Raw genomic sequence first — 576,716 nt, 5'->3', positions numbered from 1 at the left:
ATCTCACTGAACTCTTTCATTAGTTTTAATAGTCTATTGGCTGTCTTAAGTTTTCTGTCTCTTCCCTTCCAGTCCTTGAATTTTTTATATCTTTTGCTTGCCTTACTGCATTGGCCAGAGATAATTATTTTTGTAAGGATTCACAAACCACCCTGTCAATAATTTAGTCGAAATTGATAATGAGACCACCAGACTATAGTTTGCATATTAACTTCTCTTCTCTTTCGGAAAAAAAAAGTCTATTGAGTTTTCCAGAACCCCTCATTCTCCCCAATATCTTTTTTAAAAATCTCAGTCCATATTGTATTGCATAAGTGCAAGTTGCTAGGAGAGTAGATCTTAAAAATCCTCAACACAAGAAAAAAACTTTTGTTACTATGCATGTGATAGATGTTAACTAGACTTATTGTGGTGATCATTTTGCAATATATACGAATACCAAATCATTACACTGTATACCTAAAGTTAATATAATGTTATGTGTCAATTATACCTCAATTTATAAAAATCTGAATCCAAAGATTTTCAGAATTTTCTAAATGCGATTGTGTGCACCTTCCCTTGGGCCATTTTATTTGCTAACTGCCATGTTTCAAGTTTTCTGAAAAGAGAGATTCAGGTTAAGGCCTACACAATGCTGGAGAAAGGTAATCAATGGGATTTTATTTGAACCTGAAATGAAGACTTTATCTAATAGCAGCTGTAAGTGTAGGTTAAATACATTTATTTCATTTCTAGTATGGATTTATTCCCATGACACTATCATCTTCAGAGTTGGCCCCTCAAATAAAGGAATGGAGTGGAAAAACCTGGAATGTACCCTAATACATGGTACACAGACACAGGTATCAACAGATTTTAATAAGACATGAACTAATATTATCACAGGATGATGAGTTCTGAAGCTTAAGTTCATTTAGTATGTCGTGGTTACTTTAGAGTAAGATCAGGAGTTAGTGCCTAATTTGCGCCTGTTGCATGAAGAGCTACCTAACTTCTCTGTATGATCATTCTGTTACTTTTCTAAAGGATTAAATTCCTGTTCAATTGAAAATATTTCCAGAACAAACCTATTGGGCCGTTTCATGGACACTACCTATTTGTTTATGAATCAATTATTATAAATTGCTATATGTGCTTTTCATTATGCTAATTCTGTGTATCATTACACTTTTTGTTTTAGTTGGCTATATTTTAGTGTTTAGCTAGCCAGGGACATGGACCCTGAAACAAATATTTGGCACATGTTTGGAGTGGACTGTAACTCAGAATCAAATTTAAATGGTTTGTTGCGAAGCAAGGAAAATTGTTGCAATACCAGACACACAAAAATATATCCTTTCAGCTAATACATGTTAATATCCAAGAAATTTACCTAAAAATATATATATATGTATATATGTATGTATATATATATGTATGTATATATGTATAATATAATATCTGAGCAGAATTCAAGGTAAAAATTACAGAAAAGTTGCCATTTTAACAGGAATCGATAAACTAACCAGTGTATTTATCTCCCTACTTTTGCCAGAGAGAGTATTAAGAGGAGAAATGACAGAAATGGAAAAGGGGAGAAATGCATATACTACACTTAAATTGTATTCTCCAAGATTGTATTTCATTTTGTAAGTGATGATATTATACTCTTTCCCTTCATAAATTTTATTCACTTACCTCCTAGGATGAAGTTTATTCATCATCTTCAGTTTCCACTTCCATACTCACTCAAAAATAATAATAATTACATCAAGAAAATAGCAAGTGATACTACTTATTTTTGTGCTTTTATCCTGAGATGCATGAACTATTAGTTTAAAGATTTTTTTTCTGCTGGATTGAAGTTAATTAATAATTTGTGTCATTCTATTTTTCTGTGAGACACCACAATGGGATCATAAGTATTAAAACAACAACAACAACAACAACAACAACAACAACCTCATATTAACAGGAGAAGAGAGCAGTAAACATATAATGATAAGAGTAGAGCTGGTTAAAAGCACTAAAAGCAGAAGTATTTACAGATCACACTTCTCCAGCTCTTTCCAGAGCAACAAATCCAAACAGGGCTATGCCTTCTGTTACTTTCTTTCAGTTTACAGATGCTGAAAACTTTCATTTCAAGTTTCTATCTCCTAGAAGTGGGGTGGAAAAAAAAAGCTGGTTATTATTCCTAAACCCATTGAAATTGCATTTGTGGCATCCAAATGGATTTTTTTTTCTAAGCAGGATGTTGGATTGACAGTAAAGCAGCCGCCCTGCTACAAACGAAAGCAAAAATTAATAAGAGACCTTAGCAAAAGAAAGACTATTGGTTTTGCACACCCAGAGCAAATTGGCTGGATTTAGAAGAGCACACTTTGATCTTTTCCAGACTAATTACTGCTCTGTGGTTTGACTGTTTTGTGCATTCGTTGCCCTTCATACAAAACCGAAACTGCTATGGAGCACAGCTGTAATACAAATGAAAATTTGACATTCAGTAAACAAAGCATGGCAAGGGTCATTCTTTCAGCACAATAACTGCATCATACAATTTTAGAATGCCTTTTGTATACAAAAAAAATGACACATTTTAAGGCAGTTTTGAACTCAGAGTAGGCAGTCAAGGCTGTTTGTAAAGGACGGAGAAATTGCTCCTAACTCTGATCCATGAATACAGATGGAAAACAGTTTTATTTCAACATTATAGAAATGCTAAGGAATTTACATATTTACAGAAATAAATGTGTCTGTTTTTTAGAAGATGGATTTTCATTTGTCTATAAGGTTAATTGGGAGCAGATTTCTTAAGTAGCTGTTCACTGGAGCAATAATGGTGTTTATTCACCAATACCATTCTGGATTTGCTTCTGGGAAAGAATTCAGAATATTGTATATATGGACTTTCTATTAAAATATTTAATGCTATATTTTCAGAAAATTGAATAATGAATTAAATATTATAAATGAATATTTTCAACAACCTGTTTGAGGAATTTTTCAATTTTTCATTATTTATATATCCCCATAATTATAAAGGCATCAGTCTCTTTCCTCGTAAGAGATATGTTTAGCTTGTAACCAAGTTATCCTTCTCAAGGGCACTTTAAATACTTTGCATTTTTAATATGGTTTTGATGGCCATTTTAACAAGCTGTACAATAAGTCATCATCAAATGACTAAAAAATGGATCAAGTAAATTGAAAAGCTTTCATATTATACTTGATTCAGTTTGTATCTAAATCAACTTAAGCTTTGAAGCTAAACAAACGTTACCTGGTTTCTTTCAATACACACATGTATGCAACTTCAAAGTATCTATGCTTAAAAGTCAGAGGATTTTCAATAATTTAGCTATCTAAAGTTGAAATATTTGAAATATAAAGAAAGTGATAAAAGAAAGTGATCTGTGAGAAACATTTCTAGCTAGGCTAGGAAAAAAAAAAAACACCATCCCTTTTTTTATGCTTTATTTCTCTCAAACTTTTGAAAAGAGGTGATGCAAAGAATATTAATGATATAGTTCATTTAATTAACAATTCATTAGAAACTGAAAAAAAAATACTTATCTGGGATGACCACAGCTGAGACAGTGTACGAGGGGTGTTAAAGGTTGGAAATATTGAGCTCTTCCGTTCACCCATTTACAAATACCACAAATAACCAGTAAGCTTTGAGCAAGTTTTCTCTAACATCATTTCTTTAATTGCTATGTGAATTATATAAATTTTATGATCTTTAGTGCCTCCCCCTTTTGCTTTCAAAACTTAGCTGGATACATCCTTCATATACACACAAAGCTGTTTTCTAAATGCCTGTTTCTGTCTAGCTCATTTACCTTTACCTAACAGAACAGCTCTCCTGGGGGTGGGGGGCGGGTAGAGTAGTTACCTATTCACAGCAAGAGACTTGAGAGTTCAGTACAATAGATTTTCACAATACGTTTAGGAGAGGCCCAGAGCTACAGTGCTAAGCACCATGTGGAAAGGTAGATAAATACATAGAGATAGAGCCATAGACCTCAGCCAAGTGGAGTGAAGAATAACAGAGAATCTATAATGCTTTCTACTTCAGCAGCAATCAAACCCAACCTCTGCAAATTAATCAGCCTGCAAAACACCAAGAATAGAGAAAAGAGGATATTGATTCCTGGAGAAGTCACCTATATTTTATTTTCCCATTAAAAATAATCACAGAATGCTATTCTAAAATACGAACATTTTCCCCCATGAAGTATAAAACAGACCGGTTCCTTTTTGCTAATACTTCTGAGATTATCTCAGAATGACTCCACAAAACACTTTTAATTTTCATCTGGGGAGAAAATTGTTAAGTAAACCCTTCAAGCATTATTTGCCATGCATGCAATGTTTTTCCTTAAGGGTGTTCAAGTCCTGGGGTTATAGTAATTTACTGACAACTCAGTTTAGTGCACTTTTGTGCACATTAACAATTTAATATCCCTTTCCATTTGCTTTTGTCCTACATCATGGCTTTAGATTTGGAAACTATCTGCAAAGCTACAAGAGATTTAAAAATACTTTTACTTTTTCCTTTTCAAAATAAGTTGTCTCACTAAGTACCTAAATTAAAGACCCCTTCTAACTTACCCCACTCAAAAATTAAAAATAAATATGTTTATTGAGGTAGAAATTTTTACCAAAAGTGTAATTTTGAAAAACAAATTAGGTTTTATTTAGCTGAGGAAGCTGTTTTCCATAATGTTTTCTTAATTATCCTATAAAATAATAAAGAATTCTTTCATGTGCTACACAATCAATTATAGCTTTATGATTGAAAGACTTTTGAACTCTGCCCCTCCCCCCAAATGTTTAATGTTCCAAGTTTGTGCTTTGGGGGTTGTTAGAGTCACAAGTTCTGTTTTAAATTAAACACCTAATTAAAAGGAAGCCATTCATAAATAGCAATGTGCTTAAATCAGAATGGAATAATAGTGGTTCCACATATGTCCCGTTTTCCCACAAGGCTCTTAGAACACTTTTTCCCCAGGAACAAACTGAAATTTGTCAATGAGCTTGATTGCAACCCAGACATCTTTGCTGAGTATGCAAAGTAGCCACTCTTATCTCCAGCGTGTTGTGGTGTGAGAGAATGGAAGCAAATGTCATCTGCCTCTAGAAATACCCCTAAAGCAGAGTGTCCTCACGGGTTATTCTGAGACTATTACCAACATTACTTTGCTTCCTTCTGGCAAGAACCTAACTCCATCCAGACCAAGAGAGAAAAAGAAAAAAATCTCAACCTTTGGGTGAAATGTGAGTACTTTCAGGAAATCTCGTAAAAAAAAAAAAAAAAAAAAAAAAAAAACTACTGAACATATAATGGGGCTTTTAACTGCTCCCCAAACCATTTTTCATCTTCTTAAGGTTGGAGGTTACAGGGTACTTTTAAAAATCGGTTTAACACTTACTGATCACTGAGAAGATTAAAGGCATAAATGGACAAGACTGGATGTCAGGACTGTTACCCAAGGCTTCATTCACACCACCACTGTTTTAGTGTCTGCTTTTCATTTTCTGTGCAAATGCTCACCAAGAAGATTTGAGAATTTCAGGATTCATCAAGAGCCGGAGCAGAAGATAGCATATTCTGAGTATTCCATCATTAAGTGAGGGCTGGTTGTAGAGATGATCGCCCTCTGACCTTAGGAAGTTATTTCACGTTTCTCTTCCCCAAATACAAAGTAGGGATAAAAGATAGCTTTGTGGGATAAAGCCTGACATGAGTGAATGAATGAAATTGTGTCTTTAAACGATTTGAAGTCGGGTGCAATTTAAGTTAAAAAAAAAAGTACCTTTAACACATTGTGATCTTACATCAAAGCAAAGGGAATGTAATCTGGTTCTTTTCCATCTGAACAAATCCAACAGCAATCATGCTTATTAAATATTTGCACGTAGTTCTTTCTGCGATAAAATTTGTACTGTCATCCAGGAACTAATTATCTCAAATGAGAGACTGTATGTGAAAGCACTTTGTAAAGTGTAAAGTACTACCCTTGTAATAATAATAGTAATAGGTATTAAGTGCTTACCTTGTACCAAGCAATATGTTCTGCAAGGGTTTATTTAAACCCCACAGCAACCTTGGGAGATAGATGCTATCATTGCCACTTTACAAGTGACAAACCTGAGAGACATTGAGTCACTTGCCTGTTCCACACAGCAAGAAGGAGAAACCTAGGAAGCGGCCCAGGTCTGTCAGATTTCCAAACCCAAGCACACCATTCACACTGAGCTATGTAAGGGACTGTTACGACAATGATGATCTTTTTCCCATATTACAATACAGTGTTTTTCCATGACTAACAATTATACCTCCGAAAATAGATGTTGTCATATAATTGTGGAAGTTGAAACATGGCATGTTTTGTTCATACAAGCCTTTTTCCAAATTACTCTTCTTAGGCAGTATTTACTTTTATAGAAAAGTAAATATTGTACCTTAGAAGAAGAAATTGCTTTTGTTCTTATTTTATTGCTTATATAAGTGCTAAAAACACAAACCATCACATCATTACTTGTTAATAGTTACATTTTAAAATATTTGATATTAACCCCTATGGCACCAGAACATATTGGTGACAGTGGCACTATAATAAAATGCTTTGATGTATTCAAATAAATACATAATTGCCAATTCTACATTTGAATTTTCTAATCTGGAAATTTCCTGGTATGAAAGTAACAGTTCAATAAATAAAACAATTTTCACTAAATCATTTTAGTTAAGAATGTATAAAAATCATATTTTTCAAAGATTCACCCTATCACTTTTGTTATGATAGCAGTAAACTCTACTTTAGAAAAAGAAAATCTGTATCAGAGAAAAGCTATTATAGGTGGTGAAACAAAATATTTTAATTTCTTCTAAAAGTTTAGTAGATGAAAAATTGGCCCAACCATTTAAGGATACTTCTAACTTTTAAAACATTTTATAAGAAAAAAATCAATTCCAAATACCCATTCACCACAATTTATATTTCAGAGTATTGCAGTTAATTTTGGAACATGGTATATGAAAGAGAAAAGGACTAAGAGTTCAAAATATAAGCCTTGCTAGAATAATGGACTGTGATAATTGGGGGTTTAGTTACAATGCAGAGGAAATATTTTCTAATATCAAAATATTTTCCTCATTCTACCATTATAGTTCTGTGAAAAGTTTGGGAAAAGATTAGAAGCTATGTTTTGAAGAAACTTGGTGTGAACTTTGCTAACAACAATCCAAATAAGGTTTTAGATTACTCTTTCAAGAAATTGCAGTATTTCATGCAAAACGGTATCCACTTTACCACTAAGGTAATTTTTTACTCACAACGAAATGAAAATCTATATTCTGCTCTCCCTTGCATGTCTCTTTAAAACTTCAAACCAGAGGAATGAGTCACATTTTGGGACCGTTTTCTTTTTTAATCTTCTTCACTCTTCTATTCTGTTTCTAAAGGGATACTTAGTTTTAACTAGATTGCAATTTCATTTGAAAAGAATTGAACAGGTTTTCTAGAATGAGTTAAAGATTACCCATTGAGAGTATTTTTGGCAGCCACCTTTAAAGATGCAAGGATCTGTAAAAAAATGGCACATCTAGATTTAATACAGATAATACTTGGTTCTTTGAGATAGAAACGATGTAATTGTGATATTGGCAGGAAAGATATGTAAGATGTGCTTTTCACTTCTACCGTCTCTTTGGACAAGCAGAGTTTTCTTTGTAGAATTTTATTACGTTGAGAATGCTAACTACATTAGTGGATTTCTTATATAATGGCAGTAGAAGCTTCTACTGTTGTTTTTAATTCAAATGGTTACATATACACAATACTATTTCATGTTACTTATAAGTAGAGTGTGAAACTCAAGGCGTGCGGTAAGAAGTATTAATTATCAGATCACTTCTCTGAAAAATAAAGGGGAAAGTATTAGACTCCTAGTTTTGTAAGCAGACACCTAAACAAATAGTTGAGGTGGAGAACAACTAGCTGGAGAAAAGCAAGCTGGAGAAAAGCCAAAGGTGAAAACAAAAACTAATAACAACAAATAACAAAGAAAAGAATATTTTGCTCTTTTTTGGCTTTTTCTTTTCATTAGATCTTTGTGATGGATGCTAACTAACATTATTTCAGTAATTATTTCACAATATACATAAGTCAAACCATTAAAAATTCATAATAAATAACAAAAATGTTTCCCTATGTGCCAAGCGCTATGTCATTTTGCGAAAGTTATTTAATTAATTCCTGATAACAACCACATGACGTAGGTAGGTTTCCATTTTACAAATGAGGAAAAAGAAGCTTAAAGAGTTAAATAACTTGTCCAAAGTCACAGACTGAATTCTGTGAAAATCTTCAACATAGTCTTATAACTGTTCCTCATTTCTCTCAAAAAAAGAGCTATGAAAATAATGAAAAACACAACTTCTTTATTCACATTGTCTAAAACCTATGGTAACAAAATACACATTGGGACTGTGGTTCCACATGAAGAAACTTAGAAATAAGGACTTCTGGTATATGTTAAATATACATTTCTTATGTTGTAAGCACTGGGCCAGGTGTCCATGATACAATGATGAAAGAGAACGGAGTCCTTGCCCTCTGAATGAGCATAGTCTAAAAGAAGACAAATATCTAAAAGGTAAATGCAATAAAACAAGAGAAGTGCTATAAAATAATAATAACAGCTCATCCTTTTTGAGCACCTACCATGTGCCAGTCATTGTTAACAAGCACCTTATATATTTATTCAAGTAATCCTCACAGCAATCTATGAGAGAGTTACTAAAGAGATAAAGAGGTATATTTAAGATTTTTTGGAACAGAGAAGAAAGCTCTTTCACTCTACCTAGATAGGTCAGACGTTTGAGCTGAGTCTAATAGGACGTATATGTCCCCAAGAAGCAGTGATGTATCAGTCAGTATAATGCAACATAGGCCACAGGAACAAAAATACCCCAAATCCCATTGGTTTATAACAAAGACATATTATAGTTGCTCACAAAATTCATCAGGTAGGCTCAGGGACTCTTCATGTCTTCTCACTTTGGGACCCAGACTGACAGAGCTTTCACTATCTGGAGCATCACCAGTTGCAATAAGCAAGAAAAGGGGATGTCATGAATCATACACTGGCTCTCCAAGTCTCTACCTATAACACATGTGTCACTTCTGCTCTGTTTTCATTTGCCAAAGCAAGTCACATGGTCACACATAGCTTTGATGGGGAACAGAAGTGTCATCCTACAATCTACCCAGGAGTAAGAGAACAGGAATACTAGAGAAAAACCTTAATGCCTACCAAGGGGTGGAGAGGGTAAGTAAACCAAAGATAAAGGACATATGCAAAGGAATGAGAGTGAAAGAGTGTTTGGTACATGGTAGTTTTTATTATAAAAACACAGGATGTACATAAGAGAAAAGTATGAGAAGGAGAGAAGTCAGGTGAGCACAAATCATGAAGACTCTCAACACACGTGGGAAGTTTAGACCTCATCTTTTAGACCATAGGAAGCTGTTGGAGGATTTTAAGCAGAGGAGAAATACTGTCAAAATTTTCATTCAGGGGGTGCCTGGGTAGCTCAATTGGCTAAGCGTCCAACTCTTGATTTCATCTCAGGTCATGATCTCAGGGTCATGAGATTGAGCCCCAAATGGGGCTCTGCACTAGGTGTGAGACTGCTTAAGATTCTCTCTCTCCCTTGCCCACCCCTCTGTCCCTCCCCTGCTTGCTTTATGCATGCACACATGCACTCTTTCTCTTTCTCTCGAAAAAAAAAAAAAATTTGTTTTTTTCATTCAAAAAGACCTTGCTAGCTGAAACAAGAAAGAAAAATTACAAGAGGGAGAGCCTGGGTGGCTCAGTCAGTTTCTGTTCAGGTCATGATCTCACGGTTCATGAGTTCAAGCCCCTCATAGGCTCTGTACTGACACTGTGGACCCTGCTTGGAATTCTCTCTCTCTCTCTCTCTCTCTCTCTCTCTCGCTCTCGCTCTCGCTCTCGCTCTCCCTGCCCCTCCCCCCACTCTCAAAATAAATAAACTTTTAAAAAAATAATGAAAAATTAGAAAAGATTAGAAATGAGGACACTATATGAGTTTCCCATCTCTGTGTAACAAGTTACCACAGATTTAGCAGCTTAAAACAACACAATTTATTATCTCACAGTTTCGATAGGTCAGAAGCTGAGTTTAGCTAAATCCTCTGCCTCCAGGCCTCACTAAATTGCAATCCAAGTGTCAGCTGAGTCAGCAGAGGATCAACTGAGGAAAGATCCACTTCGGAGATCTTTTATATTGTTGGCAGACCCTGTTTTTTAAGGGTTCTTACATGATTGAGTCAGGCCCACCCAGGATAATCTTGATTGTCAGTTGATTTTGATATTAGTTGATTCAGGACCCTAATTATATCTGAAAAATCCCTTTACCTTTGCCATATTTTGTAGGCTGGAAGCAAGTCACAGGTCTTGCCCACATTCAAGGGAAGGGGATTCTACAGGATGTGAACACCAGGGACTGGGAATCATTGGAGCCATCCTACAGTCTGAGCACAAAAGGAACCAAATGAAAGGACATTTCAAGCGTCCAGGTAAAAAGTTTTAAGTTCCCAGACTAAGTTAGATTCAAAAATGTTTAAAAGATATAAATACAAGGGTGCCTGGGTGGCTCAGTCAGTTAAGAATCTGACACTTGATTGTGGCTCAGGTCGTGATCTCACGATGTGAGATGGAGCCCCAAGTAGAGCTCTGTGCTGACAGCACTGGAGCCTACTTGGAATTCTTTCTCTCTCTCTCTGCCCTTCCCCTGCTCACACACACACATGCTTGCTCCCTCTCCCTCTCTCTCAGAATAAATAAACATTAAAAAAATAAACATACACCTTATATATAATTTGAATTTTTATCTAACTTTAGGTAATTATTAGTTTGGTCCTTTTTTTCTTATCTGTAGAACTAAACTCTGATCATTTTCAAAGTAAATATTTTGAAGTGTTTTGAAATTTAAAAGAAAAGAGCCACAAATATTTCAAATACCTGAATCATTCTAGCCAAGAGTAAAAATAAAGCAAAATATATGAATATCAGATTGCCAAATGTTTTATGACTTGAAAAATATGGTACAGAATATAATTGATAAAATTTATGTTGCATTTTTTATAGATTTCTATGAAAGCAATTGTTTTAAAACATATACACACACAATATACACACATTTGTATAATTTTTCACATGTGAAATAATTTAATGAGTATCGTGTGAGTTCTTAGCTTATATAATCTGAACTCTAATTCTGGAAAAAAATTAAAACTGAACAAATGTTAAGATGTCAGTTGAGCCAAGGGCTAATGCACTCAGGGCTGAAATGCAGAGACATTTAATAGCTGTCTTAGAAACTGACAAACTATATGCCTCGATTGGCTCTAACTAGAAATATCAGTCACATGTTCTTATTATGAGCTATAATATCTTTAAAAAAAATTTTTTTTACATTCATTTATTTTTGAGAAACAGAGTGAGACAAAGTGTGAGCTGGGGAGGGGCAGAGAGAGAAGGAGACAGAGAATCTGAAGCAGGCTCCAGGCTCTGAGCAAGCGGTCAGCACAGAGCCTGATGTGGGGCTCGAACCCACGAACTGTGAGATCATGACCTGAGCCGAAGTCAGACACTCAACTGACTGAGCCACCCAGGCGCCCCAATGAGCCATAAAATCTATGATTGAATAAAGGGAGAGAAAAACAAAGGTAATGTTCATTGACCTCTATATATCCATTACCCTGTTACACCTTTAGAGAACTTCTTAATGCCTGCATTCTTGAAATGCAACAAAATGACTAATAAAATTATTTTAGATTCTATGTCAGCTACCATATAATTCAGCTGAAATTAGAGCAACCAGCAATTGTCGGAGACCAGATTAGAATGCATGCAAAACACATTGTGAAGAGGTTGATTTCACTCCTTTAGGACCCACATGCACTGGTTAAGAAAGTTGTGAACAATTTTTAAGTGAAAATTCAATCTCTGGACTTATCTTTAACCTGAAAGTGGAAACCAGGGAGGAAAAAGTCCCAAATTTTCATTATCCCTCAAAGACAAATGTCATCAATCTCTGCTACTCAGAATATCCAGGGCTCTCAAAGACTCATCGTTCATGTTTTGCATCCTGGGCTTTGAAAAATGTCATATTATTTGCATCAAAGAAAAAAATTATTTCACAGGAAACAAATCTGCAGTTTCTTTCTAAAAGCCCCCCTTGTGTGTGAGTGAAAATGTCATGGGACTGCCAGGAATCCAAACAGCCCAGATACCACCTCAATGTGCTTGCTTTTTTAGAATTCTGTGACATGCACACTGCCCGCTGGGGATGTGAAAGGAGACAAGTCAGAGAAGATAATGAGGCAATTTCAGGTGTCTTCACATTCTGTCAAAGTGAACATTGGAAAGTGTTTATCACTATTATTTATATAACATTGAAAGAAAAAAGATTTTGAAATTTGTTGTTGGTCTAGAACAGTAGGCTAACACTCCATGGATAATAACCAAAAGATAATTGCATACTAAGAATGCAGTATTTCACTCAAAGGGAAACATTGGGGGGAAAAAGTTCTCATAAACTTTTGTGCCTTCCAAACTACCATTTTACATATAAAAATTAGCTCAAAAATATATTCTAAGGATTTTTTATCACAATCACAATCCATTACTGGTTGAAAAATAATATATGAATATAGCACTTCTGGGGGAAAAACCCTTTTTTTAGGAATTATTGCCATACAATACAAGAAACCCATTATATGTAAGTGTACAATTCAATTTGGCAGGTTTTAACATAGGTATGTAGGCATGTGATACCACCATAATTTTTCCTCATTCCTATTTGTATTCTCTATTCCTATCCCTCACTAGCCCTACCTCCCTCAACCCCAGTCAACCACGGATCTTATTGTATCACTTTAAATTTCTTTGCACTTCCTAGAATTTTACATAAGTGGTACTGTTTATGTCTCACTTCTTTCACTTGGCATAACTATTTTGAGATTCATCTGTGTTGTTGTACTTTTCATTTCCTTTTATTTCTAAGTAGTTTTCCACTGCATAGACGTAACACAATTATCTATTCACCTGTTGAGGGATATCTGGACTGTTTCTAGTTTGGGGCTATTATAAATAAAGCCCAAGAACATTCATGTAGAAGGCTATGTATATACACAAGCTCTCTTTTCTCTTGGGTAAAAACCTAGAAGCAAAATGACCAGATCATATGGTAAGAATAGGTTTAATATTTTTAAAACTGCTAAGCCAGCTGCCAAAGTAGTTGTACTCATTTACATTCCCATTTTACATATATCAGTTCTGGTTCCTCTGCTTCCTCATCAGCTTTGTTGTTGTTGTTGTTGTTGTTGTTGTTTGGTTTTTTGGTTTTTTTTTTTTTTTTTTTTGAGAGAGAAAGAGCATGTGTCCCCTACTCACGAGGTAGGGGAAAGGGGCAGAGGGAGAGGAAGAGAGAATCCTAACCAGGCTCCAGGCTCAGCGTGGAGCCCGTTGTGGGGCTCAATGGGGCTTGATTCTATGACCCTGGGATAATGACCTGAGCCAAATTCAAGAGTCAGATGTTCAACCAACTGAGCCACTAAGGCACCCCACAGCCTCATCAGCTCTTGCTGTGGTCAGTCTTTTTCGTTTTAACCATTCCAAAAGGTGTGTGGTGGTATTCACTGCAGTTTAATTTGCGTTTCCTTAATGAATAATGATGTTGAGCATCTTTTAATGGGTTTATTTGCTATCTGTATATATTTTTGGTAATGTCTCTGTTCAAATATTTTACCCATTTTTATTTTTTTATTGTTTTAAATGAGCAGCAGGCAAAGTTTATTAGAGTATAAAATTAGAAAGAATAGTATGAAAGCTCTCTTTGCAGAGAGGGAGCCTTTGAAAGTGAATGCCCTTTTACCTGTTTTTAAATTGGTTTATGTACCTTTTATCAGATGTATGCTTTGCAGGTATTTTCTCCGAGTCTTTGGTTTCTTTTTTCATTCTCTTATAGTGTCTTTGAAAAGCAGAAGTTTTTAATTTTAATGAAGTCCAATTTATCAAGTTTTTTTGACATTGTTTCCATATATTGTTTTCATATGCATGAAACCTTTGCCTAAGCCACAGTCACAAAGATTTTCATGTATATTTTCTTCTAGCAATTTTATAATTTTAGGTTTTACATAAGATCTAGAATCTATCTTGAGTTAATTTTTATATATGGTATGAAGTTTTGATGAAAGTTTTATTTTTTTGCATATAGAGATCCAATTATTCCAGAAACATTTCTTTAAAATATTTTTCACCACTGAATTGCCTTTGCATCTTTGTCAAAAATCAACTGCCTTACATGAATAGACACTTATCCAAAGAAGACATCCAGATGGCCAACTGATACATGAAAAAATGCTCAACACCACTCATCATCCGGGAAATACAAATCAAAACCACAATGAGATACCACTGCATACCTGTCAGATGGCTAACGTTCACAACTCAGGCAACAACAGATGTTGGTGAGGATGTGGAGAAAGAGGATCTCTTTTGCACTGCTTGTGGGACTGCAAACTGGTGCAGTCACTCTGGAAAACAGTATGGAGGTTCCTCAAAAAACTAAAAATAGAACTACCCTACGAACCAGCAATTGCACTACTAGGTATTTATCCACAGGATACAGGTGTGCTGTTTTGAAGGGACGCAAGCACCCCAATGTTTATAGCAGCACTATCAACAATAGCCAAAGTATGGAAAGAGCCCAAATGTCCATTGATGGATAAATGGATGAAGAAGATGTGGTGTGTGTACACACACACACACACACACACACACACACACACAATGGAGTATTACTCAGCAATCAAAAAGAATAAAATCTTGCCATTTGCAACTACGTGGATGGAACTGGAGGGTATTATGCTAAGTGAAATTAGAGAAAGACAAATATCATATGACTTCACTCCTATGAGGACTTTAAGAGACAAAACAGATGAACGTAAGGGAAGGGAAACATAAATAATATAAAAACAGGGAGGGGGACAAAACGTAAGAGACTCTTAAATATGGAGAACAAACAGAGGGTTACTGGAGGGGTTGTGGGAGGGGGGATGGGCTAAATGGGTAAGGGGCATTAAGGAATCTACTGAAATCATTGTTGCACTATATACTAACTTGGATGTAAATTTAAAAAATAAATTAAATAAAAATATAATAAGTAAATAGCCAAAAATAAAAATAAAAAATAAAAAAATCAATTGTCTTAAAAGTGTGGGTGTATTTCTGGACTTCCTACTCTGTTACATTGATTTATTCACCTGTCTTTATCCCAAGATCACATGATCTTGATTACTGCAGTTCTATAATAAACCTTGAACAAAGGTCATATTAGCCCATGAACTTCATTTTTGTTTTGCTTTTTTTCAAAATTGTCTTGGCTATTCTATATTCTTTCCATTTCCATATGAACTTTTTTTTTTTTTTTTTTTAAATTTTTTTTTTTTCAACGTTTATTTATTTTTGGGACAGAGAGAGACAGAGCATGAACGGGGGAGGGGCAGAGAGAGAGGGAGACACAGAATCGGAAGCAGGCTCCAGGCTCCGAGCCGTCAGCCCAGAGCCCGACGCGGGGCTCGAACTCACGGACCGCGAGATCGTGACCTGGCTGAAGTCGGACGCTCAACCGACTGCGCCACCCAGGCGCCCCTCCATATGAACTTTAAGATCAACTCATTAATTTCTATAAAAAGATGTGCTAAGATTTTTTATTGATTTTATTGAGATTTCATTGAATCTATAGATTCAAGTGGGGACAATTGACATCTTGATAATATTTAGTATTCCTATCATAACATATATGAAGGGTACACCTCTTCATTTCTTTAGGTCTTTAACTTGTTTAGTAATATTTTGCAGATTCCAGCAAATAGATATTAAACATCTTGTGTCAGATTTATCCCTATGTATTTTATATTTTTATGCTATATAAATATTATTATTTATATCAATTTCTAATTGTTCATCAATAGTGCATAGAAATAAAATTAATTAAGATAGAAATATAATACATGTTATTTAACATATTAAAATATAATTGAGTGTCTTATGTTCTGCCACCTTGGCAAAGTCACATTTAGTATCCTATTTGTAGAATCCACAAGATTTTCTGCATGTCATCTGCCAAAAAAAAACCAGTTTTAGTTCTTCCATTCTAATCTGGATGCCTTTGCTTCCTCTTGTCAGTTGCACTGGCTAATACCTTCAATATACTGTTAAGTAGAAATGATGAAAACAGACATCGTTTCCTTGTTCCTGATTTTAGAAGGAACATTAAGACTGATGTTAGCTCTAGATTTTTCACGGATAGTCTTTTTCATGTTGAAGTAGATCCTTTCTATTCCTAGTTTGCTGAGAGCTTTTATCAGGAATGGATGTTGGATTTTCTTCAATTCTGTTTATGTATCTTTTAGTTTGTTAATATGCTGATTTTTATTGATTGATTTTCAAATGTTAAAGCAATCTTACTCCTAGGATAAACTCCATTGGTCACAATGGTCACAATGTATGCTTTTTGTATGTTGTTAAATTTGACTTGCTAAAATTTTGTTTAGGACTTTTTGTATGTGTTAATGACAGAAATATGTCTGTAGTTTTCTTCTAGTACTGGTATCCTAGTTATTCTGCTCTCATAGTAAGTCTGGTCTCAGTTCTCATGAACCAAGAAGTATTCTGTTCTCTTCAATTTTCTGGAAGTATTCATGTAGTCTTGAATGTTTAGGAGAATTCACCATGAAGCCTCCTGGGCCTGGGATTTTCTTTGTGGAAATGTTTTTAACTACACTGAATACACATTCAATTTCTTTCATAGATATAAGACTATTCAAGTAATCTACTCCTCTTGAGAGGGCTTCAGTGATTTGCATTTTTCAAGGAATTGTTCCATTTCATCTATGTTGTTAAATTTATTGGCCTAAAGTTGTTTGTAATAGTTCTCTATCCTTTATTTATTTTTGTAACTTTGTTTGTTTAAGTTTATTTATTCATTTTGAGAGACACAGAGTGAACGAGCTTGCAGGGGAGGGGCAGAGAAAGAGGGAAAGAGAGAATGCCAAGCAGGCTCTACACTGTCAGCACAGAGCCAGATGATGGGCTCAATCTTATAAACTGTGAGCTGAGCTGAAATCAAGAGTTGGACGCTTAACCAGACTGAACCACCCAGGTGCCCCTTTACCCTTTACACAGCTGTTAAGACCTATTGTGATTTCCTGATTCCTGATACTGGTAACTTGTGTCTTGCCCCCCCCTTTTTTTTTCTTGATCACTCTGCCTAGAAATTGATCACTTTTTTTTAATGATTATTTATTTTTGAGAGAGAGAAACAGAGAGAGAGCATGCAAGAAGGGGAGGGGCAGAGAGAGGGAGACATAGAACCCGCGGCAGGCTCCAGGCTCCAAGCTGTCAGCACAGAGACCCACAACACGGACTCAGTGCTCAAACTCACTAATGACAAGATCGTGACCTGAGCCAAAGTGGGATGCTTAACCAAATGAGCCACCCTGGTGCCCCTAGAAGTAGATCACTTTCATTGTTTTCTTCAAAGAATCCACTGTTGGCTTCCTTGACTTTTCTTGTCTTTGTTTTCTATTTCATTCATTTCTATTCTCTTCTTTATTATTTATTTCTTTTGTTTATTTTAGGTACCATCTGCTCTTATTTTTCTAGTTTCCTAAGGTGGAAAATTTATGAGACCTTTATGAGACCTTTATGAGACCTTTATGAGCTGAGAAAATTTATGAGACTTCTTCTTTAACGGAGGCATTTGGTACTATAAATGTCCCACCAAGTACTACTTTGGCGGCAATATCCTACATGTTTTGGTGTGTTGTGTTTTCCCTTTAATTCACTTCAAAATACTTTAATTTTTCTTTTGATTTCTTCTTTGTTCCATGGGTTACTTGGAATTTAGAAATGTGTTCTTTGGTTTCCAAATATTTGGGAATTTTCCAGAGACCTTTTGGTTATTGATGCCTAATTTAATTCCATAGTGACCAGAGGAGATATGTTTTTATGTTATATGTTTTATGTTCCATGCCCCAAAGATATAGTCTATCTTGATAAATAATAGTGCATGTGAAAAGAATATGTATTCTGTTTTTGGATGGGGTTTTTTAAAAATGTCAATTAGTTGAAGTTTATTAATAGTATCGTTCAAATCTTTTATGTCCTTGTTTATTTTCTGTCTAGTTGCTCCCATTAGTCACTGAGAGAAAGGTTTTTAAATCTCTGCATATAACTGTGCATCTGTCTACTTGATGTTCCATCAGTTTGTGTTTCTTGTATTTTGAATTTTTGTTAGCTGTATAAATGTTTTGGATTGCTATGCCTCATGATAAGCTGACTCTTTAATCATTACAAAATCACATTCTTCATCCCGACTAATAGTCATTGTTCTGAAATCTAGTTTGTTTCCTTTTAATAACCACTCCAGCTTTTCTATAATTAATATTATCATAAAATATCTCTTCCTATTTATTACTTCTTACCTATTTCTGTCTTTATATTTAAACTGTGTTTCTTGTAAGCAGCATTTTATTGAGTTTTGCTTTCATCCAATCTGACAATCTATGCCTTATAATTAGGGTGTTCAAACCATTACATTTAATACCATCTTTGATATGGTTAAGTCTATCATATTTCTACTTTTTATATGGTCCATCTGTTCTTTTCTCTTTTTCCTCTTTTTCTACCTTCTTTTGAATAAAATAAATATATTTTCCTGGGTATAGAATTCTAAACTGACAATTTTTTTCCCTCACAACTTGAAAGAGGTTGCTCCACTATTTTCCAACTTGTATTGTTTCAGATGATAAATCTACTGTCTTCTTTATTGTTATTCTTCTGTTTGTAACATGTATGGGGTAAGCAAATAAAAAATCACCCATGCTTGATTTCAATTATGAGGTTTGGGGCTTTTGAGCTAATGAGATGTAGATGAATTTTTTTTACTTTGTTTTGATGCTATAATTAGAGATGTTGAGATGGGCGGGAATGTATTTTACATGTGGGACATGTATAGATATACTTAGGGGACAGAAAAATGGACTATGGTAGGCAGAAAAATGACTCCCAAAGAGGTCCATGTTCTAATTCATGAAACCTATGTTAGGTTAGATGCAAAAGGTTATTAAAGTTGCCAATAGAATTAAGGCTGTTAATCAGATGACCTTCAAATAGGGACCTTATCCTGCATTATCTGTGTGGGTCCAATCTAATCACAAGGGTTTTTTAAAGTGGAAGAGAGAGGGGCGCCTGGATGGCTCAGTCAGGTAAGTGTCTGACTTCAGTTCAGGTCATGATCTCACAGTTCATGAGTTCTAGCCCCATGTTGGGCTCTGTGCTGACAGCTCAGAGCCTGGAGCCTACTTTGGACTGTGTGTGTGTGTGTGTGTGTGTGTGTGTGTGTGTCTGCCCCTCCCCTGCTCATGTTCTGTCTGTCTGTCTGTCTCTCTCTCAAAAGAAATAAACATTTAAAAATAAATAAATAAAAGTGGAAGACAGAGGCAGAAAAGTGTGACAAAAAGAAATGTTAACTGTGGAAGCAGGATCACAGATATGCTAGGTGCTGGGTTTAAAGATGGAAGAAGGGGCCATGAGCCAAGGAATGTGAGTGGCCTCTAGACACTGAAAGAGATAAAGAAGCCAACTCTTTCCTAGAACTTCCAGAAAGGAATGCAACCCTCGGTGATGGTTTGTTTTCATCCTAGTGACACCCATGTCAGACTTCTGACCTACAAAACTATAAGACAGTAAATTTGGGTTGTTTAAGTCTCTGAGTTTAAGGTATCTTGTTAGTAGCTATAAGAAACTAATACAATGTCTTTTTTCTTCTCTGGCTGACTTTAAGGTTTTCTTTTTTCACTAGTTTTGACAGATAGCATCTTTACATGCCATACACATATTCCTATCTTTTCACTAATAAAAAATGCAATTTAAAAAATTGTGCCATTAAAGAAAAAAGCAATAGCTGAGAAAAAGAGTAGAAAATTTAACAATGCATAGTTGAGTTAATTACACAAAACACTTTCTATTGAAGGTAGACATTTAAAAGACATTGCTGATTTCTTAGTTAACTGTAGACAATAGTTTTATAATGCTTATGCATTATTATCAAAGTACTAATATCTTAAAGTAAAGGAAGAAAAAGAAGTATACACTAAAGCTGCCTCATGGTGGAAAGTATTCACAATTAATAATATAAATATTTCCTTACATATCCCACTGAAGGACATAATGTAGGCTATTTTATCTTTTTTTTTTAATATATGAAATTTATTGACAAATTGGTTCCCATACAACACCCAGTACTCATTCCTATTTTATCTTAAAGTAGCCTAATAAATTCATTTCAAGAATAATGCTTTAATGACACTATTAATCTAACTAAATTCTATATTCTACCAGGATTACAGAATTAGATTGCCTTTTTAAAGCTCTTTTATTCTGCAATACTCAGACTGATTTTATATATAATGACATTAAGTGTTACAGTAGTCCTAAGAATTTCACCAGGAAACAATAGCCATTCCTAAATAAAGCCAATTCCCCATCCTACTCCCAAATGCTAACACTGGCTGGAATCAGGCAAACTCCCTGTTTGCTAACTAAAGCAACTCTGAGGATATTTTTTAAGTAATTAAGGGTTAAGGGTTAAGGGTTAAAAGAGGGTATTCAGCTGTGTAGGTACAAGACAACTGAATTTTGGCCATGTAAGTTCACAGTTCTCAGATATTTTAAGGTAATCTATGACCATGGAAACGAAAAAAAAAAAACTTTTAAACTTTAAAAAAAATTGCACAAGTCATGGGGCTCCTGGGTGGCTCAGTGAGTTAAGAGTCCAACTCTTGATTTCAGCTCAGATCATGATCTTGTAGTTTGTGGGATTGAGCCCAGCATCGAGCTCTGCTCTAACAGCATGGAACCTGCTTGGGAGTCTCTCTCTTCCTTTCTCTCTGTCCCTACCCGCTCATGCTTACTCTCTCTCTCTCAAAATAAATAGATAACCTTTAAAAAAAATACACAAGTCATTTGTGTTCATTTTCAAAAAATTAGAAGAAAAAGGCAAGAATATAAACCCATAATCCCGTTGGCCAGGATAACCTCTTAACACATGGGTGTACCTCTGTTGATCTGGATAATTTCTATTTGCCCTTCCAGATCCCTTTCAATCCCACCACCCTGCTCTATGCCTTAGGAAGTCGATATATATGGATGGCATCAAAGACCCTTTTCCAGGCTGTCTTCTACTTGAGCTCAGTGAATGAAAAACACTGGTAAGAGAGTATGGGGAGGAGGGAAAGAGAGGCCAAGACATTCATTATCCAGCAGCCACACTGTAGAGTTGCTATGGGAAGGTTACATGCCTTTAGAAACATCACAGAGCCCGTCAAAGGCATTTCCTCATAGCTCTCCCTGCCCTCACAGTCCCTTCCTATAGCCCCTTCAGGTACACCTGCAGGTGGTAAGAACATCCTACCCTCCACACCCTTATCAGCTCTAGGTTCTATACTATTCCTTTTTGTTTCTCTATCTGCTGCCTACACCTTTTGAATAATCCCTATGTTGAACTCTCCCCAATTACTCAAATTGAGTGTGTCATCTGTATCCTGCTCTACCTTGGCTAAAACCTTTTTCTAGGTTTTTAAGTATAAATTATATATGTTATAATTACATGTATAATATTATATACACACATTCATATTTTTACAAAATATCAGCATAATATGCCAGCTATTGTATAGCTATATCAAAATCTATACAAATCACTATTATTCAAAATTTTCATTGTTTCCATTTTTCTACTCTAAACAGTGATGCAATAAATATCTCTGTATATACATATGTTTTTGCCCTCTTGGCTATATTATTGTCAAAGGATACATTCTTAGCAGCAGTATATCTGGGACAAATATGTGCATATTTAAGGTTTTTGATATTGCCAAATAGCTTTTCAAAGAGGCCATAATGATACTCACTTCCCCATGTAGAGTACAAGAATGCCCAAATACCTATTATCTCACGAAAATTCTACCAAAACATTTTTTGAGGAAAGAAAATCAACCTCTTCATTTGTGCTATATTCATACCACATAGTACTTGGCACTGAAGTTATACCCAAAGCCACCAAGTTGATAGCTGGATAACAATTCAAACATCAGCTCTTAATGCCAACTTCAGAAACCATAAAATAGAGCTTTCTGATATCTCCTCCCTTTCCCACATGGCCACAGTAAATACAGCCTTTTAACCTATAAAATGTAATGTGTAAAAATTTCCACTAATTTGTTGCAAGTGGAAAAACTCATACATATAAGGCTAAAAACCTAAGGCAAATTTAATAAAGTCCTTAATTTTAAAGAGTCCTTCTCTTACTCCTTCTCTTAAATCCTTCTTTTACAGAGTCTAAAGGAAAATTATCACACACTGAAATTTAAGCCAATCCCATAAAAATGAATTGAATCCTATGGCTGTGGAAGATACCAGAATTCAGTGTTATTGGGGGCACAAGGATGGGTGAAATGTGTCCATCTTCCCCCACAGCTGCTGTCTAATGGAGGAAACAGAAAGAGGCAGGAATAGCACTAATGGTGGCTTAAAAAGAGTGGAAATGAGGGGAGGAGCCAAGATGGCAGAACAGCATGGAGGTTTTTTTGTGTGTGTCTTGTGTCCATGAAATACAGCCAGTTCGACACTAAACCATCCTGCACACCTAGAAAACTAATCTGAGGATTAACAACAATCTGCACAATCTGAACCACACAAATCAGCAGGTACATGGGGCAGAGAGGTGAACTGGTGCAGAGAGAAGCCATGGAGAGCAGGGAGCTGTTTCTGTGTGTGGAGAGAGGATGGAGATGGGGGCGAGGGGGGGAATACGGGAAAAGCACCCCCCCAAAAGCAGCTGGAAAGAAAGTGGAAAAGTGGAAACAGCTGCAGGGACTGAACTAAAAAGGGAGAAAAAAGAAAGGAGAGGATTTAAATTCCATTAAGACTATAAACAGGGGGAGTGCAGAGTCTGAAACTACAGCTCAATACCTGGAGAAGGGCATATCCCCAGGAGCAGAGTGGAGTCCAAGCGTCTTCGGGCCACAAAGGGAGAGGCAGTTCCCCTGCTGGGAGGACATTTGGTAGAGTCCACGTGGCCACCACCACAGATTCCAGAGGTGCCAGCAGACCACAGAGAGTAACCACATTCTCTGGTGCTGGAACAAGGTCATGAAGGGTGAAGCCTGGTACTAGATGTGTGTTGTGATTTTCCATATCTCTGAAATGCTTCTGCTACACTGTCTCGCAAACTTTTTCTGGGGCGGGCTGGCACCTGGCCACAGTCTCTGGGCATCGGCAGCAGCACGGTCCCGTGAACGTTCCTGGGTGGGGCCAGTACCTGGCCATTGCTTAGTAACACTCTCCTGTAGAGGGTCAGAACAGGTCAAAACTGCAGTCCCTCCAAAGTGAGGGGTTGGGAAACACAGCTGTATCTGAGATAAAACTCAGGAGGGAGGTGCCACCTGGCAGCCTTACGGCTTGGTCACAGACAGTGTAAAAGCAGGGAGTGAATGGAAGCTGGAGACAAAGAATGGGTGCGCGACTAGGGGCTGGGGAGAAGAGAGTTCCGATACTAGAGACTGGGTGCCTGAGTGACATCATTTTCACCCCTCCCATGCATGAGCATACACACCTACAAGCGCCACAACAATCCACCCCAGTAAGCTAAGCAGTGCCATCTAGTGGAGAACGGAGTCATTACACTAAGCCCCGCTCAACTGTGCCAATATTGCACTTCAGGAATACCACAAGTCTCTCTGCAAGCTTAGTTTATGGACTGTAAAGTGCTTCACAGTTTGACTTCTAGGGGAAAACAATGTAATTTCAATCATATTTCAGTCTGTTCACTGTTCAATTATTCAATTTTCTTTTTCATTTCTTTTTCTTGAATACAGAAAGACAAAAAATTTATTTTTACTTTCAACTTTTATTACAAATATTTTTTAATTTTTTTCTATTATATTTTTCACTTTTTGGTAAATTTCTCAAATTCTATTTTACTTCCATCATTTCATCTTATTATATTTCATTTCTTCATATATTCCAATGTTCCTTTTTTTTCCCTTTTTCCCTTTTTTCTCTAATCTGTCAAGCTCCTTTCAACACCCAGACAAAACACACCTAAGATCTAGCATCATTTATTAGAGTGTGTGTGTGTGGCGTTTTTAATTTTTAATTTTAATTTTCTTTTTACTTAATTAATTCCTTTTCTTCCTTCAAAATGGTGAAACAAAGGAATTCACCCCAAAAGAAAGAGCAGGAAGAAATGACAGCCAGGCATTTAACCAACACAGATATAAGCAAGATGTCTGAACCAGAATCTAGAATCACCATAAAAAGAATACTAGCTGGAGTTGAAAGTAGATTAGAATCCCTTTCTGTGCAGATAAAAGAAGTAAAAGATAGTCAGGATGAAATAAAAAATGCTATACTGACCTGTGATCTCGAATGGATGCTGCAGCGGCAAGGATGCATGAGGCAGAGAGTGAATCAGTGATATAGTGGACAAACTTATGGAGAATAACACAGCAGAAAAAAAACAGGGAGACTAGGCAAAAGAGCATGATTTAAGAATTAGAGAAATCAGTGACTCATTAAAAATGAACATCAGAATCATAGGGGTCCCAGAAGAGGAAGAGAAAGACACAGGGTGGAAGGGTCATGTGAGCAAATCATAGCAGAAAACTTTCCTAACCTGGGGAAAGACACAGATATCAAAATCCAGGAAGTACAGAGGACTCCCATTTGATTCAACAAAAACTGGCCATCAACAAGGCATATCATAGTCCAATTTACAAAATACTCAGGCAAGGAGAGAATCATGAAAGCAGCAAGGGAAGAAAAAAGTCCTTAACCTACAAGGAAAGACAGATCAGGTTTGCAGCAGACCTATCCACAAAACCTTGGCAGGCCACAAAGGAGTGGCAGGATATATATATTCAATGTGCTGAACTGGAAAAATATACAGCCAAGAATTCTTTATCCAGCAGGCTGTCATCCAAAATAGAAGGAGAGATTAAAAGTGTCCCAGACAAACAAAAATTAAAGGAGTTCGTGACCACTAAAACAACCCTCCAAGAAATTTGTGGGGGACTCTCTGAGGGGAGAAAAACAGGAAAAAAAAAAAAAGACCAAAAGCAACAAAAACTAGAGAGGACCAGAGAACACCACCAGAAACTCCAACTCTACAAGAAACATAATGGCAATAAATTCATATCTTTCAGTACTCACTCTAAACGTCAACGGACTCAATGCTCCAATCAAAAGATATAGGGTAATAGACTGGATAAGAAAACAAGATCCATCTATCTGCTCTTTACAAGAGACCCACTTTAGACCTAAAGACACCTTCAGATTCAAAGTAAGGGGATGGAGAACCATCTATCATCCTAATGGTCACCATAGAAAGCCGGAGTAGCCATTCTTATATCAGACAATCTAGACTTTAAAACAAAGACTGTAACAAGGGATGAACAAGGGCATTATATCATAATTAAGGGGTCTATCCACCAAGAAGACCTAACGATTGTAAACATTTATGCGCCAAATGTGAGAGCACCCAAATATATAAGTCAATTAATCACAAACATAAAGAAACTCACTGATAGTAATACCATAATAGGGGACTTCAACACCCCACCTACAGCAACAGACAGATCATTTCATCAGAAAATCAACAAGGAAACGATGGCTTTGAATGACACACTGGACCAGATGGACTTAACAGGTATATTCAGAACATTCCATCCTAAAGCAGCAGAGTATACATTCTTCTCCAGTGCACATGGAACATCCTCCAGGATAGATCACATACTGGGAGACAAATCAACCCTCAGCAAGTACAAAAAGACTGAGATTGTACCATGCATATTTTCAGACTACAACACTATGAAACTCGAAATCAACCACAACAAAAAATTTGGAAAGATAACAAATACTTGGAGACTAAAGAACATCCTACTAAAGAATGAATGGGATAACCAAGAACTTAAAAAGGAAATTAAAAAGTACATGGAAGCCAATGAAAATGATAACCCCACAGCCCAAAACCTCTGGGACACAGCAAAGACGGTCATAAGAGGAAAGTATAGCGCAATCCAGGCCTTCCTAAGTAGGAAGAAAGGTCTCAGATATACAACCTAACCTTATACCTTAAAGAGCTAGAAAAACAACAGTGAATAAAATCCCAAACCAGCAGAAGACAGGAAATAATAAAGACTGGAGCAGAAATCAATGCTATCAAAACCAAAAAAAAACCCCACAAAAACAAAAATACAGTAGTACAGATCTATGAAACCAGAAACTGCTTCTTTGAAAGAAGTAACAAAATTGAGAAGCCACTAGCCAGTTTGATCAAAAAGAAAAAGGAAAGCACCAAATCAATAAAACCAAGAATGAAAGAGGAGAGATCACAACCAACACAGCAGAAATACAAACAATAATAAGAGAATATTATGAGCAATTATAGGCCAATAAAATGGGCAATCTGGAAGAAACGGACAAATTCCTAGAAACATATACACTACCAGAACTGAAACAGGAAGCAATAGAAAATTTGAACAGACCCATAACCAGTAAGGAAATCGAATTGGTAATCAAAAATCTCCCAAAAAAACAGGTGTCCAGGGCCAGATGGCTTTCCAGGGGAATTCTACCGAATATTTAAAGGAGAGTTAGCACCTATTCTCTTGAAGCTGTTCCACAAAAAAAGAAATGGAAGGAAAACTTCCAAACTCTTTCTAGGAAGCCAGCAACACCTTAATTCCAAAACCAGACAGAGACCCCACTAAAAAGGAGAACCATAGACCAATTTCCCCGAAGAACATCGATGCAAAAATCCTCAACAAGATATTAGCCAACCGGATCCAACAATACATATAAAAAAAATAGTCACCACGACCAAGTGGGATTTATACCTGGGATGCAGGGTGGGCTCAATATCCCCAAAACAATTAACATGATTCGTCACATCAATAAAAGAAAGGACAAGAACCACATGATCGTCTCAATAGATGCAGAAAAGCATTTGACAAAATACAGCATCCTTTCTTGACAAAAACCCTCCAGAAAGTAGGGACAGAAGGATCATACCTCAAGATCATAAAAGCCATATATGAACGACCCAATGCTAATACCATCCTCAATGGGGAAAAACTGAGAGCTTTCCCCCTAAGGTCAGGAACAAGACAGGGCTCTCCACTCTCGCCACTGTTATTCAACATAGTATTGGAAGTCTTAGCCTCTGCAATCAGACAACACAAAGACAAAAAGAATCCAAATCGGCCAGGAGGTCAAACTTTCACTCTTTGCAGATGACATGATACTGTAAATGGAAAACCCTCAAGATTCCCCCAAAAAACTGCTAGACCTGATCCATGAATTCAGCAAAGTGACAGGATATAAAATCAATGCACAGAAATCGGTTGCATTCCTATACACCAACAATGAAGCAACAGAGAGAGAAATCTAGGAATCGATCCCATTTACAATTACACCAAAACCATAAAATACCTAGGAATAAATCTCACCAAAGAGGTGAAAAATCTATATACTGAAAACTATAGAAAGCTTATGAAAGAAATTGAAGAAGACACAAAAAAATGGAAAAAGATTCCATGCTCCTGGATAGGAAGAACAACTACTGTTAAAATGTCGATAGCACCGGGGCGCCTGGGTGGCGCAGTCGGTTAAGCGTCCGACTTCAGCCAGGTCACGATCTCGCGGCCCGTGAGTTCGAGCCCCGCGTCAGGCTCTGGGTTGATGGCTCGGAGCCTGGAGCCTGTTTCCCATTCTGTGTCTCCCTCTCTCTGCCCCTCCCCCGTTCATGCTCTGTCTCTCTCTGTCCCAAAAATAAATAAACGTTGAAAAAAAAAAAAATTAAAGAAAAAAAAATGTCGATAGCACCCAAAGCAATCTACATATTCAATGCAATCCTTATAAAAATAACACCAGCATTCTTCACAGAGCTAGCACAAACAATCCTAAAATTTGTATGGAACCAGAAAAGACCCCGAATAGCCAAAGCAATCTTGAAAAAGAAAACCAAAGCAGAAGGCATCACAATCCTGGACTTCAAGCTGTACTACAAAGCTGTAATCATCAAGACAGTACGGTACTGGCACAAGAACAGACACTCAGATCAATGGAACAGAATAGAGAACCCGGAAATGGACCCTCAAACGTATGGCCAACTAATCTTTGACAAAGCAGGAAAGAATATCCAATGGAATAAAGACAGTCTCTTCAGCAAGTAGTGCTGGGAAAACTGGATAGCGACATGCAGAAGAATGAACCTGGACCACTTTCTTACACCATACACAGAAATAAACTCAAAATGGATGAAAGACCTCAATGTAAGACAGGAAGCCATCAAAATTCCCGAGGAGAAAGAAGGCAAAAACCTCTTTGACCTCAGCCACAGCACCTTCTTACTCAACACGTCTCTGGAGGCAAGGAAAACAAAAGCAAAAATAAACTATTGGGACCTCATCAAAATAAAAACCTGCACAGCCAAGGAAACAATCAGCAAAACTAAAAAGCAACTTACGGAATGGGAGAAGATATTTGCAAACGACATATCAGATAAAGGGTTAGTATCCAAAATCTATAAAGAACTTCTCAAACTCAACACCCAAAACACAAATAATCCAGTGACAATATGGGCAAAAGACATGAAGAGACACTCTCCAAAGAAGACATCCAGATGGCCACTGACACATGAAAAAATGCTCAACATCACTCATCATCAGGGAAATACAAATCAAAACCATAATGAGGTACCACCTTACACCCCTCAGAATGGCTAACATTAACAACTCAGACAACAACGGATGTTGGCAAGAATGCAGAGAAAGAGGATCTCTTTTGCATTGTTGGTGGGAATGCAAGTTGGTGCAGCCACTCTGGAAAACAGTATGGAGGTTCCTCAAAAAACTAAAAATAGAACTACCCTACAAATCAGCAATTGCACACTAGGTATTTACCCAAGGGATACAGGTGTGCTGTTTCAAAGGGACACAAGCATCCCAATGTTAATAGCAGCACTATCAACAATAGCCAAAGTATGGAAAGAGCCCAAATGTCCATTGATGGATGAATGGATGAAGAAGATGTGGTATATATATACAATGGAGGACTACTCTGCGATCAAAAAGAATGAAATCTTGCCATTTGCAACTACGTGGATGGAACTGGAGGGTATTATGCTAAGTGAGATTAGTCAGTCAGAGAAAGACAAATATCATATGACTTCACTCCTATGAGGACTTTAAGAGACAAAACAGATGAACATAAGGGAAGGGAAACAAAAATAATATAAAAACAGGGAAGGGACAAAACATAAGAGACTCTTAAATATGGAGAACAAACAGACGGTTACTGGAGGGGTTGTGGGAGGAGGGATGGCCAAAATGGGTAAAGGGCACTAAGGAATCTACTCCTGAAACCATTGTTGCACTATATGCTAACTAACTTCAATGTAAATTACAAAAAAAAACAAAAAACAAAAAACTTCTAGCTAATCAAGAAAAAAGAACAAATGTATGCACAAGGGAATAAAATGGAGGCAATAATGGTAGATATGGATGACTTTTTCTTTACAAAACTGTCTACATCTTTATGCTAAAATTAAAAAAATTGTATATGAAATATAGAATTTTCCAAGAAAATAAGAATGACAAGCATTACTTGATGAGATCAATATATATGTAAGAAATGGAAAATGTTAATAAAGAAGGCAGAACAGACTACTAACAGCACAGCCTTAAATTCTATTGTCCCATTGTCCTTCCAACCCTGGGTAACACCAACTCTCTACCTCCTCCAATTGTCCTTTGAGCCTTGCTAGAGAAAAATCACAGTCAAGTAGATGGAAGCTACTATAGTTTTATAGTCATCAACCTCAAATGGGCTCTCAGCACTGAAAAAAACTACAGAATTATGTTTTTCTAGTTGTCTTACTTTCTATTCTCCACATCTTTGTAACATAGATAAAATCTTCTCTATTCTTCTCAAACTTCTGAATTCTGCCACACACACACCCCTCCCCACTCAGTCTTGCAGAATCACTCAGCAGGCAATCTGAGGCAATCAGGCTTCTGTTTTCATAGAGAAACAAAAGCCATCAAAAGGACCCCCTCAAATTCCTGCCACCAGAACAATAACACAAATCTATCTATATGTGAATCTTTTCTTCCCTCCTATTTCAGAGGAAGAAGTGGTCTACCTCTTATGACTTCTCAAGTGCCTTAGTCTGTCCTGTATCTTCAAACTGCCTCATTCTACTGGCTTTTTCCCATCAGTCTTCCAACATCTCCTTTCCCATGCGCTCCCTCCCTTTCTGTACCCCTTCATTTCATAACCAGCTACATTCTGGTATTTGCCCCTTGTCAAATTCATCACTGACCTCCATGTTGTTGAATCCAATCAACACCTTTCAGTTCTTCACCTGCTTGTCCCCTAGACAGTATTTGATACTGCTCTCCATACCTTATCACCTTCTGCCTTATTAACAGGGTTTTTGTTTTCTACTTCGCTCATATCTCTACGGATTGAATTTCCAATGTGTAATACAATTTGTAATGATGTATTGGTGCACTTTTTGAATCAGTTAGCACAAGGTAAAAAAAAGTTCAAATCCTGCCAAAGTAAGTCTCCTTTCCACCCTTACACCCCAGTCCCCCAGTTTCCTTACCCAAAGGTCATGTCTGTAAGCACTGTGTAAGCCTGGAGCTGCAGAGTACCATCTTTCCCACCATAAAAACTTCTGGGGGCGCCTGGGTGGCGCAGTCGGTTAAGCGTCCGACTTCAGCCAGGTCACGATCTCGCGGTCCGTGAGTTCGAGCCCCGCATCAGGCTCTGGGCTGATGGCTTGGAGCCTGGAGCCTGTTTCCGATTCTGTGTCTCCCTCTCTCTCTGCCCCTCCCCTGTTCATGCTCTGTCTCTCTCTGTCCCAAAAGTAAATAAAAACGTTGAAAAAAAATTAAAAAAAAAAAACACAAAAAACTTCTGCTTGCCAGAAAGTGAAGCAGCACAGAAGTGACAGGGTTGAGAGATGCAGAGAGGCAGGTTCCTGATGACATTATTTGAATATATGGGTCTAACTGACTCAATCTCTGGACTTTTCCAGTAATAAGGAAGAATAAATTTCCTTTTTTTTTTTTTTTTTTTTGGTTTGGCAAGGCTACCTCGAATTGTGTTTCTGGTAATTTGCATCTGAGGCAGTCCTGCCCCATGCAGAGGGAATAGGTTTCAGAAATTTCTAGAACACAAAATTGACAGGGTTTCATGATCAACTAGATGTGGAAAGTCAAATTTTCCAAGTGTAGGGATATGCCTGGAGAAGGTTGGATAGGGTCATAAGTCTAAGTCTGACAAAAAGGAGTTCACATTTCACAAACTTGCCACATGTGATTGTATGAGCAAGGGTGAAGATCAGAAACAAGTTAAGGGACCCAAAGCTAGTCATTGAGGTGGATGTTCAAAAATAAGCCAAAGTCTAGGAATCAGGCAGTAAAGATTCCACAAATTCTTGGTCTTGAGTAAGCTTCAGGTTGGGAAAACAATTAGTTTAGCCAAAGGAATCTGAGATATCAATTGCCAAGAAAAAGTCAAGGTTCTAGAAATAAAGAGACCAAAGTTATACTGCATTGGTGTAGGGATAACTAGATTTTGATAAGCAAGACACTACCCATGCAGAATGGAAAAAAGGGAAAGAAAGTGGGTTAGGTGGAACAAGACTAATGCTCGCAACAGAAGCTGTAATATTACCTTAGAAGAACAAGGACAGTTTGTTCTCTGGCTTCTTTTGCAGTTACTACTGAGAGGTGGCTCTGGGCAGAAAGGACAGTATAAAAAGTTGTTGTTGTTACTAATGTTAGGTGACTGTGATATAATCTATCTCATTAAGGCTGGGCTAAGGATAGGAAAACTAGATACACTGAGGTATTCCTAGAAAAAAGATTAAAAGAAGAGAAAGTACAGAGAGATCAAAGAAAAAAGATCATGCATATTCTGAAAAATAAAGATAAAGCAGAGAGGAAACAGGGAAGCTCAAATGACTGTGGGCAAAAACTGTGTTCCTCTGGAGAGCACAAGGAGAAAGTAAGTAAAAATAATGACATTAGAGGCCTAAGAAGTTATGCTCAGCGTGGATGTCTTTTTATATTAAAGGTGAGTAATTCTGATCTTATAAGAATTCATTGCACTGGTGGGGTAGTATCTCTCCACATCATGTGTGAAAAATGAATACGGGTTCAATTTTGGCTCTGTGCTAATATAAACATCCTTTCCTGTCTGTACGCCACTCAGGATGGAACTGAAGTCTTTACCTGAAATGACAGAAAGCTGTCTGCACTACATTGCTGAGTTCCCCCCAAATCTGCCAATCACTCATAAGGGGCAGCATGACTCAAGGCCAAGGAATATAGGAACTGTCTGTTATTCATTGTGTGTTTACTTAGACAACAGAGCCCGTGTTAAACTTGTCAATTAGAAAACATTTTATAATAGGGCGCATGGGTAGCTCTGTTGGTTAAGCAACCGACTTTGGCTCAGGACATGATCTCGCAGTCCATGAGCTTGAGCCCCACGTCAGGCTCTGTGTGCAGAGCCTGGAGCCTCCTTTGGATTCTGTGTCTCCGTCTATTTCTGCTCCTCCCCTGCTCATGCTCTTCTCTGTCTTTGTCTCTCTCTCTCTGTCTCTCTCTCAAAAATAAAAAAAACATTAAAAATTTTTTAAAAAGAAAACATTTTATAAGACTTTGGGAATATAATTCAGTGGTAAGAAAGGTTTTTGCTGAGTGTGAGGTTCCTAAAACTACCTTAGGAACCAGCACAAGACTGCTTTGCTCATGACCCTCCAGACTCTCATGCACGTCTCTCAACCCACCCAAATAAGTATAAAAACAACCAAAAGTAACTTGGACAATCCAAAGAGCTGGTTTATTTCTATGGGTTTTAATTAAATAATAATAAGAGTTGGACAAATGAATAAAGATCAACATGTTCTCTCCTGCAATTAAAATATTCAAACCATAAGGACAAAAAGTGTAAAGCTACATCATAAAACAATCATTTTCTTTCATGTAGTTAAGAGGCAGCCCTGGGAACTTCAATTTCCAAGAAGGTGAAACAGAAATAATTTTCCCTATTTCTTCCATTAACTACAACTGAAAACATATTACAAAAAAATAAGATTCTGTGAGGTGGAAAAGAAAGGCAGACTGGCTAAAGGACTTAGGATCTGAGGAACAACATGATGGTTAGTTCCCTGAGGTTTTGTTGTTTGTGTTTTTTTTTTGTCTCTTATATCTCAGACTTGGAGCTGAAGAAACCAGCCACCCATAATCACCAATGGGTGCAGACCAAAAAAATCCCTACAAAAACCTGCCCTCTCCAGCCAAAGGACCAGGAAAGAGACAGTCTAACAAGACAGAAAACTTGTAGACAATAACCACTCTACTCCAGCTAAATACCACAGAAAAAGCTGTGGTCTCATGCCAGGGAACTATGCTGAGTTTAAAAAGTCAAACCAAAAATTACATACTGTATGATTTCATTTATATAACATTCTTGAAATGATAGCTCACTCACAAGTTTGACAAGGTGCCCTATTATCAGAAGGTCTTAGTTCCTCACCATGTAGACCCCTCCATAGGACTGCTTAGGTGTTTTCATGGCACAGTAGCCAGCTTCTCCCAGGGTGAGAGATCCAAGAGACAGCAAGGCAGAAGCCACAATGTTTTTTTATGACCTAGCCTCAGAAGTCACACTCCATCATTTAGATAACGCTCTAATGGCTGCTCAGCTCAGTCATGTTGAGTGTGAGAGAGGACTCCACAAGGATTAGAACACAGGAGGTGAGAACATTGGGGGCCATCTTGGAAGCTGGCTACCACAGAATAGAAAATATCAGAGTGCAAAGCAAGAATGCTTAGCAAGAAATGTGCATATTGCAACAACTACTGTAGCCAACTCAGCGGTCTGAGAGAAACAGTGCAGCCCATGTGATAAGTACACACGTTAGCTGAGAGTCATTCAATCTTCTCTTCATTGGCATCCTTTTTGATTTTTGGAATCTGATGATCAATCTGATCACTTGAATGGGAGAATTAATGTTGAGGCTTCCACAGTTTAATTTTAGATTAATATAATTCACAGTGGGTTATGAAGAGAACTAAGAAAGAAAGTTTTTCTGTGGTTTGCAAAAGTGTCTGGATTTCCAAGAGTTTCAAATAAGTTTCGTCACAAACTTTCAATGTGCCTTGTAGAAGGGACATTAGGAAATGTGACATTTTCTAGTATAATCATTGTAACACTATAGCAGAACTGGTACAGATTTCTCCTTAAATGGATCGTTTTATTATTAGAAGAAAAAAAAACATAAAGTAAAAAAATATTAGAGGTGTGTTCAAGTTCAAGTGTTGGATCTAGAGATTTAAATAGTAATAAAATAAGAAGAGCATTCACTGTAATAATAAGTAATCTTAGACTTTATTAAACTATTTTTTTAAGATTTATGTTTTTTAGGTAATTTCTACATATAACATGGGTCTCAAACTCACAACCCTGAGATCAAGAGCAGCAGGCTCTCGTCAGGCACCCCTAAACTATTTTTTTTTATTTTTTAACGTTTTTTATTTTTGAGAGAGAGAAAGAGACAGAGCACAAGCAGGAAAGGAGCAGAGAGAGAGGACACAGAACTCAAAGCAGGCTCCAGGCTCTGAGCTGTCAGCACAGAGCCTAATGCAGGGCCCAAACTCACAAACCGTGAGATCATGACCTGAGCCTAAGCCAAAGTTGGTCACTTAACCGACTGAGCCACTCAGGCGCCTTGCCTCTAAACTATTTTTAAAAAGAAAAAGTAAAAAAATAAAAAAGAAAAAAAAGAAAAGAAAAATAAAAGAAAAATAAAAAGTTATGTGCAAGACCTAGTAATAAATGTTTTCTTTAAATATTATTTTAACAAAAGCACAAAACCCAAATAAACTAATATTTCAATTCTAATAATATATATACAAATGAAAGCTTTAAAACTTCCAAATTTAAAAATTCATTTGGAAACAATTCAAATACTGTCAAAGAAGCAAAACTAGACCATTCTCTGCCTGTGATTATTAACTTTATGTCCCAAAGGGTGCCCAGATTAAACATTATTCCTGGGTGTGTCTGTGAGGCTGTTTCCAGGGGAGATGAGCATTACCGGTGAATTCAGAAAAGTAGGTTGCCCTCCCCAATGTGGGTGAGCATCATCCACTACTTTGAGAGTGTAAATAGAGCAAAATGGAGGAGGAAAGAATAATTTGCCCCTTCTTACTTCCTGCCTGCCTGCTGAACTGGAACATGGTCTTCTCCTGCCCTTGGGATGGGATTTATGCCATCTGCTCCCCTGCTTCTCAGGTCCTTTGGATCTAGACTGGGACTGAGACAGTTAGGGACTATCGGAACAAGCATCAAGTGAAAAACATCAGGCACTTGGGGAGCTTTCCGTTCACTGTTATTGTTAAACTGCTTCTCTCACAGAATAGAACCCTATGCAGCCCTATAACAATAGGCACTTCTCTATATAAGCAGGGCCTTCTTGCTGTTGCTGGAGGCCAAGTCAAAGTACTTTCTGTCAGTGCTGTGTCTCTGTTCAGCTCGAGCTGTAGCCCCAGTAAAGCCTCGCCTGTCCTTTTGACTTTTAGGTCCAGCCTGGTAGTTCCAGTAACAGGATTCTGCCATCAGTTTTCCTGGATCTCCAGTTTGCAGATGGCGGATCATTGGACTTTTCAGCTTCCATAACCAAGTGAGCCAATTACTTATAATAAATCTCTTCCTGTAGAAATCTTATTGGTTCTGTTCTCTGAAGAATCTTGACAGTCATATCAAAATATGCAAAAGAGGAAATCATTCACGGTGCCACAAAAAAATGTTTCTAGAATTGCTGAATATTATGTGTTCAATTATTTATAGTAAATCAACCCATAGATTTAAACACTACCTTTAGTTTTATAAAACCATATTAAATCTTACAGTAGAAATTATAGAAAATTTAGGAACTTTAGTCTTTGAAGTGACTGCAATAGATTTTGTTGATAACAACACAAATAGAGCATACCTATGACTTGAAAATTAAGATTCAGAATAATTTATCAGTAAATTATTAGTAAATTAAAAGTAACACTATATCCCGGATTAAACGTCACAGTCATGACATTCTTTTTTTTTTTTTTTTAATTTTTTTTTTCAACGTTTATTTATTTTTGGGACAGAGAGAGACAGAGCATGAACGGGGGAGGGGCAGAGAGAGAGGGAGACACAGAACTGGAAACAGGCTCCAGGCTCCGAGCCATCAGCCCAGAGCCCGACGCGGGGCTCGAACTCACGGACCGCGAGATCGTGACCTGGCTGAAGTCGGACGCTTAACCGACTGCGCCACCCAGGCGCCCCGGCATTCTTAAAAAATGTAAAGGAGGTAGGGTGTAGTCCTCATCATATCTCTTTAATGTACAGGTCCAGTATCAGCAAAAATCATACTGAGCACCGCAGAAGAGTGGGCTGCTACAAACTGAACCAAGTGATAGCTCCAGTCACAGCTGCTGTGCTATGATTTTGATGTGTGCTATGTTTAATGGAACAGACTGACAAACTCTGGCATGTGGTATGCAACCATTAATCTGGCAAATGTGGTGTTTTAAATCCTTACCAGGAAAAAAGATCAGAAGCAATTCACACTCACTTGCACAAGACGTCACTACACATTCATGGTCTTGTCCCAGGGTTATACTGGGAGTATTAATTCTCCTGCTCTCTGTTACAATGTAGTCCGAGGGAATTTTGATTGCCTGGACATTTCATAGAATATGATGCTGGTCAGTTATATTGAGGTATCTTACTAATCAACCCAGGAGATTAGAAGGATGGGGTGAGGGGGGCAAGAACTCTAAATGCTCTGTTAAAAAACAGGTGCATTTAGAAAGTGGAAGAAGACCACACAGTGATTCAAGCAACTGCCCATAAATGAACTTACCATACTCAGTGAGACTGGATAGGGGGTCAGGCTAAGATGTACTATTTAAGGTAAAGGACAATTTCCTGAACCTTGAATCTCCTACTACTAACAAAGGCCATCTGAATAGTAGCCATCTTCAGATTTTGGAGGCAGCGTACACATTTGGGAATCCAACCCATTGCTCAGATGACACCAGATGCTGTTAGTAAGAGTAAGAGAGCAGTCTGCAATAGACTAAGTCTATGCTACAAGCAGCCCTGGCATATGGGTTACAATCCAGCAAATACTGTGTGCTAGAGGTGTCTGTGGTAGAAAAGGATGCTCTGCAGTTTCTGGCAAGTGTCAAAAAGGAGAGCTGGACTGCAGACCTCCAATGTTCTGGAACAACAGCAGAAAATTATACATCATTTGAAAAGCAGCTTCTGACTTGCTATTGGGCATTAGTAGAGACTGAGCGCCTGACCTTGGGACAGCAAATGACTATGTGACCAGAGCTATTCATCAAGAATTGTCGGGGCGCCTGGGTGGCTCAGTCAGTTAAGTGTCCAACTTCAGCTCAGGTCATGATCTCATGGTTCATGAGTTCAAGCCCCAAGTGGGGCTCTGTGCTGATAGCTCAGAGCCTGCAGCCTGCTTCAGATTCTGCGTCTCCTTCGCTCTCTCCCCTGCCCCTACTTGCGCTCTGTCTCTGTCTCTCAAAAACAAATAAATAAAAAAGAATTGCATACAGTGGTACATAGATGGGGGGAGGGTAGACAGAAAGGACTGAGCAGATCCAGAGGGCACAGATAAGTAACACAAACATGTTGCCCATTCACCTGCCTCTGTTGCACCTCAGCTCACATCTGTGGCCTAGTAGATGTTCCCTACAGTTAGCTGACAGGAAGAAAAAATTGAGGCCTGGTTCACAGGTAAGATGGTTGATATGTTGGCGCAAGCCAAAAATACATCTGGAAATAATTTTTTAGAATCCTTTTACTATAAAATAAAAGGATTTTATTCTACTGTGAAGACATAAAAATCCTGCAAAACAAATGTATAACCCAGGAAATTATCCTAAGGCAAACACCACCCTAATCAAGAAGTAGAATCTTGCCAGCAGCTCCAGAAGCTGCTTCCATGTGTTCCATCCTAGTCTCGACCCTTCTTTTCACATAAATAACCACCATCTGGCTCTTATAACAACCACTTCCTTGCTTTGTGAAAATGGTTTAGTCACGCAAATGCACATCCCATCACACTTTCAGTGAGTCTTGCCTGGTTTAAAAAAAATTTTTAGGGGTGTCTGGTTAAGTGTCTGACTCTTGATTTTGGCTCAGGTCACGATCTCCACTCTGGGCATGAAGCCTGCTTAAGATTATCTTCCTGTCGGGGCACCTGACTTTGGCTCAGGTCATGATCTCAGGGTTTGTGAGTTCGAGCCCCACATCAGGGTTGCTCCTGTCAGCACGGAGCCCGACGTGGGGCTCTCTCTCTCTCTGAGCCCAACCCCAATCACGCACACGCGTGAAAATAAATACATACATACATAAATACAGAAATAGATAAATGAAATATTAAAAAAAAAAGATTCTGTCCCTCTCCCCTTCCCTGTTTACATGCATGTACACATGCTCACTCTAAAATAAAAAACAAAAAAGGAAAGAAAGAAACCTATATGACTTTTAAGTATCTCCTATATGTTCTTCTTCTTCTTCTTCTTTAATGTTTATTATTTTGAGAGAGAGAGGGAGACAGAATCTGAGGCAGGCTCCACGCTCTGAGCTGTCACACAGAGCCTGACAAGGGGCTCAAACCCATGGACTAGGGATGGGGAGATCATGACCTGTGCCAAAGTCGGATGCCTAACTGACTGAACCACCCACGCGTCCTCTACTCTAGAAGTTCTGCTATCCCATTCATGCCCTTACAGTTTTTTCAGTTGAAGAACTTGGGCCATTTGACCTATACAGTTTCCCACAGACAAGATTTTGCTGATTGCATATTCTTAGTACAATCCAAGAGTTTCTTCTGTTCTCTTAATTTCTGCAAATTGTCAACTGGATCCAGAGAACGGATCAGACTCCAGTTCAAAACTATGAGGCACATAATTCTTATTATGTCTTTATTTTGTGAATTTAGTGGCCATTGATGTTTAGTGCTCACAGCCATTCATTAGAAATAGCCAAATGGAGGGGAGCCAAGATGGCGGAACAGCATGGGAAGTTTTTTGTGTGTCTCGCGTCCATGAAATACAGCCAGACCAACACTAAACCATCCTGCACACCTAGAAAACTGATCTGAGGATTAACACAACAACCTGCACAACGTGAACCACAGAATTCAGCAGGTACGCAGCGCGGAGAGGTAAACTGGGGGAGAAAAAAAGCCGCAGAGGGCAGGGAGGTGATTTTGTGTGTGGAGAGAGGACAGAGATGGTGGGGAGAATACAGGAAAATCACCCCTCCCAAAAAGCAGCTGGAGAGAAAGTGGAAAATTGGAAACAGCCACAGGGACTAAACTAAAAAGGGAAAAAGGAGAAAGGAGAGAGGGTTTAAATTCCCATTAAGACTGTAAACAAGGGGAGCGCAGAGTCTGAAACTCTGCAGCTCGATACCTGGCGGTGCTCTCTGGTGGGAAGGACGAATCCCGAGGAGCAGAGTGGGGTCCGGGAGGCTCTCGGCCACACGGGAAGAAGCAGTTCCACTGCTGGAACGACATTTGGTAGAGACTGTTGAGGCCACCTGGTCCCAGCAGAACCCAGAAAACGGCCACATTCACAGGTGCTGGAACAAGGTCGTTAAGGGTGAAGCCTGGTGCCTGATGTGTGTTGTGATTTTCCATAATCCCTGAAAAGCTGCTGCTACACTATCTCTCGAAATTTTTCTGGGGCGGGCTGGCACCGGGCTACAGTCTCGGGGCTCTGGCAGCAGCAGGGTCCAGCAAGCGTTCCTGGGTGCAGCCGGCATTCGGCCATTGCTTGGTGAGACCCTCCCGCAGGGGGGCGGAACGGGTCAAAGCCGCAGTCCTTCAGAAGTAAGGGGCCGGGGAAAACAGCCGCATCTGAGACAAAACTTGGGAAGAGGTACTACCTGGCATTTGGTCACGGACAGTGTAAAAGCAGGAAGTTGACGGAAGCTGAATACAAAGGAAGGGTGCACTATGGCTGATCGCAGAGAACAGAGTTACAATACTAGAGACGGGATACCTGGGGGACTCCATTTTCACCACTCCGGCACATTTGATTATGCACCTACAAGCATCACAACAAACCACCCCAGTAGGCTAGCAGCTCCATCTAGTGGAGAACGGAACTGTTACACTAAGCCCCGCCCAACTGGGCCAACCTCGCCCTTCAAGAACACAAGTCTCACCACCTGCTTAGTTTATGGACTATAAAGCACTTCATAGTCTGACTACTAGGGGAAAACGAAGTAATTTCAGTCGTATTTCACTCTGTTAGCAGGTCCATCTATTCAATTTTCTTTCTTTTTTCTCTGTTTCATTTCTTTTCTTGAATACAGAGAGAGAAAAAATTCATTTTTATTTTCAATTTTTATTAAAAATATTTTTAATTTTTTACTATATATTTTACTTTTGTGTAAATTTTTTCAACTTATATTTTACTTCCATAATTTTATTTTAGTCTACTACAGTGTACTCCCTTTTTCAAATTTTCAAACGATTTCTTTTTTTCTTCTTTCTCTTTTTAATTTCTTTTCTTTTTCTTGAATACAGAAAGAGAAAAAATACATTTTTATTTTTAATTTTTATTATATTTTTCTTTTATTTTTTCCTACTATATTCTTTACTTTTGTGTAAACTTTTTCAAATTCTATTTTACTTCCATCATATCACTTTAGTCTACTTCAGTGTATTCATTTTTTCATATTTTCAAACGATTTCCTTTCTTTTTTCTTTTTTTTTCTTCCCACCTCCCCTTTTTTCTCTAATCTGTCAAGCCACTTACAACACCCAGACCAAAACACACCTAGGATCTGTCACCATTTCTTTGATTTGTGTGTGTGTGTTTAATTTTTAATAATATTTTTTAATTTTAATTTTTTTAATTTTAATTTTTTCTACCTCATTAATTCCATTTCTCCCTTGAAAATAACAAAATAAACGAATTCACCACAAAAGAAAGAGCAGGAAGAAATGACAGCCAGGCATTTAACCAACACAGATACAAGCAAGATGTCTGAACCAGAATCTAGAATCACCATAAAAAGAATACTAGCTGGAGTTGAAAATAGATTAGAACCCCTTTCTGCGGAGATAAAAGAAGTAAACACTAGTCAGGATGAAATAAAAAATGCTATAACTGAGCTGCAATCAAGGATGGATGCCGCATAAGAAAGGATGGATGAGGCAGAACAGAGAATCAGCAATATAGAGAACAAACTTATGGAGAATAACAAAGCAGAAAAAAAACAGGGAGACTAGGCAAAAGAGCATGATTTAAGAATTAGAGAAATCAGTGACTCATTAAAAATGAACATCAGAATCATAGGGGTCCCAGAAGAGGAAGAGAAAGACACAGGGGTGGAAGGGTCATGTGAGCAAATCATAGCAGAAAACTTTTCTAACCTGGGGAAAGACACAGATATCAAAATCCAGGAAGTACAGAGGACTCCCATTTGATTCAACAAAAACTGGCCATCAACAAGGCATATCATAGTCCAATTTACAAAATACTCAGGCAAGGAGAGAATCATGAAAGCAGCAAGGGAAGAAAAAAGTCCTTAACCTACAAGGAAAGACAGATCAGGTTTGCAGCAGACCTATCCACAAAACCTTGGCAGGCCACAAAGGAGTGGCAGGATATATATATTCAATGTGCTGAACTGGAAAAATATACAGCCAAGAATTCTTTATCCAGCAGGCTGTCATCCAAAATAGAAGGAGAGATTAAAAGTGTCCCAGACAAACAAAAATTAAAGGAGTTCGTGACCACTAAAACAACCCTCCAAGAAATTTGTGGGGGACTCTCTGAGGGGAGAAAAACAGGAAAAAAAAAAAAGACCAAAAGCAACAAAAACTAGAGAGGACCAGAGAACACCACCAGAAACTCCAACTCTACAAGAAACATAATGGCAATAAATTCATATCTTTCAGTACTCACTCTAAACGTCAACGGACTCAATGCTCCAATCAAAAGATATAGGGTAATAGACTGGATAAGAAAACAAGATCCATCTATCTGCTCTTTACAAGAGACCCACTTTAGACCTAAAGACACCTTCAGATTCAAAGTAAGGGGATGGAGAACCATCTATCATCCTAATGGTCACCATAGAAAGCCGGAGTAGCCATTCTTATATCAGACAATCTAGACTTTAAAACAAAGACTGTAACAAGGGATGAACAAGGGCATTATATCATAATTAAGGGGTCTATCCACCAAGAAGACCTAACGATTGTAAACATTTATGCGCCAAATGTGAGAGCACCCAAATATATAAGTCAATTAATCACAAACATAAAGAAACTCACTGATAGTAATACCATAATAGGGGACTTCAACACCCCACCTACAGCAACAGACAGATCATTTCATCAGAAAATCAACAAGGAAACGATGGCTTTGAATGACACACTGGACCAGATGGACTTAACAGGTATATTCAGAACATTCCATCCTAAAGCAGCAGAGTATACATTCTTCTCCAGTGCACATGGAACATCCTCCAGGATAGATCACATACTGGGAGACAAATCAACCCTCAGCAAGTACAAAAAGACTGAGATTGTACCATGCATATTTTCAGACTACAACACTATGAAACTCGAAATCAACCACAACAAAAAATTTGGAAAGATAACAAATACTTGGAGACTAAAGAACATCCTACTAAAGAATGAATGGGATAACCAAGAACTTAAAAAGGAAATTAAAAAGTACATGGAAGCCAATGAAAATGATAACCCCACAGCCCAAAACCTCTGGGACACAGCAAAGACGGTCATAAGAGGAAAGTATAGCGCAATCCAGGCCTTCCTAAGAAGGAAGAAAGGTCTCAGATATACAACCTAACCTTACACCTTAAAGAGCTAGAAAAAGAACAGCAGGGGCGCCTGGGTGGCACAGTCGGTTAAGCGTCCGACTTCAGCCAGGTCACGATCTCGTGGTCCGTGAGTTCGAGCCCCGCGTCGGGCTCTGGGCTGATGGCTCAGAGCCTGGAGCCCGTTTCCGATTCTGTGTCTCCCTCTCTCTCTGCCCCTCCCCCGTTCATGCTCTGTCTCTCTCTGTCCCAAAAATAAATAAACGTTGAAAAAAAAAGATTAAAAAAAAAGAAAAAGAACAGCAAATCAAACCCAAAACCAGCAGAAGACAGGAAATAATAAAGACTGGAGCATAAATCAATGCTATCAAAACCAAAAAAAACCCCACAAAAAACAAAAAAAAACAGTAGAACAGATCAATGAAACCAGAAACTGCTTTTTTGAAAGAATTAACAAAATTGATAAACCACTAGCCAGTTTGAGTAAAAAGAAAAAGGAAAGGACCAAATCAATAAAACCAAGAATGAAAGAGGAGAGATCACAACCAACACAGCAGAACTACAAACAATAATAAGAGAATATTATGAGCAATTATACGCCAATGAAATGGGCAATCTGGAAGAAATGGACAAATTCGTAGAAACATATACACTACCAAAACTGAAACAGGAAGAAATAGAAAATTTGAACAGACCCATAACCAGTAAGGAAATCAAATTGGTAATCAAAATCTCCCAAAAAACAGGAGTCCAGGGGCACCTGGGTGGCGCAGTCGGTTAAGCATCCGACTTCAGCCAGGTCACGATCTCGCGGTCCGTGAGTTTGAGCCCCGCGTCAGGTTCTGGGCTGATGGCTCAGAGCCTGGAGCTTGTTTCCAATTCTGTGTCTCCCTCTCTCTCTGCCCCTCCCCCGTTCATGCTCTGTCTCTCTCTGTCCCAAAAATAAATAAATGTTGAAAAAAAAAATTAAAAAAAAAAACAAACAAAACAGGAGTCCAGGGCCAGATGGCTTTCCAGGGGAATTCTACCGAATATTTAAAGGAGAGTTAGCACCTATTTTCTTGAAGCTGTTCCACAAAAAAAGAAATGGAAGGAAAACTTCCAAACTCTTTCTAGGAAGCCAGCAACACCTTAATTCCAAAACCAGACAGAGACCCCACTAAAAAGGAGAACCATAGACCAATTTCCCTGAAGAACATCGATGCAAAAATCCTCAACAAGATATTAGCCAACCGGATCCAACAATACATATAAAAAAAATAGTCACCACGACCAAGTGGGATTTATACCTGGGATGCAGGGTGGGCTCAATATCCCCAAAACAATTAACATGATTCGTCACATCAATAAAAGAAAGGACAAGAACCACATGATCGTCTCAATAGATGCAGAAAAGCATTTGACAAAATACAGCATCCTTTCTTGACAAAAACCCTCCAGAAAGTAGGGACAGAAGGATCATACCTCAAGATCATAAAAGCCATATATGAACGACCCAATGCTAATACCATCCTCAATGGGGAAAAACTGAGAGCTTTCCCCCTAAGGTCAGGAACAAGACAGGGCTCTCCACTCTCGCCACTGTTATTCAACATAGTATTGGAAGTCTTAGCCTCTGCAATCAGACAACACAAAGACAAAAAGAATCCAAATCGGCCAGGAGGTCAAACTTTCACTCTTTGCAGATGACATGATACTGTAAATGGAAAACCCTCAAGATTCCCCCAAAAAACTGCTAGACCTGATCCATGAATTCAGCAAAGTGACAGGATATAAAATCAATGCACAGAAATCGGTTGCATTCCTATACACCAACAATGAAGCAACAGAGAGAGAAATCTAGGAATCGATCCCATTTACAATTACACCAAAACCATAAAATACCTAGGAATAAATCTCACCAAAGAGGTGAAAAATCTATATACTGAAAACTATAGAAAGCTTATGAAAGAAATTGAAGAAGACACAAAAAAATGGAAAAAGATTTCATGCTCCTGGATAGGAAGAACAACTACTGTTAAAATGTCGATAGCACCCAAAGCAATCTACATATTCAATGCAATCCTTATAAAAATAACACCAGCATTCTTCACAGAGCTAGCACAAACAATCCTAAAATTTGTATGGAACCAGAAAAGACCCCGAATAGCCAAAGCAATCTTGAAAAAGAAAACCAAAGCAGGAGGCATCACAATCCTGGACTTCAAGCTGTACTACAAAGCTGTAATCATCAAGACAGTACGGTACTGGCACAAGAACAGACACTCAGATCAATGGAACAGAATAGAGAACCCGGAAATGGACCCTCAAACGTATGGCCAACTAATCTTTGACAAAGCAGGAAAGAATATCCAATGGAATAAAGACAGTCTCTTCAGCAAGTAGTGCTGGGAAAACTGGACAGCGACGTGCAGAAGAATGAACCTGGACCACTTTCTTACACCATACACAGAAATAAACTCAAAATGGATGAAAGACCTCAATGTAAGACAGGTAGCCATCAAAATTCCCGAGGAGAAAGAAGACAAAAACCTCTTTGACCTCAGCCACAGCACCTTCTTACTCAACACGTCTCTGGAGGCAAGGGAAACAAAAGCAAAAATGAACTATTGGGACCTCATCAAAATAAAAACCTTCTGCACAGCCAAGGAAACAATCAGCAAAACTAAAAGGCAACTTACGGAATGGGAGAAGATATTTGCAAACGACATATCAGATAAAGGGTTAGTATCCAAAATCTATAAAGAACTTCTCAAACTCAACACCCAAAACACAAATAATCCAGTGATGATATGGGCAAAAGACATGAAGAGACACTTCTCCAAAGAAGACATCCGGATGGCCAACCGATACATGAAAAAATGCTCAACATCACTCATCATCAGGGAAATACAAATCAAAACCATAATGAGATACCACCTTACACCCCTCAGAATGGCTAACATTAACAACTCAGACAACAATAGAATGCAGAGAAAGAGGATCTCTTTTGCATTGTTGGTGGGAATGCAAGTTGGTGCAGCCACTCTGGAAAACAGTATGGAGGTTCCTCAGAAAACCAAAAATAGAACTACCCTACAAATCAGCAATTGCACACTAGGTATTTATCCAAGGGATACAGGTGTGCTGTTTCAAAGGGACACAAGCACCCCAATGTTAATAGCAGCACTATCAACAATAGCCAAAGTATGGAAAGAGCCCAAATATCCATCGATGGATGAATGGATGAAGAAGATGTGGTATATATTTAATATGGAGGATTACTCTGCAATCAAAAAGAATGAAATCTTGCCATTTGCAACTATGTGGATGGACCTGAGGGTATTGTGCTAAGTGAAATTAGTCAGTCAGAGAAAGACAAACATCATATGACTTCATTCATATGAGGGCTTTAAGAGACAAAACAGATGAACGTAAGGGAAGGGAAACAAAAATAATATAAAAACAGGGAGGGGAACAAAACAGAAGAGACTCATAAATATGGAGAACAAACAGAGGGTTACTGGAGGGGTTGTGGGAGGGGGGGTGGGCTAAATGGGTAAGGGGCATTAAGGAATCTGCTCCTGAATCACTGTTGCACTATAAGCTAACTAATTTGGATGTAAATTTTTTAAAAAATTAAAAATAAATTTTAAAAAAATTAAGAAAAAAAAGAAATAGCCTAATGGTGATATGCAAATTGTATCATTTTATTTGTTGGATTACCTTATAATAACACACTTACCCTCATCAACTCCTATCAGCAAGTGCTGCAATTCATATAGGAAAGGCAGGATAATTGTTGGATTCCTTCCCTTAATCTACCAGTTTTAAAAATAATGAATTGTTTCTTTATCATTCTCCAAAGGTCACACACACGCACACACGCACACACCCACATACCCCCCCACACACAATCATGAACTTTGCAATTTAAACATTTTGATGGGTATCAATCCATTGTAATTATTGTCATTATTGAGCTCAAATTGTCCCATTTTGGACCATGAGTAGCCCTTTAAAACTGGTTCCTGAATCATTGACATGATGCTAGTAGTATTTGATTCTTTCTATCTGGTAATGTAGGATATTCTAGGTTTGTTTTGTTCATTTCTTGCCCAGTCCTAGATTTTACCATTTCTCTAAGAACTCAAGTTTCTTTTAATGGAAATTGTAATAAGAATAGTAGATTGTGCCACAGTCTGGGCACGAAGGATGCTCACTGTTTCTGGACTGATCAGTGTTTCTAGGCCTGTTCGTCAGACAGAACTAAGAAATCTATGTAAAATATTGTTGCATCCAGATTGAGAGTTCCAGTTCCAACTCAAGCTTTTATGGAACTTCTTTTCTATTATCTCTGTATGTCCTTTCTTCCATATGAGAATTCTGATTCTCAAGAATGTAGAGGATGATAAAATTAATATATCCCATAATTATTCATTTTGTCTCCTACTACACACACAGCAGTCTCAGAATAATAATACTAATATTATTACCAATATGGTTACCGAAAACATTAAAAAAATTCATACGCTCTTCTGTTCTTAAGATAGTTGTACTCCGTTTACTTTGTCAGACCATTACATACTACATTTTCTATCTCTCTTACTCAGTGGTGTGCTGAGCCAGCTCACACCAGCTCAGGATAGCGAATTGTTAAATATTCAGAAACTTTGCCACCTGGTTTTTAAACACATCCATTGTTAAAACTAAATTATATAAACTTACAACTAAGTATATTAAAAGCAAAGGTAGAAAATACTCAAAACTCATCAGTTCCTAATTATTTTGCTACATGTGACTAGCTATGCTTTTCAGATTATTTAAATTTATTATATCTGCATGATGAAAACACTATATTACTGTGTAATGGTGAGTGGTACATGACTCTTCTCAGCTCTGCATTCAGTGACATCACACTGGTAGACGTGATGTGAATCAGAATAGTCACACCACAGAAATTGGTAAATGACACAAATTAGGACTTGATTTGTTGTTGTTGTTGTTGTTGCTTAATGTTTATCTATTTATTTTGAGAGAGAGAGAGTGTGTGTGAGCAGGGGAGGGGTAGAGTGAGAAGGAGAGAGAGAATCCCAAGCAGGTTGTGTGCTGACAGTGACAATGTGGGGCTCGATCTCATAAACTGTGAGATCCTGACCTGAGCTGAAATCAAGACTTGGATGCTCAATAGACTGAGCCACCCAGGAGCCCATTGATTTGTTGTTTTTCATGATTGTGTAGACTTTAAAAAGTGGAGAAAATTTTAATAATGAAAATTAAACTTTAAAAAGGGTATCGTGGGGGCATCTGGGTGGCTCAGTCGGTTGAGCATCTGACTCTTGATTTCGGTCATGGTCCCAGAGTTGTGGGATCCAGCCCCGTGTTGGGCTCCGTGCTGAGTGTGGAGCCTGCTTGGGATTCTTCCTCTCTCTCCCTTTGTCCCTGTCTCCTCCAAGCACTCTCTCTCTAAAAATAGATAGATAGATAGATAGATAGATAGATAGATAGATAGATAGATAGATAAAATAAAGGACATTGTGTCTGTAGCCATTTTGAATGGCACCCCAAAAATGAGAAGATATTTGAACACTATTACCCAATTCATCAAAGACTTGCATCATTGACAAATGAGTGCACTTCTCTTACACATCTTCATTGTTTCACATTTGTGCTACTCATTAACAGAAACAAAAATAGCAACCAACATTCACGTTAAAAGGAATCTCATTCATCAGTGATATGAGTGACTTCTTTGCTGAATCAGATAGGAATCATGCATGCATTTATTCAGGTCTGATTTCTGAGACACAATTGTTGGTGAGACAAATTTAAAAAAACTGGTTGGACTTTGCAAAAAATAGCATCTCACACTGAAGTTACAGGCATAGGTTGAAAAACAAGGGTTTTTAATTTGAAATTTGTTATTTCTTAAATAACCTCCTTGTACTCTTACCCTTTCATCTTAGTTACACAGTTAACCATATATTTAATCCTCGTCAGTCCTTATTTTGATGTCTTTCTGGTCACTTCAAATGTGTGAAGCTCATTCTCTTGTAGATTCCTTAGGCAGGGTTCACTGGAATAATCGTCCCTGCGTTCTTGCTTGTTGACAATGGTAACCTAATTTTCTTTTCCTTATAATTCACCTGCTCTTTTTTCCTAGATATGCCCCAATTTGTCCCTTTTCCTTTAGGTTCAGTGATTTTACTAGACTATGTCTTGTCGCTGGTCCTTCTGATTCAATATTCTCAGTTATGCTTTCAGTGTGAAATTCAAATGTTTGTTTTGTTTTTTTTTTCAGGAAAATTTTCTTAATTATAGTATTTAGTATTCTGTTCCTTTACTTTGGCTTTCTTCTTCAAGGATGCCATAATTCATGTAACTAATCTTCTTTGTCCATCCTCAATATTTGTTCCTTCCTCTTGACTCCCTTCAATCTCATACTGCACTGATTTTTGTTGTTGTTGTTTTTTAATTTTCCTCCTTCACCTTCTGTTTCTTCCAAGGCAATATGTACTGGGTTTGTTCAGTCTTGTGTTCCTTCTAATTCAGTCTTCACTTTTGAAATGAATTTTTCTTTTATTGTTTATTCCTTGCTGAGTTGTCACCTCATTTCTGAGTTTTTCTAATTATGATATATAGTAGATACCCCTTATCTGTGGGGAATCTGTTCCAAGGTGCCCAGTGGATGCCTGGAACCAAAGATAGTACCAAACCCTACATATACTATATTTTTTCCTATACACACATACCTATGATAAAGTCTATAAATTAGTCACAAGAGATTAACAGCAATAATAAAAGAGAACAATTATAATAATCTACTGTAATTAAAGTTGTGTGAATGTGGTCTCTCTCTCAAAATAGCGGACTGTACTCACTCTTATGACAATGATGATGATGATGTGAGATGACGAAATGCCTACATGATGAGATGAAGTGAGGGGATGATGTAGGTGCTGTGACACAGTGTGAGGAGACTACTGATCTCTGATGATATGCCGGAAGGAGGATCATCTGCTTCATGACCACAGATAACAGAAACCACAGACAGCGAAACCATGAATAGGGGCGGACTACTACTGTGTTTTGTTTTCTCAGGTCTTGTAACATTTTAATATCTTTTGTCATTTTGAAATAGTAGATCACAGGATTTTTGTGTTTAAATATGGAATGCTTGCAAACGTGCGTGCCATCCTTGAGCAGGGACCATGCTAATATCTGTATCATTCCAATTTTAGTACATATGCTGCCAAAGCAAGCACAATAGATGACAGTTCTGATCTGTATTGTGGGCATGTCTTTCTGGCATAGGAACAGTAGTATACTTCTCTTTCTCTTTTTATTATAATAACTTTGTATGGGAATTGGCCTTAATACTTTGTAGTTATTTAATTTATTTTGTTTATTCATTTTTGAGAGAGAGAGACAGAGCAGGAGCAGGGTAGAGAAAGAGACACAGAATCCGAAGCAGGCTCCAGGCTCTGAGCTGTCAGCACAGCCCCAATGTGGAGCTCGAACTCATAAGCTGTAAGATCATGATCTGAGCTGAAGTTGGTGCTTAACCAACTGAATCACCGAGGCACCCCTTAGTTATTTTTACATAAAAATGGTTTTTCTGGGGGCGCCTGGGTGGCTCAGTCGGTTAAGCGTCTGACTTCGGCTCAGGTCATGATCTCGCAGTTCGTGAGTTCAAGCCCCGCGTCGGGCTCTGGGCTGACAGCTCAGAGCCTGGAGCCTGTTTCAGATTCTGTGTCTCCCTCTCTCTCTCTGACCCTCCCCCATTCATGCTCTGTCTCTCTTTGTCTCAAAAATAAACGTTAAAAAAAAAAAAATTTAAAAAAATGGTTTTTCTGGCCACCTACACTAAGCAAGTTACGGGAAACCTTCTCTAACATCACAGAGTTCTCTCTTTATTTGTTTTTGTGTGGGGCTCAATAATACAGTGCCTTGGGGCGCCTGGGTGGCGCAGTCGGTTAAGCGTCCAACTTCAGCCAGGTCATGATCTCGCGGTCCGTGAGTTCGAGCCCCGCGTCAGGCTCTGGGCTGATGGCTCAGAGCCTGGAGCCTGTTTCCGATTCTGTGTCTCCCTCTCTCTCTGCCCCTCCCCTGTTCATGCTCTGTCTCTCTCTGTCCCCAAAATAAATAAACGTTGAAAAAAAAAATTAAAAAAACAAAAAAACAAAAAAAACAACAACTACCTTTTATTTCTGGGCTCCATACAGATCTCTAGGGGAGAACTACTGACAGTGGTGATGGAGTCTGAAAGGGGGCTGGGAGAAAAAAGCCAGGGAGTTTCCTGCCTCCCTCAAATTTCACACCACAGGACATTCTCTTACACATCTGCTCATGCAGTCAGCAGGGAACTGCTGCTGGATTTTTTAGCTAGCCTTCTCATCCCTTGCCACATGATCTATGGGGTTGTAAAATTAGACAGTAAATCATACGAGACTAAAGAAATGTTAGAAATGTCTTCACTCTTAGGAAAACAGTTTGAAGACAAATAGTCTAGGCTCCTGCTGGAATTCTAACAGATAAACCTCAAAGCGCCCTCTGCTGGCAGCCAGTATTAACCACCACTAGTCAACAATTACAAAATAATGCAGACTTCATTGGTACGTATTTTTAAGATGGTGATCACACACAGGGATTTATTTATAGTTATTTATATTTACTACTATATTCTACAACTAAAAAAACTGAATGAAAGCATCATAAGTTAAAATAGCTCTAACTCATACAGAATCTACAATTTTGTTCTGTTTTGTTTTTACTACAAGTTTTCAAGTATTACAAACAAATCTAAAGGATATTTGAAGATGAAATGGACTAGTCATTTATAATTGTTGAGAATAGTGCTTGATTAATCAGCATATATAATTGTTGGGAATAACTGTTACACTGTTTTGGACATTTTTATTATGAACAGGTGTAGTATTTCTGAAATAAGTATATGCTGTGTTGGTGCTTCCAACTTCATATTTTTCCCTGGTCAAAACAAATAAACTCATAACTATCCTCTCTCAGTCTTTATGTAAAATTTCTAACTGCCTAAGAGAGATTATCATAAGGAAGAATAAAGACAAATTCTTGGATTTATGAAAATTAAATTTGCATTTATCAAAATTAAGAGTTTATTACTATAGTACAGCCTTAAATTAAAGTTAAATGAAATTATATGGAAGAATGAAATAACATCTTGAAAATTTAAATCATTCATTTTAGTACTTTCTAAACTGATAGTTATTCATATATTAGCATAGTCATAGAAGATATTTAAAATACCAACATCAAACACCAAATATCTTGCTCGACAAAATTAACTACTTTTTTGTGTGTATTTACACAATGATATACACGGTACTTGCCTAACTTTTTCCTAGAAAGATTATAAAAATTTTATAGTTCCTCATTTTCTTTTTTTTTTTTTTTTAATTTTTTTTTCAACGTTTATTTATTTTGGGGACAGAGAGAGCCAGAGCATAAACGGGGGAGGGGCAGAGAGAGAGGGAGACACAGAATTGGAAACAGGCTCCAGGCTCTGAGCCATCAGCCCAGAGCCCGACGCGGGGCTCGAACTCACGGACCGCGAGATCGTGACCTGGCTGAAGTCGGACGCTTAACCAACTGCGCCACCCAGGCGCCCCCATAGTTCCTCATTTTCAAATCTTGTGCCTATCTATGTACTGAGGTCACTAAAACCTCACTATAACTTTGGATATAACTCAATGCACCGGAGACCGTATTTATCCTCAAGAGAAGAAACTATGAAACAATCTAGTTCTAGATCTTTACACAAAAGATCAATAAAGTAATTTATTTCTCAATATGAACATTAATTTGCCATTTACAAATCCTCTATATTAAATTATTAGTTAGGCCATTCCTGATTAATAAGTCTAGAGAGTCTATTGATTTAAGTAGATCAGTGAGTAAAAACACAACTGTACAAAATTCTATTTTAAGAATGTTGAGGATAAAATTGGGAAAGTGTGGGGCAAAAGGTTACCAACAAGGTTATAAATTTCATAGGCAAATATAAACTGTTTAATGCCACATCCTTTCAGAGCACTTTGGCTTGTATTAAAGTTCTGATGTTTCCTTTTGTTTAATTACATACTTTGTTTCTATAGTAACTCTAAAGCATATAATCCGTTGCAATGTTCCTAAGCCTTTTACATGGTGACTTCTTTTCAGTCAGTAAACAGTAATAACAATATAATCCTTGTTTAGATCTTCATCTTCTTCCTGAAGATCCCTTAATTAGTACACAGCAGAATTAAATGCAACTGCAGTCTCACTATGCAATTTTGAATAATTAGAAGAAAAAATACAAATTCTAAACTAAGTTCCTAAGTTTTCTAGGAATTTACTGCCACCTTCAGGTTTTAATCAAAATGCATTAGTATTACAGCTTTTACATTTTTAGGAGTCCCTGGTTAACGCAGTAGAAATATTAACATTATTTTCTGGTTTTGAAAGCAGAGCGCTCTCTAACTTATATTGCAGTACAAATGTCTTTCATGACTCGTGCTTTCATTTTGTCTTGTCTTTTATGATTCTTCTATAACATGTAATTGAAAATCAAAGCCTACAGTTTGTTTTACCAGTCATTACAACTATAATTACACACTGGGAGCTCCCAGAAGACTATCCAAAATATACTTAAGGATCTTTAGGTTAAATCTAATGAAAAACCCTTCAACAACAACAAAAAAAACTGTCTTAAATGTTCCATGTCTTTAGCCCTCTAGCTAAAGACCACCAGGAACATACCTGTAACTGAACAAGGTGGGCCTCTTGCTCATTGCAGTGAGAGAGAACACATATCAGAGGGAACTGTGGGTGTCTGAGAAAGAAGGTGTTAAAAAAAAGGACTTACAGGGGCGCCTGGGTGGTTCAGTCAGTTAAGCATCTGACTCTGGTTTCCGCTCAGGTCATGATGTCAGGAATCGGGAGTTCAAACCCATGTTGGGCTCTGTGATGACAGCAGGGAGCCTGCTTGGGATTCTGTCTCTCTCCCTTGCTCTGTGCCCTCCCCCCCCCCCCACCTCTCAAAATAAACTTTAAAAAAAGGACTTAGTGGGGCGCCTGGGTGGCACAGTCGGTTAAGCGTCCGACTTCAGCCAGGTCACGATCTCGCAGTCCGTGAGTTCGAGCCCCGCGTCGGGCTCTGGGCTGATGGCTCAGAGCCTGGAGCCTGTTTCCGATTCTGTGTCTCCCTCTCTCTCTGCCCCTCCCCCATTCATGCTCTGTCTCTCTCTGTCCCAAAAAAATAAATAAACATTGGAAAAAAAAAAAAAAGGACTTAGAGAATTGTATCATATAAGTTTTTGGTAGGGTTCAAAGAAGTGTCAGGAAGTGGGGGCAATTCTATGATTGTGTATCTTAATTAATCTTATTTATAAGACAGGAGGTATGAAACAAGGCCAAAGATGTAATTGATAAAGCAGCAGCAGTTGGTCATATTAGCAGTAGGGGGCAGGTTTAGTATTTTTGTTGTCTGCAGACTGGCCTTGTTTCTATCTATAGTTAAACAAGATTATGAGAGGGAGAAGGTCTTGTGTTCTTTGTCTCACTTCATCACAGCCACAGAGTGGCCTTGTTTGATGTGGGTGCTTTATGAGATTGTTTCTATTCAACAGGAGAACGCCGAGGCCCAGCAGCGAGGGCCAGGCAGTTCCTGGTTTCCTCCTTCTCACGTGTGCATTTGCGACTCTACCAATATCTTTAGTTTTTATTCCTTGAATTTGTGGTGAAATTACAAAAGTTCATTATCCTTTTTAAGATGAAAATCAACAGAATATGAAGCCCTAGTGTTTGTGATAAATGTTACAAGGGTCAGAAACCCAACTCAGGGGTCGTCAGGCATGTAGGAGGGGGAGCTCTCCTCTCTGCTCCCAGTCACGGCCCAAGCCCGAGGGAGCTCTTGAGGGAGCTCTTGGCACCAGTCATGGCCCAAGGCCGCTCTCTGAGCAGGAGTGCCAAGGCAGGGGGAGACCCGAGGAGACACTGCCATTCCGGCCACTCTGCCTGCAACATGCCTCCTGTTCCCTCACCTGGTTCTCTGGACTTTCCCTTTTTTCTACCTCCATTTTGAGCTTTAAAAGATTCTCTGAGATTCTGGCCCTCTATTGGTTCTGTTCCTGCCAAGTGAATAAACTAGGGCACAGCAGGACCTATTATTTACAGTAAAGGAACGGTGTGTGTATGCTGCTGCACTTCTCGTTTTCTTTTTTGATATAATATGTCGTGGTGATCATTCCAGATCAGCCCCCACAGATCTCCTTCATCCTGTTTAATGACTGCAGGGTATTCATGTTACGGAAACAACCATGTGCAATTCCACCGTATGGAACTGCTGAACAGTTAGATTTTCTCCCTTCCTTCCTTCTTTCTTCTCTCTTATCAAACAAGGCTGAGGTGAATCCTTTTGGACATATAGTTTTGACCCTGGGAAAGAGTATACTTGTAGCACAAATTTCAAGTAAAACTGCTTAGTCAACTGGTGGGGGATTTTATAGTTTATTAGGTATTGCTACATTTTCCTGCAAATAAATTGTACCAATTTACACTCCCACTAACAGTATACAAGGGTGCCTATTTCTCTTTATCACCAGAAACACAGATTCTGGTGATAATTAATTTTCATCGTCATTCTTCTCCCTTCTCTTTTATTGTTGGTTTTCCTTCACACTGTGTAAGCCGTCCTTTCAAGCCCTTTTAGAAGTTTTTGCTCGCTTCATTGACTTTAGCTACCACTTGTGCTCTCACAGTCCCACATCTAAATCTCTGCCCTCACCCAAGTTATATATTGTTACCTGCTGGGCATTTCCATCTGGCCGTCACACCTTTTGAACTTAACACATAAAAAAGAAACACAAATATTATCTCTTCTTTGCATCCCTCCCCCAGTCCCAGCTGTACTCCTCTTGTGTTCCCACCCTTGATTCATGCAATGATCCACCCAAATTCAGACCTTAGGGATGCTGGGGTATGTGATTAAACTCATGGCCTTCAGGGCAAGACTAACTGCGAACTTGCCACTTACCAGCTGTGTGACCACGGGCAATTTCTTAACCTTTGTGTGCCTCACAACGTCCTCATCTGAAAATGAAAATAATGACACCTGATGTTTCATAGGGTTGTGAGGAAAATCCAGTGAATTAATATATGCCATGAGCTTAAAACAGTGCCTGTGACATGATAAATCCTACGTAAGGGCTATTTATATATTTCGACCCCTCATAGATTTTAACTCGGAAACATTTTCTAAAATCACCCTTTTCTCCTGTGCCACTGATGCTACCCTAATTCAAGCCTTTAGTATATTTACAAGGATGATTGTGATGGCCCAACTGGTCTCCTTGCTTCCTGCCCTTTTCTCGATAGCAAATGTTATATTTCTAGAACCCAGAACTGTTTGTTTTTGGTTTTGTTTTACACTCCCTGCTGCACCTCAATTCTTTTATCTGCAGAGCACTGCAGTTCCACTTTTTCCAAGAAAGACTTTTCCCCCAACCATGTGTCTCCCACAGGAGCACCTGTTTCTCTCAGGCTCTGCCAGTCTTGGTCACAGTTGTTTCGGCGGGCATATAACTCAGGCTGCCCCAATTAGAACCCTTCGCTGGGATCTCTCAAGCTGCAACGGTGGAAAAAGAATCAGTCTCCCTCTCACATTGATACTGACCGGGAAGGAAACAAAGTTTGAGAATGACAGGCAATTAAGTTTCCTGAGCTGTGGAGAAAGATGACAGAGAGCCAAAAACACGGAAGATGCGTAATTTCTTGGCATTTAACTTCCTGCTTCCAGCCGGCCCACAGCCCATCTGAACCCCGATCTTCCTCGTGTTACATGAGTCTTCTAATAAATTCCCCTTTGTCTATTTTTCTGAAGTTGGTTTCTGACCCTTGCAACATTTATCACAAACACTAGGGCTCATATTCTGTTGACTTTCATCTTAAAAAGGATAATGAACTTTTGTAATTTCACCACAAATTCAAGGAATAAAAACTAAAGATATTGGTAGAGTCGCAAATGCACACGTGAGAAGGAGGGAACCAGGAACTGCCTGGCCCTCGCTGCTGGGCCTCGGCGTTCTCCTGTTGAATAGAAACAATCTTGTAAAGCACCCACATCAAACAAGGCCACTCTGTGGCTGTGATGAAGTGAGACAAAGAACACAAGAACCCTTGGGCATGAGAGGGTGCAACTCACATGGGTGTATAGCAAAGACCCAGGCCAAGCTGACCCTGTGTAGTGGATACTGTTGTTATAAATACATATATAAAGTATAAAATATAGATTAACACTGTGGAGTGTTAATGAAAATGAAAAACTTCCACAGTCCGTGAGTAATTTAAACAGTGCCTGAAGTCTTTTTTTTTTAATCAGTTTTCCTGAATAAGTACAATTGCCCATGGATGTATTTAAACACAATGTACTAAAATCATAAACTTATCGTCAAGTGAGTGAAAGCACTTTACTGATTCTGCCATTAACAATGCCATTTTCGGGGCGCCTGGGTGGCTCAGTCGGTTAAGCGTCCAACTTCAGCTCAGGTCATGATCTCGCGGTCCGTGGGTTCGAGCCCTGCGTTGGGCTCTATGCTGACCGCTCAGAGCTTGGAGCCTGTTTCAGATTCTGTGTCTCCCTCTTTCTCTGACCCTCCCCTGTTCATGCTCTCTGTCTCAAAAATAAATGTTAAAAAAAATGCCATTTTCAAATTCTTTCAATAATAAATGAAATAGGATATTTCTTTTCACATCCCTCTAATATAAGCAGATGTCATTTAGCCTCAGCTGAAGGATCTGGTTTTCTAAGCAGTTTGACATAAATTGTAATCTGCTCCGGTAGAAATGAAATCGCCCATGTGGCCTGCTTCTGGACTAGTGTGCTGGCAAAGCCACCCACCTCAGACCCACATTAGACACAGAAAAATGGATACGACAAGGAAAAGTAAACTCCAAAGACTGTTATTACATAACTTTTTCCCTTGACCTTACCTGAATATAAAATGTGTCTTTGAAGACAATACATTAGCTTCAAGTTTGGGAGCAAAGAAATTTTAGACTTACAAGTTGCTTTCTAGTGATGGATAGATAGATGCATGGGTAGATGAGTGGGTGTGTGGGTGGCAAGGGAAGGAGAAAGATAAACACACAGTTCTCAAAATGATTAGCAACTTGAGATAAAAGCAACTGTTTTGGAGCACTCCAAATACAAGTTCTGCCACAGTATATTGCCTCTCATAACTTGTGAAAAACCTCACGAGCAGAAATTTCTAATAATATAGGATAAAGAGTAAACATATTAGAATTCTTACATTATGTTCATTTTGTTTTAAACATGAAAAAATTAAATAACAATGCTCTGTTTATACATTAAACATAGTTCCTGATACATAGCAAGTATTAAAAATTAAATACTATCACTGGCTGCCCATGTGTCAGGGTCTACTCTGGGAAAGCCTATGGTACAGAAAGAACTTAGAGGGGGAAAGTGGGCAAGACCTGCAGGGCCCATTAACAGAGGAGAGATCTTGGTCAGCAGGGCACCAGGAAAAAAAAAAAGTCAAAAGTAAGATGATAGCAATATATCCAGCACAATACCAGAAATGGGGCAGCCTCACCAGGAAACCGGAGACTCTGAAGTTTCACCAAAACAAATCTTCTGATCACAAGGTGGCTTTACACAGATTTTCCTAGAAGGAAAGAATTGACTTGAGGAGTCAGGTCTCCTTCTCATTTATACTTCCCAATTTAAATGATTAAATTGACACTTGGCTGCCCCTTCGATCCACTGTGGGTCAGTCAGCCTGACTTACCCAGAAAGCTGTCACGTTGGGGCATGTATCAGTTTGCCAGGGCTGCCGTAACAAGATACCGTAGACTTGGGTGGCTTAAACAACGCAAACTTACTTCCTCACAGTGCTGGATGTTAAAGTCCAGGATCAAGGTGTTGGCAGGTTTGGTTTCTTCTGAGGGCTCTCTCCTTGGCTGGCAGAGAGTTACCTTGCTCTATCCTCAGAGTCTCCCCGCTGTGCACATGTCTGATGTCCAAATTTCCTCTTCTTGTAAGGACATCAGTCAGATTGGATTAGGATCTACCCTGAAATGATCTCATTTTAACTGATCAACCTCTCTAAAGGACCCTATCTTCAAATACAGTCACATTCTGAGGTGCTGGGGGGTAATGCTTCAGCATATGAATTTGGTGGAGGGGGTGGAAGGGGGGAGGCACAATTCAGCTCATAACAGGACATATAAAGTTCAAGTTTCTGGGCCTGTGAAGTAAAGGGCAAGACTGGGCCGCAGTGACCCAATGGGGGAAACTGCCTCAGTTAATCCCACCTGACCTACCAGCCACAATTCCTGAGTTCATCCATAAAGACAATGTAAGGAACATAACGTTTTTCTCTAACCCCATTCTAACCTTTCATGTGCTTTTTAAAAACATTTTAGATTTCCTAATCTTTAGCAATTAAAATAGTTTATATTCCAATTTGGCATGAGACTACATAAATCCTAACTAGTATATTCATCCTGCATCCACTTTTCTTACCTTATAAATTCATTTTAGTTCAGTTTTAGTGTACTGAACTTATTCGGTCCACAAACCAAACCTTGGAAATAACAGCTGACATCCTTGTTCTTCTTTTTGAACAATTATCAGTGAGGTGTACACGTTCTTGGAGTGGTGTCTGAGTTCTGAGTAGCAATAGGTAATATGTGTATCCGAACAACTCTCACATGAGGAAGGCTGCAATGAGAAGTATCAGTGCTCCGGCAACCAATCAGAGGAGTGTGCTATTAATATTTGTTAATCATTATTAATAATGCATTGGATTAGTGATGGTTGGACTTTTTTTAAGTGGCAAATGGCAGAAAGGGGTGGGCTGAACATGAAATACTAGGAGCGGTGGCAGGAAAGGCCCATAAGTTGATCCTAAGACAAAGGCTGATCATAAACAATAACGGCAGCAGCAACTGATAAATTGTACTTCACAGATTCTAATAATCCTCCTAAACTAAATCCTCCTAGACTTTTTGACCAGACTCTAATGGCAAACTGCCAATAATAAAATACATTTTATAGTACTTTAATTACAGATGAACATACGCTTACCTGAATCAATGTCAATATTTCAGTTGTTACATGATACAGTATTAGGCTGTATATGTTTTGAAAGTAAATGCACTAAATCATAGTTTTTGAAATAATGATTTTCTATTTAGAATTTCAGAACATATACAGTACATGTTTATTAACCTATAACATATATGCATTTTAAAAAAATTTTTAATGTTTATTTACTTCTGAGAGAGAGAGAGAGAGAGAGACAGAGCATGAGCATGAGCAGGGAAGGGGCAGAGACAGATGGAGACACAGAATTCAAAGCAGGCTCCAGGCTCCAATCTGTGAGCACAAAGCCTGATGTGGAGCTTGAACTCACAAGCCATGAGATCATGACCTGAGCTGAAGTCGGATGCTTAACCAACTGAGCCACCCAGGCGCCCCATATATGCATTATTTTTAAAATAAGTATTACTTGGCCATCTTGAATATCTATACCCCAACAGAGGTTGAATTGTGGTTTAAGGAAGCAGAAACATCAGTTCAACACTACAGTTCTCTGTATTTATTCATGTAAATTGGCCCAAATCATTCTTAGAGGTGGACAGGTTGTAACTCATAAAGAACTTATGCACCCATAATTCAAGACACTACAAATGACACTCAAACACATCTTTTTATTATATACTAAATTTAAAAATACAAATCTTATTAAAAATGCTTATGAAACATTGTATACATAAGTACTGTCAAATACTATTGGATTATGACATTATGTACATTTGCTAAGGTTAATTAGAAACAGAACAAAGTACATAACTTTGCTGATAACGAATTTCAGAAGTCAAATATTTTAACATTTGGCAACTGTGAAGTAGTGATCTGCACAGGAAGATGTTTGCAGAGGTAAAATAGTAAGAAAACAAACGGAATAATGCAGATATTCCTGCCCTAAGTGTTAATAAGTAGCTCTCTTCCTCATCCTCTTCAGTCTCATTGTAACAGAAATTAAAGTGCACAAGACCACCAGGAATACTTGATTTGGTTGTACCCTAACATATACTACAGCCAACTGTGCTGCCATATTGAGGGCTTCAATTCTTTGTACTGTTCCTGAGGTTTTAGAAGCTAATTTTGAATGTGGCTAAGGGAAGAGAGGTCAATACTTTCTAAATTGCACCAAGTGGCCTTAAAGTGTAGAAACACCAAAGATAAAAATATTAATTTGGGAATAGATTCAAGAAAATTATCCCTGTCTACTTTGCCCTAGGAATAAAATTAAGATAAGAACCTAGTTTTACCTCTGGAAAATGCTTACTAAAAATCTGTTTCAAAAGATCAGACATGTACAGCAAGCACCACAATACTGTCGGTTACTATTCACCACTTATATACCACATCATAAATACCAGGCACAAACACCTGCCCTCTAAAGGTTCACGAGAAATATAGGTAGAAGCATGTTATTACTCGACACTAATTTTACTAATTAACATTAAGTGTAATTTGTAAAAATAGGTCACCACCATACAATCAAGGAAGAGGAGAAGGAAAGCTGCTAATCTACAAAAGTGCTCCCTTTAGCTTTCAGACCCAATAGCTTAATGTTGGGTAAAACAAGATTGTAAAGTAAGGCCATCAGTTCTAAATTAGCTGATGATGCCATATATACATACTCACGTATATATGTTTAAATTTCAATTCTGATTTAACACTAATGTACTAGTACAAACCATTTATAGGAAACATTTTATGAGGCTTATTTACAAACACAATGAGTGACAAAGATACAGAAAATCAAAGAAACTGCAGACAAATATAGCCACTTAGCAACACAGTTCACTAAAGATAAGACAGATTTGCATAATATTTTTAAAAAACAAAGAAAAAAGTTTAGTAAGAAACCCCTACCATATACACCTATTGGTCATTGGACCTAAAAGGCAAATAAATGTAATGATCATGATTAAGTTTTTATTACTGTCTCATTGACATATCAATATGAGGTCTACTCAGAGTACTACCTACAAATACAGTCTCTCATGATTTGATGAGAATATTAAGTTATTGAATACATTTTTAACTCCCATGGCACATCACACTTGATAACACTAATAAGGTAGCTTTAGATAACACTTAAATCATGATTATGAATGTTTAATTGAATATTTTCCTTTCTGTAGCTGTGAAATGTAAAGCTTAGATTTGCTTCCATCAGGCCTCTTAAACCAAACTTCATCATGGTTAATTGTTGTAATTACAGCACTAAAAAAGGGGGGGAGAAAAGGAAGGAATGAATGAATCGCAATATGCCGCCTCCACTCATTTTAGAGTAACTAGTTATAAAACCAAAATAGCTGGACTGTAAGAGTAGATTCAGGTATATAATTATCATTTACCACAATGCTGCTGCATTATCAGCAGGGCATGCTGTCAAAAACATCACATTCAGCAATCCCTTTTCTTTCCTTGATAGAATTGGTCATGTTTACTATTAGAACTATTAAATGCACATCATTCCTACTACATCCCTAGCCCCCCATCACCACCCCAAGAAAACACAGTGGAACTAAGAACACTAAATATATAGTATTACACCTCCAGTTCAGATCAGCCCTGGCTGTAGGAAATCTTTCAAATACCAAACCCTAATTCCCAGTATTTCCCAGTATCAAACCATCTATGGTACTTGTATGGGTTCTTTTTTGACACTACTTATCTAGTATGTAGAAATAGTTTTAAAAATAGATTTGTGTTTAACCCTCTTATACTATTTCATCTCTTTTTAAGTCACATTTATGCTAAGCAGTAAAGAGAATGTCTTAAAAGTAGTAAGATAAAGCAAAGAATCTAGGGGCATCACATATAACCTAGTAATTAGCTCAGTGGGCTTCTATGAGAAAAGTTACTATACACAATGCTCCTAGGATCCTAAAATTTTAAAGATGAAATTACAATTCAAGTAAAACCACATTTGGAAAATGAGTATTCTTCACTAAATACAAACACTTCATTTACCATTCATAGCTAGAAAAAGACACCTTCTTACTGTAGAAGGCTACCACTCTGAGAATTAAATCCTAAACTACTGAAGGAATAGAAACAATAATTAGCATTAATAGTTTCCAAATGAGTGACAAAACTTAGATAAACCAGATAAAACTTAGAAGGCTATAGGGGCACCCGGCTGGCTCAGTCAGTGGAGTGTGTAACTCTTGATCTCAGGGTTGTGGGACTGAGCCCCACACTGGCTGTAGAGATTATTTAAAAAAAATAAAGTCTTAAAAAAAAAACAACTTAGAAGCCTATATAAATAATTATATAAACCTTACTTAAGCCAGACTGAGTTTTTTAAAAGGCAGCTTTTAGTTTTCAAGTTGTATTGTAATTACTGTTACTCTTAAGATTTTCATGATTTTCCATTACTTTCCTACTCTAACTGATACACATCCTTGGTGTCCAAAATACTGTAACACCCAAAAAAAAAAGTTAAGGATTAATATGCCCACCAAAAACTTGTAACAGTCTGATTTAAGATCATAATATTAAAACCCTAACAATTCATCTATTATAATAACTAACAGATAGGACCACTTACCTGGCTAAATAATTCCAACATTTCCTCTTGTGTTAATGCTTGTGCTCAAGAACTTAATATGTGACATTGGTGTATAAATATTAACACTGGTGTACATACATGCTAAATAAATCCTATGCCAAGAGAAAGGAAGGATCCATAGGCAAATAATGGTGCATTACGAATGCACTACGGACGAGGCAAATATTTATTGACAACAATTGTAAATTTTAATACTGAGCAACACTGAAATGATAGTTTTTACCTTGTAGGACATTCATCTTTTTTATCAATACATATTGTTTGTCCACGTATATACCATTCACCATCATAATATAATCTTCCTTCTTCAGATCTAGCACTGTGCAGATGTTTTTCCAGTTTCACAGGCGCTAAAGGGATCAGTTCAAAAACTGTTACATTAATAAGACATTGTCAGAAGAACAAAAGTGCAGAACATTACGAAGTAACACCAATCCATGCATATATGTGAAAAAAACACTAAAAATAGTTCTTAGATATTAAGTCTAAATCTAATAGAAATAAGAGAATTTAATTTCTTACATTTCTTTATAGAATTCACTAAGTTTTAATATAACTACAAAATGAAGCTGTACAATGGACGATAAATCACCGGTGAACTAGACAAGTGCCTGAAGAAGGGGAAGCAGTTACATTATCAATTATGAGTGTCAATTTTAAGTAGGATTTAAGATATCATAATTCCAAGAGTAGTGTTCACTAATGAAATGAAACCACTGATGGGGGGAGAGCTCTTTAGTATGTGGATGACTTAATGGCCCTGATCCAACAAGTCTCCACAGAAGAGATCCCTGAACTTAGGTTAAATGACTTACGTTCTGTCTTCACTCTGTGTGGACCCAGTGTAGCCATTGCCTAATTAAAAAAAGAAGACATTGACTGAGTTTATAGACTGAAAGTATATTTTGGGGTCTATTTAATGTATACAACACTACTCAGGACCTCAAATGACTAACAGTGAAATGTAATCTTCAGCTGCTCTAATAAATTGTTAATGTCTAAGACCATAAGGAATATGTATATGTAAAGAACAACCATTTCTCCTAGAGGTGTTATCAATACCTAAAATGATCTCTCTCAACTAAGAAGTTTCTAAAAACGGAAAAATTTTAAGAAAAGTAAGTCTCCACCTTCAAACAAGCACAGAAAATTTTGTAATTCTTGAATGTTTAATGACAGAACACAAGACATACAATAAAGTTCAAATACCCACTTTGAATTCATTCAACAGGTATTTATTGAGTGCCTTCAGTGAGCCAGGACTGGGCTAAGGACTAGGCACAAAAAGGTTATTTATTATTTTGGGGCAATCTAAATAAATGCTTTTCTGTACTTTTACATAAATTATTAATTACATTATTACAGGAAAAAATACAATCAAATTGCTGACATGTCTCTCAAAATATTCTTGCAATCCACTGTTACCTGTATTAGTATTAACTGCCAGTAAGAGAATGTTGCAAAGTAAAGCATATTAACAGTAATATTTTGATGTAGTAGTGGAAAACCACAGAATCTTAAAAAAGTAGACTATAAGAAGATACTTGTATTCCATTGCTCTTTAATCATACCTTCCTAATTGTTGTCCAGTCTTCAAGAATATCAAGATCTTGTAGCATATAAACTATATATGGACGTGGAAAAGTCAAGGTCAATTTAGCTGTAAGAATTTCACACTTTGAATTATATTTCCAAACTTCCGTTTTTCAGAGAATTAGAACAGTGATTTCTGGACATAATCCTTTGGCAGGCTGAATTTTGACTTCAAATATGTCTCCAAAAAACTTAGTACCAGGATAAATATATGCCAATATTTTAGATGCTATAAACCATATTCTCTTAATTCTTTGATATCATTGATTGTAAGACATACCACCAACCTAATCACTGTATTGAGGTGGGAATGGGAAAAGGTAGTGGGGTTAGGGGAGGGCACCACAGGGAACACCAAGATCGAAAGCATATATTATTTTAATTTAAAAACATTCTGGGGCACCTGGGTGGCTCAGTCGGTTATGTGTCAGACTTCAGTTCAGGTCATGATCTCACAGTCTGTGAGTTCGAGCCCCTCATCAGGCTCTGTGCTAAGACCTCAGAGCCTGGAGCCTGCTTCAGATTCTGTGTCTCCTCTCTCTCTGCCCCTCCCCTGCTCATGCTTGGTCTTTCTCTCTCTCTCTCAAAAATAAATAAACATTAAATTTTTTTTAGGATCTTGGGAATATTTTTTTTTGAAATTTATTGCCAAATTGGTTTCCATACAACACCCAGTGCTCATCCCTAAAGGTGCCCTCCTCAATACCCATCACCCACCCTCCCCTCCCTCCCACCCCCATCAACCCTCAGTTTGTTCTGTTTTTTTTTTTTTCAATGTTTTTATTTTATTTTTGGGACAGAGAGAGACAGAGCATGAACGGGGGAGGGGCAGAGAGAGAGGGAGACACAGACTCGGAAACAGGCTCCAGGCTCCGAGCCATCAGCCCAGAGCCCGACGCGGGGCTCGAACTCACGGACCGCGAGATCGTGACCTGGCTGAAGTCGGATGCTTAACCGACTGCGCCACCCAGGCGCCCCTTTTTTTAATTTTAAAGACACTCCAATTTCAGAAACATTGAAAGTGTTAAAAAATAAACATATGAATTAAACAATCATGCTATAAAGAGCTAGTTCACATCAAAGCCTTTGCGAACTACAAAGCCATATTAATGGCTCAACTTCTACTCCCTTTAGAGTAGTAAACTCCCTCCCTACCCCTCTTAATCCTAAACTATATCCTTCTACCTTCATTCAGTTTTATAAGTCATCTTTTTCCTATTACAGAATCATGTAAATAAAGTCAGTGTATACTAATAAAAATTACAAAGATATGCACAATGCAAAACCATATGCACCAAGGCAAAAACAAATTTAGAAAAGGATATCTGAAACAACAACTGGCTTCTTTTTGTCAGGACTGAAAGGATCCTTCCTCTTTTTTCTTGACTGAAGCTCATCATTCCACAGCTCTGGCAAGTAAATAAAATTGAGTATTAGCTGATTTCTGGAGATCAAAGTGGGGGAAAAGGCTATGTAATTTCATGGTAGCAAAATTTCACTGATAGTATATATATGTGACTATGTAATTTCCTGAGCAGCTATATATTTATAAAATTTCCTCTGCCTTTATTAAAGTAAAAAATAAACTTGGCACTTAAAGACTAATAACTGATGAACCATAGGTCAGGTACTTTGTTAAATATACATTACATGCATTGCTTCCTCTAATCCTCAAAGCTATCTCTGAGACAGGTAGTCCTATTATTTCAATTTTACAGATAAGGAGACTGATTTAGAAAAGCTAAAGTAACCGTCACTCATATTCACCCAACTAGTAGGGATAGGGGCTCATCTGACTCCACCGTGCCTACCGAGAAATAAAACATTAAAGAGGTAAAGTAATACACACACATGACCTGTAGGATAACCCAATACATCTTCAACCCACTGTAGAAAGCTTTTCCATAATACCCCTGAAAATACCAGTTTCTCATTAGACTGATCTAATTATTAAGAAGTTTTTCCTTTTTCTCAGACAAAAATCTACCTCCCTGTAATTTCTATCTAGTTTGTGTGTTACCAAGAAGAAAAGATTTTTATTCCTTCTTCCACCTGATCTTTTAAGATTTAGAGGGAAGAACATATGCTGTAGTTGTCTTTCAATACTATTCATACATTATAATAATATCTTTATTATTCTTACAATATACTGTTCTTACTTCTATAGTTCCTGTCACACTTTCCTTTTGTCCCTTTTCATGTGCTCCATTTTCTGTCTTTCTGAAATGTGAATTCAAATCAAAGCAACAATCACAAACCTATCAAGTTCTTTAGAAGCCTCCCCCTTTCCCCTCTTATTAGGACTTCATTTACATAACATTTATATTAGGAGACTAGGATATTATGAGACACTCCAGTAAGCCACAGGTTCAGTATCACTTAAAGTAAATATCACACATATCACACCACATCATTCCCATTACCTGAGGTAATTATCTTTTTTTTTTTTTTAAAGAGCATGCATTCACAAGCACACATGAGTGGGGGAGGGCCAGAGAGGAGGGAGAGAGAATTCCAAGCTGGCTCCAAGCCCAGCACAATGCTGGGCTCAGTCTTACGACTGACTGTGAGACCATGACGTAAGCTGACATCAAGAGTCGGACATTTAACCAACTGAGCCACCCAGGAGCTCCCACCTGAGGTAATATCAATGCTGTGCCTATCCTCTTCAAGCCTTCTTATCTTCTCCTCCAGTTCACTCTGGACTGTATCATATAACAAAAGCTTTTCACTCTGAAAAAAAAAAAAAAAACAGATTATGCTTAAGTAGAAATAAAAAATCAGTCCATCTTAACTGTGAGTACTAACTTACTCTTAAAGTACTTTAACACATGATGCTTTTGTTTGCTAACTTAAAACCTTTAAAGATAAAATGCCAAATACATGAAAGAAATAAAACCAGGAAGCACAGAATCTAAATACATATTTAAACACATACAATTAATTGTTTAAGAACATCTAAATTTATATGTGGTATGGAGGTAAATGTTTATTAAAAAAACTAGTAAGCTCCCATGGCCTTTTAAGTATAACCAGGTCCTACCTGTCTGTATAATGGAGAACCTGTCCTATAAAGTGTGTCATTATAAAATGGGTTTCTCTTTGCAACAGTAATTGGGCCTTTATTCCTCACTAATATCTCAACATATTAAAATAGACCACTGTAACACAAAGAGATTCAAGTATGAATTCTATAATCGTTTAAAATAATCTAATTATAGTCAAAATCGTAAAACTATACACTACATCCAAAAGACTATTTACTGGCAAATCAGACTAGAACCCAGGTCTACTAGTTCTAGCCAATTGTTCTCTTAATTATAAAACACCATACGCCTTATTTTAAAATCCATAAAAGGTACATAAGTATAACATATAGATTCATTATATAAAAAGCTTCTGACAGATTCCCAACCCACCACATGCTTACTCTAGTAAGGAGAGTAGGCTCCTGAGACATAGATACGACGTTCTGGTAGAGACTATTGGAATACAGGTAGATAGGATTTCTTGTGAAAGGCACAAGCCACACCCACTTGGCAGCGCTGCTAAGTGTGAATCATTAAGTCCTCTCTTACAGGTTTGAAATTCAGAGTCTACACATGCTTGAAGGTTCTCATGAGTGGTAGAGAGAAAATAGCTTTTGTCAATTTGAGGCGAGCCAAGAGCTAGAGAAAGCAAAGCTGAAGAAGACTAAAACTAGATCTCATATGAAAAATCTTCCAGGCTGCTCTCTAAACTCACTTCCTTTTGGTTGTTTCCTCTGCCTTTGGTAAACTGTTATGAAATATTCCGGCCTTATCTACATTGTGCTACAAGAATTGGGAAACATTATATACCAGAGAAAAATGGAGAGCAGGCCCCAGTCACAGTCAAGTGAGTGTGACAACTATAAATAGATCCAGATTCTCCAACCAAAGAGGACTCTGAATGCAGAGTGAAAGTGATAAAGATTTTAAGAATATGAAACCTTAACTGCTGCAGTCTCTTTCCTTGTTATTGATAAATTTGCTCTAAGCCAAGCAAAAATTCTAAAATAAGTCCACTAATGGACTTTCTTTATAAAAACAAAAAAACACCACCACAATGGGCCTGAAATGTTTGATGCTTTGAAGTCATCTCTAAAGATATAAGTCACAGTTTAAAAAAATGTTTTTAAGCATTTTATTTTATTTTTTGAGAGACACAGAGAGAACACAAGCAGGGAAGGGGCAGAGAGGGAGACACAGAATCAGAAGCAGGCTCCAGGCTCTGAGCTGTCAGCACAAGGCCCAACGCGGGGCTGGAACCCACAAGTGCAGAGAGATCATGACCTAAGCCTAAGTCAGATGCTCAACCGACTGAGCCACCCAGGTGCCCCTAAGTTACAGTTTAAAGTGTACAAATAGAAGTGCCTTGAATCTATTCTCAGTCTTATTTCTTTGTCCTTGTCTCCCTTATCCCCAAGCCCATAAGCCCTCAAAAGACTTTCCTGAATTGGAAAAGAAGTCATTAAGGAAGGAGCTAGAGGATACCTGGAAAAGAAAGGCTCATCCAAATTCCCTTGCTTTGGTGCCTGTAGAGACTTCTTTGTTCAATAGGTAATTTAGTTTATTTAAAGTACTTATATATTTGTCTTCAAGGTCCCATATCCTTCCAATCTCCACACCTAACTTCCCTTTGAACGTGGACAGGAGTTAGTGACTCACTTCTAATGGATAGAACGTGGTAGAAATCTAGGTCATAAAAAACATCGTCGCTTCAGTCTTGTCTCTTGGATCACTCGCTCTGAGAGATGCCAGTCACCAGGTCATGGGGCTCTCAGGCAGTCTTTGGAAAGACCCAAAGGACTAAGGCTTGCAATCAAAAACCATTAAAACCTGACAGCCTTGTGAGTGAGTCACCTTGGAAGCAGATCCTCCAGCCCCCAGTCAAGCCTTCAGCTAACTGCTTCACTGGCTGACCTCTTTACTGCAACTTTATGAGACTCCCTGAGGCAGAACCAATCAGCTAAGCTGTTCCCAAATTCCTGGCCACAGACACTGCAAAATAAAAAAAGTTTATTGTTGTTTTAAGTCACTAAGTTTTAGGGTAATTTATTATAACCAATTGGTTATATCGTATTGGATAACCAATACAAGGGGTCTCAAAAAACTTACTCCTATACACCTTGTCCCAAGAAGCCACTCTACCCAAATGAAAAGGAGAAGGAGATCTAGTGGGAATGATCTAGCGGGAAAGATCTAGCGGGAATTTCTAGGGTGGTGGTGAAGACACACCCACGAAGACAGATGCAGCTGGCCTAGAAAGCATCTGAAGGAGGCTGCAGGATGGAGCAGGAGGACAGGGGATCTAGGGGTAAAGGGGATGCTCCTCATGGATTATCTGATGCATTTGATCACAGGGAAAACAGCATCAGCGGGGCTTTCATAGATCTGCTAGAGTTCTGAGAAGAATTGACAAATAAGACTAAAAGTAAATGAAGCAATTATTAATTCCAAGGCTACAAATAGAGTTGTACAAGGAGGGCAGTTTGAGCACAGTATAACTCTTGGCTCAACAAACAATATTTACAGTTACAACAAAAACAAAAACTGAGACATAACAGTGTAAGAATGGGATGAGGGAAACTATTATGGAATCTTCAGCTTTCATAACAGGACACAAATAGATAATATTTAAAACTGATACTATTTAGAAATATGAGGGCAAATTCCAGAAGCAGTAACTAAAAGAGATAACCGCTGCTGGGACGTAGAATTTAGAGATGGGAGAGCGGGCTGCTGTGTTTCATTAGAGGCCTGTGATTTCGGAAATATATACACACATTACCTGCTAAAAACAAATGTTTAAAAGTATTTAAGCTGTATTAGCTAAGTATTTAGAGCTGTAGGGAAATCCTCATAAAATGCTGCCTGTAAAAAAGTTATGATACAAAATAGTATAGATAGTCATACCAGTGATATGAAAATCAATTATACAAACATGCACGTAACAGATTTCCTCTGCTTGGTAGACTATAGTTCGCTGCATTTCCTCCTTTAGACCTATTTCTCAAGTTTTGTTAGTACTTATTAATGTTATAATCAGAAAAAAATTAAATAAATAGATAACCAAAGCCAGAGCCCTAAAGAGCCTCAATCTTCTCAAAAACTAGAATCCTAACCCTGAACCCTCAGGGTCTGAGACCTTGCCACCACCTGCTGCTGATCTTAACACTCATCTCCAGCTCTGTGGGGAGGCTTAAATGAGAGAACCTAAAAAAAGCATCACCACCTGTCCCAGTGTCTGGCACACTGTAGTATTCTATAAATGTGATCTCCTTCCTTATTTTGACACAAACCATCTGCTAACTCGATTGCCTCTGTGGTGTTCTGGCATGCGCTCTGTATGTATACCCACATGAACATGTCTAATCTCTGGTCCTGGCCCCTCTTTCTACCTGCTGCTAATCAAACTTATTTTGGCCATTGGCAGTGAATCTCCCTTCTTCCCACTTCCGGTGCCTCTCAGTTATTTCTATATGAGCCAAATGTAGAACTAAGAAATAAGCAAATAAAAAGCCCTGAATAACAAGGTTCAGATTTAATGGTAAATTGCATGAATGACTAGAAACATCAAAGGATTTCAATCCTGGTTCTGCTGCTAATTGTGTGACCCCATGCAAATTACTTAACCTCTCTGAGCCCCATTCATAAAATCAAGATAATTCCTTTCATAAGGTGTGGTAAGGATTAAAATGAGCGTGAATATAAAATTTATAACACTCTAAGTTCCCTTCCAGCCTTTATTTCCTCTGTCTAAAATGCCCTTGAACCACTGGTGAGTATTATATAAGTAAATAGATCATTTATAATATTAATATTAAGCATTTAAAAAACAAGCCATACCTAAATTAGAAGAAATTTAGGTAAATAATTGGCATCTCTATGGAGGAGGGAAGACTTTCAAAGCTGAAAAATGATGGAAGAGAAAGAATATCAATATATTTGTCTATGTAAAAAATATTATTTGAAAATACCTTGTGGACTTTTATTTCTGACAATATAGATGAGATATTGTCAAAACAAAAACAAAAATACTCAAAACCAAACAGAACTTCCCAACATACCTAGACAGATATTCTAAATAAAATACCACAAACATCTTTTTAAAAGTATAGTTAAGCTCTTAAAAAAAGTAAGAGATATCCCCAAGGACCAAAAATAAAGAGCTAAAAACCAGCATGCTAACCTGGTTTGAAGCTATGGTTTCCTTGAGGTTATTTGCAGGTGTCAATAACCTAGAGGCGTGGTTTTTAGTGGCTGTTTGGGAAAAAGATCTGGGGCCTAAGCAAAGCAGGGACACAAGAACTGGGATTCCTGCATAGCTCTGAAGGGTTATACCTTCAAGGAAAAGGCAGACTAGAAAAGATTCGCCTGAGGGAAATGCATCTGTGTCAGTTAGGCAATAAATGGAAAAGAAGTTTTTCCAGCAAATATGTCATCTTGGGCCTGACCTCTACATATCTGAGATTCAAATATAGATTACCTGCATCTTCTAGGAAATTCCAAGCAAAAATTAAAGCAGATGTGCTATTGGCACAGCAGGATGCCTAGTTCAAACAACCTAGCAGAAATAAAAGCAGATACTATCTGAAGAACCACATCCTCTGTCCAAGGCTCACAGAATTCCTAACAATAAAGCCTGCTATAGTCCAGAATCATGAAATAAGGAAAAAAGCTGTGAGATTTGTCAGAAATTTAACACACACACACACACACACACACACACACACACACACAGCAGAAATAGACTCTGAAGAACTTCAGATAATGTTATATTAAATATAATGAAAATGAAAGAAAGGCAATACCAGAAAAGATAATATCTGAGAAACTTCCAGAATGAGTGGAAACCAAATTCTTAGATTCAGAGCGCATAACAAATCCAAGTAAGGAGAGAAAAATAATCTCTGTGGAGACACACTGTAAAGGAACTGAATAACAATAAAAAAGGCTTAAAAGTAGCTAGTAAAAGGAAGGAAAATAAAGTTATCTAAAAATGGGACTTCTAAGCAGACTGTGGAAAGTAAAACCCTAAAAAATGCTAAGAGGAAACAATTGTCATCCCACAATGTTTTATCCCCTTGAACTGTCCTTCCAGAATTATTACAAATAAACCTATTTTGGACAAATAAAAACTGAGCTTACCACTAAGGGACTCTCTGAAGAAATGTTAGGATGTTCTTCAAGAAGCAAAGAATGAATATGCAAGGAGGGGTTGCAACTCAAAAATAGTGAGCAAAAAAAACTAGTAAAGTATGCATAAACCTAAAAAGAACTAAGTCAACTAAATCTAAGAGATCAAAATAATGCTTCATTTGAAAAGTAAAAAAGCAAAATGGAACTAAAGTACTGAAAACTATAACTTGTACTTTGGGAGGGAGTATCTAGAGTTAGAGAGTTCAAGTGTCCTTTAATTCAAGAGGAGGACAGAGTTATTAATATTTGATTCTAATGTAGATATGCATGGTGAAAAATTAAGCTAATCATTATAGAAATAGAAAGTATAAATGTATGATAACAAGTTTTAAAACTCAATAAATCACACACATCCAGGAAAGGTCAGAGAATAAAAAAGGATAAAGCAGAAAAAATAGAAAATATAAAACAGGTTGGTATTAAATATCAAATAATCACTACAAATATAATTGGACTAAATTTACCAGTTAATAGACAGAGATTCTTAAAATAGTTTTTAAATCAACACATTAGCTCTTTATTCACAAATAACATGCCTAAAATATACCATAAGAAAGTTGGAAGAAAAAAAGAATAGAATAAAATGAAGAATAAAATTTGGCCAGTAAATGCCAGGCCAAATAAAACTACAGAAGCTATTTTAATTATCAGACAAAATAGACTTTGAGGCAAAAATCATTGTTACAGAGTAAAGTGCTTTTAAAAAGGATAAAATGTTACACTTATTAAGAGATATAAAAATTCTAACATAAACTGGTAGATATATAAGCCATGAGAAATTAACATATGCCATTTACAATAGCATAAAAAAGAACAAAATACTTAGGAATAAATTAAGGAAATGAAAGACTTGTATATTGAAAACTATAAAACACTGATGAAAGAAATACAAATAAATCAAGACCTTCCTAGACTGGAAGACTTAATATTGTTAAAAAGTCCATACTAAAGTGATTCACAAATTCAATGCAATCTCTATAAAATCTCAATGGAATTTTTTTTTTACAGAAATGGAAAAAAGGACTAAAATTAATATGGAACCACACACACACACACACACACACACACCCCAAAGAGCCAAAACAATCTGGAGAAAGAAAAACAAAATGAGGCTTCACGTGACCTAATTTCAAAATATATTACAAAGCTATGGAAATTAACAGTATGGTACTGGCATAAAGACAGGCATATAGACCAATGGAAAAGAGCTCAGAAATAAACCCATGAACACATGGTCACCTAATCTTCAACAAGGGTGCAAAGAATACATAATGGGGAAAGGCTAGTCTCTTCAACAAATGGTGGTGCGGAAAAAACTGGACAGCCACATGCAAAGGAATGAAATCTGACCCTTACCTTACACTATACACAAAAATAAATTCAAAACTGATTAAAAATTTTAATGTAAAACCTGAAATTATAAAGCCCCTAGAAGAAAATATAAAGGATAAGCATCATGACACTGCTTTTAACAATAATTTCTTGAATATGACACCAAAAGCACAGGGAACAAAAGCAGAAAGAGATAAATGGGATTATGTCAAACTAAAAAGCTTCTGCACAACAAAGGAACAATGAGAGTGGAAAGGCAACCTACCGAACAGGAGAAAACACTCAAAAATCATGTATCTGATAAAGGGTTAATAATATTAAAAACACATAAGGAACACAACTTATTTATTTTTTTAATCTTTATTTTTGAAAGAGAGAGAGAGATACATAGCATGCAGGGGAGGGGCAGAGAGAGTGGGAGACACAGAATCCGAAGCAGGCTCCAGGCTCCCAGCTGTCAACACAGAGACCAACACAGGGCTCGAACTCATGAACTGCAAGATTATGACCTGAGCCGAAGTCAGGACGCTTAACCAACTGAACCACCCAGGTGCCTCTAAAGAACTCAATTTAAAAATTAGGACTTGAATAGACCTTTCTCCAAAGAAGACATACAAATGGCCAAGAAGTACATGAAAAGATGTTCAACATCACTAATCATCAGAAAAACGCAAATTAAAATCAGTGTGCTATCACTTCACACCTATTAGTATGGCTGTTATCCAAAAACCAAAAGATAAGTGTTGGTAAGGATATGGAGAAATTGGAACCCTTGTGCACAGATGGCAGAATTATAAAATAGTGTGGTCACTATGGAAGACAGTATGGCAGTTCCCTAAAAAATTAAAAATAGAACGAAATGATCCAGCAATTCTACTTCTGAGTATACTCCCAAAAGAACTGAAATCAGGATCTCAAAGAGATTTGCACTCCTATGTTCATTTCAGCACTATTCACAATGGCCAAGATGTGGAAAACAACCTAAATGTACATTGAAGGATGAATGGGTAAAGAAAATATGATATATACATACAATGAAATATTATTCAGTCAAAAAAATTAGAACATCCAGGGACGCCTAACTCTTATCTCGGTTCAGCTCATGATCTCACAGTTCCGGAGATCAAGTCACACACCTGGCTCTGCTCTGACAGCAAAGAGCCTTCTTAGGATATTCTCTCTCTCTCTCTCTCTCTCTCTCTCTCTCTCTCTCTCTCTCTCTCTCTCTGCCTCTCCTCCACTCACACTCTTTCTCTCTTTCTCAAAATAAATAAACATTTTTTAAAAATTACGAAGTCCTGCCATGTGCTACAACATGGATCAACCCTGAGGATAATATACTAAATGAAATAAGCCAGTCACATACAGATAGGTATTGCATGATACCACTTATATAAGATATACAAACTAGTCAAACACGTAGAAGCAGAGAGTAGAATGGTGGTTGCCAAAGGCTAGGGGAAAGGGGAAATGGAGAGTTGCTGTTCAATGGGTATAAAGTTTCAGTTATACATCATGATTAAGTTCTAGAGGTCTGTTGTACAAAAGTGTGCCTATAGTTAAAAATATTGTATTACACACTCGATATTTGTTAATAGGATACATCTCATATTAAGTGTTCTTAACCACAGTTAAAAAAATTTTTTTTAAGAAGAAAAAAGAAAAAGATAAAAGAAATTCCACAGGAGATAAGTTTCAGCTGGGAGCTCTGGAATCATGAGCATTCAGTCCCCAGGACTCTACCATCCTTTTTGATCAAAGGAATCCACAACAGTGGACATGCATTGTGGAGCATCTCATTATCAGTACCTTTGGCCTCCAGATCTGAAATGGTGAATGACTTTACTATTGTGAAAAGAACAGTATGTGGATTTTCTTAGGGCATAAAGAAGAAAACTAATAATAATAAAAAAAATAATAAAGGAGGTATTAACAAATCCACCATCACACGGAGAATTCTAACACACCTCCTTCAGTAACTGAAAGATGAAGCAGACAAAAAATTAGGATAAGTCCATACATAAATAAATGAACGGAAAGTATTATGAGGAATAAGATACTTGCACAAAGTATTTCTCCCCAAAGTACTTATTAATCACAATAAGTAAAAACAGTAAGTTTACTTAGAGAAACCTGGAAGACACCACTGAAGTCAAGTGATCAAAGTGTACATCACCAATAATGGTACATATCAAAATTGTGCGCTACCTAATAGAATTCAGTGAGAAAAACACATCACTATTGTGATACTCTTACTGAGAGGCAAAACCCAACTCTAATCATGAAGAAAAAGCAGACCAATTCAAAACTGACATTCTATATAATAACTGGACTGAAAATTTCAAATTTGTAAAGACCATGAAAGTCAAGGAAAGACCAAAGAATTGTTCTACATAGAAGGAAACAAGACATGACAACTAAATGCAAAGACAAAGACAAGTGATCCTGAACTGGATCTCTTTGTTCTAAAGGGTATTGTTGGGACAACGGCTGAAACTTAAATGGGGTCTGAGGATTAGACAGTAGTAATGTATCAGTGTACATTTCCTGATTTTGATGATTATAGTATCGTTATACAGGAGAGTGTCCTTCATTTGTTGTATTCAGGGGTGATGGTGCATCATGTTGCCAACTCATTGTCATCTTCATCAGAAAAGTTCTTTTGTACTTTCTTGCAACTTTTCTATAAGTATGAGGCTGTTTAAAAATATACAAAGACAAGATGTACTAAGCACCCACGGAACTGATGAATGCAATCTTAACTATATATTTCTATGGAAGAGAAAAATATGGGATATTCCTAACTCATTTTATGGATCTTGAGATCAAATCAAGGACAGTATGAGACTTAAAAATTAAGTCTCACTGATAAACATAGAAATGAAGCTTCTAAACAAAATATTAGCAAACTGAATCTGGTAATTCACAGTAAAAATAATTATTCCAGGAACCCAAGGATGGTTTAACATTAGAAAATACATTAAGAGCAAAAAACATGACTAATTCAACAAATGTAGACAAAGCCTTTAATACAATATAACAACTATCATGGTAAAAAAACAAAAACAAACAAACAAAAAAAAAAAACTTAGAAAATAAGAAATAAAAGTAAATTTCCTTAACTTGATAAAGAGTATTTACCAAAACCCAACAGTAAATATTGGAAAACCATAAGAAGCACTCCCTTAAAATCAAGAACCCAACCACAATCTGCTTTCACTGCTTCTAGTTTATGATGTTCTATCAGTGCCACTAAGACAAAACAAGTAAGAGGAAGATCAGAATAGAAGAAACAAACTGCCATTATTAACAAATGACATTACAACCCACATGGAAAATCTAATGAGTTTGTAATTAAATTATTAGAATTAAGAAGAGAGGTAGATAAGGTTGGATATAATATCAATATACAAAATGATTTTTTTATACAGCAGCAAGAAATAAAAAGTAAATTTTTTAAAAGATGTTACTAAACAAGAACAAAAAATTTTGTTTATTTTTTTTTAAATTTTTTTTTCAACGTTTATTTATTTTTGGGACAGAGACAGAGCATGAACAGGGGGAGGGGCAGAGAGAGAGGAAGACACAGAATCAGAAACAGGCTCCAGGCTCTGAGCCATAAGCCCAGAGCCCGACGCGGGGCTCGAACTCACAGACCGCGAGATCGTGACCTGGCTGAAGTCGGACGCTTAACCGCCTGCGCCACCCAGGCGCCCCAAGAACAAAAAATTTTAACAAGTGTAAGAAGAGCAAGGTAAAATTATTAGTTTATTGAACTACCAAGACTTACTAGACTGAAAGCAAGGTGTTATGCTACCAGTGCAGAAGCAGTCAAACAGACAAATGAAACAAATTTAAATGGCTATCAACAGGGGTGTCTGGGTGGCTCAGTTGGTTAAGTGTCTGACTCTTGATTTCAGCTCAGGTCATGATCTCACAGTCTGTGAGATCAAGCCCTGTGCTGGACTCTGCGCTGACAGTACAGAGCCTGCTTGGGATTCTCTCTCTCTCTTTCTCTTTCTCTATGCCACTCCTCCCCAAAATAAATAAATAAACATTTAAAAAAACAAAACAAAACAGCTAGAAACACTCTGGCATATAAGTGGACATTTGATATAAAAAAGATGGGGGAAAAAGATGGAATTGCTGATTCATGGTATAACAACAGAGTATGGAATAAACAGTGTCGACATTACCTATCCATATGCAAAAACAAACTAGATGCATACTTTATACCACATGCAAAAATGAATTAGAGGTAGTCTAGCAATCTAAACGTTAAAAAGCAAAATTTCAACCTTTAAAAGCAAAATACATTTTTTTAACTTCAAAATGGGAAAGACATAGAAAGCACATATCATAAAGGAAACATGATAAATTCAGCTACATTAAAATGTAAAACTTTTGTTCACCAAGTTATCAAAAAGAGTGAAAAGACATTCCATTGCCTGGGTAAAAATATTTGCAAAGCACATAACCAGCAAAGCATTTATATCCAGAATATATAAAGAACCTCTACAGTTGATGAGGAAAACACTAACAGCCCAACATAAAGGCAAAAGATATGAACAGGCACTTCTTAGGAAAACAAATCCAAGCAGCCAGTAAACATCAAAAAGATGTTTCATGTCAGCTGTAATCAAGAAAATGAGGGATGCCTGGGTGGCTCAGTGGGTTGTCTGACTTTGGCTCAGGTCATGTTCTCACAGTTCATCGGTTCAAGCCCTGCATAGGGCTCTGTGCTGACAGCTCAGAGCCTGGAGCCTCCTTGAGATTCTGTGTCTCCCTCTCTCTCTGTCCTTCTCTCTCTCTCTCAAAAATAAATTAAATAAGTAAACAAACAAACAAATAAATAAAATGAAACACATTCCATAATTTTTAAATCTAATCTTAATATTTTAATAATTTACAAAGATGGAATAAAATAATAAAAGATAAGAATGATGACAGAATTTGTTATTTTATTTCCACTAATGTATTTATGATCTTACCTAGGTTATATGAAAAGTTATCTGCAAAATGAGCACTAGTTTTAAACACTATCCAAAGAGACCTTCTCCATAGAGAAAAATACATCTATTTTTTCCCCATAAATAGAGAATTCTGTCCTAAGATGAGGAAATAGATCTAGAGAGTCAAATTAATAATAAGCCCAACATTCCAACTGTACCACTAGATTCACACTTTTTTAGTCTAAACTTGAATATTATACTAATTACACTAATATTTTCAGCAATGCCAAATGACATGATCATGACAAAGTCTTTTTAAGGTAACAGTTGCAAAACTTCTAAAATTATCTCCCTTCATTCTTTTCTATGGTCCCTTCTTTGTGTCCTATTTACAATACAGCTTCTGCTGCACTTGTATTAAAAAAAAAATCATACAAGTGATAAACTAAAGTACAATTTAATTTTGTTTCACTTACTTTATTTACTTTACCTACCACACTCAGAAAGACTTGAAGGGTTGAAATTAGATTAAAAGTACAAGTAAAATAACAGTACCTCACAATGCTGGCGAGAGGCTTGAATTTCACATTCATATTTGTTCTTTACAGATTCTAAGCAGAGCTCTCTATAGATTCCTGCAACCAAACACAATTACTCTGATTACGTTAGCATTAATGAGTTTCGTTAACACTTCCCTACAGGAATTCTGTCCAACTGTATTTTATAAGATGAGTCAGGAAGAAACTGACAAGTGATTCTAACTTAATCTCTAAAAACTGAAAATAAAAAGGCTCAGTTAAAATCCATATCAAAGCAGCCTAGAGAATTAAGAATTTAAGATCGAGGAAGAAACTACACTGCAAATTTTAGTTCTTACTCCATTCTTCTAAAGAATACTCCTAAAATGTTTGATAGAGAATGAGCAAAATGAAAATAAAACTCCTTTTCTATGAAAAGTAATCTCTCAGGACTCATAATGGTAATAGTCAATAAACTCTGGTTTCATTAATCACATATTCTCCAAGTAACAAGTGGATACCATGACCAACAAAACCACTATTTTTTTTAACTATTATTTTCAGAGTCCAAACCTTCCAAAAGGATTTAATGTATAAACTGATACAACAAAATGTATAAACTGATAATGATGTTTGAGTGCTCCTGATTTTTCTAGAGAATGAATGCTCAAGAGAGTTTCACTTCAAGCTACCAATGCAATAGTATGAAACAATAGTGTAAAATAGTATAAAACGTGGCGTGCAAATACACCATCACAAAAATGGCAAACAAAGCCTCTAGATATATACACCAAACTCAGTCCCATAGTTGACCCTAGAAATGTGATTCTTTCTTACACAGTAAAAGCATGGGACAGATATCTGGAACTATGCCATTAGCAACACATTCACACACACAATATTCTTTGTACAAGAGGCCACATAGTAGAAAAGTGAATAACTAATTCAAGTAATTCTTCCTAAACATCCAGTAAGTCTCACTTAGTTTTTTTTTTTTTTTACTATCTTCTTTTAACCTCTTTTTTTTTTCACTTTTATTTTGCAATGAATATAGACTGACAAAAAGTTGCTAACTTAATATAGTACAGGTAGTTCCCTTGGACCTTTCACTCAGTTTTCCCCATGATAATATCTTACATAATTGGAGTACAATATCAAAGCCAAGACATTGACATTCATACAATCTATACACTATTCAGATTTCACCAGTTTTGTATGCACTTATTTACTTGAGTATGTATGGGTATAGCTTTATGCATCACTTAGTTCTTTTAGAATGTCAAAGAAAATTAAGGACTTGTTTACTTTTCAGAGTGTGGTAAGCCAACTTGTAAAAATAGCAAGTTAAGTATCATATCATCTACATATTCAATATTAAGCATTCAAGAATAAAATCTGGCTTAAGGTAGAAATAATACAAAAAGAACTTATTATGAACAATGCTTTAGGTATTACATAATAGGTACAGGAGGATCAATTAGTGTCCCCCAAAAAGAAAAAAAAATCAGCACCTCCATTAGTTAAAATTGTTTTAGTCCAACTATGAAAAAACATAAGTGATCTTCAAATAGATATATCCTTTGTCATGCGTGCTAGGACACAATTCTGAGGCTGCATTCCAATAATAACAAAAGACTGAAACTTAACCATACAAGTATAGTATATTTTCATTTATTCGTAGCCACAAATGAGTGACCAAACTTATCAAAATAATAAATTATCATTAAATTACAGAGTTGAAGAATAATTCCCTATTCCATAACATCCTGATCAAACATTTTGTCGATGTTTTTATAAATAAAAAAAATCCTTGTCACTCCTATAGATGAACAGTACTAAGCGTACTAAGTTGAATCTTAATTTAGGTAACAGGAAAATTCAACTGAAATACTAACAGTTGCTCTTAATAAAAGTATCATGTCTCTAATTGTTTCACATGTGGAAGTATGGTCTCAACAACACTGCTAGCAATCTGATATCCCACAGCAGCAGAGGAAAGCAAGAGGCATTTAATGAATGATTGTGGGCTGATTGAGTGAAATGCTCTGTTCACTGTAAATATATTTGTGATTTCACTAACAAGAAACACTCACTTGACAAACACCTTTTAAATCTAGTGAAGAGTTCATATTCTACTAAATGGAAAAGATGTTTCACTTTCCTACCTGCTACCTTTGTACGAATTTGCATATTTTCTTGTAAAGTTGCCAGTGGTTCCAAATATTCTGGTGCTTTTCCAGCTATGACTTCTTGTAGTTTTGCATCCACCTGACTTAATCGTTCTTTATAAAGTCTTAACAAAGCAAAAATTAAAATATTAATTTTAAAAGCCCAACAAAGGCTAACATACCATTTTTAAACATTATCTCTTCCTAATATCATTCATATTCTAATAACCTACCAAGTGTATTTTTTTCTTGATCTTAAGTGAAAAACTCAGTTACATTACTTGACTTTATGCACATAATCACAAAGCAGATTTTATATTTAGATATATCATTCTTTAATAATTAACTCAGTACAAAAAATACAACTAAGCTACTACTTTTTTGCACTCTACACGTTTGGTTTTGTTTTAACTGCAGAACAATAAATCAATTCTAGGAGAAAAGGTTATTTAAAACACTTTTAAAAGAAACAAAAGAAATCGGGGCGCCTGGGTGGCTCAGTTGGTTAGGCATCTGACTTTGGCTCAGGTCATGATCTCACAGGTTCCTGAGTTTGAACCCCGCGTTGGGCTCTGTGCTGACAGCTCAGAGCCTGGAGCCTGCTTCAGATTCTGTGTCTCTCCCCGCCCCCCCCCCTCAAAAATAAACATCTAAAAAATTTTTTAAAAAACAAAGAAATCATTTTGAATACTTTAGATATAAACATTACTAGTTGTCAAAATAAAAAATTCCCTGGCTTCTCTCCACCTTTCCTGAAAAACAGTATTATAATATTCAGCCTACTTGGTTTTTAAAGAACAAAGAGGAAGTAGAGTGATGAAGGTAAAAACCAATGGCTACAAAACTTGTGTTCTGGCATACCCAGTTTGTCTGGATTGCAAATGAAGAAGGTGTAACAAAATGGTTGCTCAGTGGATGCAGAAATGAAATATGGGGCTGGGAACCCCTGTTGCTCTATTTGTGAGTTTACATACAAATACTCTAATTTGCCAGCTGTCACACCTTTAACTTCACCTTGATTATCAATGACAGACAACTCAAAGTTTACTTCTGGCAATAATCCTACAGGATAGAACTCTTTTTAAGGATGGATGTCTACATTGTCATTCTTTACAAAAGGCACTTGTAATCCTGGCTTTGTGCATTTCATAGATATCCTAAAAATTTCAAAGCAGGTTAACAATTTAAGATCATTTGTAAATTCTTTTTTTTGACATTCATTACTTTATCAACGGTGAAGAATATGTCACAAGGATGGCATGTAGTAAGTTCTAAAAGAAACCAATGATTATGCTTGTAGGTGTTAGTATAACTAGCAGTTGGCTTTTGAAAACATTACAATACCTGGCTTTCATATAAAAATTATCTTTCCTCGTGAAAATATGAAGTGGGGGCACCTGGGTCCTTTAGTTGGTTAAGCATCCAACTCTTGATTTCAGCTCAGGTCATAATCTCACAGTTCATTAGACTGAGCCTCACACTGAGTGCAGAGCCTGCTTGGGATTCTCTCCCTCTCCCTCTCCTTCTGCCCCTCCCCAACTTGCTGTCATGCACGCTTGCACACACTTGCACATAGTCTCTCAAAAATCAATAAATTTAAAAGATAAAGAAAATATAAACCAATACAATTAAGACAATCAGGGAGAGGGCTGGGAGGATGGGTTAAATAGGCAATAGGGATCAAGGAATGCACCTGCGATGAGCACCAGGCGATATATGGAATTATTGAGTCACTATATTGTAGACCTGAAACTAATATAACACTGTATAGTAACTAGAAAATAGAAGCTTAAAAAAAAAGACAAGAAAATCAATATTGAATGTCTATAATTGATCATTATAATTAGCATAAAGATTTATATGATTTTGAAGTATTCGAGCAACTTTGAGTATTAATACAATAAATATTTTTCTTTTTAAAATTTTTTTTTCAACTTTTATTTATTTTTGGGACAGAGAGAGACAGAGCATGAACGGGGGAGGGGCAGAGAGAGAGGGAGACACAGAATTGGAAGCAGGCTCCAGGCTCCGAGCCATCAGCCCAGAGCCCGACGCGGGGCTCGAAATCACGGACCGCGAGATCGTGACCTGGCTGAAGTCGGATGCTTAACCGACTGCGCCACCCAGGCGCCCCTATACAATAAATATTTTTCTAAACAAAAATGGAAAAATTATCTGAGTTAACTACCAAAATAATACATTATCATCTCTGGGTTAAATTTTTCTAAAACTCAAGATACAATGATAAACGAATGTGCAAAGTCAAAAAACTATAACGTGATAGTTATAGCTTTTGAAATCATAAATACAACTTCAGGCAAAATGCTAAAAATTCAATACAAATGATGAATGTACTGGAAAAACATCAGCCTTAAAATATCAATAAGGTATCCTGAATAGGTGAACAGTGTCTTGAATGAAGAGGCTATGTGAATTAACAATATTCAATTAACTACCCTTTTAAAAGAATAGATTCCTCAAAATCAGTATCATTTCAACAACCTTAAAATTCAAGTATAAACTCACCAAAGCCAAGAATCAGGAGTCCCTTAGCAGCAACCACAATACTATTCAGAGTAGATGCCCAATTAATGTTTACTGGATACTGAACATTGAAATACATGAAAATTTGGGCAGTGTAAGTTCCTCTATCTTTTTTAATGAAGTGGAAGAACCTTCCACCAATATCCAAACTGCCAAATGGTGGATTTTCTGCCTTATGAAAGAAGTGCTATTATGCCCTCTGGTGCTAGAACAGGAGAAGCAGGAGAATTTGTTGATGTTGTTGTTATCACTGTATCATTATATCTCCCACCTCTTCTACAGAGGATTTGAGACTGCTCACAGTACAACAGAATAAAAATAGCAACGATGCAATTGGGGCAGATAAAAAAAAAGATAATTATAAACCTGATGCAAGGATTATTTCTTTCTAAAACACATTTCTGAATACCAATTTCTTCTTCTTTTTTTTTAATGTTTATTTTTGAGAGAGAGAGAGACAGAGCACGAGAAGGGTAGGGGCAGAGAGAGAGGGAGACACAGAATCTAAAGCAGGCCCCAGGCTCCCAGCTGTCAGCAGAGAGCCTGATGCAGGGCTCGAACCCACAAACCGTTTAAGATCATGACCTGAGCCAAAGTGGGACACTTAACCAACTGAGCCACCCAGGCACCCCTGGATACCAATCTCTTGAGAAAGAATCCTATTAATAGTGGTAACGGGTCTACTGTTAATATGTTGCTGAGATGAATGAGGCTGGTGGGAGAAATGGCTGGTAATGAGCCATGAAAATGCAAAATTCAAGGCAACTGCCAGCCCCAAGATGAGCAAGAGTAGGCTTAAAGACCGACTAGGTGCAAAGTTTTCCTTTGTAATATATTATATTAGAGCTTTACAGTACTTTTCATTTCTTGGATAACCATAAAATACACTTTAAAAGCTCAATAGGTGTATCTTAATTGTGTGAGAATTATTCATTCATGGATTACCAGTGCTAAAATATAAAAATACAAATTTGCTTCCTCTTTTCCAGAATGATTCTGGATGAACTCTCCATGTTGCCCAAATAATGGATCCCTTGGGGATCCAAACTAATTCAAATTTACAATCAATAATGTAAATCTTTAGAATAAAAAAAATGATACCATGTTTTTTAAAGCCAAAGTTTTAAATTTTGGATTATTTATATCAATATGTTGCACTAGCTTGGAACATTTATATGTTCACCTCTCATACCAATGAAAGTTAAGACCAGAAATGTCATAAACAGCAGGATTCATTTGATAAACAAATCTGTCCCCTTTTAGTCTGGCAATTCCAGATATTAACCATGTTTTCATCTGTTCTCTGGGCCTCTCTAGGGAAGAGGTAAGAGAAAAGAATAAACAGCAAAATTATGAAGAATTAATGAACTGAAGAGCCAGCTTCCAAATAAATTAGGTGTCTATAGTTTCAGAAGTTTCTTTCATTTACAATTCCTAACACGTAGCTATACCCCATGACCTTGCCAGCAAGTTCTGAAGTAAAAGCTCACATTTAAGATTTTTTTTTAATCTGTATCTGCATCTATTCTGTTCTCTCAGATCACTGGGGCCCATTCTTAATGACATTTATTTATTTATTTATTTATTTTTTTAATTTTTTTTTCAACGTTTATTTATTTTTGGGACAGAGAGAGACAGAGCATGAACAGGGGAGGGGCAGAGAGAGAGGGAGACACAGAATTAGAAACAGGCTCCAGGCTCCGAGCCATCAGCCCAGAGCCTGACGCGGGGCTCGAACTCCCGGACCGCGAGATCGTGACCTGGCTGAAGTCAGACGCTTAACCGACTGCGCCACCCAGGTGCCCCCACTGGGGCCCATTCTTGTGTAACCAACTTCTCATAAGAGTTCTGGCATTATAAAGAGGGGGAGAAAACAGTATCTAATAAGCACCACTATGTGCCAGCCAAGACTAAGAATTTCACCTACTGCTCATACAATCCTAACAGTTCACACTAAAATAGCTACTATTACACCTTTTTAATCTGTGAAAAAAGCTTGGATTCAGAGCCTGTGCTCTTTCTACTCCCCTATATTTCCTCCAAAGTAATGCCTTAGTGGAAGGAACGTCACTAGGAAGTCACTAGTCACTAGTACTAGGAAGCAGAAGGCCTGGCTTACTTTATCACTTGCTGATGAACTATGGACAAATCACTTCACTCCTCTGAGCATCAATTTTCTCACAGGCAAGGATGGATATCTGCCAACCTTATACAGTTGCTTCCAGAGGCAAACTAATGTGAAAACATGTATGTATTACCCAATGTTGATTAAAACAAAAATCACATGCCATTTTGGGGAAATATTCTGTTATTCTAAAATTTTTAAAAAGCTACCTTTATTCAATCATTTAACAAAGAAATGAAAGAAGCAAATTAGAACCAAGGGTCCAACCACCCAGGGAAAACATTTTAATTACCAACATCCACATAGAAATCTTATTATACACCCCCAAACCTGTCTCAAAACCCTTAGTTTAGTTAATGAGGTCTTCAGAAGGCAAATAGTTGAAGCCTCTTTTAGAATAGTCTTATAAAATACAAAAAGGAAAATAGTTCAGTGAATAGAATTTCTCTTGTGCCAGTATACACGTGACATGGTTGAGATTCAGTGACAATGACCTTCTGACATCACTACTTACTGATCCTTGAGATCGGTAAACTGTTTTTCTAGATTGGACATTTCATCTAAGCATTCCATTCTTCTTCTTTCACAGTCTTCATCATCCATTTCTATTAATAAAAAGACAAATAGCAAAGAAAAAAATTAATTTTATGTTCCAAATTATCTGAATGTTAATTCAAACGGCTAAAGAAAAAAAAAGAAAGAAAAAAACTGTAGTACGAAGTTAGATATGCAAGGCCTATATTAAGCCTTAACAGAAAATTAATGTTTATCCAAAATAATTTCTACTAAAGGTTTTAACTTAAAATATAATTGAGAGTTAAAGCTATAGCAATCTCTAGACCTTTTTGTTTTTATTCATTTTTAAATCACTTTAAACGGCTGACAACAAGCTTTGCTATTAAGTAATGAATCCATTTTTGGTTTATGTTCCTTCAACTCAACAGAACTTACACCAAAACGATTATGTCCATTAAAGGCTAATATTGCTCAAAAACACTTTTAGAATTCTTCTTTCAGAACTGCTTACATGACAGATTTGCCAGTTACAAAAGAAGAAAACTAAACTCATTCTGTTTACCACCAGATTTGTTGGTCTCTTACTCATATTCCCATTGTTCCCTCTCCCCAAATTACTGTAAGTGAGAAAGAGGAAAATGAAAAGAAAAAATAAGCAAACTTTTGAAGGAAAGCAACTGTTAAATTACCAGCTCTCTCCTATATTCCTTTATCTTCTATTTTTACATCACATATATTTCAACATAAGTGAAATAAGCGAAGCATAAAATGATCTGCATCTCGATCTTCATTAAATAAAGGTCAAGCTATGGTAAAGAGTTAAATACACCAAGGAACCATAGGGTTCATTTTTTTAACTTTCCTAAAACAGATTAAAATTATTTCTGATTCTTAATAGCTTACTCCTGGGCTATTTAAAACTTGGTCACGCAAGATGACTCACTTCCCAGTATCTCTGGATAGTAGAGGTGTTTTTCTGTAGCTTTAGGACCTGCTCAGTACCAATGTTTGAGAAGAACAAAACTGTGGAAGTTTAACATGAAAGCCATTCAGCAGAAAAGAAATGCTTTCACAAGAAGCAAAACTGCATAATTTATTTAAATAGTTTCTTTGCGCTTAAAAAAATCTGACATATAGTTCAAATTATTACATTCTTCACAAATTAAGTTGTCCATTATTTTCTGGGAAGGAATAAAAAATCAGTGAAAAATCACTGAGAATTTTAACAAATAGATGTCACTTTGTGAGATCTTCAGCTCTCATCAAAAAAACAACACTTGGAGATAAAATGTTTTACAAATCTAAAAAATGTGTTTACACACAGCCTGAGTGTTCTTTCTCTGTATTGCTCACTTTTGAAATCTCACCTACTTTCACGGCTACACGGATGACTTCCAAATCATGCTTCCTAGCCCAAGCAGGTCCCAATGCTACATTTCCATCTGTCAGTTGACACTCTGACTTAAATATACCACAAGCACCTCAAAAGCAACATGTCTGAAATACTCTATCTTCCACCTTCATCTCAAATCTTTCACTTTTCCATTTCTATTCATGCTACCACCATCTCCTCGTATCTGGGGTTTTCCTCTTACCTTCACTCCTAAACTCGCATTCACCCATCGTGCATTGTATTTTTTTTTTTTCATTTTTGAAATCTTTTACATCTATACTTCTTTCTCATTCTCTAGCTCAAATCCTCTCGACAAAATCGGTTTCTCACTATTTTGAATAAGCCTTAAACTCTAGCAGCCTTTGCATTTTTTTTCTTACATTCCTCCCAAGCCAACATATCATCCCAATCCAAATTCTACCCATTCGTCAAGATAATTGAGGTAACCCCACCTTCTTCAACTAGCCTTTCCTGGCCACCCTATTCAGAAAAGATTTCCTCTGGTCTCTGAAATCCTATAGCATTGTTTACGGTTAAGTATTTATTTGGCAGTTTAATCAAGTTCTGGTTTATGACAACTGTTTAATTGAGAGCAGATCATAACTATTTATTTACACCTCACAGAGTAGTGTCCAGTGCATCTCAAGGAAGTCACTCATAAAGGCCTATTTTGGAATGGCTAGTTTATTGACTGAAATTACGTACTTCCGTGGAGATTTGCTTTTAAAGAGAAACCTGAAAAGAGGGTGTCCGGGCATTAACAGATTATCATCAGTCCTTGCTTTACATAACCAATAATCAGGCCAAGACGAGAAAGTTTAAGTTTAATTCTCATCATATGGAAAGAAGAAAATCCAGGCTGGCATATATTCCATTTCTCTTTTTAATAACCATCCTGAAAGTGTGCAAAATCCATCTGTGGTGGTAATCTGCCCCCTCCAGCCCCCCAAAAACCCTACAAAAAACCTGAAACAGCCCCAAATTGGAAAAGATTACAAGAAAAAAAAGATTTGGAAAACTTCAGAGTTGCCCAATATCTGCCAGTTTATAAGTATATGAAGATCCAAAATCACCCCTGACGGGCTCTCAGTCTTGCAAAGTTCAGACAGATGCTGTAAATGGGACAGCTCCAAGTCGGCCCCCGCAAGAACGCTGATGTCAAGTGCTGACTGACAGGCTGACTTGGAAGCTGAGATTAACAAATTCTAAACCAGCCAAGAGCCGGCACAATTCTAACCGACCTCGGCCCTGACAACCCATGTTGAGAAGTAAGGGTTGGAAATATGAAAAGTAAGGAAAGAAGCCGGTGGTCTGGGGGTAAGAGGCATTTCCAGGGTCTCCCAGACAAGCTGCAACGCATTCCCCACTTTGGTCGACAGCCGTGGGCACTGCCCGGAGGTCCCCAAGGCTGGTCCGACGGCGAGCAGGACTGCGCAGCGTCCGGGAGCTGGGCGAGCCCAGGCCCGCGCCGGGTCCCGCCCCGCCAGCAGGGACCTGCCTGGAGCCAGGCAGCGCCCCACGATGAGTCCGGGTGCTGCCGAGGGCCGGGAGCCAGTCTCCGCCCCTTCCCTCTCTCCCCGCCCAGCACTCCCAGCAGGACGCAGCTGCCCGGCGTGCGGAGAGCGGCCTGTCGTGCGCCGGGCGCAAGGACTCAGGGTCCCGACCCCGGTGGGTTGCACACCTGAGCTATCTCCATCCTCGGAGACCGACGAGCTCTCCGTGTCCTCGTCCTCTGAGCTGCTCCCCTCATTTTCGGCGTAGTCCACCTCCATCTCATCGTGATGGTTCGTCTCCTTCTTATCCCCTCGGGAATGGACTGGCATTTTCCAGCCGCGCCGTCGCTTCCCACTCCCGGCGCCCAGCCCAGCCACCGCCGCTTCAATGAAGGGCGCGCCGAACGCCCCGACCCACCCAGCGGCCGAGCGCGTTCTGAACCCCCTCAGCTCCTCCCCGCCCCCGGCCCGAACCTCACAACCTAACCCGCAAGCTCTGCGCTGGAAGCTCTGCCATTGGTGGAGGCTGTCCTCGAGCCGGGTGGGGTGGAGCTTGCCCTGCTCCGGTATGGTTGGTTGCCCGTAATTACGGCGCGGCCTTGCAATGTGTGTCGGGAGCTGTAGTCCTTACTGCTTAGACCTGCAGGGGCTGCCGCCTTCCAAGCTTTAACAACCGAGATCATTTCTTGCCTGTGGACTTCAAGTCCCACAAGGCACGAAACCTGATAGACTCGATCGCAGTATATAAACTAAACAGAAACAGATTGTGTGAATTTGGTCTGTATTTATTCTTTTCCCGCCAAGTGATTGTCTGAGCTCCCTGGCTATCCAAGATGTTACTGTCAGATGTGAAAAGGTGCTTTGCCTGACGGTTTTCCTCCTCGTCGAGCCTGGAGGAACTGGAGAAAAGTCTCTCATACCTAAGTACCTTTATTACTGCTAATAAGCTATTATATTTAATAACTGCAGACGATAACTTGCATTTTCTATGTTGCACAAAAATCTTTAAATCGTTATTGAAACGTTTGCAATCAATAATATAGAAGGAAAGGAAGTTTTATCTTGTCATTTTCATCTAGTATTTTTTGCATTCATTTTTTTACTATTTATAGCCTGGAGATGACACCAGGCTTGATTGAACTTAAGTTTCCGATGGAAAACATACATATTTGACTCAGTGAAATGTTATATTTTCTCAATGATAGGTAAAACAGACAAGGAAGGCTCAATAAGTATCATAATCACGATAACTCATACTAATTGACTATTTTTACTCTGTGTTAGGTATCCTGGTAAGCTCTTTACATGAGTCATAATGAGTTCAATTCTCAATTTAATAGCCCTGAAGTAGGCGCTATTATTATCCCCATTTTACAGAGAAGGAAACTAAATTTTCAGACAAATCTAAAAACTGTATTTTAGCCACTCAAACTGTATTTTAGGAGACAGAGCTTCTTGTTGAAGTGGCAATTTGCTATTGAAATGTTTCATAGAATATTGTGGATTGTACAGTATTTGTTTCTAAAACAGGAGGTCCAAAGACATTTGAAAGAGGATGGCAAGGGTATCCAGGCATAATTGCATTAAAGTTGGATTTAGAACTTAATGACAAACCATTTCAAGTTCTATCCATTTCTACAGGGTAAAATCCAAACTTTAGGGCTTTTATTGTCTAGTGTCAGCCTACTTCTCTCCTTCTTACTATATTCTCCAAAACTGAACTTTTCAGTTGCTAAACACACAAACTGTTTCCCATTTCATTGTCTTTGCACATCCTATTTTCCCTGCAATCCTCTTCTACTACTTTTCTTTTTCAAGTGTGCTTTCTTGACAACATGCATTACCAGCACAGCACCTCCACCATTCAGTATGCCCTCATGTTCCTTCAGACTGCTGCTGTACTCTGTACTTTGCAACTTTGTACGTGTTTTCCATCACACTGTATTGTGAATTGTTTAGAAGATGCATCTCACCTGTTGGATTGAGTTCCTTGAGAGCAGAAACTGCCTTAGTCTAGAATGCAATTTCAAAGGCATGCAGACATCAGGCAGGTAAAGTTTAAAGATGGAAACTGGAAGGGTATGAGTACATGCATATACATTATGTGAGTGGTGTGGACTAAAGGCAGCAGCTATTTTAGCTCCAGCCAATTGTTACTACATTAGAATTCTGACATAGATGTTGGACCTTCCAATTTTTAAGAGAAATTGGATATTTAGATCTCTATGTGAAAAATCCAGATTTGTTAACATTTGCTCAGATATAGTTTTGTTGGTGGTGGTGGTTTGGTTTGCTTTGGTCTGGTTTACTTAAACTCCAGACCAAACAAAAGCAGCTATGGATAAAATCCGTGGCCTCTCTTGGGGCACCCAGCTGGCTGAGTCCACAGAGCGTATGACTCTTGATCTCGGGGTTGTGAGTAGGAGCCCCAAGTTGAGTGTAGATATTACTTTTAAAAAATCGATTTTAAAGATGTCCCTGGCCTCTGTTAATCTCTGTTATATCAGCAGCTAGCAGAGTGGGTGCTGAATAGAAATAATATCTTAGATTTCTGGTCACTCTTTATGTGCATTAATTCATTTAATCCTTATAACAATTCTATGAAGTAGATACAATTGTGCTTTGCATTTTGCAGATGAGAAAACTGAGGCACAGAGCAGTTAGATTATGTGGCCAAGGTCACACAGCAAATAAGTAGCAGATTTACAGTTTGAATTTAGAGAGTCTGACATCAGAGCCTGTACTTAACCACCAGCATACAGTTCCCCTCTGGCAGGTGCATTCTGTTTCTGATGTTCAAAGAAAAACGGGAGGCGGGGGTGCCTGGGTGGCTCAGTCCGTTAAGCGTCTCTTGATTTCGGCTCCTGTCATGATCCCAGGGTCATGGGATCAAGCCCTACACCGGTCCCCTAGATGAGCATGAAGCCTGCTTAAGAGTCTCTTTCTCTGCCCCTCTTCCCAACTCACATGCTCTCTCTCACTCTAAAATAAGAAAGAAAGAAAGAAAGAAAGAAAGAAAGAAAGAAAGAAAGAAAGAAAGAAAGAAAGAAAAAGAAAAAAGAAAAACAGAAGTTGGAGAGGTGGCATAGATTCTAACCCTGGTCCTGCTAGTCACCAACCACTTAATTTGGCAAACCACATAATCTCTGGTCAGTTGTAAAGTGAGAAGATTGCATTATATTTAAGTTCTCTTCCAGCACTAGAATTCCTGTCATTATTATATTTGTGTTTAAGGCAGACAGAATAATAGAACATTATGCAATTAGTTACATGATGGTGTTTTGCTTAAAAGGAGAGTTTCTCTCGCACCTCCCCAAACAGAACTTAGAAAAGATGTATAGGGAATGTAAGAAGAACCATAAGGAACAAGAATTAATACAGCTGGGCAAGAATATTGTAACTTTAGAAAATAGAAGTTAATGTAAAGAAAACTAGGAAAGCAGAATGAAGTTTCCTTAATCAAGGCAGTTAAAGAGGTTGTAAGGATGTTTTCCATTTATGTAGCAATTTACATTTTCCATAGGTCCTACACAATCATTAGATACATTCTAAGTCTCACTTTTCATTAATCCTTTCATACTTGGCCATTTATTGAGAGTCATCAGCAAAATCCATTATATCTTCACCCTCTCCTCTGAACAGATCCTTAACTTTCTTGTTCTGAAGAAAACATGGCTTTTCCCAGGACCCTGCTACCTTTGCACCCCTGCTCCCAACAGGCCCTGTCATGGAGTAGGTGTGTTCTTTGTCCTCCTGGTTCCTTCCAGATGATGCTTTCTCCCTCCTGCCTAAAAACCCCCAGCTTGTCATCAGGATATGACACAGGATCTCTACTTGTGGCTATCATCTGCATACCCTTCAGGTCACTCCCCCTCATTTTTTGAAGATTTTAGCTCTTGGCTCATTCTCTCCAATGGGATGCCTATCATAATTCTTGGTCATTTTAGTATTCAAGTAGGTGATTTTATACCACTCCATTTCCTATTGTGTTTGCTTTGGTATAAAGTAGACATAAGATAATTTTGGCTTTATCCTTTTAGTTTTCCTCCCATATCCCCCCCTTGGGGTACTTTTAAAAGTCTTTTTATGGAATATTTTAATATTACATAGTAATTTAAACACATAATAAGATACTCAGCACATTATATGTATAACACAGTACTCATCTCTTAGCTTTCTCAAATCTTACATTTAACCACATTTGCTCTAGACCCCTCCTCAATCCCAATTCTCCCTTTCTCTTTCCAAAATAACCATTATCCTGACTTTGGTGATTTTGATTGTCACCCACATGTACATACTATTTTTGTATATTTATGTATCCATAAATAATATATAGGGTTGTTTAACATATTTTAAAGTGCTCACATTTTATTTTTTAATTTTTAAATGTTTATTTATCTTGAGAAGAGACAGTGTACACAAGAGCAGGGGGAGGAGCAGAAAGAGAAAGGGAGAAAGAGAATCCCAAGAAGACTCCTCACTGTCAGCCCAGAACCCAACTCAAAGCTCAGTCTCACAAACTGAACTGTGAGATCATGACCTGAGCTGAAATCAAGAGTCGGATGTTTAACCAACTGAGCCAACCAGGTGTCCCTAAAGTGCTCATAGCTTAAATAGGTGTCATATACTACACATCATCCTACAAATTCCTTTTCCCTCATCAATTTTTTGAGATTTATCCATGGTGATATGGGTAGCTCTAATCCAGTTATTTTAATCTGCTGTCAGGTATTCCACTGAGTACATATATTCCTTCAAATGAATATTTAAAAATTTATTATTTGCCTATTAATGGACGTGTAACTTGCTTCAAATTTTTTTCTTATTAAAAATAGTTGTCTCAATGAATATTGCATGTATCTTTTGGGCCCTATGTGTGAGGATTTCCCTAGGTCACTGGTCTCCAAAGTGGGGCATATGTACCCAGGGAGTATATCCCGGGAGACAGAAGAAAATACTAAAACTTCCATGTGTATTATGTTCAATTTCATCTTTGTCTAGAATAAAGTAGATATACAGAAGCAGTTAGAAGTCCATTTTTTACACCGATTCACCCTCATTATGTTCCTTGTGCTTACTTGTTTTTAATCAGCAGATCCTGCCTCTGAAGGGAGACAGACTTAATTCCAATTGTCACCACATGGTGGAGCCGAGACGTCAGTGTACAATCCACAAACCTTGTCTCTGCTGAGTGACCCTGGCCAGATGCTGGTGGCTGGAAAAACAAAGGCAGAACACCACAGGCTGCAACTAATAGCTTCAAATCAGGGTAAACATTTGAATCATTCAAACTAAAGGGGCTTTAGGGACCTACACTGACAACTAGATGAGACCAATTTATAATTATACCAATTATATGAGACCATGATTTCAATTGCTTAAGAATGAAACCACCTAAAAGTGCTTTGAAATAGCTTGTTCACTGGCACAGGACCCATCCCTGTATTCTCTATTCGCAGAAATTAATTCTGGGATTAGTTGAAGTATAAATCTGATGATGTTTCTGCTAGCGTATTTATGTTATTATTATTCCACTGTCTCATGGCTCAAATTATCATGTTCTTTTCTGTAGTCTAATTTTTCCGTTCTTTTCTGTAATTTTTAAAAAAAAATTTTTTAACGTTTTATTTTTATTTTTGAGACAGGGAGAGACAGAGCATGAACAGGGGAGGGTCAGAGAGAGGGAGACACAGAATCTGAAACAGGCTCCAGGCTCTGAGCTGTCAGCACAGAGCCCGATGCGAGGCTCGAACTCAATGGACCGCAAGATCATGACCTGAGCCGAAGTCGGCCGCTTAACTGACTGAGCCACCCAGGCGCCTCTGTAATTTTTTTAAGTAGAGAAATTTTCTTTGTCTCTAAGATTTTTCTCAAGGGTAAGTATTTTATATGCAGTTTTATTTTTAATCTGTATTGTTCCTCTAAAGATAATTTTTCTGTGTAAAGTGGCTATCTTTTGTTTTGGCCTCCCCACTCCCCATCCCCTTTTTGAGGTAATAGCTTCCTGACTTTCCCTTCAAGAACCCACTCTGCTCCATTCAGCCCATATGGCTCAGGTGACCAATCAGAATATTATATTCTCTAGTTCAGGGATGGACATGTAGACCAACGTAGGCCATGATGGACATTGCCAGAACTTTTATTGGAACTATCATGAAGGAAGTTTGTCCTGTGAAATTAAAAGTTCTATTAAGCCTATATGAGCTTAAGTTTGCTGGGACCATTTCTCCTTCCACATGTGACTGGAACAGGGCAGCGGGGATGGGAACCAACACAGAGGAAAAGTAATGCTGAAATACAAAGATTCCTGATTGACGTTATTTAAGTGCCTGCATCCACAAGTGTTCAATGTTAATCCTTAGACTTTCAGTTACATGAACCAATAAATTCCTCTTTTTACTGAAGCTGTTTTGCTTGGTTTTGTTTGCTTCTTGCAGCTGAAAGTGTTCTGACCAAAGTGGCTAAAAACATACATGTTTTTTGAATGGAAGAAATTAATATTTTTAAATATCCCATTGTAATTTCTTATCCATTCTTATCAAAAGTCCCTTTTCATATTTATATATTAACTATCTAATATATACTACATGCCAGATACTATGCTGGTTTCAAGAGATATTCATTGGTTAACAATACAGAAACAGCCTATGCCTCCATAGAGCTTACAGAAAAGGGGAGGAGTAAATACTAAAAAATTAACTATACAAGTTGAGGTATGCTTTGTGTTAGTGATTTGAGAGTATATAACATGGAGACCTGACTGAGAGGAGGAGTGGGTGTTAGGTAAGGCCTCTCTAAAGAAGTAATATTTCAGCTAGGACTTAAGAGGTAGGTAGGAGTTAGCCCAGCTAGAAGGGAAAGGAAGAATCTTATAAGCTGAAAGAATAGTGTATGTAAAGGTCTTGATGTCAGAAAGTGCTTAGAGTATTCATGTTTGAGGAATTAAGAGACTGCTGTGGTTCAAGGTTGAAAGGGGCATGGGGTGAGGTTGGTGAAACAGGCAAAGGTCACATATCTGGCAGGGCCGAATAGATTATGGTAAGACGGTTGTTTTGTTTTAATCTTAAACACAGTGGGTTGCCGTTGGGAAGTTTGTAGGAAGAGATGAGAAGGTTAGATGAGTGTTAAGATTACATCAATTTTAAGATCAGATCTTTAAACGATCACTGGTTGCTTAGTGGAAAACATATTGGATAGGAAAAAGGGAAAAGAAGAAATCAATCAGATGTTGAGGTAAGATAATAGTGGCTTGGACAGGGCAGAGGCTGTGTGGTGAAAAGAAATGAACAAATCTGAGATAGCTGGGAGGTAAAATCAACAAAACTTAGTAATGGATTGAATTTGGGGCATGAGGGACAGGTTATAGGATATAGTCTACTTATCTCCCTTCTCTTAGAATTCATTTCATTTCACTATGCTAATAAATAACGTCAGCAGTCTTTGCTTCAACAGACCTCCTTAAAAGTATATTTCATTTGAGTTCTATATCCATTGTATATGATTTGCAGCTCTCTCTGTCCTTAACCAATTATAATATTTCTTCTAGTGTTTCTTGACTTCTGCATGAATGTTGCATTTTCTCTAAAAATTAAATCTTAATCTATGAAATTACAAACAGAAAGAAATGACAAAATACGTTGACATTGGAACTGATGGTGCTAAAGCAGTGCTGGGCAGGTGAGCATGAAGACAGTGGCACCAAAGTGTACAAATATTCTTTATATTCTTCACTGCCAGTTTCACTTACAAATGTCCTTGATGAAGCAGTAAAATTATTCTGAATGAAATCCCGAGTACTGAGCACACATCTTTTTAACATTTTCTTTGGCAAAATGGGAAGTAGTATAGTGCAGTAATGCTGCACACTGACGTGCACTGGTGGTCTTAAGGAAAAACACCTGTGCAGTTGAGTTGTGTGCTGACCTAGCAACTTTATTCAAGGAATGGCATTTTTACTGGAATGAACTGACCAACTAAAGATATTCAGAGTTGGTTCTTTGACAAATAGTTTCACAAAAAATCAAATAAACAAAGTGAGCCTGTTCCTTTTCGTAAAACTGTTGACACTGTTTGTTTCCCAAGATAAAATCCAAGCTTCCAAATGAAAATTAGGAATTTAGAAAACTTTTACCCACCGTGATGAATATAACATCTAATACTTAAAGGATTTTCTGATGTATGTGATTTTTTAATTTTTATATTGCTTAATGAACTGTATTAACATTCGGAATGTCTGTATAACTTGTGAACAATTATTTTCCGAATAGCAATTGCATAATGTTACAAAATTATGTCTGGGTAGAAGATTCATGTAAAGTGCAAGACTTTAATGTAAAGATACCAAAAGTTTACTCATATGCTTTTGTATTCCACATTGCAACTAATCTTTAAGAAACTACCACTTGTTGGGGCGCCTGGGTGGCTCAGTCAGTTAAGTGTCCACTCTTGATTTCAGCTCAGGTCATGATCTCACAGTTTGTGAGTTTGAGCCCCACATCAGGCTCTGCACTGATGACACCGAGCATGCTTGGGAGTCTCTCTATCGTCCCCTTTCTGCCCCTCCCCTGCTCTCATTCTCTCTCTCTCTCTCTCTCTCTCTCTCTCTCTCTCTCTCAAAATAAATAAATAAAACTTAAAAAAAAAAAGAAACTGGGGTGCCTGGGTGGCTCAGGTCAGTTGAGTGTCCGACTTTCGGTTTCAGCTCAGGTCATGATCTCATGGTTCGTGGGTTTAAACCACATGTCAGACTCTGAGCTGACAGTGCGGAGCCTACCTGAGATTCTCTCTCTTCCTCTCTCTGCCCCTCCCCTGCTCCCTCTCTCTCTTTCTCTCAAAATAAATAAATAAACTTAAAAAAAGCAACTACCGCATGTTCATTTTAGCTTAGTTTAGTTTTAGTGTATTGTCAACAATTATCTGAAAGAACCTATTAAAATATTCCTCTTTTCCAATTACATATCCTATGCAACCACATTTTTCTCATATACTTCAATCAAAAGAATATATAGCAGGGCATCTGGGTGGCTCAGTCAGGTGTCAGTTAAGTCCGAGTTGGTGACTCATGACTTTAGCTCAGGTCATGATCTCACAGTTTGTGGGCTCAAGCCCCACCTCGAGCTCTGTATTGACAGTGCAGAACCTGCTTGGGATTCTCTCTCTCTCCCTTTTCCTCAGCCCCTCCCCCACTTGCTTTCTCTCTCTCAAAAATGAATAAATAAACTTAATATATGGCATCATAGGAATCCAGCTGTCTTCTATTAAGCCAAATATAAAAGAGATTTGCAAAAAAAGGAAAATAATACTTTTCTCACCAAATAGTTTTTGTTTTGAAAAAATAGGTATTTTGAGGCACCTGGGTGTCTCAGTTGGTTAAGTGTCCGACTCTTGATTTTGGCTCAGGTTGTGATCTCACAGTTTGTGAGTTCAAGCCCTGCATTGGGCTCTGTGTGGACAGCACAGAGCCTGCTTGGGATTCTTTTTCTCCTTTCTCTCTGCCCCCCGCCCCCCGAACTCACATTCTCTCTGTCTCTCTGTCTCTCTCTCTCTCTCAAAATAAATAAGCTTTAAGAAAAATAGGTATTTTTATTTTTTCGTAAACATGTCTGTTCAAAAATATATATTTCCAAAAAAATCATAAATGTTATGCACTGGCTTACCATTGTTATTTTTAAGTATTAAACTAATTTAAAATTTTCTCAGGTTACATTTTTTAAGGAGACTTTCATTTATTAGGGCAGTTTTATTTTTATTTAGTTTTATTTTAAGTCATCTTTACCCCCAATATGGGGCTCAAACTCATGACACAGAGATTAAGAGTCACATGCTCCACTGACTGAGTCAACTATATTTTCCTAGAACAGTTTTAGGTTTATAGAAAAAAACTGGGCTAATAATACACAGAGTTCTCATATGCCCTGCATCCAGTTTCCTTTATTTAGAGATGATATGGTACATCTGTCACAATGAACCAGTAATGATACATTATTATTATCTAAACTACATAGTTTATCAGATTTCCTTAGCTTCTATTTAACATCTTTTTTCTACTCCAGCATCCCATCCAGAATACTTTATAAAATTCAGTTATCATTTCCCCTTATGTTCACCTTGGCTGTGATAGTTTCTCAGACTTTCCTTGGTTTTGATTACCTTGACAGTTTTGAGGAATTAACTGGTTAATTGGGGATTTGGCTAATATTTTTCTCATTATCAGAATGAGGGTATAGGTTTGGGGGAGGAAGGACAATAGAGGTGAAGTGCCATTTTCATCACATTATATCAAGGGCGCACACTGTCAAGGTAACTTCCCACTGTTAATGTCGACCTTGATCATGTAGCTGACAGGTGTTTGTTGTTTCTCCACTATAAAGTTATTCCTCCCACCTCTTCCATTCTGGACACTTTGGAAGAAACTCATCATGTGCAGACCATATCTAAGATGTAGGGTTATTTTCCATCTCTTTGAGTATCTACATATGTTTTTTTGGAATTCCTTTTGCATGGCAGATTTGTCTTCTCCATTTATGTGATATTGATATAAATAATAATTTTAAATATTTTAAATAATTTCAAATTATTATTTATATCAATATGCACTCATGGATATTTATGTTATATTTTGAGTTATAATCTAATACTACTTTAATTTTTTTTTGTCATTCACGTTGTTTCAGCTTTGACCACTGCATGCTTTTTCAGTTAACATACTTACATCGTGTGTGTGTGTGTGTGTGTGTGTGTGTGTGTGTGTGTGTATGTAGCATTTCCTTACTTTCTGGCACTACAAAATGGTCCAGGCTGATCTTGTACTTTCCTGCCCCAGTCCTAGAATAAGCCATTGTTCCAAAAAGCCTTGGTTCTATCAGAAAGTGGTATTAAAAACCAAGATCTGGTGCTAGGCATGCTTGCTGCTACTAGACTATCATTGCTTCTAAGGCCTGTCAGCTGACAGAGCAAGGAAATACATAGGAGTTTACTACTCCATCTGTAGAAACATATCTGTAACTATTTCTATATGTAACTATCTGTATCTATATTAAGCTAACTATGTGCTCATATTGATGTCTCCAACTGGAATCCACTACCAAATGGATCATTCTACCTTCCTCCCTGTGCTTATCTTAAAAACTCCTACTCCAGGGGTGCCTGGGTGGCTCAGTGGGTTGAGTGTCTGACTTTGGCTCAGATCATGATCTCACTGTCCGTGAGTTGAAGCCCTGCATTGGGACCTGTGCTGACAGCTTGGAGCCTGGAGCCTGCTTCACATTCTGTGTCTCCCTCTCTCTGCCCCTCCTCCACTCATGCTCTATCTCTCTCTCTGTCAAAAACAAACATTAAAAAAAAATTTTTTTTAACTCCTACTCCAACAGTGAGAAACTTGAGTCCCACCATCTGTCATCCATTTACTTATTTAATTTCAGTATACATGTGTAGCAGTATCAGAGTAACCCATACCTACATGGGAATCAACTTTATCAACTAGAATGCAGTGTTTATGTGCATTTGCTTTAGCCTGTAATCTCATAGATTCCATTTATTTCCTTTTCACCCAGCTTCTTCAGTGAGGTTATTTCATACATTGTAATACAGTTAGATTATTTTGTCACATTCTGTGTCCCAACTTGGGATCCTCTGCTCTCCTAAATGATCTTTTAATTTGCATATATTAGTATTTACTCTATGTGCTATGAAGTTCTATGAATATTGATAAATGCATAGAGTGAAGTGTCTACAACTATAGTATCGTACAGGGTAATTTCACCACCATAAAAAAATTCCCTGTGCTTTACCTATTCAACTCTTTCTCCTTCCCCCTAGGTCCCTGGCAACCATTGATTTTTACTGTTGCCATAATGCTACCTTTTCCAGAATGTCATATAATGACAATCATACGGTATGTAACTTTTGCAGACTGCCTCCTTTCACTTAGTAATATGCAATTTTTATTTAATTTTTTAATGTTTATTTTTGAGAGAGAGGGGGAGAGAGAGAGAGAGAGAGAGAGAGAGAGAGAGAGAGAGAAAATGTGATGTGAGTGGGGGAGGGGCAGACAGAGGAACACAGAATCTGAAGCAGGCTCTGTGCTGTCAGCCCAAAGCCTAACATGGGGCTCAAACCCACAAACTGTGAGATCATGACCTCAGCTGAAGTTGTACACTCAACCAGCTGAGCCCCCCAGGCACCTCTAGTAATACACATTTAAGATTCATCCCTGTATGCTCATGGAGGAACCTTGGTTTCTTTTTAGTTCTGAGTAATATTCCATTGTATGAATGCACCATAGTTTGCTTATTCATTCATCTGTTGAAGGACATATTGGTTCTTCCAGCTTCTGGAGTTATAAAAAAAACACACTATAAACACTGATGTGCAGATTTTTGTAAGGACTTATTTTCAGATCAATTGGTTAAATACCTTGGAGTACACTTGCTGGTTCCTGTGGTAAAACAATGTTTAACTTTACAATAGACTACCAAACTGTCTTCCAAAGTGGTCTGTACCATTTTACATTCCCACCAGCAACAAATAAGAGTTCCTGTGCCCTGCATTGGTGTTGCCAGTGTTTTGAATTTTAGTCATTCTAGTATGTATGCAGTAGCATCTCACTGTTGTTTAATTCTTCCCTAATGACAAATGATATTGAGGATCTTTTCATATGCTTATTTGTCATCTCTATATCTTCTTCAGTGATGTGTCTGTTCGGCCTTTTGCCCATTTTTCAACTGGGTTGTTGGTTTTTGTATTATTGAGTTTTAAGAGTTCTGTGTATATTCTAATCAAGTCCTTTATGTGTTTTGCAAAGATTTTCTCCCAGTCCATGGTTTTTCTTGTGATTCTCTTAACAGTATCTTCGCAGAGCAGAAATTTCAATTTTTAAAAAAAATTTTTTCAACGTTTTTTATTTATTTTTGGGACAGAGAGAGACAGAGCATGAACGGGGGAGGGGCAGAGAGAGAGGGAGACACAGAATCGGAAACAGGCTCCAGGCTCTGAGCCATCAGCCCAGAGCCCGACGCGGGGCTCGAACCCACGGACCGCGAGATCGTGACCTGGCTGAAGTTGGACGCTTAACCGACTGCGCCACCCAGGCGCCCCTGAAATTTCAATTTTAATAAAATCCTACTTGTCAATTTTCTTTCCTACATAGATCATGCTTTCGTGCTATATCTAAAAACCCATCACAAATTAATTAATTAATTAATTAATTAAAATAATAAAAACTCATCACTGAATGAAAGCTCACCTAGATTTTCTCCTATGTTTTCCTTTAGAAGTTTTATTTTTTTTTAATGTTTTATTTATTTTTGAGAGACAGAGAGAGAGCGTGAGCTGGGGAGGGGCAGAAAGAGAGGGAGACACAAAATCCAAAGCAGGCTCCAGGCTCTGAGCTGTCAGCATAGAGCCCGACGTAGGGCTTGAACTTGTTTACCGCAAGATCGTGACCCGAACCAAAGTCAGAAGCTTAACCAAATGAGCCACCCAGGCGCCCCCTTTTAGAGGTTTTATAGTTTTGAATTTTACCTTTAGGTATGTTCCATTTTGAGTTAACTTTTGTGAAAGGTGTAAGGTTTACATGTGGAAGTCCATTTGTTCCAGCACCATTTGTTGAAAAGATTATCCTTTCTCCATTGAATTGCCTTTGCTCCTTTGTCAAACACCAGGTGATTATATTTGGGTGAGTCTATTTCTAGGCTCTCTATTCTGCTCCATTGATTACTGTGTCTAATTTTTCACCAATACCATGCTGTCGGGATTACTATAGTCATATAGTAAGTTTTGAAATCAAGTTGCAACAACTTTGTTCCTCTTCATTATTTTTTTGGCTATGCTGGATCTTTTGTCTTTCCAAGCTACAAAATTGCTTGCTGGGATTTTGATTGATATTGTATTGAGTCTATAGACCAAGTTGGGAAGAATTGACATTTTTTTAAAACGTTTATTTATTTTTGAAAGAGAGAGAGAGAGCAGGGAAGGGGAAGAGAGATAGGGAGACACAGAATCTGAAGCAGGTTCCAGGCTCTGAGCTGTCAGCACAGAGCCTGATGTGGGGCTCGAACCCATGAACTATGAGATCATGACCTGAGCCAAAGTTGGTTGCTCAACCAACTGAGCCACCCAGGTGCCCCAGGAAGAAGTGACATCTTAAAAAAATGTAATGTTCTATTCATTGAACATAAGAGATCTCTCCATTTTTTTTGTATCTTTGATTTATTTCATGAGAATTTTGTAGTTTCCTCAGCTTTAATTTTTAATAATGCAATAGATTAGCAAAGCTCTTTGGTGATTCCGTAATAATTTTGATCATGACACTAAAAACAGAACTGCTGGTCTACCTCTTTTATTTTTTAAATGCTTATTTAAATGTCTTAAATGTTTATTTAAATGTTTTATTTAAATATTTTTGAATGTTTTTGAGAGAGAGAGACACAGAGTGTGAAAAGGAGAGGGTTAGAGAGAGAGAGAGAGAGAGAGAGAGAGACACAGAATCTGAAGCAGGCTCCAGGCTCTGAGCTATCAGCATAGAGCCCCACATGTATCTTGAACCCATGAACTGTCAGATCATGACCTGAGCTGAAATCGGATGCTTAACCAACTGAGCCACCCAGGCACCTGAAGAACTGCTGGTCAACCTCTTGATCACTTCTTTGGGGTCTTAATTTTCTAACTGCTAACTTCAGGTCTTTGCCATTTGTTTCATTAGGATTGACTTGGCAAGCATGCTTCTCCTGCTCTTACCATTGTAACACAGTTGGCATTTAGACCTTCTCATTCACAAGTAATGATACTAAAACAGATACAATGTCTAACATAATAGACGTAAATGTACAAGAATAAAAAAAGTAAAACTGTACAAGCTTGTAAAATAAAATGCAATCAACTAAGAAATCAGGACTGAACATAGTGATTTCCCTCCAAAAAGTATGGTATAAAAAAGGCAATTATATTGGAGAAAACTGACAAACCTGACAAACCACAAGGTGATCAAGGTCAACATCAACAGTGATAACTCGTGGTGCCTGCGTGGCTCAGTGGGTTAAGCTCTAGACTCTTGATTTCAGCTCAGGTCATAATCTCATGGTTGTCAGAGTCCAGAGTGGAGCCCTCAATTGAGCTCCGTGTCCACACTGAGTGTGAAGCCTATTTAAGATTCTCTCTCTCCTTCTCCCTCTGTACCTCCCCCACTCACGTGCACATGTGGGCATGTGCCCACACTCTCTCTCTCAAAAATCAAAAACCAAAAAAACAGTAGTAACTCATGCTGATAGTAGATAATATGATGTAATGAAAAGAAAACTTAGGCTCTGTGATCTTTTCCCTAAAACCCACAGCCTTTGTCTAATCATGAGAAAAACATCAGACAAATTTCATAGAGAGGCATCCTTTAATAAACCTGACCACCTCTCCTCAAAATTCTCAAGGTCATCAAAACCAACAGAAATGTGAGAAATTATCACAGCCAGAAGGAGCTTAAGGAGAAATGATAACTAAATGTAATAAACTATCCTGAATAAGATCTTAGAATGGAAAAAGGACATTAGATCAAAAAAAAAATCTGAATAAGCTATGGAATTTAGTTGATAATAACATACAAGTATTGGCTTAGTAATTGTGATAAATATATAATAAGAACATTAGATGCTAATAATAAGGGAAGTTTATTATTTGGGCTGTGTGGGAGTTGGGCATATGGGAACTTGCCATACTATTGTAAATTTAAAATTATTACAAAAGTCTATTCAGTAAAAAGATCAGTGGTTGCCACTGGTTAGGTGGAGGGATGAATAGGTGAAGCACAGAGGATTTGTAGGGCAGTGAAAATATTCTGTATGATTCTGTAATAGTAGACACATGTCATTATACATTTGTCCAAAACCATAAAAAGTATATCAATAAAATTGAACCCTAAGGTAAACTATGCTCTTTGGATGACAATAATATGTCAATGTATGTTCATCAGTTGTAACAAATGTACCACTCTGGTGGGGATATTGATAACGGGGGCAGCTGTGCATATGTGGGAGTATAGAATATATAGGAAATCTCAATATCTCCCTCTCAGTTTTGCTATAAACCTGAAATCTAACCAAAAAAACAAAACCTATTAAAAATTGACCTATTAATTAAAAAAATCTCAAATTTGAAGTAACCTGACTTTATAAAAAAGGGTAATGTAACATGTTCACATTTGGAAGATTGATAATGACATATACTTCTTGGGATGTTCATGATTTTATTTATTTATTTATTTATTTATTTATTTATTTATTAAAGTTTATTTATTTTCAGACAGAGAGAGAGCATGAGCATGGGAGGGACAGAGAGAGAATCCCAATCAGGCTCCATGCTGTTAGCACAGAGCCTGATGTGGGGCTTGAACTCACAAACTGTGAGACCATGACCTGAGCCGAAATCAAGAGTTGGAGGCTTAACGGACTGAGCCACCCAGGTGACCTATGGAATGTTCATGATTTTAAACTTAAGTTTTAAATTCTAGTTTTCACAAGCAATATTTCAAAGAGAATTTTCTGGGTTTTTCTTTTCACAATAAATATGTCTCCAGAGGGGAGAGCTTACACTTTCAAAGGATGTTAGTATTTCCATCATTAAGGAAAAGAAAAATCAGTCAGTGGGCTGGGCATGCTATATTGACATGAAACTTATGCCAATGTGTTTTACAATAGTGTTTCCTTTTTGTGGTATGCCAGACATATAATTATTACTAATGATATGTTACATTTTTTATTTTCTAAAATTACTTCATTCATTCACCATTTACTGTGTGCCTGTGCAAGAGAAAGAAATGGGAACTTACATCCATTCTTCCATTCAACAAATATTTATTGAGCACATTTTATTTTTTTTATTTTAATTTTATTTTTTTTTATTGTTTGAGAGAGAGAAAGAGAGAGAGACACACAGAGAGAGGGCATGAAGGGGAGGGGTGGAGAGACAGGGAGAGACAGAGAGAATCCCAAGCAGGCTCAGCACTGTCAGCACAGAGCCAGACATTGGGCTTGAACTCACAAACCGTGAGATCATGACCTGAACAGAAATCAAGTCAACGCTTAACCGACTGAGCCACCCAGGCACCCCTTGAGCACATTTTATAAAGTGCAATTTGCAAGAAGATTGGGATACACCTTTAAATACAACCTGTATGGTCTCTCTCCTGAGGGAGTTTGCAATCTAGCGGGAGAGCAAATCTTCAAACAATTACACAAATTGCTCTGTTAAAAGTCTATGAAGTAAAGCAAAGGAAGGTTACATATCAGCCATTATAGAAGTAACTTTCAATACCATTTCTCACCTAATTATTATAATTAAAGCTGTGGTTTATATATAAGGAAAATGGGTCTCAGAGAGGTTAAACTATATGCCAAGGATCCCAGAGCAAGTACATCCTGAAGTGTAATGTTTAATTCAGAGCTATCTAACTCTAAAGATCATGAATGAAAACACTGTATTACTTCCTGAATTTTACAAAACCCTGCGTGGCAGGCCTTATATTGATTTTGCTAATGAAAAAACTGATGCTGAGAGGAACTAGAACCCAAATCCTTTAAATAATTCATTTATTTGCCCACTGTATCATAATGCAAGCAAGTCTGTAACTTTTATGATACAAACATACAAGCCATGCATGCAGGAACTGCATACATTTTTGTAAACTTAAAAAAAAATGGTGAGATTGTCATTGAAACAAGCCCCTATTAAGCAAAGTATTGTTTTGTTTTGTTTTGTTTTTACATGATTTTGGCAAAATTCTTACAGCTCTCTGCTGAATTTAAAAACTTTTTTATGGTAATCAAATATTTCTAGGGGTGAGAACGTAGGAGGAAAACAGTTCTACAAACAAGCAGCCTCACTTTTAATGAAATTATTTTATAGGGGAAAGTTTCCAAGAACTATTTTAATTCATACCACCCAGAATTTCACTGATTTTTTTTAAAGGCAAATGCATACTCTTTGGGTTTACCCATCAATGTAATAGGACATCTTTAATTTTTCCTTGCAGAGAAAAAATTGACAATATATCCATGTTTATATGGGGTACAAATAAGGAAAAGAGGCTTAAAAAGAAAAAAAGAGAGGCACCTGGGTGGCTCAGTTGGTTGAGCATCTGACTCTTAATTTTGGCTCAGGTCATGATTCCAGGGTCATGGGATTGAGCCCCATGTCCAGCTCTGAGCTGCACATGGACATTGCTTAATACTCTCCCTCCTTCTGCCCCTCTCCCCCAATTGAACTCTCTCTCTCTCTCTCTCTCTCAAAATTAAAAAATAATAATAATAAAGAAAGAAAAGAGAACACAAGTAATAGCAAAGGAAACCCAGATTAATTTTGTAGCAAGTGTCAGTAGCTCTGCTTAAGTTTTTTGTTGTCAAATTGTTTGCAGCAAAAACTTGGGATATGTGATAGCAAGTATGAAAAACTATATGAAAGAAAACATATAAGTAGTATATGAAAATATTCTTAGTAATAGGTTGAGAACAGAATAAATTGCCCAAACTGTAGACTCCAAGTTTATCTATCTGCTGAGTCTCTGGTGACCACAATTTATGCTCATTTTCATGGATAAATCATAGAAATGTTTAACAAAGACTATTTTTGTTTTTCTTTTTCCTTTCTTTATTCTTTGCATCTTTTTTTTTTTAATTTTTTTTTCAACGTTTTTTTATTTTATTTTTGGGACAGAGAGAGACAGAGCATGAATGGGGGAGGGGCAGAGAGAGAGGGAGACACAGAATCGGAAACAGGCTCCAGGCTCCGAGCCATCAGCCCAGAGCCTGACGCGGGGCTCGAACTCACGGACCGTGAGATCGTGACCTGGCTGAAGTCGGAGGCTTAACCAACTGCGCCACCCAGGCGCCCCTATTCTTTGCATCTTTATTCTTGTCTCAACCATATACAGCCTTCTGATATTTTAAGACCTTAATAGCAATTTTACCTTCACAGTTGAAATAGATCAACATAAAAGATTTTTAAAAATTTCTTTAATCCCCCCCCCCCCCAAAAAAAAGCATAGAACCTATTTCCCTTTGAATCAAAACCTGGAAAGTAAAAGATTAGCTTTGCTTACATTCTGGCCTGCCCCTGTTAAGCACTGTTTCTTCTTGGGGCACCTGGGTGGCTCTGTTGGTTAAGCATCAGACTCTCTCTTGATTTCAGCTCAGGTTGTGAACTCACAGTTCATGGGCTCAAGCCTTGCATCAGGCTTTGCACTGATAGTGCAGAGCCTGCTTGGGATTCTCTCTCTCTCTCTCTCTCTCTCTCTCTCGCTCTCTCTCTCCACCCCTCCCCAACTCGCATGTGTGCTCTCTCTTTCTCAAAATAAATAAAAATAAACTTAAGGGAAAAAAAGCATTGTTTCTCCTTTCTTTGTCTTCCTACCAGCTTCTCTGCTTTTCTGGTGACCATGTCTCAACCCCAAAACAGGTTACTGTTCCTGAATTGACAGCAGAAACAGCAACTCTATATTCTAAATGCTTATTGAGTCCCCAGTGTTGATTTATTGTTGCTATAAATATGTATTGAGGACCTATCACATGTCAGGTACCATTCAAGAGGGCAGAGAGAGACAGAGAGAGACACAAAAAGAAAGAGAAAGACAGTTAAGAGAGGGAAGTCGGAAAGGACAGAAAACAACTTGGAGCCTTGGATTATGGATCACAATCCAAGGTCTTCTCAAAACTTGTCTTAAGGAGAGATTACAGTCTGATATAGGGGAGAGGATGCATAGACTGATTACAGCAGAGAGTGCAGTGAGCATCATGGGAGAGAAAAAAAGTAAGTGCTGTGGAGGGCTTCAAAAGAGGGCTTCATGTTGTTTTCAACCAGTTATTTGTTTTTTTCCTTTAAAAATTTCTAATCCCTATTCAGCCTACCAAATATCTTTAAAATATATAAATCAGGACTTTTCCTGTTGTGCAAGTAACTGAAGCCCCACACAAAGTATTGATCTGTGAAATAGAAAAGATCATGGCACTTCAAGCAAGTTTAATCCAAATGCCCAAACAATGTTGTCAAAACTCAGTCTCTTCTTTTATCTCCTCTGTTCTTGGAGTGTTGGCATGCACTATTCCCAGCAGATTCTTTTTTTTTTTTTTAAGTTTTTATTTATTTGGAGAGAGAGAAAGCATGAGTGGAGAAGGTGGGGGGGGGGGGGAGAGAGAGAGAGAGAGAGAGAGAGAGAGAATGAATCCCAAGCAGAAGCTTGATGCATGGCTTGAACTCATAAGCCAAGAGATCATTCCCTGAGCTGAAGTGGGGTGCTTAACTGAGCCATCCAGGCACCCCTCCCCGGCAGATTCTTTTCACATGTTGGTTCCTAGCAGTTCCAGGCCTTCATCCTGAAAAAAGAGTTTCTCTTTCTCAATAGTTGCAGGAGTGAGCTTTATTGGACTGCCTTGGTCTTGTGCCGGTCCCTAACACACTTGCTTTGCACAGGATGCTTGAGTACTAAAGTGTAAATGGGGCCGTGGGGCATGAGATCAAGTGAGATCAAGAGAGGGGTGGCTTTCCAAAGGAAAACCTAGGTATGATTACCAGAAGAAGGCAAGCAAACCAACATACATCCACTACCATCAATGTAGCTAATTACTTTTTTTTTTTTTTAATGTCCACTTCAGTAAGTTTAGAAAGAGTAAGAAACTAGGTCTGCAAGGTATAAAATCTGGAGATGTTTCTAGCTTCTCTGAAATTAGTCCCTCAATGTAAGTTTTATTCTTTGATCTGAAGTGCTATGCATTTCCTCATATTAAGACAGATATTCAAGAACAAGACAGATAATGCAAGAAGTTAAGACTATCGAGTGTTTTTTCTTTTCACTCTTAAAATTTACATAAAACTGAGTGGATGCTCAAATCCTACTAAGATGTGGGAGTGGGGAGGAAACCACTGCCATTTCTAGCATGCATGGCTTAAAATGGTGAAAACCTGAACCTAAACAAAGGTTGTAATAATGGAGGGAACAGGACAAAATCAAGAAGTATTTAGGAAGTAGAATCATCAGGTTTTGGTAACTGGACAAAAGAAGAGAAAGGGAGCCTTCAGAGGATATGAGTTTCTGGATTGAAAAAACTGGGCTGATCGTTGTATTATCAATAAAGATACCAGATGAAGGAGGAAGATCAGGTTTGGGAGGAAGGAGGACAAAGCTGACAAGTTTCAGTTTTGTATATATTGAGTTTGAGTAGTTTGAATTTGAGCATATTTGAATTTGAGATTAGTATCTTAAAAAAGACACAGGTAGGGACAGAGGTGTCTAAAATCACCAAATAAATGATACTCAGAATCATGGGATCAGATAAATCTTCTACTATCAAAAAAAACTTTTAGGGGCGCCTGGGTGGCGCAGTCGGTTAAGCGTCCGACTTCAGCCAGGTCACGATCTCGCGGTCCGTGAGTTCGAGCCCCGCGTCGGGCTCTGGGCTGATGGCTCAGAGCCTGGAGCCTGTTTCCGATTCTGTGACTCCCTCTCTCTCTGCCCCTCCCCCGTTCATGCTCTGTCTCTCTCTGTCCCAAAAATAAATAAACGTTGAAAAAAAAAATTAAAAAAAAAAAAACTTTTAGTAATATAAACATAAACATTTAAAAACTAACAAATATTCATTCTGTGCCATCATAGGACATAAAGATAACTTTTGTTAAAAACCCTTGTTTTCAAGGAGTTTCTACTCTTACACATACATCTTAATTTGTTTGGTTAGTTTACAATTGGTATATTAGATTTTCTTAATTTTCTTTAAAACAACTTCTGTTTTTTAGATTATAAAAGCAATACATGCTTTTTGTAAAGGAAATATAAGCAAAATATAAACAAGAAAATTAAAACCACCTGTAATACACTTTGCAGCTATAATCACAATTTTGGAGTATTTTTTCATCTTTCAAAAATTGTATAAACTTTTTTTTCAGAGTTTTGATAACATATTTTCAGTTTTTTATCTGATTTTTCACTTAATATTGTCTTGAGTATTTTCCATGTTATTAAAAAATCTTCATATTAGTAATTTTCACAGGCATATTACATTTTACCTATTGGACATTCATTTCCTTCCTTTCTGACAGACATTCATATTGTTTGCAATCTTTCAGTGTTATAAATTGTGTTAATATTTTTTCATGCTTTCCTCTTTAAAAATTTTTTTTCCTCAATATTTATTTTTGAGAGACAGAGAGAGACAGAGCATGAATGGGGAAGGTGCAGAGAGAGAGAGGGAGACACAGAATCCAAAGCAGGCTCCAGGCTCTGAGCTGTCAGCACTGAGCCCCACGCGGGGCTCCGACCCATGAAGTGTGAGATCATGACCTGAGCTGAAGTCAGGCGCTTAACCAACTGAGCCACCCAGGTGCCCCTCAACTTTCCCATTTGTGATTTTTTAGAATAGGATTCTAAAAATGGAACTAAAAAATCAAAGTGTATGAACGTTTTTAAGTGTCTTGATACAAAATGCCAAATATTAAATTCCATTAAGCTTGTAGTAATTAATGCTTCTTCCCAGAGAGTAATAGGAGCATCTCCGTCTATTTTGATCTTTTATTTTTTTATTTAATCTTTAATTTATTTTTATTTAATCTTTTATTTTTTTCATGTTTATTTATTTTTGAGAGAGAGAGAGAGAGAGAGAGAGAGAGAGAGAGATCACAGTGGGGGAGGGGCAGAGAGAGAGAGAACACACAGAATCTGAAGCAGGCTCCAGGGTCTGAGCTGTCAGCATAGAGCCTGATGGGGAGCTTGAACTCTGGAACAGGGAATGACCTGAGCTGAGGTCGAGTGTTTAACCCACTGAGCCACCTAGGTGCCCCTAATTTGATTTTAAAAAATTACTAGTGTGTGAACATTTTCACGTTTTAGTTATGAGTATACACTTCTGTGAAATTTCCCCCATGTTTTCTATGAGTTTTTTCTACCTTAGCCTTAGCAATTTCCTCCTGGATTTGTGAGCTTTTTACATATTAAGAAAATTCACCCTTAAAGTTCCCCAGATTTCTTTTCTCTTGTAATTATGCACTCTGTGACTGCATGCTTTGGGGATTCATTTATTTGTGCAAGACGATTTTATTATTTTTGTGTGTGTGCGCGCCAGATAATTTTAATCAAGAGGATGTACTATAACCCTACAAATCTCTTAAACTACAATCTTTAATAATCACTTCGTAAAACAAAACAAAAACTTTAAACAAAATTCAACTTAGGAAATGAAGGGGTGTTACATCCAAGGCCTTCAGAATTGGCATCTAAAATATATTGCACGACTGTTTTGATGTTTTGGAGCTACTTTTTAAGTTACTGTGACATGGTTAACAGTGGAGATGAAGGACCTTAGTTTTAAACAAACACTACACGACACCACTCAGGGAGCTTTGCGTACAACGGCGCACGCAGTAATTCCTTTCCCTGACTTTCTCGGGCTCTACCTTTGGCGCCTTACACAGGAAAGCAAAGGTGATAAAGGCCACGGATGATCTCACGCTGGCATGACGTCAAGAAGCCCTGACGTCAGAAGGCGGTTGCCACGGGGACCATTCGCCACCGACGGCAGAGTCGTGAAACCACATCACCGCGCTCATCTCCGTTTCGGCCTGTGCAGGGTCTAAGCTGCTAAAGAAGCTTTAACCTTAAGGGGGCCTCAGGGAGAGAGGAGTTGTGCTGCCGCTGCCGAGAGCCCCACCTCCGCGCCTCCCGGTCCCGGGTCCCGGCCTGTGGCGGCGAGAGGCGGCCTCAGGAGGCAGTGGAGGCGACGGCGGCCGACCTGCCCGGGTCTCCCTCGCTCCGTGCAGGACTGGGAGAGGGTATCCGCCATATTGGAGCCGGAACCGAAGGTGCTTTGCAGCCGCGGCGGGAGGCGGGAGGAGGTGGCGGCCCTGGCCTGGATGTGAGAGGAGTCGGCTGCGCCCTGGCCCGCAAGCCTGGGGAGTGAATGAGCTGCTTAGGCTAGTATCCTCCCCGCCCACTCTCTCCACTTTCCGCCGCCGGGGCCGGGCCGGAGTCCCCGAGTCGGCTGTGGCGGCGGCAGCGGCAGGATGTTCTCCAAGAAGCCGCACGGGGACGTGAAGAAGTCTACCCAGAAGGTGCTGGACACCAAGAAGGACGCGCTGACCCGTCTCAAGCACCTGCGCATCGTCATCGGTGAGGAGCGAGGGGTGGCGGCGCCTAAAGGCCTTCACTCTTCTGGGAGCCCCTGGGGACTCTCCCTCCCGCCCTAGCGCTGTGCGGGAGTAGAGGGCGAGGCGTCGCCTCCGCGGAGACGCGGGGGGGGGGGGGGGGGCGGCGGATAATTTGGGGAAGGGAAAACTTGGCAGTTGGCAAATACTAATCACCGCTAACACAGGGCTATCTAATTTTGAGTTAATAGCCCGAACTCATTTTTATAAACTAGTATTACTCTAAAAACTTAGATCTTTTTTAGACTTTCCGGAGGCTTGGTGTTGTCGATAATGGTGTTTATAGAATATGTGTCAGGTGACTACCGCCATCCCAATCCAAGTGGAAAAAAAAAAAAAAACCCTCTCAAACAATATAAACCTTAATCTTTCAAGTTTCTTGGCTAACGAGGGCGAGGAAGCAGTTACACCTCTTTGGGAAGTGGCTGGTTTTCAAAAATCTTAGGGCAACAGCCCCGCCCTTCTGTTAGTGTATCTTGTTCATCATTACTGTCATTTAGAGGGAAGGTTATTATTAATTACAGAAAGCAAAGTCGTTTATAGCTTCCTTTGCTTCTCGAGAATTGTTTACGATTCTGTTTTTACTTAGTTAAGTTTTTTTTTTTTTTTATTCTCTGTTGCTCTCTACATCCGTTTGGCTGGCAGACCAAACAGTGCTCTGAATTGTGGTAATAGTGTTAAACGAATCTTTTGGATACTTGCTCATTTCATAGGTTGATGAGGGCTGTACTGGTATTTATGGAACATGTGGTCCTGTACTTGGATCTTTTTAGATGGAATTTGAGGTGAAAAGGCAAGTTACTTTGCATTGATAGAGTTATTGGCAGAACTGAGTTTAGAACCCAGATGGCTGAATCCTAGTTCCGAGTATTATTTCAAGCTCTTTTCCTAATGAGTGTTTTTCTGAAAAGTGACGTTTAATTAGTGATGTAAGTCCTGTGTTTTTGCTGCATGTTTCTCTACTCTGTTGTTTACTCATACCATCAGGATACCACTAGTAATACCCAACATTTGTATGTTTTACAAAATGATTTCACATAAATTATAATTCTCACAGTAACTGTAGAGGTAGATATTATTATACTCCTTATTTTACAAATTAGAAAGCTGAGGTCTGGAAATGTTAAGTGGTCATACAGCTACTAGGAAGCAGAGCCAGAACTGGAGCCCAGATTTCATGTCTTTGTTTTTTGTACTCTTCCTACATTTATGGCAGCAAATCTTTATCACAGGTAAGTTGTATTTATTCCTGTGGAATAAGAAAGCAATTAAATCCAGTTTGTCAATATAAAAAGAGATCCAGTTTTCAAGAAAATATAAATCTTAATATAGTTGAGATAGTGATCTTTTTATTTTCATTCTACTTCTGAGTTAAGCCATTGAAGATTTGGCTAAGAGTGCAACAGGGAAAGTCAATGTGTGAGTGTAGGAGATATGTCACAGATAATTGCAGTTTGAAATTGGAGACTTAATGGAATTTGGCACCTACTTGGGACAGACTGTAGCTTGAGTAAAGGCGGAGCTATAAAGTTAAGTTCCAGTAGAGTATTGACATTTCCTAAATTAACTGCTGTATTCCTTAGTTATAGAGGTGAGGGCACGGTTCATACATCTTGGGTGTAAAAGGTTTTTACATCTGGGTGACTTGGTCTAAATTAAGAGGCCACACGTGTCAGGTATTTTGTAGGGTCTGGCTTCCTTGGTTTGAAGACAAAACTAATTAAAAAAAACCTTTTGCTTTTTATTTATGGGCTTTTAAAAAATGAAGCATATGCTGTATATAAACACTTAAAATATTCTTAAGAACCTCCAAATAGAGAATATTGTGCTTTCAGACTCCCTGCCCTGTCAGTGGAGGAGTTCCATAAGAGAGATTACTGTGCTTCCATAGTCTTATTTTTATTTATTTATTTAAAAAATTTTATTTTTTTATTATTTTTTTTAAAAGTACATTTATTTTGAGAAAGAGACAGTGCTGGTGGGCAGGGACAGAGAGATTGGGAGAGAGAATTCCAAGTAGGCTCTGCACTGTCAGCACAGGCTTGAACCCAGGAAGCTGTGAGATCATGGCCTGAGTTGAAACTAAGAGTGCCCCTACGAATCTTTAATTCTAGTGTAGTTAACATAGTGTTATACTTGTTTCAGGTGTACAAAGTAGTGATTCAGCAGTTCCATATATCACTCAATGTTCATCAAGATAAGTGTACTCTTAATCCCCTTCACCGATTTTACCCATCCCCCCCACTCACATGCCCAGTAAACATGTTTGTTCTCTGTAGTTAACCTATTTTTTGGTTTGTCTCTTTTTTACACTTCAGTAGTTTCAGAACAGTAGTTCTGAACCAGGGACAATTTTTTCCCTCTGGCGATGATGTCTGGAGACACTTTTGGTTGTCACAAATAGGGGGAGAGGATACTGGCCTTTAGTGGGTAGCAGAAATGCTGCTATATATCTTACATTGCACAAGATAATCCATCACAACAATGTTCTAGCTCTAAATGTCTATAGTGCTGAAGTTTAGAAACCTTGTCAGGATATGGAGTGCAAGATAGACCTCCAAGTGTTGTATTTGTTATGGAAAGAGCCCAAATGTCGATTGACTGATGCATGAAGAAGATGTGGTATATATACACAATGGAATATTACTCAGCCATAAAAAAGAATGAAGTCTTGCTATTTGCAACGACGTGGTTGGAGCTAGAGCGCGTGTTATGCCACGCAAAATAAGTCATTTGGAGAGAGACAAATAGCATATGATTTCACTCATCTGTGGAATTTAAGAAACAAAACCGATGAACATAGGGGAAAGAAAGAAAAAGAGGGAGGCAAACCATAAAAGAGACTCTTAATTATGGAAAACAAACAGGATTGCTTTAGGGGAGGTGGGCAGGGGTGGGGGATGGACTAAATGGGTGATGTGTATTAAGGAGAGCACTTGTGATGAGCACTGAGTATTGTATGTAAGTGATGAATGACTAAATTCTCCTGAAACAAATATTATACTCTATCTTAGCTAACTAGAATTTAAATAAAAACTTGAAATATAAAAAAACAAAACAAGAACCACAAATGTTGTACTTTGTTCTTTTTTTTAATGTTTTATCTTTGAGAGAGAATGCACGTGTGCATGCATGCTCACTCACGGGAGAGGGGCAGAGAGAGGGAGACAGAGGATCCCAAGTGGCTCTGTGCTGACAGCAGAGAGCATCCAGCACAGGGCTTGAACTCACAAACCATGAAATCATGACCTGAGCTGAAGTTGGACGCTTAACCTACTGAGCTACCCAGCACCCCTTGGTTCTACTATATTAATTAATTGAATAAAATATTTTGTATCTTTAAACGGTTACAGTTTTATTTTGCTTGAAATATGGTTAATGTAATTCCTTAGGAAATGAATGGGAGAAAGTAGAGTGACAAAAGCTGTAAGACATCTTAGAGGGCTACCAATCAGGTACCTTATATTGTAGATGAAAGGGTCATTTCAAATCATTTCTAAAGTAGGGGCAAGTTTGCAAAGTGGGCATTGCCAATGACACAGGATTTTTATTTTTGTTTGGTCCCATCGGAACTATATTTTTAACCCTTAAAATGAACTGCTGTTCGTTTAGGGTATTTGTAGAGAATTCAGTGCATCGAAATATATGAGAACATAATTTAAAGATACAATCTAAAAGTTTGCTCTGGCATGTGTTCGCTTGGGACACATTTAAGACAATTCCAGCTGAATTTGTAGAACTTGACTCTGAAGGATTTATATTTAAATTTGCTGTGTTTATTGATATTGCTATATATTTTATTTGTAGGAACTCGAAGTTAGAGTTTTTAAAAAATAGAAATTAAGCCTTGTCTAGTTTCTAAAGTTTTATCCTCTCCCCCCACCCCTTTTTTTCAAATAAAAGCCTTAAGATAATGATACTAAGTTAGCACATATAAAGTAGCTAACATAAGACCTGCGTATATTGGATATTGACTAAATGTTAATTTCTTCTGTGGCAAGGTAACAGTTCAGTCTTAATGATTTAAAAATAAAAAGAGTGCTTATTCAGCTGATAAGTATATTGACTATTGTTAGATCATTCTTTCTAACAGTTTTATTGAAGTATAACTGGTGTATAATAAATTGCACATATTCAAAGCATTTATTTGAAATGAATAATTTTGATACATATACCTTGTGAAGCCATTATGACAATTAAGATTAGGAACATACTCAGATATTCCAGGTAGCAAATATATCTATAGCCTCCCAAAATTTCCTTTTGTCCCTTTGTAATCCCTTTCTCCCGCCCCTGCACGCAACCCCTTGCCTCCTTTCCCTGGGTGAAACTCTGTGTGTGTGTGTGTGTGTGTGTGTGTGTGTGTGTGTGTGTGTGTGTATGGAATTATACAGTATTTACTTTTTTGTTGGGTTTCTTTTATTCAGCCTTATTTGAAATCCATCTCTCTTGTTTGTGGTGTGTCAGGAATATATTGCTTTTGTTGTTGACTAGTATTCCATTGTATAGACATGCCACAATTTGATTATCCATTTACTTGTTGATATGTGAGTTTGCAGTTTGGGGCCGTTACACATAAAACTGCTGTGAGATGTACTTGTTTATAGACACCTGCTTTCTTCTCTCTTGGATAAATACCTAGAAATGGAATGGCTGGAGCATATAACAGTTGTGTGTTTATTGCCATACTGTTTTTTACAATTTTACATTCTTACTAGCAGGGTATGAGGATGATTTCCTCCACATATGTACCAACACTACTTTGCTTGGTATGGCCAGTCTTAATTTCAACCACTATAATAAGTATATAGTGGTTATAATTAAGTGTTTCTTTGATATCTAATAATACTGAGCTTTTTAAAATGTGTTTATTTGCTATTGTATAACTTATTTGAAGTGTCTGTTCAAATTTTTCATTTATTTTTAAGTCGAATCGTTTGCTTTCATTCAGTTTTGAAAATTCTTTATATTTTTTGGATACAAGTACTTTATTATATGTGTGATTTGCAGAGCTTTTTTTTCTTTTATTTTTGAAAAATGTTTATTTATTTTTGAGAGAGAGAGAGCACAAGCAGAGAAGGGGCAGAGAGAGAGGGAGACACAGAATTTCAAGTAGGCTCCAGGCTCCCAGCTGTCAGCACAGAGCCTGATGCAGGGCTCGAACTCACAAACCGTGAGGATCATGACCTGAGCCAAAGTCAGATGCTTAACCGACTGAGCCACTCCAGTGCGCCTACAGAGCTTTTTTTTTTTTTTTTTTTTAAACAGTCTTTGGATTGTTTTTCTTAACATCTTCGATTAGGTCTATGTATCAATTTTGTCTTTTATGGTTTATGCTTTTGGTTTTTATAGTTTATGTTTTATCCAAAATCTTTGCCTAAGCCAAAGTCACAAAGAATTTCTCCTATCCTTTCTTCAAGAAATTTGATAATTTCAGGGGTGCCTGGGTGGCTCAGTCAGTTAAGCATCCAACTTCAGCTCAGGTCATGATCTCTTGGTCTGTGAGTCCTAGCGTGTGCTGGGCTCTCCATTGACAGCTCAGAGTGGAGCCTGTTTCAGATTCTGTGTCTCCCTCTCTGTTTACCCCTCCCCTGCTCGTGTTCTGTCTCTCAAAGATAAATAAACAATAAAAAAAGTTATAACTTTGGGATCTATATTTAGATCTGTGATCCATCTTTTTTTTTTTAGATCCATGATCCATCTTGAGTTAACTTTGTAAATATGGTTTGAGATAGGATTGGCTTTTTTTTTTTTTTTTTTTTTTTTTTTTTTTTTTTTTTTTTTGGTGAATGGATGTCCAATTGCTCTGGAACTGTTTTTTGAAAAAGACAGCCTTTTGTTCACTGAATTGCCCTTGCGCTTTTTCCAAAAGTCGTTCGTCTGTATATACGAGTGTCTATTTCTGGACTTTCTATTTTGTTCCAGTGATCTATTTATTTGTGTTAGAGCCAGGACCCCTCCCTCTCCCTACACACGCATACAGACACAGGTTTTTGTTTGTTTGTTTTTTACGGTAACTTAATAAGTGGTGTTGTCCCTGCAACTTTGTTCTTCCTTTTCAGAGATTTTTGGGGGGGGGGTTATCGGGTGTGGGGGCCATACCAGATCCTTAACATTTCCATGTGAGTTTTAAGATTATCTTGTCAGTTTCTTTAAAAAAATAAATAAATAAAAATTCCTGCTGGGATATTGATTCACAGTGTGGTGAATCTGTAGGTCAATTTGGGGAGAAAGTGACAATAATATTGAGTTCTCTAACTTATGAACAAGGTATATTTCTCCATTTATATACAGCTTTAATTTCTCTTGACAGTGTTTTGCAGTTTTTAATATATAGGTCTTACACATCTTTTGTTACTTATCCCTAAATATTTTCCACTTTGGATGTTGTTGTAAGTGATATATTTATATCCATTTCTGGTTGTTCATTGCTAGTGTAAGGAAATACAATTTTTTTTAAAGTTTATTTATTTTTGAGAGAGAGACAGAGTGTGGGTGGGGGAGGGGCAGAGACTGAGGGAAACAGAATCTGAAGCAGGCTCCAGGCTCTGAGTTGTCAGCACAGAGCCTGACTTGTGGCTTGAACTCACAAACTGTCACATCATGACCTGAGCCAAAGTCAGATGCTCGACTGACTGAGCCACCCAGGCGCCCCAGAAATACATTTTTTTTTTGTAAGTTTTTTTTGTAATCTTTGCATCTGGTGTGGGGCTTGAACTCAGGACTGCAAGATTAGGAATCTCATGCTCTTCCGACTGAGCCATGTGGGCACCCCTGATTTTTTTGTGTGTTAAGCTTGTGTGCTGAAATCTTGCTAACTCATTTAGTTATTCTATATTAATTTTTTTATAGATTCCTTTGGATTTTTTACATAGTCTCATCTGTGAATAAAGACAGTTTTACTTCTTCCTTTGCAAATGTGGTTGCATTTATTTTTTCTTGGTTTGCTGAACTCACTAGAACCTCTAGTACAGTGTAGAGTAGAAGTGGTGAGAGTGGGCATCCTTGTATTGTTCTTGATCTTAAGGGAGGGTAAAGCAAACAATTTTTTTTTTAACTATACAATGTGATACCTTTAATTTATCATGTTGAGAGGGTTTCATTTTTTACTGAGAGTTTGGATCAGGAATGGATGTTGGATTTGTTAAATGCCTTTTCTACTTCTTTTGAGATGAACAGGTTTGTTTTTTTTTTATTTGTTAATATGATGAATTAAAATTACTGATTTCAAATGTTAAATCAACTCTGCAGTCCTGGGATTAAATTTCACTTGGTCATGATGTATTGTCATTTTTACATATTGTTTGATTTGATATGCTAAAATTTTGTTTGTAATTTTTGTATTTATATTCATGAGAGATATTGGCCTGTACTTCTTTTATAATGTTTGCGGTTCTGATACCAGGTAGTGCTAGCCTTACTGAGAAATATTTATGTAGAATTGGTTTATTAAAAAACTTTTTTTAGTTTATTTTTTGAGAGAGAGAGAGAGACGGAGCATGAGCAGGGGAAGGGCAGAGAGAGAGACACACAGAATCTGAAGCAGGCTCCAGGCTCTGAGCTGTCAGCACAGAGCCCTACACAGGGCTCAGACTCACAGACCATGAGATCATGACCTGAGCTGAAGTCAGATTCTTAACCGACTGAGCCACCCAGGCGCCCCGTAATTGGCTTTATTTTTAACTTAAGGTTTTGGTGGAATTCACCAGCGAAGCCATCTGGATCTGCAGTTTTCTTTGAGGGAATGTTTTTAACTACTTTAATAGAAAGATAGCTATTCAGGTTATCTATTTCTTCTTGAGTGGGCATTGGTAGTTTTTTTTTTTTTTAAGGAAATTTCATTTCATCTGAGTTGTCAAATTTATAGGCATAAAGTGGTTCATAATACTGCTTTATAATTCTTGTGATATCTGTAGAATCTGTGGTGATGTCACTTCTCTTTTTTTAAAAAAAATTTTAAATTTTTTTTTTTTAACGTTTATTTATTTTTGAGACAGAGACAGAGCATGAACAGGGGAGGGGCAGAGAGAGAGGGAGACACAGAATCTGAAGCAGGCTCCAGGCTCCGAGCCATCAGCCTAGAGCCCGACGTGGGGCTGGAACTCACGGACCGCGAGATCATGACCTGAGTTGAAGTTGGACGCTTAACTGACTGAGCCACCCAGGCGCCCCTAAAAAAATTTTTAATGTTTATTTCTGAGAGAGAGAGAGACAGAAAGACAGACATTGCACGAACAGGGGAGGGGCAGAAAGAGAGGGAGACACAGAATCCGAAGCAGGCTCCAGGCTGTGAACTGTCGGCATGGAGCCTGATGTGGGGCTCTAACTCGTGAACTGCTAGATCATGACCTGAGCTGAAGTTGGATGCCCAACAGACTGAGCCACCCAGGCGCCCTTAATTTCACCTCTCTTAATCTTGATATTGATAATTTCTCTTTTTCTGATCAGTTTGACTAGAGGCTTCTCACTTTTATAAATCTAAAAGAACCAGTTTGTGGCCTTTACTGATTTTCTGTTTTTCTATTTTTATTTCATTGATCTCTGCTTTGATTTTGATTCTTTCTTTCTTTTTTTTTCTTTTTGGCTTAATTTTAGTTTCATTTGCTCTTATTCTAGTTTCTTAAAATGTAAATTGAGATTACTGATTTGAGACCCTTTTTTTCCACTGTAGGCATTTTATGATACAAATTTTTCCTAAGTAACATCTCACAAATTATGGCATTTTGTATTTACATTTTCAGTTAGGTCCAAAATACATTCTACCTTCCCTTTTGATTTCTTCTTCGATCCATTGGTCATTTACAATTGTGTTCTTTAGCTTCAAATATTTGTGGATTACTCAGATATTGTTCTGTTAGTGAATTCTACTAAAACCATTATAGTCAGGTAACGTGTTTTAGGACTTGATTTCTTTAAAATTGACTTGATAGTCCCAAATATGTTTTAACTTGATACATGTTCCATTTGCACTTGAAAACAATATGTATTCTGTTGGATTGAATGTTCTAAAATTGTTGTTCTAAAATTGTTGTTCTAAAAATGTCAATTAGGACAAGTTGCTTGATAGTGTTGTTAAAGACTTCTATATCCTTGCTGAATTGCTGTCTGCTTGTTTTTATCAATATTGAGACTGAAGTTTCTGATTGTAATTGTGGGTTTGTCTATTTCTTTATGCACTTCTATCAGATTTTGTGTCATGTATTTTGAAGTTCTGTTATTAGGTACCAAGCACTTAGGATTATTCTTTCCTCTTGATAAATTGATTTTCACCATTATGAAATGATTTTTTTTAAGTTTATTTATTTTTGAGAGAGAGAGTGTGTGTGTGCATGGGAGGGGCAGAGAGAGAAGGAGAGAGAGAATCCCAAGCAGGCTCCATACTGTCAGTGCAAAGCCCCACGCAATGCTTGAACTCACAAACCATGAGATCATGACCTGAGCTGAAATCAAGAGTCAGATGCTTAACTGACTAGGCCACCTAGGCACCCCATGAAATGATCATTTTATGTCTGGTAATACTCTTTGCTTTGGAGATTGGTCTCATAATGAAAATGTTTGGAAGATGTACATTTTTTTTTTCTTTGTCACTATGCTGTTTATTATATCCCCAGAACTTACTTATCTTACAACTGGAAATTTATTCCTTTTGACCACTTTCACCCATTTTCCCCACCTCTTGCCTCTGGCGACCCCCATTCTTTTCTGTTTTTGTGAGTTTTTTTGTTTTTAGTTTTCACATATAACTGAAAACATATAGTATCTGTCTTTCCCTGACTTATTTCTCTTAATGCCTTCAAGGTCTATCTGTGTTGTAGCAAAAGGCAAGATTTTCTTTTTCTGTGTCTGAATAATATTCCATTGTGTACATATGTGTAGCGTGTATAGCGTGTATACCTATGTGTATACATGCGCAAACATTACATTTTCTTTATCCATTCGTCCTTTGGAACAACTTAAGTCATTTCCATGTCTTAGCTATTATAAATGCTGTGATGAACAAGGGGTGCAGATATCTCTTTGAGATACTGGTTTCATTTCCTTCAGATATATACCTAGAAGTGGAATTGCTAGATCATATGGTAGTTCTGTTTTTAATTAAAACAAATTTTTTAATGTTTATTTGTTTTTGAAAGAGAATGTGAGCGGGGGAGGGACAGAGAGAGAGGGAGACACAGAATCCGGAAGCAGGCTCTAGGCTCTGAGCTGTCACTACAGAGCTCCATGCAGGGCTTGAGCTCATGAACCACAAGATCATGACCTGAGCTGAAGTCATACGCTTTACTGACTGAGCCACCCAGCCACCCCTATTTTTAATTTTTTGAAGAACCACCCAACTGTTTTCCACAGTGGCTATACCAATTTACATTCCCACTAAGAGCATACAAGGGTTCCCTTTTTTCCACGTCCTTGCCAATATCTGTTTCTTTTGATAATAGACATTCTAACACGTGTGAGGTGATATCTCATTGTCTTTCATTTGGATTTCTCTGATGATTAGTGATGTTGCGTACCTTTTCATTTACCTGTTGGCCCTCTGTATGTCTTTGGGAAAATGTCTATTCAGATATTCTGTCCATTTTTTAATTGGATTGTTTATTGTTGTGCTATTGAGTTGTATGAGTTCTTTATATATTTTGGATATTAACCTCTTATCAGTTACATGATTTGCAGATCTTTGCTCCAAATTCTGAGGGGTGCTTTTTCATTTTGTTGATGCTTTCCCATCTTATGCAGAAGCCTTTTAGTTTGATGTAATTTGGTTATTTTTGCTTTTATTGCCTTTACTTTTGTTGTCAAATCCAGTCATCAAGACCAATGTCAAGGAGAGGCGCCTGGGTGGCTCAGTCAGCTGTCTTAGGCTCAGGTCATGATCTTGTGGTTCATGAGTTTGAGCCCTGCGTCAGGCTCTGGGCTGACAGCTCAGAGCCTGGACCCTGCTTCAGATTCTGTGTCTCCTTCCCTCTCTCAGCCCATCCCCCGCTTGTACTCTGTTTCTCTCTTTCTTTTTTTTTTTTTTTTATTTTTTTATTTTTATTTTTATTTTATTTTTTTTTTTTAAACGGGGAGTGTTGCGAGTTGTTTTCTCAACGTTTATTTATTTTGGGGACAGAGAGACAGAGCATGAATGGGGGAGGGGCAGAGAGAGAGGGAGACACAGAATCAGAAACAGACTCCAGGCTCTGAGCCATCAGCCCAGAGCCCGACGCGGGGCTCGAACTCACGGACCGCGAGATCGTGACCTGGCTGAAGTCGGACGCTCAACCGACTGCGCCACCCAGGCGCCCCTGTTTCTCTCTTTCTTAAATAAATATTAAAAAATTTAAAAAGACCAACCTCAAGAAGCTTACCACTTATATGCTTTTCTAGAAGTTTTGTGGTTTCAGATCTTAGTTCACGTCTTCAGTTTACTGTTAATTTTTGCATATTTTATAACATAGGGGTCCAGTTTCATTCTTTTGCATGTGGCTGTCCAGTTTCCCCAATACCATTTATCTAAGAGATTATCCTTTTTGTATTGTACATCCTTGGCTCCTTCGTTGTAAATTAATTGACCATTTATGTGGTGGTTTATTTCTGGGCTCTCAATTTTGTTCCATTGGTCTAGGTGTCTGTTTTTATGCAAATAGTTACCATTTTGATTATTTTAGTTTTGTATTAGAATTTGAAATCAAGGAGTGTTGATGTCTCCAGGTTTGTTTTTGTTTCTCCTGATTGCTTTGGCTGTTTGAGGTCCTTTGTGGTTCCATACAAATTTCAGGATTGTTTTTGTATTTTTGTAAAAAATGCCATTGGAATTTTGATAGGGATTCCATTGAATTTTAGATAGCTTTGGGTACTTTTTAGTGTACAGATCTTTCATCTTCTTGGTTAATTTTATTCCTAGGTAATTTTCTTTTTAATGGAATTGTAAATTGTTTTTTGGTTTTTGTTTGTTTGTTTTTTAAGTAAGCTCTACATCCAATGTGGGGTTTGAATTCACAACCCCAAGATCAAGTCACATGCTCTACTGATTGAGCCAGCTAGGCACCTCTGGGTTTATTTTCTAAATTTCTCTTTCTCATGGTTCATTGTTAGTGTATAGAAATGCAACTGGATTTTGTATATTGATTTTGTATCCTGCAACGTCGCTGAATTTATTAGTTTTAACAGTTTTTTGGTAGAGTCATTAAGGTTTCTGACGTTATCTGCAAATAGAAACAGTTTTATGTTTTTGTTTCAGATTTAGATGTCTCTTATTCTTTTTGCCTAATTGCTCTGGCTAAGACTTTCAATACTATGTCATATAAAAGTGACAAGAGTGGGCATCTTGTCTTCTTTCTGATCTTAGAGGAAAATCTTTCAACTCTTCATCATTGAGTATGATGTCAACTGTGGACTTGTCATATACGGCCTTTATTATGTGCAGGTACATTTCTTCTATACCCAATTTGTCGGGAGTTTTTATTATGTGTGGATGTTGAGTTTTGTCAAATGCATCTCAATAGATGATCATGTTGATTTTTATCCTTCATTTTGTTAATGTGGTGAATCACATTGATTTGTGGATGGTGGACTATCTTTGTATGTTTGAAATAAATTCTACTTAATCATGGCTATGATCCTTTTAGTGTATTGTTGAGTTTGGTGTATACCTATTTTGTTGAGGATTTTTGCATCTATGTTATTTAGGGATATTGTCCTATAATTTTCTTCCCTTGCAGCGTCCTTGTCTTTTTTTTTTTTTTTTTTTAAATGTCACAGTAACACTGGCCTTGTAAAATGAGTTTGGAAGTATTCCCTCTTCTCTCTGAGAAGAGTTGGTAATTATCCTTTAAATGTTTGGTAGAGGGGGCGCCTGGGTGACCCAGTTGGTTGAGCGTCCAAGTTTGGCTCAGGTCATGATCTCACGGCTTGTGAGTTCAAGCTCCGCATTGGGCTCTGTGCTGACAGCTGGGAGCCTGGAGCCTGTTTTGGATTGTGTGTCTCCCTGTCTCTCTGCCTCTCTCCCCCTTGTGCTCTGTCTCTTTCTCAAAAATAAATAAACATTAAAAAATTAAAAAAAAATGTTTGGTAGAATTCACCAGTGAGACCATCTGGTCCTGGACTTTTCTCCTGGAGAGGTGTTTGAATACTGACTCCATCTCCTTACTTGGAATTGTTCTGTCCAGATTCAGTACAATAAGTACTCATTTAGATATAGATGATGTACATTTAATGTCATTATTGATTTGGCTAAGTTTGAGCCTGTCTTGCTATTTGTTTTCTATTTGGCCTGTTGTTAGTTCTCTCTTTTTTTTCTTTCTTTCTATTATTTGAATAAATTTATGATTCTTTAAAAAATCTCCCTCGTTGATTTTTTAGTCATAATCTCCTACTTTATAATTTTAGTGATTGCCTTATGATTTATAATAAACATCTCTATCTTATCAGAGCTACTGTTAGGTGATATACCACTTATACCACTTCTCTTTTGTATGACAACTCTGTAAGAGTGTACTTTCATTTCTCCCTTCAGTCTTTATACTTTTCTGGTTATACTGTTGCTTATACATGTTACTTTGCTTAAGCAAAATTTTTAAATTTATAATGTACTATAATATATTATTTTGTTTAAGCAGGTTTTTTTTTTTAATTTATTTTAGAGAGAGAGACAGAGACAGAGCACAAGTGTGGGAGGGGCAGATGGAGACGGAGATGCAGAGTCAGAAGCTAGCTCCAGGCTCTGTGCTGTGCTGACAGCTCAGAGCCTGATGCGGGGCTTGAACCTGTGAACTATGAGATAATGACCTGAGCTGAAGTCGGCGCTTAACTGACTCAGCTGTCCAGGCGCCCCTACGCAGTTATTTTTCAAGGATTTTTAATTATTATTACTTAAAGAATCATTGCCCATTGCTCCTCATTTCTTTGCAGAGATAGTTATTTCCCTCCTTCCAGTATCACTTCATTTCTGCCTGAAGGACTTCTTTAATGTTTATTTGTGATGGTGAGGGTGTGTAGGTGATGAATTCTTTATGCTTTTGTTTGTGTGAAAAGTCTTTATTTTGCCTCTTTTTGGGAAGATATTTGGCTTTGTTTAGAATTCTATGTTGATGGCTTTTTTCCCTTTGTCCTTTAAACATTTTATTCCCCCCGTCTTTTTTTGTTTGTTTGTTTGTTTATTTTTGAGAGAGAGACAGAGCATGAGTGGAGGAGGGGCAGAGAGAGAGAGAGGGAGACACAGAATCCAAAGCAGGCTCCAGGCTCTGAGCTGTCAGCACGGAACTCAATGAACCATGAGATCATGACGTGAATTGAAGTCGGATGCGCAACGGACTGAGCCACCTATGCGGCTCCCAGCCCTCCCCCCCCATCTTTTTGCTTGCTTTTTTTTTTTTAAGATTTTATTTTGGGGCGCCTGGGTGGCTTGGTCAGTTAAGTGTCCGACTTCGGCTCAGGTCATGATCTCACGGTCCATGAGTTCAAGCCCTGCATCGGGCTCTGTGCTGACAGCTCAGAGCCTGGAACCTGTTTCAGATTCTGTGTCTCCCTCTCTCTCTGCCCCTTGCTTGCATTACTTTTGATAAGTCTGCTATCATCCTTACTCTGCAAGTAACATTTTTTTTCCTAGCTGTTTTTAAGATCTTCTCTTCCTCTGTTTTTGAGCAGTTGTACCGTGGTGTAGTTTTCTTAGTATTTCTTGGCTTTTGGGGTTCATTGAGTTTCTTAGCTTGCTTGAGTTTATGTTTTCGGTAATTTTGATCATGTTTTCCTACTTCTTCCCCTCCTTTTTTGGAATTTCATTTATTAGTATATGAGAGAGTATTAATATTAGATTAGTATATTGGGAAAGTATTAGTGTAGTATATTAGAAGGTCTCTTGGCTTGAAAAGAACGGACATTCTTTTCATGTTGGGGGATTCTTTTTTCTCTGTGTTTTATCTTGGATACTTCCTATTGTTGTCTTCAAGTTCACTAGTATTCAGCTTTATGCAGTCTGTCATTAATCTTATTTAATTTTCATCTCAGATGTAGTTTTTATTTAGTTCATTTTGGGTATAGAATTGTATCATTTGCATGTCTTTTTTTAACTTCTTGAACACATGGAATACAATTAAAATAACTTGACATACTTCTGTGCTCATTCTAACCTCTGTCATTTCTGGGTCAGTTTTAATCAATTAATTATTTTCCTTATCCTGGGTTTTTTTTTCCTGCTTCTTTCTCTGCTACCAATCTTGGGATAGGTGATATTGTGAATTTGGCCTTCTTAGCTTTTGGGTATTTTTGTATTCCTATAAATTCTTAAGCTCTATTCTGGGATGCAATTAAATTACTTGAAAACAGTTTGAGCATTTCAAGTCTTGTTTTTATGATTTCTTGATGGATCTACCTGGGACTAATTATTACTTTTATGAGGCAACATTTTTCCAAGTATTCTGCTCAATGAATGCCCTGCAAATTGTGAGGTGTTTTTTTGTTTTTGTGTTTTTTTTGGTTTTTTTAGTTCAGCTCTTGGAAACAGGTGCTATTCTCAGTCTTATGTGAGCATCTGTTACTGTTCTCTCAAATTCTTTCACATAGTTCTTTCTCTTAGAAGTTTCCTTAATGATCATAAGGAAGGGGACTTTCCCCAGTATACTGAGTTCTCACTGTGTGTGTCTCTTTCTTCTTTGGTGCTTTGCCTGTGAATTCTAATTATCTTCCTTTCCCTAGACTGTCAGCTAATAATCTCAATTTATGGATTCCACTGGCTCTGCCTAATTCCCTTTCTTCATTACCGTGGCCTTGAAACTCTTAAGTCAGTAAGCTGGAGCAGTCCCAACATACCTGTTGGTGTGCCATCTGTCAGGAATGACTTTCTTTACCTGATGTCCATACTTCCTTGAAAAAAACAAACAACCCCACAAAAAACCCTAACATAAGTTTACAAGGCATTATACATCAGATGTTGATAATAAGAGGTTCTCTGAAATGAACGAGACTGAAAATTGGCTTTATACAAAGCAACTTGCTTCCCATTTTTTACTTTTTTGCATTTAGAGAAGAAACTTACTATCAATTGATGACTGAAAAACACTTGTCTTTCTCCAGTCTGGATATATTAATGTTTTCCCAAAGAAAATTAGATTAAAATATCCTAAATCAGAAACGTAAAGAATATTCGGTAGGCATAAATGGTAATGTATAAGGACAGAAACAAGTACCATATGTTCATTAATTAAGTAAGTTAAAAATGGTACAGATGAACTTTGAACTGATATGAGTGAAAATGTGTCATTGTAGGAGTCCTTGTGAATTGTAAACTGCTTATAAGAATAAATTGATTTGATAATTGAATATATTTTTAAGGGTTTGATATGCAAAGTTAGTAATTCTATATATATGACATTAGACTCTTTTTTATTCTTTAATTTGTATGTAGTCTTTAGTTTATATTCTTTGAGTCTTACTGATTTGAAAAATTAATTTGACCTAATTGAAATACTTTATCTTTGTGTATTTAGGAAGAAGTGATTTACTGAGCAGATTATTTACATAAATGTTACTGATTATTTTGCTTAGTAAAATAAACTTTCAAATACTGTGAGCTGCTTCTGCATTAACATTTACTTTTTATTAAAAATTTTATTGCATCTAAATAATTTTACATGGCTTATAGGCCTTCATAAAATGTGGAATAGAATGCTTAGTGATAAAAAAGATAACTAAATAGCCACTACTTAAAGAAAGGAAACATTGTCAGATTCTAGAAATGAGCTGATTAAAGATCTCAGGCATTGAATTTGGTTCTTAGGTTTCCTGGTGGCTAAAGTGAAAAGAGAAACATGTTGGGTTAAGTTTTCAGTGTCTTAAAAAAGAAAACATACTTTAAAAAAAAAAAAACTTTTTCTTGCATCTAAATTCAGTCACAGCTTATGTGTATATGTATGTGTGTTCATATATTATCTAATGTCTTTTCTTCTAGAAGGATCCTGTGATAGAAATAGATCTTAGAGAAAATAGGAAATAGGTATAAGTATGTTTGTTAGATCTATTTCTAATTTTACATGTCTATATAATCTGAATGATTTTTTAATGTATTTCTGTAAATGGCATCATTCTTCAAGTTACTAAAACATGAAATTGATTTTTGACAATGTGGTAGAAAAATAAATGGAGGTAAGGGTAGCCCACAGACACCTCAAAGTCTTAAGTGTCCCTACCTACATATATGTATCTTTGTCTACCACAGTGTCTTCTTTAATTCTTGTTATCCCTCTCTGTTACTTTACATTTCAGCAGTATTGAATGAGAAATCACTTTCTGTGATACCTGTACCTTTGTTAATGATATTTGTTGTATTATATCTTCCCACCAATCACTCTTAACACCTGAAGGCTTCTGCTCTTCCTTTAAGGCTCATAGCTTTGGTGAAGACGTCCCCATCAGATGGGCATAGGAACTTTTCCTACACTGTGCTATTTACTTCTAGTAATTTGGTTATTTTATTACAGTGTATTCGTTTGTATGACTATATCTTAACCTTCCTGAGGGCAGAGGTATGTCTTTTCATCTTCATGTCTCTGGATATAGTATAATGCCTGGCATATAACAGGTGCTCAGTAAACATTATGTAGTTCAAGAATGAATATGTTAGGTATGAGAACAAAGTTACTTTTTTGTGAACAATTTTCTTTCAATTGATGGTGGTAGAAAAAACATTTTAAGTCAATGTCCTGATTAGAAAGAGACTTTGGTTTTTCCCCATTGATGGGGAAAAATTGAGACCTTTCCCCCTAAGGTCGGGAACATGAAAGAGATGTTCACTCTTACCACTGTTCAACATAGTACTGGAAGTCCTAGCCTCAGCAATCAGACGTCAAAGAGAAATAAAAGACGTACAAATTGGCAAGGGAGAAGTCAAACTTTCACTCTTTGCAGATGATGTGATACTCTACATGGAAAACCTGAAAGACTCCACCTAAAAACTGCTAGAACTGGTATGTGAATTCAAGAAAGTCTCAGGATGTAAAATCAACATTCATAAATTGGTTGCATTTCTATACACCAATAATGAAGCAGAAGGGAAATCAAGGAATCGATCCCACTTACATTTGCACCAAACACCATAAGATACCTAGGCATAAAACTAACCAAAGAGGTAAAAGATCTGTAAGCTGAAAATTATAGAAAGCTTATGAAAGAAATTGAAGAAGGCACAAAGAAATGTAAAAATGTTCCATGCTCACGGATTGGAAGAACAGATATTGTTAAAACGTCTATACTACCCATGGTGCCTGGATGGCTCCGTTGGTTAAGTGTCTGATTTCGGGTTGGGTCATGATCTCGCGGTTCATGGGTTCGAGCCCCATGTTGGGCTTTGTGCTGACAGCTCAGAGCCTGGAGCCTGCTTCAGATTCTTTGTCTCCCTCTCTCTCTGCCCCTCCCTTGTTCATGCTCTCTCTCTCAAAAATAAACATTAAAAAAAATGTGTATACTACCCAAACCAGTCTACACATTCAATGTAATCCCTATCAAAATACACTAGCATTCTTCAAGAACTAGAACAAATAATCCTAAAATTTGTTGGAACCAGAAAAGACCTTGAATAGCCAAAGTAATGTTGAAAAACAAACAAACAAACAAACAAACAAACAAACCGAAGCTGGAGACATCACAATTCCAGACTTCAACCTGTATTACAAGGCTGTAATCATCAAGACAGTTTATGGTACTGGCACAAAAACAGACACACAGATCAATGGAACAGAATAGAGAACCCAGAAATGGACCCACAAATGTATGGCTAACTGATCTTCAACAAAGTAGGAATGAGTATCCATGGAAAAAAGACAGTCCCTTCACCAAATGATGCTGGACAGTGACATGCAGAAGAATGAACCTGGACCACTTTTTTACACCATACACAGAATTAATTCAAATGGATGAAAGACCTAAATGTAAGACAGGAAACCATCAAAATCCTAGAGGAAAAAACAGGCAATAACCTCTTTGACCACAGCTGTGGCAACTTCTTACTAGACGTGTATCCAGAGGCAAGGGAAATAAAAACGAAAATGAGCTATTGGGACTTCATCAAGATACAAAGCTTCTGTATAGCCAAGGAAACAATCCATAAAACTAAAAGGCACTAACTGAATTGTAGAAGCTATTTGCAAATAACATATCAGATAAAAGGTTAGTATCCAAAATCTAAGAAGAATGTACCAAATTCAATACCCAAAGAACAAACAATCCAGTGAATAAATGGGCAGGAGATGTGAACAGACACTTTTCCAAAGAAGACATCCAGGTGGCTAACAGACACATGAAAAGATGCTCATCAGATCATCATAGAAATACAAATCAAAACCACAATGAGATACTACCTCACACCTGACAGAATGGCTAAAATTAACAACTCAGGAAACAACAGATGTTGGTGAGGATGTGGACAAAGGGGAACCTTTTTGCACTATTGGTGGGAATGCAAACTGGTGGCAGCTACTCTGGAGAACAGTATGGAAGTTCCTCAAAAAATTAAAAACAGCTACCTTATGACCCAGCAATTGTCCTACTAGGTATTTATCTGAAGGACACAAAAATGCTGATTTGAAGGGGCACATGCACCCCTATGTTTATAGCAGCATTGTCAACAATAGCCAAATTGTGGAAAGAGCCAGAATGTCCATTGACTGATGAATGGATAAAGATGTTGTATATGTGTTTATATACATATATATACAAAGGAGTACTACTTGGTGATCAAAAAGAATGAAATCTTGCCATTTGCAACAAGGTAGGTGGAGGTAGAATGTATTCTGCTAAGCGAAATGTCAGGGAAAGGCAAATATATGATTTCACTCATGTGGAATTTAAGAAACAAGACAGATGAACATAGGAGAAGGGAAGGAAAAAGCAGAAAAAAAGGTAAGCAAACCATAAGAGACTCTTAAACACAGAGAACAAACTCAGGGTTGCTGGAGGGGAAGTAGAAGGGGGATGGGCTAAATGGGTAAGGGGCATTGAGGAAGGCACTTGTTGGGATGAGCACTGGGTGTTATTTGTAAGTGATGAATCACTGGATTCTACTCCTGAAGACAATATTACACTGTATGCTAACTAACTTGATTTTAAATAAGTAAATTAAAAAACACACACACACGCAAATGACAACCTGCAAAAAAAGAAAGAAAGAAAAAAGACCTTGGGTTGTCTTTAGTACCTGTGCAGAGAAATTGGTTCAGAACCTAAAGTCTGTATAATGTAAAAAATAAAAACAAAAAACAGCACTTTAACTGAAAAATGTTTATGGCATTATGGAAGAAGTTACCAGATAATCTTCCCTCATTATTGAAAGAAATCTTCATGACTCTTATATAACATCTAATTTTTAGAAAACTTCTATCTGATAGACCAACAATAACCACCCCCATTTAATAGAATACACTGATCTGTAGATACCAGAGAGAAGATGAGTGAATGTAACGCAGAACATCAAGTTTGTGGCCCTAATCCGTCATCGCAGCCATAGGAGACAAATACAGATTTCTTAGTGTCTTGACCTTTTGCTCTTCCTTATGAATTTGGGAATCCGTTTGTTAAATCCCTAAATAATGTTTGGTAGGACTTTTTTTATTGAATGGACTTGAATCTGTAGGTTTAATTTAGAAGAGGTTAACATTGGTTAGGGTATCAATTCTTCCTATTACAAGGAGACTCCATTTATTTAGCCTCTTTATAAAGACTTGCACATCTTTTTTATAATTAAGAACAGTTACATTAAAAAAAAGAGGTTAAGTTTTAAAAGGAGGACTTCTGTTATAGAAGGATCTCATGTGACCACTTCATTAAATGGTGGTTTAGATAAAGATCAAGAAGAAAGAATGCTCATCTGCATAAAAAGTGATAAGTAGATCACTACTTTATAACAGAATTAATTAAAAATAGTTGGAATTCTTCATAAAATGGAAAGTAGTAAGGAAACCTATTTTATATTGGGATAGGAAAGCCCACTTTCAAAACTTACACCGGAATTAAAAATTGTCACAGAAATGATTAATAAATTTACCTGTTTAAAACATTTTGTATTTCTAACAGTAAAACCTTTCATTAACAGAGTTAAAAGATAAACATCAAACTATGAAAACACTTGCAGCATGTTTAAGAGAGCTAATTTCTTAATTTATGGACTGTAAAATGTTTATGAAATTTGGAAAAGATTGATTGTGTGTTATCGAGATATGTTACAAACAGACCTTCTTGGCATGCCTGCTCCCTCCTCCACTGCTGCCTCCTCCTTCTGCTGCTCTGCTCCTGGTGATGCTTGTGTGCTGGTTCCCTGAGGTACCAGGTGTCTCTCTTGTGAAGCAGCAGCGAAGGAGACTCTGGTGTTTACTGTGGCTGATGAAAAGCCCAAGGAAGGAGTAAAGACTGAGGACAACTATCATATTAATTTGAAGGTGACAGGGCAGGATGGTTCTATGATGCAGTTTAAGATTAAGAGACATAAACCACTTAGTAAACGAATGAAAGCCTATTGTGAATGGCAGGGTTTGTCAATAAGGCAGATTAGATTCTGATTTGATGGGCAGCCAGTCAATGAAGCAGACAAGCCTGCACAGTTGGAAATGGAGGATGAAGATACAATTGATGTGTTCCAGCAGCAGACAGCAGGCATCTACTAAAAAGAGAACTGGCGGGGCGCCTGGGTGGCGCAGTCGGTTAAGCGTCTGACTTCAGCCAGGTCACGATCTCGCGGTCTGTGAGTTCGAGCCCCGCATCAGGCTCTGGGCTGATGGCTCGGAGCCTGGAGCCTGTTTCTGATTCTGTGTCTCCCTCTCTCTCTGCCCCTCCCCCGTTCATGCTCTGTCTCTCTCTGTCCCCCCCCCCCCCCAAAAAAAAAAGTTGAAAAGAGAACTGGCTACCTTACTCCAGAACTCTGTTCCTCCAGACCACGACATTCTCAGGAAACCGCAATTTGGTTCTACCACATCCTGACTACCACAGTATAGTTTTCTCTGTTCTTTCATTTTGTATGTGTATGTGCATGAGTATATTGTATTCTTTAAATTAAATGGCCAATGGTATGTTTTGATTGACATCAAATGAAGATGGGATGGGGAAAAATGCTGGTTCTGTGAAAATACCTCCTTTCTCCATTAGTGGTATGTTCATTCAGCTCTTACCTTTATATTCCAGTAAGTTATTTTTCTCTCAATGTTTAATAAAAAAAGAACAACATAAAAATCCTTGCATACTTTATTGTAATGGCGAATTCTCATGTTTTTCTTTTATAACTATATGAAGCTGTTACATATAGGGCAATCTGTCTTTACATAGGGATAAATTACTCTAAATGAATCCTAAATAATTTTCCCTTCAAGTCAAGCTTTGCTTTTCTTTCTTTCTTTCTTTCTTTCTTTCTTTCTTTCTTTCTTTCTTTCTTTCTTTCTTTCTTGTGTTCATTTTTGAGAGAAAGAGAGAAGCAGAGTGTGAGTGGGGAGGAGCAGAGAGAGGGAAACAGAATTGAAGCAGGCTCCAGGCTCTGAGCCATCAGCACAGAGCCCAAAGCAGGGCTTGAATTCACAAACCGTGATCATGACCTGAGCTGAAGTCAGACACTTAGTCAACTGAGTCACCCAGGCACCTTGAGTTTTGTTTTCTAAATAAACTTCTGTTTAGGGGTGGTGCGTTGGTTGAGCATCTGACTCTTGATTTTGGCTCAGGTCAAAATCTCATGGTTGGTGAGATGAGCCCTGAGTTGGGCTCTGAGCTGACAGTGCAGAGCCTGCTTGGGATTCTCTCTCTCCCTATCTCTGTGCCCCCACCTTGCTGCTACACATGCACTCTCTAAAAATAAATAAACATTAAAAAAATTGTTTTTTTTTAAAAAAGACCCTCATAATATTGCCGGTGGAATATAAATTAGATGGCATTTTGACTGTTAAGCATCAAAATTTTAAAAACGTACATATATGGGGCTCCTGGCTGGCTCAGCCAGTAGAACATGCAACTCTTGATCTTGGGGTTGTGAGTTTAAGCCCCATGTTGGGTGCACAGCCTACGTGAAATGAAAGGAAAGAAGAGGGAAATGGAAATGGAATGACACATGCATGTACATTGAAGCCAGCATTTTCATTTCTTAGAATTCTAAGAAGTGGTTACATGTGTAGGATCCACTGCAGTGTTTAGTGAAAAATTTGAACCAACCTAAATGTTCATTATTTGGAGATTAATTTTGGATTTTAGGTATAATACTACAGTTGAGTGTTAGGAGTCTCAGGAAGCGTTAGGATTCTAATGATTACTAAATAAATAAGTTGACTTTTTCACATAAACACAAAGTATATTTCAGATATGTTTCTGTCACTTCACTATCTTTGAGAAGTTTTTTAAGGAGTGAACATTTTTATAGAAGCAGCTGTCATATTGGTAATGATAACTCGTATTTTTGACCACTTATATGTGGCAGGCCTTGGACAAAGCATTTCACATGTGTTACCTGACTTAATTCTTGTAACAGACTAGTGTGAGAGATAGTAATTAATCCCTAGAAACTTGAGTATTAAAAAGCTAGTAAGTAGGGGGATATAGTGGAGAAAGTCAGAATATCCAGGTTCTGATCTCACCTATATTATTCACCTACTATTTTTGTAGATACTTTACATATCTTATAAAATTAAAATAATAACACTTCATGTATTATTGGAAGATTACATGAAAAAATGGATTTGAAGCACAAAATTTATGGGAAGAATTTAAAACATTATTTGAATTTTGATTGGAATGTTAAAAGTGATAAAATTAAAGATATTATGACCTATTCAAACTCAGTAAGAATTTGTTCTTGAGAAATAGAATACAAAACCCTGAATGATCTTTTTTTAAGTTTTTACTTTAATTTTAATTAGTTAAGATACAGTGTCATGTTAGTTTCAGGTATACAATATAGTCATTCACCAATTTTATACAACACCAGTGCTCATCATGAGATGTGCATTCCTTGATCCCCATCACTTGTTTAACCCATCTACCCACCTACCTCTCCTCTGATAACCATAAGTTTGTTCTCTGTAGTGAAGAGTCTGTTTCTTGGTTTGTCTTTTATGTTCTTTGTTCATTTGTTTCTTAAATTCCACATATGAATGAAATCATAATGGTATTTGACTTTTTCTGACTGACTTATTTTGCTTAACATTCTACTTTTGAGCTCCATCCGGGTTGCAAATGGCCAAATGATAATGGTTTAGATTCTGTATTTTCAGTCTCTAAACTACTAAAAAGGGATAAATTAGAAAATTATTTAAAAGTTACATTTTGGGGAAACAAGATTTGAATGAATGAAAGGAAATTCATTGTTGGTATTTTATTTCAGTTAAACACAAGGAAATCCTTAAATTGTGTTACCTAGCAACAGTACTCTTTCCTTCCCCACCCAGAACTATTTTGAAGTAAAATTGCTAGTAAAAGGTACATTTATGTTACCAAAAATATGTTGTCGTTGAGTTCTTTTAAACCAGAAGGTTCAAAGTTCCCAATCACCTTTCCTTTTCCATCAGTTGTCTTTGGAGCCTTACAAAGGCAAGTTGATTGTTACAAGAAGCTGCTGCTCATAAACATGCTGTTTACTGTAAGATATCTTTAAGGAAAATAATTATGCCTCTGTGCTGTAACTTATTTCTTTAAAACTCTTTTGGGGCACCTGGGTGGCTCAGTCAGTTAAGCATCCAACTTTGACTCAGGTCATGATCTCACGGTCTGTGGGTTTGAGCCCTGCGTCGGGTTCGATCTCATGGACTGTGAGTTTGAGCCCTGTGTCAGGCTCTGTGCTGCTAGCTCAGAGCCTGGATCCTACTTCAGATTCTATATCTCCCTCTCTCTCTGCCCCTTCTCTGCTCACTCTCTCTTTCTCTCAAAAATAAATAAACATTAAAAAAATTAAAACTCCTTTGAAGATGATGGATTTGAGCAACCATTTGAATAAATACATAGTGCTTTGCTAGATTTCAGGCAACTGAAAGTAAAGGGGTTGATGGCACAATAAAAGAATCATGTCGAATATGAAATGAGTATAAAAGAGAAAGATGGTAGGAATTTGTAATAGCATTTACTTTCCTTTATTCATTGTAATACATTTTTCAAACATGCTTATGTTTATTTTCAGTATGCAAAAGGATGCCTTTGAGTGTAGGGAAGTGAGAAATTATTTTCTATTTGAGAGGTCTAGAACTGGATCCAGAATGATAGTAGCAATGTATTTTGATTGCTCTTCTATTTCTGACCACTCAACTAAAAGAAAGAGAGAGACATTATTTTATATAATAGCAGTATACTAAGAGCTAGCTAGTGTTTGATCCTGTAAAAGTGAAGGTAATGCATTTGTTCACAGTAAACATCAGTAATTGGTGATAGAACAGTTCGTGTGTCTAGATTTAGAAAAGAAGTACTTTTTTTCAGTGCTTTTTAAATTCTCTTTTTCATATTCTTTTTCAGACTAGCCTAGAAGTTCTAGCTTTCAGATTCAGTTAGCCAGATAAGGTTGAGTAGATCTGACAAATTGGGATGTCAAGGAGTTGAATATAAGACTAAAAGGAATAGATTATCAAAATAAGAAAGAAACATAAATCTACATCTTTTAGCATTCTCTCCCCAGGTCTCCTTACCCTCTTCCCCTGGCAACCATTAATCTACTTTCCATCTCTATGAATCTGACTATTCTAGATGTTTTGTATAAATGGAATCATAAAATACGTGGTCTTTTGTGTTTGGCTTCCTTCATTTAACATGTTTTCAAGGTTTATCCATGTTTTAGTATTTAAGAGTACTTCATTCCTTTTTATGGCTGAATAGTAATTCAGTTTTAGGGATATACCACATTTTGTTCGTCAGTTGGTGACATTTGGGTTGTTTCCACTTTTTGACTATGAGGAATAATTATGTACAAACATTTATATCGTGTTGTTTTTAATTTTGGGTATATACTATTCCAGGAGTTGAATTGCTGGGTCATACAGTAATTCTGTATTTAACTTTTTGAGGAACTGCCAGACCATTTGCAAAGCAGCTGTATCATTTATATTCCATCACCAGTGTACAGACCTTTCCCTCCATGCTTGTCAATGGTTGTTATTATCCATCTTTCTGAGTATAGCCATTGTAATGGATGGGAAGTGGTGTCTCATCATGGTTGTTTTGTTTTTGTTTTTTCCTTGGAGGCCAATCCAGTTTTTTATGGGAAACCAGCATTTCTCCAGTCTTATCTTCATACCACTCTGCTCTTTCAGTATTAAGCGGGGCACGGGCAGATGGCGATTCCAAGGCATCTTGCAAAGTAGACAAGTCACCTTAGGGGCAAACTTTACCCATTCAAAAATTTTTCTCACATTAGCAGTCAGAATTTGGGTGTCACCTTGAATCATTGTTTTCCTTACTCATTAAGGCATTCATTGTGGTTTTGATATACATTTCCATGATGGCTAATGAAGTTGAGCATCTTTGCATGTGTTTATTGGCCATTTGTGTATCTTGTTTGGAGAAACGTCTATTCAAATCCTTTGCCTAATTTTAATTGAATTATGTTTCATTCTATAGTTGAGTTACATATTCTGGATAGTAAGCCGTTATAAAATGTTTAATATGTAAGTATTTTCAGAAATCTGTAGATTGTCTTAATTTCTCTATAGTATCCTTTGAGACAAAAAAAGTTGTGAGTTTTGATGAAGTCCAATTTATTTTTTCCCTTGTTGGTTGTGCTGTTGGTGTCATAAGTAAGAAATAATTGACTAGTTCAAGATCATGTTTCTTTTAAGAGTTTTATAATTTTTATTTTACATTTAGGCTTTATGAGTTAATTTTGTGTACGGTATGAGATAGTGATTCCACCTCGTTCTTTTTTAAAAAAAAAATTTTTTTTTTAATGATTATTTCTGAGACAGAGACAGAGCATGAGTCGGGGAGGGGCAGAGAGAGAGGGAGACACAGAATCCGAAGCAGGTTCCAGGCTCTGAGCTGTCAGCACAGAGCCCAACGTGGGGCTCGAACTCACAAACCGTGAGATTATGACCTGAGCCGAAGTCAGTTGCTCAACTGACTGAGCCACCCAGGCACTCCATCCACCTCATTCTTTTGCACATATTTTTATCCCAGTTGAGTTGCCTTAATACCTGTGTTGAAAATCATTTGACCATTAGTGTAAGAGCTTATTTCTGGACTCTTAATTCTGTTGTATTCATCTCTATATCTATTATCCCAATACCACACTGTTTTGATTACTGTAACTTTGTAGTAAGTTTAGAAATTTGAAAGAATCTGGTCTTTTTATTCTTTTTTTTTCTTTTTTTAAAAGTGAGGTATAATTGACCTATAACATTACATTAGTTTGAAGTATAGAACATAATGGTTCAGTATTTGTATATATTGTGAAATGATCATCACAATGGGTCCAGTTAACATTCATCACCATACATGTGATTACAAACATTTTTTTTTCTTCTGGTGAGCACTTTTGAGATCTACTCTTTTAGCAACTTTGAAACATACAATATGGTATTATTAGGAATAGTCACCATGCTATACATTACATCCCCGTGATGTATTTATTTTACAACTGGAAATTTGTAGCTTTTGATGTTCTTTTTCAGGATTGTTTTGATTATTCTGGGTTCCTTGTATTTTCCTATGGATTTTAGGATAAGGTTTTTTTTTTTTTTTAATGTTTATTTTTGAGAGAGAGAGAGACTGAGTGTGAATTCTAAAGGGACAGAGTGAGAGGGAGACACAAAATCCGAAGCAGCCTCCAAGCTCTGAGCTGTCAACACAGCCCCATGCAGGGCTCGAACTCAAGAACCACGAGATTATGACCTGAGCTGAAGTCGGACACTCAGTTGACTGAGCCACCCAGGCACCCCTAGGATTAGTTTGTTAATTTCTGCAAAAAGCCACTTACGATTTTGATAGAGTTTGCATCGAATCTTTAGATATATCTGAGAGAGTATTTCTATCTTAACAGTATTACTTCTTCTTTGTCTATGACCAAGTAATGTTTTTCAGTTTGTTTAGGTCTTTATGATCTGTCAGCAATATTTCATAGTTTTAGTGTACAAATTTTACATTTCTTTTATTCACAAATATTTTATTCTTTTCATGCTATTGTAAATGGCATTGTTTTTTAATTTTCATTTGTGGATTATTCATTGCTAGTGGATGGAAATTCAGTTGATTTGTGTGTTCATTTTGTATTCTGCAACCTAGTTGAACTTGTTTTTTAGCTCTTACAGTTGTGTGTGTGTGTGTGAGAGTGAATTCCTTAGGACTTTTTTTTAAATATCCATGATCATGTTATTTGTGAATAGAGATTAGTGCTTCTTTATAATATGCATGGCTTTTATTTCTTTTTCAGGTCTAATTTCTTTGGTTAGCACTCTTAGTACACTGTTGAGTAACAGTAGCAAAAGGGGAGGGACATCCTTGTCTTGTTCATGTGTTTAGAGGTAAAGTTTTTAGTCTTTCACCAATCAGTATGAAGTTAGCTGTGGATTTTTCATAGATGCCCTTTATCAGGGTGAGGAAATTACTTAATTTTTTGAGTGTCTTTATCATGAAACGGTGTTGGATTTTGCCAAGCACTTTCTCTGTGTCTATTGAGACTATTATATGTGGGTTTTTATCTGTATATTGATATGATGTATTGCAATGACTGAGTTTTGGATTTGAATTGACCCTGCATTCTGGGATAAATCCCACTTGGTCATGGTGTATAGTACTTTTTATATTTTTAATACTCAGTTTTATAGTATTTTGTTAGGATTTTTGTGTCTGGATTGATAAGGAATACAGATCTGTAGTTTTTTTGATTGATTTTGGAATGAGAATAATAGTGGCCTCATAGAGTGAGTTGGGAAGTGTTCTCTCTTTTTTGAAAATGTTGACAGGATTCACCTATGAAGCCATTTGGTTCTGGGCTTTTCTTTCACATCAGTTTTATTAATAAGTGTTCTTTTTACTTCTTATAGATCTCAGATTTTCTCTTATTGGAGTCAGTTTTGGTACTTTATGTCTTTCTAGGAATTTGTCCGTTTCTTACAGGTTATGTAATTTGCTAGCATATAGTTGCTCATAGTATTCCCTTAAGATATTTTTAAATTCTGTACTGTTGGTAGTAATGTCCTTTTTTCCAGTCCAAATTAGTAATTTGAATCTTCTCTTTTTGTCATGGACAGTCTGGCCAAAGGTTTGTCAATTTTGTTGATCTTTTCAAAGGATCAGTTTTGGTTTCATTGATGTTTCTGTGTGTGTGTGTGTGTGTGTGTGTGTGTGTGTGTGTTTTCCTCTATCTCAAATATTCCCATTCTAGTTTTTATTATTTCTTTCCTTCTGCATGTTTTAGCATTAATTTGCTTTTACTTTTTGATTTCTAGTTTCTTTTTTTTATTATTTTTTTTTAATTTTTTTTTTAACGTTTTATTTATTTTTGAGACAGAGAGAGACAGAGCATGAACAGGGGAGGGGCAGAGAGAGAGGGAGACACAGAATCGGAAGCAGGCTCCAGGCTCTGAGCCATCAGCCCAGAGCTCGACGCGGGGCTCGAACCCACGGACCGCGAGATCGTGACCTGAGCTGAAGTCGGCCGCTTAACCGACTGAGCCACCCAGGTGCCCCGATTTCTAGTTTCTTAAGGTGGAACATTGCATTATTGATTTTTAGATCTTTACTTTCATTTAGACATTTAAAGCTGTAAATTTTCCATTTAGTGCTACTTTAGCTGAATGCCATAAATGTGTTTTCATTATATATCAAACTATTTTTTTCCCTATGGATTTGAATTAATCTAGAATCCTTTCATTTCAGCCTGATGGACTCCCTCCAATATTTTTTATAGGGTAGGTCTGCTAGGAATGAATTCTTAGTTTTTGTGTACCTGGGGATATCTTAATTTCTCCTTAATTAAGTTTTGGTAGATATTGAATTTTTAGTTGCCAGCCTTTTTCTTTGAGCTCTTTGACTATATCATCTCAGTGCCTTATGGCCACCATTTTTTTTAATGTTCATTTATTTATTTTGAGAGAGAGCAAGAGCAGGGGAAGGGCAAGGAGAGAGAGGGAGAGAGAGAGAGAGAGAGAAAATGAAAATCCTAAGCAAGCTCTGTGCTATCAGCAGGACCCCATTTCACAAACCATGAGATTATGACCTGAGCCGAAATCAAGATCTGGATGCTTAACTGACTGAACCACCAGGTGCCCCTAGCCACCATGTTTTCTAATGAAAATCAGATATTTTTGTTATTGGGGCTTCCTTATTAAGTGATGTGTTGCTTTTTTCTTGGTGCTTTCAAGATTCTTTGTCTTTTGACAGTTTTGTTGTGATATGTCTAGGTATGGGTTTCTTTGAGTTTATTCCCCTTGGATTTTATTGAGTTTCTTGAGTATGCACACAAATGTTTTTAGTCAAATTCAGGAAGTTTTCAGCTGTTATTTCTTGAAATAATAATGATTTGTTTCTTTTTTCTCTTCTCTGGGTCTCCTATTATATGCGCATTGGTATGTTTGATGGTGAGCCACAAGGCTCTGAGGCTCTGTTCATTTTTCTTCATTATTTTTTCATACTCTTCCTCGGACTGGATAATCAACTAACCTGTCTTTGGCTTAGCTGACTTTTTATTTTGACAATTCAGATGTTTTTCATTTTGTCTCTCTCCCTTTTTTTTCTTCATTTGTTTTGTTTTTTAAATTCCAAATGAGTGAAATCATAAGATATTTGTCTTTTTCTGACTGGTTTATTTCAGTTAGCATTATATTGTCTAGATCTATCTGTTGTTGCAAATGACAAGATTTCATTCTTTTTTATGGCTGAATGATATTCCATTGTGTGTATATGGTGTGTGTATATATATATATATGTGTGTGTGTTGTGTGTGTACATATATGTACACGTATATGTGCATATACACACACACACCCCACATCTTCTTTATCCATTCATCTATTGATGGACACTTGGGCTTCTTCCATAGTTTGGCTATTGTAAATAATACTGCCATAAACGGAGGGGTGCATGTATCCCTTTGAATTAGTGTTTTTGTTCTTTTTGGGTAAATACCCAGTAGTGTGATAACTGGATCATAGGGTAGTTCTATTTTTTTAATTTTTTGAGCAACCTCCATACTGTCTTTTGCAGTGGCTGCATCAGTTTGCATTCCCACCAACAGTGCACAAGTTTCCTTTTTCTCCACATACTTGCCAACACTTACTGTTTAAGTTTTTTATTTTAGCCATTCACACAGGCATGAGGTGATATTGCCTTGTTTTGATTTGCATTTCCCTGATGATATGTGATGTTGAGCATCTTTGCATGTGACTAAGGGCTATCTGTATGTCTTTGGAGAAATATCAGTTCATATCTTTTGCCAATTTTTCAACTGGGTTATTTGGTTTTTTTGGTGTTGAGTTGTATAGCTTCTTCATACATTTTGGACACTAACCATTTATTGAATATGCCATTTGCAAGTATCTTCTTCCATTCAATAGGTTGTTTTTGAGTTTTGTTGATTGTTTTCTTTGATGTTCAGAAGGGTTTTTTTTTTTTTTGATGTAGTCCAAATAGTTTATTTTTGCTTTAGTTTCCCTTGCCTCAGGAGACACATCTAGAAAGATGTTGCTATGACCAATGTCAGAGACATTACTGCCTGTGCCTCTTCAAGGATTTTTATACTTTCAGGTCTCATATTTACATTCTTAATCCATTTTGAGTTTGTTTTTGTATATGGTGTAAGAAAGTAGTCCAGTTTCATTCTTTTGCAAGTAGCTGTCCAGTTTTCCCAACACCATTTGTTGAAAAGACTTTTTCCTATTGCATATTCTTTTCTCTTTATCGAAGGTTAATTGACCATATAATTCTGGGTTTATTTTTATTCTGTTTCTTTGATCTGTGTGTCTTTTTTTTTTTTCCTTTTTTTGCTAGTACCATACTCTTTTGGTCCCTACAGCTTTGTAATATAACTCAAAGTTTGGAATTGTGATACCTCCAGTTTTTTTTTTTTTTCAAGATTTCTTTGGCTATTCAGGGTCTTTTGTGGTTCCATACAAGTTTTAGGATTGTTTGTTCTAGTTCTGTGAAAAATGCTGTTGGCATTTTGATAGGGAATGCGTGAAATATGTAGATTACTTTGAGTAGTATAGACATTTTAACAATATTTATTCTTCCAACCTATGATTATGGTATGTCTTTCTGTTTCTTTGTGTTATCTTCAATCTCTTTCCTCAGTGTTTTATAGTTTTCAGAGTACAGGTCTTTAACCTCTTTGGTTACACTTTTTCCTAGGTATCTTATTATTCTTGGTGCAGTGTAAATGGGATTGTTTTCTTAATTTTTCTGCTACTTTATTATTAATGGAAATGCAGTGGATTTCTGTATATTGATTTTATATTCTGTGACCTTACTGAATTCATATGTCAATTCTAGTAGGTTATTTGTGGAGTCTTTAGGGTGTCATATATATAGTATCATGTTTTCTGCAAGTAGTGAAAGTTTTACTTTTTCCTTATCAATTTGGATGCCTTTTATTTCTTTTTGTTGTCTGATTTCTGTGGCTAGGATTTCCAGTACTGTGTTGAATAAAAATGGTTAGTGCAGACATCCTTGTCTTCTTCCTGGCCTTAGGGGGAAGGCTCTTAGTTTTCCCCCATAGAGTATGATGTTAGCTGTGCGTTTTTCATATAAGGACTTTATTATGTTGAGGTTCCCTCTAAATTTGCTTTGTTGTTTTTTTTTCCATGAATGGATGTTGCACTTTGTCAAATGCTTTTTTGTGTCTATTGAAATGACATATAGTTTTATCCTTATTGATATGGTTTATCATGTTGATTGATTTACAAATATTGAACATCCTTGCATCCCAGGAAAAAATCCCCCTTGATCGTGGTGAATGATTTTTTTTTAATGCATTGTGTATTTGCTGTGCTTATTTAAATTCTTTAGACATGGTTTCCTTTGTTATTTTAATCATACTTAAATAGTTGATGGCATCTATTAAATCTAATTTTTGTGCTTCTACAGGGAGAGTTTCTGTTAACTTTAATTTGCCCATTATATGGCACATATTTTGTTTTTTTGTGTGTCTTGCAATTTTTGTTGATATCTTGATATTTATTTACTTAAAAAATTTTTTAACGTTTATTCATTTTTGAGAGACAGAGAGAGACAGAGCATGAGCGGGGAAGGGGCAGAGAGAAGGAGACACAGAATCTGAAGCAGGCTCCAAGCTCTGAGCTGTCAGCACAGAGCCCGATGCGGGGCTCTAACTCACAAACTGTGAGATCCTCAAAGTCGGACACTCAATCGACTGAGCCACTCAGGTGCCTCGATATCTTGATATTTTAAATAATGTAGCAACTCTGGCAACCAGTTTCTGCTTCCTTCCCAGGGGTTGTTGTTATTTCTGTTTGTTATTGTTGTTGCTGTGTGTTTCTGTAATGACTTTACTGAACTAACTCTCTGCAGTCTGTTTTTTCCTTCTACATGACCAGAACTTTGCTTGTTTACCTTCATGGTCTGCTAATGATTGAATAGAGACTTCATATAAGCCTGGATCAGTAAGTCTTCTAATCTTTGCCAAAGGGTTCTGTGTGTGTATCGGGGACACGATCAGTATTAACCAGACAGTTTACAATTCTGTTTTAGTTTTCACATCCTTCTTGTGTAGAATCTGATGGTCAGCCAGAGATGAAAACCTAGGTCTTTTTCTAGTCTTTCCAGAGCATGCTTGCAGCCTTATGCATACAGGTGGCCTTGTGTATTCCCATTAAATTGTCTGAGATTTTCAACGTTCCCTGTGGATAGTTCATTCCCTAGCTTTTCTTTTTAAGGTTTTTGTTTTCAGGTGTGTGTTTGTGTGTGTGTGTGTGTGTGTGTGTGTGTGTGTGTGTGTGTGTGCGCGCGCGCACCTGGTTTTTATTTATTATCTTTTTTTATTGGTTAGCTTGTTATTTGCCTCATCAGTAATTACTGCCTCAGGCTGCTGTGTTATTAAACAGTTGCCACTGATTGTTTTCAACAGATGTTCCCAGGGAAGAAGCTGTTGGATTGTGTGGACTCTGAGTTAAGTCAAATAAGGACAGTTTTTGCAAGTGGGATTGTCCAGGGAGAAGCTAGATAAGTCAAATACTGATAATTCTCTTAAGTTGAGGGTTTGAAAAGGCTCCTGTCCTGTTTTGACTCCTCCAGGGACTGATTAGGGTATTGGTTCTTGACTGTGATTGTGGGCTATTGCTTTTCAAGGCTGTTATGGAGGGGGGGAGAGAAGGATGGGAATAGGGTAAGTTTGAGATGCGGCTAAGCTCACTGTTCTTATTAAGATTTATCCATTATCCTTGAACAAATGTTCCTGGTTGTTAATAATCCTCTGGTTGATTTCTAGGTTTCTAAAAATGTTAATTTTTTACTGTTTTCGGTTTTGTTTTTATTGCTTTTATGGAGAAGATTTTTGAATTGCCTTCTTCCACCAACTCAATGATATTACTTCTAACCTGCTTTTAACTTTTTAATTTCTATACTTTTAATTTTTATTTCTTATTGAAATATACTTGACATGCAATATTATTACTAGTTTCAGGTGTTCAACATAGTGTTTTGACAATTAAATGTGTTATAAAATGCTCACCATGATCGGTATAATTATCATCTGTTACTGTACAAAGTTATCACAATGTTACTGACTATATTCCCTGTACTGTACTTTTCATCCTAGTGACCTATTTATTTTATGACTGGAAGTGTATACTTCTTTATCCCCTTCACCTATTTTTGCCCATTGCTCCCATTTCCCTCCCCTTTGCAAACCACCAGTTCTCTGTATTTGATAGTCTATTTCAAGGTAGTGAGTAGTTCAGAATGAAAAAAAAATAGTGCTAGTATGTCATCTGAATGAGCCTGGGATTTATCTTGTTTGCATTGGAAAGCCCTGGAAGCAGATCAATGATACAGTTAAATTATTCTGGTAGTAATATTTGGAGGATGGATAAAAAGGCGAGAATGGCGTGAGAGCTAGTAGATAAGAGACTAATAAAATTCAGGCAAGAGACCACAAGGTATGAAACTAAATGATGGGGGGTGGTGGGCAGTAGGGAATGGAGAGAAAGAAATGTATTGCAGAAGTATTTAGGAAGGTAAACTCGGCAAGGAAATGAATGATTTGTTGAGGGATAGGGGGGTGGGGTGGGATGGTGGACAGAACCCAAAAGAGAGGGGAATGAGTCTGAAAATGAATGCCAGCCTTCAGAGATAGGTGGTACTACCAACCTCTCTTTGAAGGCTGAAATTCATTTCAACCTCATTCAAAAGCTAGAGAAGATGAAGGAAGGTGGATTCATTTGGGGGGGGCAAGTTGAGTGAGAGATATCTGTGGAAGATGTAATTGGATAGGTAGTGTATAAGACTCGTACTCGAGAGGGTGTGAAATAGCAGCTATGGGTTTGAGAGGTATTTTTGTATGTAGATAGAGTTCAAGTTGCAGTATTTAATGAAGGTGGAAGAGGACATATTCCTCATACACCTCAACATTTAAAGGGAGGGTACAGAGGAAGAGAAGTTCATAATGGAGATGGAAAAAGAGGAAAAAAGAAAATGGAATGCTCACCCCCTTTACTGAGCACATCAAATTTTTAATTAATCAGTGTTGCTAACATTTTCCCAATGATTTTCTTATACTTTTCCTTTAGCACTCAGTGTTCTATTTAGCCATAAATTTTAATATCACAGCCATTTACCTGTTTTGCAAAGTGGCATGGAATAAGACACAGAGTTTTACCTTACACTTAGACCAGCTTGGTTTTGTCTTGGCTTTCTTGAATCTTTTTAGTTTAGTTTTTATCTAGTTTTTATCTAGATGAAAACTAGTTTTTATCACTTAGTTTATAAACTAAGTGAAGAGTAAAATGAAGCTAATAGGACTTACCCTTTAAACTTTAAAGGATAAAAGTTTACAGTTTCTATGAGAATTCAGAAAACTGAAAGAAAAGTGTTTAGCTCAATCCTTAGAAAACAGTAATGCTTAATAAATATTATCTTCTTTACTCCCCATTTTCACAACTGTATCAGAATTCTTTTCCTTCTTTGCTGTATGTTATGAGGAAAGCAACTTGTACCTATTTACATGAATAGTGTTTAACTGCTTACACTAGGTGTTGGAATGCTTTGCTTGCACAAATGAATTTAATGAGTGAAATTTTAGGTATTGTGATGAAGTTAGGGAGGATATAATTAGCCAATGTAAGGAGAAATACTTCAGGGCAGTGTGCATGAGTGGACTAAATCCTCTTAATTCTTGGTATCTTTTATTATTTACCAGTTCTGAAACTTCAGATAATCCACCTCAGCCTCTGTGTAACTTTCTTTTTTTTTTAAAATTTTTTTTTAATGTTTATTTTTGAGAGAGAGAGAGAGAGAGAGAGAGAGAGAGAGAGAGAACGAGAACGAACACGAGTGGGGGAGGGCCAGAGAGAGACGGAGACAGAATCTGAAGCAGGCTCCATCCAGGCTCTGACCTGTCAGCACAGAGCCTGACGTGGGGCTCAAACACACGAACCACGAGATCATGACCTAAGCCGGAGTTGGACACTTAACCGACTGAGCCACCCAGGCGCCCCTTCTGTGTAGCTTTCAAATATTTCTTGAAAAATACCATTCTTTCAGAATCAGTTTGATTTAAAATGGCCAGAGTGTTGTCTTATGCTGTGGACTACTGCCTGAAGTGTGCCTATTCTAGTGTTGTTGATTCAGGACACAGAGAGCTGATTTGGAGCCATTTAGTAGTTTAGTGTGACCTGGGAAAGTTGCCTGTCTTCTTCCAGGCTTAGTTTTCTTATGAAATGGAGATAATAAACTTATTTCAAAAACAATTTGTGGAGTAAGATTGCATATACGTAACTGTCAAAGTGTTGTTCATGCAAGTGTAAAACATTAAACATAAGTGGTTATAACTTTTTCTTTTGTTTTATACTCACAGTTACCTTACAGTATAATATTTAATAAAACACAAAACTGACTTTGCTCTTAAATTAGGCATTGTATCTTTGTGTAAACTAGATTCTTTTTTTTCCACTCTCTCATTTTCTCTGTGTTTATTGTGGAATCCTTGAGGCAGGAGAATAATTTTTATTGTATTACTTTATAGAGTTGAATGAGACTTAGAAATAATTACTTTGGGATCACGGTCACTTACTAATGCTTCTTTTAGTGTTTGTCTTTTCCTTTTTATTTCTGGGAGTTGTTATCTTGCTATCAGTTGTAACCATAATCACATGTCAGGAGCTTTTCTGCAGTTACTTAGAAACATCAGTTTGATAAGGAGATAAACTACATATCTTAAAACGATTTTGCTTGCTTTGAAATTTTAGTAGGTTTTTAGTGTGGTTTCCAGCAGGACTTTTGTCTTTTGTATTACTTCTTTTCATAGTGAAGGAATAATGAATAATATATGTTTGAAAGATAAAAACAAACATCTTAAACATTTGTACAAGAGAAGATCCCTATATTTATCTTCATGAATTTAATCACCCAGGACAGTTATCAGTAGGGAAATTAACTTACCTGCCTTCTGCATTGTTAAATACAAGAATGAGCTTGCCATTTTTATTCATTTTATTATTGGTTCATGATATAAAAATGAAAATCAATTTTAATCATTTTCTGGGAGTCAGTATTTCTATTGATTCTGGGAATCATAATTCTTATGATTAGTGTGGGGTCATTAGACTATATTTGTGAAAGCATTCAGAAATGGTCATTTTGGGGTTTTATTTTCATTGCTTTAAATTCATAAATGTATTACATGTGCTTTCAGAGATTCTCAAATTTTTATCTTGTGGAGCATATGTTCACATGTGCAGCAGGCTTCTGTGGACACAGATGGTCAGAAGTTTAGGTATTAAAATATTCTAGAATCATGGCATTTCCTAGAATATTACTTACTCCATTTTTGGAGTTCCATTCTCCTCTCTCCCTTCACTTCAGAAAACATAATGGAATGAAAATGAGTGGAAATTGTCTTGAATCTATATAATTAGTTCAATTTTTTTTAATTAATATTTTTTTTTCAGTTTATTTATTTTGTGAGAGAGAGAGTGTGAGTGGGGTAGGGGCAGAGAGAGGGGAGAGAGAATCCCAGACACTGTCAGCACAGAGCCTGATGCGGGACTCAAACTCACAAATATATTGGGATCATGACCTGAGCGGAAATCAAGAGTCAGACACATAAACCAATGGAGTTACCTAGGCACCCCAATTAGTTAATTTTAAAAATAGGTTTATTGAGGCATAACTGATATATAGCAAATTGTGTATATACATACTAAAAAAAAATTTGTTCCATCTTTATTTATTTTTGAGAGAGAGACAGAGACAGAGTGCAGTCAGTGGAGGAACAGAGAGAGAGGGAGACACAGACTTCAAAGCAGGCTCCAGGCTCTGAGCTGTCAGCACAGAGCCCAGTGTGGGGCTCGAACCCACAAACCGTGAGATCGTCATCTGAGCTGAAGTCAGTCACTTAACCAGCTGAGCCACCCAAGCGCCCCACAAATTGCACGTATTTTAAGTGTACAATTTTTATTTCTTGTGGGCAATATATAGTTGGATTTTGCTTTTTTAAAAATCCAGTCTGACAGTCTTTGCCATTTTGGGTCAATCATTTTTATTTAGTGTGATTATTGATATAGCTAGATTAGCATCTGTTATCTATTCTTTATCCCAGTTGATCACTGTTTCTCTTTTTCTGTCTTCATTCAGTCAAGTATTTTTTTGTGATTTTATATTCTCTCCACTGTGGGTATTACTAGTAACTTTTCTGTTTTATTTTAGTAGTTGCTTTAGTGTTTATAGTATCCATCTTTAACGCATTGAAGTCTGCCTTCAGGTGTGAATACATTACTTTTAATTAAGAATGTTAGAATAGTGGACTTTCATTTTTCTCTTTCCTACCTTTATATTTTTATTTTCATGGATTTTATTTTTACTAGGTTATAAACCCCCCAATGCATTGTTACCATTTTTGTTCGAACAGTTATCTTTGGATAAGTTTGGAATAATGAGAAACAAGCTTGGGCATTTACCTTGTTGTTACTTTTTTCAGGTCCATATTTATGTCTGATAATATTTCTTTCTTTTTTTAATTTTATTTTTTTAATTTACATCTGAATTAGTTAGCATATAGCACAACAATGATTTCAGGAGTAGATTCCTTTATGCCCCTTGCCCATTTAGCCCATCCCCTCTCCCACAACCCCTCCAGTAACTCTCTGTTCTCCATATTTAAGATCTCTTATATTTTGTCCCCCTCCATGTTTTTATTTTATTTTTGCTTCCCTTCCCTTATGTTCATCTGTTCTGTGTCTTAAAGTCTTCATATGAGTGAAGTCATATGATATTTGTCTTTCTCTGACTAATTTCGCTTAGCATAATACCCTCTAGTTCCATCCATGTAGTTGCATGATAATATTTCTTTCTGCCTGAAAGACCTTCTTTAGCATTTCTATTAGTATTTGGACCTGCAGCTGATGAATTCTTTCAGCTTTTGTATGTCTGAAAATGTCTTTATTTTGCCTTTTAAAAAATTAATTATTTTTTAATTTACATTCCAAGTTAGCATATGGTACAACAATGATTTCAGGAGTAGATTCCTTAATGCCCCTTACCCATTTAGCCCATCCCCTCTCCCACAACCCCTCCAGCAACCCTCTGTTTGTTCTCTATATTTAAGAGTCTCTTATGTTTTGTCCCCCTCCCTGTTTTTATATTTTTGCTTCCCTTCCCTTGTGTTCATCTGTTCTGTGTCTTAAAGTCCTCATATGAGTGGATTCATAGGATATTTGTCTTTCTGCAACTAATTTCGCTTAGCATAATACCCTTAAGTTCCATCCATGTAGTTGCAAATGGCAAGATTTCATTCTTTTTGATTGCTGAGTAATACTCCATTGTATGTATGTATGTATGTATGTGTGTGTGTGGGTGTGTGTGTGTGTGTGTGTGGATACACACACACACACACCCACACACACACATATATATATATATATATATACATGTACATACATATATATGTATCCACATATATATATGTGTGTATCCACACACACACCCACACACACACACATCTTCTTTATCCATTTATCTATCAGTGGATATTTGGGTCTTTACATACTTTGGCTGTTGTTGATAGTGCTGCTGTAAACATTGCGGTGCATGTATCCCTTTGAAACAGCATACCTGTATCCATTGAATAAATACCTAGTAGTTATTTTGCCTTTGTTTTTGAAAGATATTTTTACTGGATATAGAATTCAGCTGGACAGATTTTTTTTTTTTAATTTTTTTTTTCAACGTTTATTTTTGCGACAGAGAGAGACAGAGCATGAATGGGGGAGGGGCCGAGAGAGAGGGAGACACAGAATCCGAAACAGGCTCCAGGCTCTGAGCCATCAGCCCAGAGCCTGACGCGGGGCTCGAACTCCCGGACCGCAAGATCGTGACCTGGCTGAAGTCGGACGCTTAACCGACTGCGCCACCCAGGAGCCCCTGGACAGTTTTTTTTCTTCATTACTTTGAAGATATATATTTTTATTTGCATTATTTCTGATGAAAAATATGTCATCTTTATTTTAGTTACTGTGTACCATGTTTTTTTTTTCTTCTAGCTGCTTTTTAATATGTTCTTTTTCTCACTGTTTTGAGCAATTTAATTATTATGTGCCTTGATGATTTTTTCATGTTTCTTGTTTTGAAGTTTGTTGAGCCTCATGCATATGTGGATTTGTGATTTGTATCAAGCTTGAAATTTTTCAGCCATTATTTCTCCAAATATTTTTCTGCCCCTCTTCCTTGGAATTTCAATTACTTTTATGTTAGGAAATGGTTGTATAAAATCTACCATGCAATTAGTAGGTTTTTTCTCCTTAGAAATTTGTTGGTCTTTGCTTTTATATTTTGAAACTGTTAATGCAAATTTGGAATTAAAAGCTTCCTGGTACAGCCTTTTTTCAAAATATAGTGATCCTCTTTAATTGTAGTAATTCTTGCCTTAATATTTACTTTGACTCTTACCAAGGAATCAACAATGGTATTTTGGTCAATGTCTAAATAATATATTTTTATTTCATCCCTTTAATCATTTTGGGTTAAAATTTTTTCTTAATAAATACCTTGTAGCTTAATTTTTGTGGTTGTTTTAAAATGCAGTGTGATTATAACTGTGTCTTAGTTGAAGCATTTAATTTATTAACTTTTTTGGTAAATACTGTATTTATATTTCTATCATTTCATTCATCTTTTTGGGGTGCTTTTCTATACTCATTTCTGTTACCGTAAGTTTTTCTATATTTTTCTCCTAATGGTTAAACATTTTATATTTTGTTATTATTCTTAGTGGTAACTCAAAACATTTTAGTAGCATACTAATATTAAATTATAAAGTTCATCAGTATTTCTGTCATCCTCTTAACAAAGTAAGATCTTAAAATAGTCTCTCTAGCATTTTTGTTGCATCTTTGACATTGTCTATTTTTTTACTTTCTCCTAATTAGTAACCTTTTGCATTAGTAGCTTTTTTAACATTAGTATCCATTTAGATTTACCCATACATTTTGCAGTTTCTTTGTTCATTTTTGCTTTTTGCTTTTCACTCTCCAATGTTAGTTTATTTCTCTTTCAGAATATATCTCTTGTATTTCTTGGAGTTTGAATGAGGGTTTTTAAAAATTTTTTTTTTCTTACATTTATTCATTTTTGAGAGAGAGAGAGAGAGACAGAGCACAAGCAGGGGAGGGGAAGAGAGAGAGGGAGACACAGAATCTGAAGCAGGCTCCAGGCTCCCAGCTGTCAGCACAGAGCCTGATGCGGGGCTCGAACTCATAAACCGCAAGATCATGACCTGAGCTGAAGTCAGATGCATAACCAACTGAGCCACCCAGGCACCCCTGAGTGATGGTTTTTGAGTGTTAAACTGTAAGGATGTTAGAAAATACCTTTTCTTCATTTACATGTTGAGGTTGTTAATAGTTTTCTTTTTTAAAAAATGTGTTCATTTATTTTGAGGGAGAGAGTATGGGGGGGGGGGGGCGAGAGAGGGAATCCCAAGCAGGCTCCACATTGTCAACATGGAGCCCTATGCCAGGCTCAAATTCATGAACTGTGAGATTGTGACCTATGCTGAGATCAACAGTGGGGTGCTTAACCAACTGAGCCATCCAGGCATCCCTTGTGTTCATGTTATTTGAAGTACTTTAGCTGAGTATAGGACTTTAGATTGGCAATTATTTTCCCTTAGTTCTTTCAGTATAAAGTTGCACTGTCTTCCTGCCTGTATTAGGTTAATGAGAAGTGTACTGTTAGTTTTGATATTACTATGTAGGTAACTTTTGTTGGTTTTAATATTTTCATTTTGTTTTTGGTGTTAGGATGTGTCCATGTGTAGATTTGTGTTTATCCTGCTTGGGATTCAGTATGTCATTTTTCATCTTAAGATTTACTTACATATTTCACCAATTTTAAATCATTCTCAGGTATATATATTTTTAATATTGTTTACATTTTTTCTTCCTTCCTGGAACTTTTAAGGTAGTTTGTTATCCTTTATATTTTCCATCTTACTATTCTCTGTGTTACATTCTGAGGAATAGCTTCAGTTCTGTCTTCTAATTTATTCCTTTTAGTTTCCTCCCTTTGTCCTTTTTTCTCTTCTTCCCTTTTCTCAATTTCTTCTCTGTTTCCCATATACTCCCTACTTTTTTTAGAGCCTAATAGTGTATTATTCATAATTTATCCAGCCTGTTTGTGTGTGCATGGTTTAAATTTTATTTATTTTTGAAAGAGAGCATGAGCATGAGGTGGGGGGGGGGGGGGTTGCAGAGAGAGAGCATAAGAGAGAATCCTAAGTAGGCTCCATACTGTCAGTGTAGAGCCTGATGTGAGGCTCAATCTCATGATGTGAGATCATGACCTGAGCCGAAATCAAGAGTTGGACACTTAACTGCCTGAACCACCCGGGCATCGCCTGTTTGTGTGTTTTTAATCTCTCCCTCCTCTCTCTTTCTTTATTTTTTTAATTTCTTACCCTGTTTTCTCCCACCATGTAAATTTTGTGAATTGGTGATCAAAAATATTTTGTAAAAGAGTTTTTATTTGCTGACTGGTTCATTACAAATAGATATAGAGAAAAACAAAGCAAAAAAAAAAAAAAAAAGCCCAACAAGGAAATTAGCCTAATTTTGATCCAGTATCTTTTATTAGTAAGTATGTAATTTCCAGGTTTTCCTCACATGCTGTATGAGAAGGAAATTAAGAGAAGTCGTCTTGGCTCCTAAATAAGCTCGTAAAATCTTGAGTTGATTCATGTTTGCTTTTGTTTTGATTTTTTTGTTTTGCTTTGTTATTGTTCTCTCATTTTCTTCTTTCCCCTGGAACATTAGTTACATTTGAAACATTAATTTCAGGAAATGGAGAGCTAATTATAGTAGCCTATTTTATTTTGATCTCATAGTTCTTTGTTACTCTATTGTGTGGAAAAAATAGAATACTTTTCCTGTTTTTCTCAGTTGTGTATGTTTTTATTTTGAAAGTTTGTAAAATGTGTTTATTATTTGATAGATCTTGTTCTTATAGGCAGATAATAAATTACTAGTGTTCTATTCCTAATTTTCCTATAGATGTATTACATTGTAGGCTGAATAACATAGAGATTAAGAGCATGGGCACTAGATCCAGGCTGTGTAGGATTTAAATCCCTGTCTCTGCTTCCTACTAGCTGAATTACTTAAACTCTCTATGCCTGTTTCCTTGTCTGTAAAATAGGGATAATAATAGTACTCATTTCATAGTGTTGTTGTGAGGATTATAGGAATTAATTTCTGTAAAGCACTTAAAAGAGAGTCTAGCATATAGGAAACATTCAGTTTTTATTAGCCATTTTGTTTTTCTAGTTCTGTGAAAAGTCACACAGGTATTGTTACAGATAGGAGTTGAATCTGGGTTTTCTGATTCCAGTCTAGAGGAAGCAATGTTTTGCCTGTCAGTAGGTTATTCAGTCTTTTCTAATATAAAAATTTCCAAGCTAATAAATGAATGTAATAAAATTAAAATAACTTATTTTAATCAGTAGTAAAACACATCTGAATACATATGTGCTGAGTACTGTGTTAGGTTTTGGGAATGCTAAGATAGACACAATTTCTATTCTAAAGAAGCTATAGACTAGTCCTGGAAAGAAGACAAGAAAACACTTAAAACATGTGATTTCCATAAGGTAGAAATGTAGAGAATCCAAGGGAATAGAGAGGCCATCCACCCCTTCTTTTGTGAGAGTAGAGCAAAGGGGTAACAGTCTTAGAAAATTCCATAGATGAGAGGTCACTAAAGAATTATGACTATTCACAGGGTAAGCTAATACATGAAAGAGAGTTTAAAATGCTATATGTTGTTACTATGTAATTTTATTCTGAAATCTTCTATTGCTCCTTAAAGCATTTCAAGAAATTTACTGATATTTACCTTTAATTTGAGTTTATTAACGATTGACTTTTTTCTAGTTGCCTTTTTTTATATTTATTTTTCATTATAAAATAAACATGTGCTTTTTGCAAGCAAAGTTGAATAATGGGAAGCATATACTTAAGGTAAAAGTTCTGTATTCCCCTTTTTCTTCAACCTTCTCAATCTCCCAGAAAATAAACTAAACAACAAAATGTGTAATATGTATACATCTGCATAGATATATTCCTTTGAATAATAAATTCAGTCACTTTAGTTTGTTTTCAAGACATTTTAAAACATACTTCAAGGCTAGTTTTTTAATTTTATTTTTATCAAAACATTCTAAGCTGTAGCTAAAATGAATTATTTTTATGCATCCTATCATGCTTCATAGTTTCCTCACTTGTTTGTCTTTGCTTATGCCTAGAATGCCCTTCTCATTAAACCTCACCAGTTCATGTTCAAAGTTTTTCCAGTCTTTAAAAGTCTTTTCATATAATCTATTAAGCTTTTCTTCTTTCCCTACCTTCACCCCTCTTTTAGCTTTGAAAGTAATTTTGTGTTTCTAAATTGCCATTGCATTTTGTCACTTCACTTTCAATATGTAACACTTTGTACTGTGCATACAGTTATATGTTTGGCTTTGTGTGCCCTGGACTATACGGAAGATCCCTTAAGAGCAATATTATCTGTATTTGAGCTTTGTAATACTTAAGTGCCTATTTATAAAGCCTGTTGTTAGGTACCTATTTGCTGAATAAATGTGTTTTATAAAATATATAATTACTCCTAGAAATACTGATTTTAAACTGTCTTGGGGATAAGTTGGGAAAAGCATAGCTATGAATTGAAACTAAAACTTCTTTTTTTGGTTTAGCTAAATATCCAAAATAAATTTTGAGTAAATCTTTCTGAGACTTTTTGTTTTTTTTTGTTTTTTTGGGGTTTTTTTTTGGAAACAAAGGTTATGGTAACCTGATTTGACCTGTTTTCAAAATTAAAACTAAAAGCTTTGAAGACTAAAGTTGTGAGAACAAGAATATAAATCAATGAATATCTCAAATATTTTAATATGATAGTATTTTAAGAGCAGTTCTTTGACTTTTTTGAAGGAAATTTGCCACTGTGACTATTTAACTGAATGTGATTTAACATATATATGTAATCACTAAAAACTGGTTTCCTTTCCTTTTCAGAGAATGCAGAGTCTATCGATCTTAAACAGTTTTTTGACCAACATTTTTCACATATATATTATGTGTTCTTTGAGAATTTTGTGACTATTGAAGCTAGTCTGAAACAGAAAGGTAAGATGTTAAAATTGGTCCTGGCTTATGTTGATGTTTCAAATAATTATCTTAAATATTCACTTAAAAATAGACTCTTGGACATTGGAATTTTAGTGTTTTTTCACTTCTTTTTGTAAAACATCTTTTAGACACCCTCTCACACTTTGGGTTAGTAGTACTATCTTCATTCCTTTGAAAAGGCTTAGAAGATTTGCTTTTCCCTGGTCGGATTGATTTACCTGTTTCCTTACCTTCTTTGCTTTGCTCTTAGGTGCATATGTAAATTGAGCAGTCATTCTCATACTTTCATTTTCAGAATTCTAAGTTCTCCACGATATATTATTTGTTTTAAGATATAAATATGTAGAATCTAAATTTAATTGTTGAAAAAGTAGAGAGAGATGCTATAGTATTGTTTATACATCAAACAGAATATCCTTTAAATATTTTACTAAAGAATCACTGAGAAAATAATGCTTGAAATATTTTAAGCTTTTTAAGTGGTGGTAATAGGACAAAATGATAATGTTTAACACATTTTTCTGTAAAAATATTTTAGGTCACAAATCTCAAAGGGAGGAATTGGATGCTATACTTTTTATTTTTGAGGTAAGTATCTGCGCATCAACTATTCCCCCCCCCCCCCCCCCAATTAATTCCTGGAACTTACAAAGGAATATATTGAAACTATGAAGCATGTAACAGAAGACTGAATTTGCCACGCTTTCTAAAAACTGAATCATGTTTTTTGACCTAAAAATATACCTGACTTAATTCTTAATTATTTTTTGAGATACATGTATTTTTTTTTAGGTAGAAATAGAATTATGTTTTTATGCATTTGACACCACAAACTTGGTAGTACTATAAGATGATTGTTTTATAAATTATTTTTCTGTGTAACTTTGGGTTGGGTTGGGGCAAGCCTTTATTGTTAAAAATAGAAGGAATTAGTAATATTTGATGCTTTGCTAAAATTTATATTTTATTTTTGGCATCCTGATAAAAATTAGGGTTCCCTCACTTTTATTTATTTATTATTTTTTAAAATGTTTGTTTATTTTTGAGAGAGAGAAAGAGAGAGAGAGCATTAGCGGGGAAGGGACAGAGAGAGGGGGAGACACAGAATCGGAAGCAGGCTCCAGGCTCCAAGCTGTCAGCACAGAGCCTGACCCAGGACTCGAACCCACAAACTGTAGATCATGACCTGAGCTGAAGTTGGACACCTAACCAACCGAGCCACCTGGGTGCCCCTACGGTCCCCTCACTTTTAAAATAACTCCTTGCCTCTTCATTCTGTCTTTCAAGTCAAGCAGTGATAGGAGTATTCTGATCTTTATTGAAAATTCAGATATCTGGAGAAAGCCATGATTCAATCTTGTGACTTCAAGGACAGTAAAGAATTGGAAATCAGTATCTAAAATTTGAGCTATTTTGTCTGTTGGTAATAAAAGATAATTCACTGTTTTGTATTTTGGGTACTTGATATAGTTTAGAAGAATTTGAACAATCTGATATTTCTTAGCTGTTGATTTAGTTATTGATTTAGTCACAGCTAAAAAAAAAAGTTGGTTTTTTTGTTTTTTGTTTTTTAAGAGTTCCAGATGGGAGTAATTGGTGTTGGTACCTATTTTGCAGTTAATTTTCAGTAATCAGCGTTTAGGAATTTGCTTATGTTTATCTCCCCAGGTGTTTGCATGGGCTATTTACAAGGGGAATATTAAAACATAGATATTTTGAGAAAGAATAAAAGCATCAGCAGAAATCATTTAGATTATGTTCTCTAATCAATACGGAATTAAATGAGGAAATCAATAACAAGGAAATTTTGTAAATTCATAAATATGTGGAAATTAGTGAACACACCCCCAAATAATCAATGGCTCATAGTTATGACATACCACAACTTAGGGAATGTAGCTAACCAAGCATTCAGAGGGAAATTTATAGTTCTATAACTTAATATGATAGAAGGAAGAATGATGTCACATCAGTTACTTAAGTTTCCACTAAGAAACTGAAAAAAGAAGATCAAATTAAAACCCAAAGAAAGCATATAAAGAACATAGCTAAAATTATAGTAAAAATAGGGGTGCCTGGGTGGCTCAGTCGGTTAAGCATCCAACTTCGGCTTGAGTCATGATTTTGCAGTTTGTGAGTTCAAGCCCCGCCTCGGGCTCTGTGCTGATAGCCTGAAGCCTGCTTTGGATTCTTTGTCTCCCTCTCTTGCTGCCCCTCCCTTACTCATGCTCTTGTCTCACTCTCAAAAATAAATAAACATTAAAAAAAAAAGATTATAGCAAAAATAAGTGGAAGAAAGTTTTAAAAACTGGAGAATACCAATAGACCTAAAAGTCAGAACATTGAAAGATCAGGAAAACTAATAATATTTAGCCATACTGACTAAAAAGAGTGAAGAATTAAATTATTAAATTCAGGAATTAAAAAGGAATACTACCCATCTTATAGAAATTGTAAGGATTATAAGAGAGTACTGTGACCAACTGAATGCCAACAAATGTGATACATTTAAATGGACAAGTTCCTGTAAAGATAAAAGCAGTGAATTGATTCAGAAAGAAATAGAAAACTGGAAAGACTTACAAGTGAAAAAATGAATTCATATGTAAATAAATTCCCACCAAGAAAAGCCCAGACCCAGATGACTTTACTAGTGAATTTAAACCAGACATTTAAAGAAGTATATGAGTTCTTCACAGATTCTTTAATAAAAAAGAGGTGATATTTCATAATTCATTCTGTGAGGCCAGTGTTATGCAACCAAAACCAGACAAAAACATTACAAAGAAAGAAAATTATAATAATATAAATTTATTATATTTTATTATTAAAATATAATAAAATATTTTCATGAGTATTGGCACAAAAAATCCTCAAAAAAAGGTAAATGAGATCAAAATACATATAAAAAAGGATTATACAACATGACCAAATGGGGTTTATCTAAGTATTACAAAGTTTAACATCTGAAAATAAATCAACTAACATACAGTAATAATAGAATAAAAGACAAAAAAATACATGTCATATCAATAAATACAGAAAAAGCATTTGGCAAACTCCCAGTACTTTTTCATCATAAAACACTTAACAAAATGGGAATAAAAGGAAACTTTGTCCACTTGATATAGGACACCTACAAAAATACACAGCTAAGACCCTACCTTATGCTAGGTACCGAGTACCTCTTTCTTAACATTAGTAAGAAAAGAGGGGTATCTACTCTTGCCATTTCTATTGAATATTGTACTTGGTTCTAGCCACGGCAATTAGGCAAGAGAAGGAAATAAAAGGCATCGGGATTGGGATGCCTGGGTGGCTCCCTTGGTTAAATGTCCAACTCTTGATTTTGGCTCTGGTCACAATCTCATCATTCCTAAAATTGAGCCTAGTGTTGGGCTCTGTGCTGACAGCATGGAGCCTGCTTGGGATTCTCTCTCTCTCTTTTTCTCTGCCCCTCCCCCATGCATGCACTCTTTCTGTCAAAATAAACAAACAAACAAACAAACATTTTAAAAAAGCATGAAGATTGAAAAGAAGTTTAAAAAAAAAAGTATCAGCAGAGAAAGCAAGTTAATAATTTCTGGAAAGGGGCGCCTGGGTGGCGCAGTCGGTTAAGTGTCCGACTTCAGCCAGGTCACCATCTCGCGGTCCGTGAGTTCGAGCCCCGCGTCAGGCTCTGGGCTGATGGCTCGGAGCCTGGAGCCTGTTTCAGATTCTGTGTCTCCCTCTCTCTCTGCCCCTCCCCCGTTCATGCTGTGTCTCTCTCTGTCCCAAAAATAAATAAACGTTGAAAAAAAAAATAATTTCTGGAAAATGTTCCTTCAGACATTCATGGTTGCCCCTGTTCAGGAAACTGAGATGGATTGATTAGTTGATAGAAGATCTTTTAGGGCATTCCTTCTATTAAAAAATAATGTTTATTTTCCTGTATGTAAATATATACTGATCAATGGTTTGTCTTTAATGAATGACTAAATTTTCTTAGAATATAAAGATGTTAGATATAGGGTTTCCATCTTTTGGAAAAAATATTTAACCTGTGTGCTTATGTTTTGCTCCTTGTAATGGGAATAATAATATCTGACCTCTACCTTTGGAGACTGATAATGATTTTTAAAAATTAAGAATTATAAATTAACTGATTTCCTCTTTTTGGAATGAAAAGCACCATTATGTAGTGTTAAAAATATGATCTGGGATTCATAATCTGTTTTCTTCTGTTAAAACTACACATGGTTTCTTTCTTTCTTTCATCTTTGTATTAACCGCATAAAAATAAGACATGTTGGGGTGCCTGGGTGGCTCAGTTGGTTACGCACCTGACTTTGGCTGAGGTCATGATCTCATGGTCCGTGAGTTCGAGCCCTGTGTTGGGCTCTGTGCTGACAACTCAGAGCCTGGAACCTGCTTTGGATTCTGTGTCTGCCTCTCTCTCTGCCCCCATTCACGGTCTGTCTCTCAAAAATGAATAAACGTTAAAAAAGATTAAAAAAAATAATAAAGACATGTTTATTTACATTTTCTAAGGGGTCAAATCTAAAGTATAATAGGGGCACCTGGATGGCTCAGTTGGTTAAGCATCTGATTTCAGCTCAGGTTATGATCTCATGGTTCCTGAGTTTGAGCCCTGCGTTGGGCTCTGTGTTGACAGCTTAGAGCCTGGAGCTTGCTTCAGATTCTGTGTCTCCCTCTCTCTCTGTCCCTCCCCCACTCATGTTCTCTCTCTCAAAAATAAATATTAAAAAATTTTTTTTAATATAAAGTATAATGGTCATAATTTAGGAATCCTTTTGAGTAGTTTATAAACTTTCTCAACTTAAATTTCATTTCTTTCCATACCAAAATAAATAGAATTATGTAATTGTTGGCCAGAGAAATATGAGGAGGGCAAAGGCAAAGAAGTTTGTGTATGTCATGTGGGACCAGCATTTATCTGTGAAGAACTTTATAATTTCTCATGATCCTCTTGTATGAGATGGACTAAAGAAGATCATATTAAATGGAAGATAGAAGTGTAAAACATGCATACTGTATTTTGGGCAGAATAGTACAAAAGTACACATTTTAGAATTAGGCATATTAAGATTGAAATTCCACTTTCTTTTTGATTTTTTACTTTTTAAAATTTATTTATTAAAATATTTTTTTAACATTTATTTTTGAGAGAGAGAGAGAGACAGAGCACAAGCTGGGGAGGGGCAGAGAGAAAAGGAAACACAGAATCTGAAGCAGGCTGTGGGCTCTGAGCTGTCAGCATAGAGCCCAACGTGGGGCTTCAACTCACGAACCGTGAGGTCGTGACCTGAGCCGAAGTCCAATGTTTAACCAACTGAGCCATGCAGGCACCCCTGGAATTAATTCCACTTTCTAACTTAAACACATTACTTAGCCCATTTTCTCATTTTTCAAATGAGATTAATAAACTTTTTTTAGGATGGTTGTGAGGTTTGATGAGATATCATTATATAAAATGTCTACTGTTTGGCCACTATGAACATTTGGTTAGTGGGATTTCTAAATAATGATAGTAGTAAGAGCAGCAATAACAACAGACACACATACAAAACTCATTCAGCAAGTGGATGAGTACTGAGAGCATAGTTTAGCAGCATAGTAAGGCAAGCTGTTGAACTAGAATAATTCACACAGAAGAAATTTGTGAAGGGAATTAAAGGTAAAATTTTGAATTATATGTAAAAAGTGTTTATTCCCAATTAATAGAAGCCTGTGTTGGCTTAAATGTAGGGATCCTGAATTTTTAAGTATTGTTATTATACCTATAGCCATCATAACATATAATACTTTTGGGTTCACATGAATCAACTCAGTACAAATACTTTTTACAGTATAAATACTGATTTGATTTTTATGAAATCAAATATTTCTCCTACTTTTATAAAAATAGGAAGAACTACACAGAGATAAAATGTCACTAATATGAATATCTGAAAGAATTTAAAACTTATCAGTAATAGCCATAATAGAGAAATTCTAAGAATAGTAAATGATCATTTTGAAAAATGTTTTAGTATTTAATCAATAAGGAGAAATATGTTTACTTTCTACGTCATTGTAAAGATAAATTTCATTAATGTCTTGTTCCAAGTCTTAGCATAGCTTGTTGGGTTTTTTTTGGTGTTTTCAAATATTGATGACCAGTGCTGAAATAGTGCAAGTACTGTCAGATCAGTTCAAATACTGTTTTGTGTTTGTGATGCTATCTTTTACATAAGAAACTCTTAAAAGCTTATTATAAGCTCTTTGTTTAATTTTTCACATTGCACAGAATGTGGACTCATTACTTGCTTTTCATTCTTTTCTTTGTTTTATTCATACTGATTTTTAGAAAATTTTACAACTTCTTCCAGAAAGAATTCATCAGCGATGGCAGTTTCATAGTATTGGTAAGTAATTTAAATATGTATTTGACATTTGACATAAATGATAATGCTCTTTAATGGGCTGGTCATTATTTCAAATGAATTTATGGTTTATTTTTTAGTAAAAACAATATAAAGAATACTGGACTTTACTTACTGGGAGTATAAGATAAAAATATAGATGAAAGATTACCAGTCAAAAGGCATATTAAATTTCTTCCTTTACTTTAGCAGTGGTGATAAAACTATAAAACCAAAAAAATAAAAGTGGGCTCAGCCTCAAAATAAACATCTCAGAATCAGAAACGGAAGAGAAATGTAAAGTGCCAAATAGAGTGTGTGTATGTGTGTGTGCGCACACACATACACACACGCACAACACATCTTCTTTATCCATTCATGAATCAGTGGACATTTTGGCTCCTTCCACAATTTGGCTATTGTGCTATTGGCTATTGGCTATAGTGCTGCTATCTCCACTATTATAGTGCTGCTATAAACATAGGGGTGCATGTGCTCCTTTGAATCAGCATTTTTGTATCCTTTGGATAAATACCTAGTAGTGCAATTGCTGGGTTGTAGGTAGCTCTATTTTAATTTTTTGAGGAACCTCCATACTGTTCTCCAGAGTGGCTGCACCAGTTTACATTCCCACCAACAATGCAAAAGGGGAACCCTTTGTCCACATCCTGACCAAGTATTGTAATATTTGTGTAATTTGTAGTCTCTTACTGACCAGTCTAGCTAGGCATTTGTCATTAGTGTTGACCATTTCAAAGAACTAACTCTGGTATTGTTTGATTTTCTCTGTTCTTTTTCTGCTATTTCATTGGTTTTCATTTTAGCTTTTTATATTTTTTAACTGTTTTGCTTGCTTTGGGTTTAATTTGTCTATTTGTATTTTCTTATGATGGAAGTCTAGGATATTAATTTGATATCTTTTTTCTTTTTTGATACAGATATTTAAGGCAATAAATTTCCCTCTAAGCTTTGTTTTAGCTTATCCTGTAAGTTTTAATATTGTGCTTGTGTTTTCATTTAGTTGAAATACATACATACATATATATATGTATATATATATGTATATTTAGAGAGAGAGAGCATGCGAACAGGGGAGTGAGTAGGGCAGAAGGAGAGAGTAAGAGAATCTTAAGTAGGCTCCACACTCAGCGCAGAACCCAATGCAGTTCCCACAACCCTGGGATCTTGACCTGAGCTGATATCAAGAGTTGGACACTCAACCAACTGAGCCACCCCAGGTGCCTCAGAAGTTTTTAAAAACATTTTTTTTTTAATGTTTATTTTTGAGAAAGACAGACAGACTGAGTGGGAGACAGGCAGAGAGAGAGGGAAGCATAGAATTTGAAGTAGGCTGCAGGCTCTGACCTGTCAGCACAGAGCCTGATGCAAGGCTTGAACTCAGGAACCGTGAGATCATGACCAGAGCTAAAGTCAGATATTTAACCGACTGAGCCACCCAGATGCCCCAGAAATACTTTTTAATGTCCCTCTTGGTTTCTTTGACCTGTAGTTAAAGAGTGGTTTTTTGTTTTGTTTTTTAATTTTCAAGTATTTGATGTTACCACAGATTTCTTTCTGTTGTGATTTCTACCTTAATTCGTTTTTGGTCAGAAAATACACTTTATGTGATTTTAGTCTTTTTAAGGTTTTGAGACATTTCGTGGCTCAGAATATAGTCTCTCTTAGATGATATTCTGGTGTGCTTGAGAATGTGTATTCTGTAGTCACTTAAAAGATTAATGTATGGCAATGATATGATTTGTAAAGAACAAGGAAGTTCTTGAATAAATGGAATCTTACGCAGTATCTATGAATGATAGGCTTGATAGTATAAAAAGAAAAATTCTCATTCAGAATTCCTGTAGGGACTTTTTACTATAGCGTAACAGATTTCTCCTAAATTTATATGGGAAATCACAGGCAAAGTATATGGAAGAGTAAAAGGAAGGTAAAAGGAAGATGGTGCTGTTGTATATTTCCATACCCAATAATGCTATAATAATTAAGATAGTGTCACCGTGTAGGGATGGACAAGTGGATAATGGAAAATAACATGGAAACCAACTGAAGACCTAGCCTTATACATAGAAATTTGAATTATGATTGAGATAGCATTTCATTTCATTATAAACCCTAAAAGAGTTAGTACCACAACTGGCTCTCCATTTGAGTAAAAAAATCTGTTATTGCCATACAGAAATAAGTTTATGATGGATTTCAGGTCTTAACTGTTAAAAGTAACACTTTAAAACTTTTTAAAGTGACTGTTGGTTTATCTTTATTACTTTAAGGTAGGGAAGTATTAAGAAAAGCATTGGTGAATTGACTATATTGAAATTTAAAACTTTTCTACATCGGAAGATACTTTCTCTCCCAATCAAAAAAAACATGGCTGAATTGTTTGGAAGTATATATTTCCAATTCAAAGAAGTGACATAGAATTAGTAGGCAGTGTGTATAAGGAACTCTCATAGTAAACAAAATAACATAATTGAAAAATGAACAAATGATATCATAAGCAATTTGCAGGAACTTGAATGATGAAAAGATGCTTGGTGTCACTAAGAAACATCAAATGAAAACATTATGAAGATATGTTTTAGAGCTTCCACCAGTATTTTGTGTTGCCAAGAATGTGTTACCAAGAATGTGTTACCATAGCATTCTCATACACTACTAGAAGTACTGCTAACTTTTTCAAATACTTTAGAGAGAATTTTCTGTTATTGAGTGAAGTTGCAAGTGAGTAATTTCATTCCTGGTAATATATCTTGGGGAAATTCACATGTCTACAGGAAGTCATGAACAAGAACCTTTATTATAGTATTCCTGAGAATTGCAAAAAATTTGAAAACAAACCAAATGTCCTAACATAAGTAAGATTATTGGAACATAATGGAATAGTAAATATATAGCCGTTAAAGTGAATTAATTAGAGCTATATAGATTAGTGTAGATGAATTTCAGAAGCTAATGTTGGATGTGAAAAATAACTTATAGGAAGGCTTATTTTGTATGATATATATAAATGTATGTTTTTTCAAAAACTATTAAACTTCAAACTTAACCAGATTTGATTAGTTTTCCACTTATGTTCTTTTTCTGTTCCATAATCCAATCCATGATGCCACACTGCATTTAGCATATATAGATTTTTTTTTTTTTAGGGGAGTTGATTAAAGACTGGGATTTACATAGTATTGCTTTAAGAAAATGAATTTGCTTGAACATAAGAGAATTGCAGATAAAACAGTTAAAAAAAATTGTTTTTAGTTTATTTTTGAGAGAGAGAGAGAGAGAGAGAGAGAGAGAGCGAGCGAGCGAGCAGAAAGAGAGGGAGACACAGAATCCAAAGCAGGCTCTAGACTCTGAGCTGTCAGCACAGAGCCTGATGAGGGGCTTGAACCTATGAACTGGGAAATCATGACCTGAGCTGAAGTCAGAGGCTTAACCAACTGAGCCACCCAGGTGCCCCCAGTAAAAGTTTTATTTGAAATATTAAAGCTTATTTTTGTATGACAACTGAAACTTAACCAAATAAAATCTAGGCTTGATCTTTGTGTCTGTGTGTTTTGTATATGTATAATCTTGAGGTTATTAGAAAGAATAAAAAATACAGTATTGGAAAAAATAGCTGTGGAAAAAATTCTTGTTATTGGTATAAGTTTTAAACATATAAACTAACTCTAAATGTTTTATTGATTTATAAATAAATACTCATAATATGAAAATATTTTTGGAAATAACTAATACCAAAATCTAGATAAAGACTGGGACAGTTTTTTTCTGGGGAAGGAAGGAAGGAAGGAGAATGATTTGAAATGGTTTCAAAGGAGGCTTCAATGATACTTGTTAGATAAAACCTCATAGATCATGTAAATAAATGAAAATTCAAAATTATAAGAAACACAGGACTGTGTTAGATATGTTCAGACCAAATGGTTGGTCTCTGGATGGTTATTAATGTAATTTTAGTATTTTATTATAGAATTGAAATATTGTATAAATTAAAAGAAACAAAGATGGATTTGAATATTCTGAAAAAGAAAATTAGTACAATGAAAATGTTAGGGAATATTAGAGTTACAGAAGTTTATGTGGTTAAATGAAAATTTTCTGCAGTGGTTTTTATTTGTATTAGTGATGGAGGAAGTACTTAATTATATTCTTAGTGTTAAATAAGAGATGTACAGAGATTGTTGTATTAAGTGCAGTCTTGTGTTTAGTGTTTGTTTTGATAGAATAAATCATGTCTAATTGCAATAGATGATGTGTTGTAAAGGTGACTTTTTAAATTCCTTTCTGGTCCCAAGATTATGGCCAGAGGGATATCAGGGTCACCAAGAATAACTTGGAGGTTGCCAAGGACTTGTTTTAAAGTGTTTTCAAGTCTGACCGAGAACTCTGACATTTGGAAACAAGTAAGAAAATATGAATGTTTAAAATAATCTTTTCTTTTCAGGATTGATTTTAAAGAAACTACTCCACACAGGAAACTCCTTGAAGGTATGGTTGTCTTTCTTTTCTATGACTTTTTAAAAACTGAGTAAAGCATATAGTCTCTTGTTCTACTTTTCCTACATCAACTTTTTTCCTAAAGAATTTTGAATTGTTTACTTAATTGAAGTTAATTGACTTAAAATATAGCAACATACTCAGTGTGTGTGAAATACGTACTAGGTTGATTAGTCTATTGAAAAACTATTGTTGGGGTGCCTAGGAGGCTCAGTTGGTTAAGTGTCTGACTCCTGGTTTCAGTTCAGGTCATGATCTCATGATTCTTGGTTTGAGCCCCTCATTGGACTCTGTGCTGATGTTGGGGAGCCTGCTTAAAATTCTCTCTCCCTTTTTCTCTGCCCCTCCCTTTTTCTCTGCCTCTCCCTTTTTCTCTGCCTCTCCCTTGTTGTCTCTCTCTCAAAATAAATAAACTTAAAACAAAGAAAAAAACTATTGTTTGCCAATGCATTGAGTGATTCACTAGAAATACTTTATTCTCTGATCCCAGAAGATAAAAACTATTTAGTCATTCAATAAATTATTCTTTATATTACCATAACTATGCTTAGATGTAGAGAGAAATAAAGGATCTATATTAAAAAGTTGGTTTTATTTCTTTTTCATTATCTCATTGTGCTGTTATAAGAGAAGCTACCTTGTCTAAAAGCTTCTCATTGTAGATTAAATGAAAGTTTCATATTGTAGGTAGGTTTGGTGTCGAGGCTTGGAATAACAGCATGAAGGATTAAGTCTTCCTAATTGTTATCTTGTTATCTCCCTAAACTGTGAGGTTGGCAGCTGTTGAACAGCTTTGACAGTGGCCATTTACCAAGCTGTAGTAGGCCAATTTCCAAAGCTACCAGTGAGGTTAGGTTAGTGAAGAACTTGGTGTTTTCCTTGTCAGAGTTTGAATGTTTTTCTATCTTTTTCTGTTCTCTTCATGGGAGAGAATTTATGCATTGATTCAAATATTTGTTGTCTTCTGTAGATGAGTTATTGTTCTAGGTGCTTAGAATAGAGTAATAGGTCACAATTTCTGTTTTGCAGGTTAGCAGCAAATAATAAGTACATGACATAATTTCAGAGAGTGGTAAGCCTTTTAAGGACAAGAACATTAATTTAGCAGTGCACCAGGATCCCCATTACGATTCTTCATTTTACCAAACTCATTATAGCAAGGAACAGTTATTGCCCTCTTTCTTCTTGTATTAGACCATCAGAAATGATTTTCTGATTTTTTACAAATGGAAATTATAGAATAAAGATTACCTGGTGGCTTTCAGTAGTAAGAGGCCAAGTTTATTCTGTAGTTGTTCAAATCTGTGAATTTAATTTTACAAGTAATGAGAGCTCAATAAATGACATGGATGTAATAGCTCTTCCTCCTTCCCTCCCTCCTTCCTTCTTCCTTTTCTTTTTCCTTTCCCTCTTTCTTTCCTTCCTCTGTTTTGCAAAGTAACATTCTCTAATCATCTAAAGAATTTTGGCCTTAAAAGTAAGAAAATATTTCCATTATAAGTAAAAATACTATTTTTATTTTATTTTAGATCAGGCGGGAAGGTGTTCGTCTTTTTTTATTATGGTTACAAGCTCTTCAGAATAACTGTAGCAAAGAACAACTTTGGATGTTTTCTTGCTTAATTCCCGGATTTTCAGCACTACAATCTGAACATGGACCTCGAACTTTAGATAATCTCATTAATCCTCCACTCAACCTTCAAGAAAGTAAGATTCATGAGATCTTATTCATTAGTATTTAAAATTTTCTGTGTAGTTAATATAGGTTTAAAATGTCTGTACATTTATTAACTGGGTAATTCAAGGCCATGTTGTAAAATGTAGGTTTTATTATTTTTTAGGTATGATGAGGCCAACAGATCAGATGATTGTCGTTAAAAAAAATATATAGTTACAGTTCCCAAGAGGAGAGGGCATGCCACACCAGGGAGGGTGGCCACATGGGGAAGTACCAGGGTCAGTCAGGGGTAGGGTATCATAGGCAAGAGCCTATATGATTTCTGTAGGTAGAATGTGTGAGGCAGTGTGAGCAGTTCTGCGGCTCATTTGGATAATTTTAGCAGGCTCAGGTGCAAACGGGCTTTCCCTCATTGTCACTCAGGTACCTGGGTGATTAGGTGAGGGGAATAGTGGCCTTGAGTGTGAGGGCCAAATAGAAGTGGGGAGTAGAGGTGTGTACTCTGGACTGGATGGTTTGCACCTGGAAGGAATGTTCTCCAGCCCATGTTTATGATCTCTAGGAATTAGCTAGCCAGCCCTGGGAGGGCCATTCTTCTCTCCCTGGCCAACAAGTCTTCTGGCATCAAAGCATCAGAAACACCTAGTTAATATAAGCCATTTTTTACATTTATCTTTCATCTCTAATTCTCATATGTCCTCTTGTATCCTTGAGTTAATTTGGATGTACTTTGAAGTACAAGAGTATTTTATTTTGTGCCAAGAGGACTATAAAAAAACCTACTTTTGTGAACTTAATTACTGGGCTAATATTTACTGAGAAACAGGTTTAGGAATCTGCCTGTACTAAACTAGGTGCTGCTTAGGAAATATTTAAGAGAATTCAGCTAGTTGTTGGTTTTCTTGAATTTGCGGTTGTTACAATGAATGTTTTTGAATATTTGAAAATTTTTGAAAATGTACATATTTCTTATTTTATACATGGACTTTTGTAATCAAGGAACTAAGATGTTATCTTTTCTTTTTGAGAGGGAAATAGCATTTCCTTTTTTGAATAAAGCGTTACCTTAAAGGGTAATCGTGGTCATTACTAGAGTACTCTGTCCTTTAATTGATAAATAAGCTCATTATTTTTGCTGTTACTCATCATACTATGGAATTTTGGAATGGACACACTTAATGTGAATTTTAAAATATCATGAGAAGTTTTTTTTCAAGCAAGATTTACTCTTAAGCCCTTCATATCTGTCTGTCCATCCTTGTCACATTATCTCAGTCAAGGGCTTATGAAACAGCTGTTATTAAACTTCATGGTTGTTGTGATGGATCGTCCGGATGATCTCAGATTTTTTTCAAGCTTCAGTCATTAGAAAATTTTCAAGCAGTATTTGTTGCATATGTGTTTTACAGTTAATGTTTTTTGGACCACATTATTTCATTGTTAATTTTGTTTTGTAATTATACTGAACATTTCTTTTGTCTTTGGATAGCTCAAGTCACTATAGAGGAAATCACTCCTCTTGTCCCCCCACAATCAGGAGACAAAGGACAAGAAGATCTCACAAGCTATTTTCTTGAAGCACTTTTAAAATATATAGTAATTCAGGTATGTTTTATCTTCTTAAATATCACCCTTCTTACCATCATTTTTCCCTCTCTTACCATTGTTCTGTTAGAGTAGATATTTGCTTATTGTCCTGAAGAAGGACAAATTTTTGCTTTTGAAAATGTATGTTAGTATGCCTTTCCTGGAAAAAAAAAATCATTGGAGGGATTATTAATCCCTTAGGGAGCTAGAGAGAGAAATTTTTAAGTAGACTGTTTCATGTATAAACCTTCTTATGCGGTCCAGTTTCTAATCCTTTCCTTTATAATCAGCAGCTGTGGTCTTTAAAAAAAACTAATAACTGGTTTAGGGATCAATCTGCCAAGAAGCCAGTAGGGAGGTAGGCTGAGAATGGGGTGTGGGTACAGGAATGTAATTTATACTTCAACCTGTTTGTATTGTATATTTCTAAGTGAATGTATTTTGTAAGGTAACCTCTTCATCTCTGCATAGGAAATGTGCATGTTCTGATCAGTGGAAACACTCAGCATATATACATTTCTTGTAACTGTTCCAAACATAAAAATTCCCCATGCCTTAGAAACTAACATTATAAAGTTAATTTGGACCCTGAATGAGATTACCAAGATGTAAATCTGATTCCACATCTTACTGATAATATGACCTTTGTTAAATTAACCTCTGTGGCTTAAAATAGACATAAAAATAATACATATCCTACTTTGGTGTTTGAGGGTTAAATAATTAGTGCAAAGTACTAGAATAAAAAAGTACATGATACACGTAAGTGTTCTGTGAATAGTAGTTGTTACTGTCATTATTATTACCAGTTTTTCTTTTTTAAAAAACAACTTTTAGGGGCGCCTGGGTGGCGCAGTCGGTTAAGCGTCCGACTTCAGCCAGGTCACGATCTCGCGGTCCGTGAGTTCGAGCCCCGCGTCGGGCTCTGGGCTGATGGCTCGGAGCCTGGAGCCTGCTTCTGATTCTGTGTCTCCCTCTCTCTCTGCCCCTTCCCCATTCATGCTCTGTCTCTCTCTGTCCCAAAAATAAATAAACGTTGAAAAAAAAAAAAAAACCTTTAAAAAACAACTTTTACACTCCATATAGGTTTTTAAATGTTTTGCTGGTTTATTGAGATATAATTGGCATACAGTAAACTGCAATATTGAAATATACAATTTGATGAATTTTATTATATGTGTACAACATGCAGCCATCACCACAATCAATATAATGACCATATCACCCTTAAAAGTTCTCAGATGCCTTCGTAATATATCCTTTTCCACTCCTAACTGCTTCCTAATCCCAGGCAACTATTGATCTTTGTCACTATAGTTTGCATTTTCCATATTTTTATGTAAATGGAATCCTGTAGTACATACTTTTTTTTGGTCTGGCTTCTTTTTTCCATCATAAATATTTTGAAAATCATCCATATTGTTGTATATTTATAGTTTGGTTCTTTTTATTGCTGACTAGCTTTTCATTGTATGGATATACCACACTTTGTTATTCAGGTGATAATGAGTTTCCAGTTTTTGCTATTGCAAATAAAACTGCTGTGAATATTGATAAACAAGTCCTTGTGTATATGTAAAATTTCCTTTTTTGTGGGTAAATACCGTTAGTCAAACAGCTAGGTTGTAGAGTAGGTATATACTGATTTTTTAAGGCGCTACCAAGTGTTTTCCGAATGGTTGTGCCTTTTACATTCCACTAGCAATCTATGAAACTTAAAAGTTGCATCACATCCTCATCAACAGTTGGTATGGTCACTATGTAATTTTAGCTATTCTAAAGTGAATGTATAGTGGTATCTCACTGAAGCCTACTCTGGGCTTTTACTATCCCCCTACTTAGATATCTTCCTCCCCCTACTGAAATTCTCACACCCTGTGTTTTACTGCTCTTTCCCCTTCTATTCTCACCTCCTTACTTCATGGACACTGTCCTCACCTCCTCGTGCTCAAAGTCCCCACTGGGCAATTGCCTCTACTATATCCCCTCCATGGAGGCCCTACTTCTTATGGAAGCTCTGATTACCTGCACTTGACTGCCACTGCTTTTACTCCTTCTCTACTCTCACATATACCTATTTTGTATGACTTTTAAGGCTGAATTATTCAGGATGGGGCAATGGGGAAAAGAACATTCATATCTTTGTCATTAGTAGAGCCGAATTTGAGTCAACTTTGAAAATTTTCCAGAGCATACTTTAACTTCTCTAAGATTTTTGAAATATAACTTATATAATGCATTTTCATGGCATTAAACCCTCATTTTAAGATTTTTCCTTTATATATATTTAGCGTGTATATCTTTAGAGTGTAATAGATTAGTGTATTGCTTAAGTAACCTTTTACAAGCTTGTTTATAATAACTAATAACTGTTTCTGTTTCATGGAATGATTCTCATTATATTTTTTATTATTAGGTAAAAAGTTTAGAATGGAAGAACAAAGAAAACCAAGAAAGGGGATTTTCATTTTTGTTTTCACATTTTAAGAAATATTACTTGCCTTATATTTTCCCAAACATCTGCAAGGAGAATAGTTTATATCATCCTGTACTTGGTAAGTAGTCTTTGGAATTTTCTAAAAGATCATATGTAAGAATAAAATATACTTCATTGTAAAGCTGGCATTTGTTACCTGAAGAAGACTGATAACTTTAGTATTTTTATTGATTCCTTAGAAATATACCTTGATTCATATAGAAAGTGGAATTCTTTTAATAGGAAAGTTTCACTGAGAGTGAAGAGATTTTTTTAAAAAACATATTCTTTGGGTCTCACCAATTGGAAAAGTTAACCTACCAGCAATATTTGTGATTATAAATTAAACTTAATTCTAATATTTGGTATGATCTTTAAACTACATTATAAATTTTTTAAGGCCCCCCCAAGGGTTTGATTTAGTATGTCTTATTTAAATTATGTATGAATAATTACAGTGTCATATGTTTTGATGATATATTATCCAGTATTTAGTGGCTGTGCCAAAATGGCTGTGTGTGCCTTGAAACTAGAACCTTCTTGACAAATGTTGGGTTAGAAGCAGACCTTCCATATATAGGAGGCACTGGCAATCTGTATGTGGAAATGTTCTTTTTGAAAAAAGATTTTCCTATTTTAAGCTTTGCCAAGTTTAGGCAACTCATAGGTTTAGGCATAACCATTAGAGCTAGTAGAAAGGAATTAAATTAGAGTAGCAGATCTTTGCCACTGAGAACAATATTTACTTTAAAAATATTTTTGCTGTAAAAATCAAGGAAAAATTCTCATACTTTGTATTTCTTCAAAATTTGTGTCTCAGTCTTAGGTTAATTGAAGTGAGTTCTCATTAATTTCAAATGGCTCTGGAAGGTTCTCTACTTAGGCAAGATTCATTGAGCTTTTCAGTGAGAAAATTGCAAAAACACGTTTCCATATATCAGCCATATATGGTTCACTCTTGTAGATTCCATGCTGATATCTAGCAAATTATTTTAAAATGTCATTTTTGTACCAAATCTGCTTCTAAAACAAGAGTATCATGACAAGTGTTTTCTCAAATGTTTAAAAATGCATATTTATCTAAGCATAATTCTTATTTTGGTCTTTGTTTTCCTTTTATTTTTCATAGATATCCCACAGGTGAGACCAAAGCCACATTATGTTATGATAAAGAAGGATGCTGAAACCAATGAAGCAATCTATTGTACAAAGGAGCCTTTCATTAAGGCTCGGGTTATTGTCATTCGTTGGCTGGTTTCTTTCTGGCTTGAGCCAAAGCCACATACAGGACCTCATATTCCTGGGATGGAAGGTGAAGTCTTGCCAAAGAATATTCAGGTAATACACCACATAAGGCAAACTTGTTAAAGTTAAAAATGGCTTAAGAGATATGACTGTGGATTTAAATTGCCTTATGTGTAGAACACTTTTAAAGCAAATGATAGTATTTTCTTTGTATAAATGTATTTTATGAATCCAAATTTTAACAATTATTATAGAATTGATAGTTTTTTTTAATAAAAAATAAAACTTGGAAGACATAGAAGATCATTCTAGTCATATATGAGTCTCAGCTTTTAATTTGTTTCTGTATTTTATATTAGTTGTGCAGTATTAAAAATATTCTGAATTGTACATACAGATTCTTGCAGTTGGAAGCAATCTGTAATCAAATGGTTGTAGAACCATCATAATTCTTTGTAGATTTCCAAAGCATTCACAGAATGCTGACTTAAAATCTTATCTCCCAGGGTACTGGGCTGGCCCAGTCCATGGAGCTTGTGACTCTTGATCTTGGGGTTGTGAGTTCAAGCCCCGTGTTGGGTGTAGAGATTATTTAAATATAAAGTCTTGGGCGCCTGGGTGGCTCAGTCATTTAAGCACCCAACTTTGGCTCAGGGCATGATCTCACGGTTTGTGAGTTCAAACCCACATCAGGCTATCTGCTGTCAGTGCAGGAGCCCACTTTGGATCCTCTGCCCCCATATCTCCGTGTCACTCCCCACTTGCACGTTCTGTCTCTCTCAAGAATAAATAAACATTAAAAAAAATCTTTTTTTAAAAATTTTTTAACATATATTTTTGAGAGAGAGAGAGAGAGAGCATGAGCAGGGGAGGGACAGAGAGAGAGGGAGACAGAGAATCTGAAGCAGGCTCCAGGCTCTGAGCTGTCAGCACAGAGCCCGATGCAGAGCTCAAACCCACAAACTATGAGATCATGACCTGAGCCGAAATCAGATGCTTAACCGACTGAGCCATCCAAGGAGCTCCCCCAAAAATAAAATCTTAAAAAAATAACGCCTTGCCCTCATCTCATTTCCCCTTTTTTAACAAGGGCACTGAGTCTAGAAATGTGATATAAAATTGTACGGCTATACAATGGAGGGACTAATCTATAAACTTCTAGTATTTAATTAAATAGTTGGTCTTTTTCATACTTCATTATCACTTTCTCCTTTTTCCTCAGTGTGTGTTTTTCCTGAACTTATCTATATTACGGTATTTATTTTATAATTTTTATTTTCCTTTTCTCAGATTTTCTTCATTTAGTTTAAAATATCTTATACCGTGTGTGTTTTTGTATGACTTCTTAAATCTTTCACAAATTAAGTGGAGGTATAAAGTGGGTGTTTAATTGACTAGCACTCAGAATATTTCAATTATATTCCCCCTTAGCCTTTATTTATCTGCAGTCGACTATGGGTATGTTTTCCCTAAAACTTTGTTTCAATGTCTCTACAGAGAATTATTAAATATAGAAACTCTCAAGCAGAACTATTTTCCATGATCTCAGAACTTAATGCACTAAAATCATGGAGGTTTTGATTAGGAAGGCATATTTGAGATTATTTACTTAAACCCTCTTGTTTTTTTTTTTTTTTTTTTTTTTTTTCTGAAATTTATTGACAAATTGGTTTCCATACAACACCCAGTGCTCATCCCAAAAGGTGCCCTCCTCAATACCCATCACCCACCCTCTCCTCCCTCCCACCCCCCATCAACCCTCAGTTTGTTCTCAGTTTTTAACAGTCTCTTATGCTTTGGCTCTCTCCCATTCTAACCTCTTTTTTTTTTTTTTTTTTTCCTTCCCCTCCCCCATGGGTTCCTGTTAAGTTTCTCAGGATCCACATAAGAGTGAGACCATATAAACCCTCTTGTTTTATAGACGACAAAACTGAGACTAAAAATTGAGTAACTTAATGGAAACGAATTTGCCATACCATGATATAGTGCTACTACTATCATAACATGGTAGTAATTTCCTTATCACCAACCTTACTTTATCGCTAGTCTTAGGCTTCATCTTTAGTCATGGTGAAAAATCTTTTAAGTTAGTAGAATATAGAATGTTCTCTTGAGTTTGTTTGTTTCTTTCCTTCCTTCCTGCCTGCCTACCAGCCAGTCAGCCTTCCATCCTTTGTTCCTCCCTCCCCATTTCCCTTCCTTCCTTCCGATTTTATTTTTAAGTAATCTCTACACCCAGCATGGGGCTCAAACTTACAACCCCAAGATCAAGAGTCACATATTCTACCAATAGCCAGCCAGGCACCTCACTCTTGAGTTTTTTTTTTTTTATATTTTCTTTAGGCGTCATTTCTACTTCTGTCATAATTTTTTTTTTGCCATTCCTTTGTTTTTTTTGTAACTTGTTTGTACTGTAAACATTCTAAAAGCAAATTATAGGTGGATAGATGATTAGTGAGTATCACTATATTACTTATGTGATGAATTATTTGGATTGCCACTTAAGTATTTAGAATGGATTCTAAATGAAATCTATGCCTGGGGTGCCTGGGTGGTTCAGTCCATTGAGTGTCCATCAGATTCTTGATTTTGGCTCAGGTCATGATCCCAAGGTTGTGGGATCAAGCCCTGCATGGGCTCCATGCTGAATGTGGAGTCTGCTTAAGGTGTTCTCTCCCCACCCCCCCTCGTTCTCCTTTCTACCTGTCTCCCCTGCTCATTCACTCTCTCTTTGAAAAAAAAAAAAAGTCTATGATCTATGCCCAGTTTTAAACAATAGTGTAAGTTATTTGTGGAATGCTTTGAGTTCTACCAGTATTTGCTATTAGAAAGCAAAATCCCAGGGTGCCTGGGTGGCTCAGTAGGTTAAACATCCAACTCTTGATTTCGGCTTAGATCATGATCTCACAGTTCGTGAGCTCGAGCCCTGCATCAGGCTCCTTGCTGGCAGCATGGAGCTTTCTTGGGAGTCTCTCTCTCCCTCTTTCCTGCCCCTCCCCTGCTCTTGGCTTCTCTCTCTGTGTCTCAAAATAAATAAACTTAAAAAAAAAAAAAAGCAAAATACCAAATTAAATGATTATGATATTCTCCCTCTTTTCTTTTTCTTTTAGAGAGCAGCTGCTAGTTTGGTATCCAGAGAAGAAAACAAAAATGATAATGCTGATAAAGCAGATAGAACTACAGAACCAGAACAGTCCCATTCTAATACAAGCACTCTCACGGAGCGAGAACCTAGCTCATCTAGTCTCTGCAGTATTGATGAAGAACATCTCACAGACATTGAAATAGTTCGCAGAGTTTTTTCTTCTAAAAGAAGTAATGTAAACTTTGTCACAGAGATATTTCGTCAGGTAAAGTATCTTTCAGTAATTTTAATTTCTAATGTAGACTTTGGTTTTTAATGTTGAATATACTGACTTTCAGCTATTTAAAATTCCTAATAGAAATGTTTGTTTGTTTGTTTTAAGTTTATTTATTTTGAAAGAGAGAAAAAGAGAGCATGAGCAGGAGAGGGGCAGAGAGAGGGAGAGAGAGAATCCCGAGCAGGCTCCAACACTGTTAGTGCAGAGCCCAATGCAGGGCTCAAATTCACAAACTGTGAGATCATGACCTGAGCCAAAACCAAGAGTTGGACACTTCACCAACTGAGCAACCTAGGAGCCCCTTAATAGAAATGTTTTTTAAAGTTCATATTTAATTTTAAATTTAATTTTAATTTTAAAATTTGCTATTTTAATCTTTTAATATTTTCTATTTATATTTTTTAGTTTATGATGAGTTTAGTTTAATAACCAACCATGCTCCTCCTTCTGTTATTAGAACAGTTTTCGTAGTTACTCACTTTCCGGTTTGAAACTTTATTTCCTACCATTTGATTAGTAAATTAAAATTATTTTATCTTTCATTCTCTACAATCAGTAAAAAGTGGTTTGTGAGTATAAGAAGCAATGTTTTCATTGCCTTTATCCTCCTTTCAGAGTCTCAGTTTTGTCCTCTAAGGCATTCTGAAATTAAAGTTGCGTAAGGTAGATATTTGGGGACTAAAATAAAGAAATGGAGAGAAAGAAAAAGAATAAAAAGTATCATATAAGGATAGCTAGAAATTCCTAAGTGCACATTCTCAATTACATAGAAATTTTATGGTAAATAAACCTTATAAAAACTAATCATTTGCTCTTAATAGCAAAGGTACTTAACTTTTGCAGGTAAACATCATTGAGTTTTGTAGCTGAAGGGCATCATTCAAGTCTCACAGTAAGAAAGTGGTAGATTTGGGACTAAAACTCCCAGATCCTGGTTCCCCTGGCAGTGCTGTTTATATCACATTGCCTTCACTTGCCAGGGAGCTGTCTAGGCATAGCACATCTTCACCTCATATACATATTTATTGATATGCAAAACAGAGACATCATTAGCTTTGTAAAGAAACAAACTTGCCTTGGCTTGTTTCAGCAGCACAAACACTAAACATTAGAATGATACAGAGAAAATTAGCATGGCACCTGCACAAGGACCACAGGCAAATTCATGAAGGGGTTCTATATTTTTGTGTTCATGAGTACAAAATGTATACAATTATATACAAATGGATTGTTTCATTCAACCCCAATAAAGTGACTATCACAATAAAAAAAAAAAAAGGAGACCAACTTGCCTTACCATTTTGTCCGGCTTTGGCAGTGGTTCTGGTTGCCAAATTTTACAGTTTGAGTTGATAGACTATTTGACAAATGGGAAGGGAAAGATATTTGGCAAATAATGTTGGAATAATTTACTTGTGGGAGAAATCAAAGCAAGCTTATAGAACTATTCGGGTTTTCGAGTAATAAACTTTGTATAAGTTTATTTTTCTAGGAATTTGTTCATTGCATTTGTTTTCAGATTTGACAAAAAGTTCATTAGATTCTTTCATAAACTTTTTAATCTCTGAAGCATTTATATTCATGTTCCTCCTTTTCATTCCTGTTAGTATTTATTTGTCTTTTTTTTTTTTTAATGATTCTTGCTAGAGATTTGTCATTTTATTAGTCTTTTCAAGAATGAGCTTTTGGCTGTTAGTCCTCTCTGTTTTATACTTGTTTTTCTGTTTTATTATTTTTTGCTCCTTGTTATTTCATCTTTCTACTTGATTTTGGTTTTTTTTTCCCTAGCTAATTAATTTTAGTCTCACATTTTTCTCAAATGATTTTTGAGGCTATTAATTTACCATATGTACTGTTTTATCTATATTTTACAAATTTTGGTGTATAGCATTTTTTGTTATTATTCACATGTAAATATTTTCTAATTTTCATGTTAATACCTTCTTTAACCTTTGCAATATTTATCAATTTGTGTCTTCCAAACAGTTTTCTGGGTTTTTTTTTTTCTTACAAATTTTGATGTGATTCTTTTAGAGAATATAGTCTGTATGATACTAGTTATTTACAATGAATTGAAACTTATGGCGCAGAATGCAGTCATTTCGCATAAATGTCCTGTGTGCTTGGAAAGAATGTATGCTTCTCTGTTGAGTTCAGTGACCATTAACGTCTGAACTTTTCTATATCCTTACTAAAGGTTTTTGGTCAGTTTGATCTTACAGTTATGGAAGTCTTATACTCTGATGATTTGTCAGGTTTATCTTTGTAGCTCCATAAATTTTTCTTTGTATATTTTCAAGCTGTATAATTAATAATTAAATACATACAAGTTGAAAGTTTTATATTTAAATGTGGCTCAGCTGTTTAAGCATCTGACTCTTGTTTTTGGCTTAGGTCATGATCTCATGGTTTATGAGTTCGAGCCCCATGTTGGGCTCTGCACAGTGCAGAGCCTGCTTGGGGCTCGCTCTCTCTCTCTCTCTCTCTCTCTCTCTCTCTCTCTCTCTCTCTGTTCCTCCCCCACTTTGCTCTCTCTCTTTCAAGATAAATAAACCTAAAAAATTTTTTTTGAATGTGAATTAAACATTTTATTTTTATGGCCCTTTTCACCTACAAAAATTATTTTTGCATAACGTCTATTTTATTTACTATTAGTGGATTTATACCACTTTTTTTTTTTAAGTTTATTTATTTTGAGATAGAGCGAGCGAGCAGGGAAGGGACAGAGAGAGAGGAAGAGAGAAACAATTGCAAGCAGGCTCCATGCTGGCAATGCAGAGTCCAACACGGGACTGGAACTCACTAACTGAGATCGTAACCTGAGCCGAAACCAAGAGTTGGATGCTTAACTGACTGAGCCACCCAGGTGCCCTAACTTTCTTTTTATTATGAACTACCCTCTGGGGTGGCTGGCTGGTTCAGTGGATAGAGCATGGAACTCTTGATCTCAGGGTCATGAGTTCAAGCCCCCTGTTAAAAAAAAGAAAGAAAGAAAGAAAAAAAAAGTAGCCTCGTACATTTTTTTAAACAATCTTAATTTTTAACTCTTTTATATCATTAGATTTTGTATGCCTCTTGTAAATATGGTTTGATTTTTAAAAATCTTTGTCTTTTAAATGGAATATTTATATTTATTATAATTATTGTTATGTTTGGATTTATTGGTAGCATCTTATTTTGTTCTATTTTTTTTTTACCATGTCTGTATTTCTTTTGTGTCATTGTCTTATTTTTTGCTTTCTTTTTAATTGATACTTTTTCACTTTGTATCCTTTTACTGTTACTTGGTTTGAAAGTTATATTCTATTTCTTTTTCTTCAGTGATTATTGTATAAATTTTAACATACATAATTCACTTTCCAAGGACTAAAGTTATTTTTTACCCTTTTTCTAATCAGTACAAGGATCTTAGAACCTTATTACTCTTAATTCCCCCCCCCCAACTTAACCTACTGTTATTATTGAATACTTCAGTTCTATTTTATGTGGTTGTGGTGTAACTACAGTATTATTATTGTTCTGTGCATTCAGTATTGATTTACGTTTAGTTATCTGTTTATCACTTTCTGTGATTATGATGTCTTCCCTTCCAGATTTTTTAGAATCACTTTCCTCTGCTTGAATGAAGTTCATCACTTAGTGGATGATTCATCATTTTAGTGGCTGTCTGTTGGTATCAAATACTAAAAATTTTTGCCTGTCTGAAAATGTCTTTTATTTTTGAAAGACTTTTTCTACTGGACATAGATTTCTAGATTAACAATTATTTTCACCCAGCACATTTTAGATACTCAGATACTTTCCCACTGTTTGTTTTAACGTTGTTGCCGTTGAGATGTCAACCAGCAGTTGAACTAATAAGTCAGCTATCTTTGCTCTGGCTCTTTTTAATATCTTCTTTTAGTATTTGGCATTTTACATTTTACTGTGGTATGCCCAGATCTAGGTTTCCTTTCATTTATTCTTTAGGGGATATTTTAGGCATACTTCATTTATGGATTAATATATTTTGGCAATTCTGGAAAATTTTCAGCCATTATCGCTTTAAATATTGCCTCTGTCCCATCTATTTCTTGTCTTTCCGGGACTCTGACAAGATGTATGTTAGATCTTTTTTACCTTAAGTGTCTGTTAACCTCTCATTCATATTTTCCATCCCTTTGTCTCTCTATGCTACATTCTGGGTACTTCCTTTTTAATTACAACTGCTTCTGGAAATTGGCAAGTCTGCTCAATTTTATTGTTTCTAGTTCTTATGTTTTACTTATTTATACTAAACGTAGTTATTTTATATTGATTGATCATTGTAATATTCCTGAGGTGTTTGTAGATCTGATCATACCATATTTTGTTTCTGTGTTCTCTTTCTTATTGTGGTGTATTCTCTTAAGGTTTCTTCCAATATTTCATGATTTCAGAAATTTAGAATTTTGACTCTGAGCTTTTTCATCTTACATCTTTATTTGCTGATTTGGTTTATTAAAGGTTGATTCTCTCAGAAATGAGTTGCATTTGCTGCTTCTAGGTGCAAAGAGACACTAACAACCTGTCGTTAAACTGAATCCTTGATTTGAGGTTCAAGCTAGCCACATAATATGAACACAGAATATAAAACTATGTTAAGGCTAGCTTTTAGTTACAGTGTGTCTGGGGAGATTTTTGTTGTCATTGTTATCTACTCTGCATCTAGGTATAGGCAGTTTTCTTTACAAACTTTTAATGGTTGGGTTTATTTCTCATTCAGCATTGCACTGACAGTATGTAGTTCTGACTTTGTTTAGTTTTCCTGTTGTTCTCCCTGCTTTGGCACAATAGGTCCATGGAAACCAAAGTAATTGGTTCCACTCAGAGTGAAAGCCAGCTTTCTTGCTCCTCCTAAAACTTAGCTCACTGAGTTTGGATTTCATATAGGTTTTTATTTTTGAGTATTTTTTTCTGCTTTTTGGCTTATCAATGCATTTAAAAAGATTAAAGTTGGGGCACCTGGGTGGCTCAGTTGGTTAAGCATCCAGCTCTTGATTTCGACTCAGGTCATGATCTTGGGGTCATGGGGTTGAGCCCCATGTCCGGCTCCATGCTAAGCATTGAACCTGCTTGGTCTCTCTCCCTCTCTTTCTCTCCCTTCCCCTCTCACACTCTATGTAAATAAATAAACAAAAAAATTAAAATAACAAAAAGATTAAATGTATTTTTAATATACATTTTGATTTTTCAATCAGAAGGTTTGTTGAGTTACTAGTCCACCATACTCTTGGAAACAGAATTCCCCTTATTGAGTTTTTAATAATGCTCTTTATATTTGAATTTTTTTAATTTGCATTTGCTTATTTTTCACATCTGCCCTAGTCCCTTTTTGCAGTGGCTCATTCATTCTTTATTCATATTCATTTTCTTAAGTAAAACATGTTAAAAATGTTCATTTTATATTCCTTATTCTACTACCTCTATCAGCTAGTTTTTGTAGTTTTGGCCTTCTTGGTTGTTGTTTCTGTTTTCACCCCTGTTTGTTTATTTTGGGTTTTTGTGTTACGGATTTACATTTCTGTGGAATTTTGTGGGAATTAATTTGAAACTTGGGTTGAAAGATGTGTTCCTCTACAGAAGAAATGCTCTTGCTTCTCCCAGGTATTTGGTGATCCTGTCAACCTTGGTTTACTTTATTTATTTTTAATTTAATTTTATTTTAACTTTTCAGTAAGCTCTATTGTATGCCCAGTGTAGATCTTGAACTCATGACCCTGAGATTAAGAGTCACATACTCTACCAAATGAGCCAGCCAGGCATCCCAGCCTCGGTTTGCTTTAAATTATAATTCTCAGTTTATGATTCTTCCTACTTTGCACCACTCAAAGTTATGTGATGATCAGCCTGAGAATATGAATTTGCAGGAAAGGGTGTTCTTCCCTCCTATTCCCCTACACTAAGTCAGTAGACAGGTTTCCTCATTGACTCTTCTCTGGAGTTGAGATTTTTTGCCTTCCCCTCCTAGCTCACCTTTGTATTCAGGTTGCCTACATTGGTGTCAGTTTTACACATAGGAGCCTGATCTGTCTCTCCCCTCTGAACAGGTAGCTATTTAAACCCAACACTCTAGGCTATCCAGGGCAATAGCCAGCAGCTTCATTGCTCACTTGCTGTCTGGATTAATACACACATTTTGGTCTAGACTCAGAATATCCTTACAAGCTGAGCCATTCATTTAAAAAGGTCTGTTGTATTTTTTGATGTGACAGTTTTTAGGTGTTCTATGCAGGAAGATTCCAGGATATCTTTTAAATGATATTGCTGGAGACTGAAGTCCTCGGAGATGTTTTTATTCTGATAATTATTTTTTAAGTGATTTTTAAGGCAAAACTTAAGGAAAAATAAATTTGAGGATGGTGACACCAATGGATCATTCATGTTTTGAAAAGGGATTAATTTCTAAGATTAGGTATATAGTGGGAAAGCTATTTTTACTTGCAGTAATGCTGATAAATTTTCAAAATTGAGAATTTGTGAAATAGTTTCTTTCCTTACTTTGAAGGCTCAGATGTTCCACAATATAGATAAAATACTCCATTAATTATCAGGTATATGACCATGTAATGACTTTGCCCCTAGCAGTCCCAGCTAGAGCACAAGTCTTTGTATAGGCAAATAAGTTTAGTAGAAATATGTTTACTTAATGTTTCTCAAAATTATCATCCTCAAAGCTTTCACAATTACTGTTTTCCCTATCTGAATTTCCATCCTTCAACCCTCCTTTCTTTCCTCTTTACCCTTTATCCCTTTTTTTTCTAACCTGATACTCATCTTTTATTACTTTTAAATATGGCTACACCAGAGAAGTCTTCCATGACCACCCAAAAATAGATGCACCTGTATGCATATGCACACACACAGACACATGCACACATACACACACATAGTAAGTATCTTTTTATAAGATGTTTTTGAAAATTATTTTCTTCATAGTACCTCTTCTGAGTTTTATATTTATTTAAAAATTATTTTTAAAATTTTAATCTTTTTTTCTACCCTCCATGAATACTTCTCATATTCATTCATCATATCCTCAGTGCCTGGCATAGAGTAGGCACCTAATAAATATTTGGTGAATGAATCAAGAAGTTCTGTAACTGTTGAGTACCAGGTACTTTATTAGTGCTACCTGAGGGCTAACATTTATTTCTAGAAACTAACTCTTGAAATAATTTGTTATATAGTTGATGATGTTATTTTAGGGCCAGTGTAATGATTGAGTTTTACCTCAGATGAAGATATTTATATTGTTATTTGTCTTTAAAACAAAGATACAACTATAAAGCATAAAATCCCCCAAATCATTTGAAATGATAAAGTTATTCTCTATGTTCAATAGAAAGGCATATATGCACTCCAGGCATTATATATTTATGTCTGTATATGTATAATTATATCTGTATATGATAATACCTACATATATAATACTTCATACATATGTATATAATTATATGTGTGTGTAAATTTTTTTTCTGCAAAGTCACTTTAAGGCAATAGATTGAAAACTGTGGTTTTTGAGGCTTCTGGGAAGTCAAAACTATTTTCATGACAAAATAAAATTTTACTTACTTTTTTCACTGTCATTTTTTCATGAGTGTGAAGTAAAGTTTTCCAGAGATACCTGATATGTGATATTGTGTCAGATTGAATGCAGAAACAAGCAGATAAGAGAATCCAACTGTCTCCCATTTATTTATTTATTTATTTTTAAATGTGTATTTATTTGAGGGAGGGGGCAGTGAGCAGAGGAAGGGCAGAGAGAGAGGGAGAGAGAGAATCCCAAGCAGGCTCCATCTCAGGATCTTGAGATCGTGACCTGAGCTGAAATCAAGAGTCAGATCTTAATTGACTGAGCCACCCAAGTGTCCCCCCACTGTCTTTTATTAAGCTAAACGTTAATGATATTTGCAAAAATGTAAAGCAATGTATTTTGGAAAACCTGTTATTTGTGTTAACATATAGTAGGGTAGGGGTTCTGAGACCAAAATGCAAACCGCTGCTTTCAGAAGACAGTGGGATGCCTGGGTGCCTCAGTTAGTTAAGCATTGGACTTTGGCTTGGGTCATAATCTCACTGTTTGCGACTTTGAGACCCTCGTCAGGCTCTCTGCTGACTCAAGCTCAGAGCTTGGAGCCTGCTTCCAATTCTGTGTCTCCTTCTCTCTCTGCCCCTCCCCCACTCGGTCAGTCTCTCTCTTTTTCTCTCTCTTTCAAAAATAAACATTAAAAAAATTTTTTTTAAGTTAAAGAAAAAAATAAAAAAGAAGACAAAATTTCCCGGGTCTGCTGAATGCTCACTGTACTTGATTTATCTTAAAGAATGTGTTTATCATAATCTGGGTTGGTTAATAATAAAAAAAATATTAAAAATTCAGAGATCATGTTTTATTGTTTATTCACTGAAGAAGAGAGTCATAGCTACCAAATTCACAAAACTGGATCAGATTATCTTCAGCTAATACTGTTAAATATTTGATTTTTCTTTCTCCTGTTGTTTTTATTCCATCTCCATGTAGTTTTTGTTTGTGTCGTAGTTTTATGGTCATAGAATCAAAACTGGAGATGACCTCTTGTAGGTCTATCTACAAACAAAATTTGCTGAACATATAGATTTAAATATGTTTTTTGAATGATAACTTATTATCAGTTAATAATTGACGTGATTGGTGCTTCTTCATAGGGACAAGGTGCTGATGTATGGTTTTGAATGTTCTGGTTTCTGTGACAGTTATTTCTCGTTGTAAATGTATAAATCGGCACTCTGGTTTTTGTGCATCTGTTTTTTTAGCCATGGCTAATCTCAGTCTTTCCATAAGATTCATAGTTAGTGTGTTGGCAAAATCAGACTTTAGAGCTTACAAGGACAAAGGTTATATACACTCTGGGTTTTAGTAAATTCATTAGGCCACTTGGGATATGGTGTGACAGTTTATGCATTAATAAATACCAGCTCTGGATATTATTAATATTTTTTAAATGATTAAAACTTTATGTTTTAGATCAGCTTTAGGTTAATAGTAAAATTGAGCAAAAACTACAGAGGGTTTTCATGCTAATTTTAAAAATTCATTTTTCAGTATCTGAGAATAAAACTTTTGAGATTGAGATTTTTTTCTTATACTTTGAACCTTTTTTTTTTTATAACATATTTTATTTTTTTGAGAAAGAGAGAGAAAGTGAGCAAGGGAGGGACAGAGAGAGAGAGAGGGAGATAGAATCTCCCTGGAGAGAGGCTCCAGGCTCTGAGCTGTCAGCACAGAGCCCGACGTGTGGGGCTTGAATCCACAAACCATGAGATCATGACCCGAGCCGAAGTTGGACTCTTAATCGACTGAGCCACCCAGGTGCCCCTATACTTTGAACCTTTTTAAGAAAGCTGAGATGTTGCTGCAATTATGAATGCAATTATGAATGCTGCAATTAAGAATGCTTCTTAGAGCAGACAGTGATGATCCAAATCATATCATTGACCATTAAGCTGCTAGAATATGAGAATGAGAGTTTGGGAGTGGGTTTGTTTTTTTAGATAAAAGAAAGTAGCAAGTATGTAAATTGCTAGGGAATTAACAACAGCAAATAAATAAAAGTTACCAAAACTGCATTAAATGTCCTGTTGATATTACACATTAACTTTTCATCGTTATCTTGGAAAGCTGATTTTCTTGGTTAGTTTCATTCAGATAAAGTACTTGACCCCATGATAATTATTAAATATACCTACTAATAGCTCTATAGGAGGAAGTGCCAGGGTTTTAGGTAAAGGTCTTGTGGCTTTTAGAGTTGAAGTTAATAGGTACTGGTTGTAAAAGGAAAAATTAAAAGCAATTTAATTCCATTTCTGTGTGTAAAGAGAAAGTCCAGTAAAAATGTAACCACATGAACACAAACATGCATAAAGAAAGGAATTTGGGTAGTGAGATTAAGAGTATTTTTACTGTTGGGGCCCCTGGGTGGCTCAGTCAGTTGAGCATCTGACTTCAGCTCAGGTCATGATCTCATGGCTTGTGAGTTCGAGACCCGCGTCGGGCTCTGTGCTGACAGCTCAGAGCCTGGAGCCTGCTTCATATTCTGGGTCTCCCTCTCTCTCTCTCTGTTCCTCCCCCACTCACTCTGTCTCTGTCTCTCAAAAATAAATAAACGTTAAATTTTTTTTTTTAAAAAAGAGTATTTTTACTGTTTTGTTTTTGCCTGCCTGAATTGTGTAAAAAGTTTTTTTATTGTGAATATGTTACATTTTTGTGATGAAAATGTTTACTTTTTTTTAAAGTTAAAGCAACCCAGAAAAGTACATAAAGGAAAGAATAATTGTAAGATATTCCTTTTAATATTTTAAGTATTTGCCTTATTATTTAACTTACTTAACTTTATTATATGTAAAATGAAATAAAACTGCAATGTTTTTTCTTTATATGCGTATAGTTGCCTTTTACATGTAATTTGTATTACTTCTTGGAGTCAGATTTAATTTTAATTAAGTTCCCATATCAAAGTTTATTGTAGTAGTAATCTAAAAAAATAATAAGTTACAAATGTATATTATCAAAAGTGATATTTATATTAAGCTTTGTAGGAGCATAGTTATTTCATGAAACGAATATTTTCATTCTGAGATAGCACAATTGAAACAAATCTTGGCTTCTTGCACTTGAAATCTGTGTCTATCTACCGAAAGCATTTCTTTTTCTTAAGATTTTATTTTTAAGCAATCACTACACCCAACATGGGGCTTGAACTCACGACTTGGAGATCAAGAGTTGCATGCTGTCCTGACTGAGCCAACCAGGTGCCCCTACCAAAAGCATTTCTGTGTCATCGTATATACAAATTATTTGGAGACAAAAGTCTCTTTCTGACAATGAATTGATTGACTTTTTAAGAGTCATTTATATCGTAATTTATAACAAGATAAAAAATGCATGTATTAGCGGTTTGTGGCAAAGAAAAAAGTATCACCATGTATGTTTTCTTTTTTTCCACTAGGCATTTTTATTACCAATTTGTGAAGCAGCAGCTATGAGAAAAGTGGTGAAAGTATATCAAGAATGGATCCAGCAAGAAGAAAAACCTTTGTTTATGCAAGAGCCTGAAGAAATTGTGATCTCCTCTTCAGACTTACCTTGTATTGACAATGTCACAGACCATGTTATTTCAATGGAAGAAGGAGAAAAGAGAGAAGAGGTAAACTGATAATACTTACATATTTTAGTATAAGTTTAATAGATGAGACTTTCATGAAAGTATAACACATGAACATACATATATTTAATAGGAAGTTAAAGATACCTTTTAATATATTTTGCAGCTTAGGTAATATGGTAGTTACCTCAGTTACCCTGTCTTAAAGCTCTTTGATGTCACAACTTTGAAAAATTAATATTGAGGTTATATACTGATTCTTTAATTCATTGTCTAGATCAAAATTAGATGCCATTATAAAAGGTGTAATAATTGAGACTAATAAGAAGGTGGCAGAGTACAGGAAGATCCTGAGCTCATCTCTTCCCATGGACATATCGGCTACAACTACATACAAAGGGACACTCACAGAGAAAGACCTGAGGACTAGGAGACCAGCTCTTGCATAGCTAAAGATAAATGAAAAAAATATGGGATGCCTGGCTGGCTTAGTTGGTAGAGCATGTGACTCTTAATCTCACTGTTGTGAGTTTGAGCCCCATGCTAGGTATGTAGAGCTTACTTTAAAAAAGAAGAAAGAAAAAGCCACCTTGAGAAGGGTAAGTGTGGCAGAGAGGTAGTCAGGTTGGGAACCAAACCTCCCGCCCAGCAACCCACAAGTGGTTTGATAGCACAGGCACAGAGGTTCCTTTCTTGAGGAGCAAGGGGATTGAGCCCCACATTGTACACCCACACCCAGGAGATCTGCACAGGAAAAATGAGCCCCCACAATGTCTGGCTTTGAAAGTCAGCAGAACTTAACTTTAGGAGCTTTCAAAATCATTGGGCCTTAAGTCTGGGACAGCTGGTGTGGGTGGGGGGTGCTGGTTGGGGAGGACTATAGGAAACTGAGATAATGCTCTTAAAGGTCCCGCACACAGTCTCACTCACACCCAGCACAGAGGCAGCAGTTTGCAGAGCACCTGAGCTATACATGAAGGATATTTATTGACTAATTTTAGGGCATATGCTGGAGGGGCAGGGGTCTGTAGGGACTTTTCTTTGGAAATGGAAACACTAGTAGGCACCATTTTCTTGCCCTTATTTAGCTAGCAATCTTAAGGGCTCCAGTTCTGACACTCTCCACCTACATTGCTAGCACCAGTTGCCCCACCTTGGCATTCCCCTGCAAAACCAGTCCACCCTTCCAGCAGACTCCCTCTTAAGCTGCTCCCACCCTGCCACACCCAGTGGGCAGCATTGACTGGGACTGGTGTCCCTCCAAAGTGACTCCTGCCCTGGGGAAATGAGAGACTGGTCCTGTCTACCAGCACACGCACAGTATCATGCCTGGGCCTTTCAGCCAGCTGTGCCAAGGTCCAACTCCTCCCACCAGTGCACCTATAGCAGTCCTGCCTGGGCACTGCAACCAACAGGCCCTGCCTACCAGAATGTCCAAGCAGTCAGAGCTCATTCACAACTGAAGGGTGCATGCTGCACACAGAGAAGAGCACCTGGTTTTGGTGATGGCAGGGGAGGGGATTGTGCCTCTGGACCCCAGAGGACACCTTCCACACAAGGCTGCTACCTTTGAAAACAGGGGATGTAGCTGACCTACTGCCTAATGTGTTGCCTAATGCAAACACAGAGTCAGACAGAATGAGGAAACAGGAATATGTTCCAAATGAAAGAATAAGAAAAAAAGAATCTCAGAAAAATAACTAAAAAGGAATTAAACAATCTACCTGATAAAGAGTTAAAAGTGATAGTCATAAAGATGCTCACTGAATTTAGGAGCAGAGTGGATAAATTCAGAACTTCAACAAAGAGATAGAAAATATTTTTTAAAAAATCAGGGTGGCGCAGTCGGTTAAGCGTCCGACTTCAGCCAGGTCACGATCTCGCGGTCCGTGAGTTCGAGCCCCGTGTCAGGCTCTGGGCTGATGGCTCAGAGCCTGGAGCCTGTTTCCGTTTCTGTGTCTCCCTCTCTCTCTGCCCCTCCCCTGTTCATGCTCTGTCTCTCTCTGTCCCAAAAATAAATAAACGTTGAAAAAAAAAATCAGAGCTGAAGAATACTATAACTCAAATGAAAAATACACCAGAGGGAATCAACACTCAGGAAGAGAATGCAGAAGAATGGATCAGTGATCTGGAAGACAGAATAGTGGAAATCATCCAAGTTGAGCAGCAAAAGGAAAAATAATTTTATGTAAGATAAGGTAAGGGACCTCTGGAGCAACATTGAAAGTATTAACAGTTGCATTATAGTGGGTCCCAAAAGAAGGGAGTGAGAAAGGAGCTTATTTGAAGAAATAACAGCTGAGAACTTTCCTAACCTGGGGCAGGAAACAGACATCCACGTTCAGGAAGCATAGATAGCCCCAAATAGGATGAACCCAAAGATGTCCACACAAGACACATAAGAATTAAAATGCCATAAGTTAAAGATAGAGAATTTTATTTTTATTTTTATTTTTTATAAGTTTTTTTTTATTTATTTTGAGAGACTGTGTGTGTGTGTGCACATGCCAGCCAGGGAGGGGCCGAGAGAGAGGGAGAGCGAGAATCCCAAGCAGGCTCCATGCCGTCAGCATGGAGCCTGATGCAAGGCTGGATTCCACAAACTGTGAGATCATGACCTGAACTAAAATCAAGAGTCAGATGCTTAACTGACTAAGCCACCCAGGTGCCCCAAAGAGACAATTTTAAAAGCAGTAAGATAAAAGCAACTTACATACAAGGGAACACCTACCTATAAGACTCTGAACTGTGTTTCCAGCAAAAACTTCGCAGGCCTAAAAAGAGTGGCTTGAAATGTTTAATGTGCTCAAAGGAAAAAACCTGCAAGTAAGAATATACTGCAAGGCTATAATTCAGAACTGGAGAGAGATTCTCAGACAAACAAGTTAGAAGTGTTCATCACACAGCACAGCCTTACAAAATGTTAAAATGACATCTTTATGCAGAAAAGAAGAAGCCATAACTAGAAGTAAGAAAATTATGAAAGGAGGAAAACATTTCACTGGTATGAGAAAGTAGGGGAGGGACAGTAAAGTATTCTCAAAACTGAGAAAACATTTTGAGACTGGAAATCAAAGAAGGCAACTCCATATGGTTTACAGAGTTTTATTATTGTAACTTACTGACCAGGGGTCAGGCAGACAATGATTTAGGTGCTGTACAGCTATTCTCCACAGAGTCTGGACCTTAAGCCCACATATTTTATGGGACAAGAGATGCGCAGAAGGGTGTTATTATGTGATCAAAGGGCTCGCATGCACCTCAAAAGATTTGCATGCACCTAATTGACAGGTAACCTTTAAATAGATCTTGTGGTACCACCTGTGCATCATGGAGGAAAAAGACTGTGATATCTCTAACAGATTCATGGGAGGCCAAAGCGGGCTCCCTCCATCCCAGCCTTGGAAGACATTTTTAAAGTATGTATATTAATCTCTAAGGGCCTGGAACATGTAGCCCAAGACAGGTTATTGAATGAATATGAACAAGATGGAGAGCCACAGGTGGAGTCAGTATTGTCAGCACTCCTACAACTGGTAAAAGCAAACATATAATAAAGGAAATAGGTCAGTCACTTGTAAAGCTAGCATGAAGGTTAAAAGAAAAAAGTAGTCAAATCAGCTACATTTAAAATAAATAGGTAAGGGATACGCAAAAAACATGTAAAATATGGTGTCAAATACCTAATACGTGATGAAGGGGAGGTAAAAATGTAATGCATTTAGAATGTATTTGAACTTAAGTGATCCTCAACTTAAAATATATGACTATATACATGGGGTGTTATACACGAACCTTATGTATGGCACCCACAAGCAAAAAACCTATGATAGGTGCACAAAAAATAAAGAAATCCAAGCATAATACTGAGGAAAGTCATCAAGACATAGCAAGACACTAAGAAAGGAACAGAGAACTACAAAAACAGCTAGAAAACAATGAACAAAATGACAATAAGTACATACCTATCAGTAATTACTTTAATGTACATGGAGTAAATGCTCAATCAAAAGTCATAAAGTAACTAAATAGATTAAAAAAGAAGACCCATTTGTATGTTGCCTATATGACACATACAGACTGAAAGTGATGGGATGGAAGAGATATCCTATGCAAATGGAAATGATCAATAAAACTGGAGTAGTAATACTTGTATCAGACACAATAAACTTTAAAACAAAGACTAAAAGAGAAGAAGGGCATTACATAATGATGAAGGAAGCAATTCAACAAAAGAATGTATTTGTAAATATACATGCATCCAATATAGGAGCATCTAAATATTTAAATATTAATAGACATAAAGGAGAAATTGACAGTAATACAGTGATAGGGAACATTAACATCACACTTACATCAATGGATTGATTGTCCAGGCAGAAAATTAAATTTTTTTTTAATGTGTATTTATTTTTGAGACAGAGACAGAGTGTGAGCAGGGGAGGGGCAGAGAGAGAGGGAGACACAGAATCAGAAGCAGGCTCCAGGCCCTGAGCTGTCGGCACGGCACCCCAACAGACGGAAACTTAATAAAGAAACAGTGACTTTGAGTGAGACATTAGATCAGATGGACTTAATAAATATGTACAGAACATTCCATTGAAAAACAACAGAATACACATTTTTTATAAGTGCTCATGGAACATTCTGCAGGATAGATCACGTATTAGGCCACAAAACAAGTCTTAGTAAATGTAAGAAGGTTGAGATCATATCAAGCATCTTTTCCAACCACAACATTATGAAACTAGAAATAAATTAGGAAAAACTGGAAAAAGCATAAAGACATGGAGACTAAACAAGCAGTGGGTCAGCAAAGAAATAAAAAAAATAACCTTGGGAGCACCTGTGTGGCCTGGTTGATTGAACATCCAACTCTTGATTTTGGCTTGGGTCATGATTCCCAGGGTTGTGGGATTGAACCCCACATCAGGCTCTGCACTGAGTTTTGAGCCTGCTTAAGATTCTCCCTTCCTTGGGGCGCCTGGGTGGCGCAGTCGGTTAAGCGTCCGACTTCAGCCAGGTCACGATCTCGCGGTCCGTGAGTTCGAGCCCCGCGTCGGGCTCTGGGCTGATGGCTCAGAGCCTGGAGCCTGTTTCTGATTCTGTGTCTCCCTCTCTCTCTGCCCCTCCCCCGTTCATGCTCTGTCTCTCTCTGTCCCCAAAATAAATAAACGTTGAAAAAAAAAAAAAATTAAGATTCTCCCTTCCTCTGCCCCTTCTCTGCTGGCATGTGTGCTCTCTCTCTCAAAAAAAAAAAAAAATTAAAAATTAAAAAAATACTTTGAGATAAATAAAAACGAAGACAATGTTCCTCAATCTTTGGAACACAGCAAAAGCAGTTTTAAGGAGTTTGTATAAACACAAGCCTACCTGAAGAATCAAGAAAAATCTCAAATAAACAATTTAACTTTATACCTAAAAGAACTAGATAGAACAAGAAGAATAAAACCAAAAGTTGGTAGAAGAAATAAAGATGAAAGGAAAAATAAATGAAACAGAGGCTAAAAATACAATAGAAAAGATGATGAAACTGAGAGCTGGTTCTTTGAAAAGATAAAATTGGTAACTTTAACTAGACTTATCAAGAAAAAGAGAGAGGACCTAAATAAATAAAATCAGAAATGAAGAGGAAGAAGCAACAACTGATACAACAGAAATACAAAAGCTATTTGTAAGAGACGACTATGAAAAATTATATGACAACTTTGAAAAATTATATGCCAACAAATTGCACAACCTACAAGATGAGTAAGTTTCTAGAAACATTCAGTATTCCAAAACTGAATCAGGAAGAAATAGAAATTCTAAACAGAACAATTTTTAGTAACGAAATTGAATTAGTAATCAAGAAACTCCTAACAAAAGTCCAGGACCAGATGGATTCACAGGCAAATTCCATCAGACATTTAAAGAAAAGTTAATACCTGTTTTTCTCCAACTATTCCCCAAAACTGAAGAGTAATGAAACCTTCCAAATACATTCTGTGAGGCCAGCATTACCCTGATACCAAAACCAGACACAGACCATACAAAAAAAAGAAAACTACAAGTCAGTATGTTTGATGAACACAGATATAAAAATCCTTAACAAAATATTAGCAAACTGCATTCAACAGTACATTAAAAGAATCATTCACCGTGATCAAGTGGTATTTGGGGGATTCAAGGATGGTTCAACATTTGCAAATCAACATGATATACCACATTAACAAAATGAAGGGTAAAAACCATAGGATCATATCAATAGATGCAGAAAAAGCACTTGACAAAATTCAACAACCATTTATAATAAAAACTCTCAGCAAAAAGGAACATACTTTAACATGATAAAAGCCATATATGAAAAACCCACAGCTAACATCATACTTAAAGATGAAAAACTGAGAGCTTTTCCTCTAAAATCAGGAACAACAAGATACGGATGTCTATTCTTAACCACTTTCATTCAACATGGTATTGGAAGTCCTAGCCACAGTGATCAGACGAGAACAAGAAATAGAAGGCATCCAAATTGTTAAGGAAGAAGTAAAACTTTGGAAATGACATGATACTATACATAGAAAACACTAAAGATTCCATCAAAAAACTGTTAAAACTAATAAATAAGTTGAATCACAGCATACAGAAATAAACTTAAAAATCTATGGCAGAAGAAGCAAAAATATACAATGGAGAAAAGACTACTTCTTCAGTAAGTGTGTGGGAAAACTGAACCACTTTCTTACACCATACACAAAAATAAACTCAAAATGGATTAAAGACTCAAGTGTAAGACCTGAAACCATAAAACTCCTAAGAGAAAACGTAGGCATTAAGCTCTTTGACATCTGTCTTAGTAATGTTTTTTTGCTTTTGTTTTTGCTTTTGTTTGTTTGTTTTGGGGGGGTCTGCCTCCTCATGCAAGGAGAATAAAAGCAAAAATAAATGGTTGGTACTACATTAAACTGAAAAGCTTTTGCATAGCAAAGGAAACCATCAGCAAAACAAAACTGCCTCCTAGCTAATGGGGGAACATATTTGCAAATGATATATCCAATAAGGGGTTTATATTCAAAATATATAAAGAACTACAACTCAACACCAGAAAACCCAAGCAATCTGATTAAAAAATGAACAGAGACCCTGAATAGACATTTTTCTAAAGAAGGATATAGGGCCAACAGACACATGAAAAAATGCTCAACATCATTAATCATTAAGGAAATGCAAATCAAAACTACAGTGAGGTATCACCTCACACATGTGAGAATGATAGTATCAAAAAACAAGAAATAAGTGTTGGTGAGGATGTGGAGCAGAGGGAACTCTCTGCACTGTTGGTGGGAATGCAAATTGGTGCACTATGGAAAACAGTATGGAGATTAATTGAAAAATTATAAATAAGAATACCATATGATCCATTAATTCCATTTCTGGGTATATTTAACTGAAAAAATGAAAACACTAATTCAAAAAGATATATGCATTCCTATGTTCATTGCAGCATCATTTTCAGTAGCCAAGATACGGAAACAACTCCGTGCCCATTGGTAGATGAATAGATAAAGAAAATGTGCTCTCTCTGTTAACACACACACACACACACACACACACACACACACACACAATAGATGTTACTTAGACCTAAAACAGAATGAAATCTTGCCATTTACGACAACACGGATGGACCCAGAGGGTATTATGCTAAGTGAGGTAGGTCAGGGAAAGAGAAATGCCATTTAATTTTACTTAGATGTAGATTCTAAAAAACAAAACAAATGAAAGAAATAAAACAGGACCAGACTCATAAATATAGAGAACCAGCCAGTGGTTGCCAGAGGGAGGAAAGGTGGGAGAGATAAGCCAAATAGGTGAAAGAGATTAAGATCTACAAACTTCAAATTATAAAATAGTCACAGGGATATAAAGTACAGCATAGGGGATATAGTTAGTAGAATTATAATAACTTTGTAAGGTGACAGATGGTAACTCCACTTATTGTGGTGATCATTTTATAATGTATATAAATGTCGAACCACCATGTTGTATACCTGAAACTTGTATAAATAATTGTATGTCAATTATACTTAAGTAAAAAAGGTATAATATATAAAACTGGCATTAGATAAAAATGAATGTTATAATACATATTCCTTAAGGATGCTTACCAAACTACAATTCTCCCTTAACCTGCCTTATTCTAGGAGTTTGGTACTTATCACAAACCCAGAATATTCTGAATACTTTCTTGGAAATTTTCATACTATTGCTCATTGCAGTGTAAAAAAAAAAAATCCTTAAGTGCAGAATAAGCTGGTCTATGATGAGACTGGAGTTTACTCATAGAGGAAAAAAAGAGGAGGGAAGACAGAGAAGTGAAATTTGAGTACCTGGTATCATTTATTCTTTAAGCATAAATTCCTTTTTTTAAAAATTTTTTTTAATGTTTATTTTTGAGAGAGGGAGACGAGTGCAAGTGGGGGAGGGGCAGAGAGAGAGAGAGAGAGAGAAGGAGACACAGAATCTGAAGCAGGCTCCAGGCTCTGAGCTGTCAGCGACTATAAATCACTGATTTATATTTCTGATAAATTTAATATATATAATAATGATTTAAAATTTGGTTTTAATTATAAAATGGAGTTGTTACAGATTAGGATAATTATACATGTGTTTTTTTATTCACTTAGTATCTGTGAGATACTTAAAAGACATGTAATACCGTGTGTGTGTGTGTGCGCAAACTGTCATGCATCTTGTTATATGTTTAACATTCCCTGGCTCATCCTATTAAATCTCAGTGATATTCTCCATTCTTGTGACAGCAAACTCCTAGAGTGCCCTGTAAAATATTGTAATACCCTCATGGAGAACCAATGTTGGAGATACAAACATGAAAAGATATCTTTTCTACCTTCACATAACTTCTGGTTTAGCAAGAAGACAAACATGAAAAATAAATATTATAAAAGAATATTGCTATGATCCTAGAGTCTGAAATAGGGAATACCTAACTCTACTTAGGCTTAGAGAAATCTTCATGCAGGAGGTAGTATAATATGAAGTGCATGTAACAAATAGGGAAGGAACCACATGGTGTGAATAGCATCTACAAAGATGTGAGAGACCCTAAATATATCTACTGTACATAACTATATATATTATATATATACATTCTGTATGAACATACTATATGTGTATGCCAGAATTTATATGCCATTGTAGTGACTTGGATTACATTATAGATAATGGAAAGCCTTTGAAGGATTATGAATAGAAGAATGGCATGGATAGTTATATATTTCAGAAGATCATGTCAAGCCCAGAATGGAAGGTAGATTGGAGGCAAGGAGACTAGTTAGGAAATATTAGCAATGTTCAGAAGGGACATAAGTACCCAGGACAGTGGAAATTGCAGTGGAAATACAAGGAAGAAGACAGATATGAGCTGCTTCGATGGTAAAATCAATATGCCTTGATGATTAATTGGCTGAGAGAAATGAGGAGTGGGGAGATGTCCCAAGTTTGTTTCTTTTGCAACAGGGTAGTTGCCATTCACATATGACTAGGAATTTTTACAAAAGCAAGTTTGGTGGTGGTGACTATGGTGCCTAGAGGGGTTGGTAAGAATGGGGAGGACATGGTTAATAAACTTTTAAGTATTTTGAGTTGGAGGTGCTTTTAGGTCATTCAGGAAGAAATGTTCAGTAGATATCTGATCATAGGATTATGAGGTTTAAGAGAAGGGGTATAGTATACTGTGGTATATTGTGTTGGCTGTGCAGACAGAGCTGATTTCCATTACTTCGGTAATGGCAGAGTAGTTTGTATTAGACTAATAAATCCCCTGCATATTGCACTTATAAGCTCTAGACAGAATATTCAAAAAACAAGAGACTGTTTGAAGATGTTGAGGAATGACCAAAAGCAGAAAATAGCTAGAAAGAAACTTAACAAAAATTAATAAATAAAAGAGAACAAAACTGAGTCTGTTTTTGCGGCTTTTCACCTAAAGGAACTCCTTAGTCTGCAAGGTGTTTGACAGCTAACACTCAGGCAGAAAGATACAGTCTTAGTGGTTTGAAGTACCTAATATTCTCTGTCTTTGGGTAATAAGAATTTTAATACTCTAAAGTAAAACAAATAGAAACTGTTTTCTGTTGATTTATTTATTTGGATTCCAAGGGCGCCTGGGTGGCTCTGTCAGTTGACGTCCGACTTCAGCTCAGGTCATGATTTCATGGTTCATGGATTCGAGCCCTGCGTCAGGCTTGCTGCTGTCAGCACAGAGCCTGCTTTGGATCCACTATCCCCTCTCTCTCTTCACCTCCTCCACTCATGCTCTCTGTCTCTTAAAAATAAATAAACATTAAAAAACAAGTTATTTAGGAGCGCCTGGGTGGCTCAGTCAGTTAAGCATCCGACGTCAGCTCAGGTCATGATCTGGGGGTTTCTTAGTTCAAGCCCTGCGTCAGGTTCTGTGCTGACAGCTCAGAGCCTGGAGCTTGCTTCAGATCCTGTGTCTCCCCTTCTTTCTGTCCCTCCCATGCTCATGCTGTGTCTCTGTCTCTCAATAATAAATAAACATTAAAAAATTTTTAAAAAATAAGTTATTTGGATTCTGTCATTTACTTTAGAATGGAATTCATGTTTTACAGAACTGTAATATAATCCTATTCTTAAGTGTGTGAGTTACAGAAGGGAGATTCATACATTATATCCATAGAAAAATGTCCCTATATCTGAAATGATAAAATTTCTGTCTCTTAGGGATGACTTTTTGTTTTCTTTTTGTTTTTGTCAATGGGAAGAACCTTTTTCACAGTGAACATATATTGCTTTTGTAATCAAAGGAAACATTTATTTTGAGAAGATGCTTAGTAGGAGGACCCAATAATTTCCAGTTTACTTCTTCAGCTTATTATCTTGTTGCAGCATTCTTAATGAAATATGAAAAACTTGGTATTTTTCTTCAGGAAAATGGGACTGATGTTGCTGATCATGTTCGAAATTCTACTTGGACAAAAAATAGCACCTACCAAGATGTTCTTCATAATGCCTCCGAAGAAGCCACAGAACAAAACATACGAGCTGGTACCCAGGCGGTTTTGCAGGTGGTTCACTTCTTGGTTGTTTTTTAAAAATACAATAAAATAATCATTAAATATTTCAGATATATGTTTAAGTATTTCAGTGTACAGTATAATTTTTTAATAAAATCAGTACCCATGTTTATCAGTTATCCTTAGGACATATTAATTTTGTTTTTTCCTTAACTTTAGCTTCCTAATATATATGTATTACAGCTTTAAAGCTTATATAAATTGTGTCATGGTGTACTGTCATCTGGTACTTTCTTTTTGTATTAAACGTGTTTTTGAGATGTGTTGTTGATACATAGCTGTAGTTCATTCATTTTAGCTACTTTCTGGTATTGCAATTTATGGTTATTTCACATTTTACTTAACTCATTTTTCTGTTGATGTTTTTTAAGTTGTTTCCAATTTCTCACTATCAGATAGTGCTGCATGGAGCATTCTTACATATGGTTGTGGGTTGTTTTTTTTTTTTTTTTGTACTCTGTGGGAGAATTTCCCTAGGTTGTATACTCAGAAGTGGAGCTACCAGGTTGGAGAAGTTGTACATTATCCGCCTTACTTTACTGTTACTACCAAATTGTCCTCCAATGTGATTATAATAATTTACATTTTCTTTGGTAGTGTTTGCGAGTTCTCATTTCCTTGTATCTTCCCCACTATATAGTTAGATTTTAATTTTGCTGCCTCATATATGTGAAATGTTATTTTTTTAAGTTTATGTTTCCCTGTTTTTATTTAATTTCATCACCATTGAAATTGAGCATCTTCTTATGAATTGCCTATTTGTATGCTTTTTCCCTTATTCTGTTGGGTTGTCTTTTTCATATTGATTTGTAGGAGTTCATTGTAGTCATTCATTTTTTAAATCAGACTGTTCTTTAAAATTTTTTTTTTTTTTTTAACGTTTATTTATTTTTGGGACAGAGAGAGACAGAGCATGAATGGGGGAGGGGCAGAGAGAGAGGGAGACACAGAATCGGAAACAGGCTCCAGGCTCTAAATCAGACTGTTCTTGTCAAGGCCACATGTGACCTACACATTGTTAAATCAGATGTACATTTTTCTTTTTATTTATTTTATTTTTTTAATATTTATTTATTTTTGAGAGAGAGACAGAGTGTGAGCAGGGGAGGAGCACAGAGAGAGGGAGACACAGATCTGAAGTAGGCTCCAGGCCCTGAGCTATCAGCACAGAGCCCGATGTGGGGCTCAAACTCATCAACCGTGAGATCATGACCTGAGCTGAAGATGGATGCTCAACTGACTGAGCCACCCAGCCGCCCCCAGATGTACATTTTTCAATCCTAATCATACTGGACTTGTCAGGAGCATTTGACAGAATAGACCATTCCCTCCCTATTAAAACTTCACTTGGTCTTCAGAGTAGCATCCCTCCTGTATTTCTCCTAACTCAGTGGTCACTTCTCAGAATTTTTTACTGGTTTTTAAAAAAAATTTTTTTAATGTTTATTTATTTTAGAGAGAGAGAGTGCAGAGCATGAGCTGGGTAGGGGCAGAGAGAGCAAGAGAGAGGGAGACACAGAATCCGAAGCAGGCTCCAGGCTCTGAGCTGTAAGCAAAGAGCTGTGTGGCTCAAACTCATGAACTGTGAGATCATGACCTGAGCTGAAGTCAGACGCTTAACCGACCAAGCCACCCAGGTGCCCCTTTACTGATTTTTTCATATCTCCCTGACTATTCATGTTGAAGTGCCCAAGAATCAGGTCTTGGATCTTTCTATTCTCCTGTTTGACCTCATCCATTCTTCTGGCTTTAAATGCTATTTACTGCAACTTCTACAATTTTGTTTCTAGTCTGAGACCTCTTGTCTGAACTCTAAGAGCCTTGAACTCAAATATTCAAATGCCAAGGTAGCATCTTCACTTAGATATCTAATAGACATCTCAAACTTGATGCATCTAAAATTTGGCTTCTCACCTTGCTCAGCAAACATGCTGTTGCTGCAGTTTTCTTTGTTTCATTTATAGCACGTTTTTCAGTTGTTCAAGCCACCTTGTCTCCTTTTATATCCTACATCTAATTTGATACCAAATCCTGGCCATCTTCAGAATGTATGCAGAATACTCCTATCTATTAGCTGTTCAACACTCACGCTACCTCTTGTGTCCAAGCCTCCATAATTTTTCATCTGAGTTATTGCAGTAAACTCCTAATCAGTATCCTTGCTTTTGCTCTTGCCCACCCATCACGCCAGTATGTTCTCAACACAGTCGCCAGAGGGATGCTGTTAAGTCAGATCATGTCGTTTTTCTACTCAAACCTGTCCACTGGTTTTGCATTATCACTAAGCATAAAAGCAAAAGTATTTCTAATGGTCTATAAGGCTTTACATCAAGGCTCCTCAGAATGTGGCCCATAGACTATAAGATAATTAAAAAATTGAGAGTAAGAATTTAGAAACTTAAGTCATTTAATATATCTCTTGATTTTGATGAAGTTTGTGTTTATATTTTTATATGTGTTTTTTCATTTCCTTTTTCCTGTTAGTTCGTTTATATTGTATTTTACAATAGGATTGGTCTGCAAAGTGTAAGAAGAAAAACATTCTTTTACCACTGTGAGTGTAAGAAGTTCTCCACATGCTCTGGTTCTGTTTCTCAACATCATTACCCAGTTGCTTCCCCACTTCTTCACTCCACTCTATGTCTATAGTCCTTGCTGTTCCTTAAATATGCGAGGTAGGCTTTCACCTCAGGTCCTTTAAACTTGCTTTTTCTTTTGTCTGGACTGCTTTTCTCCCAAATTGCTCATAGTTGTTTTATCTTTCCTTTTACAATACATTCATATTTATATTCCTTTGTATCCTCTCCCTGCCCCCTTCCAGCTTTCCTTTTGCACTTACTGGGTCCTCCAGGGGTAATGAGGTGATAGCGAGTACTTTGGTCTTATTCTTGGCTTTTGCCAGTACTTCTTAGGTTTAATTGCTGTTATATCATTTGTTATAGTTCTTGATATGTGCTCTTTTTCAGATTAAGGAATTTTACCTTTTTTCTTCGTTTGCTGTTTTTTTTTTTTTTAAATAGTAAGTGCTAGATGGTTTTTTTGCGTACATTGTGATGATCATCCTTTTTTCCATTTTAGTCTGTTTATAGGGTATTCTTTGTTAATAGACTTTTCTAATGTCAAGGTATTCTTAAATCTCTGGGGTAAATACTACTTGGTCATAAAATATGTATGATACTTTGATCAATTTGAATTGCCACTATCTTCTCAGTACTTTTGTCTATTTGGGCACAAGTGATATTAGTCTCTTACTTCCTTTTTTTTTTTTTTTTCAACGTTTATTTATTTTTGGGACAGAGAGAGACAGAGCATGAACGGGGGAGGGGCAGAGAGAGAGGGAGACACAGAATCGGAAACAGGCTCCAGGCTCTGAGCCATCAGCCCAGAGCCCGACGCGGGGCTCAAACCCACGGACCGCGAGATCGTGACCTGGCTGAAGTCGGACGCTTAACCGACTGCGCCACCTAGGCGCCCCTCTTACTTCCTTTTCTTATATAGTTCATGTCTATTTTGGAGAGCAGGATTAGGGTTTTATAAAAATTAATTGGGTAGTTCTCCTTTTTTTGTCTCTGAAACAGTTTGTTTAAAATAGGAATCATCTTCCATGCTAGGCAAAACTTTGCCAGTAAAGGTGTCTAGGCCTGGTGTTCAGGGATGAATCAAGGAGGCTTTGATAACCAGGTCTTTTCATGATTATTGATGTATGCATCTTTTTTATTTTTTCTTGAGTTAGTTTTAGCAATTTATGTTTGTCTACAAAATAAATACATTTAAAATTTTTTCAGTTTTATTCAAATAAAGTTATCCATTGAAACTATCATGTTAAAATTCTCTACTGGATATATTGTTATGTCCTTATCTTATGTCTAATTTTTATTTGTGCCTACTTGGTCAGCGTTGGTAGACTTACAGAGTCATCTATTCACTATTTTTTTTAATTTATTAAAAAATTTATTCATTTATTCATTTTTTTGAGAGACAGAGACAGAGCGTGAGCAGAGGAGGAGAGAGGGAGACACAGAATCCGAAGCAGGCTGTAGGCTCTGAGTTATCAGTGCAGAGCCTGATGTGGGGCTCAAACTCATAAACCGTGAGATCATGACCTGAGCCAGAGTTGGCCGCTTAACCGACTGAGCCACTCAGGTGCCCCATCTTCACTATTTTAAAGTTAGCTTAATATTCTTTTCTCACAACTATGTTTTATTATGTAGTTCATCCAGGAGATTTAAATCAGAATTATGGGTATAGAAAATCTAAATGTCCAAGGTTCACAATAGATATAATATTCTGTGCTTCCAAAGTGTCCTCAAGAGCCTTTGTACACACCTGTCAACATTATAATAACTTTGTCTTCGATAACAAATACAATAAATGATTTGATTATAACAAACTTTTTATTTCTTTACAATAAATTAAAGATGTATATTAATGGATCCTCATTAGTAGTACTATAGTATATGATCTATTCATACAGTTTGTTATTACCAAAGCAGATAAACACACTTAGCCTGTAAACATGAAAAGAAAGGATAGATGGTATTTTGAAAATTGTTCTTGATTTAGGTATCATCTTTTATTCTAAACAGTTTTTCTTTTATTGGTTCATTTTATGACAGCAGTAGAGTTATTATATTAAAGCTCTCAGTTTTTAAAAATGCTGTTTTTCACTTGGTTTATTTTTCTTGGGTGCCTAATAGTGATTTTTTATTTGTCTAGATAAACATAAAAACAATTGTTTAATGAGTTTAAGTTTCAAATGTCAAGCTGGGGTAGAAATAGGGTTAGAATTAACCTATAGTCTAGATCACCCAGTGATCAGCATCTAAAGTTATTTTTTTCTCTGAATATGAAATTTGCTATTAATTTTATAATGAATAGCTAATTATTTCTTTTGTCTTAGGTGTTTATTATAAACTCATCAAACATATTTCTTCTTGAACCTGCAAATGAAATTAAAAACCTTCTGGATGAGCACACAGATATGTGTAAACGCATTCTTAACATTTATCGGTTCATGGTTGTGCAAGTATCAATGGACAAAAAAACTTGGTAAAAAATATTTATCCTTTATTTTTTTTTGATTGTGTATATGAATATAATAATTTTTAGAGGGATAGTGTCTGTGAGCAGAGCTTGTCACAGTATTGTAGAGGCTTCTATTAATGAATGGAGAAATATTTAATGTAATAATTAGGATGACAATAGTCTCCACTTTATCTCAGACATTTTTGATCAACCTTCTTGGATTATATTTTAAAGTGGACACCCCCACCCCACTCTCCCGAATGAATACATTCATGAATAAATGAAATTATGCATGTGTGAATAAAAGTATACGGAAATGATTAAATGTAAGAATGCTTTATTCCTCAACCTGGCATTCAAGGCCATGTACAGTGAGATCCCTGCCTACTTTTCTGTCTCTCTTTTAAGCCTAAACTCCACCCTGCAGAATGGAATCTGGTTCCCAGCTTTACCAAATTGCTCTTCTCCTGCACACATTCTTGAACCTTTTTTAAGAATACCTAATTCTTGCCATGTTTTTCTGTTGTAATAACTGTCCTTAGATTTCACCTTCCTTTTTCCACATATCCTTACTTACATTCTTTCCCCTCACTTCACTTCTTTTCATTCTGTGTTTATACCTGTTACAGTTCTTGTCAAAATTGTCTTAATTCCTAAATTACTTGTATAAATTGTCTGTTTATCTCTGAATTGAGAGGCCCTAAAAAGTATATCTTGGTTGTCTTTGTTTTTATATTTCCTATGTTTGTGAGCATAGAATTTTATGTATTACTTGTACTCTATAAATATTTGTTTAATTGAATGGAAAAATAGGCCTTTTGGGGAAAAGAGCAGCTCTTCAGTTTTTGCAAAAATGATACATCTTCATTGTAAAAATCAAATGAAGAAAAGTTGTAAAAAGAAAATTAAAGTTTCCCCAAAGCTCACTCTCAAGAGGTAGTCATTGTTTTGCCCTTTGATGAATATTTGGTTCACCAAACCATATACATAGTCATAATATAGTATTATGCTGTTTGCATGTACCATAATTTTCTTAACCAGTCATCTTTTGATGGATATGTAGTTATTTCATTTTGTTTTTGGGGGGAGATAAGACAGTGATCATCCTTATACATACATCATTTTTCTCCTTTGACTTATTCTTAAAAAGTGGGAGTACTTAGTGAAAGAGTATGCTTAATATATGTTTTGCTGCATGTGGAAAAATGACTTTATTTTGAAAAAATTCTTTATTAGCAACGTTGATATAGTTACATCTGGAAGTAGTTTGTTATTAACTTAATTGGAACACTTTCCTATGCCAGGTATCTTTAAGCACTATACATGCATTTTCTTAATGCTTGTAGCAACTCTGAGGTAGATAATCTCTCTGTTTTACATGGTGATTCTTAGGCACACAATTTTGTTCACATAGCTGAGATTTGAATTGCGGTCCTTATGACATCTGAGCCTAGGTTATGATTAATCAGTAACTGTACTATTTTGAACCATTCTTTTGTTAGTCTCCTGCCCCCTTTCCTTTTTTTTTTTTTTTTTTTTTTTTTAATGTACTTTATATCAGTGCTGTTGAGCCAGGTTAAAGTGAGAGAACTGCTATATGGAACACGATTTTAGAATTAAAAAAATTTTTTTATAAGTTCCCTAGAAGTGATAGTATTATGAGAGATTACTCACATATTTACATTGAATTTACAAGATTTTATGAATTAAAATCATTACTATTATATCACAAAGTAAAAGGTTATAGATGAGTGAGTGTTGATTTGACCACACATCATGTAAGATTTATTTGGAAAATGTATACTTTATTGCATATGTAGTTGATTTCAAATAGCTTTTCATTTCATACAGCTAAGCTAGAAGCCTAAGATTACAAATGTGGCAACTTTGATTTCTATCTTATGAATGAATGCATATATTTATTTGTTAATAAATGTAGGATATTTTTCACTGAGTGATACTTTTCTATCTTAATCTGCCCTCCCTTCCCCCCAAAATTACGAATCTAGATCTGTGATCTCTTGCTGCCTCTGCCACATTTCTCAAATGGACTGTCCCACATATTGCTATGCCTGGAATGGGATTGAAACAAACCAAAGAGGTTGTGATAGGGAATTGGACTGTTAGCCTGGCTGTATACCCAAACTGAAATACCCATTTCACATGTGGTTGAATCAGTTTCCAAATTATCAGGTGCAAATAAGGTAGTTTTATGGTCTTAATAATAAGCATCTAGGAGAAAGAGGCAAGGTAGAGAAAATATTAGGATAGGCTTGACTTGGAGTACACAAGGAGAACAAAGGGTTAAAAAATGGCCAAATTAAAAAGGATGGTCCTTGATTACTTGTCAGGATCGCTATGATCTATTGATCCTAAAATGTCTTGTAGTTAGACATTGCTCCTGGTACACGTCTAGATGTGTACTTGTTCTCCATATTATAAAGATGAAGTAGATGAATAGGCATCAAGGTAGAACCAAATTGTATAGCTAGAGTGTTCTTCAGACAGCTCCCTAAAGTCAGTCATTACTTCATTTTCAGGGGTTGGGGGATGGGAGCAGTCTCCACATTCTCACCTCCAATTCATCAGCTTTGCATACATTTTTATTTGATGGGAGGGTTTTATGAATGAAAAATGGTTTTAAAATGGCTGGTATAGTTTATAAAATGGAATTTTTAATTTTAACATTTAAAGAATTCTAAAAATTTGAAAGATATTTGATATTTGAGTTATGGAAAGATAATACATTTTATAATAAATATTAGTTTTAAAGTTATTCGTTAACCAAAAACAAACATATTCAAGAAGGAAACATTAATTAATTTTTTTACTTTAAGGGAACAGATGCTGCTTGTGTTGCTCAGAGTCACGGAGTCTGTACTGAAGATGCCATCACAAGCTTTTCTACAGTTCCAGGGGAAAAAAAATATGACCTTGGCAGGTCGACTTGCAGGACCACTTTTCCAGGCAATAAAAATAAATAAATAAATAGATAAATAGATGGACAGATATGTATTTTTATAAGATTCATTGAGCCCTGTACTTGTTCTTTGGGAAAAAAAGCTTTAACTTAAAGATCATTTCACATTAAAGGGTCTTTTGTAGAACTAAATTAAAAGTGCTTATCTAAATAGGCTATTTGCCATACATAGACACTCACAACCTAGTATCAGAGTGAAGGAAATACCAAGTCTGTGAAAAAGCATTGAAACAGGCTGATGATACTGAACTTTCTCTCGTGTGGCATATTTATTTACATGCTTGCAAAAAGCTGCCAGAGCTTCATGAGTAATGGCCTGATTGTTTGCTTTATGAGTTTCCAAATCTCTGACATTGTTAGAAAAGCAAAACTTTGTTTTATGTTGTTCTGTAGTAGTGAAAAAGTAGTTGATAATAAAAATTCTTTCTTATTGTGCTGCTCCTATAAGACTTTATTCAAGTCTTTATCTTAAGTATCTGTGGTAGTTTGATTAAATAAGAATTACATACTGTGTTTTCCAACCTGAGGATAGAGTACTGACTTTAAATGTATCATGGATTCTTTGGAAAATAGCAAAATAATATATTCTTAAGATGACACATTAACTATAAATACATGGATAAAATGGTTCTTAATATCATAGATAAAAACTATCTCAGATCTAATTCTTGTCCATAAGTATAGTCTTTCAAATTATTACTATTTTTAAATGTGCTCATTTGCCTAAAATTTTATGCTGGTAGTGAATAATCTTTTGAAACCAGTTATATTTATTATCTAAACTCTTCTTAACTTCATTACCCCTCACCCTTTTTTAGTGTTTGTTTATTTTTGTGAGAGAGTGGGATAGAGCGAGTGGGGGAGGGGCAGAAAGAGAGGGAGATGGAGGATATGAAGCAGGTTCTGCGCTGACAGCAGAGAGCCCGATGTGGGGCCAGAACTCATGAATCCACGAACCATGAGATCATGACCTGAGCTGAAAGTTGGATGCTTTAACCTACTAGTCACTCAGGCATCCCCTTCATTAGCCCTTTTTAAAAAGATTTCTCAATTGTTAGAACTAAACTAATTTTGAGAGCTATAGGAAGGCAATTTTAGCTTGCTATGTGGAATAACTTTATTGTAGTGTGGATGTTTAAATTTAGAATGGAGAATCACTGGTTATTTTCTATACTATAAGGTCTGCTCATTTTCAGCTTATATTTAAAGTATAAACGTGAAATTTTTAGTATAAAATATAGAGTGAAGCTTTCAAAAAATCTTTATGACTTGTTTCAATAGGAGGTTCTATCTTTAGTAGAAATCCCATATAATCTTAGGAGTAATGGCTGATCAGAAATTTCTGCCCTTTAATAAATTTTTTATTCTATGACTGGATTTATTATAGAACACCTTTAATTCTTCTGGTGTCTTCAGAATTAAACTTAATTTAATTCTTCAGTTTACATAAAATTTTTCAGGAAATTTCATTAAGTATATCTCTAATAACTTATTTTTTTGGAATATTCAAGTTATATACTGATTTTCATCTTCAATTTGAGACTGTAGGTTTTGGTTAATTTAGCTCAGTAACCATTAACTAGTCAATAATTTCAACACTTAGTAGTGTGGAGACTCTTTTTAAGCAGCATTTATTTTATTTAACATTAATGCAATACAGCATGAAGGATAGTTACAACTTTAGGGATATTTCTTTTCAGTTTTGATAACTTGCCCACATTGCTTAGAATGTTGGGAGTTGGCCATTGTTGAAAAGAAATTAATAGTAGATGCTAATGGTTGCATGGATTACTTTTACAAGTATTATGTACCAAGAAAGCATCAAGGGTATTATGTAGTTTAAAATTCTGCTTGTTTTGGGTAATATTTTTATGATTGAATATCTGAACTTGAACATATTTCATGGTTATTATTTGTCTTTATAGACTCTTATCGTTGCCTGGATCAAAGCAAATCTAAATGTGTACATCTCTCGAGAACTATGGGATGACTTACTCTCAGTATTATCATCATTGACCTATTGGGAGGAGTTAGCCACTGAGTGGTCACTGACTATGGAAACACTAACTAAAGTTTTAGCTAGAAATTTATATAGTTTGGATCTCAGTGATTTACCATTGGATAAGCTGAGTGAACAGAAGCAAAAAAAGCACAAAGGGAAAGGTAAGAGTTGTCCACAGAGATGTTCCACGTAAATTTGCTTAAATAATTTGGTTTGGGAAGATGGGTGAAGCCAGGGAGATGGGTGAGGATAAAAAAGTCATGTTTTCTCTGAACTATTCCCTCTTGCATTTACCCAGAAGTTTAAAACTTTTCAACAATAAAACATGTAAGTGCCTTGTAATTTTTCTTGAAGAAACTTAAAATAATTACTAATTTTGATGAGAAATAAAGTGTTCTGTACATGTCTAGCTAAAATTTAAACAATTTAGAATCTTAAATATTTTATTTTTGATAATTAACCAAAATACTCTTCCTTTTTATTATATGGGATTTTTTTTTGTTAGAATTTAGGTGATTTCATATTACTCTATTTAAAAAGAATTATTTGGAAAATTGTTTTGAAAGCATTTTCTTAGTTTTAACTGAAAGCAAACATTCCCTAGATGTAGATTATGTATCTAGTGAGTATTACAAAGGGGGAGGGGGACAGGACATAGTGATTATATTGTTAATACGTGTTTTTATAATCCTTGATGTATTAGTATTTTTCGTTCTTAATAATTAGTTGGTAGCTAGAGATGATATCTGAGTCACATTTCATATTTAACAGTAGCCCATGGTAGTTAATTACGTGACCAAACTACTTTTTCTTGGGCTATTTATTTCCCAAGGGACTATTATTGGCAGATAAGAGATTTATTAACTTCGACCACAGGATGGCTTTTGGTTAGCTCATCTCTTAACCTTTTTTGCTTCTCCAAATGTTTCTTTTTTTTTTTTTTTTAATTTTTTTGTTCAACGTTTATTTATTTTTGGGACAGAGAGAGACAGAGCATGAACGGGGGAGGGGCAGAGAGAGAGAGGGGGACACAGAATCGGAAACAGGCTCCAGGCTCCGAGCCATCAGCCCAGAGCCCGACGCGGGGCTCGAACTCACGGACCGCGAGATCGTGACCTGGCTGAAGTCGGACGCTTAACCGACTGCGCCACCCAGGCGCCCCCAAATGTTTCTTTTTTAATGGAGCCAAGTGGATGGCAGAGGATTTAATAATAGTTTATTTTTGATGGTGTATTTGTAGAATTCTGTATCAGTTTTGGAATGTGAAGTAAGATGAGGTTCAAAAAAGCCTTAACAGCACACAAGCATTTAACTTGATACTTTATAATACAATGTGAGTAAACCTGAGATCTGAGACAAGGTAGCCCACATAATTTGAAGAGATTATTGATCAGGTGACAGTATACTTAGATTGAAAATCTACATTTCTAGGAGTTGGACATGAATTTCAGAAAGTTTCAGTTGACAAGTCATTTTCTAGAGGATGGAGTCGTGATCAGCCTGGCCAAGCCCCAATGAGACAGAGAAGTGCAACAACTACTGGGTCCCCAGGAACTGAAAAGGCAAGGAGTATAGTACGGCAAAAAACTGTTGGTATGTACTCTTTAAAATAATGAGACTTGTATATGGCGATATGTTTATAGTCCTTAGTAACAATGTATGTAAATATGTAGTTTTCTTACCAGTTAACTTTTGTTGTTAAAGAAAAAACTTCTGTAGCAAAACCTTTTTTTCAGTACTACTTAGAGTCTGATGACAGGCTGTGTTATCCCTTTATGCTGTTAAGATCTATTTTGCATCATCATTTTTATGTAGTTTATTTTACTGTAGGTATCTATAATCTTAAACTGTTATTTTGCAGAATTGAAGAAGTAAAACTGTGATTCACTTTACAGAACTAATGCATTAACTGGTATACTTTCTTGTAAGCGAAGATACTCACAAACATGGAAAACTAGGGTAGCTAATTTTCAGTGTAGCCTTTTAGACCTACAATTATATAATTAGACTGGCTTAAAAAAACTTTCAACTAGGAATTTATGCTCTCTAATTGCAGATACCTGAGACCAAGGTGGAGTCTATTGCTAAGTTCCTTGCTGCTCTTAACAGACATGGAAGAATGTTTGTAATCTTGGAAATAGCAGCAAAGGAGCAATGATGGGAAGAATTTCCCATGGATGTAGGATCACTCAGTATATTCTGGACCTAGCTACCATCTTACTCCTTTTGCTCTCAGAGACTTATAACTTGGTCTGAATTGTAATAGAAAGAGTGCCGAAATGAAAAATAAGCAGGCTAGCAGGCTTTGTCCTAATCTCTTTTTTCACTCTCCTTCATCACTGAATAGCTAGATAATCTTAAACAATTTACTGAACTTTCTAGGCTTTATTTACTTCATCTGTGTAATGGGAATGATAATACCTTATACGCCTGAAACAAAATAGCTTGAAGTTACCTTAGGCTTTACAATTCATGATTTTTATGGCAGGAGCATTTTTTGTGGAAATGTATCTATATTTGATGGTAATCAGTGAAAAACACTATTAATTTTAAAGAAAGTTAAAATAATTAAAAATCATGGTTAATTTTAAATCCTTCAAAAGAATTATATTTCACAATTGTTTTCTGCCTATAAAATAAGTATAGAATTATATTAATTGTCTGTGTCAAGCAAGAAGAACAAAAAATGATACAAGGAAAAAGGATATTGATGAATTAAAATTGATAGAATATTTAAAGTTTGGTATAGAATCACTTTGAGATTCTTAGGAAGATATTGGTTACACCTGAAATGTCTGTTTTCATTTTATGTTAATGTCACATTTAATGAAAATATTTGTGTATTGTTTAGGACAGAATTGTTCTTTTAAGTTTATAATTTTACTGTTTTAGTTAAAGCTTGTATTTTTTCAAAGTTCCTTATATAATTTTTCTGATTATAGTAGTAATTTATGCTTAGTGTGGAATGTAAAATTTAAAATGTAAAAAAATTTTTAAGAAGCATCAATGAGATAATTATTAACATGTTAGCATATTTCTAATCTTTAAAGAGCATATAATGAGTAAAATACTCCTCTTAAGTTCATGCCTGACTATGAATACTTTCTGGTACCTATGTCAGAACAACCTTATCTGGCCTGTTCATTGACAAACCTATCAAATAAAAAGTTAAAGCATTAAGAATTTTGTCAAGAAAGGTGCCTGCGTAAAGTTGGAGAATACTGAAAAGGGCAGCAGATTAATTTAGGATAGTGTTTGGATATATATTTTCTTAAAAAAATTTTTTTATGTTCATAGTGAATGTACACAGTTAAAAATTAAATTTCTGGGAGAGTGTATACATTTTAGTAAGTCCCTCATCACTACTCCTATCTAAGGTTTTGCTTATGCCAACACATTAAAGGATGCAGTGAATTTAGGACTTACTTTAGAATACATTCGTGAGAAGTAATAATGTGTTTATAGTTATGATTTAGGAGCTGGTATTTGACTGTTGGAACAAATATATCACTGTTTCTGTTTTCAGATTTTCCTCTTGGTTTATGTTTATTATAATATTGCGTCTAAGTTTGGGCACTTATAAACGTATTTCTGCCAGTGGACAGACATGTATGTATGATGTGAATTTTATTTAATTATAAAAACGGAGAAATATGTGTTACATTTTAGAAATGAGAAAAGGCCAGATTTGCCTTCCTCCTATTTGTTTTGTGTTTGTGTGCTTTTAGTGATGTGTTACATTTGCTGTTCATGAATTTTGTATGCTGCATGGGAATTCTCTAGTGAAGGTCACAGTTTTTGACATAATGTGTATATTTTATGATCCAAGATGAATTTATGTGGAGTGTGTCTATTTTTCTTTTTTATTCACCTTTTTGAGAGGGGTAAAGATAAGAAGCCTTCAAAAATTGACAGCTTATATGTTTGAAAATTTGTTTTTACTTTTTGATGTTATATTTTTCATACTGCCCTTTCATCTGCATAAAACACATATTACAGATTTAAAATCACTCATGCATGTGGCTTAGGAATGTATGTGGCAGTTGGAATTTCAGTGGCTTAATAGAGATTTCTGACTTAAGCTTTAGATTAGTAAATCCCTCAAAATCCCAGTAGCTAATTCATTGTAAATAACTTTCTATAGTGCAGGTTACACGGTTGTGAGGCACTAGGCAAAATTTTAGGTATGTATAAAGACCTATAGTATAATGAAAAATAGAGGGGTACATTTGTGTAGAATTCATTCAGAATCATAACATACTTGAACCACTGTGTTTGTAGAAAGTTCCGAGGGAAATGCTCAGGCTCTTCAAGTTGGTGATAGGAAAGAAGGAACAGGAGGAGTTGTAATCTCCAAGGAATTCTGTAACTCAAGGGGGAAAAAATAGAAGAAAACTTGTAATTCTTCTCTAGAATTGAAAATTGAATCAAATTAGTTTTAAAAGAATCAATGTAATTTTAAAATAAGTATCTCTAAAAGTCACATCTGACTATAATTGTAGATGGTATTTTAATCTTTTGTGTTAATAACCACTACATATTTTGCCTATATGTTTGTGTCTTTGCTCTAGTAAGATTGAATGAATGATGATCTTGAAGTCCGCATAGCTGTGTTTCACACTAGATTGTAAAACTGTGTCATTTTCTTAAGGAGAAGAAACTAGTAGGAAAACACATAAGACGAGATTCTGACATTTTGTATGTGAGTTCAATTCTAAAATAGTTACTTTTTTTTTTAATGTTTATTTATTTTTGAGAGAAAGAGAACAGGGGAGGTGCAGAAGAGAGGGGGACAGAAATCTAAAGCAAGTTCCACACTAAAAGCAGAGAGCCTGACGCAGGGCTTGAATTCACAAACTGTGAGATCACGACCGGAGGGGAAGTTGGACACTCAACAGACTGAGCCTTCCAGGCACCCCAAAATACAGTTATCTTTAACATATTACTTGACAAACCATACACCGAAGGCAGATTGTTGCCATTAATATAATCCAATCCTCCATGTTTTGCTGCACATAAATTTCCCTAAAAGCTTCTCTTAAAGAATCTTTATTTGCCAACATTAATAAAGTTTTTGAAAAATGTATAGTTATAAGCTATGACATATATTTAGTTTTCTGTGAATACTTTCTTTGATTTTCTCCTCCATATGTTCACAACTGAAACTGTTGTTTTTTACATAATTATGCTGGACTCCCCAAATAGAGTATTCATTCAGTAAAGCTTTGTCGAGCTCATATATGCCAAGCGCTAGGATTATAAAGATAAGAGGATATAGTTGTGTGTTTGAAAAGTTGGGAGGCTGACATAAAAAACATATAATCCACTAAAAATAGATTGTAAGGTTTGCAAAAGCAGGGATTTTTAATTATTTTGTTCATTGCCATATTGCTTGTAAGTTAATCACATGGGAGAGTCTGAAAAGCTTCACAGGTGAGATGACATTTTGAGTAAGGAGTGTCAGGAGGAAGAGAAGACCGAGGATATTATGAACTCACAAAGCCATGCTGTTGTGAAAGAGCATGAACATTTCAGGGAACAGTATAAAAATCTCCGTGGCAGCAACATACGAGAATAGAGAGAGGAGATGCAGTTTCAGTGGTTAGTATAGTTAGTATAAGGTCACATAGGCCTTGTGTGATAGACTAAGGAATTTAGGTGTCAGGGAACCAAGAGTTTCCAGTAAGCAGGAAACCTAAGATTTTGAAATGATATTAATGCTCACATTTTTTTTACCATCACTATTATACTGGATATTATGCAGTATTGTTTCTTTTAAGTCCTCTATTCATACGTAACAGTATATGTAACGTCATTTGTTCAAGAATCCCTAAACTAAAAGTTAAGTTAAAAACATGTTTGGAAAGTATAAACTTGATTGTTAATTTATTTTTAAGTCTGCTAAAATCTGTCTTTAATTTTATGAACTGGTGACTCCTTAGAAGAGACTACCAAATACAACTACAAATGTAATTTTTGAAAAGTAATCCAGTTTTTAAGTTTATCTTTAAGAACTTTATAAAGTTACATTGTATGTTTAAGATTTTGAATTACCACAAACTTGTTTATTTTTCTCAGTAACTTGATTTTTCATCCAGATCACAAATTCAGTTTTCTGTATATATTTCTACTTAAAAATTTTAAATTATGCTGTTACACTTTAATATAAATAGGAGATACTGATTGGAGTAAGCATTCTTCTCCTACCAAGATTTAACAGTAACCATGAGATTCGATCCTTTAGATTATAAAATGTTCTAAAAATGAGTGACTTCAAAACTTTGTTAGGGAAGAGTATGAAATTAGAAATTATTTGTTTTTAGAATTCAGCTTCATTAAGAAGAATGTCTCAGAATTGCCTCAGAATGGCTCTAAGAAATGCCCAAATGTAGTACCAAAATTTCTTTGAACTAATGATGTTGGACTCTTTTCAGTGTTTCCACTAAATGAACTTTCCAACCCTTGGTTTTGAGAACATAGTGCTAATTTAAAGTGTCTGCTGATTTTTAATGCTATATCATTGTAACTGCTAATAATAAAGAAACATTTTCCTGCTTTACACCAAAAACTTTACATTTGAAATGTCATGTGTTCTCTGATTTCTTTTCTTACAGCTTGCCAGTATTTGCCGTGCTGAAATGTTTTAATTTAAAATTTCCTTCCTTTGTATCTTTTAGTTTTCTCTGTTGCTGCTTTTTCTGTGACACAAGCCTTTCATTATAGTCACTCTTCTTTTTTCCTTCCCCACTTCTTTCTTTTCCTTTTTTAAAGCCATGAGAAGCCGATCCATTGGTGAATGTGCTCTGCCATCGGCCTATATACGCAGTGCTAAAAGTGCTCCTGTTCTGATCCATACTTCCAAACCCTTCTTGCCTGATATTGTTCTCACTCCCCTTTCTGATGAGCTTTCAGGTAGTGCCACCTCTGCTAATTTCTGCACCACCCTTTTCACTTTTTAATCCTGCTTTCAAATTTTGCTTAATCAAATAAACTCTTCAAAGTTAATTTCTTTGGGGGAGGTGTGGGAAATCGGGAAAGTGGTTGAGAAATCAACATTTTGAGTTATTTGAATTCTAATGCTGTCCTTGCAGTTCATTCTGGAAGTGCTAAGTTTAGTGCTGTGCCAATGTCCAATATTTTGGGTTGTAAATTTTTTTGTTTACCTTTGAGTGGTTTCTTCTCAGGTGGTAAAAGGAGTAGTAATGTATATTTATGTCATTATGTCTGACTAAAGATGATTTGGAAGATAACAATCAGAGCCTTGGCTTTTAATTTCCCATTGTTTTGACTAATGATATGGTAAATCTTGAATAATGCATCTCCATCATCTGTAGTAATGGAAGTAAGCAAGGGGAATCAATAAATGAGAAAAGTATATAATCTTAGAGTTGCTTTGGAATAAATCTTTGTATTTATATTAGAGTATAATAGTATATAGGATTCTAAGAACTCATTTTTAAACCAAATAAATCATTCTGTAAAGCTCCAATTTTCAAGGAACCTCAACATTCGGTCATTTTTCCAGTTCTGCCTCAGGTCCTCGATGCCCAGTACTAGGATAAGATGGTCTTTTCTTTAATAAGGTTTAATTACCATGTAATAAGATGTATAGATTCTGGGTTCAGTTCAATGAGTTTTGAGAATCTACACACTCCTATTAACCATCATCCCAAACAAAATATAGAACATTTCCATTACCCCTCAAATTCTCTAGTGACACTTTCAAGTCAGTATCCCTCCTCCCCACACAATCAATCACTTTTGATTTCTATCACCGTAAATTAGTTTTTTTAAAAAGAATTTTGTGTGAGTAAAATCATACAGTGTTTTGTTCTTTAGAAGCAAATGTGTCGAATAATTACTATGCAAAATGTGCTAGCTCAAAGAAAAACACTTGTACATTCTTGGGTACATTATTTCTAGTTTTTTTAATGTTTATTCCTTTTTGAGAGAGAGAGTGGGAGTGGGGGAGAGGTAGAGGTAGACAGAATCCGAAGCAGGCTACAGGCTCTGAACTGTCAGCACAGAGCCCGATACAAGGTTTGAACACAGGAACCAAGAAGTCATGACCTGAGCCAAAGTGGACACTTAACTGACTAAGCCACCCAGGCACCCCTTTCTTGGGTACTTCCTTATCACTCTTATGAGTGTGTCCCTGACATTGCCTCATTTGGTGAGGTTGATTTTTTTTTTTTGTCTTTTAAACAACCCATCTCTGCATCCTTCCAGTTCCTAATGGATTGAAAGCTTATGCAACGGAAAGTGCATTTTTATAATAATGATATTTCCGGTGAAATCCTTTCCATCATCTGTAACCTCATTAAGATCAGCTTTCACCCAAACCAAGGGGGTACATATTGAGGGTTAAATATATGTAGATACACAGACACTCTTGTGGTTGGTGTTCTTTGAAAATATTGTAAATGAAAAAAAAACCTTATTATTTTACTTTTCTAAAAATGAGAAAATAAAATATTCAATTATTGGATGTGATATGTTTGTGTTTTCTGGTTTAGGATGCCTTGATTGATAAATACTTAGACATATTCTGTAATATGTCTAATATTTTGGCAAATATGCATGTTAAGTGCTGAAATCTTTTTTAAAAGTTCAAAGGTGAGATTGTTCCTTTTAAAATGCTGTAAGGTAATGCCTTAACTGGGATAAGTTCCTATTTCAGAATCCTTCACATTTATGTAATTCAGAAAGAGGTTAATAATTTTAATGGCTTAATGGGGGAGGTGTTCTATGAAGAATGTTTGAAAGGAATTTTCTAAATTGCAGTTTTATTTGTTGTTGCTTTCATTTCCCCCATTTGGGGTAACATGCATTCTGTGTTAGATTTAAAGAGTTAGATAATGGTGAGACACCAGTCACTAAATCAAAAACAGACTTTATCTTTGATTATCAAAATAATGTTAATTTCAGAAAATATGGATTGTGTAAAAAAGTATATGAAAATATACATAATCTTCCGAGTGCTTATTTACTGATAACTTAAAATACAGATACCTCCAGTTTTTTGTGCATGTGTACATATAAAATATAAAAACGTAATTAGACTTAGTTATTTTGAATAAAAATCCTTTTTCTTTTAAGACTTAAAAGATACAAAGAACATGGAAAGTAGCAGCAAAAACTGATAAGTAACTTGTGAATTCAGCATATTCCATATTGGTTGTATAAATTTACATCCCTGTCCAGGAGATGTTAATAAGTATCCAATGGATCAAAGATTTATAGTGTATATCATATATTAAAGGCCCCCAGAAGTCCGTTTTTTAAAAAGAGACACAGACACGCATGCGCGCACACATACACACACACACACACACACACACACACACACACGCACGTGTTTATTTCTCAAACTTATGTAAGCATGGATAACTTTTCCAGGTACACATATTCAGGTTCTATAGCATTAAGGTTCCAGAGAGAACAAATTTGGAAGCATTGAACTAACCTTATAAATTTAAAAATTAGCTGTGAAAATTGGACAGGATTATTCTTATATAAACTTATATAGTAGAATTCTGAATTGTTGGACTTTTTCTTCATTGCCTCTGATTGTTGGAGGCAAATTGAAGGCCTAAGCATTTGCTTCTTCAGGTGTTAGGTTCACTGAGGCAGTAAGGAGGTGGGACAGTGATGGGGACAGATAGGGAAAAGAAAAAGAGGTTCAGAATGAAGAGATTTTTAAAAAATAGTCCTAAATTTTAAAAAGAAAATTGCCAGTCTTAGATTCTCAGGCAAACTATTTACTTATGTTTGTAACTTATGTTACAAGGTTTTGAGTAAATTTTACTGTAGAACAGTTTAATGTACAGGGGCACCTAGGTGGCTTGGTCACTTGACCATCTGACTCTTAATTTCAGCTCAGGTCATAATCCCTGGGTGATGGGATGAGGCCCTGTCTCAGGCTTCGTGCTGAGTGTGGAACCTGCTGGAGATTCATTCTCTCTCTGTCTCTTTCTCTCTCTCTCACTGTCCCTCTTCTCAACTCACACATGCTTGCTCTCTCTCAAATTAAAAAAAAAAAAAAAGAATATTTCATTAAAAAAAGAATAGCTTAATGTTCAGAGAAAATTAGTAAGGATAGTGAATTACATAGGAAAAAAGGTTTTGTTTTGTTTTGTTTTGTTTTAAGTTTATTTATTTGAGAGAGGGAGAGAGTGGGGAAGGGGCAGACAGAGGAGAATCCCAAGCGGGCTCCACACTGGCAGTGTGAGCTGGACGCGGGGCTCAAACTCCTGAACCATGAGATCATGAGCTGAGCAGAAACCAAAAGTCGGACCCTTAGCTGACTTAGCCACCAGGCGCCCCAGGAAAAAAGGGTTTTCGTAGTTTTATATCTCTCCCTCATATGAACAGGCTTAATGAACTCAAAATATTTCCTGAGCACATCATTTAAGTCAGGAGTTGAGGTTTCTGTAACTGGCTTCACCAAAAAACAATGAAAATACATACAGTCACTCTAGTTCTTGGTTAGAAGTAGAGTTCTCCAGAAAAATATTTACCTGATACTCTTGAATACTTATGAGGATAAAAGGAAACTCTGTTTAATTCCTCTTATTTTTAACACTAAGATTTTTTTAAATGGACCATCAATTTTCGAAGTACCCTATCTCCATCCAGCCCTTTTTTTCTCCTCCAGTATTCTTGTTTCAGTGTCCATTTTCCCTACACTGTTGTGTGATGCTATATGGTACAGCTTTATATAAACTAAACTAGTTGTGTAGCTGAATATCCTTGAAGAGTTCTTCTTAAGCTCTGGGGACTAGTTCAAAGGCATTTGCTGTATATCATTCTCATTAGTTCTTAATGACAGACTCATGTGTAACAATTGAAATAATATTTTTTCCCAGGCATCTGCCTCAGGTTTTGATAGAATATTGTGGAGGTTGTACAAGCACTTTTTTTTTTTTAAAGCTCTACAAGTAATAGAGGTGTCTAGGCAAGCATGCTCTCCCTGTCCTTTATTCTTACACTAAGTTTTAAGTGTAACTTACTTTTAAGCACTTACTTTTAAGCATTTGGTAACTTAGGCTGAACAGTCTCCATTTTCCTGATAAATGGATTAGAGAGAAGCCAGAAATCTCAGTAATTGTTCTTAAGCAAATTAACTTTTATTGCCAAAAATAATACTTTAATGAAAGAAGGAATTTAAAAAACATAAGCACGTGGGCACCTGACTTTCTTCATACTTTTGCAACTGTTTCTTATTATTTTCTAATTAAGTAGTGTGGGATTCTCACCGGAAATTAAGTTTACAAACCTATTTTCTTTGAATGAGTTCTTAAAATTGCTAACTTGTTTGTCATACTTTTTGCTATTAGAACTCTAGTCTGTCTAGGTCATGTTACACAGGCTGCTAAAATTTAACAGTGCTTCATTATTTGTTTTTTTCTTAAATTTTTTTAAATATTTATTTTTGAGAGAGAGAGACAGAGTGTGAGTGGAGGAGGGGCAGAGCTAGAGAGGGAGACACAGAATCAATCCAAAGCAGGCTCCAGGCTCCAAGCTGTCAGTGCAGAGCCTGACCCAGGACTCAGACTCACAAACCACGAGATCATGACCTGAGCTGAAGTTGGACGCTTAACCAATTGAGCCACCCAGGCGCCACCAGAAAAACAAACTAATCCACAAATAATTTCCAACACTTTCATACTAAACATTATTAAGGAAATCCAGAGTCGAAACTGGGCGTTTCTAATACTTTGTAGGCTCTATAGGAAGCATTTTATACATGTTCAAAAGGTTTTTTGATTTGTTAAACTTTTTTCTTGTTTGCTCATTAGGTACTTTAGTATTATTTTAGATTCAAATAATTTAGAGGCTGCTATTTTTCAAGGTAAAATACAAGCAGCATAATTGTTTTAAAGACCATTTTCGTTTAAACCTGATGCCACTGTTATTTTCAGCAAACCATCACAAAGTTTTTTAGTTGTTTTCTTCTGTATAATTTACTAATGTTTATATTTGACTGATTTTTTATTTCTAAGATCCTTATCTTTAGACAGATAAATCATTATGCCACTTCATAATTTCTTAATACATTAATTTTTGCCATCTTAAAAAAATTAATGAATTACCTCATGAATATGTGACATGTTATTCAGGATATTTAGAATGTGGACTGAGTTTTGCCTTCAAATCCCAGCTCTCCACTTGCTAGTTGTGTAGCCTCAGGCTACACTTAAATAGTTTCTTCATCTATAAAATGGGGATAACACTTATATCACGGTGGTGTTGTTAGGATTAAGTGAGTTAATATATGTTAGATGCTTGTAACAATGCCTAGCTTGTAGAAAAGACTATATGGTTTAGCTGTCATTTAGTATTTTTCTCCTTAACAGAATACAGGTATACAGGCATTTCTTTAAATTTCAGGTCTGCTAGAATTAATTATGCTTAATTTAATTGCTGACATTGATTTCCTGTCAACAGTTATTTTCTTTTTTGACGTTATGCAGTTAGTATTCTTATATGCCTATGTAAGAACTATATTTAAAAACTTAAACATTGGTTTTTATTTAAATTCTCTAACAGTACATTGCTGATAGAAAAATGTTGTTTCTTTTTTTTTTTTTTTTTAAGCTCTTGCCCTCTTAAACTTGCATAAGAATTTTAGGTATTAATATGTGATAAAAAAAAATTAGGAAAAAAACCAGACTGAAATAATGGCTAAATTTGCCTTGCAAGGTGAGGACTGGGTTGGGGAAGAAATTCTTAAAAAGAGAACTTCACAGTAATCTTTACTGGCTTGTTTAGAATAGAAAAATTATGAAATACCAGTAAAGGAACTTAAAATTTTAAACTAATATTCTGCTTTTTTTCTGAGGTTCATGTATTTGCTAGGATCATAACATTGGTATTTAAAAAGGTTTTAAGATTTTAATTTTAAATTGGGGCTGATAAAATAACTATAAAATTCTTAAGAATTTTTATAGAAAATGAAGATAGTCTTTATCCTTTGCTAAGTCCTATTAGGATATTTTGTGGAAAGGAACTTGGAGTACATGTTAAATATAATCTCTGTCTTCTAGGCAGAGGTTCTTATGATCTATTATGGGAGATAACATAAAACCAAGATACCTACATTCATTGAGACACACAAATAAGCATTCATTATCTTCTGCCATAGTAAATAATGGGTATAAATGCATAAATGTTTGGTTTCTGAGGAGTTGTTTCACTTTTTTCATTTAAAAGAATTACTAAATGGCGTGTATGAAGAAATCCAATGTCGTTTTTAGAATATTATATTTTCCTCAACTTAATGATAAAATCTGTCTTAACTTCTAGAGGTATTGTGTGTTTGACCTGTGCTTGGAATCTAAATGTGTATCTTCAGGAATATAGTGGAATCTTGTCATAATACAAACTTCTCTTGATCTGAATCTGTGTATAAAGTAGCTTCTTTTGGACTTTGTACAAAAAGGGCTATATAGGTAAAGTAGAAGGACCAGCCTCATTTTTTTTTAAGTTTATTTATTTATTTTGAGAGAGACACAAAGCACGAGAAGGGGAGGGGCAGAGAGAGAGGGGATGAGAGAATCCCAAGTAGGATCCACATTGTCAGCACAGAACCTGATGTGGGCCTCGATCTCATGAACCATCCAATCATGACCTGAGCTAAAATCAAGAGGCAGATGTTTAACTGACTGAGCCACCTATATGCCCCCAGCCTCCTTTTATTCATAGCATGAATCCCAAGAATATTTTGAATTGCTATCCCCATTTTATAAATGAAAACACTGTTTTTCAGAGTCTGAAGTAAGAAAACCTAAGTTCTAGACCCAGCACAGTCAGTAAGTTAGTGTGTGATCTTAGGGAAGTCACTGTTTTGCTCTGAATGTAAATCTTCTCATTTTCAGTTATGGTCCTGTTACTTTTAGCCTTTGCATTACAAGCCTAATGAGTAACAACATCTGACTTTTTGACTCTTTGTCCTTTTTTCATAATATTTTGCTGCCTTCCAAAAACAAAATTTTTAGTTATTTCTTGGTAATGTAAAGGCCAGAGTGGATTTCTAGGCACTGTATTTTCATTCTAAAATTTCTAATTTGCATATATCTGTACAGTTTAATAGTATTTCATCTTGTGATTTTCAATTTTAAAAATATTTTTGAGGATTTACCATATACTTAGCAGCAAAAACAATGCAGTGATATGGAACAGTAATCTGGCTTCTCATACTTTATGGCTTCACCTCTTTGGGCCTCTGTTTCTTCAGTAAGAGAATTAGATAATCTGTAATGTCCATTTTGACTCTAAAATCTGTGATTCTTAGAGATGTAAGAAGACATAGATACAGTTTTTAAGGTTTAATGCTTGCTTAATGGAAAGGGCCAATGATAGGCAAAGAAGGTTTCTTGCTAGAAGATTAAGTGGTGTTTGTGAGAATGAAGAATACAACTAATTTTTTAACCATGTATTTTATTTGATAGGATGAATAAATTTTAATGCTATAAAAAAAATAAAGCAGAACACCTCAGTAGAACTGTTTCCTGGCACAGAGAACTTGTGGAAGAGGGTGGAGATTCCCATTTGCAATATGTGATCAAATAGGCAAGATTTGAAGAAAAGATAATGCCTCTTGCCTGGCAAGGAAGAAATGAGAATTTATGAGACCCCATAAGATTCTGCAATGGGATACTTAGATCAGCTTTCTTTGTTAAGAGTTACTTTTTTCTGCTTAGAACTTAAGTAGGAAAAATTGAATAGTAAGTTTAAATTGCTTTATGTATTGGCACAGCTCTATCTTTAACTGCACTTCCAAATGTTTCATCACCTCACTGTTACTGTGCATGTTAACATTTTAAAATGTATTCTGATAGTTTTCTAATTCATTGACACTACATGCTGTATTGGCTTGTGCCCATCGTTATTTAAAAACAGATTTCTACTTTTAATAGATTTTATTTCATTGAGCTTACAAAACAAAACTCAGAGTTTTTTTTATTTTAAGCATATGCTTAGGGTATGGTTGAAATTAATCCTATATTTTTCATGTTCGTATAGTTTCTACTGTTCATAATTTTTCTTTTTTACAGATATTGATGATGCTCAAATACTTCCCCGCCCAACTAGAGTCAGACATTTTTCACAAAGTGAAGACACTGGAAATGAAGTTTTTGGTGCTTTGAATGAGGAACAGCCATTGCCTCGAAGTAGCAGCACTTCTGACATCTTGGAACCATTCACTGTTGAACGAGCCAAAGGTGCAGTTCCTGTCATTGACAGTTCATCCCGTCATGCGCCAAGCTTGCAGAGTTCCACAGAGGCTTCTTCAATAACTAGATCCACTGAAAGCCACATCACTGATACTCATAGTAGAGAGTCTTCTCTGGAAGTTGGTGATAGCATATATGATCATCTTTGTCACTTAATAGATCCAGTAGAACTTGCAGATTCAGCTTTTGAACAAATCCAGTACATTGACCTTGAAGGAGATGACGATCTTCTTTCCTCCCTGAAAGAATATTTTAAGGAAAACCAGGAAAATCATAGTAGAAATGAGTTAGGTAAAGATGTAGCTTCTCAGGAATTGATTGTTGGAGTAAATAGGGATGAACAGTCATCCTTAGATAAATTAGAATACATAGACCAGGAAAGTAAATCAGAAAATATCACCTCTTTTGTTGGGACTCCTGAAAACATTCAGTTTCAAAAAGAACCAAACTCAGCTGTCTTCGTGAGTAGTATTGCACCTAACCAGTTAGACAGTTTTATGAGAACAAAAACTTATGAAAAAGCTAAGGAACTAAACAGTGATAAACAGTCATCAGAACCTAGTTCAGGTAGCCCTTGTGATAAAGAAATGAGGAAACACCTGTATAGACAAACAGCCACAGAATTAGATGCCTGTGTAGATACAACACTAGCTGAAAAGGTTAGTAAGGGTGTGCAAATTAATGAAAAAATCACTGTCCCACATGTTATGCATGCCAAGAAAACTACACTAAAAACACCTGTTAACCACAGACTGCCTCATGTTACAAACACTAGCAAGCTTTCTCCAACTAAAAGGAGCTTGTCTGAAACGGTAACTCCTAGAGCCAAAATCATGAAAATTACTACTAAAAAACGAAATACTGTTCATGTTACTTTTAGACCATCTACTGAGTCAGTTCAGTTTTATAATCCTCTGGAAAACAAAGAGGCTCCATGGAAGATGAGACTGCGGAAGCTTGGTGGTTTTAGTAGTAGTAGTAATAGCAACAGCAGCACCAGCAACCCCCATGCCAGCTCAAATAGTTTTACAGAGATAGTGAAACCTGGTGTGTACAGGCCTCTAGATTCAGTTGGTACAGCATCAGTAAGTAGCAAAACAAGTAAGGAATCTACAGAGATTCCCACCACTATATTACAAAAAGAAGGAATTGCAAGTAATCAGTTAGGTAGTCGTAGTACTCTTAGGTCATCAAGTCATGAGGCAGGACTACAGCAGGGCTCCCTGGGTGGCGTTTATAAAACTGTTGTACATGCTCTTTCGAAGCCGAAGGCAAATGTTTCCCCACAGAGGCAGAACAGAATGCCACCAGAGGCTCCACTGAGGGATCTGTACAGTCATGTAATGGGCTATTTTGGAAGGAAAGCTGCAGGTGAGCACTAACAGTGTGCAGAGCGCAAAAGGAGAAAGACAGCACCAGTTTGGCTTAATGCAACTGAAGCAAGCTATAAGCAATCAAAAAGCTTTGGGATGGTCACTGCTTTCTCTCTGTTTGGTTATGCATGCGCCTTTTCCCAGCTGTATTTTTCCCAGCATAAAATGTTTATTTAAATTACTAATTTCCCTTATAAGGCATTTAGTTAAACCTCTTTGCTGCTGAACAAGATAGGAAAGAGGAAGAAAATAGGAAAATTTTAATGACCTTTCAGAGGCTATCTAAATCAAATATTTTCCTGAGTATGCACTACATGAGACATGAAATTAAGTTTACTAAGTAGTTGGAATACTTTCTTCCCTGGCCCCCTATAGTTTATAAAGGGCACCAGCTAGAGCTGATTGAGTTCATTTACTTTTATGATTGATATACTTGGTTTTATCTTTTTTCTTGGAAGAGTATTATTTTGATATTACATAACGTAATGGAAATCAAGGTCATACAACCAGCACTAACATTTTTTAGTTATCATTGAAAGAGAAATTATTTCTTAAATTTCAAAGTGGATTTAGTTACCTTTAAGCCATTTAAAAACAAGCTGCAGGCTTCTTAGTTTTGCATTCATTTGTATAGAATGCAAGTCCTTAAAACACTTACCAGTACTTTTCTTTTTTCTGAGATTTTAGATGTGCATAAAGGTTTCATGATAGCCAATCATGATTTTAATATGGAACCTCTATGGACAGATTACAGAAAGCAAGATTATGGTAACTGTCTTCTCTTATCTTGATTCAAATTAAAATAACTTTACAAATATAGAAAATTAACTTTCAGCAGTAAGGTAGGTTTTGATTTTGTTTGTTTAACATGGTTTTGTTAGCATGATTAACAGAATGCTGTATAATGCATCTTGCATTGAGCCATTAATGCCACTTGAGGGCAGTATTTGACAGCTTAGCAAAGCCTGGCCAGTAATATAAAGATAATGGTATTTCACAATGGACTTTTGACCAGTGTATTTTCTTAACCTGAAATGCTTTTTAGTTTATTAGGAATGTAAGCAATGCTGATTTTCTTTTAATTGCAGAGAAATTAACTTTTCAACAGCATAATGTGAAATAAATAAATATCATTTTTTCTATAAGTTTGTTTCCCAAGTTTAAAACTTTCTTGTTAATGTAGTCATTAAAAAAATCAAAATAACTTTTGTGAGTTTTTTTTTATATAGAAAAACCTTTGTGAAAATAAACCTTTTTTCTTAAGACAATGAAATTAGATTTTGTAGTGAACTGAAATGACATTATGTCACAATTATAGATTATTTATCTAAGCTTAAATGCATTTCTATCCTAGTGAGATGTGCATAGATTGAAGGGATAGATTTCTTGCAAATATTCCTTGGGGAAGAATGGAATTCTAAATTATTAAGGCCCTAAGAAGCAGCATAGAGGCAGGAAGACAGATAAATATACCAGTTTCTTTATAGGCAATATTAACCTAACTCCCAACTAGTGCTTATCTATCAGCTTTCTTGCTGTTTAAGGTCATACTGAAGATTGACTAACATCTGCTTAGTTAAATAAAGTAAATATCAATTTACTAATTCTTAAAATTAAATCTAAAAGGAGAGAAATTATTCATAAATGCATGTTTGGCAAATAATTGATATGGCATAGGTAATTTGTTTTGAGTTATTTTTGTTTGTTTCAAATTTAGGAAATGCAGTTAAGTCTTTTCTCACTATATATAGTTATTTATTTATTTTTAGTCAATAAAGAGGACATGAGCCCCAAACTGCCCCCTCTTAATAGTGATATTGGCAGCAGCAATGCTAATGTTCCTGATCTGATGGATGAGTTTATAGCAGAACGACTTCGAAGTGGTAATGCCTCAGTAAGTGTTGTTTTATTTTATTTATTCGGTTTTAGCGAGGAGAGTAATTAAAAGATACATACTTTTGTGTGTGTGTAAATTTTCATTCAAAACAACCTTCCTCTAAAATTTATATTTTTGTAGTATTTTTTATTCAAAGATCTAAAACAGGCTTATAGTTTTGACTAGGGTAAAAGATTAGAATACCTATTTGTTTACCTATTTAGGAATAAGCCCCTACCTTCCTCGTCTTCCCTCTGCTTTTCATGTTTTGCTCATAGGTTCTCTTCCTTCCCACTGCCAACCCTTAGCAAGAAAGAGGTCTTCTGGCCCAACTCCCATAAGTTGATAGCATAAGTATTGATTGCTTAATAATTACAGAGAACTTCAGAGTAGATTTTAAAGTTATCTTTGTTTTGAGTATTAGAATTATGGCAAAATGAAAATAGAACCAATTTTACCCCTAATAATACTTAATTATTAAGGAAAGAAATACATGTGGAATTGCTTCATTTAAATGGTCCTATTCCATTTGGATTTCAAGCTTTAGTGAATGTCTGTAGCTCCATTACATTTCCCTTTTATTTTCAGTTTCATTTTTTTCCTTGAATGGGAAAAATTTTTTTAAATCATTATAGAATAACCTCTTTGCCATCATTTTTTCCTCCCTCCACTATCTCTATTTGCTGCTGCTTTTTTGAATTGAATACTTTGCTCTTTCTACGGTCTTAACTTGAATCTATGGATCCTTTTGAGGCTTAAGAGTCTCAGGCCCAGAACCATATAATAACTGGGTCTCTACTTTAGATAAACCAACAGTAGTTCAGGTTATGGCTCCATACAATTACATAGATTATTTAGTTAGTGTGTTTTCACCCTCCTAACTCAGGCCCTAAACCTTAGCATTTATTGTGATGATTGTCTTGGCAATTCAGTATTTCAGATGTTTAATGACAAGAAGAAATTTTAATGGTAAAATGTTTCTTGAATTTTTAGACTATGACAAGAAGGGGAAGTAGTCCAGGCAGTCTTGAAATTCCCAAAGACCTCCCTGATGTTCTAAACAAGCAAAACCAAATGCGCCCTATTGATGACCCAGGTGTGCCCTCAGAATGGACTTCTCCTGCCAGTGCAGGGAGCAGTGATCTTATCAGCTCAGATAGTCATTCGGATTCTTTCAGCGCTTTCCAATACGATGGCCGAAAATTTGACAGCAAGTATCTTTTTCAGTTTGAGCAATATGGTTTTTTGTTGATTGTTTTCTGTTTGAGACTTATGGATTATATAACCATCACCTTCATCTCTAATGTTATTTATATGGGGTTCCCATGTATTTTGATTTCATTTTTCAGTGAAATTCCAAAGGAAGTTTTAGGGAATCACTTCAAGTTGGGACCACTTTATTTCACCAAACTAAATTAAAGACACTTAAAAAACAAAAAACCACTGTCCTTTCATAAAACAAATGGTATTCTAAGACCAAACATGTACAAGGGAAAAAAAATTAAAATTGACTTGATATTAGAATAAAGGACAGTCATGGTTATGAGTTGGCACTATTTCATTCTTTGCAAACCACTGTCTAGTTATGTTCAGTGCTTCAGTATGTTCAATACAATTATGTTCAATGTTAAATTACTCAGACCTTTTCTTGAATAATCACTTCATATTAAAATGACAGCAGTGGTATTATTTGGTGCTGTATCACTACTACATAGCTAGCTATATACACTTGGCAGTGAAGAGTACCGATATTTAAAAAAAGAACGTGGGGGCGCCTGGGTGGCTCAGTCGGTAAAGCATCTGACTCTTGGTTTCAGCTCAGGTCAGGATTTCACAGTTCGTGGGTTTGAGCCCCACATTGGTCTCCACGCTGATAATGTGTAGCCTGCTTGGGATATTCTGTCTGTCTGTCTCTCTCTCTCCCTCTCTCCTTTCCCTGCTCACACTCTTTCTCTGTCTCAAAATAAACTAAAAACAAACAAAAGAAACATGAAAACTTTGGGAACCACATTAATGAAGAGTTGGGAGACGCATTGGAGAAACATGTTTCCTGCCCTCATATATTACTCTTATCTCAGACTGGAATATATGACTTAGAGAAAAATGGTTTTTACTGTATGTGTGCCATTTTTATTACATATATCTGTAGTTGAAAAGCATATTACCAGCTATCAAAAAACATAGATAATAGTGATGATACATCATATGCATGTTTAATCATTACTGTTAGTAATAAGCTATGAGAACCTTTAAAAAATTTATTTAACGTTTATACATTTTTTGAGAGACAGAAATAGAGCATGAGTAGGGGAGGGGCAGAGAGAGAGAGAGGGAGACAGAATCCGAAGCGGGTTCCAGGCTCTGAGTTGTCAGCACAGAGCCCGACGTGGGACTCAAATTCATGAACTGCAAGATCATGACTTAAGCTGAAGTCACACACTTAACTAACTGGGCCACCCAAGCACCCCACAATTTATCTCTAATTATAAACCTCCAACTGTTAAAATTATTTGCACTTGCCTGAGTGGTATGTAAATCGAATAGATTTAGGGGAATGTTAATGTTTAATCATTTTGCTGAAGTAGCTGTGTCTTTTGTAAATATTTTTGTTTCATGGTTGAGACATCTATGTACTAGCATTTCTTCTTCCTATAGATTTTGGCTTTGGAGCTGATGCTGGGATTGCATCCTCTGCTGATGTGGACTCAGGTTCTGGCCATCACCAAAGTGCTGAAGAGCAAGAAGTGGCTAGTCTAACCACACTTCAGTTGGATTCTGAAACAAGCAGTCTTAATCAACAAGCTTTCTCCGCTGAAGTTGCAACGGTTACTGGTAAACTTACTCAAGGGAATGTCTTCCTTAAATGTATTTTTTTAAGCCACCAAAGAATATGTTTAGGATTTTATTTGATAGGTTTTAAGTATTATTACTGTTTAAGTACTATTTTTTTTTCATTCATCTTTATAGAAAAGTGGAGGAAAAAAACACATTAATGTAAGAGTTTTTTGACCTGGAGTCTACATGGATAAGTTTCGGGGAATTAGCTGAACTCCCAGGATTATATACAAAATGTTCTATGTGTTTGCATCACTGCATTTCCTGCGGTGATGTTTAAATGATAACCAAAAAGTAGTTAAGTACTATCTCTTTTTCATCATCTTTCAGAGTTAGCCTAGATTTTTATAGATTTCTTTGGCAAAGTATTTATTATAGAAACTGTAGGGAATACTGCCTAGTAGAAGGCCTACTTACTAATATACCAATGTTATATGTTCATACAACAGTAAATTATTCTTTTCAGCAATTTTTAAAATGCAGTTAAATATATGATGAGTAGAATCCAAGAAATTTACTCATGAAATGCAGGGTCACATTATTGCAAGGTTAGTGCAGTGACCAGAGGGATCCTGAGCAGTTTCTAGCTCATAGTTCAGTGGTTCCATTCTGTGATCCAAATTCATTCTGGTTCTCACTGTAGTTTGATGCCTTTTGATGGGTGATTCCAGTTTAGGTATCAATATTGTATCCTGTGGCTCATTGGAACTTGCAAGACTAAATACTGATTTCTGCTTGTCTGAATTTGTCAGGCACAGTTCCTCAGCCACATCAAACATGAAGTTTGACCAGTGGAATCCTTGATGGGCAGAAACCCATCCTTTGTTTTCCCATCTTACCCCTTCTTTTCCACTTCCTATCAGGATTATTAAGAACTGTAACCTGCCCCATTAAAGAATAGAGACTGAGTGGAGGACAGGAGCCAACTGAGTTAGATCATAGTCCCATTATTACGGAATTTTAATACTATTTAATACTATTTAATATTTAATTTTTAATACACAAATTTTAATACTATCAAAACTCTAGATATTTGGACAGTATAGAGAGTTAATGAACTTTGAAAAGAATGGACTTTCAAAGTAGAAATAATAAAAGGCTGAGAAGTTGCTTAACTGATTTAGAGATCCACTGTACAACCCTCCCAGTCTGTGACTCAAAAGAATCCCACCAATACATGTCCCTTAATCTGGGGACCATCTATTTTGAAGGAGGAGTTAAACATCATGCTCTCCAGTAAACTACATGGGTTTCTTATAGTTTTCTTAAAGCCCTCAGACTATTAATCAGACTGTGATGTTTTCAAAAGACTACAGTATGTGAAAGAAGTCTGACCTCACTTTTTCTTTTTTATTTATCTTTAGTCATCAAAACTGGAGTTCCCCACAACAATTCAAAAAACTTAATATATAAAGAGAACTTGTTTTAGGCCTTTTGCCTCAATATGAGTTTTGGATAATTGAACTTCAAAGATTTTTAACATGTATATAACCTATATTTATTACACATGGTGACCATTTCTAGGACTCTACTAGGAAGTTTTATAAGGAATTCTGTTCTTGATTAGTGCCATTTGTAATAGTGTAAGGGTGTTTAAGAAACTAAAGCAGTTCATGGATCAAGTTCTAATTAAAAGATAAAATTCAGCAAAGAGTACAACAGCATAGGGGCGCCTGGGTGGCGCAGTCGGTTAAGCGTCCGACTTCAGCCAGGTCACGATCTCGCAGTCCGTGAGTTCGAGCCCCGCGTCGGGCTCTGGGCTGATGGCTCGGAGCCTGGAGCCTGTTTCCGATTCTGTGTCTCCCTCTCTCTCTGCCGCTCCCCCGTTCATGCTCTGTCTCTCTCTGTCCCCAAAATAAATAAACGTTGGAAAAAAAAAAAAGAGTACAACAGCATATAATCAATATACAAACTATTCAACACACTTTGATTATTTTCTCAAGTATATTTTGCATATATTCTCACTTTTTAAGAATAGCTGTGTTCTATCAAAGGGATGTTAATAGTCATGAAATCTTTTATTTTCCTGTAATATTTTCAGAAATTATAGCAGAAACTTAATATAGGAGATAAGAACAAAAATTTAATGGATAAATATTAATATAGCAATACTTATATTTTAAAAATACATTCTTTAAGAGGAGAACACCTATAAGTCAGGTGTTCTAGATTGTTACTAATAAAGTTAAAGGCAGTAATGATTCACTAATAGGTAATCTTAATAAAAAATTACTTAAGTTTTAATTCTAAAAAATGAATCAGATTTTTATGGATGAAAATAATACATGGAAGTAAGAGAAATAGATTTGTATTACAAAGCATTTGACTAAGGCTGATGATTTTTTAAATGTTTTTTTTTTTTTTCAAAATGTTTATTTATTTTTGAGAGAGAAAGAACGTGAGCAGGGGAGGAGCAGAGAGAGAGAGGAAGACATAGAATCTGAAATAGGCTCCAGGCTCTGAGCTGTCAGCACAGAGCCTGATATGGAGCTTGAACTTGGGAATGGTGAGACTGTGACCTGAGCTGAAGTTGGACGTTCAACCAACTGAGCCACTCAGGCGCCCCCCCCCCTTTTTTTTTTAGTTTTGAGAAAGAGAAAGGGAGGGAGGGAAGGAGGGAGGGCAGGCGCATACGCTGGGGAGGGGCTGAAAGAGAGGGAGACAGAGAGTTGAACCAGGCTCCAGGTTCCGAGCTGTCAGCACAGAACTCAACGCAGGGCTCGAACTTACGAACCACAAGATCATGACCTGAGCTGAAGTCGGACGCTTAACCAACTGAGCCACTCAGGCGCCCCTGATGATTTTTTTGTCGTGTACTTATAAAATATTTGATGAGTATTAAGGAGATTGTTTTCATTATGCCCTCAATAGTTTGTGTTTGTACTAAAGTATAGAATTTTTACATTTCTGTAGCTTCCTTTTAACATACGATTTTGTGCCATATGAATTTACTCCAAATCTCAAATGAAGGAAAGGAAATTGACTACCTACTGTGTATCATAATTGAGCCTAAATGAAATCATGATTATCATTCAGTAAGGGATTCTTAACGTTATATGTTCTTTTTAAGGCATTTATTGTATTATATTTAAACATTTGTATAAACAGTGTGGAATGACACATTTGTGGAATTAAAATAATACAAATACATAATTTATTTACTTGGTTTTTGCTTTACTGTATAAAAGGAGGTAACAGGGACAGAGTTTTAGAATTATTGAGTCCAGAATATTGATATTTCATTGCTAGAAAGAAGCTTAAATAAAAAGACCAAATACATATTTTTTAGTTGAGGCATAATTGCATACAATATTATATTAGTTTCAAGTGTACAACATACAGTGATTTGACAAAAGTTAATACAGTGTTATTGACTGTATTCCCCATTCTGTACCTCACTTCCCCATGACTACTTACTTATTTTATAACTAGAAGTTTTTACTTCATAATTTCCTTCCTCTTCCATGCCCCCCTCTCCTTTGGCATGGCAGCTACCAGTCCTCTGTATCTATGAGTCTGGATTTTGTTCTGTTTGTTTTGTTTTTTAGATTCCACATAAAAATGTAATCATATGGTATTTGTCTTTTTCCATCTAACTTATTTCACTTAGCAAAATCCCCTCAAGGTCCAGCCATGTTGTCACAAATGGCAAGATTTCATTCTTTTTTTGTGGTTGGGTAGTATTCTTTTGAATGTATAAGTCACATGTTCTTCATCCAGTTCATCCATCAATGGACACTTAAGTTGCTTCCATATCTTGGCTATTGTAAATAATGCTGCAGTGAGCATAGGGGAGCAAATATCTCTTTGAATTAGTATTTTTGTTTTCTTTAGATAGATATCCAGTAGTAGAATCACTAGATCATAGGGTAGCTCTATTTTTAATTTTTTTTAATATGTAATATATTGTCGAATTGGTTTCTTAAATTTTTTTTTTAATGTTTATTTTTTGAGACAGAGAGAGACAGAGCATGAACGGGGGAGGGTCAGAGGGAGGGAGACACAGAATCTGAAACAGGCTCCAGGCTCTGAGCTGTCAGCACAGAGCCCGATGTGGGGCTCAAACTCACGGACCGCGAGATTACAACCTGAGCCGAAGTCGGACACTTAACCGACTGAGCCACCCAGGCGCCCCACAAATTGGTTTCTGTACAACACCCAGTGCTCATCCCAACAGGCGCCCTCCTCAATACCCATCACCCACCCTTCCCTCCCTCCCACCCCCCATCAACCCTCAGTTTGTTCTCAGTTTTTAAGAGTCTCTTATGTTTTGACTCCCTCCCTCTCTAAACTTTTTTTTTTTTCCCTTCCCCTCCCCCATGGTCTTCTGTTAAGTTTCTCAGGATCACATAAGAGTGAAAACATATGGTATCTGTCTTTCTCTGTATGACTTATTTCACTTAGCATAACATTCTCCAGTTCCATCCACGTTGCTACAAAAGGCCATATTTCATTCTTTCTCATTGCCAAGTAGTATTCCATTGTGTATATAAACCACAATTTCTTTATCCATTCATCAGTTGATGGACTTCTAGGCTCTTTCCATAATTTGGCTATTGTTGAAAGTGCTGCTATAAACATTGGGGTACACGTGCCTCTATGCATCAGCGTTCCTGTATCCCTTAGGTAAATTCCTAGCAGTGCTATTGCTGGGTCATAGGGTAGATCTATTTTTAATTTGTTGAGGACCCTCCACCCTGTTTTCCAGAGCAGCTGCCCCAGTTTACGTTCCCACCAACAATGCGCATGGGTTTCCTTCTCTCTACATCCTTGCCAACACTTGTTATTTTCTTCTCTTTCTGATAATAATCATTTTGACAGGTGTAAGGTAATATCTCATTGTGGTTTTGATTTACTTCCTTGATATTTAGTGATGTTGTGCATCTTTTCATGTGTCTTGAAATATATCTGTTCAGATCCTCTGCCCATTTTTAATCAGATTGTTTTTTATTGAGTTATATGAGTTCTTTATATATTTTGGTTATTAGACCCTTTTCAGATACATGATTTGCAGATATCTTCTCCAATTCAGTATGTTCCCTTTTTGTTTTGCTGATGGGTTTCTTCAGTGTTTAGAGGCTTTTTAGTCTGATATAGTCCCACTTGTTTATTTTTGCTTTTGTTTCCCTTGCCTGAGGAGACATCTAAAAACCATTGCTAAGACCAATGTCAGGAAGCTTGATGCCTGTGTTTTCTTCTAGGAGTTTTATGGTTTCAGGCCATATGATCAAGCCTTTCATCCATTTCGAGTTGATTTTTGTATATGATACAAGATAGTGGTGCAGTTTCATTTGTTTACACATGGCTGTCCGGTTTTCACAACACCATTTATTAAAGAGACTATCCTTTCCCCATTGTATACTTTACCCTACTTTGTTATAAATTAATTGACCATATATGTATGGGTTATTTCTAGGCTCTCTGTTCTCTTAATCTTGATTTTTTATGCCAATACCACACTGTTTTAATTACTACATCTTTGTAGTATAGTATGAAACAGGGAGCAGGATATCTCCAGCTTTGTTCTTTCTCAAAATTGTTTTGGCTATTCAGTCTTTAGAATTTTAGAATTATTTGTTCTAGTTCTCTAACAAATGCTATTGGTATTTTGGTAGTGATTGCATTGAATCTGTACATTGCATTGGGTGATATAGGTATTGGTATTTTGGTAGCGATTGCATTGAATCTGTACATTGCATTGGGTGATATAGACGTTTTAATGATATTAATTCAGTCTGTGAGCATGGAATGTCTTTCCATTTATTTGTGTCTTCTTCCATTGCTTTCGTTTGTGTTTTATAGTTTTCAGTATATAAGTCTTTTACCTCCTTGGTTAAATGTATTCCTAGGTATTTTTTTGATGTGATTATAAATGAGTTTTTTTTTTTCAACGTTTATTTTTTATTTTTGGGACAGAGAGAGACAGAGCATGAATGGGGGAGGGGCAGAGAGAGAGGGAGACACAGTATCGGAAACAGGCTCCAGGCTCTGAGCCATCAGCCCAGAGCCCGACGCGGGGCTCGAACTCACGGACTGCGAGATCGTGACCTGGATGAAGTCGGACGCTTAACCGACTGCGCCACCCAGGCGCCCCAATGAGTTTTTTTTTTAATTTCTCTCTTTTTTTAATGTTTATTCATTTTTGAGAGAGAGAGAGAGACAGAGACAGAGTGTGGCCAGGGAGGGGAAGAGAAAGGGAGACACAGAATCCGAAGCAGGCTCCAGGCTCTGAACTGTCAGCACAAGCCTGACGCAGGCTTGAACTTGCCAACTGTGAGATCATGACCTGAGCCCAAGTTGGACACTTAACCGACTGAGCCACCCAGGCACCCCTTTATTTCTGTTTTTAATGGTTCATTATTAGTGTATAGAAACACGGATTTTTTTTAAAAAACATATTTTGTATTCTGCCATTTTCTGGTGAGTGTTTAATTCTTCCTTTCCAGTTTGTGTGCCAGTTATTTTTTTTTTTTTTTACCTAATTGCTGTGGCTAGGACTTCCAATACTTTGTTGAATAAAAGACAAAGGCATCTTTGTCTTGTTCCTGATCTTAGAGGAAAAGCTTTCACGTTTTCACCATGGAATATGATGCTCATTTGTCATATATGACCTTTATTATCATATTGAGGTACCTTCCCTTTATACCTAGTTTGTTGAGAGGTTTTTATCATCAATGGGTGTTGAAGTTTGTTCAGATACTTTATCTACTGAAATAATCATATAGTTTTTTTAATTTAATTTTTTTTTTTAATTTACATCCAAATTAGTTAGCATATAGTGAAACAGTAATTTCAGGAGTAGATTCCTTAATGCCCCTTACCCATTTAGCCCATATCCCCTCCCACAGTCCCTCCAGTAACCCTCAGTTTGTTCTCCATATTTATGAGTCTCTTCTGTTTTGTCCCCCTCCCTGTTTTTATATTATTTTTGTTTCCCTTCCCTTATGTTTATCTGTTTTGTCTCTTAAAGTCCTCATATGAGTGAAGTCATATGATATTTGTCTTTCTCTGACTGACTAATTTCACTTAGCATAATACCCTCCAGTTCCATTCACATAGTGGCAAATGGCAACATTTCATTCTTTTTGATTGCCAAGTAATACTCCATTGTATATATATATACCACATCTTCTTTATCCATTCATCTATTGATGGACATTTGGGCTCTTTCCATACTTTGGCTATTGTTGATAGTGCTGCTATAAACATGGGGGTGTATGTGTCCCTTCAAAACAGCACACCTGTATCCCGTGGATAAATGCCTAGTAGTGCAATCGTAGGGTAGTTCTATTTTTAGTTTTTTGAGGAACCTCCATAGTGTTTTCCAGAGTGGCTGCACCAGCTTGCATTCCCACCAACAATGTGAAAGAGATCCTCTTTCTCTGCATCCTTGCCAAAATCTGTTGTTGCCTGAGTTGTTCATGTTAGCCATTCTGAGGGGTGTAAGGTGGTATCTCATTGTTGTTTTGATTTGTATTTCCCTGATGATGAGTGATGTTGAGCACTTTTTCACGTGTCGGTTGACCATCTGGATGTCTTCTTGGAGAAGTGTCTCTTCATGTCTTTTGCCCATGTCTTCACTGGATTATTTGTTTTTTGGGTGTTGAGTTTGATAAGTTCTTTGTAGATTTTGGATACTAACCCTTTATCTGATATGTCATTTGCAAATATCTTCTCCCATTCTGTCGGTGCCTTTTAGTTTTGCTGATTGTTTCCTTCACTGTGCAGAAGCTTTTTATTTTGATGTCCCAGTAGTTCATTTTTGCTTTTGTTTCCCTTGCCTCCGAAGACGTGTTGAGTAAGAAGTTGCTGCAGCCAGGATTAAGGAGGTTTTTGCCTGCTTTCTCCTCTAGGATTTTGATGGCTTCCTGTCGCACATTGAGCTCTTTCATCCATTTTGAGTTTATTTTTGTGTATGGTATAGGAAACTGGTCCAGATCCATTCTTGTACATGTCGCTGTCCAGTTTTCTCAGCACCACTTGCTGAAGAGACTGTCTTTATTCCATTGGCTATTCTTTCCTGCTTTGTCAAAGATGAGTTGGCCATGTGTTTGTGGGTCCATTTCTGGGTTCTCTATTCTGTTCCATTGATCTGAGTGTGTGTTCTTGTGCCAGTACCATACTGTCTTGATGATTACAGCTTTGTAGTATAGCTTGAAGTCTGGGATTTTGAGGCCTCCAGCTTTGGTTTTTCTTTTTCAAGATTGCTTTGGCTATTCAGGGTCTTTTCTGGTTCCATACAAATTTTAGCATTATTTGTTCCAGCTCTGTGAAGAATGCTGGTATTACTTTGATAGGGATTGCATTGAATATGTAGATTACTTTGGGAATAATCATATAATTTTTATCTTTTGTTAATATGTATCACATTGGTCAATTTATGGATATTGAACCATGTTTGTCTCCCTGGAATAAATCTCACTTAATCATGGTGTATGATTGTTTTTATGTGTTGTTTTAACTCAGTTTATTGATATTTTGTTGAGGATTTTTGCATCTGGGTTTATTAGGGATATTGGCCTGTAATTTTCTTTCTTTTTTTTTTAATGTTTATTTATTTTTGAGAGACAGGGGGGCAGACTGCAAGCAGAGGGAGGGGCAGAGAGAGAGGAAGACACAGAATCAGAAGCAGGCTCCAGGCTCTGAGTTGTTATCACAGGGCCTAATGCGGGGCTCGAACTCAAAAACCGTGAGATCATGACCTGAGCCGAAGTCAGTTGCTTAACTGACTGAGCCACCCAGACGCCCCTTTAATTTTCTTTTTTTTGTGATGTCCTTGTTTGGTTGTGGTATGAGGATAAAACTGGCCTCACAAAATGAGTTTGAAAGTTTTTTCCTCTTCAATATATGGAAGAGTTTAAGAGGGATGGGTCTTAAGTATTCTTTCAGTGTTTGGGAGAATTCACGAATGAAGCTGTGTGGTCCTGGACTTTTGTTCATTGGGAGATTTTTGATTTTGGATTCAATCCCCTCACTAGTGATTGGTCCGTTCAGATTTCTGTTTCTTCATGATTCAGTCTTGGAAGATTATAAATTTCTAGGAATTTATCCATTTCCTCTAGGTTGTATTTCTGTGGTATTGGTTGTAATGTGTTTTCTTTCTTTTCTGACTTTGAGTTCTATCTTGTTTTTCTTATGTGTTTAGGTCATTTTTATCTTTTCAGAGAACCAGCTCTTAGTTTCATTGATCTCTTTTATTGTCTTTTTAGTCTCTATTTCATTTATTTCTGTTCTGATCTTTATTATTTCTTCCCTTCTACTAACTTTGGGTTTTGTCCTTTTTTTTTCTCTAGTTTGCCTAGGTATGAAATTAAATTGTTTACTTGAGATTTCTCTTTCCTTGAGGTAGACCTATATTGCTATGACCTTCCTTCTTAGAACCATTTTTGCTGCATTCCATAGATATTGGTATGTCATATTTCTGTTTTCATTTGCTTCTATGTATTTTTTTAATTTTTCCTTTAATTTTTCATTCACTTTGTAGGTATTTGGAAACATATTTAATCTCTGTGTATTTGTAGTTTTTCTAGTTTTCTTCTGGTAGTTGATTTCTAGTTTCATATTGTTGTGGTCTGAAATGATTTCAGTCTTGTTGAATTTAGTAAGACTTGTAAGACCTAACATGTGATCTATCCTGGAGAATGTTCCATGTACACTTGAGAAGAATATGTATTCTGCTCCTGTGGATGGAATGTTCTGAACAAATGAGTTAAGTCCATCTGGTCTAATCTGTCATTTAAGGCTGATCTTTCTTTATTAATTTTCTGTTGAAAGGTCCTGATATTTTAGCAGCTTGCTTGGTAGTAGCATCACCTCACTACAACCACCACAAAGTGTTAAATAAGTATTAATTTATGCTATACATAATTTAAATTAACATGAGTTTCTGCTATGTACCAGACACTACACTAGGCACTGGCAATACTTCAGTATATAACGTAGATACAGTCCCTGTTTTTACAGAGTTTCTGCATTAGTGAAGATATTTAAAACTAAACAGTGTGTTTCAAGTCAGTGTTATAAGTGGTATAATGGGGAAGTACAAGTGCATATGGCAGAGACTCCTTATTCACACGGGTAGGTCAACAGTGGGTAGGCTTCTCAGGAAGAAGTGTCTAAAGTAAGACCTGAAAAATAAAAAGAAGTTAACCAGACCTATAAGAACAGGATTATGGCCCCATGCAAAGGAAAAACATGTGGAAAAGGCTAGCTCTGTGGCTAGAACTTAAAAGTAACAGGGGAATTATGGAGTGATCAGAAAGTTGAAGAAAGACTGGAAAACCCACTAATAAGTTTGGGCTTATGCTATGGCCAGTAAAGAGCCATAGAATATTTTAAGTAAGGAAGTAACATCTGATTAGATTTTTAGATCTTTTTGCTGCCTTATGAAGAATGGACGGGGAGGAAGGAATAGGGGTAAGAGGGAGATTGACGACTGGGGACCATCAGGGACCACCATAAACCAGGCTAGCAGTGATAGTAGCATATAGAGCCATGCAGAGCAAGTTCTTCTCAGGAATAGCTCCAGGTCTGAAGTAAGTGAAATAGAGTAGCAGTGGGTACTAGAGTTTCTCTAGCTGCATCAGGAATGGACATTATCACTTTCACAGATGGCTTCTATTAACTGCTATGCCCAGTTCTGATTCCATTCTAGTACCCTGGAAGAAATCAAATGAGACCCCTAGATACAAAATCGTGTACAGTATTATGATTTTCTTTACCTCTTTGGCCTTTGATGCTTCTCAGTTGTATCTTATTGGGATTTTAAGCATTACATCTTAGGTAGAGAGTATTGAATATTCTCTTTATGGTAAGTTTATGAAATTATATTTACAGGTTCAGAAAGTGCTTCTCCAGTCCATTCAGCTCTGGGATCCAGGTCACAGACGCCTTCTCCTTCCACACTGAATATAGATCACATGGAACAGAAAGATCTGCAGCTTGATGAGAAGCTCCACCATTCTGTTCTTCAGACGCCAGATGACCTAGGCAATATTTGGAAATTAGATATTTGCCATTTTTCCTTTCAGGGCATTAGTGTTAGGAGATCTTAATTTAGACATCTTAAACTTTTGATTAGATAGAGTATTATTATAAGTCTTTTGAACTTTTGTGAGTCTTTTGGAAATTTGTTACTTAACATTTTTTCTTGCTCTTAAAAATATTTATAGTCTAATATTTGTTTTATTATAGTTGACTACAGTCCTGGCATTAGTGATTGCATTATTTTTGTGTGTTAAATTATCATTTATTGATATTGTGCCATTTCCTAAAGCAGGAAGTATTTTTAAGTAAATGTTATAAGTGACTAGGAAACCTTAGAAACTGCAAGTTTGAATAAGTTATTTCTGCTGAGTCTTACATAATGTAACAAAGATCAGGATAAAACGTCATTTTGCAATTATGCCCAAGACAATGAATAATATAAAATACCAGTTTTCATTGGTGCTGCAGTACATTTACTCTCTATAACTTCTGGCCTTATAGTTTTAAGGTACTCATTCTCATAATATGTATTTAGCTTGCAATTACATAACCCTTATGGTCTGATTTCTGGATTATTTTGGCCTTTTCTTTCCTCCTTTTGGCCTGCAGTTTTTAGTTCATCCTTGCTTTTAGTTTCTTTCCCCAACAGTGGGAAAAAATTTCTAACTTATAGAAAAGTTACAAGACTAGTAAAATGAATACACATTAAGCCTTTAGATGAATTCACCAGTTGTTAATATTTTACCACTTTATCTCTGAATCTACATACACATGTGCACAAAAACAACCCTGCCATCCCCCCCCCCCTTTTATTTCCATGTAAGTTGGGGAGGATCAGAGGGAGAAGGAGAGAGAAAATCCCAAGCAGCCTCCACACCCAGAGCAGAGCCAGATGCATGGCTTGGTTGATATCACGACTCTGATATCATGACCTGAGCAGAAATCAAGAGTTGGAAGCTTAACTGACTGAGCCACCCAGGCGTGCCACTTTTCTTTCTTTCTTTCCTCCTTTCTTTCTTCTTTCCTTCCTGCCTTCTTGCCTTTCTGTCTGTCTTTCTGTCTTTTTTCTGTCTTTCTCTGTTTCTTTCTTTCTGTCTGTCTTGAGCTGTTTAGTAGTGAACTGCAAATTTTAGACCCTTTACACCTAAACACTTTAGTGTTTCCTGTATAACCACATTGTAATGGTCACATTCAGCATATTTAACATTGAAACATCACTGCGATTTTTTTTTAATGTTTGTTTATTTTTGAGAGAGACGGAGGGAGAGGAAGAGAGAGACAGAACATGAGTGGGGGAGAGGTAGAGAAAGAGAGGGAGACAAGAATCTGAAATAGGCTTCAGGCTCTGAGCTGTCAGCACAGAGCCCCAATGTGGGGCTCAAACTCAGGAATGGTGAGATCATGACCTGAGCTGAAGTTGGATGCTTAACTGACTGAACCACACAGGTGCCCCCATTACTGCAGTTTTTAATCCAAAGTCAAATTTCCCCAGTTGTTTCAGTAGGAATATCTTTTATAGCTACACCACACCACTACCAACCCAATTCAGGATTCAAAGGAGGATCACACATTGTTGCTGGCTTTGCAATTATTTAAAATTTTGTTTTTGAGAGGGATAAGTTAGAGACAAATCAGTTGATTTTTCACCATATTATGAAGGTTCCATAGAGTAGGGAGATATTAACAGTGATGGTTAAAACTACAGGTTTTTTTTTTCTTTTCTTTCAATGAACTTACACCAGATGGTTATTTTTTATTATTATGAAAGACTAGTAACTTTTTTTATAATACAATCATTGTACACTTTATGTAGAAAGAGAAAAAAAGTTAAACATTAGGCATAAAGGATGTGCATATATTAAGAATGAACTTGTAAATTATGAGTACATTGAGAATTTATCAAGTAGGAATAATCTTAGTAATGATTTCGCCTTTTCTGTTATATACACTGAATAGAATAATGGGTGTTTTTTAAGTTGGAGGAGACCTATAATGATATTTAGCTAAACCATCTATTTCATAGTGAGAAGTATGGCATTAGGTTATTAAATAATTTGTATGACATCACATAATTAATAACAGTAATATCCCTTTTAATGCTAAGCCTGATTTAGTTTTGAAATATAGAAATACATTTCTTTGGAAGTTTTAAGTACAAAGAAATAGGCTTATCAAGACTTCCTACAAGATCTGCTCTCAGCCTGCGATCTTCTATTAATTTGATGATACAACCTGAAGTAGTCATTTGATAAAGAGAGAGTATATACTTACACATATGATCTTTATGTCAACCATACACTTCTATCAGCATCATTTCCTCCTTAGATAAATCCTAGTACAAGTTCCATTGAATAAGTAATTATTGCCATAATATGGAATCACGAACTGGTGAGGTTTTGATCTTATTAGGAAAAAATAACACTAGTGCCTATTGACATTTTTAAAATTTGCTTTTATAGATATTTAAGATTGTTACTTTGACTCTTTCTTGTCTTTGTGATTCTTTAGAAAAATTACTAACACCAACGTACTGGTTTATTTTATAGAAATCAGTGAATTTCCATCTGAATGTTGTAGTGTGATGGCAGGGGGTACACTCACAGGATGGCACGCTGATGTTGCTACTGTAATGTGGCGAAGAATGCTAGGCATTTTGGGAGATGTCAACGCTATTATGGATCCTGAAATACATGCCCAAGTTTTTGATTACCTCTGTGAGCTTTGGCAAAATCTAGCTAAGGTAAAAAAAAAAAAAAAAAAAAAAAAGATAAGAAAAAAATAAAACTGTTAAGAATTCATAGAAGCCTTAGACCACATTGCCCCCCCCCCCCCCCAACCTCCTTACTATAAACTAGTTCCTGGCAGGGTAAAGTCACTGAACCATGTTTAAATATATAGTTAGTGATAGAAATTGGACTTGAACTCAAGTTTAAGCTAAAACAAACTGGAAGAACAGTTTTCATATATTTGTTGCATTTTATTTGAAAATTACAGATTAGAGATAATCTTGGCATTTCAACTGATAACCTGACCTCCCCTTCACCACCAGTTTTGATACCTCCACTGAGAATTCTTACACCTTGGCTTTTCAAGGTAAGCTTAATATATAAAAATTATAATTTAAAAGTTTCATTTAATAAATACACATGTAATCTGTTTTAAACATTTGATTCTTTAACTTTTGCATAGTTTTCTAGAACACTTGGTTTGTGACTTGTCATTCATTACGGGTTATATAGAGAGGAAAACGGGCATAGCATAATTATTATACTGGTGTATCATTTTTATTTAATAAAACAAAAGTGAATATAGAAAATTATGTTTTAATTGTATTTAAGTGAAGTATAAATCTCGAATTTATATCAAAGAATATGCTGTGTACTTTCATTGTTTTAGTTTTTAAGTATATTTATTTTAAGAGAGAAAGCGTGAGCAGGGGAGGGGTAGAGACAGAGGAAGAGAGAGGGAGAGAGAGAGAATCCCAAGCAGGCTCCATGCTATCAGCACAGAGCCCGATGTGGGGTTCGATCTCACAAACCATGAGATCATGCCCTGAGCCAAAACCAAGAGTCAGATGTTTAACCAGCTGAGCCACCCAGGCACCCCTACTTTTGAAGTTTTAATTTTTTTAAGTGTCATTTGATACGTTTGGTGCATTTTCCTAAATGAAACAGTGTGTGGTTATTCATAACCTATGTTGTATCATTTTAAAATTTTTTTTTTCAACGTTTATTTATTTTTGGGACAGAGAGAGACAGAGCATGAATGGGGGAGGGGCAGAGAGAGAGGGAGACACAGAATCGGAAGCAGGTTCCAGGCTCTGAGCCATCAGCCCAGAGCCTGACGCGGGGCTCGAACTCCCGGACCGCGAGATCGTGACCTGGCTGAAGTCGGACGCTTAACCGACTGCGCCACCCAGGCGCCCCTATGTTGTATCATTTTAATGATAACAATAGTTTCAGTAATCCTGATATTTCAATTCATTAAGAAATTGGGCCAACATAAAAATAAATGAAAGCAAATATATTGCTTGCTGTATCACTTTAACAGTATTTGAGTATTAAAATCAACATCTTTAAATTGTAGGCAACCATGTTGACTGATAAATATAAACAAGGTAAATTACACGCTTACAAACTTATTTGTAATACAATGAAAAGAAGACAAGATGTTTCTCCAAATAGAGATTTTCTAACACATTTCTACAATATAATGCATTGTGGATTACTTCATATTGATCAGGTAAATATATACTTTATAGCCAATTGCTTTATAAGTTTATCTTTGATTCTTGATTATTTAACTCTTTTAAGGTCTAGAATTAAAAATAATGTCTTATGTAGTCATTTATTTATAAGTTTCTTTGATTTTGTAACCTCATTTGTTCTTAAGACGTAGTTGAAAAGCTGTTATGTTAGGGGATTGACTTGATTAAATGTGTCTTTCCTAAACATAGTTGAAAAGCTATTAATTAGGGGATTGATTTGATTATTAAATGTATCTTTCCTCTAATGTAACAACTAGTTTGCTTCTTTAAAGTATTAAACCATCTTTTGCTTAGACTGACTACATCTTATTTTAATGTCCTAATGTACTTATTCTTGGGTGTTTTGTAATTGTTACTTAATAATTGGCACTAGAGGCATGTGGATATGCTCATCTAGTAGTGAAATAGAGGATTTTTCTTCTCTAAGAGCTAGCCCATCACATTTTCTTATTTCCATAGATTGTATTAGCACAGTGACAATTATATTGACTTGGCGTTTGTATCAATATAATCATTACATTAGAAAGTCAAAAATTTGACTGTAGAACATTATTTCAAGGGTCTTGATCCTGGTCATAAAACTGGAAAAAAAAAAAAAAAAAACAGAAACAATCACAAAAAACTATGGGAGATTGTAAGTCCTAGTAATGAAACATTTTTATCATAATGTGGTTAAATTTCACTTGCAGTTGATTTAAAGAACATTAAATTAATATTGAAAGAAGTAGTTATATCTCTCCTCCTGAAAAGTGAAAATACTACCTGCATTAATTTGAAATAATTACAGTGTTCTACCTTATAAACATGTCTCAAACAAAATGACGATCTTAGTTATTGACAAAGAGACCTTTTGTTTAAGATAAATCAGATTGAGTAATACAGTGTAAAACACTGCATCCTCATGGTGAATTCCAAAGGCTGGATATTTGTCATCAAAGGACTTCAGTTGATCTAATAAAGAGAATATCTCCAGTTGCCACATAATAGGTTATGCAGTTTTAAAGATCAGAGATATCATATGGAAGCAAATAGATGAGAGGAGGAACTACTCTGCAGTTCAGTTTTATAACACTTGAGCCTTATATTTTCAACCCCCTGAAGCAAAAACCTTCCATCTTGCTGTCCAGTGTGAAGAAAAAAAAAAAAAAATGCTGTATTGATGTCAGTTAAACAAATATGTTTTAAGTTTATTTTGCTTTGACAGTATAATACCAAGCATGGATTATTTAGAAGAATTAAAATTAGTCTTTCCAGTTAGGCAGTTTATAGTAATTGCCTGTTTTATTATTTCATATGTTATCTATTTTTAAGGGTATTGATTAGCTGATACCCAAGATTAATTTATGATATTCTTTTCCCCTTCTTTTCTTACTTCTAAGGATATTGTCAATACAATCATCAAGCACTGCTCACCTCAGTTTTTTTCACTTGGTTTGCCTGGTGCCACAATGCTTATTATGGATTTTATTGTAGCAGCTGGTAGAGTGGCTTCTTCAGCTTTTCTCAATGTAAGTTTTTATTTCCTGTTCTTTATAATATAACAGACTGTGGTTAAATAGGCTCAACTAACAAAACAACAGAGAAGGAGCCCTTGTTAGTAAATTTAACAAGCTGATGATCAGGAAAACTTACAGTTTAATTGAAATTGCTTTTATTTTTTTAAGTAAAATTTGAAGTATAAGAAAGTACTAAAATTAGTTGATGGAATTGACACAGGAGCTATAAAAATGGATTAAAATCTGATAAAACAAAATTTAAAATTGAAGAAGTCTATGGAAACAAGTAGAGGCAGGGAAGAAACTAAAGAAAAGGCAGTGGGCCATAGCAAAAGAGAAGAAACAGATGAGATAATCCAGAAATATGCTCTAGGAGTAAACTCTAAACTCTGAAAAGTATGTGAGGATTTTTCATAACAGTTACGGAACTATGGAGACAATGCCAAGTAACTGGTATAGTTGGAACACGTCCATATTTATGTAGCAGAGGTAAACTAAAGAGGAAGACAGTAGCTGGTTTATAGTGCTAGAGAGGTTAGATTTTATCCTCAGGAAAGAATGAGCAAACATTGAGGGATTTTACGCAAGGAGTGGCATGATCAAATTTACTATGAAAACAATTACTGTTCAGTAGACCAATTATTCTAGATGACTAGTCAGCACGTTTCCTGCACTTCTTTAAGGTTGTGCAGGAGAGTGGCACCTGGGTGGCTCAGTTGGTTGAGTGTCCGACTTCAGCTCAAGTCATGATCTCACTTTATGAGTTTAAGCCCCACATTGGGCTTTACATTGACAGCACAGAGCCTGCTTTAGATTCTCTGTCTCCCTCTCTCTCTCTCTCTCTCTCTGCCCCTCCCCCTCAAAAATAAACATTAAAAAATTAAAAAAAAAGATTCTGCAAGAGAATTAAACCCTGATGTCCTTAGGAATCCATTTTATGTGATTAAATTTACCTCCTGTGCATCTAGAAGGATACTAGTTCTGTAACATCCTTGGGAAGTTTTTTAAAAATAGTTATTTTCTGTTTGTGTGGTTCATATGAGGAACACTTGTTGAGAAAAACTGCATAGGAAAACAAATCATTACAGGAATCAAACCTGACACCTCATCTCTACTGTAAGTTTAAGGTCAGTCTTTTCCTCTGGATGATGTTGAAGATGCATAGTCTAAATCTTCCTCTTTGGATTCCATTTTAGATCCCATACACATCATCTTCCTTCCCTTAATGGGAAGCCCCTTTTCTCCCTCTGCCAGGCAGTTTACAAAATAACTAATTAGGTTTTACCTTTATTAATTATAGTCACATTATAAGTATGCTCCCGTTATATCCACATACTTGAACATTCTCAGTTACCTTACCCAACTTTCAACAAAAACCCTTAGCTAATCTCTTTTTTTAAATTAAATATTGGGTTTTTTATCAGTTTCATTTTTATAACTAATTTTTTTTTATTTAGAGACTTTAATTTTTTAAGTAATCTCTATACCCAATGAGGGGCTTGAATTTATAACCCCAAGATCAAGAGTCACATGTTCTACTGACTGAGCCAGCCAGGTATACCTACAGATAATTTTAAATTGGGATGGTGGCTACAAGCTTGCCCTACCCCTTTATGGTATTGTCTTTTATCTGCAAATAAGGATTTTTTTAAAACATGGAAATGAGTTGTTTTGTTGATAATCATAATAGTACCACTCCACTGCCTCTATTAAAACAATTAGAAACATAAGGAGATCCTGTGGAAGATAGGGTCTTGTTTTATGTAAATAGAAGGATTATGTTTCTAGCAAATTTTTAAAGCATTTTTTTGGTATTATTAAACATATAATTCAATTCATAGATATTTTAGTAAACAAAGAAATATATTAGTAAGTGGGTGTTGGTGGGCGTGCAAGAAGGTAGAAGAAGAAAAAGAAATGTTCAGTGCTGGGGCACCTAAGTGGCTCAGTCGGTTAAGCGTCTTACTCTTGGTTTTGGCTCACATCCTGATCTCATGGTTTCATGAGTTCGAGCCCCAAGTCGGACTCCACACTGACAGCACAGAGACTGCTTCAGATTCTCTGTCTCCCACTCTCTCTGCCCCTCTGCCACCCCCACTGTCTCTGTCTCTCAAAATAAGTAAACTTTTAAACAAAGAAAGAAATGTTCAGTGCTGATACTTCAGAAATGGCTTAATATATATATAGCTAAGAAAAAGAGGAAAAGTTACCTTCATCTGCAGGCCAACCATAAATTCTTACTTTGTTTTTAGTTAAGTACTATAGGCAATGCTTTTTTCACTTGGCATAATATTATAAAAACTGTCTAGACTAGTGCCTATTTCTTGAAGATACAATTAATGTTTTTATCCTTAGTTACTTTTATCCTTAGGTAGTAACAAATATAATCTAGTGACATTGAGTCAGTCATCTGCTCATTAGTACACTATGTTTTGGTGTGTGAATTGTCTTTAAAATGAAAGTATGTATATTTTTTCTCAAAATTAGAGTAAATTTATGCTGTCAGCTAAGCTATATTCTTATTTGCAGTCCCATTAAGTGTGGCTGATTTCTGCTTAATTTGCTGTTCTTAAGGAGAGCTCTGCATTTACTGAGAATAGCAGTAGTTTATGTGCAAAGTATAGGTGAAAACCTCAACCTTTTTGTGTTGCTCCCTTCGTTTTTAATTGTGTCTTGTGCTCTCACTTCTCTTTGTACTGTGGTTAGGTCATGAAGTAATTTTCTGGTAATTTAATGACATAGTCAAATATACATTTTAAAGATTTAAAAAATCTGATACATAGGCACCAAGAGTGGAAGCACAAGTTCTTCTGGGATCCTTGGTTTGTTTTCCTAACTTATATTGTGAACTCCCTGCTCTCCATCCCAACATTCCTGATATTGCCATGTCTCAGTTTACAGATGTTAAGGTAAGAAATCAGTTGCGAATTTTTAGTATTTAAATGACTTTTTAAGTAATGTATGTTTGATAAAATTTGTGTTCTTTTCCTTTAGAAATCCACATAATCGTTAAAGAACATTAGCCAGCCATACCCATCAGACACAAAGCTAGAAGGTCTGTTAGGAGCATAGCCTTTTTTGTGTTGACAACTTCTTTGGAAATGTTTTCTCATTATTGAATCCATTCATATGCCAATATCATAGGATTCTTTTATTCGCTCACTGAACATTTATTGAAACATCCTATGAGACAGATAGTAGGCTACTTCTAAGGCTCCTAAGATTGAGATGGTACTAAACCTGCAAATTTGACTCTCTCTCTCTCTCTCTCTCTCTCGTAATTTCCCAATGTGATGTATCAAACAATGTAATGGAAATATTCTGTTTTGCCGTAGGAAAGTGTGGAATTGGGGTGGGGATCTTATGTATCTGAGGCCTCATAGCTCCTCAGAAGTCATGCTGATAATTTTTTTTTTTAACTTTGTTTTTCTCTGAAAGTTTTTCAATCCAGTTTTTGTCAGGAGTTCTGCATGTATTTTTCATGCCACCCATATTTCTCTTTACAACATTTATAACATCTATAATTACTTATTTAGTGTTTAGTTTATACGTCAGACAAACACCACAGTAGGTCCTATTTACCTAGTAAAAGGTCCTATTTACTGCTGTATCCTCAGAGTTTAACAGGCTGCTTGGCATCTGGGACTCCTGAAACATTTGTTAAACAAGTGACTTTCAGTTACACATAAAATTGCGTTAGGTCAGTGCAGATTTACAATGACAATTAATAAAAACTATACCTTTGGTCTTCAGAGATGTCATATTTTTGGTTTCTTCTATTTTCAGAAGATCCTGAAGGTCAGGGATAGGTAGTAGTTTTTAAGTTTGTTAGGGATTAGCCTAGCTTACTACATATGATCTGCATTTCAGAGTGGACTTGTTCACTTCTGGCCATTGTATATAGGTAGTAATGGCTGAAATGATTAAAAAAATCAAACTTTAGGGAAGGGGTATTTCCAAAATAAAAGCTAATTCTGTTAATGATGAAGAAAGCAAAAAGCCTAAGAAAATGATAATTATTCTCATTCAGAAAAGTGAAGATTTAAGGGAAAGTCACATGCCACAGTGGTCATATGTAGTTTTCACATTTTCACTGAAAACCACTCCCCGCGTACTCTAAACTGCAACCATATAGCCACATGGGACATACAATGCTGTTTTTCGATTCTGTGCCTTTGAAAACCCATTTCTTTCTGCCTAAAACATCATTATATAGACCTGGTTTCTTCTTCTTGTCTCTCTTAATCACTCAAACATAATCTTTGACCTTGATCATTTGTCAAAATCCTATTTACCTAAGACCCTTTTGTGAAGTCTTCTGTGACTTTCTGAAGTTAAAGTTAAGATAGTGTTGTCTTAACCATCTGTTTCTTTCCAGCATTTAAGACAGGATCTAAGACATAGAAAGCTCTTGGGCTTAAATGGATACCTTTCAAGTATCTATTAATTGCCAGCCACTGGGCTAGATGCTAAGTTTACAAAGTAGTTTACTCCTCTTAAGGAGCTTACAATCTGTGTAGCTGATAAGTGCTTTTTGAATATATGACTGAATGAATGATTATTTTTGAAAAAAAGGAACAAATAGATTCTTAATCATCAAACCTAATGTCATTCTTGTTTTCCTTTCCTTAGCCACTATAGTACTGGTCCAGTGTTGATGTTCCTGACTTCCGAAATCTCTTCAATTTTGACTTATGTTGCACAGATCTATCTTGATTTTCTTCTTGCTTCTCTAAATATTCTGTGACTCCTTAATAGACTAGTTTTCTTTCCCTGCTTGCTAAACATAAACTTGTTACAAGATCCTCTTTAGATAATGACTTTCTCTTTATTCTGCCTTTTGAATGTTTTATTCATTTACATAATTTTAACTATTATTTAGCACTTATCCCCAAACTCACATATTACCATGTTTTACAAATTATCAAAAAGAAGAAGCTTGCTTTTAAATGAATATTTCTCAGAGTTTTGAAACGATGTTCATACTTTTGAGCAATTAAATCTTTTTTCATTATAGTGAGCTTTTTATTACTCTTCTAATCAGGAAAAAAGGATTCTTTTTTCGAACATATGTATTTGGTTATAAATTTCAGAAATAATTTGTTTTAATTTGTTTGTGCTGCTCTAACAAGATACTACCAAAAAAAAAAAAAAATAGTACCGACTGGGTTGCTTATAAATGACATAAATTTATTCCTCATAGTTCTGATGGCTGAGATGTCCAAGATCAAGGCTCCAGCAAAGTTGTATTCTGGTGAGGGCTCTCTTGCTGGTTTATAGCTGGCACCTTCTCACTGTGTCTTCACAGAGTAGAAGGAGTTAGAGAGTTCTGTGGTGGTCTCTTTTATAAGAGCATTAATTCCATTCATAAAGTCTCCATCCTCATGACCTAATAAGCACCTACTAATGCCATCATCTTTAGGGGTTAGGATTTTAACATAAGAATTTGGGGGGGACATAAACATTCAGACCATACCATTGTTTTATTTATTTAGCTAATTTTATGAATAATATTAGACTGTATTAAAAGTATATGGGTGAGAACAAAGACTTTTATTTCCTTGTGGTATCCCTAGCACCTGGCACAGTGTCTGGGCTCATAGTGGCCATTTAATAAATACTTGTTGAATGGATGAATGAATGAAATTTTAGTCATTACCATTATTTTTTCCTTTATTCTAGGAACTTATAATCAAAACTGTATTAAGCTCAGCAAGAGATGAGCCCTCTGGCCCTGCACGGTAGGTCAGATATCCTTAAGACTTGACATAACTATTCTGTTTTTGGAATCTTATTATAGAAGTTGATTGAATTATTCAGCAGTCCAGATTGTTTCAAATACACAAAAGCTGTTTTGAATTATAAATCTAAATTATTTATATTATTAAATACTTACTCTTTTCATGATTTGAATACAAACCTTCCTTCATTAATAAAATCCTAGGGGCACCTGGGTAGCTCGTTCAGTTAACCATTTCACTTTGGTTCAGGTCATGATCTCGCGGTTTATGAGTTCGAGGCCTGCATCGGGCTCTGTGCTGACAGCTCTGAGCCTGAAGTCTGCTTCAGATTCTGTGTCTCCCTCTCTCTGCTTCTCTCTCTCTCTCTCTCAAAAATAAGTAAACATTAAAAAAAAAATCTTAAAAAAATAAAATCCTGGTCACCTTGTTCAGTGTCTTTACCTTCTATATCTAAAATGATTTAATTTTATTCAAGTACATTTTGCTTTCCCTTCAGATTTTATTTGTCACTATCTCTTATGCAATACTTTGTAATGTACTAATAATTACCCAATGAATATTTTTAAGTGGAATTCAAAGGAAATATTTTTAATGTAGAAAAAAATAGGAAAATTTATAAATATTTTATCAGGGTTTTTTTTAAAAATAGAATATAAAAAGACTTTAGAATGTTTTCCCTTCTAAACATCTTGTTAAGAAGTGAAAACTGTCATTTTCTCTGTTTTACTAGACCTTTCCAGAAAGATGGAGATTTAAGTCAGCAGGATACCAATAACACACCATGTTCCTTCTTTTCTCAAAAATATCATTAATTTATATTTTCTATTTCTTGAAGCTAATTCTAATACTATGTAATTAGCCTCAGTAGTAGTCTGTGTTTACTACTATTCTGACCTACATGTCTGGAATGCTTCCTCTTTTCCTAACATCTGCACATTTTTTTGACCCAAGGTTCTAAAAAATATGGATTATGGCTTTGACCATTTGGATTCTAATTGCAATTTAAACCTTTTAACAGCAACTAGAATTAATGTAAAATGAGCAGTTTGCTTAAATGAGACATAGCTCTAGCCTTTAATGCAGTTGGATATTTTTCTTAATAGCCAAGTTTAACTAGAAACAAATCTCTTTGAATAAATTCTTCTTTTACATTAGTTTCATTTTAATACTGGATAACCATTCCAGAAAATGACGTTGTCTTTCCATTATTCCCATATTTTCATTTCTGGTAGCCTTAACCCCAAATGTGATTATTATCAATATTATTTCTTTAACATTTGCTATGCTAATGATTAATAATGATAACCTTTTAAGTTTATAAGGATTTTCCTGTCAAATTGTTCCACTTAATCCTCATCACAATTCTAAGAAATTACTGGAATCATTATTCTTCCAACTTTACTAGCAAAAAACTGATGGCTTAGAAAACTAACATTTATTCTGTGCTAGGCACTGTTCTGAACACCTTATTACCTCATTTAATCTTTGCAACATTTCTAGGACATATGTGCAGTTTTTATCTGATTTTTTTATAGATGGGAGCCCAGAGAATTTGAATAATCTGCCCTATCATCCAGAAATGTCAGACCCATGATTGCAACTCTGGCATTTGTCTTCAGAGCCGTATCAGATATATAAGTAATAAGTGACAGAACCAGATTTGAACTTCGAGCTTCAGATCCTAGATCTTCTGCCTTTTTTTTTTTTCTTTTTTAAACTGTGTTGCGTCTCAAGTGAAAGAACATTGAAGCCTAAAACATAGCTGCCCAGAAGTAGACTTGGGAATCATTAACACATTAGCTTGTCTTGAGAGTATAGGGAAATCCCAAAAGTTGAATGTAAGTATTTTCTAAACTTGCTTTCCTTTCAGGAATGTGAGGTCTTAGAAGACCCCCAAATCTGACCAGGAGCACAGACTTGAGCCATACTGGGACTAGTCTAAATTATTTGAATATCTTGAAGAATGTAGGAAACACACAAACATACACACACCCACACATGCACACACAAATTTGATCTTACCCCTCAATTATAAAAATGTCTGTTAAGCATTTTACTTCTGGTCTGTGTTAATTACCTGCATTCATGGAGTTTATTATTACTCTAGGATTACAGTGCTTCCCACTGCTAAACCTGAAACTTGGTTATTTAGATATAGAATATTTATAGGTGGGCAACAGTAGGGAAGAAATAAAGCAGTAGACTTCGCTTAGAAGACTTTATGGTAGTTTTTTTTTTAATGTTTATTTACTTTTTTGAGATAGTGTGCAGGTGGGGAAGAGGTAGAGAGAGACAGGATCTGAAGCAGACCCTGCGCTAAGAGCAGAGAGCCCAGTGTGAGACTCGAACCCACAAACCTGATCATGACCTGAACTGAGATCTGACACTCAACTGACTGAGCCATCCAGGCATCCTTTGGTACTTTTGATAGTAAATAATTTATTAGCATTAACACTGTGATAAACTGAAAGAAGACACTTAACTTCTGATCATCTGTGTTCAGGAAGAAAACAATTTCTGCATTGAATTGTTCTGAAATTTAGCATTCTACTGAAAAAATGTTAAGAATATCATCATGGGGAGGGGGACACCTGGGTGGCTCACTCAGTTAAGCATCCGACTCTTGATGTCGGCTAAGGTCATGATCTCAGGGTTGTGAGATCGAGCCCTGTGTCAGGCTCCATGTTCTGCACAGATCTTGCTTGGGATTCTCTCTCTCCCTCTCTCTCTGCCCCTACCCCACTTGTGTGTGCGTGCTCTTGCTTGCTCTTTCAAAATAAATGAATAAACTTTAAAAAAAGAGAAAAGAATGTCCGTATCAGGACATGCCAAGTATAGCAGAATACTAGAATGAGTTGACATTTTTAAGGAGTTGAGGGAACCAATATGTGCTTCATCAGAAGCTTATACTTGAAACACTAATGGAATTTTTACTGATTCTTTTACTGATTCTGATCATCTAATAAGTCCCTTCAAGCTGAAACTCAGTTGAAGTAGGGAAATGAAGTTTCACAAGACATTAGGGGATAGAAAAAATTATGCAAATTCTGTTTCTTTTGGAATCTCTTTATAAAACATGAATTTTATTTGTATTGCCAATTTGTTTTAAAGAATTTATAGCTGGCTATGTTAGATTTAAGAGTTATGAAAATAATCTTTGACCCAGCAGCTTCATGTTTTCGCTGAAGTTCATTTGGTGCTGTCAACAAAATCACACTTTCCTTTTTTGAAAGCAGGTTACATATTTGTTTGGGACGCTTTATGGCAATATCAATTTATTAACATAGGTTTGTTAGAAAGATCCTGTGTGTTATCCCCTCCTATGAGATTGTTAGCAAATTATATTTGAAAATTAGGCTTTTAGTTTGGAGCCCTGTGCTTTCCTCCTACTTTCTCTTGCTAAGAAGTGCTAATATACAGAGTAAAAATTGATTCATTTAAACAGTGCATGTTCTTTCTAGGATGGTTTGTTTTGGTATTTTGGTTGGGGTGGTGGTTTCATTTCATTTCAAGTCTCATGCACTTTTATTTATATCATTGTTGGTTGCCTTTTTTGCAGATGTGTAGCACTGTGCAGTTTAGGTATTTGGATTTGTGAAGAACTAGTCCATGAGTCTCATCATCCTCAAATTAAGGAAGCTCTGAATGTAATTTGTGTTTCCTTAAAGGTAAAAAAAAGAACCTATTTAGTGGAATATATTGATATAGAATGCATGACTTTTTCTCCAAGTGTTTATTATATCTTATGTCTTTATAGGATAAGACATTTATTAAATGTTACATTTTATTATTCATTTATTAACACATTATTTCCTTGATCTTGACTTCTTCCTTGAGTGGTCCTACTCTTGAATGTAAGGGTATTGTGGTGATCACCAATTTTATCTCAGCTTTTTATGTCATTTAATTTGTAAGGTCATTTATATTTTCCTAAACATTATTTTTGTAAGTTACTCTTCAGTCCTTATTACTTCCTGAATTCTTGAGCTGTTGCATGATTTGGGTTTATTATTCAAGTTAAATGGTCTCTTTGTAACTAACAAGAGTAAGATTTGTTAAAAAAATAATAGCCTAATTATTTGGAGAGTGTGAATGAGTAAATTTTTTGCTTGAGAAAGTATGCATGATATTATTTTTGTCTTAAAACTTCTAATGCACTTTCTATATAGAATGTAAACATAAAAAGTACAAATATTACTTATATGACAAATATATAATTTGTGTCATAGTATGTGCTATGTTTGAGGTGCTTTGCTGGTCAGATTGAGGGATATCAGAAGGAAAAAAAATTATAAAAACTAGATTCAAAAGTTAATAATATGATGACTGGAGAGATTAAAATAAGAGTAATAAAACAAAAAGCTGAGAGAACCAAATGAATAGTGCATGTAAAATGCTGATTGAGGTCAGAGGAAACATCAACTTTGACTTGGGTGTTAGAGAAGACTTTGGAAATAGGAGACATTTGGTTAGGGCTTGAAGAGTGGGGGACATGTGGTCATAAAAAGCTGAGCTTAACAAGTTTGACTTTATGCCGTTTGGGAGTCATCTGAGAACTTTAAGCATAAAGAATGTGAGCATCAGAGCAGTTCTTTAGAAGATTAATTTGAAAATATTGTGTAGAGTTGATTGGAATGGGGAATAGATTGGAATGGAGAAAAGACTGAAAAGATTACAGGCTGTTGCAGAAATTTAGGTGAGGGAAAATGGAATAAAACTTTAATGGAGACAAACATTAAAAATCAAAAATAAAAATTGTGTTTTTGGAATATATTGTGAATTCTTATTTTGCAACTATATATTTATCTTCTTAATAGTATTTTAATACACAAATTTAGAGTAAAAAAAGAAACAGGTATGAAATTTAAAGTTTCTCTCAGCAACTAATGCATTAATGAATAATTTGTTGTTGTTGTTATTACAGTTTACCAATAAAACAGTAGCCCATGTAGCTTGTAACATGCTTCACATGCTGGTTCATTATGTACCTAGACTTCAGATTTACCAACCTGATTCTCCCTTGAAAATTATTCAAGTAAGTATTTCTCATTTATTTATTATGACCCTGTTAAAAAACCTTTAGATTTGGATACCTTGAAATATAAAATTATTTAATAATTTCTTTAAATTTTGCATGGCTAAATAATGGCAACCCAGGCTGGTTTTTTTGGTTTTTGGTTTTTGGTTTTGGTTTTGGTTTTGGTTTTGGTTTTGGTTTTAGATATCAAAGTTCATGACAGTCCTTTTGTATTTTATGTTAGGAGACTCTGTTCTTGGTTTTAAATGCTACATGCAAATTGATAATTGCCATCATCTTTATTAATGTATATTCTGCTTCATTCCCTCTCTTAGGTGAGAAAACATAGCATCCCTCCAGTTACCAGAATCAGGACATTATTTTGATTCATCCCTTTTCTTTCCTCTTCAGCTAATCATAGATGAAATTTGTTTTTAAAAATTATTTTTTAATTTTAATTTTGTGTCTCCAACGCTTCCTGCAACACCTGACCTCCTATACTTTATACAATACCTGACCTGTTTCATTATTTCTTTCTTGAGATGCTGTTGTAGCCTTCTGACTAATCCCCTGGCTTCTGAGGTCTTCCCCGCCAAGTCGTCATTTCACATTCACATGACTCTGACACCTACCTGAAAAAAACAAAACTCAGCAATATCTCTGAGTGGTTTTCCTTTGCCTATAAAATAAGACCCATGTTCTTTATCTGGGAATTTGAAGCCTTCAGATGAGGCCTCAACCCATCTTTTTAAAATTATGTAGAGATTCCTTTGAGGTATCCTGTTGCCCACATACCTGAGTCGACTTACTATCTCCTGAACATACCTTGACTCTTCCTACCTGAAATGTTCTACTTCTTTTATCCTCCCTTCATCTTTCAGTGATTGGTTTAATACCATCTCCTCAAAAAATAAGAATCTTTATCTCTTCTCTCCAACCAGAGTTTATCTATCTTATCTTCATATTCTAATAAAATTTTTAGGAAATATAACAATTAATATTTATTAAGCACCTATTATGTACCAGTCGCTATACCAGCCACTTTTTCATAAATTACCTCATTTAATTCTTAAGTCTTTTGAGGTAGACTGTTATTTGCCTCCCACCACCTTTATTTAACATGAAAGAACTGAGGATTTAGTGACTATATGAAGTCACAAGCTAGCAGGGTAGAAATAGTTCATACCCAAGTGTGTAGGATTTTAAGTCCAGGCTTTTCTGGCTCAACCATTTTGCCAACCTCTATTTCAGCACAAAATATATTTGTGTACAAATTCAAAAATGCCCTCTAAGACAGGGCATTTTTCTTCTTTATTATTTTTTATGCCTAGGGTGACTTTCATGTAGAATATGTTCAGTGGGTATCTGTTGAGTTGAAAATATGTAGTATTATGGTTAGGAAGTTAGGTTTGAGGATTAGACATTCCTGGTTTAACTAACCCCTGATTCAACCATTTACTAACTTTGTAACTACGAACAAGTTACTTGGCTCTCTGAACTCACGTTTTCTTTATCTTTACATTTTTCTTTATATTTTTACATTTTCTTTACATTTGTGATAAAAATATCTAGCTCACAGAGTTGCTCTGAAGACTAAATGAGAAAACATATCAAACAGCTTAGAACTTTTTGCCTTAAAATTATGAAGCATTAATTTTAATCAATGTTGGCTGCAGCTATTATAATTATGCAGGACATGATTACTGGGTGTAAATGTGAGTGCAATGTATGTTAGTATTAAAACGTTTGAAGATTTTAACCTTTAAGGTTGATTATTCTGTTTGAAAATTAAGGTCATTTAAAAAATTTTTTTTAAACTTTTATTTATTTTTGAGAGAAAGAGAGTGTGAGCAGAGGAGGGTCAGAGAGAAAGGGAGACATAATCAGAAGCAGGCTCCAGGCTCTGAGCTGTCAGCACAGAGCCCAGTACGGGGCTCGAATGAGCCGTGAGATCATGACCTGAGCCGAAGTCCGAGGCTTAACTGACTGAGCCACCCAGGCGCCCCTGAAAATTAAGATCATTCTTTAAGCAGATTTTTCTTTTTTTCATTTGAAAGTCTGCAAATCCTTTCCCTTATTTTCTTTATCAGTTTATATATTATTAATACTCACCTAAGTACTTCTTAAGTATGCAGAATTTTTTCACATTGCTTCATTAAACATTATAGGGGTCAATGGCTACAGATAAACATGAAGAGTTATTATATTCCACTTCTAGTTGAATGGAGAAGTGAAATCCCAAAATAGTGGAGCATTTCACTAATGTTTACCTGTTTGCATAGTTACGAATAGAAGCCCAGCCAGTTCCAGTACCAATATTAAGCGGATGTATCTAATATTCTATATTCTATTAGCAAATAAAAGCCTTTTACTGTGTAAAGTACATTTACATTTCTACTTGATGCATTGAAGCAATAACTTACCGAAAATATAATAGCATACAATAAACTTACCCCTATACACTTTTAACATGCACATAAAAAAGTTTAATGAGATCAAAAAATTTCCAGGGTAAATAACACTGTATGTGAATATTTTGCCTTCTTTTAATAATTTTTTATTATTTCATATTTTTTATCAAATTTATTCATTACACAGCTTAGTGTACATGTTAATTTAAAAAGCCAGATTATAAATTTTTTTAAAGCATATATTTATCTACACACACACACATGTACACAGAAATGTCTGGAAAGACAAGAGAGTAGATTTCTTTTTCTTTAAGTAATGTCTACACCCAACATGGGGCGTGAACTCAACCTCAAGATCAAGAGTCACATGCTCTACTGACTGATCAGCCAGGCACCCTTAGATTATTTTTTTTCCCTCCAACTTTATTGAGGAATAATCGACAAATATAATTGTATATATTTAAAGTATATAGTGAGGGGCGCCTGGGTGGCTCAGTTGGTTAAGTATCCAACTTCGGCCCAGGTCACGATCTCCCAGTTTGTGGGTTTGAGCCCCGCATTGGGCTCTGTGCTGACAGCTCAGAGCCGGGAGCCTGCTTCAGATTCTGTTTCCCTCTCTGTCTGCCCCTCCCCTGCTCATGGTCTGTCACTCTCTCTCTCAAAAATAAACATTAAAAAAAAAATAAAAGCATACAGTGTGATGATTTGATAATTATGGAATGATTACTAAGGTAAAGATAATTAACACATCTATTATCTCACATAGTTAACTGTTTTTTGTTTTGTTTTTTATGGTGAGAATGCTTAAAGTCTACTCTTAGCAACTCCTAGATATTCAGTGTATGATTAACTATAGTCACCATGCTGTACATTAATTAGATCCTCAGAACTTACCCTTTTTATAGTAAAACTGAAAATTTATGCCCTTTGACCTATATTTCCCCATTTCCCTCTTCTCTTCCCAGCCTCTGGCCACCACTATTCTATTCTCTATTTTTATGAAATCAGCTGTTTTTGTTTACTTGGTTGGTTGGTTAGTTGGTTGGGTTTTTTGTTTTTGTTTTTTTTAAAGATTCCACATATAAGTGATACCATACAGTATTTGTCTTTGGCTTATGTCACTTATGGTAATGCCTTCCAGTTTCATCTATGTTGTCACAAATGGCAAGATTTCCTTTTTTATGACTGAACATTAATATTCCATTGTGTGTATATATACATAGATTTTTTTGTATTCATTTATTCATTGTAGGACACTTACTTAGATTGTTTCTGTATCTTTGCTATTGTGAATAATACTGCAGTGAACATGAGTGTTGAGGGATCTCTTTGAGATACCCATTTCATTTCTTTAGATATACAGTCAGGAGAAGGATTACTGGATCATATGGTAGTTCTATTTTTAATATTCTGAGGAACTTCCATACTGTTTTCTATAAAGACTGTACCAGTTCAGATTCCTGCCAACAATGTATATCGGTTTTCTTATCTCCACATCCTTGCCAACATCTGTTATTTCCTCTCTTTTTGAAAATAGCTATTACAACAGATGTAAGGTGATATCTCATTGTGGTTTTGATTTGCATTTTCCTTGTGATTAGTGATATTGAGCACCTTTTTATATACCTATTAACCATTTGAATGTCTTCTTTGGAAAAATTTTATTCAGGTCCTTTGCCCATTTTTAAATTGGATTATTTCCTTTTTTGTTATTGAGTTGTATGAGCTCTTCATATATTTTATATATTAGTCCCTTATCCAGAAACATGGTTTTCAAATATTTTCCCCGTTTCATCAGTTGCCCTTTCAATTTATTGTTTACTTTGCTGTGCAGAAACTCTTTAGTTTGATGTGGTCCTACTTGCTTATTTCAGCTTTTGGTGTCTGTGCTTTTGTCTTATCCAAGAAACCACTGCCAAAACCAATGTCAAGAATATTTTCCCAATGTTTTCTTCTAGGAGCTTTATGGTTTCTTCTAGGAGTTTAAATTTAAGTCTTTGATCCATTTAAAGTTAATTTTTGTGAGTGGTGTAATATAGGGGTCCAGTTTCATCTTTTTGTATGTGGATATCCAGTTTTCTTAGCACCATTTATTGAAGATACTGTCCTTTCACCTTTGTATACTCTTGGGGCCCTTGTCAAAGATTAGTTGACTGTAAGTGTGTGGCTAGTGCCTATGTCCTAGGCTCTCTATTCTGATCCACTGATCGATGTGCCTGTTTTTATGTCAGTACCTTACTGTCAGTACTGTTCTGATTACTATAGCTTTATAATATAGCTCAAAATCAGGAAGTATGATGCCTCTAGTTTTGTTGTTCCTCAAGAACACTTAGGTTCTTTGGGGTTTTCTATGGTTCCATATAAAATTTAGAATAGTTTTTTCTTTTTATTTTTTTTTAAATTTTTTTTTTAACGTTTATTTATTTTTGAGAGAGAGAGAGAGCATGAACGGGGGAGGGTCAGAGAGAGAGAGGGAGACACAGAATCCGAAACAGGCTCCAGGCTCCGAGCTGTCAGCACAGAGCCCGACACAGGGCTCAAACTCACAGACTGCAAGATCATGACCTGAGCCGAAGTCAGATGCTCAACCGACTGAGCCACCCAGGCGCTCCAGTTTTTTTCTTTTTCTAAGAAAAATGCCATTGGAATTTAATAGAGATTAAATTGATTGATCTAAGATTACATTGAATCTTAGATCACTTTGAATAGTATGAACAGTTGATCCAGTTCTTCCAATCTATAACATGGGGTATCTTTCCATTTATTTGTATCTTCTTCAGCTTTGTTGATCTGTGTTTTATAGTTTTCACTGTACAGATCTTTTACCTCCATGGTTATGTTATATTTAGTCCTACGTATTTTATTTTGATGCTACTGTAGATTGGATATCTTTCTTAATTTCTTTTTCTGATAGTTCATTGTTAGTATATAGAAATGCAACTGATTTTTATATATTAATTTTGTATCCTGAAACTTTACTGAATTCATTTATTAGTTCTGACACTTTTTTGGTGGAATGTGTAGGGTTTCCTGAATATAAGATGATGTCATTTGCAAACAAATAATTTTACTTCTTCTTTTGAGATTTGGGTACCTTTTAATTCTTTTTCTTCCCTAATTGCTATGGTAGGACTTCAGGTATTATGCCGAATAAAAAGCACAGTTGTGGGCATCCTTGTCTTATTCCTGACCTTAGAGGAAAACTTTTAACTTTTCACCATTGAGTATGACTTTAGCTATGAGCTTGTTATATAAGGTCTTCATCATGTTGAAGTACATTCCTTCTATAATTAATTTCATAAGCAGAATAGATTTCTTGAGTGATATGATTGCAGATGTTTTTAATAAATATTTTTGCTTATCTATATCCTCTCATTTTCTGTTAACATATATGTGTGTTTATATTGATTCATGAATTGAATTTGTAAGAAATCCATTTATAGTTGACAGTTTATATAATTCTGGTTCTATATACATGGTGATTTTAAATTTTTTTTTTTCAACGTTTATTTATTTTTGGGACAGAGAGAGACAGAGCATGAATGGGGGAGGGGCAGAGAGAGAGGGAGACACAGAATCGGAAGCAGGTTCCAGGCTCTGAGCCATCAGCCCAGAGCCTGACGCGGGGCTCGAACTCACGGACCGTGAGATCGTGACCTGGCTGAAGTCGGACGCTTAACCGACTGCGCCACCCAGGCGCCCCTACATGGTGATTTTAAATGATTGATAGTTAAGTATACTTGAAAAGCTTACCTATTTAAAAATTACTTTGAAATAACATTGTTAATGTATTTAGGATTTAAAAATGTATTTAAGGTAAACTTTTATCAACAGATTTTATATCGCTTTGTTAGCATTAACACTTAAGTTTTAAGATGCATCATTTAACATATTTTTGAACTCTTTTTTTTTCTTTGCTGACAGATCCTAATAGCCACTATTACCCATCTTTTGCCAAGTACAGAAGCTTCATCTTATGAAATGGATAAGAGGGTAATTTAAGTTTTGCTTGATACTTAATATGTATTTATCTAGTGAAGTCTTTATATTTTAAAATTGCAAAGGTACATATATTTACATGGTAAACATTAATTCATTTTGTGTTTAAAAATCACTATAATGTGAAATATATCTTTACATTATTTAAGTGTAAATTATATTTTAGTTCAGATTTCGAGTTAATCATGATTATTTGATAAAGTCTTCGAATATCAGGGTTTTGAGGAATGTTGGAGAACATTCTGTTCATTTATAACTATTTCATTTTATCCTGCCAAGTTACGGCCTTTTTTATGCCTGAAAATTAGTAATTCTGAGGAATTCTTCAAATCTGAAGGCAGCCATACATCTTTATATAGCTGTTATTAGTAGAAAATAACAAAATTTCCATTAAGGAGAATACGTATAATAGAGATATGACACACAGAAAAAGGCATACCCTCTGGCCACAGAAAGTTCTACAAGATTGAATTTACTCAGTAAATTCATTGTGAGACTATTATAATTATTTCAGGTATTGTATTTATCAAGCTAAAGTTTTTGTTTGGTTTCTTTTCATAGTTTCTATATCTTTCCTGAAATCTGCATTTCTTCATCAATTATATTTATCTTGTCTTCTAGATTTTTAACATTTTTTTTTACTGTTTTATAATGTGAAGAGGGGAGAGGGAAGAGGGAGAAGGAGAGAGAATCTTAAGCAGGCTCCACAACTCACTGTGGAACCTGGCCTGGGGCTCAATTCCATGACCCTGGGATCATGTTTATCATAATTATTTTAAAGTCCTTATCTGCTAAATTCATTATCTGGGTTATTGCTGAGTCTGTCTATTGAAATATTTTCCTCTTGACTGTGGATTCCATTTTCCTGTTTGTTCATATGTCTGTTAGTTTTTTATTATGTATTAGGCATAGTACATAATATATCATAGAGGCTTTAGATCTGTGCTGCCCAGTATAGTAGCTACTAACCACATGTGACTTTAAATTTAAATAAAATTAAGAGTTTATGTTAAAACGGGGTAGCTGGGTGGCTCAGCTGGTTAAGCATCTGACTCTTGATTTCAGCTCAGGTCATGATCTCACAGTTGGTACATTGAACCCCTCAGAGGGTTCTTTGCTGGGCATGGAGCCTGTTTGAGATTCTCTCCTTCTCCTTCTGACCCTTTCACACTTGCACGCATGCATGTGAACACTCTCTGTCAAAAAATAAAATTAAATAAATAATAAAATTTAAAACATTTATGTTAAAAATTTGTTCCTTATTTGTGCTAGCCACATTTCAGGTGCTCAATAGCCACGTAGCCAAATACACACCATTTCCATCATTGCACAAAGTTCTATTAATCAAGGCTACTCTAGATTCTACTTACTTCCTCTGAAAATTATTCTTTTCCTTTCCATTTTCACATCCCAGTCTTGCAATTCTATTCTCCAGATCTCAGTGTCATCATCCTTTAATCATATGGTATTGAAATTTCAAGTATGTTTTATTTCTTAGGCTCTGCCCATTAATTTACGGAAATCTGAAGGTATAATTATGTTTCAGACCTATTCTCAGTTATTTTCTTGTGTGCCTTGCATAACTTTTTAACTTTTGGTATCTTCATGTTATTCCTCTTGTCTTCTATATCTCTAATTGTATGAGTTTACCTCAGAAATTTTTATTCTTCGTCTTCATATTCAGTTTAAAATCCATTTGATCAGATTATCTAGACCTTGATAAATACATTTTTCCTCATCTTTAAAAGATACATATTCTCTATTTTAGCCAGGAGTTCTTCATTTTAGTATCTTGGACTGTGGTTTAGAATTTCAAATCTAATTTGTGAAAAGTATCTGGATAACTAATTAGCCATTTCCTTCTAGATCGTCTTTGTCTTCCAAAGCCTAGCTATTAATATGAAAAATCTCCACTATTCAGTTTTTGTTTCTTGCTCACTTAATTCATTAAATATTTATTGATCACTAAGTATGTGTATGATATTCTGCTTGGAACTAATTAAGTAGATATAAATAAGGTAGCCTCTGCTCTCATGGATTTTAAAGATTAGAGCGGCAAGTGAGCGGCAATCCAATTAGAGCAGCAATCCAATATAAGAAATGCTTACTATAAAAAGCAGAAAAATGTGTATGACACAGGGTAGGATAGAGGAGGAAGTGATTATCCAAGCAGAGGGCTTGTTAAGGGAGAACTTCCTTTTTTAAATTTTAAGAAAATTTTTCTAACATTTACTTAGTTTTGAGGGACTGAGAGAGACAGAGCATGAGCAGGGGAGGGGCAGAGAGAGGAGACACTGAATCTGAAGCAGGCTCCAGGTTCTGAGCTGTCATCACAAAGCCCGATGCAGGGCTCAAACCCATGAACCATGAGATCATGACCTGAGCCGAAGTCAATTGCTTAACTGACTGAGCCACCCAGGCACCCCAGGGGAAAACTTCTAAAAGATGATAGGGTTTTCTACATAAATGGAGACAAGGATTGGAATCAAAGTGTTATTCCAGTTGTAGGGAATAGCATGTATAAAATCATGTAGGTATAAAATGTATGGTATGTTATGGGAGAACAATAGGCAATTAGATATTATAGGATGTGAAGTGTATGCTTCAGAGAAGGGAAATTAGGCATCACAGATAGAAAAGGGTCAGGATATGGAGAGCCTTGGATGCCACACTAAGAACTTTGGACCTTTGTGAAAGTCCTTTTTTTGAAAATGACCTTTTGGGGATGCCTGGGTGGCTTAGTCAGTTAAGCGTCCAACTCTTGATTTTGGCTCAGGTCATGATCTCACAGTTGTGATTGAGCCCTCACATCAGGCTCCATGAGGAGCATGGAGCCTGCTTGGGATTCTCTCTCTCCCTTGCTCTCTGCCCCTCCCTCCCTCACACTCCCCCCCTCTCTCAAAATAAATAAATAAATTTTTTTAAGTGAGTTTTTTGGGGGCATCTGGGTAGCTCGGTCAGTTAAATGTCCGACTTCAACTCAGGTCATGATCTTGCAGTTCATGAATTCGAGCCCCATGTCAGACTCTGTGCTAACAGCTTGGAGCCTGGACCCTGCTTTGGATTCTGTGTCTCCCTCTCTGCCCTGCTCGTGCTCTGTGCACACGAGTGCTCCTCTCTCTCTCCCTCCCTCTTTCCCTCCCTCTCTCTCTCTCTCTCTCTCAAAAATAAATAAACATCAAAAACTTGTTTTATTTATTTTTTTAATTTTTTTTAATGTTCATTTCTGAGAGAGAGATGGACAGAGCCTGAGTATGGGAGGGGCAGAGAGAGAGACACAGAATCCGAAACAGGTTCCAGGCTCTGAGTTATCAGCACAGAGCCCAACAGGGGGCTTGAATTCACAGACTACAAGATCATGACCTGAGCCATAGTCAGACACCCAACTGACTAAGCCACCCAGGCACCCCCAGAAAAAAAAATTTTTTAAGTGACATTTTGGAAGGCTCTTTAATGTACTATGAAATACTAGATTTGTGAAAGATCACTTCAAAGTGTGAATGTTGACTTAAAAAAAATAATATGGTAATTATTATAATCATCAATGTAAGAATTGATGTCTTGATAAGGCTAAGAAAATAAAGAGTAAAAATTCTCAGAGTGGAATATACAAAGTCCACAGTAATCAAGAAAAAAAGAGCAGATTTTTTGAAGATGAATTTCCGTTTTTATTGTATTGTGTGTAAGGAATAATGCCCAGTAAAATGCAGCAAAGCAACTGTTTGCCTAAAGTGGTAAATTTGAAGCTGAACACAAAATTATTGGCATCATCAACACATGAGTAGTATTAAACTATGGGAATGTATGGGATCCCTTAAAGAGAAGTTACAGAGTCAGAAAAGTTAGCAAAGTATAACACCTTGAAGAATAACAAAGAGCAAACAGAGAGGGGAGGGGGTCACCAAAATAGAGACACAGAAGGCTCCTGAATTTTCTTCCTCCTGTGGATGCACCAAAGATACTGCTACATATGGAGCATTTCTCTGGAGAAATCTAGAAACTAGTTGAATGATCCTGCACATCAGGCAACTGAAAAAATACCCACATCAAAATACGTAACGGATGCTGAGAATGTACTCTTGTAATAAACTCCACCCTTGGCATAGTTCCATATAATCAGAAGAGAACCCCCCAACTCCCAGCTTCTCTTTGAGGAGAGAAGTGTTCAGACTACACGCATCTAGCCCGCCAGCTTTTAAGTCTGCCTCCCCATAGATGGGCTCCCAGGTCACCTGGCTCTGAAAATCAACAGGGCTTGTCACTGCCTGATGTGTCGGATCATTCAGCTAATTTCTGTCTGGACCCTCAGGCAGCAGCTGGTAAAGAATGCAGTCAGATCTTTTCTAGGGATAGAATAGTGGAGGGTCCTTGTTGCCTGTTCCCTCTGTGCTGAACCCTAGGGGAATAGCCATAGCAGGTGCTCATGCTCCTGTTAACAAGTGCTCCTTTGTTTCCCTAGAAAAGATTTAACTACATACTTTCCCAGCTGCTGCCTGAGAGTCCAGCTTCTAACCAGTCTTCATCTAGGTGCTGACTGCAGTCCTCCTGGAAGCCCCTAAGAACCAGTGAGCACTCCCCCTGTATTCTCTCCCTCTGGCTGACTTCAACAAGAAAACCAGGTCTCCAGCTTCTCCCTGAAAGGAGCTTGTCAACACTAAGTGAGAAGCTCCCGAATCACCTATTTCTGGGAGCTGACAGAACTTGGCACTCATGAATTCTCTAGAAACATACAAAACAGAGGTGGTTCTCTTTGCACCAGCATTCCCAGAGACTCTTTCCTCTGGCTCAGCATAGAATGAGTAAGCAAAACTACCCAGCTCTCAATTTCTCTCATAGAGGCTAGACTGTATAACTAATGTCCCAACTTGCCCAGCTGCTTCTTGAAAGTCAGGCTTCCAATTAGCCTGCATCAGGGAGCTGAAGGGATAGGCAATTAGCAGTCCTTCAGCATCCTGAATAGGTATATTGGCATTTCCTACCCTTTTGGGACACAGCTTGGACAGTCACAAAGGTTTGAGGGGCAGCTAAGAGCTTGAGCCAGTTTACTATTTACCTTTCCCAATTAAAAAGTATCTTGTGGGAAGACACTTGGAGACTGTATAAATATCCTATCACTCATTAAAACATTACTAAAGGGGCGCCTGGGTGGCGCAGTCGGTTAAGCGTCTGACTTCAGCCAGGTCACGGTCTCGCGGTCCGTGAGTTCGAGCTCCGCGTCAGGCTCTGGGCTGATGGCTCAGAGCCTGGAGCCTGCTTCCAATTCTGTGTCTCCCTCTCTCTGTGCCCTTCCCCCGTTCATGCTTTGTCTCTCTCTGTCCCAAAAATAAATAAACGTTGAAAAAAGAAAATTAAAAAAAAAAAAACATTACTAAGTAGTTTTGCCAGCAATTGAAACGCTTATCAGAATTGAATGTTATGATAGCTCCAAATGGTGATTTCCTAATTCTGTCATTACTTTTATCTTCATTAGTTTTCTGTGATAAGGAAGATATTTCTCTTATTCCCTATCCATCTTGCTAGTGTGAGATCATGATTCTTATTTTATGCAATGGACTGTAATCCTTAATTTTTTTACTATCATTTTTTATTTTGAAGCTCAAAAGATCCCCGACTTAACCAGTGGGAGTGGCCTTCAAAGTGGCTTCTTTGTCCTTTTGACATATCCTCCTTATTATCCTTTCAGTATATCCTTAATTTCTGTCACCACAGAATTTTTTAGACCCGCCTATATTTCCCCTCCCTAGTGCTGGAATTAGCCATTTCTCCAAGGAACTCTGGTTCCATTGAATAGAAATAGTATTTTGAAATAGATTTAGGAGCTAGGTGTCTACATTGTCATTGGGTTGTCTTTTTTTCCCTAGGCCCACTGACCAGATAGAGCTAGAAAATAGATGATATGTACGCACACACACACACAAATATATAATATGTATTTTATGTAAAAATGTAATATATGCATATATATGTTTCTTTGTGTGTATTAAAACACCATGAGTTTACCTTGACACCTCTGATTCTAACCCAACACCACAAGGTTCAATCTGTCCTCCCCCTTTACATGTTTGTAACTACCAGCCCCAACAGTGAGAACCTAGTTCCCATTGTCCACATTTATCCACAGCAAAGTACTTCTTGTGCAGTTATAGAAAAATAAAAACAGTTTCAGAATATATTTATGCCTGTATGTAGTTACCAAGAGAGTATATAGTTCAAAAGCTGTGTTTAAAAGTTATTTGGATTCCTTCTTCTCTTCTTAGCCTCACCTCCGTATGGTTATATAATTCATTTGAAATACAATTTGGGTCATTTTTTCAGTTTTTATTCCATTTTAGTGTTTTTTTTCCCCATCCCTGTTGTTTTTATTTATTTATTTTTTATTTATGGTATGCCTATTCTTTGTTTATTTTTACACAAATGAGCAGATACATTTATGTTTTCTCCTTGTTTGTTAAAAGATATCATGTTCTAGGGGCGCCTGGGTGGCGCAGTCGGTTAAGCGTCCGACTTCAGCCAGGTCACGATCTCACAGTCTGGGAGTTCGAGCCCCGCGTCAGGCTCTGGGCTGATGGCTCAGAGCCTGGAGCCTGTTTCCGATTCTGTGTCTCCCTCTCTCTCTGCCCCTCCCCCGTTCATGCTCTGTCTCTCTCTGTCTCAAAAATAAATAAACGTTAAAAAAAAAATAAAAAAAAAAAGATATCATATTCTAGGTATTCCTTGGTACTTTAGATTTTTTACTTGCAGGATATCCTGGGAATTCACAATACATCAATTCATGAATATCTTCCATGGTCTTTTCTGTGGCTATGTAGTGTTTGTGCTCCGTTATGTGAGTGTACCATAGTTTATTCAACTCACTCTCCTATACGTGGATGTATAGGTTATTTTCAGAATTTTGCAATTGCAAACAGTGCTGCAGTGACTCACTCTGTGCCTGTATATTTTTACATTATTGGAATGTGTCTTCAGGGCATATTCCTAGAAGTGGAATTGCTGGGTCAGAAGGTAAACAGATTGGTAATTATGTTAAATATTGGCATTCCCACAAGCCAACTGTTAGTGTCTGTTTGCCTAGAGTCTCATCCACACATTGTGTCTTATTTTGAACATTTTGCCAGTTCGATGGGGGAGCAATGGCATCTCAGTGTAGTTTCCACTTAAATGAAGTTGAATATCCTCTCATATTTACTAATAGCCTTATTTTTTATTTTTGTGACTTGTTTATTCATATTTTCATACATTTTCTGTCAGGTTTTGGTGTTTTCCACTCAAATTTTTATGTACTAGGGATATTAGCTCTTAACTGGTATATGTCACAAATATTTTCTCTTTTTTCCCTCATTTGCCTTTTGATTTTGTTTACGATGGGTTTTTGTTATTGTTTCTTGTGTGGGGGGGATCACGGAAAAAATTGGTTTTTATGTGGTTGATTTATCTTTTATTGTGTCTGAATTTTCACTGTACCCTGGATAAAGAGGAATTCACCCATGTTTTCTTCTAGTACTTGTATGGTTTCATTCCTTACAATGTTTATCCCTCATCCATTTGAAGTTTATTCTGTATGTTTTGAGATAGGGAGTTAATTTTTGTTGTTTTTCCAAATGGATAATCAGATTTAAAAGTTCAGCTTTGCCTTTTAAAGTGAATAATCAGTGTCTAAAATTACTGGGATCTATTTCTTCAAATTCCGTACTAGCCGTTTTTAGACTCTTGGTGACAAGCTCTCTTTGATACTATTAAGTAGTTTTGAGAATCTCAAGTAACTTTTTTTTTTTTTAAAGTCAGCTTTTTATTGTCAGCATCAAGATAAACAATGACAGTGATAAAATATTCCTCCCCATTGGGCAGATGCTCTTACTGCCCTTTGAAAACACTACTGCCCATACGAGCTTAAAATATGACATATCCAGTGCGCTTGAGATGTTTATTGTGGAAGGATCCATTCCCACATTTTTAAAATTTTTTTTTAAATTTACATCCAAATTAGTTAGCATATAGTGCAACAATGATTTCAGGAGTAGATTCATTAATGCCCCTTACCCATTTAGCCTATCCCCCCTCCCACAACCCCTCCACTAACCCTCTGTTTGTTCTCGAAGAGTCTCTTATGTTTTGTCCCCTCCCTGTTTTTATGTTATTTTTGTTTCCCTTCCCTTATGTTCATCTGTTTTATGTCTTAAAGTCCTCATATGAGTGAAGTCATATATTTGTCTTTCTCTGACTAATTTCGCTTAGCATAATACCCTCCAGTTCCATCCACGTAGTTGCAAATGGTAAGATTTCATTCTTCTTGATTGCCAAGTAATACCCCATTGTATATATATATACCACATCTTCTTCATTCATCCATCTTTGGACATTTGGGCTCTTTCCATACTTGGGCTATTGTTGATAGTGCTGCTATAAACATGGGGGTGCATGTGTCCCTTCGAAATAGCATACCTGTATCCCTTGGATAAATACCTAGTAGTGCAATTGCTGGTTCATAGGGTAGTTCTATTTTTAATTTTTTGAGGAACCTCCATACTGTTTTCCAGGGTGGCTGCACCAGCTTGCATTCCCACAAACAATGCAAAAGAGAAGAGGATCGCAAATAACTTTTATTCAAATGGATTATACAGGCATACCTTAGAAACATTTGGGTTTGGTTTCAAACTACCACAATAAAGTGAATATCTCAGTAAAGCAAGTAAAATGAATTTTTTGATTTCTCCGTGCATATAAAAGTTATGCTTAAACTACACCATAGTCTGGGGTTCCTGGGTGGCTCAGCTGACTGAGCATCTGACTCTGAATTTTGGCTCAGGTCATGATCCCAGCCAGGGTCATGGGATCGAGCCCTGTGTTGGGCTCCACACTGAGCATGGAGCCTGCTTAAGATTCTCTCTCCCCCCTCTGCCGCTCTCCCTGACTTGTGTGCTTTCTCTCTCTCAAATTATTTAAAAACAAAAAACAAAAAAGCCCTACCTTTAAAAAAAAAAAAAAACCTGCATTGTAGTCTATTAAGTGTGCAATAGCAATATGTTCAAAAAAACCATGTATATACCTTAATTTAAAAATACTTTATTGCTGGGGCGCCTGAATGCCTCAGTCAGTTAAGCGTCCGACTTTGGCTCAGGTCATGATCTTACAATTCATGAGTTCGAGCTCTGCGACTGACTGTGGGCTGACAGCTCAGAGCCTGGAGCCCGCTTCAGATTCTGTGTGTCCCTCTGTCCCTCTGCTGCTTGCGCTCTGTCTCTCACATTGTCTTAAAAATAAATAAACATTAAAAAAATTTTTTTTAACATTTTAAAAAATTCTTTATTGCTAAAAAATGCTAACCATCATCTGAGCTTTCAATAAATTGTAATCTTTTTTACTGGTGGAGGGTCTTGCCTTAGCACTGGTGGCTGATCACAGTGATTGCTCCAGGTTGGGGCAGCTGTGGCAATTTCTTAACATAAAACAGTAAGGAAGTTTGCCACATTGATTGACTTTTTTCCCCCCACAATTTCTCTAGCATACGATCTTGTTTGATAGCACTTTACCCACAGTAGAATTTCTTTCAAAATTGGAATCAGTCCTTTGAAATGATGGTGCCATTTTATCAACTATGTATGTTTATGTAATATTCTAAATCTTTTGTTGTAATTTCACATCTTCACAACATCTTCACCAGGAAGAGATTTCATCTCAAGAAACCACTTTCTTTCCTTATTCATGAGAAGCAACTCCTTACTCATTAAATATTGATCATGACATTGTAGTAGTCCAGTCAACATCTACAGACCTCACTTCTAATTCTAGTTCTCTTGCTATTTCTACCAATACTGCAGTTATCTCCTCCACAGAAATCTTCAACCTCTCAAAGTCATCCATGAAATTTGAAGTCACTTCTTCCATACTCCTGTTAATGTTGATATTTTGACCACTTCCCACGAATTGTGAATGTTCTTTTTTTTTTTTAATTTTTTTAATGTTCATTTATTTTTGAGAGAGAAGAAAGAGACAGAGGGCAAGTGGGGCAGGGGCAGAGAGAGAGGGAGACACAGAATCTGAAGCAGGCTCCAGGCTCTGTGCTGTCATCACAGAGCCCGACACAGGACCTGAACTCACAAACTGTGAGATCATGACCTGAGCCAAAGTCAGATGCTTAATGGACTGAGCCACCAGGCACCCCTAATCATGAATGTTCTTAATGGCATCCAGAATGGCGAATCCTTTCCAGAAGGTTTTCAATTTGGTTTACCCAGATCCTTCAGATGAATCACTATCCATGGCAGCTATAACCTTATGAAATGTCTTTCTTATATAATAAGACCCGAAAGTCAAAATTTCTCCTTGATCCAGGGGCTGCAGAATGGATGTTGTATTAACAGGCATGAAAACAACATTAACCTCATTGTGCATCTCCATCAGAGCTCTTGGACTTAAAATATTCAGTAAACCATGTTATAAACAGATGTGATGTTATCCGGGCTTTGCTGTTCCATGTATAGAGTACAGGCAGAATAGAGTTAGCATAATTCTTAAGGGCCCGAGGATTTTTGGAATGGTAAATGAACACTGGCTTCAACTTAAAGACACTAGCTGCATTAGCCCCCACCAAAAGAGGCAGCCTGTCCTTTGAAGCTTTGAAGCCAGACATTGACTTTCCTCCAGCCATGAAAGTCCTAGGTGCATCTTCTTCAAATAGAAGGCTGTTTTGTCTACATTGAAAATCTGTTGTTTAGTGTAGCTACTTTCATTAGTTTTCTTAGCTGCATCTTCTGGATAACTTGCTGCAGCCTCTGTATCACCATTTCCTGCCTCATCTTGCACTGTTATGTTATGTAGATGATTTCTTTCCTTAAACTTCATGAACCAATGTCTGCTAGCTTTAGACTTCTTTTCTGTAGCTTCCTTACCTCCTTCAGCTTTCATAGAATTTAAGAGAGTTAGAGCCTTGCTCTGGGTTAGGCTTTGACGTAAGGAATTTTGCAGCTGGTTTGATCCTCCATCCAAACCATAAAACTTTCTCTGTATTGGCAAACACAGCTGTTTTGCTTTCTTATCATTTATGTGTTCACTAGAGTAGCAGTTTTAATTTCCTTCAAAAACTTTTCCTTTGTATTCACATCTAGGCTGTTTGGCACAAGAAGCCTAGCTTTCAGCTTGTCTTGACTTTAGACATGCCTTCCTCACTAAATTTAATTTCTAGCTTTTGATTAAAGTGAGAGTCACGTGACTCTTTCACTTGAACACTAGAGGCCATTGTAGATTATTAATTGGCCTAATTTGAGTATTGTTGTGTCTCAGGGAATAGGGCGGCCTGAGGAGAAAGGATGGGGAATAGCTGATTCATGGAGCAGTCAGAACACACACAATGTTTACTGATTAAGTTTGCTAACTTACATGGACACAGTTTGTAGCACCCCAAAACATTTACAGTAATAACATCAGAGGTCACAGATCACCATAATAAATATAATAACAATAAAAATGGAAAAGTTAGAAATATTGCAAGAATTACCAGTATGTGACACAGAGACACAAAGTGAACAAATGCTGTCAGAAAATAGTGCTTAAACACTTGCTTAAGACAGGGTTGCCACAAACCTTCAATTTGTAAAGTACACAGTACCTGTGAAGTACAGTAAAGTGAGGCACAATAAAATAAGTATGCCTGTATTTTGTCCACTTGATCTGTCTTATGCTGAGTGGTGTGTTAAAGTTTGCTAAATGTTTTTGTATTTCTTTGCATCTATTTTAGTTTTTGCTTTATAAAGATAGTCACTGTGTTATTTGATACATAGATACCCATAAGTCTTCATTTTGTTTGAGTTGTAGCTTTTAACATGAGTGCTTTTTGGTTTGAATTCTAATTTGCGTCTGTGTTTCTTTATCTACAAGATATATTTCCTTTGTTCTATTTTTTAAGTTCCTTTTGGTATTCAGGGAATTTTATACTTTGCTCTTGTGGTTACATTTCTATGTATGCCTTTTAAAAATACTTTTATTTCCTTGCTTTCTTAACCTCTTATTTTTTAAAACACTTTTTTTGTGTGGTTTGTGATTATTTAATGGTATCCTTTATCTCATCGCATATACATTAATAAATGAGCTTATTTTACTTTTCTTCTCTCTTTGCCTCCATTTTTACTTTATTTCTACATATAACACATAGGATAAATCATATAATAAATGATACTTCCACGCTCATCTCTACCTTTATTTTTTTAGTCTTAGCTTTTGTAACTACATGTATCAAATACCATTCTTTTTGCTGAAGTTCCTCAGTCAACTATTTGGTTAGATGAAGTTCATCTTTATTCTTCAGGACAGGCCCATAAATACAGAATTCCCTGAGGGCTGGTATATTTAAAACTTTTTTTGTAACCCTGATACTTGAGAAACATCTTTGCTAGATATAGAATCCTTAGGTTCACATTTACTTTCCTTGAAGTTGTTTGTTTTTTTTAAATGTTGCCTTGCTTTGTGTATTGTTTTTGAGAAGTCTGAAGCCTGTTTTATTCTCTTGCCCTTCTAAATTATTGCATCTTTTTTTCCAGGAGGCCCTAAGGATATCTTTTTTCTTTATGTTTGAAGTCTTACTTTTAAAGTTTTACCAGGATATGTGTTAGAGTTGATTATTGCAGGTCAGTTTGTCCTGGCTTCTGGTGAACCTTTTTAATATGTATATATACAGAGACTCCAAATATGTAAATTGGATATTCTTTTTCTCTCTTTATCTCAAACATTTTTTCTCTGACACTTTTTATCTTATTTTAAATCTCATTTTTATTCTTTTAATTGTTTCCCCACTATTCTTCAAAGCCCCATATTAAATTTTGGTTTTTTTTCAAATTTATTCTTCTTTAGGCATCCTGTAATCTAGGCTTCATTTCTAATATGATTTTGTCATTTTACTTCTTTTCTTGACATGAAACAATTCTTCCTTTCTTAGTTCTTAGTTTTTAATTTCTAAATTCTAAGAATTCTATTCTTAGTTTTTAATTTCTGATTTACGATGGGGTTTTCTTTGTCCTCCATATCTAAATGCTTTTACTTGTTGGAATGAACATGGGTGTTGTATGTAAATAATGAATCATGGGAATCTATTCCCGAAGCCAAGAGCATACTGTATATACTGTCTGTTAGCTAACTTGATAATAAATATATTTTTTTAAATGCTGTTTGATAATATGTAATTTAGATTAGAATGTTGTGTTATAGTTTTCTTCTCCTTCATAATTGGGTTTTTTGAGGAGGGGTTTCATCAGTTGAACTGTTTAGATTCTCATTTTTTGTTTTCTTTTTATAATAGTTTTATATAGATGAAGGTTGCTTCTGCATTTCTGTGAACAGGACTGGTGGCTTGGGGTGGTTTATAAGATTCCTACTTCAAGAGCTCCCTCATCTGGTGATTCAACAAAGTTTAGTGTCTTTATTGTCTTTTTAAGGGGAGGAATTGTAGATCCATCAGTTTATTGGATGATGCTTTTTAAGGAGGAGAGAAATTATAAGCCCATCAATTTTTAAAATTTGTTTAAGTCTTGCAGGATCCTAAATTCTGCTTTTTCTTTTTACTACATGTTTGCCACAGGATGTCTCCCTATTCCTTCTTAACATTCTTCTTCTCCAAAGCATTACCTTTCCTGTGTGTACTTTTAAGTCCTTTTTTCTACTCCGTATCTACCAGTACACTTTTTCAATATTCTCATACTTAGGGTAACTTTTTCTTTCTGGCTTGGTTTTTAGCTTTATACCTAGTTCTTGCTTCTCTTTTACAATTTTTCCTAAACTGTCCTTGCTCTTCATGAAAGTTTGTAATGGGATAATGAGGAAAAGCTTGCTGGGATTTGCTGACAGTTTCTACTCACAGATAATTTGAAGTCTGGATGTTCTGTTTTTTGGTTATATTGAGGATGTCAGTTTTTTGATGTTTTATTGGTTCTTTTTGTTCTTTAAAAGGAATGTAGAAATATTTCTGATATATGTGACCTCAACCTTTCATTTGTGATCTATTCCTTGAACAGTTTTAAATAAGTCAAGCTAATTGATGTCTGTTCTGTTTTAGGCTCATCGTTTTATAGGAATTTTAAATAATTTTTGCCGTCCTGTTTATTACACTTAAAGTTCCATTGTGCTGGCTTTAAAATATGAGGAAGAAACCCACCATAATGTTTATATACAATATCTTAAAATCAGATCTATGTAAATATTCATAGTAGAATTAGGGTTGATTTTATTCCTGAAATAAATTTTGGAAGACAAAAAATAAGTTGGTGAATTTCTGTTAAATGTATTAAAGCTCTTATTTTGTGAGTTTACAGTCATAATCATCTCTTTCGTTGTTGTTACAGTTGGTTGTATCCTTACTTCTGTGCCTCCTGGACTGGATCATGGCCTTACCTCTAAAGACACTGCTCCAACCAGTCCATGCTACAGGAGCAGAAAATGATAAAATAGAAAAATCTGTCCTCAATTGCATTTATAAGGTAACCTTATTTGCTTTATTGTTTATTTGGTAACCACAGTTTTTAAAACCTAAAGAAATAACATTTCTTGGTATTACATTTTTGTTTTTAGAGCTAGATATTTTCTAAGAACATAGATTTATCTTATAGTACCTAAGAGTAATTAAAACTTCTTCCTACAAGATGCTTCTGCTTTACTGCAGATTTTTGAAAGGAGTCAAATCCTTATGGAATGTGAGAATCATTAGTTAAATTTACTCATTCTTGTTTTTAAAAGGCATTAAATTTTACCTTGATTGAAGAACTGAGTTTTAAAATAGTTAAAAATTTTTTCAAGCTCTTGTATTACCAGTTGTCATTTTTATCCATTTATCTTTCTTTATTTGTCTTCACTGAAAAGGAAAACTGTTTTCCCTCGTACTTCCAGGTATTACATGGGTGTGTTTATGGAGCTCAGTGTTTTAGCAATCCAAGGTATTTTCCAATGAGCCTCTCTGACTTGGCATCTGTAGATTATGACCCTTTTATGCATTTGGAAAGTCTGAAAGAGCCTGAACCTCTTCACTCTCCAGATTCGGAACGATCTTCTAAACTTCAGCCAGTGACAGAAGGTAAAAGGAATTCACTTTAGGACAGTATTATTTCTTGGATTCTCTCAAAGTATGATTTGAGGCCATAAGTAAAAATAATGGAGATGAGTATATCTTACTTTGTAGTTCTGTATCTCACCATGTATATTCTAGCAAAGTTCATTTTTAGTTTAAAAAATAACTTCAGAAACACAGTTACTAAGATTATATGTGATGACACTCCCTTTATACTTCTAGTGAAGTTATTCTGGTAAGGTTTTTTTGATACTTTACTTTATACATCATAAGATTTCTATAATGGAATAAGAGATTTAGCTTTGGAGTCTAAAAGATGTGGTATTGAATTTTGACTCTCATTTACTAGCTGAGTGGCTATGTCTGTTTCCTTATCTATAAAATAGGGCTGATAATATTTATTCCCTCGTGGTTGTTTTGAGTCCTGAATAAGATAATATGTGTAAAACCCTTTGTACAGTTCTTGGTAGGTAGTGAAGTCAGTAACGTTTTTTTTTAAGCCACATTGTTTCTACATTCAGAGAGTTTACTTTCAGATATAAGAGAAAGATGTAAATAAATAACCTTTAAATACGAGTATAAAAATAAAAGTACATTTAAGACACAGAGGTAGTTTAGAGGAACCCAGCAAATTATTGAAGGGTTTTAAGAAGGTTATATACATGAGAAAATTAGTACTGACAGCAGTTTGAAAGCAGTGTTTTATGGAGTTGGCAGATTATGGCCCATGCCTGCCACCTGTTTCTGTAAATAAAGTTTTATTGGGACACATCCATGCTTTCATTTATGTATCATTGTGTCGGCTTTTGTGCAACAACAGTAGTGTTGAATAGTTGCAAACGAGATCATGTGGTCCAGAAAGCTGAAAATATTTACTATCTGCCCCTTACAGAAAAAGTTTGCTGATCTCTGGTAAAGATTGATTTTAGGAAAGTTAAACCAGGATCAGAGAAACCAATCATGAAGCTGTTGCAATAGGCCTACCAAGAATTGCTAAAGGCCTAAATTGTTAGATCTCTCCCAAAGTAGACCAAGAATATGAGAAAGGCTAGAGGTTTGGGAAGGAGAATGAGGAGGTGCAATATTGCAAATGGTGTAGTTTGGGATGAATGTCGGATAGTCATATGAAGACCGCTAGTGGGCAGTTTGTTGTATATGCAGATCTCAATCGTAGCAGAAAGGTCTTTGTTAGGAATCTATATTTGTCTGCACGCACACACGCGCACGTATGTGTGTATTCTGAGAAGAAAAAAAGTTGGAAAGGAAGGAAAACTGGGAGAGAATAATTTCTCAGAAACAAAAACAGGAGAAAGATATTTAAAAGATTGGGTAATGGTATTAAATGATAGGCCAGATGCAGAAAGACTGAAAAATGTGTCTGCTTTAGTTTCAGCAGAGAAGTAGGAGGGAGAAGTGGATGGCTGTGGGTTGAAGAGCAAAGAGGAGTTAAAGAAATAGAGCCATTTGTCAAAAGTACTCTTTAAAGAAGCTGGACTGTATAAAAAAGAAAGATAAATGATAAGACAGTAAGTAAGCTAAAAAATAATTCTCAGCAGAGGTAAAGGATTTCTACGGATGAAGAGACTTGAACTTCTATAAACTGAGAAGGAAGATGGCAAGGGGATCATTAGTAGGGTGAAGCTCCTGAAGAGTGAGCTAGAAAGTATAGATGCTAATATTAGTCCTTATTCTGACCCAGAAAGAAAAAGAAGATGGAAGTAGATTAAGGGGATTAGCAGATGTTATTGAGAGTCCAACAGAAAATGGAAACTACAAAGTTTTAGTTGCACCAGCCAGCATTCAGTAAGGTGGATGTGGCAGAATACCTGGGAACTGTGGTTTTCAGAATGTTGGTATATGGTTTAGCCATGGAATCAAGGCTTGGTGAGGGTTGAACTGATGCTAGGAAATGGCTAATAAGTTGGAAGAAAATGGAGTGATTCATTGAATCAGAAAGTAAATGTTGCTAGTAAGTTAGAACAGTGATTCTCAGCCTTGGTTGCACATTGAAGTACTGCTGCTCTGTTCCCATCCATAGAGATTTTGATATATTGATTTGGGATTGCTAGGGTTTTTTAAGGCTTTGCGGGTGGTTAATATGCAGCCGAGGTTGAGAATCACTGAGAGCATCAGTATGTTAGGACAGTAGTTTTTAAAATGAGTTTTTAAGCAGTGGAACCCCTGCAAATAAATTTCACAAGGAAGCCCACTTTGTAAAACTGATAAAAGCAGAGCTGCAGCAGGGTGGAGGCCTTGGATCCTACTGAACTCTATTCTGTCCATCTCCTAACAGCCCTCTCCAAGGGCTCTACAAAACAGAATGGGAAAATTACTAGATGAGAGATTGTGGTCAAAGAGTAAGCTATTAAGTGAGAGTTTGATTTTTATTTAATTAAAAAAAATTTTTTTAAGTGTATTTATTTTGAGAGAGAAAAAGTATGCAAATTGTGTAGGGACAAAGAGGGAAGAGAGAGAATCCCAAGCAGGCTCCACACTGTCAGCACAGAGCCCAACGTGGGGCTCAGCGTCCCAAACTGTGAAATCATGACCTGAGCCGAAACCAAGAGTTGGACACTGAACCGACTGGGCTACTCAGGTGCCCTGGACGAGTTTGATTTTTAAAGGTGTAATAGTTATAAATGTTCAAGACATCTAAGATGTGGCCATGATGATGGATTGGTGACATAGAATGAAAATAAAGATATGAAGTTACACATTAAAGAAATAGGGCTAGGGTTTGGGGTTGGTCACAAATTGCTAATAGTTTCTCTAAAACACAAATACAGTTGACCCTTGACCAGTATGGGTTTGAACTGTGCAGGTCCACTGACACATGGAGTTTTGTTTTTTACTATAAATATATTTTTTCTCCTTTATGATTTTCTTTTCTTTAGCTTTATTATAAGAATACAGTATACAATACAAAAAAAACATTCAAAATGTGTGTTAATCAACTGCTTATGTTGTTGGTAAGGCTTTTTGTGAACAATAGGCTATTCGCAGTTAAGTTTGGGAGAAGTAAAAAGTTAAAACGTGGATTTTTCACTGCATGGAGGGATCAGTGCCCTAACCCCCATATTTTTCAAGGGTCAGCTGTATACAGAACTGAAATAAGAATATAAGATTTAAATTGAAGCTCAGATATAGTAGAGATATACTGGGAAGCATAGTATAGCAAAATAATTTAGACCGTAATTGATATATAGACAACTTTATATATTTAATTCTTTAGATTTGGTATAGTAAAACTGTTTATTTTACTTAAAAGCAAAATTATCTGAAAAGATTAGTTACTTTTTGCATTATTCTCAAAAGGGTAAAATGATGAAGCCTGAGGGCAGTATAGCACACTTGTTAAACAGTGAAATAAGTAGTTTACTTATGTAAAGGGAGTTTTTAATATATTTCAGACAAAATTTACTGTACCATTAACAGTTACAGTAAAAGACACAAAGGTAAAGATTTAAATAGACGAGTTTTATATTGATACCAAATACTCTGTGGAGTATTGTTCTCTAAATGTGCTAAGTTGTTCCCTTTGGACTTTCTTAAAGGTATAAAAGACCAGATTAATGCAGAACCTTTTAGGAACAGCTGTAAGCCAACAGCAGGTGATCCTGTGGTCTATAGTGACAACATGCTCTGTTCGTTTTTTTTTTTTTTTTTCAATATGGCAAAGTGACTAATCATTGTGCCCTTGTCTAAGGCATGTTTCATCATCTTCAAGCACTTTTTTGGCCAAAGACTTCTAAACATAGAGTGTCCCTCCCTAATAAGCTCAGTATTAGATTGAACGAGTCTGATTTGAGGACTATTGGCAGGAGTAGGTGTAATTATTAAATTTACTAAATAATAAAGCAAGGTAGTAAAGTTGGCTTTTTGTCAAATAGCAGTAGTCTTATTAGCAAAAAGTCATCATTTGCAGGGTCAGAGTGAAAGGAGGCTCCAAAGGATTCATTTTGTCCTAATTACAGTTTCACCTATACATATTATGCAAAGCTAATATTTAAAGCATTTGCCAAAATTAACTTCCTCTGCATGTTCTATTAGAGTGCAATGAATTGCAGCAGCTTTTTATGTCTTGCTGCTTTTGTATGCTGTAATAATCTGTAATTATGGGTTTGCTGCAAATGCTGGAGGGTTTGTTTAATCTGACAATCTGAAAAGACAACCCTGAATAGACTTATTTAAATGAATGTTAGTTACACAAAGCCTTAGAAGCATCGATATCTTCATGTTACATTTTCTCACAAGGCTAGTTATTTAGAATTTCGTTTTGAATATCTAAATTAGAGAATTTCATATGTTTTCTTTATATCTAAATTGATTTTGAGGAGAGATACATATGTTCCATAGTTCATAACTCAAAATTTTAAATAAAATTGTCCAATTAACAAATTGAGAGATTTTTATCCTTCCATATTTATATATATCCTGAATTTAGAGAAGCAGCTTAGGAAAGAAAATGCTGTTACCTACATCTAAAATCTAAATGTAGTTTGTAAGTATTCTCAGTGTTAGTAATTATGACAGATTCGTAAATGAGTTCATTTGAACTGCATTCCCACTGTCTCTTCCTTTGAGAAGAGGATGTATAGGATGGACAGGAACCTAGGACTAGGGTTTTGTTTTGGGGAGAGCTGGCTCATTCTTGCAGTTTATTTATAAGTAAGTTTGAAAAAGGAACTCATAAAACCTGTGATACTTATAATGCTCTCAAAATTGAATGATTTATATTGCTTCTGTTATATTCAACTTTGTATACAAGTTTTCAATTCATCTTTATTAAAAAAAAAACCTGTATTATTCTTAAAGAAAAATGGTGTTTGAGGTGTTTCAGTGATTTCTCTAAGATCACAGATCAAGCCAGAGGCGAAGTCAGGAATTTTTCTGTTTTGTGATGTTTCTATTAAATTATATTCTTTCACTTCTCAAAAATGTTCTACAAAAAAGATTCATTGCTTAGAACAAGTCATATATTTAAGTTTATCACTCAAAAGGAGGAGGACAAAGAAAGAACAGAAAATTCTTTTCATACATCAAAAAATTTGTAATGTCTTTAATTACAATTTTTATTAAAATTTTTCTTTTTGTTTATTTTTGAGAGGGAGAGAGTACAAGCAGGGGAGGGACAGAGAGAGAGGAATACACAGAATCAGAGCAGGCTCCAGGCTCCAGACTGTCAGCACAGAGCCCAACACAGGGCTCAAACTCACGAACCACAAGACTATGACCTGAGCTGAAGTCGGACATTCAAACAATTTAGCCACCAAGACACCCCTTTTATTACCATTTAAAATGTGATTAGGTCTTAGTTAGATGAGCTTTTCAATCGATCTGGCCTTTATAGATACTAAGGTATGCTAAATAATACTATTTTGAAGTTACTATACACAGGGAAAAAAAGTTGAATTGTTTCCATATGTCACAGTGATTTGCTAAAAGAAAAGGGCATTTTTAAAAAATGTTTATTTATTTTGAGAGCAATTGAGAACACTAGTGGGGAGGGGCAGAGAAAGGAAATCCCAAGCAAGCTCGTGGCTGTCAGTCGGAGCCCGACATGAGGCTCAAACTCACAAACCATGAGATCATGACCTGAGCCAAATTCAAGACTCAAGACCCTTAACTGACTCAGGCGCCCCGAAAAGGGCATTTTAACAAAAGATAAAAATACGGAAATTAAAGTTGTGGTAAAGATGGAACTAACACTGAACTGGGAAGCAAAAGACCAGCCCTGTTCTTTGGTAGACCAATCCCTTAGCTCTTGTGTACCCACTTGTCCTCACGTTCAAAATGATGAGTACTGGCTAAATTGTCTGTAAGGTCCCCAACAGCATGAACTTTCATTGCATTCTAAGTTTTAATGAGGGGAAGGGAAAGCAGACACTACATTCAAGCCACTTCTCTGTTTTTTCATCCAATGGCATATCTTTTTACTTGACCTGCATATAGTCTTGAAAAAATGTAGGATTGAATTAAGGTTAATCATTTAGTGTTATCTAGTGTTGAATAGCTGATTTTCAGAACTAGGCATATTTATAATTGAAGAACAACTCAATATAATTGGAACTTTTTAAGTAAACTGAAAAATATTCATATATATACATGTATGTGGTCATAAAACATGATTGATAATGGAAGAAGATTAAAATTTTGATACTCCAACATTTCAAAGTCAACCAAAGTTCTCTCTTAGAGTTGGAATAATGGAAAAAGATGTTTTTGCTATTAATGGCATAGCAGCTGGTTTCTTGCTGATCTCTGCTTGTAGTCAGTGAGGGCTATGGCCTTGAAAATATAACACTATTCTTTTCTCTTGCTTCTTTTTAAGCATCACATGAGCAGTGCACAAGCTAATGTCCTTACAAACTTTTTTTTAATATGAAATTTATTGTCAGATTGGTTTCCATACAACACCCAGTGCTCATCCCAACACCCAGTGCTCATCCCAACAGGTGCCCTCCTCAATACCCATCACCCACCCTCCTCTCCCTCCCACTCCCCATCAACCCTCAGTTTATTCTCAGTTTTTAAGAGTCTCTTATGGGTTGGCTCTCTCCCTCTCTAACTTTTTTTGTCCTTCCCTTCCCCTGTGGTCTTCTGTTAAGTTTCTCAGGATCCACATAAGAGTGAAACATATGGTATCTGTCTTTCTCTGTATGACTTATTTCACTTAGCATAACACTTCAGTTCCATCCACATTGCTACAAAAGGCCATATTTCATTCTTTCTCATTGCCAAGTAGTATTCCATTGTGTATATAAACCACAATTTCTTTATCCATTCATCAGTTGATGGACATTTAGGCCAAGGGGTACAGGAGTGCTGATGCATAGGGGCACTTGTACCCAATGTTTATAGCAGCACTTTCAACAATAAACTTTTTTTTAAAGTGGAGTTTATTGAGATATAATTTACATAAAATATAATTTATTTTTTTATGTTGGAATTTTACTACGTATTATGTTGGTGGTTACACAACTCTGTACAGTTGCCAAAATGCATCACAAAGTACACTTAAAACTAAGGAATTTATGTAGATAATACTTTGATCATCAGGACATTCTCAAATCTAGATTTATTCTGGCAGATAGGCCATAGTGTTTCCAAATGATTAACTTTCAGAATATAAACAGTGTTCAGACAAGATCACTCTATGACTATGGTAGAACAATATAGAGACACAATCATTCTGTAATCATGTCTATAACTAAGACAACACTGTATGTACACACACATACAAACACACAACTAAACATCCTCTTCTAACATAAATGATGAGCGCTTCCTTACCAATGACAACTCCTCCCCTGCCTCGTAGATGAAAAGTATCAAGACTGTCCCCAACTTCCCGACACCACTTATTTTGGAATTGGCTTCCACATCAACCTGCTTGCAGTCACATCGGCAATGTTTGGCTAGTGGGCTTTGCCAAGTTATTGTCTCTCTCCACTTCTTCCTTCCTCCCTTTATTCTGTTTTCTGTCTTCCTTCTCCCCCCACTCTTCCTCCTCCTTCACGTCCTGCCATTTCATGCCCTTGACTGCTGTATTCTTTGTTTTCTTTTTTTACTCCTTGCTATGCACATGCTCCTTACCTATTTGCTTCCCCTAATGTGCATAAGGAAGGGGAAAAAAATGCTTCTGACATCCAACTAACTGGGACCACAATGACCCAAAAGAATATCTTACAAAAATACAATACATAAGCAGGCCCATAAAATATGATTTCCCTGAAAGTTTTCATGGTATATACTGGTTATGTTGATTCACTGTTTAAATTGATCCTGACTCCTAAAGTTTAGTAAAAGATTATTTTCTCTGAAACTTTTACATCATTGATAAAAACCATAATTAAATGCCATGTTAAGGCATGCAGTTTCTCTGAATCTACTCATGAGATAAGCAATTTATCAGTTGGATTTCATTGGCTTTCTAATCTGTGTACTGAGTGATTTTAAGTGATTTATAAGACTTGTGATCCTTCTTTGCAAGTATGATTTACATGGGTGCCTGGATGGCTCAGTAGGTTAACCGTCCAGTTCTTGATTTCGGCTCAGGTCATGATCTCACAGTTTGTGAGTTTGAGCCTGGCATTGAGCTTTGCACTGACAGCGCGGAGCTTGCTTGGGATTCTTCTTGCCCTCTCTCTGCCCCTCCTCTGCTCACACGCTCTCTCTCTAAATAAATAAATAAAGCTTTAAAAAAAAGAAAGTGTGATTTCTTTATAAAGGCTTAAGTTTAAATTGTGAATCCATAAGCAAAACTTTGAAAAGGGCTTTTTAAAAAAATTAACGAAACTTCATCAAGAGTTTTCTTCTTTGCCATCATTCTTATAAAACAGAATCTAAATCGAAAATATTTACTCTAATATTTGATAATGATTTTGATAATGTGATGAAATCTCCATTTGTTTTCTAAAAATTTCATTGTTACATGACTTCCTACCTAGGAAGCAGCAGTATCCCCACTCACTTATATTTCTTATTTCTAGTGAAAACTCAGATGCAACAAGGATTAATCTCTATAGCCGCCCGCACTGTTATTACACATCTGGTAAATCACTTGGGCCATTATCCAATGAGTGGTGGTCCTGCTATGTTAACAAGTCAGGTGTGTGAAAATCATGACAATCATTACAGTGAAAGTACTGAACTTTCTCCTGAACTCTTTGAGAGTCCAAATATCCAGTTCTTTGTGTTGAACAATACAACCTTAGTGTCCTGTATCCAGATCAGATCAGAAGAGAGTATACCTGGAGGAGGTTTATCAGCTGGCCTTGCATCAGCCAATTCAAATGTCAGAATCATAGTACGTGATCTCTCCGGAAAATATTCCTGGGATTCTGCCATCCTGTATGGACCACCTCCTGTGAGTGGCTTGTCAGAACCTACATCTCTCATACTTTCATCATCTCGTCAAGAGAAGGCAGAAGAGCCTCCTACATCTAATGAATGCTTAGAAGATATAACAGTAAATGATGGGGTTTCCCTCCAGTTTAAAAGAGGATTTAGAGAAACTGTACCAACTTGGGATACCATAAGAGATGAAGAAGATGTTCTTGATGAGCTTTTGCAATATTTAGGTATAACTAGTCCTGAATGCTTGCAGAGAACTGGAATTTCACTTAATATTCCTGCTCCACAACCTGTGTGCATTTCTGAAAAACAGGAAAATGATGTTATTAATGCTATCCTTAAGCAGCATACAGAGGAAAAAGAATTTGTTGAGAAACACTTTAATGACTTAAACATGAAAGCTGTGGAGCAAGATGAACCAACACCTCAAAAGCCTCAGTCAGCATTTTATTATTGCAGATTGCTTCTTAGCATATTGGGAATGAACTCCTGGGACAAAAGGTAAGAATAAAAGAATTTTTTTTTTTCCAACGTTTATTTATTTTTGGGACAGAGAGAGACAGAGCATGAACGGGGGAGGGGCAGAGAGAGAGGGAGACACAGAATCAGAAACAGGCTCCAGGCTCTGAGCCATCAGCCCAGAGCCCGACGCGGGGCTGGAACTCACGGACCGCGAGATCGTGACCTGGCTGAAGTCGGACGCTTAACCGACTGCGCCACCCAGGCGCCCCTAAAAGAATTTTTTTAACATTAATCTTATTCATCTTTTGATCAAGCATTTTAGTCTGTGTTCTTTTCCTCACTAAATTTTATCTGCCAATTAGTTGTTTGGCCACTGGACAGATTTCAGATCAGGATTCAAGGGAATAAAAATAAAACTCAATAAATTAACTATTAACATTTTCATAATGAGTAGTAGAACTATGACTTAGAAATTATAAAAAATAAAAATTAAAAAAAAAGAAATTATAGCTCATATAATTGAAAGAAATCTTATTTTCCCAACCTTCTTGTAAACTGATAGTAAAAACTATTTTTTCTTATAACGCTTCTGACACCGAACGTGAGTTTTCCACACCAGGCAGTTCCAGCACTAACTGGAGTCAGCACAAACAGATTAAGGGCTCAAACCCACAAGTTCTGCCTCCCACTTCAGACAAAAGTTGCAAGTCCATACTTAAAACCAACTAGCTACAAATCAGATAACCACCTATAATGATAATTCACTATAATGACTCATTAAACATTTACTTCTATTTAGCGGTTTATTATAAAGGTTAGTTAAAGGTACAGATGAACGTAGAGATGAAGAGGCATGTAGGGTGAAGTCTGAAAGGATCCCAAGTTGCAGGAGCTTCTGTTCCTGTGGAGTTGGGGTCTGCCACCCTTCCAGCACATTGAATTGAGTTGACTAACCGGGAAGCTCTTTGAACCTCATAGTGTAGGGATTGTTATGGAGACCTCTTCATATAGGTATGATTAATTATTACCATTCTCCCTTCCCCATAGGGAGGCTGAAAGTTCTAAGCTTCTTTTTATTTTTATTTTTTAAGCTTATTTATTTATTTTGAGAGAGACAGAGTGCTAGCAGGGGAAGGGCAGAGAGAGGGAGAGAGAGAATCCCAAGCAGGCTTTGTACCAGCAGCACAGAGCCCGATGTGGGGCTCAAACTCACAAATCGTGAGATACGACCTGAGCCGAAACCAGGAGTCGGATGCTTAACCAACTGAGCCGCCTCTGAAGTTCCAAGCTCCTAATCATGGTTTGTGCTTTCTAATGTCCAAGCCCTATCCTGAAGTTTTCTAGGAGCCCACCAAGCATCACCTCATCAGAACAAAGATGTTTCTGTTACCAAGGAATTGGAAGGGATTTAGGCACTCTATGTAAGATGTTCCTGTCACCTTCGTCACTCAGGAAATCACGAGAGTTTTAGGAGCTCTGTGTCAGGAACTGGGAGCGGAGCCGAAATACATATTTCTTTTTATGTCACTTCAGCCTAACAGGTTTTTTAGAGTGACAGCGGTATGATCTTTTCTTGTTTGTATCAGAGAAATTAACTCAAGATTTAGCATCAAATCAAGAAAAGAATCTTTATTTCATTTTTTAAAATTTTGTTTTCTTACATATATTGTAAAAAACTATGTTAAAAACTTGGAATAAACACGAAGTATTCATGTAAGAGTTAAATGAAAAGGCATTAGATTTAAATCAGAAGAACCAGGTTAGGTCATTTAATCTTTAAGCTTCAGACTATAAGTTGAGGAAATAACTCTCATCTCACATGAATATGAGAATTAAATTAGATAATGTACATAAAATGCCAAAATTGTACACTAGTGTAAAGCATTACTGTACATTTGATTTTTAAAATTTCTGATACTAAAAGCTGTAGGGAAGTGGAAGAAGCAGCATTGTTTATTGTTTTTGTTCAATTTGCAGTAAGAGGGGAGCCCAAGTATCACTGGATGAATAAATCTTAATAAGTGCAGGTGAAGCATTGAAATGCAGTTCTACTTGATTGACCAGTGTTTATAATCTTACTTAATTTAAATCCTTCCGTTTATTAGAAGGGAGTATCCTCTACCTTATGGGAAAGGCATTTTGTCAGGAACACAATTTGTCTGATGGTATGTCCAAACGTAGGTAATTGCCACTCACAGGAGTGCACTCTATTCTCTTTTACTATAGGATGGTCCATATTCTGTCTCTTAAAAAAATGAAAGGTGGGAAGCTATATTTTGCCACAGCAAACATTGATGTGATGAATATAATTTGTACATATTTAGCACCTATAGAACCTATTTGATGAAATTTCTACATTGCTTCATAGTGTAAAAAATACCCATAAGGTAAAACAAGAAAGCAAAGCAAATTCCATCTGGATTCCTTGGTAATCCATATGCTTACTTGGTAATGATTTAGATTTTGTGAGTATTTTATTTCTCATTAGGAGCAGCTTTCTTATATATTTTTAGGGAACTCTTAAGGAACCTACAAATATTTTTGTCCATTTTTCTGGATGTGAGCTTTATAAGCTTCTGCAAAGAAAAATTGAAGTGACCAATAGATAATGATCCACTAACAGAAATCTGTGAAGGCCTAAGTAGAAATAATGACCTATATTCTTTACATTTCTTTTAGGGTCTGTTCTCCTTTGTGTTAGAAGTATGAAAAGGCAAGAAAAGTGTTTAAGAGTTGCATGAGTAGAGTGGAAAGTATTTCCGGGACTGTCATGTTGTTCACTGCAAAGGTGATGAAAATGTTTATAAATCTCTCTGTTTAGGAGGAGCTTTCATCTCCTAAAGAAAAATGAGAAACTACTGAGAGAACTTAGGAACTTGGATTCCAGACAGTGGTAAGTTGTTGGAGAACCTTCAAATTTATAACTAGCAACTGTCAGCTATTTCTCTTTATGTGTGAATAATACTGTATTGTTGATTTCTAACTTTCTGAGAAGAACTACATTTCATTTATTTATACCTTTCAGTAATAAGCTTTTTGAAGAAAGTGCAGGGCTATGTTAAAGTATTTGGTATCTCAGAATTGTTTACCCTTTTTTATGCATTTCAGAATTCTTTTGATTGCAGAAATCTAATTGAAACTATAAAATGTCCTTTGGTTTTCCTGTATGTAGATATTCCAAGTATACCCTTTTTGATTAGTCTCAGAGGTCTCAAGTGAAATGACTGGTGAATACAAGCTAGTACATACTAAAAATATTAATGGAACAAAGATGGATGTAGGTTATTATATTGCTGTAAATCTGATTTCTGATTAAGCTCTTGGATTATGTACCCATTTACATGTAGGTTTTGATATGTAAAACTCTTATTATTTTAATGGTATCTAGGTTCTTGATGCATATGGGATGTATATGGACAAGATTTCTGGGAAACCAGTGCTAGAAATTGCAGAATATCACTTAACTGGAATTCCTATAAGGTTGACATGTATATGTGCTACTTTCTTTTCTAGACTCAAAAAATAAAATTTATGGGTAAGTGCTTTGGGGCAGTATAACTAGAAACACATTAATAAGGCGATGCTTTGAATGTTACCATTACTCAGAATGCCTGTATTTCTGAGATCTCAAATCCACAACCTACTTAACATCCATTTCTCACTCTCTCACATCTTTGTCAGCTGCTGTTTTGTACTTTCATGTTTCCAGTTTTTTGGTTTTTCTGTTTCCACGGTCAGTCTGCCACCAACCTCTGATTTCACTTGCCCTGTCCAGCTAATTCGCACATTGTCAACTATAAAAATACTATTTCTGGCATTTTCAAAACTACTCTTCCATTTAAGTTTATATATGTAGGTATGTAGATAATCAATATATATATTAATTCCAATCAGTTCTCCAATTGGAATCATTCTTAACATCTTTCTATACTCCTAGGCAGAGGTATATTACTAGAGAAAATGATCAAACTATTGTGATATAGGAGTTAGTGTAGATTCATGCTCCTTAACTTCATCAATACCTTCTCTACTGTTCGGCAAATTTCTTATCCCTTGTTTACTTCTTACCTTGTTTCTCAGAGTAATTATTATAAACCGCTTCTTTGTTTTTTAAGCCCTTCCTTATAGTCAAATGATCATCTCTATTCTAACCTCATTAAGGATTCAATTCAAATGTTTGACCTCTTATATAAAAGTCTGGTAGAACAATAGTTCCTAACCTTTCTTCTTCCTCCACACATTCGCATTTTAACACACATTAGTCACATCTTATAAATTAAATTCAGTGATTCTGACGATTAAGGAACTAATTTGAATCAAGCCAACCGCATGCCATCATTATTCTATAGGAATGCATAGTAAAGATAATTCATTCCTTTCCCATATCAAACAACTCTGACTTATAACTTTCTCTCTTTAAAATTCCCTTTTTTTTTTTAATCTGTTTATTTTTGACAGAGAGACAGAATCTGAAGCAGGCTCCAGGCCTCTTGAGTTGTCAGCAGAGTCTGAGGTGGGGCTCCAACCCGCCAACCCTGAGATCATGACCTGAGCCAAAGTCGGACACTTAACCGACTGAGCCACCCAGGCGCCCCTTGCTTTAAAATTTCTGTATTGAGCCATCTTTTCTTGCTCACCTTCAGTTTCAGAAAAGCCTTTTTTCCCCCATCTGTACTTCTGCTTACTACCTTTTCTGACTGCTCTAGGATCTTCAAAAAGTTATCCCATCTTTATCTTGTATTTCTACTTACCCTTTACCATCAGCACACCTGTTACCTTCCTTTAAACAAAACTTCTCAGTTACCATCCTTTGAAGCTACAGTCTATCTTTTTTATGCCTTTTACTACCAAATTTTATGAGAAAATAGAATCTTTACTCAGTTCTTTGGTTTTTGTTGTTCTTAGCTTTTCTTAGAATAATCTTTTAAAAATAATGTTTCATTTCTCTGGTTATTATAGAAAATATACAATAGAAAAATAAACAATCTACCAGTAAAGCCTTGGATTACAAGTAACTTGTTCTTTGAGTGTTCCACAGGATGAGCAAACATTTCTAATAAATTTTAACTTGATAAATGAGCCAGTGGTTCTTGAAATTGGCTTTAATATACGAGTGCTTTGGATTGCAAGCATGTTTCCAGAACAAATTATGATCACAAACCAAGGTTTTACTGTATTTATAACACTATTCTTAACATTTGTTTATGTAATTTTTCTCTTTTTTGATAGACATACATTTGATTTGTTTGTTTTAAAAAACTGGAATCACAGTAATATATATGTACATAGTAAGTTATCTTTTAAAAAGGACTTTATCATTGGGGTGCCTGGGTGGCTCAGTCCATTAAACATCCAATTCTTTTTTTTTTTTTTTTTTTTCTGAAATTTATTGACAAATTGGTTTCCATACAACACCCAGTGCTCATCCCAAAAGGTGCCCTCCTCAATACCCATCACCCACCCTCTCCTCCCTCCCACCCCCCATCAACCCTCAGTTTGTTCTCAGTTTTTAACAGTCTCTTATGCTTTGGCTCTCTCCCATTCTAACCTCTTTTTTTTTTTTTTCCTTCCCCTCCCCCATGGGTTCCTGTTAAGTTTCTCAGGATCCACATAAGAGTGAGACCATATGGTATCTGTCTTTCTCTGTATGGCTTATTTCACTTAGCATCACACTCTCCAGTTCCATCCACGTTGCTACAAAGGGCCATATTTCATTCTTTCTCATTGCCACGTAATATTCCATTGTGTATATAAACCACAATTTCTTTATCCATTCATCAGTTGATGGACATTTAGGCTCTTTCCATAATTTGGCTATTGTTGAGAGTGCTGCTATGAACATTGGGGTACAAGTGGCCCTATGCATCAGTGCTCCTGTATCCCTTGGATAAATTCCTAGCAGTGCTATTGCTGGGTCATAGGGTAGGTCTATTTTTAATTTTCTGAGGAACCTCCACACTGCTTTCCAGAGCGGCTGCACCAATTTGCATTCCCACCAACAGTGCAAGAGGGTTCCCGTTTCTCCACATCCTCTCCAGCATCTCTAGTCTCCTGATTTGTTCATTTTGGCCACTCTGACTGGCGTGAGGTGATACCTGAGTGTGGTTTTGATTTGTATTTCCCTGATAAGGAGCGACGCTGAACATCTTTTCATGTGCCTGTTGGCCATCCGGATGTCTTCTTTAGAGAAGTGTCTATTCATGTTTTCTGCCCATTTCTTCACTGGGTTATTTGTTTTTCGGGTGTGGAGTTTGGTGAGCTCTTTATAGATTTTGGATACTAGCCCTTTGTCCGATATGTCATTTGCGAATATCTTTTCCCATTCCGTTGGTTGCCTTTTAGTTTTGTTGGTTGTTTCCTTTGCTGTGCAGAAGCTTTTTATCTTCATAAGGTCCCAGTAATTCACTTTTGCTTTTAATTCCCTTGCCTTTGGGGATGTGTCGAGTAAGAGATTGCTACGGCTGAGGTCAGAGAGGTCTTTTCCTGCTTTCTCCTCTAAGGTTTTGATGGTTTCCTGTCTCACATTTAGGTCCTTTATCCATTTTGAGTTTATTTTTGTGAATGGTGTGAGAAAGTGGTCTAGTTTCAACCTTCTGCATGTTGCTGTCCAGTTCTCCCAGCACCATTTGTTAAAGAGGCTGTCTTTTTTCCATTGGATGTTCTTTCCTGCTTTGTCAAAGATGAGTTGGCCATACGTTTGTGGGTCTAGTTCTGTGGTTTCTATTCTATTCCGTTGGTCTATGTGTCTGTTTTTGTGCCAATACCATGCTGTCTTGATGATGACAGCTTTGTGGTAAAGGCTAAAGTCTGGGATTGTGATGCCTCCTGCTTTGGTCTTCTTCTTCAAAATTCCTTTGGCTATTTGGGGCCTTTTGTGGTTCCATATGAATTTTAGGATTGCTTGTTCTAGTTTCGAGAAGAATGCTGGTGCAATTTTGATTGGGATTGCATTGAATGTGTAGATAGCTTTGGGTAGTATTGACATTTTGACAATATTTATTTTTCCAATCCATGAGCAGGGAATGTCTTTCCATTTCTTTAAATCTTCTTCAATTTCCTTCAGAAGCTTTCTATAGTTTTCAGCATACAGATCCTTTACATCTTTGGTTAGATTTATTCCTAGGTATTTTATGCTTCTTGGTGCAATTGTGAATGGGATCAGTTTCTTTATTTGTCTTTCTGTTGCTTCATTGTTAGTGTATAAGAATGCAACTGATTTCTGTACATTGATTTTGTATCCTGCAACTTTGCTGAATTCCTGTATCAGTTCTAGCAGACTTTTGGTGGAGTCTATCGGATTTTCCATGTATAATATCATGTCATCTGCAAAAAGCGAAAGCTTGACTTCATCTTTGCCAATTTTGATGCCTTTGATTTCCTTTTGTTGTCTGATTGCTGATGCTAGAACTTCCAGCACTATGTTAAACAGCAGCGGTGAGAGTGGGCATCCTTGTCGTGTTCCTGATCTCAGGGAAAAAGCTTTCAGTTTTTCCCCGTTGAGGATGATGTTAGCTGTGGGCTTTTCATAAATGGCTTTTATGATCTTTAAGTATGTTCCTTCTATCCCGACTTTCTCAAGGGTTTTTATTAAGAAAGGGTGCTGGATTTTGTCGAAGGCCTTTTCTGCATCGATTGACAGGATCATATGGTTCTTCTCTCTTTTTTTGTTAATGTGATGTATCACGTTGATTGATTTGCGAATGTTGAACCAGCCCTGCATCCCAGGAATGAATCCCACTTGATCATGGTGAATAATTCTTTTTATATGCCGTTGAATTCGATTTGCTAGTATCTTATTGAGAATTTTTGCATCCATATTCATCAGGGATATTGGCCTGTAGTTCTCTTTTTTTACTGGGTCTCTGTCTGGTTTAGGAATCAAAGTAATACTGGCTTCATAGAATGAGTCTGGAAGTTTTCCTTCCCTTTCTATTTCTTGGAATAGCTTGAGAAGGATAGGTATTATCTCTGCTTTAAACGTCTGGTAGAACTCCCCTGGGAAGCCATCTGGTCCTGGACTCTTATTTGTTGGGAGATTTTTGATAACCGATTCAATTTCTTCGCTGGTTATGGGTCTGTTCAAGCTTTCTATTTCCTCCTGATTGAGTTTTGGAAGCGTGTGGGTGTTCAGGAATTCGTCCATTTCTTCCAGGTTGTCCAATTTGTTGGCATATAAGTTTTCATAGTATTCCCTGATAATTGTTTGTATCTCTGAGGGATTGGTTGTAATAATTCCATTTTCATTCATGATTTTATCTATTTGGGTCATCTCCCTTTTCTTTTTGAGAAGCCTGGCTAGAGGTTTGTCAATTTTGTTTATTTTTTCAAAAAACCAACTCTTGGTTTCGTTGATCTGCTCTACAGTTTTTTTAGTTTCTATATTGTTTATTTCTGCTCTGATCTTTATTATTTCTCTTCTTCTGCTGGGCTTAGGCTGCCTTTGCTGTTCTGCTTCTATTTCCTTTAGGTGTGCCGTTAGATTTTGTATTTGGGATTTTTCTTGTTTCTTGAGATAGGCCTGGATTGCAATGTATTTTCCTCTCAGGACTGCCTTTGCTGCGTCCCAAAGCGTTTGGATTGTTGTATTTTCATTTTCGTTTGTTTCCATATATTTTTTAATTTCTTCTCTAATTGCCTGGTTGACCCACTCATTCGTTAGTAGGGTGTTCTTTAACCTCCATGCTTTTGGAGGTTTTCCAGACTTTTTCCTGTGGTTGATTTCAAGCTTCATGGCATTGTGGTCTGAAAGTAAGCATGGTATAATTTCAATTCTTGTAAACTTATGAAGGGCTGTTTTGTGACCCAGTATATGATCTATCTTGGAGAATGTTCCATGTGCACTCGAGAAGAAAGTATATTCTGTTGCTTTGGGATGCAGAGTTCTAAATATATCTGTCAAGTCCATCTCATCCAATGTCTCATTCAGGGCCCTTGTTTCTTTATTGACCGTGTGTCTAGATGATCTATCCATTTCTGTAAGTGGTGTATTAAAGTCCCCTGCAATTACCACATTCTTATCAATAAGGTTGCTTATGTTTATGAGTAATTGTTTTATATATTTGGGGGCTCCGGTATTCGGTGCATAGACATTGATAATTGTTAGCTCTTCCTGATGGATAGACCCTGTAACTATTATATAATGTCCTTCTTCATCTCTTGTTACAGCCTTTAATTTAAAGTCTAGTTTGTCTGATATAAGTATGGCTACTCCAGCTTTCTTTTGGCTTCCAGTCGCATGATAAATAGTTCTCCATCCCCTCACTCTCAATCTAAAGGTGTCCTCAGGTCTAAAATGAGTCTCTTGTAGACAGCAAATAGATGGGTCTTGTTTTTTTATCCATTCTGATACCCTATGTCTTTTGGTTGGCACATTTAATCCATTTACATTCAGTGTTATTATAGAAAGATACGGGTTTAGAGTCATTGTGATGTCTGTATGTTTTATGCTTATAGTGATGTCTCTGGGACTTTGTCTCACAGGGTCCCCCTTAGGATCTCTTGTAGGGCTGGTTTAGTGGTGACAAATTCCTTCAGTTTTTGTTTGTTTGGGAAGACCTTTATCTCTCCTTCTATTCTAAATGACAGACTTGCTGGATAAAGGATTCTTGGCTGCATATTTTTTCTGTCTAGCACCCTGAAAATCTCTTGCCAATTCTTTCTGGCCTGCCAAGTTTCAAAAGAGAGATCAGTCACGAGTCTTATAGGTCTCCCTTTATATGTGAGGGCACGTTTATCCCTTGCTGCTTTCAGAATTTTCTCTTTATCCTTGTATTTTGCCAGTTTCACTATGATATGTCGTGCAGAAGATCGATTCAAGTTACGTCTGAAGGGAGTTCTCTGTGCCTCTTGGATTTCAATGCCTTTTTCCTTCCCCAGTTCAGGGAAGTTCTCAGCTATGATTTCTTCAAGTACCCCTTCAGCACCTTTCCCTCTCTCTTCCTCCTCTGGGATACCAATTATGCGTATATTATTTCTTTTTAGTGTATCACTTAATTCTCTAATTTTCCCCTCATACTCCTGGATTTTTTTATCTCTCTTTTTCTCAGCTTCCTCTTTTTCCATAACTTTATCTTCTAGTTCACCTATTCTCTCCTCTGCCTCTTCAAGCCGAGCTGTGGTGGTTTCCATTTTGTTATGCATTTCGTTTAAAGCGTTTTTCAGCTCCTCGTGACTGTTCCTTAGTCCCTTGATCTCTGTAGCAAGAGATTCTCTGCTGTCCTGTATACTGTTTTCAAGCCCAGCGATTAATTTTATGACTATTATTCTAAATTCACTTTCTGTTATATTATTTAAATCCTTTTTGATCAGCTCATTAGCTGTTGTTATTTCCTGGAGATTCTTCTGAGGGGAGTTCTTCCGCTTGGTCATTTTGGATAGTCCCTGGCGTGGTGAGGACCTGCAGGGCACTTCCCCTGTGCTGTGGTGTATACCTGGAGTTGGTGGGCGGGGCCACAGTCAGACCTGATGTCTGCCCCCAGCCCACCGCTGGGGCCACAGTCAGACTGGTGTGTGCCTTCTCTTCCCCTCTCCTAGGGGCGGGATTCACTGTGGGGTGGTGTGGCTCGTCTGGGCTACTTGCACCCTGCCAGGCTTGTGATGCTGGGGATCTGGCGTATTAGCTGGGGTGGGTAGGCAAGGTGCTCGGGGGCAGGAGGGGCAGGCTTAGATCGCTTCTCCTTAGGTGATCCACTTCAGGAGGGGCCCTGTGGCAACGGGAGGGAGTCAGATCCGCTGCCGGAGGTTTGGCTCCGCAGAAGGGCAGAGTTGGGTGTTTGCGCGGAGCGAGCAAGTTCCCTGGCAGGAACCGGTTCCCTTTGGGATTTCGGCTGGGGGATGGGCGGGGAGATGGCGCTGGCGAGCGCCTTTGTTCCCCACCAAACTGAGCTCTGTTGTCAGGGGGCTCAGCAGCTCTCCCTCCCTTTGTCCTCCAGCCTTCCCGCTTTCCGAGCAGAGCTGTTAATTTCTGACCTCCCAGACGCTAAGTCGCGCTTGCTGTCGGAACACAGTCCGCCCGGCCCCTCCACTTTTGCAAGCCCAACTCGGGGGCTCTGCTTGGCCGGCGAGCCGCCCCTCCACCCCGGCTCCCTCCCGCCAGTCCGTGGAGCGCGCACAGCCTCGCCGCCCTTCCTACCCTCTTCCGTGGGCCTCTCGTCTGCGTTTGGCTCCGGCGACTCTGTTCTGCTAATCCTCTGGCGGTTTTCTGGGTTATTTAGGCAGGTGTAGATGGAATCTAAGTGATCAGCAGGACGTGTGGTGAGCCCAGCGTCCTCCTAAGCCGCCATCTTGCCGCAACTCCTCGGCAATCAGCTTTTTAAATGCATAAACATCCAATTCTTGATTTTGGTGCAGGTCATGATCTCACAGTCATGAGATCAAGCCCTGTGTCAGGCTCCTTGCTGAGCATGGAGCCTGCTTGGGATTCTTGCCCTCTGCCCCTACCCCCAGCCTCTCAAAATAAACAAATAAACATTTTTTAAAAGGAACTTTATCATATTGTGAATATTTTCCTCAGCCATTTTGATATTTTTCAAAAAAAATTTTTTATGGTGCCAAGTTCTGTGATTATTGGACATTTAAGTTGTTTTTATCATGCCCTAGGATAGATTTCTAGAAATAGAATTATTACATCAAAGCATAAGAACTTACTTCAGGTCATATATATTGCAAAACCACCTTTCACTAAGTACTAATTTCTACTCCTACCAACACTGTATAAGAATACTTACAGAAATTCTACTTAGCCAACACAAGGTGTTAATCACATTTCTAAATCTTTCCTAGCTTGAGAGGCAGGTCATGGTATCTCTTTAATTTATAGTTCTTTATTAGTAACAAAGTTAATATTTTTCATGTATTTGTAACAAATTTTACTCTTTTCCAATTCCTTCTCAGTGTCCTTTTTCTATTTAAAGTGGAATTTTTCTAACCTGTAAGAGCTCTCTTACATATATGGTTATATAAGGATTAACTTTCGTACTTATTGTGGGAGTTTTCCCAATTAGTTGTTTGGCTATCAGTTTTCAACAATTTCACATTGTTTAACATACAGGTTTTTCAGGGGCGCCTGGGTGGCGCAGTCGGTTAAGCGTCCGACTTCAGCCAGTTCACGATCTCGCGGTCCGTGAGTTCGAGCCCCGCGTCAGGCTCTGGGCTGATGGCTCGGAGCCCGGAGCCTGTTTCCGATTCTGTGTCTCCCTCTCTCTCTGCCCCTCCCCCGTTCATGCTCTGTCTCTCTCTGTCCCCCCAAAAAATAAATAAGGGTTGAAAAAAAAATTAAAAAAAAAAAAACAAAAACATACAGGTTTTTCATTTGTATGTAATTATGTCTCTCAGTCTTTTTTCTTTGGATTTTTTTCAATTGTTTAATCATACTTCAAGAATTAATTCTGTCTTGAAATCAACTAAACATTCTATTATATTTCCTTCTAGATCCATAGTTACTTGTTGGAGTGGTAATTATTTTACATTTAATTCTTTATTTCTTCTGGAATACGTTTTAGTTTATGCAGTAAGAAATTAATATTGGAGAATAGTCTTTCTCTGTAATTTGTTGGTAATATATACCTTTCCCATTGATTTAATGTTTCCTTTATCAAATAGTAAGCTGTGTATTTCAAAACTATCTGTTCATTTCTTTTGATTTTTCTATGAATTTTGTGCAGATGTTAGTGTTTCACTTATTGTAGCTTTATATTTTAATATCTGATAGGCCCAGTCTTCTTCCTCACCCTCCTCATACATATTCTTCTTTTCTTAGATATTTTCACCTGTTTATTCTTCTAGATACATGTTAGAATTAGGCTGTTGTTTTCCAGAAAAAAATCCCATTGATATTTTGCTTTGATATGCAATAAAACTTTCATATAGAAAGAATAAGCACATTTGTTATCATTCTTCCCATTAGTAATCATGGCATGTTTTTCATTTATTCTGGGGCCCAGACATTACTTTTAGGGTTATTTTATTGCTGTGATGCTATTCTAAAATTTTTTTTAACATTTGTTTATTTTTGAGAGACAGAGAGAGAGCACAAGCAGGGCAGGAGCAGAGAGAGAGGGAGACACAGAATCCGAAGCAGGCTCCAGGCTCTGAGCTGTCAGCACAGAACCCAATGCGGGGCTCGAACTCACAGACCGCGAGATCATGACCTGAGCTGAAGTCAGCCACTTAACCAACTGAGCCACCCAGGCGCCCCTGCTGTGATACTATTCTAAATAGAATTTATTTCCCATTATATTTTGCTATCCAGATACTTTAGTGAATTCTCTTATTTATTTTAAACATTTTATAGTTATCTCAGTCTTAGGATCTGTCTAGGTATATAATTATCTACAAATAATCTCTTTTCTAAGAGTTATGCCTGTTTTTGTTTTTATCATGTTTTATTACATTGACTAGAACTTGCACCTACAGTGTTCAGTAGTTATTGTAAGAGAGAGTGGACATCCTGTTAAAGGAATCTTTTTCAGCATCTATTCAAATTTTCATATAGTTTTGCTTTCTTAACTAATTGATGTACTTTAAAACCACTACATTGATAATACTAAGTAATTCTTGCATTCTTGGGATAAACCCTACTGGGTCATTTGACTTCCTGTTGTGTTAAATATACTAGATTTTCATTTTGAATTAGTGTATAGTCCATTTCTAAGCATACTCTATATTTAAATTTTTATCTGTTCTTATTATGTTTTTAGAATTAAGGCTATAGCCAGGTTCATGAAATAAATATTATCTGTTGTTTGAAAATTTAGAACAATTAGTAAAATTTCTAATTCTTCCCATTTGTCTCGTTATTAGTCTCTGGGTTTTCTTTTAGCTCTTGGGTCATTTTCAATTTATTTTATCTTTTTGGTTTTTTACAAAACTCTTTTTCATTGAGACTTTCAAAACGCATACTAGCAGGTAATAGTATCATAATTCTGTCCTATTCCTTTTCTCCTTTTATTTTTGTTGGACTTTTTTTTTCTCTTTTTAAAAAGTTAATTAATTTATGTATTCCCATATTATCCCTTCAAAGTTTTTCAACCTGGCTTTATTGAGATAGAATTGACATACAACATTTTGGTAGTTTATGGTTTAAACATAATGATTTATAAATATACATATTGCAAAACGATTACCACAATAAGGTTAGTTAACACATCTATTTTAGTTACATGTTACAATTATTTTTTTGTAATGAAAACTTTAAAAAACCCTCTCTCTTAGCAACCTTTAAATATATAGTACGGTACTGTTAACTATAGTTAGCATGCTGTACATTACTTCCCCCGAATTCATCTTACAACTGGAAGTTTATGCCCTTTGACCACCTTCACCAATTTTGCCCCTTACCCCCTCCCCACCCCTGGAACCAATCTGTTCTCTGTTTCTATGAGTTCAGTATTTCAGATTCCACATATAAGAGAGAACATACAATATTTGTCTTTCTTTGACTTATTTCACTTAGCATAATGCCCTCAAGGTTCATCTAAATTGTCACAAATGGCAGGCTTTCCTTCTTTTTTTTATGGCTGAATTCCATTATTTAGTTGGCTCTTGAACAACACGGGTCAGGGGCACCAACTCTCCCCACTCCTATCCCCGTGCAGTTGAATGTCTGTATACAGCTTTGACTCCCCCAAAACTTAACTACTAATAGCCTGCTGTTGACCAGAAGCTTTACTGATAGCATAAACAGTCAACTGACATATGTGTTATATGTTGTATGTGTTATATATTGTACTCTTTAAACTATAGGAAAAATGTTAACTGAGAAAATCATAAGGAAGAGAAAATATATCTATACCACTGCACTGTATTTATTGAAAAATTTTTGTTTATAAATGGACCCACACAGTTCAAACCCCTGTTGTTCATGGGTCAACTGTACATGTATACCACATTTTCTTAATCCATTCATCTGTTGATGGACAGGTTGTTTTTCACACATTGGCTATTATAAATAATGCTGCAGTGAACATGGGGATGCAGATATCTCTTCAAGAGAGTAATTTTGTTTCCTTTGGATATATACCCAGAAGTGGGATTGCTGGATTATGGAGTAGTTCTGTTTTTAATTTTTTGAAGAACCTCCATACTGTTTTCCATAATGGCTGCATCAATTTACATTCCCACCAACAGTGTACAAGGGTTGTCTCTTTTGTACATCTTTGCCAGTACTTGTTATCTCTTGTCTTTTTGATGATAGCTATTCTAACAGTTGTGAGGCGGTATCTCCCTGTGGTTTTGATTTGCAGTTCCCCAATAATTAGTGATGCTGGACACCTTTTCATGTACCTGCTGGCTATTTGAATATCCCCTTTGAAAAATATCTCTTTGAGTCCTTGGCCATTTTTCTTAGGTCCTCTTTTCTTTTTTTGCCCACTTTAATTGCATTCCTTGTTTTATTACTGTTGAATTGTATGAGTTACTAATATTTTGAATACTAACCCATTATCTGATACATATATATAATTCGCAAATATTTTCTTCCATTTCGTAGGTTCCCTTTCCATTTTGTTTATCATCTGTTCTGCTATGCACAAGCTGTTTAGTTTGACATAGTCCCACTTGTTTGTGTTGGTTTTGGTTTGGAGTTTTGGTTTTGTTGCTTGTGCTTTCATGTCTAAAAAAAATCACTGCCAAGACCAGTGTCAAAGAGCTTACCTTCTATTTTTCTTCTAGGAGTTTTATGTTAAGTCTTTGATCCATTTCATGTTAGTTTTTGTGAGTGGTATAAGGTAGGAGTCCAGTTTCATTCTTTTGCATGTGAATATCTGCTTTTTCTCCATACCATTTATTGAAGAGACTATCTTTTCTCCATTGAGTATTCTTGGATCCCTTGTCAAATATTAGTTGACTATTTATGCATCGGTTTATCTCTGGGTTGTCAGTTCTGTTCCATTGATCTTTGTTTTTATTACAATACAATTTGATGACTATAGTGTTGTAATATAATTTGTAATCAGTCAGTGTGATGCCTCTAGCTTTGTTATTCTTTCTCAGAATTGCTTTGACTATCTTGGGTCTTTTGTGATTCCATATGAATTTTAGTATAGTTTTTCTGTTTCTGTGAAAAATGCCATTGGGTTGATAAGGATTACAGTGAATCAGTAGATTACTTTGGATCAAATGAACATTTTAATACTAATCCATGAACCACAGGTTATCTTTCTCTTTATTTGTTTCTTCAATATCTTTCATCAATGTCTTAAAGTTTACATTATGAAAATCTTTTATCTTGGTTAAATTTTTTCCTAAGTAAATTTTTTGGATGCTATTATAAATGAGATTTTCTTTATTTCTTTGGCAGATAATTCAATGTTAGTATATAGAAAAATGACCGATTTTTGTATCCTACATTTTTATTGAATTTGTTTACTAGTTCTAACAGTTTTTTTATGGAGTCTTCTGGATTTTCTTATAAGGTCATGTCATCTACAAAAGGAGATAATTGTATTACTTTCTTTCCAATTCAGATGCTTTCTATTTCTTTTTCTTGCTTGATTGCTCTGGCGAGGACTTCCAGTTATATATTAAGAGTTATGAGAGTGGGCACCCTGATCTGTTCCTGTTCTTAGGAAAAAATCTTTCAGTTTTCCTCTGTATGATGTTAGCTGTGAGCTTGTCAGATAAGGCCTTAATTATGTTAAAGTGCATTCCTACTCTGTCCAGTTTGTTAAGAGTGTTTGTCATGAATGGATATTGAATTTTGTCAAATTCTTTAGCTGCATCTATGGAGATGATTGTGTGAATTTTATCTTTTATTCTGTTAATGTGATGTATTCCATCTATTGATTTGCATGTGTTGAACCATCCTGGCATCCAAAGGATGAATCTTACTTTATCATGTTGTTTGATCCTTTAATGTACTGTTGAATTCTATTTGTTAGTATTTTGTTGAGAATTTTTGCATCTGAACTCATGAGATGTTGGCCTGTAATATTCTTTTCTTATAGTATTCTTAACAAGCTTGGGTATCAAGGTAATGCTGTCCTGATAAAATGAATTTGGAAGTATTCCCTCCTTTTCACTTTTGTGGAAGAGTTTGAGAAGGATTGGTATTACTTCTTTAATTGTTGAGTAGAATTCACAGTGAAACCATCTGGTACAGGGCTTTTCTTTGTTGGAAGGTTTTTGATTACTGCTTCCATCTGCTTACATGTTTAGACTTTCTGTTCTTTGATAATTAAGTCTTGGTAGGTTGTACATTTCTAGGAACTTACCATTTCTTTTAGGTTATCCAATTGTTTGGCGTATAGTTGTTTATCATAATCTCTTACGATCATTTGCATTTCTGTGGTATCAGTTGTAATATCTCCTCTTTGTTTATAACATTCATTCAGGTTCTCTTTTTTGTGGTTTATTTAGCTAAAGGTTTTCCAATCTTGTTGATATTTTCAAAGAACTAGCTCTTGGTTTTGATCATTTTTTCTGTTTTCCTATTTATTTCATTTATTTCTGCTCTAGTTTTTATTGTTTCCTTTCTTCTGTTAACTTTGGGCTTAGTTTATTCTTCTTTTTCTAGTTCCTTTAGGTGTAAAGTTAGGTTATTTATTTGAGATCTCTTTTCTTTTTTTTTTTTTTTTTATTTTAGAGAGAGAGAGCACAAACAGGGGAGAGGGGCGGAGGGGGAGAAAGAGAGAATCTTAAGCTGGCTCTTTGCTCAGTGCAGAACCCAGCGTGGAGCTCAGAGCTCAATCCCATGACCCCGGGATCATGACCTGCACCAAAATCAAGAGTCAGACGCTCAACTGACTGAGCCACCCAGGCGCCTCTCTTTTTTCTTGATGTATGTATATATCACTATAAACTCCCCTCTTGAAACTACTTTTGCTGCATTCTATAAATTATGGTTTGTTGTATTTCCTTTTTTGTTTGTCTCAAGATATTCTTAATTTCCCTGTTGGTTTCTTTTTTGACCCATTGGTTGTTTAGGAGTGTGTCATTTAGTTTCCATGTATTTGTGAATTTTTCAGCTTTCCTCCTGTTTATTGATTTCTAGTTTAATTCCTTTGTGTTTGGAAAAGATACATGACATAAGATTTCTATCTTCTTGAATTTGTTGAGATTTGTGTTCCAGCACATGATCTGTCCTAGATCATGTTGGCCTGTAATTTTCCATGTGCACTTGAGAAGAATGAATGTGCACTTGAGAAGAATATATATTCTGCTACTGTTGGACAGAATGTTCTATATATATCTGTTAAGTCTGTTTGGTCTGTAGTACTGTTCAAATGTACTTTCTTGCTTGATTTCCTGTCTGGATGATTTGTTCATTGTTGAGAGTGGGGTGTTAAAGTCCCCAGCTGTTACTGTATTGCTGTTTATTTCCCTTTACTATTACTATTTGCTTTATATAGTTAGGTGCTTCAGTGTTGGATGCATAAATATTTATAATTGTTTTGTCTTGATGGATTGACCCATTTATGGTAGTGACTTTTTTTTTTTTTTACCGTTTTTAACACACAGTCTACAAATATAGCAACCTTTGCTTCTTTTTGTTGCTTTACCATTTGCTTAAAATATTGTTTTCCATCCCTTCATTTTCATACTCTGTGTTGTGTTGTCTGTAAAGCTAAAATGAGTCTCTTGTAAGCAGCATATCATTTGGAACTCACTTTTTTTTTCTGATCTATTCAGCCATTCTGTCTTTTGATTGGCAAATTTAATTCATTAACATTTAAAGTAATTATTGAGAGGTAAAAACTTACTAATGCCATTTTTTCATTGTTTTCTGTTTTGTAGATAGTTTGTTTTTGCTTTCTCTACTGGTGTCTTCATTTGTGATCTAAAGACTTTTTAGAGTAGTATGTTTGAGCCCTTTATCATAATTTTTTGTGTATCTACTACAGGATTTTCCTTTGTGGTTACATGAAGCTCATATAAAATATGTTATATTTATAATGTCTTATTTGAAGCTGATTAGAACTTGATAGGTAGCATACTGAAACTTTAGATTTTTACTTCTTCCTTGCATTTTAGGTTATGATGTTACTACAGTTTATATATTTTTTATATTGTGTATCCAATAACAAATTATTATGTTTATGATTTTTAAACATTTTCTAACTTTTATTTTAAAAAAATTTTTTTTTTCAACGTTTATTTATTTTTGGGACAGAGAGAGACAGAGCATGAACGGGGGAAGGGCAGAGAGAGAGGGAGACACAGAATCGGAAACAGGCTCCAGGCTCCGAGCCATCAGCCCAGAGCCCGACGCGGGGCTCGAACTCACGGACCGTGAGATCGTGACCTGGCTGAAGTCGGACGCTTAACCGACTGCGCCACCCAGGCGCCCCAACATTTTCTAACTTTTAAACTAGAGTTGTAATTAATTATGTACCATGATTACAGTGGGCTTTCTTGTCTTGATACAAATAATCTACTTAATCTTTCCAAAGAAACAGTTTCTCATGTATTATATTCTATTATGTTCTTTTTTTTTTTTTTAGAAGGGAGAGCCCTTTTTTTTTTTTTAATTTATTTATTTATTTTGAGAGAGAGCAAATGGGGGCCAAGAGAGAGGGAGAGAGAGAATCTCAACCAGGCTCGGCACTGTCAGCAGGATGGAGAGCCCCATGTGGGGCTCCAACTCACAAACCATGAGATCATGACCTCAGCTAAAATCAAGAGTTGGACACTTACCTGACTGAGCCCACCAGGCACCCCTGTGTTCTATTTTTTAACTCATTAATTTTTGTTTATTATGTCTTAATTTATAAGTTTTATATTGTTCTTTTTCTTCTAGAATTGAATGTTATTTGTCTTAGTTTTATTATTTTTTTATTTTTTTATTTTTTTTTCAATATATGAAATTTATTGTCAAATTGGTTTCCATACAACACCCAGTACTCATCCCAAAAGGTGCCCTCCTCAATACCCATCACGCACCCTCCCCTCCCTCCCACCCCGCATCAACCCTCAGTTTGTTCTCAGTTTTTAAGAAGTTTTATTATTTTTAACAATGAAATAGTCTTAGGGTATAAAATTTTTCTGAGTATATAGCTCCTATCGATTTTTTTAGCCTCAGCTTAAACATTTTTTTTTAAATCCTTTCCCTAAACTACCCCTAACTCTTTACCTTCTCCCTAGTCGTGTTTGGACCTTCAATGTGCTCTCACAGACCCCTGTAACACTTCCTTGTCATAGCATTTATCACACCATATTATTATTATTTCTTAGATATTTTTATTACTTCTTTCCAAGATAGTTATAATAACTCTCTAGGTAATCTGTGAGTTCTTGTATCCTAACTCTTCCCCATGATAATTTATCTTTGGTACTAGATGGTCAAGTCCTTGAGGGCAGGAATCATATCTCTTTTGCTGTCTTGCTCATCATGTGTTCTCAGACCTCACTGCTCTACAGAAACTATCCTTCTGAAGGTTAGTATCCTGACCATCAAGTCTAAAGTTTTCTCAGTCCTCACCAGGCCCTTTGATTTATCTGATTAACTAAATTTAGTTAATTTAATAAGCATTTTAAAAGATTTAAAATATTACAGCAGTTAGATTTACAAAATAATTGATTACAAAGCACAGAGTTCCCACACACCCTCTTCCTCCTTCACATAATTTTCTCTGTCTCTTGTATCCTTGTGGTAACATTTGTTAAAATTGCTGAAACAATATTGATATATTATTATTAACAGAAGTCCATAGTTTACATGAAGAGTTCATTCTCTGTGTTGTACATTGTATGCATTTTGACAAATTAGTAACAGGTATCCACCATTACAGTATCCTATATAATAGTTTCACTGCCCTAAAACCCCCTGAGTATTATATCCCCTAATTTAATACTATTGTCTCTTCTCTAAAATGTTCTTCTCCCCTGGCTTCTGTAACACTATAATTACCTTGTTCAACTCCTAGTTTTCTATTATTCCAAGTTTGTCTTCACTGGTTCATCTTTTACCTCCTAACCCCGTAACATAGCTATCCCTCTCATTGTGATATCTCTCATACCTTCTCAACCCCATTCTTACCATGTACTCCTCCTGTCTTTCAATTCTCAGTCATAATTTTGCAGCTGCATGTTACAGATTTTTACCTGCTTCCTCATTACCATTTCAAAGTCACCATTTCATTGCCAAATCAAATCCTCTCATAATTTTCTTGGTTATGTTTAGAAATATCGTGTCAGTCACCTAAACTTGACCATTTCCTTTCCCTTGCCCTTCCTCTGTCTTTCCTTTGCTTCTCTTGCCCCCAACCCCTTGATTCATGTTCTTATTAATTTTAAGAGAGTGTTAGAAGGTGGGGGAGTGGGGTGGTAAAGTATCCCCCAAATTAACAAGGCCCTTTGGGAATGGAAAACAAAGCAGGCGACTCCACACAGTTTAGAATTTTGGGGGGGTAACTTACTGACACGGGGGGATCAAGCAGAGGACAGTCCACAGCAGCTGCATAGTTATTCTCTGCAAAGTCCAGACCGTAGTCCACAAATTTTATAGAACGAAGAGACATGCAGTAGGGCACTGTAGTGAGATCAGAGGGTTCACAAGCACCTTAAATTGTTTGCATGCGCCTGATTAACAGCTAACCTTTAATTAGACCTCGTGATACCACCTGTGCATCAGGGAAGGGAAAGACAATGTTCTCTCTAACAGATTCATAAGAGGCCAAAACAAGCCATCTCAGCCTTGGCAAGCATTTCTAAGGAATGTATATTAACCTCCAAGGGGCCCTGAACACGTAGCCACAAGCAAACATGAGTAAGATAGTGAGCCAAAGATGGAGTAAGTATTGAGAGTTATAACAACTCTCTTAAGTATAGGCTCTCATCTCCTGACTTCCCCATCTAAACAGTCCTCACCACCAGAATAATATTTCTAAAGTAAAATTTTGATTTTTTTTTCCTTAGTGTCTTTCTAGTGTGTGCACTAGACTCTTTAGTCCAGAGCTCAGTTCATACCTGCCAGTCTTGGCTGTTCATGGTTCTTTATGTTACCTTATGCTCTTCTACTTCTTGGCTCCTGCTAAACTACTACTTGTCTTATATATACCTTGACTATATGGGGGACATCTTACTTGAGAAAGCATTAGCATTTTTTTTAATACTCTATACCAAATGAATGCATGCCATTTATTAGTTTGCTTTTTTAAAAAAGAAACAACAGTTTCCTTTCTTTTTTCAATACAGTGGGTTCAAATAAATTCACTCTATGTGACATTAAAACGAATTTTGAGCTATTTCTCAAGAAACCGGTAGACAAACCTGATTATAGGCACACCTCATTTTGCTGTGCTTTAGTTTATTTCACTTCGCAGTTACAGCCATTTTTACATAGTGAAGGTTTGTGGCAACCCTGTGTCAAGCAAGTCTGTCAGCACCATTTTTTCCAACAGCATTTGCTCACTTTATGTCTGTCTGTCACATTTTGGTAATTCTCGTAATATTTCAAACTTTTTCATTATATTTGTTATGGTAATCCATTATCAGTGGTTATACAGCTTGCTGAAAGCTCAGATGATGGTTAGCATTTTTAGTAATAAAGGTTTTTTTTTAATTGAAGTATGTACTTTTTTAGACATAATGCTATTGCACACTTAATAACTATGATATAGTCCAAATGTAACTTAGAAATGCACTGAGAAACAAAAAAAAATTCATTTGACTTTATTGCTACATTCACTTTATTGTAGCCTAGAACTGAACCTGCAGTATCTCTGAGGTACACTTGTACTTGTCTGATGAACTAGGGAGAAAAAATGAAAAGTTACATTATTTTTCATAAAATGTTTATTATGAGAGAAAGTAATGTGCATATATATGCAGGATAAGGTAAGCAGAGAAAGCCGGGGGGAGGGGGAAGGGGGAAGGATGTGGGTAGAATCCCAGGCAGGCTCTGCACTGCAGAAGCCAGTGCAGGGCTCGATCTCACAAACCATGAGATCATGACCTGGGCCAAAATCAAGAGTTGGACACTTACCCAACTGAGCCACCCAGGCACCTCAAAAAAGTTACATTGAGTTATACTCTTATCTCCCTAGACTATTTATAGATCTTTTATTTTCTTTGACTAGATTAACTGATTCCTGTTCCTCATGGTTGAACCACCGGATTTTTTTATTTCAAATCTCGGAATTTGTATTATTATTTCTATTGCAGTGTATATGTAGGGATTCAGAAGTGCTTATAACTTAGCAGACTTTGCTTTGAATTTTCCAATAGTAAGCTCATAATACTTTGTTAGTGCTATGCATATTCTTATATGGTCACATAGAAGTTGCAAGTTCATTAATTTCTTTTTTTTTTTTTCTGGTACCTTATTGTTCATTTTTGTGGTATATATTAAGCTAATGTCAATATACCAAACATTTTAGCAGCAGTAGTTAGTAAGCAGAAAAATAAGAAGAAATGGTGAAAGATTAAAATTTGAGATGAAATTATTCATCTTATTATTCATTTTTGTGGTATATATTAAGCTAATGTCAATATACCAAACATTTTAGCAGCAGTAGTTAGTAAGTAGAAAAATAAGAAGAAATGGTGAAAGATTAAAATTTGAGATGAAAGGGCAGCTGAGCTCTGCTTTTACAAATTGTAAGAAGGTCGCAGCACCTGGGTGGCTCAGTTGTAAGTGTCCCAACTTCAACTCAGGTTATCATCTCACAGTTCATGGGTTGGAGCCCCATGTTGGGCTCTCTGCTGACAGCTCAAAGTCTAGAGCCTGCTTCAGATTATGTCTCCCTGTCTCTCTGCCCCTCCCCTGCTCGTGTTCTGTTTCTCACTCTCTCTCAAGAATAAATAAATGTAAAAAAAATTTTTTTTAATAAAAAAAATTGGAAGAAGGTCATAGATAATATAAAGATGATTTCTCTTTTACTTTTGCATTGTAAAGATTTATATTCTCTTTTTCCTACATGGCACATATCTTTCTCTCAACTTTTAGATTTTTTTTAATGTTTATTTATTTTCGGGGTGGGTACAGAGAGAGAGGAAGACAGAGTACCCCAAGCAGGCTCCACACTATCAGCACAGAGCCTAACACGGGGCTCGAACTCCTGAATGGTGAGATCATGACCTGAGCCAAATCAAGAGCCAGCCGTTTAACCTACTGAGCCACCCAGACACCCCCCAACTTTTAGATTTATATAGTACTAAGTGAACAGTTCTGAGTCTTTCCAATTTTATAAATTATGATTTATGAGTTCTAATTAATAGTCCTTTGCCTAAATAAAATGAAAATGTTTGAAATATTGCAAGAATTCCCAAACCATGACACAGACACACAAGGTAAGAACACGGAGAAGTTCCCTTTCTGCCAGGATCAGAATTTATATATAATGGATCATGCTTCGAAGTTAAGTTCTTAACAGCTTTCTTGAGATGTATTTCTTATACCATACATTTTACTCATTTAAAGTGTACGTGTTTTTAGTGCAGTCAAGGGTTGTGCAACTATCATGACAACCTAATTTTAGAATATTTTAGTCCCTTCGAAAGGAGACCCATACCCATTACCAGTAACCCCCCATTACTGCCAACCATCCCCCACCACACTCACCAGCTCTAGAAAATTTTCTTTTTTTAATGTTTATTTATTTTTGAGACAGAGACAGAGCATGAGCAGGGGAGGGGCAGAAAGAGAGGGAGACACAGAATCCAAAGCAGGCTCCAGGCTCTGGGCTGTCTGCACAGAGCCCGACGCAGGGCTTGAACCCACAGACCATGAGATCATGACCTGAGCCAAAGTCAGATACTTAACCGACTGAGCCACCCAGGTGCCCCATACTCCTCAGGTCTAGACAATACTAATCTACTTTCTGTTTCTGCAGATGTGCCTATACTGGGCATATTCTACAAACAGTATATAGTCTTTTGTGGCAGGCTTCTTAGCACAGTGTTTTCAAAGTTATTCCATATTGCAAGTATATCTCAGCACTTGATTTTTTTTATTGCTGAATAATATTCCATTATATGAATATACTACATTTCTGTTCATTCATCAGTTGATGGACATTTGGATTGGTTTCACTTTTTAGATATTAATAATGATGCCATGAATATTCATATACACATTTTTTACATGGACACTTTATAATTTTATAAACATTTTTATAAGACTTTTACAGTTTTAGACCTTATATTAAGATCTGTGGTTCATTTTGATTGTTGTTTTTGGTGTAAGATCAGAAGTTGCGAGGTAAGAATTCAACTTCATTCTTCTGCTTGTGGATATCCATTTGCCCCAGCACTGTTTGTTGACAAGACTCTTCTTTTCCCATTGAATTGTCTTGGTACTGTTGTCAAAAAGCAATTGACAGTGAACATAAAGGTTTATTTCTGGACCAAAGATTCTGTTCCATATAGACCTGTTTGTCACTTCTTATGACACTATCACAGTGCATTGATTGCTGCTGCAATGTAGCAAGTTTTTAAACTGGGATTATGAGTCCTCCAACTTTGTCTTTTTTTTTTTTTTTTCAAGATAGTTGTGGCCATTCTAGATCTTTTATATCTTCCTATGAATTTTAGACTGAGCTTGTCAATTTTTACAAAAACAGCAGCGGGGATTTTGATAGGGATTACATTAAATTTGTCAATCAGTTTGAGGGTGCTATCTTAACAATATTAAGTCTTTCCGTCCATGAGTGTGAAATTTTTTTTTTAAAGATCTTTAATTTTGTTTGACAATGTTTTGTGATTTTTCAGAGTATAAGTTTTGAACTTCTGTTTTCAGAGTATAAGTTTTATGCTTTACTTTTTGTTAAGTACTTTTGTACCTATTTACCTAAGTAATTCATTAGTTTTAGTGACATGGCTTTATAAAAGGAAGTTTCTTATGTTTGTTTTCTGATTGTTCATTGTTGGTATATAGAAATACTTGATTTTTACATGTGGGTATTGTATCCTGAACCCTCCTGAACTCATTTAATAGCTCTAAAAACTTTTTAGTAGATTCCTTTCTATATACAAAATCATCTCATCTGCAAGTGGATGTAGTTTTATTTATTCCTTTGCAGTCATATTACTAATTGATTCTCTTTGTTATTAGTCTACTCAGGTGTTCTGTTTCCTCTTGAGTTGAATTTAGTAATTTGTGTCTCTAGGTATTTTTCCATTTAATCTAAGTTATCTAATCTGTTGGCATAAATTAATATTGTTCATAGTTGCCTTAGAATCTTTTTTATTTCTGTAACATGTATAATGATATCTCTTTAGTTTCTGATTTTAGTAATTTGATTCTTCTTGTTTCCTTGGTCAGTCTAGTATAAGGTTCAATTTTTTTTTATTATCTCAAAGAACCAATTTTTGGTTTTGTTGATTTTTTTCTCTGTTGTTTTTCTGTTCCATTTCATTTTCTTTCCACTCTAGTTTTTATTAATTCCTTCCTGTACCTGCTTTGATTTTAGTTGCTCTTCTTCTAGTTTTTTAAGGTAGAAAGTTTAGTTATTGATGCAAGATCTTTCCATCTTTTTTTTTTTTAGTTATTTATTTTGAGAGGGAGATTGAGAGAGCATGAGCAGGGGAGGGTCAGAAAGAGAGTGAGAGAGAGAATCCCAAACAGGCTCCACACTGTCAGTGCAGAGCCCCATGTGGGGCTCGAATTCACAAACCTTGAGATCATGACTTGAGCCGAAATCAATCAAGAGTCAGACGCTTAACCAACTGAGCCACCCAGGCACCCCATCTTTTTTTAATATAAGCATTTACATCTATAAATTTACCAATGAGCACTGCTTTACCTGCATGCCATCACTTTTGGTATGTTATGTTTTCATTTTCATCATCTCCAAGTATTTTCTTATTTCCCTTGACATTTTTTCTTTCAGTTATTTAGGAGTACATTGTTTCATTTATACATGTATGTGAAATTCCCAAAGTTTTTTTTCTTTTATTGATTTCTAATTTCATTCCATTGTGATTAGAAAATGTACTTTGCGTAATTTCAGTCTTTTTGAATTTATTGAGGCTTTTTAATTACCAAATGATCTGGCCTGAAGGATGTTCTTGTATTCTTGAGAAGAATGTGTTTCCTGCTAGAAGAATGTGTTTCTCCACTTTCTGGAGTGTTCTATAGATGTCCTTTTAGGTCTAGTTGGTTTATAGTGTTGTTCAAGTCTTCTATTTTCCTGTTGATACTCTTTTCTTTGTCTAATATTGAAAGTAGGGTATTGAAGTCTTCAACTACGATTGTAGAAGTGTCTGTTTCCGTCTCCAATTCTGTTTTTGCTTCATTTATTTTGAAGCTCTGTGTGAGTACATGTGTGTTAATTTTATATCTTCTTAGTAGGTTGACCTTTTAACATTAGGAAATGTCTCTTTTATCACTAACATTTTTTGTTTTAAAGTCTAATATTAACTATAGCCACCCCAGATTTCTTGATTACTGTTTGCATGGTATCTTTTTCCATTTATTTTACTTTCAACATTATTTGTGTCTTTGAATCAAAAGTGTATTGGTAGTGGTGGTTGTTTACTTGATCATTTATTTTCTAATGATGGGGCTAAACTAATCCTACAAAGTCTATTTCCCCACAATGTGCAGCCTCAGATCTCCCTGCTCAAAAAATTTTTTAAAGTTTTTTATCTTTTAGCAGGGCTACCATGGGTTCTCCCTGGGCTGACATAATCTAATATTTAAGTTTCTACTTTGGCCCCCTTCACCAGTTAGTTTTTTGTTGTTTATTGTGGATGTATGTGTGGCTTAGAGGTTGCTGTCATAGTCAGAGTGTTTATATTTTTAATCCCATGTTCACCCAGAGACTAGTACCTTGGAGGTTTGCTCTCTGGTTGCTCCAAAGAGAGTACGGCCTTGGATATGGACAGTCGTTGACTGGATGTTGTTTTTAAGTTGTGGCTTCCTAGGAGTTGACCCTGAGTTTAAGTAGAGTACTATGAGGCTTAACTTTGTGTTGGTAAGTCTGTGTGGGTTGGGGAATGCTTTCCTATCTGTCCTGCATCTTACTCGGATTGCTCTTGTGTGGGTTCCAGTTAGTACATGTACACAGGTTTCTTGACCCCTAGACTTGACTGTGTTCTCAAGAGGGTTCTTCTTGGCTGTCTCTTTCTACTTCTCTTTCTCTCTTGGCTGCTGTGCTCTTTTACTTGTGTCGAGAGGTGCTACTTCTCTTAATTGCTTTTTTCCACCGTGCTTTTTCTTGTTTTTGACAATACCCATAGGCATGGAGTTTTGTTTCAAAATAAAATCATTCCCCTCAGGCAGAGCTGCTACTAAGCTCTTTGTCCATATGATCTGCCCTTCACCCTGATCAGAACACATGTAGTGGCAGTACTCTGCCACTGTATTATATCTGAGCTGGGGTCAAGGACCAACTTTTCCTAGAGTAATACCCTACCTCTATAAGCGGACACTTGGGGACGGATTGGCAGTTCTTCATCTTCCTACCTTTCTTTCCCCTATCAGTGTGAAACCTTTATCCCATTGATAAGCTAGGGTGGGGAAAATTGGAACAGACTCAGCCTTTTGCACCTAGAATTTCTGTTGTAAGAGAGGCCATAGCTGCCTGGAATAGTTTATGCAGCATGGAACTGGGCAGAAGAGAAACACAGCCAGCAGACTGCTGCTCCCAGGGTGAGACCATATTTCCAGTCTGGGACCTGGAGGGGATGAGGAACCCTTATCTTGGCCTAAGTACAATGCCCAGGGTAAAGCTGTAATATGGAAGTAAAGGGGTAGCATAAGGGAGCAGTCATGGCTCAGATGCCAAAGATTCACTCTGTTTTTACCAGATTTGGTAGATTTTCTTAAATGTATGTTTCGCCATTTGCTATATGCCCTTAAGACAATATTAAGAGACTTTAAGTGATTTTTAAAAAATCATCCTCATCACTGAGATTATTATTTTGACTGGGAAAGGGTCCACTGAGATTCTTACTCTATAATTCTGGAAGTTGTCCCCCTCCCCCCCCCAAAATTATATTTTATTCCTTGGGTTAGATTATCCCGCCAGTACACTAAATACACCGAAAATCGCCTAAGTGTTCACCACATAAAGTGAAATATTGCTATCAGTGAAAGCAGCTAAAATATCTTCATTCCTGATTTTAAGTTGCTGATGTTGAAACCCACATTCATGACCTTATAGCTCCTTCAAAATGTGTAGGAAAATATAGTTGTCTGACTAACCTTTCTTAGGTTTGTTTGCTTCCTTTTTAATTCCTACATACTGTAGTAGTGAAAACATTACCTCTGATCATAAAGTTCATTAGTCCATGTGTTGTTAAATCACCCTAGACCGAATGTAGTATGCCCTAGTTAACTTGGAAGGCCAAATGTCACTCAAGAAATTTGTTTTTATGAGCAGTTTTAATTTGAGGGAGACTTAAAAAAATGTCCAAGACCTTGTCAGTTATTCCATATGGTTCTATAATATTTGTGTATAAATTTCTTATTTTGTACTTTGAAGAAATGGATCATTTCTCACTCATATTTCTACTGCTATACTTAGTTTTATTTCTAAAACACATCCATTTAACTCTGGGATTCATCTACATTGTACAGTAGATAATTCTTTAGGTGCTTCATGCATTCACACATGTCTTTCCTGATACTCTTTTCTCCTCTTCATTTGTCAGTTTTCACTTGCCTTCACCAAACTTAGCATTACTCTTTCCTTTAAGTGTCTCTCTGTTTCTCCAGTCGGAAGTAATCATACCTTTCTTTTATTCCACTGGCAAGTTTATAACTTTCCTAATTTTTTACTTACAATTACATATCTTCCTCTGTAGGTTATAAGATTTAATTCATTTTCCTCTTTTTATTGCCACATACTTTGTACATTGAACTTAATTATTGGATGAGTGAATAGATAAATTAATGATTAAATGAATGGTATAATCTTTTATTTTACAGTCGAGAGACTCACAAGATCGCAGTGTTCTATGTTGCTGAAGGACAAGAAGACAAACATTCCATTCTCACCAATACAGGTGGAAGTCAAGCATATGAAGATTTTGTAGCCGGTCTTGGTTGGGAGGTATTGTTTTTCTTTCTTTTTTTTTTTTTTTTTTTATGTTTGTTTATTTTTGAGAAAGATCGCAAGTGGGGGAGGGACAGAGAGAGAGAGAGAGAGAGAGAGAGAGAGAGAGAATCCCAAACAGTTTCTGCACTATCAGCGCAAAGCCCAACGCAGTGTTCAAACTCAGGAACCATGAGGTCACAACCAGAGCTGAAATCCAGAGTTGGACACTGAACCGACTGAGCCTCCTAAGCACCCCGATTGGGAGGTATTGTTTTTAAATTATACCAAATATCATTGTATTTTTATTTGGAAGCAGTGGTTTTCTTTTGCTTTCTAGCTTATTTTAGAATTATTTTAGGAGACTCAACAACTTAACGATGGGTTTGTTATTGTTTCTGCTTTATTTCCCATCTGCAAAGACAGAAGCAGTTCAGACCCTGAAAGGAAGGTTGTTGGTTTTTTTAATGAGTCAGTATATTGTTAGAGAGCACTGAAGTCATAGGTTTAGGAGAGCTGGAGTTTCCTCACAGCTGTGACCACTAGACAAGTGATCTTCAAACTAAGATATGAATATCTTTAGTGCTGTACCAAGGCTTTTAGGTTAGTTTAGAGGAGATTAATTTCTAGTTCCTCAACTTTACTGAAATTAATGCCTGAAAACCTTTCTGCAGTCACTTGCCTCACCTTTTCAGTTCTTCAACTTTGTAAAAGAAAGGCATACCACACACTCATTTGAGTCCTACATTGCCCCAAAGTGTTTGATGCCAAAAAAAAAGTTCATTCAAGAAGGCATGTTCTGAGAGAGTCTCTGACAGCAAATCAACAAATGTTGAAAGGCACTGCACTTCATGTTATCCTGGCAACCTGCTCATGTCAAGGTTCCTGTACCAAATCTGTCTATCTTAGAATTGTTAACTCAGAAGGGAGGTATTTGTCATAGAAATTTGGATTAATATGTTTACCCAAATTGACACAGGAAGTGTCAGACATTTTCTATCAGGAAGGGAATTTGATGCTGGCTGATCGATTTGTCATTAATAGCAGGCATTTTATATATATTGTATCAGCCAAATCAGTAGCTCTACAATTTTGATGAAAATATATTAAAAGCATATACATGTGACATACAGTACACTGGAAATGATATCTTTTGTAGTAGTTTAAACTAATGATGAAAATTTTCATTATAGTTGTCAGTTTAATACATAGTTTCTTAAAATTGTTATAGTACATGAGCAAAATTGTTGAAGACCACTGCACTAGACTATAAGCTCCTCCTAGAGGAAAAGCACTTTGATCTCATTGAACTTTCCTTTGTTTGTTGTTGTTAAACTAGCCTTCATTTTTTTTTTTAAGTTTATTTATTTATTTTGAGAGTGAACGATCAGGGGAGGGGCAGAGAGAGGGAGAGAGAGAATCCTAAGCAGGCTCTGTACTGGTGGTGCACAGTTATGAGGGGCTTGAACTCACAAACCATTAAATCATGACCTAAGCCTAAACCAAGAGTCGGACGCTTAACCAACTGAGCCACCTAGGCACCTCTGATTTTTCCTTTTAAAAGACATCCCAGTGCCTTGTACAGTGTCCGATACATAAGCCTTTAGCATTCGGTATATATTTTTATGGCTTACCTTACACGTTATTTCTCTTTGAGTTACTTGGGGTCTCTGTTCCTGTTTGCGTATTTGTCAAGGTAATCTATTTTAGGTAATAGATATGGGAAGTTCAGTTGAGATTAGTTACGTGAAAGGGCTTCAGAAAGTATAAACACTCTAAATAAATTTTCTGTTAAAAAAAAAAACAGAAACATATTAGTAAAAGCAAGAGACATTTGGGAAAGAACAAATTAGCAGTACTCACATTTCCTTATTTCAAAACTTAATACAAGCAATAGTAATCAAACAATATGGCAGTGCACCAAAAATAGACATATTGATCAATGGAAAAGAATTGAGATTCTAGAACTAAACTCATATATCTATGGTCAACTGATTTTTAACAAGTGACAGCACCATCCAGTGGAGAAAGAATAGTCTTTTCAACAAATGGTGCCAGAACAACTGGAAAGCCACATGCAAAAGAATAAAGTTGGACTATTACCTCACAGTATATACAAAAATTAACTCAAAAAGGGTCAAAAACCTAATTGTAAAAGCTAAAAGTATGAAACTCTTAAAAGACAACATGAGGTAAATTTTCATGACCTTGGATTTGGATATGGCTTTTTTTTCCTTGCTTTATGGAGGTATAATTGACAAATAAAAGGGATTTTTAGATATGACACTAAAAACATGAGCAACAAAGGAAAAATAAATAAATTGGACTTCAGACTTTAAACTTTGATGCTTCAAAGGGCATCATAAATAATGTGAAAAGACAACCCACAGAATTTGAGAAAATAACTGAAATCATATATGTGATAAGGGACTTCTATCTAAGATATACAAAGAACTCCTACAAGTCAATAATTAGAAAACAACCCAATTAAAAAATTAGGACCTGAATAAACATTTCTCTTAATAAGATAAGCAGATAGCCAGGAGGCTCATGAAAAGATGCTCAACATCATTATCAGAAAAATGCAAATCAAAGCCACAGAAAAAAAACTACTTCACACCCATTAAGATGGCTAGGATCAAAAAGTCGAATACTAACAACTGTAGGGTAGGATTCACCACAATCTGAACCCTCTTACACTGCTATTAGGAATGTGAAATAGTGCAACTGCTGTGGAGAACAATCTGGAAGCTCATCAAATAGTAGAACACTGAATTACCATATGATCAGAAATTCCACTCTTAGATAGGTATCCAAGAGAAATGGAATTGTATATATAGACAAAAACTTGTACATGAATGTTCATAGTAGCATTTTTCACAATAGCCAAAAGGTGGAAAAAACCCAAATGTCCATCAATGGGTGAATGGATAAAATGTGGTATATTACTATAATGGAATATTATTTAGCTATGAAGAGGAGTGAAATCTTGATGTGTGCTTCAGTGTGGGTGTACCTTGAAAATATTATGTTAAATGAAAGAAACCAGTCACAAAGACCAGGTGTTATGATCCATTTATATGAAACATACACACACACACACACACACACACACACACAAAACATACGTGTACAGAAAATAGGTTTGTGGTTGCTTCAGACTAGTTGGAAGGATGAGGGAAGATCAGGGTGATAGCTAAAGAGTACAGGGTTTCTTTTTGAAGTGATGAAAATGTTCTAAGATTGACTGTGGTGATGATTGCACTTACCTGTGAATATATTAATGTGCATTGAGTTGTACAGTGGAAACTTTCACTTTTAAGAAGATCAAGAGGCATACTCTGCTTACTCTTCACACTAAGTGTAACAAAAACTTTGGACATTACATATAAAACAAATATTAAAAGACTCTGAAAGGCGATGAGAAGAAGACAGACCAACTCAGGACCAAGGAATGACATCATGATGGGTTCTCAAGGTTTTCAAGGTTTTCTTTTTGTCTCATATATCTCCAACTTGAATCTGAAATAGCCAGCAACCTAGAAACATCAACAAGCATTGACCAAAAGAATCCCAACAAAAGCCCACTCTTTCTAGCCAACGGATCAGGAAAGGGGCAATCTAGAGAAAGAAAATATTTAGACAGTAACTGCTCTACTCCAAGCAAACACCAACCAAACTCCAACAACCAAAGTAAATACTTTGACTTCCATCTCCATTTCTGACAACAAAGGTCAGTTAGGGAGCCTAGACTTTCACCCTCATGAGAGTCCACACCACAAGGTCAGTGGAGACTACATGAGGAACCTGGAAATCTGTTGCCACCTCCAGCATAATGAGTTACCCTGCCTCCTCCACTGGGTAGATCACAGGAGGCCTGGTGGAAAAGTAGGCCTTTCACCATCATCCAGCAGTAATGAGACTAACCCTACTAACTAAGGACTAACCTTGTCTCAGTGGATACGACATAAGAAACCAGAACTCCTGCCTCCACCTAACAGTAATGAAGATCTCCCTTCTGCAGGTGTCAGCAGAAGTTAAGTGGGGAACCTCCATCTAACTATAGTGAGGCAGTAACCACCTCACTTCTTTGACAGAGCTGTGTCACAAAACAGCCAACTAAGACAGGAGGATTAAATAGGATGTATAGTCTCATAACATGAAAATGTCTAGGCTTTAATCAAAAATCATACCAGGACCCAGAGAGGCCTCAAACTGAATGAAAAGAGGACAGTAGATACCAACATCAAGTGACAAAGATTTTGGGATAACCATAATATAAATGCCTTCACAAGCAGTGAAGAACACAATTGAAATAAATGAAAAATAGGAAGTCTCAGTAATTTAAAAAAAAAAAAAGATACAAGAAAGAACTACATGGAAATTTTAGAACTGAAAATTTCATCACTGAAATAAAAAGCTCAGTAGATGGGCACAGCAACAGAGTCAGATAGATATGGGAGTACAGAAGAATCAATAAACTGAAAGATAAAACAGTAAAAAATGTGAACAGCAGGGAGAGAATAGACTTTTTTTTTTTTAAAGAGAGAGAGCAAGAGCACATTGTGTGGAGAAAGGGGCAAAGGCAGAAGGAAGGTAGGGGTGGTGAGAGAGAGAGAAAGAGAGAATCTCAAGCAAGCTCCATGCTTAGCACAGATCCTGGCACAAGGCTCGATCCCATGACCCTGGGATCATTACCTGAGCCAAAATCAAGAATTGGACACTCAACCGACTGAGCTACATAGATGCCCCAGAATAGATTTAAGGACAATGAACAAAGCATCAGAGACCTATGGGACTATGACAAAAGATTTAACATTCCTGTTATCTGAGGGAGACGAGAAAGAGGTTGAGTCTGAAAATTACTTGAAGAGATAATGTTGAAAACTTCCTAAATTTGGCAGGAGAAATAAAGCTAATAAAGCTACAGATTGAAGAAGCTGGGTGAAACCCAAACAGGATAAATCTAAAGGAATCCATACTAAGACACATCATAATTAAATTTCTGAAAAATAAGAAGTCTCAAAAAAATGTCAAAAGCATCCGGAGAAAATTTGTTCCTCATCTATAAGGGGAAAACAATTAGAATAATAGTGAATTTCTCATCAGAAAAAAGTGAAAATATTTTTCAAGTGCTAAAAGAAAAAAATGCTGTCAACCAGAATCATATAGCTAGTAAAGGAATAAAGCAAAACATTCTCAGATGAAGGAAAACTTAGAGAACTTGTTGCCAGCAGACCTACCCTAAAAGAAGAACTAAAAGACATTCTTTTAACAGAAAGGAAGTGATAGAACCTTGGAACACCAGAAAGGAAGAGCGTGGCAAAAAAAATATGGGTAAATACACTAGGCTTTACTTCCCCTCTGATATTTTCATAGTTATGTTTGATGGTTGATACAAAAATTATTTCACTGTCTGAGGTACCTGGGTGGCTCAGTTGGTTGAGTGTCCGACTTCAGGTCAGGTCATGATCTCATGGTTCGTGAGCTCAAGCCCCACATTGAGCTTGCTGTTGTCAGTGCAGAGCCTGCTTCATATCCTCTGTCCCGTCCCCCCCCACCCCCGCCCCTTTCTTGCTCACACTCTCTCAAAAATAAATAAAAACATTTATAGAAAAAATAATTAAAAAATTATTTCACTGTCTGATGTCTTTAAAAAAATTTTTTTTAATGTTTATTTGTTTTTGAGAGAGCGCAAGCAGGGGAGGGGAAGAGAGAGAGGGAGACACAGAATCTAAAGCAGGCTCCAAGCTCTGCACTGTCAGCACAGAGCCCGATGTAGAGCTCAAACTCACAGACTGCGAAATCATGACCTGAGCTGGGGTTGGACGCTTAACTGACTGAGCCATCCAGGCACCCCATATGGCATTCTTGAAATGACCATTTTAGTGTGAAATACAGATTACTGATTGCCAGGGTTTCAGGGGGTAGGTTAAGAGGGAAGTGAGGATCCTTGTGAGGAAAATGTTGTTTCTTAATTGTATCAATGCCAGTATCCTGGCTATAATACAGTTTTGCATTGGAGGAATCTGATAGAAGTCACATAACACTTCTTGTGAATCTACAGTTATCTCTAGATAAAAATTTTAATTAAAAACATAGAGACCATCAAGTATTACAAAAGTGTTCAGAGCAAAGGAACACTAAAATGAGACTTTTTCTCCATGACATGATCAGAGAATTGACCTGAAGATAAATAACCTGTTCACTAAAACAAAACAAAAGGTCTGCACTTATATGCTATTTTTCACCTATCATAATTAGCAAGGATCATAAAGTTTGATAATATATTTGAGAGGCCATGAGGGAAATAGGTATTCGTATTCACTGTTGGTGACATCTGTAGAGAGCTATTTGGTAGCAAGCTTCAAATTAAAAGTGCATATGCCCTTTGACTTACAGTTCCACTTTTAATTATTTGTCCTACACTTCTACTTTCACAAATGCAACATGACATGTATTCTATGTTATTCACTGCAGCATTGACTATAATAGCAAAGACTGGAAACAGCCTAAATATCCTTCAAGTAGGGGACTAGTTAAATTATTGTACATCAAGAAAATAAATTTCTGTGAAGCCATGAAAACAAAACAAATGAGGAAGCTCTTTACTTACTAATGAGTACTTTTCAGGGTATTTTAAGTGCAAAAAAAAAAAAGCAAGGTGCAGAACATTATATGTGTGTGCTGTGTGTGTGTATACACACATACATATAAGAATTTAATTGCATATATAGAGAACGTTTTTGGAAGGATATTTAATAAACTGCTTTCTGGAAGGGGAACTGAGTAGCTATACACAAGAGCTATCAAAGGAAGAATTTTGGTATATTTTTGAATTTTTAATTATATGAATGTATTACTGAGCCAATTTTTTTTTTAATTTTATAAGTGATGAGGCAATCTTGTAGTGGTGTAAAAACTAATTTTTCATATGTTCAGCCATTGTAACTGATATTGATAGTTGAGACATGTTTAGTTCACATGGTACAAAGATTGGTTTTTATAATTCACTTTATCAGTTACTTGGATTTTTTTTAATTTTAATTTTTTATTGAAGTATAATTAACATACTGTTATGTTACTTTCAAGTGTACAGTATAATGATCCAATAATTGTATACATTACTCAATGCTCATCACAATAAGTATACTCAATTCCCTTTATCTGTTTCACCCACGCCGCCCCCCCCTTCCCTCTGGCAATCACCAGTTTTCTATATTTAAGAGTCTGCTTTTTTGTTTGTTCCTTTTTTTCTTTGCTCATCTGTTCTGTCTTTTAAATTCCGCATATGAGTGAAATCATAAGCTGACTGACTTATTTTACTTCGCATTATACCCTCTAGATCCATCCATATTTCAGATTTTATTTTTTAAAAATATACATATAAAGTGGTTTCTCCGAGTGAAGAGATGCAAGCAGTGTTTAAGTTTCTTTTTTCTTTTGTGTTTCTTTTTCCTTTCTAGTATTTCTTTAATTTTCAGTAAGACAAGTTGCTGGCTTTGTGTATCACACAAGTCCAAGGAATATCACTCAATGAAGTGACCCTGATATTAGCATGTCTTTTATTTATACTCAGGAAAAAAATATGTGCAAAAATCTGCACAGATTAATTTGTACTTTTTTAATGCATGAGAAGTGCAGTTCTGCATTTTTGTATTTTTGTTCTGAGCTGTGTGATAGGTACTGATAATTAAGAAACCAGTTTCAGGGGCGCCTGGGTGGCGCAGTCGGTTAAGCGTCCGACTTCAGCCAGGTCACGACCTCGCGGTCCGTGAGTTCGAGCCCCGCGTCAGGCTCTGGGCTGATGGCTCGGAGCCTGGAGCCTGCTTCTGATTCTGTGTCTCCCTCTCTTTCTGCCCCTCCCCCGTTCATGCTCTGTCTCTCTCTGTCCCAAAAAATAAATAAATAAACGTTGAAAAAAAAATTTTTAAAAAAAAACCAGTTTCAATGTGTAAAAATGACATATCTAATTAATCATCTTATCAAAGTGACATTATTGTTTTAACTTTCCAGTCTTGGTTTTTGCCACTTGATTTTTCTCTCTGGCCTTGGTGTCCTCCCATAGCCTTCACAATTTAGCATTAACACCTAGTAGCCTAACAAAAGATGCATAGTGCACAGCAGTTGATTTCTTTCCTAATTAACTCCTACTAATTAGGCATCCTCAAATACCTAAGAAAAAGTACCAGTGTGAACAGAGCAGCTCTAACTAATAATTCTGGATCAAGCATTAGTTGAGAACATGCAAAAGGCTTGTTCTCCATATATTTTTGCAAATTGAGAAATTTGAGTCTTTTTCAATAGTAAGTTCTCGAGTTTTGTTTAGTTGACTAATATTATGTGTCTCTTCATTGCTCCCAGGTCAATCTTACAAACCACTGTGGTTTCATGGGAGGACTACAAAAAAACAAAAGCACTGGATTGACCACACCGTATTTTGCTACCTCCACAGTAGAAGTAATATTTCATGTATCAACAAGAATGCCTTCTGATACTGATGACTCTTTGACCAAAAAAGTAAGTGCTGAGAAAAAACATTGAAATCCTAGTAATTAAGAAAATAAATATATAAAATATGTAAGTAATCTAACTGATCAAGCACTGTTTCTGAGTACTCCACACTCTTCACCTAATGCTGTCTTCAGAAACAGGATTGTTGTAAAGCAAATGCCGTTTTCTTTAACAATAACATTGAAAGTTAATTGCCTTAACAAAGGATTTGTCTTCAAGAAAATGGGGATATGACAAATTGAGAAAACTTCTTTATATGTTCAAATTGGTGAAATTGTATTTCAAGTCTTTTCATACATGGATAGATATAACTGTTACACTGAATGAGAGCAAAAAATATAGATAAATTATTACAAAGCACTTAAAATATAACATACTTTATCACAAGTTTTAACTAAAACTAACAGAGCAAATAAAGTAAGCCTTCATTAATTATGAAAAACATTTTACTGCCTTAGAATTTATGAGAGATATGATGGAATGGTTTTGATGGCCCACATCTTTTAAAACCTACACTACCATTTTTCTGTGGCTGGCACTGGCATTCAAAAGTTGTTCTAGCACAGTTGTATATATTCAGTCCATGTTTGCTTTTCTTAGGGAGAAATATTTTTGAGAGTAAAACCTTACCTTGTCCAACATTTCTTTACCTTCTCTTCCTCCTCCTCCTTCAGTTTATTAAAAACTGCTAACTTAATATCATTGGTCATTTTACTTGATACTCTTCTGCCTGATACCAAAACTCTTTATGCTTTATTAATAAACTGTGAAAATGATTATTCTCCTGCTCTTTTGTAAAGGAACTTCAGAACTGCTCGCAAATATTTGGTAAGATTGATTTAATACCCTTGATGCTTTCTGTTTACAGTTTAGAATACTATTGGAAATTGCCTACTAAATGACTAATGGTTGATAATTATATATGGATGCTAATTAGATTGCAATGAGTAGTAATTTAGCAGTATAGAATTTCTTGTCCTGTAGCTTTTAGAAATAGAAAATGAACCATGAATACTGACAAGAAGATGGTAAAGAGTTGGATTGGAGTATAAAACTTCATTAAAACTTCAATTAAGCACTTTCTTCCATCAACTCATGTTAAATCCCTATGAAAATAAGTCACACCTAGAGACAATTATGAGTATAGTGCAAAAAGATCATTTTAATCATTGAGAACTTGCCCATGAATCATATTTATCATTACCATTTTCAGGACTCCATATACAATTTCTAAAGTCTAAAATTAATAGTATCTTAGATTGCAAACACAAGAACAGAACAAAGTACATCATTTTTTGTTAAAAAGCTTTTTTTTGTTTTTTAAAGAAAATTATGTCAGGATATTTTTACTTCACTATATTAAGCATGATAATTATGTGGTACTTAAAATCTTTTCCTGTGATGCAAAAATTCTCAATAACATACTAGCAAATCGAATTCAACAGCATATAAAAAGAATTATTCACCATGATCAAGTGGGATTCATTCCTGGGATGCAGGGCTGGATCAACATTCGCAAATCAATCAACGTGATACATCACATTAATAAAAGAAAAGATAAGAACCATATGATCCTGTCAATCGATGCAGAAAAAGCCTTTGACAAAATCCAGCACCCTTTCTTAATAAAAACCCTTGAGAAAGTTGGGATAGAAGGAACATACTTAAACATAATAAAAGCCATTTAAGAAAAGCCCACAGCTAACATCACCCTCAATGGGGAAAAACTGAGAGCTTTTTCCCTGAGATCAGGAACACGACAGGGATGCCCACTCTCACCGCTGTTGTTTAACATAGTGTTGGAAGTTCTAGCATCAGCAATCAGACAACAAAAGGAAATCAAAGGCATCAAAATTGGCAAAGATGAAGTCAAGCTTTCGCTTTTTGCAGATGACATGGTATTATACATGGAAAATCCGATAGACTCCACCAAAAGTCTGCTAGAACTGATACAGGAATTCAGCAAAGTGGCAGGATACAAAATCAATGTACAGAAATCAGTTGCATTCTTATACACTAACAATGAAGCAACAGAAAGACAAATAAAGAAACTGATCCCATTCACAATTGCACCAAGAAGCATAAAATACCTAGGAATAAATCTAACCAAAGATGTAACAGATCTGTATGCTGAAAACTATAGAAAGCTTATGAAGGTAATTGAAGAAGATATAAAGAAATGGAAAGACATTCCCTGCTCATGGATTGGAAGAATAAATATTGTCAAAATGTCAATACTACCCAAAGCTATCTACACATTCAATGCAATCCCAATCAAAATTGCACCAGCATTCTTCTCGAAACCAAAACAAGCAATTCTAAAATTCATATGGAACACAAAAGGCCCCGAATAGCCAAAGGAATTTTGAAGAAGAAGACCAAAGCAGGAGGCATCACAATCCCAGACTTTAGCCTTTACCACAAAGCTGTCATCATCAAGACAGCATGGTATTGGCACAAAAACAGACACATAGACCAACGGAATAGAATAGAAACCACAGAACTAGACCCACAAACGTATGGCCAACTCATCTTTGACAAAGCAGGAAAGAACATCCAATGGAAAAAAGACAGTCTCTTTAACAAATGGTGCTGGGAGAACTGGACAGCAACATGCAGAAGGTTGAAAGTAGACCACTTTCTCACACCATTCACAAAAATAAACTCAAAATGGATAAAGGACCTCAATGTGAGACAGGAAACCATCAAAACCCTAGAGGAGAAAGCAGGAAAAGACCTCTCTGACCTCAGCCGTAGCAATCTCTTACTCGACACATCCCCAAAGGCAAGGGAATTAAAAGCAAAAATGAATTACTGGGACCTTATGAAGATAAAAAGCTTCTGCGCAGCAAAGGAAACAACCAACAAAACTAAAAAGCAACCAACGGAATGGGAAAAGATATTTGCAAATGACATATCAGACAAAGGGCTAGTATCCAAAATCTATAAAGAGCTCACCAAACTCCACACCCGAAAAACAAATAACCCAGTGAAGAAATGGGCAGAAAACATGAATAGACACTTCTCTAAAGAAGACATCCAGATGGCCAACAGGCACATGAAAAGATGCTCAACGTTGCTCCTTATCAGGGAAATACAAATCAAAACCACACTCAGGTATCACCTCATGCCAGTCAGAGTGGCCAAAATGAACAAATCAGGGGACTATAGATGCTGGAGAGGATGTGGAGAAACGGGAACCCTCTTGCACTGTTGGTGGGAATGCAAACTGGTGCAGCCACTCTGGAAAACAGTGTGGAGGTTCCTCAAAAAATTAAAAATAGACCTACCCTATGACCCAGCAGTAGCACTGCTAGGAATTTACCCAAGGGATACAGGAGTACTGAGGCATAGGGGCACATGTACCCCAATGTTTATAGCAGCACTCTCAACAATAGCCAAATTATGAAAAGAGCCTAAATGTCCATCAATTGACGAATGGATAAAGAAATTGTGGTTTATATACACAATGGAGTACTACATGGCAATGAGAAAGAACGAAATATGGCCCTTTGTAGCAACGTGGATGGAACTGGAGAGTGTGATGCTAAGTGAAATAAGCCATACAGAGAAAGACAGATACCATCTGTTTTCACTGTTATGTGGATCCTGAGAAACTTAACAGAAACCCATGGGGGAGGGGAATGAAAAAAAAAAAAGTTAGAGTGCGAGAGAGCCAAAGCATAAGAGACTCTTAAAAACTGAGAATAAACTGAGGGCTGATGGGGGGTGGGAGGGAGGGGAGGGTGAGTGATGGGTATTGAGGAGGGCACCTTTTGGGATGAGCACTGGGTGTTGTATGGAAACCAATCTGACAATAAATTTCATATATTGAAAAATTAATTAATTAATTAATTAATTAAAATCTTTTTCCTGTGACCTTTGTTGAAATGTCAAATAAGTAAGATTTCTTATTTTCTTCAAAATAGTCATGAGGGTTTGTCCTTAATTACTTAAGTTTCTGAAACAGATGTTTAACAATTCATTTTCATAAAAAAATTAATTTTGGAGAGGATTATATCATTTAAGAATTGTTAAATGGTTGAGTTCTAATTAAAATTATATTATTAAATGGTAAAATTTGTAAGTGCTGGATTTTTTAGAGAATTTAGAGGGATTAAACATTGAACGCTAATAGTTTGTTTCATCCACACCTACAGAAAGTTTTTGTTGTTGTTGTGGTAAAAAATATAATCTATCATTGTCACCTTTAAAATTTTTTTTTATTTAATATTTTTAGGGTTTGGAAATTTCTTTTTCACCAAAGTATAATTCACATACAGTGTCACATTAGTTTTAGGTGTACAGTATAATGATTCAACAGTTCTGCACATTACTCAGTGCTCATTATTATTATTGATAAGTGTACTCTTAATCTCTTTTATCTATTTCACCTATCCTTCCACCCTTCTCCCCTCTGGCAACCACCAGGTTTCTTTCTCTGTATTTAAGAATCTGATTTTGTCTTTGTCCATTTTTTCTTTGTTAGTTTGTTCTTTTTCTTATGTTCCACACATGAATGAAATCATTTGGTATTTGTCTTTTTTTGACTGATGTTTCACTTAGCATTATACCTTTTGGTCCATCCAAATTGTCACTGATGATAAGATCTCCTTTGTTTTTATGGATGAGTAATGTTCTAATGTATATATATTACCACATCTTCTTTATCCATTCATCTGTGGATGGATACTTGGATTGCTTCTGTATCTTGGCTGTTACAAATAATGCTGCAGTAAACACAGAGGTGCATATATCATTCAAATTAGTGTTTTGTTTTCTTTGAGTAAATACCCAGTAGTGGAATTACTGGGTCATATGATAATTCTGTTTTCCTTACTGTTTTCCACAGTGACTGCACCAGTTTGCATTTCCACCAACAGTGCACAAGTGTTCTTGTTTCTCTACATCCTTGCTGATACTTATTATTTCATGGCAGTTCTTTTGTTTTGTTTTTGATTCTAGCCATTCAGACTGGTGGAAAGTGGTATCTCATTATGGTTTTGATTTGTTGTTCCCTGATGATGTTGAGCATCTTTTCATGTGTCTGTTGGCCATCTGTGTGTCTTCTTTGGAAAAATGTCATTCAGGTCCTCTGCCCATTTTTGATCATGTTATTATTTTGGTGTTAAGTTGGACAAGTTCTCTATATATTTAAGATAGTGTATTAAGTCCTTATCAGATATGTTATTTGCAGATGTCTTCTGTAATTCAGTAGGCTGCCTTGTCCTTTTGTTGATGATTTTCTTCACTATGCAAATGCTTTTTATTTTGTTGTAGTCCCAGTAGTTTAATTTTGCTTTTGTTTTCCTTGTCTGAGAAGGCATAGCTACAAAAATGTTTCTGTGGCTGATGTCAAATTATTGCCGATGTTTTCTTCTAGGAGTTTTATGGTTTCATGTCTCACATTTAGATGTTTCATCCATTTTGAGGTTTTTGTGTGTGTGTATGGTGTAGGAAAGTGGTCCAGTTTCACTCTTAAGCATGTCCAGTGCAGCATTCTTTTGCATGCTGTCCAGTTTTCCCAGTACTATTTGTTGAAGGGACTGTCTTCTCCCCCTGTGTATATTTCTCCCTCCTTTGTCTTAGATTAATTGACCATATAAGCACTGGTTTATTTCTAGGCTCTCTGTACTCTTCCATTAATCTATGTGTCTGTTTTTGTACTAGTACCATACTGTTTCGATTACTAATGTTTTGTAGTGTATCTTGAAATCTGGGATTATGATACCTCCAGCTTTGTTCTTTCTCAAGAGTGCTTTGGCTCTTTGGGGTCTTTCATGGTTCCATACAAATTTTAGGATTATCCTAGTTTTGTAAAAATTGCTGTTGGTATTTTGATAAGGGTTTTATTGAATTCATAGATTGGTTTAGGCAGTATGGACATTTTAAAACGTTGGCTTTTCCATTCCATGAGCAAGGAATATCTTTCCATTTGTGTCATCTTTGGTTTCCTTCATCAGTGTTTTATAGTTTTAGGAGTGCAGTTTATTCCTAGGCATTTTATTCTTTTTGGAGCAATTGTAAATGGGATTGTTTTCTCAATTTCTCTTTCTCCCTCTTTTTTATTAGTGTCAAGAAATACAACGTATTTCTATATATTGACTTCGTACCTTACAACTTTACTGAATTTATTTGTCAGTTCTCGTAGTTTTTTGGTGGAGTCTTTAGAGTTTTCTATTGTATAATGTCATTTGCACATAGTGACAGGTTTACTTCTTCCTTACAAATTTGGGTGGCTTTTCTTTCTTTCTCTTTTCTGATTGCTGTGGTTAGTACTCCTAGTACTATGTTGAATAGAAGTAGTGAGAGTGGACATCTTTGTCTTGTTCCTGATCTTGGAGGAAAAGCTCTGAGTTTTTCACCATTGAATATTAAGTTAGCTGTGGGTTTTTCATCCGTAGTCTTTATTATGTTGAGGTATGTTCCCCCTAAACCTACTTTTTTGAGAGATTTTACCATGAGTGGTAAAATCTTTTTTCTGCATCTCTTGAGATGATCATATGGTTTTTATTGTTTTTCTTGTTAATGTGATTATCATGTTGATTAATTTTTGAACATTGAAACACCCCTTGCATCCCAGGAATAAATCCCACCTGATCATGGTGAATGATTTTTTTAATGCATTGTTGGATTCAGTTTGCTAATATTTTGTTGCAGATTTTGCATCTGTGCTCATCAGATATGGGCCTGTGGTGTTTTTGCTTTTTGTTTTTTGGGTGTTTTGTTTTTTTTTTTTGTAGTGTCTTTATCTGGTTTTTGTATCAGGATAATGCTAGTCTTGTAGAATGAATTTGGAAGCGTTTCTTCCTCTTCTCTTTTTTAGAGTAGTTTGAGAAGAATAGATCTTAACTCCTCTTTATATATTTGACAGAATTCACCTGTGAAGCTATCTGGTTCTGGACTTTTGTTTGTTGGGAGTTTTGTGATTACTGATTCAGTTTCGTTGCTAGTAACTTACCTGCTCAAAGTTTCTATTTCTTTCTGAATCTGTTTTGGAAGGTTCTATGTTTCTGGAAATTTATCCAGTTCTTTCTAGGTTGTCCAATTTGTGGGCATATAATTTTTCATAATACTCTCTTATAATCAGTCTTTTGAATATCTGTGGTGTTGGTTGTTCTTTCTCCTCTTTCATTTCTGATCGTATTTATTTGGGTTCTTTTTTTTCAGAGTCTGGCTAAAGGTTTATCAATTTTGTTGATCTTTTCAAAGAACCAACTCCTGGTTTTATTCATCTGTTCTATTGTTTTTAGTTTCTATTTCATTTATTTCTGCTCTAATCTTTATTATTTCTTCTACTGGCTTTGGGCTTTCTTGGTTCTTCTTTTTCTAGTTCCTTTAGGTGTAAGGTTAGATTGCTTACTTGAGATTTTTGTTTTATGAGGTGGGCCTGTATTACTATAAATTTCTCTCTTAGAACAGCCTGTACTGCATCTCAAAGATGTTGGACCCTTGTGTTTTTATTTTCATTTGGCTCCATGTATTTTGTATTTTCTCTTTGATTTCTTGGTTGAACCATTTAATGTTTAGTAGCATGTGTTTCGTCTCCATGTATTTTGTTTTTTCCACATCTTTTTCTTGTGATTGATTTCTAGTTTCATACTTTTGTGGTCAGATAAGATGCATGATAAGATTTAAATCGTTTTTTAATTTATTGAGTGTTGTTTTTGGTCTAATGTGATTTATTCTGGAGAATGTTCCATGTGCACTTGAAAAGAATATATATTTCACTGTTTCTGGAAGGAATGTCTGAATATATCTGTTAGGTCCATCTGGTCTAATGTGTCATTCAAAAGCTACTTTATGTCTGTTACAAGTTGCTTTATGTATTGAGTACATATATATTTACAAATGTTACAACTCTTGTTGGAGTGTTCCCTTTATGATTATTTATTGTCCTTCTTTGTCTCTTCAGACAGTCTTTGTTTTAAAGTCTATTTTGTTTGATATAGGTGTTGCATCTCCAGCCTTCTTTTTGCTTCCATTTGCATGGTAAATGTTTTCTCATCCCTTCACTTTCAGTCTGCATGTGTCCTTTGGTCTGAAGTGAATTTCTCTTAGGCAAGATATAAATGTTGCTTTTTTAATCCATTCAGTCATCCTTTGTCTTTTGATTGGAGCATTTAGTTCATTTATATTTAGACTATTTATTGATAGGTATGTACTTACTGCCATTTTGTTACTTGTTTTGCAGTTCTTCTTGTAGCTGTTCTCTGTTCCTTCTTCTCTTGCTCTCCCCTGTGGCTTGATGGCTGTCTTTAGTATTAATGCTTTGATTTTTTTTCTCTTTATTTTTTGTGTATCTATTACAGGTTTTTGATTTGTGGTTATCATTAGGTTCATGTGTAACATTTTATGCATATAGCAGTCTGTATTAAGTTGATGGTCACTTATGTTTGAATCTATTATTACTCCTCACCCCACATTTTATGTATATGATGTCATACTTTATATCCTTTTATTTTGTGAATCCCTTGACTGATTTTTATAAAGATAATTGGCTTTACTACTTTCGTGTTTTAACTTTAATACTGGTTTTATAAGCGGTCAGTCTACTTTTATTATATGTTTGTGATTACTTGTGAAATTTTTTTCCTTTCGTTATTTTCTTACAACTATTTTGGCTTTTTCTTCCCACCCAAAGAATTCCCTTTAACATTTCTTGTAAGGCTGACTTAGTGGTGATGGTTTTGTGTGTCTGGGAAACTCTCTCTCTCCTTCTACTCTGAATGATGATCTTGCTGGGTAGAGTATTCTCAGTTTCAAGGTTTTTTCCTTTCAGTACTTTGAATATATCATTACATTCCCTTCTGGCCTGCAAAGTTTCTGCTGAAAAATCATCTGACAGCCTTATGTGGTTTCCCTTGTGTATAACTTTTCTCTTGCTGCTTTTAAAATTCTCTCCTTCTACTTTTTGCCATTTTCATGATTATGTCTTGGTATGAACCTCTTTGGATTAATTTTGTTGGGGGTCTCTGTGCTTCCTGGATCTGGGTTTCTGTTACCCTGCCCAGATTAGGGAAGTGTTCATCTCTTATTTCCTTCTCTCTCCTCCTTCTGACATCTCTGTAATGTGAATGTTATTATGCTTGATGATGTTATAGATTTTCCTTAACCTATTCTCATTTTTTATTATTTTTTTCTGTTCACTATTCAGCTTGGTTGCTTTTCATTGCTCTTCCTTCCAGATCACTGATCCATTCTTCTGCCTCCTCTGATCTGCTGTTGATTCCCTCTAGTGTATTTTTTATCTCAGTTATAGAATTGGAGTTCTTCATCTCTGACTGGTTCTTTTTTATATTTTCTATCTCCTTCTTGAAGATCTCATTGAGATCCCCTACTGTTTTCTCAAATCCAGTATCTTTACAACCATTACTTTGAATTCTTTATCAGGCCTATTGTTATCTCTGTTTCATGCAGCTCTTTTGCTGTGGCTTTGTTTTGTTCTTTCATTTGGGACATAATTCCTCTGTCTCCTCATTTTGTCTGACTCTCTGTGTTTGCATCTACATCTCCTGATCTGCAAAGTAGTAGCCTTATGAAGAAGACATCCTTTGGTGCCCTCTAGCACAATGTTCTCCTATTCATCAGAACCAGTCACTTCAGCAGTGTCTCCTGTGTGAGCTGCATGCTCCATACTGTTGTGGCTGAGCTGTGTTTACATTCAGTACCGTCAACTACAGTGGCCCACTTTGCCTGTGTGAGCATACTGGGCAGGAGTTTGGCCCCTGTGCTGTTAAGGGGCCTGTCTGGGGCCACCACAGGCTTGTAGTTGGGTGGTATCAGCAGTCAGACCAGATACCTGCCCTCAACCTAGGCACTATATGGCTCTCTCCCTGTTCTGCTCTTAGAGGCTTCCATTGATGAGTGGGGCCAACAAACCAGGTGCCTGCCCCTAGTCACATGAGTAGGGGTGCAGTCACACTGATCAGCAGGGCACTCCCTTTGCATTGCCAGTTGCAAGGTTCAGCTGCCAGGACTGTGGGCACACTGGTGTGTGTGGTTATCTTCTCCTGTCCCCAAGACACAAATCACTTTGGAGTGGTGCAGGTTTCTGCTAGGGTTATTTGCAGCAGGGTTTTTCAGAGCAGGAGCCACTTTGCAGGAATGTCTGTGGAGTAGGGCTGGTTGGATGGGGTGGGAACCATGGTGCTAACAAGATACACAGAGAACGTTCACTCTGCTTCCCACAAATATCTGGCTGTCTAGGGTGGAAGGGAGGCAGGCGAGGAATGGTCTGCCAGCCAGCACTTTTGTTTTTGGAAAATTCTTCCAAAGATCCCTGCCCCTCCAACACGTTTTGAGATTAGTAAGTAGATTAAATCTACTTCTCATACTCCAGTTGGTTTTTATTTTTAATGTTTATTTATTTATTTTTGAGAGAGAGAAAGAGAGCACACAAGCAGAGGAAGAGCAGAGACAGAGAGGGAGACACAGAATCTGAAGTGGGCTTCAGGCTCTGAGCTGTAAGCACAGAGCCAATCGTGGGGCTCAAAACCATGGACCATGAAATCATGACCTGAACCAAAGTTGGACGCTTAACCGACTGAGCCACCCAAGTGCTCCTTCATTTATTTTAATGTTTATATATTTTTGAGAGAGATTGGGAGAGAGAGCATAAGCAGGGGAGAGGCAGAGAGAGAAGGAGAGAGAATCCCAACAAGTTCCATGTTGCCATCACAGAGCCTGATGCAGGGCTCAATCCCACAAACCATGAGATCATGACCTGAGCCAAAATCAAGAGTCAGACACTCAATCAACTGAGCCATTCAGGCGCCCTATCCCAGTTGCTTTTCAAACTGCTGCTTCTGTGCTGTATATCTCCTGGGTTATTTGTTATGCTGGCTCTTTAAGGGTGGGAACTCAGTTTTGTTTATTTTTTTTAATGTTTGTTTTTTGTTTTTTGTTTTTTTTGAGACAGAGACAGACAGAGCACGAGCAGAGGAGGGGCAAAGAGAGAGGGAGACCCAGAATCAGAAGCAGTCTCCAGGCTCTGAGCTGTCCGTACAGAGCCCCGACTTGGGGCTCGAACTCACAAACCTCAAGATCATGACCTGAGCCAAAGTTGGACACTTAACCAACTGAACCACCCAGGCACCCCAGGAACTCAGTTTTAAAGTAGTCAGAGTTAAACCCTACTGATTGAAAAATCCTCAAAGTTAAGCCACTGGTTTTCAAAGCCAAAGTCTCATGGGCATCCCCATGCCTGGGGTGCCTGGGGTTGGGTCTGATCCTCTTGCTTCTTTATGTTTAGAGTGTCCCTCTCGTTTATGATTTTTCTCACAGGGACAGGGGAGGATTCTGGGAGGGAGAGTTCCCAACCACGCTTCTGCTCCTTCTACCGTTTTTGATGTGGTCTTCTCTGTACCATTAACTATGGAAGCTCTGTTCTGCCAGTCTTCAAGTTGTGAGTCATTTTCAGAGTTAGTTTCACTGATGTGGCTGTTACCTCAGTGTGTCTGTGGGATGAGGTGAGCTTAGGATACTTTGACTCCACTATCTTCTCAGAAGTCCTATCTTAACCATTTTTAAATGTACAGTTCATTGGCATAAACATTTATAATGTGCAATCATCACAAGTATCTATTTCCAGAACATTTTCATTTAGGTCAAAATATTTTTAATTTTCTCTTGAGAATACTTTGACTTATGTGTTATTTAGAAGTTGCTTAATCTCCAAGTATTTGGGGGTTTTCCAGCTATCTTTTTGTTGTCGATTTCTAGTTTAATTCCATTGTGGTCTGAAAATAGACATTGTATGATTTCTATTCTTTTAAATTTATGAAGGTGTGTTTTATGGCCCAAATGTAGTCAATCTAGTGAATATTCCATGTGAATCTGGGAAGAATGTGTAATTTGCTATTGTTGGATGAAGTAGTCTATAAATGTCAATTATATCCAGTTGATTGACAGAGCTGTTGAGTTCAACTATATCCTTACCAATTTTCTGCCTGCTGGATCTCTCCATTTCAGATAGATGGGTATTAAAGTGTCCAGCTATAATAGTGGATTCTTCTACTTTTACTTGCAGTTCTATCAGTTTTTTGCCTAATATATTTTGACCCTCTGTTGTTAGATGCATACACATTAAGGATTGGGTATGTCTTCTTGGAGTACCAGCCTCTTTATCATTAGGTGATGTCCCTCTTTATCCCTGATAACTTTACTTGCTCTGAAGTCTGCTCTGTCTGAAATTAATATAGGTACTCCCACTTTTCTTTCTATTGGTATTATCATGGTATATTTTTCCATTCCTTTACTTTTAATCTAGATGTCTTAGTATTTAAAATGAGTCTTATTTTTTTGATCCACTCTGACAGTGTTCGTCTTTTAATAGTATACTTAGACCATTGACATATAAAGTGATGTTATAGTTGGACTAATATTTTCCACATTTGTTACTTTTTTCTATTTGTTACCCTTGTTCTTTGTTTCTGTTTTCGTATTCCACACGTTTTCTGCCTTCTCTAGTTATAACTGAGCACTTTATAAAATGATTCCATTTTCTCTCCTTTCTTAGCATATCAATTATACTTCTTTTCTTTTTTAACTTTTTTTAGCCACAGCCCTGGAGTTTATACTGTACATTTAGAGCTAATCCAAGTCCACTTTCAAATAATACCATACTGCTTCATGGATATTACAAATACCTTATAATAACATCATATGTTTAATTTTTCCCTTCTAGCCCCGTATCATTGCTATCATTTATTTTACTTATAGATAAGCATATATATATATACATATATGTATATATACACACACACATAAGCATACATAATCAAATGCATTGTTCCTATTATTACTTTGAACAAACTGTGATCTATTAGATCAATTAATAAGAAAAATGAAAGTTTATTTTCTCTTCAGTTATTGATTACTTGGTGCTTTTCTTTATATAGATCTGTATTTCTAACCTGTATGATTTTCCTTTCTCTGAAGAACTTCTTTTCACATTTCTTGTAAGGTAGGTCTACCGGCAACAAATTCCCTCAATTTTTGTTTGAGAAAGTCTTTATTCTCCTTTACTTTTGAAGGATTATTTTACAGAGTACAGAATTCTAGGTGTCAGTAGTTTTGTCTCTCAGCACTTTAAATATTTCACTTCACTCTCTTGCTAGTGTGGTTTCAGGGGAGAAGTCAGATGTTTTATCTTTGCTCCTCTATAAATAAAATAGCTCTTTTCCTCTGTCTTAAGATTTTTTCTTTATCTGTAATTTTCTGAAGTTTGATGATATGCCTAAATGTAGTTTTGGGGGCATTTATCCTGCTTAGTGTTCTCTGAGCTTCTTGGATCTGTGATTTGATATCTGACATTAATTTGGGGCAGTTCTCAGTTTTGCTTCAAATAATGCTTTTGTTCCTTTCTTTCTTCTTCTTCTCTTATGTGTGTTACAGTGTTTGTGGTCCCACAGTTCTTGGATATTTTGTTTGGGGTTTTTTTCCAGTCTTTTTTCTCATTGGATTTCAGGTTTAGAAGTTTCTATTGTTATCAGACTGAGGTTCTTTCCTTAGCCATGTCTAGTTTACTAATGAGATCATCAGAGGCATTCTTCATGTTAGATTATTTGTTTTTTGTTTTTTATCTCTAGCATTTCTTTTTAATTCTCCCTGAAAATTTCTATCTCTCTGCTTATGTTATCTATCTGTTCTCACATGTTGTCTGCTTTTTCCATTAGAACCCTTAGCATGTTAATCATAGTTGTAATTTTATCATCCCTATCTAACTCTGGTTTTGATGTATCTTCAGCCTCTTAGGCCTGTCCATACTGAGTTTCCAGGAATTTGCAATTACAATTTACATTTTCCTACCTTGCCACAAGTTTCAGACAGAGGTGTCTGCTTTGTTGTCATTCTCCATATTTGCCTGCCTGTCCAATTTTGGGGGCAGTGATTTGCTCTGTGACCTTACTTCTCTAATCTAAGAAGTGTATTTGATTTTCCAGTTTGTTCAGCTTTTTACTTGTTAGGATAAAGTGGCAACTTCTAAGCTTCTTATGTACCATACTATAAACTGGAAATCCCAGATTTTTTTCTTCTCAAACACAAACTCTATCCATTAACAATAACTCTCCATTCTCCCCTCCTCCCAGCCCTTGGTAAACACTAAGTGAATTTGCCAATTCTAAGTACCTCATGTAAGTGGCATCATACAGTATTTGTCTTTTTGTGTCTTATTTCACTTAGTTATAATGTGTTCAAGGTTCATCCATGTTGTATCAGGTGTCAAAATTTCATTTCTTTCTGTGGTTGAATAATATCCCATTATATGTATATAGCACATTTTGTGTATTCACCTGATAGACGCACTGGGTTGTTTCTACTTTTTGGCTATTGTAAATAATGCTGCACTGAGCACTGTCATGTAAGTATTTGTTCGAATCCCTGTTTTCAATTTTTTTAATTTTTTTAATGTTTATTTTTTAAAAAGAGAGAGTACAAATGGGGGAGGGGACAGAGGATCCAAAAATGGGCTCTGTGCTGACAGCAGAGAGCCTAATGTGGGGTCCGAACTCAGGAACTGTGAGATCGTGACCAGAGCTGAAGTCAAATGCTTAACTGACTAGGCACCCCCCAGTTTTCATTTCTTCTAGATATATCCCTATGAGTGAAATTTCTAGGTGATAGGGAAATTGTATGTTTGGTTTTCTGAGGAACTAGAACTATTTTCCACAGTAATTGTGCCATTTTACATCCCCACCAGTAATGCACAAGAGTTCCAATTTTTGCACATCCTGCCAACACTTGTTATTTTCCATTAAAAACAAATGTAGATATCCTAATAGATAGATGCATAGTGGTATTTCATTGTGGTTTTGAATTGCATTTCCCTAGTGACTAGTGATGTGCTTTTCATTGCTTTTTGGCATTTGTGTATCTTCTTTGGAGAAATGTCTATTCAGTCTTTAACTCATTTTTTAATTAGGTTCACATTTTTGTTGTTGAATTATAGAAATTCTTTATATATCCTAGATGTTAATCCTTTATCTGTTATATGACTTGCAAATATTTTCTCCCATTTTGTGGCTTGTCTTCTCTCTCTTGATAGTGTCCTTTGATGTACAAAAATTGTAATTTTGATGGAGTCCAATTTATCACGTTTTTGTTTTGTTGCCTCTGCTTTTTTTTTTTTTAATTTTTTTTTCAACTTTTATTTATTTTTGGGACAGAGAGAGACAGAGCATGAACGGGGGAGGGGCAGAGAGAGAGGGAGACACAGAATAGGAAACAGGCTCCAGGCTCAGAGCAATCAGCCCAGAGCCTGATGCGGGGCTCGAACTCACGGACTGCGAGATCGTGACCTGGCTGAAGTCGGACGCTTAACCGACTGCGCCACCCAGGCACCCCTTGTTGCCTCTGCTTTTGGTGTCAGTTCAATAAATCATTGCCAAATCTAATGTCATGAAGATTTTCCCATATGTTTTCCTCTAAGATTTTTATCATTTTAGCTTTTACATTTTAATTTTTGAATCCATTTTTGGTTAATTTTTGTATATAGTGGAGATCAGGGTTCAACTTCATTCTTTTTCATATGACTACCTAGTTTTCCAACCACTGTTTGTTGAAAAGATTGCACTTTCTCTCATTGAATGATCTCGGCATTCAGGCCAAAAATCAGTTGACTTTATATGCAAGGGTTTATTTCTGGATTCCGTATGCATTTCTTTGGTCTAAATGTGGGGGGGGGGGGTCTTTTGCTTTAATTAAATGCTTTAATTACTGTAGCTTTGTAGTAAGTTTTTCAATCAAGTAATAAGAGTCCTACAACTTTGTTCTTTTTTTTTTTTCCCCAATATTGTCCTTACTATTCAAGGTCTTTTGAGATTTCAGATGAGTTTTAGGATAGGTTTTTCTATTTCTACAAAGAACTTAGTTGGGATTTTGATAGAGATTGCATTGAATTTTTGGACCACTTTGTGTAATACTGTCATCTTTGTGTGTGTGTGTGTGTGCGCACATGTAATACTGTCATCTTAACAGTATTAAGTTTTCTATTCAATGAACATGGGATGTCTTTCCATTTATTCCTGTAGTCTTTAAAGTCAGCACTGTTTTGTAGTTTTTGGTATACAAGTCTTTTTCCTCCTCGGTTAAATTTTTCTGTAAGTGTTTTATTCTTTTTGATGCAATCATAAATGGAATTGTTTTGTAACCTTTAATTGTTCATTGTTAGTATATAGAAATGCAACTAATTTTCATGTGTTGATTTTGTATCATGCAACTTTGCTGAATTCATGTGTTAGCTGTAACACGTTCTTTTGTGAAATTTCTACATATAAGTTTCATATTTTTCAGTGTTTCTATGGAGAAATAAGAGCTTAGAGATTCCCTGGTCCACCATTTTGCTAATATCACACTTTAGAAAAACTTTTAACTTTTTTTCTTTTAAGCTAATTCTAAATTTAAAATTATTGGGGTGTCTGGGTGACTCAGTCAGGCAAGTGTCCACCTCTTGATTTCTGCTCAGAGCGTGATCTCACAGTTTGTGAGTTCGTGCCCCACATTGGGCTCTGCACTAACAGTGTGGAACCTGCTTGTGATTCTCTCTCTCCCTCTCTGGCCCTCTCCTGCTCGCACACATGGTGTCTCTCTCTCTCTCTCTCAAAATAAATAAACTTGGAAAAAATAAATAAACTTAAAATTATTTGGTAATTTACCAAGTGGAAAAGTGCTAATATTTTTCCCACTTATTTAGTAGGGAGGAAGGACACAGGCAATTGCATGGCATAATATTCCAGTTATTTAATATTGAGATGTCAGAAGTATTGTTACTTTTTTTTAAGTTTATTTATTTTGTGAGAGAGAGTGCATGCACGTGAGTGGAAGAGGGGCAGAAAGAGAGGGAGAGAATCCCAAGTAGGCCAGGCGGGCTGCACAATGTCAGCACAGAGCCTGATGCAGGACTTGAACTCACAAACCGTGACATCATGACCTGAGCTCAAGTCAGACACTTAAATGACTGAGCCACCCAGGCACCTCAGAAGTATCCTGACTTAAAATGTAAGCATATATTTATAATTTTTTAGAAATCTATTTATTTAAAAAAATTTTTTTTAATGTTTATCTTTGAAGGAGACAATGTGAGTGGGGGAGGGGCAGAGATTGAGGGAGACACAGAATCTGAAGCAGGTTCCAGGCTCTGAGCTGTCAGCACAGAACCCTGTGTGTGGCTCATCTCACAAGCTGTGACTGAGCTGAAGTCAGACGCCCAACCGACTGAGCCACCCAGGCGCCCCATTTTTTAGAAATTTTAGAATGCAAGCATGTGAATTATTTCAGTTGTTAAAATAATTATGCCTGTTGGGTTTTTTGTTAATGCCTGTTTTACTGAAGAAAATTACCCTCATTACTTAGGCTTTTTTACTTAAAGCAATTTAAAGGGTTTGTTTGTTTTAGTGAAAATTTTAAATTGTCACTACTTTCACATATATGGTACCTACCATATGAAAGTGAAGCCCATCAAAATTATAAACAATATATAATAAAGCAACATCATTTTGGAAGGGTATAGTTCTCCTAGGTAGTTTAAATCAGTTTAAATAAAATCTGTATCAGGATGGGACTAAATTGAGGCAACATTTCATTTAATTCAGTAGAAAGGAAAAAATATACCTAGTCTCATAATTCAATATAACTATTCCAAACCTTTTTTTTTTTTTGATAGAAGTCAAAACAATCTTAACATTTATTTCTCTCTATATACTGAGTTTTCCTTTCCCTATTCCCTGTGAATCTTGCCCTTAATCTGCTTTTCAGAGTCCTAGTATGTAAGATTTTTCCAACAGGCTTATATCTTAGCTCTTTTATAGTATCAATTTTGTTTTTAATAAAAGGTTAAATATTTAAACTTAATCATAGAAACCAGTTGTCTTATACCAGTTCTCCCTAATAAAAAAATCACTTTCTGTATTGGTATTTTTTTCTCCTCAATTTAATAAATTCCACATTAGTGGTAATAAGTTGAGGCCTAGAACATGTGTCCTATTACAAATGAACAATTGGGTATCATTAGGTTGTCCCCCTTTCCTTTGTACATATATCTTTAGGTGTGTTAATCCATTCAGTAGACACATTAATGAGCACTGGTTGAAGTGTAATATTGGAGGAAGTAAGGCTCGTTGACCTCAGCATGGAGTTTAATACCTCTAATTAAATTAGGTAGTCGACAGTCAGTATAAAGAAATAGCCGTGCCTCTGGCAAGCTAGAATTATTTACGACTCTGGTTCTGTGTTTTAAACTTGATTGGAGAAAATCATTTATATCTATTTTATAGAAACTAATTTTAGTTCTCACTTTTTATTTACAATATCATGTGGTGATTTTGTAAATTATTTTTAAGCATTTTATTTTCTCAGAATGAGAGGTAAATATCCTTGAACCTGTTTAAATGTAGTGTTTTATTTCTTGTGAAGGGAAGCTTTTTCAAGTCTTAAGACAGTAGTAAGAGAATTTTTACAACATAGACTATACTTCTTGAGCAAATTAATCAAACATTCAGTCTAACAAAGTACTCTCTTAGAAATATTATACAGCCAAGTCAGTTTCCTCTGAAAAATCGTTAATGTAATGGACAGCACTTCATTTTCTGTTTTGGAATTTGGTCACAATAGTTTCCCAAATAAATGAGCTTTATTGACCTGCTTGGTCAGATTTTAATTTTAGACCTATTTTTCTTTATCTTATCTAGAAATAAAATTGAAATATACCTTACTTTCCAGAGAACTTTTATGCTAAATATAGTCTGGAAAATGAATTCAAAAACAAATTTAAGAAATAATAACAAAACTTTTATTATTTTAGTAAAAGTAGAGTTAGTATAATAGTTAGTCTTTGGTACAGAATTATACTCATGGTTTTGACCCCAAACTAACAATCTTACATAAAATAATTCTATTTTAATATCATACCCTCTACCCTTAACCCCAATTTCTGTAAATATATTCTTTATGACAAGAGTATAGAGAAATGGCTCAGAATAAATTTATCTCACTGCTACAAATGGTATAATTTGGATGGTATGGCAGTGACTTCTCATTGCATGTAGAATAAAGTTCTAGTTCTTCACTACGGCCTTCAGTGCCCTACATGATTTGGCCACCTGCCTGCCTACCTCTCTGATCTCATCTCCTGTCACTTTCCTTTTCATTTAGCACAATCTGGCCTCACTGGCTCTCATTCTGACCTGCCAGCATGTCAAGCTCATACCCGTCTCAGAGGCTATGCACTTATGTTCTTTCCATTTTAAATGTTCTTTCTCCACATCATCAGGCTTTCTCACTCTCACTGTTCTATCCTCAGATTCACATGACAGTTTGTCAGAGAGACTTATCCAAACTTTCCAACTAAAGAAGTCCCCTTCACCCAGTAACACTACCACATTACCCTATTTTATTCTCTTTGTAGCACCTACAGCTCCTGTCATCATCAAAGTGGCGTATTTAAATAAATGCCATAATTGCAGATAATTCTATTTTTATGCTGTGCACTACATAATGACAAAAAATTTACCAAGATAAGTACATGATACTATAACTAGACTTAACCTAATCATGTCTTGTTCCTCTTCTCTTTTCTCTGAGCCCTTTCCTAGGTCTCCTCTCTTTTTCCTGTGGTCCTTTTTCTTTCCCGCCTGTGTTTCTCTTTTTCTTCAGCGCAAGCATACAGACTTGAACACCCTCTGGTGTTTTTCCAAGAACTGTGAAGTCCATGTTCGTCCAAATGTAACCAAAAAAGTCACCCCACGTGTCTAAAAACTGTTGCTTCTCCTCCTCTGAAACTTCAGAATCCAACAGTTTCCAAATATAATAGCTTTGTTTTCTTGAGTTTCTGTAATGGAAAATATTTTAAAGGAAAATTTTATACTAGGCTTCTGGTTGTACTAGAAGAAAGTCCAGTATGGATTTTCTTTTCTTTTTTTTCAGTTGGTTGTTAGTATGTTTCAAAAACCAGTTTTCAAGCCATTGTCTTTTCAAACACACCTTCTGCACTTAAGTCACACATTTCAATAAAGCATTTTCAAGACTGTCTTTTTAATAGTCAGCAGTGTATGTTGAGCGCCCACTCTGCTAAGATAATTGTATACTTGATACCATGCCTATTGTTTCAAGAACCTTTTCTTAATTACTAAAAATGAATGATGCACCAGTTTGCATTCCCACCAACAGTGCAAGAGGGTTCCCATTTCTCCACATCCTCTCCAGCATCTATATAGTCTCCTGATTTGTTCATTTTAGCCACTGTGACTGGCATGAGGTGATATCTCAGTGTGGTTTTGATTTGTATTTCCCTGATGAGGAGTGACGTTGAGCATCTTTTCATGTGCCTGTTGGCCATCTGGATGTCTTCTTTAGAGAAGTGTCTATTCATGTTTTTTGCCCATTTCTTCACTGGATTATTTGTTTTTTCGGGTGTGGAGTTTGGTGAGTTCTTTATAGATTTTGGATACTAGCCCTTTGTCTGATATTACATTTGCAAGTATCTTTTCCCATTCCATCAGTTGCCTTTTAGTGGAGGTTCCTCAAAAAAATAAAAAATAGACCTACCCTATGACCCAGCAATAGCACTGCTAGGAATTTACCCAAGGGATACAGGAGTGCTGATGCATACGGGCAACTTGTACCCCAATTTATAGCAGCACTTTCAACAATAGCCAAACTATGGGAAGAGCCTAAATGTCCATCAACTGATAAATGGATAAAGAAATTGTGGTTTATATACACAATGGAATACTATTTGGCAATGAGAAAGAATGAAATATGGCCTTTTGTAGCAATGTGGATGGAAATGGAGAGTATTATGCTAAGTGAAATAAGTCATACAGAGAGATACCATGTTATCACTCTTATGTGGATCCTGAAAAACTTAACAGAAGACCATGGGGGAGGGGAAGGGGAAAAAAAAGTTACAGAGAGGGAGGGAGGCAAACTATAAGAGACTCTTAAAAACTGAGAATAAACTGAGGGTTGATGGTGGGTGGGAGGGAGGGGAAAGTGGGTTATGGGCATTGAGGAGGGTACCTGTTGGGATGAGCACTGGGTATTGTATGGAAACCAATTTGACAATAAATTTCATATTTAAAAAAATGAATGATGCAGACAGCAAGTGAACATATGAAAATATGTATGATCCTAAAATGTATGAAAGTATGTTTTTTTTTAACATGATTAAGGAGTATATGATAGTGGGGTTTTTTGCTATATGTGGGTATCTGAAAGATAGGGAAAAGAATGAGGGCTCGAAGCAGTGAGTATTACTCAGTTTCAGTTTCTGCATGTTCATACCACAATCTCCTGAACTGCAAAACCTAATTAACCTCTGTGCATTCTTCAAGTACCGTAATAATCAGTTTTCTTTGTTATTTGCATTCAGAGAAATTTATTTAGAGTATTATCTTTATCATTAATTATTCATTTATTAATTCTTTTACTCTGTCTCCTTCACTGGACTTGAAGCTTTCTGAGAGCAGAGACTAAGAGTCTGGTTTTCTTTCACCATTGTATCTGTCTGTGGCAGCCAGCACAATGCATTTAGTCACCTCTCAGTATTTCCTAATGTATCAAGAAAGATAGGTAAGAAGGAGGGAGGGTAAGAGAGAGGCCTTTTAAGAACTTATGAACGAGTGCAAGTATGTAGGATGACTTGAACATCTGACCTAGGGCAACGTTTTTAAAAAAAATGAAGAGATAGGTAAGGAAAACAGAAATTGAACACTTTCAGATTTTGATCCTAACTAATTATAATTAGCAGTTAGGTACTTTCAACAGAAATGGGGAATTCAGAGGATAACCTGATTGTGTGAAAGATGATAAGTTACTTTACATGAAATCTAGTCTCCAGCTCCATGAAATGAATGCTATTTTGTGGCATTGAGGAAATCTAGAATTGAATGTAATCTCTGATAATTGTAGAAAATGAGAACACTGTCTTAAGATAGGCAAACATCTGATTTTCATAAAAGGACATGGAACAGTCCACTAACTACAAAAATTACTAACATTCATGAGCTCCATGTCAATGCCTGACAAAATAGGATTATTAAACAGATGGTTTGTGAGCACTTAGATAATGAAGTAGTGATCACTAGGAGCCACCATGAGTTCACCATAACAAATCACATCAAAGTAACTTAATTTGTTTTAATAGGATTACTAGACAGGGAAGGCCATAGACAGTATAAAGCATTTAGCTAAGTTGTTGTGGACAAGTTGAAGAAATGTGGTCTTAATAATAGTTCATTAAGTATATTCATGACTGGTTGTATAATCATATCTGGAGACCTAAATTAATTATCTAATGAGAGGCATATAGAGAAGTGGTTAAAGTATGGTTTTTGGAATTAGCCTGCCTGAGTTTCAGCTCTGGCTCTACCACGTAACTACTTATGTGACATGAGGCAAGTTTATTTATCTTCTTCAGCTTCAGTTCCTCACCTGTAAAAAAAAATATAGGGGTAATAACAATTGTACTTACTTTGTAGCATTGTTGTTAAAATTCAGTTATGCCAAAGCACTTAGAATACTAAGAATTTAGGGGCGCCTGGGTGGCGCAGTCGGTTAAGCGTCCGACTTCAGCCAGGTCACGATCTTGCGGTCCGTGAGTTCGAGCCCCGCGTCAGGCTCTGGGCTGATGGCTCAGAGCCTGGAGCCTGTTTCCGATTCTGTGTCTCCCTCTCTTTCTGCCCCTCCCCCGTTCATGCTCTGTCTCTCTCTGTCCCAAAAATAAATAAACGTTGAAAAAAAAAAAAAAAAGAATACTAAGAATTTAATAAATGTTGGATATTTTTTCTTTTTTACTTATTTTTGGAGAGTACAAGCAGGGGAGGGACAGAGAGAGGTAAACAGGATCTGAAGCGGGCTCTGCACTGACAGGGTGACAGTAGTGAGCCTGAAGTGGGGCTTGAGCTCATGAACTGTGAGATCACAACCTGAGTCGAAGTTGGAAGCTCAACCTGAGCCACCCAGGTTCTTGATGTTGGATATTATTTTAACCAGGAGGAACACTGAAATGACTTGCCATATAAGGCTGTTACCCAGATTTGTCCTATTTGACATTTTTATCTAAAATCTAAATAAATACACAAGAAATTGAATTTAAGAATAGCCCAAATCTGGGAAAGAGAGAGCCAACACATTGAATAGCAGAATCAGACTAACAAGATAGGTTTAAAGATAATCTAAACCTGGCAAGGCAAAATTTAATAAGAATAAATTCTCTCTTGGAGAGAGCCAAACCATAAGAGACTCTTAAAAACTGAGAATAAACTGAGGGTTGATGGGGAGGGTGGGTGATGGGCATTGAGGAGGGCACCTGTTGGGAGGAGCGCTGGGTGTTCTATGGAAACCAATTTGACAATAAGTTTCATATTAAAAAAAAAGTAAAATAAGTAAGTAAATAAATAAATAAATAGAATAAATTCTCTCTTTAATTCTAGCAGTCAGTTGTACCTGCTTAGGACTTTATACGAACAAGACTGAAGGGTTTGAATTAATCACAACTACTATTTGAGCCAACTTTGAAAAAATGCAGAAAATAATTCAGTTAACAGAACAAAGAAAGTCGTCCCACTATGAGCTTACTGTACTGGTCAGAGCATGTATTAGTAATGTGTTCAATTCCAGACACCACAATTTAATAGAAACATCAATAAACTGAGGTAAATAATTCAGGATAATGAATAGCTTTGTAAACTCAAGGAGGAAGTAAGGACACATTTAACCTGGAAAAGAAAAGTTGAAATCTACGTTAGAGCAATCTTCAAATATCTGAAACGATAATATATAGAATATAGACTGGATTTCTTTGGTAAGGATCATTGTAGAAGAACAGGCTTCAGGAACGCAAATTTTAGCTTAGCATAAAGAATGTTCTAATGATTGTAGCTCTTTAAAAATGAATAGGTGATTCATGAAGGTATAAAGTTCCCAACCCTAGAAGTATTCATTCAGATAGAAGCAGGATTACTCGTCAGAGATGTTGCAGTGGGAGTTCCCCGTATGGGGCTGGAAATCAGAACTTTACTTAGGGTCTCTTTCAGTGTTAATATTCTATAATGTATTGAGGATTTCAATTTTGTACATGTTAATTTCATTTAACTTCTTTATCTTCATGAATTGATAATGATAATCTGCTGCCTATATTATATAGCTGAATTAAAATTATTTCATCAGCATTTGAAGTGGATTTGGAAGAGTTGTTTGGTTGCCAATCATTTTACCAGATTTGTCCCATAAACAGAAGTCTTGTACTCTCTTTAAAAGTGATTAGCATCTGGGTACAAAAACATGTAGGTAGGAACTCTTTGAGAATTTTTGGAGTATAGGAAACCTGGTGAGTATACACAGGACACAACCTTGTAAGTCCTTAAGAGATAGAGAATAAATAAATAAACATCAAATATTATATAAAGTATTCATGTCAGAGTGTCAAACACACTTCACTTCTGAAATTTCTATTAACTGTTAATACTCAAAATTCATTCTTTCAGCAATCTCTCAAAAATTCCTAAGATATACATACCAATGATTAGCAATTTCTCAATTTGTGTTTATTATGTAGTAAGTTTTAAAGACTTAAAGATACAAAAACATGCCCAATCATGACAACATAATTATTTTTTTAAAAAGGTAAGGGATGGTCTTGAAGCTTTCCCCTCAAAATGCTTGAATATGTTTAGCATGACTTTGTTATATGCATGGTTCTTTGCCACAAATATCTTCATTACAACATCTCAGTAAAAATGTATTATTTTTTCCCATTAAACTTCTATGACAGACTTTTAAGACTGTGGTAGATATTTGAAGACAGGCTTTGTTTATAAGATAAAACTTTAGTTGCCCTTTTCTCTCATTTCTTTAGATAAGTAGGCACTAGAAATTATAGATAGCTTTGGCAAGAGTTCAAGGGTTAATGTAGCAGATAAATAAAAGGAATTTTCTGTAAATTGAGACCTGCATTATTTCAGTTGTCTTGTCTTTCCTAACCTAACTCATTTAATTTTAAAAAGTAAATACTTAAATTCTTCCTGACAGTGTGCTCAGCTTTTACTATCGTTTATTACTTCAATTATACTTGATATCACTTAGAACAATCTGCCATTTGGAAATCTCAGTATAGCCTGGAGCTTAGTATTAGATCTGGCTGCTATTGTAACATGTACAGCATATGACATTAATGTATCAAAATTAGATTGGATCATCCCTCCTGGTTAAATTTATTTCACATTTCTTTTGTATTCAGTTAACATAAACCTATTAGGGAAGCTGACACATGGGGATGGCTGTATAGGAAGGATATTTTTAAAGTATTTTGATTAAAAAATGAAATTATAGAGCCATAGCTTTTCTAAGTTGTGTAATCTGTTTGGTTTTTTAAAATGTCACAGAGCCCAAGTACCGAATTTATATCATTCAAGGGGTGTGTGTTTCGACACGTGTGTGTGTTGTGGTGTAAATAATGAAGAATTAAAACTTAAACAATATTTTGATGATTAGGCCTACCATCATGAATTTAGAGCAATGAGTATGTTTATTGTTTCCAAAAAGGAAAAAATATTTAATACGCTTAAACCTAAAATAGTCTCCTTAAAAGAAAATAAATATTTTTATACTATATTTCTAAAATAATAGATTCTGGTCTATAGGTTTAGCTGGATACTGTCTTTAGAGTAATAGCTACCTCTATCTTATAATCCATCGAAGTATGTGAGGGGGCATTTCTTGCTTAAGAATACAAATGTTAAAATTCAGGGATTTACCTTGTATTTTCAGATACTTTAGTGATGTTCATAGTGATTAGGATTTTCTAGATCGACTGGTGTTTGGGACTTTAGAAACCATTAGAACAATGGTTCTTGGCTTTTTTGGTGTTACGTACTCCTATTTGATAGACTCTTCTCAGAAAAATACACAAATAAAATTTTGCCAAGTTATTTTCAAATATTCACAGACCCCTTGAACCTGGGTTAAGAACTCCAGGGTTAAGGGGCCCCCGGCTGCCTCAGTCAGTAGTGTGTGTGACTCTTGATCTTGGGGTCATGAGTTTGAGCCCCAGGTTGGGCACAGAGCTTACTTAAAAAAAAAAAAAAAAAAACTCCAGGGTTAAGGCTAACAGAAGAGAGCCTTTCATTAATTGGATTTGACTCCTTTTTTTGTTGTTATTTAAATGACACATTTAAACTTCTCTCTTACTCTGTGGTCTTTAAGCCAAGTAAATTACATATTTCAAAAACAAATCATTTGTATGTTAGCTCATACAAAAACTATTGATGACACCCTAGTTTTCTCTTCCAAACCTTCCCATACAATGTGTCCATTTATCTGAAAGCAGTCAAAGAGCCCATGTGAGATATACACCAAAAATGCACTCAGATGTTGAGAGTGACAGAATCCATTAATATACTAAGATAACCACATTTTATATTAAAATACATGTTTATACAATAATCTCTATGAAGAAAACTCAAGACTAATGGGCATTAAGTTCATTTTTCTAATAACTTATTAGAAATCCAACTTTTGGATGCTTTGCTTTTTTATCATTTTAACCACCATAATGTTAACTCTCTCTGATTGCCAGAAGCCTTTGTAAGCACCACAAATATTTAAACAACATCTTGAGACTGTAACAAATTTCAAGAATCTGTTTGGAAGAATTTTGTAGGCAACATTTCATAGGCAGAGAAACCCTGGAAATTTGTTGAACCAAACAGTCAACTTTCTCTTACTTAGTAGGTTATTTACCCAATTTATGAATTACCTATTTCTTTTCCTTCTCTTCCTGGTGCCTTCTTTAGGCAGTTTTACTGCTCATTAGCACTTTGAGAGAATGGTCAGAAAAAAAGGAGTAGAATCTTAAAACACTCGCTTGTTTAATTTTTTTTAATGTTTATTTTTGAGAGCACGCGTGCAGAGGTGGGGGAGGGCAGAGAGAGAGGGAGGTTTTAATTTCTTTATCTTTTAATATTTTTTATAGTATAGTATAGTATGTTGTCAGTAGCTGTATGAAAAACTGTATGCTTTTTCTAAAGCACTATGAACTATTTTGGTTTTCCAGTTGAGACATTTGGGAAATGATGAAGTACACATTGTTTGGTCAGAGCATACTAGAGACTACAGGAGAGGAATTATTCCTACAGAATTTGGTGATGTCCTTATTGTCATATATCCAATGAAAAATCACATGTTCAGTATCCAGATAATGAAAAAACCAGAGGTAAGAACTTAACTATATTTTAATAATATTTTCTGAGCTCTGAATGGGTTTGTGAGTTTCTTCTTTCAGAGGGATTAGACTAGGCATCAGGTTGTGAAAACAGGGGGAAGTGAGACAAAGACTCGTGTAACAATGTAAATTGTGTAAGTCTGGTTCAGAAGGAGCTAAAACAGAAAAAATAGCAAGAAACTATGTTCAAATGGGAGAAGTGCCAGAGCAGAAGTTCCTTTGTACTAAGATCACAACAGGATTACCTTTTAATAAGAGGATGATTATAGTTTCCTAAAAAGTACAATAAGAAGCAATCATTCCCTTTAGGTCAAGAATGTATGGTTCCTTTATTTTTAGTTGGTATATCTTACTGAGGAGTACATGATTATTTAATCGTGTCACTTTTAATAAATGAAAGTTCTACAAAGTATTAAAAAAATTTGTTCTGGTTGGATGTTTTATACCATAGGGTTGAAACACACTTTCAAAATAATAAAAGTGTGATAGTGTTTGGGTATCTTTCTTACTTTTTTTAAATCAAATACTTTTAATTTATAGAAAACCTGGTTTTTGACAGTTGATCATGAATCTTTAGAATTTCTTGAATTAGACTAACTTTCCCACATGTGAATTTGAGCTTACAGCCAGGTTTCTTTAGGGTTTATATAAACCAGAGGTCAGCAAACTATGGTTCACCTCCTATTTTTGTACAGCCTACAAGCTAATAATGGTTTTTACTTTTTTAATGGGTTTTTCTTTTCTTTTTCTTTTTCTGTTTTTGTTTTGTTTCCTTGCCCCTTTACCCCCAGGTTTTTCTTTTTTTAAAAAAATCAAGAAGAATATATAACAGGGACAACATATGGGCACAAAGCCTGAAATATTTACTGTATTATCCACATCCCATGTCCTTGCCTTCAGCTGTCATCTGTACCAACCATACCCAAATAGAATTACTTTGAAACTGTCAGTCATCTGATAAAAGTGACAGTTATCAAAATAGATTTTTTTTCTAATAAAACTAATGAAGGTCTTTTAGGTTCTATAGTAAAGGTGGTCACAAAAATAATGAAAAACTAACTTGCTGCCTATGAGAATGTGTTATCTTTATTGTGTTTACTCAGTGGAAGAAATTTATTTCCAGTGTTGAATTTTTGTGTACAGTTGAGACAACAAAAATTTGAAAATTGGCAGGGAATATAAATTATTTAGTCAGTTAAATGAAGCACAGTTCTGTTTGAATAGGAAACCATGTAGACCTTTGGCATTTTTTATTTATTGTCTTCGTGTGAATCATGGAAAAGAATTAAACTTGAATAGTATTTCTACTGAAGGAAGAACTAAAGAGGAAGTAGAAACATTTTTGTGTGCAGTGTCTTGATTGTTCTTATTTATAACAACCTTTCTTCAATATGAGTATAAAATTATGTTCTAATTTCTCAATCAGGTTCCCTTCTTTGGTCCACTTTTTGATGGTGCTATTGTGAATGGAAAAGTTCTACCCATTATGGTTCGAGCAACAGCTATAAATGCAAGCCGTGCTCTAAAATCTCTGATTCCACTGTATCAAAACTTGTATCCTTTTTGACAGTATGCTTTCTACTCTAATACATGTCTGCTTTCCAAGGTAAGTATGTCTTATGGGTCAGTACCTTTGAGTTTCTGTTTACTGATATATAGAGATAGAGTTCCTCCCCAGTGTTTGTGCTGTTGTGATATGTGAATGATGTATTTTCTTTTATACACTACTAATCAGTACTTATCTTTTGGTTAACTAATTAGGGTCCCATGCTAGGTACTCTGATACTATGCATGTATAGAAATAACCCTAACAGTGATCATAAAGTACTCAATCTAGTTAAGGAAATATACAGTTTTTAGTGCGTGTGTTGTAACAGAGTTATGTACAGTGTTTTGGAGGTATAATGAGAAGCAGCCTCAGAAATGTGAGGATTGAATATTGAAGGATGATGAGTAAGAGGTAATCAGGTGGATGAGATTAAGAAGAGCATTCCAGGCAGAGGGAACAAGATAAAGACGTGGAAGTATGAGAGGACATGGAGTGTTTAAGAACATGGCTTCTGGAGGGGCACCTGGGTTGGTTAAGTGTCTGACTTCAGCTCAGGTCATGATTTCGTGGCTCGTGGGTTTGAGCCCCACGTCAGGCTCTGTGGGAGGAGCACAGAGCCTGCCTCAGATTATGTGTCTCTCTCTTTCTCTGCCCCTCCCCCATTCGTGTTCGCTTGCTCTCTCTCTCAAAAATAAACATTAAAAAAAAAAAAAAAGAACATGGCTCCTGGAGCCAGATTTCTGGACTCAAATGCTTAGCTATCTAGCCTTGGGAATATTTTTTTAAATAATTTGAGCCTCAGTTTCCATATCTATAAAATGAGGATGATAACACCTAGCTCACTGTGTTATAAGATCTGAATGAGTCAGTATGTATAAAGCTCTTAGAACAATGCCTGGGACACAGTTTTAATTGCTTTCTGAAATGAATTTCTATTTCCATATACTTTTTCTATATGATTAAAAACATTTCAATTATTTTTCTTAATAAATTGTGGATGTTAAGCTTCACAGGGAAGGCTTTTTAAAATATCCTGAGTTCTATTCCACATGAAATGGATTTATCGTAAGTCTGCCACATATATTCTCTTCTTTTGATGAAAATTGACTTAAGCAATCTGATTCCTATGTAATTTCTCATGTATTCTGACACTGTGAAATGGAATTATAGGTGGTGGATCATGGCATGATATATTGATTAAGCTTAATGACATTTATATAGCATTTCTTACTTGTGACAGTTATATCTTCACTTTAAGTTGAAAGATCAGATTTGAAGTGGTCATTGTGAAATGTAGGGATTCAGTTTATTATTTCCTGAATATCTCTAGAAAGGTAGCTAATCCTACAAGGAATGTGCAGATTATTACCCATAAGCTCATTTTATCCACATTGTCAACTCCTCTGAGGTTGTCTTTCTGATCTTGGCCTGATCCTGATGTTCATCCTAAGGTTAGTGTCCTCCGCCCTTTCATTTAAGACACAGTTGAAAGAATGCCTTAAATCTTTTGGGAAAGTGGTGAGAGAGAAATTAGATTGTAGTAGAAAATTCTATTTGCCTCTTGTGTCATAAAACAGGAACTCCATTTATTGAGCAAACACAAACTATTTCTGGCCTGAAGTACAAATATTTAAGATGTACACCTTACCAAGTAGTTAAAAATGCAAAATAAAAGTGTTGGGGGCTATGACTTAATTTCTTTTTCCTGCACCTAAGTTTATACTCTTTTGAGAACTATTTCAGATTTACATGTTACACTAGAGGTATGGTGGCTGGATTTGCAGTTAGAAAATAATTATTTTAATTCAAGCTCTGCCTTGTAATCTTGGTCTAGTCATAGAATCTCTAGACCTCACTTTCTTTGTAAAAAAAGATAATACCCATCTCAGAATTATTGTCAAGATTAAATGAGGTAATGAATTTGGATGTGCTTAGGAAATGAAATAAGGTACATTATTTTGTGCAGTGATTAATTTTGTTATGTGTAAAGATTACAGTCAATATAAAACAACTCTACCCAACACCAAGGAATTGCCTAATTGAGTTTTTATGTTTGGTTGGTTGGTAGGTTAATTGACTGGATTGGATTTTCAGGCCTATTTCACGAAGTTCTTAATAGTTAGTTAATCTTGCTGAGACATTAATAGATACAACATTGGAGAAAATTTCTAAGATGAGAGATAATTTCAGATGTAAAGAGTAAACATGAACACTATTTACACAGCCAATATGAGCAATTTCCATCAGCAAAACTGCTTCTGGAACACACAGAATAAAAACATAAAGTCAAATCAAAGAAATTTTTCTTGACTTGGAAGCTTGAATTTAGAAGCCATATGGAAATGATTTCCCCATACTATGTAAGGATATAAAGATACTCTTAGCCTTTGCTAATCTGAAAAATAGTCATCTTTTACAAAGATTCATAAAGTTCTATATTCTAAGTATCAGGGAAAATGATTTCACACAGGTAGATTGCTTGATTTTTCGATGAAACCTTATATACTAAATTACAACTAGATGTTATTAAGATCTTGAATTACAGATGTCTTTTAATTTTAAAAAATATATATATATTTCAGAAATACATTAAATTTTACAATGTATGTTTTTTGACAAATCCAGGTAAGTTCCCATTAAGGAAAAAAAATCACGTGTCCTAAAACAGATCAATAGAATTTAACAGAAATTACAAAAGAAACTGAAATAGAAGTAGGCTTTGAAAACCACCAGTTACTACTTTAATAAGAGAAATAAGAGGATAAAAGAATATGTAATAAACTCACTTATATTTGGATAATTGTACTGCTGCGTTAGTTATTTTATGCCCAGTGAAAGTACCCACAAAGATTCCACAGCATAAATTGTGCTATTTATGATCATTAAATACAGTTTAAATTTTATCCTGGGAACATCTTCTGTAACTATGAATCTAATGTTGTTCACTAAATGAGGACAATATTGATTGTCATATGCTGTCCAAATCGATCATGCTGGCAGCCAGAATTACAGTAATCTGTCAGTATTGATGACTGTCTTTCAAGCTTTGAAACCTCTCCTTCACTTCACTTGTCATTTCTTGCATTACTTGTACTTGAAAAACATTTTCTTGCAACCTTGGTCTTTGTCAGCTAGGGGCTTTTTTTTTTTTTTTTTTTTTTTTTTGGTCTCGAGCTCAATTTGTTGGTTTGATCATGCAATTAGAATTGAAATGCAATGCTGGGGAGGAAGAATAGGCAGATTCTGGGTAACCATCGGCCCTGAGGGGAATTTCAGGTTGATCTTAGCCATCATTTGTTAGTTAACCTGTGTGTGTGTGTGTGTGTGTGTGTGTGTGTGTGTGTGTGCGCGCGTGCGCGCACGCGCGCGCAGATTGGGATTGGGTTGTTTCTTTCTTTTGGCTTTTTTGTAGTGGGAATAATAATTACAAAGTACTAATTTCATGATCTTAGCTATCATGACTCTATACATTAAGTAAAAATTTAAAAGCAATTATTTGTTACGATCCTAGAGACATTTCAAGTATGTACAAATGTTAAATATGATGCTATCATGTATGTACTGTCTCTTTTTTTTAACGTGAGATTTATCATACAAAGAAATTTTTAGAAGTTACAGTATATAATCATGTTGTATTGGGGTTCTCAGAGAAACAGAATCAATTAGATGGAAGTGTATACCTAGATAGAGAAAGATTAATTTTAAGGAATTAGCTCACATGATTGTGGGGACTGGCAAGTCTGAAACGTGCAGGAGTTCCTAGCTAGAGTTGATATTGTAATCTGTGTCAGAAGTCATCTGGAGGTAGAATACCTTACTTCTGTGGGGACCTCAGTCTTTTCTCTCAATGCCTTTGATTAATTGGTTGAGGTGCACCCACATACGTGATAGAGGTAATCTGCTTTACTCAAAGCCTCTGATTTTATTTTTTTTTTAATATTTATGTATTTATTTTGAGGGACAGAGAGAGTGAGCATGGGAGGGACAAAGAGGAGAGAGAAACAATTCCAAGCAGACTCTGTGCTGTCAGAGCAGAGCCTGATGTGGGGCTTGAACTCACAAACCATGAGATTATGACCTGAGCTGAAATCAAGAGTCGGTCATTCAACTGAGCCACCAAAGTCTCTTGATTTTAAATGGTAATTGCCTCTAAAAAAATAACTTCACAGCAACATCTAGACTGGTGTTTAACCAAAAACTGGATACCATGATCTAGCCAAGTTGATGTAAAATTAACCATCTCACATGTCCCATTTTTCTTAAATATTTCTTTTTAACCTTTTTTACTGTAAAATATAATTTGAGAAAAGTACATAAATTCTAAATGTATTATATGGTGAATAATTACAGTTTAACCACCACCAGTTCAAGAGATAGAACTCTTTGTCTTCTATCAAAAATATTTACTGGGGCGTCTGGGTGTCTCAGTTGGTTAAGCATATGACTTTTGATTTCAGCTCAGGTCATAATCTCACGGTTTGTGAGACCAAGTCCCACATTAGGCTCTGCAGTGACAGCAAGGAGCCTGCTTGGGATTCTCTCTTTCCCTCTCTTTCTCTGCCCCTCCCCCACTTGCATGTGCACACATACACTCAAAATAAATACTCTCTCTCAAAATAAATAAACTTAAAAAAAATTACTGATCACTTTTATGATTGTAGTAAAGATTTGAGAGACATGTAGAGACAAATCACAGTTGAGCCTTGAACAACATAGGTTTGAACTGTGCAGGTCCACTTATATGTGGATTTTTTTTTTCAATAAATACTGTATACTATTGTAAATGTATTTTTTCTTATGGTTTTCTTAACTTTTTTTTCTAGCTTACTTCAAGAATACAGTATGAGGGGCACCTGGGTGGCTCAGTCAGTTAAGCATCTGACTTGATTTTGGCTCAGGTCATGATCTCATAGACATGAGATTGAGCCCTGTGTCAGGCTCTGTGCTGAGCACAGCAAGGAGCCTGCTTGGGATTCTTTCTCTCCCTCTCTCTCTACCTGTCTCCCACTCTCTCTCAAAATAAATAAATAAACATATAAAATATAGGGGCACCTGGGTGGCTCATTGGGTTAAATGTCAGACTTAGCAGGTCATGATCTTGCAGTCCATGGGTTCAAGCCCCACGTTGGGCTCTGTGCTGACAGCGCAGAGCCTGGAGCCTGCTTTGGATTCTGTGTCTCCCTGTCTCTCTGCACCTCCCCAACTCATGCTCTGTCTCTCTCTCTCAAAAATAAACATTAAAAAAATTTAATGTATACCTCTGTTTTAAAAAATAAAGTATGAAATGCATATAATATACAAAATACGTGTTTATCAACTGTTACCAGTAAGGCTCCTATCAGCAGTAAGCTATTAGTAGTTAAGTTTTGGAGAAGTCAAAAGTTATACACAGATTTTAGGGCTACATGGGGTGTTGGTAACCTACACGTTGTTGAAGGGTTCAACTATAGATGATAATTGTTTCTCCAATAAGCTTATAATTTAATAGGAGAGAGAATAATGTAAATTAATAATTATAACACAAGATAAAATATAACACAGGATAGTAGGGTTATAAGATAAAATGCTCTAGGAGTTCCAAAGAAGAAGTCATTGCTTTCAAAGTAAGAAAATAAGAGAAGAATGCATAGAAAATCTGGGCCTCAGAGGATGAGATTTTAGTAGATGGAATGCAATATGTATGTTATAATTCTTGTAATTTGTATTTTGGGGCTTTATGTGTATGTATGTATGCATGCATGCATATATGTACATATGTGATATTCTGAAATACTCAGTATGGGGGATATTATAAAGTTAAACGGCATCCTTAAAAAAACACATTCTTCCTAGGTTTAATATTCTTTCCTGCTGAACCAATATTATTTGATTTCTTCTAATCTGTTTAGATTTGACCTTTTTGTAAATGCCAGAATTGGGTTTCTGTTTAACTTTATCAGACAAATTACCAGAAGTCAATGATCATTCTTCAATTAGTCACAGTTTGTTATCCCTGCAGTTCAACTACTCAAATGTAAAGAACTTGTTGCAAAAGTATGAGAGCCAAAATGAAATGAAATGTAATTGATTGGCTCCACTAATGTAGTTTGCCATTCATTATGATAGAACATTATAAAACCTCTTAGGGAGGCCCATCAATATTGCTGCCATTTCATGTTAAGAAGAAAGTGAGTTTATTGAGAAACTACATAATTTTATGTATACTGTGTTTTGAAGATTATTTCTTCAGAAAGATAATATTCATAAATATGGACTGTCCTTAATTTATAAATTATATTTTGAAGTATGGAAGCTGATTGTTGGGAAATCAGCCTGGGCTTCTGAGTCCAGAACCACTTAATAAGTGTGTCACTGTCTTTGTCTAATTTTATTTTAATCTGTAAAAAAAAAGAGTACCAAACTCAACACTGTTATAAGGATTAGGTGAAATTATCTAGATGAAGCACTAAGCAGCCTGTCATGTGGCAAGAGCTCAGAAAATGGTAGCTACCTCGTACTTGATGGTGATATTATTATCCTCTATACTGGAGATACTCCTCTAAAACACAAATATAAGTATACTAAAAGACTTGTGATGGCTCGACCGTGTACTGCAATTCTTATCTGAATTCTTTGGCTACGTGCAAGCAGTTGTTACTAGCTTATTAACCCTCCCAACCTCATATTTCTCACTGTAGTTTTGTCAAACATACCTGTACTCCTTCCAGCTCTGCCCCCCCCCCATCCTTGTGCTCATCTCCCACCACACTGACACCCAGGACACCCTACATGGGTCTAGCTAGACCATATTTATCATCCCTAAATGCCCTTCTCTTTTTCTCTGTTTTTGCCCCAAGAATGCTCTTCTCTACTGTCTTCCACCTAATATACTCATTCTGTATGACCCAAACAAAGTAACTTTGTAAAAAAAAAAAAAAAAAAAAAAAGATTTCCTTCTAGTCTTAAAACATTTGTTATAGGACTTACCATGTGTGTGCACATATTAATGAGTCTTACTTAAACTGGTTTTACTGACTTTCAGCACAGCAGTAAGTGGCTAGCAATTTGGGTAATAGTACAGGGTAGGGTAGATGGATTCATGGGTAGATTATTCATGGGTAGATTAACTATTCATTTTTTCCTTTTAACAAAATTTCTACTCATTTCCCAATGTACTTTTAAAAACATTTTTTTGTTTTTGTTGTTATAATTTGTGGTTTATATTAGCCTAGGCTACAACTCTAAGAGCATGCTGGAAACCTAAGAGCAATAGAAACTATCTGATAACATGACCAAGCCAGAATAGGGTAGACACAAGAGTGCTGTATTTTGACTGATTCATCATTATATTTTTATTAGAGAACATTTGGTTTAATGAAAATAATCAGAGATCAATAATCAGTGAGGTTTCTCCATCCACTTCTTACAGTCAGAGGAAGGGGAGGGAAAGCAAGATCTGTCAAGGAGAAAACAGAGCTAAGACACTTGTGTCTTGATGAAGTGACAGATGTCGTCTTAGGAAGAGTACGATTTGGTGTCCCTCACACACAGCCCCCGAGGAGGAAGGCAGCCATGGCTGTAGTCCTGAAGGCTTATACTTGCTGCTGAATGGCAAGGAAGGCAGCAGCCACAGGAGAGCTGTGGGGGGTGGCGGTAGGAGTGTACATATTACTGAGGTCTTTAGTTTTACTTAAACCTTTGCACCACCTACGTCACTGATTCATTCCATTAGGAGCCCTCAATATCTTGTAAGTGCCATTCATTCTACCTACTTTCTAAACGAAAATCTTAAACTTCATGGACAAACTGGTTATTTGTTACAAACTCTAAGATTTATGATTATGGTCATTCATACTTCAAAAAAGAGAAAATGGTTCTTTAAATAAAATGCCTTATCAACTAAGTGATCCAGGTTTTGTGGCTTTGGAAGTGCTTGCAGCCCTCGTGCCTTTGATATTAATCATTGTAGTAGGACCTCTCCAAGAGCTGACAAAGGTACTTATTTACTTAACAATGTGCTCTGTCATGGGAGCCGGCTTCAGTCTCCTGTGTTAAAGACATGGGCACTGCTATTGAAGATTGTTTTTTTTTAAGCTTGTAATTAAGCATCCCTCTCCCCTGGCCTGGATTTTACTGCCAAAGCTTATAGTCTATGTATGCACACAGAGTAATTATTTACACAGGAACCCTGGATATGTGCAACATTTCTATTATGACTCTAATGTATTCTTGTATCACTTTTAATTTGTTCAGCTGTTCTTTTTAAGGAATAGCAATAAGGGCCTATTGATGATGTTAGTGGTATTTTGAGAGGCTTCCTTACAGTCAGTGTGGGAATATTTTATTGTATACCTTTAAAGGTGTTAGTTTAGGTCTAGCAAGTCTGCCTTTGTCCTTCAAAAAGATATAAAAGCAGTAAATATAAATCTCTCTGATACATAATGAATTTTTGATAATAATGAAACTTATTCTATAGAATTGAACCAATGTCTGAAAATGGCATCTTAATGTTCTCTAGAGATTATCATTTTACTAATGTAGACCAATAATAATTACTTTTCCTATATTTAAACAATGGGAGCTCACAAAAATGACTTCAGTATATGACCAACTTCTATTTCTATTATCATTATATTAATTATACAGATATTTTCAATTGTTATTCTCTACCAAAAACATTCAATACACCAATGACAAATTTAAGTATTAAAAAAAAAGCTATATTGAACAACAGCAAAATGACTAAGTATGTTTAAGATCCTTTCAGAAATAAATAAAAATCTATGAAATAAGTCATTATAAAAGGGGGGAAAAGTGATTATCTCAATAGAAGTTGAATGGCATCTGATAATGGCATCCAACCTTGTTCATGTAAGGGAAAAAAGAAAAAGTCTATATTTCTTCATCCCAAAAAAGCAATTTTGGATCTTTCATTTTTTTTCACCAAGTATTTATTGACTACCTTCTATATGGGAAGTGGTGTGAGAGAAAAGCTAGGGGTAGCAAGATAGTTACTGCTTTCATGGAGCTTATAGTCTGGTACAGGAGAAAGAGAGAGCCCTGTGGGTGGGTAGGTAGGTATGGGGATAGGTAGATGGATGAAAGAATGAGTGAATGAATGAAATGCCCTCTGATGAGCAGTCCGGCAATAGTGATACCTACAAAATAAGATGGTAAAGATGATTAATTTTATTACAGTGGGAGAGGATAGTAGGGAGGAAGAATTAGGAATGGTTTTACTGAGGCATGAAGGGCTAAAAGTGTAATGTGGCTAAGAAACACAAGGAGTTCCTCACTACCAGGTGATATAAAACAAAGGGAAGAGTAATAGCAGCTGAGGTCAAAACCAGAAAATGTAGTCAAGCAGAAAAATCAAAACCAAACCATAAACTTGATTTTTTAATGTTACTACCAATAATATAACAGCCGGTGTCTAAGGTGACAGTTCCTTCTGCTTTTATATAATTTTTACCTCTTGAATAGCAGAGCACAGCTTGAATGTATTTTCCTTTTATAGTAAAGCCTTTCTAAAATAAGTTAGATTATTATTTAAAGTATTTTTTATACTTAAGTATACAGTAATTGCCAGGCTAATAACTAGTATTATTTTTCTTAATGAGACTAAGAAGTTCTCTAAGTGTTTTGATAATATTTACGCATATCTGCCATTTCAAAAAGGCACTTGAGCCTTTCATAATCTAGTTATATGATAGACTTATATTTTTGCATAACAGGCCTTCTTTACACTTTTCCTGTAAAGTACTTTTATACATTGTTGTGCTTTTACACATTATTATACTTTGTTACTGATGAATGAAGTGTTTTTTGATTTTTTGGTTTGTTTTTTTTTTTATCCTAGTCTGATAGTACATTGGCTTCACAACAAAAATAGCAAAGGAAAGGAAAGCACCTCACCATCTCTTACCTGCTTTGTCGAATCCAGAGTGGCAGTGTGGTCTGCATATGCCAACCTTTTTTGTTTGTTTGTTTGTTTTGAGAGAGAGCATGAGTGGGAGAGGGGCAGAAAGAAAGGGAGACAGAGAATCCCAAGCAGGCTCCGTGCTGTCTGCACAGAGCCCAGTGTGGGGCTCAATCCCATGAACCACAAGTCAACAGGAGCCAAAATGAAGAGTCTGACGCTTAACCGACTGAGCCACCCAGGCGCCCCTACATATGCCAGTCTTAACAATTGGTTCATATCACAGTGTAACAGAAAGAAGGTAGAGAACTCTATCGGGTATTGAGCAAAAAGTCTTTAAAAATAACAAAACTTGGGGCGCCTGGGTGGTTCAGTCAGTTAAGCAGACTCTTGATTTCGACTCAGATCATGATCTCACAGTTTGTGGGATCAAGCTTCACACTGGGCTCTGCACTAACAGCGTGGAGCCTGCTTGGGATTCCCTCCCTCCTGTCTGTCTGTCTGTCTGTCTGTCTCTCTCTCTCTCTCTCTCTCTCTCTCAAAAATAAATAAAAAATAAAAAAAATCATAGAACTTGAAGTTTCTTTACTTCCATCTTTATTAAATTCTTACCTGTGATAGAACAGGGATTTTTTTTTTCCTGTTAAACCCTTACGTTTTGGTTTTTTTTTTTTTTTGATTGGTGATTAAGGTGCACTGGTATGTTCATATTATCATTCACTACACCTACTACATATTTTACAAGTTTTATTTTAGTCTTTAATATAAAAACAGATTTAGATGCTATTTGGGGATTTCAGATAGCAAAGAATGAAGGATGTAAAGCTGAAATTAGTCTTTAACCTTGTTTGACATAGGAATTGCAGTGCTTTTAATCCATTCTTTTCCTTTTACTAAACATAAGGGCTTTTGCCATTGAATTTTTAATAACTCAATAATGGAATTAAAATTAAACTATGGGTCACAAATCTCCCCATTTTCTTCTAACTGCTTTTTCCTCTCAAACACTAGAATACAGCCTATTTAAATCTTAACTTTTGCTTGCCAAACCACTGTTACCGTCCATCTGTTCATGCCAATTGTAAAGAAGGTTCGGTTTTTAGTGAAGCTTTGCATTTCACATAAGGTATGTGAAGTGAAATTTCACAAGGGACATGATGGATCCTGATTCTTAGTGATAAACCTTTGGGGCCATCAGGGTTGGCATATGGTCCAGTATGATATGAAGGCTTGGGTTCCCTGGCTTCACTTCTTTGGCGTGAAGCTGATAAAACCTGGCTCTTGAGTATTATTTCACTGGACACCAATCATGGGCAGCAGGAACTGCCCATTTAACTCTCTGTGGGAAGGAAGCCCAGAGAGCATTCACAATGGTACCATTGTCGAGTTGCAAACTGCTCTGAACAGCTTGACAGCACTAGGGAGGAGGGGAAGGGGTTGCTTTACTAATTGCTGTTCAGAAAAGAGAAGGAGCAAAAATAGCTGTTGTAGAACTGATGTTTCTACATTTACTGTCTTGATAGGAGTGTTGACTTTTATTTAGCACATACCTACTATCAAAAAGAAAGCAAATAAATATATTTAAGCAACCACCTGGAGTAATGCCTTGTTAACATGCCATTATCTATTTTAAACCCACCAGATTATAGCAGAGCAAAAGTCAGTTTAGCTTTATGATATTTTTATGTTTAGATAAAAACAATATATTTTTTTAATCTTCACAAAAATTTTGTTTGAATTTAAAAGAAGGGAAAATGAATTAAAAACCACCACAATTAATGTATCAGATAAAGTTAAAGACAAACTTGGCTTAATTTCCTTTATACTATGCTTTTTAGAATTCCCAAATATCATCTGAATACCTATAAGCTGTATTAATGTAGAAATGCAAATTAATCTTATGCATAACAATTGCAAGTGCTAAAATAATCATTATAGATAAACTAGTCAGCAAATCTTAAGGTTAAATACCAGATTTATCATTTAAATGAGTAGCTGGTAACTATTTCAGTCACTCCTGGTTCTCTCTCCTTGAAGTCTGTTTTGAGTATCTTTAAAAATACGAGGGTTTCCCTTTTTATGAAGCATTGTGGGCCATGATATTTGTATAAACACTACTCTTGGTGTTTGCATTTTCTGGTCAGTCAAATCAAGCAGTTGGTGGTTCTGATGCAAAGAAACAATGATCTACAACCAATCCTAAAAAAAAAATTAGAGCTTTTTTAAGCCTACAGCATATTTCCATAGATGATTATTTCATCTGAACTTAAGTTGACCAAATTATATTGCAATATTATACCTTATGCAACAACATGTCCTTTAAAAGGATCAGAGATATTTTCAGAAAACTTTTTTAGTTTATAATTTTTTTAATGGGATGCTCTTGCTAAGTTGGTGGAAAATCAAATGCATGTTTTGTGAAATGGTAACAGTCTGTAAAAGGTACTAGTGCTCCATCTCCTCATGTCCCCTTAAATGCTTTTAGTAAATGGACACCAGTGCAGTATTTCAAAACCAGTAATTCATTGAATGCCCATTCTTCCTTTTACTGCAGAGTAGATTATATTTAAGTCAAGATTAATGGGTAGATTTTGATGTTAAAGTCCAGTCTCTAAGCCCATCATTCCCTAGGGGCATATAGTGCATTAGTTTAAGCCAATATACTGTTTATCATAGATTCTATGACACAGTCTTAAATGACAGTTTGTTGTACTTTGTAACTACTTACCATGATAATAAATCACTTTTTCTGTACTCCTGATAATTACAGCATTTAAACAAAATCTTAATTAAGTTAGTACACATTTAGGGAGAGATAACACGTAAGTAATTGTACACTGTAAAATTTCACTTATTTAGTAATTTTTTTCCCTTTTGCAGTCTTCTAACAAGAGTCCAAGTTTAGTATTTAGTTCAAACACATAAGTTCATTTCCTCAACTTTAATGTATTGAAATTTTTGTTACCAAAAGGAACAATACAGATTGTTTCTAGTCATCCCCCAATGTTTTTTAAACTCTTAATCTAACACTTGTGATTCTGAAGCAGTTCTGTTGACTGTGAAAGTCTTGTTATTATGTACGATAACATTTTTAAGTACATCTTACCAAGAATGAAAGTCTAAAATTTTAACTTCATATTAAATTTGAAATCTAGGTAACTTAGTTTTTCTTTTAGATGTTTTACTTCATACAACTTTCATGAAAGTGGAATAGATACACATATTCCATAATCATATTAGTGCTTTTTAGAAACCATCAGTGATTATTGGATTATTAAATCAGGAAGGATTTTTAGAACCTTTAGGGAGGTTTAAATTTTTAATCCTATTTATTTAAGGTTAATCTTTTTAAATGTATTTACATGAACTTTGGTAGAATTGAGCTTATCAACTTTTTACTTAATGTTTTCATTTAGTAATTGGCTGATTTATGAGCAATTATATATGGTCCAAATTTTATTCAACTCCAGCTTTCAATAATAGGACTATCCTCACACTGCCTTAGCACCTGTTATGGATTTTGAGTCATCTGGCAGCCCATGGGACTTAGATAAAGAAGTACCAGGTGTCCTGCCTGTCTCCTAATTGAGACGCAGTGAAAACAATATAGACTTGGCAGTATGGTTAAAAGGATGGATTAAAGCCCAGCTTTGTCTACTCTGACAAATCACAGCTTTTCCCTCATTGCGTAGTGGCAACTACTAAAGAATTTGATTAATATAATGCATCATAAAAATCATACACAATAATTTGTTATGACCTGTTGCAGACTTTCAGAAGAATTTCTATTAACATAGTACAAATAAACAATATTAATACCAAGATTTGTTCTATTGGAGGAATTTTATTTTTACTGAATATGAGCTACACTGCATGTTTCTTGATGAAATTAGCTACTGTAAGAAAGAAATGGACTATTAATTTACCAGATGCTTTATAATGTAAGCAAGTATATTACTTTCATCTTATAGGTGAGCCATGCCTAGTAAATAGTTCATGGGATACTTAATTGCCCTGTATATTTCAAGAAAACATGCCCCTTTATTACTGCAAATAAATTAGCCACATGATCCTTGAGATGTACTTGCAAAATATATCTACATATATCCTATATCAATAAAATTATTTTGCATTATTTCTCTAAGACCCTGTGTAAGGACATCGCTTCAGAATATTTGAAGATATTTCAGGGCCTTTTCGAACTAAAAAGCCAAATGTGGTTTATTTTCTCATTTTTATTAGAGTGTGCCAAGAATTTTTATGTATTACATATAATGTTCTTGTATATAAACATCTTTAAAAAATTGCCAGTCCTCAAATTTAAGCTAACATTTTGTTGGCCATACTTGAACTAACTAAAATGCTTCCTATACCTTTCTTTTCTCCATACAAAACTGAAATCATTGAGATTGGATATAGAAAAGAGCACTGGACTATTAAATGACCAAAGTTCTAATGCTGACTCTACATATCAGCAGCTTTGTTTTTCTGAGCAAATCTATGTTTGTATTCTCCATCCAGGCAAGGCTTATTGTGAACAAACGTTTTATAACGATTTTGCTAAGTTTACTGAAAGAAATGTTGGTAGATGATTGTTGTATACTTCCTCTAGTTCGGACTGTCCCAAAATACTCTCAATAAATGATGCCCTGGCATGCCTCTCAAGATAGTCTTTTTAAAAACCTAAATATTTAAAATTCTGAGTATTATTTTTCAAGGGTGTTATTACCTGTGTTCTTATAGTGTGCCAGAGCAGTTTTGGAAATCTGCCTAAAATGGTTTTGAAATTACCCTTCGCTGATTTTTATCTAGAGATTTTCTTAACATTTCTTCCCTTTCTCCTTTCTTTACAGATGGCCATTGAAATGAATAGAAATAGCTTATTAACTAAATTTGTTGTCTCATACCACTGTAGAATTTATGCAAAATTTAAAGATTTTTTTTTAAGTTTATTTATTTATTTTGGGAGAGAGAGGGAGAGAGAGACAATCCCAAGCAAGCTCTGCACTGTCAGCATTGAGGCCAGCTAGGGCTTAAACTCACAAACCGTGAGATCATGACCTGAGCCAAAACCAAGAGTTGGATGCTTAACCAGTTGAGCCACCCAGGCACCCCAAAGATTTCTTTAAATTTAAAAAGTTGTCACAACCAATGGGGTAAAACATTTCAGTGCTAAATTGTAATGAGTTGTAATTACTTTCAAGATTTATAGGATTTCTTCTTTAACAATTATGATTTTTTTAAGTTATTAGTTTTCTTTTTTCTTAATATTATACCTTATGTATATATATGTTGTATTTTATTCACTTTTTCTTCTTCCAGAGAAGGTCAGCAAGATCAAGGGTGGGATGGAACCAAACTTTCTCACAAGGATTCAAACTCTGTCTCTAAATCCAATCTTAGGAAAGTCCCAACTATATTGGCCCCAAAAGGTTTTGCTTCTGGAGATCTAAATTGGGGTTCAAGGAAGGGGTTGTTTGCATAACAGTCTTCTAATCGACTGTGAAAACTTTATTCATTCCTTCTATAATTTATAAACATCAAGTACTTCTGGTCTTGTGTTAGGTGCTGGATATGGAAAGATAATAAAAGACATGGCCTCTGGCCCCATGACATTAGTGTCCCTGCTAGTTTGTTAGAACAAGCACAAAGACAAAGGCATACTTGGGAGGGGGCGGGTGCCTGGGTGGCTCAGTCTGTCAGGCGTCCAACTCTTGATCTTGATTGATCTCAGCTCAGGAACTTGATCTCAAGGTTGTGAGTTCAAGCCCTGCATTGGGCATGAAGCCTACACGGGGAGGGGGACGGGGTGGGGAGGAAGTGGCAGGAGAATACTTGTTGTTTAGTAACTGGTGCTGAAAGAAGGGAAGAAGCCCTGATTTGTGGCATTTGTCGAGTCCTATGATGTGAAAACTTTCACCATAGCCAATTTCAATCTACCAGCCATCTTAGAAATGTGGTGAATATCATAAGTAGTACTCTCCAATTTTTTTTAATAGGCAGAATTCTCCTCCCTCTGTTCTTGGGAAAATCTATACAAAAAAAGGAAATAAAATTCCTATGTGCTAAAACAGCAAAGAAATCACAGAAATATATGAGTGCAGGCAAGTGCTTAACTAAATTAGGAATTTCAGAATGGGCCTTAAATCCCTGAGGCTATGATATTGAGTACAGATATAAACATTCCATACTTTGCCTTCACTTTAAAAGGAGCCAATATTTTTTTATCTTGTTTAGGAAAGAAAACCTTAAATCTGAACTTAAGAGGAAATTAAGTGGTGATAGGTCTCATATATATGTTTACAATTATAATTTTCATTACTCCTTTTTGTGAAAAATGCTTCATATTCTTCCTATGTGCATTATAATGTATACATACACACTTCCATTTTTTTTTTGAGACTAGTCACAAATTACAGTTGAGCTAAATGTTTGTAAAATCTATTGGCCATGCCATGAAAGTAGTGATCACAAAACTGAAGGTTTTGCCCTTAGCTAGCTAGAGCAAGCAAGCCAGTGGGGGAGAGGGACAGAGAGAGAGAGGAAGAGAATCTCAGACAGGCTCCACACTCAGTGCGGAATCTGATGTGGGGCTTCATCCCACAACCCTGGGATCATGATCTGAGCCAGAGTCAAGAATCCCAGATGCTTAGCCAACTGAGCCACCCAGGCACCCTGAAAGTTTTGCCTTTTCTAACAGTAAAAGCAGTTCAGAATCATATTAAGAAAATTGTAGAGAATGAAGCGTTGTTGCTTCTTCAAAACCAAATCTACCTTTTGGGGCGCCTGGGTAGCTCAGTCAGTTAAGCATCTGACTCTTGATTTCAGCTCAGGTCATGATCTCACGGTTCATGAGTTCGAGCCCCATGTCAGGTTCTATGCCGATGGTACAGAGCCTGCTTGGGATTTTCTCTTCATCCCTCTCTTTCTACCCTGCGCACACTGTCTCTCAAACTTAAAAAAAAAAAAAAAATCTACCTTTCGTATATCATCCCTGTACACTAGTAAAATTGAAAAATGCATTATCCTCCTGCAGTAGCTTTTCTTCATATTTTTTTCTCATGAGAAATCCGTTTCCTCTCATCAAAATAGGTCAAAAGGCCCTCAGTACATACCACAAACAAGAAATATTATCAGAGTTCTTGTGCATAAATACAGGTATATTTCGTAAACAGACATCGAAAATTGCCCTCAGGGAGACAGCACCTGCTATTTACAAAGACTTGAGCCAAAAGCCAGAAAAACCATTTTCAGCACAGATGTAGGGGGACTTTTGGGTTACCCTATATTTATATCCTTTATCTTCAATATCCTTATTACATAAATAGGAGCAGGTGGTGGTATCCCCATTTAACATATAGAAAAACTGCAGCACGGAGAATTCATGCATCTCTTTCCAGGACCAGGCAGAAATTGAACCCTAGTTCTTGACAGCTGGTCTTGATACAGTGACACAGAGCCATAAATAATTTCATATGTAAGTTTAGAATCAAAAGTAGTTACTTAAAATGAATAATAATGTTAAGCACAGATTAGGTTTAAAGTATTTATACTACAGAAAATGTTTAGTTCCCTTTATTAATTTTAGAATAGTAATATTCCCCCCTTTTCTGCTTTTGCAGAAAGTAGAAGGAAGGAGGATTAGTGGATAATTATATTGCTGATTGCAGCACCTGTGTGTTATTTCTTTTGATTGGCTGGTTCTGTATTAAAGATTCCTACCAGCTAAAAGTCTCCCTCATCAAATGGCTTTTTGTTAGCTAGTTTTGGCTGAGGTTGTTTTAAATTTACAACAAAAACCTTAATTCAACTTAAACTTGTACTTTAAATTGTGTTTTTGAATTTGTTTATCATTCCCTTTTTATCTCACCCATTTCAGTTTTTTAATTTCAATGTCAATGGCAACATGCACTCACAATAGGAATATAGCTTGAGCTATCCTGTTTTTGCTAGCCGTCAAGTTTGTGTATGTCACCCAATTTATAGGTACTAATAACTCTTCCCTAGAGAGTTGCCTTTTAAGGAATAAGTGTTCTAATCTATTATGAGGAGATATAGGAATTAATGGCTTTGGATTATGTTTGCCATTGCAGATGCTAACAGCACTGTGTTTAACTTTATCATCATCTCAATCACAAAACATCCTGTTTATAGATTCGAACTGTGGTTTAAGTGTTAAAGTTCCTTGTGTCTCCTTAATATATATTTTCTGAAAGGGGGGAAAATGTAAGTACTATAGATTAAGTTAGTTTGTTTTGATGTTGTTGTTAATCTGGCTACATCAAACTTGGAAAATTATAAAGAATATTTAGCTTTTAGAAAGTGAGTTACCAAAAAAAAAAAAAAAAAAAAAAAAAAGGAAACTTTCAGACATTAGCCTGCCTAACATGTGATACATGGTGCAGTTTTTCATTTAAATTCAACCATTAATGATTGTTTTCACTCTGCCACCTAGACTTGAATTAGAAATCGTTTTTAGAAAGCATCATTTTACTTAATGAAGATTAAATACATTAAATAAATACATCATGTGTTTTTATACAAAATGAATACATTATAGCTGGATAATTTTAGTTTGTATAGCTTTATATTTGGGTTTCTTCAGAGTTTTGTATAGTGAAATAGAATTACACTGCAAGTGTATTTTACGTAGATATTCATTTCTTGCTTTAATAAATTTTACTACATTGGAAATATTCTCCTGGCTTTAGAAATATTAACATTTGCTTTCTTTCTGCCTAATTCTTGTGTAAATATAATAAGATAAAGTAAAATACTTCATTTATAGGCCCTCTGAAAGTAGAGCATTTTAAAAGCAGGTAGGTGTCTCCACCCTACTTTTCATGAAGCATTTTACCCATTCAAGCAGACTTTTAAAAACAGCTTGTTTTGATAGCAGACTGTTCTCCTGTGGGCCTTCAGCCTTTGCTTCCTGGCAGCACCTTTGGTGCGAAAAGAGAGTGATCAATTGGGAGACTATCAGTGCCAGCATGCATAGAGTGATAAGTTAACACACCACTGGGAATTTCTAGGGCCCACCAAGATACTTCACTTCTAATGTGCTAACAAGCTCATTTTTCTACCTCTTGCCTCTTCAGTTATTTTTTTTCTCAGAAGAGCTTAGAAGTTGAGTGCATCAGGCATAATGAAAAGCTCTGTAGGAGGGAGAAGCAATAACCCCATTTTTCCCTTTTCAGCCAAATAGAAAATTAGTTTCTGGTAATACACAAAGGCCAGTATTTTTTGTACAAGGGGCACTGCTGTGAATCAAAGGACTCTATTAACTGCAGAAAATTCGGCAGCTGTGAATCTCCCCCAATGAAAAAAGTACTTTCCAACAAGTTGTGAGATATGTGGTATTATTTAGATTGAACCATCAGTTACATCCTCTTCCACTTATAACCATATATATACCTCCTTTTAAAAGTGTGCCTATATTACTTTTGTAAGTTAACATTCAAAAATACCTACATGATTTTTCCATAAAATCCTTTCCACTGATCATTTAATATAGCATCTTCTTCTGTTGCTACCCATTTGAGAAGAATTCTTTTCAAAGTTCAGTCCCACTGTACAGAACTGAAAATAATGGATTGCAAGAAATTGGAATTCAGATTATTTCAATATTTAATGCACAAAATAAATTGTAACGCAAGAAAAAGTACTTAAGCCATTTGGAGGGCAAAAGACATCACAGTCTAAGTACCTACTGAATATAATCTTACCTTTAACTCTTAGCTTTTTTCTTCTTCTTAATCAATAACCTTTTATAGATGTAACTGGCTGTGTTATCTCCAATTGAATTACCACTTCAAATTATCTTCCTTACAAATCTTTTTCTTGGTCTTGGTTGTAGACTTGTTCTACAATTTCTAGAAATGTAGAACTACAGTAATTGAGTAGCAATTTTTAAAAAGAATAAAGAATTTTGAGGAAAAATATTAAAATGGGTTTTAGAAAACAATGAAGAAAAACTAAAGGCAAATTTTTATTAGCTTTATATGTCTATAAATGTCTTCTATAAAGCCTGTCAACATAGCACAAACAGTACAGTGGGAAAACTTCTGAAAGTTGTAGAAGAAAGGTTAACTGATTTCTCAGTTCAGGAACTATACGACACGAAGTCAGCATGTGAGTTTTTCCTGATAATTGTATGTTGCTGCCTGCTGCTCTACATTTTGACAGCCATTTCCATAGTTGCTTTCGTGAACAACAGAAATATTCTCTCTCTTTCTCGCCCTCTCTGTGCTAACAGCACAATCAGGCCTGCTGAAACAGGAAGCCTGGAGTGGGTTGTTCAAAAGCAACAACACTTCAAGGTACTGGTTGCTTGTCAATAATATCAGAGAAGAAAATGCGGTGAAAGGGAAGTACAGTATTTTTCTGTCAGTGTCAGTGCCCTGTAGATGCTTTGTTAGACAGTATTTAGGAGTCCCGTGGACTCTTTGCAAATATTCCTGCTTGTTTCAGTGTTATAATTGACTAGATATTTTTTCCTGACATACAGATTCAACTATGTATTTATCTTAACCCCATGGAGTTATTCAAGGATTACAGCAACAGTAGTCCTCCATTCAAAATGAGAACAATTGTTGGGAAAATATAGGGATTTTAGAAAAAGAAGAAGATATGCAGGAATTTCTCACAATAAGTCTTTACAAATGAAAAATACACAATTTCAGACAGTATTTTAAACAGCATTCTAATATTTATTGTGTGGCTTTTCCGAGCAAATCTGTAGATTGAAGCCTATTTAACAAGATAAAATGAGCCGAGGCTGACCTGATAGCAGTTGAATCCTTTCTCAAGTACATGGTTCCCTTCATTCTTCCAACAGTTTAGTGGTAGTATAATTCTTTCCTAATAAATGTCTCCAGGTTAAGCTGCCATTTATATGGTATCCTGAAGAGTAAACTCATGTTAAAAACTGTATTTTTTACTCTTTAAAAAGCCATACTTTTAAGTGGTACGCAAGAATAGTGAATAATTAAGAAGTAATGGCTTAGCAATCATAGCAGTCCTTTTTGATAAGATCTGTTCTTTTCCAATGTAAGCTGCATTGAAGTACATCCTTAACTGAAGGAAATCAGCTATGAGGAGAGAGCACGATACCTGCAAACAATTGTCCAGCATCATTTAGAACCAACGACTTTTGAAGATTTTGCAGCACAGGTTTTTTCTCCAGCTCCCTACCATCATTTACCATCTGATGCCGGTAAGATTAAAAGCAAGTTTTAGTTACTTGTCATTAATGGAACTTGAAATGCAATACCCTTTTGTTCTAAACTCTTAAAATAGAAAACTTAAATAAATTTCATCATTGAAACATTTTCATTATTTAATATTTGAATTTGGCCTATAAATTTAATGTATACTTTTTTTGACCTAAGTGCAGTTCCATTAAAAGTCAACAATCTTCATAAAAGTACATGCACCACATTTTATCTGAGCTACTGGACAGTGACTGTTGTGTTTCATGGGATCATTACCGAAGTATCTGCAAAAGAAATACAAGTTGAGTACACATTCTCTCTCAACTTTAGAGGATCAAATTTTATGGCCAGGAATATTGCCTTATCTCTAATTTTACCAATAAAGTTAAATAATTGTCTAGGTTTAGAAGTACTTGGTACAGTAAATTATTTTATAATATTTAAAGATTATAAGAGGGTACTGCATTTTTACAGTTAACTAATTTTGAAAAAAATCATTAAGAAAATAAATGACTCATGGCCTTCCTATTCTGTAATACTTTGCACTCCTTATGATTGTTTCATTTATTTTATTTTCCCTCTTTAGATCATTAAATATCAGTTCTGTTTATCTGAAGGTAAGACAAAGTGTCAACCAAAACACCCTTTGTTCTTCCCCCATTTCCTTTTTAAAAAATTAGCAAGTGCTAAGCTTGTAACTCAAACAATAAGCAAACTTAACACTGCCCTCATTCATACTAAACATTTCAGAAATTGTCACTAAATTTCTTCCAGAATTATACTTACTAACCCAGGTCTGCATGAAACACTAACACTGGTTCTGGGATAAAAATAACTAATAATAGAACCACCCCCTTGGTTGAAATTAGTTACACCTTGTTGTATTGACCTTTTTTGTTTCTCAGCATGAAAAAAATAGTACTACTGAGCTGATGAAATGGTGTGTCTTTGTATTTTGTAATGTTTTGCATTGTTATTGAATATCTTAATTCATCAGATAGTTATTCTGTGGTGTGCTTTGCACTGTACTGGGCACCTGAAATACAAAGATGACTATTTGAATGGTGTTCAAGGGAACAGGAAAAAAGAATACAATATACTTGAAGTTCATCCCAAGAAGCCTTCAAATTCTTATTATGATATATAAGTGTTCTTTATATTAAATAAGTTTAAAAGGCATAGTAGTCCTTTTCTGGCCTAATTTATTTGGGGGAAAAAAAAAAGACTAAATCTCATTTGAGATTTAGTTGATAAAATTAAATTTTCCATTCCTGTCATCATGTAATTTGCCATTATAAAAATAATATTACCAAAAAACTTAGAGCCTTTTCAAAATTAATATAAAACACCTATCAAAGAAGAAAATTATATAGACTAGGTTGAATCTTTTGAAAGAGAAAGATTCAGTTCAGTGGATCGACACTGTCTAAAATTACTTAGTTTGGAATGAAGAATGGTGGTAAAAGAAAGGTATTAAAAGTAAATTAATGAACAAAATAAAAACTAGTTAAATATAACTGGAAATTTCATTGTTTAGTAATAGAGAATATCTGAAAAATACTGAGCTACATTATTAAAATAGATATGAATAACACTTTCATGTATCACATAGTTGAATCATAAGTTTCACAACTGAAAAATATTAATAGGACTATATTCAGACTAACTTTCCCCCTTAAATTTACAAAAGCCATCAGTTTTCATATTGTAGTTTTTTTTACCAACTGGTGTCCTTCATATTCTTCTTAATGTTCTCATATTGTGCATTTGGCCAGTTACATAATGTGGGAATCAGTAGTCTCACTTTCTGAGGCATAGTAACCAAGTCAAGGTTCTGTTGGCTTCGTTTTTTAATGTATTTTACTACTTTATTAAAACTTAGTGGCGCGCCTGGGTGGCTCAGTCAGTTAAGTGTCTGACTCCAGCTCAGGTCATTATCTAATGGTTCATGAGTTCAAACCCCGCATTGGGCTCTGTGCTGACAGCTCAGAGCCTGGAGCCTGCTTCAGATTCTGTTTCCATCTCTCTCTGCCCCTACCCCATTCGTGCTCTGTCTCTCTCTCTCTGTGTGTCAAAAATAAACATTAAAAAAAATATTTTTAAACTTAGTTATATCAATAGTAATGAAGATGTGTATTTTAACATAAACTTAATACTATGCTACAAAGTATTTACTATGCTACAGAGTATTTTCAGTTAATTTTTTAAAGTTGTTTTTGCCCTCACGAACCATTATAAAAGCATGCAGTCTAATTTTTAAAAGGGTGTTATCTGTAAATGACTTGTTCCAATATTACTGAATACATTTTTTTTTTGCAGACTTTTTAATACTTGGGAAAGATAAAAATTTTTAGCTAGTGGTTCTCAATTCAACACAGTAGTATAAAATTGGAATATTTGCTCTTTTCTATAGTAGCAAAACCATTATGATATCTGAAGAATGATTATCTTTTTCTTCCAGTCATCCCACATTTTTATCATAAACCACCCCCTACATGTAGAACTCCCTTTAAAGTTATAAGTCAAAGTGAGAGAAAAAAGAAATGAAATAACCACATAATAGCAATAGGGACCTGACTTTTACATAATAGTGTGAAGTTTTTTAGATTTTTACTTTTAAGCATAATGATAAAATTCAATTGTCACACTGAAGAAATGCGTTCGAAATTGTAATCGAGAATCAACTTTAGATATCCTATGCGTAACCCATGTATATAAAATAATGCTAATTGGTAACAAATACAATCATTTGAAATCAAGTTTTAAAGAAGTGCCAGTATGACAATCATATAAAGAATATAATCTGTTCTTTCTAACCAATCCTATAATTCTATTCAGTGGAATAGTGTAGAAAACCACTATTTTTTAAATTTACTTGGTTCAAGATTCTCTAAAACCTGCTTTCTGGTTAACACTAATGCATCAACTGTTTGACATTGAAATCCAAAAAAGATACAATTTTTAGTGTTATTTAAATTAGTATGAAAAACATTTTTGGTGTGTCATAGTTGATCCATAAATTTCATAACTGTATTTTCCCAAAAGGGACTCTGTGACAGTAGACTGATACTTAAGGGAAATTATTTTTATCCCTAAGGTCATTGAAGGAGATATTGTGATGTCACACTTTTGTTGATCTCACATAACTACATTACCCATTATTAGATTTTTCTTGTCCTTTATTTTAAAAAAAAATTATAGGAAAAAAATCCCTTTATCTTTGTCAGGCATGTGGGTGGAAAATATCAAAAGTTTTACAGTGGCCTCCTTTTTTAACTTTATGTTCATGAATCTCTCTCCTCTGACTCTCAACTTTAAAGTTTAAAATGAATTTTAAAATGAAATTACTTCTTTTCTTGGCCAGGTTACATTGGTGGTCCAAAAATCTAAGTATTTTTCCCTAACATCACACTGTCTTTTCAAATCAAGTCTTTTTTTTTTTTTTTTCTTTAATAAAAGAAATTCTAGGATGCCAGCAACAAGAAACAGGATCCTGTTGGGGCGCCTGGGTGGCACAGTCGGTTAAGCGTCCGACTTCAGCCAGGTCATGATCTCGCGGTCCGTGAGTTCGAGCCCCGCGTCAGGCTCTGGGCTGATGGCTCAGAGCCTGGAGCCTGTTTCCGATTCTGTGTCTCCCTCTCTCTCTGCCCCTCCCCTGTTCATACTGTCTCTCTCTGTCCCAAAAATAAATAAACGTTGAAAAAAAAAATTAAAAAAAAAAAAAGAAAGAAACAGGATCCTGTTTTGCTGAAAGTACACAGTAAATATTGTCTTTCTTAATGTCAGCATTAAAAATACACCCATAATTGTTCCACTATTTTTTTACTGTTATCAGCCATAAATATTTTTGAATGCTTATTGTGTAATCTATCTAGAGTTACATCTAATACTCTGTTACTTAAATTGAGTAGATACCTCTCTTTGGATTTATTGTTTTTCTACAAATTGGAAGTTTTAGTACTCTAAATATTAGAAGGTTGATTGGTGTTTGTCTCTATTATGCATATATAGACATACATAAATATATATCTAATATATATACCACTTTGTTGAATTACTTTTAGGTTCCTTTAGGTTACATATAGGTTCCTACTTAAATGTGAAAATTGTAATAAAATTCAAATATTTCTATGCCATCAAAATAAGAGATAAAGTGATAATGAATACCTAGAGTAACATCTAATCTTCATTCTAACTGCAGTTTTGCTCTTAATTCACAAATATGTATTGCCACATGTAGATAGGACAGTATTATGGTCAGATCTATCTCTTTAAAAGTTATTTTAAACTTTCCTCCCCTTTTCAGGCTTTGAAATGATCTGAAAGAACACACTGGAGCTCCTCAGAAGATAGTTATTTTATACATATCCTAGATGTTATTATTATTTATAAGTGCCAGTAGGAAAATCAGTTTCCTTCAACACAGAACATAAGCTATATATTTGTTATGTGTTTAAACCTGAAGTTATAAGCAGTCAAATGTATTTTGAACTTGAAAATTTGGCTTATGTCTTGTTGACCAAGAGGCAAATAATATTAGTCTTAAAGTCCATTAACCTTTTGTGACAATAATTACTAAATTCAGTTTCCACATAGAACATTCATTCAGATGTATAATTTTTGTAGTGAAAATAATAAAAGAATAATTGAACAATTACTGAGTGCCAGGCACTGTGCTAAGCACTATATGTGCATTCTCTCATTTAATCTTCGCAGCAGTTCTGGGGGCCTGAGGGGTGGGGGGAGTTTATCCAGAGTCACCTGATACTTGGTAAAGCCAGAATCTGACTTCATAGTCCATGATCTTAACTACTATAATTACCTGTGTAATCTAAGTATTTTCATTCCCTTCTTACTGTTGAAATTGCCCTACAACCTGTCATATTTACAAATTAGATATTGTTAAAGATTCTCATTTTAAAGATTCTACTTTTCCACCCATTGAAAAATCTTTTTTTTTTTTTTAATAGATTAAAGTTGCCATGGGAGAAGTATGGAGTATGGGCTTTGGAATTAGACTGATCTGGATTTAAATCCTAGTTCTGTTATTTATTATCCACATAGACTCAAGTAAATTAATCTCTTAAACCCAGTTTCTCCATCTGTAAGGAGATAAAATATGACACACTTTAGACTGACATGTTCTAAATCTTCAGTAATGGCAGTTTTTTATATCTTCATTCAAAATTAAGCCACTTTATTTGCCTGTATTTCTGTACTGTTTAATTTTAGGGGTGCCTGGCTGGCTCATTCGGTCAGGCATGTGACTCCTGATATCAGGGTTGTGAGTTCAAGCCCCGTGTTGGGCATAGAGATTACTTTAAAAAAATAAATAATGTGTTGTTTCCTTTATGACATCCAGTGGTAGTGCATACGTGCTAATCTTAATCACTAATCAACTCCTTTAACAATATTAAAGCACTAAGATTATTAGGGTAATCTGAAAACTTTAATGAGTAAGGTTATATTTTGTGGGACTACCAACATAAGAGTGGGTAAATTCTTTAATTTTCTCAAAACTAAACAGTATGTTGTGTCCTCCACATTTCAATGGTTATATTTTCTAAGTGGTAATTTTCATCAAAAATATTTCTAATCTCTGTCTCTTCCAGTCCTCATCTGTTCTGATTCAAAGTCTGTTAAATTTTACTCTCATCTGTTTAGTAGCTTTATTATATAGCTACACTTACTGTATACCTGCTGTGTGCCAGATCTTTGCATATGCAATCATTCATCCCTCACAACTTTGCAAAATAACTAGTATTTAGTATTGTCTCCATTTCACACACACACAAAAAAAAACATAGATCAGTTTACCCAAGACCCAAAAGCTAGTAACTTGGCAGACTTGACATTTAACCTGGGCCTGTCTAACCCATCCCCATATTCTTCCTAAAACATCACAGTGCCTCTTAGTTCAGTATTCATTGGATCTACTTTCAAAGTATTTTTTTTATAACTTCAGTGGTTTTAAATGGTCATACCCGTCAGCAAGCAGTACAAAGCCATGATAAATAATCCACTGAGTTCCCTTTTGTAATCCGTATAGACCCCAAAGTCGTGTTCATTATAATCAGTGTACAAAGTATAAATCAATTGTACCATCAAGATAAAGACAGAGTATGTACTATAAGAATATTAGAGATACAGTACATAGGACCCCATAAATACTTTTTACTTGAGGATATATTAATAGAAATGATTAAAGCAACATTTTTTATGACTCAGGTGATAGAAATCAATACTTAGGCAGAATAGGGTGTGAAATGAAGGGTAGGTATTACTGTATTCTTTACATCTAAAATTGAGATCTACTGTAAATTATTTATAGAGTTTGAGTATGCCCAGTATATACCACAAATATCATTTGCCAAAACTGAACAGGTACTGATAAGCTATATACCACACATGCTAAAAAGCCTGATTTGACTCTCAGTTTATTGAAGGGGGATTTCACACTGCAGGCAGTAAGGGAGACATGGAGAAATTGCTGTTTTTGAGGAAAATAGCCTTTGGTTTTGGCATGCTCTAAAGCAGTATTCTCCAGTAAAACTTTCTATAATGATAGAAATGTCCTATATCTGCACTGTTCATTATGGTTGCCACTAACCAGATATGGTTGCTCAACACTTGAAATGTGGCCAGTACACCAAGGACCCACATGTTTATTTTCACTTAATGTTAATTTTTAATTTTAGTGTGGCTATGCCTACCTCTTTGGACAGTACAGCTCTAGAGATTTTATGACTTAGTGATTATGATAACCTGCCACCAGTACAATGAGCACTTTAAAAGGTAGATGTTTACAGAATCTCTCATAGACTTTTTTTCTTTTCTTTTTTTCCTATTTGAACTTGTTAGTTGGTAAGTATAACATTTGAATTTACAAAGCATTGTCCATTGTTAAACATCATCACTCTAATGCATTGCATGCCCAATTTCATAATAAAACTTGATTACTCTCTTCTCTGCTCCTCAGTTAACACCTGTAAAATTCTGCAGTGTCTCTCATATCTGTTATCTGTCTTCTCTTTTGTTTTCTCACTTCTGCTCGCTACTCCATTTCTTCATTCACAACAAAGAAAGAAATGCAGTGATAGTTCTCTTCCTCCCAAAACCTCCGCTAGAAAACATTGGCCATCTCAAGGTAAACAGCCATGGGAAGGCCTCTCATGATTGGCCGGGAATAATATGCATTACCAGAAAAGCATGAGCTACCGCTCTTCACCTTCCTTCTGCCATCCATCTGCAGTGCTTCCCTAAAAAGGGCCATGGATTCATATTCTCCTCTAGGTTTTCCAGTATGGGTCCAGTATGAACCAATTCAGATCTTCAGGAAGAGTAAAGGTGAACAGAAATATATTTCCTTCTCCTTGTGTTTTGAAGGCCAACCTCATTTCAGTTAGAAAACAAAGAATTGTTGGAGAAATTACTTTGAAAAGAAGGGCAATTGGACCTAGATTCCAAGTAGTGAGAAAATATTTCTTCCCTGATAATATGTTTGTTCTGAAGTATAATTGTAACACTTCACCTTAAAAACACTCTGAAGTATTCTACCAAGATAGATTCTTAATAATACATCTCTGTAAGATCAGTACCCCTTATTGAACAGTTTTGTTCAATATTCATAACTTCAATTTAGGCACAAATGTTTCATTATATGGAAGTGTTAGTATGATTATTTCCACGCTTGAAATTTCTCTGAGGTGCTCCTTTGGCTAACAAATATGCCAAAAGTTTTCCTGCAGAGTGAAGAAATGTATAATAAGCCTGCAGCCTGTGTGAGGTGTTTGTGACATACATAAAGAAAATGTTCACATACATAAGGCCCAGAAAATCTGGATTAAAGTGTCTTAAAATATACAGAATTTTTAAATTTTTGTTCTATTTTCAGATTTTTTTTTTGGAGGGCTTTTATTTTTAATGTAACTTCTTATTCAGAAAATATCTGAAGGCCTATAGTGTGCAAAGTTCTATAGCATTGCTGTATGTTAGAGAATCATAATTCATAGAAATACGGTGCAGAGGTAAAGATACTACTTCGTAAATAACACAAAAAATTTCCAATTTGAATTTGTTTTTGCTTCTTTTAATGTTTGTTCATCCTACTGGCTATTTACTTGCTGTGACTGGATGGAGTAACTGCAAAAATTTAAGTTAAGGAAAACAAAAGCATTGCTTATCTCTTCTAAATGGAAGACATTTTGAGGGGTCAACTTGTCTTTATTAAATTTCAGATAAGAGTTCTTGTCTTCTTCCTTCCCCTAGGAATTTATCTTGCCCCTTTCTAAAAGCATATTTAAATACCCAGCGTGTATAATGGTCTCATTGTGTTGAATTTCTTTTTAGAACCATTCGGTGCTGTTGTTTTCAAGTTCGAGCAATGGAGACCCTTTTCTTGGTTATACCCTGTACTTTAGAGATAGGAATTGGTCCTTCTCTCACCTGCTTCTTAAGCCCTTCCCTGCATGCTAATGATGCTTTGGATCCCTGTCCTGTCTGGCCCAAAGATTTTGCTTCCCATTGCTTTTTCTGAGGAGCTCTCTGGTTAGTCCTGGCTCTGGAAACAGTGATTGGTGCTTTCTTGCTAATATAATTACATGAGCCACCAGATGACTGGGTTTTAAATAAAATCTTAGTAGGCTGTTCTAAAAGGCAAGTTTTGGCCTTGCTTTTTCCCCTCAAAAGACCTCATTAAGGGTTGGGATCCATGCTACAAATGAGTAGCAGATTATATCTTATGGGGTGAGAGGCCAGACGACATGTGCTAATGCTCTTAATATTTCCCACAGGCTCCTACCCAGAGATTCTATCCAGTGAAACTCCCACAGCAACGCAGGTAGACGGGGCTGACCTGGCCTCTCCAATGTCTCCTCGAACTAGCAAAAGCCGCATGTCCATGAAGCTGCGTCGATCCTCTGGCTCAGCCAATAAATCCTAAGGAGACAAGCAGCCCAGCAGTGTGATCAGCAGTAGCCACCTTAGCATGAACATAGTGTTAACCCTTTCAGGCCTTCGTGTTTGCCATAACTTGCATGTATCTTCCTGAACATTTATTTTAAAAAAACACTGGATTTAAGTAATTTGTAACTTAATAGGTTTGGGTTGTTTATTCAGTTGGTTTTTCCCCCCCAATACTCTAAGCTGCCATATTTTTGGGGGGTGGAGTTTTATTCTACACCCTTTACCTTCCTAGATAATTATGTCTAAGCAGTTTCACTTTTAATTTCATGATTAACTCTGAGCCAAAATATAATTGGACAGATAGTCTCATTATTTTATTTATCGTGCCCCATTGCAACTTTATGGCTCAGTAAATATATGATTGTTTTTTACAAATGTAAATTTTTAAATTTAAGCATTTGTAAAGTTATAGCAAAAGTTGCAAATCTTAATACACAGGATGTGTATGGATTATTTATGTTATGAAAATAAAACACTTAAAATAAATGGTTGTTTAGTATTCCAAATTCCAACTAACATAATTTTAGCATTAACTTTTTCTTCCCAAAGCAATGCCTCATTTCTTGGCTGTGCAGGTGATGCCATGACATATCTAATAACAAGAAAAATCACTGTGCTGAACTTTGATTTATGTTTAGCTTCCAAATATTTTTCTAATGTTTTGCTTTTGAAATGGTATCACTGTTAAATGCCATTTTTATTTTGAGATTGTGGCCCTGTATTATTGGCTGCTGGATCCTGGTGTATCGATGTTCTTTCCTAAGTACCAGAAAGAGGGTAACGGGGGGATGGGGAGAAAGAAAGAAAAAACTTTTCTGATATAAATGTGTTGCTTAAATTATGTGTATTTAAAAAGGGAACATGACCCAGGAGTCTAAGTTAAATATTATATTAATACTGAACTTGCTGGTGCAAGCTGGTATACATTCCACCCCCCCCCCCAGAAATACTTTCCTACAATAAATAAGCTGCTCACATTTTGTTCATATTTTGTTTTGAACGGGCATCTCCTAAGGAAATGTAGCATGACATCAGTACTAACTGCATGTGTAAATACATCATACCGGCAAACTATAAAATATAAATTATGTATCATCATTCATGTAGTATCTACAAATTTGTAACAGTGAAAGAAAAAGATATGGTATTTAATAATACAATAAAAATATTCTTATCACAATGTCTATGAGCATTGATTTGTCTTTTATATTTCTCATCTATTTGTCTTTAATATACTTTCAGACTTAATAAGTAGAACTATGTGATTAATGGAGAGGTGTAAAGCACAAACCTAGGTTATCTTAGCAAATCATGAAAAATGAATTCAAGTTCTCTAGTTAGGATACACCCCAAGTTATTTCTCAGAGATTCTACCATAGTCGTTAAAAATGCAGGCAATTTTCTACCTTTGTAAGGGCTGGCCAGAAATTTAACCCAATACACTTGGTTAAAGCATCAATTAAGCTTAGCCTTCTGCTTCTTTGATTTTTAAATTTCATTTTGTTTGGTAATACACATTCAGGGGAGAAAAAAACTTTTTGCAGACAGTTTCTAAATAACCTTTCAGAGTTCCTATGCACTTAAGTTTTTGTTTTCTTGTAAATAAAAATAGATTCCTAGGAAACTGTGGAAGACAAAATTCCTATGAAAGCTTATGTAGAAGATAAACGAGTCCCTGGGAACAAGGCTAAACAGTATAATTTCCCACAACCAAGGCAAAGAATTACAGAAAGGAAAGTCAAGGTAACTGCTTACACATTTCTATGGTGCTTTCATTTTTTAATAATGAACAGCTAATGGATTGATGAAATATAACAAAATGGAATGAAAATGCCAACTTGGAAACAGTGAAGTTAATTAGCATGGTTAACATTTTTTTTTCATCTTTGGATAAAACTACCAGCTTTTTTAAAGAAAAAATACTTAAAATATATTTTCTGTTGACATTTTTAGGTGGTAAAGTATCTTTAGATTTAAAGCCTTTTGGAGCTTAGTCTGTGCAAGCCATACTTCAAAGGAAATTTTTCCATTGCATTTCTGCACCATTATATGCATTTATAAAATATACTTTCTCCTGTCTGTATTCTATCTAAATGGGTCACTAAGAATCTAAAGTAGGATACTAGCTTTGGGGAGATAAGAAATGTGGCTTTGAAAAATAGGCTGTGTTCAATGAGATTCTCAGGACAAACACAGAACACAAGAAAGCACCAGCTATGTACATTTATTTGGTGGTAAGCATCTTACAAATATGGGCTATCTGTCGAGCAATACTCAGCCAGTGTCCCAAACTCTGGCTATTAGAGCATGGGTACAGAGTGTGCACTGAATATGGTTTACAAAAAGAAATTTCAGAAACAGATTGCTGCTGAAAAATGAATATTGAATGAAAAGTCATTCAGTTCCATAGTGGATTATAGATAGGTAGGTATTAACATCTTCCTTAAGCTGAACATAGTTTCATATATAACACTGTATAAGATTTACAACAGAAGGATTAAACAATTTGGATGAAACCCTACTAAAACAGTCAAACTTCCGGAAATGAGTTTTATATTTCCAAAAAAAAAAAAAATCTGTTAAAGTATCTCTTCCTGAAAACACACAAAAAAGCTAAAGGTGAGAATTTGGGGGTATCTCAACCCCCTCCAAGTAAAGTAGCACCCTCTCCACCTCCAAACACTAACTTAAGAATGGACTACTAATACTTGAGAAAGAGAACGTTTACAGGGAGATCCCCATATCCCCCCAAAGCGCAAACATCCCCTTACATTTCCTGCCCACAGGCAGAGGTCTTGAGTCTTTCCCCAACCCCCTGTACGTTTGGCACCAATCACATAACTTTTAATTCACAGAATATACAATGCAAGAAATCTGACCCTATTGAGACAGAAACTACATAGGCGCCTGCAATGGCAAGAAAAAAAAAAAAAAAAAGACTACCACTTTTGGTAGTTAGAATCATTTGCAGATATTGAGACATGCACGTATTCACTACGACTTTCCATAGGAATTACAAGTCATATAGGATTCGTCAGGGTCTCCAGAATGAGGGGGGAAATCCTATTTTCGTGGGGTAAGAGAGAAGGCTTTTAAAGTGACAGTCCTTGACCGCGAATGTTTATATCATATACATACCTGCTCTAGAGAGGGATTTTACATTTCGCTGTCCGCTTCTCTGGCGGAACATTGACTACTGGGAGTTTTAGGAGAGAAAATATAGGCAGCAAAGAGGGTAAACTTGCAAATTCAAGAAATCCCCACAGAAATTCCCTTGCTGTTTCCTCCAAAGCCAACCGCATAATCTTCCTCATCTCTGTCCTCAACAGCCAGGCCGCAACGGCATCTGCAGCAGCAGTACCTGCCGACTTTCTGAGGGGTGGCACTTATTTATGTGCCGGGTCAGCCCCGGGGAGCTAAAAAAAGTGGACGGGCAGTGTTTGCACGAGAAAATTTGCTGAGCACTCCCGTCGGATGCCCCACCTGGGCTTTGAGCTTCAGGGGGGGGCCCAGCCAGAGCAGGCAGGAGCAGCTCCTCGCGGACCGCGTGCCACAACCGGTGCTTGTCCCTGATGTCTGCGGAAGGGAAGTGGGCCCCGCACAGCGGGCAAGCGAAGGCTAGCGGGGCACCGTGTTCAGAGCCAAAGCCCGGGGCAAGTGCACGAGCAGAGCCTGCCTCGTGAGTGCCTAGGTGCTTGCGCAGATAGGCTTGGCGACGGAACTTTTTGTGGCAATATGGGCACATGAAGATCTCGGGTCCCCCGACACCACTGGCACTGCCTGGCCCAGGCACCCGGCGCCCCAACATCCCCTCCGTATAGGGGACCTGAGGCAGCGGTGGCTCGGGGTGGGACACCTGGAGGCCCGGGTGTGGGGCGCTGTCCTGGTGCTGCTCCGCCTTGGAGCTGTCCCTCGCCTGCAGGTGCTGATCCGCCGTTTGCTCTGCCCGGCTGTTCTCCTTCCCCTCCGCCAAGAAAGATGCAACAGCCCCAGAGTCTGGGGAGGCTGAGGAAGGAGGTGGCTTCCCGTCGGCTGAAGAGACCGTGGCAGCATTTGCCGCTGCGGGACGGGGCTTGTGCCAACGGCGATGGGAGGCGAGGTTCGCAGGGCAGCTGAAGACCTTGTCGCACTCAGGACAGCGGTATTCGACGCGTACGATGCGGGAGCAGCGGTGCTGAGCCAGAGCGAAGGGGTCCGCGTACTGCTCCTTGCATAGCTGGCAGATAAACTCCCCCAGTGGCGTGCGGCTGCCCCCCAGGCCCCTGGACGGTGCTCCGGGTTCCTCCTCCTTGATCTTCAGGCCCAGAACAGGGGACGTGGTCACTTCATCTGCGAAGCTCAACTTCCTCATGGCCTTTGGCTTCTTGACTCCGGCGGCCGCGGGTCCAGACGCGCAGGCCGGAGGTGCCTTGGCACGGCGCTCGTTGCCAGCGGCCCGCTTTAGGCCTTGCAGGGTGACCGAGAGGGGCGCAGGGTCTGGATGGAACTCTGGCTCTGGGAATGGTGCCCGGAGCGGCAGCAGGAACTGCTCCCCGGAGGTCGGTGCAGCTGCTGGCGCCGCCGAGCTGGAGAAAGCAGCCACCGCGGCGGCACCCCCGGGGAAGGACTCTGCAGAGACGGGTGAGCTGAGGCAGCGCTCCAGGAATGCCCGGCGCAGCTCCACGCCCGCCGGCTTGGTGGGGCTGGGGCTGGGCCCGGGGCCCTCCCTGCCATCCGCCCTCCACTCCGCAGCACCTTCCTGCCCGCCCTCCCCTGGGCTCACCCTAGCCGCCTGACAGGACGACCCCGACAGCTCGCGGGCTGCCGCCTCCTCCTCCAGGGTGGGGGGTGCCACCTGCTCCGCACCTGGCTGGGGAGCACTGGAAGCCTCCTCGGGGAAGGGCGGCGCCCCCTGGGGCCCCAGCAGTGGGAAGATCCGCTCAGCTAGGCGCACTCGGTAGGAGCCCCCTGTCCGTTTAGTTCGCTTTACCAGGAAGCCCCTCGGCATGGTGGAGTCGTGAGCGCTCTGGGGGCAAGGAGTAAAGGGGGCGCCGCGGGGGCTGAAAGCGGACGAGCACCGCAGCTACCCGAGCTTCGCCACAGCCGTCATGCGTGGGCTGCCTTTATAGCTGAGATTCGGGCCGGGGGACCACCGGTAGCCTTCAGGCTGGGCCGGCCAATCAGGAGTGGGAGCGGGCGCCAGGGGCGGGGTTTTCGCCTGGCTGGGCTCTCAGGGGTCCAAGAGGCTGGCTGCGGCGCGTGCCCCCACCCCACCACGCAGCGGCCTCCGCGCGGCCCCAGCAGCTGGCTTCGGGGCTGCCGCCCCCCCCTGCCGCCCACCAGCGGAAGAAGATATAAAAAGGTAAGGTCCAGAGTGTGAAGAAGCTCGGTACTCCCTGCCTCAGCTGCCTCCAAGGACCGTCCAGGGAGCCGGGCGGAGAGGCAACCGATGGGCGCCCTCCTTTCGGGCCGGGCCCCTGCTGCACCGCACCCCCGACACGCGTGGGAGTCTGAGGGAGGCTGAGTGGGGGGAAGTCGAGGGGAAGGGGCTGCGGGCAGCGGGTGTCGGGAGGCGACCGAGTGGGTGTCCGCCGGGGAGCGGGTTAACGTCCTCTGCCCTTATTGAGCTGATGAGAAGCTGCGACCGAGCGGCAGGCTGGCTAAATCCACCGCCCTGTGCCTACACTTGACGGCGGGAGCACGTCTGCCATCCAGTATCGATCGACACTGCGCGCGTCTGTGATACTATGAGAATTCATCTGGGAAGAAGGGCTCTCAGTGCGGGAGATCGTGCGTGCTGGCAAGCCTCTGGAGCTCAGGACGCCAGCCGGTTTCTGGACCCTGGTCCTCAGGGCTTATAAATGTCCCCTCCCCGATGGGAAAAGGAGTGGGGAGGGGAAAGTAGGATCTAATTTTCGACTGTCCTCAGATAAAGTGGTTTCTCTGTTCACACCTTCCACTTGTACTACCCAGAGACATGACTTAGTGCCTAACTGACCTGTTTAGCATGGAGTAGATTGGGTGAGAAATACTGGCAGAATCAGGATTTCATCTGCTTCCCCTTATACAAGTGATACTTTGCAAAAGGTGTGCTATGGGCCACATTTAATAGATTCTCATCCTTGTGCCCAGCACTGTTCTAAGCACTAGAAGAGATGTGAAAGTTTGTAACACAGCTGAACTATGAAATGATTAGAAAATATGACAAATGTATAATTAAGTGCCAAAAGTCCATAATATAGATAGGTACAACGTGAGACTAGGAAGGGGAAAGAACTCAAATCTCCTTACTAAATCAAATTGGAGAAAAAGACTGAGCAATGTAGTTTTAGACTACAGATATAATAAACAGATGTAGTCATCAATAACACACATCCTCAGATCCTCTTCCTCCTAAGTGAATGAAGTGTTTTTACATAGAGTGCATTATTTTGGGGATGCTTGGAAGCAATTATATATTTGTATCATTAACAATATTTTAGGCATTCTACTTAAGGAATCTCTAATCTTTTCACACATACACACCAAATGGAAGGAGATATTATTTACTCTCCCTTTTTTGATGAGGGGATTGATCCACAGAAGTTAGGTAAATAACTTGCAAAAGTCACCCAGAGCTCAGATTCAAACTGAGGCCTGGCTAATTCCGAAGACTTTTCCACCATACTAGTGACTTCAAACTATTTTTTTTTTTCTGGTCACATCCCACAATAAGAAACAAAAATTATGGTACACACATGTAACTGAAACAAAAATTTCACAAAATACTATTTAGTTTACCTAGGTATAATGCATTCTTGTATTTTCTATGCAATTATATTTTCTTTTTTAAAATGTTGATCATAGCAAACAAATTGATTTCATGACTAATGGACCCACAATACAAAAAACACCTTTATTATGGTGTTTCCCATTAAAAATCATGAAACCATACAAAAGGAAATAAACTTGATACTTTGTAATCAAAATTAATATTTGGAATCACTATGTAAAATATTTGGGCCCTCTTTTTAAAATATAACTTATTGTCAAGTTAGCTTACATATAGTGAATACAGTGTCCTCTTGATTTGGGAATAGATTCCCATGATTCATCACTTACATACAACACCCAGTGCTCATCCCAACAAAATAATTGAGCCCTTTAATAGTGTTGATAAATTCAGTTTCCCAAATTGATCATTTCTGACACATCAGTTTATGACTTGTATCTTCTCCTTTCCTTTCTCCTCACGGCCCAAACATATTGTGTGGTGTTGACAATTTTATGTAAGATTTTAATAATTTAAGACAGCCCCTTTCCAAGAGGGGCTTTTCCTCAGATGTATGTAGTACTTTGTAAGAACTGCCGTAAGAATTGCAACCATATGGGGCGCCTGGGTGGCTCAGTCTGTTGGGAGTCCAACTTCGGCTCAGGTCATGATCTCCCAGTTCGTGAGTTCTAGCCCCGCATCAGGCTTTGTGCTGACAGCTCAGAGCCTGGAGCCTGCTTCGGATTCTGTGTCTCCCTCTCTCTCTGACCCTCCCTGGCTACATTCTGTCTCTGTCTCTCTCCCAAAAGTAAATAACCCCCCCCCCAAAAAAAAAGAAAGAAAAAAAAAAGAAAAAACAATTGCAACCATATGACCCAGCATTTGTGCACCTAGGCAATACACAAAAAAATTGAAACCAGGCACTGAAACACATCCTTGTACGCTGGTGTCCACTGTAGCATTGTTCAGAAAAGCCCAGAGATGGAAACAACCCAGTGTCCCACAATAGATATATCAACAACATGGGATATACACAAATGACAGTATATTATTCAGCCATAAAAAAGAATGAGTGCTGATCCATACTACAACATGGATAAATCTTGAAAACATTATGCTAAGTGAAATGAGCCAGACACAGAAGACAAATATAAGATTTCACTTAAACTGAAATATCTAGAATAAGCAAATTCATAGAGCTAGACTGCAGATTATTGGCTATCAGGGGTTGGGGAAATGAGAACTTACAGTATAATGGTTACAGAATTTCATTTGGAGTGATGAAAAAATTTTATTAATCAATAGTGGTAAAAATATATAGTGGTGATAACATTGTGAATGCTGTCAATGCCACTGAATTGCATGCTTCAAATTTTTTTGTTATATATTTTTAAAATGGGCATTTTTGTTATATATATTTTGCAATAAAAACTGTTCAGACACACACAGAACAAGTGGAAGGCAAAATCATGGCATATCAGACTGTGAAAACAATGTAAAGGACCAGGTCATGTAATCTGGACTTTATGTCATAGGACAGGCACAGAGAGGCATTTAAAGTTTTAAAGTGAGGAAGTGACATTTGCTTTTGAAAACGCAGGAGGAAAAATATCTTTGGGTAAACTTTCTGCCGGAGAGAGAAAGGGAAACAGATATAAGAGTCTCCTTCTCTCAGTCCTTCCCCTTCCGACTAACTGAGAATGTGGGTCTTTTTTCTAGAAAAACTAAAATGAAGGAAACTTAAAAAGTCTAAAGAGCAGTTATAATAGAAGAATACTTCATAGAGTGATCGGCATAGAGCTGATATTCAATACATGACCATTTGAATAAATATTGTGAGTTATTAGATGGACAGCAAATGTGTCATCCAACCATCCCTCCAGCCATCCTGTCTTCCATCTGTACATCTATTCAATCACTCATCAATTAATTGTGGTATATTCTTTCTGTGATAGTTCAGAAACACAGCGTCCAAGGAGTATCTACTCTGTTATTTTCAGGAAAACGAACTTGTCTAGGAGACGGCCAGGGCCACCTGGAGCTGTTATTATTCCTAACCACCATGTTACAGAAATTTACCCTGAAATCTCTAGTTGACCCGAAGGTCATCAACATCACCCCAGTTGCCAAAGAGTTCCCTTCTATGCTGCCTCCTACCAGCTCTGCTTCATTCCTGTGTAAGGAAGGGCAGACTGCATGCTGCTGTGCTGTCCTCCTACAGCTCCTCCTGCTCCAGAGGCATTCTGACTTCCTTCCTACTCTACCCCCTTCCTGGAAATGCCTTCTCTGACCCCTCCTCTCTATCACCCCATTGTCTCAGTATCCAGAGATCATCCAACCTCCATTAGACTTTCCTGATTTTCACTGCACAAACATAGCTGCTACTCTTCAAACTCGGAACACTTATCTCATATTAAGTTAGTACTATGTTATCACTATGAAACAGAGCAAGTAATAGTTAGTATACAATAATACACAGCCATTTCTCTTCTGTGTATTCAAAATAAAAGGCATTATTATTTGTTTTCACAAAAGAATTACTGTCAAGTATTTTCTAACAAATCCAATAGTTTCAGTAGTTCTCCCTCTCCACACACACCCCCTTCACCCAAAAATAATTTGATTACAACCTTTCTGCAAATCAGTGTAGCGATGTATATCAGAAGCTTTTAAAAATGTATATACCCTTTAATTCACCAATTGCTTTTTTAGTAAATCATTCAAAAGAAGGACAAAGCTTTATGCACAAGACTGTTTATTACCCGTTATTGGTAATTATAATCAGAAACTGCATTGAGTAAATCCTGATGCAGCTATACTATAGATGAGTATGTAGCCCTAAAAATGCAATGACGTAGACAAATACATATGCCATAATGTTAAGTAAATACACCATGATGCAAAGTTGCAGGTACAATAAAGAGCTCAATTATGGGAAAACAAAATGAATAAAAGAAGGCAATATGCCAAGATGTTGTTGGAGTTGCCTCTAGCTAATAGGGATTTTAAACTTCCGTTATTTTTTTTAAAACTTTCTTGTTAAAAATTTTGTCAGTAACCATGTGTCACTCTGATAATCAGAAAAAAAAAATAATGTGAAAGCTGCCTTAACTCCTTTCTGGTGTTAGATGTGGTACCCCGCCCCTAGGACACTGTTGGGAGAAATGACTGTGCAACATGGAAGAGTAATTGCACAATAAAGTAGCCTCTCCAGAGCCACCTGTTTGAGTTCTGGCCCTAGAAAAGAGATGACAAGTGTTTATCATGCCACAAGCCTTTCAGTTGAAAAACATTTTGGGGAAGAGATAAAGGGTTAAAAGGTAGAAAAATGGCTAAAAGTTAGGGAAGAGAAAGAATTTAAATGAATACTCTCCACTTAAGTATAAACTTAAGTAAAAGGGGTGCCTGGGTGGCTCAATAGGTTGAGCGTCCGACTTCGGCTCAGGTCACAATCTCGCATTCGTGGGCTTGAGCCCCACATCAGGCTCTGAGCTAATTACTCAGAGCCTGGAGCCTGCTTCAGATTCTGTGTCTCCGTCTCTCCTTGCCCCTCCCCTGCTCATGCTCTGTCTGCCTCTCTCAAAAAATGAACAAACATTTTTTAAAAATTAAATTTAAGTAAATCCTTCAAGATCTGAACACTTTCTCCATTTTTCACTTAGAAATTATGATGAAGAGGACAGTCCCTAGCAAGACTGTGAAATCTTTGATTTATATCTTTTTTTTAATGTTTGTTTATTTTTGAGAGAGAGTGATAGCTCAAGTGGGGGAGGGGCAGAGAAAGAGGGAGACACAGAACCTGAAGCTGGCTCCAGGCTCTGAGCTGTCAGCACAGAGCCCAAAGCAGGGCCCAAACCCACGAACCGTGAGATCATGACCTGAGCTGAAGTCGAATGCTTAACCGAGTGAGCCACCCAGGAGCCCCTACATCTTTCTCTCTTGACAATGATATCTTTTCTCCCTTTTTAACACTTAGGACCTTTATCTGCTCTGTTATAATTTGATAAAAACCCATAAACAATGAATTGTCTCTCAAGCTATTTGCATTTTAAGCTATTTCTAATTGTGGAATAAATTACTTGGATTTAAATTCAGAAATTTTGAGACAATATTAATTGGTATTTTTTTTTTTTTTGGAAGAGAGAGACTGCTTTCCCTGAAATCGTAGTGTGTATAAGACAAACTCAAATGACTACTTTTTCGTCACTTGAATATCAGAAGGATTACTCAGAAGGAACTTTATTCCTTCTATTTCTCTGCTTCCTTACCTTCATGCAGACATGCTCCTATAAAAGGTTAACATTCTGGCATCTACTAGAGGCCTATTCTCCCCCAAGAACTTGGAAGTCAAACAGTCTCTCACAAGGTTCAAACAAGAGTCTTGATTTCCTCTCCTAAACATTATCCTCATCTTGGTAAATGGCACCTCCATTCAATTAGCTGCCTAAACGAAAACCCAGAAACTTTTGGTTCAAACTAAACACCCCATATTCAATCCATTGGCAATCCTTATCTGCTCTACCTTCAAAACATTTCCTGAATCTGCACATTCTTAGATTCTCTACCACTGCCCTCTCTTTGGTCTCTCTGCATCCACCCTTATTCCACCATAATGTTTTCTTCATTCAGCAGGAGGATGGATTCTATTAGAATGTAAATCTGATCATCTCACTTTTTGCTTAAAATCTTCACTCTTTTGCTCAAAACCCCGCCATATTTAGAATAAAATCCAGAGTTCTGATTGGGCCCTGGCTGTTCTTAAACCACATCTCCCACCACCCTCTTCCTCATCCATTCTGTTCCATACACATTGGTTTCCTTATTAACCTCAAATATGACAAGCACACTATCACTTCAAGGCTGTTTATTCTGCCAGAATGTTCTTTCTTTAGATATGCTCATGATCTGTTACTCACTTCATTCAGGTTTTTACTTAAAAAATACCAGAAAGATCTTCGCTGACTACCCTAAAAGATAGCAGCCTATATCCGCCATTACCCTTCATCATTTTCCACCCCTTTACTTAGCTTTCTTTCTCTTCATAGCACTTCTCACACTGTCACAATATTACATATTTATTTATTTGTTAATAATCTGCTATCCCCCAGAAAGCTACAAGGCCCAGGAGGACAGGTTCTTTGTTTTGTTAACAGCTGTATATCTAGTATCTAGAACAATGCCTGGCATATATGTAAATAAATTGATGACTAAAGTAATGAGCCACTGGATTCAAAAAGGCATCACTGTTTTTTATTACTACAACCTACAGACCAAGAACCTACTTTTCCTGAACACGGAGGAGGGAAGATAAAGTCATAAGCAGCTTGATTCTAGGCATTTGGGAATCTTGATGCAGAAAAAAATGAGAGAAATTAAAAGGTCTTCTTTGCATCTTAACCCCTTGGAAGGTCTTTTCTTCCCCACCTCAGTCACCTGACCTAGGGTTTAGATGACTCCTGTTCCCTTCCTCTGAAGCCCTGCTCCTACAGGGAAAATAATCCCTTGTTCATAACCAGAGTTTCTACTATCTTAAGCCATTCAGTGCCCAGGAAACCAGAAGAATGAAAACAGAAAGAAGCTTGTCAGCTAGATGGGAAGACAAGACTTGCAAGATAAGGGTACATGTGTCTGGCATGGTGCATGGAGGGTGGGATCCAGGTTATTAAGGGGTTCAATCTAGGAGCTTTAAAGGGAGAGGACATAGTGTAATAGTCAAGGGCGCAGGCTGTCAAGTGAGAGGGTCTTGAGTTCAATTCCAGCTCTACTACTAGTTGTTCAATCTTAAACAACTTACTTGGCCTTACTATAGCTTCAGTCTCCTCATCACAAAATGGGAAGAGTAACAGTTATCTTAGAGTGCTTTATTACATATTGTTAGGTATATAAAATGCTTAGCACCATGCATGGCACGGAGTGAGCTCTAAATGAACAGAAGGCATTATTACTATTATCTAAGTGTCTGAGGTGAAGGAAAACTAGTGATACTAATGGCAACTCTCAATTCTATGGAAATGATAGAATAATCTCTATGACTGGCTTACATTTTATACTCAATTATGATACAAGACAGCATGGATTATGCATAGCATTTAGTACATTCAAAATTAATTTTGTTTCATATCGTTAAAAAAAATTCACAAAAACATATAAAACACAGAAGACCATGCAGTTTAGAGGATTACGCCCATGATTTGGAGTCAGGCCTGAGTTTGAATCCTGACTCTGCCACTTACTTGCTATCTGCCTAGGATAGGTTACTTACCCTCTGTGGCCCCAGTTTCTTGCCACAGAGAAATCACAACATAATATTCTCCATAAGTGGGGCATCTGTCTGTTGTTTCTTGTGGTAAGGGGCTATGGTAGGAAGGGGAAGAGCTGAGGCTAGAAAGATAAATTGGGGCCAGATTCCAAACATTATATACCACACTACATTGAGTGTGGGTATGATTCAGAGAAAGCCAGTGGTTTTTCCTAAAGCATTTAAATTATATAATCAAGTAATTGTTTTGGAAAAATCACACTAATGGCCGTGTTGCAGGAAAGCTCTGGGGTTGCAGTAAAGATGTGAGAAAGAAGGTTAAGGACAGCTGGGCTGAGATGGACGTAAGGGGTTCAGCCGGATTTTTTTTTTTAGTATAATTGACACACAATCAGCCAGAGTATTAAAATAGTTGATGAAAAAAATGATGTGACCCTAATTATTCAAATACTGAATAGATTTAAATAATCGATTGAAGATCCATATTACACTATCTCTGTGAGTGTTTTTCTCCCTATGGTAAGCAGTGAAACAGATACACATTCTGAAAACTCGAAAGTGGGAGGAACACACAACTTGACTTTCACCTGGTTGTAAAAGCCTTCCTTTTGAAATTGGGATTCACTTCAGACACTGCAAGCAATTGGCAGAGTGAACTTGAGCTACAGGAAAAGGATTTTCAATGGCATAAGAAGCCATAATGGAGAGGCATTTTAATTTCTGTTATGCTGTGTATATGATAGTTCTTCTCCCTTGGACATCCCCACATTCCTAACCACCAGCACTAGCCATCTTCTAAGATAACTCTCTCTCATCAAACTATATTAGCCAATGCTTTGGCTCAATATATAACTCTTCTACTGTAGACACTTAAGTTTTGTCAATGCCACACAAAGACACCTTCTTCCTAATTTTTAGAGATTCTGTAAGAATATTTTCCTCCTTACTTCCAGTCTCAAGCTTGACTCTTTTCTGGAGCTAGTTCATTGCTTATAAATTTGAGCACTGTCATTTACTGAGGAGGAGACCTTAGGAAATTTACTTAATCCCTAGGAGTCTCAGCTCTTCATCTCTCTTTTTTTTTTAAGCATTCTTTTTTTTTTTACCTTTTTTAAAGTTTATTTATTACAGAGAGAGTGTGTGAGAGAGAGAAAGAAAGAGAGTGCGCAAGCATAAGCAGGGGAGGGACAGAGAGAGAAGGAGAGAGAGAGAAGCCCAAGCAGGCTTTGCATTGTCAGTGCAGAGCCCAATTGCAGGGCTCAAAATCAAGAGCCATGAGATCATGACCTGAGCTGAAACCAAGAGCCAGACACTTAACCAACTGAGCCACCCAGGCACCCCAGTTCTTCATCTCTTTTTTTTTTTTTTTTAATTTTTTTTTCAACGTTTATTTATTTTTGGGACAGAGAGAGACAGAGCATGAACGGGGGAGGGGCAGAGAGAGAGGGAGACACAGAATCGGAAACAGGCTCCAGGCTCTGAGCCATCAGCCCAGAGCCTGACTCGGGGCTCGAACTCACGGACCGCGAGATCGTGACCTGGCTGAAGTCAGACGCTTAACTGACTGCGCCACCCAGGCGCCCCATTCATCTCTTAAGTAGACTTACCAATACCTACATCACAGAATGAGAATTAAATTGAATGAGATAAACTAATATCCTCTCCACAACTGCCTCACGCTAGTGTTCAATATCAGTATAGTATATCTACTTGGTGCTGCTTATAAACTCATAAGGGTAGAGACTATCTACTCAGCTTTTCACTATACAGAATAATGTGAATGCCTGTTCTAAATGAATGTTCTGGAATAATTATGAAGATCATCCACCTAGCTGGGGGGAAAGTCTTATTAATCTTTATATATTTAGATTTAATAAATTCCATTCAAATGCTTGAAAAGAATGTGTATCTTGAAGTTGTACATAACAAGTGTTAAATATGTATATATTTACGTAAATATATAAGCATGCCCCCCAACATATATATGGTAATTATATTATTTCTTTTTGTAGTCTCTGAATTTTTGCTCTATATATTTTGAGACTTGGTCATAGGTACATATGAATTAAAAGCAATATCTGTTAGGAGTGCCTGGGTGGCTCAGTTGGTTATGGATCCGACTTCAGCTCAGGTCATGATCTCGCAGTTTGTGAGTTCAAGGCCCACGTCAGGCTCTGTGCTGACAGCTCAGAGCCTGAAGCCTGCCTCAGGTGCTCTGTGCCCCTCACCTGGTCACTCTCTCTCTTTTTCTCCCTCTGTCTTTCTGACACACACAAGTAAATAAACATTTTTGAAAAATTTTTAAAGCAGTATCTGTTTAATTGAATGTTTCATCAGTATAAAGTATCTCTCTCATAAACATTAAAAAAAATTTTTTAATGGGGGGGGTGGCACCTGGGTAGCTCAGTCAGTTAAGCATCTGACATCAGCTCAGGTCATGATCCTGTGGTTTGTGAGTTCAAGCCCCAAGTTGGGCTCTGTGCTGACAGCTCAGAGCCTGGAGCCTGCTTTGGATTCTGTGTCTCCCTCTCTCTCTGTCCCTCCCCCACTCACACTCTGTCTCTCTGTCTCTCAAAAATGAATAAACGTTAAAAAAAATTGTTTTAAATAAAGTATCTCTCTTATCCATAGTAATGCTTTCTGACTGAAATCTTTTGTCTGATGATTTCCTCTACACGTCAGCTATTTTTTCGTTGGTGCTTGTAAGTTATGCATTTTCCTTTTAGCATTCATCATTATGTTGAATTTCAGCATTCATCATTATGTTTTAAATGTGTCTCTTGTTTGGGGCGCCTGGGTGGCACAGTCGGTTAAGCGTCCGACTTCAGCCAGGTCACGATCTCCAGTCCGTGAGTTCGAGCCCTGCGTCGGGCTCTGGGCTGATGGCTTGGAGCCTGGAGCCTGTTTCCGATTCTGTGTCTCCCTCTCTCTCTGCCCCTCCCCCATTCATGCTCTCTCTCTGTCCCAAAAAATAAATAAATGTTGAAAAAAAAAATGTGTCTCTTGTTTAACAACACTTTTGTTTTTAAACCAATCTTTAACTTTTAACTGGAGCATTTAGTCCTCTCACATTTGTGTAATTGCTACTATATTTGGAATTAAATCTAACCACCTTCAAAAATATTTTCTGGGATGCCTGGCTGACTCAGCAGAGCATCAGACTCTTGATCTCAGGGTCCTGAGGCACAGAGTCAGGCACATGAGGCACAGAGATTACTTTAAAAAAAAAAAAAGTGTTTTCCATTTATCCAATCTGACATTTTTTTCTCTTTTAGATTTCTGATTTTTATGTATCATTCCCCCTCTTTACCAGTTTAAAATTATACCCTTTTTTGTGTTCTTTTATTAATTTAAAATTACATCAGAAATACTTTTAATTTATCAGTTTTTAATTTAAAAAATTTTTTTGAGAGAGAATGTGTGAGTGGGAGAGAGGGGGGGCAGACAGAGAGAGACAATCTTTTTTTTTTTTTAATATTTATTTATTTTTGAGACACAGAGAGAGACATGAGTGGGGAGGGGCAGAGAGAGAGGGAGACACAGAATCCAAAGCAGCTCCAGGCTCTGAGCTGTCAGCACAGAGCCTGACGCGGGGCTCGAACTCATGAGCTGTGAGATCATGACCTGAGCTGACGTCGGACGCTCAGCTGGCTGAGCCACCCAGGCGCCCCCAGACAGAGAGAATCCTAAGCAGGCTCCACATTTGGTGCAGAACCTAACAAGGGGCTTGATCCCTCAACCCTGAGCTGAAATCAAGAGTCAGACGCCCAGTGGACTGAGCCACGCACCCCATCAAAGTGTATTTTTGATAATATAAGGAAGCTAGAGCACTTTAAATGCATTTATACTTTTTTGACATATGCTGTTATTGTGTATTTTAACTTTCTATTTTTAAAAATCCACAGGAAATTATCATTGTTTTATACAGTTGATATTCATTAGATTTACACATTTTCCACTTTCTGTGCTCTTAATTCTTTTTGTATTTCAGACTTTCCATGTGAGCTCATATTCCTCCTGCCTAGAATACATGTTTTGAAATTTCCTTCACTCTAGATTTTCTAGGGGCAGATAAACTAGCTCCAGTGTGTCTGGAATGTCCTTATTTTACCTACTAGAGAACTCTAGGTTATTTTCTTACAGCACATTCAAAACAATATTCCACTGTCTTCTGCTTCCCATTTTTACACGTGAAAAGTTAGGTGGCGGTATATTGTTTTATTTTAATGTGTTTAGGTATTGTTTTCTATTCATTTATCATGCTTTCAGTTCATAAGGCTTCTTAAAATTAGTGCCCTGTAGTCTTTTGTCAGTTTGGAAATTCCTCAGCATTTAACTCTTTAAATAATTGCTTCATCTCATTCTTTCTTTTCCTTCTAGAATTCTAATACTATGCTAGACATCTTTACTATATCTCCTGTGTCTTTTACCCTCTCATATAAATCCCCCTCTTTTTTTTCTTTTCCTTCTCCATGCTGCATTCTGGAACATTCTCCCGATATATGTTGAGGTTCACTAAGTCTTCAGGTATAGTTTAGTCTACACTTAAAATCTTATTGGGTTTTAAATTTTTATAAATATCACTTATAAATTTACAAAAATAAATCTATAAAATTTTATTTATAAATTTTATTTAAAATGAAGCCACAATATTTAAAATATTTTGAGTCACAATAAAATTATATTTGGTTCTTTTTTGAAATTCAAACTTGTGATGTTACTTTTTGTGGCTTCCTGTTCTCCATAAATATTGTCAAGCTGGTCTTTTATATCTTTCAACATCACCATCATAATTATTTTTTAGTTTTGTTTTTTAGCCCATGCCTCATAATTCCAATATTTAAAGTCTTTGTCAGTCTGTTTTTTGTTGTCTGTTGTCTCTGCTAATTCTTGCTTATTTAGTTTCCTTGTGTACCTGATTGTCTTTGAAAATATGAATACTGCATTTAAAAAAATTTTTATAGAAATGATTTAGCCTATGATGAAGGTATCTTATTTAAGAGAGGACTTGGGGGCACCTGGGTGGCTCAGTCGGTTAAGCATCCGACTTCAGCTCAGGTCACGACCGTACAGTTTGTGAGTTGAAGCCCTGCGTCAGGTTCTGTGCTGACAGCTCGGAGCCTGGAGCCTCCTTCGGATTCTGTGTCTCCTCCTCTCTCTGCCTCTCCCCAACCTGTGCTCTGTCTCTGTCTCTCAAAAATAAATAAATGTAAAAAAAAAATTAGAAAAAAAAGAGAGGACTTGTATTCTTTGCTTCTGCCAAGCACCTGGAGGCACCACTAATCCAGAAATATTGCAACCTAAGTTCAAGGTTTGAGATTCACTGAGCCAGGCTGAATACAAACAGTAAATATTCAAGGGCTTTGGGGTCCCAGGATCTTGTGGGGCAGGATTTCCCATTAGACTTCTAATTGTGTACACAGTTTTGCTATCTAGCCCCCTTACATTGCATGTCTATCAAGATGAAGATTCTGATTTTTACCAATTGACAATTCCTTCAGGGCAGAACAGCTTCCAAATTTGGATTCCCATTTTCCTTTACCTCTCATCTGGTAATTCCATACTATCTTTTCATAGCCTTGTATGTTTTAAGAATATTTTTAAGACCCAGATATTTTACTTCAATCTAATTGAAGATTAGATTTGGAGAATCAATCTAATTTAGCCTAACACTACCAGAACTATGAAGTCAGACTAACATTTTAAACATTTTTGACAAATATTGAGAAACTGTCCTTCAGAAAGTTTGTGCCAATTTATACTTCTGTCAATAGGTTTAAGAATGCCACTTTCCATTCTCCTTTGACTATGTTCTTCACTTGTAAGAAGGTGTATTTGTCAGTAAGGTAAATGAAAAATATTGTTTTATTAAAATAAATATGTACTTAATTACTAATGAAGTTTAACATCTTGTAATCTATTTAAATTGTATTTCACCGGGGGGCCTGGGTGGCGCAGTCGGTTGAGCGTCCGACTTCAGCCAGGTCACGATCTCGCGGTCCGTGAGTTCGAGCCCCGCGTCAGGCTCTGGGCTGATGGCCCAGAGCCTGGAGCCTGTTTCCAATTCTGTGTCTCTCTCTCTCTCTGCCCCTCCCCCGTTCATGCTCTGTCTCTCTCTGTCCCAAAAATAAATAAACGTTGAAAAAAAAATTTTTTTAAATAAAAAATAAAAAAAGAATAAATTGTATTTCACCTTTATAATTTAACCTATTCAAATTTTGTTATTTTTCTTGGATCCTTTGGCTATCATAAATCTGGTACCCATCTAGAAAAGCTGTATCAGTTGTTAAAATATTGAAATATTTCCATATCAATTAGCAAATAGCCATTCCTTTTCAAATGATCTCTACTTCACTCCCCTAGTCCCTCCCGCCTCTCCCAATCACTACCTATCTCCCCATTATCTATCAAGTAAAGAGTCAATATCTAACATACCAGAGGTCTTCCGGGTCCTGCTCTAGTCCTATGGCCAAAGTCAGTTCTGACTGGTTAGTAGTCATTTCACAAATACTGCTAAGTATTTTCATGTAACCCATGTGCATATATATTGAAAGTATTTTTCCCATTTGACAATAAGATTTTAAAACACACCATACTGTGTTATTTTTTCTTCCATATCTTTTCCATAACTTTTCTTTAAAATTAGTTGCTGTTTCTCTTGAAATTATTACCATTACTATAGCTATTTTCCTTTAAATTATCTTTCAGCGCTTAAAAATCTATAGAGGAATTTAGAAGATGTTCATTGAATTTTACTGTGTTCTGGAAACCCATCAAACATATGGTTATCCATTTTAATGCCTTTGGCAGATATCACAAATTCCAATTTTGTAAATGACAGTAGAAGCCCAAATAAATTAATAATTCATTTTGGACAAGTAGGAAAGTATTCTGGGCTAATTTTTATTTATGATATATTACCTACTGAAGAAGGAGTAAACTAATTTTTGTGGACTAAATTGTTTCATACTTGCCTACAATATTGATCTATAAAGATACCAGCTCTTTTATGGTCTTCTGCCAAATATATCAACTAGATATTATGATCTATTTTTTATGATTACTGTGTTTTAAATCTGATAACCACACCATTGCATTGTTATCCAGGCAACATCTTCCCAGCATTTCAATTATCTTAATCTCATGCAGACCCACATCAAAAGCTTTTACAAACATTTAGATATATTGTTTGTCCATGGAGTTTTCTTTATCCACAAACTTGTTGAGTAATTTTATAAGACCAAATAAATCAGATTTGCCTGGCATAATCTGTCTTCATAAACAAATGCTGTCCGCTGCCCATCACATTGTTATCTAAATGATTTCAGATCAATTTGGTTCACTCTAACTTGGGCAATTGCATTCTGCCAGCCCCAAACTCCCTCTGTTTTTCAATTGGAGACATTATTCTTCCTTTCACTTAACAAAGTGTTCTGTAAAGCAAGCAGGCAAGTATCTGAACCAATAAAGCCTAGTTTCCTGAAGATTTGTGTCTGATAGGCTAACTGAAACTATGTATTATATCCATGTCATAGCTTTAACTGGTGACATTATTACCTAAATCATTGTACTAGATGTCATAAGTAATATTTTGTGTTACATCAATGGGAAATGTGGCAAAACAAAGAAGGTCTTCCTTTCGTGTGTACTTATGGTACATACACTAGATTCCCTGCTACCTAATTAGATTTAGTTGAAATTGAGTTTTCTTTCAGAGGTTAATAATGAGATACAATGGATAGGAGATGATTTCACTGGAAAATTTGTTATATGTTATACTAAGGCAAAATGACCACTGTGCTTTCTTCAAGAAAAATTCTATATTTCAAGGGAAAGGAACAAAATATTCATTATTTACTATGCCAGTACATAAAACATAGAAATTGGTTCATGTTATTCCTCTCGCTTACATTTATATGATGTTCTTTGAAATCTGTGGCTCATCTCCGTTAAGTGACATTTGCCTAAAACTGTATGTTAACTTGTGGGCAATCAAAAGAAGCACTAGGCTAGCTAACACCCTTAATGGGCTTGCAAAGTAGTTTTCCAGAAGGAGAGACGAACAACCTTCCACTTCCTTTTGGTGTTCTTATATCTTAATTTCAACCAACCTCAGCTTGAACGGACATGTACAGTCCTTTGTTGTTCTTGTTAAATTTATTTATTTACTGGGGGGGTGGGGGAGGAAGAGGGAGAGAGAGAGAGGAAGAAGGAGAGAGAGCAAGTGGGGGGGGAGGAGCAGAGAGAGAGAGAGGGGAGAGAGAATCCCAAGCTGACTCCACACTGTCAGCACAGAGCCTGATGGCGGGGCTCAAACTCACGAACTGTGACATCATGACATGAGTCAAGATCAACAAGAGTCAGACGCTTAACTAACTGAGCCACCCACGTGCCCCCAGTGCTTTAAAACAAACAAACCCAGATTCCACCCACTAGAAGAGTGTAGGTATAATTTTTTCCTTGGAAGCCATTTTGCTCAGCATTTATAGTACCAAATCCACATAGCTCAAGAAAAAGGAATTTGGAAGAAGACACTACAAGGCAGCATAAAAAGAATAAATAGAAAATTGTCATTATTTACTCACTGAAAGTATCCCCTTTACAGATAGAGTTAAAATTTCTTTATCCAATAATGAATTGATCAAAACCCAGGAGAAACACAAGACCAGAGTCAATATTTATAACATAAAATCATTATATTCTCTAATCTTCGTTGTTCTTATTGGTAAGTTTTTTTTAACTTAACAACATGATAGCTCATGAAATCAATTATAACATCTTTCTTGGTTTCTTATTTTCTATTGCCTAAATATCAACCATGCTTGTTTAGTGGAAGAAATGAAATAGTGTGTGTGTGTGTGTGTGTGTTGGAATTGGTTGTTAAAAAAAAGACAGTATTATTGTGAAAGAGTAGGATAGAATGTCTCAGGGTTGGCTACATTTCCTTTACTTCCTTCACATTCCTCTAGGGAACTTACATAGAAATAATTAGAATATTGGCTTGACTGCTATTGTCTAACAGAGTCGCCTGTTGTTAATAAAAACTTTACCTGCCTCGGTACATTGTAACTACAGTGCTTATATGTGAGAAGTGCTATGGTTTAGGGGTGCCTGGGTGGCTCAGTTGGTTGAGCATCCGACTTCAGCTCAGGACATGATCTCAAGCTTGTGAGTTCAAGCCCTGCATCGGGCTCTGTGCTGACAGCTCAGAACCTGGAGCCTGCTTTGGATTCTGTGTCTCCCTCTTTCTCTGCCCCTAACTCACTTGCATTCTGTCTCTGTCTCTCTCAAAAATAAATAAACATTAAAAAAAATTTTTAAAGAAGTGTTATGGTTTCCAATAAAGCAGATTTCCCCAAACGCTTACTTGTTGTTAATGTTTTGCCAGGAGTGGGGGTGGGAGGAGGTTGTTTAAAGATGGTAGAAATGTAAAGACTAAACCAAGAGAATTTTAACATTTTCAACTAAGGTTTCTCATCTGAACTATAGTACACGGTAAATTTTTTGACTATTCTCCCAATTCTCCAAAATATAGTACACAACTAATACCACTCTAGCTGCACAGGAGAAAAGTTAATTTGTTACATACAATGGATGCCTTAGGGCATTAGGGTTTAATTCTCCCCTAAACCAGTTAAGAAAGACTTACAGCTATATTTAAATATAATTCCTTAAATCTTACATTCAACTTCAAAATAAAGCTGAAACTAAGATGTAAGCAGTTTTAATAATTGTAAATCTATTATGAATAAAGAGATTGATTTGCTCCCCAAAAAAGGTTCATTGTGATTAAACTGTTGAAGCTAGTTTAACAATGAAAGTAGCATTGCTACCTCAAATCTTTTATGAAACAAGAAAATAGGGTGCTAGTTAATTTTAAAAAGAGCCACACAGTATATTCATTAGCACTAACTGCTTGAAAAGTCCTAACTTGGTGTTAAGATCAATAGGTTTTATTCCTCGTTTGGTCAGAAACCTATTGACAACCTAACTTTCTAAATGTTTGGACTTCCAACACTCTGTTGAAAAATATAAAAACAAATAACTATAAGCACCCCTTTTCTCATGGGAATGTTGAGCCTTCATGTCTTTACATAGAGGAAATCAGTATGTATTTATCTTTTATACATTATTTATAAATAAGAAACTAGGACTTCAATATTTATTCTTATTGAGCTATTGCATCTATCTTCCTTGGGCAGAACCCTTTAAAGAAAGTTTCAAAATGATACAGAAAGCAGGCAAGGAGGGAAAGGAAAAACAATATTTGTATAAATAAAGGCATAGAGCTGAAACATACTGGATATCCATTAGTATATTTTTTAAGAGCCCATGCCCATAAATACATAATATTTCAACTGAGAAGGTTTGTACAGATACATTCTGTAGAGATGTATGTGGCGTACAACTACGAACATGTTTTTGGACAATTATGTGTGAAATCCTGATCATGACCATTTTCACTGAACAACTCTACTAGGGGTGGAGGATTCTCTGAAACTGAAATTGCTATTTGCACGATGTGGTGCATTGAAGCAATTCAAGGCTTTCTTTCCACTTCACTGGAAATGAAGATTCACTATATTAACGTTCTCTAGACACTTATGTGCTAGGAAATTATGCCCCTCAATTACAAATTCTTCCAGCCTTCTCTCTCTTTGCTTCTCGGTTTTCAAGTCTCATTTCAAATACTCCACAAAATATTTGGCTTCACTTGGCATAAAAGAAGCAAACCCCTGAGCCTCTTTCCCCCACCTTTCTATGGAGATAATAACACTCGCCTCTCTCATAAAAGTATTGTGAGGCATAATATTTTGTAAAGCACTTTAAAAACCTTAGAAATGAGAGCTAATGGAAATAAAAACTGTATTGCCATCTATTCTCCCAGCTCCTCTCAAGCTGGCCATTTTCTTTTTTGTTTATTTTTTTTCTCTTCGTTTGGATGTTAAGAAGAAATATTGTTTTGCTAGTGAATGTTGGAGCTTAGATTACCTCCAACTTCCTTCCACTTCTATTTCTTTGTGACCTCTTCTGGTTTCACTACTAGAGAATCATAGATTGCTTCCAAGCACGCACCCAAAACTGACTCAGATACGTTCTGCTTTGTTGCTGGAGCAGCTGTATATGGTCTAATCTCAACAACCAAGGGCCCTTTCAGATACTAATTCATAACTTAAGTCTTCATGATGGCATCACTGGACACTATCATCACTACATGCCACTACATGACCTTCTATTCATGCCCTGTATCCACAAGTCCAGTATCTGTACTAATGGAATGTATCATCTCTCTCATTGCATTGTGAACACCCTTGAGGGGAGGGACTGGGTTGCTCTACAAAGTACCCAGCACAGTGTTTTACTCATAGCGGGTATTCAATAAATGATTTAAAATGATTAAACAAAACTAGATTTTATGTTTTTTAAGCTAGCTGCCCGGCAGAAGCCTTTAGTGCCAAATTGGACGGAGCCTAGACACGGGGCTGTCCATTTCCAATCTAAAGTAATCCACGTGTTGGGAACTGCTTGATAAGGCTCTAGGAGTTAATCTGGATTGTTTTTTATGTATGTGCAAGCCAAATCCTGACTCAACTCTTCTCGCTGAAACTGAATAAAGACTCCATTGTAGGATTTAAAGATATGACCCCCTTTTCTATCTACTATACAACCATCTCTTCAGAAAAGTACTCTTGGAATGCATCAAAGTACATGATAAAAGAACACCATAAAAACTGAATCGAGGAGTACCTAAAGTACACAATGAAAGGATGACGTTGAGTAAATTAGTTAGCCAGAGAGGCCTTGAAGTTGGAGAGACTCCGTTTCCTGTCCCAGCTGTGCAATTTGCTAGCTGTGCGACACTGAATGATTTACTTAACCTCTCTGAACCTGAATCCTCATCCTTAAAATAATATTTTACTTGGAGTGTTGTGAAGATAGTTTTACTATAAATAATACCGACACGTGTCTGACCCCATGTAGAAGCTCAGGAAATGTCATTATCCTTAGTTTTAGAAAACACAGTGTGCAAAATTATGAAAATGAACTAGAGAGTCACCTTAACCAAAGTAACAATGAAACACTTACTCCTGCAAATTGCCCTAGGGAAAACCTGGGAGACTGAACAACAGAGGTTTGTTTTTGTTTTGTTTTTTTTTAATCAGTGATTGGGCAGGAAACCACAACTTTCTCTCTGTCCCTTCACACCCTTGGTTGGGTTCAGAGGATGAAAACTTTGATCAAAGAATTACAAAGCAAGAATATAAGAGGATGAAAACTTTGATCAAAGAATTACATATCAAGAATATAAAACCACTGAGTCTGAATAAAATTCTTTCTGATTTTCTCATAAGGTTGTTCCCTGAGATGGAAGAACTCGAAATACCAAAAGTCCTCTGATCATGTAGCCAGTTTCCATAAAACAGGAAAGAAGGAACGCAATGAGGTCAGCAATTGATCTAATTATAGAATTCCCATGTCTTGCTCCTACAGGCTCCATGTAGGAATTAGGACTAAGTACTGGATTCTAAATTAGAGTAATATTTTCTTCCAGAATGCTGGGGAAAAGCTAAAAGAGGCAGAGTTACTCTACCTCCTCTATCCCCAGGTTCTTTTTAAAAAAATTAAGTGGAGGATTATCAAAGAATACATTTTAGATCCCAACAATTTTTCAGGCATCTCAGAAATTTATGATCACAAATATCAGGAAAATGTGACCACAAATCACAATAGGAGTAGATCACGTAACTGCTCTTTTCCTCAAAACTGCCTGAAGAACAAAGTCACAGAAGACATTTTAGAAAAATTAAAGATACAGACAGATAGCTGGTAGTAATAGACCGACAGATAAGAATTATTAGTGAAATCCCATCATAGGAGGGTTCTCTAGGGTGAAGGATGTCAAACTTAATGCTTCAAAAGAGATTAAAAACATATTTGAAGTGACAGTTCCTGATCAGTCAAATAAATAGGTGAAGATTTGCCCGTGGGGAGAAACAAAGTCTCTCAGTTTGTCTCAGCCTACCTGAGCTAATACAAATAATTATTACATTTTCCAAACATAAGCAATGATGACTTGGAATTCTAAGAGTACATGACCCCTTATAGTAAGAGATTGGACAAATGAATGTTGCAAAGCACACAGTTCAGAACACAGTGCCATTTTTTATTACATGTAGGTTAAATAGCTGACAATGAGGACATTTGAAGTAATTGACAGGAACTAAATATTTTGGGAAGTCTTAAGTCAGTAGTAGTATTGAATGAGGCTTTCCTTCTACTTCTATTCTTAGGATGTTGCTAAAATTCAAGAGGTCACAGGTAGAAAAATAATTTGGTTGGTAGAGTATTAACACTGATTATATTCTGGGTCCGCTGATTTTTCTTTCCCTTTTTGTGAATGTGTACACAACAGGAGAAAAGAAGAGAAAGAATTTCAAACCTGCTATAAAAACAACTCATTTAGCCTAAAAATGTGTTGTGCAGCTTGACAATATTGAAAAATATTTGGAGACAGCCTCGATTTCTTAAGTCTCTGTAAAAAAGCAAAATAGCACTCACAGATTTTTCTGTAGTGCTTAGTTCTGGGATGAAATTTTAATTCTCTTAAATTATATCTCTTATCAAGTGGATTATGCAATTCTAATGCAAGCTTCCACATTATTTCAGCTTTTCTCTGATTTTCTACAAAATTTATAAATCTGCACCTTACCTTGTGCAAATGGCATGTTCTGGATTGTGTTGTTCTCATTTGTTATTGCTATTGCTATTGCTTTTTGTGTGTATGTATTTTCATGGGTAGATTATTATACTCTCTTTATGGCTGCGATGACCCATATCTTTCACATCTTGATGTGACCCACAGCATCTAAAACAGTGGAGTATTTACCATGTTTTTAGTGGCTTGACTTGAATAAAATGTTTATAAAGGACTTTAAAGGTCCTATGTCTATTTCTGTCCTCAGGATCACACATTAGTCTAGAAAGATACAATGAGTCCTTTTGTTAAATGCCAGGAAATAGTGGTTTCTACCACCTCTAAAGGCAGTCCTGTCTAATATTAAAAGTCCTTACCAAAAGGAAATCATTTATGTATGTGTACATATATAGAAATATATGCAAAAATCCTTTATTTTATCCAAAAAGCTGCAAATGGCACTTGCTACATATTTTTAGGAAATGTACCTTATAAGGCTTCATTTTGCAGAATATCAGGGAAAAATCAATGGGATAATTAGTGAAGAGAAGGGGGGAAATATTAATGAATCTAGAAGGCATGAATGACTATTAAGAATAGCATTTTAATCCCCAGCATGAGATTTTAAAGGTGAACATATGAAGTTAACCTTTTAATACAATGTTTTTAGTTTAGCAACGCCTCTTCACTCAAGAACTGTGTGCCTTTGGGGCGCCTGGGTGGCTCAGTCGGTCAAACGTCCGACTTCAGCTCAGGTCATGATCTCACGATTCGTGAGTTCAAGCCCCACATCAGGCTCTGTGCTGACAGCTCAGAGCCTGGAGCCGGCTTTGGATTCTGTCTCCTTCTCTCTCTGACCCTCCCCACTTGTGCTCTGTCTCTCAAAAATTAATAAATGAAAAAAATTACAAAAAAAAAGAACTGTGTACCTTCCAGTGGACCTGGAAGGTACACACACACACACACACACACACACACACAGAAGGTAACTCGGTGAGGTGATGGATGTGTTGACTAACCTTACTGTGGTATTCATTTCACAATTTATACATCTATCAATCACGTTGTGTACCTCAAACTCACACAGTGTTAGATGTCAATTATATATCAATAAAGCCAAGGAAAAACTGTATACCTCAAAATAAATGAAATTGGGGTTCAAGGAGACTTCAAGTCCATTCAAAATATGAAGATGCCCAATGACTATAAATTACTAAACTTTTAGCAATCTGTCTCTTTCTCTGACATCTGATTAAAGTGTTATATATTAATTATTGTTTTGAGCAAAGGCCCCCAATTTCACTGAGTTCACCAGCTCTAGACGCCTACAAATATGTTTTGCTATAAATTACTGGCACTGTTTCTGTTGATATTCAGCATAATCAAACATTTGTAAGCATGCTGTCTTTTCAATCTGTTCAGCTGATGCACTTTACCTGATCTTTTATTAAAGTAATCAAAACACTTGCTGTGTCGCATCTAATGAATGTTGCATGTATGATTAAGTGCTTTCATTCATATTGCAAGTTTGATTTAATGTAATCTGCCTTTCAGACAGCCATTAGCCTAGCTCCTACATGAATTCGATTAATTGGCTGAATTCTTCCAGATGTCCATTAAGCATTACAGGAATTTCTATGTAGAAACAGCAGGGACTGTCTAGCACAGAAGCAAACAATGAAATGTTATATTGCTGCCATGACTTACAAAAAGCTGGATTCATTTTCATTAATAAAACATCTGTACTCCTGCACAGCTATGCATTGAGATGCATTTATTTTATATGTTTATTTCTCTTATGACTGTAAATAGAGAGTTAAATAGAAGCACATTTACTGATATGTAGGCCCAGGGTTTAGCGGATGCTGATTGACAAAACGGCTCAATTCTGAAAGTTTACAGAAGGTCCTAAACAGAAGAAAATAAACGAACAGACACCTGTTTGAAATAGAATTAAAGATTGTCTGGGATTACAGCAACAGAATGACATTAGAGACTTATTTTGAAATGGTTTTATTGTCCTACATGCTCCCATATTCTTTAAAGAAAATGACAAATGTGGTTCTTGCTGGGATGACGCGTGCAGCTGCTTTAAGAAGCTTTTGTTTGTTTTTAGTTTTGTATTGTTAGTTCTTAAAAAGCAGGGAGAGATTTAGCCTCGTGCAGTCCTAGCCCAGCACATTTTACCACTTAAGTGCTCCTGACCAATCATTTGGGAGGCTTACCACAATAATGGAAACAAAAAGTAAGTTTCAGATGAAACCAGAATTAGGGACAATGACATATTTTCTAACAGCAAATAATCATCGTAAAATTAAGATGGTAATGACTTTTTGTGTCTCTTTTACAAGGACCTACAAGTTGATTTTTACATAATGAAGGTGGAAATCTTTTCTTAGGGCTAGAATTTTAGGAAATTATTATATTGTAACTACATATCATCCAGACTATAAAGACATGTAGCGTTTGAACTTTAAGACTAAATTGCCCTGTGCTGGCTTCAGCAGCATGTATAGTAAGACTAAAATGCCTTTTATCCTTTCTTTGCACAATTAGACAAAATATGTAATACAGAGAGGAGGAAAGTAATTTTCTCATAATATACATGCAAATCATTAACTGTAACATAAATATTCTAAAATAATTGACCTTTGAAATTTTAAGTTTTACCTGAAATAACTTCTCTATTAGTAGTTTCTACTTTATGGGGGCTTTTATTTAAAAAGTGATTCTTGGGGCACCTGGGTGGCTCAGTCAGTTGAGCATACAACTTCAGCTCAGGTCATGATCTCATGGTTTGTGAGTTTGTTAGAAAATTTTGGAGGGACAGAAAAATCCTATAAAGGAAAATAATTGGTGCTAATATACAGACTTAAAAATACAAATTTAAAAATACTCACTGAGAAATATTTGAGTTTACCATCTTTTTCACAGTCGTTCAGCAAAAATTCATTGAACACCTACTACAGAAATACAAAGCCATATAAACCACAGTCCCTGAACTCACAAGGAAAAGAAAACATGTAAGTACAAGGCAAGAACCATAATAAAGTCCTACAACAGGGGCGCCTGGGTGGCTCAGTCAGTTGAGTGACCGATTCTTGATTTCAGCTCAGGTCATGATCTCACAGTCATGAGATCAATCAAACCACATGTTGAGGTCTACACTGGGCGTGGAGCCTACTTAAGATTCATTCATTCTCTCTCTCTCTCTCTCTCTCTCTCTCTCTCTCTCTCTCTCTCCCCTCTGCCCCTCCCCGACTTGTGCACAGGCAGGTTCTCTCTCGCTCACACATGGCCTCTCTCAAAAAAAAGTCCTACAACAACGTAAAAGTGGGAATGTTCCTCTTGATTCCCTCAAGCTTCTCAGAGGACTTCTGAGCTGCATCTTAAAAGTAGGAGTAGACATTCCAAATAAGGAGTGGAAGTAGGGAACATAAGGTGTCTCAGGTACCAAGAATGGTGCATACTGGGATAGGGGGGAGCATCTGCCCCAACCCCCAGTCCCAATGTTTCCCTTCATGTCAAGGCACATCGGTTAGAGTAACATTCCTGGATTCTTTCCTTCCTCTCCCTCACTCATTCCTCATCAGGGGAAAAGGAATGACTTCATTGCTGAAAAGTGATTACTGAAGGACCAAGAACTTGATACGCTTAAGCTCAGATGCCTTCTTCCTCCCTCCTCTTTCTGATCCACCTGGTCTGCTCTTGGCCTCAAGTAAGCTTAGAAGATTGGCCCCTGAGAGAAGAGGCCAGTAATTATCTCACCTTCCAGGGACAAGATGGGTCAGTGTGTCTAGAGTTCAAAATTAAAAAGCCCCTTATTTTCCACACCTAAGCCACATTCTTCTATCTAGCCATCATTAGTAATGAACGTGATATTTTGCTCTTAAACTGCCTCCTTTAATCTTTATCAGTTGTCTTGGGACTCAGGGAATTGGGATACTATTTATTGTCCTCCCGCCAAAAACCCCGACACTCAAGACATGTACAAGCCTAGAGCCATGAGAGTCGCACTAGGAGTGTTGAGTGTTGGATGATTCAGAGAGGTGAACAATGAGACTGGGAAAGAAAGGAGGCCACGTTGCAAAAGCCACCAAGCCTCAACAAGAATTCGCTAAAAAACTTTGTAGCAATTATGAAGATGAAGATGTTATCTAGGAAAACTGGCTAAATGCCCTAATAGAGCGTTATTGGCTGTGGTCCCGGCTTCTCAGGCTCTGACTCTAAAGCTTTACTATGCATTAGGATCATTTGGAGACCTTAGTAAAATACAAATCTCGAGCCCTACCCTCAAAGATTCTGATTCAGTATGAGTACAGTGTGAGTCCAGGAATCTGTATGGTTAACAAGCTCCCTAGGTGATGTTCATGCTGGATTTTTAAAAACCACCCTTGGAGGAATGCTATTTGAGGGTCTGAGTTTCTACTTTATGATTCAAGAAATTCAATTTTGTAAGAATACCAGAAGATGTTCACATTTATGACAACCCAATTCCCAAAATATTTAAACATAAACCAGAATACTGATTTATTTATAGTAAGAACTATAACTTTAAAAGGACTGGAGTTCTTAGAACCGTAGAATGCACATTCTCTCCCTGTAGGAAAACCCATATGGGAAACCACATTATAACAGAAAGTTGCTTGATCACCTTGTAATCAAGTAGTGGACTTAGCTGGAGGACCTTTACTAATGGCATCAGGCTAGTCTGATGTACTCATCTCTTCCAGTACTGGAAGCTGCTGGACAGAGACCCTTGCCCAGTACTGTAATGCAAACATACGGGCAAATCCCTACTCTTGAATTCTCCTTTTTCTAGGCTTCTTTTTTTTTTTTAATGTTCATTTATTTGAGACGGACAGAGAGAGAGAGACAAAGCTCAAGCAGGGGAGGGGCAGAGAGAGAGGGAGACACAGAATATGAAGTAGGCTCCAGGCTCTGAGCTGTCAGCGCAGCTTTTTCCAGGCTTCTTTAGGTAACAATAAATATAATTGATAAGGTTACAGATGTAGATATACTAATAGAATCTTATTTCCTTGAAAACATCCTGTTACCACCTTGAATAGATTTGAATGCTCCCAGAATTCACCTACCTGTTTACAGAGTAGTATTGAGGGCTCGCTGACTAGTTCTACAAATGAATGCCAGCTTTACAATGTCAGGGATCTTGCCTTTCTGCTCACTTTATCCCAGGTGCTTAAAATGGCGCTGGACATAAAAGAGTAGTCAATAAACCTATTTCGAATGAATCAATGACTGGTCTCATGTATTACATGACCATTTTTTCAGTTTTATCCTCAGAGGGAAACCCTAATTCCAAAATCTAATGTATATTACTGTCGCCCCTGTGGATTAGCCACACACCTCAACAAAATGCCTAAAGCAATATCGGTTGCTTTTGTTACAATTTTGTGAGAGGCACGTTATATGTTGTCAGAAGTTGTTTTGAGTTTTAGCACCAATCTCTGAAGAGTTGATGCTCTGTGAGTTCCCAACTGGTTAAAAGGAATAGGAAATCTCCACTTGCTCAGAAATAAAAGAGAAGAGACATGGAGCTGACCAAATGCTATTTCTTTTTGTATTTGTATTCTGTTAGTATTTGTGATGGATGGCTAACTCTAAGAACTTTTTCCTTGGTGTGTAAGTGAATGTCACCCAACACTCCCTGTAACCTCTTCACAACAAATGTAAGGAGGAAGTTCCTTAGCTTCTGAGTGTAAGAAATGTTGATAAATATTATGAAGCTCCAACTAATTAAAAATGAAATGCAGCCAGCTAAGCTCCAGCCATTTTTAATTTACAATATTGCTTTGCTTCTGAGGCAAATGTGGACAAGTCACAACTTCTTTTGATGCCTGAGGGATTGAAAAAATTAAATCAGCAGGATTGGCTATTGATGTTTTCTAGCAAATGTTTTGAAATGTCTGCCTTTCATCCATCTTGCAGGAAAACAGGATTGCCTTGTGAGCCTTCAAAGATATTAATTCCTTTAATAAATCCTGATTTGTATGTTGAAAACTTCCAACGGTTAGCTTTCTGTAGCAATCTCAACATCAGGGGTAAATGTTGCCCGCAGGCAGACTCCCAATTTTTTTCCAAGTATCATCACTCTTAGTCTGAAACTAGAGCTACACTACAACAGATTAAACACACCTTCTGTTCAGCCTCTTTTCGTCACATTTCTTTGTTATATTGTTTGCAAGGCAAATTTCATGACAGGCTGTTTGCTTTCCTGGTGATCAGCACTTAATGAGATAAAGCACAAACATAAGCAGTGACTGTCCCAGTTCTGGGCTTTGATCCCTGCCCCTCTAACCAACGTTGAAAAACAGTGAGAGCAACTTGAAATTCTAAAAATATGGTGAATATTTGTCACACAGTAAGCCAATCAGAGCTGCATCCAATAAAAAGAACAATAAATCGAATATAGGAAGTTAAAACACAAATGCACAGAGATAATACCATGAGTACAGGCTCTTAAACTAACTGCCTGTGGGCTTGAGGGTGGAGGAAAGCTGACCCCCTTGGGAAGATGCCATGTACAGCACCTATCTCTCCAATAATTTGCACCACAGTGATACACAAACATAGTAGAAAAAGAGGAGAGCAACAAAACCATTAGATGACCCTATGGAGGACAGCATTATTTCAGGGGGGTTCTTTTATTAAAAGGAAGCATTTGTGACATTGGTTTAAAATGTTCTGGAGAATTTCTCCTTGAAACTCCTGCTAAGGGAGTATATAGCAATGTGGCTCTGCTGAAAAACAAGTGTAAAGCTTTCTTTTTTTTTTTTCTCAAGCCATTAAGAAAAAGATAAATAAACTGGTTTTTGTGGGAGAGAGAGAAGCTAAATAGTAATAAACAAATAAGCCAACACCTTGCCTTGGAGACTAAACTAAAGAGGGAGGGTCTGGAGAGCAACTGACTTTAGAAAGGGAGACAATTGCGGCGTCTGGGTGGCTCAGTCGGTTAAGTGTCTGACTTCGGCTCAGGTCATGATCTCAAAGTTTGTGAGTTTGAGCCCCGCGTCGGGCTCTGTGCTGACAGCTCAGAGCCTGGAGCCTGCTTCCGATTCTCTGTCTCCCTCTCTCTCTGCCCCTCCCCTGCTCATGCTCTGTCTCTCTCTCTGTCTCAAAAATAAATAAAACATTAAAAAATTAAAAAAAAAAAAGAAAGGGAGACAGCAAAGAAAAAAAACTAGTGCAGAGAGCAGTATTAGAAAGGTTTTGAGGGACAAATTGAAAGCTTGTGACTTAGCAGGGCCTAGTGTCTCTTTTCCATGAAGAATCTTTATCATTCTGGAATGAATGATTTCCTTTAGACTTATATTTTCTGGAAGTTAAGAGTCCTAACTAGATTAACTGTACATAAATAAGCAATATTGGCACAAGACTACTAGTCAGAGAACTATATGTTTAAAGATATATTTTATTGTTCCTTTTTTCTTTTTAAATTTTTTTAAATTTTATTTTTTATTTTTAAAAATTTGCATCCAAATTAGTTAGCATATAGTGAAAGAATGATTTCAAGAGTAGATTCCTTAATGCCCCTTACCCATTTACCATTTAGCCCACCCCCCCCTCACAACCCCTCCAGCAACCCTCAGCTTGTTCTCCATATTTATGAGTCTCTTCTGTTTTGTCCCTCTCCCTGTTTTTATATTATTTTTGTTTCCCTTCCCTTATGTTCATCTGTTTTGTCTCTTAAAGTCTTCATATGAGTGAAGTCATATGATTTTGTCTTTCTCTGACTAATTTCACTTAGCATAATACCCTTCAGTTCCATCCACATAGTTGCAAATGGCAAGATTTCATTCTTTTTGATTGCTGAGTAACACTCCATTGTGTGTGTGTGTGTGTGTGTGTGTGTGTGTGTGTGTGTGTGTGTGTGTGTATGTGTAACATATCCTTTATCCATTCATCCATCGATGGACATTTGGGCTCTTTCCACACTTTGGCTATTGTTGACCGTGCTACTATAAACATGGGGGTGCATGTGTCCCTTCGAAACAGCACACCTGTATCCCTTGGATAAATGCCTAGTAGTGCAATTGCTGGGTCATTTATTCATTTTTGAGAGACAGAAAGAGACAGAGCACTAGTTGGGGAGGGGTAGAGAGAGAGGGAGACACAGAATCTGAAGCAGGCTCCAGGCTCTGAGCTGACAGCACAGAGTCTGATGTGGGGCTCAAACTCACAAGCCATGAGATCATGACCTGAGCCAGAGTCGGACGCTTAACCGGCTGAGCCACCCAGGCGTCCCATATTGTTCCTTTTTTCTTAACAAGGTATAATAATGAAAAGTTAAACATTAAACACTTTAAAAATCCTATTTTTCAGGGGCACCTGGGTGGCTCAGTTGGTGGAGCATCTGACTCTTGATTTCAGCTCATGATCTCACTGTTTGGGAGTTTGAGCCCCTCATCAGGCTCCATGCTTATAGCAAGGAGACTGGGATTCTCTCTCTCTCTCTCTCTCTCTCTCTCTCTCTCTGCCCCTCATCCCTGACAGGCACATGAGCACACACACACATGCTCTCTCTCTCTCAAAAATAAACATAAAAAAATAACAAAAATTCTACTTTTTCAGATTAACTACCTGATTATACACAGTATAGAAAAATATGCGTGCATATATATAAGTACACAATTACAAAAACTAAATCAGGTGTGTACATTATTGTTGCCAAACTTAACCATTTGTTAACTTAAACAGCATGGTCTGTCTTTATTGAAGCAAAATAGTTAGGATTAAAAATGTTAGAGGCACCTGGGTACCTTCATTTCACTTAGTCTTCTGGCCTTCAAGGAAACCTCTGAAGGGATAGAGACTTCAAGGACCATAGATGATAAGGTATACAGTCTCTGCAAAAATAGTCTGGAAAAGTCACTAACCCACAGCCTCAGTCGGTTAAGTGTCAGACTTTGGCTCAGGTCATGATCCTGCGATTCACAAGTTCGAGCCCCTCCATCGGGCTCTGAGCCTGGAGCTTGTTTCAGATTCTGTGTCTCCCTCCCTCTCTGCCCTTCCCCTGCTCATGCTCTGTCTTTCGCTCTCTCTCTCTCTCTCTTTCAAAAATAAATATTTTTTTTAAAAGTTAGAATTTCCATAAGTAAATTTTAATTTCATTACTGAAGAATTACACTTACACTTTACTAAATGTTAAAATATATATTATTATCCTTCACAATAGAACTCTAAAGAGAACTCTAGTTACATTTATTACTCACTACTTTACTACTCACCCTCAGAGTTTCTGCTTCTCTAAGTCTGAGGAAGATTCTGAACACCTGTTTTTTAAAAATTCCACAGGCAAATGTAATGTGCAGCCAGGATAGAAAACTGTGAATTTAAAGGAGCCTGAATGTAGAAATTACGGTCATAATTGGGAACAACATCTTTCATTAAAAGTAGAAATAAACTGGACACGTAAGTAGGCCTCAAAGTATTCCAGAAATACTGAGTCAATACAGAAATTAGAGGTGCTTTGTAAACCAACAGTTTGGTGTATTTAATGCTAACGGTGATGACGTCAATAAAATGGTGGAGTAGGCAGTTCTGAGCTCTTGTTCCTCAACAGAAACATTGAAAAACAAGCAGAAATTATCAGAACCAACTTTGTTAGAACTCTGGAAAACACACGTTTACAGCAACCAAGTAAACCGTCAAGAAAAAGACAACTTGAAAACAGTAGAAAAGCCTTGTGGCATTTGTACTTGCTCTTGCCTCATGTCCACCCACGCATGGTGACAGTGGTGAAGTAGCAGCCGCCATGTTCCTAGTGTGGACCCTGGTCCCTGGTTCCAGGGCAAGCAGAGCAGACCTTATCTGCAAATTATTGTGTCTGTCTATTCTAACCTGTGTGGGACCACCTGAAGGACTGACCCCAGTGCTTGTCTCTGTTTGGACCAACTCAGAACTCAGGCCAGGTGCCTGAACAAGGCAACTCAACCCACAGAACTCAACCCGCAGATGCCTGGAACAAGGAATTTAGGTTCAGACGTAAACTACCTAAGGCCCAGGAAGGAAAAACTGAGGGAGAAAGGAGTCTTTGGGAAATTAGGACATTCAAAAGCACCCATACATACAAGGAATAAGGAACATTCAAGGGAATTTAGAAAGCCACACGAGGGTTTTTGGTCCAGGGGCAACACATATGCTCAGAAAAGAGTTGAGAGGACCCTAAGTTTTCATCTCAGGCTGATCCCTGGGCTCAGTGTGACCTGTTTAAGTGCTGGAGTGTCCCAGCACAGAGTCAGTCTGCAAAGACTGGAAGAGGTGTTTGGTGGGTGTGGGGTTTTTTCTATTTTTTTTTTAATTGGGAGGGGGTGGCAATGTCACTTTGGTTTTTTTTATGTCACTTTAAAATTAATTTATTTCATTTCATTTCACTTCATCTTCTGGCCTTCAAGGAAACCTCTGAAGGGATAGAGACTTCAAGGACCACAGATGAGAAGGTATACAGTCTCTGCAAAAATAGTCTGGAAAAGGCACTAAACAACAGACTACTACAGCCTTCATCAATCAAAAAATAAAAACTGTATGCCTTGTGATATTTTTTAAAAACTGGGCACTTGAGGGGCACCTGGGTGGCACAGTTAAGCATCTGACTCTTGATTTAGGCTCAGGTCATGAACACACAGTTTGTGAGTTTGAGCCCTGTGCCAGGCTCCATGCTGACAGTGTGGAGTCTACTTGGGATATTCTCTTTCCCTCTCTCTCTTCCCCTTCCCCACTTGTCCTCTCAAATAAACAAACATTAAAAAAAATTTAAACAACAAAAAACCAGGCATTTAAATATTACAATATGGTAACTCTGGAAATCAGATTCTCCTCCTCTTCTAGGGCTTACTGACACATCTGATATGTCATTTGCAAATATCTTCCCCCATTCCGTCAATTGCCTTTTAGTTTTGCTGATTGTTTCCTTCACTGTGCAAGAGCTTTTTATTTTGAGGAGGTCCCAATAGTTCATTTTTGGTTTTGTTTCCCTTGCCTCTGGAGATGTGTTGAGTAAGAAGTTGCTATGGCCAAGATCAAAGAGGTTTTTGCCTGCTTTCTCCTTGAGGATTTTGATGGCTTCCTATCTTATGTTTAGGTCTTTCATCCATTTTGAGCTTAGTTTGTGTATGGTGTAAGAAAGGGTTCTAGGTTCATTTTTCTGCATGTCTCTGTCCAGCTTTCCCAGCACCATTTGCTGAAGAGACTGTCTTTATTCCATTGGATATTCTCCCCTGCTTTGTCAAAGATTAGTTGGCCATACGTTTGTGGGTCCATTTCTGGGTTTTCTATTCTGTTCCATTGATCTGAGTGTCTGTTTTTGCGCCAGTACCATACTGTCTTGATGATTACAGCTTTGTAATACATCTTGAAGTCCAGGATTGTGATACTCCAGCTTTGGTTTTCTTTTTCAAGATTGCTTTGGCTATTCAGGGTCTTTTCTGGTTCCATATAATAGGATTGTTTGTTCTAGCTCTGTGAAGAATGCTGGTGTTATTTTGATAGGGATTACATTGAATATGCAGATTGCTTTGGGTAGTATTGACATTTTAACAATATTTGTTCTACCAATCCATGAGCATGGAATATTTTTCCATTTTTTTTGTGTGTCTTCTTTAACTTATTTCATAAGCTTTCTATAGTTTTCAGTGTATAGATTTTTCACCTCTTTGGTTTATTCCTAGGTATTTTATGATTTTTGGTGCATTTGTAAAGGGGATCAATTCCCTGACTTCTCTTTCTGTTGCTTCATTATTGGTGTGGAAAAACTGTTTTTCAAATATACGTGGAATTGCAAGGAACTCTGAATAGCCAAAACAATCTCGAAAAAGAAGAACAAAACTGGAAGACTCACACATCTCAATTTCAAAACTCACTACAAAGCTACAGTAATCAAAACAATGTGATACTGGCATAAGGACAGATACATAGACCAATGGAATAAAATTGAGTCTCCAGAAATTAACCCATACACTTATGGCCAAATGATTTTTTACAAGGGTGCCAAGTCCATTAAATGGGGGAAGAATAGTCTTTTCAACAAGTGGTGTTGAGACAACTGGATTTCTACATGCAAAAGAATAAAGTCAGACCTTTCTCTTATATATAAAAATTAACTCAAAGTGGATCAATGATCTAAAATAAGTATAAGAGCTAAAACCACAAAACTCTTACAAGAAGGCATAGGAGTAAATATTCATGATCTTGGATTTGGCAATGACTTCAAAAGCCTGAACAACAAAATTTTTAAAATATATAGGACTTCATCAAAATGTTAAACTTTTGTGCATAAAAAGACATTATCAAAGAAGTGAAAAGACAACTTACAGCATGGTAGAAATATTTGCAAATCATATATCTGATAAGGATTTATTATCCACAATATATAAAGAACTTCTACAACTCAACAACAAAAAGAAAACACAATTCAAAAATGGGCACAGGACTTGAATAGATATTTCTCCAAAGAAGATATACAAATGGCCAACAAGCACATTAAAAGATCCTCAACATCATTAGTTATTAGAGAAATGCAAATCAAAGCCACAATGAAATGCCATTTCACACCTATTATGATGGCTATAATTTTCTTAATGGAAAATAAGTGTTATCAAGGATGTGAAAAATTCAGAACCCTTGTGCCTCACTGGCGGGAATGTAAAATGGCGCAGCTGCTATAGAAAACACTTCGATAGTTCCTCAGAAAGCTAAAATACAATTACAAAATGACCCAGCCAACAACTGCATTCTTTCTAGGCATATACCCTAAAGAATTAAAACAGATACTTATACACAATGTTGATTGCAGTATTATTTGCAATAGCCAAAAATGGCAACAACCGAAGTTCCATCACCAGATGAATGGATAAACAAATGTGTTATATACATACACTGGAATATTTTTTTAGCCTTAAAAAGGAATGAAATTCTGAAACCTACTACTACATAGATGAACCTTGAAAACATTATGTTAAGTGAAATAAGCCAAACACAAAAGGACAAAATGTTCTTCCACTTATGTAAAATATTTAAATGGCCAACAGTACATGAAAAGGTACTCAAAATCACTAACCATCAGAAAAATCCAAATCAAACCACAATGAGCTATCACTTCACACGTCAGAATGGCTGTCATCAAAAAGACAAGAGATAACAAGTGTTGGTGAGGATGTGGAGAAAGGGAACCCTCGCGTCCTGTTTGTGGAAATGTAAACTGGTGTGGCCGCTATGGAAAACAATATGGAGGTTCCTCAAAAAATTAAAAATAGATCTACCGTATGAACCAGGAATCCCACTTTTGCATATAGATCCAAAGAAAATAAAATCACTATCTCAAAGAGATATCTGTACCACAATGGTCACTGCAGCATTATTTACAATAGCCAAGACATGTAAACAACTTAAGTGACCATAAATAGATGAATGGATGAAAAAGTTGTGGTATACATATACAATAGAATGTTATTCAGCCATAAAAAAAATGAGAAAATCCTACCATTTGTGACAACTGGATGGACTTCAAGGGCATTATGCTAAGTCAATAAGAAAAAGATAAATACTGTGTGATCTGACTTATATGTGGAATCTAAAAAACAATAAACCCATAGAAAAAGGGATCAGGCTTGTGGTTACCAGAGGTGGAGGGTGGGGGAAGTGGGCACTAGAGGAAGTTGGTCCCAAGATATAAACTTCCAGTTATAAGATAAACAAGTATGACAGATGTAATGTACAACACAATGACTATAGCTAATGCTGCTGTAGGATATACAGGAAAGTCGTGAAGAGTAAATCCTAACAATTCTTATCACAAGGAGAATTTTCTTCCTTTTTCCTTTTCTTCTTTCATTTTATTTTATCTATAAGAGATGATGGATGTCAGCTCAACCTACTGTATTCATTTCACAACACAAACTATCACATTGTACACCTTCAACTAGTACAGTGATGTCTGTTAATTATTTCTCAATAAAACCAGAGAAAAAAGAAAGAAAACATGTCATATATGTACAATTTCACTATTATGTCAAATCATTATTCTGTACACCTTTAACTAATATAATGTAATATGTCAATTATTTCTCAATAAGACTGAAAAAAGATCCTTTCCAAATGTTACCTTGACCCAGACCTATCATTAAAAATTCATTTTTACCCAGTGTGTGGGAAGGGGTGGGGGGGGGTAGTCTAAAATAGGCAAATTCATAGAAACAGAAAGTAGATTAGAGATTACTAGGAACCGGGTAGAAGGGGAAATGGGGAGTTATTTCTTAATGGTTACAGAGTTTCTGTGGTGATAAAGTTTTGGGAATAGATATGGTGATAGTTGCACAACATTGTGAATGTGATTAATGCCACTGAATTTTACACTTAAAAATGGTTAAAATTGTGAATTTTATATTATATATATTTTACTACAATAAAAAAAGAAGAGAAAGAAAAAAACTAACGGCTATGATTCAGGACAGTGCTTTCCTCTCTATAGAGAAGGGTCTAGGATACAATTGGCAGAGGTTTGTTCTAGTTAATTGTTTGCTTTAAAGGTTTTACTTTAAGTAGTCTCTAAACCCAACGTGTAGTCAACGTGGGGCTCGAGCCCACAACCCCGAGATCAACAGTCACACGTTCCACCAACTAAGCCAGCCAGGAGCCCCCAGTTCATTATTAATGTTCTATTCATCAAACTGATGGGTACATGGATATTTTTAGTATATTTTCATACTTTTTATTATATTTTGCATACTATAATAAAAGCAGGGTGTTACAGAAGCACACAGATGTGTGCTTAAGCCCAAAGAAATGATCAGATATGGATTCCCAGAGAAGCCTAGACACAGCATACAACACTGTAAAAGTTCCAAGAGGTTAAAAAACTATGTGCCATTTACCCACTATTCTATTCCCAATATCTGGCACATGAGTGGTACTCAATATTTGCTGAATTTTTAAAAATTCATGGCTATCACTGTAAGAAAATTTAATGTCTAAGAAAATCTGGATTCAGATAAATCTGGGTGATACTCACTTTGTACAAGATTTTACAATAGAATTCTTACATAAAACAAGCTCTTTTGGTGAATTTAAGTTATTATATGGTATATAAAAATATGATTTCCTTACAACTTTGAATAATAAGCCTGTATCATAGAATAAAATATAGGATAACAGTTAAACGCCTGCACTTTGGAGTCCACAGCCTTACCCCTGATTTCCAGTCCTGCTACTTAGAAGTTATTTGACCTTGGACAAATCCTTGTCCTCTCTTGGTTTGCTTATATGTAAAAGAAGGATAATAGTACATATCTCACTGAGCTATTATGAGGATTAAATATGTAAAGCCACCAGTCTTATACTCAGTAAGTGGTTTCTCCAAAAAGGTAAAAACATAAATCTGACCAAAGAAATAATAAGTCTTTCCACTCATTTTTCAACTCATACACTCTCCTGATATGACACATCATTTGAACAAATCATTTGACACACGTGACCAAATGTGACCAGTGCGCATTTAAGAAATGGCTGGCCAGGGGCACCTGGGTGGCTCAGTCAGTTGAGTGGCTGACTTCAGCTCAGGTCATGATCTCACGGTTTGTGATTTTGAGCCCCACCTCGGGCTCTGTGCTAACAGCTCAGAGCCTGGAACCTGCTTCAGATTCTGTGTCTCCCTCTCTTTCTGCCCCTCCCCTGCTCATGCTCTGTTTCTCTCTCTCTCTCTCTCTCTCTCTCTCAAAAACTAATAAACGTTAAAAAAAAATTAACAAAAAGGAAGAAATGTCTGGCCAGGATTAATTCTTCAATCTATAATGGATAGGACAAAGTTAACTAACAATGTCTGTAAACCCATCTGGATTTCCTCCAAATTGTGAGGAATTTTGGCCCTCGGTTCTGGCTTCAGTGAATAAGATTGCCCTAGGACTTTGAGAATTCATCAGGCACTGCTCTCAAGTTTTTTTAGGTTCAGAGTAAGCAAGATCCAGGGCCCAGAAATGGGACCAGCCAGCCCCAAAAGTAGTTGTCAATGCCCACACTGCTTCCAAACACCCAGAGTTAGAAAGGAGAATTTTAAGACGAGAAAATCTGTTGGTATGGCAATAGCAGGACAATTTTGAGTCAGTATGGATCACAGACACAATCTTAGATATATTTTGTTCATCTTCTTTAAATCCCTAAAAGGTAAATTCTTTCGTCATGGAGGAAGAAACCTGTGGCTCTAAGAGGTCCCTTGGTGTGACATGCAAAGTATGGTAGAGAGGGGGGAGCCTAGGTGGCTCAGTTGGTTAAGGGTTAAACTCTTGGTTCCAGCCCAGCTCATGATCTCATGGTTCATGGGATTGAGCCCTGTGTCAGGCTCTATGCTGACAATGTGGAGCCTGCTTGGGGTTCTTTCTCTCCCTCTCTCTCCGCCCCTCCCCTGGTCTCTCTCACTTTCAAAGTAAATAAACAAACATTAAAAAGAAAAAAAGAAGTAAGGTAGAGTGTCATGTAATCGAGTTTCTCAGTGCAGGGTTTTTCCTGGGGCTTCCTAAATTGGCCTCCTGAGAATTCCCTCATCTTCTCAACTAAATAAATGAGGATAAAAATGCACCAGGATCAGAAGAACTAACAAAATCTTGTATTTGATGATTTGACTCCTGGGAAGCAAAACAGGCTGGAAATATCACTAGTAAAATTGGATGGAGAAATGATGTAATAAGCCACATAGTCCTAGTCAGAACGTGGGAGTAAAGTTTTGCCTCCTTTTCCCTACAGTTTGGTAATTATATTCCCATAAGTAGGTTAATTGTTTTAATAGTAGTTGCAACCATAAGGGAAAACAGAGTTGAATGGTGGGCGTTTTGATAACCTTTGTATGAGAGAAAGAGTTGCCAGTCATTCAGGAGTGAGGCAGCTGGGGAGGCAGCAGTCTTATCTCTCAGGACACAGGAGCTATCAAGATCATGGCGGGGGGGGGCGCTGTTATTGCTGTTACAGCTGAGTGCTTGGGAAGCTGACAAATAGGCTGTGTGTGTGCTGCTCTGGCGAGCAAAAAAAGACAAGACAGTGATGTCATAAGAGCAAAGAGTGACCCTTCCTAAGAGATCTATTATAATGCAAGGCCATTATCAGTCCCATCACTCCCACACATACAATAAAATTCATGGTGGGATTGTATTCAATCCTAACAGAGGAGTGAAGAAAGTAGATTTCCTTTTGTTTTCCTCTCAGACCTGTCATCATCTTTGCAAAACAACTGTCCCTGCAAGTTGTGCCAGCAGGACCACAGGAACTCGCAAGGCCACAGGAATACTAATCTTGCTCTTTGGGGAACTGGAAGCAGTTGCTATATTAATGCAGAAGAGGTGGAAGTCTGTCTGGAAAGAGCACTAGGAAAGAACAGACTTTTACCTCCTTGCTGAGGACAAATATAATAATAGTAACAATAGTTAAAAGTTGTACATTTTACAATTTTCAAAACATTTTCTTAGATAGTATTTCATCTGATCTTCATCATCTCGCTCTCCTGTGTAATCTGGGCCAAGTTGCTTAACTCTCCGAAGTTTAGTTCTCTTAACTGTCAAGCAGGGGTAATACCACTTACTTCACAGAGTTGTTGTGAGGATGAAAAGAAAGTGTATATAAAGTGCTGAGCACCATGCCTGAGGGAAGGATCACTGATGCTAGTTCCCAGAGCTTTGCTGTAACAGCCTTCAACATGTGGTCACTCAGCTCCTACAGACCAGTTCTGGGTCCAGAACCTAGGTCTCCTGACTGCCCTGCCATGCAAAGGAAAGGAGCAAGGAAGGGAGAGAATCCTACTTTTCACCTGTCATGTACTTACGTTTGCTCTCATTCCCATGCCTCATTGGTCTGAACTAGACAAACAGTAGTGAGGATGGACACAGATTTAAATATATATGTAAATATATATATTTTTAAGTTATATTTATTTATTTGAGAGAGAGAGCGAGCATGAGCAGGGGAGGGGCAGAGAGAGGGACACACAGAATGACAAGCAGGCTCCGCACTATCAGCGTGGAGCCCAATGCAGGGCTGGAACTCACAATGATCATGACCTGAGCCAACCTCAAGAGTTGGGCTTTTAACTGAGTCATCCAGGTTTCCTGAGGATGGACACAACTTAAAGGCAAAGAGGTTCATTTCAGTTCATCTTTCTTTACGCTTCCAGCCTTCCCACGGCTTGTCTTTAAGTTTCCTTTATTCTGGTTTTGTGCCTGAAACATTATATGATATGAAAAATAGTTCTACACTAAACCCTCGACAAGATTGAGATTGTGTTCAAAGCACTCACATAAAGAACAGGAGGATGAAATAGCCAACTCCATAACTGAAACTAGAACGAATCACAGTAAAACAAGAATTATTATTCTTGACTGGATGCTATTCCTAAAATCAGCTAAGTAACTACGTACAAAGTACAAAAGCTTCATTTTTTGATTGCTAAGATTAAATTCAATAAAATTGTCTATAATCTATAATTTTCTCAGGTTTGCCTCTCCATAGTAGATCAAACATCAGTAATTAGATTTCTGCCTGACGAGCAGGGGAAGAAAACGGTTTCATTTTGGATAAAAATCTTCCCAGTGGATTGAATTGCATGTTCTTTCCTTAACCTATCACCATGTAGCGATTGCACCTGTGTTTTGTTTGCCTCGAAGTATCAAATGTTACTCTATAATTTTCAACAGAAAGATGCCAGAGTTAAAGTTTGATTCTAACTCTAGATGGAAGGCTTATTCTTCCCAAAACTCACTGCTTGACATCATTCATCATTTTAATTTTGATAATATCTATCTCCCCCATTGTCAATGGCGGTTCTCTTTATTTTAAGAAACATGATGATACGAATAGTAACTACACAGGCACTTTAGAGTTGAGAAAATGTTTTCATACACATCATCTCTTGATCCTTAAGATTCTGTGAATTAGGAAGTGCAGATAATTTTTTTACAGAGGAAGCTGAGATTCAGAGAGACTGAGAAACTTGAAGATTTCCCAGCCAGATAGACCTAGAACTGACACTACTATATCATGTTTTCATGGTAATAAAACTCCAACAGAGTACTGCAGGGCAACAGCTGGTTATCTCATCATGAAATTATAGTAACACACAAAGTGCCTGAGCATGCACAAAAATGCATATGTGTTATTTTTTTAATTCATTTATTTATTTGGGGGGTGGGCAGAGAGAGAGGGGGAGAGAGGATCCCAAACAGGCTCCTCACTGTCAGCACAGAGCCTGACGTGGGGCTCAGTCCCACAAACCATGAGATCATGACCTCAACTGAAATCAAGAGTCGGACATTTAACCAACTGAGCCACCCAGGTGCCCCACTTATGTGTTATGTAGGTGACCAAAAGATGGCATCAATTGTTATCTTGTATATGCATTTCTACAATTTGTGTATTTAGTAGGATATGCTATGAACAATTTTGAGATTTTCTTTACTGTGATGGCTATAATTATGATTTAATGAAAATAGCTTTTATCTGATTCAAAAAAATGATACATTTCCCATTCTAATAATACAAAAAAAAATTAAGAACGAAGTATATACCTGAAATTCTAGCACCTAGAATGAAACTCTGCTCCTTTTAGAATCTCTCAAAACACATGCTTTTATATAAACAGTATTATAAAGAAAGCTACCTGGCATTTTTTATTCAATGACGTCTTAAATATTTTTTCTTGTCAGTACATGAGATCTTTATTTTAACTGTTGAGAGTATACAATGTATGGATGTACCCTCTCTTTTCATCTAAGCCTCTACTGATGAACTTTTAAGCTATATCCATTTTTTATTTTTCTATTATAAACTACACAGTGATGAAAATTTAGGATACATTCCTGAAAGTGATACTGAATCAGAGGATATTCCGATATAGACAGACAGACAGACAGACGGAGATGGCCAAAGGGCCCTCCTGAAATACTCCAATCTGTACTCATGTTGACAGTAATAAAGAGCACATTTCCCCACACTCTCAATGCCAGGTTTTGCCAAATAATTTTTACCTCTTTCATTCTGAAAAATGAAAAATATCCTATTGTTGATTTGCATAATTTTGATAACCAGTGATAGTAAACATATTTTCTATGTTTTTGGCCAATTTCTTGATTTTTTATTTCCCTCTACATGTTCTTTGTCTATTTTTTCACAGACATATTTTTATTAATTTATAGAAATGTGTTACAGTAGGAAAATTAACATTTTCTTTTATATGTGTTGCAGATATTTCATCTTCTTTGTCTTTAACCTTGTTCCAAATGGCTTTTTACTGCACAGATTTTTTTGCTTTTATGTAAAAAAGTCTTTTCTTCTACACTTTTCTGTCATGCTTAGAAAGGCCTTCCCCACCCATAGGTTGTGAAAACATTCATTCAAGTTTTTTTCTGTAGGACCTTTATGGTCCCTTCTTAAGATTTGCTCCTTTAAGAATCTGAAATTTGGTTTATTTATTTTTTTTTTTAACAATCAGAAGTCACATTTTTTTTTTTTTTGCAGAGTTGCTAACTTGGAAAATGTTTCTGTAAGGCCATTTATTAAACAGGCCACTTTTATCACAATACTACATTTTCATATATGCCTTTATCTATTTCTGGGTTTTCTCTCCTGAATTACTGATCTACCAGTAGCCATATAAATATCACAGTACTTTAATTTTTATAGTGGTTTTATAACATATTTACTATTTGGCAGCCAAGTACTCCCTTGTCACTTTTCTTTTACATAAATTTCCATTCTTGGGGCGCCTGGGTGGCACAGTCGGTTAAGCGGCCGACTTCAGCCAGGTCACGATCTCGCGGCCCATGAGTTCGAGCCCCGCGTCAGGCTCTGGGCTGATGGCTCAGAGCCTGGAGCCTGTTTCCGATTCTGTGTCTCCCTCTCTCTCTGCCCCTCCCCCGTTCATGCTCTGTCTCTCTCTGTCCCAAAAATAAATAAATGTTGAAAAAAAAAAATTAAAAAATAAATTTCCATTCTTAAATTCACCTTGTCAACTCACACAGATTTCACTGAAGTTCTGAACTGTTAGGGAGAATGTTTCTATAATACTGACCCTAGAAAACACTTAAATATTTATCAGTACAGAGTGGTTATAGCAATTGCATTCACCTATACTTATAGGATACCATATACAACCATAAAGTTGCATGGAAGAATCAATAAGACATGATTTAGGGTTTTTTTTAAATAATTTTTTAAATGTTTTTATTTATTTTTGAGAGAGAGAGAGAGACACACACAGAGTGCAAGTGGGGGAGGGGTAGAGAGAGAGGGAGACACAGAATCTGAAGCAGGCTCCAAGCTGTCAGCACCAAGCCTGATGCGGGGCTCGAACTCACAAGCTGTGAGATCATGACCTGAGATGAAGCCGGACACTCAACCGACTGAGCCACGCAGGCGCCCCTGATTTAGTTTTTTTAAAACAGGTCTCAGGAGGGGTGCCTGGGTGGCTCAGTCAGATGAGCGTCTGACTTCAGCTCAGGTCATGCTCTTGCAGTTCATGAATTTGTGCCCTGCATTGGGTTCTGTGCTAACAGCTCAGAGCCTGGAGCCTGCTTCAGATTCTGTATCCCCCTCCCTCCCTCCCTCTCTCTCTCTCTCTCTCTCTCTCTCTCTCTGTGTCTATCTCTCTCTCTCTCCCCTGCTCATGCTCTGCCTCTGTCTCTCAAAAATAAATAAATGTTTAAAAAAAATTTTTTTTTTTAAAAAGCAGGCCTCAGGAATTCTGCTTTGGTAAGATGGAATAGTCATACTCCTCTCTATTCATTCCTCTAAGTACAGCTGAAAACCCTGGACAAACATAAAACATAACATAAAACAAACATAAGAAGACTTAAAGGCAGAGAGGCAAACTGACTCAGGACCTTGACATAGTATGAGTTCCTGGATATTCTTTTACTTTATATCCCAGAGATGAATTTGAAGAAGCTGGCAACCCAGAAATTTCAACAGGTGCAAACAAAAAAAGCCCCAAAAAAAGACCTCTCTAGCTGGGGTACCAGAACACAGCACTTTAGTTAGACAGAAAACTTTCGGACAATAATGCACTACTGTGCAGGAACACTACAGGAAAATCTGTGATCCTTACATCCACTGATGCCAAAAAAAAAGTCGTAGTTGGAAGACTAGACTTCCACTCTCAGTAAGCTTCAATGAGGTGACCCAATACCTTCTTCAGGGTGGTATCAGAGGAAGCCTCATGGAGGGTCAGGACTTTCACCATTGCCCAGCAGTAAAGAGGCCATCTCCACCACAGCATCAGAGACTGCAAAGAACCAGAACTTCCACTCCTACCTACCAGTACAAGGAGCAACCCTTCAGGTGTCAGTGGGAGCCAAGTTGAGAACTTGGGATTTGTACATTCTCCTGGCAGTAATGAGGCAGTGTCCCCACCCTACCTGCCATTGCTAGAGTAATATCAGAGAAAGCCAGCTTAAACAGAAGATTTAAATAAGATCTAGAGTCTTATAATATAGGCAAAAAATATTCAGGTTCTAGTCAAATAACACTCATCACATCAAGAACCAAAAGATCTCAAAATGGATTACAAAAAAGACAATCAATAGATGCCAATACTGATATAGATATTAGAATTATTCACAAGGATTTTAAAGCTACTATGATAAAAATGCTTCAATGAGCAATTATAAACTCACTTGAAACATATGAAAAATCAGTAAGCCTAAGAAATAGAAACTCTAAGAGCTAAATGGAAATTTTAGAACTGAAAATGCAGTAACTAAAATAAAAAGCACAGTGGGTGGGCTCAGTAACAGAATAGAAGAGACAGAATAAAGAATCAGTGAACTAGAAGACAGAACAATAGAAATTAATATGAAGAAGAGAGGGAAGAGGATGTACAGGTTACATCTAGGGAAAAAATTGAGATTGAGGGTTGGTAAAGGGGAGATTTTATCTTTTTCTGTGTTGTTCTGTATTATTTAAATCTGTTGCACCAGGACATTCATGTTACTTGTATAAAATATTCCTATATTAAAGAAAATTGCCTTTTTGTTTATTCTAAGACTTTTTTTATGTCCCCCAGATTTTTACAGTTTTCTTTATACAAGTACTAAAAACATTCTTAGACTTTTCTTGAGTATCTTACTTTCTTTTGTTGCTCTTGTGAATGAACTATTTTTTCCCATTATATTTTCTGACTGGTTTTTGTTGGTATATAAGAAAGCTATTGATTCTAATAATTTTTTAATCTACTCTGATTACTAAAACTTATCATTTATAGATTTTTAGATGATGTGCCTGATGCAATTATGTAGAGTCTGTTTTGTTTTGTTTTGTTTTGTTTTGTTTTGTTTTGTTTTGTTTTGAATAGGCTCCACACCCAACATGGGGCTTGAACTCACAACCCTGAGATCAAGAGTAATGTGCTCTACCGACTGAGCCAGCCAGGCGCCCTGATACCATTATACATAGAACAACCATCTGTAGGAACTGGAAAGTATTACGCTGAGTGAAATAAGTCAGTCAGAGAAGGACAGATATCATATGTTTTCACTCATATGTGGATCTTGAGAAACTTAACAGAAGTCCATGGGGGAAGGGAAGGAGGGAAAATAGTTACAAATGGAGAGGGAGGGAGGCAAACTACAAGAGATTCTTAAATACAGAGAACAAACTGAGAGTGGACGGGCAGGTGGGGAAGAGGGGAAAATGGGTGATAGGCATTGAGGAGGGCACTTGTTAGGATGAGCACTGGGTGTTGTACGTAAGCCAGCTTGATAATAAATTATATATTTTTTTAAAAGAACAACCATCTGCAAATAATTATATCTTCTGCTTTCCAATATTTTTCTTTTGTTCTCTTAATTGTATCACCTCCAACTCATAGAACAGTATTAACCAATAGTAAATATTTTTTATAACACTAAGAGAAAGGCTTTTAGTGTTGTACCCTTAATTGATCCTTGATTGATTGATTCATTTATTCTATGTATTAACTGTCTACCATGTGCAAGTCATTGTGCTAAACTCTAAAGATCTGATGATAAGCAAAACCAGACACAGTCCCTGTAGTCACAGATCCCTTAGTCTGGTGGGAAAGACAGACATTATCAAATCATCAGGCTCATCAATATCTAATTACAAATTGAGATAACTGCTAGGAAGAAAAGCAACTTGATTCTATGAGAATATGTAACAGAGGAATATAGAGAAAGAAGAGGTACTCTTTTATGCAATAACTAAAGAAGAATTCCATTAAGCCCAGTTTAAGTCTACAACCTTTTCTACCAAGAGAATATAGAGAAATTGAGTTTCATATACCCAAATCCTTATGACTATTCAATGGTGCAAATACCACTTGCTCTGTGATTTTGAGTCAGGATATATTTCATATCAACTCATGAGAGCTATTATTTGTAGAGTGCCTAACTCTTTGTTACTTTGCATCTTACCAAGCTTCCCAACCACCATTTCAGACAGGTATTACTGTCCCTACTTTACACTCAAGAGAGTTCAAGTGGGCAAGCTAGACAAGTTTTAGGGCATAGATGATTATCAGGTAATGTTCTGATTGCTACTGATTGATGGCTTTTACCATACAACAGGGAGGCTGGTAAGACTAGGCATTGACTTAGACATTTTATATCATTAGAATGCATACTTCTTGAATGTATAAATTATGTTTTAGTTATATTTATATCCCCAGTACCAAGCACAGGGCCAAGCATTTAGGAAGTGTTCATTAAAATGTCCATTGACATTGACATTAAATGAATGGCTTAATCATGGATTGCTATGCCTACATAGACCATGAGCCTCAATGACCTTCATACTCCCATGTTGTCTAAACTTTAATATACTAAAGCAGACTTTTATCAATTGTTAAACTAGGAATGTTTTCACATTTGGTTATATATTAAATTCTAATCAATTTCAAAGTTTTATAATATTGTCTAATTAAAATGCAATCAATAGGGATGCCTGGCTGGCTTAGAGGAGTATGCAACTCTTGATCTTGGGGTTGTGAGTTCAAGCCCCATGTTGGGTGTAGAGATTACTTAAAAATAAAATTTAAGTAGATAAATAAAATGTGATCAATAAATACAAAAATTCTAAAATAAAATTTAAAGAATGTTTTGGTAGGTAAAAAGTAACTTCTGAAAACTAGAATAGGGACATATGAGAAGATGCTGATGAAGTTGGAGACATTGAACCTCTAAATTCTTAGTTTCTTTGTCAGTATAAACAGACCTTCCATTCCTGTCAGATGAGACTAACCCTGCTTTGCCTAAAGAATCTGTAATGGACTCCCCTAAATAGTTGCCTTAAAGGACACTTCTAAGGGGTGCCTGGACGGCTCACTTGGTTAAGCGTCCGACTCCAGCTCAGGTCATGATCTCACTGTTCATGAGTTTGGGCCCCTCATCGGGCTCTGTGTTGACAGCTCAGGGCCTGGAGCCTGCTTCAGATTCTGGGTCTCCCTCTCTCTCTCTGCCCCTCCCCTGATCATATTCTTTCTCTCAAAAATAAGAAACATTAAAAAGAAAAAAGACACCTCTAAGTCTCCTCAGGACACACTCCTGTCTCCTCTCTTTGCTTCTAGATCTAGATTCAAATCCCAGCAGGCTCCAAAGAATGAGATACAAATCATAACTCATAAGAGGGTACACTATACAAAAGACATGGATAATTTGTCTAATTTATGCAGGGAGGATTATGCAGGATATATGTAGGAATGGATATTAAGAATGTGGGTAATGGTAAAAGGAATATAAAATTGCATAAGGTCAAACGTATTGATATAAGCCCACTAAACAGAGATTCTAGATTCAATGTTTTAACTCAAAGGGTTAGAAGGGCCTCTAACAGTTTATTTGGTTGATTGGCTAAAACATAGACCAATAAGTTGCCTACAGTAAATGAAGTAGAACTTTCAATTCTCTTGGGTATATGCTTATAAGTATATAGGATGGGAGCTTTTATTTTTTTAAGGATAGTTTTGCTGGATATAGAATTCTTGATTTTTTTTCCCTTTCATGTACTTTCAATATGTCATTCCACAGTCTTCTTTTTTGTTTTTTTTTTGGTTTTTTTTTTTCAGTTTATTTGAGAGAGAGAGCGCACAGGGGAGAGGGGCAGAGAGAGAGGATCCCAAACAGGTCCTGCACTATCAGCACAGATGCAGGGCTCAAACTCATGAACCATGAGATCATGACCTGAGCCAAAATCAAGAGTCAGGATACTTAACCAAGACACACAGGAACCCCTGACTTTTATTATTTTTGATGTGGAATGAGCCATTAATTACATTGTTCTTCCCCTGTACTTGTTTTGATTTTTTTTTTCTGTTTAAAGATTTGCTATTTATCTTTGTCTTTAAATAGTTTGTGATGTATCTAAATCCAGGTGGACACTCACTGAGATTCTTGAATTTATAAATTAATACTTTATATCAAATTTGAAGTTTTCAGCCATTATTTCTTTCTTCTTTCTTTTTTTCCCCTCTTTTTCTTTCTCTCTGGGGCAATCATTAGGTGTGTGTTGATACACTTAATATAACCTCACAGGTCTAAGAGGCTTTGTTTGGCTTTCTTCAGTCTTTTTGCTCTCTATTCTTCAGATAAATATTGACTCCACACAATAGGCTTCTTATTTTAGTTATTGAACTTCTCAATTCTAGAATATTCATTTGGTTCTCTTATTTATTATTATTTCTAATGTTTATTTTTGAGAGAGAGAGAGTATGTATGCACACACAAGTGAGGGAGGGGCAGAGAGAGAGGGAGACACAGAATCTGAAGCAGGCTCCAGGCTCTGAGCTGTCAGCAGAGAGCCAGACATGGGGTTCAAACCCAAGAATCACAAGATCATGACCTGAGCCAAAGTCGGACACTTAACCAACTGAGCCACCCGGATACCCCTCATTTGGTTCTTTTAAATAGATCCCATTTATTTATTAATAGTCTCTATTTGCTGAGAAATTATACTTTTTCTTTAATTCTGTAAATATGATTTCCTTCTTTGAACACATAATATATAATAATTCTTTTAACATATTTACAATTGCTTTGGAAACTTTGCTAAATCCAACATCTGGGACTCTCAGAGACCGTTTCTACTGACTCCCCACCCCCCTTCCGAGTATGTATCGTACTTCCTTGTATTTTTTTTTTGCATGTCTTGTGATTTTTTTTTTTTTAGAAAATATGGACATTTTAGGTAATATGTTGTAGCAATTCTGGATTCTAATTTTTTCATTTCCCCTCTGAGGATTTTTGTTGTCGCTGGATTTGTATTGTTGTTGTTTTAAGTAACTTGACGGGAGTTAAACAGAAGAATCGTTTACCTCCAATGTATGTGGCCACTGATATCACTGCTCAGAGTTTTTTAATTTTAATTTTTATATTTTAGCCTGACTTCCTAGCAATTATCCTTGTGGTTGTATAGCTTAATGGCAAAGCAATGATTAGTCAGAGATATTCAAACACCTCAAACTTTTAAAACTTCCATTCTTTACTGGTAGATCTGCACTTGTTTTAGTGATGCACTTAAACGTTTGGACAACTTTCAAGTATGCCCATGCTTTCACTTTCTGCTGCAGGGCCCTCCTGGTCTTAATGGCACATGACTTCAGGCTCCCAGACAGCCAGAGATGTTTGACATTCTTATCAATATTTATCTTATTGCCACCTAGTGCCCATTAGTAGATGAAGATAAATAAGTTGTGATTATATATGTAACTATATATATAAACTTACACAGTGATAGATAGCAATTATATCTCATTAAAACTGGATTTGAAAAGATTTATCTTACTGCTAAGATCTCCCTGTTATATTTCTGTATAGACCTCCTTTCTGCCTTTTGCTTAAACCAAGACCTAAGGCTAAGAGACCTGCAGCTTTTCCTGTTTGCTGAGTGTGGGTTTTCTACTCTCTACTCCAAATCAAATTAGCCTCTTCCAGCTTCTGGTTTACAGAGCCAGTACCACCCTAATAGAACAACAGCACCCACGAACTAGGGTAGCAGATAAACAAAGCCCCTAGCAAGAACATTCATTCTTCTAGTGAAACCTCCCACTCTTCCATTCTTCAGCAGTTTTTTTTTTATGAAATTTATTGACAAATTGGTTTCCATACAACACCCAGTGCTCATCCCAAAAGGTGCCCTCCTCAATACCCATCACCCACCCTCTCCTCCCTCCCACCCCCCATCAACCCTCAGTTTGTTCTCAGTTTTTAAGTCTCTTATGCTTTGGCTCTCTCCCATTCTAACCTCTTTTTTTTTTTTCCTTCCCCTCCCCCATGGGTTCCTGTTAAGTTTCTCAGGATCCACATAAGAGTGAAACCATATGGTATCTGTCTTTCTCTGTATGGCTTATTTCACTTAGCATCACACTCTCCAGTTCCATCCACGTTGCTACAAAAGGCCATATTTCATTTTTTCTCATTGCCACGTAATATTCCATTGTGTATATAAACCACAATTTCTTTATCCATTCATCAGTTGATGGACATTTAGGCTCTTTCCATAATTTGGCTATTGTTGAGAGTGCTGCTATGAACATTGGGGTACAGGTGGCCCTATGCATCAGTACTCCTGTATCCCTTGGGTAAATTCCTAGCAGTGCTATTGCTGGGTCATAGGGTAGGTCTATTTTTAATTTTCTGAGGAACCTCCACACTGCTTTCCAGAGCGGCTGCACCAGTTTGCATTCCCACCAACAGTGCAAGAGGGTTCCCGTTTCTCCACATCCTCTCCAGCATCTATAGTCTCCTGATTTGTTCATTTTGGCCACTCTGACTGGCGTGAGGTGATACCTGAATGTGGTTTTGATTTGTATTTCCCTGATAAGGAGCGACGCTGAACATCTTTTCATGTGCCTGTTGGCCATCCGGATGTCTTCTTTAGAGAAGTGTCTATTCATGTTTTCTGCCCATTTCTTCACTGGGTTATTTGTTTTTCGGGTGTGGAGTTTGCTGAGCTCTTTATAGATTTTGGATACTAGCCCTTTGTCCGATATGTCATTTGCGAATATCTTTTCCCATTCCGTTGGTTGCCTTTTAGTTTTGTTGGTTGTTTCCTTTGCTGTGCAGAAGCTTTTTATCTTCATAAGGTCCCAGTAATTCACTTTTGCTTTTAATTCCCTTGCCTTTGGGGATGTGTTGAGTAAGGGATTGCTACGGCTGAGGTCAGAGAGGTCTTTTCCTGCTTTCTCCTCTAAGGTTTTGATGGTTTCCTCTCTCACATTTAGGTCCTTTATCCATTTTGAGTTTATTTTTGTGAATGGTGTGAGAAAGTGGTCTAGTTTCAACCTTCTGCATGTTGCTGTCCAGTTCTCCCAGCACCATTTGTTAAAGAGGCTGTCTTTTTTCCATTGGATGTTCTTTCCTGCTTTGTCAAAGATGAGTTGGCCATACGTTTGTGGGTCTAGTTCTGTGGTTTCTATTCTATTCCGTTGGTCTATGTGTCTGTTTTTGTGCCATCTTCAGCAGTTTTTAATGAACATATGCCTTTCAATTTGTTGTTTGCCTGAGCCCTGTAGATTCCCTGAGCCCTAAAACGATTGATTTTGAAAATTTTATATAATTTTATAGTTGGTTTTAGGGGAGAGGATTTGTCAACCTCTTTACTTCTCTATAGCTAGAAATCCATCTCAATATAATTTTATGCCTATCTGAACTTAATATAATTTTATTCTGGTCTGACATTTCTGCCTTTGTTAGGGATACTTTAATGATTTTTACTTTTAATTTTTTTTAATGTTTATTTTTGAGAGAGACAGAGTATGAGTGGGGGAGAAACACAAAGAGGAGACACAGAATCCGAAACAGCCTCTAAGCTGTAAGCTATCAGCACAGAGCCTGGTGTGGGCCTTGAACCCATGTACTTTGAGATCATGACCTGAGCCAAAGTCAGACGCTTAACCAACTGAGCCACCCAGATGCCCCTTTAATGATGTTATTCTAATCTTATACCCCTACTTTGCTTCATATACTGTAGCTCAAAAAGTTAAAAATAGAACTACCCTATAACCCAGCAATTGCACTACTAGGCATTTATCCAAAAGATACAAAAGTGCTGATTCAAAGGGGCACATGCCCCCCAATGTTTATGGCAATGCTATCAACAATAGCCAAATTATGGAAAGAACCCAAGTGTCCATCAACTGCTGAATGGATAAAGAAGATGCGGTATATACATATATATACATATATATGTATATATATGTACACATTTCTGTACACATTTATATGTATGTGTGCATGTATACACACACACAATGGAATATTACTCAGTGATCAAAAAGGAAGAAATCTTGCCGTTTGCAACAATGTGGATGGAACTAAAGGGTATTATGCTAAGCAAAGTAAGTCAGAGAAAGACAAATACCATATGATTTCACTCACATGTGGAATTTAAGAAACAAAACAGATAAACACAGGGAAAGGGAAGGAAAAATAAGATAAAAACAGAGAGGGAGGCAAACCATAAGATGCTCTTAAATATAGAGAACTGAGGGTTGATGGAAGGGAAGTGTGTAAGGGGATGGGCTCAATGGGTGATGGGCATTAAGAAGGACACTTGTTAGGGGCGCCTGGGTGGCGCAGTTGGTTAAGCGTCCGACTTCAGCCAGGTCACGATCTCGCGGTCCGGGAGTTCGAGCCCCGCATCAGGCTCTGGGCTGATGGCTCAGAGCCTGGAGCCTGTTTCCGATTCTGTGTCTCCCTCTCTCTGCCCCTCCCCCCGTTCATGCTCTGTCTCTCTCTATCCCAAAAATAAATAAACGTTGAAAAAAAATTTTTTTTAAAAATAAATAAAAAAAAAAAAAAAAAGAAGGACACTTGTTGGGATGAGCCCTGGGTGTTATATGTAAATGATGAATCACTAAATTCTACTCCTGAAACCAATACTATGCTGTATTTTAACTAACTTGAATCTAAAAACAATTTTTAAAGGACTATGTAAGAGAGAAGGGCTAAACATGCAATAAGTAACTTAGGATACAGGAACTGGCTACTAAAATTCAACTGGCAAGAGGCCCCATGAATCTTCTTAGTATTACTAATGTACTTATGATCTTCCTTGGGAGGCAAAACTCCACATATAAAATTGGATAATAAACACACATACACATACATGCACACACACAAACACACACCCAGAAAACTACACTTAAAGCACTTAGGAAATGTGAAAGAATGCTTCTTAAGTCCTTAAAAATAATAAGGACTTGGAAAAAACCCACAAGATTATTAATATTATATTCTACATATAGTATACTATTACTCTAGGAATTGTTATAATGGTAATTTTCTTCTTTCTGTTTTTAAGCATTCTGCAAATTATTTATAATAAATGTAGAACATGTATTACATTTATAATGAAAAAACTGTTCTAAAATGTGTACAGAAAACATGTAAGGGAAATTCCACTGGAAATACAGTATGAGTATGGAGATAACAAAGAAAATGATCTATGTAAGGAAGGTAGAAGATCAGCATTACTTAAGTAGAACAATGTAACTGCAAAGTATACATACTAGAACCTAATGAACTAACGTAGGTTATTTAACAATGAGTATTATCATGATGGGGCACGTGCCTGGATTGGTCAGTAGAGCACACAACTCTTGATCTTGGGATTGTGAGTTCAAGTCCCATGTTGGGCACAGAGCTTACTTTAAAAAAAAAAAAAAGGAGTGTCATAATGATGCTATGAGAAATATAGACCTTAACGATAATGATTGTATTTGAGGGGTTAGAGTAGAGAGAAATAAAAAGCAAAGGACTAGCCACCGAGTCTAAGGTAATAATACAGATACAAGACAGACTAAGGATGAGAATGATAGCTTGAGAATTGAATAAGGAAGAAGAAAGAGAATAAAATGTGACACATACAGAAAGAATCGCCAGAATTTGATACATGATTGAACATGAGAGGCTGAGGAAAAGGATGAATCACCAACAATTTTAGGACTATAATACTAGGCATCCAGAAGAATGGTGAGACTAGGAAGGCTCTCAGCATGTAAACAATAAAAATAAAATTCAGTTTTGGACCAACAAACATTTTGGTGCTGGTATAATATACAAGCAGAGATTCAATACAGACATCTAGTTGTCCACAGATGTAGAACTCATAACACGCACACCTGAAAAATGGCATTTGAAGTTGAGTGTGCATGAACTTTTCCTAGATATTAGCTGCCCTATGCAGACCAAAGTCTAAGTCTTGGAGAACTGCAGATACAGGTCACATGGTATCAGAGCTAAAGGGAAACAATATAAGCATCCAAATGAGGGTCTTTTTTGTTTTTAAGAATAGAATGGTGAAAGCAGAAGTCAAGATTTTAAAAGACTATCACACAAAAATGTGTACATGAATGCTCACAGCAGCTCTATTCAAAATAGGCCAGAACTGGAAACAACCCATATGTCCTTCAAGTGCTGAATGGCTGAACAACTTATGATACATTCATACCATGGACTATTACTCAGCAACAAAAAGGAATGAACTAGTGATACATGCAGTGACCTAGATGGATCTCAGAGAATTATGCTGGGTGACCAAGGCCAATCTCAAAAGGTTACCTATTTCTATTATTCCCTTTATATTATGTTTTCAAAATGATAAATTTATGGAGATGGGGAACATATTAGAGGTTACCTAGGGTTAGAAAGGGAAGGAAGTAGAAATTACTATAAAAGGGATGACATAAAAGATCTTCGTGATAATGGATTAGTTCTGTATCTTGATTGTGGTCATAACAGGAACCTATGTAGGTATTAAAATTGTATAGAACTATACACACACATACACAGATGACTGCATATAAAACTGGTGAAATCTCCATTTCATTATACAGAAGGATACAACATTTCATCACACAAGATGTTACTATTGGAGAAAAATTGGACAAAAGGCATACAGGATCTCTGGGGTTTTTTTAATGTTTATTTATTTATTTTGAGAAAGAAAGAGAGACAGTGCATGAGTTGGGGAGGGCAGAGAGAGGGGGAGAGAGAGAATGCCAAGAAGGCTCCACACTGTCAGTGCAGATTTTTTATTTTCTCTCTCTCTCTCTCTCTCTGTCCCTCTCCCCTGCTTATGTGCTCTCTCTAAAATAAAACAAAGGAAAGAAAGAAGAAAATGCTATATATACACAATGGAATATTATTAAGTCATAAAAAAGAATGAAAACTTGTCATTTATGACAACGTGGATGGGCCTTAAGGGCAGTATGCTAAGTTAAATGAGCCAGACAAGAGAAAGACAAATACCACTTATATGCAGAATCTTATAGAACAAAACAAAACAAACACCAAGCTCATAAGACACAGAGAACAGTCTGGTGGTTGCCAGAGGCAGCAAGTGGGGGGTGATGAAATGGCTGAAGAGAGTCAAAAAGTAGAAATTTCCAGCTATACAATAAGCAGGTCATGTGGGGTGTAATGTACAGCCTGGTGACTATAGTTGATAATACTATATTGTATATTTGAAAGTTGCTAAGAGAGTAGTTCTTAAATGTTCTCATCACATGAAAAAAATGTTGTGACTATATATGGTACAGGATGTTAACTAGACTTATTGTGATAATCATTTTGTAGTATATACAAATACCAACTCATTATGTTGTACACTGAAACGAATGTAATATTTCAGTTACTCCTCATAAGGAAAAAAATGAAGAAAATGAATGATGAATAGCATCTTCTTCCAACTAAACCCAAATCCATAGTATGTTCCTTAATTACATTCCACAAAGTTTCTTAACATTATAATCTATACCAATCAAAATGGAAAAGGACTTCAGAATAAAGGAAAGAGGGAAGTCTCTAGGCTGTAACAAGCAAAAGCAAACACAGTTTGAGGAGATTTTGGAGGTGCTATACCTTAATGTCATATTTGTCAAAACTGATCATAAAAGAATATAAATGGAGGATTCTCTGCCTTTTTCTAACTCATTGTCCTTCAGGAGAATTAATTGTTTAACCAGGATTCAACATCCTGCAAAGCCAGGATTGGAGGATATCAAGGACTTACTACCAAATGGATTATTGTCACAGAGCAGAGAGAGCCTTATAATTAATATGATAAACAGCTACATTTTTGTTTTCTGGTACCTTCGTGTTGTACTCAGCGTTAGTATTATAGAAAAGCAGGAGAGTAGTTTGCAGAATAACTTATGTGATAGGAAATCACTAGTGTATTTGCATGCAGTTCAGCATGTGGGACCAAAGAAATTCAACTCGTTGTCTGATCCGAAAATAATCACCCTTGAAGCAGAATCCTATTAGGCTCAGAAATTTAATATATAAGACAAAATGTTTCTACTTATCTCCAAAGTCCCTATTACAAAACCTTATATCTAAAGGCCATACTGTCTAAAATCTGATTCATCTCTCTCCAATTCTCTTTCCCAAGCACTCCTTGAAGAATATATTATATATTTATATTACAATTTACATATATTTATATATACATGTAAAATATACATGTGTACATAGCTCTTCTCAAAAATTGGTTCACTTCTGGGGCACCTGGGTGGCTCCGTCGGTTAAGCATCTGACTTTTGGTTTCAGCTCAGGTCATAATCTCACGGTTTCATGTGTTCAAGCCCTGGAGACTGCTTGGGACTCTCTGACTCTCCCTCTCTGCTCCCCCCCCCCCCAAAAAATAAACTTAAAGAAAAAATAATGGTTTGCTTCCAATTTCATGATAGAAAGCTTTCCTTTGCCTCTTAATATAGCTATATATCATGAATAAATACACTTTTATTACTAACTTGGGGAAAAATCCTGGAAAACCTTGCTCATCTATTTTGAGTTCATATAAATCAGGATTAGTGTTTCAGAATAAACATAGAATCTTTTTAAAAAAATTTTTGTTAATGTTTATTTATTCTTGAGAGAGAAAGAGAAAGACACAGCATGAGCGGGGCAGGTGCAGAGAGAGAGAGGGAGATATAGAATCGGAAGCAGGCTCCAGGCTCTGAGCTGTTAGCGCAGAGCCCAACACAGGGCTCAAACTCACGAACCACAAGATCATGACCTGAGCTGAAGTCAGATGCTTAACCAACTCAGCCACCCAGGTGCCCCCAAAATAGAATCTTTAAAGATTTTTTAGATTTTTAGAGTTTTTTAAGATTATTTTTAGAGTTTTTAAAGATTTTATTTCTAAGTAATCTCTATACCCAAAGCAGGGCTCAAACTCACAACCCCAAGATCAAAAGTCCTATGGTCCACTGACTGAGCCAGCCAGAAGCCCCTAAAAGTAGAATCTTTAAACTTCAAAACTGGGAAGGGACCTAAAAGGTTCTCTATCCAACCCCTTTATTTTACAGGTAAAGAAACTAATTAACTTCTCAAGTCTATGAAAACAATAAGGTTAGAGAGACAAGAAGCCTAATATTTTTAATACTGTTCTTAAAAACTGGAATCTAGTCTTTGTACTTTTGCCCACCCCCCCCCCGCCCGCAACACACACACACACACACAATACCCAAACTACTACACTATTCTTAATGTGTCCACTATTATAAACAATGTTGCAATGAATATTCTACATGTCTCTTCCAGCACATGTGCAAGGGTCTCTTCAGGGATATGGCTCTAGAGTAGAATCGCTATAAATATTGACAAATTGAAAATTACTAGATATTGAGAAATTGCTCTCTAAAGTGTCTGATTTTTATTCCCACCAGAGTCTGAGTTCCCATTTGGTCTACTCATGCATTTTTTAACTCTGGCCAATCTGATGGGTATCAGTGGGATATTATTGTTTGGAGTTAAATTTCCTTGATCACTATTTATAGTAAGCATCCATTCATATGTTCATTGCCCATATTGGATTTCTTTTTCTGTCAATTGTCTGTTTTTCTTCTTTGCCAATTTCTCACAGGTTGACCAGTAGTTCTTTATATAGTCTGTATATACTAATCATTTGTTGCCGTTATGTATTGTCAAATATCTTTTCCTAGTGAGACCTAGTCTTATCCATTTCCAGCAATCAGAATACCTGGAAAAACCTAAAATATAGAAAAATGTGCCAAGTTTTTAAAGACAAAAAGGAAGAGGAGGGAAAGAGCGATTTCACACCTTGCTCTAAGATATAGGCATTTGAAGAAGTCTGCACACCAGATTTGATAGGACTAATCATCAAACCATTTTAGTTCAAAATATTTGATTAATTTATTAATATTTTTACAATCATAACTTCAGGGCATTCTGTGTTGGTGATGGTAAAGATGACAGTAGCTTTTTATTTTATATGTTGGGGTTTTTTTGGTCCCTCTGGGCAACTATTTTTTAACCAAAAGTGATTTTTTAAATTTTTGCTCACTTTTTAGCAAGTCACTATCAGTTGACAAAGGCTCATACATAGGTTAGTAAATGTTAGCTTCTAATCTCTTAAGATCATTTCATTACTGTTTTCTCTTTATCCCTACCCTTGACTTTTTTTTTCTATAGAAGGCACAATTACATAAAAGATACATAGAGTCCACATTTGCTTTGCTCAGGCATAGGAATTATTCTGGGCTATTTCCATACAGGCAGTATCTCCTAGACCTTCTCTATAGATGCCAATTAGAAGATTAGCGTCTTTTCTCTCTCCCTCTTTGCTATTAAATAGTCACACAAAAGCTGAGCTGACAAATTACTCTCTCCATGGTGCTCGACAAAGACAGACAATAGATCATCATCATTTACTATACTCAAATCCTATTAATCACAGATTAATGAGAACATGTCTAGTGGGGAAGAAATTACCAGAATGTGGGCCTATTGGCTTGTTACTCATGTAACATCTGCTCTGGCTTTACCTTTAGTGTCATGTCATCTTTTATCACATTGAAATAATGTTTGCTCCAGAAACATAATTAAGATAATGGCGCAGATTCAGAGCCCTTCCCTTAATAATTAAAGAACCGGGGTTATATTTCTTAGTCCAATGGCTTTTTAAAAACTAATTTCCCTCTGTTCTTGATTATTTCCTTTTTCTTTTGCTCATAACGATCTATCGAATCTTGGGTTTCCCCCCCCTCTCTGTAAGCTATGTGATTAATACTCACTCCCAAAACTAGGACAAAGTCAGAATTTGAGTTCCATTTTCTATTGAGATAAAATTCACATAACATAAAATTCATTGTTGTAACCATATTAAAGCATACAAATCAGAGTCCCCTTTTATAATTTGAAATATTCTAAATTCAAATTAATACTCAGAAGACTCTATAAAGCTTGTGGTGAGCATTCAGTACTGCTTGCTTTCCTCAATCCTCATCTGCAGTGTGCCGTTTTAATTTTTAAGAGTCAAATACTTTTATTTTTTAAGTACGCAGCTTACCAATGTGCCTTTTATTCTTAAGCCAATTTTCTGCTTTACTTTAAAGCATAGAAGTTGAAATTTGAGTTGGAATATTTAATATTCTTGGAGGTCTCCTCCTGTTCTCTTGTCTCAACAAGGGGTAAAACTTGGGGAACAAATATAAAGTTACGTTTAAAAAATCCAATGGTATCTTTAATCGGTTGATAAAGAGGAAAGAAGAATCACAATTTATAATTAAAATTGGAGAAAGTAATTGCTCGTGATATTAAAATCTAGAAATGTACTTGTCACTCTTGGAAGGCAGTGGTGATTAGTTCTCAGGGCTGGGTAAGCTGTGATCTAAGGCTTTGTGATTAAGTCGTGATTCAGCACCACAGGGATAAAAACAGCTCCACAACCTAGAGCTGGCAAGGGCCAGTTGAGGGAGGGGGGAAGGAGGATTGCAAAGAGCTTCTTAATTAAATTTTAATTATTGCTAATTAGAACTACTGTTTTTTATATCCCCAACAAGGAAGACAAGAGCTGATCATGCCTTTTTATTATTCTGCTAATTAGTTTCCCAAAGAGAGGTTTGAAAGGGCAGACTGCTTTGACAGTATCCAAGTTGTTAGCTGAATTCATGTCTGAAGGTAGATCCCAACTGAAAGCTTGAGCTTTAATATTTTCAGGTAGTTCCTTTCCAAAACTAAGATTTTATTCCAGACACTCATGAAATGAGCTATTCCTATCTATTACATAAAGAAATCCATGAATTAGTTTTCCTTATCTTCACACAGGTCTCAAAGATTTTTGTTTAATTATTAAAATCGATGGTGCTCCCTCTACACAATTTAACATGCTCATGTAAACTTTATGCTTTTGTGAATTGTTAGAGATGACCTCTACCAGATGTTTAAAAATAATCAAGTGGATACATAAAAAGTGACTGCCACTTTTCCCTAGCAGTGAACTTAGTGCTTTGCAATAGGTAACAACAAAATCCAAGCCCCTACCCTGAAGAGTTCCCAAGTTCTATTAAATACCATTTAAGATGAAATACTCAAGGTAAATCACACTTCAGACTGCAAAACAGAAACCCTAATTGCAAATTCGAAGACATAATCCCAGAAGGTTCCCAAGACCTATTAGCATTATAAACCCTCTGCAAAATATGAATCCTGTTTTATAAGTGCACACATTTCATACTTCTCCTCCCAAGATAATAAAGTTAAGAGTTCTGAGTTAGTGCAACTCCCTGTGTTAATTACAATACAATCCATCAAATGAAATTACACTTCTGGAATCAACAGCACTTGGCCAAGCACACACACATGCCTTGACAGCCTTCCTTTACAGTTGGAATTACATTAACACATGTGTTTGTTTCCTCACCTTTTACAGACACAAGAGCCCTGTGATATGTTAATTCACACCAAATTCCAATCCTTGCCCTTGTCTTCATCTTCCCAACTCAATGATATGATGTGTCAACACCTTTCATATTGGGAAGAAAAATGCTTAGACAAGATTTTGTTTTTATTCACTTTAATTAAAATTACAGAAACTAGAAAACAAAGAGTAAATAAATTAAATCTGCCTTTCAGTGCCATTCACCATCTGCCCTGTCAATATTCACTATGATCTGAATTATTCTAAAAAGTCATCTGGGTCTTTCTTACTCTGATTAGTCAATTAGCCACATCTCACACTGGCTTAAAAGGTGTTTTTTTTCAGGTCAGTGAGTTACCCTCACAATCTTAGAGAAGTTGACATACCAATAAATAAAGACTTCTGAGATTTCCCATTAGTACTCAAAGATTTCTGCTGCTGCTTCATTTAGCTTATTCAATATTTGAAAGCTCTCTTTTCTCTTCAAAATCATCAACATTCCATGATCATGTTTTATTTTTTATTGTATACTTTTATATTATGATTAACCTCATTTTTACAAGTGAAGAAAGTCCACTAGACTATTATCCAATCCAGTTATGCTCCTTTTGCAACTTGCTTGTTACACTGTTGGTGCCTGTTTCACTGTATTAGTCAATAGGAATACAGTGAATTGATTTTTAAGGAGATACTTGAACTATCCCACACTGCTATGGGTGACTATGGGAAAAGCCTCTAAACTGGGTGCCTTTGCAGAGAAAAGGGGTGAGATAGGGAATGAAGGGGGAAAATAACAAAATAGAACAGGAAAGCGACCTTGCATTGAATAATAATTGTGTGCCAAGAATTGGGGAGTCTGATTAATTCTATTCTGTGCACCTGAGACTCCCTGCCACCAACCCCTACCAAGACCAAACCAAAACAAAAAGAAAACCTGTAGCCCAGTTGCATTCAAGGATTGAAGACCTTGGTACATGTAGTTCCACAAGGCTGGAACTAAATTCATGACTTCTCAAAGAGTCATAAACTCCACGGCGCCCGGGTGGCTCAGTCAGTTAAGGGTCCAACTTCAGCTCAGGTCATGATCTTGCAGTTCCTGAGTTCGAGCCGTGTGTCACGCTCTGCACTGACAGCTCAGAGCCTGGACCTGGCTTAGGATTCTGTGTCTCCCTCTCTCTCTGCCCCTCCTCCCACCCCCCCCCCCCTTGCATTCTGTCTCTTTCTCTGAAAAATAAACAAATGTTAAAAAAAATTTTTTTAATTGGAATTCTCTAATATTTTATTTTAAATTTTGGCAGGCTTAGTGAGTTATAAAGTCTAAGTTGTAAGAGAGAACAAATAGTGCATATCTAAATTAAAGCATATGTGGTAGGCCTGATTAAAAAAAAATCAGGTAGCAAGAAATATCACTTTATTTTATATAAACACTTAATTTCTGACCTCAGCTCCCTGATCTCCTGGACTCGTGGAAAAATTAAGATTAGTTATATTTAAAGCCTTTCCCTCACTTCTTTGGAGTTGTGTCAAGATCCTGATCTCTAGCATTTGGGGTGGGCCAAACTGGAGTGTGACTGGTTCTAGCAATCAATCACCTTTGTACACAGGTTACCACTGGGTCTTCCATGGTTTGGCCTAACTGGCATCTCCAGTATTGGTGGTTCTCTTCCACTTCATGGATGTATTGGGCTTGGAATCTTCCTCAAAACTCACTAAATCCCCTATGCCTAGAGTTCTGGAGAAGCCCCACTTTCTACCCTACTTCTCCACGATATCTACCTCTACCTGAAAATCTCCTTCTCCCTTATTCCTTCTCCACAAACTCTCTAAATTTTCTGAAGAGCTTAAGCTTTTGGAAACAAACGCCAAAAAGTCTTGCATAATACCCCTGCTTTCTGCCATGTAGAGACCCTGAGCAGGCTATTTACATTAAATCAGGAAAGTAAAATAGATTGCAGATCTAAATGGAAAGAGAGAGAGTGCGCACCATAAAGTATGAAAAGAAAGGAGAAACTCTTTGTAACCTTGGTGTAGGGAAAGAACTGAGTAGGACTTCAAAGCCAGATATCACTAAAGAAAACATAGAAGGATTTAACTACATAAAAATATAGTTAAGTTCAGCATGGCAAAAAAAAAAAAGCTACTATGTGTGATATCAAAAGAAAGATTACAAATTGGAGGAAAATGTTTGTCATCTCACTTATCTAGAAGGAGCTCCTACAAACAAAAATAGGGAAAAGGTCATTAACCCAATTTAACAGTAAAAAGCTACAGTTCACAGAAAAGGAAATAAAAACATTTTTGAACACAGGAAAAGATACGTAACTTCACTTATTACAAGAGAAATGCAAATTAAAACCATACTGAGATAACATTTCTCAGCTATTAAATTGGCAAAAATCCAAAAGTCTGAGAATACATATTGTTGGCAAAGCTGTGAGGAAACAGCCTCTCTCATACATTGCTGGTAGAAGTGTAAATTAATAAAACTCCTATGGAGGGAAATTTGCAATATCTATCCAAATTACAAATGTGTATATCCTTCAGCTTAGCAAATATACTGCTGGGAATTTATCTTACAGATATACTTGCATAGGTTATTCAGTGAAACACTGTAATAGCAAAAGATTGAAAAACCATCTAAGTGTGTATTAACAGGAAATTAGCTAACCAAATCATGCTACATCTATATACTGGAATATTTTGCAGATATATAAGAACAATGAGAAAGCTCTATATGTTTATATGGGGAAAAAAAACTTCAGGACACGTAAGATGTTTTAAGTGTGGAATAGTGCTATCATTTGTGTAAAAAAGAAGAGTGCATATTCATAACTACTTCTATAAACAGCAACTCTGGAAAGATTCAGAGGAAACTAACAACAGTGATTATGGTAGAAGATGGGAACCGGGCAGGTGGTACCAGATGTGAGAGGGGTACTTATAGTTCTATAAAGTGGCTCTTTAATGTGTACCTTTCACTCTTTAGCCATATGCTCTCTGATCATTTCTACCACTTAACTATGAGTTAGAAATTTTAATAAATTCTGATGTTATCATTTATAAATTTTGATTATAAAATTTAAATCCAAAATTGTTCATTTTCAAATTTTGAAGGTATCTAGGCTTAAAAAAATTGGTTTTTAAAATTCCCCTTAGAGTGACTATCATAATGCTGAACATTTTGGTCTTTTTTTAAAAAACGAATACAGGTAATTTTACTATGATCATATCTTTTTAAAAGTACAGATAAGCTCTTTTTTTTTTGTAAATATCATTACAGTATGATCCATACAGCCAAATTCTATTACGGGAAATTCCAAGAGATGTGTATTTTACTATATTTCTTATACCAGGAGTGTGTAATTAAAATTGATCAAAATGTATTAGCCAACAAATGAAGCTTGAAATCTATGGTTAGAAGAAAATTTTTGTTTTAATATTATTTGTGCTACTGGATTTGACCCATATTATTGATGTCAGCACAATGTATTTTTCCCTTTGGACCACCCAACCTAGCAGAGAGGTCAAAACCATAGACTCTAGGCTCAGACTATCTGGTTCATGTGGATTCACACACTAATTGTATGACCTCCGGAAAGTGACTTCACCTCTGAGTGCTTCTGCTTCTTCATTTTAAAATGGGGACAATAATAGTACCTACCTTATAGAATGGCTCTGAGAATTAAATCATTTACAGCCTGCACATACAAAGTACCTAAAGGATCCAAGAATATACAATGGGAAAATGACAGTCTCCTCAATAAACGGTGTTGAGGAAACTTGAAAGCTACATGCAAAAGAATGAAAATGGACCACTTTCTTATACCATACACTAAAAAAACTTTAAAGTGGATTAAAGACTTGGACATAAAACCTTAAACCATAAAACTCCTAGAAGAAAACATAGGCAATAAGTTTCTTGACATCAGTCTTGGCAAGGAGTTTTTGGATTTGACAAAGGCAAAGATAACAAAATCAAAAATAAACAAATGGGACTCTATCAAACTAAAAAGCTTCTGCACAACAAAGGAAACCATCAACAAAATGAAAAGTCAATCTATCAAATAGAATGAAATACTGTATTTGCAAATTATATATCTGATAAGGGTTAATATCCAAAATATAAAAAGAACTCACACAACTCAATAAGAAAAGAAACAATCCAATTTAAAAAATGGCAAAGGACAGAATAGACCTTTTTCCAAAGAAGACATACAGAAGGCCAACAGGCACAGGTACATGAAAAGGTGCTTGACATCACTAATCACCAGGGAAATGCGAATCAAAACCATAAGAAGGTATCACCTCACACATACTAGAATGGCTATTATCAAAAAGACAAGAAATAACAAGCATTAGCAAAGATATGGAGAAAAGGGAATCTTTGTGCACTGTCTTTGGGAATGTAAATTGGTGTAGCCACTACAAAAACCAGTATTCAGGTTCCTCAAGAAATTAAAAATAGATCTACATATGATCCAGCAATTCCACTTCTAGATATTTATCCCAAGGGTACAAAAAACACTAACCTGAAAAGATATCTGCACCCCCATGCTTACTGCAGCATTATTTACAATAGCCAAGATATGAAAGCAACCTAAATGCCCATCAATGGATAAATGGATAAAGAAGATGTGGTGTGCGTGTGTGTGTATAAAATGAAATACTTGGGTGCCTGGGTGGTTCAGTCAGTTGAGCATCGGTCACTTGATTTCAGCTCAGTCATGATCCCAGGGTCATGGGATTGAGCCCCGTGTCGGGCTCCACACTGAGCATGAAACCTACTTAAGATTCTCCCTCTCCCTCTGACCCTCTCACCTGCTCAGGTTCTCTCTCTCTAAAATCACACACAAAAAAAAGAACTACTACTCAGCCATATAAAAGAAAGAAGCCTTGCCATTTGTGACAACATGGATGGACCTGGAGGGCATTATGCTAAGTAAAATAAGTCAGAGAAAGACAAATATCATATGATCTCACTTACATGGGAATCTAAAAAAGCAGCAAACAAACAAACAAAAAAAACTGAACTCATGGTTACAGAAAACAGATTGGAGATTCCAGAGGCAGGGGTGAGAGGAGGGGGCAAAATGGGTGACGGAGGTCAAAAAGTACAAACTTCTAGTTATAAAATACTAAAGTCATGGGGATGTAACCTACAGCATGGTGACTATAGGTAATAACACTGAATTGTATATCTGAAAGTTGCTATGAGAGTAAATCTTCAAGATTTACAAGGAAAAAATTTGTAACTGTGTGGTTATGAATATTAACTTACTATGATGATCATATAATATATACAAACATTGAGTCATTATGTTTAAAATTTGTTTTAATGTTTACTTTTGAGAGAAAGAGAGAGAGAGACAGATTGAGAGAGACAGAGTGTGAGCAGGCTAGGGGCAGAGAGAGGGAGACACAGAACCCAAAGCAGGCTCCAGGCTCTGAGCTGTCAGCACAGAGTCAGACACGGGGCTTGAACTCACAAACCGCAAGATCATTACTTGAGCCAAAGTCAGACACTTAACCAGCTGAGCTACCCAGGCTCCCCTTGAGCCACTCTGTTTTATACCTGGAACAAATGTTATAGGACAGCTCAGAGCCTGGAGCCTGATTTGGATTCTGCGTCCCCCTCTCTCTCTTTCTGCCCCTCCCCGACTTGGGCGCGCGCACTCTCTCTCTCAAAAATAAATATTTTTAAAAATTTTTTATTGTTACAGATCAATTACTTCTCGATTAAACAAATTTAAAAGAAACAAAGAATATAAAAACAGGAACTTTGTCTATAAACCATACGTAAACATACTGAAAAACAAAAGAAAATGTTCTTTCGTGTATTTTCCTCTGAGAAGTATCCGGGAGGGCTACCAAAGGAGAGAAGCACACCAAATCTGAAAAGCACTGAATCATCAATATTATAAGTTTATATCTGGGAGAAAACCATCTATGGTTCACATAGTGCAAACAAAGTAAAGCTCAAGAAAATTATTTTGCTTTGGGGGGGTGACATGCTTCCCAACAGGGGGCATGCCACTTTAATGAGTCATATAAGAATTTGGAGAGAGAGGATGAGATAGTTACCCTTAACAAAGGAGCTGGAGTTGGAAAGGGAGTAGAGAAATAGTGCCTTAAAAGAAATTAAAATTGGCCAAACTATCAGGAAGGAGATCACTTATCAAAACCAAGGAAGTTTCAACTTAAGAAAGAAATCATTATTGGCCTGCCTCTCCACCACTCAGTCCCCTCTCAGGCAGATGGATTTCCTTTGGCTGTTTGTTTTGAGAATGAGGAATAATGATTCATCAGAAGGGTAGGTATTTATCTTTCTTTCCCAAGGGGGTGAATCCAAACCGATTCTCCATCTTCCCAGGCTTCCTATTGCAATAATGAAATTCCATTACATTGAAAATGATGTAATTCCCCATGGGGTTAGGTGTAATCAGACTTGACCTATATGGATATGGTGGGGATGAGAACTGAAGGATAGGGAAATTAACAGAAAGAAAAGGACAGCAAGTAGATTTGCTTTGCTTGCTTGACTCTGCTTTAATTCAGTTACACAATGTTGGTCACAGATTTGCTTCATTTCTGATGAGAAAAAAAAAATAATGCAAAATAACAGATAAACTGGCAAACAGCTTCAGAATTTAGTGTTCTCTGAACAGTTATCAGGGTCTGTTCTTCCTCCTTCCAGCTCGACTCCTTCCCCACCCCCTACCAGCACCATTGATCAATTCTCATTATTAGCTCTTAGAAAAGCAGACAATCCCTGGGACAAGGCTGGCTTCAGATCAGAGAGTCAATATTCTACTGTAACAATCTGCCAAAAAATGCAATTCAGGCACATTTAAAATGTGTCTCCCCAGAGGAAAGCAAGAAACAGAGGCCATTGAGAGGGCCCTCACTATTTAGTTTGATTCAACCACAGCTGCCTCTGACATTTCGAAGCCAGTCAGGGTTATCATCAGAAAACGCAAGTGAGCAAATGCGGAGTGACAGCAGACCATAGCACAAAGGCTGCCTGCTTCAGGAAGTTTATCCAGCTCCCACCACCATCCGCCCCTCCTTCTGCGCCCCACCCCCCACCTCCTATGAAGAGCTAAGTCCGTGATATGGACTCACAGAGAGTGCCAGAAGGGCAACATGTGAGAGGTGGTAAAAAGGGTACATCAACCATGCAATAGCATCACTTAAAAAAATAATTTATGAGGCACAGGCTGAGTACCAAGTGAAGAATACTTCTCTTGAAGAGCCTTTGGAGTTGCAAGGCACAGGATAAACACAAAATAATTCTCTCTCGGTGTATATGCCTATGTGTTTGTAATTGCCATTTTGTAATGAAAAATTATCAAGCATCACAATTTTATATCATTCAAACATGTATACATACATTTGACAAATATGTACATAATCAAAAACATAATGGGAAGGGCGCCTGGATGGCTCAGTTAAGTGACTGGATGACTCTTGATTTCAGCTCAAGTCATGATCTCACAGTTCATGAGATTGAGCCCTATGTCTGGCTCTGTGCTGACAGCACAGAGCCTGCTTGGGATTCTCTCTCTTCCTTTCTCTCTGCCCCTCCCTGGTTCTCTCTCAAAGAAGTAAGTAAACATTAAAAACAAAAACAAAAAACAAAAACAAAAAAGCCCAGAATGGGATAGAAATAATCTTGGAGAGGGGCGTCTGGGAGGTTCAGTTGGTTGGACCACTGAGTTCAGCTCAGGTCATGATCTCATGGTTCGTGGATTCGAGCCCCATGTCAGGTTCTGTGCTGACAGCTCAGAACCTGGAGCCTGTTTTGGATTCTGTGTCTCCCTCTCTCTCTGCCCCTCCCCTACTCACGCTCTGTCTCTCTTTTCTCTCTCTCTCAAAAATAAACATTTAAAAAAAATTTTTTAAAGATTACTTAATGTTTAGTGATAATAGTAATAAAAAAGGATGCAAACCATGTGATAAAATTCTAATTTTATTTTTTAAATGTATATAAAAAAAGACTATGGAGATGGGGCGCCTGGGTGGCGCAGTCGGTTAAGCGTCCGACATCAGCCAGGTCACGATCTCGCGGTCCGTGAGTTCGAGCCCCGCGTCAGGCTCTGGGCTGATGGCTCAGAGCCTGGAGCCTGTTTCCAATTCTGTGTCTCCCTCTCTCTCTGCCCCTCCCCCGTTCATGCTCTGTCTCTCTCTGTCCCAAAAATAAAAAAAATAAAAAAAATAAAAAAATTAAAAAAAGACTATGGAGGGGCACCTGGGTGGCGCAGTCGGTTAAGCGTCTGACTTCAGCCAGGTCACGATCTCGCGGTCCGGGAGTTCGAGCCCCGCGTCAGGCTCTGGGCTGATGGCTCGGAGCCTGGAGCCTGTTTCTGATTCTGTGTCTCCCTCTTTCTCTGCCCCTCCCCCGTTCATGCTCTGTCTCTCTCTGTCCCAAAAATAAATTTAAAAAAAAAAAAAAAAGACTATGGAACATTAACTACATTTCTGGATTCTTGGCTCCAGTATAAATTTTCCTATAGTTTCGATTTTTTGATCATTGATAGATTTTTCCTTCCTTTTCTTCTTCCCCAACATCAAAACATTGATCATTGGTCTTAATTAATATGCAATTATTCTTTTTTTTAATTTTTTTTTCAACGTTTATTTATTTTGGGGACAGAGAGAGACAGAGCATGAACGGGGGAGGGGCAGAGAAAGAGGGAGACACAGAATCGGAAACAGGCTCCAGGCTCCGAGCCATCAGCCCAGAGCCCGACGCGGGGCTCGAACTCACGGACCGCGAGATCGTGACCTGGCTGAAGTCGGACGCTTAACCGACTGCACCACCCAGGCGCCCCAATATGCAATTATTCTATAATCAAAAATATTTTTTAAAATATGCATCACTTTTCTAATCTATACCCTTATTACAAGATAAAGTTTATGGTTCTCTTGAGAGCTAGCACCAGAATATTTTAAAATACAAACTTTCTTTGCAAAGTATTTGAAGTATAAGATGGGGCCCCAAAGTATTAGAAAAAGAGGTAAAAATTCCTTGCATTAGTTTGAGTGAAGAATTCATTGTTATGGTGAGAACAATGGTTAAAGTAAGGGGGTAAGAAGTAAAGAACTATTAAGTAGAAAACGGAATACATAAATACGAAGCTATTTATATTATCAGTAACTTTTAATCCCACATGGGCACTTGTGCACATGACAAAAAAAAGAGATTGGGAGAAACAATAAGTTATCTTTTCCATGGATTATGTTTTCTTCATAATTTGTCATATTTTTCAAATTATCTACAGTAAACATGTATTAATTTTAAAATCAGGAAAAAAGGGTTATTGTATAAACCAGAGGAGTTCAGACAGATTAAGAAACAGAGAAGGGGCGTTCCAAGTATATGGAATGCATTGAGCAAAGTTATGGGGTAACATAGCTTGAACACAGCAGAATGGGCTAGAACATAGTCTGGGTGCCATAATGGCAAGTCTGATTGATACCAAGAGTTCTTGTGAGAGATTGGTGGGAGAGAAACTTAGAAAGGTAAGTTAGGACCTGATGAAGGCCTTGAATATCAGTTTAACCCCCTAGCACCTGGCTTCCTGAGACTGGAATAGAATGGAGGAAAGTATATACCATGCTGCTCTAGACAAGTTTGCTTCTGAGACAAAGTGCCAGCAGAACTGCCAACCCAAGCCAAAATAACGAAATATCAGAAAACCCCATGGAAGTCATAGAGGGTCACAGACATGAGTCAGGTGCCAGACCACTAAAGCATTGGGGAAATTGGACTGATAAAGCTAGGGGATTATTATGGGGCAGCCAGGCAAGGCTGAGTCTATAGCCAGGTTATAATAAATCTTACATTAATGCCACAGAGTCCTCTAAAGCAATAATTATTTCTTAAGTTTATTTATTTATTTTTAGATAGACAGAGAGAGTATGAGTGGGGGAAGGGCAGAGAGGGAGAGAGGAAGAGTCCCAAGCAGGCTCCACAAGGTCAGTGTGCAGAGCCTGATGCAGGGCTTGAACCCAGGAACTGTAAGATCATGACCTGAGCCGAAATCAAGAGTTGGATGCCCAACCAAATGAGCCATCCAGGCACCTCTAAAGCAAGAATTCTTAATCAGAACATCAAAATTACTTGTGAAGTTTGGGGTTTTTTTTTTCTTCCAAGATTTTATTTAAATTCAAGTTAGTTAACATATAGGGTAGTATTGGTTTCAGGAGTAGAATGTAGTGACTCATCACTTACATATAACACCTAGTGCTCATCATAACAGGTGTCCTCCTTAATAGCCATCACCCCACCCACCTCCCCTCCCACAACTTTCTTAGTTTGTTTGCTATAGTTAAAAGTCTCTTATGGTTTGCTGATTTGTGAAGTTTGGTGTGTGTGTGTGTGTGTGTGTGTGTGTGTGTGTGTGTGTGTGTGTGTGTGTTTAACATACAAACACATGTCCTGTACTGTCCCCTCTGGCTAATACACTTACTCTCTGGATCTGCCCTAATATAAAACCCTCTATAACCCTGCTATAGTTAAAAGTCTCTTATGGTTTGCTGATTTGTGAAGTTTGTGTGTGTGTGTGTGTGTGTGTGTGTGTGTGTGTGTGTTTAACATACAAACACATGTCCTGTACTATCCCCTCTGGCTAATACACTTACTCTCTGGATCTGCCCTAATATAAAACCCTCAGTTGATACCACCCAGAAGTTGTTCCTTCTGGGAAGGCAGACTTAAAGAAATGATTATAGGAGCCTACTGAGATCGAGCTCTTAGGGTTTATTGTCTCCTAACCCAAGAAGTTCAGATGACTGATCCCTACAAAAACCTTCACAGTCCTAACGTGGCATCCCTCTTCCCAAATTATTAAGGATGTTCCTTGGGTTCATTCCACATTTTATCACTGTGCTCATCCTCCTGCTAAATCTGTTTAAGGAAGGCTATTTTTCATTCAGTTTCTGGGTGGATAAATCCAAGTTACTCAGCAAATTAAAGAGACTTCCCTGCTACAATGCTAAATTTCTCCAACCCCACGATGCCCATTCCTGGAAGAGGCCAACACTTCCAACCTCAGTCAGGGCTATTTTTTAGCAAATGAACTTGAGGTCAGTGCTTTCCAAGCCTCCCTGAAGGCAAGAATCTCAGATTCCTGGGCCCAAATCTAAACCAATAATTACAATTTCCAGGAAAGATATCTATCTGGTAATCCACTCCAGACAAACACTCTTACAGTTGAAAGATACTTCTGTAAATGCATCCTTTTATCTAACCCCTAAGCCCAGCTCATTTGGGTGAAAGAGCTCTATAGTGATGGCTATCTTTTGTACTACCCGGGAGAGTCTAGGAGCCATCACACCTGAGAAATCTTCACTGGCTGTGGGCTCCCTGCAAGTTGAGTCAAAACAGACACAGTTGGCTCTGTTCCCCTGGTTACCTTGTCTGATGCAATCTCGAACCTTTTTTTGAAGGAAGCAGTCAGGCAAATGGGTCCTCCCCCACAAGTGGATTAGAAAACAAAGTATCAGAGATCCCAAGCACCTGCATCACTTCATTCCACAGATTTTGCAGATATGTGGCCACATCTGGTTCTGTGACAATATGACTCTATAGGCCACTAAGGCATCCTATAGCAGCAACATTTTTTTTATGCCTTTGCCATTAAAGTTCCAACTCTAGTCTGGACTGGGGTTATGGAGGCATATTTGTCTCACTAGTTCTCTTAGTAACCCTCTGTATTCTACAATATTCCACCCATTTCAGGGTCTATACACGTGTGCCCAGATGAAATATAGACAGACAGGACTGAGTAGACCCCTGAGGGTAATGTCTAGGACACCTGTTGCCTACTTTATGCATCTTCCTAATCCTTTGGCAGGCTTCCCTTAAAAAACTTGGAGAAGTCCAGAGTCTACCCCAATTCACAGCGAACACTAAAAAGAGAACAGAAGTGAGACCCCTGGAAGCAAAGACCCTACAAGCAGGACCCAGCATCCATTACATACAATCCTGTTCGCATGGATCACATTCTTCTCAACCTGCTCCAAGTTTGATTTGACCAGTAAATAGCCTAATTGCTTTAGCATAAGACGATTTAACCACCTTAACAGCTTTGACACCTCCCACTCTTTCAGCCTCCTAAGTCACAACTCATCTTCCTGGTTCAGTACATCTAGACCAACCACACAGAAATAGACCTCTGCCCTACTGCAGAGCCTTTCTCTTGGAAGTTGATTTTAGGAATAAACCGAGTGCACAGGGTTCAGGATATCCAGAAGTTTCCATGTCTGACAAGAGGACCTAAAGAAAGTCTTGGAAGATTTTGAGAAACAGAGTGGTACAATGAAATTGTACTTTAAGAAAGCTAATCTGGCACCTGCAGGGTAAATTTGAAAGAGGTTGCTGAAATCATGGGAAGGTTATTGTAACAATCAAATATGAGCATCTAAAAGTCTAAAATTTGTAATATGGTGACATAAAGGAATATGCGTATATTAGAGGCACTGGAAAAGAAAAATTAACAAATTCAGTGAGTAAAAGTTTTTCCCAGAAAAAAAAAAAGAAGGCCTAAGAGAGACTGTCAATGGAACTGACATGACCTGAAACAGAGATAGGGCATAAGAAAACTGGATATTGGAGAAAGCTGGTATTTCTAAGGGGTGAGCAATTTTAAGGATTATTTACTACCTATATAGAAAACACTGAGCTCCATAAACCAATAGGGAAATAAAACCTTATTTCCTTTGTGTGTATGTGAATATGCTTACTGTTTTCTAAATTCAAGAACACCTTAGCCAAAAAAAAAAAAAAAAAAAAAAAGAATCTGAACAGATAATTCACAGAGGAAGAAATCCAAATGGCCAATAAGTACTTGAAAAGATGTTCAATAGTGGAACTTTAGCTGATAATGATTGATTTCTAAAAATAGAACATAGACAAAAATCAAGGATAGTATAACCAATTACCCTTGAAAACCTCTTTAACCTCCCATCAGGTTCCTGATTTGGAGGACAGAACACTACATGTGTGCATAGATTGTGTTGGGGGACTCCCCAAGACCACCCTCGGTTTCAGTAATTCCCTAGGACTCACAGAACTCAGAAAAACTGATGGTTTTAATTACAGCAAAGGAAAATATTCATAAAGCAGCACTGAACTGTCCTCTCTCAACAAAGGTACACAGACAGTGCTTAATTCTCCCAGCAACACTGTGTGACAACACGTATAAAGGATGGTCAAGCAGGGAAACTCACCGGAGCCTTGGTGCCCAAGGTTTTGATAAGAAGTCAATCACATAGGCATTGAGCACCTGCCTAACTGACCTTACCTAGTCAATCTCTAGACCCCCTAAGATCTAAGTAATACCATGTGGCTCAGGGCCCCAGGTGAATCAAAACAAGTGTTCACCATAAATCACATTGTTAACATAAGCTATCTGGCTGGCATGGTCTGTGTTCGCCACACACAGATACCATTATCAACCAGGATATTTCAAGGGCTTACAGGCTGTCTCCCAGGAGCTTGTCCAAAGCTAGTCCTAAAGACTGTTAGAATACACAGGAATATACCTATGCCTGCTGAGTTAACCCTTTACTGCTCATTCACATAAAAATGTGGCCCATAAATTAGATTATCCATGTAAAACCTAACCACATACCACTGTTTAAAAGACTAGAATCATAATCCCTCTTACAGAAATACACACAAGCAAATAATAGATATGAATAAAGATCTACATTCAAGGATGACAATAAAAGAGCAAAAGTTTGAAAACAAACTAAATGTCTGAGACTAGAAAGATGGTCAAATAAATCATGGTACATTCATATCTTGGACTACTATATATCCATTAAAATCCAGATATTTTTTAAAAATCATTTAATGTTTTTATTTATTTTTGAGACAGAGCATGAGCAGGGGAGGGGCAGAGAGAGGGAGAGACACAGAATCCGATGCGGGCTCTAGGCTCTGAGCTGTCAGCACAGAGCCTGATGTGGGGCTTGAACTCACGGGGTGTGAGATCATGACCTGAGCTGAAGTTGGACGCTCAACCGACTGAGCCACCCACGTGCCCCAAAATCCAGATATTTTTAAGTAAATAAAACATGTTATAAAATATAATCAATCCTCATGATTCATGGACTCTGTATTTGTGAATTCACCTATTCTCTAAAATTTGTAAACCAAAAATATCTCTGTGCTTTTGTGGTCATTTCTGAACTTTCACAAAGTGGCAAAAAATTTGAGTCTCCTGACAAGTACATTGCCAGCTGAGGTTGAGCAAGGCAACACTCTGCCTTCTTTATTTTTTTTTAATTTTTACTTAATTTTTATTTTAGAGAGAGAGAGAACACGTGCATGAGCGGGTGAGAGGGGCAGAGGGAGAGAGAAAGAGAATCTCAAGTAGGCTCCACACTCAGTGTAGGAACCCAGTGGGGCACTTGATTCCACAACTGAAAGATCATGACCTGAGCCTAAATCAAGAGTCTGACACTTAACTGACTGAGCCATCCAGGCGCCCCCCACTCTGCTTTCTTGTTTCAGCTCTCAGACTATAAACATGTATTCTTTTCATGGTGTATTTACTGCTGTGTATTTCACATTTCTGTGCTTTTTGTTGGTGATTTCACTGTTTAAATGCACCCAAACACAGTGCTGAAGTGTTGTCTAATGTTTCAATGTGCAAGAAGGTTGTGACATGCCTTCTGGAGAAAATACATGTGTTAAATAAGGTTCATTTGGGCATGAGTTTTAGTGCTGTTGGCTAGGAGTTCAATAGAAACAAATTAACAGTACCTATTAAATAAATGGTCTTCAAACTAAAACACACATATAACAAAGTTACGAACTGGATCAGTTGATGAAAATGTGGCCAGAGGCTCTGAACCTAACCCTGTACTTTTCCTGGTTCAGTACTCAGTTCAGCGTTCACAAATTCATTGTTTGCAGTGACTTTATAGAACATAATTTCCTCAAAAAATGAAAACTGTATGAGCATATACAACATGGAGGGATATATATCAAGATAGATATTAATAAAAAGAATTTTTAAAAAGAAGAGTGTGGTTGAGGGGTGCCTGGGTGGCTCAGTTGGTTAAGCATCTGGCTTCAGTTCAGGTGATGATCTCGCAGTCCGTGGGTTCAAGTCCCACATCAGGCTCTGTGCTGACGGCTCAGAGCCAGGAGCCTGCTTTGGATTCTGTGTCTCCCTCTCTCTCTGCCCCTCCCCCCCCCCTCAAAAAGAAACATTAAAAAAAGAAGAAAGTGTTTGATTTTAATTTTGTTTATATTTTGCTATATTTGCCAGATTTTCTATCAGCAACATGTGTGTTATATATATACACATATAAAATTGAGGGAAAATTAGTTATATAATAAATAAATGTAAGACCTTTAGAAACAGATTATGCCAATTAAAGATCTTAGTAACATTCAGAAAGCCAGAGAGGGTGGGCACCAAATGTTTCTAGAGGTACCAGCGGCATAAGTAACCAAGTAAAACCACCTAGGTGAGTACATGGGCTCTCCCTTTGGAATGGGGGCTGGCGGCTGGGACAGAAAGGTGACTGAATAATATCGTGCTTACTCATAAAAACAGAACAAAACTTCATTCTATTCATTGTCAAAGGCACAGAGGGAAAATTCTTGTTGGCTTCCCCTTTCAGTCCATCTCCAAATAAAGCTTATTTATGAGCTGGGAGCTGAAAAGGGCTGAGAATCCCTGATTTGTTCCCACACCGATGCGTGGGGGTAAAGATAATAAAGCTGCTATGAGCCTTGTATAACCCATCCCACATCACACAGTGGTCAGGTTCGGGCTTTAAGTGAATGTGTCATTTGAAAATCAATGCTAAAACCATGGAAAAACGCACTGTGGCATTGTGACTGTCTCACCCCCAGGGTCTCTCTGGGGATCTGTGTGTTGTCAACACATCACCCTCACATTACTCACAGGCAGTAGCAGCTGTGGCAGCATTTTTTCATCCTTGGTTTGTTTCAACTCCCCGGAGAACATATAGAACACACCTCCCATTTATGCCAGCTCCTCCTTTGCAAAGGATCCCACAAGGCTTCATTAATTTCTAAAGCTAGCCCCAGAGGTCACTGTTGCTACTTTGGGGCAAAGCCCTCCCTGATAGGGGACAGGAACCCAGGATAGCCATTTGAATTAAGAAACAAAAAAGCATTCCTACTATGGGGGAGCTTAGCAAAACTGCATAGGACCAGTTAACCTGGGATTTAGTCAGACATTCTCACCTTGACAAAGAAATAATGGCTGCCATTGGCTTTGAGGTGAGGACCTCACTCTGGGAGTCCAAAAAGCATTTAGAACAGGTAGATTCCAAAGAATAAAGTATAAGTCAAAGGGAAATCCTTGGTTGACAAAAAATTTGACACATCTTGAAAGAAATACCAATGCAATGGATTTCCTTATCTAATGTACTCAAAACTCCAAAGGAATTAATTTTCCTCTGATACAGTGCAGCTGGATGTTAGCAAGAACTACATGAAAAAATGAAGGTCAAATGCATCAAGCAGGGAGAACACAAAGCAATTAATGTGAGAGAAAAAGAGGACGGTAACTCTAAAGGAAACGGAAATAGGATATTAAAATCCTTCTGATGATCACAGACCAAGCCCTCTCTCTTCAGCAGGAAAAGGTTACATTAACCAAATGGCCTGGAAGTTCTTAACATAGATGAGAGACACACAAAGAGAATGTTTCCTGGGCAGAGAAGGAAAAAGGTTTGCTCAAAATGAGAAAGCAAACACTCTTTCAAAAAACTTTCCTATTAACTACCTAAAAATCACCTCAATAGAACTGTGGGCAAAGATCATGAACAGGCAAGTCAACACACACACACACACACACACACACACACACACACACACACACACACACAAAATCATTCATAAACATTATAAGATGCTCAATTTCCCTTATAATTAATCAAAATAAAACAATAAGGTGATTATTTCTACCTATCAGATTGGAAAATATTTACAGATTGATGATATTCAGTGTTGGCAAGAGGGTAGGAAAGTGTGATGGGGAAATACTCTTGCTGGAATTGTTAATTAGTAGCACTCTTTGGGAGGAAAATATAGAAATTTATTTATTTATTTTTTGAGAAAGAGACAGAGGGCAACCTGGGGAGGAGCAGAGCGAGAGAGAGACACAAAATCCTAAGCAGGCTCCAGGCTCTGAGCTGTCAGCAAAGAGCCTGGCAGGTCCCAAACCCATGAACCGTGAGATCTGACCTGAGCCGAAGTCAGATGCTTAACCGACTGAGTCATCCAGGCGCCCCTGATTACATTTTTAATGTTTATCTCCTTTGACTCAACATTTCTGTGTCTAATAATGTGTATCATAGAAGTATGCAAGCATTCAAGGGTGTTCAGTATAGCACTGCTTATAATATTTTAAAATTCTAGAATAACCCAAGTATCCATTGAGATTGGTAAATAACTATGGTACTTATAATGGAATACTATAAAGCTATTTAAAAATGAGACATATCTTTACATGGTAGTATTCACTAAGAAAACAAGTTGCAAACAGTATGAATAGGTAGAAGGTTTCTTTATGGAATGATGAAAGGTGCAGCTAAATAGTGGTGATGGTTGCACAACACTGTGAATGTACTAAAAGACAGTTTGATCATCAGAGACAGAGAAATTTGGGGCCAAGAAGGATGTATAAACAAACCTTGTTGAACTAATCCTGATCTTCCTAGTTACCATTTCACCATTTACTACCCCTAGCCCAAATTTCTCTGTCTTATCAATTCTTCACAAATTTATTTTTTCCTTGTCTAAGAGGTATAAAAGCTTCCTGCTCTGGTCACTTTTTTGGGTCTTGATTCTCTTGTGAAGGCTCCCATCTACATGTAAAAATTTAATAAAATCTGCATGCTTTTCTCCCATTAATCTGTCCTTATTGGTTTAATTTTCAGATGCAGCCACGGGCCCTAAGAAGGTTGAGGAAAAATTTTTTCCTTCTCTATAGAACTGTATTATTTCAGAACTGTGAGTTTGTAAAGACTGTTCTTCTTGCATTTCCTAATTCAATAAAGAAAAAGAACATGTACAAACCCTTTTTCACGATAGATGCTGCAATCTAACCTTCAGTAGGACTGAAATGTAAACACTCATTTATCTAGAAGGAATTGGGTACTAAAGTCTATATACCCTGAATTATGCTTCTGTTTCCAAACCAAAGCATCCGTGACCTTCAGACAATAAAAGGAAATGTAAGATTCAGGGTCAGAGGATTGGAATTCTGGTTTCAGTCCAACCAGTGATTTGTTGTGTGAATAAAGGAGAACTCTTTAACCTCTCTAGGCCTCCATTTCCTCAACTCTAAAAATGGAAGATGGCACTAAGTGTGGTAAATTTATGTGATCATATGAGAAATCAAGAAGCCAAAAACAAATACTACATTCAGAAAATTCCATTTAGGCAAATGCCTATTATTTTATATAATCTTAAGAGAGTTGGGTAAGGCAACTAAATTCAGAGTTACGGCCAAAGTACACATTTGTGAGGATGGTCAACAGACTGTATGCTTACGTGACATTTTAAAAACCTGGAAATGAGGCCTATGAGAGAATTTCTATGAATGCCATGAAATCCTTCTCTAAAGAAATATTTGAGCATTCTAAGAAGATGAGAAGTTTACTCAACTAAGCTAATGTCTCTTCTGGCTTTAAAGATATGTGATTTTGCAGACAATAGAAAAAAATTGTATTCCTTGCTGCCCCCTTGTGAGATTTAGGGAAAATATCCCTTGGTTTATTAAATTCATTTTTTAATTCAGCAAACATTTATTATTGTTTATAGTGTGCCAGGCACTCTACTAGTGATGAGAACATACAAATAATTAAGGCATAATGCCTACTCTAAAGGAACTCACAGATTGACAAAGGCTAGCAACAGCCAAACATTTACAGTGCAGTGTGATAATGACAGGTTCAAGGACTTACTGAACCACCTACATCAGCCAGTTTGGTTTGGGGAGGTAGGGTGGAATACTCCAGAAAGTCACCCCAAGAAGGAATGGGAGAGGTTAGCTGTTTCCAAAAGACATTTAGGTAGTGGGGTTAATGAGACTCCCTGATACGGTGATAACAGAGATGTGGTGATAGGGATCAAAGAAATAGAGTCTAGGAGAACAACAAAGACTACGTCTGTACAGCCAAACCTGGACTGAATACCACACGGAAATAAAAGAAACTTGGGGCACCTGGGTGGCTCAGTCGGTTAAGCATCTGACTCTTGATTTCAGCTCAGGTCATGATCTTATGGTTTGTGGGATGGAGCCCCACATCTGGCTCTGCAGATGACAGTACAGAGCCTGCTTAGGATTTTCTCTCTCCCTCTCTCTCTCTGCCCCTCCCCCACTCATGCCCGCACTCTTTCTCTCTCTCTCAAAATAAATAAACATTAAAAAAAAGAAAAAAGAAAGAAAGAAAGGTGGGGCACCTGGGTGGTTCAGTCGGTTGAGCCTCTGACTTCAGCTCAGGTCACGATCTCACAGCTCATGAGTTAGAGCCCCGTGTCGGACTCTGTGCTGACAGCTCAGAGCCTGGAGCCTGCTCCCGATTCTCTGTCTCCCTCTATCTCTGCCACTAACCCACTCGCATTCTGTCTCTGTCTCTCTCAAAAATAAATAAACATTAAAAAAGAAAGAAAGAAAGAAAGAAAGAAAGAAAGAAAGAAAGAAAGAAAGAAAGAAAGAAAGAAAGAAGAGATTTGAAAATGGTCAGTCTTTTCAGTTCTTTCAGCATAGTCTCTGGGAGTTATTTCCTATCAGTATCTTAGCCATATTTCATATTTAATTTCTCTTCTAATCTCAGCTATCATTTAGTACTTTTTTTTGTTTTTGTTTTGTTTTTTTTTAATTTTTTTCAACGTTTATTTATTTTTGGGACAGAGAGAAACAGAGCATGAACGGGGGAGGGGCAGAGAGAGAGGGAGACACAGAATCGGAAACAGGCTCCAGGCTCTGAGCCATCAGCCCAGAGCCTGACGCGGGGCTCGAACTCACGGACCGCGAGATCGTGACCTGGCTGAAGTTGGACGCTCAACCGACTGCGCCACCCAGGCGCCCCTTTTTTGTTTTTTTAAGAGAGAGTGTGTGTGCAAGCCAGTGAAAAGGGCAGAGGGAGAGAGAGAAAGAATCTTAAGCAAGCTCCATGCTCAGCATAGAGGCTGACAAGGGGTTTGATCCCACAACCCTGGGATCATGACCTGAGCCAAAATCAAGGATCGGACAATCGAGCAACTGAGCGGCTCAGGCACCCCTTAATGTGGGACCCAAGGAATTTAACAAAAATCCCCTACCCCTGGACAAGCAGATCAAGACTAACTCCATTTTGTACTACACCCACCATATCATGTATAACCCCCACATGACATACTTATTGCTTAAGACACTCTCCCACCCTAGTCAAGCTGCTGAGCACACCCTTACTGGAACCCCTAACCGCCAAAGAATGTAAACCCCGCCTTTTGCCCGCCAAACTTGCACGCCAATTCTGACCAGAGTGATAGGCTAGTTGAAACAGTTACTATAGGGTAAATTGTAATTCAACTGGCCACCTGCGTGTGGACTGACATGACTATGCAACTTTCTGTGTGTGTTACAGTCTCATTGGCCACTGGCCCCTATAAAACTGCTACGCCTCTTAACCTAGGGGTCCAAGTCCCTGCTCCGCCGTGTAGGGTATACTTGGGCCCAAGCTCCAGCCTGCAAATAAACCCTCATGCGTTTGCATTGGTATCGGCTCCTTGGTGGTCTCTCGGATTCAAAATCGGGGGCATTACACTTATTCAGTACTTTTAAGGATTTTATTAGGGCATAGTTACTATTTTACTTTGGTAACTGTAGACAAAGACCAGGTAATATTCAAACCATAATAACTCAAACACCAGTGTCATCAAGAATTTTTAACAATAAATAAAAGCATTGGTGGTGTCAGGAAACAAGTTTAAAAAAAATCAATTTCGCTTTCTGCCCATGGACGCCGCCGAGTAAGCATCGTAAAGTCTCCCCTCCCACCACTGTCATGTCTAAGTCAGAGTCTCCCAAAGAGCCTGAACAGCTGCAGAAGCTTTTCATTGGAGGTTTGAGCTTTGAAACAACCGATGAGAGTCTGAGGAGCCATTTTGAGCAATGGGGAACGCTTCAGGACTGTGTGGTAATGAGAGATCCAAACACCAAGCGCTCCAGAGGCTTTGGGTTTGTCACCTATGCCACTGTGGAAGACGTGGATGCAGCCATGAATGCAAGGCCACACAAGGTGGATGGAAGAGTTGTGGAACCAAAGAGGGCTGTCTCGAGAGAAGATTCTCAAAGACCTGGTGCCCACTTAACTGTGAAAAAGATTTTTGTCGGTGGCATTAAAGAAGACACTGAAGAACATCATCTAAGAGATTATTTTGAACAGTATGGGAAAACTGAAGTGATTGAAATCATGACTGACTGAGGCAGTGGCAAAAAGAGAGGCTTTGCTTTTGTGACCTTTGAGAACCATGACTCTGTAGACAAGATTGTCATTCAAAAATACCACACTGTGAATGGACACAACTGTGAAGTAAGGAAAGCTTTATCTAAGCAAGAGATAGCTAGTGCTTCTTCCAGCCAAAGAGTTCTGGGAACTTCAGTGGTGGTCGTGGAGGTGATTTTGGTGGGAATGACAACTTTGGCCATGGAGGAAACTTCAGTGGGCGAGGTGGCTTTGGCGGCAGTCGAGGTGGTGGTGGATATGGTGGCAGTGGGGATGGCTCTAACGGATTTGGTAACGATGAAAGCAACTTTGGAGGTGGTGGAAGCTATAATGATTTTGGCAATTACAACAATCAATCTTCAAATTTTGGACCCATGAAAGGAGGAAACTTTGGAGGCAGAAGCTCTGGCCCCTATGGTGGTGGAGGCCAATACTTTGCCAAACCACGAAACCAAGGTGGCTATGGCGGTGGCAGAAGGTTTTAATTACTGCCAGGAAACAAAGCTTAGCAGGAGAGGAGAGCCAGAGAAGTGACAGGGAAGCTACAGGTTACAACAGATTTGTGAACTCAGCCAAGCACAGTGGTGGCAGGGCCTAGCTGCTACAAAGAAGACATGTTTTAGACAATACTCATGTGTATGGACAAAAAACTCGAGGACTGTATTTGTGACTAATTGTATAACAGGTTATTTTAGTTTCTGTTCTGTGGAAAGTGTAAAGCATTCCAACAAAGGGTTTTAATGTAGATTTTTTTTTTTGCACCCATGCTGTTGATTGCTAAATTTAATAGTCTGATCATGACGTTGAATAAATGTGTCTTTTTTTAAATGTGCTGTGTAAAGTTAGTCTACTCTGAAGCCATCTTGGTAAACTACCCCAACAGTGTGAAGTTAGAATTCCATCAGGGTGATGCCAGGTTCCATTTGAAGTTTATTTGCAACCTGCTTGGGCACAGAAGCCGTTGTCTCCACAAACATTGGTGTGGTTGAACTGACAGTTAATGTGTTGTGACCTGGAGTTCACTGTTAAAAGGGTCACCCAAGCAAAGTCCTAGAGTTTATTTGGTTATTAATATGATTGTTGGCACATCCTATGCAATATATCTAAATTGAATTATGGTATCAGATAAAATTATAGATGGGATTAAAGCTTGTGTATCGTCCATTATCATGTGTAATCAATAAACGATTTAATATTCTCTTGAAAAATAAAAAAATTAAAAAACTTAAAAATTTGGGGCGCCTGGGTGGCGCAGTCGGTTAAGCGTCCAACTTCAGCCAGGTCACGATCTCGCGGTCCGGGAGTTCGAGCCCCGCGTCAGGCTCTAGGCTGATGGCTCAGAGCCTGGAGCCCGTTTCCGATTCTGTGTCTCCCTCTCTCTCTGCCCCTCCCCCGTTCATGCTCTGTCTCTCTCTGTCCCAAAAATAAATAAACGTTCAAAAAAAGAAAATTAAAAAAAAAACTTAAAAATTTAAAAAATTTTAAAAAATCAATTTCTCACAGTTATAATCTCCAGGACTATCTAAAGACCTAGCAGATGATTGGTTGGTTGAAACAATAAGTTTGCATGAATGACTAAAGAGTGAATGAATTTGAATCAGTGAATGGTTCTGATATCAGCCTGTGAGGAGAGGGTAAAATATGGGTTACTAGAAAAGAAGGAGATGAGTATTTGAGAAAGGGAGAGCCTCTTATAAGCTAAGGCCATTTATCAAAAGAAACATGAAACCGGTACATGGATTAATTATTAATTAGTGCTGAGTAATTTAGGGGGCTATTTGAGGGCACGGGTATCCAAATATAGACAGAATCTGACTTGGGTCTTTTCTCTGAGCCTCAGAGGATTATTTACTGTACATCTATTCTTTGGAATATGAAGAGACTGAAGCGGGGCTTAGGACCCAGAAGACCTCCCTCTTCCACTTCCCCCCAAAATGTTGGCCTGTGTTACAGGCTTCAACCACTTCTTTTCAAGACCTAGACACAAATCTGGTTCAATAAAAACAATTAGCAGAAGAGAGAACATTCAAGAGTTGTAATTACCTAAATGTCCCACCATTAACCATTTGAATGACTAAATCCTCTGCATTGATTGTTTTAATGAATGATAATTAAAACCAAATAACCTCTAGGCTCATTTGATGCTACAGTGACAAAACTGAACCTCTAGGCATTATATTGCAAGGCCCTGAATTGAGCCAGGGGAAGCCAGATAGATAAAGTACAAGGAGAATGAGATGGTGAGTGGAAAGGTACTGGTGCACACTGGAGTAGAAAGAAGATGATGGGGGTGTCTGGGTGACTCAGTCAGTTAAGCGTCTGACTTTGGCTCAGGTCATGATCTCACGGTTTGTGAGTTCGAGCCCCGTGTGGGACTCTGTGCTGACAGCTCAGAGCCTGGAGCCTGCTTCGGATTCTGTCTCCCTCTCTCTATCCCTCCCTGACCAGTGCTCTGTCTCTCTGTCTCTAAACAATAAATACATGTAAAAAACAAAAAAAAATTTTTTTTTAATTAAAAAAAAAAAAAAAAGAAAGAAGGTGATGGCTGCCCTAGCAAACACATTTCAGTTATCCATTGATGGGAGAGCCCTCAATACCACTCCCTAGTTAGGAAAATTCTTCCAGGAAAACACTTTCAGTCAGAAAAATGCCTTTGTAACAAATAGTGGTGGGGTTAAAGCAATTGCTTCCTGCTATTGCCTACCACCAGCCGCCACGCAGCTCAGCCCCTGGCTTCTGCCCTCTGAAGCAATGGCTTCCCTCATTGTCAAATCACTTTACTCAGTTCCAGAAGGCCTGCTAGGAAGATTATGTGTTGTCAGCAAAGACACATGAGAGAGGATTTTTAACTTTTTAAATCTAAAGTAAGAATTTTGCAAGGCAGAATTTCCAACTCAAACAATATTATAATGGAAAGAGATTAAACAGATTTTGTGGAGACCGCCTTCAGGCAAACAAGCTTGAGCAATGGAATGTGGAAAAGGCCACAGTGACCACCTGGTTGATACAGACAGGCCCATCAGGTGACCCACCTCAAAATGTCCTTAGGCCCTAACTGACCAATGGGCTCCTTACGACTAGGCACAGTTACCAAAAAAGGTAAGATTCTATACGTTGCCAAACCTCCTCTTTTTCCCCCTTTAAAAGCAGCCCCCACCCACTGCGTCTTTGCAGACAGCCACTCTTCTGCTCTCGTGCCCACCACTCGCTTGTGGTGTATTCAATACATTTTTGTCTCCTTTGTTCTGCCTCAGGTGAATTCTTTCATCTCCCACACCATTGGCTTCCACCTGATCTGATTGTTGCCCCACATTTGGTGGCTCCCCTCCTATGAAGAGATACCCCATTTAGACACCACAGATTTGGTTTGCCATATTCATAATACAGAGGAAGCCATCATCTTGAATAAGTTAAAGGAAGAAACTGTCATACTCATCATTATACCCTGGTGCAGCACGGGTTCACAAAAATAATTGTTTGAACAGAACTCAACACAAAGTAATTTAAACTAAAAGCCAGGACAGACCTAACAATATGAATGTACAAATCATGCACTAGTGGATCTTTCCAAAGCACTATATTTGTTGAAATTTTGAAATACATACAATGGCAGGTGAGCAGTCTCCATGATTGGTTGCTCTGTGGCACGTGTAAAAAGTGTTCTAAGCTTTTCTTCTGCAGGACAAGCATTTCTAAGTTGAAGTCAGAGCCAGAAAGTTTGGGCAGTTCAGCACTTTTTATAACCAATCAGTGAATCAACATTTATAAAGCACTTATCGCGTGCAACGCACTGTTCTAAGGCGCTGGGATTATAATGAAGAGTCACTGGGGTTGAAAAGGGACTTTGGTCACCTCCATTTTGACCTTGGTCTGTACTTCCTGATTTAAATTCTCCTTTGTTTATCTCTTAGACAAAAAAACCCAGGAGGCAGGGGCGCCTGGGTGGCGCAGTCGGTTAAGCATCCGACTTCAGCCAGGTCACGATCTCGCGGTCCATGAGTTCGAGCCCCGCGTCAGGCTCTGGGCTGATGGCTCAGAGCCTGGAGCCTGTTTCCGATTCTGTGTCTCCCTCTCTCACTGCCCCTCCCCCGTTCATGCTCTGTCTCTCTCTGTCCCAAAAATAAATAAACGTTGAAAAAAAAATAATTAAAAAAAAAAAAAACCCAGGAGGCAAAGCATCCTCTGACAGGAACATAATTACCCTTCAAGCAATAACAACTGCCCTGAGCCAGCAAGACCCTGCTTGATTGACCCCAAGATAATGACCTTTACTGCCCATCTGCATGTACCCACTGACCTTTGTCTCATGTTTTCCTTATATAAAGGTAAAAGTATTTTCCGCACTGTGAAGACAGTCTTTGAGAGGCTTAGTCCCCTGTCTTCTGACTGGTGACGTCACTGAAATAAATTTCCTGTCTTATTTCACTACTGCTCCTCTTCCTGCCTTGGGATTTGTCAGTGGCCGGTGGTGGCTCCTGGTCCGCTTGGGACCCCCAGAGCCTGGTGCTCTTGCACCCCTGTGCCCCAGTTACAGGATCCCCTAAAAGTACAGGAAGGCTCTTCCCCAATGAAATACAAGTTACCCCCAAATCTTCTATTTGCTTGAAATTTTTATTAAGACCCTCATAATCAAATAAAACTTGATACCAAGTACATGAGTTGATTATTAATTAGCGCTGACTGATTTAGTGGGCTACTTGAGGGCATAAGTATCCAAATGTAGACAGAAAGCAACTATTTTAAAATAGTGTGGGGCACCTGGGTGGCTCACTTGGTTGAGCAGCAACTTCGGCTCAGGTCCTGATCTCACGGTTCATGAGTTCGAACCCCACATGGGGGGCTCGGTGCTGACAGCTCGGAGCCCGGAGCCGGCTTCAGATTCTGTGTCTCCCTCTCTCTCTGCCCCTCCTCTGCTCTCTCTCAAAAATAAGTAAACATTGAGTGCGCCCCGCAGTCCTTCGGATCTGTCTCTTGCTTCAACAGTGTTTGGACGGAACAGACCCAGGGACGCCCATTCTACCGGCCTCCCACCACCCTCAACCTTTTTTCCAGTCGCAACCTTCGGAGCCATCTTCTTGCCACCCTCTGCCTCCGGGACCAGCCAACACGCGATTTTGAATTTAGCTCCTCATTACCAATCAACCCCGAGCGCCCAAATTAGTCAGAAGTACTCCACAGAGGTGGAAGCCACCGTCAACATGCACCTGCGGGCCTCCTACACCTACCTCTCACGGGGCTTCTATTCCAACCGGGACGACGTGGTCCTGGAGGGCGTGGGCCATTTCTCCCGCGGGGTGGCTGAGAAGAAGCGGGAGGGCGCCGAGCGTCTCTTGAAGATGCAAAACCAGTGCGGGGGCCATGGCCTCTTCCGGGAAGTGTAGACGCCGTCCCACGATGAGTGGGGTAAATCCTTGGACGCCAGGGAAGCCGCCCTGCTTCTGGAGAAGAAGTTGAAGCAGGCCCTTCTGGATCTGCATGCCCTGGGCTCTGCCCGCGCAAACCCCCATCTCTGTGACTTCCTGGAGGATCACGTTCTAGATGAGGAAGTGAAACTCATTAAGAAGATGGGCGACCACCTAAGTAATCTCTGCAGGCCGTCCGGTCCCCAGGCTGGGCTGGGCGAGTATCTCTTCCAAAGGCTCACCCTCAAGCACGGCTAGAAGTCTCTGGAGCCCAGCAGCCTTTGAGAGGGTCCCTCTGACATCCGCCAGGTGCCAGGGCTTGTGCCTGAGTCTCTCCTTGCAGCCACTAGGCAGCTTTTTAACCACGTGGAGCCCTCTCCCAAGCGGTGGACCAAATGAAAACAATAAAGCTTTCTGCAGCAAAAAAAAAAAAAAAAAAAAAAAAAAAAAAAAAAAAAAGAAAAAAAGTAAACATTTAAAAATTTTAAAAATAAAATAGTGCAATTTTCATAGCCTGGGTGTGTGTAATAGGACCCATGCACAATGGCATCTATGATGTGCCAAATAAATGAGTTCACAAAATGCACACTATAAATTAAACAATCATAGAAAACACAGTGCCAACTTCTCCCCTAGTAATCTTAAATTCAGATGCCTGTGTTTGTCATTTTTTTTAATATTTATTTATTTTTGAGACAGAGAGAGACAGAGCATGAGTGGGGGAGGGTCAGAGAGAGGGAGACAAAGCATCCGAAGCAGGCTGCAGGCTCTGAGCTGTCAGCACAGAGCCCAACATGGGCCCGAACTCACAGACTGTGAGATCATGACCCAAGCTGAAGTCGGATGCCCAACCGACTGAGCCACCTAGGGGCCCCTGTGTTTGTCATTATAGCAAACACTTTGTCTCTTTTAATTGTTTCCTTTTTTTTTTTTACCATGTACGTGTATTCTCTATTACCATTTCTCCATCCACCTCGCTCCCACCAAATCTGTACCCATAATGGTACTTTTTTCTTTCAGGGAACTATCCAAGTTTGCAAAAGTTGACAAGAGGCATATCTCTTCAGCAAGAATAGGTCAGAAAAAAAAAATTACTATATTGAATTAATTTCAGATGATGTAAAGACCGAAATGGGAAAAGCAAAAGTCTTAAATGATTAGAAACCCATTTGGGAGACTCTGACATCCAGACATAAACAAGATCCAAAACACAAAACATACAGAAAAATATTCATAAATTCAACTACATTAACACATAAAGCTTCTAAATAACAACATTGACCATTTTAAAAAGTTAAGAAAAAGCTACAGACTGAGAGATGATATTTAGGAATGTAGATTAGCACAATTACTTTCAAGGCAATTTGTCTACATTTCATGAAGTTGGAAATACACATATCCTATACTCCAGCAATCCTACTGTAAAATGTATAGCTGGAACAGTAATTCTCAAACTTTAGCTTGTGTCAGAACCACTGGGGAGCTTGTGAAAATACAGTTTGTGGAGTCCCACCACCAGTTTCTGATTGAGTAAACCTGGGTAAAGGCCCTAGAATTTGCATTTCTAACAAGTTCCAGATGATATTAATGCTCTTGCTGCTGATTCAGGCACTACATTTTGCAGATAACTGCCCCCAAAGAAACCTCATACCTGCACTTAAGGGGACACATGCAAAAAAATGTTAACCACAGGATTGTCCACAGTTGTGACAAACTAGAAACCAACAATAAGGAAATGGATGGATAAATGTATATTCAAGCAGGGCAATTAAATGAATGAACAACACGTATCGATATGAATAATTCTCAAATCCTAATGGTGAGGGGAAAAACAAGCTGTAAAAGAATATATTCAAGATACCAATAAGGTAAATCTTATACAACAGTCTACTGTTTATGTGTACATTCACATGTACCAAAAGTACAAAAGCAGGGATAGCAAAGATACATGTTAGTGAGGGGTTAAGGGAATTAAGATTGGGAAGGGGTTCAAAAGGAGCCTCACTGTATCTGTGATCTCTTGTTTCTTTAAAACTGACCTGGAGCCCACTCCTTTCCAATTCCCTCCTCCCTACCCCAGCAGAGGGCACTGAGAAAGTAAGATCAGCCACCGTGTCTGGAGGAGAACTGCAAAGCATGTTTCAACGGGAGCATCCCTCTCTGCACAGCAAAATGATACAGGATTGAGAATGATCTATTTCACTACTTTTCATTTCTTTTTTCCTGGCTTTCTCTTTTTTAATATTTTTTAATGTTTATTCTTTTTTTTTTTTCTTTTTTGGGAGAGAGACACAGAGCACGAGCAGGGAAGGGGCAGAGAGAGAAGGAGACAGAATCTGAAGCAGACTCCAGGCTCTGAACTGTCAGCACAGAACCTGTTGCGGGGCTCAAGCACACGAACCTCGAGATCATGACCTGAGCCGAAGTCGGACGCTCAACTGACTGAGCCACCCAAGTGCCCCAGTGTTTTGGGGTTTTTTCCTGGTTTTCCAAACAAACTTAGACATCAGTACCTGCCTATATGGAAAGAAGGAAGGAAGGAAGGAAGGAAGGAAGGAAGGAAGGAAGGAAGGAAGGAAGGAAGGAAGGAAGGAAGGAAGGAAATGATGGATCACACCAGCACTTATTAGAAGGATAATGCCTCTCTTTAGAGAATAGATATATTTTATCATCATGGTGTGTGAGAGGCACAGTGGGAGCCACAAAATCAATAATAACACCAACTTATATTTCCATAGTACCTTTCCATTTCCAAGCTGTTTCACTGGGAGTAGAAAATAGACAGTCATATAAAGTAAGAGAAATTCAATGTACGCTGTTATGACTACCATAGGTTTGGGCTCTGATGAAAAAAATTCCTTCTTCCTTTGAATGTGAAGAGGTTCAGGGCATGTTAACCCCAAAATATGCTGCTTTGACATATAGACTATTTTGAGTTAAAGGCACTGGAAAACAGTGAATATAAGAAAAAGACTCTGACTTTCCTTCTGGTTCTTAAAAGCAGGAGATGAAATTCCCATGCACAGATGTCCTCCTAATGCAAAAAGGAAAGTAACATTCTTATCATCAAGGACGAGAAGCTGAGACCCAGAGAATCCTACACAAGCAGACCTTGTTAAAAGCATCCTCTCCCTTCAGCTGCCCCACAGTCTAGTCACTTCTGCACACTTGCCTTTGTTCAACTTTATACAAGAGCAAATAGGTTTTGCCATTTTTTGAGTCTTCATTCCTTAGGAGGTCTCATGTGTCACATAAAACTTAACGTAAGTAGGGGCCAGTAAATATTTGTGGGACATATGAATAAATGAAGGAATCTATCTTTCTTGTAGTCTCTGTTCATCTTCCTATTTTTTAAGTTTATTTATTTATTTTTAGAGAGAGAGAGAGAGAGAGAGAGAGAGTGTGTGTGTGTGTGTGTGTGTGTGTGTGTGTGCATGCGTGCCTGTGAATGGGAGGGGCTGAGAGAGAGAGAGAATCCTAAGCAGTCTCCTCACTATGAATGCTGAGCCTGATGCGGGGCCGAACCCATAAACCTCGAGACCATGACCTGAGCAGAAGTCAAAAGTCAGACACCTGACTGACTGAGCCACCCAGGCACCCCTGTTCATCTTCCTATTAATATTCTCCCCACTAATTCTAGATACCCTCCAGAGGGTGGTGCACTGCCAATGTACCAAGATATTTCAATCTTTTGCTTTTAATTCAACCTCACATGCCCACTATACAAGAGGTGCTGCAGAATCTCACACTCTCTGCTACCAAACAAACATCATTTTATTTTCTCCAAAAGAAAAAACTCAAAACAGGGTCCCCTTCACATCCCATCTGCCACCAACGCTTATCACTTCTTTCCCTATAATTGTTTCAGTCTTTTGTCACTGTTTACCATTGTTAATATAGTTCAGAATAACATAACAAATTTAAACTGAACATTGCCAATACAAAGTATTTTAAATTAATCTTACTTAACCCTTGAAACTGTATAAAACTGGGTATTTATCTTAGAGAAGTGAAGCTTGTGTTCATACAAACCTGTATGTTTATAAAAACATAAATGCTTACAGCGGTATTATTTGTAAGAGTCAAAGACTAGAAACAACTCAAATATCCCCCAGTAGGTGAATGGATACACTGCGGTACACTCATATAATGGAATACTACTCGTTAGTTACTCGTTAATAAAAAAGAACTATTAACACATGCAACAACCTGGATGGGTCTTAAGAGCCTTCTACTGAGTGAAAAAGTCAATCTCAAAAGTTGACACATTGTATAATTTTCTTTTACATAACATTCTCAAAATGACAAAGTTATAGTGATGGAGAAGAGATTGGGTGACAGGGAGGGTGTGACTTTCAGGGATGATAAAAGGGAACTTCCTTGTGGCAGTGGACCAGTTCTATATCCTGACTGTGCCAGTAGTTACACAAATCTATATATTTGAAAATTTCATAGAACTATGCAGCAAACCACCCTCCAAATCAGTATTTGTAAGAACTGTGAAATCTAAATAAAATCTGAATTATTGTTAGTATTTACCAATGTCCACTGACTGGTTTTGATAGTGTTATCATTGGAGGAAGTGGAGTAAAGGATCCACAGGAACTTTATACTGTGTTTGCAATTTTGAGGATACAAAATTATTTTGAAATAAAAAGCTTACAATGACTATTTTATTTTTTTAATGTCTATTTTTGAAAGAGAGAGACAGAGAGAGAGAGAGAGAGAGAGAGAGAGAGAGAGAACACATGCACACGCACAAGCAGGGGAAGGGCAGAGACAGAGGGAGACAGAGGATCCAAAGTGTGCTCCCCACTGACAGCAAAGAGCCCGACATGGGGCTCAAACTCACAAATTGTGAGATCACAACCTGAGCCGAAGTTGGAGGCCCAACCAACTGAACCACCCAGGCACAATGACCACTTTTAATTAGAAGGGCTACCAAGTAAAAAATTCACTTTGGGAAGATCCTCACTTGCAAACATTAGGGCTATATTTAATATTCTGTAGATCTACATATTCTGAATCCTTCCAAAAACTTAATAAAAACAATGACACTCTGAATTGGTAGCTGATAATTGTGATTAATGAGAATCAAATGTAATTTTACTAACCTGGAGCTATAGCTGCCATCAGGGTTTCCAGAATAACTGCTTCCACTGAATTGGTCTGCTTTTACTCTCCATAAGGCTAGCCTCCCCTACATCTGCTGTGCAGGAGTCACCTGGCCTGAAATGTGATTGGGCAGGGGGTGGGGCACATAAAGCTAGTACTCAAAACAGTACGGTACTGGCACAAAAATAGACACATAGATCAACAGAACAGAATATAAAGCCCATAAATAAACACAAAATTAGAAGGTCAATTAATCTTTGACAATGTTGGCAAGAATATGCAATGGAAAAAAGACAGTCTCTTCAACAAATGATGCTGGGAAAACTGGACAATTACATGCAAAAGAATGAAACTGGACCACTTTTTTACACCATACACAAAAATAAGCTCTCACATTAAGGACCTAAATGTGAGACAGGAAACCATCAAAATCCTAGAACACAGTATAGGCAGTAATTTCTCCAACATTGGCCATAACAACATTTTTCTAGATATGTCTCCTGAGGCAAGAGAAATAAAAGCAAAAAGAAACTCTGGGACATCAAATAAAAAGCTTCTACATCAAAGAAAACAATAAACAAAACTAAAAGACAACCTACAGAATGGGTGAAGACATTGGCAAACAACATAGCCGATAAAGGGTTAGTATATATAAAGTAAATATATATAGTTAGTAAATATAAAGAACTTCTACAACTCAGGGTGCTGCTTAAGCCTGCTTATGCTCTGTTTCTGTCTCTCTCAAAAATAAACTTTAAAAAAAACAATAATTAAAAAAGAACATACAAATCAACACCAAAAAAACTCCCATGTAATCCACTTTAAAAGTGGGCAAAAGACATGAACAGACATTTCTCCAAAGAAGACATTCAGATGGCCAACAGACACACAAAAAAAGATGCTGAACATCACTCATCATCAGAGAAATGCAAATCAAAACTACAGTGAGAGGGGCATCTGGGTGGCTCAGTCAGTTAAGTGTCCAACTTCAACTCAGGTCACTATCTCACAGTTCGTGAGTTTGAGCCCCACATCTGGCTCTCTGATGCCAGCGTGGAACCCACTTTGGATCCTGTTTTCTTCTCTCTGCCCCTCCCCCACTTGAGTGTGCACACATTCTCTCAAAAATAAAATAAGCATTAAAAACAAAAACTACAATGAGATATCACCTCACACCTGTCAAAGTGGCTAAGATCAAAAACACAAAAACAACAAGTATTGGCAAGGATGTGGAAAAAGTAGCCCTGTGCACAGTTGGTGGGGATGCAAACTAGTACAGCCACTGTGGAAGACAGTATGAATATTCCCTCAAAAAGGTAAAATAGAAGTACATTACAATACAGTATCACACTACTGGGTATTTACCCAAAAAATACAAAAACACTAATTCAAAGGGATATCTACACCCCTATGTTTATTGCAGCATTATTTACAATAGCCCAGTTTTGGGAACAGCCCAAGTTTCAAGATAATTGAAATTTTCAATTATTCAAGATAAATGAATAAAGAAGATGTGAGATAGATACACACACACACACACACACACACACACACACACACACAATGGAATACTATTCAGCCATAAAAATGAATGAAAGCTTGCCATTTGTAACAACATGGATAGATCCAGAGAGTAAAATTCTAAGCAAAATAAGCCAGTCAGAGAAAGACAAATACCATATGACTTCACTCATATGTGTAATTTAAGAAACAAAACAAATGAGCAAAGAGGGGGAAAAAAGAGAGAGACAAACCAAAAAACAAACTCTTGACTATAGAGAACAATTGGATGTTTACCAGAGGGGAGGTGGGTAGGGGGATGGGTGAAATAGGTGGAGGGGATTAAGAGTACACTCACTTATCTTGAGGGGAGCCTGAGTGGCTCAGTCAGCTGAGCATCTGACTCTTGATTTCAGCTTGGGTCATGATCCCAGGGTTGTGGGATCAAGCCTGTGTCGGGCTCTGCGCTGAGCATGGGGCCTACTTGGGATCCTCTCTCTCCCCCTCTGCCCCTCTCCCCAACTCATTCTCTCTCTCTAAAATAAGAAAAAAATAAATTAAAAAAAAAAGAGTATTCTATCTTGATGAGCACTGAGTGATACATGGAACTGTTGAGTCACTATATTTTATACCTGAAACTAATAAAACACTATGTTAACTGGAACTAAAATTAAAAAAATCAAGTGTACAACATGATGATTTATGAATGCAATGTGAAAGGGGAAATAAGTTAACTTTTGTAATTTGGTTTTATGTCATTTATAATTTGATTTTATGTCATTTAAAAATTTCCCTTTGAGATGGAACAAGTTTAAAAAAAAATCAAGGCTGAAAAAAGGATTCTGGGAACATAGTAGATAAGAAGCACCAGAAATCTGTCTCCTAACCTAGACAACAACTACACTGGTAGAATCTGTCTGATGTAACTATTTTGGAGCTCTGGAGTCTACGAAAGGTTTGAACTTACAGGGAAATGCCTGGATAGCAAACAGGTTAATTTGGGTCCATTTCAACTCTCAGTTCAATAGCAGCTGCACATCCTTTACCCTCCAGCCCTACAGGCAGACAGCTCTATGGGCATTCCTGCAGCAGCCTGCATACAACTATGGAAGCCAGTGTTTGCAATAAGGATTTTGTCCTCCAAATACTGGGGATCTGTACCCTGATTCCCTAATCACTGCATCTGATCACACAGGTGCAGACACAGAGATGGACAGCTATTATTGCACTGCCCCGTGGGCCCCCTCACCTCACATTGTTGCACGCCTCTCCCCATCTGACTGAAGCAATGTCAATGAAATTTAGAGGACTAGACCATCTCCCCACCCCCCCCCCCACCCCGCCCTGCCACCTCTTCATTTTCTTCTTTTTCCCATTTTGGGAGTCAGACATTAAAGACTAGGGCATTCAGGGGCACCTAGCTGGTTCACTCAGAAGAGCATGTGACTCTTGATCTCGGGGTTGTGAGTTCAAGCCCCATGTTGGGTGTAGACATTACAAAATTAGAAAGGCATCATATAGGGGCACCCGGGCGGCTCAGTCGGTTAAGTGTTTGACTTCGGCTCAGGTCATCATCTCACAGTTTGTGAGTCTGCGGCCCACATCAGGCTCACTGCTGTCAGCACGGATCCTACTTTGGATCCTCTGTCACCCCCTCTCTCTCTGCCCCTCCCTGCGCACAGTCTCTCTCTCTCTCTCAAAAATAAATGAACATTAAAAAAAGGAAATGAAAAAGAAAGGCACCATATGTCCCCAGAGAAAAGCACAGACTCAAAAAATGACCTGAGAGCACCTTAATTCTATACTGCAGGCTGACCCTTCACAGAGAAAGCCTACAATTTTTTTTAATGTTTATTTATTTTGAGAGAGAGAGAGAATATGAGCAGGGGAGGGTCAGAGAGAGAGAGAATCCCCACAGGCTCCATACTCAGCGCAGAGCCAAACACAGGGCTTGATCTCATGACCATGAGATCATGACCTGAACCCAAACCATGAGTCAGACACCTAACCAACTGAGCCACCCAGGCACCCCAGCCTACAAGTTTTCTGAAAAGCAAAACAAAACAAAACCAAAAGCCAAAAAATCTTGGGAAAGGAAGAGAATCTGATTTCCAGAGTTAGGCCATATCATTAGATTCAAATACTCATGTTTTCAACAACAACAACAACAAAACCCACAAGGCATACAAAGAAACAGGAAGAAGAAAAAAACCATACCAACAGACCCATCTCAATAGGTGGACCTACTACACAATGTCTGAACAAAGTAGACATATCAATAGGGAGATGATTACCCCATCTAATCCCCATCGTAACCAAAAGAAACCAAAAAGAGATTCTAGAGCCCAAAAGCACAATAACTAAAATAAAATTTTCAGAGATGGATTTGAGCAGGCAGAAGAAAGAATTAGCAAATTTGAAGAAAGAACAATGGAAACTATCGAGTCTGAGGAATGAAAAGAAAAAAGATTAAAGGAAAGTGAACAGGGTCTACCATCAAGCAAACCATCACACACAGTGTGGGAGTCTCAAAATAAGAAAGAGAAAGGAGAAGAGATTATTTAAAGAAATAAGGGCTGAAAACTTGCCAAATTTGATGAGCTAATGAATATAAACACCCAGCAAGCTCAACAAATTCCAAGTAGTATGAAATCAAAAGAGACCCACACCAAGATACATTGTGATCAATCTATTGAAAGAAAAAGAACAAGAGAGAATCTTAAACACACCAAAAGAGAAGTAACTCATCATATCAGGGACCCTCCATAACATTATTCACAGATTTCTCATCAGATACCGTGAGAGCCAGAAGGCAGTGGACTGAAATATTCAAAGTGCTAAACGAAAAAATTGTGAACCAAGAATCTTGTATCTGGCAGAAGTGTCCTTCAAAAATGAGACAGCCTCAGATGAGGGAATTTGTTACCACTAGGCCTACCCTGCAGGAAATGTTAAAGGGAGTCCTGCAGGTTGAAATGAAAAGACATTAGCCTATAACTCATAGCTGTGTGAAGAAATAAAGATATTGTGAAGGCAAATATGTGGGCAACTATAAAACCAGTATCATCTGTAAAAAATGGTTCGTAACTCTACTTTTTGCTTTCTACATGATTTAAGAGAATAATACATTTTTAAGATTTTATTGTTAAGTAATCTCTCCACCCAACATAGGGCTCAAACTTACAACCCCAAGATCAAGAGTTGCAAGCTCCACTGACTGAGTCAGCCAGGCACCCCAAGAATACTACATTAAAAAAAAACAAAACAATCATTAATCTAAAGCTCATATTCTTATAACTGATTTATGATTCCACATTTTATTTCCTACACAACTGACTAATACATTATAAATAACAATTATTAGTTTATGGTTTGGGACACACCACGTATAAAGATGGATCCTGTGACATCAATAACTAAAAGTAATGGGGAGGGAGCTATATAGGAGCACAGTTTTTGTACGTTATTAAAGTTAAGCCGGCATAAATTGAAATTAGAATGTTTATAACTTTAAGCTGTCAAATCTAATTCCCATGGCAACCACAAAGAAAATAGTTACAGAATATACACAAAAGAAGGGAATTAAGGCATTTTACTACAAAAAATATCAGCTAAACACAAAAGAAAACAGTAATGCAGGAAATAAGGGACAAAAAAAGCTATTAGGCATACAAAACACATAGCAAAATGACAGGAGTTCCTCTTTATCAGTTATTACTTCAAATGTAAATAGATTAAACTCTCCAATCAAAATACAGAGGTTGACAGAATGGACTTAAAATAATGATTTAGCTCTATGCTCTCTACTGTAGATTCATTTTATTTTATTTTTTTCAGAGACTCACTTTAGATCCAAAGACACAAATAGGTTGAAAGTGAAAGGATTAAAAAAAAGTCTTTCTGGGGCGCCTGGGTGGCGCAGTCGGTTAAGCGTCCGACTTCAGCCAGGTCACGATCTCGCGGTCCGTGAGTTCGAGCCCCGCGTCAGGCTCTGGGCTGATGGCTCAGAGCCTGGAGCCTGTTTCCAATTCTGTGTCTCCCTCTCTCTCTGCCCCTCCCCCGTTCATGCTCTGTCTCTCTCTGTCCCAAAAATAAATAAACGTTGAAAAAAAAAATTTTTTTAAATAAAAAAAAAAAGTCTTTCTATGCAAATAGTAGCCAAAACAAAGCAGAGGTGGCTATACTAATATTGGACAAAATAGACTTTTTAAAAAGTTTGTTTGTTTATTTATTTATTTATTTATTTATTTATATAAAGAGAGCACGTGCAGGGGGAATAGAGGGGTAGGGGAAGGGAGAGAATCCCAAGCAGGCTCTGCACTGTCAGCATGGAGCCCAGTACGGGGCTCAAACTCATGAACCATGAGAATGTGACTTCACTTGATCTTAGCCAAAAGGCCAAGAAGTGATTCTGTGAGAACATGACTTGAGCGGAAATCAAGAGTTGGAGGTTTAACCAACTGAGCCACCAGGCACCCCCCAAAATAGGCTTTAAATTTTTAAAAGTTTGCAAGATGGGGTGCCTGCGTGGCTCAGCCGGTTAAGCATCCAACTTCAGCTCAGGTCAAGAAATCCAGGTTCATGAGTTCAAACCCCTCTTTGGACTGTGTTGACAGTTCAGAGCCTGGAGCCTACTTTGGATTCTATGTCTCTCTCTCTGCTCCTCCCCTGCTTGCACTCTGCACTCTGTCTCTCTCTCTCTCGAAAATAAATAAACATTTAAAAAGCTTGCAAGAGTCAAAGAAAGACATTATGTATTAGTAAGTGGTTGAATACAATAAGAGGATAACAATTGTAAACATTTATGCACCTAATAATGAAAATCAAAATATATAAAGCAGAAACTGACGGAATTGAAGGGGAAAGTGGAAGTTCCACAATAATAGTTGGAGACTTTAATACCTTATTCTTAATAATTAATAGAACAAATAGAAGATAATTAAAGGGAGGATTTGAACGCAATAAATCAAATAGATCTGAAAGGCATATAGAGAACACTCTACCCAACACCAGTGTACACATTCTCCTTAAGTGCACATTGGACATTTTCCAGGATAAGCTATATGTTAGGCCACAGATGAAGCCTCAAAATACTTTAAAAGATGGATAGCATACAAAATATCTTCTCTCATCACAAGATGAAGTTAGAAATCAGTAACAGAAGGAAAACTGGAACATTAATAAATTTATAGAAATTAAACAACACACTCTTAAATAACCAATGAATCAAAAATGAAATCACAAAGGACGTTTTCTAATTTCTAATTTTTTAATAGTTAGAAACTAATGAAAATGAAAACACAACATACCAAAACTTATGGGACACAGCAAAAGGATTGTTAAGGGGGAAATTTATAGCTATAAATGTTTATATTAAAAAAACAAGAAAGATCTCAAATCAATAACCTAACTTAACAACCTAAGAAACTAAGAAACAAAGTAACAATAAACTCAAAACTAGCTGAGGAGAAGATAATATAGAGCATAAATGAATGTAATAAAGGGTAAGAGTAATAAATGTAATAAACAATGGAGAAAATCAATAAAACCAAAAGTTGGTTTTTCAAAAATATCAGCAAATTGTTATACCTTTAGCTAGATTGAATAGGAAAAAAGAGAAGACACAAATTATTTTAAAAAAACAAAAAAATAAAAATAAATGAAAGTGGGGATATTACCGCTGAATCTACAGATATAAAAATTATTATAAGAGAACACTGTGAGCAACTATATGCCAACAAATTCGATAACCTAGATGAAGTGGACAAATTCCTAGAAAACACGAAAACTGCCAAGTCTAAATAAGAAATAGAAAATCTTTTTTTTTTTTTTTAACGTTTATTTATTTTTGGGACAGAGAGAGACAGAGCATGAACGGGGGAGGGGCAGAGAGAGAGGGAGACACAGAATTGGAAACAGGCTCCAGGCTCTGAGCCATCAGCCCAGAGCCTGACGCGGGGCTCGAACTCACGGACCGCGAGATCGTGACCTGGCTGAAGTCGGATGCTTAACCGACTGCGCCACCCAGGCGCCCCAAGAAATAGAAAATCTGAATAGACCTGTAACAAATAAGGAAATTGAATCAGTAATCAAAAACCTCCCCCAAAATAAAAGCATTAGAACTGATGGCTCCATGGTGAATTCTACCAAACATTTAAAGAAGAGCTAATACCAATCCTTCTCAAACTTTTGAAAGAACTGAAGAGGGGAGAACACTTCTAATCTCATGAGATCAGCATTTCTGTGATACCAAAGCCAGTCAATGACACTACAAAAAAAGAAAACCACAGACTATTATCTCTTATGAGCATTGACGCAAACGTTCTCAAGAAATACTAGCAAACCAAATTCGACAGCATTTTTGGTCAAAATTTTCTTTAAATTCTTGTTAGTTAACATATAGTATAATACTGATTGCAGGAGTAGAATTTAGCAATTCATCACTTACATGTAATACCCAATGTTCATTACAGCAAGTGTCCTCTTTAATGCCTATCACCCATTTACACATTTACCCCACCCATCTCCCTCCATCAGTCTTCAGTTTGTTCTCTATCTTTGTGAGGCTCTTGTAGTTTGCTTCCCTCTCTCTTTTTTTTTTCCTGCTTCCCATATGTTCATCTGATTGTTTCCTAAATTCCACATATGAGTGAAATCATACAGTATTTGTCTTTCTCTGATGGACATATTGAGCTTAGCATAATACACTCTAGCTCTATCCATACCATTGCAATTGGCAAGATTTCGTTATTTTTGATGGCTGAGTAATATTCCATTGCATATTTGTGTATATACTACATCTTCTTTATCCATTCATTAGTCGATAGACATTTGGGCTCTTTCCATAGTTTGGCTATTGTTGATAATGCTGCTATAAACATCAGGGTGCATGTATCCCTTTGAATCTGTATTTTTTGCATCCTTTGGATAAATACCTAGTCGTGCAATTGCTGGGTTGTAGGGCAGTTCTATTTTTAACTTTTTGAGGAAACTCCATATCAAACTCAACAGCATAATAAAAGGATAATACATCATTGCTAAGTGGGAATTATTCCTGGAATTCAAGGAGGGTTCAACATATAAAAATTGATCAGTATAATACACCATACTAACAGAATGAAGGAAAAAACCCTTCATGATCATCTCAATTGATGCAGCAAAAGTATTTGATAAAAATTCAACATTCTTTTAGGATAAACACACACACACACACACACACACACACACACACACACGCACACATGCACACGCACATGCACATGCACACCAAACTAGGAGAAAGAAAGAACAAAAGAACATCTAAATCAGAAAGAAATAAGTAAAATTATCTCTATTCACAGATAATGTGATCTTATATGTAAAAAACCTTAAAGATTTCACAAAAAAAATTGTTAGAATAAATTAATTCAGCAAAACAGCAGGATATAAAGTACACACAAAAATCAGTTGAATTTCTATACACTAATATTGAACAAACTAAAAAGGAAATTAAAAAAAAAACAGTTCTACTGGGGCACCTGGGTGGCTCAGTTGGTTAAGTGTTTGACTCTTGATTTTGGCTCAGGTCATGATCTCTCAGTTTGTGGGATCAAGCCCCATGTTGGACTCCGTGCTGGCAGCTTGGAGCCTGCTTGGGATTCTCTCTCTCTCTCTCTCTCTCTCTCTCTCTCTCTCTCTCTCTCTTTCTCTCTCTTCCCCTGTATGTGCCCCTCCCCTGTTCTCTCTTTCTCTCTCAAAAGAAATAAATAAACTTCTAAAAACTAAATAAAAAATAAAAATAGGGGCACCTGGGTGTCTCAGTTGGTTTAGCATCCAACTCTTGATTTCGGCTCAGGTCATGATCTTGTGGTTCTGATTCATGAGATCAAGTTCCGCATCCCCTGCTTGGGATTCTCTCTCTCCCTCTCTCTCTGCCCCTCCCCACCCCCCCCAACACTCTCTCTCTCTCTCAAAATAAAAAACAAATAAATAAAAATTTAAAAAAACAGTCCTACTTATAATAGCATCAAAAAGAGTAAAATACGTAAGAATTAGCTACCTAAGGAGATAAAAGACTTATACAATGAAAACTAAAAGACATTACTGAGATTAAAGACATAAATAAATTGAAACATATCCCATGCTCATGAATTAGAAGAGTTAATATGGTTAAAATATCCTTACTACTCAAAATGATCTATAGACTCAATGTAATCCCTGCAAAATGCCAATGACATCTTTTGCAGAAATAGAAAAAAATGATCCTGAAATTCATATGGAATTTCAAGGAACCCAGAGTAGCTAAAACCATCTTGAAAAAGAACAAAATTGGAGGTCTCCTACATCCTGATTTTGGAACTTACTGTAACACTACAGTAATCAAAACAGGGTGGTGGTGGCATAAAGATAGACATAGAGACCAATGGAATTGAATAGAGAGCCCAGAAATAAATCTTCTCATATATATGGACAACTGATTTTTGACAAGGGTGCCAAAGCCTTTTCCCCATTCAATGGGGAAAGGATGGTCTTTCCAACAAATGGTGATGTGAAAACTGGACATCCACGTGCAAAAGAATGATCTTGGACTCTTACCTAACACCATATACAAAAATTAAGTCAAAATTGACCACCAACCTAAACATAAAACTCTTAGAAGAAAACATGGAGCAAAAGCTTCATGACATTGGATTTGACAACGATTCCTGGATATGACACCGAAGGCCCAAGCAACAAAAGACAAAATAGACAAGTCAGACTTCAAGAAAACGTCAAACTTTTGTGCATCAAAGGACACTTTGAACAGCCTTTCCTGAGAGTTGCCATGGTTTCCTGCTTTGACAGTGCCTGGAGGGAAAAGGCGCTAACCCAAACCCCCGCTGGCTGCTCAGAGCCAGCCCTGGGCACCGCCTCACAGTTTCAGACTGCCCCAAGGCCATCACCCCTCTCCAGCGAGAGGGTGGGGGCAGCTGCTGTTGCCTCTCTTCAGCTGCTCACTGTGACCTCCTCGTCTCCCACACGGATGGGCCGGAAATACCACCAGGACTCAGAGGCCACTATCCACTGCCAGATCAGCCTGAAACTCTACACCTCCTACATCTACCTATCCATGTCTTACTACTTGGACCTCAGTGGTGTGGCTTTGAAGAACTTCAACGAATATTTTCCTCACCAATCTCATGAAGAGAGAGAAAAAGCTGAGAAACTGATGAAGCTGCAGAACCAATGACCACATCCTCCTTAAGGCTATCAAGAAACGACCAGAAAGGACTGGGAAAACAGGCTGAATGCAATGGAGTATGCATTTTACTTGGAAAGCATGAATCAGTCACTACTGGTAATGGCCAGAATGGCCACCGACAAAAAACCCTACTTGTGTGACTTCACCGAGACTCACCACCTGAATTAGCAGGTAAAATCCACCAAAGAATCGGATGACCACATAACCAACTTGTACAAGAAATCTGGCACGGCAGAGTGTCTGTTTGACAAGTACGCACAGACAGACAGTGATAACAAGAGCTAAGACTTAGACTGAGGGTAACTTCCCTGGTCATAGCCACAGAGGTGACTTCCTGGTCACCAAGGTAGTGCATGCATGTTGGGGTTACCTTTACCTTTTCTATAGGTCTTACCAAAATGAATACTTAGGGTCTTTCATTTGTACCATTGCTTCAAATAAAGCAATTTGGTACTCCCTCCAAAAATGAGACTTTTGTGACATAATGAAAAGGCAATCCCTAGAATGGGAGAAAATATTTGCCAACTATATACCTGCTAAGGGATTAATGTCCAAAATACAGGGGCGCCTGGGTGGCTCAGTCGGTTGAGCATCCGACTTCAGCTCAGGTCATGATCTTGCGGTCCGTGAGTTCGAGCCCCGCATCAGGCTCTGTGTTGACCGCTCAGAGCCTGGAGCCTGTTTCAGATTCTGTGTCTCCCTCTCTCTCTGACCCTCCCCCGTTCATGCTCTGTCTCTCTCTGTCTCAAAAATAAATAAACTTTAAAACAAAATACATAGAGAACTCTAAAACTGAACAACAAAGAAACAAATAACCTGATTCGGGGGCACCTGGGTGACTCAGTTGGTTGACTGGCTGACTTCAGCTCAAGTCACGATTTCACGGTCCATGGGTTTGAGCCCCGTGTCGGGCTCTGTGCTGGCAGCTCAGAGCCTGGAGCCTGATTTGGATTCTGTGTCTCCCTCTGTCTCAGCTCCTCTCCTGCTTTTGCTCTCTCTCTCTGTGTCTCTCAAAAATAAATGTTTAAAAAAATTTTTTAAATAACCTGATTCAAAAATGGGCAAAGGACTTAAATAAACATTTCTTCAAAGAAGATATTCAAATGGACAGTAAGCGCATGAAAAGATGCTTAACATTGTAATCATTAGGGAAATGTAAAGCAAAACCACAGTGGGATAGCACTTCATATCTATTGGGATAGCTACAATGAAAAAATGTAAGGGATGCCTAGCTGTCTCAGTCAGTAGAGCATGCAACTCTTAATCTCAGGGTTGTGAGTTTGAACCCCATTCTGGGAACGGAAGATACTTAAAATAACTTTTTAAAATTTGAAATAAAAAATGTTGGTAGGGATGTGGATAAATTGGAACCCTTGTGCACTGTTGGTGTGAATGTCAAATGGTGCAGCCGCTGTGGAAAACAGTATGGCAGTTCCACAAAAGATTAAAAATAGATACGATTCAGCAATTCCACTGATGGGCACACACCTAAAAGAATCGAAAGCAGGGGCTCAAAGATATATTTGCACACCCATGTTCAGAGCATCATTATTCACAATAGCTAAATCAACTCAACGGTCCATAACATGGAAGCAACCCATCGGTCCATAAACAGATAAATAAGCAAAATGTGGTATACACTTCTAATGGGATATTCAGCCTTAACAGAGAAGGAAATTCGGATATATGCTACACATGGATGAACCCTGAGAACATTATGCTAAGTGAAACAAGACAGCCACAAAAAGACTAATGCTGTATGACTCCATTTATATGAGGTACCTAGAGTAGTCAAAATCATAGGGACAGAAAGTAGAATGGTGGTTTCCAGGGGCTAGGGAGACGGGGAATAGGGAGTTACTGTTTAATGGGTATGAAACTTCAGTTTTGTAAGATGAAAAGAGTTCTGGAGATGGATCGTGGTGATAGTTGCTCAACCATACAAACATAACTAATGCCACTGAACTGCACACTTCAACATGATTCGGATGACAATTTTTATCTTTTGAATATTTTACCAAAAATTTTTGAAAAAAAGTCAGGGCTAATTCAGTCCAAATCCAGTATGCACATATGTAGACTTCAGTCTTTATGTTTTTAAGTTTCTATGCAGTTAGTAAATTAAGCAACTAATTTGATTTGCCACCCCTCTATTACCTCTCACGTCCCAGGGGCATAGATTTTACAAATCAAGCTTCCCTATATACTCAACAAGTGAGAGAAGATTATACCCTATCTAACCAAACTGTCTTAAGCATGAGTGTAGGACAAAGGCATCGTCATACATGCAAAGCCTCCAAAAATTTACATTGCAAGCATTCTTTCTTCAGAGACTACTCTACGACAGAAGTCAGTCCATAACTGCTGGTATAAGGTAGCATGTGTTTTTCTCTAATGTCCCCACAGAACCTATTACAATTACAAACTCCCTGGGGAAGGGACCACATTTTATACTCCTGTTACTCAACAGGATTTTGAGACTGTGTTCATATTAGAGATTCAATAAATGTTATTTATTCTAGAGGTATTACCAACAGAAAGTGAATCTTCTATTAGCAGAACTAGGAGAGGAAAAAAGTCACCTGGGACACGGGGAGTGTTAAGTCTCATTTCTATAGGCAGTCCCCCCAAGTCCATCCAACCTCACCTCTAGTTCTTGCCAACATACACCCTTCCAGCTGGAATCTTCTTGGCTGCCTCTTTTGGAAATGATCGTTATTCATATTCTCCGTTGTCAAGAAACTCCTTGTGCTGGGAAAATAGAAATGGCTGTGCCCCACTTCCAAAGACAGACTGTCTCTGCAGTTCCACTAAGTCTCACTAGGTGGCAGTGACACCGTAAAAACAGGTTCCAGTTTGCTCTCTGTTTATTGAAAAAATCCATCTCCTTTTGCCATTGAGGTTACAATATTTATTTTTAGTGTGATTTGATGGGCCTTGTCTGTAATTTAACAATATTGGAGTCAAATTCTGATACCTAATCACATGGATGTAAGCTCTATTAGATTTCAATTAGCATTCACTCTGATTTGATTATCAAGCTTTAGCCATTCAAATGGCTAATAGGGAAACATTTAGATAATTGCAGCTGTCTGGCATTATTACATTTGCTATCATTTCCACAGAGTGATTCATTTAAGACTGGGCCATAAAATTTGTTTTTGTTGGTGGAGGCAAGAAGTTATGGCTTTTGGGGTTGTGGGGCACTATTAAGCATTACGCTATTATGGTCAGACATTTGGGGTTGTTTTTCTCATTAGGAGGGAAATACAAGTGTAGGGTGCTTGCCATTTAACTATTTTCCAAAAAGATATTCTTGATTCTCCATCCACAATATGGTTTCCTTTGACAAAAGAAAAGAGGCATTAGTCAAGCTTCCTTTTCCTCTCTTTTAATTGAACTGAATTACATTTGAACTGAATTAACCACATCAAAACTTATCTCCTACATAAACTTATCTCACTTCCTGAGTAAGTGAAATTGGGGTCTCCCTTCTCACCTAATACTATTCCTAGGTACAAACACTAGAGGTGTTTCACCAAAGTTGCTAGACCTCTTGGTGAGGATACTGAGGCATGCTTTAAGCATAGATGGAGTAGTTGGCTAAATGACCTTTAAGGGCACTTCGGGGCCGTAACATCTAAGATTTTAAGGATCAACAAAATAATTGTCCCTGCCCCCAAAAGCCCTCAGACCCTAGAAGCAGGACCGGTGCCTAGGAGCAGTCCACAAGTACTGTATTCCTCTGTGTGGGACAGACGGCCTGCTCTAGAGAGGTGGGGGACCTCACCTGCAGAAAGTCACCTCTATTCCGTGTGGGCTGCTAAGAGCCAATTCAAATTGGCGGGGGGGGGGGGAGTCATTGATGAAAAGTCATGTGTTTTTGAATCCCATGCTTTAGTCTATGGCCGTAACACCCTGAACACGCTAGATCTCATCTGAACCCCATGCTTTAAAATTTTTACCCATAGATAACTTGATAATGCATAAATATGGCTTCCAAACTAACTTCTGTTCTAGGAAACAGATGTGGTCTCTGAAGATTCAAAACCAAATTGTGAGGGAAAGCTTAGAATTCTCTTTTGTTCTGCTGGAAACTATTTCTCATGTACTGATGTGACAACATGAATCCTCATAGATACCGCTCCATTCTCAGAGGTCTCAGACATAACCTCTTAGAGTCCGGGACTGCATCTTTTTAGTCCCACGTTTGTGCGGGACCCAGCTCAAGGCTCTGCAGACAATAGTCAGGCACTTCACTGTGCCTCAGACCCAATTCTATCCCAAGTCATATTGCTTTTGTGAGAACATAAAAAAAGGCAAAATTTCTTAGAACAATGATCCATCCAGCCTAGTAGTTTGCCTTTGACTGTGGCAATTGTTACTTTTAAGATTTCTCTATGTTTGAATATAAATTCAGTAATCTGCCAGAAAGACAAACATGCTAGCCTGTCCTTTAATGTGTTAATGAATCGTTTTTTTCCCCAGTACAGGTGGCTGTGGGGTGCGCCAGGCCCCAAAAGGCTTGACCATAAAAAGAGTGTAGGCTGACAAACTAAAGGTCTGAGCCACCGCCCACGACTCATATGGGTGGGGTCAATTTTTCCCAGAAATGCACACAATGTAACTTGTAATACAGAAAAAATGCAGCAGACATTGCCAGGGCAATTCTCTTGGAATTTAGTGAAGAGATGGGGGGGTGGGGGGGGAGTGCCCCAGTGGATTAGGGAGGGAGAGAATGGGATAGTGCACACATACACATAAAAGGTAACCAAAGAAACATTTCCTTCTCTATTTGTCTCTATTTGTCTTTCCAGGCTGGTCTGCATTCAATTGTTTTGGTAAAACAAGCAGTTGAGCAAACTCATTAGCCACTAATGAGATCTCACTAATGAGATCTTAGTACTGGGAGATCCATAGCTCAAGTTTGGGACCTAGTGTTCCCTCAAAAGTAAATAGTACATTTTGGTTCAAGAAAAACAGAGTGATATCTTATGGAAGAATTTTCTAAATGTTGTTAAAAATCAAGCCCTAAGATCCCCAACACTGATCTGGTGCTCTATTATCTCTGATTTCATTTCCTATTAGTCTTCCCCTGAGTCACTTTAGGTCACTCACACTGAGTCCTTGCTGTTCCTCAAAGGGTGTTCCCACCTCAGGGTCTTTGCACTCACTGAATACTGTGCAGACCATTCTTCCCCTAGATACCCACATAACTCACTCTTTCCTTCCTTCAGATCAGTCTGTCAATGTTGTCCTTTTAACCTCCCAGCCGCCCTCCTTAAAATTTTAAGAGGTCCTCTTTTTTTTTAAGTTTATTTTTCTTAGTAATCTCTCTGGAGCTCAAACCCATGACCCCAAGGTCAAGAGACACATGCCCTTGATCGCCAGTCAGGGCACCCCAAAATTTTAACATGTCCTCTTGCCCTGACATTTCTATCCTTTTCCCCTTTTTCTCTTCAGCACTCTCACTAATTTATTATATATTTCACTCATTTATCTAGTATACTTGTGTCTCCTGCACAAGGGACCCTCCCTGAGAGCAGAGTTTTGACCATATCCCCCAAAGCTACAAGAGTATATAGAAGAGTGAGAGTGCTCAAAACAGAGGTTTGAATAAAGTTCCGTTCCATATTCGTACTTTCCACAGAGACACTCTGATGCATGAAAAAAATATTCTTTCTAAGCAAATTAATATTATAAGGAGGGTTACTTAAAGAATGATTAAGCAACCTGGGAGATTTAACTGCTTTCTAGATTCCTCAAGCACTTTTAAGTGTTAGGGATAAAGAAGCCATATACAATAGTGGTTCTCAAAGTGGTCCCGGGCCAGAAGCAATACAGAACAGGGAAGTTGTGAGAAGTGGGTTCTCAAGCCCCACTCCAGACCTCCTGAATTAAAATCTTGGGGGAGGCAAACCATAACAGACTCTTAACAAAAGAGAACAAAATGAGGTTTGATGGAGGGAGGTGGGTGGGGGATGGGCGAGTGGGGGATGGGTATTAAGAAGGGCACTTGTAAAAAAAAAAAAAAAAGAAGGGCACTTGTTATGATGAGCATTGGGTATTGTATGTAAGCGATGAATCACTAAATTCTACTCCTGAAATTCTACTATACATTAACTAGAATTGAAATTAAAATTTGAAACATTAAAAAAATAATAAATAAATAAATAAATAAAACCTTGGTGGAGAGGTCAGCATTACCTGTTTTAAAAGCTCTCCAGGTGACTCTAGTACAAGCTGATGTTTGAGAACCCACCACTGATCTAGAGGAAAGAGCTGTGGGCTAAATACATAGAGAGCTGGATTCAAGTCCTGATCTATTTCATTGGGTGATTCTGGTACATCCCTTAACCTCATCTACTTCCATCTGTTCACTTAAAAAATGAAAGAGATGCTGTATTTTTATTACATGCTTTTAATGTCCTAATGGTAAATCTTTAATTCACAGCCCCAAAGGACCCCTTTAGTTCGCCTTTGTATGTTTGTGAGTAAACATCATATCTCAAGTAAAACCTTTTCTTTCAGCCTGGCCTTTTTCTTCTCAAGTCAGCCTTGAGAAGAATTAGTGAGCAATTCACACAGACACACTCAACACTCTTCACAATGACCATCGCCTTGCACGGCTCACCTTTTTCAGTCTCTGGGACAGCCCTCTCTCCTGGTTTCCTTCTCATTTCTCTGAATGTTCTTTCTCAGTTTCCTCCACTGGCTTCTTAGCCTCAGCCCACCCCTTATGTGCTATTATTCCTGTCTTCCACCTTGGACCTCTCCACACAGTCCCTGCGTGGCTTTGTCTTCACCCTGCCTTTATTTCTCGATAAGGGCATGACTTTTAGATATTTCATTCTCTTAGAACTGCCCACATTAAATCACCTGTTCTATATCCAGCAGGCTCTCAAATAAGCATGTCCAAGACAGAACTCAGTCTCTTTCCCCCAACCCACTTCTCCTGTTTCCCCACTGGGCAGCCCAAGTCAGAAATTGAGAGCTCCTAGATGCTTCCTCTCTCCTTCCCTCACATCCAGTTAGTCACCATGGCTGGCAGATCCTCATTCTTGGATCTCTCTTTAGCCATCTCTCTTCTTCATGTTCCAGTCACTGCCTTTAGCTGGTCACCAGCTTCGTGTCTCACCCACTCTAGTCTATCTGCCACACTGTCTTCTGAAACACACACGGCTGATGGCCACCATATAAACTCCCTCGGTGGCTTCCAGGGTGCTGTGCCAGCTTCTCTGCTTGGTCACATGGCCACGCACCATCTCCTTCCTGCCTAACCCTCTCATCTTCCTCTACCACACACCAAGCCTCCTCACACAACACCAAGTTGTTCTACAACTCCGTGCTTATGCTTTGCCACAGGCTCAACCTTCTCTGGCATGCCCTTCGTACCCCTCTGACCGACCCCTACTTGTCCCTCAAAAGCCATCCTTGACCAGCCCTCCCCATCTGCTGTGGCTTCCCCTGTTCTTTGCTTCCAGAGCACTTTGTTCTTACCTCAACCAGAGCCCTTAACACTCCTTACTAGAATCACTCATTTACCTATTTCTCCACATCTATAAGGTCCTTGAGAATGGGAGCCCTCTTTGATTTTCTTTGTATTTCCAGACCTCAGTACAGTGCCTGGTACAAAATAAGTACATAAGAAATGCTTGATGAATTCGTGTTTATTTTTTGATTTCTATAATACGTTTTTCTCTTTAGAGATTTCTTTTTCCATATTAGCCATGTGTGTCAATATTTCGCATTATCTTAACCAATCTTTTGAATAAATGTAGCTCCAGGCAGTTAGGGACAGACGTCTTTGCTTGATCCTGGAGTAGGAACTAGGAACGTGAATTCACCCGGAAGGAAAGCCTCTGATCTGAGGTCTAGGGGTGAGGAATAAGAGCCTGTCTGTAGGAACTGTGATATTTTGAAAGCACCAAATTCACTGTCATCTTGAGCCTTTTTCTGTGGGGCAAAAGGGGTGACAGAGGTAGGGGCTTTTGTCCTCTCTTGTGGGCAGATTTCTTTGGTGAGTTTTCCTTTTGTGGTGCCTGTGGCCACAAAGGAGGCTGCCTCAGGAACCCCCACCTATTTTTAGCCTCAGCTCAACACCCTCCAGACAGCAACCTTCTCACATACCACTATGTTAACTTTCAATCTTGCTCTTGCCAATATGAATCACCCAGGGTTGGCCTGGAAAATTGCTAGACCTGAAATGAGAACAAAAAGACTTGCAGCCAAAAGGTAAAGTCTCGGACAGTGGAAAGTTGCAGTGATTCCCTGACATCTAATATGTCTAATAGCCCCCCTTTGCTACTGTTACCCAAAATTTCATGTATATTCCTATGTAATGTGATCTGAAAGAAGTTCTCTGTGATCAGTCTGAGATGTGGCGCCTACACCAGAAAACCTAAACTCCTCCCTAGGATTTCCTCTTTAAGGAAAACTTATCTGAAAAATGAGTGGTTCTAGATGTTACCTGAGTCAGACTACACCAGGCTATTTTCTGATTAGGTTAGTTTCTGTATGCTTTGTTAAACTAGGTCGGTCAAACTCTTGACGTATGATATTTGCTGTTGGAAATTCTGCTACTGAAAGCCATCACAGATCACCTTGGAAGGGCAGCTGCTGGGCCTTCCCAGTTACACCTCCACTGGGTCCAGCCAGCCATGTGTCCATGCACCTTCAGCCTTGCGGTCCATTGATGGGAATTCTGGGGATGCATCATCCTGCCTGGCAAGCTCTCAATCAACCAGACTGACTCCCCCCGTTCAGCCCCCTTCCCCTCATTCTACATCCCCAAAGGATTTTTGACCCAGGGGGTACTCTGAGCAAATGTTCAACTATTCCTCTAGACTGGAGCTCCTGCCCCAGTTTCCTTGTTGATCTCTTGTCCTGGGGAGCTGGGCTAAGCTCTAAGCAAGACTCTAAAACCTCATCAATTTCCAAAGTAAAGGAGTCTTCCTCCTAACTCTGGGGCCCACCAGAGGTAACTCTCAGGCAGCAAAAGAAGAAAAAAGAGAGAAAAGAGGGGGAGGCAGGTACTGTCCAGGTCTATTTATAGTCTCCTCACTCTTCTTACAAATGCTCTAATGTCCAGGTGCACTGCATCTATGATGGCTCTGGTTTGACTTCCTGTCCTCCTAACAGCCTTTATTCCACAATGCCTCCTTCCTTTATAAAGTGTGAATAACACCAAGGCAGAAGCTGGGCCAGATGAGTTCTTGAGATGATTTTCAGATAGAGAAGAAAAGTTGATTGGATGAAAAGTCAGGTAGTGACAGAGAAGAAGAGTCAAAGAACAATTATGACAGGTCTGAGGAAAAGGGGATACTTATGCCTTAAACAATGGCTGGACAAAGGAGACACAGAAGAAGTGAATGCTTTTCCTCCACACCCAGCAGTGCCCATTCCACCCCACATTCTTAAGTGTCTAACTGGAATCAGATGAGGACATGAGGAATAATTAGGCAGCGCAAGGCAACGTGTGATCACGGGCCCCATACGTAAGACAGACAGTAAGAATTAGAAGGGTTCAGAAGAGAACAGAGTTCTCCAGGGAGAGGGAGGACAGGGAAGGACTCTTGGAAAGGGCCCGCCCTGGCAAGGAAACAGAAAGAAGTTGGTCCTTGGACCGAGCAAGAGAGCAGAGGACATATCCCAGGGAAGCCCAGAGAAGTTGGAACAGAGTGTTGGTGCCGGGGAGAAATGGGGACTAAGAGTGGCCAAGCTAGGCAAAGTCTGATTCTGGAGGGTTTTAAATGCTGCCTGAGGAATTCAGACTCCATGCTGCAGGTCACGGTAGGTCTCTCCAGGCTCTGTTACAGGAAATAACATGACGAAATGTGTGTTAGAAACAATAGTGAAAGGGAATTTAATTGTATAATTGCAGCCCTTATATGTTACTTGAACTTTTAACCATGTGCAAGTGTTATTATTTCAATTTAAAAACTAATTACCATAGAAAATGCAATGTATAATTTGTGTCAATATCTTTGCAAATGTTTAAAATAAAAATTGTCAAGGGGTGCCTGGGTGGCTCAGTCGGTTAAGTGTCCGACTTCGGCTCAGGTCATGATCTCGCAGTTTGTGGGTTCGAGCCCCATATCGGGCTCTGTGCTGACAGCTCAGAGCCTGGAGCCTGTTTTGGATTTTGTGTCTCCCTCTCTTTGCCCCTCCCCTGCTTGAGCGCTCTCTCTCTCTCTCTCTCTCTCTCTCTCTCTCTCTCAAAAATAAATAAACATTAAAAAAATTTAAATAAAAATAAGCAACATTGTACAGTGTGGAGAGCAAAGAAAGGAGGGGCAGCATGGGGTGATAGGTTTGCACGCTGACTTCTGCCTTCTGAGTGAGGGGCTTACCCCCTTCTGAGCCTCTAATTCCTTTAAAACAGAAATCATGGTACCCACCCAACAGAATGGTTGTGAAGATTGAAGTATGCCAAATGGCAACCCTGGTAAGCATTCAAGGACTGTACGCATAGATGAGAGGCTACTATGGTAAAACAGGGCCTTCACTAATGAGGGAACCGTGAAAATGGAAGGAGGGTGGCGCTGGAGTCACAGCAAAAGCAGGATGAGAGGAGGTGCTCAGCTAGAAGGGTTTCAGGAGAAGGAACACTCACAGCTTTCCCTTGGGACTGTGACGAACGATGGATGCACTGTTGTGGCACTAAGCATCCAGCCTCAGTGGACATCTTTAACCTGACTTTCCCAAAATCCCCTCAAGAAAACGGGATTCCTCAGAGAACAGTTATCCCACAGACGGCCTGAAGATGTCACTGGAGACAGTTCCATCCACACTGTGCTCCTCCTCTTGGCGGCTGGATCCTGCCATTTGTGAAGGAAAAATTCCACTGTGGCTCCTTACCTAATTCCCCTTCCTCCATGCTCCTGACCTGTAGGCAGCCTCCTCTTTTTCGTGTGAATCCTTGTCCTTCCCCGTATCTCCCGTCCTGATGCCCAGGCCACCTGGGGGTGGATCTGAGTCCTTTATGGACAATGTCAGTGTTGTGACTGGGTTCCATGTGTGCTTCCCTGTTCTCTCTCCATTGTCTGTTCATATAGATTATTTACCAAGACCTACAGTCATGCTGTCACCCCCACCCATGGTCCCCTTGCTTCCTGAGTTTCAGTCAGTGAATGTTGGGGCACTCCCATTCCCTATCTCCCACGGTCTTTAACTTCTCTTCTAAATTGTCCCAGTTTTTAAATATTAACATTTAAAGATTTGGAGATGCATTAATCCACTTTGCTTTCTGAAAATATTAGTGTTCTTGGCACAATAATCCCTAAACTGTAGGCTACAGGCAGCCCTAGGATATAGGAAATGATGAGCATTCCTGAGCCAAGCTGAGTGACTTATCCAGAGGCAATATGTCACAGTCATGAGACTAGACTCTGACAGCAGAGACCTGGTAACAAAGGAAAGCCATTCTAGGCCAATTTCCCCCTTTCTCCTGCTCACAGCTCCTGCTTGTGACTCTTCTTACTCTGTCTTTCATTTAATTTCAGTATTTACAAATAAGCCTAAAAATAACTTTCAGAATCAATATTTTTATAGGTATCCCTCATTAATTGCTTCCGAGACTCATCTCAATTTCTAATACTTATCCAAGTAACCTGGGGCTCTACTCCAGAGGAGAGAGGCTCTAAAAGGAGTTTCGGGAAAGATATTATCTTATGATTACAAGAAAGGGCTGAGGATCAAGGTTCCTAAATCTTTATTTGTAAGCTGAAGCACATCTTTTAGCAGCTATGATTCTGTTTACCTTTGTCCTAAATCATTCCCAAGACCTTAGACCAAAGAGGGGAAAAAAATGTCCACATATAGTTTCTTTTTTTAAAAAAAAAAAACATTTATTCATTTTTGAGACAGAGGGAGATACAGAGTGTGAGTGGGGGAGGGGCAGAGAGAGAACTAGACACAGAATCCGAAGCAGGCTCCAGTCTCTGAGCTGTCAGCACAGAGCCTGACGCAGGGCTCGAACTCACTGGCTGTGGGATCATGACCTGAGCTGAAGTCTGAAGCTTATCCGACTGAGCCACCCAGGCACCCCTACCTAATGTTTCTGATAGTAGATTTTAACTCTGATGCTGACGCCCTGCCACCTGACTATGGTGCCCAAGAACAGGGACCTCCTATCATTCATGTCCTGTATCCTGCTACCAGGCTTCTGTGTGGAATTGCCCAAATGCTGAAAATGTCCTCATGCCCTGACTAAACTCAGAATGAATTTAACACACCAGACAAAACAGCAAATATAATGGCATGCAGAGGAAGCAATGTGCTCTTAAGCCTCCACCCCCTTCCTGATCCAGCTACTCCTCCCTAAACACAACAGAACATAAACAACCCCACACACCTATAGATATTACTTGGTTACTGCCAACAAACAATGAAAAGGGAGAGCCAGGAATTTTGGCCAGGGTGACACGTGCAGGCCTCCTTCTCTGACAGCAGGTTGTCCAACACCCAGACTGGGCACGTGGTTGGGGCACCAGCAGAGCAGGAATGCCTTGAAGAGGTGTTCATTAAAAGGAGTTAAAGTAAAATAAAATAAAATAAAATAAAATAAAATAAAATAAAATAAAATAAAATAAAATAAAATAAAATAAAACAAGACTACCTAAGTAGTCTTTGTGAGAAAAATCAGAACTTTGTTGAATTTGTTATACTTGTTTTACAATGCAATGTTTAAAAATTCTTTGGGGGAAAGATAACTCTCCTCTTAGGGCTTAGAGCCTCTGATTCTAATCCTGCCTGCGAGGAGCAAAGCAAAACTTCCTGGACGGACACAACTGTGATCCCGGCCTCCAGTTGCACAGACGAACAGAGACCCTGCGATACCAAGGAAGCCAAAGGCTAGCGCCTTCCCCCAAAGCACCATAAAAACATCATACCTCAGCTGAAAAAGAGGTTGTACACACATAAGCCTGTGGGCTCAACTTAGCCAGAAGATGCAGATATGTATTTTGTTTGGTTCCCACGTTTTAAAATGTTCACATCAAAATCCATTTTCTGATTTTTTTCTTTAACAATGGAACATCAGTACTGAATTGTGCTGCTTGGTAAGAATTGCCTGAGCTGAGGGTGAGGGACATGGTCTCCCAGGTCTAGTCTGTTAGAGATGCCACTACATCCCTCTTGGACGCACATGGCTGGCCTCACTCATTTGTGAAACCCTCCTGGCCCCTATGCATTAGATATTTGAGTTTGAGACCCTTTAAAGCTTTGATCCCCCATTAATTTGCAGAATTTGTAGCAAAAGAAACACATGAAGGCTCTGACAGTGTTATTTTCAGTTCAGTACAAATGAAGGTCCTGATGGTCTTTCCTAAGAAGAGGTCCAGAGCTTGGGAGGTCCAGAGCTTGGGAGCTCCAGGTTCCGAGAGGGATGGAGGGCAGCAGTTGCTAACTATCACAGGAGGAAAAGACAGGGCCTGGGACTGAAAGCGGAATATAAATGCTGCGTTTCCTAATGGGGCTGTCCATCTGTGGTGTGCCTGACTTGCCTGCCCTTCAGGGCGGTGCCATGGCCACTCTCTCTTCCAGTCTGGCTGTATCAAGCAATCGGGTAGCTTTCTTCCAGAGTTCAGTTTGCTGGGGCTAACACAATTTTAGTTTCAATGGGCAGGGCAACTGGCATAGGACACCCTGTCCATGATGTTCAGCAAAGCCAAATATATTGGACAATGCTCTAAGCTGCTAGACCACTGGGCACTTCAGACGGTAGGTCCAGTCCACACTGCATTTCCTACCCAGGAGGAGTGCATGAAGGGCCTGTGTTCACACAGGCCTCTGTCGGTGCTCCTTCTTCCATGGGGGTGCTCCTGCCCAGAGTGAGGCCCAGTGAGCATCACTGACCATCCTGTCATTCTCTCTGGCTCCCTTCTGGGCTAAAATATAAAACCACTTTGAAGTGAACATATTCATTCCTTTGTCTTTTGCATTAAAAATTTTAAAGGCAGGGGCACCTGGGTGACTCAGTCAGCTAAGCATCGGACTTCGGCTCAGGTCATGATCTCAGGGTTCATGGAATTAAGCCCCAAGTCAGGCTCTGTCAGAGCCTGGAGCCTGCTTTGGATTCTGTGTCTCCCTCGCTCTCTGCCCCTCTCTCGCTTGTGCTGTCTCTCTCTCTCTCTCTCTCTCTCTCTCTCTCAAAAGTAAACAGTGAAAAAAATTAAAAAAGGAAAAAAAGGTAAATGACATTAAAAATGAGTTATCTAAGGTTTTAACATCTTTAGAATGTTGGGAGAAGTCAAATGCCCAAGAGTTCATAAAGGTGTTGTTAAGCCAATCATCAGTCTTGCTGTCTTATTTTGCCCCACCTGCTCGTTTTCTGACTTCCAAGTACGTTCTTTTATTGTCTAAATTGTAACGTTTGTTGATTTAAACCACATAGAGCTATCTATGATAGAAAATATGTTGGATCACATTATTCAAAACTGTCTCCCAGGTTGCAGAAAATCATAGGGTACCTCCTTGGGAATCCCCACCACAGGGACAGGTCATCAAGGCTCAGCACCACCCAAAATTTCCAAAAGCACTATGACATATCAGGGAATGCCTGGGCCTGACTCTTACCACTAGGTGTCACACTACACAATCAGGAATAAAGACTACCAGTACTTCAACTCCATCAGGAACACAGAGCAGTAAGAGGTGCAAAGAAAGCTGTTCTTGAGATACTTTTTATTTATGCATGGTTTTCTTTTTTAATAATCATTTTTAAACCTGGAGCTAAAAATCCTCCTCTAAGGTATATAAGTGGGGCACTTAGAGTTCAAGATTTCTGTACTTTTTTTTTTCTCTTACAGACACGAATATTTCCAAACAGGGGAACATCTACCCTCTATTTTACCTCATGATTGGAGTAGAAAATATTTTGAGTATCTTCTTCAAATTATAGTATATTCAATATACTATATATTTTCATATTTTCACAACATGTTTTCAACAGTGTTAACACAACAATTGCTTTGGCCAAATGATTAATATGTTGGGATAGAAATTAGGTAAACTGCCATGGAGTGCCTAGGTAAATTTCTCTGCACTTCAGTTTCTTTGGGGGAAAGTAGGAACAATACCTATCTTACAAAATTAGTTCTGAGAACGATGTTTGCATAAAGTCTTGGAGTCCTTCCAAAAACTTATACTTATACTTCCAAAAACTTATACTTCCAGAAACTTATATTTCTAAGAGACACAGTCACCCTTAGGCAGCTATACATGCATTTGTGAACAAGCAATAAAATTTTTAAGCTCAGAAAAAACCTTCAATGACATTAAATCCAATCTTATTATAGAAGCAGGTATACCACAGCAAAGATAACTAATCTCTCCAATTAATGTGTAGTTAATTAGAGGTAGAGCCTGGAATTGAGATTTACTTATAGTTGCTGTTCTACCCTGCCTCAATAATTATATATTTTGTACATCATGTGCCTCCAGAGACAATGGAGTCTATGCTTGGGAACCTTTCATTGTAACATGTGATCATTACTATCCTGAAGGTTTTATTTCTTGATTTTAGGTTTTTTCCCCCTTATATGGTTTATCTTACCCCCACTGAACCAGATTCCCTATATTCAGATAGTTGGAGGGGCGTTAGGAGAATGGCCAGTCAAGTTAAAGATGCTTGCAATAATCACCAGAAATTTCTGCACAACTATAGAGGCTTCTGGGGCTAATTCTGAAGAATTCAGACCCAAGTTGCTTTATTTTGCCTAAACCAATTCTAGAAGTAGATGAGTTCAATTACAGGCTTGTTGGCTAGGAGATGGGGGTGGGGCAGGGAACATAAGTTCTATTTCTGCAGGTGAAACCAGAGGATGAGGAGTCTGGAGTAGTTACACATATTGCCGGGAGAGGTCCAACTGCTTCCACCCCCACCCCCATCCCAGGACAGGTGTGCATGGAGTCAGCAAGGGGGTAATGTTAGGGCTGTCATGAGCCTCCTTGTGGTGTGCTTAGCAACTACTTTATTAACCATCCTTAAGGCCCAATCTTGTGTAAGGCACTACTCAACTAATTAATTCTTTAGCCTCTTCCAAATGCTCTTGGAAAGTCGCCCAGCTCGGCACCCAGAAGCAGTCACAGGATCCATTCTCTACAGCAGCACAATGCAAATCAGAGAACATGACCTCAATAATTATTTTGTTAACGCAAGGTAGCAACCTATAACCTCTACTACAAAGATTAACACCTTGCTTTACTTGAAAAAACATACGGTCATATTCAGCATTTTCCCCTGAATGCAGGGCAGAGTGCTTCCCTCTCCAGTCAATAGGACTGTTAACCCCGAGGAAACTATTTGAGGGTTCTCCAAGCATTTAGACTTTTAATGCCAAAGCATTCACAACTTCTACCTGAGGAGAGGGAGTGCTCGGGGACTTGCTACCTGCCCCTGTGCTGCAAAGAGCCTGGTACTGGCAGGATGGCAGAGGCAGTCTGCAACCTTCTAACCCGCCAGGGCGTCCTTCCCCGCAGAGAAAAGTTTGGGGAAACAAATCCCCTCGTCTAGCCATCATTTCCACTCCCGTTTTCAAAAGAGCAAAAATCGGAAAGGACCGGCAGTTTGGCAAACCCCAAGGAGGAACTGCCCGGCAGGTCTGCGTTCTTTGGGATCTCAGCAGTCGACGACCCCAAATCGAATCGAACGTGGGAAACCCCAGGGAAAGGTTTCTTGCAGAGGGACAGGATTACTAGGTTCAGGCTGCAGGGAAGTACCGGGGGAGGGGGCCTTAGTCGGGAGGACTTTCCAGCCACTCAGCGTTCATCAAAAAGTTCCCAGTACATGACCCCAGTGGCTCATCGCAGGGAGTTTCTCTGATGAACCCCGGCTCAGAGTTTAGGCTTGTCCCCCTCCCACCCCCCCGCCCGAACAGAGGACGAGGCCAGTTCTCTTTTCTGGTCTGACTGGCTTGGAAATTCCCCGCGCCTGACCCCGCCCCAGAGAAATCCCCTGCCAGCGTTTATAGGGCGCCGCGGCGGCGCTGGCGAGCCCACAACAGTCGCAGCCAGCGGTCCTCCCCTCCGTGACACTGCGAGGCAGCGAGCGCGCAGCCCGCGGCCGAGCGCACCTGGGCAGCAGCGCCTGAGCTTTCACCGCGCCATGTTTCAACCCGCCGAGCACGCCCAGGACTGGGCCATGGAGGGTCCCCGGGACGCGCTCAAGAAAGAGCGGCTGCTGGACGACCGCCACGACAGCGGCCTGGACTCCATGAAGGACGAGGAGTACGAGCAGATGGTGAAGGAGCTGCGGGAGATCCGGCTTGAGCCCCAGGAGGCGCCGCGCGGCACCGAGCCCTGGAAGCAGCAGCTCACCGAGGACGGAGACTCGTAAGTGTCGCGGGCCCGGGTGGGGACGCCGGGCCTGCAGCGCGAGGCCCGCGAGGCGTCCGCAGATTGGGGTTTATGCACCGCCCCTGAGACCTTGCAAAGCAGCGGGCTGCGTGGGGGGGGGGGGGGGGGGGGGCGCAGAGGATTAGGGTCAGATCCCGGGGCGGCGTTGCAGCAGCTCTGCCTTGCAGCCGCGCGCACCCCTCCCCCCAACCCCGGGTCCCGGTCCTCGGTCCTCTCGGCGGGGGCGGGGCGGCGGCGGGGACGCGAAGTCCCGGCTTGCATAAGAGGGGCGGGAGTTTCTGCCCCGCTGGCGGGCGCCGCGCGGCCGGGAGGGGAAGTACAGGGCGTTCCGGCCCGGCGGGAGGGCGGGGCGGTCTGGCCGGCGCCCGCCTAGGAGGAAGGGGGCGGGGGGCGGAAAGTCCCTGGGCGCCTGCCAGGAACACTCAGCTCATAATAACCTCGCGGAAAACACCGCGGCCTCGGCCTCCAGAAACCCCGGCCTTGCGCAATCCCCCGCAGCCCGCGCCTCCCTGGGCCCCACGCAATGCACTCAGCGGCCCTGGGGGTTTTTCCCTCTCTTACCCTTAGGTTCCTGCACTTGGCCATCATCCATGAAGAGAAGGCATTGACCATGGAAGTAGTCCGCCAAGTGAAAGGAGACCTGGCCTTCCTCAATTTCCAGAACAACCTGCAGCAGGTGCGCCGGCTTGCCCAGCCCCGTGCCTCTGGCCCAGTGAGGAAGTTACATTCTAGCACAGTTGCTCCCAATCCTTCCTAAATTAATCATCACTGGTCATTATCTGTCCTGACCTTTTACATTGGAATCAGCCAACATCCTAGAGAGTAAAGAAAATCCCATTGATTTGGTGAGGACTTTATGAAAGCCCACCTGGGGCCTCTGAGATTTGTCTTGCCCCTTATATCTGTCCGGGAGGAGCATCACCCACAATCAGGAGCTCTCTGGGGTTCAAGGGAATACAGACTGAGTTTGGGCCATGCTAATGCTCTTTCTGTTCCCTCTTCTGTTTGTAGACTCCACTCCACTTGGCTGTGATCACCAACCAACCAGAAATTGCTGAGGCACTTCTGGAAGCTGGCTGTGATCCTGAGCTCCGAGACTTTCGAGGAAATACCCCCCTACACCTCGCCTGTGAGCAAGGCTGCCTGGCCAGTGTGGGAGTCCTGACTCAGACCTGCAGGACCCAGCACCTCTACTCCATCTTGCAGGCCACCAACTACAATGGTAGGTCTGCCTGTCCTACCCTGCCCATTAGAAGGCAGGTGACATGGAGAAGGGAGAGGTGGGCCGACTTTAGGAGTCCAGGCAAAAGCTTACAACACTCAACACTTGAAAGGTTGAGAAAATATGCGTGCAAAAGGCCTATTTGATCCCTTTATAAAGTTCATTCAGAACCCATGTTCTGGCTTCTTCACATTCAGAAGAATTTGTTCCCTAAAAGGATAGGTGAAAGGTTCTTCTTGGGATCTGAGGGTTGAAGCAAGTGGTTGGTTATACTTTCTTCATTGTTCTCCTAGGTCACACATGTCTACACTTAGCCTCTATCCATGGCTACCTGGGCATCGTGGAGCTTTTGGTGTCTTTGGGTGCTGATGTCAATGCTCAGGTGAGTGCTTCATGTCTCCAGATGGAATGCATCAGCTTCCAGGGCCCTCCTAAGATTTCACATATTTTTGTTGCAAGCAGAAATTCCAAACTCAGCTGTAAACATCTCAAATTCCTATTGGTTTCAGGAGCCCTGTAATGGCCGAACTGCCCTCCACCTTGCAGTGGACCTGCAGAATTCCGACCTCGTGTCGCTTTTGTTGAAGTGCGGGGCTGATGTCAACAGAGTCACCTACCAAGGCTACTCCCCATACCAGCTCACCTGGGGCCGTCCAAGTACACGGATACAGCAGCAGCTGGGCCAGCTGACCCTAGAAAACCTTCAGATGCTGCCAGAGAGCGAGGATGAGGAGAGCTATGACACGGAGTCAGAGTTCACAGAGGACGAGGTGAGTCTCCACTTTGTCACTCTGCACAAAGCACTGCCTTCCCAGGCCCCTAGAGCTACTCTTTATCCAAAGGTCTCAATGTAGTGAAGTTCTCAAACTTCAGGGTGCATGACCAGTAGTATCCTAAGAGTGTCTGTCTTCTTTGCCCTTTTTAAAGGAGAGGAACATTAAAGGAAAACTCCTCAGCCCCTGAAGTTAATTTATGTTTGGGTTATGGAGAATAGAATCCAAGAATACTTGAGTTCCTTCCAGGAGCAGCCCTCACCATTATCCCAGGGCTTTTGGCAAAGCTCTGGGAGTTTAACGTGCCTTTTTTTTCTCATGTGTTTAGCTGCCCTATGATGACTGTGTGCTTGGAGGCCAACGCCTGACGTTATGAGCTTCAAAAAGTACCTAAAAGAACATGGACTTGTATATTTGTACAAAAAGAGAGTTTTATTTTTCTAAAAAAAAAAAAAAAGAAAGAAAAAAAATCAAAAGGGGTTACTTACAACCATACTTCACACTGCGTGGCCTGAACATTTACTGTTCTGGATCAGCCCCCATTTTTTTTTTTTTTTTTTTTTTTGGTGAACTTTGGAAGGGGGACAAAGAAGATCGTTGGAATTCAAAGAAAACCACTTTCAAGCCTCACCTCTATGGGGTTTTTGGAGAAGGTTATCCAAAAATGTGATGAAAGGATTACATTTTATTTATTGTGCTTTTGCCATTGAGTCACCATGGATTCCGTGGCTGAGCTCAGTGGTATCCTGTGACGTGTAACAACCAGGTGTGTTGTTCAACCTTTTGGCGGTGTGGGGTTAAAAGTCACTACCTATCAAGGTTTGTGTTACCCTCCTGTAAATGGTGTACATTGTGTATTTTGTTGGTAATTATTTTGGTACTTCTAAAATGTGTATTTATTAAACAGATTTTTACAAACAGAATTATCCTGATCATTCTCATTGGGCTGCAGCGGGGTTCCTAATCTGAGAGTTATCCGATCATCCACTGGCGGTGGAGAGTTGTGTGGGAGCACTTACCACAGCCAGCCACAAAGACCTTTCAGAGAGCAGCTTCTCACGCTGTGTATGCAGGACTCCCAGCCGGGGTTTGCAGGCGGCCCCAGGGCCCTGTGTGTGGGAGGGGAGGCTGTTGCAAGAAGATAGGAAACACCATTCTCAGGCTGGGGGTGGCAGAAAGCTGCTTGGCCTACAGCTGGAAACCTCCATTATCAATTGCTTTCATCTTGGTTTAATCTGTGCCAAGACCGTTTCACTTTAGGAAATTATTTGGGTCAAGTGGGATATGCTGAAATCCTATGTCATAGAGCTGGGAAAGATCTTGACTATAATACTGGCAGTTCCTAAGGAACGGGCTCGGAAATGGGACTGCACTAATGTTTTTTTAGCAGGTACCCACCTCTGAGCCTTCATTTCTTCACTTATAAACTGGGCTGTTGTGAAGATTGCACAAGACAATGTACGTACAAAGCATAGCAGAGTGCCAGGCACACAGTGCTAAAGAAAAATACAAGCTATTGCACAACATCCTGTATTTCACAGGGGAAGAAACAAGTCCAGAGAGAATGTCCTGTCCTAGGTCACCTTGCAGAAGAGGCAGGCGGTCAACTAATACTCTTGTTTTCAGGTGGTTAACATCTTTTACCTGCGTTCCACCTCTAAATTAACCTATTGTTACCAGCTGTAGTATGAAGGCTTGAAAAAATCTTTTTCCTCAGTGCAGTCTAATTCTACTTAATGGATTTGACAAGAAATCAGTAACTTGTGAAATTTATGTTTCAGTGCTCTGTATCGATGTTTTCATCCCTAAAATACATCTCTTGCCTAGGTAGAAAGAGTAATAAAGGAAAGTTCGTGGCATTCTATGAAATACAGAAGGGCATATAAATACAATTCATGAACTTTATACCTTAGAAAACATCGCCATTAAGTTGTCCCTTTCCAGATCCGCAAATGCTGTCAAAGTCAAGTGAATATGATGGTCACCTTCCTCAGACCAAAAAAGAGCCAATACACAGTGGGTCTTTCAATCTATAAAGTGTATTGCTGTCGACTGGACTGACCAAAGCCAGTCCTGTCCCCCTCCTACAGCTTCAGTCATCTAGAGCTGAGCACTGTGATAGCCCCTGTACCAGTCTTTCCATCTTTCAAAGTGATCCAGGCCCCCATCCCTGAAACTCCTTGTGCATCCCAGAACACATGAACCCAGCCGCTTTGTGATGTGACACGTGAATGTCGACTAGGTTCAGCTCTGTCAGCTGATGAGTAGAAGAGGTAAGAGGGGTGTGGGGGCAGAGGAGGGAGGAATATCCACCTCATATCTAAAAGAACACAGGTTGGAGACTTGGCTTCCAAATTTGGAATGATTCGCTTAGGTCTGCTCGGTCAGACGTGCTTCTTTTTCCCCCTGTGATGGCACTGAGTTTGTGCCAACTTGCTCATCACTCTTACTCCAGGTCTATGAGAAGACTGGAGAAATGGGACAAAGGGATGTGGCCCACTCTTCGGAAGCCTCCTTCATGGCTGGCTTTTGTGTGGGGGTGACACCTTCCATGGTCATGGCAGGGAGGGGCCTCTTCTGACCCATTTGGGCCCAGCCTCCCACATTTCTAGGCTTCGGCTTTTCTGCTCCTCAGGACCCCAACCCTCAGGGTGGATTCCATTGTCTGCATAAATCTTGAGGTCGCTTGGCCCAGTTTCTTACTCTCTGGTTCTTCTTCCTGTTTCTCCATCTCCTTTCTTTCTCTTCTCTTTATTTTAAACCTACTTTCTTTCCTTCATGCCATTGGTTGGGTGGCTGGAGTCTGGAGTTCCCTAAAGAAAAATTTTAGAATGGAAACATTCTAATCTGTAGAAAGTCTTCAGCAAATTTCTAAGCAAACCAGAAGGTTTCAAAGAAAACAGAGCAGCAGACTGAGAGCCTTTTATGCACTTCAATTTTCTCCAAGGAGCCAAAGGTCTTGTCAGGACAGGTAGAAGTACGAGAGCCTTGGGAAAGAGGGAAGTGACAGAAGAGGGAAATAAAAAGTCACGTCAGCAACTTCCTTGAATTTAGTTCCTTGATTCCTTCTGCCTGCCTCATCCTCAGGACAAATTTCCTTCATAGGTCACATGTTCCAAGCCCCTTCCAGAAGGAAGGGTGTTTCTTTAAGAGGGAACAAACTCCAGTCTGAGCAATCTGAAGACCATGTGGGGCCTGGGTGCTTGGGGGTATTTGCATTGAAAGTTCGATTGCTACTGGAAGTGATTAAGTGCTGACGGTTAGAACTGAGTCAGTGAGATGGGTTCTTCCTTCGCCCCCTTTCCTCCCTGTTTTCATCAGCTTGCCTTAGGTGCAGTTGAAGTTTCCTTTGGCAAGAAAGGTCAGAGTGGAACTCCAGTCAGAAACATGCCCAAAAAGCATTCCCCAACACTGGTCCTTGGGCAAGAATAGCCCAGGTCGTGTCCCCCATTTTAAGGGAGCATTACAGGAACTAAAAACAGATATCCTGTGTGTTTCCCTCCTAGAGAAGTAGAACTCCCAGATGCATTCATTCATTCACATTATAAAGCACTATTATTCGCCAGGTCCTGTGCCAGGGACCAGAGACCCTAAGAGGAACCAGTCACAGCCTCTGCCTCAAAGAGCTCCTTGCTTAGGTCAGAAAGAGAACTGAACAAGCACATTTAAGACAGGCGGGTAAGATGAAGCACAGAGTATGATGTGAGCTCAGATCAGGGGTCCCTAACACTGAGTGCAGTGGGGGAAGGGGTCACGAGATTACACTCATGTGAGCTATTTGCCCCCACCCCTCCCCTGGCCAGTACTATCTATTCTTATTCCATGTCCCAAGTGACCAGTGGCACCCTTTTGACAAGTGGCAGAGAACAAAGCTGTACTCAGAACAAAACTTATGGGCTGGGATAGGCTGTTCATTTTTGTATCTGTGTGTGATCCTGGAATCCAGAGCTGAGTCAGGCATCTGCCGCCAGCCTTTGAATTAATGGCAAATGATGTGCATGCCTTAGGCCAGAGCATCTTCAACTCAGCATGCAACGTGGCCTGGAGATGGTGTTGAAATCCAGGTTCTGATTCAGTTGCATTTCTAACAAGTTCCCAGACAAGGTCTGTGCTGCTGGTCCGAGGAGCACACTCTGAAGAGCGTTTTGAATAACATTTTGAATAAAATGCTGTTTTAGTTATTTAAGGCCAGCACTTGCTGGCATTCTCCAGCTGGTACCACTGCAAACCAGGATAAGCTCTTCGGCAGCCACATATGAGGATGATCCAGCATCGGGCAACATGAGTCTTTTGGAAAGTAGGGCAGGATCCTGAGCACTGCTGGCCAAGACCAACAAAGCTGCCATTGAAACAAGTAAGTGTAATAAGGAAGGAGGCTGACCAAAGGTATACAAGGCCAAAGGTATAATCAACTGAGGTCCAAGAAAGGAACAAAATTCTTCAAGGAAATGTATTTGAAGGGTGATACACTAATTAAGAAGTTGACAAGTTCGTTTTTATTTTTTTTAATGTTTATTAATTTTTGAGAGAGAAAGAGAGAGAATGAGCAGGGGAGGGGCAGAGAGAGAGGGAGACAGAGGATCTCAAGTGGGCTCTGCACTGACAGCAAGGAGCCCAAAGTGGGGCTGGAACTCACAAACCATGAGATCATGACCTGAGCTGAGGTCAGATGCTTAACCAACTGAGCCACCCAGGAGGCTGTTTTTGTTGTTGTTGTTGTTTAAAGTTTTATTTATTTATTTTGAGAGAGAGAGTGTAAGCAGGGGAGGAGCAAAGAGAGGGGGAGAGAGGAGAGAGGGAGACAGGGGGGGGGCGGGGAGAGAATCCCAAGTAGGCTCTATGCCCAGCACGGAGTCTGATGCAGGGCTCAATCCCACGGCTATGAGATCATGACCTGAGCTGAAATCAAGAGTTGGGCGCTTAATAGACTAAGCCACCCAGGTGCCCTGACAAGTTGGTTTTTAAAATGAACTTTTTGTACCTTCTTATAGGATTGGTGTGGCATGTGGCCCTGACCAGGCCCCTAGAAGGAGGGGAGGGAGAGCTGCTTCCCTATGACATAGTCCCCACTATCCTTATCAGAATATGAGAAGCCCTAACAAAGAGTTGACGAAAATATACTGGGGAAAACCTTAACCAAAGAATAACTTCTCCCTGGGGCACCTGGGTGGCTCAGTCCTTGAAGCGTCCCACACTTGATTTTAGCTGGGGTTATGATCTCAAGGTTGTGGGATCAAGCCCCCAGCCCAGCACCGTGTTGAGCCCTGAATGGGGTTCTGTGCTGGGCATGGAGCCTGCTTGACATCCTCTTCCTCTTTCCCTCTGCCCCCTCCTCCTCTCATGTTCACTCTTTCTCTCTAAAAATTAATTAACTAATTAATTTTTTAAAAAGAATAACTTCTTTTAAATGTTGCCATCATTTCATATTTTTAATTTATTGAATATAAAGTACTAGCACAAAAATAGACACATAGATCAGAATAGAACAGAATAGAAAACCCAGGAAGAAACCCATAATTGTACGGTCAATTAATCTTCAACACAAGAGGCAAGAATATGCAATGGGGAAAAGACAGTCTCTTCAACAAAGGATGTTGGGAAAACTGGACAGCTACATGCAAAGGAATGAAACTGGAACACTTTCTTATACCATACACAAAAATAAACTCAAAATGGATTAAGGACCTAAATGTGAGACAGGAAACCATCGAAATCCTAAAACACAGCACACACAGTAGTAATTTCTCGGACATCAGCCGTAACAACATCTTTCTGGATATGTCTCCTAAGGCAAGGGAAATAAAAGCAAAAATAAACTACTGGGACTACATCCAAATTAAAAAAAAAAAAAAAAAGCTTCTGCACAACAAAGGAAACAAACAACAAAACCAAAAGATAACCTACTGAATGGGAGAAGATATTTGCAAATGACATATCCAATAAAGGGTTAGAGTCCAAAATATACAAAAAACTATACAACTCAACACCAAAAACCCAAATAATCTACTTAAAAAATGGGCAGGAGTGCCTGGGTGGCTCCGTCGAATGAGTGTCCGATTTCGGCTCAGGTCATGATCTCACAGTTCCTGAGTTGAAGCCCCACACCGGACTCTGTGCTGACAGCTCAGAGCCTGGAGCCTGCTTCACATTCTGTGTCTCCCTCTCTCTCTGCCCCTCCATGTTTGCACTCTGTCTCTCAAAAATGAATAAACATTAAAAAAATTTTTTTAATGGGCAGAAGACATGGACAGAGCTTTCTCCAAAGAAGACATACAAATGCCCAATAGACACATGAAAAGATGCTCAACATCACATCATCAGGGAAATGCAAATCAAAACCACAATGAGATATCACCTCACACCTGTCACAATGGCTAAACTCAACAACACAAGAAACAACAGGTGTTGGTGAGGATGTGGAGAAAAGGGAACCCTCTTGCACTGTTGGTGGGAATGCAAACTGGTGCAGCCATTCCGGAAAACAGTATGGAGATTCCTCTAAAAATTAAAAGTAGAATGGCCCTATAATCCAGTAATTGCACTACTGGGTATTTACCCGAAAAATACTAATTCAAAGGGATACATGCACCCCAATGTTTATAGTAGCATTATCTACAGCCCAAGCCAAATTATAGAAGGAGCCCAAGTGTCCATTGATAGATGAATGGATAAAGAAGATGTGGTATATATATACAATGGAATATTATTTATCCACAAAAATGAATGAAGTCTTGCCATTTGCAAAAACATGGATGGATCTAGAAAGTATAATGCAAAATAAAGTAAGCCAGTCAGAGAAAGACATATGCCATATGAATTCACTCCTATATGGAATTTAAGAAACAAAACAAATGAACAAAAGAAAAAAAGAGAGAAAAAAAGAGAAACCAAAAAACAGGCTCTTAAATATAGAGAACTGATGGTTACCAAAGGGGAGGTGGGGGGGGGGGCGGTATGGGTGAACTAGGTGAAGGAGATTAAGAGCACACTTGTCTTTTTTTTTTTTTTTTGAGAGAGAGAGAGACAGACAGAGAGAGCGTGCACAGTAGGAGAGGGACAGAGGGAGAGGGAGAATCTTAAGCAGAGCCCAACCAGGAGCTCAATCTCATGAACTCTGAGATCATGACCTGAGCCAAAATCAAGAACTAGACTGAGACATCCAGGTGCCCCTCTGGTTTTTTTTTAAGATTTTATTTTTAAGCAATGTCTACACCCAAGTAGGGCTCAAACTTATAGCTCTGAGATCAAGAGTCACATGCTCCATGGACTGAGCCAGCCAGGCATCCCACGAATACACTTATCTTGATGAGCACTGAGTAGTATATGGAATTGTTGAATCACTATATGGTACACCTGAAACTAACATAATACTGTATGTTAATTACACTGGAATTAATTTTTTTTAATTTATTGAATTATAGCTTATATGGAAAGCATTCAGCTATTTAAACGTAAGTTTTTAAAGTCTTTTAAATTGTCGTATTTTGTTTGTACAATGTATTTTTCAAAATCTCACTCAACTGATCTATGGTAACATATATCATGGGATAAAATAATAAATTCACCTTTTATTTATTAAACATGTATACAGCATTTCCTATGTGCCAGACACTATTCTAAATGGTTTGCAAATATTAATTCCTGTAATCTACAAACCACCCTGTGAGGTAGGTGCTATTATTATTTTCATATTTTTTTATAAGGAAACTGAAGCACAGTCAACTTAAGAACCTCAGCCCAGGCCACACAACGCCAGGCTTGGGTGGGCTCCAGATCCACATTCCCAACCTGTTAGTATAAAGCAGGCTTCAGGGGCACCTGGGTGGCTCAGCTGGTTAAGTGTGCAACTCTCGGTTTCGGCTGAGTTGGAGCCGCGCATTGGGCTCTGTGCTGACAGTACAGAGTCTGCTTGGGGTTCTCTCTCTCCCAATCTCTTGGCCTCCCCCCTCCACACAACCCCCCCCCCCCCCGCCGCTCTATCTCTGTCTCTCAAAAATAAACAAACATTTAAAAAAATAATAAAACAAACAAATAAATAAAGCAGGCTTCAAAGGCACGCATGGGATTCCAACTGACTGAAGTGATCGCAACTCATCAATTTTGAACCTGTTTCTTACACATTCATTACAGGTATCCTACAGAAATGGGATAAATATTACAAAGGATGGTTTGAATTCTGAGGTGTCCTGTTAAAGGAAGAGTGTCTCATAGAAACTATATGATAAGGCAGAGAATGGAAGATGTGAGCTCGCAGGAAACCTCAGTAACCTGAACAATAGTGGGGACCCGGATTCATCTCTGAATGTTTAGTGTTGAGTTTCATGTGGTGCTAAATAAAAGGAAGTGAGGCATGTCTGTCCTTCCAGGAGTTTCCAGTTGTGCGGTCTAGGTTCACTTGTGATTGAGGCTAGGTGTACCCAAAGTCACCACATTAAACATTTTGGTCAGACTTCTAAAAACTTGGCTGTATTTTAATATTCATCTCCAGGGAGGCCTAATACAAACTAGCAAGTGCAAGTTTTAAGGACTAATGAATGGGCTTCTTTCAGGTGAAATGTTCTAGTGTTGATTCCATTTTAAGTTGGGTTTTAACGTTCTCCTTCCAAGCCCTCACACACACACACACACCACCGCCATTGGGAGGCAACTTCCCAGGACAGGACTTTGCCGTGTGACCCACCGTGTGTGGCCGGCCAGTTGTAGGGGACGAGCAGCCCTGGCTCCAGGGTCAAAAAACATTTCTGGGTATTTGCATTTAACTCAGTTGTTCTCCACAAAACGCAGAGTAAGCCTCCGGTTTGAAGGAGAGGCCTGAACCATTGATATGTAAATACCATCAATTTACAAGTCAAATGGAGTAGAAAGCTTTCACCTTTTTGAAGGCAGAACTGGGAATAACTGTTCCACCAGCAGATTCACCACCAAAGAGCCTTGCTGGGGTGTAAGCAGTACTTTCCAGGTCTGAAATGCACACCCAGAGATGGGCAAGAGTGGCTCTACGCACAGGATCCTCCGCCCACAGTCCCCAAAGCACCCCAAGGGGATGACACAAGGTCAAATCTCAATGAGAATTTCAAGTTTGTCTTAAGCGGGTCTTTCAATGCAGGGCTTGATTGGGATTGGCAAAAGTTCAAGATAACAGCAGTTTGGGGTTGGAAAGAGCAAGGTGAGGGGTTATTTAAGGCGAGGGGTTTGAAGTGTCTCAGGCATGAACTGTCTGTTGATGCTTCCTACTAAAGAGTTGATGGGTCTTTTAGGAAATTCCTATGATAAACAATCAAGTTATTTGCCTAGGCAAGAGCAGCTTGGAATAGTTAAGTTACTATAATGAAGTTGAAGAATAGTTATGTTAATGTAGACAGTAAACGAGGGGGCAGGATGGGGTAGATTCATCCCCAACCTGACTAGTCATTAGGCCTAGAGTAAGGGTCTGAGGAATAGGAGGACACATGACAGGGACATTGTGATAAATTAAAATGATTAAAAATTCAGGACATAGACCCGTGAGCAATTGGGGGGGGGGTGGCGGGGGGAGAGGGGGAATGGGGCTGGGGGTGGGCTAACAGGGAGTTTGCAGAGGAAACTCTACACTTGGAGCACAGAGCAAGTGAGGCAAGGGTCAAGAAACAAGTTTTACATGTTCTGTCATTTCACCTGTAATTGAAGAGCCTGAGCTACAACATCTCTCTTTAAACGCATTAATTCACATCATAAATTCACACCACCAAGTACCCAGGTAATCCAGCTACTGGTGAAAAATAATAGGAGGCATCATTTCTCAAACAGTGGCTATATGCCAGCCATTTTACATATAAGATCACTACAGGGCAGAGGTGGCATTATTAGCCCCATTTTACAGAGGTTCAGAGAGGTTTAGCAACTTGTCTGAGGTGATGCAGCCAGGAAAAGTGGCAGTGCTGGGATTCGAACCCTGCCCCCTGGGCTGCCAAGGCCCTTTCCCACCAGGCTGGCCAGGGTGAGCCTCCTCATTTACTGAAGATGTCTGAAGCTCCCAACAACTGCCATTTTCCACTACTGCTGTCGTTAGTCTTGAGTAGCTCTGACTGCCACACAAACCCATTTTACTCTGAGAAGCCACTTGCTACAACTTCTATTTCATAAAATTTCCTCATCGGAAAGGTTGGAAAAGTACCTCACAGGAGTGTCTGAAAGGTAACTGAGAGGGGGGCGTCTGGCTGGCTGAGTCAGAAGAGCATGCAACTCTTGATCTTGGGGGTCGTGAGTTCGAGCCCCACGTGTAGAGATTACATACATATCTACAAACTTAAAAAAAAAAAAGTAACTGATAGAGCTGCTACAAGTGCATAGGAAACTCACCGCGCAGCTGTGGACGCAGTGCTGGGAGAGTTCTTGAAAGCGGCTGGTAGGAACCCACCTGCAAAGGAGAAAGAAAACTCCACGTTCTCTGGGCCTGCTGGGAAACCCTGTGCAAGGTCATTTGTGATTAAGTTTAGACCATATTCAGCTGACCCTCTGAGGCGGAGATTGGTACAGTGAGCAAATGCCCGTGGGGCCTGGGGGCAGCTGTTTCAAGGGGCGTCACCACTGGTGACTATTTGGACAGAGGCAGCCTCCAGAGGGACTTCCCAGTTAATAGTATGTGGGGGGTGTCCTTTTGTAAGTATACAGACCTCCTTCCTCCTTCACTCAAACACTGTTAATGCTGCTACAAGAATGAGGGCGGTCTCTCACTCTCTTTCCCTGCCTTTTCCACAAGTGGGCAGGTAGAAGGAAAGGCAGGGTCTCCATAATTAAAGCTCACTTTCTTCATAATGAGGCAGGCCTGAGGGTACACCAACCTGGCTCCCACTCTGGGCCCCAATCTGTACCACTGCGCCCCTGGGCTAGTTGCTTAACTTCTCTGCTTCTCAGTTTCTCTTGTGTAAAGCAGGATGGCACAGCTCTCTGGCAGTTGCTGTGATGCGAGTGTCTGTGAAACTCTGGCAAAGCGCCCCGCACGTAGTAAAAGCTCAGATGACAGCTCGTCCTATTAGGATTAGTCACATGAGCAGGCGCCTGGGGGGGGCTCAGTCGGTTAAGCTTCCTGGGTTCTAGCCCCATGTTGGGCTCTGTGCTGACAGCTCCGAGCCTGGAGCCTGCTTCAGATTCTGTGTCTCCCTCTCTCTCTGCCCCCACCCCCCACCCCGCTCACACGCACGTGCTCTCTCTCTCTCTCTCAAAAAATGAATAAACATTTTTAAAAAAAGTATTCACATTAGTAGCATCGAAGCAGCTGACAACCCTCCCTTTGGCATCCCACCCCTGCAAGTAGCACTCCTTCCTCTACCTCTCAGGGAAGCCCAGGACCTGTGGGACCAGATTCTCTAGGGACAAACTAGGGCAAGGAGCTTACCTACAGCTTCCATGACCTTGTGCCTTGCCCCAGGGCTCCACCCTCACCCAGCCCCATTTTGGCCTCCTATTGTGGTCGCCTGGAACGGGGACCAGACAGGCTGAGGGGAGCCCATTCAATCTATACCTGACACACAGGAGTTTCCACGGGGCTGGACTAGGAGGGCCTGATCAATGAGGTGCCTGACCAAAGGTGGGAAACTGAAGGTTGTTGTGGGCCCCGGCAGGGGGGGCGGCAGGCCTGGTGGCTCCTGACCTCCGACAGCCCTGTAAAGCCTTGGATGGTGTAACCTTTGCTCCCGTAATCAGCAGGGGGTCAGGCTCAGTCTGCCCAGGGGAGGAGGCTCAGTGGAAAAGCAGGGCCTGCTTATGGAGGGTGACACACACCCCTCTCTTGGGGCCTGGCCGGGAGCCCGCTGATAGGGGATGGCTGGTCAGGCACATCGTGACTCATTATGAGAAAGTGAACTTTTATTATGAAGACCCTTCCTTCCCTTCTACCACTTGTGGGAAAGGCAGGGAAGAGCGCCCTCATTCTTGAAGCAGCATTAGCAGCAGTTTGAGAGAATAAAGGAGGGAGGTCTGTATACCTACAGAGACTCCTTCCTCATGCTATTAAGTGGCGGCGGGGGGGGGGGGGGGGGGGGAAGGGGGGATGAGGTGGGGGGAGCACCTTACAGAGCAGTTTGCATAGTATAATCTTGTCAGTGAGCAAAAAACTATACAAAATGTTGTGCCCACCAGGATTTTTAGTTTGAGGGAAAGAAACGAATTCTGGATAATTTAGGCAGAAAATATTTGTGAAAGGATTTGGGGGAGCCCTCAGAATCTCCAGGAAGTCTAGGGAGCCAAAGAGAAGAACTAGTGAGCTCGCCACGGCAGCCTAAGTTGACCCACTGTGGCCCTAATGGAGTCCACACAATACCTCCCATTATTAGCCTCTGATTCAAGGTCCCGGGAGAGGGTGTGATTGCTGGAGCCTCTGTCATGTGTCTGAGAAAGGAGGCTGAGAACGTGAGTGGCTGGCATTTTTGCTTCAGGTTATGGCATCTCCTCCAAACATAATAAGTGGGTTAGGATGACAAGTTTGAGTGACATATGTCCCAAGATGTTAATGGTAGTTATTTCTGGGTAGTTGGATTAAAGGGCGAGGTGTTGTTTTTGTTTTTTTTGTATTTCAAGCAGATAAAAATGCAGAAAGAATATTAAAATGAACCCCCATCCCTGGCTTCAGTTATCATCTCTTGGGCAATTTTGTTTCATGTATACTTCCATCCACCTGCTTTCCCTCTCTTATTTTGAAGTAAACACCAGTCATCACATGTACATTCATAAAAGGTCATATAAGTTCACCCTTAAATATCTTTGTCCTTATGCCTAAAAATACAAACTACATTTTATTTATTTATTTATTTATTTATAAAATTTTTAGGTTTTTATTTATTTTTGAGAGAGAGAGAGAGACAGAGTGTGAGCCAGGGAGGGGCCCAGAGAGAGGGAGACACAGAATCTGAGGCAGGATCCAGGCTCTGAACTGTCAGCACAGAGTCCGACATGGGCTTGAACCCACAAACTATGAGATCATGACCTGAGCCAAAGTCGGCTGAGCCACCCAGGTGCCCCGATTTTATTTCTTTTTTTAAAAGATTTTATTTTACGTAATCTCTACACCCAACATGGTGCTCGAACACACAACCCCGAGATCAAGAGTCGCATGTTCCTCCCACTGAGTCAGCCAGGTGCTCCAGAGAAGAGCAATATTTTAAAGGTGTAACTTTAATACGATTATCACACCTAAAAAAAAATAATTAACAATAATTCAGAGGGATTTTAAAAATTCTCTTCTTCGTATATTTCTCTATTACTTTAGTTGTCAGGAAAAAATAAAGCTATTGTCATATTTAATTTGTTCTAAAAAACATTAACCACAGTTGGGCATGCCTCACAAACTCAGTCTGAGACAGAGGCCAGTCAGGAAACACAGAAGCATAACCCAGGGTGACAGGGACCATGGTTTGGGTCACAAGTAACAGAAGTCCCTGGTGCAAGGGCTCTGGAGGCTCACCGAAGTGGTGAGGCCATCAGACATCACCTGGGCCTCCACCTGTGCTCCTCGCAAACAAATAGCTCTGCCTGTTTCCTGTGTGTCCTGTCACATGGCAGGTGAGCCTGGCTGTGGCTGCCAAGAGCACAGGTGATAGGCACAGGATGGAGACAGGCCAACCCCTCAATGAATCTCGCTCTTCTTCTTACACACACATTGACACACATCCACACTCTTAACACATACATTCATACTTACACATTCACCCACACACATATGTTCACACCCCTGTCCCATAAACACTCCGAGGGAGACAATCAGATGGGTCTAATTATATCCCCAAAGTAGGGCATGTTTACACCTGTCAAGTCTTGACAGCCTGCAGCGAATCGGCCGATGAGCCTAGGCAGATCGATGACCAGAAGGAGAGCCACCATGAGCTGGAGAGCCAGCCTAGTAGGCGCTCACCTCACAAGAGGTCTGCGCTGGCAGAGGGTTTGGTTTCAGGAAAAGCCCCAATGCGGAAAATGGTTAGAAAGTCATACAGAGCATGACGCAGGGTTGGCAGTGGCCCGGGCAGCAGCACCCACCGGGGAGAGTCCTGTAGACTACAGCATTACCGACTCCCAGACTCTGCACACCAGTCAGGCTGCGGTCCGTGTGACTGGGGCCAACAGTGGGCTCTGTGCCTTTGTGGACCGTATGTGTTTCCTTTTTTCTGGGGTGCAACAGGCCAAGACCAGCTGCACCCACCCAGTTCATAGGACTGTAATGATGAAGGAAGAAGGGAGAGAAAGGGAGACCTTTGGATGGCCCCTCCATGACCTCTTCCAGGGCTGGGGCCTCATGAAAGAAAGGGGTGAACAACAGTGTGGGGAGGGGGCTTTGCATGGAATTTGTTCGACTGGGAAACTGGGAGGAACCATCAACAGCCACCTGACCCATCCCAGGCCTTCTACAGAGGACAGCAGCAGCCCACAGGGAGGGTCAGTGATGCCCCAAACCAAGACAAGTTCCTAGAAACCCTGAACCAGATCCAGAGAGCCAAATTCTTGCCAGAGTCTGGACAGACAAGAAGGGACAGGCTTTCCAACAGGGGAAGTGCCAAGGTGGGTGTCCAGTTGGAGCCATTCAAGGAGTACACACTGGGCTTCTATGGTCAGATGGCGGGAGCGGTACCAGATTAAAGGAGTGTATGGATGTCTAGACTTGACCCACACTAGGTTCTTGAGCAGAGAAGTGACAGGATAAAGGGCTCCAGTGACACTTAGCACAGCTAAGGATGCAGAGTGAGCTATAAGGGAAAACAGTTAGGAAGCAGTTGCAGATGCCCAGATAGAAGGGATGGGGGATGAATTAAAAACAAGATATATTGTGAAGAGAAGAGTGTGGGATACTCTGGCTGACTCCCCATTACTATCAGATGAGTGCTTGACTCAGGCTGATGCTTGCATCCATAATCTGTAAGCCAGCCCCAGCAGGTTTTAAGCAAAGGGGAAGTTAGTGGAAGCCCACAGGGAGTGGAGAGCTCACAGAATAGACAAGAGATTGGGAAGAGCAGGCTCAGGAAAGTCAGGAACCGAGCTCTCTAGAGAGCCAGAAGAAGGTCATGGCCTGTGCACCAAGACTGCAGCAACCCGGCTGCACCTGCTTGTGTAAATGACCTCTAACCACTCACTGTCCTCAGCTCACTTGCCCAGGATCTGAAACCCTAGGCAAGAATGTCCATTGGCCAGGTGGAGGCCACATTCCTGTCCTGACTGGGCAGGAAAGAGGGTAGAGTGGAGAGGATTTGGCTGCCTTAAATCTCTTTGGCTCTCTTTTGTTGAGGGAAGTAGGGATGAGGCAGTCTCCTCCAAAGGAGGTGAGAATGCTCTTTGTGGGTGCTGGACACACCCCAAAAATGACAACTACCTTCCACCTAGCCCTTGCTTCCATCCCACTGATTCCCCAGGTTGCTGAGATCTCTGACCAACACTATTCCTCTCCTGAAACTGCTCTCCACTACTACTGCCCTTGTAAGGGCCGCTCAAACATCCTGTGTTGCTTGATTTTGGGGAGTGCATTTGAGGTTCCTGCAATGACAGAGAATGCCTGCCCCTGGGCAAGTGGATGAGTGGTGGGCTGACCACTGGGCTTTCAGGACAACTCAGGGTGGTCTCTGACTCCTAGGGTAACTTCCTCCCCTAGTTCACCTTCACATAGCCCCAGAGCAAACCTTCCAGCATCCTCAAGATGAAGCTAAGTTCTTCTGGGGGCACATGAGGTCCCAAGGATCTGGTCCTGCCTGTATGGCCTCCTTATCAGCCACACACACTTGCCACATTCTGTATATCCTTGCTTCTGCTGTTCCTCTGCTGAAAGACCTCTGGATCCACCCACCAGCCCAGGTCTGGCTGAGGCTAGCAGACTCCTCTTCAGCTCGCAGAACCCCTTCCCCAATCTCCCTAGCATTCCTAAACCCTCCTCCTTCTATCCTATCACATTGGTACATATCTCAACCAAAGCATCTCCCCCTGCCCAAATATCACATTGTATGATAGTTGTTTGCAATACTTTTTTCCTTTCAGTTAGAAAGGGGACTTGACACATAATTTGTAAAAAGTCCTTTTTAACTGCCCCCCCCCCACCCACCCCATTGCCGCATTTCCCTCCCTTCTCCCCTCTCTGTAGAGGTAGCACTTTCCTGAATTTGCTGGGTAGCCTCCAGATCCATTTTGTGTACTTTTATACACTTCTATTTACCCATAACCAGTGCTCAGTACCGGTCTTTGGTGGTGTTGATTTTATGCTCATTTACATCAGTGTCGTCATGCTCCAAGCATCATTTGGTGCCCTCATTTTCCCTACTCAGCATCATCATGGCAACCAGCACACTGTGCTGTAACTATTTCTCTCTCACCATTTGTGTCCCCCTTGGAGGGCAGGGCCTGTATCTTTTCCACTCTATATTCCCAGTTAGGTGCTCAATAAATATTTTTGAATAAATATACGAATATGAACACGGCTCGAGTTAATTTCAATATTTCTACTGAGAATGTGAAGTCATGGTAGCTGCTTCATTTCCCATCTTGCCTGTCTCCATCAAGTTCTACTTTGAGTTCTAAACTTTATTTATTTATTCATTTTAATGTTTATTTTTGAGAGACAGAGACAGAGCATGAGCGGGGGAGGGGCAGAGAGAGGGAGACGCAGAATCTGAAGCAAGCTCCAGGCTCTGAGCTGTCAGCATAGAGCCCTACACAAAGTTTGAACTCACGAGCTGAGCCCAGCTGTGAGATCATGACCTGAGCTGAAGTCAGACATACAGCCCACTGAGCCATCCAGGTGCCTCAATTAGTTCTAAACTTTAAATCCACATGGATCCTGCTCCTGCACCCCCTCCTTGTAATCCCCTAATTTCCCATATAACATCTTCAGTTCTCCTGATCTTTTGGAGGACATTTGAATAAAAATTTGTGAAATGCAAAATCAAATGACTGTAAATGGCCCCTCTCAGCCAGCAGGAAGAAATCAGATGAACTAATCCCAGCCATCAGAAAGGGAGGGCTCACGGTGTCTTCCTTTTATACATTTAGATCTTTTTCTTTATAAAGGAAATGCATGTTTCTTAAAAAGAAAGAAGAAAGAAAGAAAGAAAAAAAAAAAGAAAGAAAGAAAGAAAGAAAGAAGAAAAAATTCAACTCAACAAGACTTTCCTTACCCAACAAACTCAGCTACAGAGTAGCTCTCAAATTACTATTTTGAATTATTTCTTCCCTGATTAAAAAAAAAATTTTTTTTAACGTTTGTTTATTTTGGGGACAGAGAGAGACAGAGCATGAAGGGGGAGGGTCAGAGAGAGAGGAAGACACAGAATCTGAAACAGGATCCAGGCTCTGAGCTGTCAGCACTGAGCCTGACGCGGGGCTCGAACTCACAGACTGTGAGATCATGACCTGAGCCGAAGTTGGACGCTTAACTGACTGAGCCACCCAGGCGCCCCATTTCTTTCCTGATTTTATGCCATTTTTTTCTTTATACAGTTGTGTATATATACTTTCATAATCTATTTTTAAAAGTAATATAATGTAAGCAGTTTTCATATTATATGTTATTTAAATAGTAAGTCTTAATGGTTGCATAAAATCTAACAAGTAAATACTGCAATTTACCAAGTCACTTCTCTAATATTAGATACTTAATTTCCACTTTTTTTTTTTTTTTTTTTTTTTTTTAGTACTGGAAAGAACGTTGAATACAGAGCTTCTTATGTATTTAAGGTGATACTTTGGGATGGAATTTCATAAGAGCATGTATTGACTGGGCTAAAGGGCATGGATGGGCTTACTAAGGCTCCTTACAACATTGCTAAATCGGTGCACTTTCTGGGAGCAAGCCCCCAATCTCCCAGCAGGGTATTAGTAAGAACACTTCTACAACAGTACTTTTTATAACCCTGGATATTATACATTTTTTAAAGTCAGCTAATTTGATAGATGGGAAATATACCCTATTTTAAATGCAAATATTTGAGGGTGCCTGGTGACTCAGTCAGTTGAGCGTCAGACTACATTTTGGCTTAGGTCACGATCTCAGCCAGGGTCATGGGATTGAGCCCCGCAGTCAGTCTCCATGCTGAGCTCCTCTGGCCCTCTCCCCCTGCTCGTGTGCTTTCTCTAAGATGGAAAAAAAACTAAATGCAAATATTTGATTGTTATACCTTTTCAACTGGTTAGTAATCAATTGTATTTTTCTTTTGCGATTTGTCTACTCATATTCTTTATCTTGGAATTATATTATTTTTCTTTCCCATTTAATATACAGTAAGAATTTTAACACTTTGTCACCTTGCCTATCAATATCTTTCACCAGATTTTCTTTTAGTTTTTAAAAAGTTTATAATCATAGTATTGGACTTAGTTGAAATGTTTAGCCATGGTATTAAATCTCAGGCATACCATGTGTTTTCTAATGCTGTTTTCTGAGTATATTTTCTCCCACAAGGTACATGCTACTTCTGTGCTATTCCTGGGAAAGGATTTCACTGTCTACATTTTACTGGGATGCAGAGGCCATAGGCCAGCCTAGAGGTATTTCCTTCCTTGCCACAGGAAATAATCTTTACTCATCTCAGTTTGGTGTGGCTTAAAATATTTTTAAATCAAATCTATCAATCTTTGTAAAAAATTTTTTTAAGTTTATTTATTTTTGACAGAAAGAGACAGAGCATGAACAGGAGAGGGGCAGACAGAGACGGAGACACAGAATCAGAAACAGGATCCAGGTTCTGAGCTGTCAGCCAGAGCCCAATGTGGGGCTCGAACTCACAAGCAGTGAGATCATGGCCTGAGCTGAAGTCAGATGGTTGCTTAACCGACTGAGCCACCTAGGCACCCTTATCAATCTTTTTATTTTTATTTTTATTTTTTTTAAGAGAGCGAAAGAGAAAGAGAGGATGTGTGCGAACTAGGGGGAGGGGCAAAGGAGGGACAGAGAGAGAATCTCAAGCAGACTCCACACTCAGCACAGAGCTCCATGTGGGGCTTAATCCCACAACTCTGGGATCATGACCTGAGCTGAAATCAAGAGTTGGACACTCAATTCACTGAGCCATCCAGGCACCCTGATTATTTCTCTTTTAAATTCCGAAAGTCCTCTCATCTCCAATGGTTATATTACTTATTTTCTTTTGCTTTCCTTTAAATTTTGTGGGGTTTTTGCTCTTTTTTTTTAAATATCTAACTTCATTCCATATGGAATTTATTTTGATGAGGTAAGTATAGGGTCAGTTTGGAAATAGGCAACAAGAGCTATATTTATATTCTCTGACCCACTTTAGAAGTACACTTCCAAGAAAATAATTCAAAATGGAAGATTTTCCCAGATGTTCATGGCAGCACTATTTATAATAGAAACAGTGTAGAAAGTTTAGATACCTACTCCAGAGGAAGAGTTAAACACACCATGACACAGAATAGGAGAAAGAAAGGTACGTGTGATGAATTTTAATATCTTTAAATGTTTATTTTTGAGAGCCAGAGAGAGAGAAAGTGTGAGTGGGGTGGAGCAGAGAGAAAGGGAGACACAGAATCCGAAGGAGGCTCCAGGCTCTGAGCTATCAGTACAGAGCCCGATAATGCGGGGCTTGAACTTACAAACTGTGAATCAAAGTCAGACACTTAACCAACTGAGCCACTGGGGCGCCCCTGAATTTTAAAAAGAATACAAAATGTACCTACTCTATGTTTACACTTACATATAATCAGGCAAGAAAATGACCATAGCCTGGGAAAAAGACACAAGTAGTAGGGTTGTGAGTAAATTACTGATTGCAGCTGGGCAGGGGTGGCCCTTGGCTGTCTGTCCCTTTCTTGAAAGGTATTCAGAAAGGGGATCTGGAGTTGGGAAGGGTGCCCCTGAATGAATTGTTTTCCCTTTAAATTTAAATTCTATTAATATCAGCAAAAGATTTATTACATTAATACAGCAGCTGCCTGACATTTTCAATGGATATGTTTCAAGAACTTTGTTCATCTCCAAATACGTACATAAGGAAATATCCAACTGCTCACCTGCTGGACCGTGTCTTCACAGAGACTCCTTGTGTGTCTCTTGCTTATTCTTGCATCTTTTCAACCATCACTAGTAGTCATTTTCTGGGTCTTGGGTTCTTCTTGAGAGACAGTGGGAGCAGAAGTGGGGGGTGGGGCAGAAAGAGAGGAGAGAGAGAAACCCTAGAAGGCTCCACAGGGTTCCATCTCACAGACCATGAGATCATGACCTGAGCAGAAATCAAAGGTTGACGCTCAACCGACTGCACCACCCAAGTGCCCTCAACCATCACTAGTTTGATCTCTCACATGATGTCCTTTCTTTTTTTCCATAAGGAGAAAGGGTTGAATCCCACTGCCCCCATCCCACACTTCAGGAGAACTACCCAGTAGCCAAGGTGAGTGGATGCCATCCAAACTTTGACAAGTCAGGTGCTGCACAGACAGCCAGGCTCATTCACCAGTAAGTAATTCTCACTTCAGCACTGGCCTGGAGACACAATTCTAACACTGTCCTTGCAAAATCACAATCCCGGCATCAGGTTTGCTCACAAGTGATTGGACCTGACATCATCAAATCCATAACTATTCGCGGTCCTCTGGAAAAGAAGGATGTTGCGGCAGACTGCTACACTGTGGTAGACTGTGCCCTCCCAGGAAGCAAGCTTCCTGGAATCCTTGTCCTTGTGTAGTCCCTCCCACATCATCCCTGGCCTTGGCCATGTGTCTGGCTTTGGCCAATGGGACTTTAAGGAGGCATAATACATGAACAGCTTTGATAAGCGCTTGTGTTTTAGGTTTGTCTGCTTGGCATACTCTCTCTTAGAATCCAGCTGCATGCTTTAAGGAAGTCCTGGCTAGCCAGTGGGAGTGTGGAGATGCCTGGGAGAATGAGACAGCTCATGGAGAAGAACAGAGGTGCCCAGTTGAGCCCCCAGCTGAATGCAGCCACGTGAGTAACACCATGTGGAGCGGAAGAATCTCCCAACCAACCCACAGGGTCTCGAAAAATAATAAATCAAGGTAGTTTTAAGCCACTAAATTTGGGGTAGTTTGTTAAACAGTAACAGATAGCTGAAATACATGGAAATGTACATGCAGTATATACTGTAGTATGTTAAGTGAGAAAGTAAAATACAGGGGTGCCTGCGTGGCTCTGTTGGTTTAGCATCTGATTCTTGATTTTGGCTCAGGTCATGATCCCAGGGTCATGGGATAGAGCCCCATGTCAGGCTTCACGATGAGCGTGGAGCCTAAGATTTTCTCTCTCTCCCTCTCTCTCTCTGTCCCTGCCCCCCACTCATGCTCTCTCTCTCTCAAACCAGTACTAAAAGCCACTTTAAAATTACAGAAAATGGGGCACCTGGATGGCTCAGTCGATTAAGCGTCTGACCTCAGCTCAGGTCATGATCTCACAGTTTGTGAGTTCCAGCCCTGTGTTGGGCTCTGTGCCAAAAGCTTGGAGCCCAGAGCCTGCTTTGGATTCTGTCTCCTTCTCTCTCTCTCTCTCTGCCCCTTCCCTGCTTGTGCTCTCTCTCTCAAAAATAGATTAATAAAAAACATTTAAAAATTATAGAAAGTGCTGTTCATCAGGTTCCTTTTTTTTAAGTTTTGATTTAAATTGCAGTTAGTTAACATACAGCATTATATTAGTTTCAAGTGTACAAAAGAGTGACTCCACACTTCCATACTTCCATCCATTGCTCATCACAATAAGTACAATCCTTAATCCCCATCACCTATTTAGCCCATACTGTCACCCACCTCCCCTCTGGTAACCATCAATTTGTTCTCTGTAATTAAGAGTCCGTTTCTTGGTTTGCCTTTCTCTCTCTTTTCTCCCCCTTTGCGCATCTGTTTTATTTCTTAAATTCCACATATGAGTGAAATCATATGGTATTCGTCTTTCTCTGACTTATTTTGCTTAGCATAATACTCTGTAGCTCAATCCAATGGTAAGATTTAATTCTTTTTTACAGCTGAGGAATATACCATCGTATGTATATCTACCACGTCTTCTTTATCCATTCACTTAATGCAATCCCTATCAAAATACCAATAGTATTTTTCACAGAGTTAGAACAAACAAACTTAAAATTTGTATGGAACCACAGAAGAACCCAAATAGTCAAAGCAACCTTGAAAAGGAAGAGCAAAACTGGAGGCATCGCAATTCTGGAATTCAAGTTATATTACAAAGCTGTAGTCATCAAGACAATATGGTACCAGTGCAAAAACAGACAAAGAGATCAATGAAATAGAATAGAAAACCCAGAAAATGAACCCACAACTATGTGGTCAATTAATCTTCAACAAAGAGAGAAAGAATATCCAATGGAAACAAAAGTCTCTTCAAAAATGGTGATGGGAAAACCAACATTTTGCAACATGCAAAAGAATGAAACTAGACCACTTTCTTACACTATACACAAAAATAAATTCAAAATGGGGTGCCTAGCTGGCTCAGTTGGTGGAACATGCTACTCTTCACCTCAGGGTCATGAATTCAAGGTCATGTAGAGATTATTAAAAAATTAAATAAATTAAAAAAATTTTTAATGGATTAAAGACCTAAATGTGAGACCTGAAACCATAAAAATCCTAGAAGAGAGCACAGGCAGTAACTTCTTTGACATCAGCCATAGCAACTTCTTTCTAGACATGTCTCCTACTGCAAAGGACAAAAAGCGAAAATAAACTATTGAGACCTCATCAAAATAATAAGCTTCTGCACAGCGAAGGAAACAATCAACAAAACTAAAAGGCAACCTACAGAATGGGAGAAAATATTTACAAATGACAAATCTGATAAAGGGTTAGTATCCAAAATCTACAGAGAACTTATCAAACTCTACACCCCAAAAATAAATAATCCAATTAAAAATAGGCAGAAGACATGAACAGACATTTCTCCAAAGAAGACATACAAATGCCCAATAGACACATGAAAAGATGCTCAACATCACATCATCAGGGAAATGCAAATCCAAACCACAATGAGATATCACCTCACACTTGTCACAATGGCTAAACTCAACAACACAAGAAACAACAGGTGTTGGTGAAGATGTGGAGAAAGGGGAACCCTCTTGCACTGTTGGTGGGAATGCAAACTGGTGTAGCCATTCTGGAAAACAGTATGGAGATTCCTCTAAAAATTAAAAGTAGAATGTAAACATTAAAAAAAGGGGGGGGGGTGCCTGGGTGGCTCAGTTGGTTGAGCGTCCAACTTTGGCTCAGGTCATGATCTTGCAGCTTGTGAGTTTGAGCCCCGCATCAGGCTCTGTGCTGACAGCTCGGAGCCTGTGAATCCCTCTCTCTCTGCCCCTAACCCACTCACATTCTGTCTCTGTTTCTCTCAAAAATAAATAAACATTAAAAAAATTTTTTAAAAAGTAGAATGACCCTATAATCCAGTAATTGCACTACTGGGTATTTACCCGAAAAATACTAATTCAAAGGGATACATGAACCCTGATGTTTATAGCAGCATTATCTACAGCCCAAGTCAAATTATGGAAACAGCCCAAGTGTTCATTAGGTTATTTTTTAAGTATATAGTTCTTTGAGTGTTATAGGGAATTTCAAAAAGTCTATCATGGCTCTTAGTCTCAAGAACTTCCAATCCTTGAGAAAAGTAGTGCCAGGCAGCTTTTGGGAACAATACTTGTGACTCCCAGCCCAGAGAGGGACTGGCTGAGTCGGAGAAGTTCTGGGGTCAGCAGAAGGCTAGGATGGCTTCTAGAAGAAGCAACTGACATCCTCTTTTTTGGAAAAGTGGCTCTCAGTAAGGAAGAAGTTCCACTATGAAACAAAATGATTGTGTATATGTGTATGCATATGAATGTGTGTGTGCATATGCATGCTAACAAAAAGTAATCCAGCACTAGAACCTTCCCCAATGCTGCCCAGTCCTGAGCCTCTGTGGTTTTGGCAGTGTCGGTTCAGTCCGTAGGCTCTGGGACCTTCCTGGGACTCACTGATAAGCCTTGAACTCTCTCAACTCTTCCAGTCAACTCAGGCCTAATCATGCTGTGGTTGCCATCAGCGAGTGCATGACATGATGTGAGATGTCAATTGGGATGTTCTAAAGTTAACTGAATGCTTGCTGGCTAAAATACACTATATGTGAAGTTAGTGCAAAATTAGGAAGATTATAGCATTGGTAAGGAGGGCATGACTTCTGGGAAAGTATTTTTTAAAAAATAAACAACTTAAGTAATTTTGCAAAATAAGCAACTAGTAAAACAAAAAAATTTTACCTCCATCCTTCCAGTTTCTTGGCTAATTATAATAAATGTCCACATACATTTACAAAATACATTTATAAGAGGAAATGGACATTAATGAAAAAATCAGAAACCATTGAGCATACTGTAAGTGAAAGCTTTTGGGGAGCATCTGCTTTTGAATGTGATTTCATGTCTTATTCATAGGCAAATTTTCTGTTGGCAACGTTGCTTCTTGGACTCATAGTTCAACATTTCCCAGTGTTCCAGAAGAACGCCCTGGCTACCACCAGGGCTGAACTAGTCTAGGATGCTCTGCAGAAGCACATCAGGTCACTCAGCCATTCCAGACTCAACCGTTTCTGAAAAGGTGAGCGCGCTATTGCTGCCAATCACGAATCTTGTAACTGAGCCCGGGGCCATCAGCAAAAAGTTCAGGAGTCAGGAAATCCTGGTTCAATCCACTTAGTTAGAGGGAACAACAACGTTCTTGCGAAACTTCTGGTTCCCTTTGTGAAATGAAGAAGTACTGAGTCACCTTTCTGAGGTATTCCTGCAATGAGCTTCCTATATTTCCCAAGGTTTTTTACTTCATTTTCCCTTGATTAAGAAAGTAGTACAATGAATAGCCCAGTAAATGTCACAGAAGGTAGAAAGCCACTGGTGTTGACAGCGAGGACTGCGTCAGGGTCAGGAAACTGGAAGCCGGACATGCCTTTCTGTTTGCTGAAATCTCCATTCACAGATGCAGGAAAGATTGCTGAGACCCTGTCCTGGGAAAGGAGTGGACCAGCCACACAGTGTTGATTTTCCTCCCAAATGGTCTCCTTCAACAACAACTTTGAGTTCTGATTGGAACCTTTTGTTCTAGCTGCTTAGTGAACAAGACCTCTGTGATCTTGATAAGGGGAGGCACCTTTCCTATTTTTTCTGGCTTCTTAGCCTGGCATTTTGGCTTGGTTTCCAGCCTTATTGTTTCAGTCTGTTCGAATAACCAGCTCTCTGGTGAGGGTTCTACGACCCATCCTCCAGCAGGCAGCACCGGGACTGGGGCTAGGGTCAGGCTGAACCCATTCCCCACAGGTCCTCTCCGTGCTCACTTGTTGCCTCAGAGACCCACTGGGCACCCAGGGGTGGAGGCCGGGCAAGGATGTCTCACAGCTCAGAGGAATAGTCATGGAACTATTGGAGTCCTGATGGTGACATAAAAAAGAATTAAGTTCCCTGATCTTGGAACTCCGTGTGCCTGAGCAGCCTTTGTGACTCTCTGCTCAGAGGACCACTCAACATCCCATCAAGGGCAGGGAGGCCACCACAGCATCACTTTCAGGGGGAGGGGGGCAGTAGAACATAGTGGTTAATGGTGGCCTCCTGGCCTTACCACTTGTCAACCATGAGGTTTTGAGAACATCATTCAAACTTTCTGTGCCTTGGTGTTCTCATCTTTAAATTGGGGGGGTTGGTAGTTCTTATCCATAGAGTTAAAAGGAGAAATCCAAATGCCATGGTAAGCTCTCAATAATACAACCATGAATATTAATTGTAAGGTGGGGAGAATAGGAAGTCTTTTTATCTGCTCTGCTCCAGAGAACAATCTCAATCGGTTCCTGTTAATCTGGCCCCAACCCCCATCCTCACCCCTGCTTGGGCTGTAGAAGGCCTTGTCCCAGCTGGGATGGCCTAGGCATTAGCACTCAGACCTTCTTCGACCTCAGTCCTTGGATGTCTGTGGCTTCTGTTCTAGAGTGTTTATCCAAATTGAACACACACTGTTCAGGTAGGACATGAATGGGGAAGTGGAAAATTGCCTAGGAATCTGTGTACTGTGCAGGAGGAAAGAGCACTGACATTACATGGAAAAGGTGGATTGATATAGATGAATGTTAATGTTTACAGTCGACTTGGGGAGATCCAAAGAAACAGAGGATTTCAGGGAAGGAAAGGGAATGGTAACTCCAATAAGGGTCATCAGGAAAAGCTTTGGAAAGCAGAATTTACTTTTCTCTAATTTGCCAGGATCATCCCTCCCAGCATCTGAACAACCAAGTTTCAACAAAGTATCTTTCACCTGAGCCTCTAGGCCTTTGGCAAAGGGTTTAGAAAAGCTGCTCAGAAGACAGCGTAGTGTCACAGGAGAGCAGGGTTGGCGGGAAAGGTGCAGTTCCAGGCTTTTGGATTCCTGGGTTCTAGCCCGGCTCTGCAACCCAGGCCCTTCCTTGTCTGTGAAATCAGGGTGGTTAGGAAGTTGGCCAGAAGCTCCCCAACCTCTCTTCTGGCTTGCTACGTCCAGGATCCTTTGCGCTCCAGGCCCTGCCCCCACCCCAACCATAAATCTGGGCACCTGGGGAAGAAGCCCCAACAGGATTCAGCTGACTCACGTATGTTACCGTAACAGGATACATTTCATATTGCTCTCTGGACCTGGAAAAAGCCGAGAGTGCCAAGGGCGGACCTGTACGTGAACGCTTCCTGTTTCTCCCAAGGCTCACAGGCTTTCCGCATCCCGGGAGCAGCAGCATCTCCCGAAATGCCGGAACCTCCAGGCCTCACTGGTTCTTTAGAGCGCTGGGCGTGGTTTCCGTGCGCTCAAACCCGCTGACGCAGGAGCCGGGAGCTGTCATCCCCCCCTCGCTGCTCCTCGGTGGAGCTGTTGTGGGAAAGAAGGGGTTAGCTCCGCAGCCTGGAAGCTCCTTAAGGGTTCTGTGCGCCCCGGCGTGCGCCGCACGCGGCTGGCGCGGAGGAGGGGGTCACATTGATCCCCGGTGCATCCAGAGGCTCCACATCTGGAGGAATGTGCTCGTCACATCCGTCTGTCGTGTTCCTGCGGGCCCTCCTCCCAGGATGGATTAATGCTTCCAGACTATAAGCCCTACCAATTCCCTTAAATGCACCGCTCTTGGATCTCCCAGGCTCTGGGCGTCCCCAGTGGAGGGTGGCATTCGTGGAGGTCATTTTGACAGGATACTGTGGGGGTGAGGACTGGATACGAGGAGTGGGTCTGAAATATCTGTTGTGCACATCACTGGTGTAACCGTCACCCGCACAGCAGGTAATTCCTCACTTCAGAGTTGAATAAAGAGACTTTTGAGAAAGGCGAGGGGGAGGGTGTGCGGGGTGGGGGGCGCTTGAGGCTCAGTGCAAGGCCTAGGGTCGCAGCAGTGGTCACGACCCTAGAGGCCTACGGGGGAGAGAGGGCGGCGATGGCCGAGCCCTGCAAGAGCCCGCAGCAGCGAGTGGGGGTGGGTGGGGGCAGGGAATGGCCCGGCCGTGCTCTCCCTCCCGCAGCCGCCCTGGACGCCCAGCTTCTGTGCTGCTGTCCCCGCGGGGCAGAGAAGGGGGCGGGAGAGAGGAGCCGGAGGGACAACCGTCATGCACTGCTAGCTCACGTCTAGGTGGTTTTGTTTTGTCTTTGCAGTTTAGAGATAACCGTATAAAATTAGCTGCATCCAGAGGTCTCAAGAGTCAAGGGAGTCCCCCTGAAACGCCAGGCCTCTCTCTGGCTTTGTGTTCTGGGGCCATTCGTGGAGCACATACTTCCTCCTCTGAGGTCTCTAGCACCAGCCTCAGGTGCGAGCTCTTCTGCTCCGTGGCCACTGTCACCAGCATGCTCAGGTCTCCTGTCCAGAAAAGCCCCTGAATCGCCGTTTCCACCCCGAGACCACTTAGAAATTACAGCTGCTTACTTATTGTCCCTTCTCTGGGCCACCGTTGTGCGGAATCCCAGCTGAAGGAAAGCACCAGTGACTCCAAGTTACTTAAGAATAAAAATATACTTCTTATCCCAACAACATAAAACATTAAGAGGAATTATGTTTTTTACAAAATCCAACAAACCACCCACGATTGTACCTACCAAGCAAAAGCGGTACCTTTGTAAGCAGAGCAATGATGAAACAGACTGGGGCCACTTGATCTCAGGTCCTGGGCAGACCTTTAGGTGCCAGTCTTGTTTCTAATAGTCTGAAAAAGAGTTGACAAAAAGTAATGTTTATTGGATACTTCCTAGGTCCTGTAAACCTGGACAAGTTTCTTAACCCTTCTGTGCCCCCATCTTTTTATCTGTAGAATGGGAATAATCTCAATGCCTCTTAGGGTTTTGTGAGTATTAAATGAGTCCATCTCTGGAAAGTACTTGAATGGTATCTGGTGCACAGAAAAGCGGCATTTACATGTTACCTCAATATCAGCTACGATCATGTGGCAGCCCAAAGGGGATTCACGGTCTCGGTCTCTGTTTTTGAGACTATGGCTTCAGGGCTTCCTCAACACCCAGGGCCAGCCAGCCATTAAGTGGAGCCATGGGTCTCCTGATCTTCGTTCCCTGGGGAGAGGTATCTCCAGAACTCTCTCTCTAGGCCCTGCCTCCTCTAGCCTGAGTGCCAGGCACCTGGACCTGCCTTGGTGGTGGAAAGCGGCCCTGTGTTAGGATTCAGAAGATACTCAGTGTGGCAGCTGAGTGACCTTAATCTTTGGGCCTCAGGGTTCCTATCTGTAAATTAGAGATAATAATTGCCCTCCCCACAAACCCACATGCAGGGTGGTTTTAAAGACCAAATGCAAAATAACTAAAAGTTCTTTCTAGAGGTGACATCATGAGTCTCTGCTGTGCCTCCAACCCCAAATTGCACTTTTTTTTATTATTAAAAAAAATTTTTAACGTTTATTTATTTTTGAGAGACAGTGAGAGCAGGGGAGGGGTAGAGAGAGAGGGAGACACAGAATCCGAAGCAGGCTCCAGACTCCAAGCTGTCAACACAGAGCCCGATGCGAGGCTCAAACGCATGAACTGCAAGACCATAACCTGAGCTGAAGCTGGATGCTTAACCGACTGAGCCACCCAGGCGCCCCCTCCAAATTGCACTTTTTAAAGCTCAGCTGGGGGTAGAATGGATTGAAAATAAACCAACCTCGATAGTTGTGCAGGGGTCTCAGGGGAGCTCCTTAGCCATATAGAGTCCCTGTCTGCCCCCACTGCCAGGCTGCTACAGGGAGGAAACCATTAGCCCGAGTGAACTCTTGAAACACTGGGGGCAGTTGTTCCATCCCAGGTGGTTCCCATGTTCCAGGAGGAAGTAAGGATCTTGCCCCCAAAGAGCCCAGGATGGAGTCTGAGAGGAGGGTCTTCTGGAAAAGGCGGCCCAGGCCTTGGATGTGAAGCAAACCTAAGCAAACCCTTTGCAAACCTAAAGCTCTTAGCTGCAGCTGTGGGTAAGGGAAAGAGCCTGAGAAGGTAAGGGGCCCTGCCGGCAGAGCATCCTGCAATGGGGGAAATAAAAATAGAGATAGGGTTCTCCCTGTCCCCACCCCAGTTGAAGAAGCCTAGCACTGGCCTGGCACTTAATAGATGCACAATGAATTTGTTCCTTTTATGCACATGTGCACACACACACACACACACACACACACAAAACTCCATTTGGCCTCAAAGTACCTGCTATGTACTGGGCACTGTGCAAGTTCAGGGGACCAGGTGCAAGAACTGGCCTTGACCTCTGGGAGTTGTATTTGGTGGTTGAGATAAACTTCAGCCCGGGAGAGAATTGAAGCCCTAAGAGGAGCCCTGGGGAGGTGCTCCAGAGCTGGGAGTGCTAGTAGGAGGGCCCCTAGGCTGAGGGGACAGCAGGCACAGAAGGAGGGGGCGGGAGCTCTGAGGTGACTGGGTTAGGCAGAGGGAAGATTCTTGGATGGTATTTTCTTGTTACATACCTATTTGATCTATTCTTTGGTACTTTCTGGAGAGGCAGGACCCTGGCTGCCCACCTTTGCAGGCCTCTGAATAACCGGTACGCAGTAATCCCAGCATGGAACCCCCGTCGTGGAAGGGGATGGCAGTGTAGCTCTTACCCCAGATAATAGCACAGGTGGACTGGAAGAATCTACAGAAGAGTCCTGTCCTCTGGGTTCCAGGAGAATCCTAACCAGCCACAGTCCTCATGGGACTGAATGTTTTCCCCGAGGTAGCTCCTAGGACTAACTCCAGGTGCAAGGCCTGGGTGCCACCCATCACTTCTTCCCTCCTGCCCACCCCACTTTTAGGAGAAGGTAGCCAGTTCTGTCCACATCTGGCTACCTGTAGGATGGTCCTGGGGTGTCAGATCCAGAGTAGGAAAGGAGAGGGTGGAAAAGAATCCTCTTCAGTGGTCTGCCCCTTGGGTGGGTGTCTCGAGCTAGGCCATCCTTCACACCACCCAGAGAAATCAACTCCTCAATTACGATGATGGAACTTGTTTCCTCCAGCCACATATTTGCATGAAAAGCTGGGGACTGGATATGGGGGAGGGAAAGCGATAACTCTGAGAGTTGACACCAGGGCTCAACTCTGGTGCCAATTTGAGTTGTGCCTCAGAGCAGGTTTAGAACAAGGAACATGAAGGGGTACCGGTGTGGTTCAGTCAGTTAAGTGTCTGACTTCAGCTCAGGTCATGACCTCATGGTTTGTGAGTTCAAGCCCCATATTCGGGGTCTATGCTGACAGCACGGAGTCTGCTTCGGATCCTCTGTTCCCCTGTCTCTCTGCTCCTCCCCCACTCATGCTCTCACTCTCTCTCTCAAAAATAAATTAAAAAACATTTTAAAAAAATGAGGAACATGTATTGAAGAGCACCTACTATGTGCCAGGCCCTTTGCATGTATTCTGCATGAGGTAGGTGTGTGAGGTAGGTGTTCTAGACACATTTTATAGATGAGGAAACTGAGATAGAGCGAGTTTAATTGAATTGCCCAGAGTCACACAGCGACCTGAGAGGAGTAGAATCTGGTTCTGCTGGCAGGACTGTCTTTTCTGACTGAGGGTCCCTCAGCAAGCTCCTGGGACAGTGTAGATTCTGGGCGGATGGCTGCCGCTCAACTTGATGCTGCAGCCTGAGGAACCGTGTGGAAGGCCGGCTTGGTGAGCATAGCAGCCGTGTCACAGATGGGTCAGGGCTTTGGGTGTCCTGCCGGCCAGTGAGGAACCGTGCGAGGCGTTTGCACAGGCTACCCTATTCCTGAAGCCAGTGGGGGTCTCCAAGTCTTCTGGCGTGGGTGAAGGCTGCTTCCCAGTTGATGCACTTGGAAAAGCCCCTGCCTCTTCCATGGGCCACGGAGTGCTGTGTAATTTCCTCTGTGGGTCAGTCCTCCACCAAGGGCTGTGACAGGGTGGTGAGTCAGACCGCAGCCTGTCACTGATAAGCCACCAGCTGCCTCGCTTCTAGCCTGCTTGGTGGACATCGGGATGGCTGCTCACTGCCTTCTCCCATCTCTGCTCTGCCCTGCGTAGGAGAAGTGGGGCTGCTCAGGGGAGGGTCAGGCAGACATCCGCTGTGGGTCATGTAAACCTCCAGGGTCAGGAATTGAGGTGCCACCCGCAAGCTGTTTGAACCTGGCCTGATCACACCCATTCATCTCCCAAGCAAGAACATTCTCTGCCTTCCCCTCAAGGTCGGGAGACCCACAGGGCAATCTGCTCTTCTCAGAAAAAAGCACTTAGCTTAGGTGATTAAAAAAAAAAAAAAATCAGTGGTTATTTCAACTGCCTTCAAGGAATTCACCATGTACGGACGGGCTTTGAAACTCAACAGCTGGCTTTTAGAAAACAAGAAGGATTATCTTTGGATCCCTTGCTGTGAGCTGACAGTGGCTCATCCAGAATCCCTCAGGGTAGGGAGGCTGTCACAGGCTGGAGTGCCAGTCATACTTCTGGGCAATTTAAAGCCACGTGCTCTGTGTCACCAAGACTGTGACTCAACCGTGTGCTTGCCAAAACTCATTCACAGAGGGGTTGAAACTGCTCTGTAGGCACTTTTTGGAGTGAGGGCTCTTCATGTCCTGGAGGGAAACCGGGGATGCACAGGAGATGAGCCTTCCCAGCAGTCCAGGTGAGGGCCCCTTCGAGCCAGGCCCCGTAGGTGTTCACTTCTGTTACCTCAGCTCCTAGGCTTTCCATAAGTGTCTGTTAGATGACTGAATGAACAACAGAAGAAACAAAGTGAAGCTGGCACAAAAACCTAAAGCCCATACTTTCCTATGTGTGTCTTGCTGCTTAGCAAAAAGGAGTGATGCTCATGTGGTCTCCACAAGGGAGCCTGAACCTCCACAGACAGACCAGATGCCTGGCTGGCTGCCAAGAGATCCATGCACCCCGAGGACTCACCCTTTCTCTGCATTCCTCCAAGAAGGTAGGAGTTGGCCCCGAACACCTTGAGGGAATAAGGCCACTCATATGTGGGCTATTTCTGGAATTTTAAATTTTTTTTAATGTTTATTTATTTTTGAGGAAGAGAGAGAGAGAGAGAGAGAGAGAGGCAGAGTGTGAGCAAGGGAGGGGCAGAGAGAGAGGGAGACACAGAATCCAAAGCAGGATCCAGGCTCTGAGCTGTCAGCACAGAGCCCAAAGCGGGGCTCAAACTAACAGACCACGAGATCATGATGAGCTGAAGTCGGATGCTCAACCGACTGAGCCACCCAGGTGCCCCTATTTCTGGAATTATAAAGAGTTTGTGTTGGCTGAGATCCTCAAAAGAGATTTCTTAAATTATTATTATTTTGCTCCTTAAAGACAAAAACAAAAACAAAGGCCTGATGACGGGTGCTAAGAGTCCAAGCTAGATCAGCATGGCCAGGCTGGGAGGAGTGAGCAGCCACCAGTGGGTCTGGTCAGGCAGCCCTGCCAGAGTGGGCAGGCAGGTCCTCACACTGCAGTCTCCATCAACCCATGCATCTTTTCACATCTTGAAATCTCCATCTTCAGTTACACCTGCGGGCTGGACAGCCACATTTAGACCAGCTCCTGCCATCACTACTCCTCACTGCAGAGCGCGACCCAGGCATCTTGGCTTTTTTTCTTTCCTTTTCTATCCTTTTTCTATGTCTTCCTTTTTCTTTCTTTGCCTTCTCCTTACTTAGTCTAATTGTCAGCCTGGCTGGTAGAAACCAGAGGCCAGAGAGGGTGTGACACTAGACAGAGACTTCCAGGGGCAGCAAGAGCCCAGTAGTGAGGATGGGGTGACTAGGGGGTTCCTTGGCCCGCCATGTGACAAGCAGATCCGGCTTATCATCCTGGAGACTTGGTTCTGAGGTTCTGCCCAGGAAATAGCTATGGGGCAGGAGAGAATAGGGGCAGGGGAGAGACACCAAGATTTGGGTCTCTAAGAGAAGAAGACAACAAGAAACATCAACAGTTTTATTGGGCTGATCACATAAACTGCCAAAACACCAGAGCTGCGTGGACCAGAAATACATCAAGCATTGGTGGCTGGAGAATTCGAGTTTGTTCTGTGCTTAGAACTGTGACGTCCACATGGGAGGATTTTTCACTGGCTGGGGCCTTCCACAGAAGCGCATTTTTACCATTCTCTGCACCATAAACAAATGCAAACCCTCATGGCAAGCGGTTTTCAAAGACTGTTGTCTCTAAAAGGAAATCGGGACTGCATTTTCCCACAAGAACTTCAAGGAATTATGATTACTCAGAACTCCCTCTTGACATTCTTGTGAACATTTGAGAAATTCCCAGTGCCTCCTGTTGCCCTGAGTGCGGGAAGCCAGGGATGTGCCGACTCACACACAGCCCAGAGAATGCTTTCAGGCTCATAGCAACTGCATAAACCATTGCATAACTGCAATCGCGCCTTTTTTTTTTTTTTTAAACTTTGATAATGAAAGGAAATGCAAATAAAGAAGTAATGACTTCTGGGAAAATGATGCCTAGAAGATGACTTCTTCCTCTCTATCCTTCCCATCTCCTCAAAAGTGCTCCTCTCTAGATCTCTTTTTCAGGAGCTGAATTCCCACAGCAATTTTCCAGGATTGTAAAGGGACATGGGACAGTCCGCGTAATTAATTCTGTGAGCTCCCCTACTTTGGGGCTCAAACATTCCCTCAGGCCCAGAGATGGATGCAGGGACTCTCCGGGCTAGAAGAACTTCTGGCCACCAGCCAACTTCCAATGCAAAGTACAGCTCCAATCATGAAACAGACATGGAGAGCCTCACCAAATACTGAAGACTACCAGAAAAGAGTTAAGGGCCTGCGTGAGCCTGCCCCCATCACTCAGTAGAGAGAGACAGCTCACCTTTGTTACCTACAACCATGGACAATAGGTGTATAGGGACTGGATATGTAACCAGATATGTAACTGGATCTGGTAACCAGAGGGCTACCAGAAAGCCCAAAGAAAGTAACTAGTCACATGCATGCTACAGCACGAAAGGGGAAATAGCCACTGGACAGAAGAGAGTGCTGGAAAATAAAGTTTCCTAGAATTTTCTGCCTGGAGAATGCTGTAGGCAGGTAGACACATGTCTCATTTCTTTTTTTTTTTTTTTAAGTTTATTTATTTATTTTGAGGGGGTGGGGAGAGAGTGAGAGCAAGTGTGCATGAGCAGGGGAGGGGCAGAGGGAGAGAGGGAGAGAGAGAATCCCAATGTTCAGCATGCAGGGCCTGAACGCACCACTGTGAGATCATGACCTGAGCCAAGATCAAGAGTCAGACAACCAACTGAGCCACCCAGGTGCCCAAAATGTTTAGTTTCTAATGAATGATTTGTTTTTCTAAGAAAGAAGAAGGAAGGAAGGAAGGAAGGAAGGAAGGAGAGAGGAAAGAAAGAAAGAAGAAAGAAAGAAAGAAAGAAAGAAAGAAAGAAAGAAAGAAAGAAAGAAAGAAAGAAAAAGAGGGAGGGAAGAAAGAAATGGGAAGGAAGGAGGGAAAGAGGGAAGGAGGCGGAGGGGGAGGGGAAGAAAAGGGGTGGGGGAAGAAAAGAGGGAAGAAGAAAACACAAAAGGAAAGAAGAGGGTGCCTGGGTGGCTTAGTCAGTTAAGCATCCAACTTTGGCTCAGGTCATGATCTCACAGCTCAGCTCGTAAGTTCGAGCCCCACATCAGGCTCTGTGCTCAGAGCCTGGAGGCTGCTTCAGATTCTGTGTGTGTGTCTCTCTCTGCCCCTCCCCCACTCACGCTCAGTGTGTGTGTGTGTGTGTGTGTGTGTGTGTGTGTCAAAAATAAATAAACATTAAAAAAAAATTTTTTTAAAGAAAAGGAAAAAAGATAAAAATTCTAGAGCTGTGCTGTTCCATATGGTAGCTTCTGCTCGCAAATGGCTTTTGGGTCCTTGAAGTACAGCTGATCTGAATTGAGATACGCTGTAAGAATAAAATATATGCTGGATCTCAGTACAAAGACAGGTATGTAAAATAAATACCAATTAATAATTGTTATCAATTACACAGGGAAATGATGTTTCGGAGATTAAAAAAAATTTTTAATGTTCTTATTTATTTTTGAGACAGAGAGAGATAGAGCATGAGCAGGGGAGGGGCAGAGAGAGGGGGAGACGCAGAATCCGAAGCAGGCTCCAGGCTCTGAGCTGTCAGCACAGAGCCAGAAGCGGGGCGAGTGTCTCTCACGGAGTGTGAGATCATGACCTGAGCTGAAGTCGGATGCTCAACCAACTGAGCCACCCAGGCATGCCTGGAGATTTTGAATTAAACAATATACATTAAAATGAATGTCATCTATTTTTCACTCTTTTTAATGTGGCTCCTAGAGCATTTACAGTTACATCTGCGGCCACACTCCATTTCTCTTGCGGCGCTGCTCTAGGTAGCTGCCTTCCGTGGCACAGGGCTGCCCTGGGGTTCCAGCCCCACTTCTAGCTCCTGCCACACTGTAGAGGGCCTCAGCTCCACCCCTTTCCCTGGACTGAAAATGAACTCGCTCACATGGGAGATGTCTTGATTCTTAGATTCTCCAGAAAAGATCCAAACATCTCCCTGGAAAACCCTTTTGAGTTTCAAGCAGTCATGTTTGACCTTTCAAAATCCTCTGCATTGCGTGAAGGCGCACAGGGGCTTTCTTGCACTCGTTCGAGAGATGGTAGGTGGCTGTGTGATAGCAACGGAAACTTTGAATAGGATGTGTGAGTCGTGGGAGGTTTTGGTGAGGCCTCAGTGGGGACTAAGACATTGACAGACACTGTTAAAGTTTGAATCCAGGTTCACCGGTAAATATTTAGGAGAATTTTTTACATTTTTTAAAAGTAGTCTTCACACCAAACCCGGGGCTTGAACTCATGACCCTGAGATCAAGACCTGAGCTGAGATCAAGAGTCTGATGCTTAACTAACGGAGCCACCCAGGAGCCCCCCCAGGAGAATTTTTTAAAGTGGCAGAATATCGCGGCAACGTTGACAAAACATTTCTTCCAAAAATATGTGTTTGAGCACCCTCTCTTTGCCTGGAGTAAACTAAGCGATGAGCACAGCCATCTGCTGTGGAGCCCTGGAAGGCAGAGAGGAAAGGCTGGGTGTGTGATGTGGGAGGGACAGGGTCCAGGCGCCAACGGTATACCTGCTCAGTTTCCCAGGCCTCCAGCCACCGTGTGCAGACTTTTACAAAGTTGAAATTATAGTATACTTGCATGTTTTGCTTTATACTTCTTTCTCATAAATGCTCAGAAGCGTTTTCCATGTTCCTATATAGTCTTCATAATCATCCTTTTTAGTACTTAACTAATACTCCAAGTGACTGTATCATTTTCTAACCTCCTGTGGGACAGTTTCCAGTTTTGTTTAAATAAGATAGCAGCAAAAATGCAATTTGCTTTCTTTGCTGTCTTTCCTTTTGGATTTAATTACTTGCCAGAAAAGAAAGAAACTACCGTATTCAGGGGTATGAAATCTTTTCTAGTTCTTGATGGATATTGCCAAGGCGCTGTCCAAAAGGCATGTATGAAATTATATTGCTTGCCGCGATGGATGTACGTACTAAGTTTCTTAAAACTTTGCCAGGATTGAAGTTACAGTATATATATGTATATATGTGTATGTGTATTCTTAAGCATTTAAATTTGCAAAAGTATATATACATGTACATGTATACATACACATAATATGTATGTATACGTTTGCAAATTGTATTGCATATGTTTTGAAGCTTGAGATTTTTGAAGCTTTTATAAACAAAATGTTTATAGACAAGTAACACTATATATATATTTTTTTTTTCTGAAAATGCCATGGTATTGTCTTGAGCATTTCTGGACTCTGCATGCATTTCTGTCTTTAAATTGTTCTGCACAAGTTTAAGAAACAAAACAGATGAACATAGGAGAAGGGAAAGAGAAATAAGATGAGAGAGGGAGGCAAACTGTAAGACTCTTAAATACAGAGAACAAACTGAGGGTGGTTGAAAGGGTGTTGGGTGGGAGAATGGGCTAATGGGTGATGAGCATTAAGGAGGGCACTTGTTGGGATGAGTTATAAGTAAGTGATGTATCACTGGGTTCTATTCCTGAAATCATTATTACACTATATGTTAACTAACTTGGATTTGAATTTTAAGAAAAGTGCTATTATCAGCCTCAAATATTTAAAAAAAAATTTTTTTTAATGTTCTGCAAAGATATGTCTCTTTTTCTCCATTTATTAATTTATTTATATCAATATGGACTCATTTTATATTTTGGGTTCTACTCCAATTGATTGTGTTGCCCAAATCTTCCAGCTTAGGCCATTGGGATCTCTTTCATTTGGCTCCTGTGCCCCTTTGACATACCCTATCAATGTATTTGTAATTATCTCCTTACTTTCCAGCACTCCAAGGTGCTCCAGGCTCATCTTTCTCAGTCTTAGAGTCAGTCTGTTCTCCACGGGGCCCTGTTATTGGAGAATGGTTCTAGAAACCAAGATCTGGGTGCTCAGTGTGCTTATTGCTACTATGGTGTCATTTTTCAGGTTCTCAGGTGACAGAGAAAAGACATATGCGTGTTTACCAGCCTGCATCAGGGGTAGATTCCCATAAGTGACATTTCTGGATCAGAGCAAACCCACATTAAACATGTTGTTACTGCCTAGTTGTCCTCAAAAAAAAAAGAGTGTTTTTCACTCTTCCCAGTGGTGCTTAAGAGCACCTGTTTTCCCACTCTCACCAATACTGAATAGTAGCAAATACAAAATTAGCAAATTTTTACTGATCTGGTGAGTGGAAAATGGGATCTCCGTGTTTGAATAATTTGAATTGACTTTGAACTTATGTTTCTAGTTTTCTCACTGCTCATCTGTTACTAGACTTTGAATTTCTTCTTTCATCTTCTTTTATCTTGTATAAGCATTTGCATCCTTCCAAATAATATCTAAAATGACTCTTTTAAAACTCTTTGCTGACCTCACCTTTGAGCTTAGGTCGATTTTGCTGAGAAATGGAAGCTCTTTTGACAGACTGACAACAGCACAGCTGGGGACAAGAGGACTCATTTTCCATCTCTCCTTGCAGGCACTTCCTTATTAGTCCTTCCCAGCCCCATCTAGAGCCCCTCCGGTGCTCCTTCCTCCAGGATAAACTATTCTAGAACACGTCAGCAATGCCTGCCTTTGGGGGGTTGTGGACTTTTGTCACAGTTTCCAGGGTGACTGTGACTCAGCCCCTGTTCCTGAAGTCTGAGGCTGTCCACCTAGAAAGCGCTCATTCCCTAGCACAAACGTGCCTCCCTCAGCCTCAGGCCAGCAGAAGCTCTTCTGTGCCTTCCTCCCCTTGCTCCTCCACTCCCGCTCCCCACTTGAACTCATAGTGTCATTATACAAATGAAACGTCCACAGACACGAACCATTCAAACAGTACACAATTATCCTGTGAAAATATATGGGTATTTGTTTAACCTCTGTGCCTCTTCAGAAATAACCATGCATAAACAGGCATATATTTGCATATAGATTCTTTTTTTTAATGTTTATTTATTTATTATTAAAAAAATTTTTTTTAGGTTTCTTTATTTCTGAGAGAGAGAGAGAGAGCAAGCGCATGAACGGGGGAGGAGCAGAGAGAGGGAGACACAGAATCCAAAGCAGGCTCCAGGCTCTGAGCTGTCAGCACAAAGCCTGACCCGGGGCTCAAACTCGAGAACTGCGAGATCATGACCTGAGCAGAAGTCAGACGCTTAATCGACTGAGCCACCCAGGTGCCCCATTATTTATTTATTTTTGAGAGAAAGGGAGAAAGTGTGAGCAGGCAAGGGGCAGAGAGAGAGGGAGACAGAGAATCTGAAGCAGGCTCCAGGCTCTGAGCTGTCAGCACAGAGCCCGACGAGAGGCTCAAACTCGCGAACTGCAAGATCATGCCCTGAGCCGAAGTAGGACGCACAACAGACTGAGCCACCCAGGGGCCCCTATACATTCTTTTTTTATAAGGCAACTGGCAGAAAAGTCTACACAGTGTTCTGCACCTTGTTTTTATTTTTAATTACCAGTGTATTTTGAAGATCTTTCCACATCAGCCTACACAAATCTGTCATTTTGAATGGCCACATGGTATTCCACTGATGTGTTATTGTTTATCTAGTCCCATTTTAATAGATATTGGGTTTTTCCTTTTTTTTTTTTTTTTTTTGCCACTAGAAAGAATGCTACTGTGAACATCCTTGTGGACCTGTGGGGTTATACCTGCAGGGTAAATTCTTTAAACTGGAATTTCAGGGTCAAAGAAAATGGTGTACTTTAATTCCAATAGATATTGCCAATTTGCTCTCCGAAGGGGCTGTGCCAATTTACCCTCCCATCAACAGTCATGAGAGGGGCTATCTCCCTGTCCTCTCTCACCAGCATCCAGCTCTGTTATACTTATAAACCTCCTCCCAGCTGATAGGTGAAAATGGTATCTCATTATAATCTTAATTTGCATTTCTCTCATTATGGTTGAGGGATGTATTTCCTTTTTTTTTTTAAGTTTATTTATTTATTTTGAGAGAGAGAGAGAGAGAGAGACAGAGAGAGACAGAGAGAGAGTGTGTGAGCACTAGCTGGGGAGAGGCCGAGAGAGAGGAAGAGAGAGAATCCCAAGCAGGCTCCACCCTGTCAGTGCAGAGCCTGATGTGGGGCTCTGTCTCACAAACCATGAGATCATGATCTGAGCCGAAATCCAGTGTCAGACACTCAACTGACCAAGCCACCCAGGCACCCTGAGGGATATATTTCAAGTGGCAAGAAGTCATGTATACTTCTTTTTCTGTGAACTACTTATATCCTTTATGAATTATCCCATATGTTGCCAGTTTTTATCTTACTGATTTAGAAGCATTCTTTATATATGAAGGAAATTAGTATTTTTGTTATATATGGTATAATAATTTCCCCCCAGTTCATTGTTTGTCTTTTGTTGGTAGGCTTTTTAAAAAATATATACATGCTGCCCTTATAGATTCTGTCTTACAGCAGGTTAGAATTTCAATATACATATTTGGGTGTGCAATAATCGATTTTCTCATTTCTACATGTCATCTCCCATCCCCCTGAGGGGGCAGATACGTCTTGTCATCAGTTCAAAGATCAGCTGGTCCTCTCGTCCCCTCAAAGTTCCTGGGATGGTCCTGAGTTCAGTACACGAGAGGACAGATGGAGCACCTTCAATTCTCCAGGCTAGCTGGCCAGCTGGCATCTACTGGGATTCCCTGGCTGGTCACTTTGGGCTGTCACTTCTTGTCCACAGGATCCCTCCATGTCTGCTCTCTCCTCCATACCCCTACACTACCAGTTACACAGGACTCTTTCTGCCACCCACAGCGAGGCAGAGACCCATCTGCCTGACACACCACAGCCATTTCTAACCTGGACCTTTGCCACTTCCTCTGGGTTCGGCCTAGGAAACCCAGGCAGGGTTTCTTTCTCAGGACCTCAACAACATCCACGTGTATCTCGGGACACCCCTCACCTCTGCCCTCTTCCCAAGCCCAGACTGGCAAGCCTTGCTATTCCTTGTCAAGGAGCTCCCACATCTATTCCTGTGTTTTCCATTCCTCTGTGGACTTATAATTCTGGAACTCAGAGGTCAGGAAGACTTTCTTTCCATACTTTTTCTTCTGTTTCTGTCTCACATCCTTTCCCTGAGGCAGCACACACAGAATGGTCAGAAGTGTGTGTGTGTGTGTGTGTGTGTGTGTGTGTGTGTGCGGTTCCTGGGGAGGGAGAGGCCAAAACTTGTCAGGAACCCCAGGAGAAAGCAGCCAGGTGTGAAACCCTGTGAACTTCCCCAGCCTCTCCCAGCAAGTCTCAGCCACACCCCTCATTGCTGGGGGTCTGTTCTCTCTTAGGCCCTCTCTGATACCATCTGAGGCTGCTGTGGGTTGAGTGGTTGCCTGTGCCCCCTTTGTGGGTGGGGGCTGGCCCATCTTGCTATCCTCTGTGGCATCTAGACCATGGGCCTTGCACATCTGGGCACTCAGGATGTATGGCATTGAAGCACCTGCTGCTTTTACCAAGCCAGCTTGTCCTTGTTCTTAGTGCTCTCCGAGAGGCCAGGAAGGTGGGGCATCAGTGAGAGGGGTCCCCAAATACCCTCCTCAGCTTCTGCTTTCTTCTGAAGGCATTCCTCAGCTGACCTTGAGAAGCCAGGGTGAAAGAAGGTTTTCTCCAGAGAGCACTGTCGGCAGATGAGGCCTCCTCACCCAAGTTTGTCTCCCCTAGTCTCCATTCCTACTTTTGCTGTTCCTGCAGGCTAGGGGGCTGGATAGCGTGAGATGACCTCAGACCTCAGGTCCTCAGGAAGGGATGTTGGAGGGAGGAGCCAGAGAGGAGGTGAATACAACTGAATTCATTCCTCATGAATCCCATCCCTACTGTACTCCTGGTTCCATTTTTACTTTGCCTCTAGCTAAAAAACCTCTACCTTTAAGCCTTCTGTTGGTGAGGACAAGGTCCCTTCTGGGAAGTCTTTCTCTTTCCTGGGCAGGGCCAGCTCTCAGGACCATGCATACATACCTTTAGCTGGTCTCCAGCCTTCCAGCCATTTCTAGTTGTTCCCTCCAACATTCTCGAGGGGCTCAGCCTGTAATCTGATCTAGTTTTGCTGACCCTGTTACCTCACATCTGTGCCCATTACCCCCAGCGGCTTACTGTCTCCAGTTCTTTCATGTTAATTAATCTTTTCCTCGGTAGCATCTGAGCAACACTATCCACCAGCAAGCTTACCTAGGGACTGCAGGCTGAACTCTGGGAAATGTCCACAGTAGTGGAGATTCGAGGTCAGGAAGACGGTCCAGCCCCACCTCTGGCATTGACTGGCTGGTCCCTTGACTTCCCTGAGTTTCTTTCTTCATCAGTAATGAAAAAACCCAGTATGTACTTACCTCACAGCAGGGTGAGGGCTACAAAGGCATCATGTGCATATTTCTAAAACATGTGCTATTAGTAGTAGTATAATGTGAAAAGCATTTTTTATAATTGACCCTGCCCTATATCTAGCATAAATCTGGATATATATATATATATATATATATATATAGGAGATATATGTATCTCTATATATAGATATATAGATATTCCCCCCACCAGGGGAGGGTGTGTTCTCTACCATCTTGTTTCTCCTTTTTCTACAATTCTTTTTTTTTTTAATTTTTTTTAACGTTTATTTATTTTTGAGACAGAGAGAGACAGAGCATGAACAGGGGAGGGGCAGAGAGAGAGGGAGATACAGAATCCGAAACAGGCTCCAGGCTCTGAGCTGTCAGCACAGAGCCCGACGCGGGGCTTGAACTCACGAACCGTGAGATCGTGACCTGACCCAAAGTCGGCCGCTTAACCGACTGAGCCACCCAGGCGCCCCTACAATTCCTTTTTTAACTAGAAGTTGGAAATGGCAATGGCAGTGTTAGGGAGGAAAAGCAGTGCTCGGTGTGGGTGGAAAGATAAACAGGCTATCAGCAGCCACACCCCCTCGAGTAGGTGCCAGCAAGTTCAGCTGGGATTGAATCAAGTTTGGAAACCTCGTGCTGAGCTCCTCACATCAGCAGGTGCCAGTCAGGCTCCCTGCCCCTGCAGGTGAGGTGCTCCCCACGAGCCAGTGTGAGGAAGGCAACCCCACCCATGGATGCTACGGGGGCCACCGATGCCCTCTTCCATTACCTTGTGTCATTGTGGTTTGTTACATCTGAAACATAGGCCACCAGGGAGGGTGCTGGGCCCACGAGACGTGGGCTGGGCTCACTGCAGAGCCAGAGGTGTAGGAACAGTTAGTTCCCTGAGAGGGAACAGCAAGTCAGGAAACTGGAGGACTGGAAGGCTCTGAAGTCACAACAGTGGTTGGTTTCCCTTGTAGGGATGCAGAGTGGGAGATGCAGGGTAATGAGCCAGGAAAGGAAACAGGAGCTTAGAAACAAACTGCAGCTATCTGTGCAAAGACTGAACACACCTTCAGTTTCCATCAGGGCGGGAAGACCGAATCATATAGGGACTATCCATACAAGGGCAGGCTGAACAGAAGGATGAGAATTGCATTATTTATTGATGTGACATGACATCCAATATGTATCACTAAATGAAAAAAGCAAGACGCCAACGGTGTATAAAAGAAGCTACCATTCATGTTTTTATTTATGTGCATTTGCTTGAATATGTGTAAAATGTCTCTGGAGAAATTCACTGAGAAACAACTTCAAGGAGTTCATGTTTAATGGGTGCAGAGTTTCAGTTGGGGTAGATGCAAAAGTGCTGAGAAGGATGGTGCAGGTGGCTGTACAACAGTGTGAATGTACTTCATGTCACAGATTGTACACTTAAAAATGATCAAAATGGCAAATCTTATATATATTTAACCACAATAAAAATACTCCCAAACATTTCATCAGTTGCCTGTGGGGAGAGCAGGGTGTTCGAGAGAGAGAGAGGAAGGGAGAATTTTACTATACATCCCTTTGTGCCCATTTAAATCTTTTCAAAAAATAATTAAGAAAAATGAAAAATAAATGAGGCAGCAGACTGATAAGACCCCAAAACAAGCTAAGCCTTGCCGGATGGGTAGCCGTGAGCAGTACAGGGCTGTGGCTGGCTCACTTACACAGGAACTTTTTTTTTTTTAATTTTTTTTAATGTTTATTTTTTTTTTTTGAGACAATGTGAGAGACAGAGTGCAAGCAGCAGAGGGGCAGACAGAGGGAGACACAGAATCTGAAGCAGGCTCCAGGCTCTGAGCTGTCAGCCCAGAGCCCGACGCGGGGCTCGAACTCATGAATCATGAGATCTTGACCTGAGACAAAGTCTGACGCTTAACCAACTGAGCCACTCAGGCGCCCCTTCACAAGAACTATTTATAAAGATGTAAAGGGGGGAAAGAGAGCATGTGGACAGTGCAGCACCCTGGGGTCAAAAGCAACAGTTACTCATACTACTTACTGGAATTAGGAAGGAGAGAATCATTGCAAGAGGCTGCCTGACAGAGGCTGTGACCTTCCTTCCCGGGTCACAGCCAGCCTGGGTGACCCTACAGGGAGGGTCTTCCTGACTTCCATCTTTTCCCTTCCTTTAGTGTCTCATGGGCTCCCCATTGGCCAACACCGAAAGGCAGCCGGAGGCCAGGTGCACCTGTCAGGGCAGGATCAGTCACGTGGGTCAGCTTGCTCTGGACACAGTGCAGGGTGGCAAAGGATGAGGAGAGGATCTGGTGAGACAAAGGGACCGTCTCTGCGACGGCTTGCAAACCCAGGCACCAGCCTGCTACTGACTGCCTGGGTGCCCTTAGGCATCCTGATCTGTAACAGGGATAATTGTACCTCTCCGATAGGCTGGTAGGAGTATTAAATTTAATATCCATGTACAGTGCTTAGAACAGTGCCGTGCACGTGGTAAACCCTATATGCGAATTGGGACTTACTTATTACAGCCTCCCCTGTGAGACCCAAAGCTTTCCGTGTTTCCTACTGAGGCCCGGTGCAATGGAGCAGGCCCATTCCGTGAGGAGAAGGGGGAAGCAGCAGTGAGTGTCCTGGTGAGGCCGGCACCTGGGAGTAACAAAAAGAGCTGCTCATCCAGCACCTCTCAGAGGCAGCCCTGTGCTGGGCCTGCTGTATCCATTGTCATGAAACCCTCACCACATGTGCCAGCTGGGTGGAATCTTCTTGCCTTACAGCTGAGGAAAGACTGCAGCTCAGAAGGGGAAGCCCCTGCCCAAGGCCACACAGCTAAGAAAAGTTACTCTCAGCAAGCACTCACCATGACAGCCCTCCCAGCTGCCAAGTGTTCCTTTAGAAACTCAGAGCCCAAGAAAGATTTACAAATTGCAGTACAAAAATTGCAGAAGGTATTAAGGATACCCTCTGTTTACAGAATTTCTCTGAGCTTCCTAGTCCTTATACAGAGGGTAAATCTCATTTAAAAATATTATGGTCGGGGCTCCTGGGTGGCTCAGTCAGTTGAGTGTCCAACTTTGGCTCAGGTCATGATCTCACAGCTCTTGAGTTTGAGCCCTGCGTCGGGCTCTGTGCTGATAGCTCGGAGCCTGGAGTCTGCTTCAGATTCTATGTCTCCCTCTCTCTCTGCCCCTCCCTTGCTTGCGCTCTGCCTCTCTTTCTCTCAAAAATAAGTAAACATTAAAAAAATTTCAAGTATAAAATAAAATAATCTTATTTTTGAAGCAGCTCTTTCTGCCTATGGGTCATGTCCCTGTGCTTTAATAAAACCACCTCGCTGCACAGAGAAAACAACCTTATTTTTGAAAATAGTTTTTAAATACATTATTTTAGGGGCGCCTGGGTGGGGCAGTCGGTTAAGACTCTTGATGTCGGCTCAGGTCATGATCTTGCAGTTCATGAGTTTGAGCCCCACATCGGGCTCTGTTCTGATGGTGTGGAACCTGCTTGGGACTCTGCCTCTCCTTCTCTCTGCCCGTCCCCGGCTTGCACTCTGTCTCTTTCTCAAAATAAATAAATAAACATTAAAGATACATTATTTTAAAAGAGCACCAATATAATAAAATCACTTTGTTAGTCAAAAATACTTTAAAAAATGTAAAAGACAATGGCCAGGCCATATATCAGCATCTGTCAATGGACACATGGGCCACGTCCTTGCTCCCTGCCCCTGTCTCTTTACAAACTGACATATGAAGGGTGCCTGGGTGGCTCAGTTAGTTGAGCATCTGATTCTTGATTTTGGCTCAGGTCGTGATCTCCTGGTTGGTGAATGAGAGCCCCACATCAAGCTCTGTGCTGACAGCTCACAGCCTGCTTGGGATTCTCTCTCTCCTCTCTCTGCCCCTCTCCCGCTGTATGCGTGCTCTCTCTCTCTCAAAATTAATTAGTTAATTAAAAAAAATGAAAGCTGATTTTCATCCCTATCAGTCTCCATTCATGGTAAATATAAATGAATGAGTGAGTGGATGGACAGATGGTGTATTTGAAGGAAAAATAAACCAATGAGAAGAGGTGCCGGTGATGAGCTTGAAAGACAGTTTGGATATGTGGGAAAGCCTTTGACCCAAGGCTGAGGAGAGGATTTCCCTCAAGAGGTGGTATAGTGCCCATTGGGGTTTAGGACAGGAGAGTGATGTGACTTAGGCTTTAAGGAGATTTATCTCACTGAGGGGTAAGAGGACGGTAGGGAAGCGAGTAGTGTCAGTGTCACCATTTGGGGGCTCAAGGTGACATCTTCTTTGGGAGGGTCTGGAAAGAAAGGGAAGGAAGCCTGAGGGCCGGTAAAGAGAACTGGCAGGATCTGGTGGGTGCCTGGGTTGGGGGCCCAGGAGAGGGAGAGGTTGGAGATACGCTGGTCCCTTTGGCAGCTCCAGGGAAGCCAAGCAGTGAGGAGGAAACCTTTTCTGTCAGCATTAGAGTTATACTACCTGCCTCCCAAGAATGGGGGTGATATTGAGATCATTCTTGAGTCAAGACCTGTGTCTGAGGCTCGATGTCTCCCTTGTGCCCAGAACGGAGGACGCCAAGGCCACAGTACCACACCTCCTCTGATTCTGGCCCTGTTTCCGAGGTGAGGTTCTGTCCTCTACTTGAGTGGCTGATGGGAGGCATTGTATCCTTCGTTACAGTCCCTGATACTTCTCCCAAGCAGGCAGACCCTGGGCAGAACATTAATCCAGACACGCTTTTATATCCCTTAGCATATTTCCAGGATACCTGGTGGATAACTTGTCAACCACCTGAGACCATCATCTGTCTGTGCTGAACCCTCAGGGGCTGAGACAACATAAGAACAGAAGATCCTAGATCATCTATCTTTTGCTCTTTACAGTCCTGCCTCGAATGTCAAAGTTCAGAATGAACTAGACATAAGGGAGAAGACAAACCATAAAGAAAGTGACTGCCCCTTCCATTCAGGCACACAGGAAGGCATGCTGGTAAGGAGGCCAAAAGGCCACAGACCGGAAGCTTCTGATTCTTGTCTGCAAGGCCAGTGCTGGGTAGATGGGATATTTATCAGTAAGAATACAGATCAAGTAGTCAGCAGCCTCTTCTAGTGTCGCATGGATGACTTATGATGCCTGTGAGCCGCAGGCTGCTCCTCACACAGGGGTCAAGTCCCTTGCCCGAAGCAGCCTTGGTTGTAAGAAGGCTGTCTCTGGAATCAAATGGCCATTTTCAAATTTTCAAATGAAACTTCTGAGTGATGGTGGAGAGGACAGGGCTAGGCCATAGTATCAAAGACACTTTGGCAGCTCTGGCCATTTCCTTCATTCAGCACATATTTATGGAGCATCCCCTGGCTCTGTCTGCCTTCTAAAGTTCCAGCAGAGCCTGGGATCACTCTAGGGTGAGGGCTGATGCATTTCAAGTGCGTGCTCAGCTCTCCTTGGCCACGGGAACCCAGGGCCAGCAGCAACTAGGTAGAAGCCAGGAGGGTTGTAGAGAATGGGGCTATGGCCAGTGGAATCCTTGGGACATGCATGGGGCAGGGGAGGCCCTTCAAGTCCTGGGCAGCAGGTTCCTCAAAAGCAAAACCACTTGAAACACATCATGTGGGACAGCTGAGGCCCCTATGGCCAGCCCCCAGCAGCCCAGGAGGTTTCTGTTGTGGAAAGCCCCGGCCAACAAGGGCAGCTGCTGGCCAGAGATGCCCAGAGATGCATCTCCTGCCACACCCCTGCACAGTGCCCAGGATGGCTGCGAGCAAGGGGCTTGGGGCCAAGGAACAAGGAGGTGACTCTGGGGAGACAGCCACTCCGAGGGTTCCCTTGGGCTCCAGGACTCAGCCCTAAGCTCAAGCTCCCCCCCCCCCATCTTGGCTCTGTTCCCCTCTTCTGTTCTCAGCTCTTGTCTTTCCCCCAGTGGAGGCAGGCTGGGAGGCTCGACTGCCCTGGGTAGCTGCCAACAAGCTGTGGAAGGCAGGGGCTTGGCAAGCACACAGTGTCGCCTCTGTGGGAGCAGTGGAGCTAATTATACTCAGCTGGCGGCAGCAGTGGCCGGGAGTTTCCCAGCTTACTCGCCTTGCCTCCTTCTGTGTGGTAAACACTGAAGGGAGGTGTGGGGACAGAGGGTGGGGAGGTGTGGGCAGGAGCCCAAGTCAGGCCTTGAAGGGGAGCCAGGTGGGACAGCCCAGCCAGTGCTGGCTCCAGCTAGGAACCTGACTTAGAATCCTTGGATGTGGGGCCAGTGTGGCACCCCCAGGGTTCAGGGTCCTATTGAAGGGGTCCAAGCCTCACCCAGCTGGGATATGGTAGAACCAAAATGGGATGGAATGCTTGGGGAAGGCCCAGAGAAGGGGTCTGGTGGAGAATGTACTGTGTCTGCCTTTCCTTTTCCTACAAATCTTGGGGACTTTCCTGGGGTCAAGGCTGCTGTGTACAACTGTGCAGGTGTGGGCTGAGGCATGAGTGGGGACTAACCCAGATGGTGCTGGGTTGTGTCCATCTGAATGATGGGTCACCTTTTTCCAAATCACACAAAGGCCTGGTGCTGGCTGGTATCTGGTGCCCACCAGGCCAGAGTCAGAGGAGGCTGTTCATCAGAGGCGAGCCCTGTACACTGGGTATCTGCCGGCCTTGGGAGTCCTTCCCCAGAGGATGGGGTGATGCTTTCAGGTCTGCACATCTGACCTGGTGTGGTGGGTTGGTAAACTCTCGGCCCAGGAGGTGACCAGCAGGTTTGCAGAGTAGCCTGAGGCCTCTGGCTGAGAAAACCCAGATCCCTCTCTCCTCCCCAGACCGGTTGCTTCCACATCTTCCCTGCCTGCGTTCTAGCTTTTGCCACTGTGGCAGAGTCACCTCTGAACCAATCAGACGTCATCGCAAGTGGCTTGGGTCACACAAAATCAGGATGAGGAGTGAGCCTGTGGAAGCCAAGGCCGGGAGTCAAGTACATTGGAGCAAGACCAATGATTTAATTTCATACCTATCATTACATAATGCACAAGAATGTTTAGATTTACGAAAACTAATCTCAAAGCCCTATTCACTCCTTCAGCAAACATTAACTGACCACCTCCTGGGTCTCACTCAGCATTGTTTCTGAACTCAGCAGGGAAGCGGTTGCACCACATCACCACTCACATTCTAGTGAGTAAGACAGACAAAAAGTCAAGAAAACAACAAAATAATTGCAAATTGCAAAAAAGCCCCTGGGAGCAAATAGCATGCCACAGTGGAGAGCAATTGGCCTGTGTGAGTGTTGAAGGTGTAACTGAGCTGGTCCTGCTTCACTTTTTTTTTTTAAATATTTATTTATGTTTGAAAGAGAGAGAGAGAGAGAGACCGGGAGAGGGGCAGAGAGAAAGGGAGACGCAGATTCCAAAGCAGGATCCATGTTCCGAGCTGTCAGCCCAGAACCCAGCGTGGGGCTTAAACTCACTAACCGAGAGATCATGACAGGAGCAGAAGTCGGATACTTAATCAACTGAGCCACCCAGGTGCCCCATGGTCCTGCTTCACTTCTGAAATAAGATCATAAGAAACCTACCCAAATCATTGGCAGATGTAAAACAAACCCTGAACTACCTCCAGACCAAATCCAGAAGAACCCGCTTCCCTGCACACCTACTCCAAGCTGCAGCTGCTCACAGAGGAGAGGCCCTCAGGGAGCCCTTGCTGACAAGAGGGCTCACAGACATGAGGGACGTGACCACAGACATGAAAGACGTGCCACCTCGCAGGCACCATGGGAGAGGGAGACATCAGGTCTCTGTCAGGGTGGCAGGAAGGATTCATAGAAAAGGTGAGGGAGTCGAGGTTGGTTTCGAAAGATGAATTCAAATTTGCAGGCCCACAAGGGGGAGGCCTACCCGGCACAGAGGTGCAGAGCAGGGTCACAGGAGTGTGCTGGAATGGGGTGCAGTGGGCACCCTGAGAGGAGAGGCCCAAGGCCTCCACCCAGAGGGTCAGAGAGCACCCAAGAAAAGGATGCATTCCCAGACCTCCATGGTCCCCCCCTCCTCCTGCCACCTCTGAGGCTCTCACGGGGTTTTCCCAGGCTGTCAGCCTGGCCAGAATTCCATAGGGCAAGGTCCAGGCAGGGTGACAGGAAGGCGGCAGGACTCTAGGGAGGGGCTCCTTCTCCTCAGGCCTGGCCACTCGTTTGTCTGTAGAAAGCACCAGGATACTGAGAGATGCTGCTCTTACTGAATGTCTGGCCATGAACACAGAAATTCAGGGAGGGAGGAGCTGGCTAGGGAAGAGGAAACAGGCTTTGTATAGAGGTGCCCCTGGTCTGGGTCTGGCCTGAGTAGGAGGGGCAATGGTTCTCAAACTTGAGGGTGCAAAATTCACCTGGGGGCAGAGGGGACTGTTAGCATGAAGATTCCCTGAGCTTCTTCCCCTCCTTTGAGATCAGAATGTCTACGGTGGGACCTGTGAATGTGCAGTTTTAACAAGTACCCAGGCAATACTGATGCAGGTAGCTGGTGGGTCCAGAGCCCTGGAAATTGGGCCTACATGGCACAGAAGTCACCAGGGAGGCTGGGAATTGGTGGCTCACTATGGGGCATGGCAGCTCCAGAGACCCCAAGACTTTTCCTTTGGTCCATATCAGTACCCGCCTCCCCCCTCATTCCACCACAAGATCTCAGAAGGGGGGCTTCTTGCTGGCATTCCCACCTGCTCTATCTGTGCTCTGACACATAAATGAAAGCCCCCTCCTCCATATTCTCAATAATGTTTTTTTCCACCAGAAAAACAGCCTGAACAAAGCAAACGTGAGGATTTGTGGTGGCCTCGGTCTGGGACCTCAAAGATGAATGCATTTTACCTTCAGGTAAGTCCTTCCCCACCGCCAGCACTCAGCTGATAGTGATGTTGTCAGTGGACAAAGATGAATATCCCACAAGAAAGGCTTGAAACCACCAAGCAGTAGAGAGAGCTCACAGCTGCTAAGAACCTGGTGGCATCAAAGCTTTACTTTTCTGCTCACCCCACAGCTGTTAGGTTACACATGCCACAGGCAGGGGTGAGTATCCTGGTTGGCAGGAGAGTCAGAGGGGTGGAGAGGCCCAAGGAGGACCTCAGGCAGGTCAAGGATGCTGCCCTCAACTGGCCACCCCTCTCCAGGGTCAGAGACTGACATAGTAGAGGCACATCGTGCTTACCTGGGAGCAGATGGGCCTTGTTTGCATAAATTTTAGGGCCTCAAGATTCTTACTCACCTGCAGCCCATTGTTTCCTAAATCCTGAACTGCAGCCCTGGGGAGGTGAGGGCCTGGACTGTGGGGCTGACCTTAAGGCCCTTGCTTGGGGGGCTGGGCAGAATGAGGCCTATGTTACGACTTGCTAGACTTTGTGGGAGGCAGAGCTTTTGCCCTGATAATTCTCGTCCCTTCCCAGCTCTGATCCAAGCTGTAGCCTGTGGCTTTTCTGCCATGAGAGCTGCCAAGCTGGGGGTTAAGAAGGGTTGCCCTGCCTGAATAGGAGATAGGTTCACAGGCTCAGCCCCAGAGCCCCAAACTCCTCCCTGACTTCTGGCTGGTGAGATCCACATCACTGACCACAATGAATAAATTTAGCTGCCTATTACCATCCAACACGAGCAAATTACACTTTGAAATTGTAAGGCAAGTTTACTTTGACTTGCTTCTTATTTGGCCTTATATCTCATTGGGTCTACACCATAATTTGGAGGGCTCAGTGTGAAAATGGGACAGCTTTGCCTACCTTATTATTGTTAACCACCACTCCAGAAAGGCCATTTCAGAAAGCTGAGCCAATTCATACCTGTGTCTTCTACGGGCCTCAAGGGAGGCTCTGGGCTCCCTGTTGGAGGCGTCGGGATGCTGCAAGACTTGGAGTCGGGAGCTGGGCGAGAATAGGATGAACTGTGCTGGCTTTTGTAAGACAAGGCTGTGTGTTCTGGGCAACAGCTGCCTGTGGAAAGACTTGATGGCCATTGAATTCCAAACAGACCTGGCTTTGAATCATCGTCTACCACCTGTGTGTCCTTGGGCAAATCGCTAATCATTTTGAGCTTCAGAATCCCATCTGTCAAATAAGCATGACAACATCCACCTCATAGGATTGCTCTCGAGAGACATTCGGTGGAGGTAGCGTTTACTTCAAGCACCAGTCTGAGGGCCTGGTACACAGTAGATGCTCAGTCAGTGTTCCTGCTACCTCGCCTTAATTAGGAGCCAGAGCCCCTAGGATTCCATTCCTCTCCTGAGCAATCATGACCTGATCACGAGAGGCAGCAGCTGCGAGAGGAGGAGGGTTGGCTGCCATGACTGCGCGGCCCTCACCAGGTCCTGGCCCTTACCCCTAGACGACCGGCGCTCTTGTGTGTCACTGCATGAGTCACGACCCAGGACTGTGGGACTTACAGGTGTTTGCTCACATGTCTCCACTTTCTGCTCTGGTCAGGACAATGCTTTTAAATTAAACAGAGATAAAGGCTAAACATGAACACAAACTTTATACAAACCATATATATATATATATATATATATATATATATATATATATATAATATATATAATATATATAAAACTTTATTATATATATAATTTTTAAAAATGTTCTTTATTTTTCAAGAGACAGAGAGCACAAGCAGGGGAGGGGCAGAGAGAGAGGGGGACAGAGGATCCGAAGCAGGTTCTGTACTGACTAGCCGATAGCAGCGAGCCGACGTGGGCCTGACCTCACGAATCGTGAGTTTGTGACCTGAGCCAAAATTGGATGCTCAACCGACTGAGCCACCCAGACGCCTCCCATTTTTATATACTAAACAGACAAAAAGGACCTCAGAACATCTGAGGGGGTCTCTGGTTTGAGCTCTGTTCCCTTACACGCAAAGCCAAGGCTTTTGTCTGGTCCCCACGTGGCCCTGCTGTGAGTTCTTGGCCCCGTGGGTGTGGTCGCCGAGGGCACTGAGGAACACGGGCCTGTCTTGTCCTCCTTTCCCGGGTCTCTCAGAGGCAGACATTGCAGCTGCCTGAGCAGTCCCAGGAGCACATTTGCATTATTTGGTGGCAACAAGCAAATTTCCTGGAGGGGGTTTTTTGGAAGAGCTGGGAACCTTCCAGAGTGAAAGCCGAAAGAAGCAAGAGAGCAGGAGGCCAGGAAGAAACAGGCCTGGGCAGAGGTAGAGGCTGTGGGGGAACACAGCCTTGGCCTGAACACTGGGCTGAGGGATATCTGGGGCGCTGAACCCCTCCTCCACCCTCCTGAGCTGCAGAGGGCGAAGCCAGGGCCTGAGCAGGCCCAGGCACTGCCTGAACCACCCATGCTGACCTGCAGGAAAGCTTGCCCAGCCCAGGCCTGTGTCAGTGGCGGATGATGATCTATTTAAGGAGGAGCCGACAGGGCTGTAAGATGGAAAATCCCCATGGCGCTCCTACACGTGAGGCAGCACCCAGGGTGGGGGCTGGACATCGTGCTCCACTCAGGCCCTGACTATAGGAGGCATGTGCCTGACTCCTGGGTTTGGCAGGGCGGCTGCCACCAGGGTGCCAGCAACTGAACAACTTTGAGGAGAAGGGAATAGAAACCTGGCCTTTGACCTTCCTCTTTATTCTTGTGTCCTGAGAAATGGCCTGACTCCAGGCTTAGTGTTCGTATGTACTGGGTGGGATGCGGAGGCCATTAGGAAATGAGAGGAGGCAGACCCATTTTCTGAATATAAAAAAGGTCCAACGACCACTCGAAATAGGCTGGGAATCTGAAAAAAAAACAGGTCATAGTGGTTTAAAGAAATCAAACAGCATTCCACAAGCATGTAAGTCACTATTAAGAGTCAGATGCAGACATTCTAAGGTGCCACCAATACTGATGAACATCAGGCTGTACTGGGCTTTGGGCCTCAAGGAAGAACACCCATGGGGCACCCGCTGTGTGGTGGCACCGTCACATAGTCTCTCCTTCAGTTCTTGCTTGGTAGGGGCCCTGTGAGCAGGAGGGTGTGCTTGATGAGTACAGAGCAACATAGAAACACTCCTGATCTCTCTGCCCTCTCAGTTTCCCCCAAGAAGCCAGGCTCGAACAGACTGTCTCAAGGCCCTGGGAATGTAGGTGTTTTCCATCCAGTCAGTCTCTGGAGCAGAAACTTCATGTTCCCTGTACTCCAGGAAGATGAGAAGGATCTAGGTATCAGCGGATGTGTCCCCAGTGTGGGGAGGCTGTGTGGGGCCCAGCCAAGGGAAGAAGGAAGGAAGCCATGCAAGATAGGACTTCCCCACCTCAAGGCCTACAATCTGGCTCCAATCACCTGATAAGCAAGTTGGTTTGTTAGCTAACCTGTAGTTTTCTACAGGTGACAAAGCCACTAGGAGGTTGCAAAATCTCTCCCACACAAGCAGATTTCAAGAGGACATGCTTTTTCCACAGGGATATGAAGAAAAGGTGCACAAACCCTGGACGTTCTATAGAGGCTGACTAGCATGGCCCAAAACTACAGAGAGGAACTCAGTAGCACAGGAGGATTTCTCGTCTGTCCTCCCCATTCTTCTGGCCAGTTAGTGCTCCTCCACCTCTGCCCCTCCCTCCCTAACTGGCCTTGACTCACACACTCTCTGGGTGAGGCACCTGCCCTCTGGCCTCCCTCCATCTGTTTTGCTCTCCTCCCCAGGCTACCCAGGGTGAGGAGCCTCTGGCCAGGCAGGCTCTAGATACAGGCCAGAGCCTTACTGCTCTGTGCTGGGGTCCAGCTGAGCCAGGACCACCAGGGTTCTTGAGGATTCTGCAGGCCCTGAAGGTGTGGAGGTGGGAGGAGATCTGAGCCTGGGTTCCCCTCAGAGCTCCGGGAGACTGGACTCATGGAAGGGTCAGAAGCTGCTTGCTTCCTGATGCCATCTTGTGTGTTCTTCCAGGACAAGAAGGCTCTATCCAGGACAGGATTAGCCCCAAAGGCCGGGGACCCCCGTGGGGAAAACTTACAGCCTGTGGATGTCATGAGCAAGTGAGCAATGGAGGTTCCCAGGAAGGAATCCCTTCACCCAGAAAGAAGGGGGAAGCTGGCTGAGCCATGAGCCTTGTGCAAGTTACTGAGGCCACGCCTGCTCAGCTCTGGCTTGCGAGAAAGGCTTTTTCACTATAGGCTGGCTTCTGCCCTGTCCACCCCACTACTTAGGTGAAAATTTCTCAGGAAATTGTAATTTGGAAGGTCAGAATGCTTTAGAAACTTGAAAGCATTTAAGAGCCATTCTGGAAGAGCTACACCATATTCTGTTGATAGTACCTACTGTTCTCAACACTTTAAGTGCATTATGTCATTTAATACCCACAGCAACCCTTTGAGATGGATCCTATGATTATATCATTTTACAGAAAAGAAAACTGAGGCTGTAAATTACTCAGCTGTGGATCAAGAATTCAATGAGCCTCTCTGTTGGAGAGTTGAAGTCCTTGGCACTTGAATCTAACAAAGAGAGCCTGGGGGTGTAAGTGCCCCTTTCCCCCACCTCTCTAGTCTGTCTCTGTCACCTGGGTCTCCTCAGGCTGTCTGAAATGGAGCAAGGCAGAACTGAGACTTCAGTGGTGGGTGTGTATGTAGTCAGCAGGCGCTGTTGGCATGGTGTTTTCAGCGGGATCCTCCTCACTCCCAGTTTCGCTGTTGTCTGATGTCGGGTTCTTGTAACCTCTGCATGGAAAGCCCCTCCCTCTAAGGCCATCAGCTCCCCCCCACCCCCACCCTACTACTTTGTGTAAAGGAAGCCTGGTACTGGGGTTTTTCAGAAATGTGAAATCAGCTGTGAGCAGCCGTGAGCGCCTGCAGACCTTCCTGCTTCAGAAGAAACCATACAATACTCTGTTTTACAATGACGTTTGTTTTTTAAGAACACAGAGTAGAAGAAAAAAAAAAAAAAAACCCAGAAGGGATCTCCGTGTAGTTTGTGGCAGGAAAGGAACACACTATGCGTATGACAAATGAGAGTTGTTAGAGGCATCTTCTCACCCATCACAGGCAGGTTGCTGCTGGTCCCTGGGGGCCCCAACGAAGCCCATCTGGAAGACGGCCTGGAGGCTGGTTTGGCACAAGGTGCCTGCCTCCATGCCCAGTGTGCTTCTGTGAAGGGTCCACTCCCTACCCTGCTGGATGGAGGCAGGATGCAAACATCTCAGTGACAGCTCACTCGCAGGAGATGCTCTGAGAAAGAAGCAAGAGCCCAAATCCTTAGCACCCGGAGAGAATTAGGCTGCATCGCCTTGTTTATCACTGTGACCCCAGGCCCAAAACCTGGGTCTGACTTGTAGCAGGGTCAAAAATATTTGCCGGTAAATCAGAAGAACTAAAGAGAACTTGCCTACATTAACAGGAAATGGTGCAATAACATGGCCCCTGCACAGCAGCTCTCCTCCCTGGGTCCCTCCTAAAGCACATGTTGTCGGGTGGTTGCTGGACACAGAGGCACAGAGAAGCTGGCAGCCTGCTCCAAGTCACTCCCCAAGTCTCTCCAGCCATTCTATTAGGATCAATGAGCTACTTTTTTGGAGGGGGTGATTTTGTCCCATTGTGTCCATCCAAAACCCAGAGCCATCACAGAAGCACACTGGGCATGGAGGCACCTTGTGTCACCATTACTTAAGAAGTGCCTTGGGGCGCCTGGGTGGCTCAGTGTGTGAAGTGTCCGACTCTTGGCTTTGGCTCAGGTCATGATCTCATGGTTTGTGGGTTCGAGCCCCACGTCGGACTCTGCACTGACAGCATGGAACCTGCTTGGGATTCTCTTTCTTTCTCTCTGCCCCTCCCCATCTCCGCATTCTGTTTCTCTTTCAAAAAATAGGCAAATGTTAAAAAAAATCTTTAAAAAAGAAATGCCAGCATGGCCATCCTCACAGAAGCTTTCTTGCCTTCCCTTTTGGTGAGAACTTACATAAGCTCCCTGAAACTTGTGCTCACCAGGCCCCTGGAGGCTGCCCAAGGAGTCTGGCCCTAGTTATACTGACCCAGGCAAACGTAGCTCTGATGGTGGTTATCAACTAGAGAGCTAGGACCCATTGATAACCGAGGTTCTGCCTTTATCCCTGGAAAACCCCAGCGAAGCCAGGCACTCTGTGGCTGTTCGCTGGGGCTCCCCCCAATTCATCCCTACTCTGCCCAGGGAAACCAGGTCTTTCCTGTTCTTCTTCTGCTTCTCCTTTTCATCTTCATTCCAGTCCCCAGTAGAGCCTTAATCACTGTAGCTCTTGGTAAAACCTACATGACTGGGTTAACTCTGAGGTTTGCAGGTCAACTTGTGCAGTTAGGCCAGATGCTGATTTCTGTGTGAAAGATGTCTAATGCAGACAGTCTTCTTGTGGTAACCTCTCAGAAGGGGCATGAAGAGCATCACCGAAGTTTCTGCAACACCACTTGTCTTATGGGACAATGGCACATTCCCTTCTCCTAAATGTGTATTTCCCTGTATTCCCTTCACGTCCCTCTGGATCTTGAGCCCTTGCAAGGGGAACCCCAGGATACAGTTGCTGCAAGCTGGGCTGCTGAGAAGGGTTAATTATTGTTAGACATTTGCATTTTTTGTCCCCTTGACTGACTTTAGGACTCAAGGATGAGGTCAGAAAGGCACAAATGACATTAACCTAATGTACAGGGGTCACGTCCTGGACACCCACTTGACTCTTCAGCACCCCAGAAGCTTCCCACTTACCAAAAAAGGAGTAAAGGGGAGATAAGCCCCGAATACACTTCACTATGATCATGCCACCGTTAATTACCTGTTACAATATTTCCTAACCAGCAGCAAACACCAGAACTACTGGGGAGCACCTCAAAATACACATGTCCAGAGCAGCATCCTGGGAACCTCTGAGTTGATTGATCAAGATTGGAAGCCAGGTTCGTGTTCTTCACAAGAGTTCCCCTGGTGGCTCTGATGTGAAACCCTGGCTAAGAACACTAAGTCAGACATTTCAGTTCAAAAATCTTCACTGCTTACCCTCATGAGATGTGGGCATAGAAAAGTGGTATTACAGAGAATTTGAAACCACACTGAGCTCAGTGATTTCCTTCTTGGTAGAGAGGTCAGTGGG

At 38.1% G+C, this 576,716-nt stretch overlaps 4 protein-coding genes, 3 non-coding genes and 4 pseudogenes across 20 annotated transcripts; 7 read left to right on the top strand and 4 right to left on the bottom strand.

Annotated features, from left to right (window-relative positions):
• Positions 1–50,248: 50,248 nt before the first annotated feature.
• Positions 50,249–50,351, bottom strand: LOC122469715. Its single transcript, XR_006293609.1, has one exon. It is a non-coding gene; the product is annotated as a U6 spliceosomal RNA (small nuclear RNA).
• A 5,241-nt stretch (positions 50,352–55,592) lies between these two features.
• Positions 55,593–91,171, bottom strand: BRMS1L (BRMS1 like transcriptional repressor). 4 transcript variants are annotated; one of them, XR_006293369.1, is made up of 13 exons: positions 90,827–91,088; positions 87,751–87,841; positions 82,565–82,692; positions 80,437–80,516; positions 68,012–68,108; positions 66,701–66,784; positions 65,354–65,418; positions 64,598–64,637; positions 64,006–64,153; positions 59,651–59,848; positions 59,008–59,197; positions 58,719–58,790; positions 55,593–56,193 (listed from the first exon to the last, which is right to left on the bottom strand). XR_006293369.1 is itself a non-coding variant. In XM_043556011.1 (10 exons), exons 1-10 carry the CDS (start codon positions 90,966–90,968, stop codon positions 62,311–62,313), a joined length of 972 nt encoding a protein of 323 aa, XP_043411946.1. In that variant the 5' UTR covers positions 90,969–91,171; the 3' UTR covers positions 60,821–62,310. The 4 variants fall into 4 exon arrangements, 2 of the variants coding, with proteins under 2 accessions (XP_043411946.1, XP_043411945.1); XR_006293368.1 differs by having other exon boundaries at positions 59,008–59,848; XM_043556011.1 differs by lacking the exons at positions 55,593–56,193; positions 58,719–58,790; positions 59,008–59,197; positions 59,651–59,848 and adding an exon at positions 60,821–62,428 and having other exon boundaries at positions 64,006–64,132; positions 90,827–91,171.
• Positions 91,172–114,188: 23,017 nt separating this feature from the next.
• On the top strand, positions 114,189–392,163 carry RALGAPA1 (Ral GTPase activating protein catalytic subunit alpha 1). 11 transcript variants are annotated; one of them, XM_043556006.1, is made up of 44 exons: positions 114,192–114,774; positions 160,454–160,564; positions 161,106–161,155; positions 166,917–166,974; positions 171,434–171,477; positions 173,016–173,193; positions 174,654–174,769; positions 177,168–177,306; positions 178,357–178,565; positions 181,583–181,822; positions 192,838–193,035; positions 203,949–204,086; positions 208,996–209,144; positions 211,958–212,087; positions 214,026–214,263; positions 215,534–215,695; positions 220,874–221,014; positions 229,162–229,329; positions 231,402–231,482; positions 232,484–232,608; positions 233,584–233,800; positions 235,246–235,422; positions 246,262–246,414; positions 248,958–249,151; positions 249,406–249,504; positions 250,498–250,653; positions 252,058–252,186; positions 254,958–255,083; positions 257,857–257,915; positions 261,475–261,583; positions 262,840–262,950; positions 269,268–269,336; positions 283,667–283,801; positions 284,208–284,391; positions 292,878–293,742; positions 296,525–296,596; positions 323,516–323,639; positions 331,986–332,141; positions 359,188–359,346; positions 360,782–360,909; positions 381,893–382,017; positions 388,877–388,879; positions 389,309–389,362; positions 390,808–392,163. In XM_043556006.1, the coding sequence occupies exons 1-44, from the start codon at positions 114,669–114,671 to the stop codon at positions 390,954–390,956; spliced, it is 6,534 nt and encodes a 2,177-aa protein (XP_043411941.1). In that variant the 5' UTR covers positions 114,192–114,668; the 3' UTR covers positions 390,957–392,163. The 11 variants fall into 11 exon arrangements, with proteins under 11 accessions (XP_043411940.1, XP_043411934.1, XP_043411938.1 ...); XM_043555999.1 differs by lacking the exon at positions 231,402–231,482 and having other exon boundaries at positions 114,190–114,774; positions 229,162–230,712; XM_043556007.1 differs by lacking the exon at positions 231,402–231,482.
• LOC122467760 lies at positions 132,559–136,435 on the top strand (annotated as a pseudogene).
• Positions 141,049–141,193, bottom strand: LOC122469644. Its single transcript, XR_006293555.1, has one exon. It is a non-coding gene; the product is annotated as a U12 minor spliceosomal RNA (small nuclear RNA).
• On the top strand, positions 182,916–183,020 carry LOC122469714. Its single transcript, XR_006293608.1, has one exon. It is a non-coding gene; the product is annotated as a U6 spliceosomal RNA (small nuclear RNA).
• Positions 392,164–393,187: 1,024 nt separating the features above from the next.
• INSM2 (INSM transcriptional repressor 2) lies at positions 393,188–396,176 on the bottom strand. The gene has a single exon (XM_043555998.1). The coding sequence runs from the start codon at positions 395,964–395,966 to the stop codon at positions 394,302–394,304; it is 1,665 nt and encodes a 554-aa protein (XP_043411933.1). The 5' UTR covers positions 395,967–396,176; the 3' UTR covers positions 393,188–394,301.
• An 81,169-nt stretch (positions 396,177–477,345) lies between these two features.
• LOC122469009 lies at positions 477,346–479,021 on the top strand (annotated as a pseudogene).
• A 3,739-nt stretch (positions 479,022–482,760) lies between these two features.
• On the top strand, positions 482,761–483,517 carry LOC122467936 (annotated as a pseudogene).
• Positions 483,518–498,499: 14,982 nt separating this feature from the next.
• On the top strand, positions 498,500–499,345 carry LOC122468086 (annotated as a pseudogene).
• Positions 499,346–516,043: 16,698 nt separating this feature from the next.
• Positions 516,044–519,336, top strand: NFKBIA (NFKB inhibitor alpha). Its single transcript, XM_043555997.1, has 6 exons — positions 516,044–516,394; positions 516,986–517,094; positions 517,430–517,640; positions 517,934–518,022; positions 518,150–518,410; positions 518,742–519,336. The coding sequence occupies exons 1-6, from the start codon at positions 516,168–516,170 to the stop codon at positions 518,787–518,789; spliced, it is 945 nt and encodes a 314-aa protein (XP_043411932.1). The 5' UTR covers positions 516,044–516,167; the 3' UTR covers positions 518,790–519,336.
• Positions 519,337–576,716: the final 57,380 nt, after the last annotated feature.

This window comes from Prionailurus bengalensis, chromosome B3, assembly GCF_016509475.1.
Source record: "Prionailurus bengalensis isolate Pbe53 chromosome B3, Fcat_Pben_1.1_paternal_pri, whole genome shotgun sequence".
NCBI lineage: Eukaryota > Metazoa > Chordata > Mammalia > Carnivora > Felidae > Prionailurus > Prionailurus bengalensis.
The sequence above is the reverse complement of the archived record's forward strand: the minus strand, read 5'-3'. Positions and strand labels throughout refer to the sequence as shown.

What these genes read in the sequence shown, in the direction of transcription:
- BRMS1L (XM_043556010.1), bottom strand. Translation starts at nt 90,968, where the DNA reads ATGCCAGTCCATTCCCGAGGGGATAAGAAGGAGACGAACCATCACGAT. An exon ending in TTTACCGATCTCAAGGATCA is followed by an intron (nt 82,693 to 87,750) that starts GTAAGTAGTGAT and finishes TGCTTTGTTAAG; the next exon opens with ACTTTATAAAGAACGATTAA. An exon ending in AAAGATGAATGTCCTACAAG is followed by an intron (nt 62,429 to 64,005) that starts GTAAAAACTATC and finishes CCCCTTTTTTAG; the next exon opens with TGCTGTAATTACAACAATTA.
- INSM2 (XM_043555998.1), bottom strand. Translation starts at nt 395,966, where the DNA reads ATGCCGAGGGGCTTCCTGGTAAAGCGAACTAAACGGACAGGGGGCTCC.
- RALGAPA1 (XM_043555999.1), top strand. Translation starts at nt 114,669, where the DNA reads ATGTTCTCCAAGAAGCCGCACGGGGACGTGAAGAAGTCTACCCAGAAG. An exon ending in GTACCCAGGCGGTTTTGCAG is followed by an intron (nt 204,087 to 208,995) that starts GTGGTTCACTTC and finishes CTTTTGTCTTAG; the next exon opens with GTGTTTATTATAAACTCATC. An exon ending in CTCCCTTGAAAATTATTCAA is followed by an intron (nt 262,951 to 269,267) that starts GTAAGTATTTCT and finishes CTTTGCTGACAG; the next exon opens with ATCCTAATAGCCACTATTAC.
- NFKBIA (XM_043555997.1), top strand. Translation starts at nt 516,168, where the DNA reads ATGTTTCAACCCGCCGAGCACGCCCAGGACTGGGCCATGGAGGGTCCC. An exon ending in GCAGGCCACCAACTACAATG is followed by an intron (nt 517,641 to 517,933) that starts GTAGGTCTGCCT and finishes TTGTTCTCCTAG; the next exon opens with GTCACACATGTCTACACTTA. An exon ending in GTGCTGATGTCAATGCTCAG is followed by an intron (nt 518,023 to 518,149) that starts GTGAGTGCTTCA and finishes TATTGGTTTCAG; the next exon opens with GAGCCCTGTAATGGCCGAAC.